The 544,304-nt window shown below is 44.3% G+C and overlaps 1 protein-coding gene across 1 annotated transcript; it reads left to right on the forward strand.

Moving 5' to 3' along the window:
• Positions 1–9,202: 9,202 nt before the first annotated feature.
• LOC122936338 (protein unc-93 homolog A-like) lies at positions 9,203–420,663 on the forward strand. Its single transcript, XM_044292489.1, has 8 exons — positions 9,203–9,348; positions 115,888–116,069; positions 127,456–127,685; positions 216,412–216,549; positions 281,028–281,239; positions 342,168–342,303; positions 374,208–374,339; positions 420,234–420,663. Exons 1-8 carry the CDS (start codon positions 9,262–9,264, stop codon positions 420,491–420,493), a joined length of 1,377 nt encoding a protein of 458 aa, XP_044148424.1. The 5' UTR covers positions 9,203–9,261; the 3' UTR covers positions 420,494–420,663.
• Positions 420,664–544,304: the final 123,641 nt, after the last annotated feature.

Here is a 544,304-nt window from a genome sequence, read left to right on the forward strand (position 1 = left end):
AGCTGGGGGCTGTGGGTGTTCAGGAGCACAAATATGCTGCTGAAGGAGAGCAGCAAACCCTCGCCCCACAGCAAGGCGGCCGTGCAGCGAATGAGCCACTCTCAATCCCTGATCAGGCCGGATAACAATAAGACGAGCCGCGGGCCTGCGCTCCCCCGTCCCCGACTCTTCTGCTGCGCTTCTTTTCTCTCACCTCCCCTCTCCCCTGCTCTCTGTTACCGGGCCCAAGAAAACTGCTGAACTCTCACACAACACTCTACAGTCAGTGTGCCGGCCCCAAGTAACTGTTCCCGGGGGGGGGAGGGGGGCGCATTACTCTAACTGGGGGTCACTAATGGGGGCATTATTCTTAATGGGTGGTACTAATGGCGCATTCCTCTTACTGGGGATATTATTATTACTGGGGGGCACTAATAAGGGGCATTACTATTACTGAGGGGGCACTAATGGAACATTACTATTACTGGGTGCATTACTATTACTGGGGGTGCAAATGGGGGCTTTAATATTTCTGGGGAGCCACAGTGTGACAGCAACTTCACACCCCATGTTAAGCCACGCCCCCACAACCACACACCCTTTGGGGTGTGGCTTAACTTGCCCGGTATTTTTTGTTGGGAAAGGTGACAACCCTAGAACTCCTTGGAGCTGGCTTTGTTGTGCTCGGTCCCTTGGTGTGGTGGGCAGTAGCAGGCGTACTGTCTAGGGGACATTCGCTCCGCTTTTTCACCCTGCTCCCTCTTTTGCTGTGCTAGTGGCTCTGTGCGACCACCATCTCTTCCTCCGAACTACACAGGTCACTCGCATGACCTTGATTCCATGTTTGCATCATCCACCCAGTCTTCACCTCTGCCCTCTTTGTCGGTCTGCATACTGCAGAAAGCCGCAGCAGTTGGCACCTGTGTTTTGTCATCATCCGAGACGTTCTGCGGTGGTCCTTCCATTTACTCATCCTCAAACATAAGTGGTTGAACATCTCTTCCATGTCTGGGGCAGAAGAGACTGCTGCATGACTTGGGGCTCAGACTGCTTGCCTGATTTGGAAGGGGGTGAGGTGAAAGACTGATGGCCATGGGCTGCAGGTGCCAAATCTGATCTTTCAGCAAGGGACTGGGTGGGAGACAATGTGAAGGAACTGGAGGCACTGCCAGCCACCCAATCTACTATCGTCTGTACTTGTTCTGGCCTCACCATTCATAGAGCTGCATTCGGCCCTACCAAATACCGCTGAAGGTTCTGTCGTCTACTCGTACCTGACGAATGTGTTTGTGCATGTAACTGGCACAGATCGACCACGTCCTCTCCCTGCAGCAGGAACTCCACCAACACCAGCAGAACGACAACCAGGGCCACGTCCCTCCTTATTTGACTCTCTCCCCATTCTTTACGTTCACCCACCAAACTAACAGATGGTTCATGTCAGGAGACAATGTAACTGCCAATAGTCAACAATTAAGTCCACTGACAGTAAGGCTGTGCCAGTGTCATAAAGAGAAAACATTTCTTGAGGTCACACAACAGTGTGACAGGAACATTTTATACAATTACTTCATGGTCACTAACAATGTGAATTTGTCAACCAACAATGTAACAGCAGCATTGACTGGTTATATTGGACTTTCAGAAATGCAGCAAAGGCCGCAAATGTAGTATCTAGCACAAAATGGATGCTTTTTTCAAACAAAAATATAAAAGCAGTATTTAACGGTTGTATTGGACTGCCACAAATGCAGCCAAGGCCGCAGAGGATGGATTTACTGATTTTATTTCACTCTCAGATTTGTAGTGCAGGCCACAAAGTTACTTTATGGCCAAAAAAAAACACACTTTTTGTATCCACAATGCCCCAGTTGTATTCACTGATTATATTTCACTATAATATTTGCAGTGCAGGCCGCAAAGGTACTTTCTGGCAAAAAAAAATATATAATTTTTTTTTTTCATCCACAGTGAAACAGATGGATTTAACTGATATTGTTTCACTATCACAAATGAAGTGAATGGTGCAAATGTACTTTTTAGCAAAAAATAAAATAATTTGTCCCCCCAGAATCTAACAGATGGATTGACTGAATTGATTACACTAACATATGCAGCACAGGGGTACTTTACAGAATTTTTTTTGAATATGTAACCCCCTGGGTCCCTGAACTTGCAGATGGATTGCCAATATTATTTTCCCTTCCCCTAGCACATATGCAGTGCCGGTGCACTTAAAAAAATGGGTATATGTTGCCCACTGAACTAAAATAACAGGATTAAATTATTGTCCCTGGCACATATGCCGTGCTGGTGCACTGCACTTGCACAAAATGGCCGCCAACGCCCACCTAACTAACAGACAGATAAAACTTATTTTTCTTTGTCACTGGGCTCAGGGCAGGGTACAAAAATGTTGCACTGCACCCACAAAAAATAAAACTAAAAAATTGCTGTAGATTGCAGAGTTAACAAGTTCTGATATCAGATTCTTTCCTATTCTCTCCCTCACAGCAGCAGCATCCTATCCCTACACTAGTAAGAGCAGAGTGACGTGACGTGCTTCTTGACTCCAGCTTATATAGAGGCTGGGTCACATGCTGCACTGGCCAATCATAGCCATGCCATTAGTAGACATGGCTGTGATGGCTTCTGAGGGCACACCAGTTAAACGCTTGTTGATTGGCTGCCATGCAGCCTTTCAAAAAGCACCATTAAATCGCCGAACACCAAACTCGAAACAAAACTTTTACTAAAATGTCTAAAAATCCTAACTTTCGGGTTCACTCAGCCCTATCCACGACCGGTCACTACTCGGCAAGTAAAGTCTTTCCTGGGAATGGTGGTATACTATATGGGGTTTGTCCCCCTCTTTGCTACAATCGCTGCACCATTGACAGGCCTTTTGAAGGGACGCAAGACAGTGACTGTCCGGTGGAATTAGCAGGTGGAAAAGGCTTTCTTCGCTTTGAAATCGGCCCTTTGTGGGACCCCGTTGTTGGTTACGCCCAACTTCAAGAGAGAGTTTGTGGTACAGACAGATGCCTCTGAAGTAGGTCTTGGAGCTGTACTCTCTCAGGACATCAATGGGGAGGAACATCCCGTTGTTTTCCTGAGTCGCAAACTTACCCCAGCCGAGACTAGGTACAGTATAGTGGAGAGAGAGTGCCAGGCCATCAAGTAGGCACTCGAGTCTCTCCGCTATTATCTGTTGGGGAAAAAGTTCCATCTGGTAACTGACCACTCCCCTCTCAAGTGGATGATCCAAGCCAAAGAGATGAATGCTCGGGTCAACAGGTGTTTTTTGTCTATACAGAACTTTAAGTTTTCTGTGGAACATAGGGCAGGCAGGTTACAGGGAAATGTAGATGCCCTGTGCCGGGTACACCCTCAGGGTTGAACAAAGGGGGGGGGGGGTATACAGTAAAGCTCAAGGGGCCATCATTGACAGAAGATATGTGTCACCAAGGTTTTCTGGCCTCTGTGAGCAAAGAGCCTGCAATTTTAGCTAGTGCTGACTGACACTATTAGGTATTTAATGTGGCTGTAAAGCCGATTCGGGGCGGCTTTTACTCGGAGCAGCCCAAGTGCCCAAGTGCAGGGATGTAAAACCCAGCCAGCAGTCATAGCTGGGTGTGGATTATCCTCCATTCCACAGTGAAGCTGTGGAGTCTCTGTGGTTTGGGATCTGCATGAGGTGTGCTGTACTAAAGGGCTGAGAGCCACATTGCTGGGAACCAGGCCCTGAAACCTCTTGGGAATTGCTACTGCAAAAAACGCTGACAAGGTGAATGCTTTTTGTTCTGTGGACTTGCAATGGTGTGAATTAACACCAAGATGATGTTTATGTGTCATTGTTGTTTATGTGTCAATAAACACTGCACTGTTTAAGTTAAAGACTTAGTTTTTTGCCTCTGTACTGCGTCCGCTAAGCTGCCTACCAGAGCAAATCCCCACTTTGTTTTTGTTCTTAGGCTTTGTTTGTAGGTTTTGTGTGTGTGTGTACACAGGGAGTGCAGAATTATTAGGCAAATTAGTATTTTGACCACATCATCCTCTTTATGCATGTTGTCTTACTCCAAGCTGTATACGCTCGAAAGCCTACTACCAATTAAGCATATTAGGTGATGTGCATCTCTGTAATGAGAAGGGGTGTGGTCTAATGACATCAACACCCTATATCAGGTGTGCATAATTATTAGGCAACTTCCTTTCCTTTGGCAAAATGGGTCAAAAGAAGGACTTGACAGGCCCAGAAAAGTCAAAAATAGTGAGATATCTTGCAGAGGGATGCAGCACTCTTAAAATTGCAAAGCTTCTGAAGCGTGATCATCGAACAATCAAGCGTTTCAATCAAAATAGACAACAGGGTCGCAAGAAGCGTGTGGAAAAACCAAGGCGCAAGATAACTGCCCATGAACTGAGGAAAGTCAAGCGTGCAGCTGCCAAGATGCCACTTGCCACCAGTTTGGCCATATTTCAGAGCTGCAACATCACTGGAGTGCCCAAAACACAAGGTGTGCAATACTCAGAGACATGGCCAAGGTAAGAAAGGCTGAAAGACGACCACCACTGAACAAGACACACAAGCTGAAACGTCAAGACTGGGCCAAGAAATATCTCAAGACTGATTTTTCTAAGGTTTTATGGACTGATGAAATGAGAGTGAGTCTTGATGGGCCAGATGGATGGATTGGTAAAGGGCAGAGAGCTCCAGTCCGACTCAGACGCCAGCAAGGTGGAGGTGGAGTACTGGTTTGGGCTGGTATCATCAAAGATGAGCTTGTCGGGCCTTTTCGGGTTGAGGATTGAGTCAAGCTCAACTCCCAGTCCTACTGCCAGTTTCTGGAAGACACCTTCTTTAAGCAGTGGTACAGGAAGAAGTCTGCATCCTTCAAGAAAAACATGATTTTCATGCAGGACAATGCTCCATCACACGCGTCCAAGTACTCCACAGCGTGGCTGGCAAGAAAGGGTATAAAAGAAGAAAATCTAATGACATGGCCTCCTTGTTCACCTGATCTGAACCCCATTGAGAACCTGTGGTCCATCATCAAATGTGAGATTTACAAGGAGGGAAAACAGTACACCTCTCTGAACAGTGTCTGGGAGGCTGTGGTTGCTGCTGCACGCAATGTTGATGGTGAACAGATCAAAACACTGACAGAATCCATGGATGGCAGGCTTTTGAGTGTCCTTGCAAAGAAAGGTGGCTATATTGGTCACTGATTTGTTTTTGTTTTGTTTTTGAATGTCAGAAATGTTTATTTGTGAATGTTGAGATGTTATATTGGTTTCACTGGTAAAAATAAATAATTGAAATGGGTATATATTTGTTTTTTGTTAAGTTGCCTAATAATTATGCACAGTAATAGTCACCCGCACACACACATCAATCCCCCTAAAACAGCTAAAAATAAAAACAAACTAAAAACTACTTCCAAAAATATTCAGCTTTGATATTAGGCTACTTTCACACTTGCGCTTGATCGGATCCGTTCTGAACGGATCCGATCATATTAATGCAGACGGAGGCTCCGTTCACTACGGATCCGTCTGCATTAATAACTTAGAAAAATTTCTAAGTGCGAAAGTAGCCTGAGCGGATCCGTTCAGACTTTCAATGTAAAGTCAATGGGGGACGGATCCGCTTGAAGATTGAGCCATATGGTGGCATCTTCAAGCGGATCCGTTCCCATTGACTTACATTGTAAGTCTGGACGGATCCGCACGCCTCCGCACGGCCAGGCGGACAGCTGAACGCTGCAAGCAGCGTTCAGCTGTCCGCCTGGCCGTGCGGAGGCGAGCGGAGCGGAGGCTGAACGCCGCCAGACTGATGCAGTCTGAGCGGATAGCCTTAATGAGTTTTTTGGGTTCATTGAGAACATGGTTGTTGTTCAATAATAAAATTAATCCTCAAAAATACAACTTGCCTAATAATTCTGCACTCCCTGTATATATATATATATATATATATATATATACAGTACAGACCAAAAGTTTGGACACACCTTCTCATTCAAAGAGTTTTCTTTATTTTCATGACTCTAAAAATTGTAGATTCACACTGAAGGCATCAAAACTATGAATTAACACATGTGGAATTATATACATAACAAAAAAGTGTGAAACAACTGAAAATATGTTATATTCTAGGTTCTTCAAAGTAGCCACCTCTTGCTTTGATTACTGCTTTGCACACTCTTGGCATTCTCTTGATGAGCTTCAAGAGGTAGTCACCTGAAATGGTCTTCCAACAGTCTTGAAGGAGTTCCCAGAGATGCTTAGTACTTGTTGGACATTTTGCCTTCACTCTGCGGTCCAGCTCACCCCAAAACATCTCGATTGGGTTCAGGTCCGGTGACTGTGGAGGCCAGGTCATCTGGCGCAGCACCACATCACTCTCCTTCATGGTCAAATAGCCCTTACACAGCCTGGATGCGTGCTTGGGGTCATTGTCCTGTTGAAAAATAAATGATGGTCCAACTAAACGCAAACCGGATGGAATAGCATGCCGCTGCAAGATGCTGTGGTAGCCATGCTGGTTCAGTATGCCTTCAATTTTGAATAAATCCCCAACAGTGCAACCAGCAAAGTACCCCCACACCATCACACCTCCTCCTCCATGCTTCACGGTGGGAACCAGGCTTGTAGAGTCCATCCGTTCACCTTTTCTGCGTCGCACAAAGACACGGTGGTTGGAACCAAAGATCTCAAATTTGGACTCATCAGACCAAAGCATAGATTTCCACTGGTCTAATGTCCATTCCTTGTGTTCTTTAGCCAAAACAAGTCTCTTCTGCTTGTTGCCTGTCCTTAGCAGTGGTTTCCTAGCAGATATTCTACCATGAAGGCCTGATTCACACAGTCTCCTCTTAACAGTTGTTCTAGAGATGTGTCTGCTGCTAGAACTCTGTGTGGCATTGACCTGGTCTCTAATCTGAGCTGCTGTTAACCTTCGATTTCTGAGGCTGGTGACTCAGATGAACTTATCCTCTGCAGCAGAGGAGACTCTTGGTCTTACTTTCCTGGGGCGGTCCGCATGTGAGCCAGTTTCTTTGTAGCGCTTGATGGTTTTTGTGACTGCACTTGGGGACACTTTAAAAGTTTTCCCAATTTTTTCGGACTGACTGACCTTCATTTCTTAAAGTAATGATGGCCACTCATTTTTCTTTACTTAACTGCTTTTTTCTTGCCATAATACAAATTCTAACAGTCTATTCAGTAGGACTATCAGCAGTGTATCCACCTGACTTCTCCACAACACAACTGATGGTCCCAACCCCAGTTATAAGGCACAAAATCCCACTTATTAAACCTGACAGGGCACACCTGTGAAGTGAAAATCATTTCAGGTGACTACCTCTTGAAGCTCATCAAGAGAATGCCAAGAGTGTGCAAAGCAGTAATCAAAGCAAAAGATGGCTACTTTGAGGAACCTAGAATATGACATATTTTCAGTTGTTTCACACTTTTTTGTTATGTATATAATTCCACATGTGTTAATTCATAGTTTTGATGCCTTCAGTGTGAATCTACAATTTTTATAGTCATGAAAATAAAGAAAACTCTTTGAATAAGAAGGTATGTCCAAACTTTTGGTCTGTACTGTATATATATATATATATATATATATATATATATATAATTTTTTTATTATTTTCTTTTGCCTGTTTACTAGGTCTATTTTTGATAGGTTATTTAGATTTATATCTAGTTGACAACTCTAGAGCAGTATCTTTTCTGCTGTAGCTCAGGAAGCGTGTCTTTTCTGCTGGAACTCTCTCCCTATCACAGCTCAGGAGGCAGTTAAAGGATGAAACTGAGCATGTATATGTATATAAAATGAGAATGCTCGGACTGGGAGAAAACGTCTGTATGTGGGTAAGTAACTGGCTTAATGATAGAAAACAGGGTGGTTATTAACGGTACACACTCAGAATGGGTCACTGTCACTAGCGGAGTACCTCAGGGGTCAGTATTGGGCCCTATTCTCTTCAATATATTTATTAATGATCTTGTAGAAGGCTTGATCTGGATAGATTAGAGGCTTGAGCAGAGAAGTGGCAGATGATGTTTAACACTGACAAATGTAAGGTTATGCACATGGGAAGGAATAATGAAAATCACTCGTACATACTAAATGGTAAAGGATCTAGGAATTTTAATAAACAGCAAACTAAGCAGTAAAGAACAGTGCCAGGCAGCTGCTGCCAAGGCTAATAAAACAATGGGTTGCATCAAGAGGGGCATAGATGCCCGTGATGAGAACATAGTCCTACCACTTTACAAATCACTAGTCAGACCACACATGTAGTACTGTGTACAGTTCTGGGCTCCAGTGAACAAGGCAGACATAGCAGAGCTGGAGAGGGTTCAGAGGAGGGCAACTAAAGTAATAACTGAAATGGGGAAACTACAGTACCCTGAAAGATTATCAACATAAGGGTTATTCACTTTAGAAAAAAGATGACTGATGTGAGATCTAATTACTATGTATAAATATGTCAGGGGTCAGTACAGAGATCTATCCCATCATCTATTTATCCCCAGGAATGTGACGATGACAAGGGGACATCCTCTGCATCTGGAGGAAAGAAGGTTTGTACACAAACATAGAAGAGTATTCTTTACGGTAAGAGCAGTGAGAATATGGAACTCTCTGCCTGAGGAGGTGGTGATGGTGAGTACAATAAAGGAATTCAAGAGGGGCCTGGATGTATTTCTGGAGTGTAATAATATTACAGGCTATAGCTACTAGAGAGGGGTCGTTGATCCAGGGAGTTATTCTGATTGCCTGATTGGAGTCAGGAAGCAATTTTTTCCCCCTTAAGTGGGGAAAATTGGCTTCTATTTCAAAGTTGTTGTTTTTTTGCCTTCCTCTGGATCTACTTGCAGGATAATAGGCAGAACTGGATGGAGAATTTATTTTTTCGGCCTTATACACTTTGTTACTATGTTACCATGTGCAGCCTTCTCAGTGAGTCGAACAAAGAAATAAGAAAATAAATGAATAATTCTTAAAATAATTTTAATTAATTGTCTTATTTCAGTCCAAATAAATCATCAATGTAAATAAAAGTTCTGTATAGCTAGATAATGGCTGTAATCATATGCCCTTTTGCTCAGTGGTGATGTAGAACAAGTCAATCAGTAACCATTTTGAATAGCACTAATTTTTTTAGTTCATAGTATTACACAAGTCTTTAACACAACACTCTGAACCTTGCAGATATGAAAACAACAGGCTGCATTTGAACAGAAGAGGGAAAAACTTGAAGAATGGATAGACACTTGAAGAACATTCTTGTAGTATCTTTTGGATTTCTGCTTTTATTTACAGCTTTTGGGGGGCTTCAGAGTTTGCAGGTAGGTAATTTGTATGCAAAGCTTACTAATAATATTGGAAATGTTAACTGTAAATTGTGTTTTGTCATAGTCAATATTTTTTTGTTCAAGGCATATTTAAAGAGAAAATCTAAAAAAAATGCTTAGGAACTTAAACGTGCAAGATACAAATTTAGGTTGTGGCTACATGGCGACATGGGTTGCGTGATAGCAAGTCTCACAAATTAACGCGCCCAAAAACATGTGTGTGACTTATCTGCAGCTTGCTGTTATTTTAGTGGTGTAGAGAAGAGTAAGTTTAGTGAAATTTGTTTCAGGTATCCTGATACTCATTTATTTTTTTATCTTTATCTCTTTTTCTTAGTGACACTGATATATGTAGGTATGGGTAAACTCATAGCTGTCGGTGCTAGAAAACAGTCTGTTTAAAAATAAACTGTGTTATCAGATTTTTTTTATCCTTCTTAAGTGAAAAAATGTTCCAAGAGTTGCCACTTTTTAGGGCAGATGCCTACCAGTGTTTATGCACACACACAAGGTGGTATCAGAAGAAAAAGTGACTTGTTCTGAGTAGGATAGATGCCTGCCCGTGTTTATACACACAGGGCCAGATTTATCATTAGCTCAGGTCAGAATAAAGGAGTGAAAAAGTCCCCCAAAAAGTGCCAAACGCTAAAAGTGCTCACAAATTTGCGACTTTTTTCTGCTCTGCACTATGCTCGCCAGTTTTCTGAAAGTGGGCGTGTTTTCTTATGCAAATGAATCTCTAGACAGATTTACTATTGGGACTATTTAAAAAGTTGAAAAAAAGTTGCAAAAAAGTCGCAATTTCACTCCAGTGAGGACCATGCTTATCTTATGAGACTTTTTCGTAAAGACGTGCAACTTTTGTAAAGCTGCTTACTGAAGGATAAACTGCTACCATCAAACCACATCTATTACAGTCTTAAAGGGCCGATCATAAATCTGACTTGGCTAAAACTCACTTTAGCCATATGTTAAAGTGGAGTGAGCTGTCAGAGTCATGATGAATCTGGCCCACAGTGTAGTGTAGGAAGAAGCAGGTCTTTATTTGAACAAGTGGTACAAAAATGTTGCCTTAACAGGCACAGATACCTGTCTGAGTTTATACACACACATAGTAAGTATCAGAAGCAGATACTGAGCAAGCATCCAACATTTCTAATTTTTGGGAGCAGCAGCAGTACAGTGTGGATGTGGAACCTCACAGAGAAATAAAAAAACAAGGTAGTAGATGTGCAGCTGCGTAAGGGTAGCAGTGGCTGCGATAGTAGCTGCAGCAGTACAGTATGGGCCCTCACAGATAAGGCAGAATATGAGTGGATATGTGTGAGGGTAGAAGCAATAGCCAAGGCATCAGCAGAAATTACAGTATGGAACCTGCGATGTGCAGCTGTATAAGGGTAATAGTGGCAGTAGGGGGAGTAGCAGCTGCAGCGGTGGCACAAGCAGCAGCAATGCAGCATGGAACATAATGTACAATGGATGTGGCATGACTGGGTTGGAGATAAACAGCCACTTTCAACAATGGCAGCGTATGGGAGGGATCCATTCCACAATTTTCTCTTATTGGGTGTGATGAATCCACCTTCTATGTTGAAAAGCCTCTCTGAGAGTACACTGGAGGTTGGACAAGATAGTACACTGATACCAAACTGGTAGTTTGGTGTGGCATTGATACAAACGGCACCACCATTGTTCACCAAACTGCTGCTGCTGGTGCTGCTATAGTTTCTGCTACTTGTTGTAGCAAAGACAGAATAATGCAGGTGACTCAGTGGTGGTCAGACAGGGGCCTCCTGGTCAGACAAGCAGATAGCAGGTGTCTGCACTATGAAAGCAGAGTACATGGCAAAAAGAAAACTTTTCTAGTCTAGTATACTTTTCACATATTGATGAATCCCTTGACTGTCTACAAGAGAACAAGATGCAGTGGTGTGCCTAAGATGTTTGGCACCCAGTGCAGGTCCTTTTTCTGGCACCTCCTCCCCATACTTTAAACAATTGTGCCGCCTCACAGTAGTATTGACTAGTGATTGACGAACATTGGCCGGGACGATTCGCAAACACGATCAAATGGTTGCGAACCGCAAGTTCGCAGTGGACCCCATTTGCTTTAATGGCAGGCGAACCTGAAAAACCTTCAGGTCATATTTGCAGCCACAAAATACTTACTAGAAGTGCAAAAATAGTCCCACAACATGGACAGTGACATACTAAAGGGGATCAATGACAAAAATTAACCTGACATAAAATAAATAGTGATTATGTGGCTCGAGGTACATTATGCGGTCACTGAATAACAATTTTACCATAGCCAACTGGAGTACAGGCCCCAAACATTAGGTATTTACCATACAGAAAAGATCAAGTGATTATGTGGCTGGAGGTATATTAGACGGTCAATGGATATCAATTTTACTGCAGGCCAGTGGAGTACAGGTACCAAACTTTAGGCATTCATCGTACAGAAAAGAACAAGTTATGATTTGGCTGGAAGTACATTAGGCGGTCACCGTATAACAATTTTACTGTTGGTCAGTTAGATTACAGGCCCCAAAAATTATGCATTCACCGTACCGAAAAGATCAAGTGATTATGTGGCTGGAGGTATATTAGGTGGTCATTGGATAAAAATTTTACTGCAGGCCAGTGGAGTACAGGCCCCAAACATTAGGCACCACACTCGTATTTGTAGTTTTGAAGATTTATATTTTAATTTAATTTTTCATTTCATTTGTCATTTCATTTTTATCAGCATCCAGGAATAATAAATGCAAACTGGCCGACGTTTCGGTCCTAACACGGGACCTTGTTCACGGCCTTAGTTATATGCAGCATGTTGCCTGTGGGATGCGGTCATGTTGCATCCCACAGGCAACATGCTGCATATAACTAAAACCGTGAACAAGGTCCCGTGTTAGGACCGAAACGTGGCCAGTTTGCATTTATTATTCCTGGATGCTGATAAAAATGAAATGACAAATGAAATGAAAAATGAAATGAAAATATAAATCTTCAAAACTACAAGTATGAGTGCCGTGGTTTACTTTTTACTACATTACCTCCATTACCATTGAGCACCGTACCAAATGACACAAGAGGAGTGCCGTCCAACCCAAGCTATACCAAACATTAGGCATTCACAGGACAGAAAAGATCAAGTGATAATGTGACTGGAGGTATATTAGGCGGTCATTAGATACCAATTTTAATGCAGGCCAGTGGCGTACAGGCCCCAAACATTAGGCATTCACCGGACACAAAAGGCCTTTTATGCCGCTGTATTTACATAAGACAGGGACCATTTTTTATACTGTATGGTGGACGATATGTGTGGGCTGGCATGAGGAAATTCAAGTAAACGTGGTCGTCGCAGGTGTTGAATTCCTCTGAGATCCATGCCTCATTCATTTTTAGAAATGTGAGGTAGTCCACATAGTTGTGAGCTAAGCGAGTGCATTTATCGGTCACGATCCCCCTGTTGCCCTGAACGTCCTTTCGGACAGGACACTCGACGAGGGCCAATCCAAGAGTTCCATAGCAAATTGTGCCAGCTCTGACCACAAGTCAAGACTGCACACCCAGTAGTCCAGGGGTTCCTCGCTTCTGAGAGGCCGTTAACCTGATGTAGCCGGACACCTGTCGGTATAGGCATTCCCTGAGGCTAGATGCAAGCCTGGTTTGGCTGCAAGAAAGATCTCATATCCAAAGTGACCAACACATCTTCTAACTGCCCTCTTCTTGCAGGCGCGGTAGGATTGGTACCCGCAACTGTTTCACTGTGGGTGGAAATTCCTCTGCCAGCACCCGCAACAGCAGAATGCAGCATCTCTCACAGCAAGGCCTGGAAATGCTGCATTCTGACAGCCCTCTTCGATGCTGGTAACATGTCCGCCATTTTGTGTTTTTTACCGGGGGTTTAAGTATGTTTCCATCCAGTACTGGTCATTGCACTTTATGCTTTTTATACCGGCGTACCTCTTCAAACACTGAAACATGAAGGCCCCCATTTGCACTAAATTGGAAGCGGTGGAGCGCCCTGGCTGCTGCTCATAGCCAAGGACAATGTCATCCTCGGTCTACTCCCCCCATCCACGAACAACACCATGGATCCCCGAAAAGTTTAAAGCCTGCTCTTCCTGCTCTTTCTCCTTCTTCCCCCCAGGCACCATCCTCCTCTGACTCCTCTTCAGACTCCTGCTAACTTGACTCAGATGGAGTAGCCCCCCCATGTAATTCATTCAGCATTGCAACTTCCTCATCTTCCAGCTCCTGCTCCTCGACGGCTTGATCAATGACACAACACAATGTATGGTCCAGAAAAAAGGCATAAAGCATGACATCACTGATGGCGCCCTGGTTGGCTGGTGATCTCATCAAATGGCCACAGAAATCTGCATGCATCGCGCATGAGCAGCCACTGGCACAGTGAAAAGAAGTCAAGATCCCTAGAACCTGCCCTGCTGCAGAGTTCGTACAGGTAGTCGTTAACTGCACGTTTCTGCTGGAGCAGCTTATCAAGCATATATAAGGTGAAGTTCCGTCGCATTGGGCAGTCAGAAATCAGATGGACAGGTGGTGTCACAGCTGAACGTCAGCAAGGCGAGCTATGGCCGTGTAAGATCTTCTAAAATGGCCAGAGATTTTCCTGGCCTGCAGTAAGACATCCTGGACCCCAGGGTATTTGGCAACGAATTGCTGCAAGACTAAGTTGAGGATGTGTGCCATGCACGGCACGTGTGTCAATTTGCCCTGCTTCAGCGCGCTCAGCAGATTGGCACCGTTGTCGAACACCACTTTACCAACTGTCAAATTGAGCAGAGTTAGCCATTGATCGGCCTATGATCGCAGAGCTGAAAGGAGTGCAGGACCGGTGAAGCTCTGGTCTTCCAGGCACAACAGCCACAGCACAAAAGGGCAATGTCTCACCTGGCACGTCGAATAGGTTCTGGGGAGCTTGGGAGGTACACCGGAAAATTCATCACAGCATAATAGAGGATCCCAGGCTTGCCAAATTATATCAGAATTCTGAATAAACTAAAGACACCTATGTTTGAACAGCAATAGGGGTTTGCCTGGCATCACTATAACTATCAGGGAGGAGATCATCGCATGGAATGCACCGCATCTTATATGTTTTGTCTGTGTCTATTGAGCGCTGGCATCAATGCTTAAGACTGATGATGTACCTTATTTTCAGTGTGGGGTCTGTCTAGTAACCATGGCAGGGGAATAGCAGAGAATTAACTAACTGTGGCCCACTCTATCTACTGAACCGTGAGTTTGCACTTACCAGTGACTTCACACACATCTAGTTGTTCAAATGCTGAAACTGACCATGGTTTTTAACTGTTTCCTACCCCATATAGGATGTGGATAACATTATCTGCACTGGATGGAGTCCAAAGCAAACATAAGTATCATTGACATATCCCCCTGTCTCAGCTTCTCTCTATTTTAACCATATGTAGAACTTTTATCTCACAAATGCGATCTGGCTTTTCAGCCGGCACATATCTTGGAGCACTTCTCTTATGTGACCCGGTCTTGTACCGGTACCTATCTAGTCACATATAAAACACTATACAGATTAACTGTTTAAATTACACCTCCTGATGATCCCACCGTATTTACGTGGGTGAAACGCGTCGAGGTAACTGAGGCGTATGACTATAATGTCAACCCTGACTAAGTGTATTTTCATGTCTGTATGTACTATGTTTTGTGTTTTTTTTTCCTTTTTTTTCCCATCCAGTGTACTCATATAGTTGGTAATTCTTTATCCATACCTCACACCTGGGATAATTATTTATTGTATCGGCGACACCCCCTTAGGGAACAGGAAGGGTTAGCAGTATAGGTACGTGGACAGGGGGCCTCCACCATCAGGAGCCCTCCCTGGGCTGAGGTTTCAGGATAGGGGTAGATTTAGGGACAAATTCTCCCATACCCCAGGTTAATAATAATTTTTTTTATCTGGATGTGGTTATTGGTCACTTAATTGTTTTTTTGTATCCTAATTACTGTGTATCTAGTGGACCCTTATAGGATCCGTTTAACGTATACCAATAAAGTAACTTTTAGGGGTTTAAATTCTTCAAGGCTGGAAATGATGTGATATATTTACCCCCACTATATCAATGTATATTGATTCTGCTGGAATGAGTGCACCGGAAGAGTCAGTAGCAGTGGAAAAGGAGGAGTCAGCCGAGGAGGAGACGGAGGATGGAGTAGGAGGAGGAGAAGAAGAGGCAGGCCTGCATGCAATCCATGGTGGTAACACCAAATCCACACTGGTGCCATGAGTTGCATGCTTGACAGCTGTCAGAAGGTTCACCCAGTGGGCAGTAAAAGTTATGTACCTTCCTTGCCTGTGTTTGCTAGACCATGTGTCTGTGGTCAGATGTATCTTGACACCGACACTGTGTGCTAGAGATACATTAATTTGTCGCTGAACGTTGCCATATGGCTCTGGGATGCACTTCTGGGAGAGATATTTCCTTCCAGGGACCTTCCATTGAGGTGTGCCAATGGCCACAAATTTTCTGCCAGTTTATATGGCAGTAGTTGGTGGGCTAGTAGTTCCGACAAGCCAGTGGTCAGCCGTTGGGCAAGAGGGTTATCCGGTGTCATCAACTTTTTACGTTCGAACATTTGGGCCACAGAAGCCTGCCTTTTGCCAGATGAACGTGAAGGCGGCGCGGTGGAACGTGGAGTGGAGGACAAATGGGGGGAGAGAGGATAAGGAGAATAGGCTGGATGTGGAGCGCCGGCAGTGTGGCTTTGTGGGTTCTGACGGCATTGCTCCCACTGGGCCCAGTAATGGGAGGCCAGGTGCCTTTTTAAAGCGGTCGTCCCTAGGTGAGTGTAGGGCTTACCGCGACTTATGCATTGACAGCATAGGCTGCAGATGGCAACACTATTGTAAGCAGCTGACATGTTAAAAAAAGCCCACTCTGCGGAGCCATGTGACAGTGTCCTGGGAGCGCCAGATGGGACGTGCATGGTGGATGGCTCGCTCCAGATACACTTGCAGTCCGATTTTTGCCTCCTGTTCACTGTGAGTTTTGCCTGATTCTCCTTCTTCTACCCCCTATCTGATTCTCTGTCTCTCACTCTGAACTCCCCTCCTCTTTCTCTCTTATGTGCACCCACGTGACATCCATCGACACATCTTTCATCGTCACTTTCACCACCACTGACATTTGAGATCTCGGAGTAGGCAGCAACAGCAAGGAACTCCGTCCTTGGGCTGGGTGGCAGCCATTGCTACCCCCTGTTCCTGATCCGATGCCAAGACTAGCTGCGCATCGGTAAGGTATGGGAATGGATGTTAAAATAATTCCTCTGACTCGAGGGGCTATGGTGATAGTGGTGGTGTCTTTGGGGATGCACAAAGCAGAGAGTGAGGAGGGTGCAGATACAGAGTATGAGGTGGGTGCAGAAGTGGAAGGCTGAGTGAACCACTAAATTAAATCTGGTGCGTCCTTTGATGTAATTGCACACACCTTCTCCAACTTCCCACTTAATCTCCGACCTGGTGCACCTGCCCAACCCCTACCACCCCGTGAGAAATGGCCTGCCTCTTTCTCTGCCTGTCATTTTCAAAATGACCCTGTGACAAAAGTCCCTATAGAAGAACAGTATTTGTGGAAGCAGGTATATTGCAGGCCTCAATCAATATTTGGTGGAAACCGGAATATCAATCTCCTCTATTAGTATTTTGTGGAAACATCTATATAGAACCCCTTAATGAGTATTTGCTGGAAGCCAGTATATCAAACCCCATAATCAATATTTTGTGGAAGCCGGTGTATCGCAGGCCTCAATGAATATTTGGTGGAAGCCGGTATATCAATCCCCTCTATCAGTATTTTGTGTAAACAGGTGTATAGAACCCATTAATGAGTATTTGCTGGAAGCCAGTATATCAAACTAAAGGTGGCTTTGCGGTCCGCCCGGCAGTCATTTCGCAGCAAACTTTGCTCATTAGCGCTTCGCCAAACGGGCGAAAATATGGCAAAGTCCGCCGGCGCCATATTATTTTACTTTGTGAATAACTTTGACCCAATACACATCTATCAGGTGGTACAGGACAGCCAATTGAGACGTTTCAGCACATGGACATACCCCCTACCTTATAAATAAACCCGATCTGGCAGCAATTTTATGTTCAGACCAAACGCTAGCAAATAGGGCCACAAAAGTCCTTTTAAGGACTGGTATAGGTGTGCTATAGGGGTGTGATATACTTATAATATACTTTCTAACATAGAAAGTATATTATAGTGCATTTGTATTGTGCAACAGTTGTGTGAGTTTCAGCTACGATACTGCAGCTATACATGGGGGCAAATGCTCTTGGAACAAATAATTTCAACTGGTGTGATATACCAGTTGCCCCCTCAAAAAATAGATTGAGGCAGGGGTCTTATATACCAATAATATACTTTCTATAAAGTGCATTTGGGTAGTGCAACATTTGTTTGCGGTTCTGCTGCGTTACCACAGCTACACTGAGTGACAAACACTATTGGAACAAATAATTTCAACTAGTGTGATATACCAGTTGCCCCCCAAAAAAGTGATTATGGCAGGGGTGTGATATACCAATAATATACTTTCTATGTAGTACATTTGGGTAGTGCAGCATTTGTTTGTGGTTCTGCAGCGTTACCGCAGCTATACAGAGTGAAAAACGCTATTGGAACAAATAATTTCAACTGGTGTGATATACCAGTTGCCGCCCCAAAAAAATGATTGAGGCAGGGGTGTGATATATCTTCTTCCACAAATACTGCTCTTCTATAGGGACTTTTGTCACAGGGTCGTTTTGAAAATGACAGGCAGAGGAAGAGGCAGGTCATTCCACAGAGATGGTAGGGGTCGGCAGGTGCATCAGGCCAGAGCCTAAGTGGGAAGTTGCAGAAGGTCCGTGCGATTATATCAAAGGATGCACCAGAGCTGGTTGTGTGGTTCATTCAGTCTTCCACTTCTGCACCCTCCTCATCCTCTCTATCTGCACCCTCTTCACTCTCTGGTATGTGCACCCACAAAGACACTACAACCACCACCATATCCCCTTCGCTCGAGTCAGAAGAATTATTTTCACATCCATTCTAAGACCTTACCGATGTGCAGAGGAGGTATCAACGGTCGCCACCCAGCAGTCTGACGACAGTTCCTAGATCAGCCCAAGGAGGGTGGTCCCCACTGTTGCTGCCTACTCTGAGATCTCTAATGTCAGTGGTGGTGAAGGTGACGATGATTACATGTCAAAAGATGTCACATGGGTGCCCACAAGAGAGAAAGATGAGGTGAGATCAGAGGGAGAGACGGAGCAGCAGATGGAGAGGAGAAAGAGGAGAAGCAGGCAGAACTCGCATTGCACCAGAGGCAAAAACCAGACTGCAAATGTATCTGGAGCGAGCAATGCACAGTCACATCTTACGCTCCCAGGACGCCTGCACATGGCTCAGCAGAGTGGGCTTTGTGTCAGCTGCTGACAATAGTGTTGCCATCTGCAGCCCTTGCTGTCAATGCATAAGTCGCAGTAAGCCCAACACTCACCTATGGACAACAGCCTTAAGAAGGCACCTGGACTTCCATCACTAAGCCCAGTGGGAGCAATGCCGTCATAACCCACAAAGCCACACTCCCGGCGCTCCACATCCTGCCTATTCTCCTTCTCCTCTCTCCTCCAATTTGTCCTCCACTCCACCTTCCACCGTGCCATATTCACGTTCATCTGGCAAAAGGCAAGCTTCTGTGGCCCAAATGTTCGAGCGTAAAAAGATGATGATGCCGGATAACCCTCTTGCCCAACTACTAATTGCCGGCTTGTCGGAACTGCTAGCCCTCCAACTACTGCCATATAAACTGGTGGACTCAGACCTTTAGAAAATTTGTGGCCATTGGCACACAGCAATGGAAGGTCCCCAGAAGGAAATATTTATCCCAAAAGGGCATCCCTGAGCTATATGGCCACGTTTAGTGGGAAGTAAATGTATCTCTGGCTCACAGTGTCAGTGCCAAGATACATCTGACCACAGACACATGGTCTAGCAAACACAGGCAGTGAAGGTACATGCCCACTAGGTAACCCTTCTAATGGCTGTCAAGCATGCAAGCCATGGCACCCGTGTGGATTTGGTGTTAACGCCACGGATTACATGCCTCTTATTCTCCTCCTCCTACTCCATCCTCCTCGGCTAACTTCTCCTTTTCCACTGCTACCACCTCTTCCGCTGCGCCACCAAGCTCCCTAGAACCTATTCGACGTGCCAGATGAGACGTTGCCATGTTGTGCTGCAGCTGTTGTGCCTGGAAGCCAAGAGCCACACCGGTCCTGCACTCCTTTCAGCTTCGCGGTGACAGGCCGATCATTGGCAAACCTCACTCAATTTGACAATTGGTAAAGTGGTGTGCGACAACGGTGCCAATCTGCTGTGCACGCTAAAACAGGGCAAAATGACACACGTGCCATGCATGGCGCATGTACTGAACTTAGTAGTGCAGCGTTTCGTTGCCAAATACTCTGGGGTCCAGGACATCTTGCAGCAGTCCAAGAAAATCTCTGGCCATTTTAGAAGATCTTAAACGACCATGGCTCGCCTTGCTGCCTTTCAACGGCGACACCACCTGCCCGTCAGACGTCTGATTTCTGACTGCCCCACACGCTAGAATTCCTCCTTGTATATGCTTTATAGGTTGTATGGCGAAAATAATATTGCCACTGGGTTTTGGAGGGGCCTGCTTGCCAGCCTCTTGCCTTGTGAATATGGCCCCTGGGACACTAATAGGCCATATTGGATTTTAAAGGCACTGTTTCTGCCCCTTGGACTTTTAACTGGAACAAATTCAAACATGTGGTGGTGGTGATATGGTTCTGGATCTGACTCCAATAGTCAGTGATGTATTGTTGATGTATTGCTCCGAATGATATAAAATAATTGGCATACGTACGCCTTGAAAGAGAGATCACACACAGACTGTCACAGAGAAGTCAGTCAATGCAAGATGCTGCGTTTATTGAGATTACATGATATTTTATAACAAAAAAGAGGAACTTTATGACTCGGCTAATTTTGATGATCTAATTGTCACATTACTAAGTCCCATGACAAGGTATCACATTATCACTCCATACTTTAGCAATGTCAGCACTATGTCAGCAATTTCAATATCATAAAGTGTTTAGTAAGGGATTATTAAGGGAGCTGGCTGCTACTTCAGGGGCCATCTTGTTTGTTAAGCAAACTGTTAGATATAATACAAGCAAGTATACATTTGATACTAGATATATAGATATATGATTCCACAACAGTCCCCCCTTGTAGACTTGATTGTAGACTTGATTGTAGACTTTCCCTAAACCTAGCGAATCCCCTGGCATACCATTCGTATCCTCTTCACCCACAGTGGCGACAACTTATCCCTTGTGAATAAGTTCCCGATTGAGCGGACTTCTGGTAATACCCTGGGATTCATTTGTCCCTAATTCTCATCATCTCTTGGATCTTCAGGTCTGGGTGGAGGAGCTTCATCCGCGGGAGTTGGAGAAGGCGGGGGTGTCGGGAATGTAGGGGGTGTCGGGAATGCAGGGACGACATCCACATCTATTGCGGTGCTAGCCATTTGTTCATAGAGAAGTAGTATGGCTTCTTCAGCAGGCTTCTTTCTGTTGGTGATACGGTTAATGCAGGAAACAACAAATTTGATAAATATGTAGATTACCATCAATATTAGGGCTATCTGTAATATTCCCTGAATTATTCCCATCGTCCATCCACTAATTCCCTTGAACCAGTTACTGGGATTAAGGAATGAGAAAGTGTCAGACCACCATGTTGACTTATCTGCACTGTGAGCCTCTAGCCATTCATCACGTATCTCACTCATCTTTTCCAAACCAGCTTTTACCTGTAGATTACCTTGTGGATCGATATAATGGCAGCATGCAGTACCTACTACCTGACACATACCTCCATCCCATCCTTTGCAGTGAAGTAGTCTAATACTAAAGTGTGTTGATTAGTGACTATGATGAGCTGATTCTGGACAACATTAGATGTATTCATCAGTTTCATAATTTCCCAAATCTGATCATCCAAGTAGTCGGTAGCCATTACTAGTTTGTCATATGTTTGTGTAAGCATAGGATAGATTAATAGAGTACTAAAGAACTTGTTGGCACCACTCATTTCCACAAGATGGGGTTTTCCATTTGGTCTAGGAATGTTATCTGCGGCTCTTTTATATAAGGTGTGTTTGGGGATAGCATTGACATTTAATTTTCCATGAGGCAGTGTAAAAGTGGCTGGTGTGAGCCTAGCAATTGTACATAAACCTTTGAAATCCGAAGGGAGCCATTTATATGCCCTGTGTCCACATACTAGGTATATATTTTTTGGGACCGAAACCACTGTGCTATTGAACAAACGAGTGATTAAGTGGGCTAGTTTGATACCTTCTGCCAGTTTTTGACCCTTTTCTTGACCCTCTGTGGTTTCACTAGTCATCCCTATTGTCAAGTCCTTTACACTGCGCCGGGCGCAGGCCAGATCACCACTTGCTTCAGCATATATACCAATGCACTGTACTGGACTGTCTGGGTTGGAATCATTACAGCCTGATCTGTTATGGGAACTGAAAACCATACCATGGGTTTGTACCTGTAGGCAGTAACAGTGGGTCCAATTTGGGAAGCAGGATACATTGCTCCACATATAGTCATTCCAGGGCATATTGCTATTCTGAGCTGAGGGTCCTGTTCTGTTTATCATTAGCCATGGGGACCCATCCCATGCTACTACTATTAGGGAAGCTTTTATACAACACTTGATGATGTTTGACAAACTTATTGTCCCACCCGTCATCATCCATTTCCGCCGGGGGAGGAATGTATGCACTGGTGGTGAGTGTCACCAGTGCTAGCAGATAAAAGAAAATCATTTTGTTATTTCTGAATCTGGCGGGTTCCTTATCCTTTTGCAGTGAGAGGCGTGGATCCAGGTGGATCTCCCTTCGAGCTTTACAGAAGTTGGAGTGGTCAGTAGTACTTGGTAAGGCCCCTCGAAGCGTGGTTCTAGGGTACTTCTGACGTGTTTCTTGACCACTACCCACTCTCCTGGTTTCAGAGTGTGGCTGCCTTCTAGGGAGTCAGGATCTGGAATGGAAGAAAAGACTTGTACATGGATGTTAGACAACTGTTTGCTCAAAGCTATCACATACTTTGCAACAGATTCATAATGCATTTGCAACTGTTGAGGGAAGTACAGCCCCATCCGGGGTCCCGATCCAAACAATATCTCATGTGGAGTCAGCTTATGGGGAGGTTTGGGAGTGTGTCTGACTGCAAAGAGTGCTATTGGTAAACACTGAACCCAATTGAGCCCTGTTTCCCTAGTCATTTTCAGCATTTTTGACTTTAATACCCCATTCAGTCTCTCGACTTTGCCGCTACTTTGGGGTCTGTAAGGGGTGTGGAATGCCAGGTGTGACCCTACCATCTTCCAGACCTCTTGGGTTAGGTTAGCAGTGAATGCTGGGCCCTGATCACTCTCAATGACCTCAGGTACCCCGTACCTACAGACAGTTTCCTGTATCAATTTTTTAGCAGTAGTTGTTGCTGTCTGATTCCTGACGGGGTAGGCTTCTGGCCACCCAGAGAACATGTCTACCACTACTAACACGTATTGAAACCCTTGGCACATTGGCATCTGGATATGATCAATCTGGATCCTCTGGAAGGGGTATAAGGCTTTTGGGAGACATTTTTGGGGCGTGGGCTCAGTCCTACCTGGATTGCATTGGGCACAGATTAAACATGACTGGACATATTTCACTAGTACAGGAGTGATTCCTGGGGCTACCCATATTTTATCGATGAGTTCTTTCATTATTGTCTTAGATTGATGAGTGGGCCCATGGGCCACAGAGGCTATTACAGGATAGAGTGCTCTAGGCAAGCACACTTTCTTCCCTTGTGTCCAAAGTCCGGATTCTTCTTCCAGGGCTGACTCCTTTAACCAGGTTTCCTTTTCTGAGCGGGTGGCTTGCTTCTGCATCTGTTTCAGTAGATCCCATGATATTTCTTGTTGCTTGACATTCGGTTGTGCTAACATGATTTTATCTGGCTGTGCTCTTTCCTCTTCCATTGCTGCCTGTTTGGCTGCTTGGTCCGCCAATGCATTTCCTTTGGCTTCTGGTGTGTCAGCACGGGTATGTGCCTTTACTTTGATTACTGCTACTTTGGTGGGCAGGAGTACTGCAGTCATCAAAGCCTCCACTGCTAAAGCATGTTTAATTGGGGTTCCTGCTGCTGTAATGTAATCTCTGGCCTTCCATATTATTCCGAAATCATGAACTACTCCAAAAGCATATCTGGAGTCTGTGTAGATGTTAGCAGTGGAGTCTTTTGCTATGAGGCAGGCCTCAGTAAGGGCTATGAGTTCAGCCTCTTGTGCTGACTGGTCTGGGCGCAATTGCCTTGCACACAGTACTTCATACTCACTAGTAACTGCCATGCCTGTATGGAATTTCCCTTTGTCATCGGCATACCTTGAACCGTCTACAAAGAGTGTCCAGTGTGGGTTTTGCAAAGGAGTATCCTGTATTGATGGTGGAGTTCCTACTTCAGCTTCCATCATTGTAATGCAATCATGTTCTTGTTCTTTGTAAAGAGAGTCGGTTGAGGCCCATAGTTCTTCTTCCTGAAGATCTTCTTCAGCACGTAGATCAATAAAATCTGCAGAATCTCCATCTGCAGTATACTCAGTACACTCCCCCCTTGGGAGAGGAAGGAGTGCAGCAGGATTGAGGATGTGGCATCTCTGGATGGTGACATTATCTGGCAGAAGCAGGCTACACTGGAGCCTGAGGTGGCGTTGTGCAGTGAGGTGTTTAGGTTGTGTTTGTTGCAGGATAGCTGAGATGTCATGGGGAGCCATGATGGTGAGTGGGTGTCCCAGGACGATGTCAGCGGTAGCGTTCAGGAGAGAACTAGCAGCATGAACGGCCCTGACACAGGAAGGGGTGGCTCTGGCTACAGGGTCTAGACGTTTTGAGAAGTAGCCTAGAGGTCTACTACGACCCCCATGGCTCTGGGTGAGAACTCCAGTGGCATGACCCTGACGTTCCATGACATAAAGGCGAAAGGGAAGCTGATAGTTAGGGATGCCAAGAGCTGGGGCAGTGACAATGATTTGTTTGAGAGATTGGAATGCTTTTATGGCTTCTGCAGTCATTTGGAAAGGAACAGTAGCAATACGGGGTATGCAATCAAATAGTGGCTGCATTAGAACGGATGCATCAGGGATCCATGGTCTACAGTATGAAATGAGTCCCAGAAAGGTTTGCAGTTGGTGAGGGGTATCTGGCAGTGGGATGTCTGAGACTGCTTTCTTTCTGGCATCCGTAAGATGCTTACTGCCTTGAGAGATGCAGTGGCCTAGGAAAACAACTTTTGGAAGACACAACTGTAATTTAGAACGTGAGACTCTGCACCCAGCATCCGCCAGGTAAGCAAGAAGTGAGGCAGATGAGTTCAGGCAGACGGGGTGTGAGTCAGCACAGAGGAGTAAATCATCCACATATTGTAAGAGTTCCACCTCTGGGTGATCTGCTTGCCATGGTTGTAAGATGGATGCCATTGCTTTGCTAAAGCAGGAAGGACTATTATGAGCTCCTTGAGGCAACACCGTCCAGGTGTATTGTTTTCCATCATGTGTAAAAGCAAAGAGAAATTGGGAGTCTTCATGTAATGGGACAGAGAAAAAGGCATTTGCTAGATCAATGACAGTAAAGATAGCAGCCACAGGAGGAATGCTAGCCAGCAAAGTGTGGGGATTTGGTACAATGGGGATTTCAAAGACCGTAGCCTCATTAACTGCTCTGAGGTCTTGTACCATGCGATATACAGGAGGCTGTCCCTTCACACTCTTCTTTTTAATTGGGTATAAGGGAGTGTTACATGGTGAGGTGGTAATTTTAATAGCTCCATTTGCAAGAAGAGCCTGTATCTGGAGGGTGATAGCATCTCTCTGGGAAATGGAGAGAGGGTATTGTGCTTTATAAGGCAGTAAGTTAGGATTCTTCAAGGTTACAGTGACTGGCGGGACTTTGAGACGCCCAATGTCTTGGGGACCTTTGGTCCAAAGGGTATCAGGGATGAGGTGCAAAATGCTTTGCAGCGAATCCCCTTGTTCATGTGATTCAAGTGACTGGGATTTTAATGCCATTAGGAGGCAGGTTTCTTCAGGACTCAATGCCGTACCTAAAACAACTGTACCATTTTCCTTGAACTGGATGTTGGCACGTATTTTCTGAAGAAAATCTGAGCCTAATAGGTTATAAGGACATGTCTGGCTTACAACAAATTGTGACATTACTCCAGTGGGCAGATGTAACTGTGGAGATTGGCTTTGGGATTTAGTAGAGGGAGTAATCAAGAGAGGCTTAGTAACAGGGTTGTGCTGGGTGACCCCTTCTAAACCAGAGCAGGGTAAATGCATATCTGTGAGCCAGGAAGGGAGTATGGCGGTCTCACATAACACACTGCGGGCTGCACCAGTGTCTACAAGGAATGAGAGTTCCTTCCCTGCCACATCGAGGGTGATTCGAGGGGCGGGGCCTGCAGGAGGGGCAGAGACTGCCATACACGGGGTGTCCCCTCCCAGCAACACTGGTTTGCCAACGTCCTAGTGGGATGGAGCTGGCCATGGAGGAGGAGTTCCTCTTTGGCTCTGATCTGCTGGCCACAGATGTTTGGAGCGACAGTTTCTCTTAATGTGCCCTGGTTTGCCGCACCCATAACAGACACGGGGGGGCGGGGGTCTTTCCTCTCTTTCTTCTCCCGTCATGACTGCCATGACTGATATGCGGGATTTCTTTGTACTACTCTCCAGCCCTTTTGCAACTTGTTCTAAAATTTCCAATGTTAATGATTTCCATTCTGGGCGACAGGTTACAAGAGCTTTGTTCAGATCTGGCCTAAGGCCATCTACAAATGACCGTGCTAGGAGTCTTAAGTGCACAGGTTCATTTGGACTGAATCCCATATCTTTATAGTTTTGTTTAACTCTTTGTACAAACTTTTCTACTGACTCTGCTTTATCCTGCACCATGTCTTGCAGGGTCGTGGACTGCTCTGCTAGTCTGTCTTTCGCCCACTTATATAATTGCTGAATGAAATCACGGCCAGATTCTGAATCACGAGTGTCATAATTTGCTCCAGGGAGTTCTGGTTGGCGTATGTGATCCATTATAAGTGAAGAAAATTCACCAGTTTTATTTTGTACAATACTTTGCAAGTCTGACCAAGTACACCCGTAGGTTTGATAAACTTGTGCCAATTTTCTATAAAAGGGCATAGGGTGTGTATCTGGGTCAGGCATGAGGTTCACTATGGTGAACAACTGCTGGGGGGTAAAGGACACATACTTAGGTGGCCCGACTGGGCGAGTGTTCAAGTATATTTCCCTTAAGGCTTCAAGATTTCCTTGTCCTATGTTATGGATCTCTCTTTGCAGCTCTGTAATTTGGTTTTGAAAAGACTCATTCATTGCTCTTGCTGCACCCTGCTGGCTACTTAGGGTAATATCAGAAAATTGTCCAAGGTGCGGTGGGGGGCTGCGATATCCCGGGGTTTGTGCTGCAGCACCAGGTGCATAGTCCACTGTCTGCTGTGAGTCTTCCCCTGCATCTTCCTTTTGTTTCTCCCCATCCTCATCTTCCTGATCTACAGCACCACTTCCTCCTACCATTATATGAGCTGGAGCTATGGGCTGACTGGGTAGCATGTAGGTGCCGTCAGGATTTACAAGTGGGTATATAGTAGTGACTTGTGGCATGACAGAAAGAGCAGGGTTTGGGGAGATTACAAGTCCAGCCTTGGGCGTTGGCTGAGGACAAGATGGCGTCACTGCTGGGACTGGTGAGACGTGCTGGGGGGCTAAAAGAGCATGATTATGTGGGCGTGGAGCACCACAGGCTAAGCACGTATCACGGGGGGCAGGGTTCTGCTGACCACAATGTGTACAAGTCCAACTTCCCCTTTTTCTTTCAGCTGCGCCACTGTTATAGGGCGGTGGCTGTTCCTGTACTAAGACTGGGCCAGGCCGATAGTAATGGAGTCCTGATTTTTCATCAAACATTGCTTCTCCTTTTGTCTGTTCAAATTCTTTGCTACAGTCCAGCCATACCCTGACTGTATCTATCAACTTATCATCATTCAATTTGCCTCTTTTCTCAGTCAACAATGTCTGCCACATAGCAGAACACAATACACCTCCTTTTGCAATACCATAATTCTTTTCTAACTTGCTTAATCCTTTGACATAACCTTTTCCTCTCCGGTCCGCCACGTACTGTTCAGGTGAACAATAGCCCTTCGGGACACTATTTCGGTTACCCATCTTTTCAAAACAACACGTTCTGGAGCCTTCAACACTTTCTGGAGCCTTCAACACTTTCTGGAGCCTTCAACACTTTCTGTCTCTGATAGTTGGATTAGCACAGACACTGACAAACAAACACCTTGAGCTTGAGATTAACACACCACTGGGTTATCAGCAAGCCGTCTCCTTCCCTTCTACTATTTCTTGGGGTTACACACCAGGGTTACCCCTCAATGTAGGCACTTTAGGAGACTTCTATTGTTCTGTCAGTCTATGCCTCTCCTTTCTCCCAGAGACCAGAGAAACCAACCATACACAAAAAAATAATAAAACACAATACATCAAGCTTATCAATACAATGGGGTTCTTACTTTCATGCCCCTGAGGATGCCTCACTGTCGGTGCACCCCTCCCTAGAACAAATATGGATAGACTAAGCCAAGGGACACAGAATAGGTAAGATGAATATATTTTCTCACCTCTTATTACGGGCCGCGGTCCCGGTGTCCGTTGGCTTGTCTCTCTGGGTCCAGTCTCTGGGGGTACGCCAGCAGGAGGTCCAATCCTCAGGCCCCACGTCGTTGGCGCCAACTGATATGGTTCTGGATCTGACTCCAATAGTCAGTGATGTATTGTTGATGTATTGCTCCGAATGATATAAAATAATTGGCATACGTACGCCTTGAAAGAGAGATCACACACAGACTGTCACAGAGAAGTCAGTCAATGCAAGATGCTGCGTTTATTGAGATTACATGATATTTTATAACAAAAAAGAGGAACTTTATGACTCGGCTAATTTTGATGATCTAATTGTCACATTACTAAGTCCCATGACAAGGTATCACATTATCACTCCATACTTTAGCAATGTCAGCACTATGTCAGCAATTTCAATATCATAAAGTGTTTAGTAAGGGATTATTAAGGGAGCTGGCTGCTACTTCAGGGGCCATCTTGTTTGTTAAGCAAACTGTTAGATATAATACAAGCAAGTATACATTTGATACTAGATATATAGATATATGATTCCACAACAGTGGCCATCTTAACTTGTCCAGCAGTGTTTTGCCGTCGAGTGTATGGAACTATTTAAGGCATGGCACCATGTGCACGGTGGGGTAAAAATAAGACTTTCAGGAAATTCCTGAACCGATCTGGGTAATTTTTGGACAGTTTGTTCACCCAGATCGAGGCTATCAGGGGATGTGACTTATGGGGATATGTTGTGTTTTGGGGTGTTTTCTGTGGTTGGTAAAAATGTGTGTTTTCTGCCTGTGAGTGATTAAGTTAATCATGTTTGTTAATTGTATCACAGACAGAGCCTATTGTGTTCTGTTAATTGTGTTGGGTAATTGTATCACAGGCAATGCCCATTGTATTTTGTTGATTGCGTCACAGACAACGCCCATTGTATTTTGCGGAAGGACAGGTTCTGGGGAGCTTGTTTTTTTTTTTTCGCCGCGCCAGTGGCTGCTTATGCGCAACACATGCAGACTTCTGCGGCCATTTGATGAGATCACCAAACTGGTCAGTCACAGCCAGGGCACCTTCAGTGACATTGTACCTTACGTCTTCATTCTGGAGCGTGCATTGCGTTGTGTCATTGATCAAGCCGTTGAGGAGCAGGAGCTGGAAGATGAGGAAGTTGCAATGCTGGATGAATTCCCGGGGAGGCTACTCCATCTGAGACAAGTTAACAGGAGTCTGGAGAGTAGTCAGATGAGGATGGTGTCGGGGCGGAGGAGGAGGAGCAAGAAGAGCAGGCTTTAAACTTTTCAGGGATCTCTGGTGTTGTCTGTGGCTGGGGGGAGGAGATCGAGGATGACATTATTCTGGGCAATGAGCAGGAGACAGGCCACTCCACCGCTTCCAGTTTAGTGCAAATGGGGGCCTTCATGCGCCAGTGTTTGAAGAGGTACCCCCGTAAAAAAAAGCATAAAGGGCAAGGACCAGTATTGGGTGGCAAGATACTTAGACCCCCGATACAAAGACAAAATGGTGGACATGTTACCAGCATCATAGATGGCAGTCAGAATGCAGCACTTCCAGGCCTTGCTTTGAGAAATGCTGCATTCTGCTTTTGTGGGCAGTGGCAGAGGATTTTTCACTCACAGAGAAACAGTTGTAGGGTACCAATCTAACAGTGCATGCAAGAAGAGGACGGTTTGAAGATGTTTTGGTCACTTTGGATATGAGATCATTGTTGCAGTCAACCCATCGACAGCTGCCCTCCGGATCCAGCATCAGGGAACGCCTAGACGGACAGGTGTCCGACTAAATCGAGTTAACAGCCGATCTGGACGCTATGAGAAGCGAGGAACCCCTGGACTACTGGGTGTGCAGTCTTGATCTATGGCCAGCTGGCACAATTTGCCATGGCACTCTTGGCTTGCCCCTCGTCCACTGTCCTCTCCGAAAGGATGTTCAGTGCAGCAGGGGTTCTTGACCGATAAGCGCAATCGCCTAGCTCACAACAGTGTGGACTACCTCACATTTCTAAAAGTGAATGAGGCGTGGATCTCGGAGGAATTCAACACCTGTAATGACCACGTTAAATTGAATTTCCTCATGCCAGCCCAAAAATATCCTACAACATCAAGAACAATGTAAACAATGTAAATAATGAGCCATAAAAGGCCTTTTCTGTCTGTTGAATGCCTAATGTTTTGGGCCTCGGAGGAATTCAACACCTGTGACGACCACGTGTTTCAACTATTATCACTAGGGGATTTTTCAAGAGAGGGGATTTTTCAAGAGGGGGGATTTTGTTAGCCAATTTTTCTTAAACCAATTTTATATTTTCAGTTCTTTTAAACATACGTATTTGACGTGTATTTGTACTAGCCTTCAGTAAAATTGATATCCATTGACCGTCTAATATACCTCTAGCCACATAATCGCTTGATCTTTTCTGCACGGTGAATGCATAATTTTTGGGGCCTGTAATACACTGGCCTGCAATAAAATTGATATCCAATGACCGTGCAATCTACCTTCAGCCACATACTTACTTGTTCTTTTCTGTACGCTGAATGCATAATTTTTGGGCCTGTAGTCCACTGGCCTACTGTAAAATTGATATCCAATGACCGTGTAATCTACCTCTAGCCACATACTTACTTGTTCTTTTATGTACGGTGAAAGAATAATTGTTGGCGCCTCGGAGGAATTCAACACCAGTGACGACCACGTGTTATCAAATTTAAACTTTTATCATTAGGGTTTTTTTCAAGAGGGGGGATTTTGTTATGTTTAGTTCTTTTAACTGGACTGCAGTAACATTGCTATCCTTTGACTTTGTAATATACCTCCGGCCACATAATCACTTGATATTTTCTGTCCAGTGAATGCCTAATGTTTGGGGCCTGTAGTCCAGTGTGGCCTACAGTAAAATTGTTTTCCAATGACCGCATAATGTACCTCAAGCCACATAATCACAATTTATTTTATGTCAGTTGAATGCCTAATTGTTAAGGCCCATACTCCCGTGGTCTAAAATAAAAAAAAACTCTAGGGCACATTTCAGAGAATTTCCCTTTAAGACGCATACAAATATCCCCTGATTAAGATACACATTTTCTGTTGGAATTTTTGTCATTATTCCTCCTCTAGTATGTCACTGTCCATGTTGTGGGACTATATGTGCACTTCTACCAAGTATTTGGTGGCTGCAAATATGAGCTGAAGGTTTTTCAGGTTTGCCTGCCATTAAAGTGAATGGGGCCTGCCGCAAAGTTGTGGTTCGCAAACATTTGATCGCGTTCACGCAATCGCATTCACGCAATCGCGATCGCAAACCGCCCTGGCCGATGTTCGTCCATCACTGTATCAAACCCCTTAATCAATATTTGGTGAAAGCTGGCGTATCGCAGGCCTCAATAAATGTTGGTGGAAGCCGGTATATCAATCCACTATATCAGTATTTTGTGGAAACAGGTATATAGAACCTCTTAATTAGTATTTGCTGGAAGCTGGTATTTCAAACCCCTTAATCAATATTTGGTGGAAACTGGTGTATCGCAGGCCTCAAACAATATTTGGTGGAAGCTGGTATATCTATATCCTCCTATCAGTATTTTGTGGAAACAGGTATATAGAACCCCTTAATGAGTATTTTGCTGGAATATCAAACCCCATAATCAATATTTGGTGGAAACCGGTGTATCGCAGGGCTCAATCAATATTTTGTAGTAGCTGGTGTATCACACCCCTCAATCAATATTTTGTGGAAACCGATGTATCACACCCCTTAATTAGTATTTTGTGGAAGCAGGTTTATCAAACCCCTTAATCAGTATTTTGTGGAAACAGGTATTTTGCACCCTTAATAGTTTTTTTGGGGGGCAACAGGTATATCACACCAGTTGAATTTAGTTATTCCAATAGTGTTTGTCCCTCTATCTAGCTGCGGTATCTCAGCAGAACTGCACACAACTGCTGCACAATACAAATGCACTATAATATACTTTCTATGTTAGAAGTTATAATATAGGTATATCACACCCCTCAATCAGTTTTTTTTTTTTGGGGGGGGGGCAACAGGTATATCACACCAGTTGCAATCACGTATTCCAATAGTGTTTGTCCCTCTATCTAGCTGCAGTATCGCACCAAAACCACAACTGCTGCACAATACAAATGCACTATAATATAGAGCCCTTTGTAAATATGGGTACCACATGTGCCTTGCTCCAGTCAATTGGCACTGTAGCAGTCCCTAGAGAATATCTAAAAAATAAGAACAGGGGTACAGCAATAACCTGAGTTCTTTAGAAAATCTTGGGCATAATCGATCTGGACCTGGAGCCTTGTTCACCTTTATCTTATTCAACTTGGAACGTATCTACAGTTAGCCAATTAAGTATATTACTGAATATACTAATAGCCCTGGCACCACCAATATAGGCTTATTTCTCTTCTTTTGTGTATACAGAGCTAAAAAAATAACATTTAGTGACTCTGCCTTTACCTTATCTTCAGTGACAATGCTTCCCTTATCGTTATTTAGTGGATGTACCTGCTTCAAACTTTTGGATTTTAGGGATTTGTTCTGGTCTCTTTTGCCACCTGCTGCTCATTTAGCATTTTTACAGATTTGATCTCTTCTTTTACAGACTGTATTAAGCCAGATTTTGCAGATGTTATCTCTTTTTTTTTTTACAAATTTTATTAAGCCATTGTAAATTTCAAAGGCTACAGCTGATCACTCAGAATAGTATTTTTGAAATGCACTTTATTGTCATTTATTGCACAGTACCTGTAAGTCATAAAGTTTTTACAAATGCTCACCCATCCATTGTGATACAAAGTGCTCAAAGGAATATATAATTATAGATTTGGTTAATAGACTGGCAAACAAATATATGTGGGGATAGGGCGCTAAAACAAAATAACAATGGCTTTATTGTATTTTATTGTTAAAATTAAGGGTATCAACCTGTCACTGCGGGATGCAGAAACTAACTAACACTAAATTTGTGGGACCACACCTATACCACCACAAGGCAGCCAATATAGAGCACAAGGTCGATCTCACAAACTAAACCCACCAACACATTAGGGGGCTCAAAACACCACAAGGTCCTAGGTATGTAACCCGGGTGAAAAGTACTATCTAGGGGGATGTCTGATGCCGTTGGAACACCAGGTATCACTCCTAACAGTGAGTGTCGGCGCGCAGACACTCACTGCACTAAAATAGTACAGGTGCAGGACTATGGCAGAGCAGCAACCTTAGCTCCAATTGGTGTATCTGGAGCAAGGATTACCCTGACATATAACTGATTGTTGTTGCTACTTCTTAGGTCCCTCGATTGTGGTCTCATTCTACTGTATACTGATAAATGGGTTTTGATGCTGCGGTGATATGTTATTCAGAGCCGCTTTTGATTTTTCCTATGTATAATGCGGCGCATTGCGCTTTCCCTGGGACCTACGTAGTTCCTCCTGCTGTTCAGCATTGGTTAATCCTGGACTGAGCCTCCTGGCCGGATTGGCTGTCAGGTGGGGGGCGTGTCTAGCAGGGCGAGGTTTCACCCTGTAAATCTCGGCGTTCTGGGAGCCACTTCGCGGCCATTACAGCGCCGATTTGTATGCACACCAGCACGCTGCGCCTCAACCTAGAGGTGGTCAGCTTAGGCAGGAATGTAGTCTATCAATGACAACACCGTACCTCATACTAGAGGAATTTGGTGTTAAGCAGGTCACCCTACTGCTGCTTACTGTTCTTAGCCTCGGTCTAACATCGAAGTCAGGGGCTTTGGGCTGTGTGATTCATGGTGCACATTGCTCCTGATGAAATGCATGTTGTATGCATGGAAACGCTTTGAGCATTGACCATCAAGGGAAATGTCAGGGTAATCCTTGCTCCAGATACACCAATTGGAGCTAAGGTTGCTGCTCTGCCATAGTCCTGCACCTGTACTATTATAGTGCAGTGAGTGTCTGCGCGCCGACACTCACTATTAGGAGTGATACCTGGTGTCCCAACGGCACCAGACATCCCCCTAGATAGTACTTTTCACCGGGGTTACATACCTAGGACCTTGTGGTGTTTTGAGCCCCCTAATGTGTTGGTGGGTTTAGTTTGTGAGATCGACCTTGTGCTCTATATTGGCTGCCTTGCCTTGTGGTGGTATAGGTGTGGTTCCACAAATTTAGTGTTAGTTAGTTGCTGCATCCTGCAGTGACAGGTTGATACCCTTAATTTTAACAAAATAATACAATAAAGCCAATGTTATTTTGTTTTAGCGCCCTATCCCCACATATATTTCTTTGATTGTGCAGAAATGGCGCATACCCAGTATACCACTCCAGTTTTTGTTTGTTTTTTCATTGATAATAGACTGGCACACTATATCTGGTGATAAGTAGAGTGCAGACAAGGTGTATTAAATATATCTTGGTTTATTTTCCCTATTATAATTAAAATATGTAAATAAGAGATTATATAGTAAGAAATATATATACAGTACAGACCAAAAGTTTGGACACACCTTCTCATTCAAAGAGTTTTCTTTATTTTCATGACTATGAAAATTGTAGATTCACACTGAAGGCATCAAAACTATAAATTAATACATGTGGAATTATATACATAACAAAGTGTGAAACAACTGAAAATATCTAATATTCTAGGTTCTTCAAAGTAGCCGCCTTTTGCTTTGATTACTGCTTTGCACACTCTTGGCATTCTCTTGATGAGCTTCAAGAGGTAGTCACCTGAAATGGTTTTCACTTCACAGGTGTGCCCTGTCAGGTTTAATAACTGGGATGTCTTGCCTTATAAATGGGGATGGGACCATCAGTTGCATTGTGAAGTCAGGTGGATACACAGCTGATAGTCCTACTGAATAGACTGTTAGAATTTGGATTATGGCAAGAAAAAGGCAGCTAAGTAAAGAAAAACGAGTGGCCATCATTACTTTAAGAAATAAAGGTCAGTCAGTCCTAAAAATTGGGAAAACTTGGAAAGTGTCCCCAAGTGCAGTCCCAAAAACCATCAAGCGCTACAAAGAAACTGGCTCACATATGGACCGCCCCAGGAAAGGAAGACCAAGATTCACCTCTGCTGCAGAGGATAAGTTCATTCGAGTCACCAGCCTTAGAAATCGCAGGTTAACAGCAGCTCAGATTAGAGACCAGGTCAATGCCACACAGAGTTCTAGCAGCAGACACATCTCTAGAACAACTGTTAAGAGGAGACTGTGTGAATCAGGCCTTCATGGTAGAATATCTGCTAGGAAACCACTGCTAAGGACAGGCAACAAGCAGAAGAGACTTGTTTGGGCTAAAGAACACAAGGATTGTACGTTAGACCAGTGGAAATCTGTGCTTTGGTCTGAAGAGTCCAAATTTGAGATCTTTGGTTCCAACCACCGTGTCTTTGTGCGACGCAGAAAAGGTGAACGGATGGACTTTACATGCCTGGTTCCCACCGTGAAGCATGGAGGAGGAGGTGTGATGGTGTGGGGGTGCTTTGCTGGTGACACTGTTGGGGATTTATTCAAAATTGAAGGCATACTGAACTAGCATGGCTACCACAGCCTCTTGCAGCGGTATTCTATTCCATCCAGTTTGCGTTTAGTTGGACCATTATTTATTTTTCAACAGGACAATGACCCCAAACACACCTCCAGGCTGTGTAAGGGCTATTTGAACATGAAGGAGACTGATGGGGTGCTGCGCCAGATGACCTGGCCTCAACAGTCACTGGACCTGAACCCAATCGAGATGGTTTGGGGTGAGCTGGACCGCAAAGTGAGGGCAAAAGGGCCAACAAGTGCTAAGCATCTCTGGGAACTCCTTCAAGACAATTGGAAGACATTTCAGGTGACTATCTCTTGAAGCTCATCAAGAGAATGCCAAGAGTGTGCAAAGCAGTAATCAAAGCAAAAGTTGTCTACTTTGAAGAACCTAGAATATGACATATTTTCAGTTGTTTCACATTTTTTTGTTATGTATATAATTCCACATGTGTTAATTCATAGTTTTGATGCCTTCAGTGGGAATCTACAATTTTCATGGTCCGGAAAACAAAGAAAACTCTTTGAATGAGAAAGTGTGTCCAAACTTTTGGTTTATAGCTGTGCAAATAAATATCATTAGGTTAATAGCTGTGCAAATAAATATCATCCGTTGGATATACCAGTATAATGTTATGATTACTATATATTTGTAATGTGGCAGTGATATAATATTCAAGATTGTCCTTCCTAGGGCAAAGCCACAGTTTCTCAGCTGTTTCAGCCTATAGGGGTTGAAAATCTCAGTTCATAAGCAATGTACTTGCCCCTGGGTTAGTTCTTAGCCATTATAGCCTGTGGATGTTAAGATTGTCAGTAGAGTTGAGCGGACACCTGTATGTTCGGATTCAAAGGGTTCGGCCAAACTTCACAAAAAAGTTTGAGTTCGGGACCCGAACTTGACCCGAACTTAAACCCGAACCCCATTGAAGTCAATGGGGACCCGAAATTTTGAACACTAAAATGGCTCTAAAAATGTCATGGGAAGAGATAGAGGGCTGCAAATGGCATCAAAATGTAGTTAAGAGCATAGCAAGTGCTCTGCAAACAAATGTGGATAGTGAAATGACTTTAAAAAACATTCAAAATAGGTAAAAATAAAAAATAATAATCTTGATCTAGGAGGACAAGGTCCATATGGAGTAGGCGGTTGAGGAGGCAGTGGATGTGGCGGTGTAGGCGGAAGCGGCGGTGGAGGAGGTAGCCTACACTGCTTTTTGGTTGAAATTTTTTTTATTAGGGTACACCCCAAAACATTGGGAAATATAGTCTGAGATAGCCCCCTCCAGTCGTGCTAAACACATGTTTAGACAATACACTACGTAAAGGGCAAGCTCAGGCCATGTGCCCAATTTGGAGACCCAGAAGTTGCAGGAGGCAGACCCATCAGTCAGTTTGTGTAAGCATGTGCACACATACTGCCCCACCATGTTTGCACGTCCCCGTGATGTTCACGATCCAATTGGATATCTGCTCTATCAACTTTCGATGTTCTTTTTTGCACCTACCATGTTTATCACGGTTAGCGGCGAATCAGGGTTTCATGCCAGAGAGGGAGCGTGAAAAAGATATAGCACATCCAAGAGAGATCAATGGATAAAATTTAATTGTGATTGAGTGGAAATGTGGGAGAAGCTATTAAAACGGAAGAATTGAAGGAAAGGAGGGGGCACGCGGACTCTTAAGATGCCCTGTTAATGGAATGATTAAAAAAATTATAGGGAATGTTACTGGGGTATTTAGGATTTGGAAACGTTAGACAGGAGAGGCCCTGCTGACACTTTGTTGACTCTAGATAACTTATGCCTGATCGCACGTCCCCGTGACGTCCACAATCCATTTGGATATCTTCTCTATCAACTTTCGATGTTCTTTTTTGAGACTACTATGTTGATCACGGTTATCAGCGAATCAGGGTTCTACGCTGGAGAGGGAGAGTGAAAAAGGGATACCAATGGCTGCAATGTGATCGAACTGAAATGTAGGACAAGTTTTTAAAGCGGAAGGATCGAATGAAAGGGCCAATTAAAGACGAATTTTACAAATTTAATTCCCTGTCACCTATGCAGAGCAGGGATTTTTCATCATCAGAAATGGGTTAATGTCACCCAACAATGAAACAGATGATTTTAAAAAATGTTGGTCCCTGTCACCTATGCAGAGCAGAGGTTTATTCATGGCAAAAATGCTAAAATGTCACCCAAGAATGTAACAGAAAAATTTGTGAAATGTATTAACCTGTCCACTAGGTAGAGCAGGGGTATATCACATATAACAGACAAATTTGTGATTTTTTTTTTTACCTGTCTACTAGGCACAGCCGGGGTATATCACACCCAAAAAATTTGGGAATTTCACCGGAATATATAAATGACAAATTTGAGATTAATTTTTATTTTTTTACCCATCTACTAGGTACAGCAGGGGTATATCACACTCAAAAATTGGTGTATTTCACGCGAATATGTAACAGACAAATTAGTGAAATGTTACATGTCTACTAGGTAGAGCTGTGGTAGAGCACACCCAAAAATTGGTAAATTTCACCCGAATATGTAACAAACAAATTAGTGAAAAGTTTTTACCTGTCTACTAGGTACAGCCGGGGTATATCACACCCAAAAATTGGTGAATTTTACCCGAATATGTAACAAACAAATTAATTAAATGTTTTTACCTGTCTACAAGGTACAGCCGGGGTATATTACACCCAAAAAGTGGTGAATTTCACCCGAATATGTAACAGACAAATTAGTTAAATGTTACCTGTCTACTAGGTTTATTTTAACGAACGTGAGCTTGTCCACATTGTCTGTGGACAGACGGCTGCGCTTGTCTGTGATAATACCCCCTGCCGTGCTAAACACACGTTCAGACAATACACTGGCTGCAGGGCAGACCAGCACCTGCAAGGCATAAAGGGCAAGCTCAGCCATGTGCCCAATTTAGAGACTCAGAAGTTGAAATGGGCAGACCCGTCATTCAGTACGTGTAGGAGTGTTGTGGACGTCAAGTTGCTGGTGCTGGCTGTTGTGACATGCTGACAAAGCTTTTCCACATTTTGGCCATGCTAACCCTTCCTTCTGAGGTGCTGGTGGTACTCCAGCTGCATTGGCGACCTCTTCCTTTGCCTTCACCTTGTGCTTCCACTGTGCCCCCGCTGTCAGGTAGGAATGCCACCAGCAGCGCGTCTACCAGCGTGCGCTTGTACTCGCTCATCTTACGATCACGCTCCAGTGACGGAATTAAGGACAGTACATTGTCCTTGTAACGGGGATCCAGCAGTGTGTCCACCCAGTAATCAGCACAAGTTAGAATGTGGCCAACTCGGCGGTCGTTGCAGAGACACTGCAGCATGTAATTGCTCATGTGTGCCAGGCTGCCCAGAGGCAACGAAAAGCTGTCCTCTGTGGGAGGTGTATCGTCTGTATCCTCTGCATCCCCCCAGCCACGTACCAGTGATGACCATGAGCAGGTTTGGGTTCTACACTGCTGTGAACACGGTTCATCCTCCTCCATCTCCTCTTCCTCATCCTCCACCTCATCATCCTCCAGAACTGTGCCCTGGCTGGACAATAGTGTACCTGGCGTCTGTGGGTACAGTGCAGCGCTGACTGGTGAGGAGCAGTAGGGTGAGAACGCCGAAAGCGCGCACAGACGGCCTGCACTTTATGCAGCAGCTCTGACACATCAGGGAAATTTTTAAGGAACCTCTGCACCACCAAATTCAGCACAACTGTCTAGTCCCAGAGCTGCTACGAGATTTTGCCCATTATCACAAACCACCAGGCCGGGCTTGAGGCTCACTGGCACCAACCACTCATCTGTCTGTTGTTCAAGGTCTGTACACAGCTCCTGCCCGGTGTGGAGTTTGTCCCCCAAACAGATAAGTTTTGAAACTGCCGTTGTTTGAAACTGCTGTCGTTTACCCCTGGCTGTGCTGAAGTTGGTGGTGAAGGAGTTATGCTGACAGGATGAGGAGCCGGTAGCGGAGGAGGAAGCAACAGGAGGCAAACTGAAGCGCCCTGCAATCCTCAGTGGTGGAAGAATATGCGCCAAACTGCTATCTGCCTCAGGCCCAGCCACCACTGCATTTACCCAGTGTTCTGTTATGGAGATATAACGTCCCTGACCGTGCTTACTGGTCCACGTACCCGTATTTATTTGGACCTTGCCACAGATGACATTGCGCAGTGCACACCTGATTCTGTGCCCCCACTTGGTTGTGCAGGGAAGGGATGGAATGCCTGGAAAAGTAGTGGCGGCTGGGCACGATGTACTGTAGGACAGCCACCGCCATAAGGCTTTTAAAACTCTTTGTCTCCACTAGACGGAATGACAGCATTTCAAATGACAGTAATTTTGAAATGCTGGCATTCGGGGCCAGGGATCGCAGGTGGGTAGGATGGTACTCCCTCTTCCGCTCCAGTGTTTGGGAGATGGAGAGCTGGACACTACCGTAGGACATTGTGGAGAAGCTTGGTGACCCAGGTGGTGGTGTTGCTGGTAGATCCTCTGTTTGCGGGGTGGCAGGTGGCACTGTCACTCCAGAGGTGGATGAAGAGGCCAGGACTGCAGCAGAAGAGGAAGCAGGAGGAGACAGAGACCTTTCTTGGTTTTTGAGGTGTCTACTCCACTGCAGCTTGTGCTTTGCACTTAGATGACTGGTCATGCAGGTTGTGCTCAGGTTGAGAACGTGTATGCCTCGCTTCATGCTCTGATTGCACAGCATGCAAACCACTCGTGTCTTGTCATCAGCACATTGACTGACTGAAGAACTGTCATGCCAGGGAACTCCTTGGAGCTGGCTTTGGTGTGCTCAGTCCCTTGGTGCAGTGGGCAGTAGAAAGCATACTGTCTAGGGAACGGACGCTCCGCTTTTGCACCCTGCTCCCTCTTCTGCTGTGCTGGTGGCTCTGTGTGACCACCGCCTCTTCCTCTGAACTACACAGGTAACTCACATGACCTTGATTCCATGTGGGTACGAGAACCTCATCGTCCTTCTTATCATCTTCCATCCATTCTTTACCCCTGCCCTCCTTGTCGGTCTGTACACTTTCAAAAGCCACAGCAGTTGGCACCTGTGTTTCATCATCATCCGAGACCTGCTGCGGTGGTCCTCCCATGTACTTATCTTGAAAGATAAGTGGTTGGGCATTGGTGAACTCAATATCTTTCACTTCTGGAGCAGGGCTAGGTGAATGGTTCTGGGAAACCCTGCTAGCAGAGTCATCAAAAAGCAGAAGAGACTGCTGCATGACTTGGGGCTCAGACTGCTTGCCTGATTTGGAAAGGGGTGAGGTGAAAGACTTATGGACATTGGCTGCAGGTGCCAACTCTAATCTTTCAGCAGGAGACTGGGTGGGAGACAATGGAAAGGAACTGGAGGCATTGTCTGCAACCCAATCTACTATTGTCTCTACTTGTTCTGGCCTCACCATTCGTAGAGCCGCATAAGGCCCGACCAAATACCCCTGAAGGTTCTGTCGCCTACTCAGACCTGAGGAAGGTGTTTCACTTGTGTAGCTGGCACAGATCGACTATGTCCTCTCCCTGCAACAGGAGCTCCACCAGCAGCACCACAACCAGGGCCATGTCACTTACTTGACAATCTCCTCATATTTCTAAAATTTAGGATCTTTTTGCTTAGATTTTTTTTATAGCAGAATATAACAACAGTATCTAAAGGATGTATCTCACAATGACAGATGCAGCAAAGGCTGCAAAATTAAGATTTTTTCCCTTAATAGGTGTTTTTTTTTTTAAATAGCAGAATAGAACAACAGTATCTAAAGGGTGTATCTCACAATTCTGCAAAATTAAGTATTTTGCCCTAAATAGGTGTTTTTTTAATAGCAGAATAGAACAACAGTATTTAAAGGGATTCTGTCACCTCCCCTAAGCCAAAAAACGATTTTAAAGCAGCCATGAAGCACAGCTTACCTGGATTAGGCTGTGCTCTTTTATCTTGAAATCCGTCCAGCAGTTACTGCAAAAAAACGACTTTGATTGATATGTAAATGTGTCCTGAAGGTGCCCAGAGGGGCGTTTTGTTCTTCTTAGAGAGCCCAGTACCGCCCCTCTTACAGTGCCCAGCCCGCCTTCCTTGCACTGTCTAACCGCCCCCAGCCTGCCACAGCCTCTCCTCCCTCTCCTCCCCCTCCCTGTGGCTGTGGCAGGCTGGGGGCGGTTAGACAGTGCAAGGAAGGCGGGCTGGGCACTGTAAGAGGGGCGGTACTGGGCTCTCTAAGAAAAACAAAATGCCCCTCTGGGCACCTTCAGGACACATTTACATATCAATCAAAGTCGTTTTTTTGCAGTAACTGCTGGACGGATTTCAAGATAAAAGAGCACAGCCTAATCCAGGTAAGCTGTGCTTCATGGCTGCTTTAAAATCGTTTTTTGGCTTAGGGGAGGTGACAGAATCCCTTTAATTCCTCACACTGACAGATGCAGACAAGGCCGCAAATTAAGTATTTTGCCCAAAAAGGGTGTTTTTTTAATAACAGAATAGCACAGCAGTATTTAAAGCGTGTATCTCACACTTATAGATGCAGTCAAGGTTGCAAATTTCTTACGTACAGATGCAGAAAGGGCTGTAAAATGTAGTATTTTGCCCAAAAAGGGTGTTTTTTAAACCCAGAAAATTATAGCAGGTTTTCTAGCTTAAATTGCACACTGACTAATGCGGCAGAAGCCCAAGATGGAGGGTATTGCCAAAAATGGGTGTTTTTTAATAGCAGAATAGAACAACAGTATTTAATTCCTCACACTGACAGATGCAGACAAGGCCGCAAATTAAGTATTTTGCCCAAAAAGGGTGTTTTTTTTTTAAATAGCAGAATAGCACAGCAGTATTTAAAGCGTGTATCTCACACTTATAGATGCAGTCAAGGTCGCAAATTTCTTACGTACAGATGCAGAAAGGGCTGTAAAATTTAGTATTTTGCCCAAAAAGGGTGTTTTTTAAACCCAGAAAATTATAGCAGTTTTTCTAGCTTAAATTGCACACTGACTAATGCGGCAGAAGCCCAAGATGGAGGGTATTGCCAAAAATGGGTGTTTTTTAAAACACTGAAAATTAAAGAATTATTTCAATCTTGTTTTTAACAATCACAGATGCAGCAAAGTCTGCAATATTAAGTATTTTGCCCAAAAAGAGTGTTCTTTAATAACGGAATATGACTGCAGAATATAACGCTTGAAATTGACACTGACAGATGCAGCAAGAGCTGTAAAATTGAGTATTTAGCACAAAAAGGGTGTTTTTTAAAACCCAGAAAATTATAGCTGTATTTCTAGCTTAAATTGCACACTAACTAATGTGACAGAGGCCCCAGATGGGGGGTATTGCATAAAATGGGTGTTTTTTTAAAACCCAGAAAGTTATTGAAGTATTTCAAGCTTGTTTTTAACTATCACAGATGCAGCAAAGGCTGCAATATTAAGTACTTTGCCCAAAATGTGTTTTTTTTTATTAACAGAATATGACAGCAGTATATAACGCTCAAAATTCACACTGACAGATGCAGCAAAGGCTATAAAATTGGGTATGTTGCCCCCAAAAAATGTGTTTTTTAAAACCCTGAAAATTATTGCTGTATTTCTAGCTTAAATTGCACACTGACAAATGCTGCAAAGTCACCAGATGCAGCGAAGGCTATAAAATTGGGTATTTTGCCCAAGAAAGGTGTTTTTTTAAACCCAGATTATTATTGCAGTATTTCAAGCTTGGATTTGAATGTCACAAAAGCACATATGCTGTGCTGGTTCACTGAGCTTGCATAAAATGGCCGCCGCCGCCCAACTAACTAACAGACGGATAAAAGTTATTTTTCTGTATCACTGGGCTCAGGGCATGGTAAAAAGATTGTGCACTGCACCCACAAAACTAAATCTAGGTAGATCGCTGAGTTGACAAGCACTTCTGATTAAAGATTCTTTCCTATTCTCTGCCTCATAGCAACAGCATCCTAACCCTACACTAATCAGAGCAGATGTGCAGCACTACATGACTCCAGCTTATATAGAGCCTGGGTCACATGCTGCACTGGCCTATCACAGCCATGCCATTAGTAGGCATGGCTGTGATGGCATCTAAGGGCACAGAGTTAAACACTTGTTGATTGGTTGCTCTGCAAAAAGCGCCATAAAATAGCTGAACACCGAACCCAAACTTTTACTGAAATGTTTGGGTTCGGGTCTGGGGTCCAAAAATCCTTTACAGTTCGGGTTTGCTCAACTCTAATTGTCAGTTGATCAGCGGAATAATTATTATTTGGCTGTGTAGACAGGAATGATCCACTGGATATATAGTTATAGTGGTGTGATTTATATATCCACAGTGAAATAATATTCAAAATGTCTCTGATGGGCTTGTGAAACTGTGTATCAGCTGTTTCACCTGTAAATATCCGGCTTTACATTAAATTAATGATGCAGCTTTTCTAAGACATTCAATGATTAAAGTCCTATAGCAGGTAGGTATTGTTTGTGTCGCTCCTGTGGTGTCCCACACTGAGGCAATACACTGCCTGCTATCACCTTTGAGATGTCTTCTGTGTGCGTGGCAGCTCCTCTCCAGTAAGCTGTCCGGTTAGAGTTTGCTGCTCTCTATGTTTCCTGATGCGCACGCGGTAGGCTCAGCGTCCCACGTGGTGTTATGTTGACTCGGCGTCCCACGTGGTTTATGTCCGCTGGTTACACATATTGGGAAAGGCTGTAGTAGATATGCGGGCTAGCGTAGATGTGGGGAAGTGCTTCCTATCAATATATAGTGTCCTTTACTGTACGGACAAGCGGGAATTTCATCAGACGCGTTTGAAGGTCTAAACTGAGTCCTCCCTCAGTGGTAACCCGCTGTAACGTATAATGCCCTTTATATCCACTTCCTTCATTTTAGGGGTAATTTGAGTCTGATTTCAATGATCCAATCATGTTAAAATTGTTAAAAATAGAGACATTATTCTCTGTTATATTTCCATTGTGCTATAATCCAAAATATATATTAATCAAAATGTATATTAATACAAATAAGAAAAAAAGATGTATATAAAGATAAAAAAATATATATATAAAAGGTAATATAAAGGGAAATATGCATATACATTTATTTATATTTGTATTAATACACACATTTCAGAGCTAAAGATTGTAAGATTATTTATATTTGTATTTCTACACACATGTCAAAGCTGAAGATTGTAAGCTTGATGTATATATAGATAATATAGGTAGAAAGATGAACAAAATGGTGTTTGTAGGGATGTCATTATGGGTATTAGTCAATCAATCTCTTTTTGGGAATGTCTGTACACTAGTTAATGTGGCTATATGAGAGCATATATGAAGTTCTCTAGATACTGTATGCAATTTGATTTGTAATAAGTCTTTAAGGGGTTTTGATTCTATATTTCTGATTCTTCTGCATAGATATGTATCTATTCACATGGATTTCTGCATGGTTATGATGATGGAAGACATTTTTTAATAAAGACTATTTAATGATAATTAAAGTAAGTGAGCGGGGGCCCAGACAAGGATAGATCGGAGTGCTGGTAGAACAGCCTGACTCAGATTTCTCGTCGCCCTAAGGCTCTCGTCCCATAATCTACAAAAATCTGAATAGTTCAAGTTCAGCATTCAAGCCTGTAAGTAAGAGAGTATCAAATTCGAAAATAAATGTTGATTCTACACGAGACATCTTTGCAAACGGTTAAAAGCAGAATCATTTATGTTTGACACTATCCCTATCAACAGTACTAAAGATAAGACTATGACAGATATATTTAGGGACCTTTAAAACTCTTACACAGACAGCTAAAAAAAAAGTGGGCGATACGATCCCTAAAACAATATATAGAGAGTGGTAAATTACCAAGAGGATTATGCCTGACCAAATCTCCAGCACAAGATATATGTGACAATGAGTTTAATAAAGAATGGGAATCTCTTCTGATGTCTCAATCCCTGGCATTAACTGAAGTGATCATCAGAAAAAGAACACAAAAATTGCCAAAAAACAAGGAATTTAATATGTGGCAAGATAAACTATGTAAGACCTTAGACAAACTAGAAAAGAAAATTATGGATGAAAAAATGAAAAAAATTAAACATAACTTGTATAGTACACATGCCATATAGCAAAAGAACAAGATAACCATTTCAATAGTGAGGAAGACATGCAAACAGAAGAAACACACATTAACGCTACACAACCAAGATACACCGTTCCGGTTACAAATAGATTTGAGACTCTCACAAATGATTTTTTTTTTTTTACAAAACCCCACCTCACCACAAACCCCCGGACCCAACAAGCACAACGACAATCACCAAACTACATACAATATCCTTCCCCACCAAACTCGAACCAATACAATTTGACGAACAGATACGACAACCAAAATTGGGAGCACAGGAACCATCACTATTACAAATCCCCACAAACAAGTAATTTTCACTCATGACCAAAATCCAATCACACAGAAGAAACCCCACCACAACAACACTACATACAACACACTCTAGAAACAGGAAGAGAGAGACTCAGAGTGGACAAAGCAAAAAGAAAGATATATCACAGGAATAAAAAAGATGAACACAAGGAAAAGGCTGTCATAAATCTTAGCACCGCTACACTCACCAAATCTCAAACTAACCTCTAAAACAAAGGATTAAAATTTGCACCCACCAAAAAGATGAACAAATTTGTTACATATATTGGACTAGAAAAGTTCATTAGAAAATTATGTATTAAAAAATACTTAAAAAAAAATCCAGTTATCAGTGATCAAAAGAAAGATAAAAAAATACACACACAGACCAAAACAAAAATCAAAAAAATTCCCAAGAGCAGAAATTAGTCAAGAAATCGCCACCTTCCATAAATCTGTTGAAGTTGATATAAGACGACTAAAAAACCAACAACACAAAAAATAACTTATCTAGTCAAGAGATCCAGGCCATCAAGCACAATCACAATAGAGCATTACTATCTGACCGGCAGATGGAATCGTCGTCCCACCTCTACTAATTTGCATGTCTAAAAATTGTATTTGTTTCTTACTGATATTAATGGAAAACCATAAATTTAATTGTATTATTGCTGATCTGTTCAAGAAATGTCTGGAGTTCTGCCTCACTATTGCGCAAGATAATATCATCTATGTATCTCTGCCATAGGACCAAGTCCATCCACAGTCTAGGTTGAATGTCGCTGTCTTCCCATTGGGACATAAAAAGATTTGCATAACGGGGGGCGAACCTGGTACCCATAGCTGTACCCCTGGTCTATAGAAAAAAATCTGTATCAAAAACAAAATAATTGTGTGTTAGAATGTATCTCACTCCTTCTGATATATATTTGCTATGTTCTTTTTTATATAGAATATTATTTTCCAATTGAGTAATCATAGAGTTAATGCCTTGTTCATGATCAATGATTGTGTATAATGACTGTACATCTAAAGTATCCAAGATCCAGTCAGGGTTCTATTCCAATTCTTCTATTCTTTTAATTATTTGGGTAGTGTATTTTATGTAAGAAGGTGTCTCTTTAACTATTGGTTGAAGGAGCCTGTCTATATACTGTGAAAGTTTTGATGTTAAGGATCCAATGCCCGAAATGATCGGGTGTCCTGGTGGACTTTTTGGATCTTTGTGTACTTTTGGTAGACAGTAGAATATTGGTAATCTATATTGTGTTTTTAATATAAATTTAGATTCCTGATGCGATAAGATTTATTTCTTTATTCCTTCTTGACAAAAGTGTTTAAGTATTTGTTTATATTCTTCGGTAGGGTTTTTTTTTTGTTTATAAGTGGTTTTATCAGGAAGGGATATGATAAACATTTAAAACACATCATAACAAGGACCCAAGAGGCCTATACTTTGCAGCAATTAAGAAGATAAAGAAGAGTTGGAGGGGAAGTGATCACATTGCAAAGATGTCTTGTGAAGAATCAAGATTTATTGTCAAATTTGACACTCTCTTACCTAAAGGCTTGAACGCTGAACTGTAGAACTATTCGGATTTCTGTAGATTATAGGACAGGAGCCAGGCTGTTCTACCAGCACTCCGATCTACCCTTGTCTGGGCCCCCACCCACTTACTTCTATCAAATTATCATTAAATAGTCTTTATCAAAAAATGTCTTCCATCATCATAACCATGCAGACATCCATGTGAATAGATAGATATCTATGCAGAAGAATCAGAAATATAGAATGAAAATCCCTTAAAGACTTATTACAAATCAAATTGCATACAGTATCTAGAGAACTTCATATATGCTCTCATATAGCCACATTAACTAGTGTACAGACATTCCCCAAAAGAGATTGATTGACTAATACCCATAATAACATCCCTACAAACACAATTTTGTTCATCTTTCCACCTATATTATCTATATATACATCAAGCTTACAATCTTCAGCTTTGACATGTGTTTAGAAATACAAATATAAATAATCTGACAATCTTTAGCTCTGACATGTGTGTATTAATACAAATATAAATAAATGTATATAGATATTTCCCTTTATATTACCTTTTATATTTTTTCTATATCTTTATATACATCTTTTTCTTATTTTTATTAATATACATTTTTATTAATATATATTTTGAATTATTATACAATAGAAACATACAACAGAGAATAATGCCTCTATTTTAATGATATGTCAAAAAAGTATCTATAACAAAACAATGAGTAGCAATTTTATCAGACTCAAACTACCCCTAAAATGAAGGAAGTGGATAAAAAGGGCATTATACGTAATGGGTGGACTCAGTTTAGACCTTGAAACGTATCTGGTGAAATACCCACTTGTCCATACAGTAAAGGACACTATATATTGATAGGAAGCGCTTCCCCACAACTATGCTAGCCCTATCTACTACAGCCTTTCCCGATATGTGTAACCAGCGGACATAAACCACGTGGGACAGCGAGCCTGCCGCTCGCGCATCGTGAAACATAGAGATCAGCAAACTCTAACCGGACAGCTTACTGGAGACGAACGGCCACGCACACGGAAGACATCTCAAAGGTGACAGCAGGCAGTGTATTGCCTCCGTGTGGGACACCACAGGAGCGACACAAACAATACCTGCCTGCTATAGGACATTAACCATTGAATGTGTTATAAAAGCTGCATCATTTATTTAATATAAAGCCGGATATTTAGAGGTGAAACAGCTGATACACAGTTGCACAAGTCCGTCAGAGACATTTGGGATATTTTTTCACTGTGGATATAGAAATCACACCACTATAACTATATATTCAGTGGATCATTCCTGTCTGCACAGCCAAATAATAATTATACCGCTGAACAACTGACAATCTTAACATCCATAGGCTATAATGGAGAACTAACCCAGGGGCAACTGCATTGCTGATGAACTGAGATTTTCAACACCTATAGGCTGAACCAGCTGAGAAACAGTGGCTTTGCCCTAAGAGGGACAATCACCACCACATTACGGATATATAGTAATCATAACGTTATACTGGTATAGCTAACGGATAATATTTATTTGCACAGCTATTAACCTAATGGTGACCAGACAGCTGACTTGCTGATACCCTCCTTGTTATTCTTATTAACTCTTGGGTGAAACCTACTTTCACCCTTGGAAATGGTGTATTACTTTTAATCATAATTTTTATATTTTTTATTTAATATTTTGTGCCATCTCTTGCCTTTTTATCATATATATATATATATATATATATATATGTATATATATATATATATATATATATATATATATATCTTACTATATAATCTCTTATTTACATATTTTAATTATAATGGGGAAAATAAACCAAGATATATTTAATACACATGTTCTGCTCTCTACTAATCACCAGATATGGTGTGCCAGTCTATTAGCCATACCTGTAAGTCATGTGAGATTTAATTTTAGCCATTTATACTTAATTTTGCAGTGTAATTACCCAATGTTGATTTAAAGCTTTCCCATTTATCCTCAGTATTATTGTGTCACAGTAGCGGCTCCCAGTCTATACCCTGAAATGCTGCCCTCAGCCTGGGTAAATTAGCCATTTTAAAATTAAGTGTTTTTGCTCACCCAGAGTTCTTACAGTTAAGGGGAAATATAATTTTATTGTGGTCACTCTCACCTACAGTAGTGTTTCGTGAACAGTAAAATCTCCAGCAAGCTCTGCATCATTAGAAATTATCAGACCCAACAGGGTCTATTGGGAGCTTCTACAAAATGGTCCATAAAGTGGTCAGGCAGCAAGTTGAGGAATCTTCTCCCCCTTTGCAGTTGAAGCAGAACCATGACCCCACTCAATATCTGATAAGTTTAAATCTCCTATTATGACCACTATACCAACCGGTGCAGCCTGCTTTATTTAGTTATACAGCTGAACTTCTATCTCTTCTGTGATGTTAGGGGGTCAATAGATGACACCAAGTTTTATTTTTTCCTACTTTATTTCCCTTTGTAATTCCACCCATAAGGTTTCAACATCCTCACCCACAATTGCCTCTATCACGCTATATCAGTCTTCACATACAGTCACTTGCCACCAACTTTTTGTCACCACCAGTTCTGTGAGAAGGTCTGGCAGAAGTTCTTCTCTACCTCTTGTATGGTGTTCTTTGTTTTGGTTTCACTTTGTCATCTCCTTTCCTTCTGCCAGGTGTCACTTATTTAGACTAATAGTCTTCCTTTATATTCCCTCCCATACTGCCTCACTTTGCGGTTTATACTACTTCCTGGATGAGGTGTTCACTGCTGGAGGCTGCTGCTGCTGTTTTGTCAGGATTCCTTTATTGTGTTTCCTTGCTGGCTTGATTCTAGGTGACCCTGACTCCGTCCGTATTAAGTGCAGGGAGCCGGTAGTCATGTCCCCTCACTATTATAGGGTTTTTAGGTGTCACACAGTCTTAGGTACAGTACAGACCAAAAGTTTGGACACACCTTCTCATTCAAAGAGTTTTCTTTATTTTCATGACTATGAAAATTGTAGATTCACACTGAAGGCATCAAAACTATGAAATAACACATGTGGAATTATATATATAACAAAAAAGTGTGAAACAACTGAAAATATGTCATATTCTAGGTTCTTCAAAGTAGCCACCTTTTGCTTTGATTACTGCTTTGCACACTCTTGGCATTCTCTTGATGAGCTTCAAGAGGTAGTCAACTAAAAATGGTCTTCCAAGAGTCTTGAAGTAGTTCCCAGAGATGCTTAGCACTTGTTGGCCCTTTTGCCTTCACTCTGCGGTCCAGCTCACCCCAAACCATCTCGATTGGGTTCAGGTCCAGTGACTGCACCCCATCACTCTCCTTCATGGTCAAATAGCCCTTACACAGCCTGGAGGTGTGTTTGGGGTCATTGTCCTGTCGAAAAATAAATGATGGTCCAACTAAACGCAAACCGGATGCAATAGCATGCCGCTGCAAGATGCTGTGGTAGCCATGCTGGTTCAGTATGCCTTCAATTTTGAATAAATCCCCAACAGTGTCACCAGCAAAGCAACCCCACACCATCACACTTCCTTCTCCATGCTTCACGGTGGGAACCAAGCATGTAGAGTCCATCCGTTCACCTTTTCTCCGTCGCACAAAGACACGGTGGTTGGAACCAAAGATCTCAAATTTGGACTCATCAGACCAAAGCACAGATTTCCACTGGTCTAATGTCAATTCCTTGTGTTCTTTAGCCCAAACAAGTCTCTTCTGCTTGTTGTCTGTCCTTAGCAGTGGTTTCCTAGCAGATATTCTACCATGAAGGCCTGATTCACACAGTCTCCTCTTAACAGTTGTTCTAGAGATGTGTCTGCTGCTAGAACTCTGTGTGGCATTGACCTGGTCTCTAATCTGAGCTGCTGTTAACCTGCGATTTCTGAGGCTGGTGACTCGGATGAACTTATCCTCCGCAGCAGAGGTGACTCTTGGTCTTCTTTTCCTGGGGAGGTCCGCATGTGAGCCAGTTTCTTTGTAGCGCTTGATGGTTTTTGTGACGGCACTTGGGGACACTTTCAAAGTTTTCCCAATTTTTCGGACTGACTGACCTTCATTTCTTAAAGTAATGATGGCCACTCGTTTTTCTTTACTTAGCTGCCTTTTTCTTGCCATAATACAAATTCTAACAGTCTATTCAGTAGGACTATCAGCTGTGTATCCACCTGACTTCTCAACTGATGGTCCCAACCCCATTTATAAGGCAAGAAATCCCACTTATTAAACCTGACAGGGCACACCTGTGAAGTGAAAACCATTTCAGGTGACTACCTCTTGAAGCTCATCAAGAGAATGCCAAGAGTGTCCAAAGCAGTAATCAAAGCAAAAGGTGGCTACTTCGAAGAACCTAGAATATGACATATTTTCAGTTGTTTCACACTTTTTTGTTATGTATATAATTCCATATGTGTTAATTCATAGTTTTGATGCCTTCAGTGTGAATCTACAATTTTCATAGTCATGAAAATAAAGAAAACTCTTTGAATGAGAAGGTTTGTCCAAACTTTTGGTCTGTACTGTACGTGGGCATGCAATTGTCTACCATTAAGACACTTGCATAGCAGTCAGGGAGAGCTCTTAGGGTTTTATAGGGCTCGCCTATATGCTCCTTCGGTTGAGATCAAGCCAGTCGGGTGTTTTATTTATAAGTTCCAGCTATCTTCAACTTCATCCGTGACATTATAAACCGCAATAACTGTCTTAAGCATGGATCCGGTTTCAGCCTTGATTGACCGCATGCAAGGTCTTTGGCTGGAGGTAGCAGATCTCCCTAAAACTGTGTCTCAGTTTCAGGTGACCGGTTCTGCTGGCGTTCATGGAGTTTGTTCCGAGCCTAAGATCTCGCTTCCGGATACTTTCTCCAGGGGTAGTGAGAATTTTGTTCACTTTAGAGATGCTTGCAAACTCCATTTTCGCCTACTTCCCCATTCCTCTGGTAATGAGGAGCAGAGGGTGGAGATCATCATCTCGCTGCTCAGGGATAATGCTCAGTCTTGGTCCCTTTCGCTGCCGGTGGGGGCAAGGCCCCTCCGATCGGTGGATGAATTTTTTGTAGCCCTGGGGCAGATATATGATGACCCGGATCATATTGCTCTGGCTAAATCTAAACTGTGTCTTTTATGCCAGGGTAAACAGTCCGCAGAGATATATTGTTCTGAATTTCGAAGATGGGCAGCTGATACTAGTTGGAATGATGCTGCACTCCGAAGTAAATTTTGCCATGGTCTTTCTGAAAGATTGAAAGATGCATTTGCTTTTCATGAGAGACCAGCGTAGTTAGAGTCTGCCATGTCTCTAGCTGTTCGTATTGACAGGCGTCGTAGAGAGAGAGAGAAAGGAGACTACTCCTGTCATATTTAGCAAAAGGACAGTGGGGCTGTCTCATTCAGTGCGCAGTGGTCTCAGTGTGTCTCAATCCCCTCTGAGGAGGAGGCCATGCAGCTGGGTTTGCTTGCGTCTGATAGTAGAGGATTCAGCTCTCAGAGGAGGGTTTGTTTTTGTTGTGGGGGTATAAATCATTTGGCTAATGTTTGCCCCTCTTGGATATTCATAGAGTTTTCTGAGGGTAATAGAAAAAAAAAAAAAAAACTCTAAAAACTATCCATTTGCTACTATTGGCAAGGTTGATGTGGAAATTGAAGGTTTGTCGTTTGCTTGTAGTTCCCGTTTTCTCCTACCTGCCAGTGTGGTGCTAGACAGCAAGAACATTGTTTGTGAGATTTTTGTAGATAGTGGAGCAGCTGTCAATCTCATTTATAATCAATTTGCAACAACGCATGGTTTCCAGGTATGCACTTTGGAAAAAGATATACCTGTTTTTGCTATCGATTCTGCTCCACTTTCTCAAAGATTGTTAAAGGGCATAGTTCACAATATCCGTTTGACTGTGGGTGACGCTCATGTTGAGGATATGTCATGTTTTGTCTTAAGCGGATTACCTACTCCTCTAGTGTTGGAGCTACCCTGGCTCACTAAACATAACCCCAACATTGATTGGCAAGCAACGCAAATAAATGGTTAGAGTGGCTTTTGCAGAGAGAACAGTTTGGGACATTCTCTGGAGAGGGTTCTTCTGGTTTATCTGATGAGGAGAGATTTTCCTCGTCTTTGTCATTTATTTAGCAAAAGATTAAGGTTAATCTGAAGAGGATGAGTGAGAGATATAAGCATGTGGCGGATAAGAGGCGTGTGCCTGGTCCAGACCTGAATGTGGGTGATCTGTAGTGGTTGTCTACAAAAATTATCAAACTGAAGGTTCCCTCCTGGAAATTGGGTCCTAAGTTTATTGGGCCTTACAAGATCTTGTTGCCTTCCGTCTTGATCTTCCTCAGACTTGGAAGATCCATAATGTTTTTTCACAGGTCCCTATTAAAACCTTATGTCCAACCCACTGTACCATCCTCTTTGCCTCCTCCTCCGATTTTTGTTGATGGTAATCTTGAATTTCAGGTCGCTAGGATTGTGGATTCTTGCATTATCCATGGTTCTCTTCAGTACCTCGTTCATTGGGAGGGTTATGCTCCTGAGGAAAGGATATGGGTCCAAATGGCGGACATTAAAGCCACTTGTCTCATCAGTTGGGATTGAATGAACCCGAACTGTATAGTTCGGGTTCGTACCGAATTTTTGGGTGTCCGTGACACGGACCCGAACCCGAACATTTTCGTAAAAGTCCGGGTTCGGGTTCAGTGTTCGTCGCTTTCTTGGCGCTTTTTGAAAGGCTGCAAAGCAGCCAATCAACAAGCATCATACTACTTGCCCCAAGAGGCCGTCACAGCCATGTCTACTATTGGCATGGCTGTGATTGGCCAGTGCAGCATATGACCCAGCCTCTATTTAAGCTGGAGTCACGTAACGCCGCACGTCACTCTGCTCTGATCAGTGTAGGGAGAGGTTACAGCTGCGAATGTTAGGGCGAGATTAGGTAGTGATTAACTCCTCAAAAACACTTAATTCAGTGATCGATCTACAGCTGTGGATCATTGAACTGCTGCTTTTTAATTGCTCACTGTTTTTAGGCTGCCCAGAGCATTTTTCAGTCACTTTTTTCTTGGGTGATCTGCGGCCATTTTGTGTCTTGTGGTGCGCCAGCACAAGCTGCCACCAAGTCCATTTAACCATAAATAGTGTGGTTATTTTTTTGCTATATCCTACATCAGGGGCTTGGCTGTGCTTGCTATTTTATTGAGGGGTGAAATACAATTGCCAAAATAGCAGAACCCTAAATCTGGTGTTTCAGCTGTGGCCAGCCAATTGTAATATTGTCTGCTGTCTGGCAAAGGAAATATTTTTGTTCTGGGTTGAAATACAATTCCCAACTTAGCAATTCCCTAAATCAGTGGTTTCTGCTGTATCAGGCCTACTTTAAATCTATCCATAAAAGGGTATATTAGATTGAAGGTGCAGATAAGGTCATTCTCAATAACTTCACACACACGCTACCGTGCATTTCCAAGTCAAATTCTGTCCGTAAACGTATACCTGTCACCCAGCGCCTAAATAATAGGCCTCAAATTTATATTTAGCTAAATCTGTGGTTATTGCTGTAGCTGATCATGTTATTTAGTGTCCGTCAAAGCACAGTTTTTGTTCTGGGTTGAAATACAATTCCCAACTTAGCAATTCCCTAAATCAGTGGTTTCTGCTGTATCAGGCCTACTTTAAATCTATTCTTAAAAGGGTATATTAGATTGAAGGTGCAGATAGGGTCATTCTCAATAACTTCACACGCTACCGTGCATTTCCAAGTCTAATTCTGTCCGTAAACGTATACCTGTCACCTAGCGCCCAAATAATAGGCCTCAAATGTATATTCAGCTAAATCTGTGTTTATTGCTGAGGCTGGTCAATTCATTTAGTGTCCGCCAAAGCACAGTTTTTGTTCTGGGTTGAAATACAATTCCCAACTTAGCAATTCCCTAAATCAGTTGTTTCTGCTGTATCAGGACTACTTTAAATCTATCCATAAAAGGGTATATTAGATTGAAGGTGCAGATAAGGTCATTCTCAATAACTTCACACACACACTACCGTGCATTTCCAAGTCTAATTCTGTCCGTAAACGTATACCTGTCACCCAGCGCTTAAATAATAGGCCTCAAATTTATATTTAGCTAAATCTGTGGTTATTGCTGTAGCTGGTCAAGTTATTTAGTGTACGTCAAAGCACAGTTTTTGTTCTGGGTTGAAATACAATTCCCAACTTAGCAATTCCCTAAATCAGTGGTTTCTGCTGTATCAGGCCTACTTTAAATCTATTCTTAAAAGGGTATATTAGATTGAAGGGGCAGATAGGGTCATTCTCAATAACTTCACACACACGCTACCGTGCATTTCCAAGTCTAATTCTGTCCGTAAACGTATACCTGTCACCCAGCGCCTAAATAAAAGGCCTCAAATTTATAGTCAGCTAAATCTGACATTACTGCTGTGCCTGTATTAATGTAATACGGTACCTAAATAAATAGCCAGATAGTGTTAGGTGTCTGTAAAAAAAGGCCTGAATTTGAATTCAATACATTGGACCAAATAATATTTTTCTTATTGTGGTGAACAATAACAATGAGGAAAACATCTAGTAAGGGACGCGGACGTGGACATGGTCGTGGTGGTGTTAGTGGACCCTCTGGTGCTGGGAGAGGACGTGGCCATTCTGCCACAGCCACACGTCCTAGTGTACCAACTACCTCAGGCCCAGTAGCCACCAGAATTTACAGCGATATTTGGTGGGGCCCAATGCCGTTCTAAGGATGGTAAGGCCTGAGCAAGTACAGGCATTAGTCAATTGTGTGGCCGACAGTGGATCCAGCACGTTCACATTATCTCCCACCCAGTCTTCTTCAGAAAGCACAGGCAGGGTTTCCCAAGGGCATCCACCTAGCTCTTCCCCAGCGGTGGAAGACATGGAATGCACTGACGCACAACCACTTATATTTCCTGATGACGAGGACATGGGAATACCACCCATGCACGTCTCTGATGATGACGAAACACAGGTGCCAACTGCTGCTTCTTTCTGCAGTGTTCAGACTGAACAGGAGGTCAGGGAGGAAGACTGGGTGGAAGGTCGTGCCACTGACTTTCACAGTTCGGCGGAAGAGGCAGTGGTGAGACAGAGCCAACAGCGTAGCAAAAGAGGGAGCAGTGGGCAAAAGCAGAACACCCGCCGCCAAGAGACTCCGCCTGCTACTGACCGCCACCATCTGGGACCGAGCACCCCAAAGACAGCTTTAAGGAGTTCCCTGGCATGGCACTTCTTCAAACAATGTGCTGACGACAAGACCCGAGTGGTTTGCACGCTGTGCCATCAGAGCCTGAAGCGAGGCATTAACGTTCTGAACCTTAGCACAACCTGCATGACCAGGCACCTGCATGCAAAGCATGAACTGCATTGGAGTAAACACCTTAAAAAGAAGGAAGTCACTCAGGCTCCCCCTGCTACCTCTTCTGCTGCTGCCGCCTCGGCCTCTTCTGCTGCTGCCGCCTTGACCTCTTCTGCTGCTGCCGCCTCGGCCTCTTCCTCCGCCTCTGGAGGAACGTTGGCACCTGCCGCCCAGCAAACAGGGGATGTACCACCAACACCACCACCTCTGTCACCAAGCATCTCAACCATGTCACACGTCAGCGTTCAGCTCTCCATCTCACAAACATTTGAGAGAAAGCGTAAATTCCCACCTAGTCACCCTCGATCCCTGGCCCTGAATGCCAGCATTTCTAAACTACTGGCCTATGAAATGCTGTCATTTAGGCTGGTGGACACAGACAGATTCAAACAGCTCATGTCGCTTGCTGTCCCACAGTATGTTGTTCCCTGCCGCCACTACTTCTCCAAGAGATCCATGCTTTCCCTGCACAACCAAGTATCCGATAAAATCAAGTGTGCACTGCGCAACGCTATCTGTGGCAAGGTCCACCTAACCACAAATACGTGGACCAGTAAGCACAGCCAGGGACGCTATATCTCCCTAACTGCACACTGGGTAAATGTAGTGGCGGCTGGGCCCCAGGCGGAGAGCTGTTTGGCGCACGTCCTTCCGCCACCAAGGATCGCAGGGATACATTCTTTGCCTCCTGTTGCCTCCTCCTCCTACTCGGCTTCCTCCTCCTCTTCTTCCACCTGCTCATCCAGTCAGCCACACACCTTCACCACCAACTTCAGCACAGCCCGGGGTAAACGTCAGCAGGCTATTTTGAAACTCATATGTTTGGGGGACAGGCCCCACACCGCACAGGAGTTGTGGCGGGGTATTGAACAACAGACCGACGAGTGGTTGCTGCTAGAGTTGAGCGAACACCTGGATGTTCGGGTTCGAGAAGTTCGGCCGAACATCCCGGAAATGTTCGGGTTCGGGATCCGAACCCGATCCGAACTTCGTCCCGAACCCGAACCCCATTGAAGTCAATGGGGACCCGAACTTTTCGGCACTAAAAAGGCTGTAAAACAGCCCAGGAAAGAGCTAGAGGGCTGCAAAAGGCAGCAACATGTAGGTAAATCCCCTGCAAACAAATGTGGATAGGGAAATGAATTAAAATAAAAATTAAATAAATAAAAATTAACCAAAATCAATTGGAGAGAGGTTCCATAGCAGAGAATCTGGCTTCCCGTCACCCACCACTGGAACAATTCTAGTAAGAAGCAGGGCGGCAATACCAGAGGGTTAGACGGATCGTTAGTGATAGGGATATGTGTCAAACAAGATTAGACGATATGACCAATAAATTTAGAGAGCGAGGCTACCCCCCTGATCTATTGAAAATACAGCGTAATAAAGCTGAGATTACACCACCAGATAGAACTAAGAAAGAAACAAGGATCCCCTTAGTGATTAAATACCATCCCTGGTCCCAGCGCCTTAGGACTATTGTTAATCAACATTGGCACATATTATCTAAGTCCTATCCACGGATAGGAGAGTTCCAGAGGCCACCCATGATATGCTATAAACGGGCAGAAAATATTAGGGATAAAATAGTCCGGGCGGATGTGGGAAGTAATAAAATAGAAAGAGGACAGAGTACTTTATCTACACCTAGACGGGGCACTTTTCCTTGTTTAAACTGTGTCAATTGTTCCAGCGTTATAAAGGGTTCATGTTTCTCCCACCCTCACTCAGGTGAAAATATTCCAATAAGGGGCACGTTCACTTGTGATAGTAGATTTGTGGTTTACATTCTTAAATGTCCATGTGGATTACTATATGTGGGGGAAACCTCAATGAGAATGAAGGACAGACTAAGTAAACACAAATCTACTATCCGTAAACAGAATTTATTACTCCCAATACCCCTTCATTTTTATGATAAAAAACACAACATCTCGCAGTTGAGGTATCAGATTATTGAAGGTGTATCATTACCCCGTCGAGGGGGTGACAGAAATAAATTGTTATTGAAAAGGGAGGCTTACTGGATCCATCGTCTTCAGACAATGGAGCCCAGGGGCCTCAATCGTGAGTACAATGTGTCCTGCTTCCTATAAGGCATTCGGCCTTATGCAATCTGATAAATATATTTCTTTTTTTCTTCAGCGTGATTAATCACTGCAAGAATGGACTATGTGACTGAAAATCTTCGCCAGTATAGAGTGGATATGTTTTTTGCGAATTTTCAATTGCGAATTTTCAGTTGCGAATTTTTAGTTGCGAATTTTCAATTGCGAATTTTCAATTTTCAATTGCGAATTTTCAGTTGCGAATTTTCAATTGCGAATTTTTCAATGCGAATTTTTCATTGCGATTATTTGATATGCGAATTTTATTTAATGAGGGAGGCGGAGCTTCTTTGATGATGTCAGTTCCTTTGTGTTTCATTTATGTATAAATAGCTGGAGTGTAAGATGTTTTATGCAGTCTGATGAAAGCACATCTGTGCTGAAACGCGTCACTATGCCATTTTGAATATGTGACTGAATAAATCTACATTGTGATCTACATCAGCGAAGTGCCGGTCCTTTCCTTTGAAACCACCACTGGAACAGTCCATTCTCAGATATTTAGGCCCCGGCACCCAGGCAGAGGAGAGAGGTCCCGTAACAGAGAATCTGTCTTCATGTCAGCAGAGAATTAGTCTGCATGTCATAGCAGAGAATGAGGCTTCACGTCAGCCACCACTGCAACAGTCCATTGGCATATATTTAGGCCCAGCACCCAGGCAGAGGAGGGAGGTCCCGTAACAGAGAATCTGTCTTCATGTCAGCAGAGAATTAGTCTGCATGTCATAGCAGAGAATGAGGCTTCACGTCAGCCACCACTGCAACAGTCCATTGGCATATATTTAGGCCCAGCACACACACAGGCAGAGGAGAGAGGTCCCGTAACAGAGAATCTGGCTTCATGTCAGCAGAGAATCAGTCTGCATGTCATAGCAGAGAATGAGGCTTCACGTCAGCCACCACTGCAACAGTCCATTGGCATATATTTAGGCCCAGCACACACACAGGCAGAGGAGAGAGGTCCCGTAACAGAGGATCTGGCTTCATGTCAGCAGAGAATCAGTCTGCATGTCATAGCAGAGAATCAGGCTTCACGTCAGCCACCACTGCAACAGTCCATTGTCATAAATTTAGGCCCAGCACCCAGGCAGAGGAGAGAGGTCCCGTAACAGACAATCTGGCTTCATGTCAGCAGAGAATTAGTCTGCATGTCATAGCAGAGAATGAGGCTTCACGTCAGCCACCACTGCAACAGTCCATTGGCATATATTTAGGCCTAGCACACAGGCAGAGGAGAGAGGTCCCGTAACAGACAATCTGGCTTCATGTCAGCAGAGAATCAGTCTGCATGTCATAGCAGAGAATGAGGCTTCACGTCACCCACCACTGCAACAGTCCATTGGCATATATTTAGGCCCAGCACACACACAGGCAGAGGAGAGAGGTCCCGTAACAGAGGATCTGGCTTCATGTCAGCAGAGAATCAGTCTGCATGTCATAGCAGAGAATCAGGCTTCACGTCAGCCACCACTGCAACAGTCCATTGTCATAAATTTAGGCCCAGCACCCAGGCAGAGGAGAGAGGTCCCGTAACAGACAATCTGGCTTCATGTCAGCAGAGAATTAGTCTGCATGTCATAGCAGAGAATGAGGCTTCACGTCAGCCACCACTGCAACAGTCCATTGGCATATATTTAGGCCTAGCACACAGGCAGAGGAGAGAGGTCCCGTAACAGACAATCTGGCTTCATGTCAGCAGAGAATCAGTCTGCATGTCATAGCAGAGAATGAGGCTTCACGTCAGCCACCACTGCAACAGTCCATTGGCATATATTTAGGCCCAGCACACACACAGGCAGAGGAGAGAGGTCCCGTAACAGAGAATCTGGCTTCATGTCAGCAGAGAATCAGTCTGCATGTCATAGCAGAGAATGAGGCTTCACGTCAGCCACCACTGCAACAGTCCATTGGCATATATTTAGGCCCAGCACACACACAGGCAGAGGAGAGAGGTCCCGTAACAGACAATCTGGCTTCATGTCAGCAGAGAATCAGTCTGCATGTCATAGCAGAGAATGAGGCTTCACGTCACCCACCACTGCAACAGTCCATTGGCATATATTTAGGCCTAGCACACAGGCAGAGCAGAGAGGTCCCGTAACAGACAATCTGGCTTCATGACAGCAGAGAATCAGTCTGCATGTCATAGCAGAGAATGAGGCTTCACGTCACCCACCACTGCAACAGTCCATTGGCATATATTTAGGCCTAGCACACAGGCAGAGCAGAGAGGTCCCGTAACAGACGATCTGGCTTCATGTCAGCAGAGAATCAGTCTGCATGTCATAGCAGAGAATGAGGCTTCACGTCAGCCACCACTGCAACAGTCCATTGGCATATATTTAGGCCCAGCACACACACAGGCAGAGGAGAGAGGTCCCGTAACAGAGGATCTGGCTTCATGTCAGCAGAGAATCAGTCTGCATGTCATAGCAGAGAATCAGGCTTCACGTCAGCCACCACTGCAACAGTCCATTGTCATAAATTTAGGCCCAGCACCCAGGCAGAGGAGAGAGGTCCCGTAACAGACAATCTGGCTTCATGTCAGCAGAGAATTAGTCTGCATGTCATAGCAGAGAATGAGGCTTCACGTCAGCCACCACTGCAACAGTCCATTGGCATATATTTAGGCCTAGCACACAGGCAGAGGAGAGAGGTCCCGTAACAGACAATCTGGCTTCATGTCAGCAGAGAATCAGTCTGCATGTCATAGCAGAGAATGAGGCTTCACGTCACCCACCACTGCAACAGTCCATTGGCATATATTTAGGCCTAGCACACAGGCAGAGCAGAGAGGTCCCGTAACAGACAATCTGGCTTCATGACAGCAGAGAATCAGTCTGCATGTCATAGCAGAGAATGAGGCTTCACGTCACCCACCACTGCAACAGTCCATTGGCATATATTTAGGCCTAGCACACAGGCAGAGGAGAGGTTCATTCAACTTTGGGTAGCCTCGCAATATAATGGTAAAATGAAAATAAAAATAGGATTGAATGAGGAAGTGCCCTGGAGTCCAATAATATATGGTTATGGGGAGGTAGTTAATGTCTAATCTGGACAAGGGACGGACAGGTCCTGTGGGATCCATGCCTGGTTCATTTTTATGAACGTCAGCTTGTCCACATTGGCTGTAGACAGGCGGCTGCGTTTGTCTGTAATGACGCCCCCTGCCGTGCTGAATACACGTTCAGACAAAACGCTGGCTGCCGGGCAGGCCAGCACCTCCAAGGCATAAAAGGCTAGCTCTGGCCACGTGGACAATTTAGAGACCCAGAAGTTGAATGGGGCCGAACCATCAGTCAGTACGTGGAGGGGTGTGCACACGTACTGTTCCACCATGTTAGTGAAATGTTGCCTCCTGCTAACACGTTGCGTATCAGGTGGTGGTGCAGTTAGATGTGGCGTGTTGACAAAAGTTTTCCACATCTCTGCCATGCTAACCCTGCCCTCAGAGGAGCTGGCCGTGACACAGCTGCCTTGGCGACCTCTTGCTCCTCCTCTGCCTTGGCCTTGGGCTTCCACTTGTTCCCCTGTGACATTTGGGAATGCTCTCAGTAGCGCGTCTACCAACGTGCGCTTGTACTCGCGCATCTTCCTATCACGCTCCAGTGCAGGAAGTAAGGTGGGCACATTGTCTTTGTAGCGTGGATCCAGCAGGGTGGCAACCCAGTAGTCCGCACAGGTTAAAATGTGGGCAACTCTGCTGTCGTTGCGCAGGCACTGCAGCATGTAGTCGCTCATGTGTGCCAGGCTGCCCAGGGGTAAGGACAAGCTGTCCTCTGTGGGAGGCGTATCGTCATCGTCCTGCCTTTCCCCCCAGCCACGCACCAGTGATGGACCCGAGCTGCGTTGGGTGCCACCCCGCTGTGACCATGCTTCATCCTCATCCTCCTCCACCTCCTCCTCATCCTCGTCCTCCTCGTCCTCCAGTAGTGGGCCCTGGCTGGCCACATTTGTACCTGGCCTCTGCTGTTGCCAAAAACCTCCCTCTGAGTCACTTCGAAGAGACTGGCCTGAAAGTGCTAAAAATGACCCCTCTTCCTCCTCCTCCTCCTCCTCCTCCTGGGCCACCTCCTCTTCCATCATCGCCCTAAGTGTTTTCTCAAGGAGACATAGAAGTGGTATTGTAACGCTGATAACGGTGTCATCGCCACTGGCCATGTTGGTGGAGTACTCGAAACAGCGCAACAGGGCACACAGGTCTCGCATGGAGGCCCAGTCATTGGTGGTGAAGTGGTGCTGTTCTGTAGTGCGACTGACCCGTGCGTGCTGCAGCTGAAACTCCACTATGGCCTGCTGCTGCTCGCACAGTCTGTCCAGCATGTGCAAGGTGGAGTTCCACCTGGTGGGCACGTCGCATATGAGGCGGTGAGCGGGAAGGCCGAAGTTACGCTGTAGCGCAGACAGGCGAGCAGCAGCAGGATGTGAACGCCGGAAGCGCGAACAGACGGCCCGCACTTTATGCAGCAGCTCTGACATGTCGGGGTAGTTGTGAATGAACTTCTGCACCACCAAATTCAGCACATGCGCCAAGCAAGGGATGTGCGTCAAATTGGCTAGTCCCAGAGCTGCAACGAGATTTCGCCCATTATCACACACCACCAGGCCGGGCTTGAGGCTCACCGGCAGCAACCACTCGTCGGTCTGTTGTTCAATACCCCGCCACAACTCCTGTGCGGTGTGGGGCCTGTCCCCCAAACATATGAGTTTCAGAATGGCCTGCTGACGTTTACCCCGGGCTGTGCTGAAGTTGGTGGTGAAGGTGTGTGGCTGACTGGATGAGCAGGTGGAAGAAGAGGAGGAGGAAGCCGAGAAGGAGGAGGTGGCAACAGGAGGCAAAGAATGTTGCCCTGCGATCCTTGGCGGCGGAAGGACGTGCGCCAAACAGCTCTCCGCCTGGGGCCCAGCTGCCACTACATTTACCCAGTGTGCAGTTAGGGAGATATAGCGTCCCTGGCCGTGCTTACTGGTCCACGTATCTGTGGTTAGGTGGACCTTGCTACAGATGGCGTTGCGCAGTGCACACTTGATTTTATGGGATACTTGGTTGTGCAGGGAAGGCACGGCTCTCTTGGAGAAGTAGTGCCGGCTGGGAACAACATACTGTGGGACAGCAAGCGACATGAGCTGTTTGAAGCTGTCTGTGTCCACCAGCCTAAATGACAGCATTTCATAGGCCAGTAGTTTAGAAATGCTGGCATTCAGGGCCAGGGATCGAGGGTGGCTAGGTGGGAATTTACGCTTTCTATCAAATGTTTGTGAGATGGAGAGCTGAACGCTGGCGTGTGACATGGTTGAGACGCTTGGTGACGGAGGTGGTGGTGGTGGTGTTGGTGGTACATCCCCTGTTTGCTGGGCGGCAGGTGCCAACGTTCCTCCAGAGGCGGAGGAAGAGGCCGAGGCGGCAGCAGCAGAATAGGCCGAGGCGGCAGCAGCAGAAGAGGTAGCAGGGGGAGCCTGAGTGACTTCCTTGGTTTTAAGGTGTTTACTCCACTGCAGTTCATGCTTTGCATGCAGGTGCCTGGTCATGCAGGTTGTGCTCAGGTTCAGAACGTTAATGCCTCGCTTCAGGCTCTGATGGCACAGCGTGCAAACCACTCGGGTCTTGTCGTCAGCACATTGTTTGAAGAAGTGCCATGCCAGGGAACTCCTTGAAGCTGCCTTTGGGGTGCTCGGTCCCAGATGGCGGCGGTCAGTAGCAGGCGGAGTCTCTTGGCGGCGGGTGTTCTGCTTTTGCCCACTGCTCCCTCTTTTGCTACGCTGTTGGCTCGGTCTCACCACTGCCTCTTCCTCCGAACTGTGAAAGTCAGTGGCACGACCTTCATTCCATGTGGGGTCTAGGACCTCATCGTCCCCTGCATCGTCTTCCACCCAGTCTTGATCCCTGACCTTCTGTTCAGTCTGCACACTGCAGAAAGACGCAGCAGTTGGCACCTGTGTTTCGTCATCATCAGAGACATGCTGAGGTGGTATTCCCATGTCCTCATCATCAGGAAACATAAGTGGTTGTGCGTCAGTGCATTCTATGTCTTTCACCGCTGGGGAAGGGCTAGGTGGATGCCCTTGGGAAACCCTGCCAGCGGAGTCTTCAAACAGCATAAGAGACTGCTGCATAACTTGAGGCTGAGACAGTTTCCCTGGTATGCATGGGGGTGATGTGACAGACTGATGGGGTTGGTTTTCAGGCGCCATCTGTGCGCTTTCTGCAGAAGACTGGGTGGGAGATAATGTGAACGTGCTGGATCCACTGTCGGCCACCCAATTGACTAATGCCTGTACCTGCTCAGGCCTTACCATCCTTAGAACGGCATTGGGCCCCACCATATATCGCTGTAAATTCTGGCGGCTACTGGGACCTGAGGTAGTTGGTACACTAGGACGTGTGGATGTGGCAGAACGGCCACGTCCTCTCCCAGCACCAGAGGGTCCACTAACACCACCACGACCATGTCCACGTCCGCGTCCCTTACTAGATGTTTTTCTCATTGTTATGGTTCACCACAACAACAAATATATTATTTGGCCCAATGTATTGTATTCAAATTCAGCGGGATATAAATTTGAGGCCTAGTATTTAGGCGCTGGGTGACCGGTATGGATTTAGTGACAGAATTAGACTTGGAAATGCACAGAAGCGTGTGTGTGTGAAGTTATTCTGAATGACCCAATGTGCACCTTGAATATTATATACCCTTTTAGGGATAGATTTCAAATAGCTCTGATATAGCAGAAACCACTAAATTATGAAATTGCTAAATTGGGAATTGTATTTCAACCCAGAACAAGAAATGTGCTTGAACGGACACTAAATAACTCGCCCAGCTACAGCACTAACGAGAGATTTAGCAGGATATAAATTTGAGGCCTAGTATTTAGGCGCTGGGTGACAGGTATGGGTTTAGTGACAGAATTAGACTTGGAAATACACAGTAGCGGGTGTGTGTGAAGTTATTCTGAATGACCCAATGTGCACCTTGAATATTATATACCCTTTTAGGGATAGATTTCAAATAGCTCTGATATAGCAGAAACCACTAAATTATGAAATTGCTAAATTGGGAATTGTATTTCAACCCAGAACAAGAAATGTGCTTGAACGGACACTAAATAACTCGCCCAGCTACAGCACTAACGAGAGATTTAGCAGGATATAAATTTGAGGCCTAGTATTTAGGCGCTGGGTGACAGGTATGGGTTTAGTGACAGAATTAGACTTGGAAATGCACAGAAGCGTGTGTGTGTGAAGTTATTCTGAATGACCCAATGTGCACCTTGAATATTATATACCCTTTTAGGGATAGATTTCAAATAGCTCTGATATAGCAGAAACCACTAAATTATGAAATTGCTAAATTGGGAATTGTATTTCAACCCAGAACAAGAAATGTGCTTGAACGGACACTAAATAACTCGCCCAGCTACAGCACTAACGAGAGATTTAGCAGGATATAAATTTGAGGCCTAGTATTTAGGCGCTGGGTGACAGGTATGGGTTTAGTGACAGAATTAGACTTGGAAATACACAGTAGCGGGTGTGTGTGAAGTTATTCTGAATGACCCAATGTGCACCTTGAATATTATATACCCTTTTAGGGATAGATTTCAAATAGCTCTGATATAGCAGAAACCACTAAATTATGAAATTGCTAAATTGGGAATTGTATTTCAACCCAGAACAAGAAATGTGCTTGAACGGACACTAAATAACTCGCCCAGCTACAGCACTAACGAGAGATTTAGCAGGATATAAATTTGAGGCCTAGTATTTAGGTGCTGGGTGACAGGTATGGGTTTAGTGACAGAATTAGACTTAGAAATACACAGTAGCGGGTGTGTGTGAAGTTATTCTGAATGACCCAATGTGCACCTTGAATATTATATACCCTTTTAGGGATAGATTTCAAATAGCTCTGATATAGCAGAAACCACTAAATTATGAAATTGCTAAATTGGGAATTGTATTTCAACCCAGAACAAAAAATGTGCTTTGACGGACACTAAATAACTTTCCCAGCCACAACAGGACAGCGTTAACGAGAGATTTAGCAGGATATAAATTTGAGGCCTAGTATTTAGGCGCTGGGTGACAGGTATGGGTTTAGTGACAGAATTAGACTTGGAAATACACAGTAGCGGGTGTGTGTGAAGTTATTCTGAATGACCCAATGTGCACCTTGAATATTATATACCCTTTTAGGGATAGATTTCAAATAGCTCTGATATAGCAGAAACCACTAAATTATGAAATTGCTAAATTGGGAATTGTATTTCAACCCAGAACAAGAAATGTGCTTGAACGGACACTAAATAACTCGCCCAGCTACAGCACTAACGAGAGATTTAGCAGGATATAAATTTGAGGCCTAGTATTTAGGCGCTGGGTGACAGGTATGGGTTTAGTGACAGAATTAGACTTAGAAATACACAGTAGCGGGTGTGTGTGAAGTTATTCTGAATGACCCAATGTGCACCTTGAATATTATATACCCTTTTAGGGATAGATTTCAAATAGCTCTGATATAGCAGAAACCACTAAATTATGAAATTGCTAAATTGGGAATTGTATTTCAACCCAGAACAAAAAATGTGCTTTGACGGACACTAAATAACTTTCCCAGCCACAACAGGACAGCGTTAACGAGAGATTTAGCAGGATATAAATTTGAGGCCTAGTATTTAGGCGCTGGGTGACAGGTATGGGTTTAGTGACAGAATTAGACTTAGAAATACACAGTAGCGGGTGTGTGTGAAGTTATTCTGAATGACCCAATGTGCACCTTGAATATTATATACCCTTTTAGGGATAGATTTCAAATAGCTCTGATATAGCAGAAACCACTAAATTATGAAATTGCTAAATTGGGAATTGTATTTCAACCCAGAACAAGAAATGTGCTTGAACGGACAATAAATAACTCGCCCAGCTACAGCACTAACGAGAGATTTAGCAGGATATAAATTTGAGGCCTAGTATTTAGGCGCTGGGTGACAGGTATAAGTTTAGTGACAGAATTAGACTTAGAAATACACAGTAGCGGGTGTGTGTGAAGTTATTCTGAATGACCCAATGTGCACCTTGAATATTATATACCCTTTTAGGGATAGATTTCAAATAGCTCTGATATAGCAGAAACCACTAAATTATGAAATTGCTAAATTGGGAATTGTATTTCAACCCAGAACAAAAAATGTGCTTTGACGGACACTAAATAACTTTCCCAGCCACAACAGGACAGCGTTAACGAGAGATTTAGCAGGATATAAATTTGAGGCCTAGTATTTAGGCGCTGGGTGACAGGTATGGGTTTAGTGACAGAATTAGACTTGGAAATACACAGTAGCGGGTGTGTGTGAAGTTATTCTGAATGACCCAATGTGCACCTTGAATATTATATACCCTTTTAGGGATAGATTTCAAATAGCTCTGATATAGCAGAAACCACTAAATTATGAAATTGCTAAATTGGGAATTGTATTTCAACCCAGAACAAGAAATGTGCTTGAACGGACACTAAATAACTCGCCCAGCTACAGCACTAACGAGAGATTTAGCAGGATATAAATTTGAGGCCTAGTATTTAGGCGCTGGGTGACAGGTATGGGTTTAGTGACAGAATTAGACTTGGAAATACACAGTAGCGGGTGTGTGTGAAGTTATTCTGAATGACCCAATGTGCACCTTGAATATTATATACCCTTTTAGGGATAGATTTCAAATAGCTCTGATATAGCAGAAACCACTAAGTTATGAAATTGCTAAATTGGGAATTGTATTTCAACCCAGAACAAGAAATGTGCTTGAACGGACACTAAATAACTCGCCCAGCTACAGCACTAAGGACAGATTTAGCTGGATATAAATTTGAGGCCTAGTATTTAGGCGCTGGGTGACAGGTATGGGTTTAGTGACAGAATTAGACTTGGAAATGCACAGTAGCGGGTGTGTGAAGTTATTCTGAATGACCCTATGTGCACCTTGAATATTATATACCCTTTTAGGGATAGATTTCAAATAGATCTGATACAGCAGAAACCACTAAATTTTTAAATTGCTAAATTGGGAATTGTATTTCAACCCAGAACAAAAAATGTGCTTTGACGGACACTAAATAACTTTCCCAGCCACAACAGGACAGCGGTAACGAGAGATTTAGCGGGATATAAATTTGAGGCCTAGTATTTAGGCGCTGGGTGACCGGTATGGATTTAGTGACAGAATTAGACTGGGATATGGCCAAAAAATAACCACACTATTGCTGGTTAAATGCACTTGGTGATGGGCGCAGCTTGCCCCTGATGTAGTATATGGCCAAAAAATGAACAGACTATTGCTGGTTAAATGCACTTGGTGTCACAGCTTGACCAACCACACTACTGAGGGTTAAATGCACTTGGTGACGGGCGCAGCTTGCCCCTGATTTAGTATATGGCCAAAAAATGAACAGACTATTGCTGGTTAAATGCACTTGGTGTGATAGCTTGACCAACCACACTACTGAGGGTTAAATGCACTTGGTGTGACAGCTTCACCCTGATGTAGGCTTTAGCCAAAAAACAACCACACCATTGAGGGTTAAATGCACTTGGTCGCAGCTTGTGCTGGCGCACCACAAGACACAAAATGGCCGCCGATCACCCCAGAAAAATGTGACTGACAAACGGTCTGGGCAGCCTAAAAACAGTGAGCAATTGAGGATCAGCAGCTCAATGATCCACAGCTGCAGATCGATCAGTTAATCAAGTCCTTTGGAGGAGTTAATCTGCCTAATCTCGCCCTACTGTCGCAGCCGCAACCTCTCCCTACGCTAATCAGAGCAGAGTGACGGGCGGCGCTATGTGACTCCAGCTTAAATAGAGGCTGGGTCACATGGTGCTCTGGCCAATCACAGCCATGCCAATAGTAGGCATGGCTGTGATGGCCTCTTGGGGCAAGTAGTATGACGCTTGTTGATTGGCTGCTTAGCAGCCTTTCAAAAAGCGCCAAGAAAGCGTCACAAAAGCGCGAAGAAAGCGACGAACACCGAACCCGAACCCGGACTTTTACGAAAATGTCCGGGTTCGGGTCCGTGTCACGGACACCCCAAAATTCGGTACGAACCCGAACTATACAGTTCGAGTTCGCTCATCCCTAGTTGCTGCCGGTGAGCCTCAAGCCCGGCCTGGTGGTGTGCGATAATGGGCAAAATCTCGTTGCAGCTCTGGGACTAGCAGGTTTGACGCACATCCCTTGCCTGGCGCATGTGCTGAATTTGGTGGTGCAGAAGTTCATTCACAACTACCCCGACATGTCAGAGCTGCTGCATAAAGTGCGGGCCGTCTGTTCGCGCTTCCGACGTTCACATCCTGTCTGCGCTACAGTGTGACTTCGGCCTTCCCGCTCACAGCCTCATATGCGACGTGCCCACCAGGTGGAACTCCACCTTGCACATGCTGGACAGACTGTGCGAGCAGCAGCAGGCCATAGTGGAGTTTCAACTGCAGCACGCACGGGTCAGTCACACTGTGGAACAGCACCACTTCACCACCAATGACTGGGCCTCCATGAGAGACCTGTGTGCCCTGTTGCGCTGTTTCAATTACTCCACCAACATGGCCAGTGGCGATGATGCCGTTATCAGCGTTACAATACCACTTCTATGTCTCTTTGACAAAACACTTAGGGCGATTATGGAAGAGGAGGTGGCCCAGGAGGAGGAGGAGAAGGAGGAAGAGGGGTCATTTTTAGCACTTTCAGGCCAGTCTCTTCAAAGTGACTCAGAGGGAGGTTTTTGGCAACAGCAGAGGCCAGGTACAAATGTGGCCAGACAGGGCCCACTACTGGAGGACGAGGAGGACGAGGATGAGGAGGAGGTGGAGGAGGATGAGGATGAAGCATGTTCACAGCGGGGTGGCACCCAACTCAGCTCGGGCCCATCACTGGTGCGTGGCTGGGGGGAAACACAGGACGATGACGATACGCCTCCTACAGAGGACAGCTTGTCCTTACCTCTGGGCAGCCTGGAACACATAAGCGATTACATGCTGCAGTGCCTGCGCAACGACAGCAGAGTTGCCCACATTTTAACGTGTGCGGACTACTGGGTTGCCACCCTGCTGGATCCCCGGTACAAAGACTATGTGCCCACCTTACTTCCTGCACTGGAGCGTGATAGGAAGATGCGCGAGTACAAGCGCACGTTGGTAGACGCGCTACTGAGAGCATTCCAAAATGTCACAGGGGAACAAGTGGAAGCCCAAGGCGAAGGCAGAGGAGGAGCAAGAGGTCGCCAACGCAGCTGTGTCATGGCCAGCTCCTCTGATGGCAGGGTTAGCATAGCAGAGATGTGGAAAAGTTTTGTCAACACGCCACAGCAAACTGCACCACCACCTGATACGGAACATGTTAGCAGGAGGCAACATTTCACTAACATGGTGGAACAGTACGTGTGCACACCCCTCCACGTACTGACTGATGGTTTGGCCCCATTCAACTTCTGGGTCTCCAAATTGTCCACGTGGCCAGAGCTAGCCTTTTATGCCTTGGAGGTGCTGGCCGGCACGGCGGCCAGTGTTTTGTCTGAACGTGTATTCAGCACGGCAGGGGGCGTCATTACAGACAAACGCAGCCAATGTGGACAAGCTGACGTTCATAAAAATGAACCAGGCATGGATTCCACAGGACCTGTCCATCCCTTGTGCAGGTTAGACATTTATAACTACCTCCCCTTAACCATATATTATTGTACTCCAGGGGACTTCCTCATTCAATCCTATTTTTATTTTAATTTTACCATTATATTGCGGGGCAACCCAAAGTTGAATGAACCTCTCCTCTGTCTGGGTGCCGGGGCCTAAATATCTGACAATGGACTGTTCCAGTTTTGGGTGACGTGAAGCATGATTCTATGCTTTGACATGAAGCCTGATTCTATGCTTTGACATGAAGCCTGAATCTCTGTTATGGGACCTCTCTCCTCTGCCTGGGTGCCGGGGCCTAAATATCTGAAAATGGACTGTTCCAGTGTTGGGTGACGTGAAGCATGATTCTCTGCTATGACCTGAAGATTGATTCTCTGCTGACATGAAGCCTGAATCTCTGTTATGGGACCTCTCTCCTCTGTCTGGGTGCCGGGGCCTAAATATATGACAATGGACTGTTCCAGTGTTGGGTGCCGTGAAGCCTGATTCTCTGCTATGACATGAAGACTGATTCTCTGCTGACATGAAGCCAGATTCTCTGCTATGGGACCTTTCTCCAATTGATATTGGTTAATTTTAATTTTATTTTTATTCATTTCCCTATCCACATTTGTTTGCAGGGGATTTAACTACATTTTGCTGCCTTTTGCAGCCCTCTAGCCCTTTCCTGGGCTGTTTTACAGCCTCTTTAGTGCCGAAAAGTTTGGGTCCCCATTGACTTCAATGGGGTTCGGGTTCGGGACGAAGTTCGGGTCGGGTTCGGATCCCGAACCCGAACATTTCCGGGAAGTTCGGCCGAATTTCTCGAACCTGAACATCCAGGTGTTCGCTCAACTCTACTCATCAGGGCTTTCCATAGGTCTCATCCGGAGAAGGTGGGCTCTCAGTGTCCGGAGTCCACCCATAGAGGGAGGGGTATTTTCATTGCCAGTTCTGTGAGATGATCTGGCAGACATTCTTCTCTACCTCTTGTATGAAGTTCTTTGTTTTGGTTTCACTTTGTCATCTCCTTTCCTTCTGCCAAGTGTCACTTATTTAAAGTAATCGTCTTCCTTTATATACCCTCCCATACTGCCTCACTTTGCGGTTTATAATACTTCCTGGATGAAGTGTTCCCAGCTGGAGGCTGCTGCTCTTTGCTCAAGATAAGTCTTTTTCTTTATTGTGTTTCCTTGCTGGATTGATTCTAGCTGACCCTGACTCCATCCGTAATAATTGCAGGGAGCCGGTGGTCGTGTCCCCTCACTATTATAGGGTTTTCAGGTGTCACACAGTCTTAGGTACATGGGCATGCAATTGTCTACCATTGAGACCCTTGCATGTGCATAGCAGTCAGGGAGAGCTCTTAGGGTTTTATAGGGCTCGCCTATATGCTCTTTAGTTTGGGATCAAGCCAGTCGTTCATTTATCCAGCTATCTGCAACTTCATCCGTGACACTTTTCTATTGGCCCCGTCTTTCCTAAAGAGTGTAAAACCCTGAATATTAACAGCCCAGACATGTGAGGATCTAGCCACACCAACTTTATCTATGCGTTCCTCCAGTACCATAGACTTCAGTTCCCTCATTTTGCTTGCTAGACTTGTGGAATTTGTGAACATAGATACTATTTAAATTTCCCACAAATTTGTTGCCGGAAAGTATATATATCAAACGTTATGGGTACCTTGGTTAATTTTGTTAGTTTGTAACAGGTTGATGTTACAAACAGCTAGGTTTTTCATGGGTGTACAGTTGTGCCCAGTCACCTACCTACTTTCCTTACTAGCCCTAGCCCTCGCTAAATCTTAACTGTCCCCTTCTATATCCCACTCTCCATCTACACTATCTACCCACTTATTTGTATGACCAACTTCCTTCCCCCAGATACTAGTTTAAAAGCTTTTCTAGCCATTTAACCCCTTTTCCCCCAGCACAGTTTTACCTTCCCCATTAAGGTGCAGCCTATCCCTACTATAGAGCCTGTAGCTGACACAAAAGTCAGCTAAGTTCTCCATGAACCCAAACCCTTTTTTCCTCTACCAGCTTCTGAGACACTAAACTCCCTAACTTCCCGCGTTCTCTTTAGTGATGCTCGAGGCACTGGTAGTATTTCTGAAAACATCACCTTAGAGGTCCTGGACTTCAACTTCTCTACTAGTTCACTAAAATCATTTATAAGTGCCTTCCATCTCTCCCTGATTTTGTAATTAGTACCAAAGTGTACCATGACCACAGGGTCTTCCCCCGCCCCATGCAGCAATCTGTCTATCCAATCCAAAATATGCCAAACCCGAGAGCCCAGGAGACAACACACTGTTTGGCATTTACGTTCTCTGCAACAGATGACCATGTGTCCACCTAATAATCTGGTCCCCTAACACCAACATCTGCCTGACCTTTGTTGCACTCCTCTTCCCATTCTTCTTACAGCAGTCATCCGCCTGGTTGCTAGGAGCAATGCCCTGCTGCAGTGTTGCTGGCCCTTGGCTTACATCCTTGATATCAGCCAAACAGGTGTATTTTCTAGGGCATTCCATTTAAGGATTAGCCTCCCCAGCTCTACTTCTTCTTGTAATATTAAGCCAACTACTGAACCCATCCTGATTTTGTCCTCTTCCACCCACCTCCATTTCACTGATTCCAGCCAGTGCCTGCACAGTGAGGTCTAAGCCTCTCTCAAGGTTTGCAATGCTTCTGCAAATGTATTCATCCTCAAATGGCTCTGCAAAGCATGCATACATTGCACAGGACAAACATTTAGTAACATTGTCCATTGGGGCACATGTTTAAATTGGGTAAAACAGTATAGAAAAAAAGAAACTGTGAATATGAATTTAATCCCCTGACTTCAGTAATTTAGTAACTTGCTAAAGGCTATGTACACCTTTGGGAGCATTTGTATTTTTATTATTGCATTGTACGTATTATGAGGTAAAATATTTTCTCTGTGCAGAGCTGAGATGCTCTATTAGCAGAATACTTCTCTACTCTGCCAATATAATAATAATAATAATAATAATAATAATAATAATAATTCTCATCTCTCCAGCATGTGCAAGGTTGTAGCTTCCTCTTGTGGGTACGTTGCATATGAGGTGGTGAGCGGGAAAGCAGAAGTTATGCTGCAACGCAGACAAGCAAGCAGCAGCAGGGTGCGAATGCTGAAAGCGCGCACAGATGGTCCACACTTTCTGCAGTAGATCTGACATCATAGGGTAATTCTTTGGGAACCTCTGCACCACCAAATTCAGCACATGCGCCAGGCAAAGAAAAGAAAGCCGCAGCAGTTGACACCTGTGTTTCGTCATGATCATCAGAGATGTGCTACAGTGGTCCTCCCACGTCCTCATCCTCAAACATAAGTGGTTGGGTATCAGTGCACTCAATCTCTTCCACTTCTGGAGCAGTGCTACGTGGATGGCCCATGGAAACCTCACCAGCAGAGTCATGAAAAAGCAAAAGTGGCTGCTGCATGACTTGGGGCTCAGACTGCTTGGCTGATGTGCAAGGGGTTGAGGTGGAAGACAGATGCCCATGGGCCACTGGTGCCAACTCTGCACTTTCAGTACGGTACCAGGTGGGAGACAATGTGAAGGAACTGGAGGCACTGTCAGACATCAAATCTGCTACCGCCTCTACATTTTCCAGCCTCACCATTCGTTGAGTAATATTCGGGCCTACAAAATTATGCAGAACATTCTGTCGCCTGCGTGCACCAGAGGAAGGTGTTTTGTTTGGGTGCATAGCTTGTAGATCAACAATGTCCTCTCCCTGCAGTAAGAACTCCACCATAACCAACACCAGCAGCACCAAGACCATGGCCTCGTCCCCTATGTGATGGTCTTCTAATTTTTTTACGTTCAATCAAAAGAATTAGCTGACAGATTAACAATTTTATTTCTTTGTCACGGGTGCAAATGAGGTATTTTGCAACCCAAAAAATGGCTATAGGTCCCTGACAAAATTAACAGACTAATTAACTATTATATGTCCGTGTCACTGATTCAAATGAGGTGTATCTCCCCCCCCCCTATAAAATGGCTTTACTGTATGTCACCAACACAATTAACAAAATGATCCTATTACAGTAAGTTGGATGCACATGCGGAGTTTGGAAACCCCAAAAAATGGCTTTATGTCACCGACACAATTAACAGACTGATTAGCTCTTCTATTACATTAAGACAGATGCAAAGGTGGTATTATGAACCACAAAAAATGGCTTTATGTCACCAACATAAGTAACAAATAGTGTTGGTCGAACACCAAAGTGCTCGGGTGCTCGAGTAGAACACCTTGGGATGCTCGGGTGCTCTACCGAGCACTCGAGCACAATGGAAGTCAATGGGAGAACCCGAGCATTAAACCAGGCACCCCCTGCTTATAAGAGGGGAGGGTGTCTGGTTCATAGGAAAAGGTCGGAAATTGATGGAAACACCACTGAAATAGTTCGGGGAGGGGGGGCTGCACTAAGAGAAAGGGCTGCCAAAAAACAAGGAATCGGCACTCCAATACACCCTTTGTTACACATAAAGGAGGGCATCATACACACCCTTAAAAAATTATGACTGATGGCCTGCTGGTGACCCTCAAAAACATTAGGGGTGAGGGCCTGCTGCCGAGCTGACCATCTAAAAAAAATTGTGGCCGAGGGCCTGCTGCCAAGCTGACCATCTAAAAAATGTTGTGGGTGAGGGCCTTCTGCTGAGCTGACCATCTAAAAAATGTTGTGGTCTAGGGCCTGCTGCCGAGCTGACCATCTAAAAAATGTTGTGGGCAAGAGCCTGCTTCCAAGCTGATCATCTAAAAAATGTTGTGGGTGAGGGCCTTCTGCTGAGCTGACCATTTAAAAAATTTGGTGGGCAAGAGCCTGCTGCCAAGCTGATCATCTAAAAAATGTTGTGGGTGAGGGCCTGCTGCCGAGCTGACCATCTAAAAATTTAGGGGTCAGGGCCTGCTGCTGAGCTGACCATCTAAAACATTATGGTTGAGGGCCTGCTGGTGACCCTCAAAAACATTTTGGGTGAGGGCCTGTTGGTGACCCTAAAAAACATTAGCAGTGAGAGCCCGCTGTTGAGCTGACCCTCTAAAACATTAGGAGCGAGGACAGCCTAATAAGCATGTTGATATGATGGAGGAGGAGAACGAGAAAAGGGAGATTGAACCATATGTCCTTTTTAGTGGTGGAAGGGGTGCATGGGAATACAGTGTATTCTATACACCATAAAAGCCACATTTAGAGTGCCCTTATGTCCAGCCACTTTAGGCTACTTTCACACTAGCATTCGTCGGTCCGCTCGTGAGCTCCGTTTGAAGGAGCTCACGAGCGGACCCGAACGCCTCCGTCCAGCCCTGATGCAGTCTGAATGGAGCGGATCCGCTAAGACTGCATCAGTCTGGCGGCGTTCAGCCTCCGCTCCCCTCGCCTCCGCACGGCCAGACGGACAGCCAAACGCTGCTTGCAGCGTTCAGCTGTCCGCCTGGCCGTGCGGAGGCGTGCGGATCCGTCCAGACTTACAATGTAAGTCAATGGGAACGGATCCGCTTGAAGATGACACCATATGGCTCAATCTTCAAGCGGATCCGTCCCCCATTGACTTTACATTGAAAGTCTGAACGGATCCGCTCAGGCTACTTGCACACTAGCATTCGTCGGTCCGCTCGTGAGCTCCGTTTGAAGGAGCTCACGAGCGGACCCGAACGCCTCCGTCCAGCCCTGATGCAGTCTGAATGGAGCGGATCCGCTAAGACTGCATCAGTCTGGCGGCGTTCAGCCTCCGCTCCCCTCGCCTCCGCACGGCCAGACGGACAGCCAAACGCTGCTTGCAGCGTTCAGCTGTCCGCCTGGCCGTGCGGAGGCGTGCGGATCCGTCCAGACTTACAATGTAAGTCAATGGGAACGGATCCGCTTGAAGATGACACCATATGGCTCAATCTTCAAGCGGATCCGTCCCCCATTGACTTTACATTGAAAGTCTGAACGGATCCGCTCAGGCTACTTGCACACTTGCGCACTTGCGAAATTTTTCTAAGTTATTAATGCAGACGGATCCGTACTGAACGGAGCCTCCGTCTGCATTAATATGATCGGATCTGTTCAGAACGGATCCGATCAAGCGCAAGTGTGAAAGTAGCCTTACTCTGGCGGAGTAGAGAAGTCAGGGGCAATCCAGGCCTTGTTCATTTTATTAATAGTCAACCAGTCAGTTTTTTGAGTTGACAGGCGGATGCGCTTATCAGTTATTATTCCCCCAGCAGCACTAAATACACACTCTGATAAAACATTGGCAGTGGGGCAGGCCAGCACCTCCAAGGCTTAGAGCGCCAGTTCGTGCCACGTGTCCAGCTTGGACACCCTATAGTTGTAAAGCATACAGGGATCACTGATGCTGACATAGTCTGCTGTGTACTCCTTTACCATCTTCCAAATTTTTCCCTCCTTGTGACACTAGGCCGCGCATCTAGTGTTGATCAAGCACAATAGTGCTCAGGGGCTAGGGCTGAACACATCGGGATGCTCGGGTGCTTGGTAAAAGTATAATGGAGGTCAATGGCAGAACCCAACCAGGCACCCCCTGCTCTGAATAGGGGAGGGTGTCTGGTTCATAGGAAAAGGTCAGAAATTGATGGAAACATCACTGAAATGGTTCGGCAACAGCATGCAGAGGTTGTCTGGATGCATCTTGGACTCCCAGGTCGCGGATGGGAATGATGTTGTCCGATTAGTACGGCACTTTTACAGACTGACAATAATATGCACCAAACCGAAGATAAAATCAATTTTAGAGGAAAAATTGTTAGGAAACATTCTTTCCTGTATATTTACTTGTATATAAAGTGCAAGTGCTGCCAAAAATTACAAGAAAGAGGCACTCCGATACAACCTGTATATCGCATAAAGGAGGGCCTCATTCACATTGTGGTACAATTGTTCATGTATTGGGAGTCCTACACTCATAAAGCCTATGCACTAAGTGAAAGGGCTGCCAAAAATTACAAGGAATCGGCATTCCAATACACCAGGGCTGGCCAACCTGAGGCTCTCCAGCTGTTGCAAAACTACAACCCCCAGCATGCCCAGACTGCCTACAGGTATCAGCCTACAGCAAAGCATGGTGGGAGTTGTAGTTTTACAACAGCTGGAGAGCCTCAGGTTGGCCAGCCCTGCAATACACCCTTTGCTACACATAAAGGAGGGCATCATGCACAGCCTTGAAAAAATATGATTGATGGCCTGCTGGTGACCCTCAAAAACATTTGGAGCAAGGGCCTGCTGATCTGACCATCTAAAACATTATGGGTGAGGGCCTGCTGCCGCTTTGGTGACTCTAGTTAACTTTGGGCCGATCACATTTTCCAGTAACAGCGACGATCCATTTGGATGTCTGGCCTATCAACTTTCGATGTTATTGTCAGCACAAATCATGGTGACTACGGGTAATGGGGAATTAGGGTTTGATTCCGGAGAGGGAGCCTGAGAAATGGCTACGGCTACGGGTACTTTCACACTTGCGGCAGGACGGATCCGGCAGGCTGTTCACCCTGTCGGATCCGTCCTTCCGCTGTTTCGCCGGACCGCCGCTCTGTCCTCATTGACTATAATGGGGACGGGGTCGGTGCTCCGGCGCAGTACGGCAGTGCACGGCGAAAGGCCTCCAGACTAAAAGATCTGCATGTCCGACTTTTTAGTCCGGCGGCCTCTGACCGCGAACTGCCGTACTGCGCCGGAGCGCCCCCGTCCCCGTTATAGTCAATTGGGACGGAGCGGCGGTCCAGCAGCACGGCGAAACAGCAGAAGGACGGATCCAACAGGATGAACAGCCTGCCGGATCCGTCCTGCCGCAAGTGTGAAAGTACCCTACCACATCCAAACAAGGCATCATTCGTGCAAATTACACGTTGATTATGCTGTTCACAACAGCAAGAGTTTTTATATTTATTTATATTTGTTATATTTATTTTATGTTTAATGTGAAGGTATAGTAAGACCGAGGCCGCATTTGTAAAATGTATGATTGGAAACCATGTCTTTGCAATGTTGGGATTTGATCCGGATCACTACCGGCTCATATAATGAGACAAGCTGGGCTATTTAAAGGGCCCCACTGCGCATATGCGCAGTTGTCGCCCCTGAAGAAGCGAGGCAGCGAAACCCGGGTCGGGCAGAAACGAGACGGTTCTAATGATATTGTTATATGCCTTTTGTCAATCGACTCTTGTGAGTATAATAAACCGTTTTAAAAACATCAAGCTAAAGGGTGCTTCACTATTGTGCCAATCTCCTTAAACCCTATAGAGGAAACTGTCTGTGGAAGATCGGACCTTTTTGGGTGGAAAGGAGAGTGGCTGGAGCCCTGCACCATCCACTGTTGACCGGGGACTATAGTCTAAAGCAGCGCGGTTCCAAAATTTTCATTATCTGCATCTCCAGTGTGATTTACCTACCACACTACTCCGGAACCAGCAGCAGCGCAAGTAATTTGTCCGTGCTGGGACACAGGACTGACCTTTTTTATTGTTATTTTGAGTCATGCCTGGTTCTAGGTTGAGTGGCGAGAGCCACAGCTCAGTCTAGTCTCTTATGCCCTGCAACACCTCTGTGGTGGTGTGCTGTTTTTCCCCTAAGCATATCAGCTTCAGCACAGCCTGTTGCCACTTCCCCACTGCAGTGCTACTCTGCTTCCATCTACCGAATAATGACTGACTGGTGCTGCACGCAGATAATTTGGAGGTGGAAGTGGAGGAGGAGGCGGAGGAGGAGAAGTGGGGGTTGGAGCCACTAACATAGGTGCTGGCAGAAACCCTGATCGATGTAGGGCCTGCAATCCTTGGCGTTGGTAGCACCTGTGCCATCCCAGGGTACGACTCGCTCCCGGCCTCCACAACGTTGACCCAGTGTGCAGTCAGGGAAATGAAGTGTGCCTGGCCGAATGCACTTGTCCATTGTCGGTGGTTAATTGGACCTTCCAGTAACTCCGTTGGTTAGGACACGTGTGATGTTATGGTATACATGTTGGTGTAAGGCAGGCACGGCACACATTGAAAAATAGTGGCCGCTGGGGACTGCGTAACTTGGAACGGCCGCCGACATCAGGCTGCGGAAGGCCTCAGTGTCCACAAGCCTAAATGGCAACATTTCGAGGGCCAGTAATTTGGAAAGCTGCGCATTTAGTGCTATGGCCTGTGGATGGGTGGCTGGGTATTTTTGCTTGCATTCGAAGGCTTGAGTTAAGGACATTTGGACGCTGTGCTGGGACATGGAAGTAGATGTGGTTGTTGATGGTGTTTGCAAAGTTCCAGGTGAAGGGCAGGAGGCATCCGGGCCTGCACCTTCGACAGGGGATTGGCCAGCACGTAACATAGGGGAAGAGGAGGCAGTGGTGTGACCCGCATACACACATTGTGGACCTAGGCATTCGGCCCACTTATTACGGTGCTTGGATGCCCTTTGGCAAATCATGCTGGTGATGGTGAGGTTGCTAGTGTTCACCCCCCTGCTCATTTTATTATGGCACTTTCCTAAAAAAAGTCTACCCCTTGGCAAGGGAGATTTCCGCAAAGGGGTGCTCCGTGGAATAGTTGTGGGCCTGTTTGGTGTGGCCCACCTTCTCCCTTTTGGCACCCCTGTAGCGGTCAGAGGAGGGAAAGACCGCAAAGCAGGATTCAAGTACAATACAGCGGACAAGGAGACTGAAGCAAAAATTGGTTTTATTAAGGAGCAAAATGAAACTGCCGGAAAACCTGAGTAACAATACAGTACCACCGCCCCAGAGGCCCAATGGGTCAAAGACAGGAATGGTATGAACAGGTGAACATAAATCAACAACAATGGCAATGGAGTTTTGCATATACACAGAATGAGCTAAACAGTAAGCAGTCAGCTTGCAAGCTACTCTCACTACCAATTTACTATCTAGCCCTGCTACCCAGGGGACACTTCTACAGCGCACTGACTAAGTCGCTGACTCTATGACCTATCACAGGAAAGCACCAGTGCCACTAAAAGTTCTGCAGATTCTCCTGGGTACAATAAGATGCAATCTGGATCCAGGTCCGGTCGCTTGCTTGGCTGTCTTTCTCTCTCTGGTCACAATAGATGCAGATCTCCCCCTAGCTCCAGCTCTGGCAGGAAGGATCTGGCTTGTACTGGTCTCTAACACACTCCTCTGGAACACACAGTGCAGCTCCACACCTGTCAGTAAAATCTCAGCTAATATAGCCTCCTGTTGCTCCAGTCTTTTACTGTTATCTCTCAGCAGTCCATCTCTCCCTGTTATCTCAGCAAGGCCCCAGCAACTTCTGGAACAGCCCGGGAAAAACTTCTTAACTCTTTCTTAGCCTCTGGCCAGCATAACTCAGGTTCCTGTTTAGTCACAGTGGCCACTGGTGGCTGCAGGGAAACATGACAGTCTGCATAGATATAAGTGCTGGAAATGCTGCTGGTTGATTCAGGGCTGCCTCTTACACCGCACTGCCCCTTTAGCCTGTTGCAATGCTGCAGATACCCCCTTCCCCCTGTACTGCTGCCCTTGCTCGGCTTTCCACCTTACCAGGTTGAAATTGACAACTGTGTCTCATTCTCTTCATCAACATCTTGAGACAGTAATTGCGGTTGACTCATTGGCAACTGTGTCTCATCATCATCCATCTCATTAAACACTAATTTCCGTTCCCCACCATCATGTTCTTTTGACTGTGGATGCTCAAGAGGTTGGGAATCAGGGTACAAGATCTCAAATTCTCTTCAAGTGTGCTTGGAGAGAGGGCCAAATCAAGTAATGGCGATGAAAAGAGGTCCTTGGAATTTCTGAGTGTGGGATCACTTGTTTGGCCAGACTGTACATGGTGGGATAAAGGAGGATCAGGGTGAGGATTGTGTTGACCGGACTCCTGGCTACTGAGACTGGACTTGGTGGAAGACAGGGTGGTGCTCAACCGACTGGAAGCATTCTCTGCTGCAATCCAACTGACCACCTACTCGCACTGGGCTAACTTCAAGAGTGGTGTTCTGCGCCACCCTGCAAACTGGGACATGAAGCTTGGAATCTTGGATGATTGTTTTTTCTTGTGCTCGGGCAGCAGGCATATTTTCTCAGTGCCCAGGGCCACAGCCTCTGCATGCCCCATCAACATCATGGACCCTGTCTCTTACTGCTCGCCGTCTTCCTTTTAAATGTGATATATGCTTGAAAGTATGTCACACGTACAGTAGCATAGGATTTGGAAGTCTATGTGCAAAATTTGCAAAGGTATTTGTGATGAGGAAACATTATACAGGACAGGAACCACAGGTAATGTCACTGTTCACAGTGTCTATGAAAAAAGTGCACTGGATGTCACTTATATTTTAGTCATGCGTACACTTTAAACAAGAGATGTGGCGCGGATAATTTAACTGTCTGAAGGAGACACTGTCTATGGAAAAAAAGAGCACTGGATGTCACTGATATTTTAGGGGTGCGCACACTTTACACAGATATGGCGCAAATAATTTAACTGTCCGCAGCGGCCTATTACACGGTATTTAGCGCAGGATGCGCTAGAAATATATATTACTGCTGTCACACACAATAGTCCTTAAAAGGACTAATTTTCATATGGCACAGGTTGCAAACTACTTGTCACGGTAACGTTCATGCACACACAGGGGGGAAGGATAGTGACCACTGCGCTCCACCCTCACCCCTGGCCCTGACTACTTGCCTCACAAGTCCTGATGACAGGGGACAACTGGACGACAGTCCCTAGCTTATAATATGTGCTGGGAGGACAGACAAGACAAACAATGGATAGTGAACGGACCGAGTCAATACCAAGAGAGAGACGAAGTATAAAGGGATAAAGCAGTGAATAGTCAGGAGAAGCCGAGGTCAAATACCAGGAGAGTAAATAATTACCAAAAGAATGAACAGGAACAGGTCAGGTCACAAGTCGAAGGTCAAGCCAAGAGGTCATGTCCGGAACTAAGGAGCAAACAGTAGCAGGGTCAAAAATGGGCACAGGTCAAAATCCAAATAGCACTGGGTACACAGAAACAACTAGCCTTGGACTAGGCAACCTGTGGCTAGCAGATTGCCTGTTTATATAGTGAAGAGCAGAGGTCATGTGACGTGGCCAGCGCCACATGACCTCCCCCTGTGTGTAGCCGAGAGCCGAGTGGCCAGCTCGGTGCTCAGCCCCCTTGAGTGTAACTATGGGAACGGGGGACGCCGGCTGCACAGAGAGGAAGCGTGCGGCCGGGCACACTCTGCCCCCCATTACCCCGGCAACCAGGACGCCGAGCAGCTCCCCGCTACAGAAGAACACAGCGAGCGTGACTGCTGCCGTGTCATCCCAGGACGCCGGCGGCGCAGGAGGGGAGAAGCACCCGCCGGCTCCCTGTGACACTACTATTCTTTTGTCGTCTGCACTTTCATCAAAAAAGCGCCAGACTGTGGAACATCTAGCCCTTGGCAAGGGAGATTTCTACAAGGGGGTGCTCCGTGGAACAGATTGTGGCCTGTTTGGTGTGGCCCGCCTCCCCCCTTTTGGCACCCGTGCTGCAGATCCCTTCACCAGTAGCTCAGGCAAATTGGGATAGAATTTGAGAAACCACTGAACCTCTAGGTGTCACTCATGTGACAGGTCTTGGAAGGTCTGAAAGATTATCTGTACATTAGTGATCTGACAGCCTCTTTTGCTTTCACTTTGTCTGTGTGTTGCTGGTATGTCCACACCTCCTGTTCAGGTGTGGATTATGTGACCTTTACCCATCCCTATTTAGTCTGACTTTACCCATCACTTCTTGCTCTGGATAGCTTCATTTGGTTTTGGAAGAGCTGGAGTGTGGTTCGTGTTGAAGTCCTGTTCATCATCATCCTCAGAAGTTAAGTGTTCCGCTTGTTGTGTTTTGTATTCCCCCAACCCCCCAGTTGTTTACTAGGCCTCAGCAAGACGCTAGTTCCTTCACCAGGGAAGGAATGGATTGTCTCTGCCCTGTCATTACCTTTAGGGCATCCGAGGGTCACCAGGGTTTTCTAGGTTCCTGTATATGGGCATCTATACCATCGAGAGGTGCCCATACGGATAGGAGTTAGGGCCAGGAGCAGGGTTTTATAGGTGGTGACCCTTTTCCTTTCCTAGCGGTGAGGCCTAGTGTGTTTACACTTAATTCTTGTTGTGTTTTAGTGCTCTCCCCTATTACATCTGTGAAATTATCCAGTGCCCAATACCGCCATTTTTGTTCTGATCTGTGCAGCTATGGATACTATGTCTGCACTGGTCAAACAGCTGCAGAATCTGACTTTGGAGGTAGCAGACCTCCGCGCGATGGTCTTGCAGATTCAGAGTCCACAGGCTGCTGGTTCCGGTGGTGGGTCCCAGGCCTGACCTGAACGGAAGGTGGCTCTCTATCTTGGCAAAAGACAACTTTTCCCATTTTTTTATGCAAAGTTGGCATTTGACCAAGATATTTCTCTCACCCAGCATGGGTATATGTAAAATGACACCCCAAAACACATTCCCCAACTTCTCCTGAGTACGGCGATACCAGATGTGTGACACTTTTTTGCAGCCTAGATGCGCAAAGGTGCCCACATTCCTTTTAGGAGGGCATTTTTAGACATTTGGATCCCAGACTTCTTCTCACGCTTTAGGGCCCCTAAAAAGCCAGGGCAGTATAAATACCCCACATGTGACCCCACTTTGGAAAGAAGACACCCCAAGGTATTCAATGAGGGGCCTGGCGAGTTCATAGAATTTTTTTTGGCATAAGTTATCGGAAATTGGGACAAAAATTTAAATCTTTCATGGACTCAATATTCCCCTCAGAGAATACCTTGGGGTGTCTTCTTTCCAAAATGGGGTCAGTTGTGGGGTGTTTGTACTGCCCTGGCATTTGAGGGTCTCTGCAATCATTACATGCATGGCCAGCATTAGGAGTTTCTGCTATTCTCCTTATATTGAGCATACAGGTAATGAGATTTGTTTTTTCCGTTCAGCCTCTGGGCTGAAAGAAAAAAAATGAACGGCACAGATTTCTTCATTCGCATCGATCAATGTGGATGAAAAAATCTCTGCCCAAAAAAAAAAAAGGAGGGGAAAGGCGTCTGCCAGGACATAGGAGCTCCGCCCAACATCCATACCCACTCAGCAAAAATGAACGGCACAGATTTCTCCATTCACATCAATCGATGTGGATGAATAAATCATTGCCGGGATTTTTATATTTTTTTTATATACAAAGTGTTTGCCAAAGCATAGGAACACCGGCTCCTCCTCAGCTCATATGCCTCGGCAAACGTATCTTTTACTGCAGAGGAGAAATCTCGTCTTGCAGCGCCGCATACACCGACTTGTGTGTAATCTGACAGCAGCGCAATGCTTCTGTCAGAATGCACATCAGTGCTGCAGCTAGTCGATCGGCTGGTCCACCTGGAAGGTAAAAAAAAAAGAAAAAACCAGGCCGCAACGCAATAATTTTATTAACTTTGGAACAGAGCATATAAACTTTAACTTTCTGAACTGAACATTAACCTTTTTGCTTACTGGTGATTTTTGTTTTGTTTTTTACCTTTATTGGACAAACCTCTCCTTCCCCATGGGACAATGTGCAAAGCGGAAATCGCCCAAAGATGTGGCGAAGTGCGCTATGCACTTTGTCCCAGGTGAAAGGAGACGTTTGCAGCAGCAGCTCTGTGTGAATGGGCCCTAATAGCCCTGTGTGCCTGTCCTGGCGAGATGTGATCCCTATGCTATGTGTACCTGTGTGTGGTACTTCCGGAAACACTCCCCTAAGCATAGGGCAGGGTGGTCAGGGCAGTCAGGACAGAAATAGCAGGTGTCACGCCTTATTCCACTCCTGCTACAGACACAACATCTTTTTCGGGGTGACGGTTGGGTTGAGGTACCGGCAACGACATTGGGGAAATGTCGCTCATGTAGACGGCTAACTACACTGGTGGATGGGGCCACGGACTTTCCTGGGTACAGGAGGTTCTCGATGATCTACAGCCTTACTGTAGAGAACAAAACTATTATACAGAACCAATTGAATCAAATATACAGACACCTTCTTATACCAGCGTCTGGTTCTGCGGGAAACTAAATACGGAGACAACATCTGGTCATTGAAGTCCACCCCTCCCATGTGAAGGTTATAGTCGTGGACTGAGAGGGGCTTTTCAATGACACGGGTTGCTCGCTCAATTTGTATTGTCGTGTCTGCGTGAATGGAGGAGAGCATGTAAACGTCACGCTTGTCTCTCCATTTCACCGCGAGCAGTTCTTCGTTACACAAGGCAGCACTCTCCCCCCTTGCAAGATGGGTGGTAACGAGCCGTTGGGGGAAGCCTGCGTGACTAGTTTGCGCAGTGCCACAGCAGCCAATCTGTTCTAGAAACAAATGCCTGAAGGGGGCCACACTTGTGTAGAAATTGTCCACATAAAGATGGTACCCCTTGCCGAATAAGGGTGAAACCAAGTCCCAGACTGTCTTCCCACTGCTCCCCATTTAGTCAGGGCAACCGACCGGCTCCACGGTCTGATATTTTCCCTCATAGACACAAAATTTGTGGGTATAGCCTGTGGCCCTTTCATAGAGCTTATACAATTTGACCCCATACCGGTCGCGCTTGCTTGGGATGTATTGTTTGAAGCCAAGGCGCCCGGTAAAATGTATTAGGGACTCGTCTACGCAGATGTTTTGCTCTGGGGTATACAAATCTTCAAATTTCTGGTTGAAATGGTCTATGAGGGGCCGAATTTTGTGGAGCCGGTCAAAAGCTGGGTGGCCTCTGGGACGGGAGGTGGTGTTGTCGCTAAAGTGCAGGAAACGCAGGATGGCCTCAAAACGTGCCCTGGACATAGCAGCAGAGAACATGGGCATGTGATGAATTGGGTTCGTGGACCAATATGACCGCAATTCATGCTTTTTGGTTAGACCCATGTTGAGGAGAAGGCCCAGAAAAGTTTTAATTTCGGAAACTTGGACTGGTTTCCACCGGAAAGGCTGGGCATAATAGCTTCCCGGGTTGGCGGTTATAAATTGTGTGGCATACCGGTTTGTTTCGGCCACGACTATGTCCAAAAGCTCCGCAGTCAAGAACAGCTCAAAAAATCACAGGGCCGAACCGATCTGAGCTGTCTCAACCCGAACTCCAGACTGGGCGGTGAAAGGGGGAACTACAGGTGCGGCTGAAGTTGGGGATTGCCAATCAGGGTTTGCCAGCACCTCAGGGATTCTAGGGGCTCTACTGGCCAGTCTTTGCGGTGGCTGCGACGGGGTAACTAATGCACGTGCCACCGTACCAGCTTCAACTGCCCTTCTGGTGCTCACCACTTCACCAGGTTGTACGGCAGTGCTGGTACTAGGTCCAGGGAGGGCTGCGCTGCTAGTTTATGCCTCACCACGTAATCCAACAGCGCCAGCCCCACTATGCTGCCCTTGAAGCGGATCCTGCGCAACCTGTGGTCTAGCGACATGGGGCCGGGTACGCCCGGAGCTATCAGGGTCCTCAACCTCCTCGTCCGAACTTTGGGTCAGAGTGCCATTGCTTTCTACAGGTTCATATTCTGACCCGCTGGATTCGTCAGATGAGTAGGGATGAGCGAACCCGAACTGTATAGTTCGGGTTCGTACCGAATTTTGGGGTGTCCATGACACGGACCCGAACCCGGACATTTTCGTAAAAGTCCGGGTTCGGGTTCGGTGTTCGTCGCTTTCTTGGCGCTTTTTGAAAGGCTGCAAAGTCACAGCCATGCCTACTATTGGCATGGCTGTGATTTGCCAGTGCAGCATGTGACCCAGCCTCTATTTAAGCTGGAGTCACATAGCGCCGCCCATCACTCTGCTCTGATCAGTATAGGGAGAGGTTGCAGCAGCTCCAACGTTAGGGCGAGATTAGGCAGTGATTAACTCCTTCAAAAGACCTCATTCAGAGATCGATCTGCAGCTGTGGATGATTGAACTGCTGTTATTGAATTGCTCACTGTTTTTAGGCTGCCCAGAGCGTTTTTCAGTCACTTTTTCCTGGGGTGATCGGCGGCCATTTTGTGTCTTGTGGTGCGCCAGCACAAGCTGCCAACAAGTTCATTTAACCCTCAGTAGTGTGGTTGTTTTTTGGCTAAATCCTACATCAGAGTCAAGCTGTCACACCAAGTGCATTTAATCATCAAGAGTCTGGTTATTTTTTGGCCATATACTATATCAGGGGCAAGCTGAGCCTGTCACCAAGTGCATTTAACCCTCAATAGTGCGGTTGTTTTTTGACTAAATCCTACATCAGGGTCAAGTTGTCACACCAAGTGCATTTAACCATCAATAGTCTGGTTATTTTTTGGCCATATACTACATCAGGGGCAGGCTGAGCCTGTCACCAAGTGCATTTAACCCTCAATAGTGACGTTGGTCAAGCTGTCACACCAAGTGCATTTAACCATCAATAGTGTGGTTATTTTTTGCCCATATCCCAGTCTAATTCTGTCCGTAAACGTATACCTGTCACCCAGCGCCTAAATAATAGGCCTCAAATTTGTAGTCAGCTAAATCTGTTGTTATTGCTGTGGCTGGGCGAGTTATTTAGTGTCCATCAAAGCACAGTTTTTTTTCTGGGTTGAAATACAATTCCCAATTTAGCAATTCTCTAAATTAGTGGTTTCTGCTGTATCAGGCCTACTTTAAATTTATCCCTAAAAGGGAATATTAGATTCAAGGTGCTGATAGGGTCATTCGCAATAACTTCACACACACGCTATTGTGCATATCCCAGTCTAATTTTGTCTGTAAACGTATACCTGTCACCCAGCGCCTAAATAATAGGCCTTAAATTTGTAGTCAGCTGAATCTGTGGTTATTACTGTGGCTGGGCGAGTTATTTAGTGTCCGTCAAAGCACAGTTTTTGTTCTGGGTTGAAATACAATTCCCAATTTAGCAATTCTCTAAATTAGTGGTTTCTGCTGTATCAGACCTCCTTTAAATCTATCCCTAAAAGGGTATATAAGATTCAAGGGGAACATAGGGTCATTCTCAATAACTTCACACACAAGCTACTGTGCATATATCCCAGTCGAATTCTGTCTGTAAACGTATACCTGTCACCCAGCGCCTAAATAATAGGCCTCAAATTTATAGTCATCCAAATCTGTGGTTACTGCTGTGCCTGTATTAGTGTAATACGGTACCTAAATAAATAGCCAGATAGTGTTAGGTGTCTGTAAAAAAAGGCCTGAATTTGAATTCAATACATTGGGCCAAATAATATTTTTGTTGTTGTGGTGAACAATAACAATGAGGAAAACATCTAGTAAAGGACGCGGACATGGTCGTGGTGGTGTTAGTGGACCCTCTGGTGCTGGGAGAGGACGTGGCCGTTCTGCCACATCAACACGTCCTAGTGTACCAACTACCTCAGGTCCCAGTAGAATTTACAGCGATATTTGGTGGGGCCCAATGCCGTTCTAAGGATGGTAAGGCCTGAGCAGGTACAGGCATTAGTCAATTGGGTGGCCGACAGTGGATCCAGCACGTTCACATTATCTCCCACCCAGTCTTCTGCAGAAAGCACACAGATAGCGCCTGAAAACCAAGCCCATCAGTCTGTCACATCACCCCCATGCATACCAGGGAAACTGTCTGAGCCTCAAGTTATGCAGCAGTCTCTTATGCTGTTTGAAGACTCTGCTGGCAGGGTTTCCCAAGGGCATCCACCTAGCCCTTCCCCAGCGGTGGAAGACATATAATTCACTGACGCACAACCACTTATGTTTCCTCATGATGAGGACATGGGAATACCACCTCAGCACGTCTCTGATGATGACGAAACACAGGTACGAACTGCCGCGTCTTTCTGCAGTGTGCAAACTGAACAGGAGGTCAGGGAGGAAGACTGTGTGGAAGACGATGCAGGGGACGATGAGGTCCAAGACCCCACATGGAATGAAGGTCGTGCCACTGACTTTCGGAGTTCGGAGGAAGAGGCAGTGGTGAGACTGAGCCAACAGTGAGACTGAGCAGCAAAAGAGGGAGCAGTGGGCAAAAGCAGAACACCCACCGCCAAGAGACTCCGCCTGCTACTGACCGCCGCCATCTGGGACCGAGCACCCCAAAGGCAGCTTCAAGGAGTTCCCTGGCATGGCACTTCTTCAAACAATGTGCTGACGACAAGACCCGAGTGGTTTGCACGCTGTGCCTTCAGAGCCTGAAGCGAGGCATTAACGTTCTGAACCTTAGCACAACCTGCATGACCAGGCACCTGCATGCAAAGCATGAACTGCAGTGGAGTAAACACCTTAAAAACAAGGAAGTCACTCAGGCTCCCCCTGCTACCTCTTCTGCTGCTGCCGCCTCGGCCTCTTCTGCTGCTGTCGCCTCTGCCTCTTCTGCTGCTGCCGCCTCGGCCTCTTCCTCCACCACTGGATTAACGTTGGCACCTGCCGCCTAGCAAATAGGGGATGTACCACCAACACCAACACCTCCGTCACCAAGCATCTCAACCATGTCACACATCAGCGTTCAGCTCTCCATCTCACAAACATTTGAGAGAAAGCGTAAATTCCCACCTAGCCACCCTCGATCCCTGGCCCTGAATGCCAGCATTTCTAAACTACTGGCCTATGAAATGCTGTCATTTAGGCTGTTGGACACAGACAGATTCAAACAGCTCATGTCGCTTGCTGTCCCACAGTATGTTGTTCCCAGCCGGCACTACTTCTCCAAGAGAGCCGTGCCTTCCCTGCACAACCAAGTATCCGATAACATCAAGTGTGCACTGCACAACGCCACCTGTGGCAAGGTCCACCTAACCACAGATACGTGGACCAGTAAGCACGGCCAGGGACGCTATATCTCCCTAACTGCACACTGGGTAAATGTAGTGGTGGCTGGGCCCCAGGCGGTGAGCTGTTTGGCGCATGTCCTTCCGCCACCAAGGATCGCAGGGCAACATTCTTTGCCTCCTTTTGCCACCTCCTACTACTCAGCTTCCTCCTCCTCTTCTTCCACCTGCTCATCCAGTCAGCCACACACCTTCACCACCAACTTCAGCACAGCCCGGGGTAAACGTCAGCAGGCCATTCTGAAACTCATATGTTTGGGGGACAGGCCCCACACCGCACAGGAGTTGTGGCGGGGTATAGAACAACAGACCGACGAGTGGTTGCTGCCGGTGAGCCTCAAGCCCGGCCTGGTGGTGTGCGATAATGGGCGAAATCTCGTTGCAGCTCTGGGATTAGCCGGTTTGACGCACATCCCTTGCATGGCGCATGTGCTGAATTTGGTGGTGCAGAAGTTCATTCACAACTACCCCGACATGTTAGAGCTGCTGCATAAAGTGCGGGCCGTCTGTTCGCGGTTCCGGCGTTCACATCCTGCCGCTGCTCGCCTGTCTGCGCTACAGCGTAACTTCGGGCTTCCCGCTCACCTCCTCATATGCGACGTGCCCACCAGGTGGAACTCCACCTTGCACATGCTGGACAGACTGTGCGAGCAGCAGCAGGCCATAGTGGAGTTTCAGCTGCAGCACACACGGGTCAGTCGCACTGCGGAACAGCACCACTTCACCACCAATGACTGGGCCTCCATGCGAGACCTGTGTGCCCTGTTGCTCTGTTTCGAGTACTCCACCAATATGGCCAGTGGCAATGACGCCGTTATCAGTGTTACAATACCACTTCTATGTCTCCTTGAGAAAAAACTTAGGGCGATGATGGAGGAGGTGGCCCAGGAGGAGGAGGAGGAAGAGGGGTCATTTTTAGCACTTTCAGGCCAGTCTCTTAGAAGTGACTCAGAAGGAGTTTTTTTGCAACAGCAGAGGCCAGGTACAAATGTGGCCAGCCAGGGCCCACTACTGGAGGACGAGGAGGACGAGGATGAGGAGGAGGTGGAGGAGGAGGAGGATGAACATGGTCACAGCGGGGTGGCACCCAACGCAGCTCGGGCCCATCACTGGTGCGTGGCTGGGGGGAAACGCAGGACGATGATGATACGCCTCCCACAGAGGACAGCTTGTCGTTACCTCTGGGCAGCCTGGCACACATGAGCGACTACATGCTGCAGTGCATGCGCAACGACAGCAGAGTTGCCCACATTTTAACGTGTGCGGACTACTGGGTTGCCACCCTGCTGGATCCACGGTACAAAGACAATGTGCCCACCATACTTCCTGCACTGGAGCGTGATAGGAAGATGCGCGAGTACAAGCGCACGTTGGTAGACGCGCTACAGAGAGCATTCTCAAATGTCACAGGGGAACAAGTGGAAGCCCAAGGCCAAGGCAGAGGAGGAGCAAGAGGTCGCCAAGGCAGCTGTGTCACGGCCAGCTCCTCTGAGGGCCGAGTTAGCATAGCAGAGATGTGGAAAAGTTTTGTCAACACGCCGCAGCTAACTGCACCACCACCTCATACGCAACGTGTTAGCAGGAGGCAACATTTCACTAACATGGTGGAACAGTATGTGTGCACACCCCTCAACGTACTGACTGATGGTTCGGCCCCATTCAACTTCTGGGTCTCTAAATTGTCCACGTGGCCAGAGCTAGCCTTTTATGCCTTGGAGGTGCTGGCCTGCCCGGCGGCCAGCGTTTTATCTGAACGTGTATTCAGCACGGCAGGGGGCGTCATTACAGACAAACGCAGCCGCCTGTCTACAGACAATGTGACAAGCTGACGTTCATAAAAATGAACCAGGCATGGATACCACAGGACCTGTCCATCCCTTGTGCAGATTAGACATTAACTACCTCCCCTTAACCATATATTATTGTACTCCAGGGCACTTCCTCATTCAATCCTATTTTTATTTTCATTTTACCATTATATTGCGAGGCAACCCAAAGTTGAATGAACCTCTCCTCTGTCTGGGTGCCGGGGCCTAAATATATATGACAATGGACTGTTCCAATGTTGGGTGACGTGAAGCATGATTCTCTGCTATGACATGCAGACTGATTCTCTGCTGACATGAAGCCAGATTCTCTGTTACGGGACCTCTCTCCTCTGCCTGGGTGCCAGGGCCTAAATTTATGACAATAGACTGTTACAGTGGTGGGTGACGAGAAGCCTGATTCTCTGCTATGATATGAAGACTGATTCTCTGCTGACATGAAGCCAGATTCTGTGCTATGGGACCTCTCTCCTCTGCCTGGGTGCCAGGGCCTAAATTTATGACAATAGACTGTTACAGTGGTGGGTGACGAAAAGCCTGATTCTCTGCTATGATATGAAGACTGCTTCTCTGCTGACATGATGCTAGATTCTGTGTTATGGGACCTCTCTCCTCTGCCTGGGTGCCAGGGCCTAAATTTATGACAATGGACTGTTACAGTGGTGGGTGACGTGAAGTATGATTCTCTGCTATGATATGAAGCCAGATTCTGTGTTATGGGGCCTCTCACCACTGCCTGGGTGCCGGGGCCTAAATTTTAGACAATGGACTGTTACAGTGGTGGGTGACGTGAAGCCTGATTCTCTGCTATGATGTGAAGACTGATTCTCTGCTGACATGAAGCCAGATTCTGTGTTATGGGAGCTCTCTCTTCTGCCTGGGTGCCAGGGCCTAAATTTATGACAATGGACTGTTACAGTGGTGGGTGACGTGAAGCCTGATTCTCTGCTATGATATGAAGACTGATTCTCTGCTGACATGAAGCCAGATTCTGTGTTATGGGACCTTTCTCCTCTGCCTGGGTGTCAGGGCCTAAATTTATGACAATGGACTGTTACAGTGGTGGGTGACGTTAAGCATGATTCTCTGCTATGATATGAAGACTGATTCTCTGCTGACATGAAGCCAGATTCTGTGTTATGGGACCTCTCTCCTCTGCCTGGGTGCCAGGGCCTAAATTTATGACAATGAACTGTTACAGTGGTGGGTGACGTGAAGCCTGATCTCTGCTATGACATGAAGACTGATTCTCTGCTGACATCAAGCCAGATTCTCTGTTACAGGACCTCTCTCCTCTGCCTGGGTGCCGGGGCCTAAATTTATGACAATGGACTGTTACAGTGGTGGGTGACGTGAAGCCTGATTCTCTGCTATGGGACCTCTCTCCAATTGATATTGGTTAATTTTTATTTATTTTATTTTTATTTTTATTCATTTCCCTATCCTCATTTGTTTGCAAACAACTTGTTGCTGCCTATTGCAGCCCTCTAGCCCTTTCCTGGGCTGTTTTACAGCCTTTTTAGTGCCGAAAAGTTCGGGTCCCCATTGACTTCAATGGAGTTCGGGTTCGGGATGAAGTTCGGATCGGGTTCGGATTCCGAACCCGAACATTTCCGGGAAGTTTGGCCGAACTTCTCGAACCCGAACATCAAGGTGTTCGCTCAACTCGACAGATGAGGGTTCCCATTCCTCATCCGACTGGGTCAGAAGCCTGTAGGCCTCTTCAGAAGAATACCCCCTGTTTGACATTTGGGCAACTAAGTTTAGGGGTATTTCCTGAGACTACCCAAGATAAAAAGCAAGCCTGTCTTACAAATGGGAGGCTAGCGAAGTACCGGAGGCCGCTGCGGTTGATAAAAAATATCAAAACTGATTTTTTTTATCGCCGCAGCGCGTGTAAAGTGAATGTGCAGTGATCAAAAACTCACTGCGGTGGGGCGGGTGTGGGCGAACGCTCGTGTGGGCGACCGATCAGGCCTGATCGGGCAAACACTGTGTTTTGGGTGGAGGGCGAACTAAAGTGACACTAATACTATTATAGATCTGACTGTGATCACTTACAGATACTATAAAAGTACAAATGCTGATTAGCGAATACGGGACTGCGGTGCGGTGGGCTGGGCGCTAACTGATCCCTAAACTACCTAACCAAGGGGCCTAAACTATCCTAAAAACCTAACGGTCAATACCAGTGGAAAAAAAAAGTGACAGTTTACACTGATCACTTTTTTCCTTTCACAAGTGATTGACAGGGGCGATCAAAGGGGTGATCAAAGGGTTCATTGGGGTGCAGGGGGTGATCTGGGGCTAGTGTGTGGTGTTTGGTGTACTCACTGTGAAGCCTGCTCCTCTGCTGGATCCAACCGACCAAAAGGACCAGCAGAGGAGCAGGGCAGCCATATGACAGATCATATTTACTAATATGATCTGTTATCTGGCCTTTGATCTGATTTTTTAAAAATCATCAGCTTGCCAGCCACGATCATTGGCTGGCAAGCTGATGACGCGACCCCCCTTGAAGAAATGCCGGCCCGCATTGCGCGTCTCGCGAGATGACGCGTATATGCGTCAGTCTGCCTGCAGTTGCCGCCTCCAGACTGCGGATCTGCGTTAGGCGGTCCGGAGGCGGTTAACTTAATCGTTACTTACCACCCTGGGGTTAAGAACGTCAAGGCAAATGCTTTGTTGTGTACTTTTTCTGGGGAGAAAAGTGTCTTGATTAGAGGTGAGCAAACACCTGGATGTTCGGGTTCGAACTTCCCGGAAATGTTCGGGTTCGGAATCCGAACCCGACCCGAACTTCGTCCCGAAACCGAACCCCATTGAAGTCAATGGGGACCCAAACTTTTCGGCACTAAAAAGGCTGTAAAACAGCCCAGGAAAGGGCTAGAGGGCTGCAAAAGGCAGCAACATGTAGTCAAATCCCCTGCAAACAAATGTGGATAGAGAAATGAATAAAAATAAAATAAATAAAAATTAACCAATATCAATTGGAGAGAGGTCCCGTAGCAAAGAATCAGGTTTCATTTCACCCACCACTGGAACAGGCCACTGTCAGATATTTAGACCCCGGCACCCAGACAGAGGAGAGAGGTCCCATTGCAGAGAATCAGGCTTCATGTCATAGCAGAGAATCAGGCTTCACGTCAGCCATCACTGGAACAGGCCATTGTCAGATATTTTGGCCCTGGCACCCAGACAGAGGAGAGAGGTCCCATAGCAGAGAATCAGGCTTCATGTCATAGCAGAGAAGCAGGCTTCACGTCACCCACCACTCGAACAGGCCATTGTCAGATATTTTGGCCCTGGCACCCAGACAGAGGAGAGAGGTCCCATAGCAGAGAATCAGGCTTCATGTCATAGCAGAGAATTAGGCTTCACGTCAGCCAAAACTGGAACAGTCCATGTCAGATATTTGGGCCCCGGCACCCAAACAGAGGAGAGAGGTCCCATAGCAGAGACTCAGGCTTCATGTCATAGCAGAGAATCAGGCTTCACGTCAGCCAAAACTGGAACAGTCCATTGTCAGATATTTAGGCCCTGGCACCTGGACACAGGAGAGAGTTCCCATAGCAGAGATTCAGGCTTCATGTCAGCAGAGAATCAGGCTTCATGTCATAGTAGAGAATCATGCTTCACGTCACCCAACACTGGAACAGGCCACTGTCAGATATTTTTAGGCCCCGGCACCCAGACAGAGGAGAGGTTCATTTAACTTTGGGTTGCCCCGCAATATAATGGTAAAATGAAAATAAAAATAGGATTGAATGAGGAAGTGCCCTGGAGTACAATAATATATGGTTAAGGGGAGGTAGTTAATGTCTAATCTGCACAAGGGATGGACAGGTCCTGTGGGATCCATGCCTGGTTCATTTTTATGAACGTCACCTTGTCCACATTGGCTGTAGACAGGCAGCTGCGTTTGTCTGTGATGACGCCCCCTGCCGTGCTGAATACACGTTCAGTCAAAATGCTGGCCGCTGGGCAGGCCAGCACCTCCAAGGCATAAAAGGCTAGCTCTGGCCACGTGGACAATTTGGAGACCCAGAAGTTGAATGGGGCTGAACCATCAGTCAGTACGTTGAGGGGTGTGCACACGTACTGTTCCACCATGTTAGTGAAATGTTGCCTCCTGCTAACACGTTCCGTATGAGGTGGTGGTGCAGTTAGCTGTGGTGTGTTGACAAAACTTTTCCACATCTCTGCCATGCTAACCCTGCCCTCAGAGGAGCTGGCCGTGACACAGCTGCGTTGGCGACCTCTTCCTCCTCCTCTGCCTTTGCCTTGGGCTTCCACTTGTTCCCCTGTGACATTTGGGAATGCTCTCAGTACGCATCTACCAATGTGCGCTTGTACTCGCGAATCTTCCTATCACACTCCAGTGCAGAAAGTAAGGTGGGCACATAGTCTTTGTACCGGGGATCCAGCAGGGTGGCAACCCAGTAGTCCGCACACATTAAAATGGGGAAACTCTGGTGTCGTTGCGGAGGCACTGCAGCATGTAGTCGCTTATGTGTGCCAGGCTGCCCAGAGGTAAGGATAAGCTGTCTTCTGTGGGAGGCGTATCGTCATCGTCCTGCGTTTCCCCCCAGCCACGCACCAGTGATGGGCCCGAGCTGCGTTGGGTGCCACCCCGCTGTGAACATGCTTCATCCTCCTTCACCTCCTCCTCATCCTCGTCCTCCTCGTCCTCCAGTAGTGGGCCCTGGCTGGCCACATTTGTACCTGGCCTCTGCTGTTGCAAAAAAACTCCCTCTGAGTCACTTCGAAGAGACTGGCCTGAAATTGCTAAAAACGACCCCTCTTCCTCCTCCTCCTGGGCCACCTCCTCTTCCATCATCGCCCTAAGTGTTTTCTCAAGGAGACATAGAAGTGGTATTGTAACTCTGATATCGGCGTAATCGCCACTGGCCATATTGGTGGAGTATTCGAAACAGAGCAACGGGGCACACAGGTCTCGCATGGAGGCCCAGTCATTAGTGGTGAAGTGGTGCTGTTCCGCAGTGTGACTGTGAGTGTGGCTGCTGCTCGCACAGTCTGTCCAGCATGTGCAAGGTGGAGTTCCACCTGGTGGGAGCGTCGCATATGAGGCGGTGAGCGGGAAGCCCGAAGTTACGCTGTAGCGCAGACAGGCGAGCAGCGGCAGGATGTGAACGCCGGAAGCGCGTACAGACGGCCCACACTTTATGCAGCAGCTCTGACATGTCGGGGTAGTTGTGAATGAACTTCTGCACCACCAAATTCAGCACATGCACCAGGCAAGGGATGTACATCAAACCGGCTAATCCCAGAGCTGCAACGAGATTTCGCCCTTTATCGCACACCACCAGGCCAGGCTTGAGGCTCACCAGCAGCAACCACTCGTCGGTCTGTTGTTCTATACCCCACCACAACTCCTGTGCGGTGTGGGGCCTGTCCCCCAAACATATGAGTTTCAGAATGGCCTGCTGACGTTTACCCCGGGCTGTGCTGAAGTTGGTGGTGAAGTTGTGTGGCTGACTGGATGAGCAGGTGGAAGAAGAGGAGGAGGAAGCCGAGTAGGAGAAGGAGGCAACAGGAGGCAAAGAATGTTGCCCTGCGATCCTTGGCGGCGGAAGGACGTGCGCCAAACAGCTCTCCGCCTGGTGCCCAGCCGCCACTACAGTTACCCAGTGTGCAGTTAGGGAGATATAGCGTCCCTGGCCGTGCTTACTGGTCCACGTATCTATGTTTATGTGGACCTTGCCACAGATGGCGTTGCGCAGTGCACAATTAATTTTTCGGATACTTGGTTGTGCAGAGAAGGCACGGCTCTCTTGGAGAAGTAGTGGCGGCTGGGAACAACATACTGTGGAACAGCAAGCGACATGAGCTGTTTGAAGCTGTCTGTGTCCACCAGCCTGAATGACAGCATTTCATAGGCCAGTAGTTTAGAAATGCTGGCATTCAGGGCCAGGAATCGAGGGTGGCTAGGTGGGAATTTACGCTTTCTCTCAAATGTTTGTGAGATGGAGAGCTGAACGATGCCGTGTGACATGGTTGAGATGCTTGGTGACGGAGGTGGTGGTGTTGGTGGTACATTCCCTATTTGCTGGGCGGCAGGTGCCAACCTTCCTCCAGAGGCGGAGGAAGAGGCCGAGGCGGCAGCAGCAGAAGAGGCCGAGGCGGCAGCAGCAGAGGAGGTAGCAGGGGGAGCCTGAGTGAGTTCCTTGTTTTTAAGGTGTTTACTCCACTGCAGTTAATGCTTTGCATGCAGGTGTCTGGTCATGCAGGTTGTGCTAAGGTTCAGAACGTTAATGCCTCGCTTCAGGCTCTGATGGCACAGCGTGCAAACCACTCAGGTCTTGTCGTCAGCACATTGTTTGAATAAGTGCTATGCCAGGGAACTCCTTGAAGCTGCCTTTCGGGTGCTCGGTCCCAGATGGCGGCGGTAAGTAGCAGGCGGTGTCTCTTGGCGGCGGGTGTTCTGCTTTTGCCCACTGCTCCCTCTTTTGCTACACTGTTGGCTCGGTCTCACCACTGCCTCTTCCTCCGAACTCTGAAAGTCAGTGGCACGACCTTCATTCCATGTAGGGTCTAGGACCTCATCGTCCCCTGCATCGTGTTCCACCCAGTCTTCCTCCCTGACCTCCTGTTCAGTCTGCACACTGCAGAAAGACGCAACAGTTGGCACCTGTGTTTCGTCATCATTAGAGAAGTGCTGAGGTGGTATTCCCATCTCCTCATCATGAGGAAACATAAGTGGTTGTGCGTCAGTGCATTCTATGTCTTCCAGCACTGGGGAAGGGCTAGGTGGATGCCCTTGGGAAACCCTGCCAGCAGAGTCTTCAAACAGCATAAGAGACTGCTGCATAACTTGAGGCTCAGACAGTTTCCCTGATATGCACGGGGGTGATGTGACAGACTGATGGGCTTGGTTTTTAGGCGCCATCTGTGCGCTTTCTGCAGAAGACTGGGTGGGAGATAATGTGAACGTGCTGGATCCACTGTCGGCCACCCAATTGACTAATGCCTGTACCTGCTCAGGCCTTACCATCCTTAGAACGGCATTGGGCTCCACCAAATATTGCTGTAAATTCTGGCGGCTACTGGGACCTGAGGTAGTTGGTTCAGTAGGACGTGTGGCTGTGGCAGAACGGCCACATCCTCTACCAGCACTAGAGGGTCCACTAACACCACCACGACCATGTCCGTGTCTGCGTCCCTTACTAGATGTTTTCCTCACTGTTACTGTTCACCACAATAAGAAAAAAAATATTTGGCCCAATGTATTGAATTCAAATTCAGGCCTTTTTTTACAGACACCTAACACTATCTGGCTATCTATTTAGGTACCGTATTACACTAATACAGGCACAGCAGTAACGACAGATTTAGCTGAATATAAATTGTAGGCCTAGTATTTAGGCCCTGGAGGACAGGTATATGTTTACGGACAGAATTAGACTTGGAAATGCACGGTTATTGAGGATGACCCTATGCACACCTTCAATCTAATATACCCTTTTATGGATTTATTTAAAGTTGGCCTGATACAGCAGAAACCACTGATTTAGGGAATTGCTAAGTTGGGAATTATATTTCAACCCAGAACAAAAACTGTGCTTTAACGGACACCAAATAACTTGACTAGCCACAGCAATAACGACAGATTTAGCTGAATGTAAATTGTAGGCCTAGTATTTAGGTGCTGGATGACAGGTATACGTTTACGGACAGAATTAGACTTGGAAATGCACGGTAGCGTGTGAAGTTATTGTGAATGACCCTATCAGCACCTTCAATCTAATATACCCTTTTATGGATTTATTTAAAGTTGGCCTGATACAGCAGAAACCACTGATTTAGGGAATTGCTAAGTTGGGAATTATATTTCAACCCAGAACAAAACCTGTGCTTTAACGGACACCAAATAACTTGACCAGCCACAGCAATAACGACAGATTTAGCTGAATATAAATTGTAGGCCTAGTATTTAGGTGCTGGATGACAGGTATACGTTTACGGACAGAATTAGACTTGGAAATGCACGGTAGCGTGTGAAGTTATTGTGGATGACCCTATCAGCACCTTCAATCTAATATACCCTTTTATGGATAGATTTAAAGTAGGCCTGATACAGCAGAAACCACTAATTTAGGTAATTGCTAAGTTGGGAATTATATTTCAACCCAGAACAAAAACTGTGCTTTGATGGACACCAAATAACTTGACCAGCCACAGCAATAACGACAGATTTAGCTGAATATAAATTGTAGGCCTATTATTCAGGCGCTGGATGACAGGTATACGTTTATGGACAGAATTAGACTTGGAAATGCACGGTAGCGTGTGAAGTTATTGAGGATGACACTATTCGCACCTTCAATCTAATATACCCTTTTATGGATCGATTTAAACTTGGCCTGATACAGCAGAAATCACTGATTTAGGGAATTGTTAAGTTGAGAATTGTATTTCAACCCAGAACAAAAACTGTGCTTTGGCGGACACTAAATGAATTAACCAGCCACAGCAATAACCACAGATTTAGCTGAATATAAATTTTAGGCCTATTATTTAGGCGCTGGGTGACAGGTATACGTTTACGGACAGAATTAAACTTGGAAATGCACAGTAGCGTGTGAAGTTGAGGATGACTCTATCCGCACTAAGACTGTGTAACACCTGAAAACCCTATAATAGTGACGGGACACGACCACCGGCTCCCTGCATTTCATACGGAGGGAGTCAGGGTCACCTAGAATCAAGCCAGCAAGGAAACACAATACATGAAAGGACTTATCTGAACAAGCAGCAGCAGAAGCCTCCAGCAGTGAACACTTCATCCAGGAAGGTAGTATAAACCGCAAAGTGAGGCAGTATGGGAGGGAATATAAAGGAAAGAGGATTAGTCTAAATAGGTGACACCTGGGAGAAGGAAATGAGATGAGAAAGTTAAACCAAAGCAAAGAACATCATGCAAGAGGTAGAGAAGGACGTCTGTCAGACCTTCTCACAGATCTGGCGGTGACACCAGGGTTGCTAGGTGAGCCGGGTCTTTCTCTACCTCATGGGGGTCATCCCAATCCTGCCTAGCCTTCCTCTCGTAGAAAATGTCCTAAAGTCTGGACTGTGCAGGGCTCCCGAAGTCAGGCTCTGCAAAGGACTCCCATAACAAGCCAGGACCATGAGCTACAGGCACAGGTACTTACAGAACACCAAACTCCTGAACGCATACAAGGGAATACTCCAAACTCCCGAACGGAACCTCACAAATAGCTGCTAGCAGAAGAATAGGAAACGCACCCAACGGCTTACACTCCTAGAAATCAGTCTCTAACAGCATACAGTGAATCCACCCAAGAACGAGACCAAGCTATGTGTTAAGGGTAAAGCAGTGGACAGCCAGAGCTGTGGGTTTATTGTTCTTATATACTCATTAGTACCACCCACAGGGTTTTGTAAAACAACCAGTAAACATGTACAATACACTCAGACACTCCCACACAAAATCCTCCCCTCTGTATGTGATACAATTACCTTAAACAATGGGTTAATGTAATTATCACAGGTAGGAGAATACACAGTTTTACACAATGTCTTCTGTCCTGGAGACAATTAGGAAGTAATCCAATTTATCTAAAGCGCAGAGGCAAAACTTCATTAGCCACATGGTAGCAAAAGACAATAAAAGACATACAGGGAGTGCAGAATTATTAGGCAAGTTGTATTTTTGAGGATTAATTTTATTATTGAACAACAACCATGTTCTCAATGAACCCAAAAAACTCATTAATATCAAAGCTGAATATTTTTGGAAGTAGTTTTTAGTTTGTTTTTAGTTTTAGCTATTTTAGGGGGATATCTGTGTGTGCAGGTGACTATTACTGTACATAATTATTAGGCAACGTAACAAAAAACAAATATATACCCATTTCAATTATTTATTTTTACCAGTGAAACCAATATAACATCTCAACATTCACAAATATACATTTCTGACATTCAAAAACAAAACAAAAACAAATCAGTGACCAATATAGCCACCTTTCTTTGCAAGGACACTCAAAAGCCTGCCATCCATGGATTCTGTCAGTGTTTTGATCTGTTCACCATCAACACTGCGTGCAGCAGCAACCACAGCCTCCCAGACACTGTTCAGAGAGGTGTACTGTTTTCCCTCCTTGTAAATCTCACATTTGATGATGGACCACAGGTTCTCAATGGGGTTCAGATCAGGTGAACAAGGAGGCCATGTCATTAGTTTTTCTTCTTTTATACCCTTTCTTGCCAGCCACGTTGTGGAGTACTTGGACGCGTGTGATGGAGCATTGTCCTGCATGAAAATCATGTTTTTCTTACCTTGCAGACTTCTTCCTGTACCACTGCTTGAAGAAGATGTCTTCCAGAAACTGGCAGTAGGACTGGGAGTTGAGCTTGACTCCATCCTCAACCCAAAAAGGCCCCACAAGCTCATCTTTGATGATACTAGCCCAAACCAGTACTCCACCTCCACCTTGCTGGCGTCTGAGTCGGACTGGAGCTCTCTGCCCTTTACCAATCCAGCCATCTGGCCCATCAAGACTCACTCTCATTTCATCAGTCCATAAAACCTTAGAAAAATCAGTCTTGAGATATTTCTTGGCCCAGTCTTGATGTTTCAGCTTGTGTGTCTTGTTCAGTGGTGGTCGTCTTTCAGCCTTTCTTACCTTGGCCATGTCTCTGAGTATTGCACACCTTGTGCTTTTGGGCACTCCAGTGATGTTGCAGCTCTGAAATATGGCCAAACTGGTGGCAAGTGGCATCTTGGCAGCTGCACGCTTGACTTTTCTCAGTTCATGGGCAGTTATTTTGCGCCTTGATTTTTCCACACGCTTCTTGCGACCCTGTTGACTATTTTGAATGAAACGCTTGATTGTTCGATGATCACGCTTCAGAAGCTTTGCAATTTTAAGTGTGCTGCATCCCTCTGCAAGATATCTCACTATTTTTGACTTTTCTGAGCCTGTCAAGTCCTTCTTTTGACCCATTTTGCCAAAGGAAAGGAAGTTGCCTAATAATTATGCACACCTGATATAGGGTGTTGATGTCATTAGACCACACCCCTTCTCATTACAGAGATGCACATCACCTAATATGCTTAATTGGTAGTAGGCTTTCGAGCCTATACAGCTTGGAGTAAGACAACATGCATAAAGAGGATGATGTGGTCAAAATACTCATTTGCCTAATAATTCTGCACGTAGTGTATAATATTTAACTTTGCAGCTATTGCATAAAACATAGACATTTATCATATCCCCAGTTAGCTGCGGTCTGAGTACATTCAATTATTAGGTGAATGGCACTCAGACTACACGAATACCGTCCAATTGCCATGGAGCCAAATTCTTTCACATAGTATTTGCAGGTGAAAATCAAGTGTTTCAACATGGGGCCATAGTCTAAAGGAAGCAGGCGGGCAACCAGGCTTCTCCAATGCAATGTGGCGAGATTGGTCTCGTCACAGAGGGTCACCAAGGTTTTCTAGGTTCCTGTGTATGGTCATCTCTACCATTGAGAGGTGCCCATACGGTTAGGAGTTAGGGCCAGGAGCAGTGGTTTATAAGTGGTGACCCTTTTCCTTCCCTAGCGGTGAGGCCTAGTGTCTTTACGCTTACTTCTTGTTGTCTTTTGGTTTTCTCCCCTATTACATCCGTGGCACTAGGTTGAACACGTGGGCAAGGCATTGTAGTTATGTGAGCTTGTTGCGTTGCTGCGGATCCCTCCCCCCTGTACTGTTCTCGACCGGCTTGCCACCTTCCCAGGATGGGTCAGTGACTTTATCGTCCAGCACCTCCTCTTCCACTTCCTCACTCTGGTCATCCTCCTGACTTTTTGACCTAACAACAACCTCACTTATTTACAACTGTGTCTCATCCTCATCATGAACCTCTTGAGACACTAATTGCGGTTGACTTATTGGTAACTGTGTCTCATCATCATCTACCTAATGAAACACTAACTGCCGTTCCTCACCGTCATCTTCTTATGACTGTGGATGCTCCAGAGTTTGGGAATCAAGGCACAAGATCTCCTCATGTCCCTCTTCATGCGGGCCTAGTGAGAGGTCCAAATTAAGGAACGACAATGAAAACAGCTCCTCGGAAAATCCGAGTGTGGGATCACGTGTTTGCCAAGACTCTCCATGGTGGGTGGAAGGAGTATCAGGGTGAGGATTCTGTTGACCAGTCTCTTGGCTACTGACACTGGACTTTGTGGAAGACAGGGTGGTGCTTAACTGACTGGAAGCATTATCCGCTCCAATCCAACCAACCACCTGGTCGCACTGGTCTGACTTCGAGAGTGTTGTCCGACACCGCCCTGCAAACTGGGACATGAAGCAAGGTATTGTGGATGAGTGTGTTTCTTGTGCTCTGGCAGCAGGCACAGTTTCACCACGCCTAGGGCCACTGCCTCTGCGTGCACCATCAGCAGCACGGCCACTTCCCTGTTTCTTACTGCTTGCCTTGAGCATATTAAATGGTATGTGTGCTTGCAAGTGTGTCACACATACAGTAGTGCAGGCTTTGTAAGTGTATGCGCAAATAAAGTACACGGAATGTCACAGATATTTTTAGGATGCGCACACATTGAACAGGAGGTATAGCGTAAGAATTGTTGCTGTCACCACCGCCTAATAAAAAATTGCACTGAATGAATGTCACTGATATTTAGGATGCACAAACATTATAAAGGAGGTATAGCACAAGTAATGTCACTGTCACCACCACCTAATAAAAAATTACACTGAATGAATGTCACTGATATTTAGGATGCACAAATGTAATACAGGAGGTATAGCACAAGTAATGTCGCTGTCACCAGCACCTAATAAAAAATTACAGTGAATGAATATCACTGATATTTAGGACGCACAAACGTCATACAGGAGGTTTAGCGCAAGTAATGTCACTGTCACCAGCGGCTAATAAAAAATTACACTGAATGAATGTCACTGATATTTAGGATGGGCAAACGTTATACAGGAGATGTAGCGCAGGTAATGTAACTGGCCACAGCGGACACCGTCTACAGAAAAAGTACACTGGATGTCACAAATATTTTTAGGCTGCACACACGTTACACCGGAGATGTAGCACAGATAATGTTGCGGTTAAAGTTGAGCGGACACCTGGATGTTCGGGTTCGACGGGTTCGACCGAAAATGAGAAAAAAGTTTGAGTTCGGGACCCTAACTTGAACCCGAACCCAATTGAAGTCAATGGGGACTAAAACTTTTGAGCACTAAAATGGCTGTAAAAAGGTAATGGAAAGGGCTAGAGGGCTGCAAATGGCATCAATATATGGTTAAGAGCATGGCAAGTGCTCTGCAAACAAATGTGGATAGGGAAATGACTTTAAATAACATAAAATGGGTAAAAAAATTAAATAAAAATCTTGATCTAGGAGGATGAGGTCCATATGGAGTAGTAGGTTGAGGAGACGATGGATGTGGAAGCGGCGGTGGAGGAGGAGAAGGAGGTAGCCTACACTTCTTTTTGGTTTTACATTTTATTTTTAAAATTAGGGTACACCCCAAAACATTGGGAAATATAGCCTGTGATAACCCCCTCCAGTCATGCTAAACACACGTTCAGACAATACACTGGCTGCAGGGCAGGCCAGCACCTCCAAGGGGTAAAGGGCAAGCTCAGGCCATGTACCCAATTTGGAGACCCAGAAGTTGCAGGGGCTGACCCCTGTCAGTGTCAGTCAGTTTGTGTAGGCGTGTGCACACTTACTGCCCCACCATGTCGCACGTCCCCGTGATGTTCACAATCCAATTTGATATCTGCTCTATCAACTTTCGATGTTCTTTTATGCGCCTACCATGGTGATCACGGGTGGCGGGGAATCGGGGTTCCAGGCCAGGTAGGATTCATTTTTTCAAATTTAAAATTATAGAGTTGAAATATGGAAGAAATTATTAAAGTTTAAGCATTGAATGAAGGGATGTGGCGCGCATTAATTACTGAATAATGTATTATTACATCCAGCAGCGTTGCCAACCAGTAATTAGAACAAGTTAGAATGAAGGCAACTCGGCGGTCGTTGCAGAGACACTGCAGCATGTAAGCGCTCATGTGTGCCAGGCTGCCCAGAGGCAACGAAAAGCTGTCCTCTGTGGGAGGTGTATCGTCTGTGTCCACTGTATCCCTCCAATCCACACACCAGTGATGGCCATGAGCTGGTCTGGGTGCCACTCGGCTGTGAACATGGTTCCTCCTACTCCATCTCCTCCTCTTCATCCTCCAGAACTGTGACAATTGTGTACCTTGGGATTGTGAGTGCAGGAACCCACCCTTGGAGCCACTTGGGAAAGACTGGACGGAAACCCTATAAAATGATTCCTCTTCCGCCTCCTCCTCCTGTGCCACATCCTCTTCCATCATCGCCAGGAGCGTTTTTTTTCAAGGAGGCATAGAAGTGGGATAGTAACGCCGAGAATGGCGTTATCGGCACTGGCCATGTTGGTGGAGTACTCGAAACAGCGCAACAAGGAACACATGTCTCGCATGGAGGCTTAGTCATTGATGGTGACGTGGTGCTGTTCCGCCGAGCGACTCACCCGTGCGTGCTGCAGCTGAAACTCCACTATCGCCTGCTGCTACTCGCACAGTCTGGCCAGCATGTGAAAGTTGGTGTTCCACCTTGTGGGCATGTCACATATGAGGGAAGGCCGAAGTTGCGCTGCAGCGCTGACAGCCGAGCAGCAGCAGGATGAGAACGCCAAAAGCGCGCACAGACAGCCCGCACTTTATGGAGCAGCTCTGAAATATCTGGGTAAGTTATAAGAAATCTCTGCACCACCAAATTCAGCACATGCACCAGGCAAGGGATGTGCGTCAATTTAGGCTGCTATGAGATTTTGCCCATTATCGCACACCACCAGGCCGGGCTTGAGGCTGACTGGCACAAACCACTCATCAGTCTGTTGTTCAAGGCCCATGCATAGCTTGTGAGCGGTGTGGGGTTTGTCACCCTAAAAGATACGTTTTAAAACTGCCTGCTGTCGTTTACCCCTGGCTGTGCTGAAGTTGGTGGTGTAGGTGTTATGCTGACCGGATGAGGAGCTGGTAGAGGATAAGAAGCGGAGTAGGAGGAGGAAGCAACAGAAGGCAAACTGAAGCTCCCTGCAATCCTCAGTGGTGGAAGGACATGCGCCAAACTGCTATCCGCCTCAAGCCCAGCCGCCACTGCATTTACCCAGTGTGCTGTTATGGAGATATAAAGACCCTGATCGTGCTTACTGGTCCACATATCCGTAGTCAGGTGCACCTTGCCACAGATGACATTGCGCAGTGCACACCTAATTTTATCCCCTACTTGGTTGTGCAGGAAAGGGATGGCTCACCTTGAAAAGTAGTGGTGGCTGGCCACGACATACTGTGGGACAGCCACCGCCATAAGGCCTTTAAAACTATCCGTCTCCACCAGACCTTTCAAAGGCCAGTAATTTAGAAATGCTGACATTCAGGGCTAGGGATCGGGGTGGGTAGGGGGGTCGTTCCTCTTCCTCTCCAGCGTTTGGGAGATGGAGAGCTGAACGCTTCCTTGAGACATTGTGGAGATGCTTGGTGACCCAGGTGTTGGTGTTGTTGGCAGATCCTCTGTTTGTGGGGTGGCACTGTAACTCCAGAGGTGGATGAAGAGGCCAAGACTGCAGCAGAAGAGGAAGCAGGAGGTGCCAGAGACCTTTCTTGGTTTTTGAGGTGTCTACTCCACTGCAGCTCCTGCTTTGCACTGAAATGCCTGTTCATGCAGGTTGTGCTCAGGTTGAGAACGTTTATGCCTCGCTTCAGGCTCTGATTGCACTACTCCTGTCTTGTCGTCAGCACGTTGTCTGAAGAACTGTTACGCCAGGGAACTCCTTGGGGCTGGCTTTGGTGTGCTCGGTCCCTTGCTGCGGTGGGCAGTAGCAGGCGTACTGTCTAGGGGACGGCTGCTCTGCTTTTGCACCCTGCTCCCTCTTCTGCTGTGCTGGTGGCTCTGTGCGACCACCGCCTCTTCCTCAAAACTACACAGGTCACTCGCATGACCTTGAATCCATTAAGGGTCGATGACCTCATCATCCTCCACATCATCTTTCACCCAGTCTTCACCCCTGCCTTCCTTGTCGGTCTGCACACTTTTGAAAGCCCCAGCAGTTGGCACCTGTGTTTCGTCATCATTCGAGACGTGTGGCGAGGGTCCTCCCATGTACTCATCTTGAAAGATAAGTGGTTAGGCATCGGTGCACTCAATCTCTTCCACTTCTGGGGCAGCGATAGGTGGATGGCCCTGGGAAACCTTGCTAACAGAGTCATCAAAAAGCAGAAGAGACTGCTGCATGACTTGGGGCTAAGACTGCTTGGCCGATTTGCAAGGCGGTGAGGTGAAAGACTGATTGACATTGGCTGCAGGTGCCAACTGTGGTCTTTCAGCAGGAGACTGGGTGGGAGACAATGTGAAGGAAGTGGATTCACTGTCAGCAGAACAATCTACTATCGCCTGTACTTGTTCAGACCTCGTTATTCGTAGCGCAGCATTAGGCCCAACCAAATACCGCTGCAGGTTTTGTCGCCTATTCGCACGGGAGGAAGGGGTTTCACTTGTGCGTGTAGCTGGAACAGATCGACCACGTCCTCTTCAAGCAACAGGAGCTCAACCAGCAGCACAACGACCTGGGCCACGTCCCTTATTTGAAGTTCTCCAATTTTTTGGATCTTGACCTAAATGGGTGTTTAATTAATTATTAGTAGAATAAAACGACAGTATGTAAAGGGTGTATGTCACACAGCCTGAACCAGACTAGGCCTCAATTAAAGATTTTTTTGCCCAAAATAGCTGTATTTAAAATGCCTGAATAAAACCCCTGCATGTAGAGGGTGTATCTCTCAGTGCCTGAACCAGTGTAGGCCTGAATTAAATCACAAAATGGCTGTATTTCAAATGGCTGTATTTCAAATGCCTGAATCAAACCCCTGTATGTAGGGTGTATCTCACGCGGCCTGAACCAGTGTAGGCCTGAAGTAAATCACTAAATGGCTGTATTTCATATGGTTGTATTTCAAATGCCTGAATTAAACCCGTGTATGTAGAGGGTGTATCTCACAGTGCCTGAACCAGTGTAGGCCTGAATGAAATATTTCTTTGCAAAAAATGGCTGTATTTCAAATGGCTGTATTTCAAATGACTGAATCAAACCACTGCATGTAGAGGGTGTATCTCACAGGGCCTGAACCAGTGTAAGCCTAAATTAAAGATCTCTTTGCACAAATTGGCTATATTTCAAATGCCTAAATGAAACCCCTGTATGTAGAGAGTGTATCTCACAGGGCCTGAACCAGTGTAGGCCTAAATTAAATATATCTTTGCCAAAAAAGGCTGAATTTCAAATGGCTGTATTTCAAATGCCTGAATCAAACCCCTGTATGTAGAGGGTGTATCTCACAAGGCCTAAACCAGTGTAGGCCGAAATTTAAATATTTATTTGCCCAAAATGGCGGTATTTCAAATGCCTGAATCAAACCCCTGCATGTAGAGGGTGTATCTCACAGGGCCTGAACTAGTGTAGGCCTAAATTAAATAATTCTTTGCCTACAATGGCTGTATTTTAAATGCCTGAATCAAACCCCTGTATGCAGAGGGTCTATCTCACAAGGCCTAAACCAGTGTAGGCCTAAATTAAATATGTCTTTGCCCAAAATGGCTGAATTTCAAATGGCTGTATTTCAAATGCCTGAATCAAACCCCTGTATGTAGAGGGTGTATCTCACAAGTTCTAAACCAATGTAGGCCTAAATTAAATATTTATTTGCCCAAAATGGCTGTATTTCAAATGGCTAAATAAAACCCCTGTATGTAGAGGATATATATCACAGGGCAGGAAACAATGTAGGCCTAAATTAAATATTTCTTTGCCCAAAATGGCTGTATTTCAAATGGCTGTATTTCAAATTCCTGAATCAAACCCCTGTATGTAGAAGGTGTATCTCACAGGGCCTGAACCAGTGTAGACCTGAATTCAATATTGGTGTACCAAATGGCAGTATTTCAAATGCCTGAATCAAACTCCTGTATGTAGAGGGTGTATCTCACACGGCCTGAACTAGTGTAGGCCTAAATTAAATAATTCTTTGCCCACAATGGCTGTATTTTAAATGCCTGAATCAAACCCCTGTACGCAGAGGGTCTATCTCACAAGGCCTAAACCAGTGTAGGCCTAAATTAAATATGTCTTTGCCCAAAATGGCTGAATTTCAAATGGCTGTATTTCAAATGCCTGAATCAAACCCCTGTATGTAGAGGGTGTATCTCACAAGTTCTAAACCAATGTAGGCCTAAATTAAATATTTATTTGCCCAAAATGGCTGTATTTCAAATGGCTAAATCAAACCCCTGTATGTAGAGGATATATATCACAGGGCAGGAAACAATGTAGGCCTAAATTAAATATTTCTTTGCCCAAAATGGCTGTATTTCAAATGGCTGTATTTCAAATTCCTGAATCAAACCCCTGTATGTAGAAGGTGTATCTCACAGGGCCTGAACCAGTGTAGGCCTTAATTCAATATTGGTGCACCAAATGGCTGTATTTCAAATGCCTGAATCAAACCCCTGTATGTAGAGGGTGTATCTCACACGGCCTGAACCAGTGTAGGCCTGAATTCAATATTGGTGAACCAAATGGCGGTATTTCAAATGCCTGAATCAAACCCCTGTATGTAGAGGGTGTATCTCACATGGCCTGAACCAGTGTAGGCCTGAATTAAAGATTCATTTGCACAAAATGGCTGTATTTCAAATAGCTTTATTTCAAATGCCTGAATCAAACCACTGCATGCATAGGGTGTATCTCACAGGGCCTGAACCAGTGTAGGCCTAAATTAAATATTTCTTTGCCCAAAATGGCTGTATTTCAAATGCCTGAATCAAACCCCTGTATGTAGAGGATGTATCTCACAGGGCCTGAACCAGTGTAGACCTAAATTAAATATTTCTTTGCCCAAAATGGCTGCATTTCAAATGGCAGTATTTCAAATGCCTAAATCAAACCCCTGTATGTAGAGGGTGTATCTCACATGGCCTGAACCAGTGTAGGCCTGAATTAAAGATTCATTTGCACAAAATGGCTGTATTTCAAATAGCTTTATTTCAAATGCCTGAATCAAACCACTGCATGTAGAGGGTGTATCTCACAGGGCCTGAACCAGTGTAGGCCTAAATTAAATATTTCTTTGCCCAAAATGGCTGTATTTCAAATGCCTGAATCAAACCCCTGTATGTAGAGGGTGTATCTCACAGGGCCTGAACCAGTGTAGACCTAAATTAAATATTTCTTTGCCCAAAATGGCTGCATTTCAAATGGCAGCATTTCAAATGCCTAAATCAAACCCCTGTATGTAGAGGGTGTATCTCACAAGGTCTAAACCAATGTAGGCCTAAATTAATTATTTATTTGCCCAAAATGGCTGCATTTCAAATGGCTGCATTTTAAATCGCTGAATCAAACGCCTGTATGTAGAGGGTGTATCTCACAGGGCCAGGACCAATGTAGGCCTAAATTAAATATTTATTTTCCCAAAATGGCTGTATTTCAAATGCCTGAATCAAACCCTTGTATGTAGAGGATGTATTTCACAGGGCCTGAACCAGTATAGGCATGAATTAAAGATTTCTTTGCCCAAAATGGCTGTATTTCAAATGCCTGAATCAAACCCCTGTATGTAGAGGGTGTATCTCACTGGGCCTGAACCAGTGTAGGCCTGAATTCAATATTGGTGCACCAAATGGCGGTATTTCAAATGCCTGAATTAAACCCCTATATGTAGAGGGTGTATCTCACATGGCCTGAACCAGTGTAGGCCTGAAATAAAGATTTTTTCCCCCAAAATGGCCGTATTTTAAATGGCTGTATTTCACATGCCTGAATCAAACCCCTGTATGTACAGGGTGTATCTATCAGGGCCTAAAATAGTGTAGGCCTAAATTAAAATTTTCTTTGTCCAAAATGGCTGTATTTCAAATGGCTGCATTTCAAATGCCTGAATCAAACCCCTGTATGTAGAGGGTCAATCTCACAAGGTCTAAACCAGTGTAGGCCTAAATTAAATATTTCTTTGCCCAAAATTGCTGTATTTCAAATGTCTGTATTTCAAATGCCTGAATCAAACCCCTGCATGTAGAGGGTGTATTTCACAGGGCCTGAACCAGTGTAGGCCTGAATTAAAGAGCTCTTTACACAAAATGGCTGTATTCAAATGCCTGAATCAAACCTCTGTATGTAGAGGGTGTATCTCACACGGCCTGAACCAGCGTAGGCCTGAATTAAAGATTTCTTTGCACAAAATGGCTGTATTTCAAATGGCTGTATATCAATTGCCTGAATCAAACCCTTGTTTGTAGAGGGTGTATCTCACACGGCCTGAACCAGTTTAGGCCTGAATTTAATATTGGTGTACCAAATGGCGGTATTTCAAATCTCTAAATCTAACTGAATTAAGGGTGTATCTCACAATGATATCTGCATCAAAGGCTGCCAACAATTTTTTTTGTGCCCAAACGAGTGTTTGTTTAACAACTGAATTTGACAGCAGTATATAAGCCTGTAATTTCACACGTGCTGATGCTCCAAGGCCTGAAAATAGTGGTTTTAGTCAAAAAAGTGTGTTTTTAAAACCCCAGAAAATGATTGGTGTATTTCTAGCTTAAATTGCACACTGACTAATCCAGATGTTGTAGATTGCCAAAATAGTATTTTTTTGGTAACAGAATATGAAAGCTGTATATATTAAACTTGAATTTAACACTTGCAGTTTAGGAGAACACAGTTTTTTGACAAAAAACTGTGTTTTTAAAACCCCAGAAAATGATGGGTGTTTTTCTAGCTTAAATTGCACACTGACTAATCCAGATGTTGTAGATTGCCCAAAAAGTTTTTCTTTTGGTAACAGAATATGAAAGCTGTATATATATTAAACTTGAATTTAACACTTGCAGATCAGGAAATTTTTTTTTTTTTTTACAAACAAGTTTGTTTTTCAAACCCCAGAAATTGATCGGTGTATTTCTAGCTTAAATTGCACACTGACTAATCCAGATGTTTTAAATTGCCCCAAAAATTGTGATTTGCAATGTCCCAAAAGCTCAGATGCAGTGCTGGTGCACTGAGCTTGCATAACATTTTTGGGGTCAATGGGCTTAGGGCAGGGTAAAACGATTGTGCCCTGCACCCACACAACTATTTCTAGGTAGATCGCTGAGTTAGATTCTCTCCTATTCTCTCCCTGAAATCACAAGTCCAGCAGTATCCTCTCCCTACAGTAAGTACAGCAGAGTGACGTGCAGCGCTATCTTACGCCAGCTTATATAGAGCCTGGGTCACATGCTGCACTGGCCAATCACAGCCACACCATTAGTTTGCATGGCTGTGATGGCTTCTAAGGTCAGACAGTTAACCACTTGTTGATTGGCTGCTCTGCAGCCTATCAAAAAGCGCCAAGATAACGCTGAACACCGAACACAAACTTTCGGGTTCGGGTCCGGGGTCCAAAAATCCTAAAGTTTGGTACGAATCCGAACTTTACAGTTCGGGTTCGCTCAACCCTATTCATGATTACTTTAGAGACTTTACCCCCTGTAAAGAGATGGTACAAATCAGAGACCAACTGTACATCAGTTATTTGCTTGAATCAGTTATAAAATAGTTATGCTGTTGACATTAACTCACAGTAGATGGAGATACTTATTCTGAATTTTGCTGTGGTGTACATGCCTGAAGGAAGCCATATAAAATGATTTTCCTGCAGATCTTTTCTTTTTCTTTTCTCTTTTCAGAAGTTGTGTATTTGTTCTTAATTATACATATGATATTATTACTTGGAGTTAGGGATGAGCGATTTGCATAAAACTTAGTTTCAATACTGTACGGAGTGCTCTGTACAGTATTAGAATGCATTGGCTCTGATGAGCTGAAGTTATTACTTCACGAAGTCTTGCGAGATTTTGCGTAATAACTTCATAAATTGATTTCTACTGTAAAAAAACATTTCCCGAACTTGGGTTTGGTTATAAGGTACTTCGGCTCATATGAGCCAATATATTCTAATGCTGTACAGAGCGCTTGCTCCCTACAGTATTGAAACAAAGTTTTATGCAAATCGACTTCGGATGATTTATCCGAAGTAGATTCACTCATCCCTCCTTGTAATGGCCTAATGTTTTCAGCACAGTAGCAGAACAGAATTTGTCATTTGGTAAAACTCATATAATATAATAACTGCAATATTTATTATCTCTCTCTTTTTTTTTTTTTTCAGAGCAGCCTCAATGCAGATCAAGGTCTTGGTGTTGCTTCACTGAGTATCATCTATGGAGCTCTAATTATATCTTCAACGTTTGTTCCTCCAATTTTAATTAAGAAAATTGGCTGTAAATGGACAATTGTTGCCTCTATGTGCTGTTATATTACATATTCTCTTGGCAACTTCTACCCTAGCTGGTAAAGTATTGTAACTTAAAATTTCTGGAAAAATATTTGTATCAGTTAAAGGAAATCTGTCACTAGCAAATTAGCAAAATAATTTTTTAATGAATCGATGTGTAATAAAGTACCTTATTTCCATATGTCTTGTTCTTTTTTTCTGCGTCTTGTCATTCCTTAAAAAAACGCTTTTTATGATATGCAAATGAAGCTGTAAAGAGCCCAGAGGGGCGTTATTCTTTGTCCACGGTGCCCAGGAATGCCCCTCTGAAGTGCCGTGCCCGCCTAAATTTGAAAACTAAGAACTCCTCCAAGTTAGCCTAAATCGACTCCCAGAGGCGCGGCTAAGTGCTACCCCCCCCCAGCGCCGCGCTCTGCGGCAAACTTGCCCGCATCCGAAATCCCGCGCAGGCGCAGTGCCGGCGATTGCCTTCACCTGCGTGATGATAAGACGACTGAGGAAACAGCGAAAACGTCACTGGGATCGGCGCATGCCCAGTGATGCTGTTGAAGCTGTTGCCTTCAGTCGTCTTAAGAATAAAGAATAACGCCCCTCTGAGCACAAGACATATGGAAATAAGGTACTTTATTACACATGGATTCATAAAAAAAAAAATATGCTAATATGCTAGTGACAGATTCCCTTTAAGATATGTTGAAATTCTGGTCACCCATGAGAAAGAGACACTTTAAATTGTTACACATTTTGTTATGTTGTGGCATTTTTCCCTATAATTCTGTAGTCAATACCCCATAATGACTAATAATAAAAAAAAAAACTAAAATCTTGCATTGACATAAGTATTCAGACCCTTTACTCAGGACTTGAAGCTTCAGGATTTGAAACACCTTTGGCTGGGATTACAGCTTCAAGTCTGGATATGATGCAACAACATTTGCACACCTAAATTTGGGGATTGTCTGCCATTCTTCTCTACAGATTCTCTCAAACTCATCAGGTTAGATGGGAACCTTCAATAGCTATTTGCAGGTCTCTCCTTAAGATGTTTAATTGGGATTGTCAGGGTTCTGGCTGACCTATCAAGGTCATTCACAGAGTTGTCCTTTAGCCACTCCTGTGTTGTCTTGACTCTGTGTTCATGGTCATTGTCGTGTTGGAAGGCAAATGTTTGGCCAGTTATGTAGTCCTGAGCACTCTGGATCAGGTTTTCATTAAGAATATCTCTGTACTTTGCTTCATTCAGCTTTCGCTCAACTCTGACCAGTCTACCTGTCCCAGCCACGTAAAAACACTCCCCACAGCATGAAGCTGCCACCACCATGCTTCATTGCCTGGTTTCCTTTAAACATGATGCTAGGAATTTAGGCCAAAAAGCTCAATCTTTGTTTCTCAATCTGATAGTTCTTTATTTATTTTTTTACTGAGGAGAAGCCTCTTTATAGCCACTCTGTCATATATCCCAGATTGGTGGAGTATTGCAGTGATGGATAACCTTCTGGAAGTTTCTCCCACCTGCACTGAGGATGTTTGGAGCTCAGTCAGAGTCACTATTTGATTATTGGTCGCCTTTATTCCTAGGGCCCTTTTCACCAGATTACTTTTGGTCATTTTAAATTTTGTTGGGGCTGCCAGCTCTAGGAAGAATCCTGGTTGTTCCAAACTTCTTTCATTTAAAGGATAACTGTCACATTTAGACCCTAATTTCAATTTTCATATATGTAGTTACTAATAACATGATATTCCAGAATCGATTACTATTAGACTGGCTTACCCCATATTTAATAAGATTCAGCCCTTAGCAACCAGTCTGCTTAAAACTGCAATTTCACTATTCAGTTAAGATGGCCGCCACTGCCCTCACCCTGAGGATGATCCCGTCTGCCCAGACTAGCCAGTAACAATAGCCCCCCAAAAGTGTCAGTAACCAGAGCTCTCCCCGCTAAATGGTTAATCTCCGGCAGTACAAAGGGGTCCTCTTACCACATGTTGCTTTCATTTATACACTGAGCAGATGGCAGATCTCCTTTCCCTGTTGTGCGCTGCTCCAACTCTGCATTCTCCAAGTCTGCTGAGTGAGGGAGCGTCTGCCAAGCGCAGGGACAGGGAGAAGTGCACACAGTGCACTGTTATCAGCTGCTGGGGAGGACCTGGCTTTAATCATTTACTTACAGTCCCTGGCTGTCAGTAATGTGAGCCTGCACGCTGCGTGCTCCATCTATCAACAGATAGACGGACCATGCCTAGCAACCCTATTTTAAGCACAGGTAAAAGTAGGCAGTACAGGGAACAAAAATGTGGAATTAAGGGGTAATTGAATACACAGTGAAAAGTTGAAATAGGGCCACCTTTTTTTTTTTTCTTCATTTTGCATTTTGCCATATGGGATCAATAATTTTAGATTTTAATAGCACAGGTGTTTTTGCATGTGGGGATGCCCATAATGTTTATTTAATTTAACGTTTATTTAGTTTAATTTTTTATGCATTTTTATTTTTATTTTGCGGGAAGGTGGTGATATGATTTAAAAAATAACTTTTCTTTTTTACACTTTTGAATAGTTCCCCTATGGAACTTGAACTAGCAATCATCAGATTGCTTTTCTCATAGACTCCAATAAATAAGCATTGGAGTCTATGAGCATTTCACTGTGCTCCTATGGAGCACTGACATAAGCAGGCTCTCCATAGAAACTTATGTGAGGCAGTCTCCGATAATTTAGGAGGACTGAGGCTGCCACACACACACACACACACACACACCTTCACACCATCTGGCTCCACTATTCTTCATTAGGGGGAGCCTGTGCACGGCCGGGGGCATGTGCTTCCCGGTTTTTACCTCCCAGATGCCATGGTTGCACTTAACTATCGCATCCGAGGTTAAATGTGTGTGATCGATGTTATAGATTACCCTATTAGCCCCAGTTGCCTCATAAGAGCAGCAGGTGCCGTCTTTAAAGAGGACCTTTTTACCACTCCTGACCTACCTATTTTAATAGCTACATGCATTTCCTGCATATTAACAATTCTGAAGCATCTATTCTTATGGCTCTATGTTGTGCCATTCCTTTATTATTTGCACTAGAAGTTATGAATGAATTGCTATTACCCTTTAGTAAAGGTACAGAGGGGAGGTAACCAGTTGGGGGGGGGGGGGGGGACCTGCACGGACTGACTCCATCCAATCAGTGCTGCCCTTTCAGTCTGTGCAGGCACAATAGATGCTCCAGAATTGTTATTACATGGAGAATGCATGTAACTATTTAAATAGGCAGGTCAGGAGTGGTGAAGGGTCCTTTTTAAATACCAAACCACTGATATATATCTATATCTATATCTCGCTCTGGTAGACTGGATAAGTGGATGCAGTATAGAGGCACCAACCAGTTCTTAAATCAAACAGTGTTTATTCAGACTCTTGGCAAGTTCATAAACAAAAAAGTCACCTTGTGGTTTTGGTGTTAGTTCACACCCTGCTGGCAGTTCTGCCTCGAAGAGTCCATGAACAGGCTTTAGGTGGCCTATTTCCCCTCACACGGGTCTCAGCCCTCGAAGCCCGGTAGAAGTCTCAGATCCCAATATTCCAATACAGAGATCACCTCTGCTAAACCCAGCTGTCTTTTAAAAACAGCTAGGTGTTGCCAAAACACATGACCCCACCCATGTGTTTGACCCCACCTGCACTGGGAGGAAAATACCTGCCTCCCTGTACAACTCCCTTTACTGTGTCACAATATATATACTATATATATATATATATATATATATATATATATATATACAGTACAGACCAAAAGTTTGGACACAACTTCTCATTCAAAGAGTTTTTTTTATTTTCATGACTATAAAATTGTAGATTCACACTGAAGGCATCAAAACTATGAATTAACACATGTGGAATTATATACATAACAAAAAAGTGTGAAACTATATGTCATATTCTGGGTTCTTCAAAGTAGCCACCTTTTGCTTTGATTACTGCTTTGCATTCTCTTGATGAGCTTCAAGAGGTAGTCACTTGAAATGGTCTTCCAACTGTCTTGAAGGAGTTCCCAGAGATGCTTAGCACTTGTTGGCCCTTTTGCCTTCACTCTGCGGTCCTGCTCACCCCAAACCATCTCGATTGGGTTCAGGTCCGGTGACTGTGGAGGCCAGGTATTCTGGCGCAGCACCCATCACTCTCCTTCATGGTCAAATAGCCCTTACACAGCCTGGAGGAGTGTTTGGGGTCATTGTCCTGTTGAAAAATAAATGATGGCCCAACTAAACGCAAACTGGATGGAATAGCATGCCGCTGCAAGATGCTGTGGTAGCCATGCTGGTTCAGTATGCCTTCAATTTCGAATAAATCCCCAACAGTGTCACCAGCAAATCACCCCCACACCATCACACCTCCTCCTCCATGCTTCACGGTAGGAACCAGGCATGTAGAGTCCATCCGTTCACCTTTTCTGCGTCGCACAAAGACACGGTGGTTGGAACCAAAGATCTCAAATTTGGACTCATCAGACCAAAGCACAGATTTCCACTGGTCTAATGTCCATTCCTTGTGTTCTTTAACCCAAACAAGTCTCTTCTGCTTGTTGTCTGTCCTTAGCAGTGGTTTCCCAGCAGATATTCTACCATGAAAGCCTGATTCACACAGTCTCCTCTTAACAGTTGTTCTAGAGATGTGTCTGCTGCTAGAACTCTGTGTGGCATTGACCTGATCTCTAATCTGAGCTGCTGTTAACCTGCGATTTCTGAGGCTGGTGACTAGGATGAACTTATCCTCCGCAGCAGAGGTGACTCTTGGTCTTACTTTCCTGGGGCGGTCCGCATGTGAGCCAGTTTCTTTGTAGCGCTTGATGGTTTTTGTGACTGCATTTGGGGACACTTTCAAAGTTTTCCCAATTTTTCAGATTGACTGACCTTCATTTCTTAAAGTAATGATGGCCACTCATTTTTCTTTACTTAGCTGCTTTTTTCTTGCCATAATACAAAGTCTAACAGTCTATTCAGTAGGACTATCAGCTGTGTATCCACCTAACTTCTCCTCAACGCAACTGATGGTCCCAACCCCATTTATAAGGCAAGAAATCCCACCTATTAAACCTGACAGGGCACACCTGTGAAGTGAAAACCATTTCAGGTGACTACCTCTTGAAGCTCATCAAGAGAATGCCAAGAGTGTGCAAAGCAGTAATCAAAGCAAAAGGTGGCTACTTTGAAGAACCTAGAATATGACATATTTTCAGTTGTTTCCCACTTTTTTCTTATGTATATAATTCCACATGTGTTAATTCATAGTTTTAATGCCTTCAGTGTGAATCTACAATTTTGATAGTCATGAAAATAAAGAAAACTCTTTGAATGAGAAGGTGTGTCCAAACTTTTGGTCTGTACTGTATATATATATATATATATATCTATATATATATATATACACACACACACACACACACACAGTGAGGGACAGAGCATTTGAACACTCTGCAATTTTGTAAGTTCTCCCACTTGTATCATGTAGGGGTCTGAAATTCACATTGCAGATGTATTCTCACTCCGAGAGACAGAATTTAATAAAAAAAAAAAAAAACAGGAAATAACATTGTTTGATTTTAAAAGAATTCATTTGTCTTGCACTGCTGAGCATAAGTATTTGAACACCTGAGAAACAGCAAGAATTCTGGCTTTCAAAGATCTGTTACTGTGCCTTTAAAAAGTCCGCCTCTACTCCATTCATTAATCTAACTTAGTAGCACCTGTCTGAGCCCTTTAAAGACACCTGTCCACCCCACAGTCAGTCAGACGCCAACTACTACCATGGGCAAGACCAAAGAGCTGTCAAAAGACACCAGAGACAAAATTGTTGACCTCCACAAGGTTGGAAAGGGCTGCGGGGCAATTGCCATGAAGCTTGGTGAAAATAGATAAACTATTGGAGCAATTGTTAGAAAATAGAAGAGGCCAAAGATGACTGGGGCTCCATGAAAGATCTCATCTCATGGGGTATCACTGATGATAAGAAAGGTGAGGAATCAGCCCAGAACTACAAGGAGGAGCTGTTCAATGACATGAAAAGAGCTGGGACCACAGCTTCAAAGGTCACTGTTGGTAGAAAGAACACTATGCCATCATAGTTTCAAATCATGCATTGCAGGGAAGGTTCCCTTGCTCAAGTCATCACATGTCCAGGCCCGTCTGAAGTTTGCCAATGACCATCTGGATGATCCAGAGGACGCATGGGAGAAAGTCATGTGTTCAGATGAGACCAAAGTAGAACTTTTTGGTCTAAATTTCACTCGTCGTGTTTGGAGGAAAAAGTAGGATGAGTTGCATCCCAAGAACACCATCCCTACTGTGAAGCATGGGGGTGGTAACATCATGCTTTTTCAGGGTGCTTTTCTGCAAAGGGGACAAGACGACTGAACTATATTAACTAGAGGATGAATGGGGCCATTTATTGTGAGGTTTTGAATAGAGTTGAGCGGACATCTGGATGTTTGGGTTCGGTCGAACTTCACAAAAAAGTTCGAGTTCGGAACCCGAACTTGTATCCGAACCCCATTGAAGTCAATGGGAACCCGCACTTTTGAGCACTAAAATGGCTGTAAAAATGTCATGGAAAGGGCTAGTGGCCAGCAAAATGTGGTTGGGAGCATGGCAAGTGCTCTGCAAACAAATGTGGATAGGGAAATGACTTTAAAAAACATAAAATAAGTAAAAATAAAAAATAATTTTGATCTAGGAGGACGAGGTCCATATGGATCAGGAGGTTGAGGAGGCAGTGGATGTGGCAGTGTAGGTGGAAGCGCCGGAAGAGGAGGAGGAGGTAGACTACACTGCTTTTTGGTTTTAAATTCATTTTTATTTTTTTTAAATTAGGATATACCCCAAAACATTGGGAAATATAGCCTGTGATAATCCACTCCAGTCGTGCTAAACACACATTCAGACAATACACTGCCTTCAGCAGGGCTGCCATCAGAAATTTTGAGGGCCCCTTACACAGCTCAAGGCCTGGGCCCCCCCTCCTACCCCGCCCCTTTAGAATCTGTCCTGACTCCACCTCCACCCCCAAGGACCTATCCCCAATTTCATTATTTTTTTACAACTACAAAGACAGTAAAAAGTGATAATCAGTGATTTCAGTAAGGAATTAATTTTTGACCAAATAATATGAAGCCTGCTACCACGACAAGGTAGACTCTTTTAAGCAGGACCCTACACTAACACTAACTACACTACCTGTTCTAATCTGCCCTAGCAATCTTCCCCTGGCACATTTAAGAAAAAACACCTTAAAAGCACAAGGTTTACTGTTACAGTGTTATGGGGGGGATCTGTGGATGATGTACTGTTATGGGCGGAATCTGTGGAGGACTTACTGTTATGGGGGAATCTGTAGATGACACACTGTTATGGGGGGAATCTGTGGATGACACACTGTTATTGGGGAATCTGTGGATGACACACTGTTATGGGGGATCTGTGGATGACACACTGTTATGGGGGATCTGTGGATGACACACTGTTATGGGGTATCTGTGACTGACGAACACTGTTATGGGGATCTGTGGATGACAAACACTGTTATGGGGATATGTGGATGACACACTGTTATGGGGATCTGTGGGTGACACACTGTTATGGGGGATCTGTGAATGACACTGATATGGGGGATCTGTGGATGACACACTGTTATGGGGGATCTGTGGATGACACTTTTATATTGGATCTGTGGATGACACTTTTTGGGGGGATCTGTGGATGACACTCAAGCACTCTCAAACCCAACTGGTCAAACTTGTTAAATGGATCCCAAACACAATATGCACAATAACACCCCCACCCCCTCCAACACTTAATTAACCCCTTCATGGCCTAAACATTTTTTTTTCAAAGCTGAACACAAAGCTAAATAGGGCTTGCAAGGGAGGGGTTAATAACAATAAGTGATGGAGTATCCTGGCCCTGTGGGATAATCCAGAAAACAGCTTTGCATTTTACCCCTGAAATTGGAAACTCCTGCCATATCTCCTCCCTAGCAACCGTGAGGCCTGTCGCTGCCTCACAATATATATATATATATTTGATCGTCTCTTCTCTGGGGGTCATTCTAACAGACTTGACTTTGCTACGGACACTAAATTGAAGTCCAAATGATGCTATCTTTTCACGCACATCAGCACAAAGCGGCAACCAAAACATAAATCCTCAGAAGTCTAGCCACTGACAGTCTTTCGTTCTTTATCGGGATCTGGGTCTACCACCAAGCTCCCCAAAACACATCACCAGTGTTTACCCCACACACAACCTGCTCCTTTCCCAGACTGGGAGCCACACCCAAGTCCAGCAACAGGATTAAATAGCATAGCTGGACATGGGCATATTCCAAAATCCCGGACTGGAGCATGGGGAACAGGCACCCACCCAACACATTGCCTGTTCCCAGTAAAAGCCCGCCCCGGACTAGCTGGGGCCAGCTAAGCTAACTATCTTGGTGTCCACCAACTAACTTAGTGGCCACCTATACCTAGGGCCTTTACTCCATGTAAGAAGGGTGCTATGTCCCAGGGCACATGTCCAAAGCCCAAATGTAAAAAAGGAAAATCGGACAGCACTCCAGGTAAAAAATAAAATAAAAGATTTATTCACCCATGTGGCAAAAAATGAAGCAATGTTTTGGCTCAACAATAGAGCCTTTCTCAAGCATTAAAGACAAGTTCTAGTGAGCAATATATAAGCCAAACAATCAAATAATTGGTGAACATGATGCCAGAAAGCCGTGTACAATTCATGACAAAATGAATCAATATACAAATAAATATACTATATTTCATTAAAAACCAGTGATCAATGTCATCTCATATATATATGCAGTGTTACAGTGATATAATAGTGTTGCATAAAGTGTAAAGTGAATAAATATATAAATAGTAGAGTGCATGTATACATTGTAATGAGGTATATAACTCAATAAAAACATCAATAAAAATCTAATCAAGGGGTGGAGACCAGAGAGCAAGGAACCTATAGTCATACCCAGCAGGTGGATCCAATATGCTGCAAACTGTAGCACCATGTTCGGCGTCTAGAAAGTCACAGTGCGCATACTCCAGGGGACGGCATAGGTGCACTGAAACAGGAAGTGACATGCAGCGAGAGACCATGCCTCCGCAACTCAAAGCTGTTCTACACATCGCCATCTTTAGTGTGGTTTCCATCAGATAGAATTGTGCGCATGCGCACAGACAGAATGAGATAATGCCACCATATTGGACTCAGGCTGGCTGCCCAAATGCTAAGTACGAGCCGTTATGGAACTCATGTGGCTCCGAAAGAACTGCTCAGATTACCACCACACATAGGGGAGGACACACCTCTTCAGGGGGATGAAACCTTCCGATCCTCCTCGGCACCCCAGACCAACATGCACTGCATGTTAGTGCAATGCATATTGAATAAATGTGCCTGGTGGTATCAGTGTATCGCAGTTGAATCAGGGAATCTCCTGATGGGCAGCACAGATATGAGTGGTTTCTAATGTAAGCCCCAGAAAGTGACTTCATTTACTGAACTGGTCCTGAATGAATTGGGGTTTGGAAATGTTCTTAAAAAATTTTAAGATTTGCTTCTAAACTTCTAAGCCTTCAAATATCATCTTTGAAATGATTCAAACATAAAGTAGACATATGGGGAATGTAAGATAATAACTATTTTTGGAGGCATTACTATCTATTGTAAAAATTGAGAAATTGAAATCTGGAAATTTTGCTAATTTTTCTAAATTTTGGGTAAATTTTGTATTTTTTTTTTATAAATAAAAATGAAATTATTTTACTCAATTTTACCACTGTCATGAAGTATAATATGTGACAAGAAAACAATCTAACAATGGATTGGATAAGTAAGAGTTCTAAAGTTATTACCAAATAAAGTGACATTTTCTAAAAATGGCCTGGTCCTTAAGGTGAAAGCAGGGTCCTGAAGGGGTTAAACAGTATAAAAATGCAACAGAGCAGTGTATTTTTAAATAGTCTATTTGCTACTTCCAGCTGTTACCTATTTAACCATAGCTAAATATGTCACTGTTCTCTTAAGGTACTAATGTTGACGTCACGTTAAAAGGGTTGCGTCATCTCAGACAATGGTGGCATATCGCTAGGATTTGCCATCATGTAATTTAGATGTGGATTCCACCTCTGGCACCTGCTCCTGACTACAGAAATGGGTCCCCAAAATGAAGGAGAGTGCACTGTACATGCTTAGCCACATCTCAATTTATCTTCATGGGAGTGCTGGATATAGCCAAGCCAGCCCTTGACTGAAGTGAATAGAGGCCGAGTGTGCTCACACTGTGTGCTGTTGTTTATTTTGGGGGGCCTTTCTGCAGATTGGAGCGGGTCCCAGAGGTGGAACTTGCACCTATCTGACATTGCAGGCATATCCTAGTGATATGCCAATATCTGAGATAAGACAACTCCTATGAAGAGCTTGAAATTAGATAAATATCTTCATAAAGAGACCATTTTCAGGGGAACTGGAGCACTTTTTATTCAGGCTGAATTTATTTGGATGAAATGGCACAACCAATTTGGATGAATCAAAGCCAAATTTAATTTAAAAGAATTTTCTCATTATTACAACTCCACGCCCTCCTATACCCAAAGCAGCAAAATGTGCTATTACAGAGCATGTAACCCTGCTGCACAGAACATTGTAGCAATGTAACAGCTTAATTACTGTAGGTTAGCAAGCATTATGAACAAATGCGACCAACATGTGCACTGAGAAGGGACTCGCAGAATCCTCATTTCAGGTATCATGGGGCTCCCAGCTATTTATTGGGTGGCCACTTGCTTCACCCCAAAAAGCCGTACATTATATGCCATGCCTTCAATTCCGCAAAGCCATGACCCTCTCTCAATAATGTTGTCAGCAAAAGGACAAAAGAGAAAAAAAAAGGACTGGAAGACCTAAAGGTGAGCTGTGCAGAGAGACACACTCAGACAGTGAAATGCTGCTGTCTGAGCATCGAGCCATTGAAATGGAGGACACCCTATGCTACACATCCCATGCTTCTTATGTTTTTATTCCCTCAAGAGCTTAGAGATAGGGGTGCAAAAGTAGCAGCTGCACCTCAGCTTTTGGTGCCTGCGAGGGTTAGAATGCCATAGAATAATACTCCAGTAATACAAAGGGTACATAGTAGGTGGAGGGTCGCATTACAGATTTTCCATTGAGCCAAAATTACACTCATGCTAACTAGACAGAAAATTTTATGTTTAGCAATTATATATTGTGTTATGATATAGAATGACTTGTCAGTAATGCAAAAAAATATTCTTAACAAGGTCTGAAACCAAGATTCTTGGAAAATGCTAATAGTAAAAAAAAACATTGTTTTGCTTGTCTTAGAAAAGGTGAAATAAAAATTATATAAACTTTAATTTTCTAGGTATACTCTTATTCCAACATCTGTGATTTTGGGATTTGGAGGTGCACCATTGTGGGCTGCAAAATGTACATATCTGACAGTGAGTGGAAATCGATATGCTGAGAAAGTTGGAAAGGTCGGGAAAGATATTGTTAATCAATATTTTGGACTTTTTTTCCTAATATTCCAATCATCTGGAGTATGGGGGAATTTAATTTCATCTTTAATATTTGGACAAACACCAGATGCAGGTAAATATAGTAAAAATATACAACAGATTATACAAATATATAGTAGCATATAGTAGAACATTGAATAACATCAGGAAAAAGCAATAATTGTATAAATGTGTCTGTACAATATAGTTACTTAAAATGTAAGTTCATCTCTGGAATCTGACACCAAGAAATTTACTGTAAAAATCAGTCAACGCTTAGTAGGGTTATCTCAGCTGAATTTAATGATTGTGACTAGTGATGAGTACATTTCTTGAATATTCAATTTGGATTTGATTTGGTTGAATTGGTCGGGTGATTTGATTTAAGTCTGAATAAATTCAACCCAAATCAAAAGTGCCCTTAAAGGTTGTCATTATAGGGGTTCCTTGACTGTATGCAAGTCAGTTCAAGCTCTTAAACACAAAGCCAGCATTAATAATAAGTTACAGCAACAATTATGACTACTGGTGGTAACAAACAGCAACAAACATCTCTGTAGCATTTTTAATGTTTTTATGTTGTTTTTTTTTTTTAAGTTGGGCGGGAAATACATGCTTTCATCTGGGGTTATCTTTCCTGTCTTCTGATCAGAAAATTTTGAGAAATTTTCCCGAATCAAATTGGCAATACTTGAACTTGACACTAATTTCTGGTTAATCCAGATTTAATTTGATTTGTTTATATTTGATTTGCTCATTTTGAAATAATATTTTCACTTAGTGATCAGTTCCTTCATTCCGGGGAAAAGGCAGTTTGTCCATATGCAAATGAGCAGCTAATTGTGCCTAAGTGAGCCTCTCTGCACACCTTTGCTCTTATTACATCCTCTGCTAATCCATCTCTCTCCACCTTGATTGTCAGGGCAAAGAAAGAGATGTATGGCCAGATTTATCATTAGCTCAGGTCAGAATAATGGAGTGAAAAAGTCCCCAAAAAAGTCCCAAACGCTAAAACTGTGCACAAATTTGCGACTTTTTTCTGCTCTGCACTATGCTCGCCAGTTTTCTGAAAGTGGGCGTGTTTTCTTATGTAAATGAATCTCTAGACAGATTTACTATTGGGACTATTTAACCACTTCCACCCCCCTAGCTAAAACACCCTTAATGACCAGGCCACTTTTTACACTTCTGCACTACACTACTTTCACTTTTATTGCTCGGTCATGCAACTAACCACCCAAAATTAATTTTACCTCCTTTTCTTCTCACTAATAGAGCTTTCATTCAGTGGTATTTCATTGCTGCTGACATTTTTACTTTTTTTTGTTATTAATCAAAATTTTATGAAATTTTTGCCAAAAAATGACATTTTTCACATTCAGAAAAAAAAAAGACTTCCATATATACATTTTTCGCTAAATTTATTGTTCTACATGTCTTTGATTAAAAAAAAATGTTTGGGTAAGAAAAATGGTTTGGGTAAAAGTTATAGCATTTACAAACTATGGTACAAAAATGTGAATTTCCGCTTTTTGAAGCAGCTCTGATTTCCTGAGGACCTGTCATGTTTCCTGAGGTTCTACAATGCCCAAACAGCTGAAAACCCCCACAAATGAGCCCATTTTGGAAAGTAGACACCCTAAGGTATTCGCTGATGGGCATAGTGAGTTCATAGAACTTTTTATTTTTTGTCACAAGTTAGCGGAAAATGATGATTCTGATTTTGTTTTCCTTACAAAGTCTCATATTCCTCTAACTTGTGACAAAAAATAAAAACTTCCATGAACTCACTATGCTCATCATGAAATACCTTGGGGTGTCTTATTTCCAAAATGGGGTCACTTGTGGGGTAGTTATACTGCCCTGGCATTTTAGGTACCCAAATGCGTGCAAAGTAGTTTGACATCAAAATCTGTAAAAAATGGCCGGTGAAATCCAAAAGGTGCTCTTTGGAATGTGGGCCCCTTTGCCCACCTAGGCGGCAAAAAAGTGTCACACATGTGGTATCGCTGTACTCAGGAGAAGTTGGGGAATGTGTTTTGGGGTGTCATTTTACATATACCCATGCTGGGTGAGAGAAATATCTCGGCAAAAGACAACTTTTCCCATTTTTTTATACAAAGTTGGCATTTGACCAAGATATTTATCTCACCCAGCATGGGTATATGTAAAATGATACCCCAAAACACATTCCCCAACTTATCCTGAGTACGGCAATACCAGATGTGTGACACTTTTTTGCCGCCTAGGTGGGCAAAGGGGCCCACATTCCAAAGAGCACCTTTCGGATTTCACAGGCCATTTTTTACAGATTTTAATTGCAAACTACTTCGCACACATATGGGCCCCTAAAATGCCAGGGCAATATAACTACCCCACAAGTGACCCCATTTTGGAAAGAAGACACCCCAAGGTATTCCATGAAGGGCATGGCGAGTTCCTAAATTATTATTTTTTTTGTCACAAGTTAGTGGAATATTAGACTTTGTAATAAAATAAAATAAAAAATCATCATTTTCCGCTAACTTGTGACAAAAAATACAAAATTCTAGGAACTCGCCATGCCCCTCACGGAATACCTTGGGGTGTCTTCTTTCCAAAATGGGGACACTTGTGGGGTAGTTATACTGCCCTAGCATTTTAGGGGCCCATATGCGTGAGAAGTAGTTTGAAATCAAAATCCTCTTCTTCCCCCATAGGGCAATGTGCAAAGCGCAAATCGCCCAAAGATGTGGCAAAGTGCATTATGCACTTTGTCCCAGGTGAAAGGAGAGGTTTGCAGCAGCTCTGTGTGTGAATGGGCCCTAATAGCCCTGTGTGCCTGTCCTGGTGAGATGTGATCCCTATGCTAGGTGTACCTGTGTGTGGTACTTCCGGAAACACTTCCCTAAGCATAGGGCAGACTGGTCAGGGCTGTCAGGACAGAAATAGCAGGTGTCACGCCTTATTCCACTCCTGCTACAGACACAACATCTTTTTCGGGGTGATGGTTGGGTTGAGGTACCAGCAACGACATTGGGGAAATGTCGCTCATGTAGACGGCTAACTACACTGGTGGATGGGGCCACGGAACCTTCTGGATACAGGAGGTTCTCGATGATCTCTTCCTGAAATTTGAGGAAGGATCGTGTTCTCCCAGCCTTACTGTAGAGAACAAAACTATTATACAGAGCCAATTGAATTAAATATGCAGACACCTTCTTATATGCCGGTAAACTAAATACGGAACATCTGGTCATTGAAGTCCACCCCTCTCATGTGAAGGTTATAGTTGTGGACTGAGAGGGGCTTTTCAATGACTCTGGTTGCTTGATCAATTTAGATTGTCGTGTCTGCGTGAATGGAGGAGAGCATGTAAACGTCACGCTTGTCTCTCCATTTCACCGCGAGCAGTTCTTGGTTACACAAGGCAGCCCTCTCCCCGCTTGCAAGACGGGTGGTAACGAGCCGTTGGGGGAAGCCCGCGCGACTAGTTTGCGCGGTGCCACAGCAGCCAATCTGTTCTAGAAACAAATGCCTGAAGAGGTCCACACTTGTGTAGAAATTGTCCACATAAAGATGGTACCCCTTGCCAAATAAGGGAGACACCAAGTCCCAGACTGTCTTCCCACTGCTCCCTAGGTAGTCAGGGCAACCGACCGGCTCCAGGGTCTGATCTTTTCCCTCATAGATCCGAAATTTGTGGGTATAGCCTGTGGCCCTTTCACAGAGCTTATACAATTTGACCCCATACTGGGCGTGCTTGCTTGGGATGTATTGTTTGAAGCCAAGGCGCCAGGTAAAATGTATTAGGGACTCGTCTACGCAGATGTTTTGCTCAGGGGTATACAAATCTGCAAATTTCTGGTTGAAGTGGTCTATGAGGGGCCGAATTTTTGTGAAGCCGGTCAAAAGCTGGGTGGCCTCTGGGACGGGAGGTGGCGTTGTCGCTAAAGTGCAGGAAACGCAGGATGGTCTCAAATCGTGTCCTGGACATAGCAGCAGAGAACATGGGCATGTGATGAATTGGGTTCGTGGACCAATATGACCGCAATTCATGCTTTTTGGTTAGACCCATGTTGAAGAGAAGGCCCAGAAAAAATGTAAGTCCAAGAGCTCCGTAGTCAAGAACAGCTCAAAAAAATCCCAGGGCCGAACCGATCTGAACTGTCTCAACCCGAACTCCAGACTGGGCGGTGAAAGGGGGAACTACAGGTGCGGCTGAAGTTGGGGACTGCCAAACAGGGTTTGCCAACACCTCAGGGATTCTAGGGGTTCTACGGGCCTGTCTGTGCGTTGGCTGCGATGGGGTAACTACTGCACGTGCCACCGTACCAGCTTCAACTGCCCTTCTGGTGCTGCCACTTTACCATGTTGTACGGCAGTGCTGGTACTAGGTCCAGGATGGGCTGCGCTGCTGGTGTATGCCTCACTACGTAATCCGACAGCACCAGCCCCACTCTGCTGCCCTTGAAGCGTATCCTGCACAACCTGTGGTCTAGCGACACGGGGCCGGGTACGCCTGGTGCTATCAGGGACCTCAACCTCCTCGTCCGAACTTTGAGTCAGACTGCCACTGCTTTCTACAGGCTCATATTCTGACCCGCTAGATTCATCAGATGAGGGTTCCCATTCCACATCCGACTGGATCAGAAGCCTGTAGGCCTCTTCAGAAGAATACCCCCTGTTTGAAATTTGGGATACTAAATTTAGGGGTATTCCCTGAGACTACCCAAGAAAAAAAGCAAGCCTGTCTTACAAATGGGAGGCTAGCGAAGTACCGGAGGCCACTGCGGTTGATAAAAAATATAAAAACTGATTGTTTTTTATCGCAGCAGCGCTTGTAAAGTGATTGTGAAGTGATCAAAAAAAAAAAATTTTTTGTCACTGCGGCGGGGCGGGTGTGGGTGAACGCACTTGTGGGCGACCGATCAGCCCTGATCGGGCAAACACTGCGTTTTGGGTGGAGGGTGAGCTAAGGTGACACTAATACTATTATAGATCTGACTGTGATCAGTTTTGATCACTTACAGATACTATAAAAGTACAAATGCTGATTAGCGATACGCTAATCAGCGAATAAATGACTGCGGTGCGGTGGGCTGGGCACTAAACGATCGCTAAACTACATAACCAAGGGGCCTAAACTATCCCTAAAACTATCCCTAAGTTTACACTGATCACTTTTTTCCCTTTCACTAGTGATTGACAGGGGCAAGAAGGGGTGATCAAGGGGTTAATTGGGGTGCAGGGGGGTGATCTGGGGCTATGTGTGGTGTTTGGTGCTACTCACTGTGAAGCCTGCTCCTCTGCTGGAACCAACCGACCAAAAGGACCAACAGAGGAGCAGGGAAGCCATTTAACACATTATATTTACAAATATAATGTGTTAAATGGCTTCTGATTTTTGATTTTAAAAATCGCCAGCCTGCCAGCCACGATCATTGGCTGGCAGGCTGGTGATGAAATAGTGCTTGTACTTTTGCCGTCCTGCGATGCGCATGCACGGGCCGGCTCAGTCCGAAATCTCACGTCTCGCGAGATAACTCACGGATGCGTCCAGGAGGAATGAATCGACCGCCTCCCGGACACATCCGTGCGTTATGCAGTCCGGAGGCGGTTAAAAAGTCACTAAAAAGTTGCTAAAAAGTCGCTATTTCACTCCAGTGAGGACCATGCTTATCTTATGAGACTTTTTAATAGAACATGATACTTTTTCATAAAAACTTGAGACTTTTTCGTAAAGATGTGCGACTTTTGTAAAGCTGCTTACTGACGGATAAACTGCTACCGTCAAACCACATTTATTGCAGTCTTAAAGGGCCGATCATAAATCTTACTTGGCTAAAACTGACTTTAGCCATATGTTAAAGTGGAATGAGCTGTCAGAGTTATGATAAATCTGGCCCATAGTGTCTAGCAGAGGCAGTAGGGAAAGAAAGGGGGCAAAGAGTGGCTTAGGTCTGCATATTGTGCATTAACTAGTTGTTTGCATATGAATTAAAAGTACTTTATCTTCAAAATGAAAAAATACCTTTAACATAGTAATATGTTATCATTACATTAATCTGAGCTAGCCTTACAAGGCATTGTGCCTAGACTAAAAGTGAATTCCCTGGTGACAGATTACCTTTAATATGTTGTTTTATGTGTCATAATTACATAGTTGTTAAGGTTGTAAAAAGATGAAAGTCCATCAAGTCCAACCTGTAATCCTGATATATTGATCCATGGGAAGACAAAAATTCAAAAACTCTTTGAGGGAAAAAAATATCCAACGCCAGATGTGGCAATCAGAACAAATCCCTGGTTCAACGTCCATCTTCCTTTTAAGGAGGGGTTGAGCCAAAGGGAAAGGGTGTATAGAACATGATTTCCATAGCTTTTCATAAGCCTCAATGTTATTTAAAATAAAAAGCAATCAAAACATTTTATGAAGCAATCTACTGTATTCTCAATAGCTCCTGTGGCAGGCTATTTCAGAGATTCACAATACTGTAAAGATCATGATTATGAACCGCTTTTTGGTTCAAAACATGTTGATCTGATGGGAGGTGTCGGGAGTTGAAGTGCAACTGCTTTGTATTGTTGTTTCTATGCTGGAATAAAGACTGCTGTAATTTCATTTTTCTGTGCTGGATTTTCTTCTTTTGTAAGCTGTAAAGAATTCTTGTCACCTCTTATGACTGAATCATTTTTTCTCCAGGCATAGGGAGTGGCCCCTTGTTTTTTTGAGGGGGTTTAACTAGCTTCTCTCAATATTTTTTTGTATTGTTCATTTATATATTTATATAGATTACTTATGTCCCCCCTTAGATGTCTTTTTTTTCAATACTAAACAAATTGAGTTTAGTTGCTCCCCTTTGCACTTTTTGCAACTCCAAAATATATTTTTTTTTTATGCACTGGTGCCCAGAACTGAACTGCATATTCCAGGTGAGGCCTACCAATGATTTGTATTGCAATATTACATCCCTGCCCCACGAGTCCATACCTCTTAATATAAGACGAAATTCTGTTGGCCTTAGAGACAGATGACTGGCTGTCACCGCCAGATCTCTGAGAAGCTCTGACAGACGTTCTTCAGTACCTCTTGCTTGAGGTTCTTTTGTTTTGGTTTTGTTTTGTCATCTCATTTCCCTCTCTCAGCTGTCATCTAGTTGCACTGAATGCATCCTTTTATATCCCCTCCCATACTGCATCACTTTGCGGTTTATACAACTTCCTGGATTGTGCTCACTGCTAGATGCTGCAACTGCTGGGTCCTCATATAAGTCTTTTCCTTTATTTGTGCTTTCCCGTTGGCTTGATTCTAGGTGACCCTGACTCCCTCCGTATTAAGTGCAGGGAGCCGGTGGTCGCGTCCCCTCACTATTGTAGGGTTTTCAGGTGTCACTCAGTCTAGGTATGAGGGCATGCAATTTTCTATCATTAAGATCTTTGCATGGGCTGAGCAGGGAGAGCAGGGAGAGCAGGGAGAGCTCTAGGGCTTTTATACACCATCCGTGACATTGGCATTGCATGTTGTTGTTTTTTTCTATGATCTACCAATACACCTATATTCTTCTCAACAAGGGACTCTAGTAGTTCTTTATACTTTTTAAAGTCTAAAGCTGACCCCTCAGATTTGTATTTCTTAAAGACCCTCTTTTTGTCATTTATTGCCCTTTTATACTATTTGTAAGCCATGTGGGGTTTAATTTTATTTGCTTGTACTTGTTACCTCTAGGAATGTATATACAGTTGCAAGAAAAAGTATGCGAACCCTTTGGAAGGATATGGATTTCTTGGTCATAAAGTGTCACAACAATAGACAATCACAGTCTGCTTAAACTAATAACACACAAAGAATTTAATGTTACCATGTTTTTATTGAACACACCATGCATACATTCACAGTGTGGGTGGAAAAAGTATGTGAACCCCTAGACTAACGGCATCTCCAAGAGCTAATTGGAGTGAGATGTCAGCCAACTGGAGTCCAATCAATGAGATGAGATTGGAGGTGTTGGTTACAGCTGCCCTGCCCTATAAAAAACACACACCAGTTCTGGGTTTGCTTTTCACAAGAAGCATTGCCTGATGTGAATGATGCCTCGCACAAAAGACCTACGATTAAGAATTGTTGACTTGCATAAAGCTGGAAAGGGTTATAAAAGTATCTCCAAAAGCCTTGCTGTTCATCAGTTTACGGTAAGACAAATTGTCTATAAATGGAGAAAGTTCAGCACTGCTGCTACTCTCCCTTGGAGCGGCTGTCCTGTAAAAATGACTGCAAGAGCACAGCGCAGACTTATCAATGAGGCGAAGAAGAATTCTAGAGTGTCAGCTAAAGACTTACAAAAGTCTCTGGCATATGCTAACATCCCTGTTAGATAATCTACGATACGTAAAACACTAAACAAGAATGGATTTCATGAGAGGATAACACAGAGGAAGCCACTGCTGTCCCAAATAAACATTTCTGCACATTTACAGTTTGCACAAGAGCACCTGGATATTCCACAGCAGTACTGGCAAAATATTCTGTGGATAGATGAAATCAAAGTTGAGTTGTTTGGAAGAAACACACAACACTATGTGTGGAGAAAAAGAGGCACAGCACACCAACATCAAAACCTCTGTCAAGTATTGTGGTGGGGGCATCACCAACATCAAAACCTCTGTCAAGTATTGTGGTGGGGGCATCATGGTTTGGGGCTGCTTTGCTGTGTTAGGGCCTGGACGGGTTGCTATCGTCAAAGGAAAAAAGAATTCCCAAGTTTATCAATACATTCTTCAGGAGAACTTAAGGCCATCTGTCCACCAGCTGAAGCGCAACAGAAGATGGGTGTTGCAACAGGACAACAACCCAACGCATAGAAGTAAATCAGCAATAGAATGGCTTAAACAGAAGAAAATGCACCTTCTGGAGTGACCCAGTCAGAGTCCTGACCTCAGCCCAATTGAGATGCTGTGGCATGACCTCTTTACACCAGACATCCCAAGAATATTGCTGAACTGAAACAGTTCTGAAAAGAGGAATGGTCGAGAATTACTCCTGACCGTTGTGCACGTCTTATCTGCAACTACAGGAAACGTTTGTTTGAAGTTATTGCTGCCAAAGGAGGTTCAACCAGTTATTAAATCCAAGGGTTCACAAACTTTTTCCACCTGCACTGTGAATGTTTACATGGTGTGTTCAATAAAAACATGGTAACATTTAATTATTTGTGTGTTATTAGCTTAGGCAGACTGTGATTGTCTATTGTTGTGACTTAGATGAAGATCAGATCACATTTTATGACCAATTTGCGCAGAAATCCATATCACTCCAAAGGGTTCACATACTTTTTCTTGCAACTGTATATACTAATACAAAGTTGATTTAAAGCACTCCCATTTAGCAGTAGTGTCATTATGTGGTAATATTTGCTCCTGGCCTATTTCCTGAAGTACATCCCTCAATTCTGGGAAATTCACCTTTTTTAAATTACGTTTGTTTTTTTGCAGTTTAGTTGGAACATAATTATATTGTTTTCACTGTTACCAATGTTTTCATGGACAGAGACATTTTCAAAAGGCTCTGCATTGTTAGAATTTACTAGATCCAGCAAAGCATTGCCTCTAGTAGGACCTTCTACAAACTGGCCCATAAATTTATCCTGCAAAATGCTGAGGAATTTTCTCCCTTTTGCAACAGAGGCAGAACCATGTGCCCAATTAGAGATGAGCGAGTTTCAAAAAAATTTGATTCGGCCGGTTCGCTAAATTTGTGGGAAAAATGTGCTTCGATCATGGTAAAAAAACAGCTATTTCCGTGCTGCAGAGAGCCTTTATAGGGGTGTAGAACACTGTGCTTTGCAGTAACACGCATAGGAAGCCTGCTGTAGTAGTGAAACAATACTGTTGGTCAGTATGACAGGTGTCGCTCTTAGAATCACTGCACACTTCACTTATTTGGGCAGTCACAGTGCCAACACTGACCAAATAACTCAAATATGAACTCAGCCTTACAGGGTGATGTTAGCTTCAAGAAGAAGCACACTCCTTTTACAACTTCGCCAGCTGATTCCACATAGATGTCTACAGAACCTGTTCTATTAAAAGCGTATACAAGTAGAGCCCGCCCGGACAGAGCAGAGAGGGTGTCAGCAGTAACTTTGTGTTGACATCACTAATTAATTAGCCCTTCCTCTGATCCGTAAGAACAATAACCCACAAAAAACGGATACTGTCTGTGGAACATACGCCTTCACTCGGTCAGCATTTGCTTAATAATCCATTAGCATTGCTAATGCTCTCCAAAAAACAGGAGTGGATCTGAAACAGAGATGACATGTGAATGGAATATTTGCATGTCTTCTGTGTTTTTTACCCACTCCAACATTTGGCTACCAATTCATAAGCCAATTCTGATGGGACCATACAGGCCTTACAGCTGCTACATAGACAGGAACCAGTGTGTGTCTCATTTTTCCTTCCTTCTGACAGATCAGAAGAAAGGTCAAATAAAACATTATGTCAGCCAGGCCGAAAGGCAAAATAGTGGCCTAGTCATGAAGCGGGGAGGGTGAGAACAGCATGAGGAGGCCACAGAGTTGCACATTAACAGTCTGGAGGTGGAAACAGTAACAGCATCAGAAGGATACTAGAGAGTGGCAAGGTGACATAATGTGGAGATGGCAGTAGCAGCAACAGCATCAGGAGGATACCACAGAGTGGCCAGGTACAATAGTGTCGATATGGCAGCAGCATTAGGAGACCAAAGAGTGGCAAGGTGACATAGTTTGGAGATGGCAGCAGCATGAGGAGACCACAGAGTGGCAGAGTGACATAATGTGGAGATGGCAGTAGAAGCATCAGGAGTATACCACAGAGTGGCAAGGTGATATAATGTGGAGATGGCAGCAGCAGCAGGATACCAAAGAGGGTCAAGGTGACATAATTTGGAGGTGGCAACAACATCAGGAGGCGACAGAGTGGCAAGGTGACATACAGAAATTTGAGTTAAGAGTTTGTGTGTTAACCCTGCTTTATATGTAGTGTGGAGATGGCAGTAGCAGCATCAGGAGATTATAAAGTCAAAAGGTGACATAGTTTGGAGGTGGCGGCAGCATCAGGATGCCACACAGTGTCAAGGTGACATACAGATGTAGTAGAGTTAACACACTTGCTTTATGAGACGTGTTATCTAAACTGAATAAGCAAACACCTTCATTTTCTTTTTAATGGCTTTTGTTTAAGGATAATGTGATGAGTTAAGAAATTTGAGATCAGAGTGGCAAGGTGACATAGTGTGGAGATAGTAGTGGCAGCATCAGCAGCATCAGAAGGATAACATATAGAGGCAAGGTGGGTGACATAGTAGGGAGTTGGCAGCAGCATGAGGAGACCACAGAGTGACAGGGTGACATAATGTTAAGATGGCAGTTGAAGCTGCATAAGGAGACCACAGAGTGGCAAGGTGACATAATGTAGTAAAGGCAGCAGTAGCAGGATACCACAGAGTGGCAAGGTGACCTATTGTGGATATGGCAGCAGCATTAAGAGACCACAGAGTGCCACTCTATGTTATCATCCTGATGCTGCTGTTGCTACTCTCATCTCCACACTATGTCACCTTGCCACACGGTGGTATCCTCCTGATTAATCTGCTGCTGCAGCCATCTCCACACTATGTCACCTTGACAATCTGTGGTTTCCTGATGCTGCTGCTGCTATTGCCATCTCCACACTATGTCACCTTGCCACTTTGTGGTCACTCCTTTGGTCTCCTCATGCTGCTGTTACTGCCATCTCCACAATATGTCACCCATATTGTGGAGATGGCAGTAACAGCAGCATGAGGAGACCACAAAGTGGCAAGGTGACACAATGTGGAGATGGCAGTAACAGCAGCAGCAGTATACCACAGAGTGGTAAGATGACATAGTGTGGATATTGCAGCAGCATGAGGAGACCACAAAGTGGCAAGGTGACATAGTGTGGAGATGGCAATAGCAGCAGCATCAGGAAACCACAGATTGTCAAGGTGACATAGCTGCTATTGCCATCTCCACACTATGTCACCTTGCCACTTTGTGGTCTCCTCATGCTGCTGCAATATCCACACTATGTCATCATACCACTCTGTGGTATCCTGCTGCTGCTGTTACTGCCATCTCCACATTGTGTCACCTTGCCACTCTGTGGTCTCCTCATGCTGCTGTTACTGCCATCTCCACAATATGGGTGACATATTGTGGAGATGGCAGTAACAGCAGCATGAGGAGACCACAGGAGTGACCACAAAGTGGCAAGGTGACATAGTGTGCAGATGGCAATAGCAGCAGCAGCATCAGGAAACCACAGATTGTCAAGGTGACATAGTGTGGAGATGGCCGCAGCAGCAGATTAATCAGGAGGATACCACAGTGTGGCAAGGTGACATAGTGTGGAGATGAGAGTATCAACAGCAGCATCAGGATGATAACATAGAGTGGCAAGGTGACATAGTTTGGAGTTGGCAGCAGCATGAGGAGAACACAGAGTGTCAAGGTGACATAATGTGGAGATGGCAGTAGCAGCAGCATGAGGAGACCACAGAGTGGCAAGGTGACAGTGTGGAGATGTCAGTGGCAGCAGCAGCAGCAGCATCAGTAGGCCACAGAATGGCAAGGTGACATAGTTTGCAGGTTGTGGCAGCATCAGGAGGCCACAGAGTGGCAAGGTGACATAGTATGGAGATGGCAGCAACGTGAGGCGACCAGAGTGGAAAGGTGACATACCGTAGTGTGGAGATGGCAACAGCATGAGGAGAACACAAAGTGGCAAGGTGATACATTTTGGAGGTGGCGCCAGCATTAGGAGACCACAGAGTGGCAAGATTACATAGTGTGGCGGTGGCAGCAGCATGAGGAGACCACAAAGTGGCAAGGTGACATTTTGTGGATATGGCAGCAGCATGAGGAGAACAGAGTGGCAAGGTGACATAGTGTGGAGATGACAGTTGCAGCATCAGCATCAGTAGATCACAGAGTGGAAAGGTGACATAGTTTGGAGGTGGCAACCACATCAGGAGGCCACAGAGTGGCAAGGTGACATAGTGTGGATATTGCAACAGCATGAGGAGACCACAGAGTGGCAAGGTGACCTATTGTGAAGATGGCAGTAACAGCAGAAGCATCAGGACTCCACAGAGTGGCAAAGTGACATAGTGTGTAGCTGGCAGCAGCATGAGGAGACCACAGAGAGGCAAGGTGACATACATTTGGAGGTAGAAGCAGCATCAGCAGACTACCGAGTGGCAAGGTGACATAATATGAAGATGGCAGCAGCATGAGGAGACCACAGAGTGGCAAGGTGACACAATGTGGAGATGGCAGCAGCATGATTCCACAGAGTGGCAAGGTGACATAGTGTGCATATGGCAGCAGCATGAGGAGACCACATAGTGGCAAGGTGACATCATTTGGAGATGGCAGCAGGAGCTGCATCAGGAGACCGCAAAGTGACTCTGTGACAGAGTGGGGCAGTGGGTTGCAATACCAGTACCCGCTGACGAAGGTGGATGAAATAAGAAACACTTGGCATTAGATGTGTGGCATCAGACGGGTTGTAGCATCAGTGTAGTAGCTGAGGCAGGTAGTCAGAGGAAACCAGTTTCTTTTATCAAAGTGTTGGTGTGGCATCATGGATGATCTAGTCTGATGCATCAGGAATTGGTGGTTGAAAATCCTGGCTGATCCACGCCTGATTTATCTAGACAAAGGTTAGTCTCTCCACATTTTAGGCGGACAGGCGAGTTCTCCTTGGGGTAATTATGGCCCGGGCAGCACTAAACACCCACTCTGACGCCACTCTACTGGCTGGGCAGGACAGCTTTTCCAGGGCAAACTCTGCTACTTGCGGCCACAAATCCAGTTTGGCTACCCAGTAGTCCAGCTGATTGTTAATGTGGGGTGGCATGGTGCTGTCCAAGTATGCCACCACCTGCTGGTTCAGGTCTTGCTCCAGATCTACCTACTGCTGCTTCTGGTGAGTAGTTTCTTCACTATGTAGGAGAAGAAATCTACTCAGCGACTGTAGACTCAGGCTTCTGCTGATGGAGATGGTACTGCTCCTGCCACCCCACCCCTCCCCAGCAGCCATGACAGTGGAACGTGAGTGCAGAAGGCCCCTCCAGTCAACCTGCAAGAGGATAGCCAGTGTCCGGGTCCTCTGTCTAGTCTTCCTCATTGCCCTGTAGCTCCTCTGGCTGCTCTGGCTCCTCCTCTTCTGTCAGCTGAGTAGAAAAACCTTGGCTACACATTGCCTGTGTTACAATGTCTTCCTCCCCCTACTCCTCCTTTTCCAGTTCAGCCCCCACAGGGCTCATGTGGCCCTGAGATCGAGGCACCAAGTCTCCTGTCCCCTGACCAGCCATACTTAACAGCATATGTTCCAGGACATGAAGCAGTGGAATGACGTTGTTTATTCCATAGTCCTGGCAACTGACAAATAACGTGGACACCTCAAAGGGCCTGAGCAAACGGCAGGTGTCAGGCATGAGCAGCCACTGGCTGACATCAAAGTTACACAGTGGAGTAGTCCTATCCTCTTGCATCTTTAAAAAATCGTTGATGGCCTTTCTCTGTTCATATAGTCGGTCCAACATATGAAGGGTGGAGTTCCAACGGGTGGAAACGTCGCATATCAACAGGGTGTGTTTTGCGGTGCATGAGTGGCTAAAGTGCATGTAAAGTTTCCTGCCCATTTGTAAGTTGTCTTGCAGATGGGTGGAGGACTTCAGAAACCATTTTACAACCAGATTGAACACGTGTTCCATGCAGGGCGCATGGCTCAGCCTTCCCTGATGCAGCGCCGACACCATGTTCTTTCCGTTGTCGGTAAGCATGGTTCAGATTTTCAGGGCCTGCTCCCGAGCCATACCAACTAAGGGTTGTGTCTGACGAACCCATTGAGTGTTGACTAGGGGTGTATGATGTCACTTGGGTTGACGTGGATGACCGAATTAACCAATCAAGAACCGCTGGGTTGGGTTGCTGGTTAAGACACAACCGATAGATGACACTGGAAGCTCAGGCCTCTCGCTGCGACTCCTGCTGCCACGCTCCCTTACTCTTCTGTGACCTCTGCTTGTGCCAGAAACATTCAGGCCTCTGCCACTTCTCTGTGCATGGCCTGGCACTTCTCTGCCTGACATATTTGTATCTGAACTACACAAATTAAGCGAAAATTAAAACACCCCTAAAAGCAACAAATATATTTTTCTTTTTGCACTAAAATACGCTTTTGTGACAATCAACTGCACAGGTGGCCTGAGAATATATTTTTCTTATTGAACTGAAATAGGCCACTATACGCTTTGACCAGAAAACAATAAAAGATTGAATTGCGTATATATTTTTCTTGTAGTACTGAAATATCCCCCTATTTGCTTTCACCAGAAATAACTGTAGAAGTGACCTGAGAATATATTTTTCTTGTTGTACTGAACTAGGCCACTATACGCATTCACCAGAAATAACAGCAGAAGTGCAATGCGTACATATTTTTGTTGTAGTACTGAAATACGCACCTATACGCTTTCAACAGAAATAACTGCAACAGTGCAGTGCGTATATATTTTTATTTTGTTAATGTAATACGCCCCACCAGAAAAAACTGCTGAAGTGAACTGAGAATATATTTTTCTTGTTGTACTGAACTACGCCCTTATAAGCTTTCACCAGAAATAACTGCAACAGTGCAGTGCGTATATATATTTTTTTGTTGTACTGAAATACACCCCTATACGCTTTCAACAGAAATAACTGCTGAAGTTTTTTTTTTTACTGAAAAACTCCCCTATATGCTTTCAATAGAAAGCAGTGCGTATATCTTTTTCTTTTTTTTACAGAAATACGCCCCTATATGCTTTCAACAGAAATGACTGCATAAGTGAACTGAGAATATATTTTTTGTTGTACTGAAATACTCCCCTATACGCTTTAAACAGAAATAACTGCAACAGTGCAGTGCATATATAATTATTCTTTTTTTTACTGTAATACGATTCTACCTGCTTTCACCAGAAATAACTGTAGGAGTGACCTGAGAATATATTTTTCTTGTTGTACTGAACTACGCCCCTATATGCTTTCACCAGAAATAACAGCAACAGTGCAGTGCGTATATATTTTTCTTTTTTTACTGAAATATGCCCCTATACGCTATCAACAGAAATAACTGCAGAAGTGAACTGATAATATATTTTTCTTGTTGTACTGAAATACGCCCCTATACAATTTCAACAGAAATAGCTTCAGCAGTGCAGTGCAGTGCGTATATAATTACTCTTTTTTTATATTGTAATACGCCTTTATATGCTTTCACTAGAAAAAAACTGTAGAAGTGACCTGAGAATATATTTTTCTTGATGTACTGAACTACGCCCCTATACGCATTCACCAGAAATAACTGCAACAGTGCAGTGCGTATATATATATTTTTTTTACTGAAATATGCCCCTATACGCTATCAACAGAAATAACTGCAGAAGTGAACGAATGATATATTTTTCATGTTGTACTAAAATACGCCCCTATATGCTTTCACGAGAAATAACTGCAACAATGCAGTGCATATATATTTTTCTTTTTTTACTGGTTTTACTGGTTGGACTAAACTACGCCCCTATATGCTTTCCCTAGAAATAACTGCAACAGTGCAGTGCATATATAGTTTTCTTTTTTACTGAAATACACCCCTATAAGCTTTCAACAGAAATAACTGCAACATTGCAGTGCATATATACTTTTCATTTTTTTTACTGAAAAATGCCCCTATATGCTTTCAACAGAAATAACTGCAACAGTGCAGTGCTTATATATCTTTCTGGTGGTACTGAACTACGCCCCTGTATGCTTTCACCAGAAATAACTACAACAATGCAAGGCATATATATTTTTCATTTTTTACTAAAATATGCACCTATATGATTTCAACTGAAATAACTGCAACAGTGCAGTGAGTATATATTTTTGTTGTTGTACTGAAATACGTCCCTATATGCTTTCAACAGAAATAACTGGAGAAGTGAACTGAGAATATATTTTTCTTGTTGTACTGAGCTATGCCCCTATGCGCTTTCACTGGAAATAACTGCAACAGTGCAGTGCGTATATATTTTTCAGTTTTTTTATGAAATACGCCCTATACGTTTTCACCAGAAATAACTGCAAAAGCGAACTGAAAATATATTTTTCTTGTTGTATTGAAGTACCCCTATACGCTTTCACCAGAAATAACTGCAAAAGCGAACCTGAGAGTGTGAATATATTTTTCTTTTTTTTAGTGAAGTACGCCCCTTTAAGCTTTCAAGAGAAATAACTGCAGAAGTCACCTGAGAATATATTTTTATTGTTGGACTGAAATAGGCCACTATATGCTTTGATCAGAAAACAATTAAATTGTGAAGTGCGTAAATATTTTTCTTCTAGTACTGAAATACGCAAACTATACCCTTTTAACAGAAATAACTGCAAAAGTGCAGTGTGTACATATCTTTCTTGTTGTACTGAAATACGCCCCTATATGATTTGAACAGAAATAACTGCATAAGTGAAATGCGTATATATTTTTCTTGTAGTAATGAATAAGATACTAAGATATAAACCAATAAATGTTTTTCAACATAACACTTGCATCCCAATAACAAAAAGCTGGAATGACAGAGCTGTCTAATGACTGATTTGTCAATTTGGGTGATCCCGCCTTCCCAGAGATCCTTGTCCCATGCCCTCAGTCCTCACACAGGTAGCCGTTATTTTAGGTAAATTGTGATTCGCCACCACAAAGCGCTAGGAAATTTGCATTCGTTGCAAATTGAATTTTTCCTGAAATTCGGATTGAATTCCACTTCTTCAGCTTCGATTCGCTAATCTCTATTCATAATCTATGTTTGCATAGTTAAAATCTCTAAATATAACCACTATGCCAGCCTGCAATGCTCACTCCACTTGAGCATACAGTTGATCTATCTTCTCTGTGATATTGATTTTTTTTAAAATATTTCTTCCCTCTGTAATTCCACCCAAAAGATTTCATCTTCACAATCATCATCCCAATTGTTTCTTTAACACTTAATTTCATATCATTCCTAGCATGCAGACACACCCCTCCACCTTTGCGATTAGCCCTGACATTCCTAAAGACTGTATAACCTTGAAGATTTACAGCTCAATCATGAAAAGATTCCAGCAATGTCTCACCATCTACCTTAATATGTTTCTCCAGTACCAAGGCCTTGAGCTCTCCCATTTCGATTGCTAGACTTCTAACATTTATGAACATACATTTTAAGTTGGCATCAAATTTGACATTTTTATGAAATTGATTTTTTTATTTCTTTTTATGATTTTTTCCTTTTTCAGAGTTGGTTTGTAACTGATCTCCTTATCCACTTTTCTAATCCCCTCATCAATGTGTTGAGACTAGAGTTGAGCTGACACCTGGATGTTCGGGTTCGATGGGTTCGGCCGAACTTTGGAAAAAAGTTTGAGTTTGGGACCCGAACTTGACCCCGAACCCGAACCCCATTGAAGTCAACAGGGACCTGAACTTTTGAGCACTAAAATGGCTGTAAAAATGTAATGGAAGGGGCTAGAGGGCTGCAAATGGCGTCAAAATGTGGTTAAGAGCATGGCAAGTGCTTTGAAAACAAATGTGGATAGGGAAATGACTTAAAATAAAAATACGTTAAAAAAAAATAAAAAAATCTTGATCTAGGAGGACCAGGTCTATATGGAGTAGGAGGTTAAGGAGGTGGTGGAAGTGGTGGTGGAGGAGGAGGAGGTAGCCTACACTCGTTTTTGGTTTTAAACGTATTTGTATTTTTTTAAATTAGGGTACACCCCAAAACATTGGGAAATATAACCCCCCAGTCATGCTAAACACACGTTCAGACAATACACTGGCTGCAGGGCAGGCCAGCACCTCCAAGGCATAAAGGGCAAGCTCAGGCCATGTGCCCAATTTGGAGACCAAGAAGTTGCAGGGGCTGACCCCTGTCAGTCAGTTCGTGTAGGTGTGTGCACACTTACTGCCCCACCATGTTGCACGTCCCCGTGATGTTCACAATCCAATTTGATATTTGCTCTATCAACATTCGATGTTCTTTTATGCGCCTACCATGGTGATCACGGGTGGCGGGGAATCAGGGTTCCAGGCCAGAGAGGGATCGTGAGAAAGAGAGACCACATCCAAGGGATTATTCATTTTTCTCAAATTTCAAATTAGAGTTGAAATATGGGAGAAATTATTAAAGCATAAAAGTTTGACAACTTTTCAAAGTTTAAGCATTGAATGTAAGGATGTGGTGCGCATTAATTACTGAATAATTTATTAAATTTTATTCCCTGTCACCTATGCATAGCAGGTGTTTATTCACGTCTAAAAATGTATAACGTCAACCCAAGAATGTAACAGAAAAATTATTGAAATTTAGAGGTAGGTAGAGGAGGGGTATATTACACCCAAAAAATGGTGAATTTCACCCAAAAATGTAACTGACAATATTTTTTTTCAATCTACTAGGTATCGGAGTGGTACATAACACCCAAACATTTACAAATTTATTTATTTTTTTAACCTGTCTACTAGGTATAGCAGTGGTACTATGCACCCAAAAATTAATAAATAATAATGAATAATAAATAAACACCAAAATTGGGTAATTTCACCCGAAAATGAAAAATTACATATTATTTATCTTTAAACCGGCCTACTAGGTATAGCAGTGGTACTATATACTGAAAAATTTGTTAATTTCACCATAAAATGTAACTGACAATGTTTTTTTTTTTTTACCGGTCTACTAGGTATGGCAGTGGTACTATACACCCCAAAATTGGTGAATTTCACCAGAAAATGTTAATAACAAATTAGTGAAATGAAACACGTACAAAAAAACCAAAAAACATTTATGAGGTGGAGTTCCATATGGAGTAGGAGTTTGAGGAGACGGTGGACGTAGCAGAGTAGGTTGAAGCGGTGGTGGAAGAGGACGAGATAGCCAACACAGGTTTTTGGTTTTAATTTAATTTAGTAAAATTATGCACACTGCAAAAAAGTTTGAAATATCCAAAATACAAACATGAGCAATTGCGCTGCAGTATAACAATGGCTGCGTAGTGCCGGTATACATGTCTATTCTGCACAAGGTACGGACAAGTCCTGAGGGATCCATGCCTGGTTCATTTTAATGAACGTGAGCTTGTCCGCATTGGCTGTGGACAGGCGGTTGCGCTTGTCTGTAATGACGCCCCCTGCCGTGCTAAACACACGTTGAGATAATACACTGGCTGCAGGGCAGGCCAGCACCTCCAAGGCGTAATAGGCAAGCTCAGGCCATGTGCCCACTTTGGAGACCTAGAAGTTGAAGGGGGCAGACCCATCATTCAGTACGCGTAGGCGTGTGCACACATACTGCTCCACCATGTTGCTGAAATGCTGCCTCCTGCTAAGAGGTTCCATATCAGATGGTGGTGCTGGTTGTTGTGGCATGCTGACAAAGCTTTTCCACATTTCGGCCATGCTAACCCTGCCTTCTGAGGTGCTGGCGGTGCCCCAGCTGCGTTGGCGACCTCTTCCTCGTCCTCTGCCTTCGCCTTGTGCTTCCACTGTGCCCCAGCTGTCAGGTTGTGAATGCCACCAGCAGCGCGTCTACCAGCGTGCGCTTGTACTCGTTCATCTTACGATCACACTCCAGTGAGGGAATTAAGGACGGTACGTTGTCCTTGTAACGGGGATCCAGCAGCGTGGCCACCCAGTGATCAGCACAAGTTAGAATGTGGGCAACTCGGCGGTCGTTGTGGAGACACTGCAGCATGTAATCGCTCATTTGTGCCAGGCTGCCCAGAAGCAACGAAAAGCTGTCCTCCGTGGGAGGTGTATCGTCTGTGTACTCTGTATCCCCCCATCCATGCACCAATGATGGTCATGAGCTGGTCTGGGTGCCACCCTGCTGCAAACATGGTTCCTCCTCCTCCATCTCCTCCTCCTCATCCTCCACCTTCTCATCCTCCAGAACTGGCTGGACAATTGTATACCTCGGGTTTGTGGGTGCAGGAACCCACCCTCGGAGCCACTTAGGAATGACTGGCCGGAAACCCTACAAAATGATCCCTCTTCCTCCTCCTGTGCCACATCCTCTTCCATCATCGTCCAGGAGCGTTTTTTCAAGGAGCATAGAAGTGGGATAGTAACGCTGAGAATGGCGTTATCGGCACTGGCCATGTTGGAGGAGTACTCAAAACAGCGCAACAAGGAACACAGGTCTCGCATGGAGGCCGAGTCATTGGTGGTGAAGTGGTGCTTTTCAGCCAAGCGACTCACCTGTGCGTGCTACAGCGGAAACTCCACTATTGCCTGCTGCTGCTCGCACAGTCTGGCCAGCATGTCCAAGGTGGAGTTGCACCTTGTGGGCACGTTGCATATGAGACTGTGAGATGGCCCGCACTTTATGCAGCAGCTCTGACATGTCGGGGTAATTGTTAAGGAATCTCTGCACCACCAAATTCAGCACATGCGCCAGGCAAGGGAAGTGCGTCAAACCGGCTAGTCCCAAAGTTGCTACGAGATTTCGCCCATTATTTCACACTACCAGGCCGTGCTTGAGGCTGACTGGCACAAATCACTCATCGATATGTTTTTCAAGGCCCGTCCACAGCTCCTGCGCGGTGTGGAGTTTGTCCCGCAAACAGATACGTTTTTAAATTGCCTGCTGTCGTTTACCCCTGGCTGTGCTGAAGTTGGTGAAGGTGTTACGCTGACCATATGAGGAGCTGGTAGAGGATGAGGAAGCAGAGTAGGAGGAGGAAGCCACAGGAGGCAAACTGAAGCGCCCTGCAATCCTCGGTGGTGGAAAGACATGCGCCAAACTGCTATCCGCCTCAGGGCCAGCCGCCACTGCATTTACCCAGTGTGCTGTTGTGGAGATATAATGGCCCTGACCGTACTTACTGGTCCACGTATCCGTAGTCAGGTGCACCTTGCCACTGATGTCGTTGCACAGTGCACACCTGATTTTGTCCCCTACTTGGTTGTGAAGGGAAGGGATGGCTCGCCTTGAAAAGTAGTGGCGGCTTGGCACGACGTACTGTGGAACAGCTACCGCCATAATGTCTTTAAAACTATCCGCCTCCACCAGATGGAATGACAGCAATTCAAAGGCAAGTAATTTAGAAATGCTGGCATTCAGGGCTAGGGATTGCAGGGGGGTACTTCCTCTTCCTCTCCAGCGTTTGGGATATCGAGAGCTGAACAGTTCCGTGGGACATTGTGGAGATGCTTGGTGACCCAGGTGTTGGTGCTGCTGGCAGATCCTCTGTTTGTGGGGTGCCAGGTAGCACTGTCACTCCAGAGGTGGATGAAGGGTCCCCAACTGCAGCAGAAGAGGAAGCAGGAGGAGCCACAGGTTTTTGAGGTGTCTACTCCACTGCAGCTCGTGCTTTGCACTTAAATGCATGGTCATGCTGGTTGTGCTCAGGTTAAGAACGTTTATGCCTCGCTTCAGGCTCTGATTGCACAGAGTGCAAACCACTCGTGTCTTGTCGTCAGCCCATTGTCTAAAAAAACTGCCATGCCAGGGAACTCCTTGGAGCTGGCTTTGGTGTGCTCGGTCCCTTGCTACGGTGGGCAGTAGGAGGTGTACTGTCTAGAGGACGGCCGCTCCGCTTTTGCACCCTGCTCCCTCTTCTGCTGTGCTGGTGGCTCTGTATGACCATCACCTCTTCCTCCGAACTACATAATTCACTCGCATGACCTTGATTCCATGTGGCGTCGAGGACCTCATCGTCCTCCACATCATCTTCCACCCAATCTTCACCCCTGACTTCCTTGTCGGTCTGCACACTTTTGAAAGCCCCAGCAGTTGGCACCTGTGTTTCATAATCATCCGAGACGTGCTGTGATTGTCCTCTCATGTACTTATCTTGAAAAATAAGTGGTTGGGCATTGGTGCACTCAATCTCTTCCACTTCTGGGGCAGGGCTAGGTGGATGGCCCTGGAAAACCCTGCTAACAGAGTCATCAAAAAGCATAAGAGACTGCTGCATGACTTGGTGCTCAGACTGCTTGACTGATTTGCAAGGGGGTGAGGTGAAAGACTGATGGACATGGGCTGCAGGTGCCAACTGTGGTCTTTCAGCAGGAGACTGGGTGGGAGACAATGTGAAGGAACTGGATCCACTGTCAGCAACACAATCTACTATCGTCTGTACTTGTTCAGGCCTCACCATTCGTAGAGCAGCATTAGGCCCGACCAAATGCCGCTGCAGGTTTTGTCGCCTACTCGCACCTGAGCTAGGGGTTTCACTTGTGCGTGTACCTGGCACAGATCGACCACGTCCTCTCACTGCAACAGGAGCTCCACCAGCAACAACACGACCTGGGCCAGGTCCCTTATTTGACACTCTCCTAATATTTTTCAGATTTAGTATCTTGCCCAGGGTGTTAAATTAATAGTAGAAAAGAACGACAGTATGTAAAGGGTGTATCTCACACGGTCTGAACCAGTGTAGGCCTAAGGGGGCACAGTCAAGCAGCCGAGCCGGATGCAGCACATGTGAAGAGCTCTGCTGCTGACCGTGCCTTCTGAGCCTTCACAGCTATTATTATTCGCTTAAAATGGGCAAAACAGGCAAGGATAAACCAAAAGACACTCCAGGCAGACTTAAAGCTTCTGCTAGCCAGAGTGACCTAGATAAATTTGTCAAAAGAACCCATCCCAGAGGTGAATCCAAGATGGCGCTCGTGCGCCGCACAGGCCTCGTGGAAGACAGAGATCCCGACTCAGAGAGAGAAGGGGACAGTTATCAGGAGGAGATCGTGCAATCTGAGGACTTACCTCTCTCACAGGACTTCATGAGAGACCTCCTGCAAGACGCTCTAGAACCGCTGCACCGCGATCTGTCTGAAATAAAAAAAGACATGCGTCAGCTGAATTCCAAAATTGAGGCGCTAGAGTCGATGCAGCAAACAGGAGGTGGTTCAGCTGTTCGCCCGCCTGGTGCCAGATCGCCAACCAGAGGACTTTGAGTTAGATAGCGTCCACAGGGCACTGTGTCCAGCACCAAGACCGCAAGATCCCCCGAGGGATGTTATATGCCGGCTCAACAAGTTTGCTGAAAAAGAGGACATTTTGACAGCAGCACGTAACAACAGAAATGTAGAGATTGAAGGATCCACAGTGTCTCTATACCATGATCTGTCGCCAATGACCCTCAGGAAAAGGCAACAATTCAGAAAAAACTGTCATATCGCTGGCTTAATCCGTTTGGCTTACTTATAAATACGCCGCTGTGCAAACAAGTAATAAGAAGCCATGCTGATCTTTTAGAAGTCTGTGAAGCCATGGACATACAGGGGATAGACATCCCTGACTGGTGCCCAGCGCAAAATCTGGCGAATTTACCTGAGTTGCCGGTACAGGAATCCTGACAAACTGTTGTGCCGAAGAAACAACGTCCCCAGAGGTCCAGGAAATTTCCCACCTGAAGGAAAATATAAAAGTCAAGGACTCTGAATAACCTTAATTAGATCTGAGTACTATGCAATTTTTTTTATGTGTATAATGCTCACTATTTCTACTGCTATTTCTTGCTCAGATCTCGACTTTATTCTCTATTTCTACCCTTCTCTTTTCAATCAATTACTCCTCCAACACTATGCGCCATAACATACTATGTTTCAACAATGTACGCTTTTTGTTCTCCAGGAAAATCTATACTAGCTAGTCTCTTTGTCTTACCCTATTTACCTGATATTCAGGGTATTTCATAAGCTTATGGCATAAAGGGAGACACTGGTATGCTATATAGTGTTATATGCTGTAATCTCTTTAGTAGGTTTGTGGTTGCAGTGCGCTATCTAGTGGTTATATAATTTATTGCTGCAGTTCTCACTAATTCCATAAGGTTAGAATGCAATGTACTGACTTCTTTGTGGCGCACAGTACAGTACAGTACTGCTTTGAAGTAAACTTCCTCTAATAAGGGTTTTCTCTCTACAGACATCTTTCTAGTCAACATGCTGGTATCTCCTTTCCTATCCTTCTCTTTCCATCCTTTCCTCTTCCTTCTTTATTTACTGTATTATGTTTTTGCTCCTTCTAATGATCTAACAGCCCAAGAAGCGGGCTCAGGGGGTTTGGTGATCTATATGGTAGACCCTCCTCCTTTGGTCTATGCATGTTAACTCTTTGGATTTTATCAGTTGTATTTACATGGATACTTATCCTGAGATGGTGTTCAATTGTTTATAATTTTTTTTCCCCTACAGTTTTTTATCCTAACCACCCCTTTTTTCCTGATCTTTCCTCTCCCCATCCACAAGGAAAACAGCCTACCTCGTCGGGACAGATACCTTGGCTAGATGGAATGGTAAATCTATTACGACAAATTTACAGGTGTGCTCATACAATGTAAGAGGCTTGAATGCTCCTAATAAGAGAAGTCAAATATGTCACTATCTGCACAAGCTGAAGGTACACATAGCGTTACTGCAAGAAACTCATTTCCGTAAACAGCATGTGCTGATATTGTCGCATATGCTGTTCAATCAATGGTTTCATGGTCCTCGGCATCTAGGGGGGTCAGTATAGCGGTACATAAAAGTATACCCTTTATCTGTCAGGATACCTTGGGAGACGATGACGGCAGATATATTTTTGTTAAGGGACTGATAGCATCTCAATTATTTACATTTGGGAACATTTATGCTCCTAACTCAGCTCAAACAGATTGGTTGGTGGAGACCATTGCAAAATTTGGCAATTATGCAGATGGTATTGTATTTCTAGGAGGTGACTTCAACGTTGCATTAACTCCTACCTTGGAATCCTCCTCTAGTCTGTCTGCTCTCACTAGGGCGTCTTTGGGCAAAATTAAAATCAGTACTTTCCTCACCGGGATTGACTGATTCTTGGAGGATGATGCATGCTGTTAAGAAAGATTAAACGTATTACTTATAAGATTACATATAAGATTACTTTTCGGTGAATCTGACTAAATCTGTAGTGTTATATATGTCTATAGAGTCAAGTAATCTAGAAGCTCTGAAAAAAATTAAACCCTTTCTATGTACTACAAACCATTTTTAGGGATAAAACTTACCCTGGATTTCTCCCACTTATATATTGAAAACTTTGTACCCCTCCCGAAACGCCTAGAAGATACTATTAGTTCATGGGACATCCCGTATGTCTCATGGTTTGCACGTAGGACTTTAATTAAAACTATCCTTCTTCCTACTACCCTGTACTATATTCAGACTCTCCTGATACCCATTCCCAAATCATTCTTTAAAAGAATACAGGATATTCTGTTGAGATTTCTTTGAAGTGGAAAGAGAGCGTGTTTACCTTTTAAACAAATAACTCAGCATCCCACTAATGGTGGATTAGGTATCCCAGATTTACACCACTACCACAAGGCAGTGATGAGTCTCAGGTGTCTAGAATGGTTAAGACCACATTCCGATCGATTAGATCTCATAGTAGAACAAGACATGTCGACCATCCCATTACGCACATTCCTATTTATGGAAAACTCCCAAACCTCTAAAAGTATCCAAACTCATAGTTCGATTACCAAATATACATTAGGTATGTGGGTAAAGTCTAACTGGAGATCTATTTTGATACCGGATTATCTTATTTTAATGCAAATTAGAGATGTCTTTTTTCAAGCATTTACTGATTTTCTGCAGACTCTTCCTTAAAAGGTGAAACAGCGTGTCTCTTCGTTGTTAGCCAGATAATGATATTCTCTCAGCAGTAGACCTTTATAAACATCCATTGATGACGAACTGTTCTCTATTCCATATTAACTATTGTATTCAACATCTAAGGAAATACCTGACCCGTTTACCCACCACAGTAATTCATTCCCCATTCGAAAAACTAGCCATACAAATTAAAGATCCAAAAGTGAAAATGTCCAAATTGTTGTCACTGTGATTTCGTAGTAAAGCGATCACAGAGAGGCACGGAGCATTATCAGTCATGTTAAAGCTCCGTGCCTCTGCAGTCTGCATCGGGTCTTGGCACTCTTTCACGGAGCAGATGCCACGCACGGCATCCGCTCGTGTGAAACAGCCCTAACTGTCTCTAGAGAAGTTGATGGTATATAAATCTAGATTGGGAAATATGTATCATTTATCTGCCTTCCCCCTTTCTTATTTACCCTCAGATTCCCCCCCCCCCCCCCCTAGTTTCATGTTTTGAGTTTGGTTTAAGGTTTAGCACGTGGAGATTAGTGCTACGTGATTGAATGTTTCCGTATAAATCTGCTTTACCCGGAATGTTTGACCTCAAGAATGATTACAACGTCATATAGTTGATCCTAATGCTCACTATGTCATCTCTTTTCTATCTCCTATTTGAATGGATTTGTATCCCTTGCATCAAACGGTCATTATATTTGCCTGAAAAAATAATAAAAAGAGTTTTAAAACAGTGTAGGCCTAAATTAAATATGTCCTTGTACAAAATGTCTGTATTTCAAATGGCTGTATTTCAAATCCCTAAATCAAACCCTTGTATGTAGAGGGAGTATCTCACAGGGCCTGAACCAATGTAGCCCTGAAGTAAATATATATTTGCACAAAATGGATGTATTCCAAATGGCTGTATTTCAAATCCATGATTCAAACCCCAGTATGTAGAGGGGGTATCTCACATGGTCTGACCAGGGGCGTAGCTAAAGGCTCACAGGCCTTGGTGCAAGAGTTCAGCTTGGGCCCCCATTCCCTTAGTGCTTGTTGGCAAGGTGCAGGGGAGCATATAGCCTTCCTGCTGCCAGAGGCAAACATTGAAAGGGCACCCCCTCATGCCAAATTCTTGACCTAACCCTTTCCCTCCAGCCAGAGGTGTAAATTGACCAGCATGCACTTTCTATAATGCCAGTGTCTTATGTGGCACAAAAGTCTTTGGGCCCCTCAGGCTCCTGGGCCCGGTAGCGACTGCTACATCTGCACCCTCTATAGCTATGCCCCTGGGTCTGAACCAGTGTAGGTCTAAAGTAAATTAAACTTTGCACAAAATGTCTGTATTTCAAATGAGTTTATTTCAAATCCCTGATTTATCCCCTGTATGTAGAGTGGGTATCTCGCAGGGCCTGAACCAGTGTAGGCCTGAAGTAAATATATCTCTGCACAAAATGGCTGTATTTCAAATGGCTGTATTTCAAATCCCTAAATCAAACCCCTGTATGTAGAGGGAGTAACTCACAGGGCCTGAACCAATGTAGGCCTGAAGTAAATATTTATTTGCCGAAAATGGCTGTATTTCGAATGGCTGTATTTCAAATCCCTGATTCAAACCCCTGTATGTAGAATGGGTATCTCACATGGTCTGAACCAGTATAGGACTGAAGTAACTATATCTTTCCACAAAATGGCTGCATTTCAAAAGGATGTATTTCAAATCCCTGATTCAAACTGCTGTATGTAGAGGGAGTATCTCACAGGGCCTAAACAAGTGTAGGCTAGAAGTAAATAGTTCTTTGCCAAAAATCGCTGTATTTCAAATCCCTGACTAAAACCCATGAATGTAGAGGTAGTATCTCACACGGTATGAACCAGTGTAGGCCGGGAGTAAATATATCTTTGCACAAAATGGCTGTATTTCAAATGGCTGTATTTCAAATCCCTGAATCAAACCCCTGTATGTAGAGGGAATATCTCACACGGCCTACAAAAATGTCCGTATTTAAAATTGCTGTATTTCAAATCCCTGAATCAAACCCCTGTATGTAGAGGGGGTATCTCACACGGCCTGGACCAGTGTAGGCCTGAAGTAAATATATCTTTGCACACAAAAGCTGTATTTCAAATGGCTATATTTCAAATCCCTGATTCAAACCCCTGTATCCCTGAATCAAACCCTTGTATGTAGAGGGAGAATCTAACAGGGACTGAACCAGTGTAGGCCTGAGGTAAATATTGCTTTGCCAAAAATGGCTGTATTTCAAATCCCTGATTCAAACTCCTATATTTAGAGGGAGTATCTAGCAGGGCCTAAACCAATGTTGGCCTGAAGTAAATATTTATTTGCCCAAAATGGCTGTTTTTCAAATGGCTGTATTTCAAATCCCTGATTCAAACCCCTGTATGTAGAGGGGGTATCTTACATGGTCTGAAAGAGTGTAGGCATGAAGTAAATATATCTTTGCACCAAATGTCTGTTTTTCAAATGGATGTTTTTCAAATCCCTGATTCAAACCCCTGCATGTAGAGGGAGTATCTCACACGGTCTGAACCAGTGTAGGTCTGAAGTAAATATATCTTTGCACAAAATGACTGTATTTCAAATCCCTGATTCAAACCCCTGTATGTAGAGGGAGTATCTCACATGGTCTGAACCAGTGTAGGCCTGAAGTAAATATATCTTTGCACAAAATGGCTGTATTTCAAATGGCTGTATTTCAAATCCCTGATTTAAACCCCTGTATATAGAGGGAGTATCTCACACGGTCTGAAAAAGTGTAGGTCAGAAGTAAATATATCTTTGCACAAAATGGCTTTCTTTCAAATGGCTGTATTTCAAATCACTGAATCAAACCCTTGTATGTAGAGGGAGTATCTCACAGGGCCTGAACCAGTGTAGGCCTAAAGTAAATATGTCTTTGCACAAATTGGCTGCATTTCAAATGGCTGTATTTCAAATTTCTGATTCAAATTCCTGTATTTAGAGGGAGTATCTAACAGGGCCTGAACCAGTGTAGGCCTAAGGTCAATATATCTTTGCACAAAATGGCTTTATTTCAAATGGCTGTATTTCAAATCACTGAATCAAACCCTTATATGTAGAGGGAGGGCCTGAACCAGTGTAGGCCTGAAGTAAATATGTCTTTACACAAATTGGCTACATTTCAAATGGCTGTGTTTCAAATTTCTGATTCAAACCCCTGTATTTAGAGGGAGTACCTAACAGAGCCTGAACCAGTGTAGGCCTGAATTAAATATATCTTTGCACAAAATGACCGTATTTCAAATGTCTGTATTTCAAATCCCTAATTCAAACCCCTGTATGTAGAGGGGGTATCTCACAGGGCCTGAACCAGTGTAGGCCTGAAGTAAATATATCTTTGCACAAAATGGCTGTATTTCAAATCCCTGATTCAAACCCCTGTATTTGTAGGGATAATCTAACAGGGCCTGAACCAGTGTAGGCCTAAATTAAATATATCTTTGCACAAAATGGCTGTATTTAAAATTCCTGAACCAAACCCCTGTATGTAGAGGTGGTATCTCACACAGCTTGAACCAGGGCAGGCCTGAAGTAATTATTTCTTTGCACAAAATGGCTGAATTTAAAAAGGCTGTATTTCAAATCCCTGAATCAAAGCCCTGTATGTAGAGCAGGGGTGTCAAACTCAAATTCATCGGGGGCTGCATCAGCAGTTTGGTCAACCTCAAAGGGCCGGTTGTATCTGTAGGACTATGTGTCCACTCTTTATAATCATAAATTATTGTCACTGCATTCAATTATTACTGTTTTTTGTAATAATGTAAGTAATAACTAGCTCTGAAAGCTTGACCTGCAAGCGCTGACTGGGGTCACATAGCATTATACTGCTTTATGATGCTATGTAACCCTTACAATTCTGGAATGTGTTGGATAACACTGACATAATGCTGTCAGTGTTATCCAACACATTCCAGAACTGTAAGGGTTACCATATTTTTCGCCCTATAAGACGCACCGGGCCATAAGACGCACCTAGGTTTTAGAGGAGGAAAATAAGAAAAAAACATTTTTTAACCAAAAGGTGTGCTTTTGGTGGGTTTTGAACTAATTGTGGTCTGTGGGTGACGCACTGTTATGGGAGATCTGTGGGTGACGCACTGTTATGGGGGATCTGTGGGTGACGCACTGTTATGGGGGATCTGTGGGTGACACTTATGGGGGATCTGTGGGTGACACTTATGGGGGATCTGTGGGTGGCTCTTATGGGGGATCTGTGTATGACACATATATAGCATCTTATGCTATGTGTCATCCACAGATCCCATCCATAAGTGTCCCTGTAGTAGTGAATGACCCTCAACACACGGGCTAGGGGCCGGCATCTGCTTTTATAATGACAGCGGGGCCCGTGCAGTGACTATTCTACTACACTGGCCCCGCTCACTGTATAATCGTATCTCTAATAGTTAATGGTTACCGTATGTATATAATCGCATAAGGAGCGCTGTGTATTACCGGTACTTACAACTACAAGCGCTCGCCGAAAGGAGGGAGGAGGCAGGAGGCAGGCCGGGAGGACAGGCGCTGGCAGCGTGAGTCATACGTCATGCGCCCACGCCGCCTGCTTCATTCATAAAGTGGGCGGCGCAGGCGTGTGACGTATGAATCACACTGCCAGCGCCCATCCACCCAGCCTGCCTCCTCCCTCCTCTCAGCGAGCGCTTGTAGTTGGAAATACCGGTAATACACAGCGCTCCTTATGCGATTATATACATACAGTAACCATTATCTATTAGAGATACGATTATACAGTGAGCGGGGGCCCGTGTAGTAGAATAGTCACTGCACGGGCCCCGCTGTCATTATAAAAGCAGATGCCGGCCCCCAGCCCCTCTTCCCTCACAGCTGATACACCCAATACAGGAGCCGGGAGGAGCGGGGGCCGCCTGCAGGAAGTGATAATAAAAGGTGAAGGCCGGCGGCGGCTAGACGGGCCACATGACTAGGTCTGGCGGGCCGGATTCGGCCCGCGGGCCTTGTGTTTGACACCCGTGATGTAGAGGGAGTATCTCACACGGTTTAAACCAGTGTAGGCCTGAAGTAAATATATCTTTGCCCAAAATGACTGTATTTCAAATGGCTGCATTTCAAGTCCCTGATTCATACCCCTGTATGTGGAGTGAGTATCTCACAGGGCCTGAACAAGTGTAGGCCTGAAGTAAATATTTCTTTGCACAAAATAGCTTTATTTCAAATGGCTGTATTTCAAATCCCTGTTTCAAACCCCTGTATGTAGAGAGAGTATCTCACATGGTCTGAACCAGTGTAGGCCTGAAGTAAATATATTTGCACAAAATGGCTGTATTTCAAATGGCTGTATTTCAAATCCCTGAAATAAACCCCTGTATGTAGAGGGGGTATCTCACACAATCTGAACCAGTGTAGGCCTGAAGTAAATATAACTTTGCACAAAATGACTGTATTTCAAATGGCGGTATTTTAAAACCCTGAATCAAACCCTTGTATGTAGATGGAGTATCTCACAGGGCCTAAACCAATGTAGGCCTGAAGTAAATATCTCTTTGCACAAGTTGGCTGTATTTCAAATGGATGTATTTCAAATCCCTGAATAAAACCCCTTTATGTAGAAGGAGTATCTCACACGGTCTGAAACAGTGTAGGCCTGAATTAAATATTTCTTTGCACAAAATGGCTTTATTTAAAATGGTCGTATTTCAATTCCCTGAATCAAACATCTGTATGTAGAGGGAGTATCTCACAGGGCCTGAACCAGTGTAGGACTGAAGTAAATGTATCTTTGCACAAAATGGCTATATTTGAAATGGCTGTTTTTCAAATTCCTGATTCAAACCCCTGTATGTATAGGGGGTATCTCACACGGTCTGAACCAGTGTAAGCCTGAAGTAAATATATATTTGCGCAAAATGGATTTATTTCAAATGGATGTATTTCAAATCCCTGAATCAAACCCCTCTATGTAGAGCACGGGTGTCAAACACAAGGCCCGCGGCCGAATCCAGCCCGCCAGACCTAGTCATGTGTTGGGTGTATCAGCTGTGAGGGAAGAGGGGCTGGGGGCCGGCATCTGCTTTTATAATGACAGGGGGGCCCGTGCAGTGACTATTCTACTACACGGGCCCCGCTCGCTGTATAATCGTATCTCTAATAGATAATGGTTACTGTATGTATATAATCGCATAAGGAGCGCTGTGTATTACCGGTATTTCCAACTACAAGCGCTCGCTGAGAGGAGGGAGGAGGCAGGCTGGGAGGATGGGCGCTGGCAGTGTGATTCATACGTCACACGCCTGCGCCGCCCACTTTATGAATGAAGCAGGCGGCGCGGGCGCATGACGTATGACTCACGCTGCCAGCGCCTGTCCTCCCGGCCTGCCTCCTCCCTCCTTTCGGCGAGCGCTTGTAGTTGTAAGTACCGGTAATACACAGCGCTCCTTATGCGATTATATACATACGGTAACCATTAACTATTAGAGATACGATTATACAGTGAGCGGGGCCAGTGTAGTAGAATAGTCACTGCATGGGCCCCGCTGTCATTATAAAAGCAGATGCCGGCCCCTAGCCCGTGTATTGAGGGTCATTCACTACTACAGGGACACTTATGGATGGGATCTGTGGATGACACATAGCATAAGATGCTATATATGTGTCATACACAGATCCCCCATAAGAGCCACCCACAGATCCCCCATAAGTGTCACCCACAGATCCCCCATAAGTGTCACCCACAGATCCCCCATAAGTGTCACCCACAGATCCTCCATAACAGTGCGTCACCCACAGATCCCCCATAACAGTGCGTCACCCACAGATCCCCCATAACAGTGCGTCACCCACAGACCACAATTAGTTCAAAACCCACCAAAAGCACACCTTTTGGTTCAAAAATTTTTTTTTTCTTATTTTCCTCCTCTAAAACCTAGGTGCGTCTTATGGGCCGGTGCGTCTTATAGGGCGAAAAATATGGTAACCCTTACAGTTCTGGAATGTGTTGGATAACACTGACAGCATTATGTCAGTGTTATCCAACACATTCCAGAACTGTAAGGGTTACATAGCATCATAAATCAGTATAATGCTATGTGACCCCAGTCAGCGCTTGCAGGTCAAGCTTTCAGAGCTAGTTATTACTTACATTATTACAAAAAACAGTAATAATTGAATGCAGTGACAATAATTTATGATAATAAAGAGTGGACACATAGTCCTACAGATACAACCGGCCCTTTGAGGTTGACCAAACTGCTGATGCGGCCCCCGATGAATTTGAGTTTGACACCCCTGATGTAGAGGGAGTATCTTACACGGTCTGAACCAGTGTAGGCCTGTATTCAATTTCTCTTTGCCCAAAATGGCTTTATTTCTAATGCCTGATTCAAACCCCTATATGTAGAGGGGGTATCTCACACAGTCTAGGCCAGTGTAGGCCTGAAGTAAATATTTCTTTGCACAAAATGGTTTTATTTCACATGGCTGTATTTCAAATCCCTGAATCAAACCCCTGTATGTAGAGGGAGTATCTTACACAGTCTGAACTAGTGTAGGCCTGAAATCAATATCTCTTTGCCCAAAATGGCTGTATTTCTAATGCCTGATTCAAACCCCTGTATGTAGAGGGGGTATCTCACACGGTCTGAAACAGTGTAGGCCTGAAGTAAATATATCTTTGCCCAAAATGGCTATATTTCAAGTTGCTGTATTTAAAATTCCTGATTCAAACCCCTGTATTTAGAGGGGGTATCTCACATGGTCTGAACCAGTTTAGGCCTGAAGTAAATATATCTTTGCCCAAAATGGCTGTGTTTCAAATTGCTATAATTCAAATCCCTGATTCAAACCCCTGTATGTAGAGGTGGTATCTTACACGGTCTGAACAAGTGTAGGCCTGAAGTAAATATATCTTTGCAGAAAATGGCTGTATTTCAAATCCATTAATTAAACCCCGGTATGTAGAGGAAGTATCTCACAGGGCCTGAACCAGTGTAGGCCTGAAGTAAATGTATCTTTGGACAAAATGGCTTTATTTCAAATGGCTGTATTTCAAATCCCTGAATCAAACCCCTGTATGTAGATGGAGTATCTCATAGGGCCTAAAAAACCAATGTAGGCCTGAAGTAAATATCTCTTTGCACAAGTTGGCTGTATTTCAAATGGATGTATTTCAAATCCCTGAATAAACCCCTTTATGTAGGAGTATCTCACACGGTCTGAACCAGTGTAGGCCTGAATTCAATATTTCTTTGCACAAAATGGCTTTATTTAAAATGGTCGTATTTCAATTCCCTGAATCAAACATCTGTATGTAGAGGGAGTATCTCACAGAGCCTGAACCAGTGTAGGCCTGAATTCAATATTTCTTTGCACAAAATGGTTTTATTTCACATGGCTGTATTTCAAATCCCTAAATCAAACCCCTGTATGTAGAGGGAGTATCCTACACGGTCTGAACCAGTGTAGGCCTGAAATCAATATCTCTTTGCCCAAAATGGCTGTATTTCTAATGCCTGATTCAAACCCCTGTATGTAGAGGGGGTATCTCACACGGTCTGAAACAGTGTAGGCCTGAACTAAATTCATCTTTGCCCAAAATGGCTATATTTCAAGTGGCTGTATTTAAAATTCCTGATTCAAACCCCTGTATTTAGAGGGGGTATCTCACATGGTCTGAACCAGTTTAGGCCTGAAGTAAATATATCTTTGCCCAAAATGGCTGTGTTTCAAATTGCTATAATTCAAATCCCTGATTCAAACCCCTGTATGTAGAGGTGGTATCTCACATGGTCTGAACAAGTGTAGGCCTGAAGTAAATATATCTTTGCAGAAAATGGCTGTGTTTAAAATGGCTGTATTTCAAATCCATGAATTAAACCCCAGTATGTAGAGGAAGTATCTCACAGGGCCTGAACCAGTGTAGGCCTGAAGTAAATATTTGTTTTCATAATTTAGCTGTATTTAAATTGCTGTATTTCAAATCCTTGAATCAAACCCCTGTATGTAGAGGGAGTATCTCACAGAGCCTGAACCAGTGTAGGCCTGAAGTAAATATCTCTTTGCCCAAAATGGCTGTATTTCTAATGCCTGATTCAAACCCCTGTCTGTAGAGGGGGTATCTCACACGGTCTGAGCCAGTGTAGGCCTGAAGTAAATATTTCTTTGTACAAAATGGCTTTATTTCAAATTGCTGTATTTCAAATCCCTGAATCAAACCCCTGTATGTAGAGGGAGTATCTTACACGGTCTGAAACAGTGTAGACCTGAATTCAATATCTCTTCGCCCAAAATAGCTGTATTTCAAATTGCTGTTTTTCTAATGCCTGATTAAAACCCCTGTATGTACAGGGTGTATCTCACACGGTCTGAACCAGTTTTGGCCTGAACTAAATATATCTTTGCACAAAATGGGTATATTTCAAGTGGCTGTATTTTAAATTCCTGATTCAATCACCTGTATTTAGAGGGGGTATCTCACATGGTCTGAACTAGTGTAGGCCTGAAGTAAATATATCTTTGCACAAAATGTCTGTATTTCAAATGGTTGTATTAAAAATCCATGAATCAAACCCCTGTATGTAGAGGGTGTATCTCACCCAGCCTGAACCAGTGCAGGCCTGAAGTAAATATTTCTTTGCACAAATTGGCTGTATTTAAAATGGCTGTCTCTAAAATGGCTGTATTTAAAATCCCTAAATTCAAACCCCTGTTTGTAGAGGGAGTATCTCACACGGTCTGAACCAGTGTAGGCCTAAATTCAATATTTCTTTGCCTAAAATGGCTGTATTTTAAATTTCGATAATTCAAATCCCTGATTCAACCCCCTGTATGTAGAGGTGGTATCTCACACAGTCTGAACAAGTGTAGGCCTGAAGTAAATATATCTTTGCACAAAATGGCTCTGTTTTTAAATGGCTGTATTTAAAATCGCTGTATTTAAAATCCCTGAATGAAACCCCTGTATGTAGAGGGAGTATCTCACACGGTCTGAACCAGTGCAGGCCTGAATTCAATATTTATTTGCACAAAATGGCTGTATTTCAATTCCCTGAATCAAACTTTTGTATGTAGAGGGAGTATCTCACAGAGCCTGAACCAGTGTAGGTCTGAAGTAAATATATCTTTGCACAAAATGGCTGTATTTTAAATGGCTGTATTTGAAATCCCTGAATCAAACCTCTGTATGTAGAGGGAGTATCTTACGCGGTCTGAAACAGTGTAGGCCTGAATTCAATATCTCTTTGCTTAAAATGTCTGTATTTCAAATGGCTGTATTTCTAATGCCTGATTCAAACCCCTGTAGGTAGAGGGGGTGTCTTACACGGTCTGAGCCAGTGTAGGCCTGAAGTAAATATTTCTTTGCACAAATTGGCTGTATTTAAAATGGCTGTCTTTAAAATGGCTGTATTTCAAATGCCTAAATTCAAACCCCTGTTTGTAGAGGGAGTATCTCACACGGTCTGAACCAGTGTAGGCCTAAATTCAATATTTCTTTGCCTAAAATGGCTGTATTTTACATTTCTATATTTCAAATCCCTGATTCAAACCCCTGTATGTAGAGGTGGTATCTCACACGTTCTGAACAAGTGTATGCCTGAAGTAAATATATCTTTGCACAAAATGGCTCTGTTTCAAATGGCTGTATTTAAAATCCCTGAATCAAACCCCGATATGTAGAGGGAGTATCTCACACGGCCTGAACCAGTGTAGGCCTGAAGTAAATATTTGTTTTCATAAATTGGCTGTATTTAAAATCGCTTTATTTTTAAATCCCTGAATCAAACCCCTGTATGTAGAGGGAGTTTCTCACAGGGTCTGAACCAGTGTAGGCCTGAATTCAATATTTCTTTGCACAAAATGGCTGTATTTCAATTCCCTGAATCAAACTTTTGTATGTAGAGGGAGTATCTCACAGAGCCTGAACCAGTGTAGGCCTGAAGTAAATATATCTTTGCACAAAATGGCTGTATTTGAAATGGCTGTATTTGAAATCCCTGAATCAAACCCCTGTATGTAGAGGGAGTATCTTACGCGGTCAGAACCATTGTAGTCCTGAATTAAATATTTATTTGCCCTAAATGGCTGTATTTCAAATGGCTGTATTTCAAATCCCTGATTCAAACCCCTGTATGTAGAGGGTGTATCTTACAGGGACTGAACCAGTGTAGCCCTGAATTCAATATTGGTGCACCAAATGGTGGTATTTAATATCTCTGAATGTAACCCAAATGTATTAAGGGTGTATCTTACAATTGCATCTGCATCAAAGCCTGCCAACTAAATTTTTTGTGCCCAAACGAGTGTTTGTTTAACAGCTGAATTTGACAGCAGTATATAAGCCTGTAATATCACACGTGCTGATGCTGCAAGGCCTGAAAATAGTGTGTTTTTCAAACCACAGAAAATGATGGGTGTATTTCTAGCTTAAATTGCACACTGACTAACCAAGATGTTGTAGATTGCTAAAATTGTGTTTTTTTGGTAATAGAAATATGAAAGCTGTATATATTAAACTTGAATTTAACACTTGCAGATCTGGACAATACTGTTTTTCGAAAAAAAATAGTGTGTTTTTAAAACCACAGAAAATAATGGGTGTATTGCTACCTTAAATTCTAGTTTTCCCCCAAAAAATGGTGATTTGCAATGTCCCAAAAGCTCAGATGCAGTGCTGGTGCCACCGCCACCCACCCACCTAACTAACATCATTATAAAAGTTTTATTTTTATTTTGGTCAATGGCCTCAGGGCAGGGTAAAACGATTGTGTCCTGCACCCACACAACTATTTCTAGGTAGATCGCTGAGTTAGATCCTCTCCTAATCTCTACCTGAAATCACAAGTCCAGCAGCATCCTCTCCCTACACTTGTAATAGCAGAGTGACGTGCAGCGCTACGTGACTCAAGCTTATATAGAGCCTGGGTCACATGCTGCTCTGGCCAATCACAGCCATGACATTAGTAGGCATGGCTGTGATGGCCTCTTGGGGCAAGTAGTATGACGCTTGTGGATTGGCTGCTGTGCAGCCTTTCAAAAAGCACCAAGAAAGTGCCGAACACCGAACCTGAACCCAAACTTTTACGGAAATGTTCGGGTTTGGGGTCCAAAAATCCTAAAGTTCGGTACAAACCAACCCTAGTTGTGACCCCTCTCTAACCTTTGCACCTCCGCCCTCATTCCTAGTTTTAATGCATTTCCAACCCAGTCAAAGTACTCTCCCCAACCTGTAGGGTTGGGCGAGCATGCTCGGCCAAACACCATTTTCACTCGAGCATCACGATACTCGGCACATTGCGGTGTTCAGCCGTACACCGCTTGTGCTCAAGCGCAATGCTCGAGTCTACTCACCACACATTTTTTGCCTGCTACGCAGCTAATAAACATGCAGGGAAGTACTGGCCCTCACTGTAATGCCATAGCCATGTTGACATAACAGTGATTGGCTGTCCGGAACGCGTCATACCTGATGACACAGCTGGTGAAAGCGAAATTACCTTAGCTAAATCTCCTGTATAATGTTTGCGCATCCGAAATATCTATGACATTCAGTCTCATTTTTTCCCCCTGCTGGTGACATCAACATTACCTGCACTACATCTCCTGTATATCGTTTGCGCATCCTAAATATCTGTGACATTCAGTGGAATTTTTTCTTAGCTGCTGGTGACAGCGACATTACCTGCGCTACATGTCCTGTATAACATTTGCGCATCCTAAATATCTATGACATTCAGTCAAATTTTTTCGCGGGGTACAGCGACATTACCTGCGCTACATCTCCTGTATAACATTAGGGCGTCCTAAATATATGTGACATTCAGTCTAATTTATTTGCACATACATAAAAAACCTGTGCTACTATACGTGTGACATACTTGCAAGCATATATTTCATTCATACCATTTCATATGCTCAAGGTTAGCAGTAAGGGATGGGGAAGTGGCCATGCTGCTAAAGGTGCACGCAGAGGCCGTGGCCCTGGGCGCAGTAAAACTGTGTCTACTGCCAGAGCACAAGAAACACACTCATCCACGATACCAAGCTCCATGTCCCAGTTTGCAGGGCGGTGCAGGATACCACTATCGAAGTCAGACCAGTGCTACCTGGTGGTCGGTTGGATTGCAGTCGGTTAAGCACCACCCTGTCTTCCACAAAGTCCAGTCTCAGTAGCTAAGAGTCTGGTCAACAGAATCCTCACCGTGATCCTCCTTCCTCGAACCATGGAGAGCCTTGGCAAACAAGTGATCCCACGCTCTGATATTCCAAGGAGCTCTTCACAGTGCCATTCCTTGATTTGGGCCTTTTGCCAAGCCCACTTGAAGAGGGACATGAGGAGATCTTATGCACTGATTCATAAACTCTTGAGCATCCCAGTCAGAAGAAGATGACGGTGGGGAATGGCAATTAGTGTTTCACAAGGTGGATGATGAGGATGATGATACACAGTTGCCAATAAATCAACGGCATATAGAGGTTCTTGTTAGGTCAACAAGTAAGGAGAATGACCAAAGTGAGGAAGTAGAAGAGGAGGAGGTGGATGACGAAATCACTGACTTAACCTGGGAAGATGGAAAGCCCAGCGAGGACAGCAGTACAGAGGGGGAGGGATCCGCAACAGGCTGGAAGAGGCAGTGGGATGTCAAAAGGAAGAAGGCAGGCCACACCAAACAGGCCTGCGACTGTTCACCGGAGCACCCTCCTGCGGCAATCTACCTTGGCAAGGGGTAGGTGTTCCACAGTCTGGCGCTTTTTTGAGGAAAGTGCGGATGATAAAATAATTGTCATTTGGAACCTGTGCCGTACTAAAATAAGCAGGGGCGTGAACACAAGCAACCTCACCACCACCAGCATGATCTGCAACATGGAATCAAAGACCCCTAATAGCTGGGATGAACATCTGGTTCCACAATCAGTGTCTGGGGGTAACACCATTGCCTCCTCTTCCCCTGTGTTACTTGCTGGCAAGTGTTTAGCGAGCACCAAAGTGCTTGTGTGCTCGAGTAAAACAGTTTGCGATGCTCGGGTGTTCTACCGAGCACAATGGAAATCAATGGGAGAACCCTGTTTTGAAGAGGGGAGGTTATGAGTTTGATTCCCGGCAGAAACTTTTCTGAAATACAGGCTAAATTAGATTTATATACACTAAGGTGTCCCCAAGCACTGACTACATATATGGACATGGCTAAATACAGAGCAGCGACTCCTAAGCCGCAAACTCACCCTGAGGTATTCCCTCACTGTACCGTGATCTTCTGCATAGACATAAAGGCTAAATTAGATTTAAATACAATAACTCGAGCATCACGCTCGAGCACCTGTGGTGTTCGGCCGAACTCTGCGATGTGCCGAGCATAGTGATGCTTGAGCCGAACTGGTGTTCAGCGGAGCATGCTCGCTTAGCACTAGTGCTGGCCACTCCCCTGTCCAAGACGCAGGCCTGGATGCCTTCCGCTCTGTACCTGGACCTTCCCAAGCACCATCAGCTAGTACATCCACTTCTGTGTCCCAGTACAGCATACAGATGTCCATACTCCAGACATTTGAACGAAAGAGCAAATACCCAGCCACCCACCCACAGGCCATAGCACTAAATGCGCAACTTTCCAAATTGCTGGCCCTGGAAATGTTACCATTTACGATGTGGACACTGAGGTTTTCTGCAGCTTGATAGCGGCGGCCATCCGTCTTTACTCAGTCCCCAGTTGCCACTATTTTTACTGGTGTGCCGTCCCCGCCTTACACCAGCATATGTCCCGTAACCTCACCCGTGCCCTGACAAACACAGTTATTGGGAAGGTGCACTTAACGACTGATGCATGGACAAGTGCTTTTGGCCAGGGATGCTACATTTCCCTGACAGCACACTGGGTGAATGTTGTGGAGGCCGGAAGAGAGTCGTACCCTGGGATGGCACAGGTGCTACCGACGCCAAGGATTCCGGGCGCTACTTCCATTAGGATTTCCGCCACCACCTACATTAGTGGCTGCAACCCCCCTTCTCCTCCTCCACCTCCTCCACTTCCACCTTGCAGCAGTAGTCAGCTATCAGTCAGTAGCTGGAAGCAGTGTAGCACTGCAGTGGGGAAGCGGCAACAGGCCGCGCTCAAACTAATTTGCTTAGGTGACAAACAGCACACCGCCGCAGATCTGTGGCAGGGTATAAGGGACGAGACTGATCTGTGGCTCTCTCCACTCAACCTACAACCTGGCATGGATGTATCTGATAATTGGCAGAATTTGGTGGCGGCTTTGGAGCTTGGCAAGCTCACACACATACCATTCCTAGCGAACGTGTTCAACTTAGTGGTTCAGCGGTTCCTCAAAACCTACCCCAATTTGCCTGAGCTACTGGTAAAGGCATGCCGCATGTGTGCCCATTTCCAAAAGTCATCTACAGCTGCCGCCGGTCTGGCAATGCTTCAGCAGCGCTTCCAATTTCCAGATCACCAACTGTGGTGTGATGTGAGTGTAAGCCGTGTACTGGGGTGGGCTCCCCAGGATACAGCAAAGTCACAGACAAGGAAAGCCACACTGACACCAGCTTTATATGCAAGAATAGAAACTTTACTTTGGAAACAGTATTAACACAAGTACAAACAGTATAAGTAATACCCCAGGCCCACAGTCACCATCCGTGTCTGAGGGACAGGCCTAGCCCGTTGGCGTACACAGCAGAGCCTACAAGTCGTACTGTGCCGCTATAGAGGACACACCTAACCGGTGGCAGACGCAGCAGAGCCTGCAAGTCAATTACTGCGCTGCAGTCCAGTATAGTAAGTCCTAACAAAGCTATAGCCCTATCTAACTAGCTAATACAAGACCTAGGCTAGTCTGTTACTTTAGGTGCCAAACAGTAAAGTACAATTGGTAATCAGGTGTACTGACCTGCGTCCATTCTGGACCCTAGGATGCTGCTTACCCGGGATGGCCACCAAGCTCTCAGCAACCGTGCGGCCTTGCTTGATGATAAGGTTTTCTGTCCATACACTGGAACTGGTCTTCCTGGGACAACCTCTCTTTCAAAGAGCTGGATCCAGACAGGGGACAGCGGATACTCTTCTTCCTTTGAATGTCCATTCACTGCCGGACATCCGCAAGCCAGGATGGAATCGGATTCAGGCCCTCACAGCACAATCCTTCCACCATGTCAGATCAACACTTCCTGGTTCACACAGAAGCATGAGTCATCGTCTGCTTTGCATATGCAGATCCCAGAGTGTGCTGACTGTGCTGCAAAACAGTGGCCTCTAGTGCCCGGAATGCCAAATGACAGCTCCAATACAATTTAAACAAAAATATCATACAGGCAGACTTGCCACCCCACTAGAAGTTGTCGTCCTCGGCAACTCTCCCCATACAAACTCTTTCTGGGCATAGCGCTGTGGAGGCACACCAGCATTGGGCCTCACTGACCTTCTCAGATTGGGGGTTTCAAAAATACTGGGGGCATCAGGCATATTTGACAAGAGAGGAGCTGTTGATTGCTCAGCATTGCATCTGGGTGGCAAACCTGCCATGGCCGGAACCTCTGTGGACACATGAGCGGGGACGACCCACCATTCCTCCTCTTCCTCATCTGAGGGACTTTTCTCCATACCCTGAGCGCGAGAAGGCACCCCCTCCACGCACACCGGCTCATCAAAATTGCAACGTCGCAACATATTACGGTTTAAGTTCCATAAGGGTCCCCCTGTCCCTACTGGCTCTACCTCATAGACCGGAATAGCGGGGTCTACCCTTCTCTTCACCATGTATGGAACTGCCTCCCACCGTCTATCCAACTTCCCTGATGGCCGTTACCCATCTTTCTGCACTGGTCTTGGGTTAGGGTGTACCACCTGTCCCAGGCGCTCCCCCACAACCTTGTGGACCGCTCTCAGCCAGCGGTGGTGATCCTGCACCCATGCGGTGGTACTTCTCCTGGGGGCTCCATCTGGTTGGGCATGTGGAGATCTTCAATCTCCCGTCTGGCTCGTCCAAACATGAGCATATGTGGAAAGTATCCGGTGGTACTGTGTACTCTGTTGTTATAGGCCCACATCAACTCAGGTAGGTACGCGGGCCACTGGGCTTTTTTACTGTCTTCCAGAGTCCGCTGCATCTGAAGCATGGTGCGAATTGAAGCATTTGCATGCTCTATTTCCTTGTGGGTGACACGGAGTGGTGCAAGGGCGTTCAGTACCCTGAAAGCATGCTCCCTGGTCATAATGTATCCTCCGTGGACACCCGAACACCTGTATAAAGTGTTTACAAACAGCTTCGGCGGCCGACTCTGCGGTTTGGTCTCTGGTGGGCACAGCCACCGCATACTTGATAAAGTGATCTGTCATAATTAGACAGTACGAGTGTCCCGAGGTAGAGTATCCAATCTGTACATAATCGAACATCAGAAGTTCTAGGGGCGCCGAGGTGCGGATGGTCTGCACAGGAGCCCGATGTTCAGTACTCTTACTCAACCCACAGGATCGACACTTAAGGCATGCCGCAGCCACCATGTCGGCCAGATCTGGACAGTATACCAGCCGTTGGAGTTACTTGAATGTTTTGTCGCTCCCAAAATGAGCTCCCTTTTCATGAGCATCCCTGGCGGCCTCCGGTCCCAACGACATGGGAATGACAATCTGTTGCCGCTACTGCAGTTCTGACTGTAAGTATACAATACGGCACAGGAGGCCCTGGATAATTGTCAGCTTATCCCACTACCTCAACAACTTCTGACCCTCTGGGGTCAGGCAGGCTAGTTCTTCTGGCCGAGGTAAGATCTTGCTCCGAACCCATTCTTTCACTTTCCACAAGTCTCAGCAGCTATCCTGGACTCTCTCCCAATCAGCCAACATTTTCCCCAGCACCAGCGTCATGCCACCTCACTTGAATGTGCCACATCCGGGAACAGAGGTAAGCAACCAAGGTCAGAAGTTTCAGTATCCTCTAACTCCTCATCGGCTCTCTGAGTTGACTGTCCTACTGGAACTCGAGAGAGTGCATCGGCGTTGCCATTCTCCCTACCGGACCAGAACTTGATGCGGTATTGGTACTTAGAAAGGCGGGCCAACCATCTTTGCTCGAGTGCACTGAGCTTGGCATCTTCTAGGTGTGCCAACAGGTTGTTGTCCGTCATCACGATCACTTCTGCACCAGTCAGGTATTATGCAAACCTTTCGGTCATGGCCCACACTAGTGCCAGCAGTTCCAGTTTAAAGGAGCTATAGTTATCAGGGTTGCATTCTGACTCTCTTAGGGACCGGCTCCCATAGGCGATGACTCTATCCCGTCCATCCTGGACTTGGGACAATACGGCCCCCAGACCATGTAGGCTTCCATCAGTATACAGCAGGAATGCGGTATCAAACCGTGCGTAAGCCAGGATTGGCGCATTGGTCAGTGCCTCTTTCACCGCTTCAAAGGCCTCTTGTTGTTGGGGCCCCCAGTTGACGGGGCGTTTCTTCGGGCCCCCAGCCGTGCCTCTTAGCAACTCGTTCAACGGGCCCACCAGATGAGCAAATTTGGGTATAAACCTCCCGTAGTAGCCAGCCAGTCCCACGAACGCCCGTACCTCCCGTAGCGTACTTGGCCGGGGCCACTTCTGAACGGCCTCCACCTTGCTGGGGGGCGGTTTTACCCCCTCCTGGGTGACCACATGTCCTAAGTACTCTATCTGTTGTCGGAACAGCTGGCATTTTCTTTGGCTTGATCTTGAGCCCATGGTCTCGTAGCCATCCCAAGACTTGTCGCAGCTTCTGGAAGTGATGTTCCAAGGAAGCCCCGAACACTACTATGTCATCCAGGTATATCAATACTGATTCGAAGTTGAGGTCCCCCAGACAGTGTTCCATAAATCGCTGGAATGTCCCCGGAGCATTGGAGAGGCCGAAGGGCATACGGTTGAACTCGTAGAGTCCCATAGGTAGAATGAAGGCCGTCTTGGCTTTGTCCTTCTTGGCCACCGGCACCTGCCAGTACCCACTAGCCAGGTCAAGAGTTGAGAAGAACTTTGCTTGGCTTAGGGCTGATAATGACTCCTCAATCCGTGGAAGGGGGTAGGCATACCGGACGGTCTGAGCATTCAGCTTCCGATAATCCACACAGAACCGGAGACTCCCGTCTTTCTTCCGCACCAAGACTACCGGAGCAGCCCACGGACTTTGACTCTTCTGGATCACCCGGTTCTCCAACATGCTGGCCACCATGTCTTTCACCTCCTGATACATCTTAGGTGGGATCTGCCGGTAACGTTCCCTGATCGGCGCGACATCGTCGGTCGGGATTTCATGTTCGATGGCAGTAGCATACATAAAGTCCTCATTATGTCTTGAGAAGGCCTCCTGAAATTCCCAGAGGGTGTCTTCCAGCAGCTTTTGTTCTGCTTTGCATATGCAGATCCCAGAGTGTGCTGACTGTGCTGCAAAACAGTGGCCTCTAGTGCCCGGAATGCCAAATGACAGCTCCAATACAATTTAAACATAAATATCATACAGGTAGCGCTTATCCACAATCTCACATGAGCACGTGCTGGAACTCCACGTTCCACATGTTGGCCAGGCTTTGTGAGCAGCAGAGGGCAGCATTGGAATACCAGCTGCAACATGGTCATCGTCTTTCCTCTTCACAAGCGGCGAGTAGGCATGGATGTCTGACCTCTGTGAGGTTTTACGCAACTTTGACGAATCAACACAGATGGTGAGCGGTGATGCCACTATTATCAGCGTAACCATCCCTCTTCTGAAGTCAAAAGTAGAAAAATAGTAGGGCATACCTTCACTCAGTTACACATGGAGAGTTGATAAAACAATATATTTATTCAGGTAATTTGTTATATACGATACTTATTAAAAAATACATACTAAGTAATACATCTAAAATTAATGGTTATAGAAAATAAAAAGCATATAAAACATAAAAAAATAAAAACATAATACAAATTGGTACTAATGTGTTTCTCTATATTTAGCCAATGTTTCTGAGTCCATATAAATAAGTAATATTGTTTCTCCAGTCGGTTAATTAACTGATGTTCCGGTCAGCGGTATTTAAATAACATAGAACAGCCTGATATTTAAGTAAAGTCCTCAGTATAGTCACTTGTATTTACTGAGTAATAATCGCTTTATGTATTCAATACAGTGCTGTACTGTGGACTCTATACTGTGCACCCATACCGTTCTTGATCAGTAGGTGAGCCCTCTCTAATATTTATACTTGATTCTATATCAAGCTCCCTCTTTTCAAAGAATGGACATTTGTAGCCACATGGAGAACAAACGCCTTAAGGTGGAATCATTCACATTTGAAAATGACGAGGAAGGGCAGACATATCTGCCAAATGAAAGGGTCAATGGCAGATATATTTAAAGAATTGGAAACTTTGTTACAAAAACCATTAAAACAGCATTGGCAAATTAGAGCCCTTAGACAATACGTTATACAGGGGAAAATACCAACTGGATTGTTGTTAACCAAGACCCCGGCACATGATTTGTATAGTATTGATTTTGAAAAGGAATGGGATAACTTTTTACGAACACAGTCCATTATGCTAATGGAGATGGTCATAAAAAGGAGATCCCAGATTTTGGAACATTAACAATCCAAATATAAGAAATGAAAGTAATTATTGCTAATTTACCCAAAAACAAGGAGTACAAAACATGGCAGGAAAGGATATGTAAAAATATAGATAAAATAGAGTACAATATAATTATTTAAAAAAGTAAGAAAATTCAAAATACTAAAAAGGAGCCGAGAAAGCAACTACAAAAAAAGACTAACAGTTTGCATACTCAGCAAGCCATAGAAACAGAAATAGTACATAATAGAGATCAAGGCGAATTTAACATACCAACTTTAGAGTTGAGCGAACACCTGGATGTTCGGGTTCGAGAAGTTCGGCCGAACATCCCGGAAATGTTCGGGTTCGGGATCCGAACCCGATCCGAACTTCGTCCCGAACCCGAACCCCATTGAAGTCAATGGGGACCCGAACTTTTCGGCACTAAAAAGGCTGTAAAACAGCCCAGGAAAGAGCTAGAGGGCTGCAAAAGGCAGCAACATGTAGGTAAATCCCCTGCAAACAAATGTGGATAGGGAAATGAATTAAAATAAAAATTAAATAAATAAAAATTAACCAAAATCAATTGGAGAGAGGTCCCATAGCAGAGAATCTGGCTTCACGTCACCCACCACTGTAAGAGTCCATTTTCATAAATTTAGGCCCAGCACCCAGGCAGAGGAGAGAGGTCCCGTAACAGAGAATCTGGCTTCATGTCAGCAGAGAATTAGTCTGCATGTCATAGCAGAGAATGAGGCTTCACGTCAGCCACCACTGCAACAGTCCATTGGCATATATTTAGGCCCAGCACCCAGGCAGAGGAGGGAGGTCCCGTAACAGAGAATCTGGCTTCATGTCAGCAGAGAATCAGTCTGCATGTCATAGCAGAGAATGAGGCTTCACGTCAGCCACCACTGCAACAGTCCATTGGCATATATTTAGGCCCAGCACCCAGGCAGAGGAGGGAGGTCCCGTAACAGAGAATCTGTCTTCATGTCAGCAGAGAATCAGTCTGCATGTCATAGCAGAGAATGAGGCTTCACGTCAGCCACCACTGCAACAGTCCATTGGCATATATTTAGGCCCAGCACACACACAGGCAGAGGAGGGAGGTCCCGTAACAGAGAATCTGTCTTCATGTCAGCAGAGAATTAGTCTGCATGTCATAGCAGAGAATGAGGCTTCACGTCAGCCACCACTGCAACAGTCCATTGGCATATAGTTAGGCCCAGCACACACACAGGCAGAGGAGAGAGGTCCCGTAACAGAGAATCTGGCTTCATGTCAGCAGAGAATCAGTCTGCATGTCATAGCAGAGAATGAGGCTTCACGTCAGCCACCACTGCAACAGTCCATTGGCATATATTTAGGCCCAGCACCCAGGCAGAGGAGGGAGGTCCCGTAACAGAGAATCTGTCTTCATGTCAGCAGAGAATCAGTCTGCATGTCATAGCAGAGAATGAGGCTTCACGTCAGCCACCACTGCAACAGTCCATTGGCATATATTTAGGCCCAGCACACACACAGGCAGAGGAGAGAGGTCCCGTAACAGAGAATCTGTCTTCATGTCAGCAGAGAATTAGTCTGCATGTCATAGCAGAGAATGAGGCTTCACGTCAGCCACCACTGCAACAGTCCATTGGCATATATTTAGGCCCAGCACCCAGGCAGAGGAGGGAGGTCCCGTAACAGAGAATCTGTCTTCATGTCAGCAGAGAATCAGTCTGCATGTCATAGCAGAGAATGAGGCTTCAGGTCAGCCACCACTGCAACAGTCCATTGGCATATATTTAGGCCCAGCACCCAGGCAGAGGAGGGAGGTCCCGTAACAGAGAATCTGTCTTCATGTCAGCAGAGAATCAGTCTGCATGTCATAGCAGAGAATGAGGCTTCACGTCAGCCACCACTGCAACAGTCCATTGGCATATATTTAGGCCCAGCACACACACAGGCAGAGGAGAGAGGTCCCGTAACAGAGAATCTGTCTTCATGTCAGCAGAGAATTAGTCTGCATATCATAGCAGAGAATGAGGCTTCACGTCAGCCACCACTGCAACAGTCCATTGGCATATATTTAGGCCCAGCACCCAGGCAGAGGAGGGAGGTCCCGTAACAGAGAATCTGTCTTCATGTCAGCAGAGAATCAGTCTGCATGTCATAGCAGAGAATGAGGCTTCACGTCAGCCACCACTGCAACAGTCCATTGGCATATATTTAGGCCCAGCACCCAGGCAGAGGAGGGAGGTCCCGTAACAGAGAATCTGTCTTCATGTCAGCAGAGAATCAGTCTGCATGTCATAGCAGAGAATGAGGCTTCACGTCAGCCACCACTGCAACAGTCCATTGGCATATATTTAGGCCCAGCACACACACAGGCAGAGGAGAGAGGTCCCGTAACAGAGAATCTGTCTTCATGTCAGCAGAGAATCAGTCTGCATGTCATAGCAGAGAATGAGGCTTCACGTCAGCCACCACTGCAACAGTCCATTGGCATATATTTAGGCCCAGCACACACACAGGCAGAGGAGAGAGGTCCCGTAACAGAGAATCTGTCTTCATGTCAGCAGAGAATCAGCAGCAGAAGAGGCCGAGGCGGCAGCAGCAGAAGAGGTAGCAGGGGGAGCCTGAGTGACTTCCTTGGTTTTAAGGTGTTTACTCCACTGCAGTTCATGCTTTGCATGCAGGTGCCTGGTCATGCAGGTTGTGCTCAGGTTCAGAACGTTAATGCCTCGCTTAAGGCTCTGATGGCACAGCGTGCAAACCACTCGGGTCTTGTCGTCAGCACATTGTTTGAAGAAGTGCCATGCCAGGGAACTCCTTGAAGCTGCCTTTGGGGTGCTCGGTCCCAGATGGCGGCGGGCAGTAGCAGGCGGAGTCTCTTGGCGGCGGGTGTTCTGCTTTTGCCCACTGCTCCCTCTTTTGCTACGCTGTTGGCTCGGTCTCACCACTGCCTCTTCCTCCGAACTGTGAAAGTCAGTGGCACGACCTTCATTCCATGTGGGGTCTAGGACCTCATCATCCCCTGCATCGTCTTCCACCCAGTCTTGATCCCTGACCTCCTGTTCAGTCTGCACACTGCAGAAAGACGCAGCAGTTGGCACCTGTGTTTCGTCATCATCAGAGACATGCTGAGGTGGTATTCCCATGTCCTCATCATCAGGAAACATAAGTGGTTGTGCGTCAGTGCATTCTATATCTTTCACCGCTGGGGAAGGGCTAGGTGGATGCCCTTGGGAAACCCTGCCAGCGGAGTCTTCAAACAGCATAAGAGACTGCTGCATAACTTGAGGCTGAGACAGTTTCCCTGGTATGCATGGGGGTGATGTGACAGACTGATGGGGTTGGTTTTCAGGCGCCATCTGTGCGCTTTCTGCAGAAGACTGGGTGGGAGATAATGTGAACGTGCTGGATCCACTGTCGGCCACCCAATTGACTAATGCCTGTACCTGCTCAGGCCTTACCATCCTTAGAACGGCATTGGGCCCCACCATATATCGCTGTAAATTCTGGCGGCTACTGGGACCTGAGGTAGTTGGTACACTAGGACGTGTGGATGTGGCAGAACGGCCACGTCCTCTCCCAGCACCAGAGGGTCCACTAACACCACCACGACCATGTCCACGTCCGCGTCCCTTACTAGATGTTTTTCTCATTGTTATGGTTCACCACAACAACAAAAATATTATTTGGCCCAATGTATTGTATTCAAATTCAGCGGGATATAAATTTGAGGCCTAGTATTTAGGCGCTGGGTGACCGGTATGGATTTACTAACAGAATTAGACTTGGAAATGCACAGTAGCGTGTGTGTGAAGTTATTCTGAATGACCCTATGTGCACCTTGAATATTATATACCCTTTTAGGGATAGATTTCAAATAGCTCTGATACAGCAGAAACCACTAAATTTTTAAATTGCTAAATTGGGAATTGTATTTCAACCCAGAACAAAAAATGTGCTTTGACGGACACTAAATAACTTTCCCAGCCACAACAGGACAGCGGTAACGAGAGATTTAGCGGGATATAAATTTGAGGCCTAGTATTTAGGCGCTGGGTGACAGGTATGGGTTTAGTGACAGAATTAGACTTGGAAATACACAGTAGCGGGTGTGTGTGAAGTTATTCTGAATGACCCAATGTGCACCTTGAATATTATATACCCTTTTAGGGATAGATTTCAAATAGCTCTGATATAGCAGAAACCACTAAATTATGAAATTGCTAAATTGGGAATTGTATTTCAACCTAGAACAAAAAATGTGCTTTGACGGACACTAAATAACTTTCCCAGCCACAACAGGACAGCGGTAACGAGAGATTTAGCGGGATATAAATTTGAGGCCTAGTATTTAGGCGCTGGGTGACAGGTATGGGTTTAGTGACAGAATTAGACTTGGAAATGCACAGTAGCGGGTGTGTGTGAAGTTATTCTGAATGTCCCTATGTGCACCTTGAATATTATATACCCTTTTAGGGATAGATTTCAAATAGCTCTGATATAGCAGGAACCACTAAATTATGAAATTGCTAAATTGGGAATTGTACTTCAACCCAGAACAAAAAATGTGCTTTGACGGACACTAAATAACTTTCCCAGCCACAACAGGACAGCGGTAACGAGAGATTTAGCGGGATATAAATTTGAGGCCTAGTATTTAGGCGCTGGGTGACAGGTATGGGTTTAGTGACAGAATTAGACTTGGAAATGCACAGTAGCGGGTGTGTGTGAAGTTATTCTGAATGACCCTATGTGCACCTTGAATATTATATACCCTTTTAGGGATAGATTTCAAATAGCTCTGATATAGCAGGAACCACTAAATTATGAAATTGCTAAATTGGGAATTGTACTTCAACCCAGAACAAAAAATGTGCTTTGACGGACACTAAATAACTTTCCCAGCCACAACAGGACAGCGGTAACGAGAGATTTAGCGGGATATAAATTTGAGGCCTAGTATTTAGGCGCTGGGTGACAGGTATGGGTTTAGTGACAGAATTAGACTTGGAAATGCACAGTAGCGGGTGTGTGTGAAGTTATTCTGAATGACCCTATGTGCACCTTGAATATTATATACCCTTTTAGGGATAGATTTCAAATAGCTCTGATATAGCAGGAACCACTAAATTATGAAATTGCTAAATTGGGAATTGTACTTCAACCCAGAACAAAAAATGTGCTTTGACGGACACTAAATAACTTTCCCAGCCACAACAGGACAGCGGTAACGAGAGATTTAGCGGGATATAAATTTGAGGCCTAGTATTTAGGCGCTGGGTGACCGGTATGGATTTAGTGACAGAATTAGACTGGGATATGGCCAAAAAATAACCACACTATTGCTGGTTAAATGCACTTGGTGACGGGCGCAGCTTGCCCCTGATGTAGTATATGGCCAAAAAATGAACAGACTATTGCTGGTTAAATGCACTTGGTGTCACAGCTTGACCAACCACACTACTGAGGGTTAAATGCACTTGGTGACGGGCGCAGCTTGCCCCTGATGTAGTATATGGCCAAAAAATAAACAGACTATTGCTGGTTAAATGCACTTGGTGTGACAGCTACACCCTGATGTAGGCTTTAGCCAAAAAACAACCACACCATTGAGGGTTAAATGCACTTGGTGACAGGCGCAGCTTGCCCCTGATTTAGTATATGGCCAAAAAATGAACAGACTATTGCTGGTTAAATGCACTTGGTGTGACAGCTTCACCCTGATGTAGGCTTTAGCCAAAAAACAACCACACCATTGAGGGTTAAATGCACTTGGTGACAGGCGCAGCTTGCCCCTGATTTTGTATATGGCCAAAAAATGAACAGACTATTGCTGGTTAAATGCACTTGGTGTGACAGCTTCACCCTGATGTAGGCTTTAGCCAAAAAACAACCACACCATTGAGGGTTAAATGCACTTGGTGACAGGCGCAGCTTGCCCCTGATTTAGTATATGGCCAAAAAATGAACAGACTATTGCTGGTTAAATGCACTTGGTGTGACAGCTTCACCCTGATGTAGGCTTTAGCCAAAATCAACCACACCATTGAGGGTTAAATGCACTTGGTCGCAGCTTGGATGCACTTGGTCGCAGCACCGCACAAGACACAAAATGGCCGCCGATCACCCCAGAAAAAAGTGACTGACAAACGGTCTGGGCAGCCTAAAAACAGTGAGTGAGCATTTGAATTTCAGCAGCTCAATGATGCACAGCTGCAGATCGATCGATTAATCAAGTGAAGTCCTTTGGAGGAGTTAATCTGCCTAATCTCGCCCTACTGTCGCATCCGCAACCTCTCCCTACGCTAATCAGAGCAGAGTGACGGGCGGCGCTATGTGACTCCAGCTTAAATAGAGGCTGGGTCACATGGTGCTCTGGCCAATCACAGCCATGCCAATAGTAGGCATGGCTGTGACGGCCTCTTGGGGCAAGTAGTATGACGCTTGTTGATTGGCTGCTTTGCAGCCTTTCAAAAAGCGCCAAGAAAGCGTCACAAAAGCGCCAAGAAATCGACGAACACCGAACCCGAACCCGGACTTTTACGAAAATGTCCGGGTTCAGGTCCGTGTCACGGACACCCCAAAATTCGGTACGAACCCGAACTATACAGTTCGAGTTCGCTCATCCCTAACCAACTTCCAATAGATATGAAATATTTACAGAGAATCATTTTTTAGACCAAACCCCACCCCATCACAAAGTAAGATCACGACAAAAAACACAGAGAAGATCCCCACAGACACACACAACACAAATGGAGTCCCCAATACATCGATACAATTTAAGACACAGGGACAACAGTCGGGATCACCATTACCACAAAACTCACCAGCAATACAAGACACCACAATCACGAGTAATAACACAATACGAGAGCCCCAGAATGTGCAAAGACACCAACACAAATCACAAAGACACGGAAAAGGAAAATACGTAGAGGACTCAAACAGAAGAAAATACAACACTCATGACAACTAGAGGACTCAGATGCAATTATAAACTTAAGCACGACCACTCTCACTCCCTCACAGATAAAATTATTAAACAAAGGTCTTAAATTTGCACCATCAAACCAATTAAATAAATTTGATATGCTTATAGGCATAGAAAAATATATTAGAAAGCTGTGCCTAAAGAAATATTTCATTAAAAACCCTATAGCAAGTGGAGGTAATTTGATAGAATCAAGAAAATACATCCATACAGATGTAAAAAGCAAATCAGTAAAATATCCAAGACAGGAGATTAGTGAGGAAATGATAGATTTCAGGCAAGCAGTCGAATTTGACATCAGAAAAATAAAAATGACCAATAGTAGAGAGAATAACCTAATCTAAGGCAGAAATGCAGACAATAAAACAATTACAGAAAGATCAAAAAATAATAATACGTCCAGCAGACAAGGGAGGAGCTATAGTGGTGTGGGATGCGGACAACTATAACAAAAAAATGTCTTAAACAATTGTCAGATACAATTACGTATAAACGCTTATGCGCTGACCCCACAGCAGAATTCCATAAAGATCTGATAAATCTATGTAAAGAAGGCCAAAAACATTACATTTTATCCCAACAAGAATACCAATATATCACTAACAGTCAATGTAGACTACCAGTATTTTATTGCATCCCTAAACTGCATAAGGATCCTATTAATCCACCAGGACGACCGATAATCTCCGAAATAGGCTCCCTTACAGCAAACTTGTCACACTATATAGATAAATTATTGCAGTCTATAGTCAAAACAACTAAGTCCTATATAAAATATACTACTTCAATCATACAAATAGTAGAAAAAATGCAATATAACCCCAAGTGGATTATAGGGACATTAGATGTACAGTCCCTATACACAGTAATAAGCCATAAACAGGGGATAGAAGCTATGGGACAACAATTACAACAAAAAAGTCAACTACCTACAGAGCAGATAAAATATTTGCAAACAATTACACAATATATTCTGGACCACAATTGTTTCTGGTTCAATTCAGATATACTGTATATTTGCAGATATGTGGTACGTCGATGGGCACCAGGTTTGCCCCCAGCTACGCTAATTTATTAATGGCGAATTCGGAACAGAAGGAGATTGAGAGTCATCCTCCTGATGAGGACAGCAAAGTCTTGTCTGTCGGTACTCTTGCACACATGGATGACATTATGTGATGCTGCCTTTCCCGTGACGCATTTCCTCGCATTATACGCATTTTGGCCAACACCGATTACTGGTTGTTCACCCTTTTCAACTCCTGCTACAAAGAGAACTATTCATCTCTTATTCCTGTGGTAGAGAGGACTAGCAAAATGGTGCAATGCCAGAACGGTGGAGTACGTAGTTCCTTGGCCAGCCAAGGAGGGGAGATGAGGGAAACACATAGCAGTTCCAACAGAGGCAGGGCAACACTCTCCAAGGCCTGGGACAGTTTCATGACAGCCCGCCAACACCCTCACCCTGATGCGCAGCCAAGGAGGGAAAAGTTTCGGAAGATGGTGAAGGAGTACGTAGCAGACTGTATCAGCGTCCTCAGTGATCCCTCTGTGCCTTACAACTATTGGATGTCCAAGCTGGACACGTGGCATGAACTAGCACTCTAGGCCTTAGAGGTGCTCGCCTGCCCTGCCACCAGCGTTTTGTCAGCGCGAATATTTAGTGCTGCTGGGGGCATAATTGATAAGCTCATCTGCCTGTCAACTGAAAATTCTGACAGGTTGACTCATATCAAAATGAACAAGGCCTAGATTGCCCCTGAGGAAAGCAGCTGAACACAAAGGCACTTTAAATGTGGCTTTTATGGTGTATTGAATACACTGTATTCCCATGCACCCCTTCCACCACAAAAAAGAGTACATTGTTCAATCTTCCTTTTCTTGTCACCCTCCTCCTTTATCATATCAACATGCTTATTAGGCTGCCCCCGCTCCTAATGTTTTAGAGGGTCATCTCAGCAGCAGACCCTCACCCCTAATGTTTTAGAGAGTCACCGGCAGTCCCTCGCCCATAATGTTTTAGACAGTCAGCTCAGCAGCAGACCCCCATCCCTAATGTTTTAGATGGCCAGATCAGCAGCAGGCCCTCGCCCCTAATGTTTTAGAGGGTGAGATCCGCAGCAGACCCTCACCCCTATTGTTTTAGAGGGTCATATCAGCAGCAGACCCTCACTCTTAATGTTTTAGAGGGTCACCAGCAGGCCCTCACCCATAATGTTTTAGATGGTCAGCTTAGCAGCAGACTCTCAACCCTTATGTTTTAGATGGTCAGATCAGCAGCAGGCCCATGCCCCTAATGTTTTAGAGGGTCACCAGCAGGCCAGCAATTATAATTTTTCAAGGGTGTGTATGATGCCCTCCTTTATGTGTAATAAAGGGTGTATTGGAGTGCCGGTTCCTTGTAATTTTTGGCAGCCCTTTCACTTAGTGCATAGGCATTATGAGTGTAGGAGTCCCACTACATGAACAATTGTACCACAATGTAAATGGGGCCTTACTTTATGTGATATACAGGTTGTATCGGAGTTCCTCTTCTTTGTAATTTTTGGCAGCACTTGCACTTTATATACAAGTAAATATACGGGAAAGAATGTTTCCTAACAATTTTTCCTCTAAAATCGATTTTATCTTCGGTTTTGTGCGTATTATTGTCAGTCTGTAAAAGTGGCGTACTACTCGGACAGCATCGTTCCCATCAGCGACCTTGGAGTCCAAGATACATACAAATATCCTCCCGATGCTGTTCCCAAACCATTTTGAGTGGTTTTCCATCAATTTCTGACCTATTCCTGTGAACCAGACACCTTCCCTTCTTCAGAGCAGGGGGTGCCTGGTTTAATGCTCTGGTTCATTGACTTCCATTTTGCTCTGTAGAGCACCCGAGCATCCCAAAGTGTTCTACTCGAGCACCCGAGCACTTTGGTGCTCGATCAACACTGGCTGCAAATTATCTGCATAAAACAGTTTGTACTTCAGTGAAAAGTCAGCCCAGTGGTCTAGGAACCCAAAACCTTCTGCTATACATCAAGACTTAAGCCATGCATTTAACAACCTAAGCTCCCTTTGATGGCCCTGTTTAGTGCATAGCACAAGTAGAATTCCAGAGAATGCTACCTTGGAGGTCCTTCCCTTCAGCTTGGAGCCTAGTTCTTTAAAATTATTAAGAAACCTTCCACCTACCATTTATTTTGTCTTTAGTACCAATATGGACCAGAACAGCTGGGTCAGACCCACCAAGCCCCCCCAGTAATTTATCTGCTCATTCCTCCACATGCCAAACTCTGGCACCAATGAGACAGTAAACCATTTTGGTACAGGTAGTCTTGGTGACAAATGATTCTATCCATCTTCCTGATTATAGAATGCCCTATAACCACTAACTGTTTAGCCCTACTTGTACTACCATCATCCGACTATTAGCTGTTAGGGACAACAGTATTCACTAGGGAGGCCATTTCTGAAACTGATATCCTTGTATCATCAACCAACTTGGCAATTTTTCTTGGTAGCACAGAAACAGGATTGGCCTTACTCTTCTGGGATTCCTTACTACTCCCTCTAACTACTTTAGCCTTTTTCTGCTGATCCACCACTTGATCTCTAACTTCCAAATATACCCAACTATCTGCTTGCTCAGTGAGCAGCATGCTCCTCTCAAGATTGTCAGTCACCCTCAGCAGCTTTTACTTATCCAAACTATTCAGACATTGTTTTCTCGTGACACATTGTACTTCATGTTAATTGTAAATTTGAGTCAATATGTTTTAACTTTATTTTAAAAAAATCCAAAAGTTAACGAAAATTTGAAAAAATTCACTGTTTTCTAAATTTGAATCTCTCAGCTTTTAAGACAGATAGAGATGCCTCATAAAATTTTAATTAATTAACATTCACCATATGTCTACTTTATGTTAGCATCATTTTGGTAATGTAATTTTATTATTTTAGGACGTTAGAAATTTTCCCCAAAATTTCCAAAGTCAACTTTTTAATAGACTAGTTCAGTTCTGAAGTCACTTTGTGGGGCTCACATAATAGAACCAACCCATAAATAACCCCATTTTAGAAACAACACCCTTTAAACTATTTAAAATGTTTTAAAAATGTTAACCCGTTAGGTATTCCAAAGGAATTAAAGCAAAATAGAGGTGAAATTTAAAAATTTCACTTTTTTTACAGATTTTCCATTTTAATCATTTTTTTTCCCTGAAACACATCAAGGGTTAACAACAAAACAAACCTCAATATTTATTACTCTGATTCTGAAGTTTGCAGAAACACCCCATATGTGGTTGTATTTATTGCTATTTGGGCACACAACAAGGCACAGAAGGCAAGGAGCTCCATATGGTTTTTGGAGAGCAGATTTTGTTGGAATGGTCTTTGGGCACCATGTTGCATTTGAAGAGACCCTAAGGTTACCCCACAGTCAAAACTCCCAAAAAGTGACCACATTTTGTAAACTACACCACCAAAGGAATTTTTAAGGGGTGTAGCAAGCACTTCACTCAACAGGTGTTTCATAAAATGTTTAATACTTGTGTGTGAAAATTAATTTTTATTTTATTTTACAAGAAAATAGTGGTTTAGGCCCAAACTTTCTTTTTCACAAAAGATAACAGGAGACAATCCGTCCACAATTTGCTACCCACTTTCTTCTGAATATAGTAACTGTGGTTGTAAACCGATATTTGTGGTTATGCCAAGGCACAGAAGGGAGGGAGTGGCATCTGGATTTTCTAACATGGAGTTTTCTGTCTGTGTCTTCAAGAGCGATAACTTTTATATTTTTTATTGAATGAGCTACGTGAGGGATTATTTTGTGTGGGACAAGCTGAAGTTTTTATTGCCACCATTTTGGGGTACCAAATGTGCTTTCTGGTTGCTTTTTATCTCATTTTTGGGAGGTGAAGTCACAAAAAAAATTGGTGTTATTTAAAAAATAAAAAATTTACACCGTTTACTTGATGGGGTAGATCAGGTGATATTTTTATAGATCCGGTTATTATGGACGCAACTATACCAAATATGTTTAGTTTGGCCTAATGTTTATTTTACTTTTACAGCATTCACCTGATGGGGTAGATCATTTGATATTATTATAGATCTGGTCATTGTGGACGCGGTGATACCAAACATGTCTATATTATTTTATTTTTTCCTCTATTTTTAACATTCAATAACTCATTTTGGGGTATTTATTTTTCCTTTTTTAAATGTGAAGCACTTTATTTTTATTTTTTATTTTTTTAACTATTGATTTCTCCTGTAACTGGGGCTGACATAGTAGCTCCAGTTACAGTGGAAATACACCCCCCAGACAGGCTGTACAGTATAGTACAGCGCTGTACAGCCTCAGTGCAGGGCTGATCAAGATCTATTGAAGACCCGACAGTTCCTGCACCCCCCACCCCCCCCAGCGATGGTGGTCATGCGGAATAACGCATAGCGGCATAGCGCTTCCTGATCTTTATACACAGCGCTCGTTGAGCGCTGTGTATACAGCAATCTAGAAGTCAGGGACACCCAGTAATGGTCCCTGCCTTCTCTCTGGGGTACCCTGCTGTCACTGACAGCTGGCTCCCCCCTCAGCAGCTGCATGATTTGCGTGCAGCTGCCATCTCTGAAAGGACGTTCAGAAACATCTGATCAGAGATAAACCCAACCGCCTAGGACGTTTAGTCAATAAGCAGTCAGGAAGTGGTTAAATATAGTTCTTAATGACCATCTAATAAATAATGCCTGTGATTATTTAGGAAATATAACTAGGCATGTGAAAAATTGGGCATCCTTTAATTCCTTAAATGGATTCTGTTACCTGGATTTTGCTTATAGAGCTGAGTACATGCACTGCTAAATCACCGCTAGCTTGTCCGCAATATGCATTCCCCATAGCTCTCGTAATCTCGCAGCTAGCGCATGTGCAGTTCGTTCCCTGAAGCTTTTGCCAGCAAAGAAACACTATGCTGCCACTGACAAGCGGCGTACTCTCGCATGCGTAAGATTACTAACACTCTAACTTTCTGGCATCAGGGAGCAAGGTGGAGATTCGGAGGATGCAGGTGGTGCTGGGCTCCTTCACAGTGGGCGTGGCTGGGCTCCAGAAACGCTAGTAACAGCCCCTTGGGCTCCTTACTTGCCTCATTTACATATATATATATATATATATATATATGTAATAAGGCCATTAGGCCTGTATTTGTGGGAGGAGTTAGTCCCCTACTTAAGCGCCCAGCCCCTACTCACCTCTGCCGTCTAGTCCAAGTGTCCAAGCACTTCCGGTTTGCGCATCTGCAGGTCCGCGTCACTTCCGGTTCGGGCGTCCGACGTTTGGGGCGGCACAGCGTGTTCGGCGGTCCGGTCTGGCTCCAGCCTAATCGTGAGTTGTGCTACTCCGGTCCCTGACGGTCTCATCAGGGACCGGAGCGCACATGCCGGTAATTTACAGGGGACCACCCGCAGTCCACCCCCCCCACGTCGGCATCTGGGCTGGTCAGTGCACGTCTGGGGTGGGGAGGGTTACAACACTATTCCTTAGGCCGCAGCACGTGGGAAGGCTAGTTCTGCATCACAGACCTACCTTCCTCTAAACTTTCATTCACTCCGGGCTTGTATTCAAATTGCATCCTGTTTGGCCTGCCAGCGCCACCTAGTGGCTCTCAGGTGCTCTTTTCTTTTTTTTTTCTCCTCTCCCTTTTTTTTTTTCTTTTTTTCTCTTCCCTGTCTTTCCACATCATGTATTTCCCCGGCACCAAAGCAGTAGCCAGTTGCACGCTTACCTGGAAGTCACCACGCAAATCATTCGCACAATAGTTTCCATGCCTTACGTACATAATTACACTCAGCCCTGCATAAATAAGCTTTCTTTTCTCTACAGATCATACTGTGTGAAAAAATAAATAAATAAAAATAAAAAATAAATAAAGGGGTTCTCTTTCCGAAATATCACCGTCCGGTTCGCTTTCCTCACGTGTCAAAACCCTGATTCTCGTTCATAATCCAGGTATAATTCCTTTTTATCCAATGCTTCACTTCCTTACATAGTACACCCATACATCACGCTCGCTCAGATTTACATCTGTCTTAAACCCCCAGGTCTCTTCTTCATAAAAAACGTCTAACAAACTGAACTTCTCCATAAATTAAAACGCAAGAACCTGGTTCTCGTTCCTTTTATCCAGGTATAGTTTTGTTTCCGTTATATTCAAAGCCGCAGTCAGCCCTCATTGTCATTTACCACGCTCGCATACCTCTCATTCATGCCCCCAGTAGTTCTCCAGGTGCTCACACGCCACGCTCACAGATTTACATCTGTCTGAAACCCCCTAGGCTTCGTCGGCGATATCAACTACCGCTGGGCCTGTCTTCCATATACCCAAAGATCAAATCCCTGGGTATAATCACCATCAAGGTTAGTATTCTACCATCCCATAATAATTCGCCAATTATCCCATAGATGGTACATGAACTAGCTCACAGGGTCTGGACGTCAGACCTAGCTCACCGAGGCATTTACCAACCAAACCATAGATAGAGCCTCTCACCGCCACTTGGCATTAGCAGGGTCTCATCCGTCACTAGTCTAAGTTAAGTTTTTCGCTTCGGCATTAGCCTTACAGTCCAGTTCACAGGAGCAACCCCCCCCCCCCCCCAACCCCTTGAATTTATTTTATTTTTCTCAGACAGCCCTACTAAATCCAACTCATTAATTCATTTTCTAGAATGTTGCAAGACGCGTCTCCCATGAATGAGGTACCTGATGAGGATATGATATCCACTCCTGTCAGACCAGTTTCCCCTGGAGTATCTCTCGCCCCTTCTACCCCTACGTCTTTGAGAGCATGGACTATACCCAAAATCACAGCCGAACTTAGACTCAGGGGCATCCCCTTTCCTGCTACGGCTAGAAAGGCTGAATTATACAGACTATTAACTAACCAAGCCCCTGAGCCTAGGCCAGGCAGTAGCTCTCAATGGCAACCTTCCGGCGCCGGCATTGCCACCCAGGACACCCTCGCGGCAATCCTGGCCAACCTACAGACCTTGAACAGCAGGTTAAGCAAGGTGGAAAGTGCCATAGCCTCCCCAGGTAACCTTCCTGATCCTTCAGCCCTTGTCCCAGCAGTACCCACGGCACCAGCACCCGCCCCCGCGCTTCCCCCTCCAGCCCCTGCTCCTGTCACGTCACCTTTCGTGTCACCAGCTCACTCTGTCCCAGACTCCATTAGGAAGGAAATCCTTGATGGGAAGGACGTGTGTCTGGTGTCTTTACTCATCGCCTCCCAGGACGTACTGGAGAACAGGGCTTACAATTTTGGCGATATCTCGGTGGTCCTTAAAACCAGAGACCCAAGGCTCAACAAGAAATTGTCAATTCCTAATTTCGTGTTGGCCTTCGGAATATACCGTGATGTCATCTGCTCCATGTATCCCCACAGGAGAGAGGAACTGGACCTCTATCTCCATAAAGTTGTGGATTTGGGCGTCAAGTACGGGGGCTCATCTTTTTATGATTATCATAAATCGATATCAGCGAAAGCGGCGACACATTTGAAGCAGTTCAATGTCAGAATCAACTGGTGTCAAATGGACACAGAACTCTTCTGTCGCCATTTCGCTGGTCTGAGGCCCCCGTCCTGCGCCATTTGCAATTCTTCTACCCACCTGGCCGATTTGTGCCCTTCCATGGCCGACCCATCTACCACCACCCCTCAATCCTCTTCCACTCCTCACCTCAAACCGGAAGGCGGACAGCGGGATAAACTAGGGAGGCCCATCTCTTTTTTAGGGAAGGCGCAGGTGTGCAACAACTTCAACGCAGGTTCCTGCAGCTTCAGCGCTTGTAGATTGTTGCACATCTGCTCTATCTGTTTCAGGGCACACACGAAGACCATGTGCCCGGCCAGGTTGTCCCCCAACAAATGACTAACCGACATTAATATCGACAACCTGGCTTTTTATTTAAAAAGTCATCCGAGTAAACATCTGGTGGAGTATTTGATAACAGGTTTTACCCAGGGCTTTCTCACGGGTCTCGTGGCCATTCCCCCAGGGATACTGGAATGCCCCAATCTTCTATCAGCCTGCCTAGACCCGGAGGCCACGGACGTTCTCCTCTCCACAGAAGTAACTCAAGGTTTCATGATCGGCCCCTTCACCTCCTCACCATTTTCCTCCTGGCGCACTAACCCTATTGGCATAGCTGTACACAAATATTCAAATAAAAAGCGTATGATTATTGATTTATCAGCACCGCACTCCTCTTTTGTCCCTAGCATCAACGCACTCATTCCCGCAGACGAATTCTCACTACAATACGCAAAAATAGACAACGCAATACAAACCATCATTTCATCTGGTAGCAACGCTTGGCTTAGTAAAACAGACATTACCAACGCATTTAAATTACTGCCCATGCACCAATCACTTTGGCACTTGCACAGTGTTAAATGGCGAAACAGATACTACTTTTCAACGCGTCTCACCTTTGGGTCCAGAAGCAGCCCAAAACTGTTTGATATTTTCGCTGAAACTCTTTGCTGGCTGCTCCTGAACATTATTAGATGTCACGCCGTCATTCACTACTTGGATGACTTCCTCATCATAGAACCAAGCACACGCACACCCACAGATATCCTCAGCACCTCTGCTCTCTTCGCCACCCTCGGGGTACCCTTTTCCCCCGCTAAAACCATTGGCCCCACCACCAAACTCACTTTCTTGGGGATAGAGCTGGACTCTGGTAGCTTCCGCTCCAGCCTTCCCCCTGAGAAACTGGTCCGCCTAAGAGGGGATATAGATATGTTCCTGCAGAAGGATGTTTGCACCAGGAAAGAACTTCAGTCCTTATTGGGGTCCCTGAATTTCGCGATGCGCATCGTTCCGCAGGGTAGATCCTTTGTGTCCAGGCTCCTCTGTCTACTTCACGGGGTTCCAGACGCCTGCCCTATCATGTTGGACCAACACACCAAAGCTGACCTTCTCATGTGGGGGAAGTTTTTGACCCAATGGGACGGCATCTCCATGTTCATTCCCCCTCTCTCCGATTCCTCTCCCTGCATCTACACTGATGCTGCAGCCAACACGGGTTTTGCAGCCATATTTGGCAATCACTGGTTTAGGGGTCACTGGCCAGCAGAGACGGATGCCTTGCCGGGGTTTAGAGAAACTTCAGCTCTGTTTGAGATTTACCCTATAGTGGCGGCCGCATACACTTGGGGTCACCTCTGGTCCGGCAAGGCAGTAAAATGTTATTCCGACAACTCGTCAGCTTGCAACATCATTAACAAAGGGCGCTCTTCCTCTCTCACCATCATGCGGCTGATTCGCAAGCTGACCTGGTTGGCAGCAACCGTCCAGTTTCACTTAATTTGCCTTCACATCCCGGGCATTCACAACACGGCTGCTGACGCTCTGTCTCGATCTCAATTTCAGGTGTTTTTCCAGACACTCCCGTCAGCCCACCATCAACCATCCAGAACACCGTATTTTCACGAGCTAATCTTGGATTGAACGCACTCATGCACCACGCTAGGACTCTTACGCACCAAGCACTATCACCAAACACTACTATCACCTACAATAGGGCACTCACCATTTTCAACAAATTCACAGCTGAATTCGGATTACAAGGTGATTTCTCGACCCAAACCATGGTGGCTTTCGCCTCTTTTTGCCACTTACACTTAAAACTCTCCCACAACACAATTAAATTATACCTCACGGGGGTACAGCATCACAGCCTAACTAATTTCCCTAACAATACCCCCTTTCTGTCATCATACCCCATCAAGAAAATCTTAAAGGGGATCTCTAAAGTATCGGTTCCACCTATCACCACCAGACTACCTATAGATGGCCCTATCTTTAGAGCACTTAGCAACCTCCTCGATGAATCCCCTTTTGATCCCAACACTAACCTAGTGATCAAATCATCTATCTATTTGGCTTTTTATGGGTTCTTAAGACCTAGGGAATTTACTGTTGTCTGTCAAGGAGATACCACCCACAGCCTTAAAACCTCACAACTCACTAAAACAGATGACCATTACATTCTCTCAATCCCATCTACCAAAACGAATCAGTCCTCACACCCCACTATCATTCCTCTAGACCTCTAGAGGTCTACCTATAGCACACACTTATCAGACTCTCCACTCTTACAACTGCAAGGGCGCCCTCTCACTACAGCTAAGTTCACCACACACGTTAGAATCCTACTGGGGAAATTGGGTCACAACCCAACTTCATTCTCCGGGCATTCCTTTCGTATAGGAGCCGCTTCATCAGCCTCTAGCACTAACACCCCTGTCCACATCATAAAGAAACTGGGTCGCTGGAAGTCCTCCATATACAATGCGTACATTCCACAACCAGAAAGAGAACTTCGCCTAGCCTTCAGGAATTTAGTCATGTAAACAAATGCAATAAAGTGTGGTTTTTTTAACTTCTCTTTGCCCTCTTTTATTTACAGGCCCACTCGGACGTTGGTTTCGGTACACCACAACCAACTTCTTTCTCTGACACTATCCAGCTCATATTAAATTCCGAGCACAAGTAATAAGGCCATTAGGCCTGTATTTGTGGGAGGAGTTAGTCCCCTACTTAAACGCCCAGCCCCTACTCACCTCTGCCGTCTAGTCCAAGTGTCCACACCCACCAGCACCCTTGGCGCATACAATCCTCCTTGGTGGGCCCTCTTTTATTTACAGGCCCACTCGGACGTTGGTTTCGGCACACCACAACCAACTTGTTTCTCTGACACTATCCAGCTCATATTAAATTCCGAGCACAAATATATATATATATGTATATATATATATATATATATATATATATATATATACAATTGTTTTTTAAATATAAAAGCACTGAGAGCTATGGGGAATGTATATTGCGGACGGGCGAGCGGCTATCTAGCAGTGCATGTCCGCAGCTCTATAGGCAAAATCCAGATAACAGAATCCCTTTAAAGAGAATCATTCACTTCCATAACACTTCCCAACCTCTGAGGTCAATTATGTATATTTTATCTTCATATTCATTTCAACCATGTGTTCACACAAACCAGAAGTAAAATACATTGAGAGGACTCCTTCATTATGTGCATGAGCTCGGGAGTCCTCACAATGCCTTTTATTACTGGTTTGTAGGAGTACAGCCTCAAAATGCAAGCGAGTATGAAGATAAAAATTACATAATTGACCACAGCCTCATTGCACTATACACCATAGTTGTTCAGAGCTGACAGATTACCTTTAATTCCTTAGTTTTGGCCCTACTGACCAAGCGTTTTTCTTCCTTTTTTCATTGTTGCGTTCCTAGAGCTATAACTTTTATATTTTTCCATCTATATAGCTTTATGAGGGCTTGTTTTTGGCGGGACAAGTTATAGTTTTCAATAGTGCCATTTTGGGGGACACATAACTTTCTGATTAATTTTTATTACCTTTTTCTGGGAGAGAGAGATGGGAAAAACAGCAATACTGCCACTGAGTTTTTATGTTACAAATTTAACAGCGTTCATTTTTCGGTATAAATAACATATCTTTATTCTCTGGGTCAGTACGATTACAGAGATTTTTAGTTTTGCTTCTTTTGTTCAATAAAACCATTTTTTTAAATGAATAAAATCTTTTTGCTTAGCTGCTTCCCAAGACCCATAACTTTTTTATTCTATTTTTTTTATGTAGTTGTGTGCCACCTTGATTTTTGCGGGACAACTTTTAGTTTTTATTGGTATCATTTTGGAGTAAATCACACTGTTATTAAGTTTTTTTCAGTTGCAACTAAGTATAAATTAGCAATTATATCATTCTTCTTACAGTGTTCACTGTAGGGGATAATTTACATGATATTTATGTAGTGTTGGGTTGTTACGGATATGGCGATACCAAACATATGAGGGAGGTTATTTTTGCAGTTTGTTTTAATTGAAAAGCGTATTTTCAATGGAAAAAAGTGTATTTTTATTTTTACTATAGTGTATTGCATTTTAATTTGAGTGCTTTGCTAACATTGACCAGCAGGCTGCGCCAGGGAGGTGAAGCCTGCTGAAAATTACTCAAGGCTGGTTTGAGGCCTATATCAGACCCCAGCCAGCTCTCAAACACATCGGCACCCCGCGATCGCATTAAAGATAAATACAGAGTCATGGAAATCTCATAGTAAATGCCCATACATGTATGGGCATTTGCTGTGAGATTTTGAATGTCTTCATATTTATCTTTTGTATAACAAATAAATATTTTCTAATTCTGGGATTTATGTAATAGGTTTAAAATATATCCAGTATATCCTTTCAGTCATACTCAAGTTTTGTCTTTGCATTTTTTCTTCTCCACCTTCCAAGAGCCATAAGCTTTTAAATTTTCCATTCACATTTCAATATGAAGGTTAATTTTTTTGCAGGACAAGTTGTATTTTTAATGGCACCATTAAATTAACTGGAAAATGGAAATGCAATTCCACCATGTATGGTTTAGTGTTTATGGTGCTAGTAATAGTAACATAGTAACATAGTACATAAGGCCGAAAAAAGACATTTGTCCATCCAGTTCGGCCTGTTATCCCGCAAGTTGATCCAGAGGAAGACCCCTCTCTAGTAGCTATAGCCTGTAATATTATTAAGCTCCAGAAATACATCCAGGCCCCTCTTGAATTCCTTTATTGTACTCACCATCACCACCTCCTCAGGCAGAGTTCCAGAGTCTCACTGCTCTTACCGTAAAGAATCCTTTTCTATGTTTGTGTACAAACCTTCTTTCCTCTAGACGCAGAGGATGTCCCCTCGTCACAGTCACAGTCCTGGGGATAAATAGCTGATGGGATAGATCTCTGTACTGACCCTTGATATATTTATACATATTAATTAGATCTCCCCTCAGTCGTCTTTTTTCTAAAGTGAATAACTCTAATTTTGATAATCTTTCAGGGTACTGTAGTTGCCCCATTCCAGTTATTACTTTAGTTGCCCTCCTCTGGAACTTCTCCAGCTCTGCTATGTCTGCCTTGTTTACAGGAGCCCAGAACTGTACACAGTACTCCATGTGTGGTCTGACTAGCGATTTGTAAAGTGGTAGGACTATGTTCTTATCACGGGAATCTATGCCCCTTCTGATGCAACCCATTATCTTGTTGGCCTTGGCAGCAGCTGCCTGACACTGGTTTTTGCAGCTTAGTTTGCTGTTTATTAAAATTCCTAGATCCTTTTCCATGTCAGTGTTACCGAGTGTTTTACCATTTAGTATGTACGGTTGACTTGCATTTTTCCTTCCCATGTGCATAACTTTACATTTATCAGTGTTAAACCCCATCTGCCACTTATCTGCCCAAGCCTCCAGTCTATCCAGATCCCTCTGTAGTAGTATACTGTCCTCATCAGTGTAAATTACTTTACACAGTTTAGTGTCATCTGAGAAAATTGATACTTTACTATGCAAGCCTTCTACAAGATCATTAATAAATATATTGAAGAGAATAGGGCCCAATACTGACCCCTGAGGTACCCCACTAGTGACAGTGACTTAATAATAACATATTAAAACACCCCCTTTGGTGCCCACTTACTGTTTAATGAACTATTTAGTGTTACTAAAAAGTAGAATGTCCCCTTTGTGCCCCCACAAAGTAGAATGCCTCCTTAGTTTTCCACAAAGTAGTTATGCTCCATTAGTGTCCCACACAGTAGAATAATCCTTTAGTGCCCCCACATAGTAGTTATGCCTTAGGCTCTAATTAATATGTGACACTAGATCACACTCTAGCTCAAACAGAACAGACTGAGTATAATATGTACACAGGCTTCAGCAAAATGTATACAACAGCTTCACTGAATGTCTCCATATGGAGCATCATATATATACGATTGGATGCTTTTCTGACATTACTAACAAGTGTCTTCAGAAACAACATATGTGGTTGTTGTCCTATGGAAGATGCTCATGGTAATGAACCCGATTGATAATGATCATGCTTGGAGATCCTGGACTACATCCTCCTGCACATTATTCAGATGCTCTCTCAGGGACATAACTAGAAAAAGCTGGGCCCCACAGCAAGTTTTTGAATGCCCCCCAGGGTACCATATCTGCAAAACCCCTTCCCACTAGTCAAGACCGCTAACAATTGCAAAAAAAAAAAAAAAACACCCACTCAGTAATTATACCTTTTAATTGCCACCACATAGCAAGTATGCCCCCTTAATCCATCCTCACAGTAATGCTCCCCTTTAATGCCCCCATACAGTAGCATGTAACAAATATAATGTCTTATTATGAATTGGGAAAGCTGAATGACAACCTAATCTCTCTTCTAAGCCTCTGGCAGCAGTTCCTATAGGTCTAACAGAGAAATTAGCATAGCATGCAGCACTAATCTTCCTGTCAAAAAGATAAATACCACATTAGGACTCCTGATGGATGACTATTGCAATGTTACATTCTGCACTACAAAACATACAGGAGAATACAGAACCACATACCTGTAACATATAGTGTTATCTCTTCTAATGCAGACATTCTCTTTCATCATCTTCTCCTTTTGGTCCAGACCGCCATCATAACCTATCTCCGCTATGTCTCCCTGCAGGGTTTGACACACAGACATCTTAGGCCCATATCACAATTGCTGTAAAGAGATCTAGCTGGCTGTTCCAGCAGGGAACAGCCTGCCGGATCTCTCTGCACTCTGGCAGTCCCAGAAGCAACCACATCAGCGTCCAGCCCCGTTCACTATAATGGGGACCATTGGAGATCCAGCCGTAACCAGGCAAATATGTTGAGAAGCAGTCGGACAAATACTGCTGCATGTAGCCTTTTTTTTTCCCTTCAGCGGCTTCTCAGAACGTTTGGCAGGTTTCAACCCGATCTCAGTCAGTCACTATTGTAGTCAATGGGGTCAGCAGATGTCAGGTAACATCCGGTAGTGCCGTATCCAGACCGCCCCCCCCCCCCCCCCCATTGCCATAAACCATATACTCTCTGCGCACATATTTGAATATGCAAATTTTATTTGCATTGATTGTTGTGCGAAAAAAATGCAGTATAGTATAGTACCAGCAAAGTGTATGAAATTAAGCAATGTTTTCTGGGTAGAAATTGACCTTTTATGAAGATTTAGGGGTGGATTTCACCCTTCTCTATAGAAGGGTGAGATCTGCAGCAAAACCACATCAAATCCATACCAAAAAGGTCAATTAGAAATTGAAGTTTGGGGTGCTGGTGCTGTTTGGGTGCAGAAACCCACAGGTACCCATAATCTATATAACAATGTCAGCCAAATTACACTAGAATTCTATAAGATAAATAATTGCTTTACTCACCAAACTTATGTTATGTTATTATGTGATATAAGAGCACATTAATGAGAGTTGGAATAAGAGGAGATAACTATAACTCCCAGCATGTCCAGACTGTTATTATGTGGTATTGTACAATAGTAATGGCCCTGATTGTTAGTAATGTCAGAAAATAAATTCAAAAATACCCTGTTTCTCATAAAACAGAAAGATACAAACAGCTACAAACTGCAATAGTGGAGAAGGTATGAAAACAAATACCCTCACTATATCTCAGTCTCTAATCTCACAAAATCTGAAAATATAACATAAAATATAACTGTAGAATTTCAGTCTTTTAACATCACAAAGGGCACTTTATTTTGTTCTATATTATTTTTCAAAACAAAATAATAAAAGTAAATTTTTATAAGTAAATAGGCCAAAAACAGAATTATGAAAGCCTATGGCTATTGAAATTGGATAATGTCAGAAGAACATCCAGTCGTATATAAGTGTTGTGTCACTCTGTACTCCCTCAACCCGTTGCTCTCTGGGGATCGGTGCAGTGGAATTATTGTACTGAAGAATAAGGGCCAGAGTTAAACATAACAAAGTCTTTTTTTACTAAGTGCAACATAGAACTTGAAATACATAGAGTAGCAGCAGGCATTAAGTGCAATTATTTTGCACCATCTGGATGCAGGTTGGATGCAGTGGCGGATCCAGAGCCTGGTCTCGGGAGGGGCACTTCCAGATTGTTTTGTGGGGGTGGACAGAAAATAATGTGGTGCTTATAGAACAGACTATTTTATTTAACCTATCATACAGCTCTAACCTTATTTGAAAAGTCACATTTGTATTTCCAAATTGCGGATTTTAAAAATTACAAACAAATACTGTAGGTGGCATTTAACCACATGTAACTTTATTATTTAACAGTTTTGGAGACATTTTCATCAGGAGTTTGTATACTAATTATAGAACAGAATATTCCCAGACAAAATAGTAACAAACAATTCTGTAGCCTCCATATGCAAAGTGGAAAAAGTATGATCAGCGTTACATTGCATATTCTCTAGGGTTGTCATGGTGACATTCAGACATTCAGATGCGCTTGTCAAATCAAGTGTTGGAGATTGAAGAAAACGACTCAGAGGTAGGGTTACTTTCAGAACATTGATAAGTGAAATCAAGGAAAAGATCAATTCTGCACTGCACAAAGAATGGATGAGAGTAGAGGCTGATGAACTAGAGCATTTCCATTGAGATATTGCTGATAGTGCACTCACCACTTTAAATAGTCCATCTCAAAATCTTATAAAAGAATCTAGTTTCACAAAGCCTGGTCAGTTGAAAGCCTAACTCCTGCTTTAAAACAAAATGACGCTTTGCTGATTGGTGCTCTGCAAAACAACACGTGCGTCAAACCAGCTCGTCCCAGAGCTGCTACGAGATTCCGCCCATTATCGCTCAATGACACCAACCACTCATCGGTCTGTTGTTCAAGGCCCGTTCACAGCTCCTGCATGGTGTGGGGTTTGTCCCCCAAACAGATAAGTTTGAAATCTGCCTGCTGTTGTTTATCTGTGGCTTAGCTGAAGTTGGTGGTGAAGGTGTTACACTGACCGGATGAGGAGGCGGTAGAGGATGAGGAAGTGGAGTAGGAAGAGGAAGCAACGGGAGGCAAACTGAAGCGCAATGCAATCCTCGGTGGTGGAAGGACATGCGGCACACTACTATCCCCCTCAGGCCCAGCCGCCACTGCATTTACCCAGTGTGCTGTTATTGAGATATAACGTCCCTGACCGTGCTTACTGGTCCACGTATCTGTAGTGAGGTGCACCTTGCCACAGATGGCGTTGCGCAGTGCACACCTGTTTTTGTCCCCCACTTGGTTGTGCAGGGAAAGGATGGCACACCTGGAAAAGTAGTGGTGGCTGGGCACGACGTACTGTGGGACGGCCACCGCCATAAGGCCTTTAAAACTCTCTGTCTCCACCAGACGGAATTACAGCATTTCAAAGGCCAGTAACTTTGAAATGCTGGCATTCAGGGCCAGGGATCTTGGGTGGCTAGGGGGGTAGTTCCTCTTCCGCTCCAGTGTTTGGGAGATAGAGAGTTGAACGCTTCCGTTTGACATTGTGGAGATGCTTGATCACCCAGATGGTGGTGTTGCTGGCAGATCCTCTGTTTGCGGGGTGGCAGGTGGCATTGTCACTCCAGAGGTGGATGAAGAGGCCAAGACTGCAGCACTATATTCTATAATGCTATATATTCGTTTTTGACCCACGCCTGTATTAAGCGTGCAATATTCGCATACTACACGATCATAACCATGCCGATTTTCGTGTAAAAAAAAAAAAAAGTTGAATATAACAAATATAAATTTGCGAATATATGACAAATATTTTGCAAAATATTTGCGAAATATCACAAATTTGAATATGACCCCTGCCGCTCATCACTAATGTTAATAAGCATGATGAACCCTGCAAGGTAATATGCCAAGTTTAAAAGCATTGATCATGCTAACAGAGGCTCTGAAGGACCTGTCAGAGGCTGTTGGAGTTCTTAGAGGTTTGCATTGGGAAGCACTGGTTTAAAGAGGATCTTTCATGGGTTTATGTGTTAGAAACTGGTATGCTTACCAGATAAGGGGGCCCCTATAGATGACAGCACTTTATTTTTTTTTAATACTCAACAGTTCGCTGTGTCTCCTGCTGTTTTTGAAAGGTCCTCTTTAATAGATGATATATTTCTGTAAAAATCAGTAGTTTGAAAATATAAACAAATAAAATAAATTAAAACACAATAGCCGGTAAACCATGACACTTTGGCAGATATTCAACAGACTTTTGTATTACAAAATATTTTTCAAATTTGCTCAGAGATATTTCCCAATGTTGTTTTATTCACTGTGTAGACAGTTCAAAGATACATTTGGATAAATCTTTAACCCCTTCACGCGTTGACAAATACAGTACATTCTTGCCGCATCCTCACGTGCATGTACGTGATGTGATCAGGCCCAGCTGTTACTGATAGCCTGGCCCCTGCTGCATCCACCGGCATCACTGTATGCGGTGATGCTGGTGGATTAACCCTTTAATGTTTCATATTCACATGTGGGGTTTGCAGAGGGAGGGGGCTCCCTCTGATTCCATTATTGGCCCCATGTCAGCGCAGTGCTGGGAGCCGATGGTTGCCATGGCAACTCTGATGCCTTACCAGCTACGGAAGCCCAGGAGACCTCCCAGGCATCTGTCACTGTGTAAGGCAGTTCTATTCAGTATAATACATAATGTGAAAAAAGTGTTTAAAAAAAAAAAGTTTCAAGTAAAAAAAAAAAAACCTCCTCACAAGGGTTAAGCGAACCTGAACTATAAAGTTTGGGTTCATACCGAACTTTAGGATTTTTGGACCCTGGACCCGAACCCGAACTTTTTCGTAAAAGTTTGGGTTCGGGGTTCGGCGCTTTCTTGGCGCTTTTTGAAAGGCTGCACAGCAGCCAATCAACAAGCGGTTAACTGTCTGACCTTAGAAGCCATCACAGCCATGCCTACTAATGGCAAGGCTGTGATTGGCCAGAGCATCATGTGACCCAGGCTCAATGTAAGCTTGAGTCACGTAGCGCTGCACGTCACTCTGCTGTACTTACTGTAGGGAGAGGATGCTGCTGGACTTGTGATTTCAGGGAGAGAATAGGAGAGAATCTACAGCGATCTACAGAGAAATAGTTGTGTGGGTGCAGGACACAATCGTTTTACCCTGCCCTGAGGCCATTGACCCAAAAAAATATTTACTTTTATAATTCTGTTACTTAGGTGGGTAGCAGCGGTGGCCATTTTATGCAAGCTCAGTGCACCAGCACTACATCTGAGCTTTTGGGACATTGCAAATCACCATTTGTTTGGCAAACTACAACATCTGGATTAGTCAGTGTGCAATTTAACCACTTCAGCCTTGCTAGCTGAAACCCCCTTCATGACCAGAGCACTTTTTACACTTCGGCACTACACTACTTTCACTGTTTATCGCTCGGTCATGCAACTTACCACCCAAATGAATTTTACCTCCTTTTCTTCTCACTAATGGAGCTTTCATTTGGTGGTATTTTATTGCTGCTGACATTTTTACTTTTTTTGTTATTAATCGAAATATAACGATTTTTTTGCAAACAAATGAAATTTTTCACTTTCAGCTGTACAATTTTGCAAAAAAAACGACATCCATATATAAATTTTTCACTAAATATATAGTTCTACATGTCTTTGATAAAAAAAATGTTTGGGCAAAAAAAAAAAATGGTTTGGGTAAAAGTTATAGCGTTTACAAACTATGGTACAAAAATGTGAATTTCTGCTTTTTGAAGCAGCTCTGACTTTCTGAGCACCTGTCATGATTCCTGAGGTTCTACAATGCCCAAACAGTAGAAAAACCCCACAAATGACCCCATTTCGGAAAGTAGACACCCTAAGGTATTCGCTGATGGGCATAGTGAGTTCATAGAACTTTTTATTTTTTGTCACAAGTTAGCGGAAAATGATGATGATTTTTTATTTTTATTTTTTTCTTACAAAGTCTCATATTCCACTAACTTGCGACAAAAAATAAAAAATTCTAGGAACTCGCCATGCCCCTCACGGAATACCTTGGGGTGTCTTCTTTCCAAAATGGGGTCACTTGTGGGGTAGTTATACTGCCCTGGCAATTTAGGGGCCCAAATGTGTGAGAAGAACTTTGCAATCGAAATGTGTAAAAAATGACCGGTGAAATCCGAAAGGTGCACTTTGGAATATGTGCCCCTTTGCCCACCTTGGCTGCAAAAAAGTGTCACACATCTGGTATCGCCGTACTCAGGAGAAGTTGGGGAATGTATTTTGGCGTGCCATTTTACATATAACCATGCTGGGTGAGAGAAATATCTTGGCAAAAGACAACTTTTCCTATTTTTTTATACAAAGTTGGCATTTGACCAAGATATTTTTCTCACCCAGCATGGGTATATGTAAAATGACACCCCAAAACACATTCCCCAACTTCTCCTGAGTACGGCGATACCAGATGTGTGACACTTTTTTGCAGCCAAGGTGGGCAAAGGGGCACATATTCCAAAGTGCACCTTTCGGATTTCGCAGGCCATTTTTTACACATTTTGATTGCAAGGTACTTCTTACACATTTGGGCCCCTAAATTGCCAGGGCAGTATAACTACGCCACAAGTGACCCCATTTTGGAAAGAAGACACCCCAAGGTATTCCGCGAGGGACACGGCGAGTTCCTAGAATTTTTTATTTTTTGTCGCAAGTTAGTGGAATATGAGACTTTGTAAGGAAAAAAGAAAAAAAAAGAAAAATCATCATTTTCCGCTAACTTGTGACAAAAAATAAAAATTCTAGGAACTCGCCGTGCCCCTCACGGAATACCTTGGGGTGTCTTCTTTCCAAAATGGGGTCACTTGTGGCATAGTTATACTGCCCTGGCAATTTAGGGGCCCATATGTGTGAGAAGTACCTTGCAATCAAAATCTGTAAAAAATGGCCTGTGAAATCCGAAAGGTGCACTTTGGAATATGTGCCCCTTTGCCCACCTTGGCTGCAAAAAAGTGTCACATATCTGGTATCGCCGTACTCAGGAGAAGTTGGGGAATGTATTTTGGCATGCCATTTTACATATAACCATGCTGGGTGAGAGAAATATCTTGGCAAAAGATAACTTTTCCCATTTTTTTATACAAAGTTGGCATTTGACCAAGATATTTTTCTCACCCAGCATGGGTATATGTAAAATGACACCCCAAAACACATTGCCCAACTTCTCCTGAGTACGGCGATACCAGATGTGTGACACTTTTTTGCAGCCTAGATGCGCAAAGGGGCCCAAATTCCTTTTAGGAGGGCATTTTTAGACATTTGGACGGATCCATGGATCGGATCCGCAAAACACATGCGGACGTCTGAATGGAGCCTTACAGGGGGGTGATCAATGACAGGGGGGTGATCAATGACAGGGGGGTGATCACCCATATAGACTCCCTGATCACCCCCCTGTCACTGATCACCCCCCCTGTAAGGCTCCATTCAGACGTCCGTATGATTTTTACGGATCCATGGATACATGGATCGGATCCGCAAAACATCTTGTGGTGAACCCTCTGTATTCACTCTGGTGAAGTCTTCTCATGATTGTTGACTTTGACACACATACACCTACCTCCTGGAGAGTGTTCTTGATCTGGCCAACTGTTGTGAAGGGTGTTTTCTTCATCAGGGAAATAATTATTCTGTCATCCACCACAGTTGTTTTCCGTGGTTTTCCAGGTCTTTTGGTGTTGCTGAGCTCACTGGTGCGTTCCTTCTTTTTCTTCAAAAAGTTGTTTTGGTCATTGATCTCATCTTGAGAGTTGACAGCAACAGATTCCAAATGCAAATAGCACACTTGAAATGAACTCTGGACCTTTTATCTGCTCATTGTAATTGGGATAATGAGGGAATAACACACACCTGGCCATGGAACAGCTGAGAAGCCAGTTGTCCCATTACTTTTGGTTCCTTAAAAAGGTGAGAGGCACATACGAAAACTGTTGTAATTCCTACACCGATTACCTGATTTGGATGTAAATACCCTCAAATTAAAGCTGACAGTCTGTAGTTAAAGAACATCTTGTTTATTTCATTTCAAATCTATTGTGGTGGTGTGTAGAGCCAAAAATGTTAGAATTGTGTCAATGTCCCAATATTTATGGACCTGGCTATATATTGTCCTTGACCTTAGTTACAGCTCTACATGTCAGCGCTGCTTTGCACTTTGGCAGACACCGACAGGCTCAAGGACTGGCCCACCCTCTGTTTGAAATTTGTGTGCAGGGCTGCTACTGCCTTATTAGCAAAGAAATGATGGCTAGGGACTCTCCACCTCGGCTAGGGAAAAGCCATCAGTTCTCTGAAAGGTGCAGAGTCCACCACTTGGAAAGGGAGCGACTGAAGTACCAGCAACTTGGCCAGGAGCACGTTCAGCTTCTGCACCATTGGATGAGTGCGCGCATACTGTTGTCTCTTGGCAATCTCTTTGGTGATTGATGGAATGACTGACTAGGAGGAGGAGGAGCAGGAGCATCAGGACCAGTAGATTATGGGAAGGACAGACAGCTTCCTTCGGCTGAGGTGGTGGAGCCTTGGGTGATGCTGCGTTTGTTCTGCCCCCTCCCCACGTCAAAGTCTACCTTCTAGAAATGCCCCGTCCTTCTTCCTGTCGGTGGCCAGAAAACTTGCACAGGCGCAGTACCGCCTGCAGCCTGTGCGATCATCAACCTCTTCAGGGCAACAGCGCTCAGGTTACATCACTGGGCTCAGCGCATGCTCAATGAGACTTTTGAGGCTGTTGCCCTCAGGAGCTTGATGATCGTGCAGGCGGTATTGCGCCTGCGCAAGTTTTCTGGCCGCCGGCAGGAAGAAGGACGGGGCATTTCTAGAAGGTAGACGATGACGTGGGGAGGGGGCAGAACCGTTTTCCGGTGCTGTGGGAGGTTATTTGAGGATCAGGAGGCGTTCTTGGGCACTGCAGGGGGCGTCATTGGGCACCGGAGAAGGAAAAAAACGCCCCTCTGGGCACCTTGGAGCCTCATTAGCATATCATAAAAAGCACTTTTATATCAAAAGGACAACATGAAATAAAGTAAAAAAGAAGACTGCTGGAAATAAGGTACTTTAGTGAACATAGCGATGGTGACAGCTTAAAATGGTAAAAGCAGGAGACAGACAGATTCCCTTTAATGGCTGGACAACCCATTTAAGATATACAGGTGGGGGCTGAGGAGGTGAGATACAGACCACAGCACAGAGCCAGCCCTACCGCTGCCTGCTCATGGAGACTATAGTACCACAAACCTTTCTGTAGAGTTTGCCACACACACAAATTCTCACTTTTACAGCATCCTCCTTAAGTTCTCAGCACAAACTTCCCTCATGGTGCCAGTGTCATCCTGCTGCTATCCACAATACTGTGCCCGCTGTGCTCTCCAATGCCTCCAAATATTATACTGCTGAAATAGTGCCCAAGTAGTAATAATGCCCCTTAAAATGTCTCTTAATGATTAATAATGCCTATCTAGTGCCCCTGCAGCGACCTCCCGAGGAGCCGGTGTAGAGGATAGGAATTGTAATGGTCCTGATGAAGTGTTGTCTCATGGTGTACTCCCTCAGGTCATTGCTCCCTGGAGATTGGTGTAGTGGAAATACAGTACTGACGAATGATGCCAGAGTTAAACATAACAAAGTCTTTTTTACTAAGTGCAATACATACAGAAGCAGCAGGTTTTATGTGGAATTCGTCTCTGGCACCAACAAGGAAATTAAGGCAGGTTGGTTGGTGCCAATTCCGCACTTACAGATGTAGCATCGCTAGCGCTCCCATCAGAATCGCATGAGCACAGAGCGATATCCAATTCCTTTGCAAACCCAAAGCGCATAAATAGACTATTGAGTAAAATCAGGGTGCAATTTTGGTTTATGAACACCATATGGCGCATGTGTCATGGAACCATGAACCAGACGTACAACAAGAGATAAGTGGAAATAAGAAGGCTTTATTGAAAACCAAGCTGTAGGGCAAAAGTCCAAACGGATGGCTAAACCGAAGCAGGGTCTTGCGAAGCCAGAGGTCAGGAACCAGAAGGGTAGTCAGACGAAGCCTGGATCAGGAACCAGCAGGGTAGTCAGACGAAGCCTGGATCAGGAACCAGCAGGGTAGTCAGACGAAGCCAGGATCAGGAACCAGAAGCAGCAGCAGTCTTGGAAGCATGTGAACACAGGAGGACCAAGCAAGGAACTGAAGCCACAGACCTCCTATATATATGAGCTAGGCATCCAGCTCCTCCCAGTGGGAAGGAGAAGCCGCAGGGTGGGAGGCTACAAGAAACCCAGAAACCAAGATGGCCGCCAGCACATGTCAAACGAAGGAGAACAGCAAGAAGGTAAGACCATGACAGTACCTCCCCCTCAAGGGCCCCTCCTCCGCGGAGTAAAGAACGGTTTCTGAGGGAAGCGTGCGTGGAAGGCTCGGAGCAAGGCAGGAGCATGGACATCTGCGGAGGGAACCCAGGAACGCTCCTCTGGACCATAACCACGCCAATGGACCAAAAACTGCACCCGACCGCGGACCAGGCGTGAGTCCAGAATATTGCTCACCTCATACTCCTCATGATTGCCCACTTGGACCGGACGAGGCCGAGGAACCGAGGAAGTGAAACGATTACACACCAGTGGCTTCAACAGGGAGACATGAAACACGTTGGAGATCCGCATGCCAGGAGGAAGCGCAAGGGCATAGGCTACCGGGTTTACCCTGCGAAGCACTCGGAAGGGACCAACAAAGCGAGGCGCCAGCTTGGGAGTGGGCACTCGAAGATTGAGGTTGCGGGTGGACAACCATACGCGGTCTCCGACCTGGTAGGAAGGAGCGGGCGCTCATCTGCGATCAGCCTGGAGTTTCTGGCGCTGCGCAGAGACCTCAAGGGACCTCTGGATCTGTACCCAAGAAGCACGTAGGACGGAAAGGTGATCCTCCACAGCCGGAATATCCTGGGGAGAGAATACCTCCGGTAACACGGCAGGTTGGAACCCATAATTGGCCATGAAGGGAGACGTCCCAGAGGAAGAGTTCACCGCCGTGTTCCTGGCAAACTCAGCCCAAGGCAGGAGGTCAACCCAATTGTCTTGGTGATCGGAGACATAGCAACGAAGGAATTGCTCCAAGGCCTGATTGGATCGTTCTGCGGCCCCATTGGACTGAGGGTGGTAGGCCGAGGAGAAAGAGAGATGAATCCCCAACTGCGAGCAAAAGGCGCGCCAGAACCTGGACACAAACTGACTCCCCCGATCCGACACAATCTCCTTGGGCAAACCGTGCAACTGGAAAACCTCCCTGGCAAAAATCGTGGCCAACTCTTGTGCAGAGGGTAACTTCTTGAGAGGAACACAGTGGCACATTTTGGAAAACCGATCCACAATCATGAGAATGACCGTATGGCCTCGGGATGCAGGGAGGTCCACAATGAAATCCATCCCCAGGTGTGACCATGGACGCTCCCCGGTGGCTATGGGTTGCAAAAGGCCCAACGGAAGGTGCCGAGGGGACTTACTCTGGGCACAAACGGAGCATGCCGCTACATATGCGGCGATGTCGGAACGTAGAGAAGGCCACCAGAACAGACGTGAAACAGCCCAGGACAGCTGATTCTTTCCAGGATGCCCCGCGGCCTTGGAGTTATGGTAGGTTCGCAACAACCGAGTGCGCAACTCCTCAGGCACAAAACATCTGCCATTGGGTCTCCCAGAGGGAGCCCTCAGATTGAGCCGCCAAAATCTGCTCACCCAGGGGAGAGGTCAGGCTGGTGCGAATGGCGGCCAGGATCTGATTCGGAGGTATGACCGATGTCGGAATTGACTCCTCCCCGGACAGCTCGGAGTACTGCCGTGATAAGGCATCCGCTCTGATGTTCTTGGAACCGGGAAGGTAGGAGACCACGTAATTAAAACGTGACAAGAACAGAGCCCATCTGGCCTGACGTGGTGTCAATCTCTTGGCCTCAGAGAGGTAGGTCAGATTCTTGTGGTCCGTCAGGATGAGAACCGGAACCACCGAGCCCTCGAGCAAGTGCCTCCATTCTTTAAGGGCCTGCACGATGGCCAATAACTCCCTGTCACCAATCTGATAGTTGCACTCCGCGGAAGACAGTTTCCGGGAGTAAAACCCACAAGGAAGCAGAGGACCCTCTGGTGTTCTACGCTGAGACAGAAGGGCGCCTACTCCCGTCTCAGACGCGTCCACCTCGAGGACAAAAGGCAACCCAGGGTTGGGATGCGACAGAATCGGAGCCGACACAAAGGCGGACTTTACAGCCTCAAAAGCTCGGATGGCCTCGAGCGGCCAGACCTGGGGATTACTGCCCTTCCTGGTCTGATCCGTGAGAGGCTTGGCTAGCATGGAAAAGTCCCTGATGAACTTCCGATAATAATTGGCGAAGCCCAAAAAGCGCTGCAGGGCACGAAGACCACTGGGCTGGGGCCACTGTAAGACAGCCGAAACCTTCTCAGGATCCATGGAGAACCCCTCAGCGGAAATGATGTAACCTAAGAAGGTTACCTGGGATCGGTGAAATTCGCATTTCTCAAGCTTACCGAACAGCTTGTTCTCTCGTAACCGTTGCAACACTCGTCTGACATCCAGAATGTGGGCCTCCATGGATTCAGAATATACCAAGATGTCATCCAAATAGACCACCACACACTGCTGCAACAGGTCACGGAAAACATCGTTGATGAATTCCTGGAAGACTGCGGGCGCATTGCACAACCCAAAGGGCATAACCAAGGATTCATAATGACCGGTCCTGGTGTTAAACGCGGTCTTCCACTCATCGCCCGCCTTGATCCTTACCAGGTTATATGCCGCCCTCAGGTCGAGTTTGGTAAAGACCGTGGCCCCTTTGAGGCGATCGAACAGCTCGGAAATCAAGGGTATCGGGTAAGCGTTCTTGATCGTGATGCGATTGAGACCCCTGTAATCGATGCAAGGCCTCAACTCACCGCCCTTCTTTTTCACAAAGAAAAATCCAGCCCCTGCCGGGGACGAGGATTTGCGAATGTGTCCGCGTGAAAGCGCCTCCCTCACGTACTCCTCCATGGCCTCATTCTCCTCTACCGACAGTGGATAGACTTTGCCACGAGGAGGAACGGCACCAGATTGTAACTCTATGGCACAATCGTATGGGCGGTGCGGAGGTAGGGCAACCGCACGCACCTTATCGAATACATCCCGGTACTCCTCGTATTCAGGAGGCAACAGAGAGTCCGAGGAAGTACACAGCAACTTGACAGGCCCATGGATGCAACTAGCCCCACACTGCGGTGACCACGAGAGGATCTCGGCCGATCTCCAATCGAAAGTCGGATTATGCTTCTGGAGCCAGGGGTACCCCAAGACCACCGAGTAGTGTGGAGACGAAATAACCTGGAGACAGACCGACTCTCTGTGAACGGCACCAATGGCCATCCCCACTGGAAGGGTCTCCTGAGTCACGTGTGGCGGCAGAAGGGGTCTGCCGTCTATCGCCTCAAGAGCCAGTGGGGAACCTCGAGGCTGCAGAGGAATGGAATTGGCGGCAGCGAACACACTATCAATGAACAAACCACCAGCACCAGAGTCCACCAACGCCTGGGTCGTCACCGAGCCCCCGACCCAGGAGAGGACAACAGTAATCAGTGGTTTGTCAACACGGGAAACCGGGGACGAGGAGACTCCACCCAAGATCTGCCCCCTACAGGATCTCAGGTGCGAGCGTTTCCCGGACGGTTCGGGCATGCCAACCGAAAATGCCCACCGAGACCACAGTACATGCATCGGCCCTCGCGTCTCCGGAGTACCCTCTCCCCCTCGGACAGGCGAGCAAACCCCAGCTGCATGGGTTCACCCCCAGACAAGTCATCCCCAGGAGGCGTGGGAGGAGAGGGAGGCACGGGTGGGACAGCAAACATAGGCGCCAATCTGTTAGAAGACCTCCGCAGGCTCTCCTTAAAGGAAGGTCTCTCCCTGAGTCTGGTGTCAATCAAAATCAGGAAAGAAATAAGAGACTCGAGCTCCACTGGTAGGTCCTTAGCTGCAACCTCATCCTTCAAGGCATCCGAGAGACCATGAGAGAAAGCAGCGACCAGAGCCTCATTATTCCAGCCCACCTCTGCTGCCGGGGTACGAAACTCAATGGCGTATTCAGCTACGGATCGTGAACCCTGTCTGATGGACATAAGGAGCTTCGCAGCAGAGGCGGCACGAGCCGGCACATCGAATACCTTCCGAAGAGAAGCAACAAAACCGGAAAACTCGGCAACCACCGGATTGTTGTTCTCCCATAAAGAGCTGGCCCAGGCCAAGGCCTTGTCCGAGAGCAGCGAGATCAAGAAGCCCACCTTTGATCTCTCAGTAGGAAAGGCATGTGGCAGCAACTCAAAATAAATGCCCACCTGGTTAAGGAAACCTCGGCACTGAGTTGGCTCTCCCCCAAAGCGCTGTGGAAGGGGGGCAGAACCGGTCATACCCTGAAACACCGCAGGCGCAGCAACAGGTGTCGGGGTAGACTCTGGCGCAACAACCGGAGCGGCAGTAGGAGCGGGCCCAGGAGCGACAACCGACCCATCGGCAACGGAAGCTAAATGAGCCGTGCGTTCAAGCAGGGTTTGCAACGCCACAGCGAACCGACCCAACAGGTGATCCTGCTGATCAAGTCTGGCAACCAGCGTAGGTAGCGAGGATGGCCCTGTACCGTCAGAATTCATGGCTTGGTCCTAATGTCATGGAACCATGAACCAGACGTACAACAAGAGATAAGTGGAAATAAGAAGGCTTTATTGAAAACCAAGCTGTAGGGCAAAAGTCCAAACGGATAGCTAAACCGAAGCAGGGTCTTGCGAAGCCAGAGGTCAGGAACCAGAAGGGTAGTCAGACGAAGCCTGGATCAGGAACCAGCAGGGTAGTCAGACGAAGCCTGGATCAGGAACCAGCAGGGTAGTCAGACGAAGCCAGGATCAGGAACCAGAAGCAGCAGCAGTCTTGGAAGCATGTGAACACAGGAGGACCAAGCAAGGAACTGAAGCCACAGACCTCCTATATATATGAGCTAGGTATCCAGCTCCTCCCAGTGGGAAGGAGAAGCCGCAGGGTGGGAGGCTACAAGAAACCCAGAAACCAAGATGGCCGCCAGCACATGTCAAACGAAGGAGAACAGCAAGAAGGTAAGACCATGACAGCATGGAACTGCAGTCAGTATTGGTGATGGAGCCACTTCATCCCGTTACTATACTGAGTGCTATAGTGATTCTTATAGCGATTCTAATAGTGATTCTTAACATCTGACAAAGACTTATATACTACTGGCACATACTGCACCGCAGTGTCCGGCTCCACGTCTCACTCTGACGATTTGGCTGTGTGCAGAGCAGTAGTATGATTGCGATATTATGTCGCATCTGTATATTCAGATTGTTACACCAGGGTGGAGGGGGGGCGGCTTCGACATAATATCGCTATCATAACTACTGCTCTGCATGCAGCCAAAGCAGCAGAGGGAATTCTGGAGCCGGACACTGAGGTACAGTATGTGCAGGTGATTCCTTCATCAACAAGTGGGAGAGCAGCAGAAGTTCCTGGTGTCACCGTGCAGCCTTACAAAGGGAAGTCATGAGGAAAATGTGGATACTACTCAGCTTCCCCTCGCTGGCCTTGGTGCCGATATATATAGCGAATGGCCAAGTGTACCATAGATAGCATATGCAGACATCAACCACTTATGCAAGAAAAGACCTCACACCATGAAGTAACATACCCAGAGGCTCTCCTGAGGTAGACATTACTGTTTTATGGGTATGCTACTTTATGGTGTGAGGTCTTTTCTTGCATAAGTGGTTGATGCCTGCATATGCTATCTTTGGTACACTTGGCCATTCGCTATATGTTATAAGGAGATCACTCTTTGTATTTACTTGTTGAGATCTCTTTTCTTCATAAATTTTGTGTTCACTGTATCTATACATATATGCAGAAAAAGAAAAAAACAGCACACATCAAACACGGGTGCAATTCCTTATGGGGGCCTGTGACCAAGGTCCCGAATGCATACAAAATAAAAAAGGCAGCACTTCAGATTAGTGAAGAAAAGTGAATGGTTTATTCACCCATCTAGCAGCAACATTTCAGCTCTCTCATTTGAGCCTTTGTCTAGCTGTACAGACAAGGTTCCAATGAGAGAGCTGAAAAGTTGCTGCTAGATGGGTGAATAAACCATCCACTTTTCTTCACCAATCTGGAGTGCTGCCTTTTTTCTTTTATATACATATATACAGCTTTACTTACTGTCCCATTCTTAGGGTATCAAAAGTCATTCCCTGTGCACTTATAGAGATAGAGTGGGATGTGAAAGTTTGGGCAACCTTGTTAATCGTCATGATTTTTCTGTATAAATCGTTGGTTGTTACGATAAAAAATGTCAGTTAAATATATCATATATGAGACACACACAGTGATATTTGAGAAGTGAAATGAAGTTTATTGGATTTGCAGAAAGTGTGCTATAATTGTTTAAACACAATTAGACAGGTGCATCATCATTTTATTGATTCCAAAACCTTTAGAACTAATTATTGGAACTCAAATTGGCTTGGTAAGCTTACTGACCCCTGACCTACATACACAGGTGAATCCAATTATGAGAAAGAGTATTTAAGGGGTCAATTGTAAGTTTCCCTCCTCTTTTAATTTTCTCTGAAGAGTAGCAACATGGGGGTCTCAAAACAACTCTCAAATGACCTGAAGACAAAGATTGTTCACCATCATGGTTTAGGGGAAGGATACAGAAAGCTGTCTCAGAGATTTCAGCCGTCTGTTTCCACAGTTAGGAACATATTGAGGAAATGGAAGACCACAGGCTCAGTTCAAATTAAGGCTCGAAGTGGCAGACCAAGAAAAATCTCGGATAGACAGAAGCGACGAATGGTGAGAACAGTCAGAGTCAACCCACAGACCAGCACCAAAGACCTACAACATCATCTTGCCGCAGATGGAGTTACTGTGCATCGTTCAACCATTCGGCGCACTTTACACAAGGAGATGTTGTATGCGAGAGTGATGCAGAGGAAGCCTTTTCTCTGCCCACAGCACAAAAAGTGCCGCTTGAGGTGGGCTAAAGCACATTTGGACAAGCCAGCTTCATTTTGGAATAAGGTGCTGTGGACTGATGAAACTAAAATTGAGTTATTTGGCCATAACAAGGGGCGTTATGCATGGAGGAAAAAGAACACATCATTCCAAGAAAAACACCTGCTACCTACAGTAAAATATGGTGGTGGTTCCATCATGCTGTGGGGCTGTGTGGTCAGTGCAGGGACTGGGAATCTTGTCAAAGTTGATGGACGCATGGATTCCACTCAGTATCAACAGATTCTGGAGACCAATGTCCAGGAATAAGTGACAAAGCTGAAGCTGCATCGGGGCTAGATCGTTAGACAATGACCCTAAACACTGCTCAAAATCCACTAAGGCATTTATGCAGAGGAACAAGTACAACATTCTGGAATGGCCATCTCAGTCCCCAGACCTGAATATAATTGAAAATCTGTGGTGTGACGTAAAGAGAGCTGTCCATGCTCGGAAGCCATCAAACCTGAATGAACTAAAGATGTTTTGTAAAGAGGAATGGTCCAAAATACCTTCAACCAGAATCCAGACTCTCATTGGAACCTACAGGAAGCGTTTAGAGGCTGTAATTTCTGCAAAAGGAGGATCTACTAAATATTGATTTTATTTCTTTTTTGTGGTGCGCAAATTTATGCACCTGCCTAATTGTGTTTAAACAATTATAGCACACTTTCTGTAAATCCAATAAACTTAATTTCACTTCTCAAATATTACTGTGTGTGTCTCCTATATGATTTATTTAACTGACATTTTTTTATCGTAACAACCAACGATTTATACATGAAAATCATGATGATTAACAGGGTTGCCCAAACTTTCGCATCCCACTGTATATAATAATCTCTGCATAATACTGTGATTGGTGTTTTATTTTTAATATAATAAATATATTACTAGACTAGCACTGTATTCTGACACCAAGTGTATCTGTCACGGCCTATGGTATGTTGTGTGACACTTTCCTTCATTTGGTTGTCTGTGGCAACGTGTGGTGTTGAGTGCGTGTGGTGGCAGTGTCCCAGCCCTATGGCTGATCCCCAGGACATGATTGCCACACATGCCGTTGCCCGCGGCAACAGGTGAAGTGTGTGGTTTATGTGTGTATTCCCCTTTAAGTGGCCGTCTTCCCTTGCCTTGTGTTTGAAGGGTTAATTCCCTTCTGTGTGTGTGAACACTGGGTGTGTTTGTTGGGTGTGGCTACTTGGGCCTATAAAGCCTCTGTGCATAGCACATGTCTGAGGGGTACTTCAGCCATGGTTAGCTGGAGCAGCCTCCTGTGTATTCCACCTGCCAGTTGGGGCCACCCTTGTGGTCATAGGTTTTATCTTGATGTTCACCTGATGTTTTCCTTTGTCATGTCTATTTATTGCAACTATGGATGTCCTGGTTACCTGTGTGATATGTGTGCTGTGTCCCTGAGTGTTTTGTGGACATTAGTTGTCATGCACGGGTTCCAGTAAGCGTGGCTGTGACAGGTATGTTTGGAACTACTTTAGTTCACCTGTCATATCTGTATGTTGCATTTGTTCCCCATTCCTTGCAGCTTGGCCAGTGAGACTTCTGTTCCTCCGCATCCAGAAGGAACAGGTCGTCTTACCCTCACTCCTAGTTCAGGGACCGGTCAGAGGGTGAGTAGGGATCCGAGGTTCCTGAGCATGGGCCCCCCTACCTTCAAGGTCGGACCATGCAGCTAGGAGTTAGGGACGGATTAGGGATGTTCTAGGAGGTGACCTGCTCCCTAATTCTCTCGTCCTCGCCGAGCAGCGGTTAACATCTTTTGGACATCGCACGGCTGAGGGTTTTCCCAATCCTCAGCCGTGACAGTATCTAAATCATAGTATAAGGCATGTAGAATTGTAGTGAACAATGGAACAGGTCAAAATATATGGTAATCTTTGCACAGTAGAAAAAAAATGAGCATTTGTCAGAGGGATTTGTTTAATAAATACAATATATTTTTTATATATGTTAAATGTAAGACAAAGGCCTGATGTGAACCTGGCCAAATTTCACAATTGTAATTCCATTACCAGGTCTTTACCTTAAGTTCAGGTATTTAGCTAGTAACATAAAGCGCCTACTCCTGTCTGAACATTGTATTGCAATATATCCAATTTAGATATAACGTCATTTCGTGACACACATCTCAGGACATGTTGAGATAAGTGATCAGTTAAGTGTGGACATGAATTGTGATAAGGCTGGCTTTTAAGGGTGGATTTTCCATGTCCTATATAGCTACTGTATGATATGTGTGTCACTGGAGGCTACCTATCTGGCCTCATACATATGTCCTTTGTAAGATTCAGGTAAGGGGACCCCTACTGTCTACTTTTTTTTATATTTTTTATGTGTTTACTATTTATCAGCTAGCTAGAACAATTACTAGGTATGTCCCTAATCATTTCACTTCAATGAGTCTCATGAATCACACCTAGCCATTTTTGTGACTTCCCAAATTAAGTAAATCTTAAATCTACTGTAAGAATTAATTTATTTGGTAACCCATTTGACCTGTATGATAATACAAATAATATTCATGTTTTTTTTTCAGGATATAATGCAAGTTTACCGAATTACACACACTGTGGTGCAAATGACTGCCCATATAATGAAGTCATCAATGTAAACAGCACCAGTTCTAAGAAGCCAACAACATCTTTACTTTACACACTTTTGGGTATTTATACAGGTAAGACCTTTGCCTTTTTACCTTTCTTAAATTAAAGGATCAATAAACCTAGTGACGAGAGGTGTGGTAATTAAGGATCAGTGAATGGATTTGTAACAAACCATAATCCACTGCTATACTATGATAGGGACAGTCCTGATCAAAAGTTTAAGACCACTTGAAAAATGGCAAAAAAATCATATTTAACATGGCTGGATCGCTGTGAGAGACCCTACTTATGCAGTTCAACAACCCGACCACGTTCAAAAAGAGAGAGTTTTTTTTTGCCTTTGCCATCACAACGTGTGACTACCTGATAGAAAATGACAATGAATCCACATCTTTGCACAGATTTGGCCTTTTAAAGGTATGTGGTCCTAAACTTTTGATCAGCTGAAAAACAGCCTGTTTCAGTTTATTCGTTGTTTTCATTAAATTGAATGCTCAAAAAATGTTTTGTCTCACTCCCATTTCTTCTTGTTGCATGTTGAAGCTCTACTTGGAACCTTGTTAAGATCCAGCCATGCTAAATATAATTTTTTGCAATTTTTTCAAGTGGTCTTAAACTTTTGATCAGGACTGCATTATAAGAGAATGGGAGATATACCGTATTTGTGAATTTGGGGTATATTAAGAGGTAGGAAAAAATGTGGTGTCCTCCCAGGATATTTGGCTGCAGATGCAGTTCACCTGGGTGCTGCTCAGAAAAGTAAGAAATATAAAGAGAAGGGGAGCAGTAACAATTTAAAACATAACTTTTACTATGTCTATTCTCCCAGGGTGGGGAGTAAAAGACCCCTTACAGACAAAAAAATACACAAAAAGACAGACATAACCCCTAACAGAGGGGTTTTATTGGGTTTGTGCAGTGTAGGCAGTGCACACAGGCAGGGCCGGCTCCAGGTTCATGTGGGCCCTTGAAAGATACGTTGCCTTAAAACGTAGTATCTGATTTACATTTGGGTTGTGTCAAACATATTCAATACATTGGCATAAACTTGCCAAAATTAACCCACTGGATTTGAAGGTCGTCATCTCCAACTGGAGCCCACCTTCGGCAAAATATCACAAGCTGTAATCTTATTAAAGCCGTACATAGTGGTAAACAACGAAAAATAAGATCCACCTCCTTCTCTTATCCTCAAATAATCACATTACTTTCAGGTACTAGTAGATAGAAATAAACGGTGAACAGTCACAGCGCAGATAAATGTGACTGTATCAGGGCCCAGCATGCAGAATTACCATGCGCACCAACCCCCACAACTTGATATCACCTTATTTTACAATAAGATGAGGTCATATTGGTGCCCAAGTATTTTATACTCTCTATGCACCAGTCAAAATTCCATTTCTCACGAAATGATCTAGTCAAGGTCTCTGGGATATTGACCGGAAGTGCTTGCGTCTTGGTGGAATTAAGATGGTAGTATGAGAGATCGCCATAGGTTTTTATCTGGTCCATAACCGCTTGCAGTGATACCTCTGGTCTCGTAAGTGACAAAAGAACATCATCTGCATATAGTGAAATTTTGTGTACCTGACTCCCAATCTCTACCCCAGAGACCCTGTGATCCAATCTGATTGCTTGGGCCAAAGGTTCCATAGCAATTATAAAAATTAAAGGGGACAAAGGGCAACCTTGCCTTGTACCGTTCGTCAGTTCAAACGCTTCTGACAGAGCCCCATTAACATATATGTTGGCCGTAGGGTTGCTATATAGAGCCTCTATTGCACGCATGATAGGACCACTAAAACCCATATTAGAAAGCACCGAAAAGGCGAACGACCATCTGATCCTGTCGAACGCGTCCAAGGCCAGAACCAGAAGGGGACTTTTTTTCTGTGTGATCTGATGGAATATACCCAGCATTCTTCTAGTATTAAAGTAGGGCTGGCGGGATGGAACAAAACCAGTTTGGTCCGCATTAATTATGGTTGGAAGAATCTTGGCTAGCCTGAGTGCCAAAAGTTTAGCGTAAATTTTCACGTCTTGATTCAGCAGAGATATGGGTCTGAAATTTTGGGGCCTGTCAGAAGGTTTGCCTGGCTTTGGCAGGGTAATGATCGTAGCCTGTAGGTTTTCTTTAGGAAAGGCTCCAGATGCTAATGCGTTCTGGCAAAAATCCCGCAGAAAGGGGCTCAGGATATGTGAAAACCATTTATAATAATGACTAGCGAACCCATCTGGGCCTGGTGCCTTCTCCCTGGGCAAGGAGGAAATCACTTTTTCTATTTCCTCGGTCGTTATCTGGGCATTTAGGGCCTGGAGTTGTGAAACCGTTAGAGTTGGCAAATTTAAGGATCTGAGGTATTCATCTGTCATCTCAGGCAGGTTTTGGGGGGTTGGAATGGTTTCTTTAAGGTTGTACAGGTCATGGTAGTACGATTGGAAACCCTCTGCTATGGCCGACGGTGAGTATAGCTTGGTGTGTGACTTGGGATGCAGAAGATATGGAAATCTGCTCTTTACCCGTTTTGCTTTCAGACTGGCTGCCAGGAGTTTACCTGCTTTATTCCCTTGGGAGTAATAGCGGGCTTTACATCTACGGAGCCCTTTCTCATATGACTCTAACATGTGATTTCTCAGGTCATGTCTCAATTGTTTTAGAGCCTCTGCCGTTGAGGGTGAGGGACATAGTTTGTTTCTATCCTCCAGCTGTTTCAGTTTAGCCAGCATTTGTGATGTGGCCTCCTCCAGTTTCCTCTTTCTCACCGCCCCTTGTTGTATAAATGACCCTCTTATGTAAGCCTTATGGGCGTTCCATAGAACTACGGGGTCAGTAGAGTCTGTTTTATTAAGGTGGAAGAATTCTCTCAAATCTGATTCAATGCGCTGACCATGCTGTGGACAAGATAGCAGTATCGGATTGCTCCTCCATAGATACTTTGGTGAACAGTTATTGTCCTCTGTTAACGTCATTGTAATAGCAGCATGGTCAGACCACTTAATCTGCTTGATCTCCGTATCCCACACTTTGGACAACGCTACCCTGTCTGTCAAAAACATATCAATACGAGAATAAACATTGTGAACCCCTGAGTGGAAAGTAAAGTCTTTGATTGATGGATGCTGGATCCTCCATACATCATATACCTCTGCTTTCCACACGTCCTCCGCTAGAGTAGGGGTATGCCTCCCCCCATACGATGAGGTGTCTATCTCGGGGTCTGTGGTAATGTTGAAGTCGCCAAACATGATAAGTTGGCCCTTCCTTTTCCTATTAACCATTTTCATTACCCTTCGGAAAAAACTTTTTTGTCCCTTGTTGGGCGCATATATAGAAACCAGGGTGGCGGTCACATTATTCAAAGTGCAAACCTCTATCACTTATCTACCCATGGGGTCGCTAATGCTTTCAAATAATGTGAACGCCAGCGTGTTTTTAATAGCTATCAACACTCCTCTAGATTTAGAATCAAAGTGGGCTTGGAATACATGGGGGAACTGTGTGTGTTGTACCCTGTGGGCATCTTTGGTCATTATATGAGTCTCCTGTGCTCCCAGGACATCACATTTAAGAAGTTTGGCCTCTTTCCATAAGTGGGATCTGCGCATGGGACTGTTCAACCCGTTCACATTAAGGCTAGCAAACACAATTACCATAATATATCAACTTAAAGCGGAAAGCATAAAGGTCGCACATTAACCAGTAAAGAAGGTGCAGGACGCCTCCCAGCCAGCACGTCCGCAGCCATAATATGAAGGTGGTGGAATAATGTACAGGCATAGTTGTGGCACCAGTCATGACTTGTACAGCAAATACCAGTGGTAAAACATAAGAACATAGAATCAACAGCATGAATAAACAGAGGTGTGTTCGCAAGAACCAGCCGGCTCTCCAACACCAAATAACTTGGGGAATTAAAGTCCCGTCTGAAGCCTAGGTTTGGTACTCATAACGATAGACACTCAAACCTATCTCATAGGCAATAACTGCCTTGTGTATCCCCCGGTGAACCATCTTCTTCAATTAAGCGAGCTACGTCCCAGTCCCTGGGAATCTTATCAGGAGGGGCACGGCGATGTTCCTTTGGCAAATCAATTGGGATGTCCCAGCTTTGCAGCATCTTTTTGCCCTCTTCAACGGATTTGATAACATGTAGGTCGCCCAGGTGGTGTATCAAAAAGCGAACCGGGAACCCCCATCTATACCGTATCTTTGCTGCTTGCAAGGCTGATGTGATAGGTAATAGGGCCCTCCGGAGCCTAAGAGTAGCAGCTGATAGATCCGCATATAGCGATACCTTGTGGTACGGAGCAGTTAGACCACCATTCTGTCTGGCAAAGGACATCAATTGCTCCTAGTGGAGTAGAAATGGACCCTGGCCAGAACATCTCTGGGGACATTTTCCTCCAGGTGCCCAGGGCGAGGGACTCTATGAGCCCTATCGATTTCCAAGTCTCTGTCACTGCAATGAGGCAGCTCACTTTTAATCAGCGCTTTCACATAAGAGGGGATGTCTTTAGCAACCACAGCCTCTGGGATGCCCCGCAGCTTTATGTTATTGCGCCTGCTGCGTTCTTCTAAATCCGCCATTTTACTTTTGATTGCCTCCACCTCTGCTTCTAAGGCATAATGGGCGTCTATGAGGTCATTGTGAGAGCTTGCAAATTCTCCAAACTTGCGCTCTAGGTGGTCTGTTCTGTTCCCAATGTCCTCCACCTCTTTCCGCAATGGGGCCACTAAGGAGCGCATGTCATGTAAGAAGGAGCGCCTCTGGATTAGAAGCATGTCTCTCATTATAGTATCAGTCAGGGCCAAGTCGTTAACTGGTAACGCCAGTATTTCTGCCTCACCCGTGTCCTGTGGGCCCCCTTGTGCTCCCAGGGTACCTGCATCTGTCTCTGGCTCGGACTCTCGGGTGTCCTCCGAGATGTGTGGCGAAGCCGCTGATCCCGCTGCCATGCCTCTCCCTGCATCTTGAAAGGTAGCTGCCGCGCCGCTCACTTCCTCCTGGCCAGCTTCCAGGTTGTCCTCCTCAGGCGCCTGTCTCGACCCCTTTCTAGAGTCTGGGCAAGTAGGTGGTTGTAGGCCTTCCGCATGCTCGCGTAGCAGGGCCGTCCTGTCCCCGGCGCCATCTTGAGATCTTCCCACTTCTCTGGTGAAGTAGAACTTCGTCAATTGCGGGTACTTCATTGCTTTCTTTTTTCGGCCCGTCATGCTCTGGTAATGTTCCTGGACCGGTTCCTCCACTTTAGGGTAGTTCACCGTGGGCTTAGTCGCTGTAATAGTCGCTAGTTTGTAGTGCTATCACCGGAGCTGAAGCATACTACATCCGCGCACCTCGGCAGCCAGACCACGCCCCTCCACCACCTCCTGTTTTTTTTTTTTTTTTTAATTGACAATTTTTATTGTTTTTATATTTTCATAGTTATAATAATAACAGAGAGCATTGACTAGTATACAATATAGAAAGTTGTACACATGTGGTATTGACGTTTAAAAGGCAAAAAGTACACGGAGAAAGGCCTAGGAGGCCGCATAGGAGCAGATGTCAAATAAAGGTGAACAATAACAGTAAGTTAATAAAACTTTGTGACAGGATGGTGAGGTAATAGTATTGACAGTAATATTGACAATAATATTGACGGTAATATTGACACGGTGTAGGTATGAGAGCCATTAGTATGGAGATAAGGTACTGAGACATTGTAGACATTGGTCCAGGAACTAGGGGGCAGAGGAGGAGAGTTAAGGGAAGTTCCTATAGGCTTTCCAAGGGGACCAGATCTGGAGAAAGGTGTGTCTGGTGCGGGATTCCCAATGGGAGATCTCCTCCATTCTGTAGATCTGGTCAACTCTATTAGACCATTGTTCCACACTAGGAACATCAGAGGACAGCCAGTAAGTTGGTAAAAGTAATCTGGCCGCAGCTATCAAAAGCGAAAAGAGAGTGAACTTACATGAGTTGACCCCCCCTAGTCCTAGAGATAATAGGGCCATATCCGGTGAGCAGGGGAAGGAAGTCTGACAGATCTGGTTGCACAATCCGATCATGGTAAGCCACCACGGGTTGATCAGCTCGCAAGACCACCAGATGTGCAGAAATGAACCTTTGGTTTTGCAGCATCGCCAGCACCTATCTGAGGCAGTAGGGTTGTATAGGCAAGTCTTATCTGGAGTCCTGTACCACCTCATAAGGACCTTATAACTGTTTTCCTGGATACGCACACGCCTGGAGATCTTATGTGGGGCATTTAGAGCTTTGGCTATTTCAGGAGGTGTCAGGGTTCTTTGGAGGTCTTTTTCCCACAAACCAATTATCGCAGGTTTGAGAGCAGGGGGGGGGGGGGGGGGGGGACATCAGGTTCTTATAAATTGTGGAAACGATTTTAGGAGGGTATTTCTTATTACTGATCAATTCTTCGAACCAACAGATAGTGTCGGAAAAGGAGGTCTTTTTTGTGAGGAGGAGAGATTCGGTTTTAATGAAGCTCATAAGGACAGGGTTGTGGATCTGTGTGCCTAAGACTTTACCAATTTCTAAGTCTGAGAGTACACACCCATTTGGGTCCAGGAGCCGAGATATAGGAACATCGAGGGAACGCAAAGCCAGAGGGCTGCTATCTCTCAAGTCCTTAGGAGCTAAATTAACAAGATCTCTTATCTGGAGGAGGGGAGAGGGCAAATTTAAAACCTTAGACGGAAGTGAGAAACCTCTCCAAACTTTTAATGTATTTTGGATAAGAGGATTCGAAATAGAGCCAAGAGAGGGGGGTAGTTTGTCGGCTAGTACAAGAGCCCTAATGGGGGAGGATAGGAAGGCATTTTCTATTATGAGCCAGGATTTATGAGGGGGATGTCTAATCCAGTCGACAACCCGAGAAAGCTGTATAGCTTTCATGTATGTCTCTCGGTCGGGAAGTCCAATACCGCCCCTAGCTTTGGGCTTAGTTAATGTAAGGAATGAAATGCGTGGGTGTTTACCACTCCAAATAAATTTTCTTATAAGCTTATTTAGAGAAGCAAAGAAAGATTTGGGGATTTCTATAGGGAGTACCTGCATTAAGTAGGTGAGTCTGGGGATGATTAAGGACATTAAAATGTTTTTCCTTCCAAACCAAGAAAGGTATGGAAAATCTAGTGAGTCTATTTGGGTTTGTATAGATGCTAGAAGAGGTTTAAAATTCAAGCTGAATAGTTCCGACAGGTGAGGGGAGATCCTGACTCCCAGGTATGTTAATAGCTGGGTTTGCCAATTAAATGGGGAGTTTATCCGGAGGGATGCAAGAGTTAGGGGAGATAAACCCATATGGAGAATTTGAGACTTCGAAGGGTTAACCTTGAAGTTGGATAGTGAGCCGAATAAGGAGAGTTTTGACAAAATTCTGGACATGGAAGTATGGGGGTTGGTGGTTAGGATCAGTAGGTCGTCTGCAAAGGCTGCTAATTTAAACTCATGGCGCCCGACCGACAAACCCTTGATTTCCTTGTCTTGCCGGAGAACTTGTAGGAGGGATTCCATTACTAGGACGAATTTAAGGGGGGAAAGTGGGCAGCCTTGCCTCGTGCCATTTCTTATTGGAAACTGGGAAGACATAAGCCCATTGACTGACACGGATGCCGAAGAATGCACATACATAGAAAACACAGCATTTATGTATTGTATAGGCAGATGGAATTTTGAGAGGGTCATCTTGATGTATGTCCAGTCTATTCTATCAAATGCCTTTTCGGCATCCGTGCCAATCATGACCAGAGGGATGGCTTTATGGGAGGCATAGAACAGAGCATTGAGGATTTTAGTAGTATTATCCTTCCCTTCACGGCCTCTGACAAAACCTACTTGATCAGGGTGGATCAGTTGGGGGAGTAAATTTTGCAGTCTTGTGGCAAGCATTTTTGCGATGAGTTTGAGGTCTACATTGAGTAAGGATATGGGACGGTAGTTGGAGCATGATGTGAGGTCTTTGCCCTCTTTAGGGATTATTGTGATTGTGGCTTTTGTCATGTCTGAAGAAAGAGGATGACCCATTAGTGTACGATTGCAGATGGGAAGCATAAAAGGGAGTAATAATTCCCCAAAGGGCGAATAGTATGATATAGGGAGACCGTCGGGACCGGGGCTTTTCCCTTTAGGGGTAGACTTGATGGCCGATGTTAGTTCAAGAGGGGTAAATGGTTTGGAGAGGGATTCTTTCTGTGTAATGGTTAGTGACGGGAGATTGAGGGTGTCCAGAAAGGACTTGATATTCTCTATCTAGAGAGGAGTTCGGAAGAGCAGAAGGAGGGAGGTTATATAATGATTCGTAGAACAGTTTAAACTGATCCGCAATATCTTCAGCTTTGAAAAGCTGAGTACCTTGAGGAGATTTAATGCTTTGCACATAACGGGAATCTCTTCTCTGTTTTATTCTACGCATCATGAATTTCGATGCTTTATTTCCATGAGCGAAAGTTTTTTGCTGGGCCGACAAGTAAAACTTGGCTGAGCGCTCGTTTAGCAGATTCTTTAATTGCGTCCTAAGAGAAGAGAGTTCCGTTAGCTGGTGGTCGAGCAAGGACCGCTTATGCGCTTTTTCCAATATATGGGTTTTGGCCAGTAATGCATTAAGCTGCTTCTCAGACTCTCTCTTTAAAAAAGAACAGAGGCTGATCAGCCTGCCTCTAATGTAGGGCTTGTGGGCATCCCAGAGGATCTGGGGGGATATATCAGGGGTATTGTTCAGTCTGAAATATTCCTCAAGAAAGGATGATATTTGTGACTTATGCTTGGAGTTTCCCAACAGCGACTCATTAAATCTCCAGCTTGTGTACCTACTGCTTTTAACTTCAGGATGTATAAAACAATAGATAGGGGAGTGATCAGACAGTGTAATATCCCCAATTCGGGCCGAGGAGCAGAGTTGAAGTTTCTCTTTTGGGGCTAAAATATAATCAATCCTGCTGTACGAGGAGTTGGCTGAGGAGTAAAAGGAGAAATCCACTGAGTCAGGGTTATGACATCGCCATACATCAACCATACCCATGTTGAATAATTTAGTATGCAGTAGTCTGAGGGCTTTTGTAGAAGTTGATGACTTCTTTGACGAAGTGTCAATAAGGGGGTTAAAGGCCAGGTTAAAATCTCCTGCAATGATCATGAATCCCTCTCTTTGTTAATCTAACGAGGTAGGAGGGGGAAAAAAGAAGAGGGTTAATCCTGTACTCCAAAAATAGGAGGTATGGGATGAACAGACAGGGCGCCAGAGGTAAAGGACACAGTGGAGTGGGGAACAGAAAATTGTTAAATAGTAAGGTATATATACTGTTGGATCAGAGATCAGAGTCCAAAAAGCAGGGCAGCCTAGATGATTAACTATCTGCAGAAAAGCAGTATAGTGAAACTGGAGAGGGATAAAGAAGAAAAAAAATCACCAAATGGCGCCAACTGCTGATAACATGTAGTGAATGTTATGGTATAGAGTGTCTCAGAATACGGCAGAAGAAACACTGTTAGATAAATAATTAATTAAAAGCCCCTATGGGGTCACGAGGAGTAACTAATATAAAAGAATGTAGAGTAAAAGGTAAACAACACCGAAACTCACTTCACCAGGGAGGGGTGTAGAGGGATAAAGCTCAAGACACCCAATACAGCCGCCTCCCTCGCCTGGTTCGTATGTAGAGTGGTAGAAAAATACGGCAGTCCACACCAAGGGTCTTCAGGTATAATCCCTTTAATTGAAGAATAAATCAGGTAGGCTCAACGCGTTTCGGGGACACATAAACCCCTTCCTCAGGAGCAGAGTCAGTAATAGGTTTATAAACCTATTGGTGTGGACCCTTGGTGTGGACCCTTGGTGTGGACTGCCGTATTTTTCTACCACTCTACATACGAACCAGGCGAGGGAGGCGGCTGTATTGGGTGTCTTGAGCTTTATCCCTCTACACCCCTCCCTGGTGAAGTGAGTTTCGGTGTTGTTTACCTTTTACTCTACATTCTTTTATATTAGTTACTCCTCGTGACCCCATAGGGGCTTTTAATTAATTATTTATCTAACAGTGTTTCTTCTGCCGTATTCTGAGACACTCTATACCATAACATTCACTACATGTTATCAGCAGTTGGCGCCATTTGGTGATTTTTTTTCTTCTTTATCCCTCTCTTTGTTAATCTGCAAGGGACAAGATACTAGAGAGCCAACTGATCTGGTCTGAATTGGGGGCATATATATTAACAAATGTGTATAAGGCTTGCCCTATTTTGCCCTTGAGGATAAGATATCGACCATCTGGGTCCTGCATATGGGACATATACTGGAAAGGGAGCCCTCTACGGAAACCTATACTGACTCCTCTTGAGGCGGCACCCCCAGCTCCACAATGGTACCAGCAGGGAAATTTGGAAAAAGAGAGATCAGGGTATCTATCGTGCTTAAAGTGAGTTTCCTGAAGGAAGACCACGGAGCATTTCTCTTTATGCAACATGGAGAAGATTTGGCTTCTCTTAGCGGGGGATCTTAAGCCCTTAACATTATAGGATACCAATTTAAGGTCAGACATTTTTGAGTATGGAGAAAAGAGTGGAGCAAGACCCAAATGGCATACCAGCTAGGGGGGTACCAGCCGACCATAGGAGGGGGAGGAGGGTGCCACCACAAGAGAAGCATATTCGAGACCACCACAAACCAGTGCCCACAACAAAATAGAGGCTGTTGTGAAAGCTGTTATGGAAGCTAATCTGCAGCAGCGAGAGACAAACCTGCAGAAATGCGAGGCTAATAAGCAGCAGCAGGAGTCCCCACAACATGTATTCGAATGGAGCAAAACGGAATGCCACTTGAAGGATTGCGTTTTGCTTTCTGCCCTAAAAATCTGTTATATTCGGTTATAACTGTCATAACGGAATCTTTAGCGAAACGCAATAAAGTTTTTTCATTTTTGTGTTTTCATTATTTTTCCCTATCTTCCTTGAGCCATAACTTTCTGAACCTTCTGACGGCTGGGAGGGGAGGAGGAGCAAGAAGAGCAGGCTTTGAGTGGGACTTTAAACTTCTCGGGGATCCCTGGTGTTGTCTGTGGCTCGGGTGAGGAGACAGAGGACAAAATTATCCTGGGCGATGAGCAGGAGCGAGGGCGCTCAACTGCTTCCAATTTAGTGCAAATGGGGGCCTTCATGCTCCAGTGTAGAGATGGCCTTGCGGTTCGCCTGGCGGTCGTTTTGCCGAACAGGCGAACATATGGCAATGTCCACCGGTGCCATATTATTTTGCATTGTGTCGAACTTTGACCCATGACACATCAGGACAGGACAGAAATTTCAGCACATGGACACCCCCCTACCCTATAAATAAACCCGATCTGTCCGCCATTTTAAATTCAGTCTTTTGCCAGTGTAGTGATAGGTTGCTGTGTGGAGCAGGGACAGACTGTAAGAGACAGCAAATGCTAGCTAATAGGCATAGGTATGCTATCGATACATAGTGACATACTAAGGGGTGTGATATACTTATAATATACTTTCTAACATAGAAAGTATAATATAGTGCATTTTTATTATGCAGCATTTGTGTGCGGTTCTGCTAAAATACTGCAGCTATACAGAGGGAAAATTGCTATTGGAACAACTAATTGCAATTGGTGTTAAATAACAGTTGCCCCCCAAAAATATTATTGAGGCAGGGGTGTGATATACCTATAATATACTTTCTAAATAGTGCATTTGTATTGTGCAGCATTTGTGTGCGGCTCTGCTAAGATACCACAGCTGTACAGAGGGACAAACGCTATTGGGACAAATAATTGCAACTGGTGTGATATACCTGTTGTTGCCCCAAAATAAACTAATTAAGGGGTTTGATATACCTGCTTCCAGCAAATACTCATTAAGGGGTTCTATATACCTGCTTTCACAAATACTGCTCTTCTATAGGGACTTTGTCACAGGGTCATTTTGAAAATGACAGGCAGAGGAAGAGGCAGGCCATTCTGTAGGGGTGGTAGGGGTCGGGCAGGTGCACCAGGCCAGAGCCTAAGTGTAAAGTTGGAGAAGCTGCGTGCGATTGCGTCAAAAGACGCGCAAGAGTTGGTTGAATGGCTCACTCAGCCTTCCACTTCTGCACCATCCTCATCCTCTGTATCAGCACCCTCTCTGCTGTGGTTACCCCCAAAGAGAACACCATTATTTTCCCATCAATTTCCAGACCTTACCGATGTACAGCCATTCTATGCATCGAATCAGGAAGGGGAGGTAGCAACAGCCGCCACCCAGCGGTCTGACGACAGTACCCAGAACAGCCCAAGGAGGGTGGTCCCTGCTGTTGCTAACTACTCCGAGATCTCTAATGCCAGTGTTGGAGAAGGTGACTATGATGACATGTCGATGGACGTTACGTGGGTGCCCACAAGAGAACAAGAGGAGGGGAGTACAGATTCAGAACTCACAGTGCACAGGAGGCAAAAAGGAGACTGCAAAAAAATCTGGGGCGAGCCATCCATGACCTGCCTCTTCTCCTTCTCTCTCTTCCAATTAGTCCTCCATTCCACCTTCCACCTTGCCGTCGTCGCATTCATCTGGCAAAAGGCAGGCTTCCGTGGCCCAAATGTTCGAACCTAAAAAGTTGATGACGCTGGATAACCCTCTTGCCCAACACCTGACAGCTGGCTTGTCAAAACTGCTAGCCCGCCAACTGCTGCCATATAAACTGGTGGAGTCGGAGGCCTTTAGAAAATTTGTGGCAATTGGCACACCGCAATGGAAGGGCCCCGGAAGGAAATTTTTCTCCCCGAAGGGCATCCCAGAGCTATATGGCCATGTTCAGCGGCAATTGAATGTATCTCTGGCACACAGTGTCGGTGCCAAGATACAGTCAGGTCCATAAATATTGGGACATCGACACAATTCTAACATTTTTGGCTCTATACACCACCACAATAGATTTGAAAATAAACAAACAAGATGTGCTTTAACTGCAGACTGTCAGCTTTATTTAAGGGTATTTAAATCCAAATCAGGTGAACCGTAGTAGGAATTACAACAGTTTGCACATGTGCCTCCCACTTGTGAAGGGACCAAAAGTAATGGGACAGAATAATCTTAATCATAAATCAAACTTTCACTTTTTAATACTTGGTTGCAAATCCTTTGTAGTCAATTACAGCCTGAAGTCTGGAACGCATAGACATCACCAGATGCTGGGTTTCAGCCCTGGTGATGCTCTGCCAGGCCTCTACTGCAACTGTCTTTAGTTCCTGCTTGTTCTTGGGGCATTTTCCGTTCAGTTTTGTCTTCAGCAACTGAAATGCACGATCAATCAGATTCAGGAAGATTGACTTGGCCATTGCATAACTTTCCACTTCTTTCCCTTAAAAAACTCTTTGGTTGCTTTTGCAGTATGCTTTGGTTCATTGTCCATCTGCGCAGTCCAATGAGTTCTGAAGCATTTGGCTGAATATGAGCAGATAATATTAGAATTCATCCTGCTGCTTTTGTCAGCAGTCACATCATCAATAAATACTAGAGAACCACTTCCATTGGCAGCCATACATGCCCATGCCATGACACTACCACCACCATGCTTAACTGATGAGGTGGTATGCTTAGGATCATGAGCAGTTCCTTTCCTTCTCCATTATCTTCTCTTCCCATCACTCTGGTACAAGTTGATCTTGGTCTCATCTCTCCATAGGATGTTGTTCCAGAACTGTGAAGGCTTTTTTAGATGTTGTTTGGCAAACTCTAATCTGGCCTTCCTGTTTTTGAGGCTCACCAATGGTTTACATCTTGTGGTGAACCCTCTGTATTCACTCTGGTGAAGTCTTCTCTTGATTGTTGACTTTGACACACATACACCTACCTCCTAGAGAGTATTCTTGATCTGGCCAACTGTTGTGAAGGGTGTTTTCTTCACTAGGGAAAGATTTCTTCGGTCATCCACCACAGTTATTTTCTGCGGTCTTTTGGTGTTGCTGAGCGTTCCTTCTTTTTAAGAATGTTTCAAACTGTTGTTTTGGCCACGCCTAATGTTTTTGCTATCTCTCTGATGTTTTTTTTATATATTTTTCAGCCTAATGATGGCTTGCTTCACTGATTTGGATCTTATCTTGAGAGTTGACAGCAACAGGTTCCAAATGCAAATGGCACAGTTGAAATTAACTCTGGACCTTTTATCTGCTCATTGTAATTGGGATAATGAGTGAATAACACACACTTGGCCATGGAACAGCTGAGAAGCCAATTGTCCCATTACTTATGGTCACTTAATAAGTGGGAGGCCCATATGCAAACTGTTGTAATTCCTACACCGTTCACCTGATTTGGATGTAAATACTCTCAAATTAAAGCTGACACTCTGCAGTTAAAGCACATATTGTTTGTTTCATTTCAAATCCATTGTGTTGGCTTATAGAGCCAAAATTGTTAGAATTGTGTCGATGTCCCAATATTTATGGACCTTACTGTACATCTGAACACAGACACGTGGTCTAGCAAACACAGGCAGGGAAGTTACATAACTTTTACTGCCCACTGGGGCAACCTTCTGACAGCCGTCAAGCATGTAACCCATGGCACCCGTGTGGATTTGGTGTTACCGCCACGGATTGCATGCAGGCCTCTTCTTATATTACTTCTACTCCATCCTCTGTCTCCTCCTCGCTGACTCCTCCTTTTCCACTGCTACCGCCTCTTCCGCTGCACCCCCCAAGCTCCCCAGAACCTATTCGACGTGTCAGGTGAGACACTGCTATGCTGTGCTGCAGCTGTTGTGCCTGGAAGCCAAGAGCCACACCTATCCTGCACTCTATTCAGCTCTAAGGTCACAGGCCAATCAGTGGCTAACCCCGCTCAATTTGACAGTTGGTAAAGTGGTGTGCGACAACCGTGCCAATCTGCTGAGCACGCTGAAACAGGTCAAAATGACACATGTCCTGAACTTAGTCGTGCAGCGATTCGTTGCCAAATACCCAGAGGTCCAGGACGTCCAGGAAAATCTCTGGCCATTTTAGAAAATCTTACATTGCCATGTCTCGAATTGCTGACATTTAGTGATGAGCGGCAGGGGTCATATTCGAATTCATGATATTTCGCAAATATTTTCTAGAATATTCATCATATATTCATTAATTTGTACAGGGAGTGCAGAATTATTAGGCAAGTTGTATTTTTGAGGATTAATTATATTATTGAACAACAACCATGTTCTCAATGAACCCCAAAAACTCATTAATATCAAAGCTGAATATTTTTGGAAGTAGTTTTTAGTTTGTTTTTAGTTTTAGCTATTTTAGGGGGATATCTGTGTGTGCAGGTGACTATTACTGTACATAATTATTAGGCAACTTAACAAAAAACAAATATATACCCATTTCAATTATTTATTTTTACCAGTGAAACCAATATAACATCTCAACATTCACAAATATACATTTCTGACATTCAAAAACAAAACAAAAACAAACCAGTGACCAATATAGCCACCTTTCTTTGCAAGGACACTCAAAAGCCTGCCATCCATGGATTCTGTCAGTGTTTTGATCTGTTCACCATCAACATTGCGTGCAGCAGCAACCACAGCCTCCCAGACACTGTTCAGAGAGGTGTACTGTTTTCCCTCCTTGTAAATCTCACATTTGATGATGGACCACAGGTTCTCAATGGGGTTCAGATCAGGTGAACAAGGAGGCCATGTCATTAGATTTTCTTCTTTTATACCCTTTCTTGCCAGCCACGTTGTGGAGTACTTGGACGCGTGTGATGGAGCATTGTCCTGCATGAAAATCATGTTTTTCTTACCTTGCAGACTTCTTCCTGTACCACTGCTTGAAGAAGGTGTCTTCCAGAAACTGGCAGTAGGACTGGGAGTTGAGCTTGACTCCATCCTCAACCCAAAAAGGCCCCACAAGCTCATCTTTGATGATACCAGCCCAAACCAGTACTCCACCTCCACCTTGCTGGCGTTTGAGTCGGACTGGAGCTCTCTGCCCTTTACCAATCCAGCCATCTGGCCCATCAAGACTCACTCTCATTTCATCAGTCCATAAAACCTTAGAAAAATCAGTCTTGAGATATTTCTTGGCCCAGTCTTGACGTTTCAGCTTGTGTGTCTTGTTCAGTGGTGGTCGTCTTTCAGCCTTTCTTATTTTGGCCATGTCTCTGAGTATTGCACACCTTGTGCTTTTGGGCACTCCAGTGATGTTACAGCTCTGAAATATGGCCAAACTGGTGGCAAGTGGCATCTTGGCAGCTGCACGCTTGACTTTTCTCAGTTCATGGGCAGTTATTTTGCGCCTTGGTTTTTCCACACGCTTCTTGTGACCCTGTTGACTATTTTGAATGAAACGCTTGATTGTTCGATGATCACGCTTCAGAAGCTTTGCAATTTTAAGAGTGCTGCATCCCTCTGCAAGATATCTCACTATTTTTGACTTTTCTGAGCCTGTCAAGTCCTTCTTTTGACCCATTTTGCCAAAGGAAAGGAAGTTACCTAATAATTATGCACACCTGATATAGGGTGTTGATGTCATTAGACCACACCCCTTCTCATTACAGAGATGCACATCACCTAATATGCTTAATTGGTAGTAGGCTTTCGAGCCTATACAGCTTGGAGTAAGACAACATGCATAAAGAGGATGATGTGGTCAAAATACTCATTTTCTAATAATTCTGCACGTAGTGTATATTCATTATATTATTTTTTTATTTTTTTTACATGAAAATCGGCAAGGTAATGCTTGCGTAACATGCGAATATTGCGCGCTCAATTCAGGCGTGGGTAAAAAACAAATATATAGCACTATGGAATATAGTGCTATATATTCGTTTTTAGATTATTCGTCATTTTTTCCATCTGAACACGATTTCTCCCTACTTCTTGCTTGTGGGCCAATGAGTCAAGCAGGGAGGAATTATGACTTCAAATGGAAAAAAATTATGAATTTTCTAAAAAATTAATATATAGCATATATATTTGCTATATATTTGTTTTTTAGAATATTCATCATTTTTTTCCATCTGAAGTCATGATTCCTCCCTGCTTAAGCTGCTTCTAGGCCAATGACTCATTGGCCCACAAGCAAGAAGCAGGGGGAATCGTGTTCAGATGGGAAAAAATGACGAACATTCATCATTACGAATATATAGCACTACATTCTAAATATTTGCGAATTCTCGAAGTGCCGATATTCGAGATGAAAATTTGCTATTCGAACATTCGTGCACAACTCTACTAACGTTCAGCAGTGACACCACTTGCCCGTCAGACGTTTGATTTGTGACTGCCCGATGCGCTGGAACGTCACCTTGTATATGCTCCAGCAGAATTGTGCCATTAACGACTACCTGTACAAACTCTGTGGCAGGACAGGTTCTAGGGAGCTTGTTTTTTTTTCACCGCGCCAGTGGTTGCTCAGTCTGAAGAGGAGTCAGAGGAGGATGGTGCCGGGGCAGAGGTGGAACAAGAAGAGCATGCATTTAAACTTTTCTGGGATCCCTGGTGTTGTCCGTGGATGGGGGGGGGGGGGGAGACCGAGAACAACATTCTCCTGGGTAATGAACGGGAACAATTTAGTGCAAATGGGGGCCTTCATGCTCGAGTGTTTGAAGAGGGACCCCCGTAAAAAAAACATAAAGGGCAAGGACCAGTACTGGGTGGCAACTTACTTAGAACCCCAGTACAAACACAAAATGGTGGACATGTTACAGTATCACAGAGTGCTGTCAGAATACAGAATTTCCAGGCCTTGCTTTGAGAGATGCTGCAATCTGCTGTAGCGGGCGCTGGCAGACGAATTTCCACCCACAGAGAAACAGTTGCAAGTACCAATCCTACAGCTCATGGAAGAAGAGGGCGGTTTGAAGATTTGCTGGTCACTTCGGATATGAGATCATTCTTGCAGCCAACCCATCGACAGTCTCCCTCCGGATCCAGCCTCAGGGAATGCCTAGAATGACAGGTGTACAACTACATCGGGTTAACAGCCGATGTGGACACTCTGAGAAGCAAGTAACCCCTGGACTACTGGGTGTGCAGGTATGACTGGTGGCCAGAGCTGGCACAATTTGCCATGGAACTCTTGGCTTGCCCCTTGTCGAGTGTCCTGTCCGAAAGGACGTTCAGCGCAGCAGGGGGATTGTGACCGATAAGCGCACTCGCCTAGCTCACGACAGTGTGTACTAATAAGCGCACCCGCCTAGGTGACGACAGTGTGTACTACCTCACATTTCAAAAAATGAATGAGGCATGGATCTCGGAGGAATTTAACACCTACAACAACCACGTTTAATTGAATTTGCTCAGGCCAGCCCATACATATCGCCCACCACCCAGAGCAAATAATGTTCCCTGTCATATGTAAAAACAGCGGCATAAAAGTCCTTTTCTGTCCGGTGAATGCCTAATGTTTGGGACCTCGGAGGACTTCAACGCCTGTGATGACAACGTGTTATTGAATTTCAACTATTAGCTTTTTTTTTTTTCAAGAGGGGCAATTTCGTTAGCCATGCTTTTAATCCAATTTTATATTTTTTGTTCTTTTAAACATATGTATTTGACGTGTATTTGTACTTGCCTGCAGTAAAATTGATATTCATTGATGGTCTAATATACCTCCGGCCAAATAATCAATTGATCTATTCTGTATGGTGAATGCATAATTTTTGGGGCCTGTAAACTAACTGGCCAACAGCAAAATTGTTATACAGTGGCCGCCAAATGTACCTCCAGCCACATTATCATGTTCTTTTCTGTACAGTGAATGAATACTTTTTTGGGCCTGTAGTCCACTGGCTAGGCACTCTCTGTCGTGGAGTCGTAGAGGACAGGATGCTCATTCCCAGTTGCATCCACCTGACTAATTACCGCTCCCAGGCCATAATCTGAGGCATCAATTTGTACAATGAACTGACGGGAGAAGTCGGGAGCTTCAAGGACAGGAGCGCTAGCCAGCACTTCCTTCAAGGCCTTAAACGCCTCTTCTAGTTCTGGGTTCCACTTGACCTTTTTGGGTTGTTTTTTTACCCGTTGCATTGCTCAGTGGTTGAGCCAGAGTATTATAGGACGGAATAAACTTTCTATAGTATCCTGCCATTCCCAGAAAAGCCTGTATTTGTTTTTTGGTGGTAGGCTGCGGCCATGTCACAATGGCACCGACCTTCCCTATCTGAGGTTTCAGGGTCTGGCTGCCTACTCTGTGTCCAAGGTACTGAACCTCTTTCATGGCAATCTGACATATGTTGGGCTTAACGGTCAGATTGGCAGTGGACAGTCTTGCCAATACCTGTGACAAATGGTCAAGGTGATCTTCCTAGGTTGGACTGAATACTGCAATGTCATCCAGGTATGCTACTGCGTAACCTTGCGTTCCCTCCAGCAGTTAATTCATGGCCTGCATAAAGGTGGCGGGAACATTCTTTATCTCAAAGGGCATATGAGTAAACTCATAGAGGCCATAAGAGGTGATGAATGTGGACTTTGATCTCGCCTCTGGCGTAAATGAAATCTGCCAGTACCCACAGCTCAAGTCCATGATTGTCAGATAGCTGGTGGACGCCAGCTGATCCAGCAATTTATCAATTTGAGGCATGGGATACGCATTGGTTATGGTAATGTGATTCAGTCTCCAATAGTCGACACAGAACCGGGTTGTCTTGTCCTTTTTGGGGACTAAAACAACCGGAGCGGCCAATGGGTTAGTGGATTTCTGGATTACTCTTAACTGCAGCATTTCCTCAATTTCTCGCTTGATCTCAGACTGCACTTTGGGTGAGGTGCAATAGGGGCCCCGCCATAAGGGCTTGTGGGTCCCTGTGTCAACTCTGTGAGCTGCTAGGTTGGTTTGGCCAAGAAGTCCTGAGAATGTGGCACTGTGCACACTCAGGAGTGTGGTGAGCTGAAGTTACTGGGGGAACGAGAGGTGGGGGTTGATGTTCCAATCCTCCGACACTTGTAGCTCTGCTAGCAGGTCTATCAGTGGATCTGGCTCTTCTGGTTCTAGCAGGCTGCAAACTGCTAACACATACTGCTCTCTCTCCTCATGTGCTTTTAACATGTTCACGTGGAACTATTTCTGTCGCTTACCCCTAGACTCACTAGGTAAGTGACTGGATTCACCTGTTTCAGAATGGTGTATGGCCCTTCCCTTGAGGCCTGCAATTTGTTCTGCCTGACAGAGAGTAGGGTGTATACCTTCTGACCTGCTTGGTATGACCGGTCTCTGGAGCGTTGTTCATACCAGGCCTTTTGCTTGGCCTGTGCCTTTGAGAGGTTTCTCATCATCATGGCCATGAGGGACACCATCTTATCCCAAAACTTTAGTACATATTCAACCACGGAGACTTCTGAGGGGTCACTTTATCCCTCCCAGGTCTCCTGAATCAGTTTTAAGGGCCCTTGGATGTCTCGTCCATATAGGAGTTCAAAGGGCGAGAACCCCGTGGATTCCTGCGATGCTTCTCTGTAAGTGAACAGCAAATGAGGCAGGTGCTGCTCCCAGTCCTTGCCCTGCAATTCTACGAATGTTGCCAGCATTTTCTTTAACATTCCGTTGAATCGTTCGCACAAGCCGTTGGCTTGGGGGTGATATGGACTGGAAGTGGTGCGCTTAATTTGCATTCTCTCACATAGGGCTTCCATTAGCTCCAACATGAATCAGGAGCCCTGATCAGAGATCATCTCAGCGGGGAACCCCACACGAGATAAAATCCCGATTAAGGCGTCCGCTACCGTGGCATACCTAAGCAAAGACTACTGCCTCTGGATAATGTGCTACTGCCTCTGGATAATGGGGGAATAGTCCACTACCGTTAAACTGTAGCACTTGCCAGAATTGCTAGGAATGGGGAGGGGACCAATTATATCCACTGTCACCCTCTGGAAGGGCTCTGTGATCACCAGCAGTGGCTACAAAGGAGCTTTGCGGGTACCCCAGCCTTCTTAACCCTCTGGCAAGTGGTACACAATTGGCAGTATTTGGTTATGTCCTTTCCCATCATGTGCCAATAAAAATGGTTCTGAACACATTTGTGGGTCTTTCTGATACCTAAATGTCCTGCTAGTGGAATGTTGTGGGCTGCTTTGAGAACCTGTACCCGAAATTCTTTAGGGACTACCAGCTATCTCGTGTTCTCCCCTGTGTCACTTTTTGTAGGCTGCACAGCTTCACAGTTCAGTCGTTCTTTCTCCAAATAGACCTTATATGGAGTGTCCTCGCCTGGAGGCTGGCCGGCTTGAGCCCTAAGCATCTCCAGACTGGGGTCACTCCTCAAGGCCTGCACGAATGCAGTGCCACAGGTCTCCTCCAGCTGACCAGTGAAGTAGGATGTCAGCTGCAGAGAGTTACCTTTAATGCTGGGGTCACATGCAGGTAGAGGGACGGTTGATTCCATCCCCGCAGCCCCATCTGAGCCCAGGTTACTGGCGACACTAGAAGAGTCTGCCAGCGCAGTTACACAATGATCATTATCACATGACAAGGTATTTCTCGCATTATTGTCATCCGCCTGAAAGTCAGAATCGGCCGATGTATATTACCATTGTTAACACTAACACATGCATTTGGATCAGCAATGACAGATGCAGAAATAGGCAAATTACATTCAGTGGCTTACATCTGATACCTCCCGCCTAGATGCGTTAGGTACGGTAGAAATAGCAGGTAAAGTGTCCCGATCTCCCTGTTTCCCCAAAGGGTTGTAAAGTACCTGGTTTTGGTCAGGGAGGCCTGATTGGGTCTCCTGCATTTCCGCAGGGTACTCGTAATGGCAAACAAGGGTGCCCAAATCAGTGCCAAGCACTGTGGCGACTGGAATATCATCCAGACCCCGGCTAGCTAATCCTAAAGGGACAAAACTGTTATTTGCAACCTAGCTAACCAATTAACAATGTATAAAAATAAGAAAAATGCTGTAGTATGTCTCCTCTGAGGACAGGGTTCTTAGCATAGACCAGATAATCAGGTAACAAGGGCAAAACTGGAACGATTAAATCATTAGTTTTATTTTTAAAACTATGCACAAAAATATACATTAAAACTGACAAATAAATACACCTGCCAGTCTAACAGATTGGTTGGATGGAAATAGGTAAGAGATGGAAAGGAATAGAATGTCTGTAAGTTCAGAATTACCGTGGGTCTAGTAAAAGATAATGTCTTTGCAAGAAATAATCCAAGATGGAGGTGTGTTCAGCGGGCGGTCGTGATTAGGGTTAAGCAAACCCAAACTGTAAAGTTTGGGTTCGTACCGAACTTAAAGAGGACCTTTCACTAGAATAAAACATGTAAACTAACTATACAGACATGGAGAGCGGCGTCCAGGGATTTCCCTGCACTTGCTGTTATACCTGGGCGCCGCTCTGTTCTCCGGGTGTAGCCTCCGGTATCTTCATAGTTAGGCTCCACCCAGGGGAACCTGCCGGCGTCTCATTCCCCCATGCTGTAGTGCTGGCCAATCGCAGCGCTCAGCTCATAGCCTGAGAGGCTTTTTTTTCTCTCAGGCTATGAGCTGAGCTCTCCGATTGGCCAGCGCTACAGCATGGGAGAATGAGACGCCGGCAGGTTCCCCTGGGTGGAGCCTAACTATGAAGATACCGGAGGCTATACCGGGAGAACGGAGCGGCACCCAGGTATAACAGTAAGGTCCTCGATCTGGGGCCTCTGCCACATTAGTCAGTGTGCAATTTAAATACAGAAATACAGCTATAATTCTTAGGGCTTTAAAAAGCACCCATTTTGGGCAAAGTACTTAATATTGCAGCCTTTACTGCATCTGTTATTGTTAAAAACAAACTTAAAATACTGCAATAATTTTCTGGGTTTCTAAAAAACATCCCATTTTTGGCAATACCCTCTGCCACAGTAGCCAGTGTGCAATTTAAGCTAGAAATACAGCTATAATTTTCAGCGTTTTAAAAGCATTTGAGCAAAATACTCAATTTTACAGCCCTTGCTGCATCTGTACGTGTGAAATGCAAGCATTATATACTGCTGTTATATTCTGTTATTAAAAAAAACATCAATTCTAGGCAAAAAACATAATTTTTGTCTTTGTCTGCATCTGTCAGTGTGAGATACACGCTTTAGATACTGCTGTGCTATTCTGGTATTTAAAAAAAACACCTATTTTGGACAAAATACTTAATTTTCGGCCTTGTCTGCATCTGTATGTGTGAAATTCAAGCGTTATATACTGGTGTCATATTCTGTTATAAAAAAAAACCACCCAATTTGGGCAAAGTACTTAATATTGCAGCCTTTGCTGCATCTGTGATTGTTAAAAACAAGCTTAAAATACTTCAATAATTTTCTGGGTTTTAAAAAACACAAATTTTTGGCAATACTCTCCATCTGGGGCCTCTGCTGCATTAGTCAGTGTGCAATTGCAGCTAGAATTACAGCTACATCATTTTCTGGGTGTTAAAAAAAACCACAATTTTTTGGCAAAATACTCAATTTTACAGCTGTTGCTGCATCGGTCAGTGTAAAATTCAAGTGTTATATAGTGCTGTCATATTCTGTTATAAAAAAAAAAAAAAAAAAAAAAAAAAAAAAAAAACATTTTGGGCAAGGTACTCTACTTCTGTACAAGTTTGTAACTCATCTTGTTTATGATTAGTGCAATTGTCTGTATTATGTATGTGCACCCCTTATCATATGTACAGCGCTATGGAATGAATGGTGCTATAATAATAATATTGCAGCCTTTGCTGCATCTGTGATTGTTAAAAACAAACTTGAAAATACTTCAATAATTTTCTGGGTTTTAAAAAACACCCATTTTTGGCAATATCCTCGATCTGGGGCCTTTGCCACATTAGTCAGTGTGCAATTCAAGATAGAAATACAGCTATAATTTTCTGGGTGTTAAAAAAAACGCCCTTTTTGGGAAAAATACTAAATTTTACAGCCCTTGCTGCATCTGTACGTGTGAAAGTCAAGCGTTATATAGTCAAGCGTTACACTGTCATATTCTGAAAAACACCAATTTTGGGCAAAATACTTAATTTTTGGCCTTGTCTGTATCTGTCAGTGTAACTTGAAATATTTTCTGGGTTTTAAAAAACACCAATTATTTGCAATACCCTCCATCTGAGGCCTGTGCCGCATTAGTCAGTGTGCAATTTACCTTGTGCAGATTAGACATGTATACCGGCCTTAACCAGCAATTGTTATACTACAGCGCAATTGCTCAATGTTGTATTTTGGATATATCACACTCTTTTGGAGTGTAACCTAATAAAATGTTAAAACCCAAAACCAGTGTTGGCTACCTCATCCTCCTCCACCGCCGCTTCCACCAACACCGCAAGGTCCACCGCCTCCTCAAACTCCTACTCCATATGCACCTCCCTCCATCTGATAAATCAAGTTATTTTTTTTTTCATTTGTATGTATTTTATTTTATGTCATTTCACAAATTTGTCTGTTACATTTTCTTGTGAAATTCACCAATTTTTGGGTGTGATGTACCACTGCTATACCTAGTAGACAAGTAAAAAAATTTCACTAATTTGTCTGTTACATTTTCGGGTGAAATTCACCAATTTTGGGGTGTGATATACCCCTGCTCTACCTAGTAGACAGGAAACATTTCACTAATTTGTCTGTTACATATTCGGCTGAATTTCACCAATTTTTGGGTGCAATATACCCCGACTGTACCTAGTAGACAGGTAAACAAATTTCACTAATTTGTCTGTTATATTCTTGGGTGACATTTGACCATTAAACCCCTGCTCTGCATAGGTGATAGGGACATAAATTTCCATAAATCATCTGTTACAAGGTGGCATTTTACCAATTTTGCCGTATACAAACCTCTGCTCTGCATAGGTGACAGGGAATTAGATTAAAAAAATCTTCTTTAATTGATGTGCGCCACCTCCTTTCATTCAATGCTTAAACTTTAACAACTTGTCCAACGTTTGTGCTTCAATGATTTGTCCCACTTTTTCTGCTCGATCATATTTAATTTAAATTTTTTTACCTCCACTTGGATGTGGACTCTCTCTTTATCACGCTCCCTCTCCGGCGTGGAACCTTGATTTGCCGATAACCGTGATCGACATGGTAAGCTCAGAAAATAAAATCGAAAGTTGATAGAGAAGATATCCAAATGGATCGTGGACGTCACGGTGACATGCGTTCAGGCAGAAGTTATCTAGAGTCAACAAAGCGGCCGCAGGGCCTCTCCAGTCTAATGTTTCCAAATCCAAAATACCCCAGTGACATTCCATCAATTTTTTTTATTAATCATTCCAATAACAGGGCATCTTAAGAGTCCTGTATTGTTATTTATCGTCACTACCTCCCCAAGTCGGGAGTAGGTAATTGCCGTGCGCCCCCTGCTTTCCTTCGATTTTTCCGTTTTAATAACTTCTCCCACATTTCCGCTTGATCACAATAAAATTTCACCTATTGATCTCCCTTGGATGTGTTCTCTCTTTCCCATGATCCCTCTCCTGCATGGAACCCTGATTTGCCACTAACCGTGATCAACATGGTAGATGCAGAAAAAAACATTGAACATTGATAGAGCAGATATCCAATTGGATCGTGAACATCAAGGGGACGTGCGACATGGTGGGGCAGTATGTGTGCACACGCCTACACAAACTGACTGATGGGTCTGCCCCCTGCAACTTCTGGGTCTCCAAATTGAGCACATGGCCTGAGCTTGCCCTTTACGCCTTGGAGGTGCTGGCCTGCCCTGCAGCCAGTGTATTGTCTGACCGTGTGTTTAGCATGACAGGGGGGGGGGGGGGGGTTATCACAGGTTATATTTCCCAATGTTTTGAGGTGTACCCTAATTTAAAAAAAAATTAATTAAATTAAAACCAAAAACCAGTGTAGGCTACCTCCTCCATTGTGGCTTCCACCTACCCCGCCACATCCACTGCCTCCTCAATCTTTTTTAACGTATTTTATGTTATTTAAAGTCATTTCACTATCCATTTGTTTGCAGAGCACTTGCCATGCTCTTAACCACATTTTGCTGGCATTTGCAGCCCTCTAGCCATTTCCATTACATTTTTACAGCCATTATAGTGCTCAAAAGTTCGGGTCCCCATGTGGTTCGGGGTCAAGTTCAGGTCCCGAACTCGAACTTTTTTGTGAAGTTCGGCCGAACCCGAACATCAAGGTGTTCGCTCAACTCTAACCAAATGAATGGATTCTTTTTTGGGAGGTTAGTGTTCTGACAGATCAGAAGAAGGGCAAAATAATCAGTGATGTCAACAGAAACTTACTGCTGACAACCTCTCCACTCTGTCAGGGGGGCTTTACTTGTATAAGCATTTAATAGAACAGGTTCTGTAGAAATCTATGTGGATCAGCTGACAACGAGGTAAAAAGAGTGTGCTCTTTCATGTTATAGTAGGATCTTGGGCCTCTGCATGGTTCTTTATACCTAGTGTTAACATTGACCTGTAAGGCTGAGTTCACACTTGAATTATTTTGTCAGTTTTGGCCCCATGAAGTGTGCAGTGATTCTAAGAGCAACACCTATCATCTGCATGTCATACTAATTCACAGTATTGTTTCACTACCACAGCAGACTCCCTATGCATGTTTCTGCAAGTGTTCTACTGTACTATACAGGCTCTCTGCAGCCACAAATAGTAAGGCTGTTACCAGCCTGCATTTGTGGGAGGGGCGTCTGGCTATTTATTCTCCTACCTACCGCTCAGCCAGGCGCCCGAGCCTCACGCCCCTCCCTCCCAGCCCTTTTTCTCAAGCTTCCATCAGGTATGCCCCCTTTCTTCACTGGTGTACCCGCGCCCGTGGCTCCCGACACAATTCAGCCACTATGTTCAGGGCAGGTTCCTCTGCGTACGCCGACGTTGTCCTAGCCCTGACCATAAATAAATTTGTATTGAATTCAATATTTTTGGAAATGCCAAATTCTTGACCTAACCAATTCTCCTCTGCCAGAGGACAAACTTGAGTACAGATACTATAGTTGATGTTACCTGAAGTCCTATGTAACAGCACAGATAAAACAGTGATGATCTGTCATGCTTCAGTATGTGAGTGAAACACCACACCGAGCATAAGAGGGAAGGTGGGAAGAGGGAATCAGGCCTGAGAACTAGGGAAGGAAGAGGGACACCTCCTAGTAAAACTCTAACCAAAGTCCTGATTGACTACCAGTATGAACCGATCCCAGAGGTAGGTGTGTTCATACGCAGGAATATCTAAACAATAAATAAGGTTAAATTACCACATTAGCAACACCTGAGGCAAGGGGTGGACTCCTGTCTACGATTGTTTATGGCAAACTCTGCCAAAGACAAAAACGAAGACAACTCCTCCTTCTCAGAGAGAAAATATCTCAAGTAAGTCTCCAGATTCTGATTAGTGCATTCCATCTGTCTGTTCGACTGAGGATGAAAAGCTGAAGAAAAGGACAGTTCAATCCCCAGTCAAGTACAGAACGCCTTTCATAATCTGGAAACAAACTGAGTCCCACAATCCGAGACCATGTCAGAGGGAATGCCATGAAGTTTACAATGTTGTCAACAAACACCTGTGCAAATGTTTTAGCATTAGGTAGGCCCGGCAAAGCTATACAGTGCACCATTTTACTAAAGCAATCAACTATCACCAGAATAACTGTCTTTCCTGAAGAATTAGGTAGATCAGTGATACAATCCATGGATAAGTGAGTGAGTCCATGGTCTGGACGCGATGGGCAATGTAAGTAGAGATCAGGAAGGCCGAGTATGCTGAAAACTGAAAAAATACTGAAAACTGTCGCCTGAGGCGCTGCTCTCTAATAACGGCCCTGCTCTCTAATAACCATAGCCTATATTACACTCCAGAAATACATCCAGGCCCGTTTTGAACTCTTTTACTGAATTTACCATGACCACTTCGTCCGGCAAAGAGTTCTATAGTTGCACTTTACAGGAAGCAGGCTTACATTTAGAAGCAGCATTGAATGTGCTAAAGTTCTGTAGAGTCTGGCGCCTCTACATAAGTTCAGCGATCCAGCGCAAGTCTTAATAAATAACCCCAGAAAAGTTTTTCAGCACTGGAAGTATTTTTTTGATTAGGATTCTCTATATCATTTTAACTTTCTTGTAGTACTAGGGAGACTCAATTATTATGGGTGCAGATAGGGCAATCTGTCACAAAGACCAGAATCATTGAACGATGTGTTATCTTCCTGGCGCTCGAGTTCGACACATTGCGGATAGGGTTGACAGATTACTGGGAAGGGCTGGAGAAGATCCAGCGGTCATTGTCCATATCGGAACAAATGGCAAAAAATGATTTTAGGGACTTAGATCAAAAGATAAGGGCAAGGACCTCGAAGGTAGTATTTTATGAAATGCTACCTGTACCTCAAGCCACACAAGAAAGGCAGCGGGTGATTAGGGAGGTTAACAAGTGGTTCAAGAACTGGTATAGGAAGGAGGGGTTTGGGTTCCTGGAGAACTTGGCCGACTTCTATGTCGGCTACAGGCTCTATCATAGGAATAGGCTGCACCTTAATGGGGAAGGGGCAGCTGTGTTGGGGAGAAGATGGCTAGATGGTTGGATAAGTGTTTAAACTAGGGACTGGGGGGAGGGTAATTACATTATAGGATGGGAAGATAGTGCAGATAGAGACCAGGGGCAAGGTAGTAGGACAGGGGGAGGAATGGAAGGAGGGACTAGAACAGTTCAGAAGGAAAGGTGTAGGGTAAAAAATATATATAAACCTCTTAAATGTATGTATGCTAATGCCTGAAGCCTGACTAATAAAACTGGGGAACTGAAATTAGTTATGTGTGAGGAGGACTATGACATAGTGGGAATAACTGAGGCATGTCTGGATGATAGCTATAACTCAGCAGTTAATGTACAGCGTTACAGTCTGTTTAGGAAGGATCGCCAAAACCTGAGAGGGGGAGGGGTCTGCCTTTATGTAAAGTCCTGTCTAAAGCCCACAGTCCGAGAAAATATAAGTGAGGGACATGAACATGTGGAGTCACTGTGGGTAGATATACATGGAGGCAAAAACAATAATAAATTACTAATAGGAGTTTATTATAAACCACCACAGTCCACAGAAAATCTGCTACTAAATGAGATAGACGAGGCAGCAAACCATAACGAAGTGATTATTATGGGGGACTTCAACTACCCATATATAGACTGGGAAACTAAAACTTGGAAATCTCATAAAGGAAACAGGTTCTTGGCAATAACCAAAGACAATTGCCTTTCCAAACTGGTACAGGACTCGACTAGAAGGATGGCCATACTGGACTTAGTATTAACCAATAGACCTGACAGAACAAATGTGAAGGTCAGAGGGCACCTGGGAAATAGTGACCATAAAGTAATAACCTTATACTTCAAAAAGTGTTTCTTCAGGGAGGAACAGCCAAACTAGAGACTGAGAGATTAATTGCCAAAGAGAGCAAAACTAACCCTAAAATGTTTTTCAATTATATAAGTTGCAGAGAGCGATGAGGAGAAAGCAAAGCTATTGTATATTTTTTTATCCACTGTATTCACTAAAGAAAATAAACTGATGAAATGCAGAATGTAAAAGTTAATTCCCACTTAAAAGTGACCTGTCTGACCCAGGAAGAAGTACAGTGGCATCTTAAAAAGATTAAAATAGACAAATCACCAGGACCAGGTGGCATACATCCCGTATCCTAAGAGAATTAAGTAATGTCATAGCCAGACCCTTATTTCTGATATTTAAGGACTCTATACTGACAGGGAGCATTCCACAGGATTAGCGCATAGCAAATGTAGTGCCAATATTCAAAAGGGGTCCAAAAACAGAGCCCGGAAACTATAGGCCGGTCAGTTTAACATCTGTCAGGGGTAAGCGGTTTGAAGGTTTTCTAAGAGATGCTATCTTGGAGTACCTCAATGAAAATAAGCAAATAACGTCATATCAGCATGGCTTTATGAGGGATCGGTCATGTCAAATAATTTAATCAGTTTCTATGAGGAGGTAAGTTCTAGACAGTAGAATTATTGGGCCCTATTCTCTTTAATATATATATATATATATATATATATATATATACATATATATATTAATGATCTTGTAGAAGGCTTGCACAGTAAAAAAAAAATTTGGGGAGATGACACTAAACTGTGTAAAGTAATTGACATGGAAGAGGACAGAATACTGCTACAGATGGATCTGGATAGATTGGAGGCTTGGGCAGATATGTGGCAGATAAGGTTTAAATGGTAAAACACTGGGTAACACTGACATGGAAAAAGACCTAGGAATTTTAGTGAACATCAAACTAAGCAGTAAAAACCAGTGTCAGGCAGCTGCTTCAAAGGCCAATAAGATAATGGGTTGCATGAAAAGGGGCATATATGCTGACTTCAATGAAGATAAAGCCTCTTCCACCTGATCATTCCAGCGGACCATCCTGGACTTCCATCCCTTCAAGAGCCCTGTCAACGGAGCTGCTAAAGTGGCAAAATGGGGAACGAACCTCATATAAATAAATAGCCCACCATTCCCAGGAACAACTTTACTTGCCTAGTGGTGACAGGTTGGGGCCAATTCCAAATCGCCTCTATTTTATTCACTTGTGGTTTAATAACGCCACGACCAATGACGTACCTCAGGTACTTAGTCTCCTCTAACCCTATCGTGCATTTCTTTGGGTTAGCGGTCAGTCCAGCCTTCCTAAGGGAGTCCACTACAGCCTGCACTTTGGGTAGATGACTTTACCAGTCGGTACTGTGGATGACGATATAATCCAGGTAAGCCGACGCATACCGACGATGTTAACAAAGTACAATGTCCATGAGTTGTTGAAACGTGGCGGGGCACCATGCAGACCAAAGGGTAACACTTTATACTGATACCGCCCCTGATGGGTGATCACTTTTCCCTTTGGCAGCCCCCGTTATGGCACCTGCCAGTAGCCTTTAGTGAGGTCAAAAACAGAAAAGTATTGTGCTTGTCCTAACCTCTCGATAAGCTCATCTACCCGGGGCATGGGATACGCATCGAACTTGGAGATTTTATGTCGTTTGCGAAAGTCGTTACAGACCCCGTCCGGCTTGGATATTAATACTATCGGACTGGCCAATTCACTTTTGGACTCCTCAATGACGTCTAGTTGCAGCATTAGCTGGACTTTCTCCGCGATTAGCTGCACTTCCTCCTTCGCTGAGCCTCGGGTCCGAGAACACATCCGTGTTCCAACTAAATAACTCCCTGACTGTCAGTAATTTTTACTGTGGCAACTGCTTCTCTTGCATCAGACCAACGAGCCTGAACCTTTTCTCCTACAAAACATGGCCACGAGCTGTCTTCCGTAGAGGACTCCCTATCTTTCCATGGTTTTAGTAAATTCACATGGTACACCTCCAGCTTTTGTCCGCCCCGGCTGGTGTATCTTGTAATTTACAGCTCCCACTTTCTCGAGTACCTCGTAGGGCCCCTGCCACCTAGCTAGGAACTTACTGTCTACAGTTTGTACCAGAACCAAAACCCGATAACACTTTTGTGCGGTGTGGGTTGTTGTTCCCACGCTTCTTTGGCTATGTCCAACAGACCGCAAGGGTGAAGAAGGTCCCATTCCCTCCCATCCTTAGACACAACTCTTTTTAACATTTTTTTTTCAAGTTTGATTAAATCTGTCTACCAGGCCATCCGTTTGCGGATGATACACTGATGTCCGTAGCTGTTTTATGTGGAGCAACTTACAGAGTTCCCTCATGACCTTGGACATAAAAGGGGTCACTAGGTCTGTCAGAACCTCTTTAGGTAATCTCACTCAGGAAAACATCTTCATTAACTCCTTAGCTATGAGTTTAGCTGATGTATGTCACAGTGACACCGCCTCCGGGCAACGAGTGGCGTAGTCGAGGATGACCAAGATGTGTTGGTGCCCTTTTGCGGACTTCGGTACTGGGCCTATGAGATCCATAGTGATTTGCTCGAAAGGGACCTCGATAATTGGGAAAGGCACCAGGGGGCTCCGAATATGTGGCTGGGGGCTATATATCTGGCAAGTTGGGCAAGACTTACAAATCCCTTCAACCTCTCTGAACACACTGGGCCAGTAAAACCATTGTAGTACCCGGTCCTGCATTTTCTGACACCCCAAGTGACCCCCAAGAACATGTTGGTGGGCAAGCTCCAATATGAGCTTGCAATACACCTTGGGCACCACCAGCTGTTCAATATACTTACCCGATACAGCAGTGCCTGGTGAACAACAAAATGGGGAAACATCGAATCGGCCGCAGGTTTTTGTGGTTCACCATCAATTATTACCACATTCTCCCAGGCCCGGGATAAGGTTGGGTCCCGGGGTTGTGCGGTTCTGAAATTTTCACCAGAGACATTGAGGTCTGCCATTTCAGGACCCAGCAGCAAGTCCTCAACGTCTCCTACCAACACACTCAGTGGGGTTGTCTCCCTCTCTTCCACTGAAGTTGCGGTTCCCAGGGTTCTGCCCTCCTGCCCGAGCCAGGCCACTCTGCTGAAGTTACCTCTGACTCAGGGGTATCCACACGGGAAGCCCGGAAAGTCTCTCCCTATTATTAGTTCATAAGGTAAAGTGGTGGCACAAGTCCCTGGGTCTGGGATGGAGATTGCTGGGGTTTGGCTTCCCCCCTCCCAAACAAACCCCCTTTCAAATCCCTGGTAGCCTCATAGCGTTCCACCAGGTCCACCATCTCAAGGGAAATACCAGGAGACACCTGGCCAATCCAGTGCTGAAGGGGGTACCGCAAGGCCCTCCAGAACACATCAGCCAACAGATGGGCCAACAGATGGCCCGGACTGATACATTCACCCCCAGTCTCCCCAGGATTTCACCATTTACTGTCAGGTAATCTGCTGCTTGTTTATCCGAGGAACAGAGCGACGACCTCAGCCCATTGCTCCCGGGGTAGCTTCTCTCTCACGGCCACCTTCTTAAAGATCCCGGTCATCTTGGGGATCGTCACACGGACTGTTTTACGGGCATCGTGGATGCTCTGGGATGCTCCTGCTGCTTATAAAGCCATCACATGTTGTAACAGCAGCTGGTTTGTTTCCTGATGTTGCTTATTGGCCTCCTGCTGTTGCAGGTTAGCCTCCAAGAGGGCCTTCATGACAGCCCTCATTTTGTTGAGAGACATGGGTTGCAATCTCTCTGGTTTTATGTAAGACATACAACCATGCCTGGAAAAACAAACATATTTCAGCCTTCACACCAGCCTCACTGCAATGCCCGCATCCTGCACCAATTGTGGGGATTCGCTCTGGTAGTTGGGATAAGCGGGTGCAGCACAGAGGCAAAGTACAAGTTTGTAATTCAAAACTCTGTGTTTATTTACACATAAGGTCAAACAAAAAACACTCTTTGCAAGGTTGGTGTTTGTTCACACAAAGTAGAAAGTTTGTGCATAACAAAAAATGTAGAATTTAGGTGGCCTACACACTCAGCTTTTCAGCCCAGCACAGGGCTCAGTTCCCTCACCAGCGATTGCCAGAGCTCCTCCGTCAGAGATTTGTAAACTCACAGTTTACACTGCTGGCTGTTTTTTTTATTTATTTATATGCCAGTCAAGACCCGGCCTGGAACGTATTGAGTAGTCTCCCACCCATAACTTAGACTATTCCCAATAAGAGCCATCACGGATCAGCTATACAGCCATACTAAAATAGCAAAGTGTCAATCAGCATTAGCTGCCGCTGACACCTGAAAATACCGGCTCTTACTTCACAGAGGACAGGAACCTTGGTGACACATACCTTCCGTAAATGACGGACCCTTGCACCTTTCTACAATGCGAACATAGTCCCACCACTTTACAAATCACTAGTCAGACCACACATGGAGTACTGTGTACAGTTCTGGAAAGATTATCAACATTAGGGTTATTCACTTTAGAAAAAAAAGACGACTGAGGGGAGATCTAATTAATATGTATAAATATATCAGGGGTCAGTACAGAGATCTCTCCCATCATCTATTTATCCGCTGGACAGTGACTTTGACACAGGGACATCCTCTGCATCTGGAGGAAACAAGGTTTGTACACAAACATAGAAAATATTTCTTTATGGTAAGAGCAGTGAGACTATGGAACTTTCTGCCTGAGGAGGTGGTGATGGTAAGTTCACTAAAGGAGTTCAAGAGGGGCCTGGATGTATTTCTGGAGTGTAATAATATTACAGGCTCTAGCTACTAGAGATGCGTTGTTGATCCAGGGAGTTATTCTGATTGCCTGATTGGAGTCTGGAAGGAATTTTGTTCCTCTTAAGTGGGGAAAATTGGCTTCTACCTCAGTTTTTTTTTTTTTGCCTTCCTCTGAATCAACTTGCAAGAAAACAGGCAGAACTGGATGGACAAATATCTTTATTTGGCCTTATATACTATGTTACTACCCACATATGCAGCGAGCCCTGGAGGAGCCGATGCAGAGGATGGGAGTTGTAGAGACCCGATGAAGGTCTGTGTCATGGTGTACCCTCTTAGGTTGTGGCCATGGGGATTGGTGCAGTGGAAATGCAATATTGAAGAATTTTGCATTGCAGAATTAAACATATAAAAGTCTATTTTACTAAGTGCAACACAGAACTTCAAATACATTCAGTAGTAGCAGATTTTAATTGCAATTCTCTGGCACCAGTATGAAATATGGAGGCCATTTTGATGGCTGCAATTTACTCTATGTAGTTCTGGCCTGGTGGTAGTCTGGTTATGGGTGTCTTAGCCACAGTCCTTTACTGTACAGCAGTGTCTGTAGATGCTGGTTATATTAGTTCAATCTTAAGAATGCACTAGAGGCTTGGAGTAAGTTGAGCTCTCTGGAAAATCCCATTTAGAAAGAGGAGCTCAGGCTTGTGCTTCCTCTCAACTTTCTGGTTTAACAGGAACTCCCCATTCTGGCAGGGAGCAGGAACAGCCCACACCTATCAAGAGGGGAGGGACAGGATGGTTAGCCTTGTTCCTGGTTAAACCCTAGCCATTCATGTCCTTACTGGAACATACATTCTCAGCATACAATACAAGACAATTACAATATTAACCACCTCAGCTCCTCTAGCTTAAACACCCTTAATGACCAGACCACTTTTTACAATTCTGCACTACACTACTTTCACCGTTTATTGCTCGGTCATGCAACTTACCACCCAAATGAATTTTACCTCCTTTTCTTCTGACTAATAGAGCTTTCATTTGGTGGTATTTCATTGCAGCTGACATTTTTTTCACTTGCAATTATTTTTTTTTAAACGACATCTATATATACATTTTTCTCTAAGTTTATTGTACTACATGTCTTTGATAAAAAAAATGTTTGGGTAAAAAATAATGGTTTGGGTAAAAGTTATAGCGTTTACAAACTATGGTACAAAAATGTGAATTTCCGCTTTTTGAAGCAGCTCTGACTTTCTGAGCACCTGTCATGTTTCCTGAGGTTCTATAATGCACAGACAGTAGAAAACCCCCACAAGTAACCCCATTTCAGAAAGTAGACACCCTAAGGTATTCGCTGATGGGCATAGTAAGTTCATAGAACTTTTTATTTTTTGTCACAAGTTAGCGGAAAATGATTTTTTTATATATTTTTTTTCCTTATAAAGTCTCATATTCCACTAACTTGTGACAGAAAATATAAATTTCCATGAACTCACTATGCCCATCAAAAAATACCTTGGGGTGTCTTCTTTCCAAAATGGGGTCCATTGTGGGGTAGTTATACTGCCCTGGCATTTTAGGGGCCCTAATGTGTGAGAAGTAGTTTGACATCAAAATGTGTAAAAAATGCTCTGTGAAATCGTAAAGGTGCTCTTTGGAATGTGGGCCCCTTTGCCCACCTAAGCTGCAAAAAAGTGTCACACATGTGGTATCGCCGTACTCAGGAGAAGTTGGCCAATGTGTTTTGGGGTGTCATTTTACATATACCCATGCTGGGTGAGATAAATATCTCGGTCAAATGCCAACTTTGTAAAAAAAAATGGGAAAAGTTGTCTTTTGCCGAGATATTTCTCTACGCAGATGTTTTGCTCAGGGGTATACAAATCTGCAAATTTGTTGTTTAAGTGGTCTATGAGGGGCAGAATTTTGTGGAGCCGGTCAAAAGCTGGGTGGCCTCTGGGACGAGAGGTGGCGTTGTCGCTAAAGTGCAGGAAATGCAGGATGGCCTCAAATCGTGCCCTGGACATGAGGCATATGATGAATTGGGTTCGTAGACCAATATGACCACAATTCATGCTTTTTGGTTAGACCCATGTTGAGGAGAAGGCCCAGAATTTTTTTTAATTCGGAAACTTGGACAGGTTTCCACCGGAAAGGCTGGGCATAATAGCTTCCCGGGTTGGCAGCTATAAATTGAGTGGCATACCGATTTGTTTCTGCCACGACTGTGTCCAAGAGCTCCACAGTCAAGAACAGCTAAAAAAAATCCCAGTGCCGAACCGATCTGAGCTGTCTCAACCCGAACTCCAGACTGGGTGGTGAAAGGGGGAACTAATGGTGTGGCTGAAGTTGGGGACTGCCAATCAGGGTTTGCCAGCACCTCAGGGACTCTAGGGGCTCTACTTCATGTGCCACCGTACCAGCTTCAATTGCCCTTTTGGTGCTCGCCACTTCACCATGTTGCACGGCAGTGCTGGTACTAGGTCCAGGGTGGGCTGTGCTGCTGGTGTATGCCTCACCACGTAATCCGACAGTGCCAGCCCCACTCTGCTGCCCTTGAAGCGGATCCTGCGCAACCTGTGGTGTAGCAACACAGGGCCGGGTACGCCTGGTGGTATTAGGGACCTCAACCTCCTCGTCCAAACTTTGTGTCAGACTGCCACTGCTTTCTACAGGTTCATATTCTGACCCGCTGGATTCGTCAGATGATGGTTCCCATTACTCATCCGACTGGGTCAGAAGCCTGTAGGCCTCTTCAGAAGGATACCCCTTATTTGACATTTGGACTACTAAATTTAGGGGGTATTCCCTGAGACTACCCAAGAAAAAAAGCAATCCTGTCTTACAAATTGGAGGCTAGCGAAGTACCGGAAGCCGCTGCGATTTATAAAAAATATCAAAACTGTTTTTTTTTTTTATCGCCGCAGCGCTTGTGAAGTGATTGTGCAGTGATCAAAAAAATATTTTTTTGTCACTGCGGCGGGGCGGGCATGGGTGAACGCACGTGTGGGCGACCGATCCGGCCTGATCGGACAAACACTGTGTTTTGGGTGGAGGGCGAACTAAGATGACACTAATACTATTATAGATCTGACTGTGATCAGTTTTGATCACTTACAGATACTATAAAAGTACAAATGCTGATTAGCGATACGCTAATCAGTGAATCAGTGACTGTGGTGAGGTGGGCTGGGCGCTAAACGATCGCTAACTACCTCACCAAGGGGTCTAAACTATCCTAAAACCAAACAGTCAATACCAGTGGAAAAAAAAATGTGACAGTTTACACTGATCACTTTTTGCCCTTTCACTAGGTGATTGACAGGGGCGATTAAAGGGGTGATCAAGGGGTTAATTAATACCTCATACTTACCTTGTTCCTAGAAGCAGCAGCAGGACATTGGCTGCTCTAGTCTGCGAAGGAGGTGGGGCCAAGGCTAACTGCTGGACGGCCACGCCGCCTGCACAGACCAGAGGTGTAGAGAGCCGGCAGGAATGATGAAGCAGGTAGCCGATGCTGGTGACGGCTCTTTGCTTCATTATGGCAACTTTCTCTGCTTCTTATCGATGCAGGGACAGCTGCCAGAAAGCGGGACATACCTCCCCTGTACTGGGACAGCAGGACAGCCACATACATCCGGGACTGTCCCGGATCCAGGGAGGTTGGAAGGTATGCTTAACCTAGGCATTGAGGCGAGAAGTTTCCACTTGTTGATTTACCTCAGCTTATCATGTTAAGGATACTTAATTGGCTGCTGCAGCAGCTTTTGCTTCAGCAGCTTTTGCTGCTTGTGGCAGAAGGACATGGGTGACGCTGCGGGGAAAGGGGAGGGATTTGTGGCTTCTTTAAAAGGCTTCATTACCCGACAGGAGTTTCAGTTGAGCTGCCATTGCCTGACCTTGAAGCAATGGATGCTTCCTACTAAGGCAAACTGCTGCATGACAAAATTATTCATGGCTTTCTGCTGTTTGTACCAGCATTTATAATGTTGAATTCAAGCTAGTTGGAACGTCGTGGATTAAGTGGTGTAATGGCAGACTATTCTGTTGCTACAAGTCCTGGAGAGCGTTCCTTTCCATGTAATGGCTGAAATGCGAGGACAGTCTCCTGGACATTGCCAGCACCTTGCACAAGCTAGTGCGCCATGCAGTGAGTATGTGTTATTTCCCCTATGTTCAGTGAGAGCAAGTCTGTTGTGGCCGTTATAACGGACCACCTTGCCTAGTTGGAGTTGGCTGGCTGACAGCCAGCAGGATGTTTGCCCCTTGATGTATTTTAGCAACTGCTCGCCGGTGTGGCTACTTTCGGCCAAGCGAATCAGTTCCAAGATCGCATGTCAACACTTGACATGACACATGTCAATGGTAAATGGTACAGCAGCAACTGCACCACCAGTAACTCACGATCGAGTGGAGGACAAGGAGAAAGAGAAAAAGTAGTTGATGATGACAAGGACCCTGCTTGGGGATGCCCGCAGCTTATCATAAGTTTGAAGAACTATGGCCTGCTGCAACTACTGCAACCACTATTACAACCAGATTGCTGGTGCTACTACTGCTGTTTGCGCCACCCTCATTATTACTCTAGGATGATGAGGCATGAGTCTTTCATTTTCCACTCTTCCATGTAACAGACATTTTTTATGAGGTCTATAAATGAAAAGTCACAGGTTTGGTACATATTATTAACCACTACAGGACCGCCGCATTGCGTCCTGGCGGTGGCCCTGTTATTCCTCCTGGATGCGCCAGTGCGTCCTCTCGCGAGACGCGAGATTTCCTGTGAACGCGCGCAAAAAAGGCGTATGTGTTTTGCGGATCCGCGGATCCATGGATCCTCAAAATCCAAATGCGTAAACATTTTTTGACATTTATATTCCATTCTTCTTCTCACACTTTAGGGCCCCTAAAATGTCAGGGCAGTATATATACCCCACATGTGACCCCATTTCGGAAAGTAGACACCCCAAGGTATCCGCTGAGGGGCAGAGTGAGTCCATGAAAGATTGAACTTTTTGTCACAAGTTAGCTGAAAGGGAGACTTTGTGAGAAAAAATAAATAAAACATTTCCGCTAACTTGTGCCAAAAAAAGAAATAACTTCTATGAACTCGCCATGCCCCTCACGGAATACCTTGGGGTGTCTTCTTTCCAAAATGGGGTCACATGTGGGGTATTTATACTACCCTGGCATTTTAGGGGCCCTAAAGCGTGAGAAGAAGTCTGGAATCCAATTTGGGCCCCTTTGCGCACCTAGGCTACAAAAAGTGTCACACATGTGGTATCGCTGTACTCATAAGAAGTAGGGCTATGTGTTTTGGGGTGTATTTTTACATATACCCATGCTGGGTGAGAGAAATATCTCTCTATAATGACAACTTTGTATAAAAAGTTGGAAAAGTTGACTTTTAGAGAGATATTTCTCTCACCCAGCATGGGTATATGTAAAAATACACCCCAAAACACATTGCCCTACTTCTTATGAGTACAGCTATATTACATGTGTGACACTTTTTTGCAGCCTAGGTGCCCAAAGGGGCCCAAATTCTAAAGAGAACCTTTAGGATTTCACAGGGCATTTACGCATTTGGATTCCAAACTACTACTCACGCATTAGGGCCCCTAAAATGCCAGGGCAGTATTACTACCCCACAAGTGACCCCATTTTGGGAAGAATACACCCCAAGGTATTTCGTGATGGGCATAGTGAGTTCATGGAAAAATTTTTTTTTTTTTTTTTTTTTTTTTTATATTGATAATTTTTATTGTTTTTCATTTTCATAGGATAAGCAGTCAAGTACATAATATGTAACATTTTTACAGAATAAATGCCAGGAAGTAACAATCATAGGTACAAATAGCATTTGAATAGCATTTGAAAATGAAAAAGAAGGCCTACAAGGCCACAAAGCCACAAAAAGACAGGTGTCAAGGAAAAGTGAACACAAACACTCAAATGAGTTAACAGTATGACAGGTATACTGAGGCAAGATTGATATGACATGAGGTGAAGAGTAACTAGCATTGAAAAGTCCTAGGTTTTAGGAACTGGTCAACGGATGTTGAGGGGTGGGGGTTAGGAGAAGTTTCTATAAGATTTCCAAGGGGACCAAATCTGGAGGAAAGTGGGTCTAGAGCACGACTCCCAATGTGAGATCTCCTCCATTCTATAAATCTGGTCCACTTTGTTAATCCAGTGTTCAGTACTAGGGACCACGGGGGATAGCCAGTGAGTCGGTAGGAGTAGTCTAGCTGCTGCTACTAAGAGAGAGAAGAGCGAGGACTTAAAGGGGCCCACTCCACCTATACCTAGTGATAACAGAGTTAGTACTGGAGTGCAGAGGAAGGAAGTCTGGCAGATCTGATTGCACAAGTTGATTATATTGTGCCACAAGGGGTTGATTAGCTCACATGACCACCAGATGTGTAAAAAGGAGCCTTTAGCCTTATTACATCTCCAGCAGGTATCAAGGGCATTGGGATTATAAAGACATGTCTTATCTGGGGTCCTGTACCATCTCATAAGGACCTTGTAACTATTTTCCTGAATACGTACACACCTAGAAATTTTGTGTGGGGAGATAAAAGTTTTAGCTATCTCAGGAGGTGTCAGGGTTCGTTGAAGATCTTTTTCCCACAGGCCGATTATAGCTGGTTTGAGTGTTGAAGAGGGGGATATCAGGTGTTTGTATATTGTGGAGATGGTTTTGTGTGGGTATTTCTTGCTGCCTAACATCTCTTCAAACCAGCTAGCAACATTGGTTGGGGAAGTTTTCTTTGCGAGAAGGAGAGATTCAGATTTACGGAAACGCAAAAGGATAGGGTTGAGAGTCTGTGTTTCCAGTATTTTGAAGATTTCAAAGTCAGGGAGTAAGCAACCATCCTGATCTAGGATCTGTGGAATAGCGGTCTCCGAGGACCTCAGAGCAAGAGGGCAGCTATCTCTCAGATCTCTGGGGGCCAGCTTTATAACATCTTTTATCCGTAGCAGAGGGGAAGGCAGGGTTAGGGCCCTGGAGCAGGATGAAAAACATCTCCAGACCTTTAAGGTGTTCCGAATGAGGGAGTTGGGAATAGAGCTTGGTACAAGAGGTGGTCTGTCAGCCAGCAGGAGGGCCCTGATGGGGGAGGGTAAAAAGGCATTTTCTACTATGAGCCAGGATTTATGGGTCGGGTTTCTAATCCAATCTACGACTCTAGAGAGTTGTATGGTCTTCAGGTAAGGTATGGGAAGTCTAATGAATCCAACTGGGTCTGAATGGATGTTAGGAGGGGTTTATAGTTCAGTCGAAACAAATCTGGCAGGTGGGGGGATATCTTTACTCCTAGGTATGTTAGTTGTTGGGTTTGCCAATTGAATGGGGAGTTTGCCTGGAGGGAAGAGAGACTTGGAGGAGAAAGACCAACATGTAGGATTTGAGATTGGGAGGGGTTAACTTTAAAGTTGGATAAAGAACCAAATAGGTTGAGCTTTGAGACTATTTTGGGCATGGATTTAAGGGGGTTGGTGGTCAGGATCAGAAGATCGTCTGCGAAAGCCGCCAGCTTAAGTTCATGACCTTCAACCATTAATCCTCCAATCTCCTTGTCTTGCCTAAGAGATTGCAACAGTGACTCCATCACTAGGACAAATATAAGAGGTGATAATGGGCAGCCTTGCCTTGTACCATTTCTTATTGGGAAGTGGGAGGACATAAGGCCATTGACCCACACGGATGCTGAAGAATGTGTATACATAGAGAACATAGCATTAATGAACTGTTCAGGTAGCTGAAATTTGGAGAGGACCTGCCTAATATATGCCCAGTCCACTCTGTCAAATGCTTTTTCAGCATCCGTGCCAATCATGACTAGGGAGGTGGTTTTATGGGAAGCGTAGTATAGAGCATCCAATATCTTGGTAGTATTATCCTTCCCTTCATGTCCCTTAACAAAACCCACCTGATCTGGGTGAATCAAATCGGGGAGTAGATTTTGCAATCTTGTGGCCAACATTTTTGCTAAAAGCTTAAGATCCACATTAAGCAAGGATATGGGCCGATAATTGGAACAGGATGTGGGGTCTTTACCCTCTTTAGGTATAATTGTAATCGAGGCATTCGTCATATCAGCGGAGAGTGAGTGACCAGCTAATGCACAGTTACAAATAGGGAGCAAAAATTGCATTAATAGTTCCCCAAAGGCTGCATAATAAGATATAGGAAGGCCGTCGGGGCCAGGGCTTTTCCCTTTAGGGGTTGATTTAATGGCAGTTGCCAGTTCTAAGGAGGTAAATGGTTTGGACAAAGATTCCTGTTGTGATGGTGTTAGGGACGGAAGGTTGAGGGTGTCCAAGAAGGATTTGATGTTGTCCTCTCTTCCCAAGGAAGGGTTTGGGAGATCAGAGGGTGGAAGGTTATATAGGGACTCATAGAACAACCTAAATTGTTCTGCAATCTCCTCTGAGTGCCCTGGGGTGATTTGATGCTTTGTACATATCGGGAGTCTCTCCTCTGCTTTATCCTACGCATCATATATTTCGAGGCTTTGTTGCCATGTGTGAAAGTCAGAGCTGCTTCAAAATGCGGAAATTCACATTTTTGTACTATAGTTTGTAAACGCTATAACTTTTACCCAAACCATGAAATATACACTTATTGCATTTTTTTTTTATCAAAGACATGTAGAACAATAAATTTAGAGAAAAATTAATATAGAAATGTAGTTTTTTGCAAAAATTTCGGTCAATTTCAATTAATAACAAAAAAAGTAAAAATGTCAGCAGCAATGAAATACCACCAAATGAAAACTCTATTAGTGAGAAGAAAAGGAGGTAAAATTCATTTGGGTGGTAAGTTGAATGACCTAGTAATAAACCGTGAAAGTAGTGTAGTGCAGAATTGTAGGATTTTACTAGTTTATGACGTAAAGTCATGATTTTATGAAAGACACGGAGGCGAGTATTGCTTAACTCTTTCTTTACTTTAAAACAGCAGCAAAGAAGATAATCAGAAAAAACATTTCTCCAATGAGAACATAAGTCCCTCCCCCTTATCTCCACATAAAGGGACCTCCTTCACATCTTCACTTCCTCTTTCTTTGGTAACGTATCTGAAAAACCGGAAACTGGAAACCACCGAGAACAACCGGCGAGACTTCAAACGATCCCAAAACACGGAACCATCCCCAAACGGCCACCTGGCGGGATGCGCCAACACTGGGGAAATTCAACCACAGCACCGCAAGGCCCTGGAATCAACCTGGAAGGAAACATAGAGATAAATAGCAAGGAGCCGAAGACAACTCCAAATAATCCTATTGATGCAGGAAAAGAAAAGAACGCAGTAAAAATCAATCAAACATATACATATAAACAAGTACAGCATACTGTAATAGTCTCCAATATAGACACAGAGGGAGGGATACAATATGGGTGGGACAATACTCGCCTCCGTGTCTTTCATAAAATCATGACTTTACGTCATAAACTAGTAAAATCCTACAATTTTACCTCAAGACACGGAGGCTCATATTGCTAGTTTAAAGCCGACTGACAATGGACGAAAACACATGCGGACCTGGTCTGAAATAAAACTCCCTGAACGTAGAAACCCGAGACCAGTCCGCCAGTCTCATGACATCCTCCAATTTGGCCCCAGAGAGGGCTAAAGACGTAGCTGAGGCACCTCGAACTGAGTGTGCCGTGAAAATAGAGGTGTCAATCCCCGCCAGGGATAAGATCCACTTCACCCAGCGAGACAAGGTGACACTAGTGACCGGGAGATGAGGACGACGAAAGGAAATAAACAGTTGTGAATGAGCGGTAGTCCGCAGGGGCGAAGTACGAGTTTCGTACTCCCTAAAGCATGCCACCGGACAAAGGAGCAGGGACTCTGGAAAAGCCGGATAATCCACCGACCTAATATTGGTTTTAGTACGACGTGAAATATTAAAAGTCACGCCCTGCGGGGTGAACGAGCGAGCGTCGTAGTCCAACGCCCGCACGTCCGACACCCTTTTGCAGGAGACGAGACAGAACAAGGTAACTAGCTTGGCCGAGAGCTGGCGTAAAGAGAGCTCCGAATTGACCGGCCAAGACGACAGAAAAGATAGGACAATAGAAACGTCCCACGAACTCGAGAACCGAGGGCGAGGTGGGCGGGTCAGGCGCGAGCCTCTGAGTAAACGACAAATAAGGGGATGACGTCCCGCCGGACAGCCCTCGAACCCCCTATGGCCGGAGGAGATAGCCGACCTAAACACATTAATGGTGCGATAGGCCTTACCATCCTTGTACAAAGAAGAAAGGAAAAGGACGATATCATTCACTGAGGCTGAAACGGGATCCAGGTTCCTGAGCAGGCACCAAGAAGACCATGACTGCCATGCAGACTTGTAAGCCCTCCTGGTCCCGGGAGCCCAAGCGCTCTCCAGTAGGAACCTAGCCGTCTCCGAAACATCTGCGGATAAATCGGGACCCCCGAAATCCTGCAAGCCATCAGGCGCAGAGAGTCCGAAACTATCAGAGGGTGTGGTTGACCCACCGGACCCCGCAACAGCGTTGCCGATTGCGGCAATAGCAGGGGATAGTCCACCAACAACTCCATGAGTTGCGGGAACCAAGACTGAGTGGTCCAAAACGGAACCACCAAGACCATGTCCGCCGCCTGGTAACGAACCATGGCGAGAACCCGCGGAATCAGGGAGAAAGGTGGAAATGCATACGTTAGGACCGCCGACCATGGCTGCAGGAACGCATCCACCGCCTCCGCGGAGGGATCCGGCCTCCAACTGAAATATCTGGGGAGTTGGGCGTTCCACCGAGACGCAAAGAGGTCGATCGACAAAGGACCCCAGCGGGATAAAACGGAGTCGAACGTTTCCTCGTCCAATTTCCAGTCGCTGGAATCGGACATGAAACGAGAGCTCCAATCGGCCCGAGTATTGTGGAGCCCTGGTAAATACTCCGCTACCACCGACACATTGTTGGACAGGCAAAACTCCCAAAACTCCTTGGCCAGGTGGGTTAGCATCCTGGAACGGGTACCTCCCATGGAGTTGATATACCTGACTGCCGAGACGTTGTCCATCCGCAGACGCACACACGCCGTGGCCTTCCCGTTGATAAAACTGCGGATTGCAAAAGATCCCGCCAGGAGTTCCAGGGCATTGATATGTAGCGCAGTCTCCGACAGCGCCCAAGGGCCGCCGGTGGAGACCCCCTCGCAATGAGCACCCCAGCCCAGGAGGCTGGCGTCGGACTCCACTATCAGGTCCGGACGAGGGCCAAAAATGGCCCTCCCATTCCAGGCTGACAGGTTGGCGATCCACCAAGCTAACTCGTCCCGAGTATCCGAGTCCAAGAGGACGAGGTCCGCATAAGTCGCCCCCGCCTGCAAGTGGGCAATCTTCAAGCGCTGTAAGGCCCGATAATGCAGCGGGGCCGGAAAAATCGCCTGGATGGAAGACGATAAGAGACCTATCACCCTGGCAAGCTGACGAAGGGACACCTGTGGCAAAGACAACGTGCGGCGCAATTCCTTGCGAATCGCACGCACCTTCGCTGGGGGAAGACTGAGAGTCAACGCCTCTGAGTCTACCATGAAACCCAGGAACTCCAAAGTCCTGGACGGGGTTAAACAGGACTTTTCCCGATTGATAATGAAGCCCAAACCGGTGAGAAGAGACATTGCTAAATGTAGGTGATCCCGGATGGTGGCATAATCCCTGGCCATGATCAAAATGTCGTCTAGATAGACTATGAGCCTCACACCCCGACTGCGGAGCCAGGCCATGACCGGACGAAGCAACTTCGTGAAGCACCACGGGGCGGATGACAGGCCAAAGGGAAGGCACGTGAAACGCCAGAGGGCGTTCTGCCAACGGAACTGCAACAGGTTCCTTGAGGACAGAGCAACCGGAACCGTAAGGTACGCATCTTTTAGGTCTAGTTTCACCAACCAGTCGTGAGGGAGGAGCATATCCCGAAGGAGGTGGATGCCCTCCATCTTGAAATGACGGTATCTCACAAAGGAATTTAAGGCCTTCAGATTGATAACTGGTCGGAATTGACCCCCTTTCTTCTGTACGAGGAACATATTGCTGACCACTCCCCGAGGGGTCTGGGGAGCCGGCTCTATGGCCCTTTTTTGGAGTAATTGGGCCAGTTCCTCGTCGATGAGGGATTGGGCGGACAGGGCAGTATGAAAATGCGGAGGGGATCTTAAGAAATTCGGCTCCGACACCAGCTCTATGTGGAACCCTAGTACCGTGGACAAGACCCACGGGTCTGAGGTGATCGTGGCCCACACATCTGAAAAGAAACGGAGTCTGCCCCCCACATTTTGATCCGAAAAATGGGGAAGGAATTGATGACTTACCGAAAGGGCGTCGAAGGTTAGGCTGTCCCCGGTATGGTCTGCCACGTCCCTGGAAGCCTCGCGACGGGAAGAAGGATGGGGGTTGTCTTGGGTCGGAACCGGAGGACCGGAACGATGATGTTGAGAGGCCTCGTCCCGAGCCACGGGACTGATAGGAAGAACGGCCGGCCAGACGGCCTCTCGAACTGCCGGCCCTGGAGGAAACCCGGTTGCTGAACACTTTACGCATGGAGGTCTGCGCCTTGTCTAGGGCCGTAAACGTGCCCACAAACTTCCCCAGCTCCTTGATAAAGGGGTCACCAAATAGGAGCCCCTGGGCGTCTTTGCCCGACTCGGTGAGGGCCATGTTGGCCAATTTAGGCTCCATCTTAATCAAGATGGCCTTCCTACGCTCAATGGCGATAGACGTGTTGGCGTTGCCCGCCAGACATATGGCTCGCTGGACCCAGCCCCTAAGCTCCTCAGGATCCACCAGCCGGCCCTGAGAAATTGCTGATTCCGCCAAATCAAAGATTTTGGCCAGCGGACCCATAATGTCTAACAATTTGTCCTGGCATGCCCGAAGGGCAGAGTCCAGGCCCCTGCGGGGGCTAAACCCGGACTTGGACAAAAATTGTACGACCTTCGGGTCGACTGCGGGGGTTTCACACACTTTGTTAGATATAGCCGGACGGGGACACTCGGCCCGCATTTTGTTCCTGGCTTCCTTGCTAAGCGGCTTGCGAGCCATGGTTTCAATATAGCTAGCGACATGGGGAGCCGGTAGCCATTCGGATGACCTGGGGTGATGTAGCGAGTCCGGGTCAAATAATGGAGTACCCGATGGGTCCAAAAGGGGGGTTTGCGCCTCGGTCGTCGCCGACGACTTAGTCGCGGCCCGGCGGGGAACCGGGTCAGGATGCCCCTCATCTAAATCGATCTCATCCCCCTCAGAGTTAGCTGGGGAAAGTAACTCAACCTCCTCCTCAGACTCCTGAGAGTCAGATTCTGGTTGCGGCTGGGATCTAGCCGTTTTCCAGTTCCGTGCACGTTCTGCCTGGCGCGGACAGGCTCTTTTGCGCGACCGGGGCGCGCTGTCAGATGATGGAACGATGCCATCTGTCAAGGGGTTTCTGGAGGCATTAGGTAACGACACCGTGGTATCATGGGTCATAGTAACTGTCTGGGCACAGAGGACCTGAGACAGGGAGCTGGTGAGGGCCGAAGAAACAGAGCCCATAGCGGACACAATGGCGTCCGAAATGGACTGCTGTAAGGCCCTAGCATGGGCGTCTGCCGCAGAAGGGGTGACAGGAGGGAGCACCCTCTGGGGAGCAGCCTGGCTGACATCAGGTGTGGGGCTGCTACCTAGCAGAGAAGAGGGGGTTGGGGCAGACATGGTGGCTACACTGCAGGAGAAATACCCGGAACTTAGGGGTAAGCACCTGGCACAACCTAGTGACTAGCACAATAAGCCCCTGGAACAACCTAGTACTTATCTCAATCTAAGCGGAGAGACCCGACAGGAGCGCGGCAGAAACGAGGTGACCGTTAGGAATCGGCACTACGTATGAAAACTCGCGAGATCTCGCGAAGGAAGCAGGAAGCTGCAGAAGAAAATGCGCGCGCGCGCCCGAAATCTCGCGAATCGCGAGATCTCGGGCGCAACCAAGATGGCCGCCGAAACCTCGCGATGTCCCGGAGCGCCGAAGACGAAGGAGGGAAGAAGAAAATGGCGACCGGGACGAGACCGCCGAACAACAAGGCCACCCGGAGGACGGTAAGATCCCGGAGCGGACGAACAACTGACGCAGGCACTGGCGACACAGGCGAAAACGCAATAGGCAAGAGAAAATATCCGGAATGACCGGAGAAAATAGGGAAAGGATAGAACAAAGATATATAAAAAGAAATAGGGGGAAAAAACCTCCCAAAGCAACAAAAAGGAAATAAAACAACGACCCACAGATATAAGGATTAAGAATGAAGAAAAACCCTTGACAATCCAAATATAGAGAGACAAATAATATATATATACCAATCCACAGCCCAGAGGACTGTGGTGGGGTACTTATCTCATCAGCAGCAGCAAAGAAAGAGGAAGTGAAGATGTGAAGGAGGTCCCTTTATGTGGAGATAAGGGGGAGGGACTTATGTTCTCATTGGAGATATGTTTTTTCTGATTATCTTCTTTGCTGCTGTTTTAAAGTAAAGAAAGAGTTAAGCAATATGAGCCTCCGTGTCTTGAGGTAAAATTATAAAAAGTGGTCTGGTCATTAAGGGTGTTTAAGCTAGGAGAGCTGAGCTGGTTAAACAGTAACAAAAGTGTTTTTTCTATAATCTACAGACACACTTAAACATCCCTCCCCTTCTACAAGCACACTACACTAGTATTGGCAACTTACAATGGTATATTGATGCAATACAATGGGGGAGATGTATCAAACTGGAATAAAGTACAACTGGCTTAGTTACACATAGCAATTAATCAGATTTCACCTTTCATTTTCTACAGCTCCTTAAAAAAATGAAAGGTGGAATCTGATTGGTTGCTATGAACAACTAAGCCAGATCTATTTTTAAACCAGTTTGATACATTTCCCCCAATGTTTGTACTAAAACTGCTGTACATGAAGTAATAAAATGTATTGAATGAAACTATATACTGCACGGTATATTGACACAATTACCACAATATAATACACTAACTAAAACTGCATGGTATATAGATGCTATGAAATGCCTTAACAGAAACTGCATGGTATATTGATGCAATACAATGTGTTTAATGAAACTGGTATATTAATGTAGTACAATTAGGGATGAGCGAACTCGAACTGTATAGTTCGGGTTCGTACCGAATTTTGGGGTGTCCGTGACACGGACCCGAACCCGGACATTTTCGTAAAAGTCCGGGTTCGGGTTCGGTGTTCGTCGCTTTCTTGGCGCTTTTGTGACGCTTTCTTGGCGCTTTTTGAAAGGCTGCAAAGCAGCCAATCAACAAGCGTCATACTACTTGCCCCAAGAGGCCATCACAGCCATGCCTACTATTGGCATGGCTGTGATTGGCCAGAGCACCATGTGACCCAGCCTCTATTTAAGCTGGAGTCACATAGCGCCGCCCGTCACTCTGCTCTGATTAGCGTAGGGAGAGGTTGCGGCTGCGACAGTAGGGCGAGATTAGGCAGATTAACTCCTCCAAAGGACTTGATTAACTGATCGATCTGCAGCTGTGGATCATTGAGCTGCTGATCCTCAATTGCTCACTGTTTTTAGGCTGCCCAGACCGTTTGTCAGTCACATTTTTCTGGGGTGATCGGCGGCCATTTTGTGTCTTGTGGTGCGCCAGCACAAGCTGCGACCAAGTGCATTTAACCCTCAATGGTGTGGTTGTTTTTTGGCTAAAGCCTACATCAGGGTGAAGCTGTCACACCAAGTGCATTTAACCAGCAATAGTCTGTTCATTTTTTGGCCATATACAAAATCAGGGGCAAGCTGCGCCTGTCACCAAGTGCATTTAACCCTCAATGGTGTGGTTGTTTTTTGGCTAAAGCCTACATCAGGGTGAAGCTGTCACACCAAGTGCATTTAACCAGCAATAGTCTGTTCATTTTTTGGCCATATACAAAATCAGGGGCAAGCTGCGCCTGTCACCAAGTGCATTTAACCCTCAATGGTGTGGTTGTTTTTTGGCTAAAGCCTACATCAGGGTGAAGCTGTCACACCAAGTGCATTTAACCAGCAATAGTCTGTTCATTTTTTGGCCATATACAAAATCAGGGGCAAGCTGCGCCTGTCACCAAGTGCATTTAACCCTCAATGGTGTGGTTGTTTTTTGGCTAAAGCCTACATCAGGGTGAAGCTGTCACACCAAGTGCATTTAACCAGCAATAGTCTGTTCATTTTTTGGCCATATACAAAATCAGGGGCAAGCTGCGCCTGTCACCAAGTGCATTTAACCCTCAATGGTGTGGTTGTTTTCTGGCTAAAGCCTACATCAGGGTGAAGCTGTCACACCAAGTGCATTTAACCAGCAATAGTCTGTTTATTTTTTGGCCATATACTACATCAGGGGCAAGCTGCGCCCGTCACCAAGTGCATTTAACCCTCAGTAGTGTGGTTGGTCAAGCTGTGACACCAAGTGCATTTAACCAGCAATAGTCTGTTCATTTTTTGGCCATATACTACATCAGGGGCAAGCTGCGCCCGTCACCAAGTGCATTTAACCAGCAATAGTGTGGTTATTTTTTGGCCATATCCCAGTCTAATTCTGTCACTAAATCCATACCGGTCACCCAGCGCCTAAATACTAGGCCTCAAATTTATATCCCGCTAAATCTCTCGTTACCGCTGTCCTGTTGTAGCTGGGAAAGTTATTTAGTGTCCGTCAAAGCACATTTTTTGTTCTGGGTTGAAGTACAATTCCCAATTTAGCAATTTCATAATTTAGTGGTTTCTGCTATATCAGAGCTATTTGAAATCTATCCCTAAAAGGGTATATAATATTCAAGGTGCACATTGGGTCATTCAGAATAACTTCACACACACCCGCTACTGTGTATTTTCAAGTCTAATTCTGTCACTAAACCCATACCTGTCACCCAGCGCCTAAATACTAGGCCTCAAATTTATATCCTGCTAAATCTCTCGTTACCGCTGTCCTGTTGTAGCTGGGAAAGTTATTTAGTGTCCGTCAAAGCACATTTTTTGTTCTGGGTTGAAGTACAATTCCCAATTTAGCAATTTCATAATTTAGTGGTTTCTGCTATATCAGAGCTATTTGAAATCTATCCCTAAAAGGGTATATAATATTCAAGGTGCACATTGGGTCATTCAGAATAACTTCACACACACCCGCTACTGTGTATTTTCAAGTCTAATTCTGTCACTAAACCCATACCTGTCACCCAGCGCCTAAATACTAGGCCTCAAATTTATATCCTGCTAAATCTCTCGTTACCGCTGTCCTGTTGTAGCTGGGAAAGTTATTTAGTGTCCGTCAAAGCACATTTTTTGTTCTGGGTTGAAATACAATTCCCAATTTAGCAATTTCATAATTTAGTGGTTTCTGCTATATCAGAGCTATTTGAAATCTATCCCTAAAAGGGTAGATCATATTGAAGGTGCACATAGGGTCATTCAGAATAACTTCACACACACCCGCTACTGTGTATTTCCAAGTCTAATTCTGTCACTAAACCCATACCTGTCACCCAGCGCCTAAATACTAGGCCTCAAATTTATATCCCGCTAAATCTCTCGTTACCGCTGTCCTGTTGTAGCTGGGAAAGTTATTTAGTGTCCGTCAAAGCACATTTTTTGTTCTGGGTTGAAGTACAATTCCCAATTTAGCAATTTCATAATTTAGTGGTTTCTGCTATATCAGAGCTATTTGAAATCTATCCCTAAAAGGGTATATAATATTCAAGGTGCACATTGGGTCATTCAGAATAACTTCACACACACCCGCTACTGTGTATTTCCAAGTCTAATTCTGTCACTAAACCCATACCTGTCACCCAGCGCCTAAATACTAGGCCTCAAATTTATATCCTGCTAAATCTCTCGTTACCGCTGTACTGTTGTTGCTTGGAAAGATATTTAGTGTCCGTCAAAGCACATTTTTTGTTCTGGGTTGAAGTACAATTCCCAATTTAGCAATTTCATAATTTAGTGGTTTCTGCTATATCAGAGCTATTTGAAATCTATCCCTAAAAGGGTATATAATATTCAAGGTGCACATTGGGTCATTCAGAATAACTTCACACACACCCGCTACTGTGTATTTTCAAGTCTAATTCTGTCACTAAACCCATACCTGTCACCCAGCGCCTAAATACTAGGCCTCAAATTTATATCCTGCTAAATCTCTCGTTACCGCTGTCCTGTTGTAGCTTGGAAAGTTATTTAGTGTCCGTCAAAGCACATTTTTTGTTCTGGGTTGAAATACAATTCCCAATTTAGCAATTTCATAATTTAGTGGTTTCTGCTATATCAGAGCTATTTGAAATCTATCCCTAAAAGGGTAGATCATATTGAAGGTGCACATAGGGTCATTCAGAATAACTTCACACACACCCGCTACTGTGTATTTCCAAGTCTAATTCTGTCACTAAACCCATACCTGTCACCCAGCGCCTAAATACTAGGCCTCAAATTTATATCCCGCTAAATCTCTCGTTACCGCTGTCCTGTTGTAGCTGGGAAAGTTATTTAGTGTCCGTCAAAGCACATTTTTTGTTCTGGGTTGAAGTACAATTCCCAATTTAGCAATTTCATAATTTAGTGGTTTCTGCTATATCAGAGCTATTTGAAATCTATCCCTAAAAGGGTATATAATATTCAAGGTGCACATTGGGTCATTCAGAATAACTTCACACACACCCGCTACTGTGTATTTCCAAGTCTAATTCTGTCACTAAACCCATACCTGTCACCCAGCGCCTAAATACTAGGCCTCAAATTTATATCCTGCTAAATCTCTCGTTACCGCTGTACTGTTGTTGCTTGGAAAGATATTTAGTGTCCGTCAAAGCACATTTTTTGTTCTGGGTTGAAGTACAATTCCCAATTTAGCAATTTCATAATTTAGTGGTTTCTGCTATATCAGAGCTATTTGAAATCTATCCCTAAAAGGGTATATAATATTCAAGGTGCACATTGGGTCATTCAGAATAACTTCACACACACCCGCTACTGTGTATTTTCAAGTCTAATTCTGTCACTAAACCCATACCTGTCACCCAGCGCCTAAATACTAGGCCTCAAATTTATATCCTGCTAAATCTCTCGTTACCGCTGTCCTGTTGTAGCTGGGAAAGTTATTTAGTGTCCGTCAAAGCACATTTTTTCTTCTGGGTTGAAATACAATTCCCAATTTAGCAATTTCATAATTTAGTGGTTTCTGCTATATCAGAGCTATTTGAAATCTATCCCTAAAAGGGTAGATCATATTGAAGGTGCACATAGGGTCATTCAGAATAACTTCACACACACCCGCTACTGTGTATTTCCAAGTCTAATTCTGTCACTAAACCCATACCTGTCACCCAGCGCCTAAATACTAGGCCTCAAATTTATATCCCGCTAAATCTCTCGTTACCGCTGTCCTGTTGTAGCTGGGAAAGTTATTTAGTGTCCGTCAAAGCACATTTTTTGTTCTGGGTTGAAGTACAATTCCCAATTTAGCAATTTCATAATTTAGTGGTTTCTGCTATATCAGAGCTATTTGAAATCTATCCCTAAAAGGGTATATAATATTCAAGGTGCACATTGGGTCATTCAGAATAACTTCACACACACCCGCTACTGTGTATTTCCAAGTCTAATTCTGTCACTAAACCCATACCTGTCACCCAGCGCCTAAATACTAGGCCTCAAATTTATATCCTGCTAAATCTCTCGTTACCGCTGTCCTGTTGTAGCTGGGAAAGTTATTTAGTGTCCGTCAAAGCACATTTTTTCTTCTGGGTTGAAATACAATTCCCAATTTAGCAATTTCATAATTTAGTGGTTTCTGCTATATCAGAGCTATTTGAAATCTATCCCTAAAAGGGTATATAATATTCAAGGTGCACATTGGGTCATTCAGAATAACTTCACACACACCCGCTACTGTGTATTTTCAAGTCTAATTCTGTCACTAAACCCATACCTGTCACCCAGCGCCTAAATACTAGGCCTCAAATTTATATCCTGCTAAATCTCTCGTTACCGCTGTCCTGTTGTAGCTGGGAAAGTTATTTAGTGTCCGTCAAAGCACATTTTTTCTTCTGGGTTGAAATACAATTCCCAATTTAGCAATTTCATAATTTAGTGGTTTCTGCTATATCAGAGCTATTTGAAATCTATCCCTAAAAGGGTAGATCATATTGAAGGTGCACATAGGGTCATTCAGAATAACTTCACACACACCCGCTACTGTGTATTTCCAAGTCTAATTCTGTCACTAAACCCATACCTGTCACCCAGCGCCTAAATACTAGGCCTCAAATTTATATCCTGCTAAATCTCTCGTTACCGCTGTACTGTTGTTGCTGGGCAAGATATTTAGTGTCCGTCAAAGCACATTTTTTGTTCTGGGTTGAAATACAATTCCCAATTTAGCAATTTCATAATTTAGTGGTTCCTGCTATATCAGAGCTATTTGAAATCTATCCCAAAAAGGGTATATAATATTCAAGGTGCACATAGGGTCATTCAGAATAACTTCACACACACCGCTTCTGTGCATTTCCAAGTCTAATTCTGTCACTAAACCCATACCTGTCACCCAGCGCCTAAATACTAGGCCTCAAATTTATATCCTGCTAAATCTCTCGTTACCGCTGTACTGTTGTTGCTGGGCAAGATATTTAGTGTCCGTCAAAGCACATTTTTTGTTCTGGGTTGAAATACAATTCCCAATTTAGCAATTTCATAATTTAGTGGTTCCTGCTATATCAGAGCTATTTGAAATCTATCCCAAAAAGGGTATATAATATTCAAGGTGCACATAGGGTCATTCAGAATAACTTCACACACACGCTTCTGTGCATTTCCAAGTCTAATTCTGTCACTAAATCCATACCGGTCACCCAGCGCCTAAATACTAGGCCTCAAATTTATATCCCGCTGAATTTGAATACAATACATTGGGCCAAATAATATATTTGTTGTTGTGGTGAACCATAACAATGAGAAAAACATCTAGTAAGGGACGCGGACGTGGACATGGTCGTGGTGGTGTTAGTGGACCCTCTGGTGCTGGGAGAGGACGTGGCCGTTCTGCCACATCCACACGTCCTAGTGTACCAACTACCTCAGGTCCCAGTAGCCGCCAGAATTTACAGCGATATATGGTGGGGCCCAATGCCGTTCTAAGGATGGTAAGGCCTGAGCAGGTACAGGCATTAGTCAATTGGGTGGCCGACAGTGGATCCAGCACGTTCACATTATCTCCCACCCAGTCTTCTGCAGAAAGCGCACAGATGGCGCCTGAAAACCAACCCCATCAGTCTGTCACATCACCCCCATGCATACCAGGGAAACTGTCTCAGCCTCAAGTTATGCAGCAGTCTCTTATGCTGTTTGAAGACTCCGCTGGCAGGGTTTCCCAAGGGCATCCACCTAGCCCTTCCCCAGCGGTGAAAGACATAGAATGCACTGACGCACAACCACTTATGTTTCCTGATGATGAGGACATGGGAATACCACCTCAGCATGTCTCTGATGATGACGAAACACAGGTGCCAACTGCTGCGTCTTTCTGCAGTGTGCAGACTGAACAGGAGGTCAGGGATCAAGACTGGGTGGAAGACGATGCAGGGGACGATGAGGTCCTAGACCCCACATGGAATGAAGGTCGTGCCACTGACTTTCACAGTTCGGAGGAAGAGGCAGTGGTGAGACCGAGCCAACAGCGTAGCAAAAGAGGGAGCAGTGGGCAAAAGCAGAACACCCGCCGCCAAGAGACTCCGCCTGCTACTGACCGCCGCCATCTGGGACCGAGCACCCCAAAGGCAGCTTCAAGGAGTTCCCTGGCATGGCACTTCTTCAAACAATGTGCTGACAACAAGACCCGAGTGGTTTGCACGCTGTGCCATCAGAGCTTGAAGCGAGGCATTAACGTTCTGAACCTTAGCACAACCTGCATGACCAGGCACCTGCATGCAAAGCATGAACTGCAGTGGAGTAAACACCTTAAAAACAAGGAAGTCACTCAGGCTCCCCCTGCTACCTCTTCTGCTGCTGCCGCCTCGGCCTCTTCTGCTGCTGCCGCCTCGGCCTCTTCCTCCGCCTCTGGAGGAACGTTGGCACCTGCCGCCCAGCAAACAGGGGATGTACCACCAACACCACCACCACCACCTCCGTCACCAAGCGTCTCAACCATGTCACACGCCAGCGTTCAGCTCTCCATCTCACAAACATTTGATAGAAAGCGTAAATTCCCACCTAGCCACCCTCGATCCCTGGCCCTGAATGCCAGCATTTCTAAACTACTGGCCTATGAAATGCTGTCATTTAGGCTGGTGGACACAGACAGCTTCAAACAGCTCATGTCGCTTGCTGTCCCACAGTATGTTGTTCCCAGCCGGCACTACTACTCCAAGAGAGCCGTGCCTTCCCTGCACAACCAAGTATCCGATAAAATCAAGTGTGCACTGCGCAACGCCATCTGTAGCAAGGTCCACCTAACCACAGATACGTGGACCAGTAAGCACGGCCAGGGACGCTATATCTCCCTAACTGCACACTGGGTAAATGTAGTGGCAGCTGGGCCCCAGGCGGAGAGCTGTTTGGCGCACGTCCTTCCGCCGCCAAGGATCGCAGGGCAACATTCTTTGCCTCCTGTTGCCACCTCCTCCTTCTCGGCTTCCTCCTCCTCTTCTTCCACCTGCTCATCCAGTCAGCCACACACCTTCACCACCAACTTCAGCACAGCCCGGGGTAAACGTTAGCAGGCCATTCTGAAACTCATATGTTTGGGGGACAGGCCCCACACCGCACAGGAGTTGTGGCGGGGTATTGAACAACAGACCGACGAGTGGTTGCTGCCGGTGAGCCTCAAGCCCGGCCTGGTGGTGTGTGATAATGGGCGAAATCTCGTTGCAGCTCTGGGACTAGCCAATTTGACGCACATCCCTTGCTTGGCGCATGTGCTGAATTTGGTGGTGCAGAAGTTCATTCACAACTACCCCGACATGTCAGAGCTGCTGCATAAAGTGCGGGCCGTCTGTTCGCGCTTCCGGCGTTCACATCCTGCCGCTGCTCGCCTGTCTGCGCTACAGCGTAACTTCGGCCTTCCCGCTCACCGCCTCATATGCGACGTGCCCACCAGGTGGAACTCCACCTTGCACATGCTGGACAGACTGTGCGAGCAGCAGCAGGCCATAGTGGAGTTTCAGCTGCAGCACGCACGGGTCAGTCGCACTACAGAACAGCACCACTTCACCACCAATGACTGGGCCTCCATGCGAGACCTGTGTGCCCTGTTGCGCTGTTTCGAGTACTCCACCAACATGGCCAGTGGCGATGACACCGTTATCAGCGTTACAATACCACTTCTATGTCTCCTTGAGAAAACACTTAGGGCGATGATGGAAGAGGAGGTGGCCCAGGAGGAGGAGGAGGAGGAGGAGGAAGAGGGGTCATTTTTAGCACTTTCAGGCCAGTCTCTTCGAAGTGACTCAGAGGGAGGTTTTTGGCAACAGCAGAGGCCAGGTACAAATGTGGCCAGCCAGGGCCCACTACTGGAGGACGAGGAGGACGAGGATGAGGAGGAGGTGGAGGAGGATGAGGATGAAGCATGGTCACAGCGGGGTGGCACCCAACGCAGCTCGGGTCCATCACTGGTGCGTGGCTGGGGGGAAAGGCAGGACGATGACGATACGCCTCCCACAGAGGACAGCTTGTCCTTACCCCTGGGCAGCCTGGCACACATGAGCGACTACATGCTGCAGTGCCTGCGCAACGACAGCAGAGTTGCCCACATTTTAACCTGTGCGGACTACTGGGTTGCCACCCTGCTGGATCCACGCTACAAAGACAATGTGCCCACCTTACTTCCTGCACTGGAGCGTGATAGGAAGATGCGCGAGTACAAGCGCACGTTGGTAGACGCGCTACTGAGAGCATTCCCAAATGTCACAGGGGAACAAGTGGAAGCCCAAGGCCAAGGCAGAGGAGGAGCAAGAGGTCGCCAAGGCAGCTGTGTCACGGCCAGCTCCTCTGAGGGCAGGGTTAGCATGGCAGAGATGTGGAAAACTTTTGTCAACACGCCACAGCTAACTGCACCACCACCTGATACGCAACGTGTTAGCAGGAGGCAACATTTCACTAACATGGTGGAACAGTACGTGTGCACACCCCTCCACGTACTGACTGATGGTTCGGCCCCATTCAACTTCTGGGTCTCTAAATTGTCCACGTGGCCAGAGCTAGCCTTTTATGCCTTGGAGGTGCTGGCCTGCCCGGCAGCCAGCGTTTTGTCTGAACGTGTATTCAGCACGGCAGGGGGCGTCATTACAGACAAACGCAGCCGCCTGTCTACAGCCAATGTGGACAAGCTGACGTTCATAAAAATGAACCAGGCATGGATCCCACAGGACCTGTCCGTCCCTTGTCCAGATTAGACATTAACTACCTCCCCATAACCATATATTATTGGACTCCAGGGCACTTCCTCATTCAATCCTATTTTTATTTTCATTTTACCATTATATTGCAAGGCTACCCAAAGTTGAATGAACCTCTCCTCTGCCTGTGTGCTAGGCCTAAATATATGCCAATGGATTGTTGCAGTGGTGGCTGACGTGAAGCCTCATTCTCTGCTATGACATGCAGACTGATTCTCTGGTGACATGAAGCCAGATTGTCTGTTACGGGACCTCTCTCCTCTGCCTGGGTGCTGGGCCTGAATTTATGACAATGGACTGTTGCAGTGGTGGCTGACGTGAAGCCTGATTCTCTGCTATGACATGCAGACTGATTCTCTGCTGACATGAAGCCAGATCCTCTGTTGCGGGACCTCTCTCCTCTGCCTGGGTGCTGGGCCTAAATTTATGAAAATGGACTGTTGCAGTGGTGGGTGACGTGAAGCCTCATTCTCTGCTATGACATGCAGACTGATTCTCTGCTGACATGAAGCCAGATTGTCTGTTACGGGACCTCTCTCCTCTGCCTGGGTGCTGGGCCTAAATATCTGACAATGGACTGTTGCATTGGTGGCTGACGTGAAGCCTGATTCTCTGCTATGATATGAAGACTGATTCTCTGCTGACATGAAGCCAGATTGTCTGTTACGGGACCTCTCTCCTCTGTCTGTGTGCTAGGCCTAAATATATGCCAATGGATTGTTGCAGTGGTGGCTGACGTGAAGCCTGATTCTCTGCTATGACATGCAGACTAATTCTCTGCTGACATGAAGCCAGATTGTCTGTTACGGGACCTCTCTCCTCTGCCTGGGTGCTGGGCCTAAATTTATGACAATGGACTGTTGCAGTGGTGGCTGACGTGAAGCCTGATTCTCTGCTATGACATGCAGACTGATTCTCTGCTGACATGAAGCCAGATCCTCTGTTACGGGACCTCTCTCCTCTGCCTGGGTGCTGGGCCTAAATTTATGAAAATGGACTGTTGCAGTGGTGGGTGACGTGAAGCCTCATTCTCTGCTATGACATGCAGACTGATTCTCTGCTGACATGAAGCCAGATTGTCTGTTACGGGACCTCTCTCCTCTGCCTGGGTGCTGGGCCTGAATTTATGACAATGGACTGTTGCAGTGGTGGCTGACGTGAAGCCTGATTCTCTGCTATGACATGCAGACTAATTCTCTGCTGACATGAAGCCAGATTGTCTGTTACGGGACCTCTCTCCTCTGCCTGGGTGCTGGGCCTAAATTTATGAAAATGGACTCTTACAGTGGTGGGTGACGTGAAGCCTGATTCTCTGCTATGACATGAAGACTGATTCTCTGCTGACATGAAGCCAGATCCTCTGTTACGGGACCTCTCTCCTCTGCCTGGGTGCTGGGCCTAAATATCTGACAATGGACTGTTGCATTGGTGGCTGACGTGAAGCCTGATTCTCTGCTATGATATGAAGACTGATTCTCTGCTGACATGAAGCCAGATTGTCTGTTACGGGACCTCTCTCCTCTGCCTGTGTGGTAGGCCTAAATATATGCCAATGGATTGTTGCAGTGGTGGCTGACGTGAAGCCTGATTCTCTGCTATGACATGCAGACTGATTCTCTGGTGACATGAAGCCAGATCCTCTGTTACGGGACCTCTCTCCTCTGCCTGGGTGCTGGGCCTAAATTTATGAAAATGGACTGTTGCAGTGGTGGGTGACGTGAAGCCTGATTCTCTGCTATGACATGCAGACTGATTCTCTGGTGACATGAAGCCAGATCCTCTGTTACGGGACCTCTCTCCTCTGCCTGGGTGCTGGGCCTAAATTTATGAAAATGGACTGTTGCAGTGGTGGGTGACGTGAAGCCTCATTCTCTGCTATGACATGCAGACTGATTCTCTGCTGACATGAAGCCAGATCGTCTGTTACGGGACCTCTCTCCTCTGCCTGGGTGCTGGGCCTAAATTTATGAAAATGGACTCTTACAGTGGTGGGTGACGTGAAGCCTGATTCTCTGCTATGACATGAAGACTGATTCTCTGCTGACATGAAGCCAGATCCTCTGTTACGGGACCTCTCTCCTCTGCCTGGGTGCTGGGCCTAAATATCTGACAATGGACTGTTGCATTGGTGGCTGACGTGAAGCCTGATTCTCTGCTATGATATGAAGACTGATTCTCTGCTGACATGAAGCCAGATTGTCTGTTACGGGACCTCTCTCCTCTGCCTGTGTGCTAGGCCTAAATATATGCCAATGGATTGTTGCAGTGGTGGCTGACGTGAAGCCTGATTCTCTGCTATGACATGCAGACTGATTCTCTGGTGACATGAAGCCAGATCCTCTGTTACGGGACCTCTCTCCTCTGCCTGGGTGCTGGGCCTAAATTTATGAAAATGGACTGTTGCAGTGGTGGGTGACGTGAAGCCTGATTCTCTGCTATGACATGCAGACTGATTCTCTGGTGACATGAAGCCAGATCCTCTGTTACGGGACCTCTCTCCTCTGCCTGGGTGCTGGGCCTAAATTTATGAAAATGGACTGTTGCAGTGGTGGGTGACGTGAAGCCTCATTCTCTGCTATGACATGCAGACTGATTCTCTGCTGACATGAAGCCAGATTGTCTGTTACGGGACCTCTCTCCTCTGCCTGGGTGCTGGGCCTGAATTTATGACAATGGACTGTTGCAGTGGTGGCTGACGTGAAGCCTGATTCTCTGCTATGATATGAAGACTGATTCTCTGCTGACATGAAGCCAGATTGTCTGTTACGGGACCTCTCTCCTCTGCCTGGGTGCCGGGGCCTAAATATCTGAGAATGGACTGTTCCAGTGGTGGGTAACGGGAAGCCAGATTCTCTGCTATGATATGAAGACTGATTCTCTGCTGACATGAAGCCAGATTGTCTGTTACGGGACCTCTCTCCTCTGCCTGGGTGCTGGGCCTAAATTTATGAAAATGGACTCTTACAGTGGTGGGTGACGTGAAGCCTGATTCTCTGCTATGACATGAAGACTGATTCTCTGCTGACATGAAGCCAGATTGTCTGTTACGGGACCTCTCTCCTCTGCCTGGGTGCCGGGGCCTAAATATCTGAGAATGGACTGTTCCAGTGGTGGGTGACGGGAAGCCAGATTCTCTGCTATGGAACCTCTCTCCAATTGATTTTGGTTAATTTTTATTTATTTAATTTTTATTTTAATTAATTTCCCTATCCACATTTGTTTGCAGGGGATTTACCTACATGTTGCTGCCTTTTGCAGCCCTCTAGCCCTTTCCTGGGCTGTTTTACAGCCGTTTTAGTGCCGAAAAGTTCGGGTCCCCATTGACTTCAATGGGGTTCGGGTTCGGGACGAAGTTCGGATCGGGTTCGGATCCCGAACCCGAACATTTCCGGGATGTTCGGCCGAACTTCTCGAACCCGAACATCCAGGTGTTCGCTCAACTCTAAGTACAATACATTAACTACACTATTTTGCATAAGCTGAACTCAAAGATCTGAAATATTTTCTACCAGGGCCATCTTAAATATTGATTGGACCCTGGGCAAAAATCTACTTGGGCCCCCTGGATCCCGCCTTCCCACACCTTAGCAGGCAATCACGCCCTCCACCACAACACACACACAAAAAATCCACACATCTGGTAGAGTCCAGTGAATGACTGTAAATACTTCCAGTTCTGAAGACTCCAGCGGCTCAGGATCAGTGCTCTGGGCAGCTGGGCTCAGGCTGGAAGTGGGCACCGCTCTGCAGGAAGGAGACCAGGGCTCGGCTCACCCTAGTGTTACAGTGCACCCCAGCACCCCACAGTATACAATATAGCACCCTATAGTATATAGCACCCCACAGTATATAGTAGAGCAGTATAGCAGCCCACAGTATACAGCACCCCACATTATACAACACCTCACAGTATACAACACCTCACTGTATACAGCACCCCAAACTATACACGATATAGCCCCCCACCCTATACAGTACAGCAGTATAGCACTCCACACTATACCGCACCCACAGTATACAGACCCCCACAGTATACAGTACAGCAGTATAACACTTCACAATATACAGCCCCCCACACTATACAGCCCCCCCCCCTCTATACAGGCCTCCCCACACTATACAGGCCCCCCCCCCCACACCATACAGGCCCACACACAGTGTACAGACCCCCACACAGTGTACAGGCCCCCACACAGTATACAGGCCCCACACAGTATACAGACACCATCACTATACAGGCCCCCCATACTATACAGCCCCCCACACAGTATACAACCCCCCACACAGTATACAGCCCCCCCACACAGTATACAGCCCACCACATAGTATACAGCCCCTACACAGTATACAGCCCACCACACAGTATACAGGCCCCCACACAGTATACAGCCCACCACACAGAATACAGCGCCCCACACACAGTATACAGCCCACCACACAGTATACAGCCCACCACACAGTATAAGGCCCCCACACAGTATACAGGCCCCCACACAGTATACAGCCCACCACACAGTATACAGACCACCACACAGTATACAGCCCCCACAATATACAGGCCCCCCACAGTATATAGCCCCACACAGTATACAGCCCACCACACAGTATACAGTCCCACACAATATACAGCCCCCCGCAGTATACAGGCCCCCACACAGTATACAGCACCCCACTATACAGCAGTTTACAGTATATAAACATAACAGCCCCTGTCACCTTTTTCTGATGTAATCTTCACACAAAAAAGCTCCACAGTTAACTTCTGCAACACTCCTGCTAGGACCTGTGATGACCTCATAGCCATGTGACCAGTAATTGCTAGGTTACTGGTCACATGGTAATGATGTCATTAAGGTCCTAGATCACAACTTTAACACAGTACGATGCCTGTGTATCTGAAAGCTTGACACCCGGGGCAGTAGCTAGAAGGGCTCAAAAGGCAGCTGCCTTGGGCCCCCCAGGAGCAACTGGGCCCGGGGCAGCTGCCCCTTTTGCCCCTTGGTAAAGACGGCCCTGTTTTCTACATACACAAAAGACCCATTACTCTCAAATATTGTTCACAAATCTGTCTAAGTCTGTGTGCACTTCTCCTTTGCCAAGATAACCCATCCCACCTCACAGGTGTGGCATATCAAGGTGCTGATTAGACAGCATGAATATTGCACAGGTGTGCCTTAGACTGCGCACAATAAAAGGCCACTCTGAAATGTGCAGTTTGAATACACAGCACAATGCCACAGATGATGCAACGTTTGAGGGAGCGTACAATTAGCATGCTGACTGCAGGAATGTCTACCAGAGTTGTTGCCTGTGCAATGAATGTTAATTTCTCTACCATAAGCCATCTCCAAAGGCGTTTCAGAGAATTTGGCATTGCATCCAACCGGCCTCACAACTGTAGACCAAGTGTAACCACACCAGCCCAGGACCTCCACATCCAGCATGTTCACCTCCATGATCATCTGAGACCAGCCACCCGGACAGCTGCAGCAACATTCATATTTTTGGTCAGTGTAAAACTGCACACACAGTATACTGATGCAGTACAGTGTGTTAAATAAAAATGCATGGTATATTTATTGCTTTTTTGACAAGCATATCCAAGACACATGCTCCCAGGTTGAAAACTAAGCCCAGAATGGTGTCTCTAGCTTATAATCAAGCCTCGAGACTAAAAGACCTGCCAAAATCCTGCCCCCTGTTTGGCTCACTGCTTGTCTGTCAGCCCCCCTCCCTCCCAGGGGCATGTGTTCTTTTATCCTTTCTAACTTTTAACCCCCCCCCCCCCCCCCCCCAATTTTCACAGTAAAATGGAGCTGGTGCAGTTTTGCATGATTCATCCAAGTGAACCGCCAAAACTTGGGATTTGTGAAAAGAAAGTAATGAATGAATAATTAATTTGATCATCTCTATTTGGAGTTTGTAGTTCTTTTCGGGGTTCAAGGAACACATCTTTTAAGGTTTTAAACTTCTTTCACATTAACTCTTAACATTTCAGGTAGTGGAGTTCTTGCGGTTTTGATGGTTGCTGTATTTCTGGATAATATCAATGTGAAAAAAGCTGACAAGGAAGACACTGAAGATGAACCAGTTTGGATAAAAGTATTGGAAACGCTAAGACATCTTAAAGATGAACGCCAGTGTCTTCTTATTCCTCTTACAATGTGGAGTGGTTTTGAACAAGGATTTTTGGCTGGAGACTATACAAAGGTATTTTCCCTTTTATCATAAATGTAAATATATCCATGTTGTACTTAAAAGGGTTTGGCACAAAGGATATTTATCACTTACCCACAGGATAGATGATAAATGTATGCTAGCGCTAGACCCCACTCCTGGGACCCTACTAATCAGTAAATAACAGTGAGGAGGAGTTTAAATGGGGTAGGAGCTGAGAATGTAAATTACTGCTCCATCTAAAATGTATGGGGCTGACAGAAATAGCTGAGCATGTATAGGTTGCCTTTGAGAGGAACACAATTTGGTACAATACTTGGTCTAATGCACAGTATACAAGGACAAAACTAACAAACTTCTAATACTGGAGAAGATCCCCATTGTTGTGCTCCATAAATATATTACAAAAACATCAACATATGGTCTGGAAAAGATGCACTCTTACTGGGAAGATTGCAATAAAAAAGAACCTGCTGTACTAAATACAATTAAAACATACTAAGAATCTGTAATTTATCCCACATAAATAGCAGAAATTCTGAAGCAATATACAGACATAGCCCACATTATTTTGACAGGCTTAAAACATTAACACAACAAAAACACATTATAGTGATAAAACTAATTGCGCTACCAGTGACCATCCTGGAGCAGCTGGTGTCAAAATAACGCTGTTACATACACGTATTGACAAAAAAAAATGTATAAAGAAAGAGTTGTTGGAATTGAATGAAAGTTAAAAAATCTAATGAAAATGTGTTTGTGTGTGTGTGTGTACAACACAAAAGAAGATTAAACCAGCACATCCATAATGTGTATCAATAAAGGTGCAAGTGCACACTGCAATATAATGCATAGAACTATCAGTAGCAGCACACTGCTAAAAGAGGTTCTTCAGTTTGTTATAACTGATGATCTAATGTACTAAGACTAATAACTAATTGCAACTGGTGTGATATACCTGTTGACACCCCCCCCCCCCCTAAAAAAAAAATGATTCAGGGGTGTGATATACCTTTAACCCTTTCATGACCAAGGGTCATTGATGCCCCAATGTCCAGGTCAAAATTTACAAATCTGACATGCGTCACTTTATGTGGTAATAGCTTTGGAACACTTTTACTTATCCACGCCATTCTGATTTCTCGTGACACATTGTACTTCATGAAAGTCATAAATTTGAGTCAATATATATCACCTTTATTTATGAAAAAATCCCATATTTACCAAAAAATTGTAAAAATTTGCAATTTTCTAAACTTCAATTTCTCTGCTTCGAAAACAGAAAGTGATACCTCATAAAATATTTATTACATAACATTCCCCATATGTCTACTTTATGTTGGCATCATTTTGGAAATGTTATTTTATTTTTTTTAGGACATTACAAGGCTTAGAAGTTTAGAAGCAATTCTTAAAATTTTTAAGAAAATTTCCAAAACCCACTTTTTAAGGACCAGTTCAGCTCTGAAGTCACTTTGTGGGGCTTACATAGTGTATACCCCCATAAATGACCCAATTATGGAAACTACACCCCTCAAGTTACTTAAAACCAATTTTACAAACGTTATTAACCCTTTAGGTGTTCCATAAGAGTTAAAGGAAAATGGAGATGAAATTTCTAGATTTCACTTTTTTAGCAGATTTTCTATTTTATTAATTTTTTTTCTTTAACACATTAAGGGTTAACAGCCAAACAAAACTCAATATTTATTACTCTGATTCTGCGGTTTACAGAAACACCCCACATGTGGTTGTAAACTGCTGTACGGGCACACGGCAGGGCGCAGAAGGAAAGGAATGCCATACGGTTTTTGGAAGGCAGATTTTGCTGGATTGGTTTTCTGAACGCCATATGTTTTTTATTTTTCTACCGATCGTCTTGTGCAGGGGCTCATTTTTTGCAGAAAGAGTTGAGGTTTTTATTGGTACCATTTTTGGGTACATAGGATTTTTTGATCATTCATTATTACACTTTATGGGACAAGGTGGCCAAAAATTGGCTGTTTTGGAACAGTTTTTTTTTTTTTACAGCGTTCATCTGAGGGGTTAGGTCATGTGACAGTTTTATAGAGCAGATCGTTACGGACGTGGCAATACCCAATATGTATACCTTTTCTTATTTATTAAAGTTTTACGCAATAATAACATTTCTGAAACCAAAAAAATGATGTTTTAGTGTCTCCATAGTCTGAGAGCCATAGCTTTTTATTTTTTGGGCGATTGTCTTAAATATGGGCTAATTTTTTGCGGGATTAGGTAACGGTTTGATTGGTACTATTTTGGGGTATATACGCCTTTTTTGATCGCTTGGTGTTGCACTTTTTGTGATGTAAGGTGACAAAAATGGCTTATTTTTTTACACCGTTTTTATTTTTTATGGTGTTTATTGGACGGTGTTGATGATGTGATATATTTATAGAGATGGTCGTTACGGACGCGGTGACACCCAATATGTGTGTTTTTTTTTGTTTTGTTTTTTATAGGAAAAGGAAATTTATTTTTTACATTTTTATTTATTTATTTTTACTTTTATTATTTTCACTTTTTTTTTTTTTATCAGTTCCCTCTTGGATCTTGAAGATCCAGTGGGGCTGATGGTTGTACTATACTTTGCAATGCTCTTGCATTGCAAAGTATAATACAATCAGTAGGTGGCAGCACTGGACGCCTATACCATGGCAACCGGACGCCTTTGCAAAGCGTCCGGTTGCCATGGCAACCATCGGGCGCTGCGATCGCAGCAGCCCTGATGGTTGAGAGAGAGGGAGCCCTCTCCCTCTATTAACCCTATGGATGCCGCTACTGCGGCATCTATTGGGTTACAGCAGTGTCAGCATAGAGCTGACACACGCTGCTGATGGCGGCGGCTCAGGAATGGAGCCGCCGCCATCACACACAGAAGGGGGACCGCATCGGGGGCAGGGGACGGGGCATCGCTGGAAACTGGGGAGAGGAGAGGGGGGCAGCATTTCATTACTTACAGGAAGGGGCTGCAGGAAGGGGCGGACCGCATCGGGAGGAAGTAGCAGAAGATGATGGACAAGAAGGGGGCGCAGGTCGGGGCAGGAGGGGGCGGACCGCATCGGGGGGGGGGGCAGGACAAGAACGGGGCACAGATCGGGGGCACGGGGGCTTCAGGACACATTACCGGTTTCAGGCTCTGATCTGCAGACCGCAGATCAGAGCCTGAAACCGGCATTTTTTTCACACAGCGATCCGATTAGTTAGTCTGCACAGACTAATCAATCGGATCGATTGCCGGCAAGGGGCCACTCTGATTGGTCCCTTGCCGGCATTACTGCACTGTATGCTGTCCGTGACAGCATACAGGGCAGGGGCAGAAGCTTTAATCCAAGCGTTTTGCAGCGCTTGGATTAAAGAGCTGCCAGAACGTATATATACGTGGTAGCTGCACGGGGTATGTGCAGCTATCACGTATATATACAGATTGCAGTCGTGAAGGGGTTAATATACCTTCTAACATGTAAAGTATATTATAGTGCATTTGTATTGTGCAGCAGTTGTGTGCAGTTCTGCTGAGATAGAGGGACAAACACTATTGGAATAACTAATTGCAACTGGTGTGATACACCTGTTGCCCCACCAAGGGGTGTCATATACCTATAATATTATAAATCAGATAGGCACTCAACCATCCAGAGTTACCTTAAAAACAAACATTTATTTACCGTATTTTTCGCCCTATAAGACGCACCGGCCTATAAGACGCACCTAGGTTTTTGAGGAGGAAAATAAGAAAAAATATATTTTGAACCAAAAGGTGTGCTTTTGGTGGGTTTTGAACTAATTGTGGTCTGTGGATGGCACTGTTATGGGGGATCTGTGGGTGACGCACTGTTATGGGGGATCTGTGGGTGACACTTATGGGGGATCTGTGGGTGACACTTATGGGGGATCTGTGGGAGACACTTATGGGGGATCTGTGGGTGACACTTATGGGGGATCTGTGGGTGACACTTATGGGGGATCTGTGGGTGACACTTATGGGGGATCTGTGGGTGACACTTATGGGGGATCTGTGGGTGGCTCTTATTGGGGTCTCTGTGTATGACAGTTATGGGGGGGATCTGTGGATGACACATAGCATCTTATGCTATGTGTCATCCACAGATCCCCTCCATAAGTGTCCCTGTAGTGAATGACCCTCAATACAGGGCTGGGGGCCGGCATCTGGCTTTATAATGACAGCGGGGCCGTGCAGTGACTATTCTACTACATGGGCCCCGCTCACTGTATAATCGTATGTCTAATAGTAAATAGTTATGTACATAATCGCATAATGAGCGGAGTACTTACAACTACAAACGCTCGCCGAGAGGAGGGAGGAGGCAGGCTGGGAGGACGGGCGCTGGCAGTGTGTGAGTCATATGTCATGTGCCCACGCCGCCTGCTTCATTCATAAAGTGGGGGGCGCAGGCGCGTGACGTATGACTCACACACTGCCAGCGCCCGTCCTCCCAGCCTGCCTCCTCCCTCCTCTCGGCGAGCGTTTGTAGTTGTAAGTACTCCGCTCATTATGCGATTATGTACATAACTATTTACTATTAGACATACGATTATACAGTGAGCGGGGCCCATGTAGTAGAATAGTCACTGCACGGCCCCGCTGTCATTATAAAAGCAGATGCCGGCCCCCAGCCCCTCCTCCCTCACAGCTGATACACCCGCCGCGCGGCATCGTTGAAAATCGCAAAATAATTTGCGCAAAAAATTCGCGCAAAAATTCGCGCAAAAAATTGCGCGGAAATTCGCATGAAAATTCGCAAATCGCAAAATAAGCTGCATTCGCCGTATAAGACGCACTGCTATTTTCCCCCCACTTTTGGGGGGGAAAAAGTGCGTCTTATACGGCGAAAAATACGGTAAATAATAAAATTTATAACACAGTAAACAAAAAAAATCTATAAAAAATAATCAATAAAAATGCTCCCTCAAAATAAAATGCGTCCTTAAAGATATCGCTTATACTGTTAAATAGACCACAAAAACACATGCTTTGATATTTGATGCATACCGGTTAAGGACACGGTGATTGCGGGGTTGAACAATCTGGATTATAAGAGTATCATTAAATAACATAGCAACCCTTCATCTCAATGCAAGATATAGTGGATCCAGAAAAGGAAGATAGAGTCTATTAATAGTTATCACTAATCACTCTTTTGCGGTCTATCCCAAATTAATGTCCAACTATTTATTCGCTTTGATGCAGTGTGTATCAAAGATCTCTGACAATCAAACCAGACGTGTCCATTGAGCTGAATTTATCAGATTATACCCGCTTCCAGCAAATACTCACTAAGGGGTTCTATATACCAGGTTCCACAAAATACTGATTGAAGGGATTGATATACCGGCTTCCACCAAATATAGATTGAGGCCTTCGACACAACGTCTTTCACCAAATATTGATTTAGGGGTTTGATATATCCGCTTCAAGCAAGCCTTCATTAAGGGGTTCTATATACCTGTTTCCACAAAATACTGACAAAGGGGATAGATATACCTGCTTCCACCAAATATTGATTAAGGTGTTTGATATACCAATTTCCAGCAAATACTCCTTAAGAGGTTCTATATACCTGTGTACAAAAAATTCTGATTGAGGGGAATGAAATACTGGCTTCCACTAAATATAGATTGAGGGGTTTGATATACCAGCTTCCAGGATATACATATTAAGGGGTTCTATATACCTGTTTTCACAAAGTATTGATAAATTGGATTGCTATACCGGCTTCCACCAAATAATAATTGAGGCCTGCGATATTACAGCTTCAACCAAATATTAAGGGGTTTGATATACCCGCTACCAGCAAATACTCATTCTATATACCTGCTTCCACAAAATACTGATAGAGGGAATTTATATACTGGCTTCCACCAAATACAGATTGAGGGCTACGATACACCAGCTTTCGCCAAATATTGATTAACCGCCTCCGGACCGCCTAACGCAGATCCGCGGTCCGGAGGCGGCAGCGATGCGCACAATCACGCATTGGCGCGTCAGCCCGCGCATGTGCAATGTGGGCCGGCAATGTCGGCCAATGATCGCGGCTGGCAAGCTGATTATTTTAAAAAAATCCAATCAGAAGCCATATGCCGAGATCATATTAGTAAATATGATCTGTTATATGGCTGCCCTGCTCCTCTGCTGGTCCTTTTGGTTGGTTGGATCCAGCAGAGGAGCAGGCTTCACAGTGAGTAGACCAAACACCACACACTAGCCCCAGATCACCCCCTGCACCCCAATTAACCCTTTGATCACCCCTTTGATCGCCCCTGTCAATCACTAGTGAAAGGAAATAGGAAAAAAGTGATCAGTGTAAACTGTCACTTTTTTTTTCACTGGTATTGACCGTTAGGTTTTAGGATAGTTTAGGCCCCTAGGTAGTTTAGGGATCAGTTAGCTTCCAGCCCATCGCACCGCAGTCCCTTATTCGCTGTTTAGCGTATAGCTAATCAGCATTTGTACTTTTATAGTATCTGGAAGTGATCAAAACTGATCACAGTCAGATCTATAATAGTATTAGTGTCACTTTAGTTCGCCCTCCACCCAAAACGCAGTGTTTGCCCGATCAGGCCTGATCGGTCGCTCACACGTGCGTTCGTCCACACCCGCCCCACATCAGTGACCAAAAAATATTATTTTTTGATAACTGCACATTCACACGCGCTGCGGCGATAAAAAAATCAGTTTTGATATTTTTTATCAACCGCAGCGGCCTCCGGTACTTCGCTAGCCTCCCATTTGTAAGACAGGCTTGCTTTTTTTCTTGGGTAGTCTCAGGGAATACCCCTAAATTTAGTTGCCCAAATGTCAAACAGGGGGTATTCTTCTGAAGAGGCCTACAGGCTTCTGACCCAGTCGGATGAGGAATGGGAACCCTCATCTGACGAATCTAGCGGGTCAGAATATGAACCTGTAGAAAGCAGTGGCACTCTGACCCAAAGTTCAGACGAGGAGACTGAGGTCCCTGATAGCACCAGGCGTACCCGGCCCTGTGTCGCTAGACCACAGGTTGCGCAGGATCCGCTTCAAGGGCAGCAGAGTGGGGCTGGCGCTGGCGGATTACGTGGTGAGGCATACACCAGCAGCGCAGCCCTCCCTGGACCTAGTACCAGCACTGCCATACAACCTGGTGAAGTGGTGAGCACCAGAAGGGCAGTTGAAGCTGGTACGGTGGCACGTGCATTAGTTACCCCGTCGCAGCCACCGCAAAGACGGGCCCGTAGACCCCCTAGAATCCCTGAGGTGCTGGCGAACCCTGATTGGCAGTCCCCAACTTCAGCCGCACTCGTAGTTTTCCCTTTCACTGCCCAGTCTGGAATTCGGGTTGAGACAGCTCAGATCGGTTCGGCCATGGGATTTTTTTAGCTGTTCTTGACTGCGGAGCTCTTGGACTTAGTCGTGGCCGAAACAAACCGGTATGCCACACAATTTATAACCGCCAACCCAGGAAGCTTTTATGCCCAGCCTTTCCGGTGGAAACCAGTCCAAGTTTCCGAAATTATAACTTTTCTGGGCCTTCTCCTCAACATGGGTCTAACCAAAAAGCATGAATTGCGGTCATATTGGTCCACAAACTCAATTCATCACATGCCCATGTTCTCTGCTGCTATGTCCAGGGCACGTTTTGAGACCATCCTGCGTTTCCTGCACTTTAGTGACAATAGCATCTCCCGTCCCAGAGGCCACCCAGCTTTTGACCGGCTCCACAAAATTCGGCCCCTCATAGACCATTTCAACCAGAAATTTGCAGATTTGTATACCCCAGAGCAAAACATCTGCGTAGACAAGTCCCTAATACATTTTACCGGACGCCTTGGCTTCAAACAATACATCCCAAGCAAGCGCGCCCGGTATGGGGTCAAATTGTATAAGCTCTGTGAAAGGGCCACAGGCTATACCCACAAATTTCGTGTCTATGAGTGAAAAGATCAGACCCTGGAGCCAGTCGGTTGCCCTGACTACTTGGGGAGCAGTGGAAAGACAGTCTGGGACTTGGTGTCACCCTTATTCGGCAAGGGGTACCATCTTTGTGTGGACAATTTCTACACAAGTGTGACCCTCTTCAGGCATTTGTTTCTAGAACAGATTGGTGCCTGTGGCACCACACAAACTAGTCGCACGGGCTTCCCCCAACGGCTCGTTACCACCCGTCTTGCAAGGGGGAAGAGGGCCGCATTGTGTAACGAAGAACTGCTCGCGGTGAAATGGAGAGACAAGCGTGACGTTTACATGCTTTCCTTCATTCACGCAGACACGACAATCCAAATTGAGCGAGCAACCCGTGTCATTGAAAAGCCCCTCTCAGTCCACGACTATAACCTTCACATGGGAGGGGTGGACTTCAATGACCAGATGTTGTCTCCTTATTTAGTTTCCCGCAGAACCAGACGCTGGTATAAGAAGGTGTCTGTATATTTGATTCAATTGGCTCTGTATAATAGTTTTGTTCTCTACAGTAAGGCTGGGAGAACACGATCCTTCCTCAAATTTCAGGAAGAGATCATCGAGAACCTCCTGTACCCAGGAGGTTCCGTGGCCCCATCCACCAGTGTAGTTAGCCGTCTACACGAGCAACATTTTCCCAATGTCGTTGCCGGTACCTCAACCCAACCGTCACCCCGAAAAAGATGTCGTGTCTGTAGCAGGAGTGGAATAAGGCGTGACACCCGCTATTTCTGTCCTGACTGCCCTGACCACCCTTCCCTATGCTTAGGGGAGTGTTTCCGGAAGTACCACACACAGGTACACCTAGCATAGGGATCATCTCACCAGGACAGGCACACAGGGCTATTAGGGCCCATTCACTCACAGCTGCTGCAAACGTCTCCTTTCACCTGGGACAAAGTGCATAACGCACTTCGCCACATCTTTGGGCGATTTGCGCTTTGCACATTGTCCCATGGGGAAGGAGAGGTTTGTTCTATAAAGGTAAAAAAAAATAAAAAATCACCAGTAAGCAAAAAGGTTAATGTTCAGTTCAAAAAGTTAAAGTTTATATGTTCTGTTCCAAAGTTAATAAAATTTTTACGTTGCGGCTTGTTTTTGTTTTTTTTTCTTTTTTTTACCTTCCAGGTGGACCAACTGATTGACCAGCTGCAGCACTGATGTGCATTCTGACAGAAGCATTGCGCTGCTGTCAGATTACACACAAGTCGGTGTATGCGGCACTGCAAGACGAAATTTCTCCTCTGCAGTAAAAGATACGTTTGCCGAGGCATATGAGCTGAGGAGGAAGCGGTGTTCATATGCTTTGGCAAACACTTTGTATATAAAAAAAAAAAAATCCCAGCAATGATTTATTCATCCACATCGATTGATGTGAATGGAGAAATCTGGTTTGCCAGGGCATACGAGCTAAGTGGGCATGGATGTTGGGCGGAGCTCCTATGTCCTGGCAGACGCCTTTCCCCTCCTTTTTTTTTTGGGCAGAGATTTTTTCATCCACATTGATCGATGCGAATGAAGAAATCTGTGCCATTCACTTTTTTCTTTCAGCCCAGAGGCTGAACGGAAAAAATAAAATGTCATTACCTGTATGATCAATATAAGGAGAATAGCAGAAACTCCTAATGCTGGCCATACAGGGAGTGCAGAATTATTAGGCAAGTTGTATTTTTGAGGATTAATTTTATTATTGAACAACAACCATGTTCTCAATGAACCCAAAAAACTCATTAATATCAAAGCTGAATATTTTTGGAAGTAGTTTTTAGTTTGTTTTTAGTTTTAGCTATTTTAGGGGATATCTGTGTGTGCAGGTGACTATTACTGTGCATAATTATTAGGCAACTTAACAAAAAACAAATATATACCCATTTCAATTATTTCTTTTTACCAGTGAAACCAGTATAACATCTCAACATTCACAAATATACATTTCTGACATTCAAAAATAAAACAAAAACAAATCAGTGACCAATATAGCCACCTTTCTTTGCAAGGACACTCAAAAGCCTGCCATCCATGGATTCTGTCAGTGTTTTGATCTGTTCACCATCAACATTGCGTTCAGCAGCAACCACAACCTCCCAGACACTGTTCAGAGAGGTGTACTGTTTTCCCTCCTTGTAAATCTCACATTTGATGATGGACCACAGGTTCTCAATGGGGTTCAGATCAGGTGAACAAGGAGGCCATGTCATTAGATTTTCTTTTTTTATACCCTTTCTTGCCAGCCACGCTGTGGAGTACTTGGACGCGTGTGATGGAGCATTGTCCTGCATGAAAATCATGTTTTTCTTGAAGGATGCAGACTTCTTCCTGTACCACTGCTTGAAGAAGGTGTCTTCCAGAAACTGGCAGTAGGACTGGGAGTTGAGCTTGACTCCATCCTCAACCCGAAAAAGGCCCCACAAGCTCATCTTTGATGATACCAGCCCAAACCAGTACTCCACCTCCACCTTGCTGGCGTCTGAGTCGGACTGGAGCTCTCTGCCCTTTACCAATCCCGCCATGGTTCCATCCATCTGGCCCATCAAGACTCACTCTCATTTCATCAGTCCATAAAACCTTAGAAAAATCAGTCTTGAGATATTTCTTGGCCCAGTCTTGACGTTTCAGCTTTTGTATCTTGTTCAGTGGTGGTCGTCTTTCAGCCTTTCTTACCTTGGCCATGTCTCTGAGTATTGCACACCTTGTGCTTTTGGGCACTCCAGTGATGTTGCAGCTCTGAAATATGGCCAAACTGGTGGCAAGTGGCATCTTGGCAGCTGCACGCTTGACTTTTCTCAGTTCATGGGCAGTTATTTTGCGCCTTGGTTTTTCCACACGCTTCTTGCGACCCTGTTGACTATTTTGAATGAAACGCTTGATTGTTCGATGATCACGCTTCAGAAGCTTTGCAATTTTAAGAGTGCTGCATCCCTCTGCAAGATATCTCACTATTTTTGACTTTTCTGAGCCTGTCAAGTCCTTCTTTTGACCCATTTTGCCAAAGGAAAGGAAGTTGCCTAATAATTATGCACACCTGATATAGGGTGTTGATGTCATTAAACCACACCCCTTCTCATTATAGAGATGTACATCACCTAATATGCTTAATTGGTAGTAGGCTTTCGAGCCTATACAGCTTGGAGTAAGACAACATGCATAAAGAAGATGATGTGGTCAAAATACTCATTTGCCTAATAATTCTGCACTCCCTGTACATGTAATGAATGCGGAGACCCTCAAATGCCAGGGCAGTACAAACACCACACAACTGACCCCATTTTGGAAAGAAGACACCCCAAGGTTTTCGCTGAGGGGCATATTGAGTCCATGAAAGATTGAAATTTTTGTCCCAAGTTAGCGGAAAGTGAGACTTTGTGAGAAAAAATTAATAAAATAAATCAATTTCCGCTAACTTATGCCAAAATAAAAAAATTCTATGAACTCGCCAGGCCCCTCATTGAATACCTTGGGGTGTCTTCTTTCCAAAGTGGGTCACATGTGGGGTATTTATACTGCCCTGGCTTTTTAGGGGCCCTAAAGCGTGAGAAGAAGTCTGGGATCCAAATGTCTAAAAATGCCCTCCTAAAAGGAATGTGGGCACCTTTGCGCTTCTAGGCTGCAAAAAAGTTTCACACATGTGGTATCGCCGTACTCAGGAGAAGTTGGGGAATGTGTTTTGGGGTGTCATTTTACATATACCAATGCTGGGTGAGATAAATATCTTGGTCAAATGCCAACTTTGTATAAAAAAAATGCGAAAAGATGTCTTTTGCCAAGATATTTCTCTCACCCAGCATGGGTATATGTAAAATGACACCCCAAAACACATTCCCCAACTTCTCCTGAGTACGGAGATACCAGATGTGTGACACTCTATTGCAGCCTAGGTGGGCAAAGGGGCACACATTCCAAAGAGCACCTTTTGGATTTCACCGGTCATTTTTTACAGATTTTGATTGCAAACTACTTTGCACGCATATGGGCCCCTAGAATGCCAGGGCAGTATAACTACCCCACAAGTGACCCCATTTTGGAAAGAAGACACCCCAAGGTATTTTGTGATGGGCATAGTGAGTTCATGGAAGTTTTTATTTTTTGTCACAAGTTAGTGGAATATGAAACTTTGTAAGAAAAAAAAAAAATCATCATTTTCCGCTAACTTGTGACAAAAAATAAAAAGTTCTATGAACTCACTATGCCCATCAGCGAATACCTTAGGGTGTCTACTTTCCGAAATGAGGTCATTTGTGGGGGTTTTCTACTGTCTGGGCATTGTAGAACCTCAGGAAACATAACAGGTGCTCAGAAAGTCAGAGCTGCTTCAAAAAGCGGAAATTCACATTTTTGTACCATAGTTTGTAAACGCTATAACTTTTACCGAAACATTTTTTTTCTTGCCCAAACATTTTTTTTTATCAAAGACATGTAGAACAATAAATTTAGCGAAAAAGTTATATATGGATGTCGTGGATGTCAGCTAAATTTTACAGCTGAAAGTGAAAAATGTCATTTTTTTGCAAAATTTCGATTAATAACAAAAAAAAGTAAAAATGTCATCAGCAATGAAATACCACCAAATGAAAGCTCTATTAGTGAGAAGACAAGGAGGTAACATTCATTTGGGTGGTAAGTTCCATGACCGAGCAATAAACGGTGAAATTAGTGTAGTGCAGAAGTGTAAAAAGTGGCCTGGTCATTAAGGGGGTTTCAGCTAGCGGGGTTGAAGTGGTTAAGGGGTTTGATATACCAGCTTCCAGGATATACATATTAAGGGGTTCTATATACCTGTTTTCACAAAGTACTGATAAAGGGGATTGATATACCGGCTTCCACCAAATAATAATTAAGGCCTGCGATATTACAGCTTCAACCAAATATTAAGGGGTTTGATATACCCGCTAACAGCAAATACCTGCTTCCACAAAATACTTACCTGTTTCCACAAAATACTAATAGAGTGGATTGATATACCGGCTTCCACCAAATATTTATTGATGTCAAGGAACCATGAACCAGACGTATAACAAGAGATAAGTGGAAATAAGAAGGCTTTATTGAAAATCAAGCTGTAAGGCAGAAGTCCAAACGGATGGCTAAACCGAAGCAGGGTCTTGCGAAGCCAGAGGTGAGGAACCAGAAGGGTAGTCAGACGAAGCCTGGATCGGGAACCAGCAGGGTAGTCAGATGAAGCCTGAATCAGGAACCAGCAGGGTAGTCAGACGAAGCCAGGATCAGGAACCAGCAGGGTAGTCAGACGAAGCCAGGATCAGGAACCAGAAGCAGCAGCAGTCTTAAAAGCATGTGAACACAGGAGGACCAAGCAAGGAACTTAAGCCACAGACCTCCTATATATATGAGCTAGGCATCCAGCTCCTCCCAGTGGGAAGGAGAAGCCGCAGGGTGGGAGGCTACAAGAAACCCAGAAACCAAGATGGCCGCCAGCACATGTCAAACGAAGGAGAACAGCAAGAAGGTAAGACCATGACAGTACCTCCCCCTCAAGGGCCCCTCCTCCGCGGAGTAAAGAACGATTTCTGAGGGAAGCGTGCGTGGAAGGCTCGGAGCAAGGCAGGAGCATGGACATCTGCGGAGGGAACCCAGGAACGCTCCTCTGGACCATAACCACGCCAATGAACCAAAAACTGCACCCGACCGCGGACCAGGCGTGAGTCCAGGATATTGCTCACCTCATACTCCTCACAATTGCCCACTTGGACCGGACGAGGCCGAGGAACCGAGGAAGTGAAACGATTACACACCAGTGGCTTCAACAGGGAGACATGAAACACGTTGGAGATCCGCATGCCAGGAGGAAGCGCAAGGGCATAGGCTACCGGGTTTACCCTGCGAAGCACTCGGAAGGGACCAACAAAGCGAGGCGCCAGCTTGGGAGTGGGCACTCGAAGGTTGAGGTAGCGGGTGGACAACCATACGCGGTCACCGACCTGGTAGGAAGGAGCGGGCGCTCGTCTGCGATCAGCCTGGAGTCTCTGGCGCTGCGCAGAGACCTCAAGGGACCTCTGGATCTGTACCCAAGAAGCACGTAGGACGGAAAGGTGATCCTCCACAGCCGGAATATCCTGGGGAGAGAATACCTCCGGTAACACAGCAGGTTGGAACCCATAATTGGCCATGAAGGGAGACGTCCCAGAGGAAGAGTTCACCGCCGTGTTCCTGGCAAACTCAGCCCAAGGCAGGAGGTCAACCCAATTGTCTTGGTGATCGGAGACATAGCAACGAAGGAATTGCTCCAAGGCCTGATTGGATCGTTCTGCGGCCCCATTGGACTGAGGGTGGTAGGCCGAGGAGAAAGAGAGATGAATCCCCAACTGGGAGCAAAAGGCGCGCCAGAACCTGGACACAAACTGACTCCCCCGATCCGACACAATCTCCTTGGGCAAACCGTGCAACCGGAAGACCTCCCTAGCAAAAATCGTGGCCAACTCTTGTGCAGAGGGTAACTTCTTGAGAGGAACACAGTGGCACATTTTGGAAAACCGATCCACAATCATGAGAATGACCGTATGGCCTCGGGATGCAGGGAGGTCCACAATGAAATCCATCCCCTGGTGTGACCATGGACGCTCCCCGGTGGCTATGGGTTGCAAAAGGCCCAACGGAAGGTGCCGAGGGGACTTACTCTGGGCACAAACGGAGCATGCCGCTACATATGCGGCGATGTCGGAACGTAGAGAAGGCCACCAGAACAGACGTGAAACAGCCCAGGACAGCTGATTCTTTCCAGGATGCCCCGCGGCCTTGGAGTTATGGTAGGTTCGCAACAACCGAGTGCGCAACTCCTCAGGCACAAAACCTCTGCCGTTGGGTCTCCCAGAGGGAGCACCAGATTGAGCCGCCAAAATCTGCTCACCCAGGGGAGAGGTCAGGCTGGTGCGAATGGCGGCCAAGATCTGATTCGGAGGTATGACCGAAGTCGGAATCGACTCCTCCCCGGACAGCTCGGAGTACTGCCGTGATAAGGCATCCGCTCTGATGTTCTTGGAACCGGGTAGGTAGGAGACCACGTAATTAAAACGTGACAAGAACAGAGCCCATCTGGCCTGACGTGGTGTCAATCTCTTGGCCTCAGAGAGGTAGGTCAGATTCTTGTGGTCCGTCAGGATGAGAACCGGAACCACCGAGCCCTCGAGCAAGTGCCTCCATTCTTTAAGGGCCTGCACGATGGCCAATAACTCCCTGTCACCAATCTGATAGTTGCACTCCGCGGAAGACAGTTTCCGGGAGTAAAACCCACAAGGAAGCAGAGGACCCTCTGGTGTTCTACGCTGAGACAGAAGGGCGCCTACTCCCGTCTCAGACGCGTCCACCTCGAGGACAAAAGGCAACCCAGGGTTGGGATGCGACAGAATCGGAGCCGACACAAAGGCGGACTTTAGAGCCTCAAAAGCTCGGATGGCCTCGAGCGGCCAGACCTGGGGATTACTGCCCTTCCTGGTCAGATCCGTGAGAGGCTTGGCTAGCATGGAAAAGTCCCTGATGAACTTCCGATAGTAATTGGCGAAGCCCAAAAAGCGCTGCAGGGCACGAAGACCACTGGGCTGGGACCACTGTAAGACAGCCAAAACCTCCTCAGGATCCATGGAGAACCCCTCAGCGGAAATGATGTAACCTAAGAAGGTTACCTGGGATCGGTGAAATTCGCATTTCTCAAGCTTACCGAACAACTTGTTCTCTCGTAACCGTTGCAACACTCGTCTGACATCCAGAATGTGGGCCTCCATGGATTCAGAATATACCAAGATGTCATCCAAATAGACCACCACACACTGCTGCAACAGGTCACGGAAAACATCGTTGATGAATTCCTGGAAGACTGCGGGCGCATTGCACAACCCAAAGGGCATAACCAAGGATTCATAATGACCGGTCCTGGTGTTAAACGCGGTCTTCCACTCATCGCCCGCCTTGATCCTTACCAGGTTATATGCCGCCCTCAGGTCGAGTTTGGTAAAGACCGTGGCCCCTTTGAGGCGATCGAACAGTTCGGAAATCAAGGGTATCGGGTAAGCGTTCTTGATCGTGATGCGATTGAGACCCCTGTAATCGATGCAAGGCCTCATCTCGCCGCCCTTCTTTTTCACAAAGAAAAATCCAGCCCCTGCCGGGGACGAGGATTTGCGAATGTGTCCGCGTGAAAGCGCCTCCCTCACGTACTCCTCCATGGCCTCATTCTCCGCTACCGACAGTGGATAGACTTTGCCACGAGGAGGAACGGCACCAGGTTGTAACTCTATGGCACAATCGTATGGGCGGTGCGGAGGTAGGGCAACCGCACGCACCTTATCGAATACATCCCGGTACTCCTCGTATTCAGGAGGCAACAGAGAGTCCGAGGAAGTACACAGCAACTTGACAGGCCCATGGATGCAACTAGCCCCACACTGCGGTGACCACGAGAGGATCTCGGCCGATCTCCAATCGAAAGTCGGATTATGCTTCTGGAGCCAGGGGTACCCCAAGACCACCGAGTAGTGTGGAGACGAAATAACCTGGAGACAGACCGACTCTCTGTGAACGGCACCAATGGCCATCCCCACTGGAAGGGTCTCCTGAGTCACGTGTGGCGGCAGAAGGGGTCTGCCGTCTATCGCCTCAAGAGCCAGTGGGGAACCTCGAGGCTGCAGAGGAATGGAATTGGCGGCAGCGAACACACTATCAATGAACAAACCACCAGCACCAGAGTCCACCAACGCCTGGGTCGTCACCGAGCCCCCGACCCAGGAGAGGACAACAGTAATCAGTGGTTTGTCAACACGGGAAACCGGGGACGAGGAGACTCCACCCAAGATCTGCCCCCGACAGGATCTTAGGTGCGAGCGTTTCCCGGACGGTTCGGGCATGCCAACCGAAAATGCCCACCGAGACCACAGTACATGCATCGGCCCTCGCGTCTCCGGAGTACCCTCTCCCCCTCGGACAGGCGAGCAAACCCCAGCTGCATGGGTTCATCCCCAGACAAGTCATCCCCAGGAGGCGTGGGAGGAGAGGGAGGCACGGGTGGGACAGCAAACGTAGGCGCCAATCTGTTAGAAGACCTCCGCAGGCTCTCCTTAAAGGAAGGTCTCTCCCTGAGTCTGGTGTCAATCAAAATCAGGAAAGAAATAAGAGACTCGAGCTCCACTGGTAGGTCCTTAGCTGCAACCTCATCCTTCAAGGCATCCGAGAGACCATGAGAGAAAGCAGCGACCAGAGCCTCATTATTCCAGCCCACCTCTGCTGCCAGGGTACGAAACTCAATGGCGTATTCAGCTACGGATCGTGAACCCTGTCTGATGGACATAAGGAGCTTCGCAGCAGAGGCAGCACGAGCCGGCACATCGAATACCTTCCGAAGAGAAGCAACAAAAACGGAAAACTCGGCAACCACCGGATTGTGTTCTCCCATAAAGGGCTGGCCCAGGCCAATGCCTTGTCCGAGAGCAGCGAGATCAAGAAGCCCACCTTTGATCTCTCAGTAGGAAAGGCATGTGGCAGCAACTCGAAATAAATGCCCACCTGGTTAAGGAAACCTCGGCACTGAGTTGGCTCTCCCCCAAAGCGCTGTGGAAGGGGGGCAGAACCGGTCATACCCCGAAACACCGCAGGCGCAGCAACAGGTGTCGGGGTAGACTCTGGCGCAACAACCGGAGCGGCAGTAGGAGCGGGCCCAGGAGCGACAACCGACCCATCGGCAACGGAAGCTAAATGAGCCGTGCGTTCAAGCAGGGTTTGCAACGCCACAGCGAACCGACCCAACAGGTGATCCTGCTGATCAAGTCTGGCAACCAGCGTAGGTAGCGAGGATGGCCCTGTACCGTCAGAATTCATGGCTTGGTCCTAATGTCAAGGAACCATGAACCAGACGTACAACAAGAGATAAGTGGAAATAAGAAGGCTTTATTGAAAATCAAGCTGTAAGGCAGAAGTCCAAACGGATGGCTAAACCGAAGCAGGGTCTTGCGAAGCCAGAGGTCAGGAACCAGAAGGGTAGTCAGACGAAGCCTGGATCGGGAACCAGCAGGGTAGTCAGATGAAGCCTGGATCAGGAACCAGCAGGGTAGTCAGACGAAGCCAGGATCAGGAACCAGCAGGGTAGTCAGACGAAGCCAGGATCAGGAACCAGAAGCAGCAGCAGTCTTAGAAGCATGTGAACACAGGAGGACCAAGCAAGGAACTGAAGCCACAGACCTCCTATATATATGAGCTAGGCATCCAGCTCCTCCCAGTGGGAAGGAGAAGCCGCAGGGTGGGAGGCTACAAGAAACCCAGAAACCAAGATGGCCGCCAGCACATGTCAAACGAAGGAGAACAGCAAGAAGGTAAGACCATGACAATTGAGGTCTACAATACACAAGCTTCCACCAAATATTGATTAAGAGAATTGATAAACCAGCTTCTAGCAAATATTCATTAAGGGGTTCTATATACCTGTTTCCACAAAATACATATAGAGGGGATTGATATACCAGCTTTCACCAAATATTGATTAAGAGGTTTGATACACCTGCTTCCAGCAAATACTCATTAAGGGGTTCTATATACCTTTTTCCACAAAATACTGATAGAGAGGATTGATATACCGGCTTCCACCAAATATTGATTAAGGGGTTTGATATACCAGCATTTACCAACTACTCATTAAGGGGATCTATATACCTGCTTCAACAAAATACTGATTGAGGGGTGTGATATACCGGCTTCCGCAAAATATTGATTGAGGCCTACGATACAATCGCTTCCACCAATTATTGATTAAAATGTTTTATATTCCAGCAAAAACTCATTAAGAGGTTCTTTTTTGCAAAATAATGATAGATAAAATAAGGGATTCTATATACTTTTTTCCACAAAATACTGATAGAGAGGCTTCCACCAAATATTGATTAAGAGGATTGATAAACCAGCTTCTAGCAAATACTCCTTAAGGGGATCTATATACCTGTTTTCACAAAATACTGATAGAGGTGATTCATATTCTTGCTTCTACAAAATATTGATTGAGACCTGCAATATAACAGCTTTCACCAAATATTGATTAAGGGGTTTGATATGCCAACTTCCAGCAAATACTCATTAAGGGGTTCTATATACCTGTTTCCGCAAAATACTGATAGATGAAATTGATATACCAACTTCCACCAAATATTGATTGAGGCCTGCGATAAACCAGCTTCCACCAATTATTCATTAAAAGGTTTGATGCAAAAACTCATTAAGAGGTTCTATGTGTCTGCTTCCACAAAATACTAATAGAGGTGATTGACATAACGGCTTTCAGCAAATATTGATTGAGGCCTGCAATACACCAGCTTCGGAGAAGGAATTATCAGCACAGACGGCCTATGTTAGCGTTACATCTTACGCATGTCTATAAGGACTATATACGGTGTTGGTGGGAGGTTCAAACTTTGGATACATATATTAAGAACAACATAGTGGCCCGTGTCAGTACTAGCGATTTCCTTGCCAAGTGGGAACAGGAATCTATTGTGGGTTCCCTCCGCCTTATGAGGTTGTTACTCGAGGAGAAACATATTTTAATAAAAAGTGAGAGTGATCTAAAAGAAAGTATTGCTCCAAAAAAAAAGTTTAGTGAGCATACTGATTTTGCAAAAAAAGAAACTCTGTTGCAGCAAAATATTGAACGTTTCATTTGCTACATCCAGGAAAAGAAACATCTTTTGTACAACAGGGACATTAAAGATTTTAAGGAAGGCAAGGTTTTTTATTTCAGTCCTAAACATCAAACTACCTCGGAGGTTGACACAGAATTGTCATCCTTGGAGGGTGATACAGATATTGACCCGGGACCGAATTCGTCCAGAGGGCGAGGGGCATTCAATAGAGACTCTTCTAGATCACGGGGGGGGGGGGGGCAGACAGCGAGGAAGATCAGGCAGAGGATTCAGAGGTTTTTTTTTAGACAACACACCCCCAGTATCAGAATACCTACTGAGCCACAAAAAGACATTGGAGGTTCCTAAATAGAGAACCTCCAAGTGGTCAATCTGTCGCAGCGCACCCTGTCTCCTTCTGAAATGGAAGTCCTTAGAAAGGGCCTTTCCTTTGTCCCTCTGCAGAAATTCCATTTGTTCAATTGGGTTAAAGACCTCCATCTTTATGCGCGCAAGCTAAAATGGAAAAACAAAAATCCTAACTCATGACAAACGCTTTTGTCAGGAGTTGGGGATTAGAGTGGAAGAGTAGCAGAATGTTTGGCTTTTGGCGCATCTATGTGATGAGGGTGATAGAGGTATTGGTGATGGTCCATTCACAGACCTGAGAAATCCTTTGAAAATGTTTCCTCCTATGAATGACAATACGCCCATTGATACCTTCATCTCGGTTGTCACCCAGGACCTTCATAAATTGAAGGGACAGTATTTTGGCTCTGACAACCTTAGCGCCAATCAAAGAAAAGCATTGGGAGACCTGAGGGGATTCCAATATAGTCATCAAACAATCAGATAAAGGGGGTAATATTGTCATCATGGATCAGGAAACATACTGTGATATGTGCCTCAGAATATTACAAGACACCACCACATAAAGATGCCTCCCCTCTGATCCGACCCCTATTTTTAGGAAACAATTGCCTGTACTTCTCAATGAAGCCCTGAGGGATAAGCTTATTAATAAAGCTGAATTGGACTTCCTGTTACAGAAGTTTCCGGTTCGTGCTATGTTTTACAGCTTACCTAAGCTTCATAAACAAAGCACACCGATGAAAGGTAGGGCCATTGTGTCCGGCATTGGTAGTCTCACGGCCAATATTAGTACATACATTGACGTGATACTGAGGCCATTTGTGGCAAGTTTACCATCCTTTGCCCGGGACACCATGGATGTCCTACAGCGCCTGAAGTGTATTCAGTGTGATGAAGACACTTGGCTAGCTAGCCAAGATGTGGAGGCCTTGTACAGCTCCATTCCACATGACACTGGTTGTTTAGCTGTGCGGGCCTTCCTTCAACAGAGGGGAGAACATCTTAAATGACACAATGCTTTCGTGATGGAATCATTGGACTTTGTCCTGAGTCACAATGTGTTCCTCTTTGACCGTCAAATTTTCCACCAGCTCAGGGGAGTTGCGATGGGCAGTCCATGTGCCATGGGAAAGAGAGGTCGTCTTCAGTGAAGCTATGGAGAAGTACACTTCGTCGATATTAATCTGGATTAGATATATCGACAACGTGTTTATACTGTGGAAGGGGACCAAGGATTGTTTCACCCAATCCATAGCTGAGCTCAACAGTAATCAGCTAGGTTTGTTCTTCACATCTGACATCAATGAGTGTGAAATCACGTTCCTGGATCTGACTGTTGTTGTGGGGACAGATAAGAAGATCACTACTAATCTGTTCCGCAAGCAGACTGCCACTAACAGCCTGCTGAGGTGAGATAGTGGCCATCCCCTAGCTCTCAGGAGTGGCATTCCCAAGGGCCAATACCTGAGGGCTAGGAGAAATTGCTCAGAAATGAGGGATTCAAGGTGGCCACAAATGATCTGAGGACATGGTTTATGCGTAGGGGCTATACTCAGAAATCACTCAAAAGAGCATACCATCACTCCATGAGTGTTAGCCGTGATCAACTACTGGTCCCCAAACAAAGGCTGCATGGTCAGAATACTCCGAGGATCCACATGCGATAAAGCGGAGAAACAGGTACGTGAGATCCTTCAGAGACATTGGCCTATCTTACAATCAGATCCTGATATTGGTGAGTTAGTGTCAGATCGTCCCCCCATCACATATCGGCGTAGTTCCAACATATGCAATCGTCTGGTTCATAGCACTTACCTACACCCAAGACCTGATACATGGCTTAAAAATACACTAACTGGGACCTTTCCATATGGAGCATGCATTATCTGTGGTAATATCATGAAAGGGACATTCTTCACTAGTCATGTGACTAAGAAAAGATTTTCCATCAGATCCTTCATTAGATGTACATCAGTGGGAGTTGTGTATCTATTGACTTGCCGATGCGGTGTTAGATTATTTATATCCGGCGTGTGTTTGGCCGCATAAGGCCATCACAGCACCGATGTATGCACGCTACAGTGCGGAAGCTTCACTTTATCTGACACTGTGACGAATTATGTTCGCTCCTGATGACACATGATACATACGAGTCATGTTGAAATGCGTAGAGCGATTTGTTGTGTGACTCATCGCTCAATAAATAGGGCAGCCTTAACAAGTGATAATCCATTCACACCGGCTGCCTGACTTTGAGCGTATTGAAGCGGCACATACCACTCACTTATCAGGGTAGCGCTATTAGGGTGTACCAGGACCCAGTACAGCTGCTCAAACTGCACTGACTATCCACCGTATTGCTCAAATACATAGAGCAATAGAAATTACTAAGTGGATTAGATCAGTACTGTTAGTCCCTGCATTTAGTGTAGTGTTAGCATCATCCTGTTGGTACAGGCTACACGTTTATCAGTGTGTTCCAACACTGAGTGTTAGCCTGACACACAGGTTACTAGTCAGGCTTTCAGAGTGTCGGATGGTCTATTACTTTATCCCTCTCCGCACTTCTGATTCCCTGTATGCCTGATTTTATCTATACCCCTTTGATTGAGTTTAATAAAGAGTTTATTATTTTCATATTTAACGTTCTATCAGGCTGAGACTTAATACTTCTATAGAACGTGTACCGCCATAATCATCTTATACTGTGAATTGATACACCAGCTTCCACCAAATATTGATTAAGCGGTTTGATATACCAGCATCCAGTAAATACTCATTAAGGGGTACTATATACCTGTTTTCACAAAATTCTGATAGAGGGGATTGATATTCCGGCTTCGACCAAATATTGATTGAGGCCTACTATATAACAAAGATTTGATATACCCGCTTCCAGCAAATACTCATTAAGGGATTCTATATACCTGCTTCCACAAAATGCTTATACAGGGTATTGCTATACCGGCTTCCACCAAATATTGATTACGGGATTTGATATACCACCTTCCAGCAAATACTCATTAAGAGTCCATTCACACGTCCGCAAAATGGGTCCGCTTCCGTTCCGCAATTTGGCGGAACAGTTGCGGACTCGTTAATTTTCTTTCTTCTTTGCGGTTCCGCACTTCGGGATCCGCACTTCGGTTCCGAAAAAAATAGAGTATGTCCTATTCTTATTCGCAATTGCAGACAAGAAAAGGCATTTTCTATGAGAGTTCCGGCGATGTGCTGTCCGCAAAATACGGAATGCACATTGCCAGTGTCTGTGTTTTGCGGATCCGCAAAACACATACGGACATGTGAATGGACCCTAAGGTGTTCGATATACCTGTTTCCACAAAATACTGATAGAAGGGATTGACATAACGGCTTCCACCAAATATTGATTGACGCCTGCAATACACCAGTTTCCATCAAATATTGATTAAGGGGTTTTATATACCAGCTTCTAGTAATACTCATTAAGGGGTTCTATATGTCTTTTTCTACAAAATACATACAGAGGGGATTGATATACCGGCTTCCACCAAATATTGATTGAGGCCTGCAATACACCAGCTTCGACCAAATATTGATTAAGGGGTTTGATATACCATCTTCTAGTAAATACTCATTAAGGGGTTCTATATACCTTTTTCCACAAAATATTGATAGAAGGGATTGATATTCCGGCTTCGACCAAATATTGATTGAGGCTTGCTATATAACAGCTTCCACCAAAGATTGATTAAGGGGTTTGATATACCTGCTTCCAGCAATTACTCATTAAGGGATTCTATATACCTGTTTCCACAAAATACTTATAGAAGGTATTGCTATACCGGCTTCCACCAAATATTGATTGAGGCCTGCAATACAACAGCTTCCAACCAATATTGATCAAGGGGTTTGATATACCAGCTTCCAGGATATACATATTAAGGGGTTCTTTATACCTGTTTTCACAAAATACTAATAGAGGGGATTGATATACCGGCTTCCACAAATTATAGATTGAGGCCTGCGATATAACAGCTTTCACAAAATATTGATTAAGGGGTTTGATATACCAGATTCTAGCAAATACTCATTAAGGGTTCTATATACTTGGTTCCACAAAATACTGATAAAGTGGATTGATATACCAGTTTACACCAAATATTGATTGAGGCTTGTGATACACCAGCTTCCACCAAATATTGATTAACGGGTTTGATATACCAGTTTCCAGCAAATACTCATTAATGGGCTCTATATATTTGCTTCCAAAAAATACTGATTGAGGAGATTTATATACTGGCTTCCACCAAATATTGATTGAGGCCTGTGATACACCAGCTTTCACCAAATGTTGATTAACCGCCTCCGGACCGCCTAACGCAGGATTGCGTTCCGGAGGCGGTCGATTCATTCCTCCTTGACGTGTCGGCGCGAGTAAGCGAGTGGATCTACAGCCTGCCAGCGGCGATCGTTCGCTGGCAGGCTGTAGATGCGATTTTTTTAACCCCTAAAAGGTATATTAGACGCTGTTTTGATAACAGCGTCTAATATACCTGCTACCTGGTCCTCTGGTGGTCCCTTTTGCTTGGATCGACCACCAGAGGACACAGGCAGCTCTGTAAAGTAGCACCAAACACCACTACACTACACCCCTCCATAACTTATTAACCTCTTATTAACCCTCTGATCACCCCATATAGACTCCCTGATCACCCCCCTGTCATTGATCACCCCCCTGTAAGGCTCCATTCAGATGTCCGTATGTGTTTTGCGGATCCGCGGTGTCCATGTTTTGCGGATCCATGGATCGGATCCGCAAAACACATACGGACGTCTGAATGGAGCCTTACAGGGAGGTTATCAATGACATATTGCCTATATAGACTCCCTGATCACCCCCCTGTCATTGATCACCCCCCTGTAAGGCTGTCTCCATTCAGAGGTCCGTATGTGTTTTGCGGATCCACGGATCCATGGATCAGATCCGCAAAACACATATGGACGTCTGAATGGACCCTTACAGGGGGGTGATCACCCCATATAGACTCCCTGATCACCCCCCTGTCATTGATCACCCCCCTGTAAGGCTAGCTCCATTCAGAAGGCTGTATGTGTTTTGCGGATCCACAGATCCATGGATCGGATCCGCAAAACACGGACACCACAGATCCGCAAAACACATACGGATGTCTGAATGGAGCCTTACAGGGGGGTGATCAATGACAGGGTGGTGATCACCCCATATAGACTCCATGATCACCGCCCTGTCATTGATCACCCCCCTGTAAGGCTGCATTCAGACATTTTTTTGGCACAAGTTTTTTTGTTTTTTCTTACAAAGTCTCATATTCCACTGACTTGTGACAAAAATTAAAATCTCACATGAACTCACCATACCCCTCACGGAATGCAACTTCTTCACACGCTTTAGGGCCCCTAAAATGCCAGGGCAGTATAAATACCCCACATGTGACCCCATTTCGGAAAGAAGGCACCCCAAGCTATTCTCTGAGGGGCATATTGAGTCCATGAAAATTTGAACTTTTTGTCACAATTTAGCGGAAAGGGAGACTGTGAGAAAAAAAATAATAAAAAAAACAATTTCCACTAACTTGTGCCAAAAAAAAAACTTCTATGAACTCGCCATGCCCCTCACAGAATACCTTGGGGTGTCTTCTTTCCAAAATGGGGTCACGTGTGGGGTCCTGGCATTTTAGGGGCCCTAAAGCGTGAGAAGAAGTCTGGAATCCAAATGTCTAAAAATGCCCTCCTAAAAGGAATTTGGACCCCTTTGCGCACCTAGGCTGCAAAAAAGTGTCACACATGTGGTATCGCCGTACTCAGGAGAAGTTGGGCAATGTGTTTTCGGGTGTATTTGTACATATACCCATGCTGGGTGAGAGAAATATTTCTCTATAATGACAACATTGTATAAAAAAATGGGAACATTTGACTTTTAGAGAGATATTTCTGGGCATACCTCAGCCGGCTGAGGTATGCCCTGGGCGCTGCGCTTCACCGGCTGGTGCGCTGCGTTCCACCCACCGGACACGCTTGTTTGTGGAGAGCGTTGTCTATGTCAGGTGTCCGGACCACGTGACTCCGGGAGGCGGAGCTGTAGAGTCTCAACGCGCGCAATGCGCCTATAAACATGGCGTCTTTCATGAATTCGAGCATCTGATGGAACTAATTCAGCTGTTCCATTGGTGTCCCCCCAGCAATATTTGAGGTTTACTACTTGTAAGGGACCATTGATATCCCGCTTTCTTTCCTATGGATCCACTGATCTAAGGTATGTCCCTGTTTTGTCCTCCTGTAGTTCTCATCTTTTGTGACCAATTCTTATGTTGACTATATCCTTTTTGTAGGACTGTTTTCTTTACCTATTTGGAATACTTCCCCTGATGATAGACGACTTGAAACATGACACGTCGGGAACTATCCTATAGGTCACAATAGGGATACCTCCCTATTTTAGGGCTAGGTATCCGGACAGGATATGGGATATCCCATTCAGGGATAACTAGGGATACTTGTTTCCTGTGTTGTCTACATTTTGAAACTACCAACGACTACACCAAGTTATCAGCCTAGACGTGGTGCATCTCCACGCTTGGCCTGTTACTATCTGGGTTACGTCGGAAATGTAAGACTGTTCCTTATTTCTAAAGCCATATCTACTATCTATTGAACGTGGCGCTAGGTTTTAATAATTACTAGTAAAAGTTATATTTTAGCTCGCTTTTTGCTCCCTTAGGGGAATTGTTGTTTTCTAATTGATTTTGGGAGCACCACTATTTATTATACATCACTATATTCATTGTTCTCTCTATAATAGGAAAGGGATTTAAAATGAGAAGTAATGTCTAGCACTATTTTCAAGGATTGAGTGGGGTTAGTGAGTGTGAGAATGATATAATCTGCATAGAGCGTGATGATATATTTCTCAGTCCCAACTGTGACTCCCCACAAGCCAGGGGTGTTCCTAATATGTTGGGCCAACGGTTCTAGAGCTAAAATGAAATGTAGTAGTAAGAGCGGGCATCCCTGTCTGGAACCATTGGAGATTGTAAAGCTATCAGATCCTCATTCACAAACACCCTGACCAAAGGAGAAGAATATAAGATAGTTATAGCATTTATAATGTGACCTTTAAAGCCCATTGTAGTGGTTACCCCGGAGCATAGAGGGGTTTCCACCACTGGAGAGTGTCCTTTTCCCAATCATTGAGGATTCCTCAGCATCCAGTAGTGATCGAAGTGAAGAAGCTCTTACCAGAGCTAGTCTGATAGCTGTATAGTTGTTACCCCCAATAAGAGACAAGACTCTAGATTGAGGGTGAAGAAGAACTAACTTTATTGATGGCTACAGCTCGGCCTTTTATACAGGAACACAAACTACGGTAACCAATCGATATACAGTAAAAGATAACGCACTCACAAAATGGGGGCTTAGTCACATAGCTTACAAGTAGAGTTGAGCGAACACCTGGATGTTCGGGTTCGAGAAGTTCGGCCGAACATCCCGGAAATGTTCGGGTTCGGGATCCGAACCCGATCCGAACTTCGTCCCGAACCCGAACCCCATTGAAGTCAATGGGGACCCGAACTTTTCGGCACTAAAAAGGCTGTAAAACAGCCCAGGAAAGAGCTAGAGGGCTGCAAAAGGCAGCAACATGTAGGTAAATCCCCTGCAAACAAATGTGGATAGGGAAATGAATTAAAATAAAAATTAAATAAATAAAAATTAACCAAAATCAATTGGAGAGAGGTTCCATAGCAGAGAATCTGGCTTCCCGTCACCCACCACTGGAACAGTCCATTCTGGGGTGGTGATCACCCCATATAGACTCCATGATCACCGCCCTGTCATTGATCACCCCCCTGTAAGGCTGCATTCAGACATTTTTTTGGCACAAGTTTTTTTGTTTTTTCTTACAAAGTCTCATATTCCACTGACTTGTGACAAAAATTAAAATCTCACATGAACTCACCATACCCCTCACGGAATGCAACTTCTTCACACGCTTTAGGGCCCCTAAAATGCCAGGGCAGTATAAATACCCCACATGTGACCCCATTTCGGAAAGAAGGCACCCCAAGCTATTCTCTGAGGGGCATATTGAGTCCATGAAAATTTGAACTTTTTGTCACAATTTAGCGGAAAGGGAGACTGTGAGAAAAAAAATAATAAAAAAAACAATTTCCACTAACTTGTGCCAAAAAAAAAACTTCTATGAACTCGCCATGCCCCTCACAGAATACCTTGGGGTGTCTTCTTTCCAAAATGGGGTCACGTGTGGGGTCCTGGCATTTTAGGGGCCCTAAAGCGTGAGAAGAAGTCTGGAATCCAAATGTCTAAAAATGCCCTCCTAAAAGGAATTTGGACCCCTTTGCGCACCTAGGCTGCAAAAAAGTGTCACACATGTGGTATCGCCGTACTCAGGAGAAGTTGGGCAATGTGTTTTCGGGTGTATTTGTACATATACCCATGCTGGGTGAGAGAAATATTTCTCTATAATGACAACATTGTATAAAAAAATGGGAACATTTGACTTTTAGAGAGATATTTCTGGGCATACCTCAGCCGGCTGAGGTATGCCCTGGGCGCTGCGCTTCACCGGCTGGTGCGCTGCGTTCCACCCACCGGACACGCTTGTTTGTGGAGAGCGTTGTCTATGTCAGGTGTCCGGACCACGTGACTCCGGGAGGCGGAGCTGTAGAGTCTCAACGCGCGCAATGCGCCTATAAACATGGCGTCTTTCATGAATTCGTGCATCTGATGGAACTAATTCAGCTGTTCCATTGGTGTCCCCCCAGCAATATTTGAGGTTTACTACTTGTAAGGGACCATTGATATCCCGCTTTCTTTCCTATGGATCCACTGATCTAAGGTATGTCCCTGTTTTGTCCTCCTGTAGTTCTCATCTTTTGTGACCAATTCTTATGTTGACTATATCCTTTTTGTAGGACTGTTTTCTTTACCTATTTGGAATACTTCCCCTGATGATAGACGACTTGAAACATGACACGTCGGGAACTATCCTATAGGTCACAATAGGGATACCTCCCTATTTTAGGGCTAGGTATCCGGACAGGATATGGGATATCCCATTCAGGGATAACTAGGGATACTTGTTTCCTGTGTTGTCTACATTTTGAAACTACCAACGACTACACCAAGTTATCAGCCTAGACGTGGTGCATCTCCACGCTTGGCCTGTTACTATCTGGGTTACGTCGGAAATGTAAGACTGTTCCTTATTTCTAAAGCCATATCTACTATCTATTGAACGTGGCGCTAGGTTTTAATAATTACTAGTAAAAGTTATATTTTAGCTCGCTTTTTGCTCCCTTAGGGGAATTGTTGTTTTCTAATTGATTTTGGGAGCACCACTATTTATTATACATCACTATATTCATTGTTCTCTCTATAATAGGAAAGGGATTTAAAATGAGAAGTAATGTCTAGCACTATTTTCAAGGATTGAGTGGGGTTAGTGAGTGTGAGAATGATATAATCTGCATAGAGCGTGATGATATATTTCTCAGTCCCAACTGTGACTCCCCACAAGCCAGGGGTGTTCCTAATATGTTGGGCCAACGGTTCTAGAGCTAAAATGAAATGTAGTAGTAAGAGCGGGCATCCCTGTCTGGAACCATTGGAGATTGTAAAGCTATCAGATCCTCATTCACAAACACCCTGACCAAAGGAGAAGAATATAAGATAGTTATAGCATTTATAATGTGACCTTTAAAGCCCATTGTAGTGGTTACCCCGGAGCATAGAGGGGTTTCCACCACTGGAGAGTGTCCTTTTCCCAATCATTGAGGATTCCTCAGCATCCAGTAGTGATCGAAGTGAAGAAGCTCTTACCAGAGCTAGTCTGATAGCTGTATAGTTGTTACCCCCAATAAGAGACAAGACTCTAGATTGAGGGTGAAGAAGAACTAACTTTATTGATGGCTACAGCTCGGCCTTTTATACAGGAACACAAACTACGGTAACCAATCGATATACAGTAAAAGATAACGCACTCACAAAATGGGGGCTTAGTCACATAGCTTACAAGTAGAGTTGAGCGAACACCTGGATGTTCGGGTTCGAGAAGTTCGGCCGAACATCCCGGAAATGTTCGGGTTCGGGATCCGAACCCGATCCGAACTTCGTCCCGAACCCGAACCCCATTGAAGTCAATGGGGACCCGAACTTTTCGGCACTAAAAAGGCTGTAAAACAGCCCAGGAAAGAGCTAGAGGGCTGCAAAAGGCAGCAACATGTAGGTAAATCCCCTGCAAACAAATGTGGATAGGGAAATGAATTAAAATAAAAATTAAATAAATAAAAATTAACCAAAATCAATTGGAGAGAGGTTCCATAGCAGAGAATCTGGCTTCCCGTCACCCACCACTGGAACAGTCCATTCTCAGATATTTAGGCCCCGGCACCCAGGCAGAGGAGAGAGGTCCCGTAACAGAGAATCTGTCTTCATGTCAGCAGAGAATTAGTCTGCATGTCATAGCAGAGAATGAGGCTTCACGTCAGCCACCACTGCAACAGTCCATTGGCATATATTTAGGCCCAGCACCCAGGCAGAGGAGGGAGGTCCCGTAACAGAGAATCTGTCTTCATGTCAGCAGAGAATTAGTCTGCATGTCATAGCAGAGAATGAGGCTTCACGTCAGCCACCACTGCAACAGTCCATTGGCATATATTTAGGCCCAGCACACACACAGGCAGAGGAGAGAGGTCCCGTAACAGAGAATCTGGCTTCATGTCAGCAGAGAATCAGTCTGCATGTCATAGCAGAGAATGAGGCTTCACGTCAGCCACCACTGCAACAGTCCATTGGCATATATTTAGGCCCAGCACACACACAGGCAGAGGAGAGAGGTCCCGTAACAGAGAATCTGGCTTCATGTCAGCAGAGAATCAGTCTGCATGTCATAGCAGAGAATGAGGCTTCACGTCAGCCACCACTGCAACAGTCCATTGGCATATATTTAGGCCCAGCACACACACAGGCAGAGGAGAGAGGTCCCGTAACAGAGAATCTGTCTTCATGTCAGCAGAGAATTAGTCTGCATGTCATAGCAGAGAATGAGGCTTCACGTCAGCCACCACTGCAACAGTCCATTGGCATATATTTAGGCCCAGCACACACACAGGCAGAGGAGAGAGGTCCCGTAACAGAGAATCTGGCTTCATGTCAGCAGAGAATCAGTCTGCATGTCATAGCAGAGAATGAGGCTTCACGTCAGCCACCACTGCAACAGTCCATTGGCATATATTTAGGCCCAGCACACACACAGGCAGAGGAGAGAGGTCCCGTAACAGAGAATCTGGCTTCATGTCAGCAGAGAATCAGTCTGCATGTCATAGCAGAGAATGAGGCTTCACGTCAGCCACCACTGCAACAGTCCATTGGCATATATTTAGGCCCAGCACACACACAGGCAGAGGAGAGAGGTCCCGTAACAGAGAATCTGTCTTCATGTCAGCAGAGAATCAGTCTGCATGTCATAGCAGAGAATGAGGCTTCACGTCAGCCACCACTGCAACAGTCCATTGGCATATATTTAGGCCCATCACCCAGGCAGAGGAGGGAGGTCCCGTAACAGAGAATCTGTCTTCATGTCAGCAGAGAATTAGTCTGCATGTCATAGCAGAGAATGAGGCTTCACGTCAGCCACCACTGCAACAGTCCATTGGCATATATTTAGGCCCAGCACCCAGGCAGAGGAGGGAGGTCCCGTAACAGAGAATCTGTCTTCATGTCAGCAGAGAATTAGTCTGCATGTCATAGCAGAGAATGAGGCTTCACGTCAGCCACCACTGCAACAGTCCATTGGCATATATTTAGGCCCAGCACACACACAGGCAGAGGAGAGAGGTCCCGTAACAGAGAATCTGGCTTCATGTCAGCAGAGAATCAGTCTGCATGTCATAGCAGAGAATGAGGCTTCACGTCAGCCACCACTGCAACAGTCCATTGGCATATATTTAGGCCCAGCACACACACAGGCAGAGGAGAGAGGTCCCGTAACAGAGGATCTGGCTTCATGTCAGCAGAGAATCAGTCTGCATGTCATAGCAGAGAATCAGGCTTCACGTCAGCCACCACTGCAACAGTCCATTGTCATAAATTTAGGCCCAGCACCCAGGCAGAGGAGAGAGGTCCCGTAACAGACAATCTGGCTTCATGTCAGCAGAGAATTAGTCTGCATGTCATAGCAGAGAATGAGGCTTCACGTCAGCCACCACTGCAACAGTCCATTGGCATATATTTAGGCCTAGCACACAGGCAGAGGAGAGAGGTCCCGTAACAGACAATCTGGCTTCATGTCAGCAGAGAATCAGTCTGCATGTCATAGCAGAGAATGAGGCTTCACGTCACCCACCACTGCAACAGTCCATTGGCATATATTTAGGCCTAGCACACAGGCAGAGCAGAGAGGTCCCGTAACAGACGATCTGGCTTCATGTCAGCAGAGAATCAGTCTGCATGTCATAGCAGAGAATGAGGCTTCACGTCAGCCACCACTGCAACAGTCCATTGGCATATATTTAGGCCTAGCACACAGGCAGAGGAGAGAGGTCCCGTAACAGACAATCTGGCTTCATGTCAGCAGAGAATCAGTCTGCATGTCATAGCAGAGAATGAGGCTTCACGTCACCCACCACTGCAACAGTCCATTGGCATATATTTAGGCCTAGCACACAGGCAGAGCAGAGAGGTCCCGTAACAGACAATCTGGCTTCATGACAGCAGAGAATCAGTCTGCATGTCATAGCAGAGAATGAGGCTTCACGTCACCCACCACTGCAACAGTCCATTGGCATATATTTAGGCCTAGCACACAGGCAGAGCAGAGAGGTCCCGTAACAGACGATCTGGCTTCATGTCAGCAGAGAATCAGTCTGCATGTCATAGCAGAGAATGAGGCTTCACGTCACCCACCACTGCAACAGTCCATTGGCATATATTTAGGCCTAGCACACAGGCAGAGCAGAGAGGTCCCGTAACAGACAATCTGGCTTCATGTCAGCAGAGAATCAGTCTGCATGTCATAGCAGAGAATCAGGCTTCACGTCAGCCACCACTGCAACAGTCCATTGTCATAAATTTAGGCCCAGCACCCAGGCAGAGGAGAGAGGTCCCGTAACAGACAATCTGGCTTCATGTCAGCAGAGAATTAGTCTGCATGTCATAGCAGAGAATCAGGCTTCATGTCAGCCACCACTGCAACAGTCCATTGGCATATATTTAGGCCTAGCACACAGGCAGAGGAGAGGTTCATTCAACTTTGGGTAGCCTCGCAATATAATGGTAAAATGAAAATAAAAATAGGATTGAATGAGGAAGTGCCCTGGAGTCCAATAATATATGGTTATGGGGAGGTAGTTAATGTCTAATCTGGACAAGGGACGGACAGGTCCTGTGGGATCCATGCCTGGTTCATTTTTATGAACGTCAGCTTGTCCACATTGGCTGTAGACAGGCGGCTGCGTTTGTCTGTAATGACGCCCCCTGCCGTGCTGAATACACGTTCAGACAAAACGCTGGCTGCCGGGCAGGCCAGCACCTCCAAGGCATAAAAGGCTAGCTCTGGCCACGTGGACAATTTAGAGACCCAGAAGTTGAATGGGGCCGAACCATCAGTCAGTACGTGGATTGGTGTGCACACGTACTGTTCCACCATGTTAGTGAAATGTTGCCTCCTGCTAACACGTTGCGTATCAGGTGGTGGTGCAGTTAGCTGTGGCGTGTTGACAAAAGTTTTCCACATCTCTGCCATGCTAACCCTGCCCTCAGAGGAGCTGGCCGTGACACAGCTGCCTTGGCGACCTCTTGCTCCTCCTCTGCCTTGGCCTTGGGCTTCCACTTGTTCCCCTGTGACATTTGGGAATGCTCTCAGTAGCGCGTCTACCAACGTGCGCTTGTACTCGCGCATCTTCCTATCACGCTCCAGTGCAGGAAGTAAGGTGGGCACATTGTCTTTGTAGCGTGGATCCAGCAGGGTGGCAACCCAGTAGTCCGCACAGGTTAAAATGTGGGCAACTCTGCTGTCGTTGCGCAGGCACTGCAGCATGTAGTCGCTCATGTGTGCCAGGCTGCCCAGGGGTAAGGACAAGCTGTCCTCTGTGGGAGGCGTATCGTCATCGTCCTGCCTTTCCCCCCAGCCACGCACCAGTGATGGACCCGAGCTGCGTTGGGTGCCACCCCGCTGTGACCATGCTTCATCCTCATCCTCCTCCACCTCCTCCTCATCCTCGTCCTCCTCGTCCTCCAGTAGTGGGCCCTGGCTGGCCACATTTGTACCTGGCCTCTGCTGTTGCCAAAAACCTCCCTCTGAGTCACTTCGAAGAGACTGGCCTGAAAGTGCTAAAAATGACCCCTCTTCCTCCTCCTCCTCCTCCTCCTGGGCCACCTCCTCTTCCATCATCGCCCTAAGTGTTTTCTCAAGGAGACATAGAAGTGGTATTGTAACGCTGATAACGGTGTCATCGCCACTGGCCATGTTGGTGGAGTACTCGAAACAGCGCAACAGGGCACACAGGTCTCGCATGGAGGCCCAGTCATTGGTGGTGAAGTGGTGCTGTTCTGTAGTGCGACTGACCCGTGCGTGCTGCAGCTGAAACTCCACTATGGCCTGCTGCTGCTCGCACAGTCTGTCCAGCATGTGCAAGGTGGAGTTCCACCTGGTGGGCACGTCGCATATGAGGCGGTGAGCGGGAAGGCCGAAGTTACGCTGTAGCGCAGACAGGCGAGCAGCAGCAGGATGTGAACGCCGGAAGCGCGAACAGACGGCCCGCACTTTATGCAGCAGCTCTGACATGTCGGGGTAGTTGTGAATGAACTTCTGCACCACCAAATTCAGCACATGCGCCAAGCAAGGGATGTGCGTCAAATTGGCTAGTCCCAGAGCTGCAACGAGATTTCGCCCATTATCACACACCACCAGGCCGGGCTTGAGGCTCACCGGCAGCAACCACTCGTCGGTCTGTTGTTCAATACCCCGCCACAACTCCTGTGCGGTGTGGGGCCTGTCCCCCAAACATATGAGTTTCAGAATGGCCTGCTGACGTTTACCCCGGGCTGTGCTGAAGTTGGTGGTGAAGGTGTGTGGCTGACTGGATGAGCAGGTGGAAGAAGAGGAGGAGGAAGCCGAGAAGGAGGAGGTGGCAACAGGAGGCAAAGAATGTTGCCCTGCGATCCTTGGCGGCGGAAGGACGTGCGCCAAACAGCTCTCCGCCTGGGGCCCAGCTGCCACTACATTTACCCAGTGTGCAGTTAGGGAGATATAGCGTCCCTGGCCGTGCTTACTGGTCCACGTATCTGTGGTTAGGTGGACCTTGCTACAGATGGCGTTGCGCAGTGCACACTTGATTTTATCGGATACTTGGTTGTGCAGGGAAGGCACGGCTCTCTTGGAGAAGTAGTGCCGGCTGGGAACAACATACTGTGGGACAGCAAGCGACATGAGCTGTTTGAAGCTGTCTGTGTCCACCAGCCTAAATGACAGCATTTCATAGGCCAGTAGTTTAGAAATGCTGGCATTCAGGGCCAGGGATCGAGGGTGGCTAGGTGGGAATTTACGCTTTCTATCAAATGTTTGTGAGATGGAGAGCTGAACGCTGGCGTGTGACATGGTTGAGACGCTTGGTGACGGAGGTGGTGGTGGTGGTGTTGGTGGTACATCCCCTGTTTGCTGGGCGGCAGGTGCCAACGTTCCTCCAGAGGCGGAGGAAGAGGCCGAGGCGGCAGCAGCAGAATAGGCCGAGGCGGCAGCAGCAGAAGAGGTAGCAGGGGGAGCCTGAGTGACTTCCTTGGTTTTAAGGTGTTTACTCCACTGCAGTTCATGCTTTGCATGCAGGTGCCTGGTCATGCAGGTTGTGCTCAGGTTCAGAACGTTAATGCCTCGCTTCAGGCTCTGATGGCACAGCGTGCAAACCACTCGGGTCTTGTCGTCAGCACATTGTTTGAAGAAGTGCCATGCCAGGGAACTCCTTGAAGCTGCCTTTGGGGTGCTCAGTCCCAGATGGCGGCGGTCAGTAGCAGGCGGAGTCTCTTGGCGGCGGGTGTTCTGCTTTTGCCCACTGCTCCCTCTTTTGCTACGCTGTTGGCTCGGTCTCACCACTGCCTCTTCCTCCGAACTGTGAAAGTCAGTGGCACGACCTTCATTCCATGTGGGGTCTAGGACCTCATCGTCCCCTGCATCGTCTTCCACCCAGTCTTGATCCCTGACCTCCTGTTCAGTCTGCACACTGCAGAAAGACGCAGCAGTTGGCACCTGTGTTTCGTCATCATCAGAGACATGCTGAGGTGGTATTCCCATGTCCTCATCATCAGGAAACATAAGTGGTTGTGCGTCAGTGCATTCTATGTCTTTCACCGCTGGGGAAGGGCTAGGTGGATGCCCTTGGGAAACCCTGCCAGCGGAGTCTTCAAACAGCATAAGAGACTGCTGCATAACTTGAGGCTGAGACAGTTTCCCTGGTATGCATGGGGGTGATGTGACAGACTGATGGGGTTGGTTTTCAGGCGCCATCTGTGTGCTTTCTGCAGAAGACTGGGTGGGAGATAATGTGAACGTGCTGGATCCACTGTCGGCCACCCAATTGACTAATGCCTGTACCTGCTCAGGCCTTACCATCCTTAGAACGGCATTGGGCCCCACCATATATCGCTGTAAATTCTGGCGGCTACTGGGACCTGAGGTAGTTGGTACACTAGGACGTGTGGATGTGGCAGAACGGCCACGTCCTCTCCCAGCACCAGAGGGTCCACTAACACCACCACGACCATGTCCACGTCCGCGTCCCTTACTAGATGTTTTTCTCATTGTTATGGTTCACCACAACAACAAATATATTATTTGGCCCAATGTATTGTATTCAAATTCAGCGGGATATAAATTTGAGGCCTAGTATTTAGGCGCTGGGTGACCGGTATGGATTTAGTGACAGAATTAGACTTGGAAATGCACAGAAGCGTGTGTGTGTGAAGTTATTCTGAATGACCCAATGTGCACCTTGAATATTATATACCCTTTTAGGGATAGATTTCAAATAGCTCTGATATAGCAGAAACCACTAAATTATGAAATTGCTAAATTGGGAATTGTATTTCAACCCAGAACAAAAAATGTGCTTTGACGGACACTAAATAACTTTCCCAGCCACAACAGGACAGCGTTAACGAGAGATTTAGCAGGATATAAATTTGAGGCCTAGTATTTAGGCGCTGGGTGACCGGTATGGATTTAGTGACAGAATTAGACTTGGAAATGCACAGAAGCGTGTGTGTGTGAAGTTATTCTGAATGACCCAATGTGCACCTTGAATATTATATACCCTTTTAGGGATAGATTTCAAATAGCTCTGATATAGCAGAAACCACTAAATTATGAAATTGCTAAATTGGGAATTGTATTTCAACCCAGAACAAAAAATGTGCTTTGACGGACACTAAATAACTTTCCCAGCCACAACAGGACAGCGTTAACGAGAGATTTAGCAGGATATAAATTTGAGGCCTAGTATTTAGGCGCTGGGTGACCGGTATGGGTTTAGTGACAGAATTAGACTTAGAAATACACAGTAGCGGGTGTGTGTGAAGTTATTCTGAATGACCCAATGTGCACCTTGAATATTATATACCCTTTTAGGGATAGATTTCAAATAGCTCTGATATAGCAGAAACCACTAAATTATGAAATTGCTAAATTGGGAATTGTATTTCAACCCAGAACAAAAAATGTGCTTTGACGGACACTAAATAACTTTCCCAGCCACAACAGGACAGCGTTAACGAGAGATTTAGCAGGATATAAATTTGAGGCCTAGTATTTAGGCGCTGGGTGACAGGTATGGGTTTAGTGACAGAATTAGACTTAGAAATACACAGTAGCGGGTGTGTGTGAAGTTATTCTGAATGACCCAATGTGCACCTTGAATATTATATACCCTTTTAGGGATAGATTTCAAATAGCTCTGATATAGCAGAAACCACTAAATTATGAAATTGCTAAATTGGGAATTGTATTTCAACCCAGAACAAAAAATGTGCTTTGACGGACACTAAATAACTTTCCCAGCCACAACAGGACAGCGTTAACGAGAGATTTAGCAGGATATAAATTTGAGGCCTAGTATTGAGGCGCTGGGTGACAGGTATGGGTTTAGTGACAGAATTAGACTTAGAAATACACAGTAGCGGGTGTGTGTGAAGTTATTCTGAATGACCCAATGTGCACCTTGAATATTATATACCCTTTTAGGGATAGATTTCAAATAGCTCTGATATAGCAGAAACCACTAAATTATGAAATTGCTAAATTGGGAATTGTATTTCAACCCAGAACAAAAAATGTGCTTTGACGGACACTAAATAACTTTCCCAGCCACAACAGGACAGCGTTAACAGGAGATTTAGCAGGATATAAATTTGAGGCCTAGTATTTAGGCGCTGGGTGACAGGTATGGGTTTAGTGACAGAATTAGACTTGGAAATACACAGTAGCGGGTGTGTGTGAAGTTATTCTGAATGACCCAATGTGCACCTTGAATATTATATACCCTTTTAGGGATAGATTTCAAATAGCTCTGATATAGCAGAAACCACTAAATTATGAAATTGCTAAATTGGGAATTGTATTTCAACCCAGAACAAGAAATGTGCTTGAACGGACACTAAATAACTCGCCCAGCTACAGCACTAAGGACAGATTTAGCTGGATATAAATTTGAGGCCTAGTATTTAGGCGCTGGGTGACAGGTATGGGTTTAGTGACAGAATTAGACTTGGAAATGCACAGTAGCGGGTGTGTGAAGTTATTCTGAATGTCCCTATGTGCACCTTCAATATGATCTACCCTTTTAGGGATAGATTTCAAATAGCTCTGATATAGCAGAAACCACTAAATTATGAAATTGCTAAATTGGGAATTGTATTTCAACCCAGAACAAGAAATGTGCTTGAACGGACACTAAATAACTCGCCCAGCTACAGCACTAAGGACAGATTTAGCTGGATATAAATTTGAGGCCTAGTATTTAGGCGCTGGGTGACAGGTATGGGTTTAGTGACAGAATTAGACTTGGAAATACACAGTAGCGGGTGTGTGTGAAGTTATTCTGAATGACCCAATGTGCACCTTGAATATTATATACCCTTTTAGGGATAGATTTCAAATAGCTCTGATATAGCAGAAACCACTAAATTATGAAATTGCTAAATTGGGAATTGTATTTCAACCCAGAACAAGAAATGTGCTTGAACGGACACTAAATAACTCGCCCAGCTACAGCACTAAGGACAGATTTAGCTGGATATAAATTTGAGGCCTAGTATTTAGGCGCTGGGTGACAGGTATGGGTTTAGTGACAGAATTAGACTTGGAAATGCACAGTAGCGGGTGTGTGAAGTTATTCTGAATGTCCCTATGTGCACCTTCAATATGATCTACCCTTTTAGGGATAGATTTCAAATAGCTCTGATATAGCAGAAACCACTAAATTATGAAATTGCTAAATTGGGAATTGTATTTCAACCCAGAACAAGAAATGTGCTTGAACGGACACTAAATAACTCGCCCAGCTACAGCACTAACGACAGATTTAGCTGGATATGAATTTGAGGCCTAGTATTTAGGCGCTGGGTGACAGGTATGGGTTTAGTGACAGAATTAGACTTGGAAATGCACAGTAGCGGGTGTGTGAAGTTATTCTGAATGACCCTATGTGCACCTTGAATATTATATACCCTTTTAGGGATAGATTTCAAATAGCTCTGATACAGCAGAAACCACTAAATTTTTAAATTGCTAAATTGGGAATTGTATTTCAACCCAGAACAAAAAATGTGCTTTGACGGACACTAAATAACTTTCCCAGCCACAACAGGACAGCGGTAACGAGAGATTTAGCGGGATATAAATTTGAGGCCTAGTATTTAGGCGCTGGGTGACCGGTATGGATTTAGTGACAGAATTAGACTGGGATATGGCCAAAAAATAACCACACTATTGCTGGTTAAATGCACTTGGTGATGGGCGCAGCTTGCCCCTGATGTAGTATATGGCCAAAAAATGAACAGACTATTGCTGGTTAAATGCACTTGGTGTCACAGCTTGACCAACCACACTACTGAGGGTTAAATGCACTTGGTGACGGGCGCAGCTTGCCCCTGATGTAGTATATGGCCAAAAAATGAACAGACTATTGCTGGTTAAATGCACTTGGTGACGGGCGCAGCTTGCCCCTGATTTAGTATATGGCCAAAAAATGAACAGACTATTGCTGGTTAAATGCACTTGGTGTGATAGCTTGACCAACCACACTACTGAGGGTTAAATGCACTTGGTGACGGGCGCAGCTTGCCCCTGATGTAGTATATGGCCAAAAAATAAACAGACTATTGCTGGTTAAATGCACTTGGTGTGACAGCTTCACCCTGATGTAGGCTTTAGCCAAAAAACAAACGCACCATTGAGGGTTAAATGCACTTGGTGACAGGCGCAGCTTGCCCCTGATGTAGTATATGGCCAAAAAATAAACAGACTATTGCTGGTTAAATGCACTTGGTGTGACAGCTTCACCCTGATGTAGGCTTTAGCCAAAAAACAACCACACCATTGAGGGTTAAATGCACTTGGTCGCAGCTTGTGCTGGCGCACCACAAGACACAAAATGGCCGCCGATCACCCCAGAAAAATGTGACTGACAAACGGTCTGGGCAGCCTAAAAACAGTGAGCAATTGAGGATCAGCAGCTCAATGATCCACAGCTGCAGATCGATCAGTTAATCAAGTCCTTTGGAGGAGTTAATCTGCCTAATCTCGCCCTACTGTCGCAGCCGCAACCTCTCCCTACGCTAATCAGAGCAGAGTGACGGGCGGCGCTATGTGACTCCAGCTTAAATAGAGGCTGGGTCACATGGTGCTCTGGCCAATCACAGCCATGCCAATAGTAGGCATGGCTGTGATGGCCTCTTGGGGCAAGTAGTATGACGCTTGTTGATTGGCTGCTTTGCAGCCTTTCAAAAAGCGCCAAGAAAGCGTCACAAAAGCGCGAAGAAAGCGACGAACACCGAACCCGAACCCGGACTTTTACGAAAATGTCCGGGTTCGGGTCCGTGTCACGGACACCCCAAAATTCGGTACGAACCCGAACTATACAGTTCGAGTTCGCTCATCCCTACTTACAAGTAGACATTGTGTCTTTACCCACACAATGGACCAGAGTGTTATCTTGTGTATTGTAATTAAGTAGGTCGGTCTTGTGGTTAGAGCAGACTGAATATCTGGAATATTATTTGGTTTGCCAGGCTTAGGGAGGGTCACAATCAAAGCTGTTAGCAGAGGGGAACGGGGACCCATCTGCCGCTTTTTGGAAGATAGATGAAAGGTGGGGAAGTAATACAGGATGGAATTTGCCCATCTGAAAAGAGGTTAGCAGGCGCTTGATCTCTTCTTCTGTTATAGGGATATTCAGTGTTTGTAGTTGAGTAACTGATAGAGAGGGTAGGAATGCTTTAAGTAGGAAGTCTTTAACTAAGGAGGAGTGGTTGTCTGGCAGCTTTGTGTGGTCTTTAAGGTTATAAAGTTTATTAGAATAAAGTCGGGATTGCACTGCAATTTCCCTGAGATCTATGAGTTTAGTATTGGAGCGTAGAATGTATGGGATTCTAGTAGGGGCTTGTTGTGATTTGAGTTGATGGGCTAGAAGTTTACCCGCTTTATTACCTTGGGCATAAAATCTAGCTTTTAAGTGCAGTAAGGTTTTCTCATGATTTTGAAGGAGGAGTCCCCTATATTTCTCTTGTTCAGTAGCTAGGTCTCGAGAACGTGGAGGGGTAGGTTGCTTTTTATTGACTGCCTCAAGATGTGCTATTTTCTCCTTCAAAGAAGATATCTCCTTTTTTTCTGGATTTCTTCTCAATATGTCCCATTTTTATTAAATGTCCTCTGAAGGCTTTGTGGGCTTGCCATACAATATAGGGATTTTGGACTGAGCCGGCATTACATTTAAAATAATAAGTTAAAGCGTATAGGATTCCTGGGGCATACTTTGGGTGCTGAAAGATATAGGTGTTGTTTCTCTATATAGGGGCTAAGGTAGACTGGAATTGCTCCTCTATGGTGATGGTAATCGAGGTGTGGTCTGACCATTGGATTAGCCCATTTCTGAGGTGGAGGTGTGGAAAAGGGCAGTGTGGTCCACTAGAAACATGTCAATGCGGGATTAAGAAACATGGAAAGGAGAGAATAATGTGTAGTCTCTCTCCTGACCATGATGTGCCCTCTAAACATCCACAAGACCCTCAGAGTGTATAAGAGAGGATAATATGACAGTAGGTCGGCAAGTAGGGTTTGTGGAGTCCAGGGAAGGGTCTACTACTGTATTAAAATCATGCAAATGATTAGTTTACCTTGTTTCTGTTTATTAACTATTCTAATTACCTTATGAAGGAAAGAGAGTGGGTGATGATTAGGAGCATATAGGTTAACTAGGGTGTAAATGATATTGTTCATAGGGCATATTAGAATGACATATCGTCCATTAGCATCTATTATTTTGGTAATAATGGAAAAGGTTAATATTGGGAAAAAGGCAGTATTTTACTTGGCTGGCATTGGACTTCTGAATACATAGCACATGTGCAGTTAAGGCTTCCTTCCATACATAGGCCCATCTCTGCGGGCAAAGTCCCTTGGTGTTTAAGGACATTATCCTAACCCCCATCAATGTATTTAAGGTATACAGCAGCAGTTATGGTGGAACCTTAGAGAGTATGCATCAATGAAACTAAAACCAAACTGTAGGAGAAAAGAAAGTTATAACATAAAAGAAAAGCATTGTCGTTGTTTGACCAGGCTAGTGGTAGGAGATGAGGATAGTTGCGTCATGCGGGCGCTATCTTTGCAACATGAGGATCCAACTGAATGGGGCCTGACGTCTTCCAGAGTTGGAGGTAAGGATGGCGTTGGAGGGCTCTGTGGTAAAGGAGGGTGAGGATTCTCTGTTGGAGAGAGCGGTTCAGGAGTTTGTGCAGGAGAAATGTCTTGGCCAGAAGCAGTCGACGGAGGCTGGCTAGGGGGACCGACACCATCTTTGCTGTTTTCCCGGTCAAAGTATTGTTACAATTTTCTTGCTAGTGAGTTGGGGTAGCTGTCTTTTGGTTTTCCCCATGTCTGTGGGGTCTGCAGATAGTCAGGGAGCAGTTATATGTCTCCGTGGGAGATCAGGGAAATACTTTGTAGAGTCACTGAGTGCGGGAGCTCTCTGTTCAAGCATTCTCCCCGACAGCCTAGCCACGTCCCCATAATCCAGGTTTCTCATTCACAACACCACTGCAAGCAACTGTGATGGTGACTGGCAGTCAATGGCAGGACACATAATAGGTGCCTAGAAACCAAATTTCCTTCTGATAAGTGCCTTCAAATTCTCTGGGAAGCGACAGGGTTTAGTGAGTGCAGAGCAGAGAGAGGACAGGAGAGGCCCTGTCCTCATAGTGGGGGAGCTGGGAAGTAGCTCATAGTTCACCTGTAATGACTGTAGGTAGGGACAGACAAGGACAGTGTGCCCTAAGGCTAGTAACAAGCGCGCTTTCCATACCTTTTTGCAGTACAAGCCCTAGATAACTAGACTGCAACTGATCGACGGTCCCTACGTTATATAAGTGAGGAGATGGGCTAACAAACAAAGACAGACAGACACAATAAAGAGTAGTATGTAAATGAGTCAAAACCAGTCGGGCTACACAGTACCAAATGAGAGACAAAGAGTGGTTAGAAGACTAGCTGGTGTCAGAAAGATTAGCAATCCAAAGAAGCACAGGAGGGAACATCAGGAACACAGCTAGTAAGTCAAAGACTATTACTGGCACTTGTGTTTGGCCAGCAAGGGAGTTAGAGTGCCGAGTTTCTGGATCAGAACCTCATAGGTACAAAACTCAGAACCATTAGTACACAGTAATAGAGCAGCTGAGCAATCAACGCACTTCTAATCTTTCCCAGCACACGACCGCTGCGGGGAGAAACAGGGGAGAAACAGGGCATTGCATCCTGGTGCTGCAGAGGGCCCTGATCTCTCTGGAAGGCATCAGTTTTCTCTATCTCATACTCCAGTTCACCTTGGAAAACAACTGGATCAGGAGGTTTAGTTGGAGGAATCACAGGAGGAATCTATTTCTTAAGCTCTCTAGGACATACAGTTCCTGAGATATTCCCAAAAAATTACCTGCATTAGCCAATACAAGCCTGCAAGTCTTTCATATCCCAACTGCCATACATAGTCAATAGAAGGCAGGCCATTAGTCTCTACATACACACAGTTTTACTCCAGGTTTCCATAAAAACCCAGCCATTTTTCTTCACTGCTGTAGGTTAGCTTTAGGCTAGGGCTACATGATGACAATAAGTCGCACGACACTTAGGGCACAACTACACTGCTACATGTGTTGCACGACAATTTTTTATAATGATTGATCTATGGTGTTGCACTGCAACATGTGGCATGCTACGACTGCGACACGACAAAGTTACAAAGCAAGGGTTAGCAGCCAAACCAAACTCAATATTTATGGCCCTGATTCTGTAGTTTACAGAAACACCCTATGTGTGGTCGTAAACCTCTGTACGGGCACATGGCAGGGCGCAGAAGGAAAGGAATGCCATACGTATTTTGGAAGGCAGGTTTTGCTAGACAGGTTTTTTTGACACTCATGTCCCATTAGAAGCCCCCTGATGCACCCCTAGAGTAGAACTTCATAAAAGTTACCCCATCTAAGAAACTACACCCCTCAAGGTATTCAAAACTGATTTTACAAACGTTGTTAACCCTTTAGTAGTTCCACAAGAATTAATGGAAAATAGAGATACAATTAAAAAATTTCACTTTTTTGACAGATTTTCCATTTCAATAATTTTTTTCTGGTTACAAAGCAAGGGTTAACAGCCAAACCAAACTGAATATTTATGGCCCTGATTCTGTAGTTTACAGAAACACCCCATATGTGGTCGTATACTGCTGTACGGGCACACGGCAGGGAGCAGAAGGAAAGGTATGCCATACGGTTTTTGGAAGGCAGGTTTTGCTGGACTGTTTTTTTTTACAACAATAGTAATATGGAAAAGATGGGCACTCTTATAACTGGTCCACGAAGTAAGCAAAGCGATGACTTTAATTATAACAGTACATAGATATATACAAATAATCACTATAATATGACCTAAACAGAGCTATACCCTCATTGAATGCTCATGTGCCAAACAATATATTGGCAGGACCAAAAGACCTTTAAAAATTAGGATAGCGGAGCATATAAATAACATCAAAAGGTGTTATGAAAAACACACGCTATCCAAACATTTTAAATTGATACATAACCAAGATCCCAAATTTTTAACATTTGCAGCATTCGAACAGATAGAACGCCATTGGAGGGGAGGGAACCACATCGCCCGAATGTCTAGAGCAGAGTCGAGAAGGATCTTCGAATTCGGCAGCTTGGCTCCCTCCGGGCTGAATGCCGAATTGGAAATATTTGGGTTCCTGTGATGGGTTGGATGCCTTCGGCCCACAGGGGGTACTAGTCAGGCTGTGTACCAGCACTATGACCTCCCTGGACTGGAGGTCTCCACCCCTACTTCATCTGGCCCTCATCTGTTCAACCTCAAATCCATCTGGTCCACTCCTGCCCGAACCATTTTTAGGTGATGACCCCCATTGGCCATAGAATGCTGCTTATTAAGGAAACCATCTCTGCATCACTGTCTCTGCGTCACTCTCTAGCCACACCATGAAATTAGATTGCAATATCCTAGTATATTTTATGTATTATATATTTTATGCTATATTTTTATACATCATATTTTAAACCTATTACAGATGCCCCTCACCATTTAATTCATTCTTAATATATTATATTTTGAATAAATAAATAAGTTTTAACAAAGAAATAATTAAGCCTTAATAATAAATTGTAATATATAAGGCAATCTAGTAACACTAATTTAACGGAATTTTATATATATATATATATATATATATATATATATATATATATCCGCTGATAGATAAAATGGATACGATGTGTCAAATATCTAATATAAAATGTCAAAGAACTTTGTAGTGGATTTTATACATTTATAGATTTTATATATATATATATATATATATAATCAAAAAAAGATGGGCGGCACTCCGACAAAAAGAGCAAAGGAACTTTAATCACCCACGGTGGTGCAACGTTTCGGTTCCACACTAGAACCTTTTTCAAGCAGAGTAACAACTCAAAATCACAGTATTATATACAGGTGAATTAATTAACATAGTCATCATGTGATCACACTCCACCCTGTGGGTGTGTTTACAAAACTTAATCATCCAATGAACAACAATGTATACATCGAGTAAAAAAATATAAACAAAGTGTACATGTGATAGACATCAGTGTATAACAATGTATATGACATACATATTTGTAGGCAATGTGTCTGTGGTCACATATTCCATCAATCAATTGCAATATCAATGTGTCCGATCAGTGCAGACTATAGTGATACATATTTGTGAGAGAGAAAAGCTGAGGGGGCCGGCGATCCAGAACATACCAGAGAGGTGAAGTCAAACCTGTCACGCCGCTGTTCGGCGTTGTAAATCCTTCGATGCGCAGACGTGACCAAAGCATCGCATCAATCCGGGATGTGTAGGCCAAAGACATCCGGCGTCATCAGATACAGCCGCAACGTCATCTTCCCAAGCCTCACCCCATGCGCATGCTCAGTGGAACAAGTCTGTTGTAGACGCCATCTTGCTTGAGGGAAACGGACCACTACGTCAACCCACTCCGTGTGTTACATCCTAGCCACTTATTAAAGGGTATGGGCACCTCAGAAAGAAAGGGACAATCCGGAACCCAGAATGTCTCCCATCAGGTCCACATGAAGTTATGCTGCGACCACGGAATACGCGATCGCTGCACAAACCGCAATATGGATACTGAGTGCCCTCATACCCGGGAGGGATCTCCTCTTCTGGGCATAAGGATGTCACAGAGTGTAGACAGTAGCTAAAGGTCCTATCGCTCAAGCTATCCATGGTGTTTTGTAATATAACTATATGTCAATTCAAAACAAATATTGTACAGGCGTATACAAAACAGTAAAATAACCAAAAAGGACGTAAAAAAACATCACACATGACCCTCTCCTATGTGGTATGTTGGGATCACCCGAACCGCCTCCGCCAATCCTCAAATGGTGAAATGTCAATGATCTGTGTGAAAAAAAGAAAAATAAATTAATAAAGCGAGAAAAATATATTTGAGTTATACAACTCTCTTAGTGTATACACGAAGAGCCTAATAACACCAAAAGCGACATATGCGGCAAGACACCCTACAGAACATCCCCAAAGTTGTAGTCAACATTTAAGCCATGAGGTTTGAGGCTGCCCAACCTGTGAATCCAGCTAAGTTCTCTATGTCTCAATGTCTTGGATCTGTCCCCACCTCGCCTAGGTAGGGGAATGTGATCCACTATCCAACATCTCAGGTCGCCTTCCCTGTGTTTAGCTTCCGTAAAGTGTTTGGATACCGGTAGATCTATCCTTTTCTTTCTGATACTCAAGCGATGATTGTTGAGGCGAGTCTTGAGCTCTGTGGTTGTCTCCCCTACATATAGTAGGTTACATGGACAAGATAATATATAGATCACGTAGCTGGAGTCACAGGTTAGGTGAAATGAGATCTGGAAAGATTCACCAGTCCTAGGATGTAAAAAACACTTCCCCTTCCGAATATATTTGCAGTTGACGCAATTAAGGCAGGGATAACAACCCAAGCCCAACTGCGTCAACGTAGTCTGTCTCAAGGCTCCTTTAGAGCCAATATCTGCCTTCACCAACTGGTCCTTCAGATTTCTAGATCTACGGTAGGAGAGAAGAGGTGGATGTTGAAATTCAGGAATGTCACTAAAACATGTGCCTAATAGGCCCCAATGTTTTTTCAAGATCCTGTTGACAGAAGGACTATGTTCACCATAGATTGAAATGAATGGAATCCTGGCTGTCTTACGGATAGCCTGCCGTGATGTTAATAGATCAGCCCTTTCTAAATTCTGCACTCTGCTGATATGTTCATTCAATAACCGTTTAGGGTAACCCCTGTTCTGAAATTTGAGGGCCATGGTACCCAAGGTCTCTTTCAATTTAATCTCATTCGACACTATCCGCTTGGCCCTGAGGAACTGAGAAAATGGCAATGATTGTATCATTTTTCTCGGATGGGAACTATTAAAACAAAGTAAGGTGTTTACATCAGTAGGTTTTGTGTACAATTCAGTATAAAGCACTCCTTCATTAAGCACAACTTTTGTGTCTAAGAACTGAATCTCAGTCCTGGAGTGAATGAGGGTAAATTGCAGATCCGGGTTATGGCTATTGAGAAAATCATGGAAATTGACCAATTCCGCCTCAGAACCTGTCCATATGAGGAAGATGTCGTCAATGTATCTCCACCACCTCAGCACATGTCTGAAGTGGTGGGACAAATAGACGACATCTTCCTCATAGCACCGCATAAAAATATTTGCGTAGGTTGGGGCCACATGGGACCCCATTGCCACACCCCGCTGTTGTAAATAAAATGTATCTCTAAATAGAAAGTAGTTATATTGCAATACAATCTTAAGCAATTCCACAATAAATTCGCAGGCCTGTGGGGTGTATGTGGATGTTCTTAGCATTTTTTCAACCGCCTGGATACCCCTCTCGTGCACTATCGAAGTGTATAGTGACGTGACATCAAATGATGCCAGAATAATTGAAGGCATCTGTGTCAAGTCGACATCCTGAAGCTTAACAAGAAAATCTGACGTATCCTGTATATAGGAAGCCCCGCTCGTCGAGAACTCCCGTAGGACTTTGTCTAAAAAGACGGCAATGCCACTGAACACAGAATCACTGCCCGAGACAATCGGACGTCCCGGGGGATCGGTGAGGGTCTTGTGAATCTTGGGCAGCACATAGATCACCGGAGTAACCGGATGTGCTACCTCAAGATATTCACAAAGACCCCCATCGATGATGCCTGCAGCCATAGCCTCTCTCAGGCATCTACCTATAACATCAATAATCATAAATTTAGGATCCGAGTTCAGAACTCTGTATACATGCGGGTCTCCCAACTGTCGCATGATCTCACTTACATACTTCTCAGTGGAGAGGGTCATGTCACACAGATCATTGACATTTCACCATTTGAGGATTGGCGGAGGCGGTTCGGGTGATCCCAACATACCACATAGGAGAGGGTCATGTGTGATGTTTTTTACGTCCTTTTTGGTTATTTTACTGTTTTGTATACGCCTGTACAATATTTGTTTTGAATTGACATATAGTTATATTACAAAACACCATGGATAGCTTGAGCGATAGGACCTTTAGCTACTGTCTACACTCTGTGACATCCTTATGCCCAGAAGAGGAGATCCCTCCCGGGTATGAGGGCACTCAGTATCCATATTGCGGTTTGTGCAGCGATCGCGTATTCCGTGGTCGCAGCATAACTTCATGTGGACCTGATGGGAGACATTCTGGGTTCCGGATTGTCCCTTTCTTTCTGAGGTGCCCATACCCTTTAATAAGTGGCTAGGATGTAACACACGGAGTGGGTTGACGTAGTGGTCCGTTTCCCTCAAGCAAGATGGCGTCTACAACAGACTTGTTCCACTGAGCATGCGCATGGGGTGAGGCTTGGGAAGATGACGTTGCGGCTGTATCTGATGACGCCGGATGTCTTTGGCCTACACATCCCGGATTGATGCGATGCTTTGGTCACGTCTGCGCATCGAAGGATTTACAACGCCGAACAGCGGCGTGACAGGTTTGACTTCACCTCTCTGGTATGTTCTGGATCGCCGGCCCCCTCAGCTTTTCTCTCTCACAAATATGTATCACTATAGTCTGCACTGATCGGACACATTGATATTGCAATTGATTGATGGAATATGTGACCACAGACACATTGCCTACAAATATGTATGTCATATACATTGTTATACACTGATGTCTATCACATGTACACTTTGTTTATATTTTTTTACTCGATGTATACATTGTTGTTCATTGGATGATTAAGTTTTGTAAACACACCCACAGGGTGGAGTGTGATCACATGATGACTATGTTAATTAATTCACCTGTATATAATACTGTGATTTTGAGTTGTTACTCTGCTTGAAAAAGGTTCTAGTGTGGAACCGGAACGTTGCACCACCGTGGGTGATTAAAGTTCCTTTGCTCTTTTCATCGGAGTGCCGCCCATCTTTTTTTGATTATCTATTGGGGTAAGAAACCTATTCCCCTGGAGACGTGCACCCTTACCATAACGGTTTTTGCATCAGTGCCGCCATTTTTTCTTGAAATATTGTGGTCTATTGGCTGAGCACGGTGCCATCTCTTTTATTTGCATATACGTTTTTGCAATATGTCTGTTTTTGAACCTGCTTCACCCGGTGGTTGTGTATACACATTAGAAGACGCTGAACGCATCCTGCGCGACATAGGTGGAGATGCCGCCTTTCTCAACACCCCTTCAATTAAGGAGTTAAAGCGCAAGTTTGAGGCAATCTCTAAGCGTATGGTCTCCCTTCGTCTGCACATGATGACATTGGGGGAATACCATAGAACACAGAAAATTCCCAGAGGAATGCGATCCAGCATCCGACCTAATCTTTTTTATAACAATCCCCTTTTTTGCAAGAAATTTGAGGCTCTATCCAACCGATATTCTTTGGACTTTATTTTATTAAATATTGAATATTTACAACATGAACTTCTAAGTTTACAGTCTGAAATAGGGGATGTGGAGGCGACTCTGCAGTCTTCCTTACCCCCGGAGGATTTCAGCAAATATATGGAAGATACATCTAGTTTAATGAAGAAATTTCAACTAGAATCAGAGGAAAGCAAGAGAACAAAGTGGTGCAGAGATACAGAGGACTATAAAAAAGGCAACGTCTACAATTGGCAAACTGAGAGGCAATACAGCACGCAGCAGCGTGATGTAAGGAGATGGAGAAAAACGACACAGGCATCTTCAAATGACAAGCAGTCTTTTTTAGAGATGACTCCACGTTTACCAGAAGGAAACAACGACGCATCAGGAGGGGCGGACGTGGACACAGGAGGTGCAGGCAGATTGCGGAACAACAAGGTTCGACCGACAGTGTCCAAGACCAGCACAGCAAAGAGGAAATTACTGTAGTAAATATATCCTCCAAGGAATTAACCCCCATTCAAGTGAGTGTTCTTACAAAGGGGTTTTCATTCTGTCCTAGTTCACGCACCAATTGGTTTGAGTTGGAATGTAATTTGTTTTCTTTTTTCCGCCGTATCAAATTAGCAATATGGTCGCACAATAGGGAACGAGTGGTCAGGCCTAGGTTGAGTGAGTTCACCATGGGGTCTCTCAACCTATTTCATAAGAGCAGTTTTTTACCAATCATGAATGAACCAGCAGTGGATGCATACATTGCTGCGGTCAGACGGGGTATCTCTGAACTCAGGTCATCCTCACAGGATGGCGTGGACTTCAGACATCCCAATCTGACTACAACTGAGGCTGAGGCTCTCAGGTCCCTCAGATCCGATCCCACCCTTACCTTGAAGCCCGCCGACAAGGGGGGTGCGATCGTTGTGATGGACACTGAGAAGTATGTAAGTGAGATCATGCGACAGTTGGGAGACCCGCATGTATACAGAGTTCTGAACTCGGATCCTAAATTTATGATTATTGATGTTATAGGTAGATGCCTGAGAGAGGCTATGGCTGCAGGCATCATTGATGGGGGTCTTTGTGAATATCTTGAGGTAGCACATCCGGTTACTCCGGTGATCTATGTGCTGCCCAAGATTCACAAGACCCTCACCGATCCCCCGGGACGTCCGATTGTCTCGGGCAGTGATTCTGTGTTCAGTGGCATTGCCGTCTTTTTAGACAAAGTCCTACGGGAGTTCTCGACGAGCGGGGCTTCCTATATACAGGATACGTCAGATTTTCTTGTTAAGCTTCAGGATGTCGACTTGACACAGGTGCCTTCAATTATTCTGGCATCATTTGATGTCACGTCACTATACACTTCGATAGTGCACGAGAGGGGTATCCAGGCGGTTGAAAAAATGCTAAGAACATCCACATACACCCCACAGGCCTGCGAATTTATTGTGGAATTGCTTAAGATTGTATTGCAATATAACTACTTTCTATTTAGAGATACATTTTATTTACAACAGCGGGGTGTGGCAATGGGGTCCCATGTGGCCCCAACCTACGCAAATATTTTTATGCGGTGCTATGAGGAAGATGTCGTCTATTTGTCCCACCACTTCAGACATGTGCTGAGGTGGTGGAGATACATTGACGACATCTTCCTCATATGGACAGGTTCTGAGGCGGAATTGGTCAATTTCCATGATTTTCTCAATAGCCATAACCCGGATCTGCAATTTACCCTCATTCACTCCAGGACTGAGATTCAGTTCTTAGACACAAAAGTTGTGCTTAATGAAGGAGTGCTTTATACTGAATTGTACACAAAACCTACTGATGTAAACACCTTACTTTGTTTTAATAGTTCCCATCCGAGAAAAATGATACAATCATTGCCATTTTCTCAGTTCCTCAGGGCCAAGCGGATAGTGTCGAATGAGATTAAATTGAAAGAGACCTTGGGTACCATGGCCCTCAAATTTCAGAACAGGGGTTACCCTAAACGGTTATTGAATGAACATATCAGCAGAGTGCAGAATTTAGAAAGGGCTGATCTATTAACATCACGGCAGGCTATCCGTAAGACAGCCAGGATTCCATTCATTTCAATCTATGGTGAACATAGTCCTTCTGTCAACAGGATCTTGAAAAAACATTGGGGCCTATTAGGCACATGTTTTAGTGACATTCCTGAATTTCAACATCCACCTCTTCTCTCCTACCGTAGATCTAGAAATCTGAAGGACCAGTTGGTGAAGGCAGATATTGGCTCTAAAGGAGCCTTGAGACAGACTACGTTGACGCAGTTGGGCTTGGGTTGTTATCCCTGCCTTAATTGCGTCAACTGCAAATATATTCGGAAGGGGAAGTGTTTTTTACATCCTAGGACTGGTGAATCTTTCCAGATCTCATTTCACCTAACCTGTGACTCCAGCTACGTGATCTATATATTATCTTGTCCATGTAACCTACTATATGTAGGGGAGACAACCACAGAGCTCAAGACTCGCCTCAACAATCATCGCTTGAGTATCAGAAAGAAAAGGATAGATCTACCGGTATCCAAACACTTTACGGAAGCTAAACACAGGGAAGGCGACCTGAGATGTTGGATAGTGGATCACATTCCCCTACCTAGGCGAGGTGGGGACAGATCCAAGACATTGAGACATAGAGAACTTAGCTGGATTCACAGGTTGGGCAGCCTCAAACCTCATGGCTTAAATGTTGACTACAACTTTGGGGATGTTCTGTAGGGTGTCTTGCCGCATATGTCGCTTTTGGTGTTATTAGGCTCTTCGTGTATACACTAAGAGAGTTGTATAACTCAAATATATTTTTCTCGCTTTATTAATTTATTTTTCTTTTTTTCACACAGATCATTGACATTTCACCATTTGAGGATTGGCGGAGGCGGTTCGGGTGATCCCAACATACCACATAGGAGAGGGTCATGTGTGATGTTTTTTACGTCCTTTTTGGTTATTTTACTGTTTTGTATACGCCTGTACAATATTTGTTTTGAATTGACATATAGTTATATTACAAAACACCATGGATAGCTTGAGCGATAGGACCTTTAGCTACTGTCTACACTCTGTGACATCCTTATGCCCAGAAGAGGAGATCCCTCCCGGGTATGAGGGCACTCAGTATCCATATTGCGGTTTGTGCAGCGATCGCGTATTCCGTGGTCGCAGCATAACTTCATGTGGACCTGATGGGAGACATTCTGGGTTCCGGATTGTCCCTTTCTTTCTGAGGTGCCCATACCCTTTAATAAGTGGCTAGGATGTAACACACGGAGTGGGTTGACGTAGTGGTCCGTTTCCCTCAAGCAAGATGGCGTCTACAACAGACTTGTTCCACTGAGCATGCGCATGGGGTGAGGCTTGGGAAGATGACGTTGCGGCTGTATCTGATGACGCCGGATGTCTTTGGCCTACACATCCCGGATTGATGCGATGCTTTGGTCACGTCTGCGCATCGAAGGATTTACAACGCCGAACAGCGGCGTGACAGGTTTGACTTCACCTCTCTGGTATGTTCTGGATCGCCGGCCCCCTCAGCTTTTCTCTCTCACAAATATGTATCACTATAGTCTGCACTGATCGGACACATTGATATTGCAATTGATTGATGGAATATGTGACCACAGACACATTGCCTACAAATATGTATGTCATATACATTGTTATACACTGATGTCTATCACATGTACACTTTGTTTATATTTTTTTACTCGATGTATACATTGTTGTTCATTGGATGATTAAGTTTTGTAAACACACCCACAGGGTGGAGTGTGATCACATGATGACTATGTTAATTAATTCACCTGTATATAATACTGTGATTTTGAGTTGTTACTCTGCTTGAAAAAGGTTCTAGTGTGGAACCGAAACGTTGCACCACCGTGGGTGATTAAAGTTCCTTTGCTCTTTTCATCGGAGTGCCCTTCATCTTTTTTTGATTATCTATTGGGGTAAGAAACCTATTCCCCTGGAGACGTGCACCCTTACCATAACGGTTTTTGCATCAGTGCCGCCATTTTTTCTTGATATATATATATATATATGCAGAAATGTGCTCCTGAAAATGCGTAAAATTAAGTTAGCCATTATGACATGTGACCTAACTATTTATATAAGAGTAAAACGCAACTAGCTACAACAAAAACTAGACATGAATAATGTTTCTGGTGGACTCAAGATCACTTGATACAAAAAACGCATGAATACAGAGAAAACCGCAGATGAATCGCATGAATACCGCAATATATGAAAATTGTATCTGCGAAGCCCAGATCCTTCAGATCCATTCCGGGCTTAACATAGAGTCCCCTTGGAGGGAAAATAAATAAATAGCCGCCAAGTTAGTCAGATCCAAGAGAGCCACTGAGGAAGAAGGAAGCTAACCTTCGAAACGCGTCTGGCGTGGAGGTATTGGACCTGATAAAAAACCGGCTAGTCTTCAACTATGATAGTCAAAAATCATCTGCTGGACTAAGAAAGCGCTTTCTAAGGATAAATGAATTGCGGCCTTTTTGGACACAGTGCAGCGATCAACGGATGAGCTTGAAGCACCTTTGCTGAGTACAACAGGTGGGACACCGATCCGAATCAAGGAATCCATTGTGAACTTGCAGCGTTAGAGCAATTGCTCCCATTCACAGCCGGATCTGTATACCCACAAGACCAGCCTGCACAGTACTTTTGCCCAGCAGTAAGGCAGCTTTTTAATACACTGCCAAGAAGTTAATCGTATCCTGAACCTACACCACGTGGGACGCCAAGGTGGGAAAAGCAGGACTATACGTGAGTAAACAATCAAATACTGCTGCACTTCTGTGTACTGTAATATAATCATCTTATTGTATTCTACTGCACTGATGCCCTCGATTCCAAAACTTGCCTAATTAGATACCTGTTGGACTGCAAAGTTGCGGATTATAGTGTATCCCTAGGAATCGGGTGGACTGAACACTGAAAATTAAAGCCGATTCCCAGGAGATCACAAATATACTTTTCAGGAGATCTATTATAATATTACAGAAAGATTAACCTTTAGCAAGACGAACTGCCTACCTATTGTCGAGTCTCCAGAGACACTATAAATTCTTTTATACGGATAATGAACACTATATTGATTTGAATAATGTTATAACCATTTACTTATTTTCATTTTATTGCACTATCACCGGTATAATACCTTTATTAATATTGATTTATATTGATTTATTTTGTTAACACCTGGGATATTCACACTAACACTTTGAATTTATTTGTGGAGAATCTATTTATTTAATTGTGGAAAACCACTTGATATCGGGCACTGCTATAACCAATAGAAGATAGGCAGTCCGCCAGCTTAATTGTAGTCTGGACAGATCCCTTTTTTTCGCATATTGCATCTAGTATCCATAGTTATATCGATTGGCTATATCAGTGGACCGATATTCTATGATCTTTTATTTGATCTTTTATTTGATATTTTAGTATATTTTATACCATTTTAACCCACTGAGGGTATAGCTCTGTTTAGGTCATATTATAGTGATTATTTGTATATATCTATGTACTGTTATAATTAAAGTCATCGCTTTGCTTACTGCGTGGACCAGTTATAAGAGTGCCCATCTTTTCCATATTACTATTGTTGTCTGGTGACTAGGGTACGACATCTGATTGGTGCACCTTGCCATCCTGGATTAGAGGAGAGCCGTCCTTTACTTGTTATATACACTTGTTTTTTTTTACACCATGTCCCATTTGAAGCCCCCCTGATGCAACCCTAGAGTAGAAACTCTATAAAAGTGACCCCATCTAAGAAACTACACCCCTCAAGGTTTACAAAACAGATTTTACAAACGTCATTAACCCTTTTTGGTGTTCCACAAGAGTTATTGGCAAATGGAGATGAAATTTCAGAATTTAAATTTTTGGGCACATTTTCCATTTTAATCCATTTCTCCCAGTAACAAAGCAAGGGTTAACAGCCAAACAAAGCTCAATATTTATGGCCCTGATTCTGTAGTTTACAGAAACACCCCATATGTGGTCGTAAACCGCTGTATGGGCACACGGCAGGGCACAGATGGAAAGGAATGCAATTTTTTGGAAGGCATATTTTTCTGGACTATTTATTTTGACACCATGTCCCATTTGAAGCCCCCTGATGCACCCCTAGAGTATAAACTCCAAAAAAGTGGCCCCAATTTAGAAACTACGGGATAGGGTGGCATTATTGTTGGTACTAGTTTAAAGTACATATGATTTTTGATTGCTCTATATTACACTTTTTTGAGGCAAGATAACAAGAAATAGCTGTTTTGGCACCGTTTTTATTTTTTGTTATTTACAACATTCATCTGACAGGTTACATCATGTGATATTTTTATAGACCAGGTTTTCACGGATGCGGCGATGCCTAATATGTATACTTTTTACACAATCATTTTTTCAGTTTTTGGGCGATTACCTTGGGTAGGGTAGGATTTTTGCGGGATGAGATGACGGTTTTATTGGCACTATTTTGAGGTGCGTGTGACATTTTGATCGCTTGCTATTACACTTCTTGTGTTGTAAGGTGACAAAAAATTGTTTATTTAGCACAGTTTTTATTTTAATTTTTTTACGATGTTCATCTGAGGGGTTAGGTCATGTGATATTTTTATAGATACGGTTGATACGGACACGGCGATAACTAATATGTATACTTTTTTAAAATTTATGTAAGTTTTACACAATGATTTCATTTTTTAAAGCAAAAAAAAATCATGTTTTAGTGTTTCCATAGTCTGAGAGCCATAATTATTTTAGTTTTTGGGGCGATTACCTTGGGTAGGGTATGTTTTTTGCGGGATGAGATGACGGTTTTATTGGGGTGCGTGTGACTTTTTGATCGCTTGCTATTACACTTTTTGTGATGTAAGGTGACAAAAAATTGTTTATTTAGCACAGTTTTTATTTAATTTTTTTACAGTGTTCATCTGAGGGGTTAGGTCATGTGATATTTTTATAGAGCCGGTCGATACGGACGCGGCGATACCTAATATGTATATATTTTTTTTATTTAAGTAAGTTTTACACAATAATATAATTTTTGAAACAAAAATAAAAATCATGTTTTAGTGTCTCCATATTCTGAGAGCCATAGTTTTTTTTCAGTTTTTTGGCGATTATCTTAGGTAGGGTCCCATTTTTTGCGGGATAAGATGACGGTTTGATTGGCACTATTTTGGGGTGCATATCACTTTTTGATCGCTTGCTATTACACTTTTTGTGATGTAAGGTGACAAACAAAATGGTTTATTTAGCACAGTTTTTATATTTAATTTTTTACGGTGTTCATCTGAGGGGTTAGGTCATGTGATATGTTTATAGAGCCGTTAGATACGGATGCTACAATACCTAATATGTATACTTTTTTTTCCCCCTATTTTTTACTTTATTTGGGGAAAATGACGTTTTTGTTTATTTTTACTTGAAACTTTTTTTGGGGGTGGGGGAAAACTTCGTTTTTTCAACTATTTTTTTTTTTTTCACTTTATTTTTTGTCCCACTTTGGGACTTGAACTTTAGGGGGTATATTCCTTTACAATGCATTCCAAAACTTCTGTATTGGAATGCATTGGCTGTATGAGTAATACTGTGTTTATTACTCATACAGCTTCCGGGGCCTGTGAGATCCAGAGGGCTGGATCTCACAGGCTCTTCACTGGAAGGCAGCGCAATGCCTTTTTTAGAGATCGCGCTGCCTTCCATGCCTTCGGGTCCCCCCCAAAGCCGCATGGGGACTGAGGGGTTAAAGAGGCGTTCGCTGTGGAGATTACTGTTAATGGGGCTGGGTACTGTGAGGTCACTGTTAAGTCAGCGAGTACCGTGGAGGTCACTGTTAAGGGGGCAGCCCCTGAGGAGGTCACTCTCAAGGGAGTGGGGTGCTGTGAAACACACTGTTAAAGGGGTGGGCTGCTGTAAAGGTCAAAGTTAAGGAGATGGGCTGCTGTGCTGGTCCCATTTTAAAGGAACTGGGGAGAACTGTGGAGGGGGGTCAGTTTTAAGGGGTGGGGCAGGGGTGTAGCTAGAAATGACTGGGCCCCATAGCAAAAAATATATATGCCCCCCCCCCCTTTAAATAATGCAGCTGTGCCTGCCAGGCTTGAGCAGGTATATGTGTAAATATGGATTAGGGAAGATACTGAGATCTGGCTGTACCTCACTGTGAGGTACAGCCGGTTCTCAGCATTTTCCCTATTCACACATATACCTGCTCAAGCCTGGCAGGCGCAACTGCATTATTTATTAGTGTGGTGTGGTAATGGTTAATGGCATTTTGGCGAAGAAACAGCCACCTAGGCTACTTTCACACCTGCGGCAGTGTGATCCGGCGGGCAGTTCCGTCATCGGAACTGCCCGCCGGATCCGCTGATTTTGATGTGACTGAAAGCATTTGTGAGATGGATCCAGATGCAGATCCGTCTCACAAATGCATTGCAGGAACGGATCCTTCTCTCCGCTTGTCATGCGGACAGACGGATCCGTCTTGTATTTATTTTCACATTTTTACCGGAATGGCTATACTCTATTCTATCCCTTCTCTCTCTGTACAGGGAGCACTGACAACTGTTGCGGTCCCCATCTTTTGCAGCCCGATTTAAATGAATGATAATATCGATATGTTTTAACGACACACACAAACATTGAATGAAATAGATGAAATATTCCCATGCAAAGCCAGGTCCTTCTGCTAGTACTGAATAAATCTTCCTGCCAAAGGAGTTGTGTCCAGCCCAGATACCAGAATTGGTTCAGATGATTTAAGTAATTTTAATCCCAAACCAAACACAAAATCAAAATAAACAAAATTATCTGCAGCCCGAGAATCTACAAAAGCTAGGCCAGAAACAGATCTCTCTTATGAAGAGACATTAAAGGCAATAGAACCCTGTCAGTCTTTTCACGAAATATCTGTGCATCTGAGTGATCTCCCCAAGCCATGTGCATCTTTCTTTTAATGAAATAAATCTTGATCAATTTGAATATACAGTACTTAAAGGGAACCTGTCATCAACTTTATGCTGACCGTACTGAGGGCAGTATAAAGTAGTGACAGAAATGCTGATGTCAGCGGTGTGTCGCTCATGAGCTAAAAGTAAGTGGTTGCTGAGAACCAGCATCATTATCATTGCAATAAAGGCCTTGAAAAGAGTCAAATCTACCTGAGAAGAGTCCTGGTTATTCATGAAGTCCTGCTCTCCTGCCCCCTGCTGATGACTGACAGGCTTCTACCTAGTTTTCTCCCTATCTCTCTAGGAGAGAACTGCCAACCATGAGCAGATGGGGGAGAGCAGGAGATCATGAATAACAAGGACTCTTCTCAGGTAGATTTGATTCTTTTCAAGGCCTTTATTGCAATGATTATGTCACTACTTCATACTGCCCTCAGTACAGTCAGCATAAAGTTGATTAGATGTTCATTTTAAGGACAGACTGGGGGTTTGCTACAACTTATCCAGTCTAGACAATCCTCTGTGCACAAAACAGTCTGGACTACACCTACCCTGATAGAGTTTTCCAAACTAAAAGGAAAAAGGTTTCCGCTGAGGATGTTTTAGTACTATTTGGAGGTTTTCTAGACTGACACAACTATATTTACAAATAAGCTATTCTGAAATAGTTGACAAGCTTTTAAAATGCATGGGGACTATTTTAAGTACAGGTTAGGCTACTTTCACACTCGCGTTTTGGGCAGATATGTTACAATAATACAACCATCTGCATCCATCATGAACGGATCCGTATGTATTATCTGTAACATAGCCAAGATGGATCCATCATGAACACCATTGAAAGTGAATGGGAGACAGATCTGTTTTCTATTGTGCCAGATTGTGTTAGAGAAAACGGATCTGTCCCCATTGACTTACATAGTTTTCCAGGACGGATCCCTTTGGCTTAGTTTCATCAAGCGGGCCTCCAGAGCGAAATGGAGACTGATTGGAGGCAAACGGATGAATTCTGAGCAGATCCTTTTCCATTCAGAATGCATTAGCGCAAAACTGATCCGTTTTAGACCGCTTGTGAGAGCCCATGACTGTTCTCACAAATGGAAAGCCAAAACGAAATTGTGAAAGTAGCCTTAGTGTACATTACTTGATGTAAGGATGTTACTTAATCTTTTCTACTCTTAGTGTATTCTAACAAACAAATCTGTCAATAAAATTATCTCTTTTTTTTAGTCTTATGTTACCTGCTCCCTGGGAATACATTTTGTTGGATATGTGATGATATGCTTTGCAGCAACCAATGCCGTCTGTTCGCTGATCTTTGGCAAACTTTCTCAATATACTGGAAGAATATTTCTTTTTTCTTTTGGTAAGAAAATACAATTGTAAATTACTGTAAATTTTCTGAGTTGCAAGGTGGGTGGGGTGGCTATTGTAGTTACTGTTTCTCATTAGAAATACCAAGTGGGTTTATATAAATTTACTTTCAGGTTCATGTTACATGGTAAAAGGAAAGGTATGGGTCATTGACATGAGAACATTTACATAAAGAGCTTGGAAAATGTTTTGTCTGCAAATATTTTTTATAAGTTACTAGGGTTGAGCGAACCCGAACTGTAAAGTTCGGGTTTGTACCGAACTTTAGCATTTTTGGACCCCAGACCTGAACCCGAACATTTCAGTGAAAGTTCGGGTTCGGTGTTTGGCTATTTTATGGCACTTTTTAGGCTGCAAAGCAGCCAATCAACAAGTGTTTAACTCTGTGCACTTAGAAGCCACCGCAGCCATGCCTACTAATGGCATGGCTGTGATTGGCCAGTGCAGCATGTGACCCAGCCTCTATATAAGCTGGAGTCACGTAGCGCTGCACGTCACTCTGCTCTGATCAGTGTAGGGAGAGGATGCTGATGCTGTGAGGGAGATAATAGGAAAGAATCTTTAATCAGAAGTGCTTGTTAACTCAGCGATCTACCTAGATTTAGTTTTTTGGGTGCAGTATACAATCTTTTTACCCTGCCCTGAGCCCAGTGACCGAGAAAAATAACTTTTATCCATCTGTTAGTTAGGTGTGCTATGGTGGCCATTTTATGCAAGCTCAGTGCACCAGCACAGCATATGTGCTTTTGTGACATTTAAATCCAAGTTTAAAATACTGCAATAATAATCTGGGTTTAAAAAAACACCAATTTTTGGCAATATCCTACATCTGGTGCCTTTGCAGCATTTGTCAGTGCGAAATGGAAGCTTGCAATACTTCAATAATTTTATGGGTTTAAAAAATCACCCATTTTTTGCAAGACCCTACATCTGGGGCTTTTGCAGCATTTGTCAGTGTGAAATCTGATCTTGAAATACTGCAATAATTTTCTGGGTTTAAAAAACACACATTTTTGGCAATACCCTACATCTGGGGCCTATGCTGTATTTTTTTAGTGTGACATACAAGCTAGAAATACTGCAATAATATTTTGGGTTTAAAAAAAACACCCATTTTGGGCAAAATACTGAATTTTGCAGCCTTTGCTGCATCTGTCAGTGTGAGATACAAGCTTGAAATACAGCAATAATATTCTGGGTTTAAAAAAACACCCATTTTAAGCAATACCCCATATCTGGGGCCTATGCTACATTTGTTAGTGTGACATACAAACTTGAAATACAGCAATAATATTTAGGATTAAAAAAACACCCATTTTGGGCCAAATACTAAATTTGCGGTCTTGACTGCATCTGTCAGTGTAAGATAAAAGCTTGAGATACTGCAATAATAATCTAGGTTTAAAAAACATCAATTTTTTGGCAATATCCTACATCTGGTGCCTTTGCAGCATTTGTCAGTGTGAAATAGAAGCTTGCAATACTGAAATAATTTTCTGGGTTTAAAAAACACCAATTTTTGGCAATACCCTACATCTGGAGCTTATGTTGCATTTTTTTAGTGTGACATACAAGCTAGAAATACTGCAATAATATTTAGGTCTGTGAAGGTTCTTGGATAAGGAGGTCGATTGGTACAAACGAGGCATGAAGGAGGCCATCTACGTAAAAAAATGGAGAAGCCAAGCTTGAATAGAGGCGGGGGGGGGGGGGGGGGTTAGACATCTATTGTCTGCCACATACAATGCTGTCTTGACACCTTTTTCTGGGAAGTCTTTATCACCTACTGACTCCAATTAGGATAATGGAATCAACACCTTTGACCCAATGCTGGGTATAATTACCAGATGTTGATTCAGTTACATATGTATTCCCAGAATTTTTGTACAGTCACTCAGAATTGAGAAAGCTCATTGGAAGAACGAGTGAAACGTTTTAAAGAAATCTACAGTACGTCCAGTTGCCTTGATTTATTCTTTACAGATAATAATATTTAGCGTTAAAAAATCACCAATTTTTGGCAAAAAATTTAACTTGCAGCCTTTGTTGCATCTGTCAGTGTGAGATACACGCGTTAGATACTGCTGTTCTATTCTGTTATTAAAAAACACCTATTTATGCCCAAAAACTTAAATTTGCAGCCTTTGCTGCATCTGTCAGTGTGAGATACAAGCTTGAAATACTGCAATAATATTCAGGGTTTAAAAAACACCAATTTTGGGCAAAAAACTAAATTTGCAGTCTTTGCTGCATTTTTCAGTATGAGATACACGCATTAGATACTGCTGTTCTATTCTGTTATTAAAAAACACAAATTTTGGGCCAAATACTAAATTTGCAGCCTTGGCTGCATCTGTCAGTGTGAGATACAAGCTTGAAATACAGAAATAATATTCTGGGTTTAAAAAAATACCCATTTTGGGCAAAAACAAAATTTGCAGCCTTTGCTGCACTGCATCTGTCAGTGTGAGATACATGCGTTAGATACTGCTGTTCTATACTGTTATTCAAAAAACACCCATTTTGGGCCAAATACTAAATTTGCGGCCTTGGCTGCATCTGTCAGTGTGAGATACAAGCTTGAAATGCTGCAATAATATTCTGGGTTTAAAAAAACACCCATTTTCGGCAAAATACTTAATTTTGCAGCCTTTGCTGCATCTGTCAGTGTGGGATACACACGTTAGATACTGCTGTTCTGTTCTTAAAAAAACACCCATTTTGGGCAAGATCCTAAATTAGAGAAATATGAGAAGAGCATCAAATAAGGGACGTGGCCCCGGTCATGATGCTGCTGGTGGAGCTCTTGCTGCAGAGAGAGGACGTGGTTGATCTGTGCCAGCGACACGCACAAGTAAAACACCTTCCTCAGGTGAAAGTAGGTGACAGAAACTTCAGCGGTATTTGGTAGGGCCTAATGCGTCTCTCCGAATGGTGAGGCCAGAGCAAGTACAGGTGATATTAGATTGGGTTGCTGACAGTGCCTCCTGTTCCTTTACTTGGTTTCCCACCCAGTCTCCTGCTGAAAGATCAGAGTTGGCACCTGCAGCCAATGTCCATCAGTCTTTCACCTCACCCGCTTGCAAATGAGCCAAGCAGTCCGAGCCCCAAGTCATGCAGCAGTCTCTTCTGCTTTTTGATGACTCTTCTAGCAGGGTTTGCCAGGGCCATCCACATAGCCCTGCCCCAGAAGTGGAAGAGATTGAGTGCACCAATGCCCAACCACTAATGTTTCAAGATGAGTACATGGGAGAAACACTGCAGCACATCTCAGATGATAACAAAACACAGGTGCCAACTGCTGTGGCTTTTGAAAGTGTGCATACCGACAAGGAGGCCAGGGGTGAAGACTGGGTGGAAGATGATGTGGAGGATGATGAGATCCTCGACCCTACATGGAATCAAGGTCATGCAAGTAACTTGTGTACTTCGGAGGAAGAGGCTGTGGTCGCACAGAGCCACTAGCACAGCAGAAGAGGAAGCAGGGTGCAAAAGTGGAGTGGCCGTCCCCTAGACAGTACCCCTGCTACTGATCACTGCAGCAAGGGACTGAGCACACCAAAGCCAGCTCCAGGGTATTCCCTGGCGTGGCAGTTCTTCAGATAATGTGCTGACGACAAGACACCAGTGGTTTGCACGCTGTGCAATCAGAGGCTGAAACGAGGCATAAACATTCTCAATCTGAGCACAACCTGCATGACTAGGTATCTAAGTGCAAAGCACGAGCTGCAATGGAGTAGAGACCTCAAAAACCAAGAAAGGTCTTTTGCTCCTCCTGCTTCCTCTTCTGCTGCAGTCTCAGACTCTTCATCCACCTCTGGAGTGACAGTGGCACCTGCCACCCCACAAACAGAGGATCTGCCAGCAACACCACCACCTGGGTCACCAAGCATCTTCACAATGTCCCATGGAAGCGTTCAGCTCTCCATCTCCCAAACACTGGAGTGGAAGAGGAAGTACTCCCCTACTCACCAGCGATCCCTGTCCCTGAATGCCAGCATTTCAAAATTACTGTCCTTTGAAATGCTGTCATTCCGTCTGGTGGAGACAGAGAATTTTAAAAGCCTTATGGTGGTGGCTGTCCCACAGTACATCGTGCCCAGCCGCCACTACTTTTCCAGGCGTGCCATCCCTTCCCTGCACAGCATAACACCTTCACCACCAACTTCAGCATAGCCATGGGTAAACGACAGAAGGCAGTTTTAAAACTTATCTGTTTGGGTGACAACACACTGCGCAGGAACTGCGGACGGGCCTTGAACAAAAGACCGATGAGTGGTTGATGCAAGTGAGCCTCAAGCCCGGCCTGATGGTGTGGGATAATGGGCGAAATGGGCTCTGGGACTAGCCAGTTTGACGCACATCCCTTGCCTGATGCATGTGCTGAATTTGGTGGTGCAGAGGTTCCATTAAAAATTACCCCTATATGTCAGAGCTGTAGCATAAAGTGTGGGCCGTCTTCGGTCTTTCCGGCCTTCCGCTCACTGCCTTATATGCGACGTGCCCACAAGGTGGAACTCCACTTTGCACATGCTGGCCAGACTGTGCAAGCAGCAGCAGGCGATAGTGGAATTTCAGCTGCAGCACGCACGGGTGAGTCGCTCTGCGGAACAGCATCACTTCACCACCAATGACTGGGCCTCCATGCGAGACCTGTGTTCTTTGTTGCGCTGTTTTGAGTATGCCACCAACATGGCCAGTGCCGATAACGCCGTTCTCAGCGTTACTATCTCACTTCTATGTCTCCTTAAAAAACGCTGCTGGAGATGATGGAAGAGGATGTGGCACAGGAGGAGGAGGAAGAGGGATAATTTTATAAGGTTTCTGGCCAGTCTTTCACAAGTGGCTCCGATGGTGGGTTCCTGCACGCCAGGTACACAATTGTCCAGCCGGGGCACAGTTCTGGAGGATGATGAGGTGGAGGAGGATGAGATGGAGGAGGAGGAACCATGTTCACAGCAGGGTGGCACCCAAACCAACTCATGGCCATCACTGGTGCGTGGCTGGGGGGATATACAGGACACAGTCGATACACCTCCCACAGAGGACAGCTTTTTGTTGCCTCTGGGCAGCCTAGCACACATTAGTGATTACATGCTGCAGTGTCTCCGCAACGACCGTTGAGTTGCCCACATTCTAACTTGTGTTGATTACTTGGTGGCCATGATTACTTGGTGGCCATGCTCTGGATCCCCGTTACAAGGACAACATATCGTCACTTGAGCATGATGGTAAGATGCGCGAGTACAAGCACACGCTGTTAGACATGCTGCTGATGGCATTCCCACCTGACAGCGGGGGCACAGTGGAAGCACAAGGCGAAGGCAGAGGAGGAGAAAGAGGTCGCCAACACAACTGGGGCACCACCAGCACCTCAGAAGGCATGGTTAGCATGGCCGAAATGTGGAAAAGCTTTGTCAGCTCGTTACAACAACCAGCACAACCAGCTGATATGGAACGTCTTAGCAGGAGGCAGCATTTCAGCAACATGGTGGAGCAGTATGTGTGCACATGCCTACACGTACTGAATGATGGGTCTGCCCCCTTCAACTTCTGGGTCTCAAAATTGGGCAGATGGCCTGAGCTTGCCTTTTATGCCTTGGAGGTGCTGGCCTGCACTGCAGCCAGTGTATTGTCTTAACGTGTGTTTAGCACGACAGGGGGTGTTATCACAGGCAAGAGCAGCTGCATGTCCACAGCCAATGTGGACAAGCCAATGTCCATACCTTGTGCAGAATAGACATTTATACCGGCCTTACCCAGCCATTGTTGTACTACAGCACAATTGCTCATTGTTGTGTTTTGGATATTCAACCACTCTTTTGGACTGTACCCTAATAAATATATTTAAAAAAGGGAAAAATTAAAACAAAAAAACAGTGTTGGCTACCTCGTCCTCCTCCAACGCCGCTTCCACCTACACCGCTACGTCCACCGCCTCCTAAAACTCCTCAAACTCCTACTCCTTATGGACCTCCACCTCATAAATCAAGTTTATTTATTTTTTTAATTTTTAGGTATTTTATTTTATATAATTTCACTAATTTGTCTGTTACATTTTCATGTGAAATTCACCAATTTTTGGCTGTGATATACAACTGCTCTACCTAGTAGATAGGTAAAAAAAATACACTAATTTGACTGTTGCATATTTGGGTCAAATTCACCAATTATTGGCTGTGACATACCACTGCTCTACCTAGTAGACAGGTAAAAAATTTCACTAAATTGTCTGTAACATGTTCGGGTAAAATTCACCAATTTTGGGCAGTGATATACCACTGCTATACCTAGTAGACATGTAAAAACATTTCACTAATTTGCTGTTACATTTTCGGGTGAAATTCACCAATTTTGGGCTGTGATATACCACTGCTATACCTAGTAGACAGGTAAAAACTTTTCACTAATTTGTCTTTTACATTCTTAGGTGACATTTGACAATTTTTGCCATGATTAAACCACTGCTCTGCATAGGTGACAGGGACATACATTTCAAAAAAATCATCAGTTATATTGTCAGGTGACAGTTTACCAATTTTGCTTTATACAAACCACTGTTCTGCATAGGTGACAGGGACTTACATTTCAAAATTCTTCTTTAATTGACGCACACCACCTCCTTTACTTGTAAGCTTCGGCTTTAATAATTTGTCCCACTTTTCCGCTCGATCAACATTTAATTTCATCCATTGACCTCCCTTGAATGTGGTATCTCTTTCTCACGCTCCCTCTCCGGCGTGGAACCCTGATTCGCCGATAACCGTGATCAACATGGTAGGTTCAGAAAAGAACATCGAAAGTTGATAGAGAAGATATCCAAATGGATCATGGACGTAGCAGGGACGTCCGATCAGGCAGAAGTTATCTAGAGTCAACAAAGTGGCAGCAGGGCTTCTCCGGTCTAACCTTTCCAAATCCAAAATACCCCAGTGACATTCCCTATAATTTTTTAATAATCATTCCAATAACAGGGCATCTTAAGAGTCCTGTATTGTTATTTATTGTCACTACCTACCCGAGTCGGGAGTGGGTAATTGCTGCGCACCCCTTCCTTTCCTTCGATTCTTCCGTTTTCATAGCGTCACCCACATTTCCGCTCAATCACAATTCAATTTCATCCATTGATCTCTCTTGGATGTGCTATCCCTTTCTCACACTCCCTCTCCAGCGTGAAACCCTGATTCACCGCTAACCGTGATTAACATGGTAGGCGCAGAAAAGAACATCGAAAGTTGATAGAGCCGATATCCAATTGGATCGTAAACATCACGGGGATATGCGACATGGTGGGGCAGTATGTGTGCACATGCCTACATGTACTGACTGATGAGTCTGCCCCCTGCAACTTCTGGGTCTCCAAAATGGGCACATGGAATGAGCTTGCCCTTGGAGGTGCTGGCCTGCCCTGCAGTCAGTGTATTGTCTGAACGTGTGTTTAGCACGACTGGAGTGGGTTATCACAGGTTATACTTCCCAATGTTTTGTGGTGTACCCTAATTTAAACAAAACAATTATAATAAATTAAAACCAAAAAACAGTGTAGGCTACCTCCTCCTCCACCGCTACATCCACCTACACTGCCACATCCACTGCCTCCTCAACCTCCTACTCCACAAGAACCTCGTCCTCCTAGATCAAGATTATTATTTTTAATTTTTACGTATTTTATGTTATTTAAAGTAATTTCCCTATCCACATTTGTTTGCAGAGCACTTGCCATGCTCTTAACCACATTTTGCTGGCATTTGCAGCCCTCTAGCCCTTGACATTTTTAAAGCCATGACATTTTTACAGCCATTTTAGTGCTCAAAAGTTTGGGTCCCCATTGACTTCAATAGGGTTCGGGTTTGGGGTCAAGTTCGGGTCCTGAATTCAGACTTTTTTGTGAAGTTCAGCAAACCCTTCTACCCCGAACATCCAGGTGTCCGCTCAACTCTTTTAGTTACATAATTATATGATTCCTAAATTAAGGGCATAAAGATGTCATAGAGAAAGCCCTCTGCTCAGGACAACTAGAGAGATGAACGAAGATTTGAAAAATTGGATTCAGCAGATTCAAAAAAGTTTGACAAAACATTTGCTTCGTTACAAATTAATTTGTCACAAATCGCTATAAATCAGGTATACCCAATCCACTCTGCCTAAGAGTAACAGTGGTCTGTAATTTTGACACACAATAAACCCTACAGCTAACAGAACAGATTAACTATGAATATCAACTTGACAGTGATGCACACAGCGATGTATTACACCAGGCTTTAATACTGAGGCACACTAGCAGTATTGCTAACAGAATGGGTTAACCATGAATGTCGGTGCACTGTACAATGATGCACATGATTATACACTCTCCCTGCAGTCTCCATGCACTCTCCCTGTACTCCCCCTGCTCCCTTTCTCTCCCTATGCTGAGCTCACAGGACAATGGTGGAGACCACGCAGGATGAGTCTTTTATAGGGCTGTGACATGACAGGCGATGTCTACCTGTGGATCTGCTGGGTGCATGGCATTATGGTTGATGTCGCGTTCCTGGGCTTATCTCCTCTGCGCTTACTTTCACTTTCTAATATGTGTAGCTGCCATTTTAGTTAAACTGATTTGTTACCACAAAGTGCAAGGAAATTTAGATTAGTTTACTATCTGTAAGATAGTGACAGATCTCACAGAGGTGAGAGGAAAGGAAGGAGTGGATAGTGCGGTCCACACCCCTATTCCACCACAGGTGAGACAAGCTGGAGGTGAACGGGCTGACATAAAGCACCTCCCAGGGTGTCAGTCTAGGGGAAGGAGATTCGTTGTGCAACAGGGTCTGTATTAGTGGTCTCAGCCAGGCTGGCTGAGGGACCACAGGGCTAGGTGCTAGCCAGAGCATTGGGGTAGGCCATGAGGCCTGGGCGCAAGGGTCACAAGGCCAGAGTCAGAGGGACTACTGGGCCACACTCCCCCATAAAGGTACTAGAAGTGAGACTGTGAACAGGGCTCTGTACAGCCAGGCAGCTGTGGGATACTGGGCTGGGAAGGCCGCTTGTAATTACTGTGTGCGAACGATGCTTTAAGTAAGGTAGGAATATACCTTGTTTAGTTAGAGCCCAGTCGGGCAGGTGTTTATTTTGTATGATTTATGTTTGTTTTGCTGAGGTGCCAAAGAAAAGCCATGTTTGAACCTTAAACTTGGTGTCTGGCGAAGATACTTATGTGAATGACCCCCGAAGAAGAGCTCACCCCTCACATATCAAAGTTTTCCTAAACTTTGGAACAAATTCTGCTTTTAATGCTTTGCTTCGCTCAACACTAATGACAACCAACATTCACAAGATATGGCTTTTACTTTGGTGGACTCAAGCTATCCATATATTGTACGGACAGTAATTTTTCTGACCACTGCAAAGCAAATACATAGCCACCTATTTCTTTCCCCTTGCTAGTGGTCTCAGGAGCTGGACAAATCTCCAAAGGATTGGTCTGTGTTAAGGTAAATCCTTTAAATGGACACTTCCACCGACATTTTCACATATTAACAGCCTGGTGATCTGGATAGAATTTTTTAAAAGCACTTCATGTATTCTAATTCCTGTCCTGGTCATTTGGACATATGGTATTAGAAACAGGCAGATCATCACTGAGACTAAAGAAAGCTTCACTGCTGTAACTCAAAGCGTCATATATTACAGTAATCAATGCAGTGTTCTTCTGTGGACAGCTTTATCTATACCAACCAAGTGAAAGGACAGCTGTTGTCGCAAATCTGCACCTACTATTATAATAAGTATTACCTTGCAGATAACAACTTCCCCTCATAATAGTTGCAAACTTACAATGAATTATCTATCTGTATAGGAGGTTACATCATTTCTGCTGACTGCTACAAAAGGAATATTTTGTATTTAATTATTAATGGCATAGTGCTGCCAAAATGATGCCCACATTTTTTTTATATTAATAATGAGTTTAAAAGATAGCGATTTCTAAGGGAAATTTGCTTTTAAAGAAGATACGCCAGAGGCTATGTCTATGAATATACTTACTCACAGTCTATATTATTATTGCAGCTAAACAGATGTGAACACAACTCCCTCACATTGTTACCATAGTTCATGCAATCAGTCATTTTTTAACTACTGCATATCAATGCAAAATAAATGCTGCATCTTTTTGTCTTTTTAAGGGTAAGTTCACATCACTGTCTTGTGTTCCGTTTTTCTGTTCTGTCAGAGGAACAAAAAATAAACAAAAAATAGGATCCTTTATTTTGGTGATCTGTTGTTCTCATTTTGCAATCGTTTAAGGGTACTTTTACACTTGCGTTGTGAAGATCCGGCAGGCAGTTCCGTTGCCGGAACTGCCTGCCAGATCATGAAATCCGTGTGCAAATGGATAGCATTTGTAGATGGATGTGGATGTGGATCCGTCTAAGAAATGCATTGAAACACAGGATTCGTCTCTCCGGTGTCCTCCGTAAAAACGGATCAGGTATTTCATTTGTATGCATTTTTAAAGGTCTGCGCATGTGCAGACAAAGAAACCGGATCCGTTTTGATGGAACACTTGGTGCCGGATCCGGCATTAATGCATTTCAATGGAAAATAATTCCGGCAAGTGTTTCGGAAATTTGGACTGAGAAAATACCGCAGCATGCTGTTGTATTTTTTTCGGTCAAATACCTTAAGAGTAGGTAAGGAAGCCAGTTGGACATCGCTGAATGCACGCTGCATGGAAAAGGAGCAAACTCCAACTTCAATCTCTATACAAAATCCCAGCAGCTTTGTGTTTAAAGATATAATTTATTCCAATATTAGCTAGTGTGTCCTACAACCAGGACGAGTTTCGGCTAACATGCCTTTATCAACCTGTTGATAAAGCCATGTTAGCCGAAATGCGTCTTGGTTGTAGGACACACTAGCAAATATTGGAATAAATTATACCTTCAAAGACACAGCTGCTGGGATTTTGTATATAAATACTGTAAGAGTAACTGAACTGAAGACATCCTGATGCATACAGAATGGATTGCTCTCCATTCAGAATGCATTAGTATAAAACTGATCAGTTTTTTTCTGGGATTGAGCCCCTGTGACAGAACTCAATACCGGAAAACTTTAACGCTAGTGTGAAAGTACCCTTAGCCCATTTCGGTCTGAGATCCGCTACAAAGAACTTTTTGTCAGAAATTCTCACCATCAACAGAAGTTCCCACTAGTCTTGAGCAAATTGAGCTTCCGATCATAGATTTTAATGCTGTCTCTGTACATCGATAAAATGCATGGGCAGTGTGTAGGCAAAATTGTAGCCCCAATCTCTTTCCTTATGCCCCTCCCACTTCTGTCCGCTTTCATCAAACACTCTGTGAGTGTTTTTTGTTATGGTTAGTTTTTTTTGCCTTAATTTTTTTCCAGTTTTGCACCACTTTTTCTATGTGTGAGCTGTGAACGCCAAGCGCTGAACAGTGCATTTTTTTTATCAGTACTTCATTTTTCGCAGAAAAAAGAAATTGTAGTCAGGGGTATAAAATAGATAGATAAAACATTTTTAGCTACTGTTCAGAGGTGGACCCCTTTAAATGCAGCAGAGATGATAAACTTTTGGGGGCTCATGCTGCATATGGGCCTTGTTAAAAACACAGAAGTTAGACAGTTTTGGAGCGCAGATGTTTTGTACCACACACTGTAGGGGTTACCCCAGAGCGTAGTGGGGTTTCCATCACTGGAGGGTGTCCTTTTCCCGATCATTGAGGAGTCTTCTCAGCATCCAGTAGTGATCCAAGTGAAGAAGCTCTTACAAGAGCTAGTGTGATAGCTGTATAGTTGTTACCCCCAATAAGAGACAAGACTCTAGATTGAGGGTGAAGAAGAACTAACTTTATTGATGGCCACAGCTCTGTCTTTTATGCAGGAACACAAACTACAGTAACCAATCAATGTACAGTAAAAGAAAACACACTCATAAAACAGGGGCTTTGTCACATAACTTGCAAGTAAACACTGTGTCTTTACCTTGTGTATTGTAATTAAGTAGGTCAGTCTTGTGGTTAGAGCAGACTGAATGTCTGGAAGTGTGTGTACACATATGTCCCTGATACACATAGATGTCTGCGTCCATTGTTAAGAGTAGGTATCCAAGGCCCTGGCTAAAAAACATCTTTAAAACAGGGGGATATGTTGCACACTCCACTTTACCATATGGCCAATGCTCCACACACGATTTTAAGCAATTTTGCAATTTATACATTACAATGACAATGTACAATGCCTGCCCCAAAAATGACCCCATTTTTGACGGTCTATTTAAAATGATGCTGTCCTCAACCACTTTAGCACCAAGTTTGCAAAGAGTCTTGTCTATTATTGGGGGTAACAACTATACAGCGATCACACTAGCTCTTGAAAGAGCTTCTTCACTTGGATCACTACTGGATGCTGAGAGGACTCCTCAATGATCAGGAAAAGGACACCCTCCAGTGGTGGAAACCCCTCTACGCTCCAAGGTAACCGCTACATTAATGGCAGCAGTGGGATAGTCCTATCTTCCCAGAGGAGGTACTACATGCATCGAGAATAAGTATGAGAAGCTGTTCGGCTAGTAACAGACCACGACGGGAACTAATAGCTGAAATGGTCGAATTGAACCAAAACAACACCATGGCTAACTCCAACCCACCGAACGGAGAAGAGGACGAGATCCAGAGAATCATAGAAAGAAGGAGGCTGACACTCTATGGGCCGAATCCACCTATGGAACTGGTAACCAGCCTCTCAACGCAGCGATAGAGGAGGCAAGGGAGAAAAGAGCCTACAGGTACTGCACAAAGACCAGAGAGCCCAACGGTATAGATGGCCTTGCGGTTTGCCCCGGCGGTCGTTTCGCGGCGAACTTTGCATGTTCGCGATTCGCCGAACATGCAAACATATGGCGATATTTGCGCCCGCCATATTCTTTTACATTGTGAAGAACTTGGACCCATGACACATCCATCAGGTGGTACAGGAGAGCCAATTGAGACGTTATAGCACATAGACATACCCCCTACCTTATAAATAAACCTGACCTGGGCGCCATTTTACATTCAGTCTTTTGCCAAACACTATTGGAACAAATAATTTCTAGTGGTGTGATTAACCAGTTGTCCCCCCAAAAAACTGATTGAAGCAGGGGTGTTCTATACCAATACTATACGTTCTATATAGTGCATTTAGGTACCGCAAAACTTTTCTGCGGTTTTGCTGCGTTACCGCATCTACACAAAGTGAAAAGCACTATTTGAAGATATAATTTCCACTGGTGTGATTTACCAGTTGCCCCCCCCTTCCCCCCAAAAAAACTGATTGAAGCAGGGGTGTTATATACCAATATATACCAGTATATAGTAATTCAACACGTGACGAGTCAACCACGTTTGATTGAATTTGCTGGGGACGATATCTGATATCCCCAAGTCGGCCTTTGTCACCCTGTTTGGCTTGTACCAATTTAAGGTCGTGCCATTCGGGATGAAACACACCCCAGCCACGTTCCAACACTTGGTGGATAGACTCAATGATGACTTCCAGGATTTTGCTTGTGTGTACCTGGATGACATTGCGATCTATAGCGAGTCCTGGGAGGAACACTTGAGGCATGTGAGGGCAGTGCTGGATCAGATTCGGGCGGCTAGCCTGACTCTGAAACCAGACAAATGTCATATAGGTATGGCGGAGGTCCAGTATTTAGGCCACCAGGTCGAGTGTGGGTGGCAATGGCCAGAGCCCGCCAAGAAAGAAGATGTCGCTAACTGACCAAGACCCAGGTCCTGGCCTTCCTGGGGACAGCAGGGTATTACAGACAGTTTGTACCAGACTACAGCACGCTAGCTAAGCCCCTGACTGACCTCACAAAAAAGTACCTTTCCAGACAGGTCCTGTGGTCTACCGCCTGTTAAACTGCTTTTCAAGCCTTGAAAGATGCTCTTGTACATGCTCCTGTGTTGGCTGCTCCAGTCCCTAACAAACGTTTTACAGTCCACACAGACACTTCCATGTTCGGACTGGGGGAAGTTCTAAGCCAAGTGAGAGAGGACGTAGGAGAAAACCCGGTTGCTTACATCAGCCGCAAACTACTGCCCTGGGAAGTGAGCTATGCGGCAGTTGAAAAGGAGTGTTTGGCTTTGGTGTGGGCACTGAACAAACTCACCCCCTACTTGTATGGGCGAGAATTCATGTTAGTCACGGACCACAACCTCTTGGTTTGGTTAAACAAGGTGGCCGGAGACAACGGACGATTATTGAGATGGAGCCTAGCACTACAGCCGTATAACTTTAACATCCAGTACCGCCCCGGGAAAGAGAACAGTAACGCTGATGGGCTGTCCCGCCAGACTGAACTCACTCCTTAATCTGTCATCCAGGCAAAGTTCACTGCTCCTGACATGTTTGTTTTAATAGCTTCATGCATTCCCCATGTAATAACAATTCTGGAGCATCTATTCTTATGGCTCTATGTTGTGCCATTCCTTTATTATTTCTACTAGAAGTTATGAATGAATTGCTATTAGCCTTCAGTAAGGGTACAAGTTGGGGGTGTGTACCTGGTAAGACTCACTCTATCCAATCAGTGCTGCCATTTTCAGACTTTGCAGGTACACCCCCCCCCCCCAACTTGTTACCTCCCCTCTGAACCCTTACTGAAGGCTAATAGCAATTCATTCATAACGTCTAGTAGAAATAATAAAGGAACAGCACATCATAGAGCCATGAGAATAGATGCTCCAGAATTGTTATTACAGGGGGAATGCATGACACTATGAAAACAGACATGTCAGGAGTGGTGAAAGGTCCGCTTTAACAAAGTTTGTAAAATCAGCTTTGAATAATTTGAGGGTTGTAGTTTCTAAAATGGTGTCATTTATGGTTTATTTCTACAAACCGGATTCCCAAAAAGTTGGGACACTAAACAAATTGTGAATGAAAACTGAATGCAAAGATGTGGAGATGGCAAATGTCAATATTTTATTTGTAATAGAACGTAGATGACAGATCAAACGTTTAATCTAAGTAAATGTATAATTTTAAAGGACAAATACGTTGATTCAAATTTTCACGGTGTGCAACAAATCCCCAAAAAGTTGGGACAAGTAGGAATAAGAGGCTGGAAAAAATAAATTTGAGCATAACGAAGAGCTGGAAGACCAATTAACACTAATTTGGTCAATTGGCAACATGATTGGGTATAAAAGGAGCTTCTCAGAGTGGCAGTGTCTCTTGTCAGTGAACACAATCCACCTTGACATCCGCCGTTGCCAGCTGAAACTCTACAGTGCAAAGAACAAACCATTTCTAAGCAAGATCCACAAGCTCAGGCGTTTTCACTGGGCCAGGGATAATTTAAAATGGAGTGTGGCAAAATGGAAGACTGTTCTGTGGTCAGAGGAGTCACGATTCAAAGTTCTTTTTGGAAATCTGGGACGCCATGTCATCCGGACCAAAGAGGACAAGGACAACCCAAGTTGTTATCAACGCTCAGTTCAGAAGCCTGCATCTCTGATGGTATGGGGTTGCATGAGTGTGTGTGGCATGGGCAGCTTGCATGTCTGGAAAGGCACCATCAATGCAGAAAAATATATTCAGGTTCTAGAACAACATAGGCTCCCATCCAGACGTCATCTCTTTCAGGGAAAACCCTGCATTTTTCAACAAGATAATGCCAGACCACATTCTGCATCAATCACAACATCATGGCTGCGTAGGAGAAGGATCCGGGTACTGAAATGGCCAGTCTGCAGTCCAGATCTTTCACCTATAGAGAACATTTGGCGCATCATAAAGAGGAAGGTGCAACAAAGAAGGCCCAAGACGATTGAACAGTTAGAGGCCTGTATTAGACAAGAATGGGAGAGCATTCCTATTTCTAAATTTGAGAAACTGGTCTCCTCGGTCCCCAGACGTCTGTTGAGTGTTGTAAGAAGAAGGGGAGATGCCACACAGTGGTGAAAATGGCCTTGTCCCAACTTTTTGGGGATTTGTTGACACCATGAAATTCTGATTCAACATATTTTTCCCTTAAAATGGTACATTTTCTCAGTTTAAACTTTTGTTCCATGATTTATGTTCTATTCTGAATAAAATATTAGAAGTTGGCACCTCCACATCATTGCACTCAGTTTTTATTCACGATTTGTATAGTGTCCCAACTTTTTGGGAATCCAGTTTGTATTATGTAAGCCCCTCAAAGTGACTTCATAACTGAATCGGTCCTTAAAAATGGGGCTTTTGTATTTTTTTTAAACATTTTAAATATGGCTTCTAAAATTCTAATCCTTTTAAAGTCCTTAAAGGCATTCTGTCAGCTAGGTTTAGCCTATAGAGCTCTGGACATGCGCTGCTAGATCGCCACCAGCAAGTCCACAATCTAAAATTTCCATAGTTCTGATCGCTTTCATTCAACCAAAAAACGATATTATGTATATGCAAATGAGGCTAGTAAGGAGCCCAAGGGGCTTTTACCAATGTACCCAGCCATGCCCACTGTGAAGGAGCCCAGCAACGCCCTGCATTCTCTGAGTCTCCTCCTTACTCCCCGACACCACAGAGTTGAAGCAATGTAATCTCGCGCATGCGCGAGTATGACCCGACATAGCCATGCGCAATATTACGGCAATTCAACTATGTGAAATCAGGGGAGTAAGGAGCAGATTCAGAGAATGCGGGAGGTGCTGGACTCCTTCACAGTGGGCATGGCTTGGCTCCTGAAACATTGGTAACAGACCCTTGGGCTCCTTACTAGCATAATTTGCATATATATAAAATCGTTTTTTTTTTATTGAATAAAAGCATTTAGAGTTATGGAAAATGTAGATTGTGGATATGCTAGTGGTGATCTAGCAGCACATGTCCTCAGCTCTATAGGTTCAAAGTAGCTGATGGAATCCCTTTAAAAAACTAAAATGACATTTACAAAATGATGCCAACATAAAGTAGACATCTGATGAATGTAAAAAAAAAAAAATTTTTTGCAATATCATTATTAGTGTTGAGTGAATCAAAGTTAATGAAGTGGAATTCGATCTGAATCTCAGGAAAATTCGATGAGTCACAAATCTGAACTTTTTGGCTCTTTGTGGTAACAAATCAAATTTTTCTAAAATGGCTGCTGGACATGTTACAAAGTGAAAGCAAGCAGCCCGGGAATGAGGGATCACCCATAATGCCATTCAGCCAGAAAATCAGCAGATAGCTACCCCCTGTGATGTCACAGCCCTATAAAAAGCTTCACCCTGCCTGGTCGCCACTATTTTATTGTTCAGGGAGAGAGGTGACAGGCGCTAGGGACAGTGATTAAGAAAGCGTTTATTTCTAAAATTTTAGTTTGGAACAGTTCAGGGACTGCACAGGGACAGTGTAGGGAGATAATAGGGAGACTTAGGGAGAGCGCAGGGGCTAATAGAACAGTGCCCCCGTTGATTAATAAATAAGCAATACTATAATAGCATTTTTTTCTAATAGGGGTTAAAAAGCTGTCTAATACTACTGCTATTGTGGTGTCCACATTGTTTCATACATACGTAATTCTATAATGTCTTGATTCTGTAATTGGGATGAAATAGCGCTCTAAATATTTTTTCACATATTTGGTTTTATAGCTTGCGTTTTAGATAAGGAATTCCATTAGGCCTTGATTCTGTAATTGGGGTGACATTGTGCTCTACTTTTTCACGTATTTGGTTTTAAACCTTGTGTTATAGATAAGGAATTTCAATAGGCCTTGATTCTTCAATTGGGGTGAAATAGTGATTTTTTTTTGCGTATTTGGTTTCACACCTTGTGTTATAGATAAGAAATTCCATTAGGCCTTGATTCTGTAAGTGGGGTGAAATAGCGTTCGAACATTCCTGATTTTGGGGTGTTCACATTGTTTTATACATAAATAATTTCATTAGGCCTTTATTCTGTAATTGGAGTGAAAAAGTGGTCTGATGTACAATATGTTTTTTTACATAAGTAATTACACTAGGCCTTATTTCTGTAGTTGGGGTGAAAAAGTGGTCTAATACTACTGCTTTTAGGTTGTTCATATTGTTTTATACATAAGTAATTCCATTAGGCTTTATTTCTGTAATTGGGGTGAAATAGCGTTCTAATACTACAGATTTTGGGGTGTTCACATTGTTTTATACTTAAGTAATTCCATTAGGCCTTGATTCTCTAATTGAAGTGAAAAAGTGGTCTGATACTACTGCAATTGGAGTGTCCACATTGTTTTATACATAAGTAATTCCATTAGGCCTTGATTCCCTAATTGCAATGAAAAAGCGGTCTAACACTACTGCTATTTCACACTTACAGTTACTGTACAGTATGTCAGACAGACAGGTGCCAGGGCCTTCCAAAATAACGGTCAGGGGCCAAAAGGTTTCTGGAGCTGGCAGAAGTAGCAGCAGAAGAAGGGGTGGTGCTAGATGCAGTCACAGCAACCGATCAGAGTGCCAGTGTGATCCAGTGGTCATGTTTTGACCAGCAATCTTGCTGTCCTTGAATGGTTGACTCAGTCTTCAACATCATCTTAAGTGACATAAGACACCCCCAGCCAGGAGTTGGTGGGTTCCCCTGACACCACTCTTAGTTGACATGGCCCAGGAACAAGCTCTGTGCCCCCACCTGTCCTGAACTTGCCTCTTTCTTTTTCTGTTCCTTCTGCTCAGGAAGTATTATATGCTGCCGGCTCTGCTCCGCTTTTCAGCAAGGATGAGCTTATTGAGGACAGTCAGCAGCTACTGCTCAGTCAAGATTTGGAGGAGAGATCCGTTGCTTCCTCCTGTAGACGGGCAAGTAGTGACGATGAGAGTCATGTGGGAGCAGGTGTTGCGAGTGGTCAGGCACTGGAGAGGGTGACATTAGTGACATGCAAACTGTAGTAGATGATGATGTAGCCGATAGCACGTGAGAGCCAGGTGAAGAGGGGGCTTCATCATCATCAGGGAGTGAGGGTGACAGCGGCCATGATTCAGCAGGGTGGCAGCAGTGTGAGATCTTGAGCCTAACGTGCCCGGAGTAGACCGTCTGCTACCCAGGAGCCTACCTGCCTGGAAACAACTAGCGGAGTAGATATCAGAGTGGCTATGTGTAGAATCTGTGAAAGAAGGTGAAGCGTGGTCAGACTGCCAATGTTGACATCACCGCCCTGCTTCAACACATGGAGCATCACTCTAAAGAAGCCTGGGAAAACTGTGGGGCTCATGTTGTGGTACAGCCTGAGGTATCTCCTAGTGGCCTGCAACTCTTTTTCCAGCAGTCAAGGCTCAACAGAATGTGCTTCTTTCCCATCATCTTCTGGTCCTGATGCTCCTCCTTCTACTACTACTCCTTGTCATTCTTTTCACAGCAATCGATCAGGAAGGCGATTGCAAAAAGACAATGGCGGGATGGGGTCTGGGCGTCTAGGAAGATGGCAGCGTGAAAGATGAGCTCCGCCACCACGCGATAACTAGGAGGCATATAAGCAAAGGGATCGAATCCCATGGGGAAGAATTTGCTCCCCAAGAAGCCCAAGAAAACACTGGGACCCAGATTAAGGAGCACAGCTAACAATGAGTACTTGAGAAGAGGTAACGCTGCTCCGTCTTCTGACTGCGGCCTCTACCAGCCATCCGCCATTATAGTTTAAGAAGCGTGGGATCGCGAGCGCAACCCCTGCTGCAAGACTCCCCACGGAGCGCTCCTCATCAGGCAGCCATATTGCTCCTTTGCCCCACTGCAGGGGAATTTATCCCTGGCTCTACCACCCAGGCTTTAGGGGACATTACAGAGGCAGTATTGAAGCCTCGTGGTCGAGCACATCTGAGCGATGCCATGCAGCCCAAACCAACAACCAAACGCTTAGGGCAAGCAGCCACGCCATCGTAGTGTCGACGCAACTGGAATGACCCCCCCCTGGGGATGCCACAGAGTTGTCAAAGTCCGCAGAGAGGAATGATGGGGAAATTATAAACTGGGAACAGTTATCAGATCCAGTGGAGGATGGAGGAGAAGGCGCTTTGCAGTCGACACAGACCTCCATCATGCTTCATAACACTCTACAACATCTCACTACCAGAGAGGACATTAAGGCCTTAATAGCAGAGGTGAGAAGAACTTGTAAATCAGAAATATCTTTTTTGCGTCAAGATTTTAAGCAGATGTCAGCTCACATTGACTCTATTGAAACTGGGCATGATGATACTCGCAGATACATCGTTCATCTACCTGTTACTCCCGAAATATAAAAGACAACACCCGATACCTGGAAGATCTAGACAACAGAGGGCGCAGAAAAAATATACAAATCAGAGGACTAACTGAATCTGAATGAGATGAAAATTTGCACAACATACTAGGAGAATTATTCAACATCATATTGGACTCTCAATCACCCCAGGTTATCAAGCTAGATCGGGCACATAGGGAATTGCGCCCCAAAAATTCCTCCACACAACCCCGAGATATAATCTGCTGTGTGCACAACTTTCAACTCAAAGAATCCATCTTAGCTAAAGCCCTCTTGCTACTATTGGTACTTCGAGAATTAACAAATATTTAGAATTTAGGGCTATATCCTCGTAATCGCGAATATTTGATTTTTTTGTTTATCAGTACCCATGATCCCTCACTGCTTCTTGCTTGTAGGCCAATGAGAAGGTTGCAATATCTTTGACTTTAGGAGTAGTGTTGATTGTGAATTTTTGTATCGCTAATTTTTAGCGCAAATTTTCCGATTGCCGATTTTCACAATCAAGAAAATAATGACGATATCAGGAATTCGCAAATATATGACGAATATTCGCCCAAATATTCACAAAATATAGTGAATTTGAATATTGCCCCTGCCACTCATCACTACATTAGACAGTTTTAGCCACTTCTCTGCTCTTCTTCCCCTACATAGAAAATATCCCTCACACACAGCCCCAGCAATTCCAAAAATAAGTAGCATTTAATGACTCCCGCCCCCTCCCCTTCCCTCCAATATCCTTCTCAACTGTCTAGATCAAGTTACAACTGAATGCTTCTGTGAATTTAGAAGTAGGGATGAATAAATTAACAATGTCTGGGCAGCTTCAATATAAGATCACTGATCTAATAGTGAAGCATAAATTGAGATGAGATACTGGCTTGGCTATAATTAGAGATGAGCGGATCGAAGCTTGACAAAGTGGAATTCAATCCGAATTTCAGGAAAAATTTGATTCGCAATGAATTTGAATTTCCTCGCATTTAGTGGTAACGAATCGCAAATTTTACTAAAATGGCGGCTACACATGTGAGGACTAAGGGAAAGGAACTCTGGGAAGGCAGGATCACCCAGATTGACATGCCTGCATGCAGCCAATCAGCAGCCAGCCAGCCCTGTGATGTCAGAGCCATATAAATATGGCAGCCATTTTAGATTATGCCATTTTCCAGCGTTCAGATTGCAGGGACAGACGTGTAAAGGCGCTAGGGACTGCAATTGGAAAAATCTAATTGTGGAAAAAAAGACAGAAAAAACGATTTATAAGTGCAGGGAAAGATTATTTGGGAATCAAATAGCCATTAGACAGCTGTCATTCCTGCTATTTGTTATTGGGCTGCAAGTGCTATATTGAAAAGCCTTTAGAGGCTTATATCTTAGTATCTTTAGTATCTTATATCAGTGCTACAAGAAAAATATATATGCATTTCTCTTCTGCAGTTATTTCTGGTGAAAGCATATAGGGGCTTATTTCAGCAAAAAATAAATAAAAAAATATACGCACTGCACTGTTGCAGTTATTTGTGGTGAAAGTGCATAGGGGCATAGGGGCATATTTCAGTACTACAAGAAAAATATATACGCACTTCACTCTAAGTTTTTTCTGGTCAAAGCGTATATGGTCGTATTCCGGTACAACAAGAAAAATATATTCTCAGTGCATTTCTGCAGTTAATTCCACTGAAAGCGTATAGTGGCCTATTTCATTCTAACAAGAAAACTATATTCTCAGTTCACTTCTGCAGTTATTTCTGTTGAAAGTGTATAGGGGCGTATTACAGTAAAAAAAGAAAAATATATACGCACTGCACTGTTGCAGTTATTTCTATAGAAAGCATATAGGGGCGTATTTCAGTACTACAAGAAAAATTTATTCTCAGTGCATTTCTGCATTTAATTCTGGTGAAAGCGAATAGTGGCCTATTTCAGTCCAACAAGAAAAATATATTTTCAGTTCACTTCTGCAATAATTTCTGTTGAAAGCGTATGGGGAGTATTACAGTAAAAAAAGAAAAAATATATACCCACTTCACTGGTGCACTTAATTGTGGCAAAAGCATTCAGTGGCCTATTTCAGTGCAGAAAGAAAAATATATATGCACTTCACTGGTGCATTTGTTTCTGCTAAAAGCATTTACTGGCCTATTTCAGTACAAAAAGAAAAATATATTCTCAGTTCATATCGGCGGTTATAGGTGTTGAAAGCATAGCTGGGAGTTAGCAAGGTGGCAGCAGTGGGAGGTCGGGAGCCAAACGTGCCAGGGGTAGAGCACCTGCTTCACAGCAGCCTAACTACCCGGGAAGTAGTGGTGCAGGCGTTCACTGAAGTAGCGGCAGTAGCAGTCAGTCAGTGCGGCGGTTATGTGTTATTTTGTATTTAAGTACAAAAAGAAAAATACCTTCTCAGTTCACATTAGTGGCGGTTATATGTCTTGAAAGCGTTTAGTGGCCTATTTCAGTACAAACAGAAAAATACATTCTCAGTTCACGTTGGCGCCGGTTATATGTATTGAAAGCATTTAGTGGCCTATTTCAGTACAAAAAGAAAAATATTTTCTCAGTTCAAGTCAGTGGTGGTTACATGTGGTAAAATCTCTGTGATGTCTCCATGATAAATCTGCAGCATGGGGCCCCGTGTGGCTTCTACACACTTTCAAAATCATCCTTCAGCAGAGTGAATAGATGCCAGATGGCCACTGGCCAGAACGCTCCATGACCTCTCAGGAGCTGCTGTCTGGAGCAGTGGTTCATTTCTGAGACGTCTGTATAATACGGGTGGAATCCGAACACCCTCTCCATCTCCATGCTCCGTTATATGTGTTAAAATCTTAATTGACGTATTTTGATCACAGTTATATGTGGTAAAACCTTTTGTGACATTTTTGGGTGGAAAAACTAAAAATTGTATTCAGGGTTCAGCGCTGCAGTTATATGTGGTAAAATCTTTTGTGACGTATTTTGGTGGAAAAACAAATCTTATTCAGGGTTCAGAGCTATACTTATATTCAGTAAAATCTTTACTGATGTTGTAGGAAGGCACAAGTGGCCGTCATTGATGGAAAGTATGTGTCACTGAGATTCTTTGCCTCGGTGAGGTAAGAGCCAGTAGTTTTAAGTGTCAGTGGCAGCTAGTGCTGACTGACACAGTTTTTTGTTAGTATGGTTGTAAAGTCGATCAGGGCTGGCTCTCACTGGGAGTAGCCAAAGTGCCGGGTGGGTGGCTTCTCCCAACGCTCTAGGCTGGGTCTTTTTGCCCTATATCAGGCATGCTCAACCTGCGACCCTCCAGCTGTTGCAAAACTACAACTCCCAGCATGCCCGAACAGCCTACAGCTATCAGCCTACAGCAGGGTATTGTGGGAGTTGTAGTTTTACAACAGCTGGAGGGCCGCAGGTTGAGCATGCCTGGCCTATATAAAAAACCCAGCCAGCAGTCTCAGCTGGGTGTGGTTTATCCTCCATCTGACATAGAAGCTGGGGAGTCTCTGTGTTTTGGGACCTGTGAAGTTGTGCCGTGCTAAAGGGCTGAGAGCCGCATGACGGGAAACAGGCCCCTAAAGCCTCCTGTGGACTGCGGGTGGAAAACTGCTAAACAGGTGAAGATTTGGTTCTATGGACATTGCATGGTGTGTACAAACACCAAGACTGTGAACAGTCATTTTTGTTTTTCCCTATGTGTGAATAAACAAACTGTTTAAGATAAAGACTTTCTGATTGCCTCTATACTGCATCCACTAGCCTGTCGACCAGAGAAAAACCCCACAATGTATTTAGGTGGAAAAACACATTTTAATCAGCGTTAACCGCTGCAGGTAAAATCTTTAGTGGCGTATTTCGGTGGAAAAACTATTCTTATTCAGTGTTCTGCACTGTAGTAATATGCGGTAAAATCTTTTGCAATGTATTTCGGTGGAAAAACAAACTTTAATCAGCGTTCAGCACTGCAGTTCTATGCAGTAAAATCTTTAGTGACGTATTTCGGTGGAAAAACTATTCTTATTCAGCGTTCAGCGCTGTAGTAATATGCGGTAAAATCTTTTGCAATGTATTTCGGTGGAAAAACAAACTTTAATCAGCGTTCAGCGCTGTAGTAATATGTGGTAAAATCTTTATAAAAGTTTGTTGGTTTAAAAACAAAATTAATTCAGTGGTCAGCATTGCGGTTATATGTGGTAAAATCTTTAATAAAGTATTTTGGTAGAAAATCTAAATTTATTCAGCGGTCAGCGCTGCGGTCATATGCAGTAAAATCTTTAGTGACGTATCTTGATGAACTTCATGACTCTTCCGGGCTTAAAGCTATCTTGATGCTTTTTCTTCATGCTGCTGTCACCTCCAGACTCTGTTGGTGCGCCACTCTGTGGCCTACTGATGCTGCTGCAACCTCCAGACTCTGTCATTGTGGCAATCGGTGGCCTTCTCATACTGCTGCCAACTTCAGACTCGGTCATTGTGCCACTCGGTATCCTTCTCCTAATGCTGCTGCTCCTGCCACCACCTCCAGACTCTATCGTTGTGCCACTCTGTGGCCTACTCATGCTGCTGCCACCTCCAGACTCGGTCTTTGTGCCACTCTGTGGCCTATTCATGCTGCTGCCACCTCCAAACTTGGTCTTTGTGCCACTCTGTGACCTATTCATGCTGCTGCCACCTCCAAACTCAGTCATTGTGCCACTCTGTGGCCTACTGATGCTGCTCCCACCTCCAGACTCGGTCATTGTGCCACTCGGTGGCCTTCTCATACTGCTGCCAACTCCAGACGTGGTAATTGTGCCACTTTGTGGCCTTCTTGTAATGCTGCTGCCATCTGCAGACTCTGTCATTGTGCCACTCTGTGGCCTACTCATGCTGCTGCCACCTCCAGACTCAGTCTTTGTGCCACTCTGTGGCCTATTCATGCTGCTGCCACCTCCAGAATCAGTCATTGTGCCACTCTGTGGCCTAGTGATGCTGCTGCCAATTTCAGACATGGTCATTGTGCCACTCGGACGCCTTCTCGTAATGCTGCTGCCACCTACAGACTGACATTGTGCCACTATGTGGCCTACTCATTCTGCTGCCACCTGTAGACTCTGTCATTGTGCCACTTTGTGGCCTACTCATGCAGCTGCCACCTCCAGACTCTGTTTTTGTGCCACTTGGTGGCCTCCTCATACTGCTTCCACCGCCAGACCCTGTCATTGAGGCACTCTGTGGTCTCTTCAAGCTGCTTCCACCTCACCACTATGTCATAGGTCCACTCTGTGGACTTCTCATGCTGTTCCCACCCTTCCCCACTTCATGACTGGTCCACTATTTTGGCTTTCTGCCTGGCTGACATCATCATCATTTATTTGACACTTATTCTGATCTGTCAGAAGGAAGGATAAATGAGACGCACAACGGATCCTGTCTGTGCAGCAGCTGTAAGGCCTGTATGGTCCCATCAGAATTGGCTTATGATTTGGTAGGATTATATTACACAGATATGAGCCGTTGGGATTTAAGGTACCTAGAGTTGGAAAAGACAATTTTGGAATAATGGTCACCTTTAATATTTAACTTTTATTATTATTGATAAAATAAATGCCCTAAAATGAGGTGCAGAATTGTAATGAGCAGGGTGGAGCCACCCTACTCTTGGTGAGTATACTGCGACTCTAGGGAGGGGGGGAGGAAAGGGGGGGAGGGATGCTGGGTCTCAGCCCCTATTAGCGCCCTAATAAAGGAGCCCTGTTCCCGTTCACCACCACCTCCTAACAAAAGCCCTCAGTTCTCCCTAAGCAGTGCTCTGACTGCCCAGCTTCGTCCTGACAGGGAGCAAGTGAGGGGGGAGGGTAGTCCCTAGATGTCGTTGTGATTTTATTGCAGGTGGTGTACCACAACGACATCTAGGGACTACCCTCCCCCCTCACTTGCTCCCTGTCAGGACGAAGCTGGGCAGTCAGAGCACTGCTTAGGGAGAACTGAGGGCTTTTGTTAGGAGGTGGTGGTGAACGGGAACAGGGCTCCTTTATTAGGGCGCTAATAGGGGCTGAGACCCAGCATCCCTCCCCCCCTTTCCTCCCCCCCTCCCTAGAGTCGCAGTATACTCACCAAGAGTAGGGTGGCTCCACCCTGCTCATTACAATTCTGCACCTCATTTTAGGGCATTTATTTTATCAATAATAATAAAAGTTAAATATTAAAGGTGACCATTATTCCAAAATTGTCTTATGATTTGGTAGCCTAAAGCAGGAGTGGGTAGAAAACACAGAAGACATGCAACTATTTGGTTCATGTGTCATCTCTGTTTTAGATCCACACCTGTTTTTTTTTTTTCTTTTTGGGCATTAGCAATGACCAATGATTGCAAATCATTACACCGACCAAACAACAGAAAACTTGGGCGCCATTAAGTCTTACAAGGCTAAACCCTCAATTAAGGATCTTAGTAGAATCTTAGTTCTCAGTTTTATTTCTTTACTTTTATTTCTTCACTTTTATTTGCTTTCTTTTTTTTTCATGAACGCTTGTTCATTTGCAATATTAGATGGTTCCATTCTATATCTCTCATGGGACCCTCGCCATACATAACAATATATGGTTATGATACTTTACATACAGATGTGTCCATACTTAACTGATCACTTATCTCAACACGTCCTGAGATGTGTGTCACAAAATGACGTTATATCTAAATTGTATAAATTGCAATACAATGTTCAGACAGCAGGTGGCGCATTGGGTTACTAGCTAATACCTGAACATACAGTAAGATCAAGACCTGGTAATGGAATTACAACTGTGAAATTTGGCTGGGTTCACATCACATCTTTATTTTTCATTTAACATATATAAAAAATATATTGTATACATTAAACAAATCCCTCCGAAGGATTGCTCTTTTTTTTTTTTTTTTTTACTGTGCAATGATTACCATATATTTTGACCTGTGCCATTACATAGTAACATAGTATATAAGGCCGAAAAAATACATTTGTCCATTCAGTTTGGCCTGTCATCCTGCAAGTTGATCCAGAGAAAGGCAAATAATTATAATTATATATGTCGTATACTATGATTTAGATACACTTGGTGTCAGTATACAGTGCTAGTCTAGTAATATATTTATTATATTCAAAATAACACACCAACCACAGTATTATGCAGAGATTATTATATACATTTAACAGTCCTATTACATGTTACAAATGTACAAAATACAATTCGGACACATTGGGTGTCAGTATATATCACAATTTTTGCATGACATTTAAAATATTTATTGATTAATGATTGTCTGATGAGCTATGTATCTAATCCAATCATATGTGATACTGTCCTCTTAGCTGTTAACCTAATCCTAACATGTATGATACTGTCTGCTGAGCCAATGTATCAAATTCTATCATGTGTGATACTGTGCTGTGAGCTGTGTATCTAATCCTACCATATGCAGTACCATCTGCTGAGCTGTGCATCTAATCCTATCATGTGTAATAATGTCCTTTCAGCTTTGTATGTAATGCTATCATGTGTGATACCGCATGATGAGATGTGTATCTAATTCTACCATGTGTGATACTGTCCTTTGAGTTTCGTATCTAATCCTGTCATGTGTGATACTGCATAGAGCTGTGTATCTAATTCTGCCATGTGTGATGCTGTCTGCTGAGCTGCTAAACTGTGTAGCTAATAGTGTCATGTGTGATAATGTTTGCTGAACTGCTGCATCTAATCCTTTTACATAGTGGAAGGAGCAGGGTCCAAGCAGCACAGAGGATTTCAGAAGAGTAGTGTGCTGATCTTTGGGGGTGGGTCACAAGCTGAGAGTTACATAGTGGAAGGAGCAGGATCCCCAGCAGCACAGATTATTTCAGGAGAGGAGTGTGCTGAGCTGTGTATCTAACCCTATCATGTGTAATAGTCTGCATAGCTGTGTATCTAATCCTAGCAGGTGTGATACTGTATATGAAGCTATTGTATGTATCTGTATAGAGTGTAATACAGAGATAAGGAGCTCTGCTTTATGTACATACACTCCTGAGCGGCCACTGTTGAGATAGGAGAGGTGGGGGAGGTCCTGCTGTATTTCAGTCCCCCCCCCCCCCATCCCCCTTTCTCACAGAAGATAATCTTCTGTCCGGATGTGATGTGTGTAGTGAATAATAATAATAATAATAATAATATTTATATAGCGCCACTACATTACTTAGCACTATACAATTCAGAGGGTTCATGTACAAAACAAAAGATATGACAAAGTTTCCAGCTAATATACAACTAAAACACTAGGAGTGAGGCCCCTGCTTACAATCTATAAGGAAGTAGGGGCAGTGGTGCACCGACGGGAGGAAGGGTCCAGCGGGTCTAGACCCCCCTTAGAACAACCAGCGAATATATATATATATATATATATATATTTTTATCCCTCAGTGCCGCACCGCCGATCACCACAGGCAGCACGGCCCTGGTTCTAGTTGATGGCGGCGGTGGGGGGTAGTGAGAGATGAGCGCTTCCATTGTGGAAGCGCTCATCTCCATATTCATCTGCATTGCTGTCTTTAGGACAGCGATACAGATGCCTGTGCTGCGACGGGGCAGGGGAGGGAGAGGCGTCTCCCTTCCCTGTTCTTCTGATAGGACGCAGGCACTAATGCCTGCGGCCTATCAGAGGCCGGCTCACGCGACTCGATGACGTAATTATCATTGCGCTGCCTGAGCCGGGCAGCACACAGCTGGGGACACAGGCCGGAGGAGGCCTGCATAGCATCACTGCTGATGAAGGTAAGTATTAGTGGGATTTTTTGGGGGGGAGCTGACACTATGGGGGCATCTGATATTTCTTACAGCCCCATTTTTGGGGGGATGGCACTCTGGGGGAATTTATTTCTTGCCCATTTTGGGGTGGAGCACTATAGGGGCATCTGGTGGCTCTAAAGGGGCTTGTTTTATTGGCACATTATGGGGCACTATAGGGAGCGTGGCACCATGGGGCATCTGGTGGCACTATAGGGGCATTATTTGGGGGCACTATGGGGAAGTGGGGGCTCTAATGGGGCATTTTTTATTGGCACATTATGGGGGCATTATGGCATCTGGTGGCACTAAGGGGGCATTTTTTACTGGCACATTATGGGAGACACTATAGGGGAGAGCTGCACTATGGGGGAGTGGAGCACAATTGGGGCATCTGGTGGCACTAAGAGGCATTTTTTACTGGCACATTATGGGGAAAAGGAGCACTATAGGGGCATCTGCTGGGGGCACAAAAAGGGACATTTTCTTACTGGTATATTATGGGGGACACTATGGGGAAGCACTATGAGGGCATTTACTGGGGCACTATATAGGAGTATTTTATACTGGCATACATTATGGGGGCATCAGCTGAACTGTGGGCTCTAAGCAGCGTTATTTCATGTACTGTCATATTATAAGAAGAATTATTACTACTAGAGGGTATTATGGGGAGCTTTACTACTACTGGGGGGCTATGAGGTACATGATTACTAGTATGGGTACTATAGGGGCATTATTACTACTAAGTGTGGTCTGGCAGATAATTATCTCTATTGGTGGGATTTTGGAGAGGACTGCTACTTTGGGGGGGGGGGGGGGCGGGGCACCCTGGCACAGTATCAGTTTAGCACTATTATTTTTAGGGGACATTATCTTTATACTGTTAGTATCTAGGCTCAGTTATTTTTTAGAGCACTGTGTGCCAATAATTGTTGAAGGGGGCACTATCTATGTGGTAGTAGTTTTTCCAAGGGGACTGTTTCTGCAGTATAGTATTGGGAGTAGCAGGAAAGAGTGTTCAGAAGATGTGAAGGGGAAATATGGGAAACTAATGTCTGTTTGTCAATCTCTACAGAGACAGGAGATGGCTGAAAAATCATCATGGCGGTCTGGTCTGAATGGAGAAGATGAGGAAAGAGAAAGTCTACAACAAAGGTGACATCACTGGATGTAAGAGGTATGTGGCGCTATGTAAGAGAAGAGATGTTCCGGCACCTCCCCCTGCCATTTGCAGAAGGAGGATTCAGAGCTGGGTGAGGACGGACAAGGTGGGCAGCAGGCCACGGGCGGGTGGCAGATGGTGGGGGGGAACCACAGGCCTTGTGCAGGATCTGGGGAGGTAGGAGAGCAGAGAAGATTACTGGCTGTAGCCTGCTGTTGTTTATTGTATAATGTGAAGCAGGCAGTGCAACCATGACAGGCCCTCCCCTCTTCGTATGATGTGTAGAGACAGGCCTCAAAAATAGAATTTCAGCTGTACAGTGTTTGTTGGGAGTGGCCTATTATATGTAGGAGGGGCTTTTAATAATGGGAGGGGCTAAAACATTTGAATCCCGGCAGAAACTTTTCTGAAATACAGGCTAAATTAGATTTAAATACACTGGGGTGTCCCCAAGCGATGACTCCATATATGAACATAGAGTCAGAGCAAGGACTCCTAAGCCGCGGACTTACACTTCCATCTGTTCCTCAAGATACAACCTTCCTCTCTAGAGGAGATTTTAAGAATGAAATAGAACAGAAAACCTGGGAATTTAAAATTTGTCACTGTTTAACAAAATTCCCACCTCCCTCAGTTCCACTCCCAACCATTAGGATTAGATACATAGCTTAGAAGACAGTATCACACAGGATAGGATTAGATACAAAGCCCAGCAGACAGTATCACACATTATAGGATTAGATACACAACTCAGCAGACAGTATCACACAGGATAGGATTAGATATGCAGCTTAGCAGAAAGTATCACACATGATAGGATTAGATGCACGGATCAGCAGGCAGTATCACACATGATAAGATTAGATACATAGCTCAGCAGGCAGTTTCACACATGATAGCATTATATACCCAGTTTAGCAGACAGTATCACACATGATATGATTAGATACACAGCTCAACAGGCAGCATCACACATGATAGGATTAGATACATAGCTCAGCAGACAGTATCACTCATGATATGATTAGATATCAGTAGACAGTATCACACATGATAGGATTAGATATGCAGATCAGCAGGCAGTTTCACACATCAAAGGATTATATACACTGCTCAGCAGACGGTATCACACATGATATAATTAAATACGCAGCTCAGCAGGCAGTATCAAATATAATAGGATTAGATATGCAGTATAGTAGACAGTATCACACGTGATGTTTGGATTCTGGATTTAGTGTTGATGTATTCTCATGTGTTTGACTTTCGCAACATTCTCAATAGATCTCACCATTTAGCTGTGTCTGCCGATAAAAATCTCATATCTGAGACCAGCTCTGTTCTCGAAACAGAAGAAAAAGCAGCCTGAGCAATAATCTAAATGTGGAGCACTGATTATGATGTGTATTTGTGTATTATAGTCATTTAGAGTTTAGTTACAGTCTGGCAATATTATGTTGTTTTGCTGTTAGGACAAAATTGACACCACTAACAGTTTGGAGATCAGGTAAGAGTGGACGCATCTGTACATAGAAGATTGACTGTAACATTGATAATTTGGTGTCTGCGCTAATCTGCAGGATATGTTGTCTCTTATTGTTGACAAATAACAATAAAGAACCATTGAAACAGAAATTATCAACTTAGAATTTTTACACTGTCATTTCCAATTTGCTATGTTTAGAAATAACAGTCTATACAGGATCCATTAATTTTGTCTGTACTTCTTGACTAGCTGCAGCTACCAATTTTGCAAGTATAATTGCATTACTCCTTTGGAAGCCTCATCCAGATCAGCTGGCTGTGTTCTTTATATTTCCTGCTTTATGGGGAATGGCAGATGCCGTCTGGCAGACTCAAACTAATTGTAAGTATTTAAGTATCATTTTTGTTATATTGGATTGCCACTAGAAACTCATAATACAAAAATAAATAATGTGAAGCTTACCAAGAGGTCCAATAGTATTGAAGTTGGGTGCCTTGGTATATATCATATACCAAAAAGAACTAAAAAAATGAAAAATGCAAACATTACCACTGGTAATTTACCAGCTCTCCGGACAAAAAAATTGCATGGGGTATTAAAGATAAATGTATTAACCACAATCGTGTAATAGAGCAGTCTAAACAGATCTACGGTATGTCAAATGATATTTGTTAATCTATTTGAACGCATAGAGGACCAGCGCCGTACATGTACTGCGGGCTGATTGGGCGGGTGCAGGGGCTGCGCTCATCCGGTCAGCGGCACGGACCCAGCAGTCACTGACAGCCAGGCCCCGGCTGCATACCAATGCTGGCGTATTAACCCTTCGTATGCCGCGGTCAAAGCTGACTCTGGCATGCAGAGGGTTTTGCGGAGGGTACGGGTTCCCCCCGCTTCCCCATTGGGCTGGGTTTCGCAGGCAGGCTGTCAGCATAAAAACTGACAGGCAATGCATTACAATACAGGATATATTGTAATGCATTGCAGAGGGGATCAGACCCCAGAAGTTAAAAAAAGTCTTTTTCATAATAAAAAAAAGTTTCAAGTAAAAAAAAAAGCCCCTTTCCCAAAATAAAACACATAAAATTGTAAAAAAATAATAATATATATATATAAAAAAACAGACATATTGGGTATTGCCACATCCGTAATGACCGGTTCAATAAACATACTACATGATTCACCCCCTCACCTGAATGCCATAGAAAATGCTATGTAAAAAAAGCTATTTCTTGTCACCTTACATCACAAAAGTATAATACCAAGTGATCAAATAGTCATATGCACCCTAAAATAATACCAATCAAACTGTAATATCATCCCGAAAAAAAATGATCACCTACATAAGACAATCGCTCCCAAAAAGCAAAAAAAAAACTGTGGCTTCAGAATATGGAGACACTTAAAAATCTTTTTTCTTTTCAAAAATACTTTTTGTTATGTAAAACTGAAACAAACTACCAAAAAATCATGTCATATTTAGTATTGTCGCGTCCATAACAACCTGATCTAAAAAAGGAAAAAATGATCTAACCTGTCAGATGAACATTGTAAAAAAACAAAAATTAAAATGGTGCCAAAACAGCAATTTAATGTTACTTTACCTCACAAAGAAGTGTTGTATAGAGCAACAAAAATATGTACCCTAAATGGTACCAAAAAAACTTCCACCTTATGCTTCCACATTATGACCCCCTTTCCAAAATGGGGTCACTAGAGTTTCTACTCTAGGGGTGCATTAGAGGGTCTTCAAATGTGATATGGCAACTTAAAATTATCCCAGTGAAATCTGCCCTCCAAAAACCATACGGCGCTCCTCATCCTCATGTCATCTTTTCCTGTAATTCTTGTGGAACACCTAAAGGTTTAACAAAGTTTGCAAAACCTTGAGGGGTGTAGTTTAAAAAAAATTGGGGCATTTTGGGTGGTTTCTATTATGTGAGCCCCTCAGTGATTTCATAACTGAACTGGTCCTTAAAAAAGTGGGTTTTGGAAATTTTCTGAAAAATTTCAAGATTTCCTTCTAAACTTCTAAGCCATCTAACGCCATCAAAAAATAAAATGGCATTCACAAAATGATCCAAACATAAGGTAGACATATGTGAAATGTAAAGTAATAACTATTACATGAGGTATCACTATCTGTTTTAGAAGCAGAGAAATTTAAATGTAGAAAGTTGAAAAAAATTCTAATTTTTTGGTAAATTTGGGATTTTTTTTATAAATAAAAATGAAAAATATTGACTGGAATTTACCACTATCATGAAGTACAATCACGAGAAAGCAATCTCAGTATGGCTTGGGGATAAGTAAAAGCATTCCAAAGATATTAGCACATAAAGTGACACATGTCAAATAAAATAAAAAATGGCCAGGTACTTAAGGTGAAAAATGGCAGGGTCCTGAAAGGGTTAATTGATATCATACAAAAATTCAACATGACACTGTTGAGACTTATTCTTACCCAGGGACCCTGCCTCAATTTTCTGTGATTTGCTTTGTGAGAGGTCAGCTGCCTCTAGCTTAAATATTCTCATGTAAGGCTGCATTCACACAGTGTTTGGCCAGTTTTCATTCAGTTATTTCCATCAATTATTGTGAGCCAAAACCAGTTTCAGGTTAAAAACACAGAACAGGGGCTATACTTTTGAATTTTGCTGATCTCTCTGGAGTGTTGGTCTCACAGGGGAATAAGATATGGTTCATGGAAGTAGGAGCTCTTTCAAGTGCTTCTTCATTCCCCCACTATCAGAACAGGAACTATCCTCTCTTTACTCTGTCTCACTAGACTTGGAAGTCCCCCTCCAGTCAGGAGGTAGGACCAGACCACTCCTACCACGAGGGGAGGAACAGAGTGGTTAGCCCTGTTTCTGCCACCCAAAACATGAAATGCATAACATATTACATAACAACAAAATAATTTGCAGATAACCCCAGGGCTGTGGTACTGCACATCAAGTACTTATTTTAATCACACATTTGAATTGTTGTCCAATTTTTGCTAAAAATCAATGTTTGCTGCAAAGTTATATGAAGGTGTACATGGTGGTCAACAGTCTGTCAAGGCAACTGCAATCAATAGGTTGCCTGCTTTCAGGAAATGTAGGTTTTTAGGGTGCACTTACTTTTCAATGGCTGTTATCCCTGTATTTTATAGGGTGCTACTTAACATTTCCAGCTTAAAACCACATTTTTTGTTTCTACTTCTGGTGATTTTATGAAGATATTGTAAGAAGGAACAAGGGGCCGTCATTGACGGAAGATACGTGTCACCAAGGTTCTTGGGCTCGGTGGGGTAAGAACCGGGTTTTTCCCTGAAGTGTCAGTTTTGCAGTTGCAGTCTGACACTTCAGCTGTTAGTATGGCTTTAAAGCCGATCCGGGACGGTTCTTATTGGGAGCAGCCAAAGAGCAGGGTGGGTGGCTGTTCCCCACGGTTCCAGGCCGGGTTTTGTCTGGGATATAAAAACCCAGCCAGCACGTTCAGCTGGTGTGGATTATCCTCCATGACAGAAGCTGTGGAGGCTGTGTCTTGAGACACTGAGGCCATCTATTTATAAGAGCTGCATGCTGGGGAAACAGGCCTCTATAGCCTGCTGTGGACTGCGGGTGGAAATCTGCTGATCAGGTGAAGGCTTTTTGCACTGTGGACTTTGTGTGGTGTGAACAGGCACCAAAACTGAACACCGTTACTTTTGGCTTGTTTTTTTCCTATGTGGGAATAAACACTGAACTTTGCTTTACAGCTTTTTTTTTTTGCCTCTGTACTGCGTCCGCTTACCCTGCCTACCAGTGCAAATCCCCTCAATATGTGTATGAAAATTAAGCCCTATGTCGTGTGTATGAACTATGCAAACTTTTATTTTTAGGAGGTATGGTGCACATAACTTTCTGCTTGCATTATACTTTAATCCATTAATACCAACATTTTTGCAGCGTTTATGAAAAATTACAGGTTGATGCAAAGTTACATGGAGGATGTCCATAAACTACAAGCTGACTAGGACACTCTGTTTTTGAGAATCCACTTGACAAATGAGATTCACTGTGGATAATTGTACACATAATTTACATGCCTCTTACGTCCTATTGGGAGTAACACTATGAGAGTCCCTTGTAGAGAAGGATTTGGTTTTACTTATAGACTAAATAACAGCATACAACGTCAATCAGCAACTTCTAAAGCAAGTCAGATATTGTTATGTATTAAACGAGGCATTAACATGTGGAACAGTGATAAAATATTACCACTTTACAAAGCTTTGCTGCAACATCATCTTGAATATGCAGTTCAGATTTGGACACCATTGCATAGGAAGAATTCCCTATACAGGGAGTGCAGAATTATTAGGCAAATGAGTATTTTGACCACATCATCCTCTTTATGCATTCTGTCTTACTCCAAGCTGTATAGGCTCGAAAGCCTACTACCAATTAAGCATATTAGGTGATGTGCATCTCTGTAATGAGAAGGGGTGTGGTCTAATGACATCAACACCCTATATCAGGTGTGCATAATTATTAGGCAACTTCCTTTCCTTTGGCAAAATGAGTCAAAAGAAGGACTTGACAGGCTCAGAAAAGTAAAAAATAGTGAGATATCTTGGAGAGGGATGCAGCACTCTTAAAATTGCAAAGCTTCTGAAGCGTGATCATCTAACAATCAAGCGTTTCATTTAAAATAGTCAACAGGGTCGCAAGAAGCGTGTGGAAAAACCAAGGCGCAAAATAACTGCCCATGAACTGAGAAAAGTCAAGCGTGCAGCTGCCAAGATGCCACTTGCCACCAGTTTGGCCATATTTCAGAGCTGCAACATCACTGGAGTGCCCAAAAGCACAAGGTGTGCAATACTCAGAGACATGGCCAAGGTAAGAAAGGCTGAAAGACGACCACCACTAAACAAGACACACAAGCTGAAACGTCAAGACTGGGCCAAGAAATATCTCAAGACTGATTTTTCTAAGGTTTTATGGACTGATGAAATGAGAGTGAGTCTTGATGGGCCAGATGGATGGGCCCGTGGCTGGATTGGTAAAGGGCAGAGAGCTCCAGTCCGACTCAGACGCCAGCAAGGTGGAGGTGGAGTACTGGTTTGGGCTGGTATCATCAAAGATGAGCTTGTGGGGCCTTTTCGGGTTGAGGATGGAGTCAAGCTCAACTCCCAGTCCTACTGCCAGTTTCTGGAAGACACCTTCTTCAAGCAGTGGTACAGGAAGAAGTCTGCATCCTTCAAGAAAAACATGATTTTCATGCAGGACAATGCTCCATCACGCGCGTCCAAGTACTCCACAGCGTGGCTGGCAAGAAAGGGTATAAAAGAAGAAAAACTAATGACATGGCCTCCTTGTTCACCTGATCTGAACCCCATTGAGAACCTGTGGTCCATCATCAAATGTGAGATTTACAAGGAGGGAAAACAGTACACCTCTCTGAACAGTGTCTGGGAGGCTGTGGTTGCTGCTGCACGCAATGTTGATGGTGAACAGATCAAAACACTGACAGAATCCATGGATGGCAGGCTTTTGAGTGTCCTTGCAAAGAAAGGTGGCTATATTGGTCACTGATTTGTTTTTGTTTTGTTTTTGAATGTCAGAAATGTATATTTGTGAATGTTGAGATGTTATATTGGTTTCACTGGTAAAAATAAATAATTGAAATGGGTATATATTTGTTTTTTGTTAAGTTGCCTAATAATTATGCACAGTAATAGTCACCTGCACACACAGATATCCCCCTAAAATAGCTAAAACTAAAAACAAACTAAAAACTACTTCCAAAAATATTCAGCTTTGATATTAATGAGTTTTTTGGGTTCATTGAGAACATGTTGTTTAATAATAAAATTAATCCTCAAAAATACAACTTGCCTAATAATTCTGCACTCCCTGTAGTCTTGAGAAGAGGATTCCGGGAGGTTGGGGGAGGAAGGATATTATTAACTTAAAGTATATAAAAATCTAAATGGTCTGTACAAAAAATATGCGGAAAAGCTGCTCCATATAAAATCTCCTCAGAAGCCAAGGGCACACATCTCCGTCTAGAGAAGATAAAGTTCAGTCTCCAGTGGTGACAAAGCTTCTTTACTGTAAGAACTGTAAATCTGTGGAATAGTTTACCACTAATAGCATCCCTAAAATATTAGTGACATCCAGTGTACTTTTTCCATAGACGGTGTCCGCTGCGGACAGTGACATTAGCTGCGCCACATCTCCATTGTAGTGTGCTCATCCCAAAAATATCTGACATCCAGTGTAATTTTTCCGTTGACTGTGTCCGCTGTGGACAGTGGCATTAGCTGCGCCACATCTCCAGTGTAAAGTGGACATCCAAACAATATCTGACATCCAGTGTACAGTCGTGGCCAAAAGTTTTGAGAATGACACAAATATTAGTTTTCACAAAGTTTGCTGCTAAACTGCTTTTAGATCTTTGTTTCAGTTGTTTCTGTGATGTAGTAAAATATAATTACACGCACTTCATACGTTTCAAAGGCTTTTATCAACAATTGCATGACATTTATGCAAAGAGTCAGTATTTGCAGTGTTGGCCCTTCTTTTTCAGGACCTCTGCAATTCGACTGGGCATGCTCTCAGGCAACTTCTGGGCCAATTCCTGACTGATAGCAACCCATTCGTTCATAATAACTTCTTGGAGTTTGTCAGGATTAGTGGGTTTTTGTTTGTCCACCCGCCTCTTGAGGATTGACCACAAGTTCTCAATGGGATAAAGATCTGGGGAGTTTCCAGGCCATGGACCCAAAATGTCAATGTTTTGGTCCCTGAGCCACTTAGTTATCACTTTTGCCTTATGGCACGGTTTATCGTGCTGGAAAATGCATTGTTCTTCACCAAACTGTTGTTGGATTGTTGGAAGAAGTTGCTGTTGGAGGGTGTTTTGGCACCATTCTTTATTCATGGCTGTGTTTTTGGGCAAAATTGTGAGTGAGCCCACTCCCTTGGATGAGAAGCAACCCCACACATAAATGGTCTCAGGATGCTTTACTGTTGGCATGACACAGGACTGATGGTAGCGCTCACCTTTTCTTCTCCGGCCAAGCCTTTTTCGTGATGCCCCAAACAATCGGAAAGAGGCTTCATCGGAGAACATGACTTTGCCCCAGTCCTCAGCAGTACATATTCACCATATTTTCTGCAGAAGATCAATCTGTCCCTGATGTTTTTTTTGGGAGAGAAGTGGCTTCTTTACTGCCCTTCTTAACACCAGGTCATCTTCCAAAACGCTGGGTTCACACCTGAGCGTTCTGAAAGGAGCGCTCTGTATGCGCGATTGTACCGGCATTTGCAATCGCGCATACAGAGACAAGCGAACGCCCATTGTCGTGCGTTCCCGAAAGTCTATGTACGGGAACGCGCGACAAGGCGCCCCAAAGAAGCTCATGTACTTCTTGGGGCGTCAGGCGTTTTACAGCGCGATCGTACGAGCTGTAAAACGCCCAGGTGAGAACTATTCCCATAAGGAATCATTGGTTACTCCTTGTTGAGCGTTTTACAGCTCTTAGGAACGCGCTGTAAAACGCTCAGGTGTGAACCCAGCCAAAGTCTTTGCCTCACTGTGCATGCAGATGCGTTCACACCTGCCTGCTGCCATTCCTGAGCAAGCTCTGCACTGGTGGCACTCCGATCCTGCAGCTGAATCCTTTTTAGGAGACGATCCTGGCGCTTGCTGGACTTTCTTTGACGCCCTGAAGCCTTCTTAAAAATAATTGAACCTCTTTCCTTGAAGTTCTTGATGATCCTATAAATTGTTGATTGAGGTGCAATCTTAGTAGCCACAATATCCTTGCCTGTGAAGCCATTTTTATGCAACGCAATGATGGCTGCACGCGTTTCTTTGCAGGTCACCATGGTTAACAATGGAAGAACAATGATTTCAAGCATCACCCTCCTTTTAACAGGTCAAGTCTGCCATTTTAACCCAATCAGCTTGACCTAAGGATCTCCAGCCTTGTGCTCGTCAACATTCTCAGCTGAGTTAACAAGACGATTACTGAAATGATCTCAGCAGGTCCTTTAACGACAGCAATGAAATGCAGTGGAAAGGTTTTTTTGGGATTAAGTTAATTTTCATGGCAAAGAAGGACTATGCAATTCATCTGATCACTCTTCATAACATTCTGGAGTATATGCAAATTGCTTTTATACCAGAAAAGCTGGGTAATGGGGGCGGAGCCAGCGCCGGTCTGAGATGGCCGCTTGACTCTGAGCTCCGTGTCACAGACAGCTTACAGCACCAGCAATCTTTAGCTTTCTACCTGAAAATGGTCAAAATCGGAAACCCCAAAGCAGGGGAACACCCGAGCGTCACCAAAAGCCACGCATCTGGCGGCGACATGGACAAATTTGTCAGGAAAGCGGCTGCCTCGTTCGTCGCCCGAGATTCCAAGATGGCGCCGAACCAACTCCAGAAAGCAAGCCTGCATGACAAGTCTGATGAAGACAGCGACGCTGAAGAACCGCAAGGTAGGGGGGCCCTCCCGATTACTAGGTCTTACTTGAAAAGCACCTTGAACAAAGCCCTCGAGCCCCTGCTCTGTGAATTCGCTGCCCTGCGACAGGATGTTAGACAGGTGGGCGATCGCGTTGAAGCGCTGGAAAGCAACCAAGCCCAGATACTGGACCATCAGAGGGCTACCTCCAGTTCGCTCCGAAAATGCAGCACTTACCTGTCTGAGCTTCAGAACGCTCTTGAGGATCAAGAAAACAGAGGCCGCCGAAATAACTTGCGCATAAGAGGGATCCCTGAGTCCGTTGCGCCTGGAGACATTCCGGCTGCGATTCTCTCCCTCTGCTCTTCGCTCCTAGGCCCAGAATTTGCCACTGAGATCGTATTGGAGAGGGCCCACAGAGCCCTGCGACCCAAGCCCAAGATAGAGGAACCGCCAAGGGACATTATATGTAAGTTCCTGAACTTCCAGGTCAAATCAGCAGTCCAGGAGGCTGCTAGAAATCAACCTGATATCATGTTTGGAGGTGCCCGTATCTCAATCTATCAAGATTTGGCCCCCTCCACCTTGAGGAAGCGCAAGTCTCTCAAACCACTGACGGAATGGCTGCGGGCTAACAAAATCCTCTACAAATGGAACTTTCCTTTCGGTCTTTCTTTTTCACAAGGGGGCCGCCGCTTCAATATTACCTCACACACCGATTTAGAAGCCGTCTATGACCACCTGCAAATCTCTCCTCTGCAGATAGACGATTGGGACTCGTTCCAAGACCTCTATGCCCTACCTGATATACCTGTGATTCCAGCCCTTAACCTGCAGCACACTCCTAAGGCTCACAAAGCGGGGAAGAGGAATCGACAGCTGACCAAGAGACTAGCTCAAGATTGATAAGCTTGATCTCTTGACTCCAATCAACATACAGGGAATCGCTCCTTCTCAGGAATATGTCGGATCTATCCAGATAATTTGCTTTATCCGTTAGCTAGTTCTTTTTTCTGCTAGTAGATCCAAACTATGATTGAGTGAAGTCATGTTTTTGATATACATCAATACTTAACACCATTTCTTACAGGTTCCACCCGCCTCCCCTCCCTTTAACATATACTTGTATTCTTACAGGTTTCCTATGGTTCTCTAGTCCAGAGACCCGCCTCAATTAGTTCAATTTGACCTGTACTCTTCCCCACTAGGTTCTGATAGTTACCTTTCTGAACATGTTCCCCCTTTCAGGTGGCAATACAATGTGCTGAAGTGTCTTGTACACCGGTCCTTGACCAATTTCCCCCTATGTTTTACATAACTGGGTTAACCCATACCCCAAGTTATTTCTTGGTTCCCTCCAAGATGACTAGTTCAGGGGCGACCCTATGCTTGAAATGTTTTTCCCCTGTTCTAATGTTTTCTTTTTTTCCCCGGTTTGTTCTAAGGTACATGATTCTATTGTCACAACTCAATAGAGGTCTCTACTCCAGCTTATGGATCTCATCCCTTTCTTCTGACCAGCTTACTGACGCCTCTCTGGTTAGTGCTCTCCCCTGGGGGACTGACACACTGATACGCCTTGATCCCCACTCACTATACAACCATGGCTGACCTACAAATTGCCACCTACAATGTGAGAGATTTCAACTCCCCTTCTAAGAGAAGCCAAATCTTGGCAATGCTACGTAAGGAGGGATCAAATGTGTTACTTCTCCAGGAGACACACTTCCGGTTCAACCATTACCCCAACCTGGAATTTTCACATTACCCTGTGTGGTTCCACTGTGGTGGTAATTCGTCGGCTTCCGGAGGAGTCAGCATCGGGTTTAAAAGAAAAATCACTTTTAAATACTCTGAACATACTCAAGATCCAGAGGGGAGATATCTCTTAGTGAAAGGGAACATAGGCCCTCAGACATATACATTTATTAATTTGTACGCTCTCAACAACAAACAAACATCTTGGTTCGCTAGCATATATAAACTCATCGAGTCCTTTAAGGAAGGTATTGTTGTACTGGGAGGCGACTTTAATATTGCGCTTGACCCTCTGCTAGATATATCTTCCCATAAATCAACTCACTCCCTGAACTCACTGAGAGGGGTGAGAGAAGGTTTCTGGAACTTGCACCTGGTCGATTCCTGGCGTTCCCTACATCCTAGCGATGTAGACTACACCTTTTTTTCGCATGTACACAATACGTACCATCGCATCGACTACCTTTTTGTGTCCAAGGAGCACCTCCAGTATTGCTCAGAGGCCAAGATTGGATCTATCCATGTATCCGATCATGCACCTGTCTTTCTCAGGGTCACGTCCCCCACACGCAATACCTCGTGCTTTACCTGGCGCCTAAATGAATCCATTATTGGAGACCCTAAAATCATTACAAAAATCTCTTCCCTACTAGAGGAATACTTTAAACTGAATACTGACCCTTCTCTGTCCCCTCAAACTCTTTGGGATGCACACAAACCTTTCATAAGGGGACACTTCATTAGTATTGGATCATACATCAAGAAAATCAGGGAGCAAAAAATAGCATCTCTTCTCACTAGAATTAAAAAACTGGAGACCCTACACAAACGTTTCTTAGCCGATTCTCAGCGTCAAGACCTCTCTAGTCTTAGAGCAGAACTGAAAGCTTTATTGGATGCTAAATCCGCCAAATATTATTTAAATTTGCAGCATAAATTTTATGCTCATGGCGATAAGACTACTAAGTTCTTGATGAATAGAATTAAGGCAAGGAGAGACAGCAATTACATACATCAACTAAGGTCCCCTAATGGTGATACCATTTTTGCCACAAACCAAATAGCTAATCAATTTAGATCATTTTATGAAGAGCTTTACAACATCCCACCTCCTCCATCCTCTGAAACCCATTTGTCCTTAATCTCCTCTTTTCTAGAGGCGAACACCCTCCCTCAGCTCACCGATGATCAGAGAACCTTATTGGCAGCTCCCTTCTCAATAGAGGAGCTTTCTGTAGCTCTCTCCCAATTGCCCTTGGGGAAAAGCCCTGGCCCTGACGGTTTTCCATCATCATATTATAAAACCTTTAAGACCCAGCTACTCCAACACCTTCTTGATGTATGCAATTCAGCGTTACAGGGTAATGCCCTATCTAGGGATATGACGACTGCTCACATAGCACTGATCCCCAAGGAGGGAAAGGACCCCAAGCTATGCGCAAATTACAGACCCATTTCCCTTTGGATCTTAAACTGTTAGCTAAAATGTTGGCCAACCGGCTGGCAAACTTCCTTCCCTCTTTGATACATGGGGACCATGGGGGTGACCATATTGTCCGCAATAGAGAAGGTAAAGACAACACTACGAGAGTTATCAATGCGATGTGTCATGCCAAACACACCTCCTCTCCTCTTCTTCTACTTAGCACCGACGCAGAAAAAGCGTTCAACAGAATCAACTGGACATATTTGAGACAAGCCCTGCTGGGCTTTGGCCTACCTGGTCCCTATGTTCAAGCGATCTTTGCTATGTATACACAGGCCACTGCCTTGATAATGGTCAATGGTAGTCTTTCATTACCATTTAGCATACACAATGGCACCCGCCAAGGTTGTCCCCTGTCCCCCCTCCTTTTCGTTTTGGCAATGGAACCTCTCCTGTCCACATTTAGGACAGATCATAATATCAGAGGCTTTACTTTGGGAGGAAGAGACCACAAAATTGCGGCGTTTGCCGATGACGTTATGATTATGACGACAAACCCCGTCACTTCCTTGTCTTATATACAAGATCACTTACAACGATATGGTTCCATCTCAAACTTTAAGATTAACACTAGCAAATCGCTGATTCTTACGTTTGGAATAGCCACTCATACTAAGTCCCTATTGATGAATAACTCCCCCTTCAATTGGTCTTCCCCAACTATCACCTATCTAGGAGTCAAGATCAGCCCCCAAATTTCAGATCTCTTCTCCCTAAACTACATTCCCCTTAAAAACTCTCTAATTACTACTATTGACAATTTGCAGACCAGGGCGCCTATGTTATCCTGGTTTGGGCGTAAAAACCTTCTCACTTCATTAATCCTACCACGCCTAACATACCTACAACAGGTCCTCCCAATCCCTATACCCAATTCCTTTTACACATCCCTGAAACAAAAGTTTAGAAACTTTATATGGAATGGAAAGAAGGCCAGACTTTCCTACAAATTATTGGCCCATCCACGCCAGCTAGGCGGTATTGGCCTCCCAGACCCCGAACTGTATGGTAAAGCGATACTATTAGCTAGAGTAGTTGACTGGCTCCGTAACCCTACTGATAAACCTTGGGTAAGCCTAGAACAAAATATTCTAGATATTCCTTTTCGGACAGCTTTGCTAGGTCACCAATTTCCCCCTCACATATCACTGCCCAACTATCCAATACTAAAAGCTACACTGGATGCCTGGAGATGGCTGAACTCCTCCCATTGCTCAATCCCCTTCCCTCCACCTATCCTGACGATTGCAGACATCTTAGGCACATCCTCTCCAATATTATTGCAATCTTCCTCTAAACGTATGAAATCCTCTTCTTTGCCCATTAGGAACCTCTTGGACCTTCCAGGAAAGATCCTAGTGCCCGAAGCTATGAATACCTTTCTTAACCCAAGCCCATATGACCTTACCTTGATCCCTCACATTAGGTCCTTTTTAACAAGAAACAATACTAAAGGTGAACTCCTTCGCCCAATAGGCTGGTTTGAGGCCCTCATCATCAATCCTAAGCCCCCGAGAAAATTAATATCACAAATACATAGTAAATTGCGTACCCCACCACTTATCGCCAAGCCATATTTTATACACAATTGGGAAAGAGATACTGGGTTAACTATATCTTTCAATGATCTGCCCGACTTATTTAACACCCCCCACAAGACTTCCCGATGTGTGCGCATCCAGGAAAATGGATATAAAATACTGACCCAATGGTACATCACCCCTTCTAGATCCGCACTTTTCGCTGTATCGTCCTCGGACAGGTGCTGGAGGTGCTCCGAGGAGACTGGGACCTTCCTCCATATCTGGTGGAGTTGTCCAGTTATTAGCAAATGGTGGACGGACATCTTCCGCTTAAGCAACCAAATATGCCGTGAATCTGTAAAGATGTCTCCACTTGGGGCATTGCTGTCCCACTATAAAGACGCGAATCAACCCCCTCCTAATTATCTCTTCAAACAGCTCTTGGTTGCAGCTCGTTTACTCGTCCCTAAACACTGGCTTCAGACCTCATTACCTACAATTGAACAATGGAAGATTAAGGTAGACCAGCTCTATCGTTTTGAAGAACTATCTGCTTGGGAGTCTCGCACACACCCAGCCTTCTTGAAGCGTTGGTCACTCTGGTCTGCGTTCAGGTTTTCTAATAGCACATAGGCACATTCCCCCCCCTTCCCTGGCTGGTTATATATACCTCCTATCTCTCATGCTCTAATGATATACCTCTCATAAGACCCGAGTTCTCTAAGCTTAGATAGGCCTTTACTCCTAGGTTTGTCTCCGACACCTAAGCTCAGACAACATATCTGCTGCTTAGGAATAGGCATGACCGCACTTAGGTATAGACCCTTAAATCTGATAGGAGTGCTTTTTCTGCATATAACTTGTTATGAGTATGGACAGAATAATAGTACATTGTACCTGATTTGCACCTGCTGCTCACTTAACTATGTGCTTCCTCTATATTGATACCTGAATCGTACGTTATTGAAGATTATGTACCTTTTCCATGTTACATTTTACCCTGTAACCTACTGTCGTGATTTACGGCTTTGTAAGTAAAATAAAAAAGTTTATAAACAAAAAAAAAAAAAAAGAAAAGCTGGGTAATAAGTCTGTGATAATATCTGAGACCGGGAAAGCTGGATAATAAGTCTGTGATTGTATCGGACATCGGGAAAGCTGGGTAATAGGTCAGTGAATATATCTATCTATATCTAGCACAGATAATATGGCTACTAGCTAACATTCATTTGGGCTGTAGTGATTTATTGTTTTTGCTGCACAGAATGGGTTTGTAACACAGGTTTTATGTGTAAAAGTGTATTAGAATGCAGGACAGCCACAAGTTACTTACATTAGTTCACTAGCATTGGTCAGTGGTCACTGAGTGATTCCCCAGCAGGGGGATGGGCTTTACATACTCTGCAGGCTGCCAGACTGATGACTCGTCCACATGAACGAGCACGCAAGGACTGAGCTCTCAGGGTGAGTCATGAGTTAACAGCACATCTACTGCTGGTAAGATTGAAAAAGCAAGATGGGAATACCCCTTTAAGCAGCAACTGTTCCACTACTTCCACTTCCTACTGCCGCTATACTATGTAGTGCAGGGCCATCTATGGAAAAATGTCTAAACCACAGGCTGATTAGGACATAGTGTTTGAGCATCTTCTTGGTAAATGAGGTTTCATATGGATAAATTTACAGTTATGCATCTGGATACTAATAAGCTAAATGCATCATATGTCCTAGGGGAGTAAGACTGTGGGAGAGTCACTTGCAGAGAAGGATTTGGGCGTACCTGTAGATCAAAAAACAAAATCACAGCATACAATGTCAATCAGCTGCTTCAAAGTCCAGCAGTATACCGTCATGTATTAAAAGTGGCATGGATTCACAGGACAGAGACATAGTATTTCCACTCTAGAAAGCTTTGGTGCTGTCTCATCTGGAATATGCAGTTGATTTCTGGGCATCAGTTCTTAAATAGTAATGATCGGAAGGGGCAATATTTGAATTTGCAATATATCATGAATATTTAGGAAATTCTTGGCAAATATTTGTGATTTTGTGACATTCTTTTCGATTGTGCTATTATGTGCGCTCACGTATACACGCACATTAGCTACATCAGTGATGAAAATGGTTTGCAGTAACTTTCGAAATAGTGAGGCACAACTCCGGTTCACGGTAAGTAATTGTACATTACAGCACTGTTTTAGATTAAAATTCCATGCATGTCATAACAATAGCTTTATATGCTTTTGAATATTTTCGCGCAATACATACAACTTCACCTTTAATCAGGTCTGACAACATTATACTGATTGTTGAACTTAGCATTGTGACATCACAGCACTATTTCTGTAGCATGTATGTATGGACAGCAGAGAAATCACTCTCACATGCACATTGCACATTTATTTTCCTGCCACACACTATAACCTATACTATATAACACTAACTATATGGATTATATATTTCAGCTAACTATCTCTATAACCTACACTACACCCTGCACTTGACCCTATCAGTTATTCAGCTACACAATTCCCTAGGGTTGAGCGAACCCGAACTGTAAAGTTCGGGCTCGTACTGAACTTTATGATTTTTTCTGCCCTGGACCCGAACCCGAACATTTCAGCAAAAGTTTGTGTTCAAGTTCGGCGTTCAGCGATTTAATGTCGCTTTTTGAAAGGCTGCAGGGCAGCCAATCAACAAGCGTTTAGCTGTGTGACCTTAGAAGCCATCACAGCCATGCCTACTAATGCAGCATGTGACCCAGCCTCTATATAAGCTGGAGTCATGTAGCGCTGCACATCACTCAGCTCTTACTAGTGTAGGGATAGGATGCTGTGAGGGAGAGAATAGGAAAGAATTTGATATTAGAACTTTTTGTTAACTCTGCGATCTACAGCGATTATTATTATTTTTTTGTGGGTGCAATGCAACATTTTTGTACCCTGCCCTGAGCCCAGTGACACAGAAAAATATGTTTTAATAATAAGTCAGTTAGGTGGGTGTCAGCGGCCATTTTGTGCAAGTTCAGTGCACCAGCACTGCATATTTGCCAGGGACAATAATTTAATCCTGTTTTTTTTTTTTTTTTTAGTTCAGTGGGCAACATATACTGATTTTTTTTAAGTGCACCTGCCCTGCATATGTGCCAGGGGAAGGGAAAATAATATAGGTAATCCGTCTGTGAGTTCAAGGACCCAGGGGGTGACAAATAAAAAAAAAAAATGTCTGTAAAGTACCCCTGTGCTGCATATGTGAGTGAATTCAATTCAATAAATCCATCTGTTAGATTCTGGGGGTACAAATTATTATTTTTTGCTAAAAAGTACGGTACATTTGCGCCCTGCACTGCATTTGTGATAGTGAAAAAAATCTATTAAATCCATCTTTTCGTGTCATTTTTTTTTTCCATAAAATACCTTTGCGACCTGCACTGAAGATCTGATGGTGAAATAAAATCAGTAAATCCATCTGTTTCACTGTGGGTGAAAAAATCTTTTTTTTTTTTCCATAAAGTACATTTGCTGCCTTTCTGACAATCCAATAAAACCATTAAATACTGCTGTTACATTGTTGGTAGAAAATGGCACACTTTTTGTGCTAGATAGTACATTTGCGGCCTGCGCTGCATTTCTGACAGTACAAAAAATATGCTAAATACTGCTGTTACATTGTTGGTAGAAAAAAAGCACACTTTTTTTGCTAAATAGTATATTTACGGCCTGTGCTGCATTTTTGAAAGTCCAATAAAACCGTTAAATACTGTGGTTACATTGTTGGTCAAAGAAATCAAACTTTTTGTGCTAGATGCTACATTTGTGGCCTGCGATGCATTTCTGACAGTCCAATAAAACCAGTCAATACTGCTGTTACATTGTTGGTTGAAAAATAAATAAAAAAATTTGACCGTGAAGTAATTGTATTAAATTCACCTGTCACACTGTTGTGTGACCTCAAGAGATGTTTTCTCTTTATGACACTGGCACTGCCTTACTATCAGTGAACTTAATTGTTTACTATTGGCGGTTACATTGTCGTCTGACATAAACCATCTGTTAGTTTGGTAGGTGAACGCAAAGAATGAGGAGTGTGTCAAATAAGGAACGTGGCCCTGGCGGTGGTGCGGCTGGTGTTGGTGGAACTCCTGTTGCAGGGAGAGGATGTGGTCGATCTGTGCCAGCTACACAAACAAGTGAAACACCATCTTCGGGTGAGACAAGGCCACAGAACCTTCAGCGTTATTTGGTAGGTCCGAATGCCCCTCTACGAATGGTGAGGGCAGAACAAGTACAGGAGATAGTAGATTGGGTTGCTTACAGTGCCTCCAGTTCATTCACAAAGTCTCCCACCCATCTCCTGCAGAAAGATCAGAGTTAGCACCTGCAGCTAATGGCCATCAGTCTTTCACCTCACCCCTTTGCAAATCAGCCAAGCAGTCTGAGCCCCAAGTCATGCAGCATTCTATTCTGCTTTTTGATGACTCTGCTAGCAGGGTTTCCCAGGGCCATCCACATAGCCCTGCACCAGAAATGGAAGAGATTGAGTGCACTGATGCCCAACCACTTATGTTTCAGGATGAGCACATGGGAGGACCACCGCAGCACGTCTCGGATGATGACAAAACTAAGGCGCCAACTGCTGTGGATTTCTGCAGTATGCAGACTGACAAGGAGGGCAGGAGTGAAGACTGGGTGGAAGAAGATGTGGAGGATGATGAAGTCCTTGACCCCAAATGGAATCAAGGTCATGCGAGTGACCTCTGTAGTTCGGAGGAAGAGGCGGTGTTCGAACAGAGCCACCAGCACAGCAGAAGAGGGACCAGGGTGCAAAACCGGAGCGGCTGTCCCTAGACAGTATGCCTGCTACTGCCCACCGCACCAACGGACCGAGTACACCAAAGCCAGCTCCAAGGAGTTCCCTGGCATGGCATTGTGCTGACGACAAGACAAGAGTGGTTTGCGCGCTGTGCAATCAGAGCCTGAAGTGAGGCATAAACATTCTCAACCTGAGCACAACCTGCATGACCAGGCATCTAAGTGCAAAGCACGAGCTGCAGTGGAGTAGACACCTCAAAAACCAAGAAATGTATCTGGCTCCTCCTGCTTCCTCTTCTGCTGCAGTCTCGTCCTCTTCAACCCCCTCTGGAGTGACAGTGCCACCTGCCACCCCGCAAACAGAGGATGTGCCAGCAACGCCACCACCTCGGTCACCAAGCATCTCCACAATGTCCCATGGAAGTGTTCAGCTGTCTATCTCCCAAACATTGGAGCGAAAGAGGAAGTACCCCCTACCCACCCACGATCCCTGGCCCTGAATGCCAGCATGTCCAAATTTCTGGCCTTTGAAATGCTGTCATTCCATCTGGTGGACACAAACAGTTTTAAGAACTTGATGGCGGTGGATGTCCCACAGTACGTTGTGCCCAGCCTGCACTACTTTTCCAGGTGAGCCATCCCTTCCCTGCACAACCAAGTTGGGGACAAAATCAGGTGTGCACTGTGCAACGCCATCTGTGGCAAGGTACACCTAAATACAGATACATGGACCAGTAAGCATGGTCAGGGACGTTATATCTCCCTAACAGCACACTGGGTAAATGCAGTGGCGGCTGGGCCTGAGGGGGATAGCAGTTTGGCGCATGTCCTTCCACCACTAAGGATTGCAGGGTGTTTCTCTATGCCTCCTGTTGCTTCCTCCTCCTACTCTGCTTCCTCATCCTCTACCGCCTCCTCATCTGGTCAGCGTAACACCTTCACCACCAACTTCAGCACAGCCAGGGGTAAACAACAGCAGGCAGTTTAAAAACGGTTTGTATTTTAAATTTTTTACGGTGTTCATCTGAGGGGTTAGGTCATGTGATATTTTTATAGAGCCGGGCGATATGGACGCGGCGATGCCTAATATGTATACTTTTTTTTATTTATGTAAGTTTTACACAATAATATCATTTTTGAAACAAAAAAAATAAAAAATCATGCTTTAGTGTCTCCATATTCTGAGAGCCATAGTTTTTGTTTTTTTGTTTTTGGGCAATTATCTTAGGTAGGGTCTCATTTATTGCGGGATTACATGGCGGTTTGATTGGCACTATTTTGGGGTGCATATGACTTTTTGATCGCTTGTTGTTGTACTTTTTGTGATGTAAGGTGACAAACAAAATGGTTCATTTAGCACCGTTTTTATTTTTAATTTTTTACAGTTTTCATCTGAGGGGTTAGGTCATGTGATATGTTTACAGAGCTGGTCGATATGGACGCGGCAATATCTAATATGTATACTTTTTTTTTTTTTCCCCTATTTTTTTGGCCAATTTTTCTTATCTTTATTTGGGGAAAATTATGTTTTTGTTTATTTTTACTTAAAACTTTTAATTTTTGGGGGGGAAACTTATTTTTTTTCAACTTTTTTTTCACTTTTGGGGGTATATTCCTTTACAATGCATTCCAATACTTCTGTATTGGAATGCATTGGCTGTATGAGTAATACTGTGTGTATTACTCATACAGCTTCCAGGGGGCTGGATCTCACAGGCTCTTCACCGGATGGCAGCGCAGATGCCTCAGGAAGGCATTGCGCTGCCTTCTATGCCATCGGGTCCCCTCTACAGCCCCATGGGGACCCGATGGCACGCCACCCGCACAATATAAAGCCGCAAACCGCAAGTCTGAATTGACCTGCGGTTTGCGGCGATCGCTGACACGGGGGGGGGAGGGGGGTCATTTATCCGAAGTGCCTGATTTGAGCAGGCACCTCGTTCCGATCACCGCCCGCCGGGTGGAGGTGATCGGAACTATAGATGACGTACCGGTACGTCATGGGTCCCTAAGGGCTTAAAGGAAATTTTATTTCCTGTGACGGAAAGAGCAAAACAAACCTCAGTATTTATTACCCTGATTCTGCAGTTTACATAAACACTTCATGTGTGGTCGCAAACTGCTCTATGGGCACACGACAGGAATGCCAAATGGTTTTTGGAGGGCAGATTTTGCTTGAATGGTTTTTGGGAGTCATGTTGCATTTGAAAGCACACTAAGGTACTCCCACAGCAGAATCCCCCAAAAAGTTACCCTATTTTGGAAACTACACCCCTCAAGAAATGTATTGAATAGGCAGCAACTCTGCCATAGCTTTTTTGGCTTTGAAATTGAGGCAAAAACCGCGCGGGAAAATGACACATCTTTATTCTGCTGGTCTGGCCAGTACGATTACAGACATAACAATTTTATGTCATTTTTTTTTTACATTTTACCACTTTTTCACAAAGCATTAACAACAAAAATTTTTTTCTGAAAGCCATATTTTTTCTTATTTTTCTGCTGATCATCTTGTGTGGGGGGCTCATTTTTTGCAGAATGAGTATTTTCATTGGTGCCATTTTAGGGTACTTTTTGACTGCTCCCTATTAAGTTTTTTGTTAGGCAAAGGTGACAAAAAATTGTTGTTTTGACATTGTGTTTTGCAGTATTGCCCTGATGCGGTTAACCATTATATATTTTTATAGAGCAGATCATTGTGGACGTAGCAATACCCAATATGTCTATTTTCTGAGAGCCATATTTTTTAATTTTTCTTTCATCATCTTGTGTGGGAGCTCATTTTTGCAGGATAAGTTTACTTTTTCAATTGTGCTATTTTGTGTTACTTTTTGACAGCTCGCTATTATGCTTTTTGTAAGGCAAGGTGACAAAAAATGGTTTTGACATAGTTTTAAAAAACTCATTTTACAACATTTACCTACAGGGGTAGACTATTAGATATTTTTTTTATAGAGCAGATCATTTTGGATGCAGCAATACCTAATTTATTATGTCTCTTTTCTTTAATTTTTTTTGCAATCTTACACAATAAAATCATTTTTGAAAAAAATGCTGTTTTCTGTTGCAATTTTCTATTGCCAATCGTCTTCTATAGGGTCTAGTTTTTGCAGGATGAGGTGATGTTTTCAGTGGTACCATTGTGGGGTACATTGTACTTTTTGATCTCTTGCTAATGCACTTTTTCGCAAGGCAATGTCACCATAAATGGCTATTTTGGCGTGGTTTTCATTTATTTATTTATTTTTACAGAGTTTATTTTATAGGGTAGAACATTTTTATAGAGTCAGTAATTACAGACATGGTGATACCTAATATGTCTGTTTTGTTATTTTTTTCCAATTTTATATATGTTTATTGTGGGAAAGGGATGTTTGTTTTTTCAACTAGAAACATTTTTATTTTATTTTGAATAATACTTTTTTCTTTACTTTTGTCCCACCGTGGGACTTCTACTTTTGGGGGTCTGATCTCTACAATGCATTCCGTAGAAGGCAAGCCCCGATGCCTAATGGAGCCTTCCCAGCCATCGGGTCCCCATCACCACAGTGGGTTAATACGCTGGCATCAGTGTTTTCATTGATGCTGGTGTGTGAAGCAGGGGCCGGTCCCTGCACCCACAGTACATGTATGGTGCTGGTCCTTAAGTCACGTCCACCAGTGCCGTACATGTAGGGTGGGGGTCCTTTATGGGTTAAACACACACACTGTAATGGGGGGGGGAAATGGTGTCTTGTTCTGAACAAGCATTTCAAAAATAATTAAATCAAATGCCTGCCCCTGTATACACTCACAAGTGTTAATCTCAAAAGAAACTGGCTTGCTCTGAACAAGCCTGGAAAAAGTCTCCCTTTTATTTGGAAGCAGCAAAGTTACAGTGTGAATGTGGAAAGGGTAAGGTAATTGTGGAATGTGGCAGCATTAGTAGCGAGAGCGATACCAGCACAGCATGTAACAGACAAGGCAGTAGATATTTGTAGCAGTAGATGTGTGTAGTAGTTATAGTGGTGTCTATGTAGTGGCATTGGGCGATTAGCAGCAGGGAATAGCAGCTGTGGCCATGGTTTCAACTGCACACCCATCATATGGTACAGCACATGATGGTGGGCAGGCTGAAAGCAGCAGTGGCATGATGGCAGCAGCAGTCATAAGGTACAGAATATGAAGGTAACCTGGCAGACAGTGGCAGTAGCACAATGGGGTATCATCAGCAAGGGCAGATCTATTCATTAGCCTGAGCTGGAGGAGTGTAAAAATCCTCATGGATCCTTGCCTTGTTCATTTTGACAAAAATTACGTTTTAGACCTTGGTGGAGGAAAACATCATCTATTTGAGCGTCATAATGCGCCTACCATGCTGAAATCTATCTCTGAGATGACATTAGAGGCTGGACAAGACAGTACACACAGAGGAAACTGGGTCATTTCCAGCCACTGTTCCAGTACAGTCCATGGCACCAGGGAACAGGGTTTGTGCAAGGGAAATGCAACAGTCATTTAGAAAAGGAAAGCATTTTGCACAATTTTATTAAGATGTGGGCTGGCTTCTACAAAGAAGACCAAGAGAAAGAGGACAGACTTATATTGATTCAAATTGTTGGTCTGTTTAATTTTCCCACAGGATCCGGTAATGTTGTCTCATGTGTGGCAATAGAGCCCTATTACCAATGTTTATATTTGAATGCCTATTGCTTATTTTAATCCTGCAGAGCTTGCACATGGCAGTGGTTCTGTGTGCTGTCCTTGTGGAGAAAATATGTCATACAGGAGTTGCTCACACAGAGCTATAGGTAGCTAAGCTTGGTCTAACTATAGCACCCACAGTATCAGCAGCATCACCAGTTCCTGAGCTGACCACAATACAGGGAGTGCAGAATTATTAGGCAAATTAGTATTTTGACCACATCATCCTCTTTATGCATGTTGTCTTACTCCAAGCTGTATAGGCTTGAAAGCCTACTACCAATTAAGCATATTAGGTGATGTGCATCTCTGTAATGAGAAGGGGTGTGGTCTAATGACATCAACACCCTATATCAGGTGTGCATAATTATTAGGCAACTTCCTTTCCTTTGGCAAAATGGGTCAAAAGAAGGACTTGACAGGCTCAGAAAAGTCAAAAATAGTGAGATATCTTGCAGAGGGATGCAGCACTCTTAAAATTGCAAAGCTTCTGAAGCGTGATCATGGAATAATCAAGCATTTCATTCAAAATAGTCAACAGGGTCGCAAGAAGCGTGTGGAAAAACCAAGGCGCAAAGTAACTGCCCATGAACTGAGAAAAGTCAAGCGTGCAGCTGCCAAGATGCCACTTGCCACCAGTTTGGCCATATTTCAGAGCTGCAACATCACTGGAGTGCCCAAAAGCACAAGGTGTGCAATACTCAGAGACATGGCCAAGGTAAGAAAGGCTGAAAGACGACCACCACTGAACAAGAAACACAAGCTGAAACGTCAAGACTGGGCCAAGAAATATCTCAAGACTGATTTTTCTAAGGTTTTATGGACTGATGAAATGAGAGTGAGTCTTGATGGGCCAGATGGATGGGCCCGTGGCTGGATTGGTAAAGGGCAGAGAGCTCCAGTCCGACTCAGACGCCAGCAAGGTGGAGGTGGAGTACTGGTTTGGGCTGGTATCATCAAAGATGAGCTTGTGGGGCCTTTTCGGGTTGAGAATGGAGTCAAGCTCAACTCCCAGTCCTACTGTCAGTTTCTGAAGACACCTTCTTCAAGCAGTGGTACAGGAAGAAGTCTGCATCCTTCAAGAAAAACATGATTTTCATGCAGGACAATGCTCCATCACACGCGTCCAAGTACTCCACAGCGTGGCTGGCAAGAAAGGGTATAAAATAAGAAAAACTAATGACATGGCCTCCTTGTTCACCTGATCTGAACCCCATTGAGAACCTGTGGTCCATCATCAAATGTGAGATTTACAAGGAGGGAAAACAGTACACCTCTCTGAACAGTGTCTGGGAGGCTGTGGTTGCTGCTGCACGCAATGTTGATGGTGAACAGATCAAAACACTGACAGAATCCATGGATGGCAGGCTTTTGAGTGTCCTTGCAAAGAAAGGTGGCTATATTGGTCACTGATTTGTTTTTGTTTTGTTTTTGAATGTCAGAAATGTATATTTGTGAATGTTGAGATGTTATATTGGTTTCACTGGTAAAAATAAATAATTGAAATGGGTATATATTAGTTTTTTGTTAAGTTGCCTAATAATTATGCACAGTAATAGTCACCTGCACACACAGATATCCCCCTAAAATAGCTAAAACTAAAAACAAACTAAAAACTACTTCCAAAAATATTCAGCTTTGATATTAATGAGTTTTTTGGGTTCATTGAGAACATGGTTGTTGTTCAATAATAAAATTAATCCTCAAAAATACAACTTGCCTAATAATTCTGCACTCCCTGTAGAAGTAGATCTGGCTCTGAAATTTTTTGGAAGGTTTAGTCTGTACCTGTACCTTGTAAGACCGTGAACCGGGGAGGGACCCCCAGGATACAGCAAAGTCATGGAATAAGGAAAGCGACACGGACACCAGCTTCTGATGCAAAAACAGTAACTTTACTGAACAGGGGGATAAACAATAGTATTAACAGTAATGACAACTGTGGTTACAGAGTATTTATCACATATATATCAAATACAATAAACACCTGACATTCCTTTCTCTTGCCCCCAAATGACACTGTTCATGTGCCCTGAGTACTCTCAGCCTGGACGCTGGAGTGGCCTTGTAGTGTAGCAACAGTGGAGTGTCCAGAATACCCTATACCCCAGGCTCAGAGTCACGGTACCAGCCCAAATGAAAAACCGTACCCAAAGCGGCGTTCACAGCAGAGCCTTCAAGTCGATACTGTGCCGCAGGGTAACGGACCTGACCGTTGGCGCACACGGCAAAGTCTACAAGTCAATAACTGTGCTACTAAGTTGCTGGCCTGGGTATGTCCTATGTTTACTGGTTGCTCCAGACAGACAGCAAGTCCCTGCCACAACATGTGACCCTGCAGAACCTGTACTCCGACCCTCTGTTCCGATCAGCTTCCTGACGCCGATACTCATTCCTGCGAACAGAATCCGGATCCACACGGTTCTCTCATGCAGCTCACAAAATGGCTGACTTCTTCTTCTCCAAGCTGAGCAACTACACCTCTCCTGGTAACTCCAACCGTTCCATGGCTCCTCCAGCCTTCTGGGACCCGGTCCTTTCTCTCTGGGAAGCCTTCTGGATCGCTGACCCTGGCCTGGTCCTTATCCAATGGGGACTTGCACCAACTCACAGGTCCTTCCATCCACCATGAGGCCTCACAGGGTCTGTAACTACATTCCACGGTCCAACTGACCTTCCGGGAACCGATCCTTTCTCCCTTGGCAACATCTGTATTGCTGACAGGCATCAGTCACTTCTGACAGTCACTTTGACCGCTCCAAGTCCCACGGACCTGAGGATGACACTGGATCCTGTATTCATCCTTTGCACAAACATGTCTCCTCATGTCACCATTTCCTGCTCAGTCTGGCACACAGCAGCATGAGTCATCATCTGTTTTGCATATCTAGATCCAGCAGTAACTTTGCTGTGTGGGGAAACGGCAGCCTCTTGTGGCAGAAAACAGAATGACAGTCTCAGAAACAGCATTCAAGAATCAGTGGCTGTTTCTCCATCTTACAACCTTGCCTCTGCTCCTTATTTTTGCCATTGCCACCACCCTCAATCCTGTTACTATGTCCTGTCTAACACACAATCATCATCATAGTCCTCACCCTTCCAGACACTTTTATTAGATTGTGATATGCCATTTTGGTCACATTGTCTTCCCTCTCAGTTTCCTGATCTGTATTTGCATTGGGTGCAATTGTTGCTATCAGTGCCCCTACGGCCACCATCAGTACTACTACTACTACTACTGTCTGGCAGGTTGGTGCTGATATTACACACATTCTGACAGGGAGGATGGGGCGTTTTTTCTTTTGCACTCTTCATTTTTTCAGAACTTTTATTGAGGCCTATAAATGAAAAGTCATGGGTTTGTTACACACAAAATATTAAACAGCAAAAACTAAATTGCAAGTGTTTGTCTGTAATTTATAGACAGATGTCCCGAATCCTTACCCTTCCACAAACACACTGTACACTAGTATTGACAATTTACGATGGTAATAATGCAATATTTGCAGTGAAACATGTTTGAACTACAAACCGGATTCCAAAAAAGTTGGGACACTATACAAATCGTGAATAAAAACTGAATGCAATGATGTGGAGGTGCCAACTTCGAATATTTTATTCAGAATAGAACATAAATCACGGAACAAAAGTTTAAACTGAGAAAATGTACCATTTTAAGGGAAAAATGTGTTGAATCAGAATTTCATGGTGTTAACAAATCCCCAAAAAGTTGGGACAAGGCCATTTTCACCACTGTGTGGCATCTCCCCTTCTTCTTACAACACTTAACAGACGTCCGGGGACCGGGGAGACCAGTTTCTCAAGTTTAGAAATAGGAATGCTCTCCCATTCTTGTCTAATACAGGCCTCTAACTGTTCAATCTTCTTGGGCCTTCTTTGTTGCACCTTCCTCTTTATGATGCGCCAAATGTTCTCTATAGGTGAAAGATCTGGACTGCAGACTGGCCATTTCAGTACCCGGATCCTTCTCCTACACAGCCATGATGTTGTAATTGATGCAGAATGTGGTCTGGCAGTATGTTGTTGAAAAATGCAGGGTCTTCCCTGAAAGATATGACGTCTGGATGGGAGCATATGTTGTTCTAGAACCTGAATATATTTTTCTGCATTGATGGTGCCTTTCCAGACATGCAAGCTGCCCATGCCACACGCATTCATGCAACCCCATACCATCAGAGATGCAGGCTTCTGAACTGAGCGTTGATAACAACTTGGGTTGTCCTTGTCCTCTTTGGTCCGGGTGACATGGCATCCCAGATTTCCAAAAAGAACTTTGAATCGTAACTCGTCTGACCACAGAACAGTCTTCCATTTTGCCACACTCCATTTTAAATGATCCCTGGCCCAGTGAAAATGCCTGAGCTTGTGGATCTTGCTTAGAAATGGCTTCTTCTTTGCACTGTAGAGTTTCAGCTGGCAACGGCGGATGGCACGGTGGATTGTGTTCACTGACAATGGTTTCTGGAAGTATTCTTGAGCCCATTCTGTGATTTCCTTTACAGTAGCATTCCTGTTTGTGGTGCAGTGTTGTTTAAGGGCCCGGAGCTCACGGGCATCCAGTATGGTTTTACGGCCTTGACCCTTATGCACAGAGATTGTTCCAGATTCAACTTATTTTTCCTTTAAAATGATACATTTACTCGGATTAAACGTTTGATCTGTCATCTACGTTCTATTACAAATAAAATATTGACATTTTTTATCTCCACATCATTGCTTTCAGTTTTTATTCACAATTTGTTTAGTGTCCCAACTTTTTGGGAATCCGGTTTGTACATGCTCTGACAATGCAGTTTCTTTGCAATGATGTCAGATCTTGCAATGTAAATATTCATTAAACTGGTTATGATAATGGTGTTATGATTACCATATTCTATCTATTGCAGTAAAATTATTGAATGCTTTTTTTAAAGAATAGCACACAATCACTAGAACTCGGGTGTGACTAATTTTTTTTTTTGCTATTCTAGACATATTTTCAACTAGACACACTGATGCAGTTGCCTTCAGTAATATGGTCATAATTTGCATTACTGATATGAAATGTGCATGCTCTTGCGGTGCCCTATCTACCTCTTATCTTGTAGCATTGTACGTGTTTAGTAACACTTCTTTAATGCATTGAGATACCCAGTTACAACGAGAAATAGAAACTGACTTCTAGAAAACAAATAGGGCAGTCCTCACTGCTTGCAAGAATCTATAATGTAGAACTAGTTGCCAGAAGCTGAGCTAAAAGTAGCTTGCCAGCAAAAACGCCTGACAGTGAACAATTCTCCCTCCCTCTCTTTCCATGATTATGCCCCTTAATATAAAACTAATTAGCAAATATATTATTCTATCCTTATAATCTTCTTATATTGTCCCTATCACAATTCACACGTAACAGTGGATTGCTGTTTGACAGACAGAGCAACAGCACTGGATCCTTCCAGGTCACAAGTGGAATGCAGAATTAGGTTCTGTTTGTTCTGCACAGGCAACTCCCTGTCTGTTGCCCCCCATATTGGCTGATCCAGGCTGTATGTTAGCCTTTCAGCCAATCAGGGTGAGCGCCCCTCTACTTCCTCCCAGTGTTATGTCACAAACCGTTTTCTTCATTCCTTGTGGTTTTATCCATCAACACGAACAGTCTAATGACCTGTTTTACATGATTCATCCTAAACTAATCAAATATCTTTGGATTCATTTTGACAATGCATTTCTTAAATACATTTATGCTTAGTCTGAATAGGTATGCCCATGCAAAATAAAAATTGGTCAGCACCGGTCTCCTACGAGGTGAGGCAGGGAATACCAGTTTTTGGCATCCCCTTCCAGTGATGTGATTGGCTGGAACAGCACTCCAGCCAATGGCAGCGCTATAGCTGCATAGGAAAGGGCAGAACCTCCCTGTATGCAGCAATTCTAGCTGGTAACTGCATGCAAAAAAGGTTCTGTGCATTTCTGTGCTGCTTTTGGCTCGCTGGGACTTGTGGTGCACACCACTGCGCTTTAACCCTTACTTGCTAAAAGAAGAAAAAAAGAACAACATCTGGAATTGCTGCACAGTTTTTTTTTTTCATTTGCAGCTGTTCCAGATCCCAAAACCATCCTCCGTCCTTGTCCCTCCCTTCAACCCCCCCATAATTTTTTTAATGGACGCCATTTGGTTTGTGCGCATTTTTGGGACATTTTTTTTTACAATTTTCCAGTGCATACCTGCCTGATCAGCACCTTGGGATTATTCTTTGCGCTTTTTTTTTTTTATCACATCTATGTTGAATTTTCCATTTTTGGTTCAAATAGAAGAAATTGTAGTTAGGGCTTTATATAAAAATATATATAGTGTTCTATATGTAGAGATATAAGTAAATTTTTAGCCAGTGTTCACTTTGTTAACACTGTAGTGAATTGTAGTGTACGGGAGAGTAATACCCCGTCACTACAGAAGGGTCACTTGGGTATTGTCGTTCCCCCTGTATTCTTGGGAAGGTTGGTATAGAACATCTTGTCAATGTACTGCTATGTATTTTCCTGTTACTGTGAAACGTGCATGTGCAGGCCGGCTAGGGTGTCATTCTAGCTCTGAGTCACTAGAGGGAGCTAGGGAACCCTAGGTTATATAAGGCCCAGTCAGGAAGTAGTAGCAGGGTTCAGACAGTGGGAGCAGAGGTCAGAAATGATCCTGTGTCTGAGTGAAGGCCAGGCTATGGGCCTGTGAGAGCATAGCAGGCCTGAAGCCTGCCGACTAGGAGAGGGTAGTAAAGGCCCTGTAACCGGGTTCCGGATCCAAGGAAAAGGTTCCCCTCCTGAGTCATCATCCGTTTAGCTGAAACAGCATAAGCAAGTCACCAGCCAAGACACAGAATACCACAGAGGCCGATCAGATAAAGCAAGAGGTACTCAAGATAACAGAGGAGGTACTAGATAAGGACAGCTTCAAGGGTACGCCAGATAAAGGACATTAGACCTTGGAGAGAAAGTCACATGTTTCAGGACCAGTCAGGAATAGTGTGCAAGCCGCCTGTACTGCATCTCCTGTAATCAACACTCTGTATAAAACATTGCTAAGACCGGCCATTCTGTAATTCCAATAACCACCTGTATTCTTATGGAAAACCAACTGTCTTTCATGGAACGGCGCTTCCAACTGCGTCCATGTATTATTATCGCTGATATTCAGTAAAGTTCCAGTTTTTGTTGGCTACCCTATGCTTGCTTCATTCTTCCACCATACCATACACGGCGTGTCACCGTTTAATTGACACTGGCGTCACGAACTTTTAAATACCTGCCTGTTCCAGTATTTGCCCCAATTGAAGACGACAGTGGATCCCAGGTTAGTGAGTCAATCTGCACTACAAAGCCCAGCATACACTACTGACCCCCTGGGACACTGCATCGCTCTTTTTGGCATCACGAACAGGATCCGCATACTTCTGAAGTGCAGAGAAGTGTGAACTGTGTGCTTTAACTATTCCACCACCGTATTACAAAGACTGTAACCTTTATTTCTAAACCTGTGGATTACAATTGTGCCTGGGAGGAATCAGAGACGCTGTACTGTGTTGCGCTACCCCCAGAGAGAAAATCGCATTTGTGGACTGTGTTTTATTGGACTTTTCATCATCCTGCTTGCTGTCAGTGAATTGCAGCATCAGGACATCTAAAATGGCCACCGACGCCATGAGGCTTTTTACTGCGCCATCAGGATGTGCAGAGGCGCGAATATTTGGCGCCAACATCCCCCAAGACAGAGGAGGAGATTGCCCTGGAGCGCCACCCACCTTGAGGAGTGATGACGTGGCTGAGTTCCTTGGTGAGTTACGCCTGGGAGGCGGGCCTCAGATGGAGGTAGACCGGCCCAGTGAGTGGGAGGAGTCAGTGTCGACTCTGCACCCAGTGAGAAGAGAGATGGCGTGTGCTGCGGAGCTGGAAGTCGAGACCACGTGTGAGTGGGGCGCCACTCCACCGGACTTTCCCGAGTTGGGGCCATGGGACCCTCTAGCCTGGACGGCCACCCCCTGGGCCCAGGCCATGGACTTGAGTATCACCCGTCCTGAGTCCCCACCGATCCGTCGCCGGCACGCGGAATGGCCGACTATCATGGCCGAATTGAGAGCCGCGGTGGCTAAGAAGAACACCAGCCGGAAAAAGCGGTTCGAGGAAATGGCCAAGTCCATCCAAGGGGACTCCTTTCCGGGTAAGCCCCAGCTAGAAAGGCGCCGCGGGATCGTGGTGTCCTTTGACAAAGAAAAAGGGTACGGGTTCATCCAGGAGTTGGGAACTGGCCGGGACTTTTATGTGAACCGGCGGTCGGTGAAGCGGCACTACCTCCCGGAGCATCTCCATAATTTGACCATGGGAGAGATCGAGGAGTATACCCCCGCCGAAAGTTTACGGGGCCCCTACGCTACCGCAGTCACTCGCCCGAAGGCGCCGGCTGAGACCTGGGACCCTGAGAAAGAGGGGACAGATCCGGGTGAGACAGAGGGAGTGAAAGTTGAATCGGCCCGAACCACCCACCGGCATAGCCAGGTGTACTTAAGTCCCGATGTCTTCTGGGAGCCCATCGTGCTGCAGGGGCTGGAGGAACGATATCCCCCTCCTGATGCGGTGAGGCGAGAAGAGGAGAAAGAGCGACAGGACAGCTGCCAGCGGGCGGAAGAATGTACAGAGGCCCGACGTCGAGCAGCGGCTGCCACCGTTACCCCAGAGGCCACTGTCACAGAACCTCCGGTAGCTCCGACGACCTGCACCAAGGCTGACCTAGAGGCCCTACGCAAGAGAGTGTATTGGGTGGCGGACCTCGGGTGCGCAGGAGGCGTGCGGTGGTTCCCGTTTCCTAGGACGGATGCCGAAATGGAGGCAATGAAAGACAAGCCTCCCCCTCTAAAGATTGTCAGAAGAGATGGTTTCCAGATGTGGCCGGCCTTGCCAGAACAGTTGCTGCAAGTTCCGTACATTGACTCTTCATCTGAGGAAGAATATGACACTCGCCTGTGAGTACGCTTTTCCTCATGTCCATCTCCCTAATGGCCGTTTTGTCCCTCCAGTTGGCAGAGCTGGTCAAGCTTGCTGCCAGTTACCCACGGCCGGTGGCATTCTAACTGAATAATAGTGCCATTGTATACCACTGCTTCCAGCTGCCCTTGTTATGTTTGGGACATCCGGTTTGCTGCTATAATCCCAGTTGTGCCTTAGTTTGCACTGTTTTTCCCTTTTTACCCCCATTTCAGGTTGAAAAGACATTTTTATGTCAGCACTATTTTAAAGGGTAAGCAGGACTTGCCAGGATAACATGGCCCTGGTATTGTCAGAGTCCTATATTGTCATTTTATATATGTGCTGCTGACTGTATTTAGTAACCGTTTTTTTTTATTCAAGTATATGTGCCCAGAGATGGACTTCCTATGTGCAAGCCTCTGAGAGGTTAATTTTATTACGGACTTATTTATTGTCATGGACTATCCTGGTTCTTTAAACATCCGCTGTGCCAGGTCAGCGCCCCCGTTCCACTCACTATCCTGAGAAGAAGAGAACGACGCCCCTTGTCACCAGACTTCACCTTTGCCAATTGGGTCTGATATGAGTGTAATTGACATATATGTATGTATGCATGTGTCTTTCTCTATTTCAGGTAATGATTCCAGTTGGGCGGGCCCTGATGGAGTACGAGGTCGTACTCAGCTTAAAGCAGCGGGGTATGTAGTGTACGGGAGAGTAATACCCCGTCACTACAGAAGGGTCACTTGGGTATTGTCGTTCCCCCTGTATTCTTGGGGAGGTTGGTATAGAACATCTTGTCAATGTACTCTATGTATTTTCCTGTTACTGTGAAACGTGCATGTGCAGGCCGGCTAGGGTGTCATTCTAGCTCTGAGTCACTAGAGGGAGCTAGGGAACCCTAGGTTATATAAGGCCCAGTCAGGAAGTAGTAGCAGGGTTCAGACAGTGGGAGCAGAGGTCAGAAATGATCCTGTGTCTGAGTGAAGGCCAGGCTATGGGCCTGTGAGAGCATAGCAGGCCTGAAGCCTGCCGACTAGGAGAGGGTAGTAAAGGCCCTGTAACCGGGTTCCGGATCCAAGGAAAAGGTTCCCCTCCTGAGTCATCATCCGTTTAGCTGAAACAGCATAAGCAAGTCACCAGCCAAGACACAGAATACCACAGAGGCCGATCAGATAAAGCAAGAGGTACTCAAGATAACAGAGGAGGTACTAGATAAGGACAGCTTCAAGGGTACGCCAGATAAAGGACATTAGACCTTGGAGAGAAAGTCACATGTTTCAGGACCAGTCAGGAATAGTGTGCAAGCCGCCTGTACTGCATCTCCTGTAATCAACACTCTGTATAAAACATTGCTAAGACCGGCCATTCTGTAATTCCAATAACCACCTGTATTCTTATGGAAAACCAACTGTCTTTCATGGAACGGCGCTTCCAACTGCGTCCATGTATTATTATCGCTGATATTCAGTAAAGTTCCAGTTTTTGTTGGCTACCCTATGCTTGCTTCATTCTTCCACCATACCATACACGGCGTGTCACCGTTTAATTGACACTGGCGTCACGAACTTTTAAATACCTGCCTGTTCCAGTATTTGCCCCAATTGAAGACGACAGTGGATCCCAGGTTAGTGAGTCAATCTGCACTACAAAGCCCAGCATACACTACTGACCCCCTGGGACACTGCAGAATTTTTATACTACAGTTTTTGCACGCATGCATAATATGTGTGACTGCATGCGTGTTGCAAAGCACCGATCAGTAGTGTGCTCATTTACATCTGCACATTTTTTTTTTTCTTTTGAGTGAAAAAAGACCTGCAGTTCGTGGTAGTTGTGTGAGTGTGTGTATGTGTGTGTGTGTGTCTGTATATATATATATATATATATATATATATATATATATATGTATACAGTACAGACCAAAAGTTTGGACACACCTTCTTATTCAAAGATTTTTCTTTATTTTCATGACTATGAAAATTGTAGATTCACACTGAAGGGATCAAAACTATGGTTTAACACATGTGGTATTATATACATAACAAAAAAGTGTGAAACAACTGAAAATATGTCATATTCTAGGATCTTCAAAGTAGCCACCTTTTGCTTTGATTACTGCTTTCCACACTCTTGGCATTTTCTTGATGAGCTTCAAGAGGTAGTCACCTGAAATGGTTTTCACTTCACAGGTGTGCCCTGTCAGGTTTAATAAGTGGGATTTCTTGCCCTATAAATGGGGTTGGGACCATCAGTTGCGTTGTGGAGAAGTCAGGTGGATACACAGCTGATAGTCCTACTGGATAGACTGTTAGAATTTGTATTATGGCAAGAAAAAAGCAGCTAAGTAAAGAAAAAACGAGTGGCCATCATTACTTTAAGAAATGAAGGTCAGTCAGTCCGAAAAATTGGGAAAACTTTGAGTGTCCCCAAGTGCAGTCTCAAAAACCATCAAGCGATACAAAGAAACTGGCTCACATGCGGACCGCCCCAGGAAAGGAAGACCAAGAGTCACCTCTGCTGCGGAGGATAAGTTCATCCGAGTCACCAGCCTCAGAAATCGCAGGTTAACAGCAGCTCAGATTAGAGACCAGGTCAATGCCAAACAGAGTTCTAGCAGCAGACACATCTCTAGAACAACTGTTAAGAGGAGACTGTGTGAATCAGGCCTTCATGGTAGAATATCTGCTAGGAAACCACTGCTAAGGACAGGAAACAAGCAGAAGAGACTTGTTTGGGCTAAAGAACACAAGGAATGGACATTAGACCAGTGGAAATCTGTGCTTTGGTCTGATGAGTCCAAATTTGAGATCTTTTGTTCCAACCACCATGTCTTTGTGCAACACAGAAAAGGTGAACGGATGGGCTCTACATGCCTGGTTCCCACCGTAAAGCATGGAGGACGAGGTGTGATGGTGTGGGGGTGCTTTGCTGGTGACACTGTTGGGGATTTATTCAAAATTGAAGGCATACTGAACCAGCATGGCTACCACAGCATCTTGCAGTGGCATGCTATTCCATCCGGTTTGCGTTTAGTTGGACTATCATTTATTTTTCAACAGGACAATGACCCCAAACACACCTCCAGGCTGTGTAAGGGCTATTTGACCATGAAGGAGAGTGATGGGGTGCTGGGCCAGATGACCTGGCCTCCACAGTCACTGGACCTGAACCCAATCGAGATGGTTTGGGGTGAGCTGGACCGCAGAGTGAAGGCAAAAGGGCCAACAAGTGCTAAGCATCTCTGGGAACTCCTTCAAGACTGTTGGAAGACTATTTTAAGTGACTACCTCTTGAAGCTCATCAAGAGAATGCCAAGAGTGTGCAAAGCAGTAATCAAAGCAAAAGGTGGCTACTTTGAAGAACCTAGAATATGACATATTTTCAATAGTTTCACACTTTTTTGTTATGTATATAATTCCACATGTGTTAATTCATAGTTTTGATGCCTTCAGTGTGAATCTACAATTTTCAGAGTCATGAAAATAAAGAAAACTCTTTGAATGAGAAGGTGTGTCTAAACTTTTGATCTGTACTGTATATATATTTCAGTTAGTGTCAGTTTAGAGTTTTGCACGAACGCACCATCTGCGTACGTGCATTTTTTTCAACCACTGAGCTACGATCAGTAGTGTCCCTTACTGATCACGTCTGCTCAGTTTGCACTGCAATTTTTCTTTTGTGTGCAGAAAATACTTTTTTCGTGCAGAAAATACTGTTGTTTTTACTTTTTTATTTTCTTCTAAATCTAATTTCAAATTTATTACAAGCCCCTTCACGTTTGAAAACACAACATACACAACAATCACACGAAAAAAACGGTTTCCACGTTTAACATGTCACACCCCAATAAAATAAAAATGGCCCATCCATCCCAGCGAGTATACTCAGCTGAAGAGGCATACACCAAGCTTGCCTCCGATACTGAGTCTGCTAATGAGGGAGAAGAGTTGCCACTTTCCTTTACTCCTCTATTCCCTCATCATCCGCTGATGAGGGACCCTCTAGAAGGCGTCCCAGGGTAGCAGCAGAGGCAGCCCCCCAGAGTTAACCCTTATGGAACCAACCCCGTTATGATTATCAGACCCAAATTGCAGATTTTGAGGGCAGGTCTGGAATACAGATGGATAGTGCAGGCTTTACTGAACTAGACTTTTTCAAAATCTTCTTCTGAAGATTTTGTAAATTTAATGGTGGCCCAAATCAATTTATATGCCCAACAATCTATTGATCAGAACCCTAAATCGGGATACACTAGACACCTAGTTTGGACCCCAGTAAATGCAGCAGAGATTATGAAGTTTTGGGAACTCGTGCTGCTCGAGTATTGTAAAAAAATAAAATAATGTTTGACAATATTGGAGTTCGGACATTTTCTACCAGACTCCAATATACAGAAACACCATGACCCAGAAGCAATTTGAGTAAATTAGGAAATTTCTACACTACAATTCACAATGCCCACTCCAAAACGACCCAACATTTGACCGTCTGTTCAAAGTTAGGCCTGTCATTGACCACTTTAACACCAAGTTTGCTGAGGTGTACAACCCAGATAAAAGTGTCTGTGTAGATGAGTCCCTATTACTTTTCAAAGGGAGGATTGGATTCCGCCAGTACCCTGCCTAGCAAACGATCAAGGTATGGCTTCGGGTACACCCAAAAGTTCCACATTTACAAAGGTAAAGATTCCCGGATAGAACCCCCAGAATGCCCACCCATTCTAGCAGTTAGGCCCCTTTCACATGGGTGAAAATTGCACCCGCACTGAATCCGGACCTATTCACTTCAATGGGGTGTGTATATGAGCGTAGATTTTCACACATCACTTGTGCGTTGCGTGAAAATCGCAGCAAGCTCTATATTGTGTGTTTTTCACGCAACACAGGCCCCATAGAAGTGAATGGTGCTGTGTGAAAATCTTCATTATTTTCCCTCATAACATGGTTATAAGGAAAAATAATAGCATTATTAATACAGAATGCTTAGTAAAATGTCCATTGAGGGGTTGAAAATAATAAGCCAACTTAACTCAACCCATCCACTTGATCGAGTAGTGGATCTCCTCTTCTATCTACTTTCTTCAGGACCTGGCAGTGAAGTCATCAAAGGTCCTTTAGCCAGGTCCTTAAGAAAGTAGAAAGAAGAGGAAATCCGCTATGCGATCAAGTGGATGGGGTGAGTTAAATTTGTTTATTTTTAACCCCTTAATGGACATTTTACTAAGCATTCTGTATTAAGAATGCTATTATTTTCCCCTATAAAATAATAAAATCTACACAACAACGATCCCAAACCTGAAGTTCTGTGAAGAAGTTCGGGTCTGGGTACCAAACATGTCGCTTTTTCTCACACGTGTGCAAAACGCAATAAAACACTTTGCACTCGTGAGGAAAAATGGTGCATTTTCCTGCAACGCACCCGCATCTTGTCCAGTCCTCACACGCGACACCCATGTGAAAGAGGCCCTAGTGGGAAGATCTTGTTGGACTTACTGCACCCACTGCTGGATAAGGTCTACCACCTCTATGTGGATAACTATTATACCAGCATTCCTCTATTCATGTCCCTAACTGCCAGAGGTACTGTGGCTTGCAGCAGAGTGCAGAAAAGGCCTCCTAGATCCCTCGTAGGGCAGCCACTGAGAATGGGTGAAAGTAGGGCTTTCCTCCATAAAAACATGCTGGAGGTTAAGTACAAGGACAAGAGGGATGTCCTTGTTCTGACCACTATTCACACTAATGCCAGGTCCCCCAAACCAGTTTGTATCCTGGACTACTGGACTACAACAGGCACATGGGAGGGGTAGATCTTTGTGATCAACTTCTAAAGCCCTACAGTGCCACGTGAAAAACAAAAGTGTGTGTCACGGGAAAGGAAGGTAGATGGAAGTGCACCCCCTAGACTGCCACCCTCAACCCTGTCCCTGCCTACTAGCACCAGAGAGGGTACCGGACAGCTAGGCAGAGAATGGTATGTGAGATACATACAGGCAGACAAATGGACAAGGAAGTGGACAAGAGAGAGGTACCCTATGAAGGAGAAGGCAAAGGCGGGTCAGATAGCCGAGGTCAGTCTGGGAGGTCATGTCAATACATAGGGAAGAGGCAGGTGGCAAATCCGAGAATGAGCCAAGGTCAGAATCTGAGATGTAGCGTCAAAACCAAGGGAGCAGGCAAAGGGAGGTCAGGAAACCGTCAAGGTCAAATTCCAGAGTTCAATCAATTGATTAGCTAACAATACACACAGCCTAAGAGACTAAAATCACAGGCAACCTGTAGCCAGCAGACACCTGCATTTATAGTGGGGAGTGAGGGTCATGTGACATGGCCAGTGTCACATGACAGACGGACAGACAAGTCGAGCATTGAGTGATCAGCTCGGCGCTCAAGGCAGACCTAGGAGCAGGGAGCCTCCCAGCTAGCAAAGCTGCACTGGGAATGAGGCCAAACACAGATCCTCGCTCCTGAAGCTAAGCAGCAGGTCTGTGGCTGATGGGAGACCGAGTGTGCCTTCAGCGCCCTGTTACAGTGTGATACATAAAGCTGGCTGTACACATTGTACAGATGGCAATTTGCAATGTGTATGTGCTATTTCAATCTTCAGGCCACATAGGAACTTTCCTTCAGTACCAAGAGGTGGTTATCAAGGCCCAAATTTTCCAAACCCAGGCCGGAGAGGGTCCCAGCACATCTGGAAGTTATGGTGCCCGTGTCGTACTAGGGCAACATTTTCCAGGTCAAGTCCCCCAGACAACAAGGAAGGGAAGGACCCAACAAAAATGCAGGGTGTGTTCCAAAAGGGGGATAAGGAAAGACATAATTTCCCACGGCAAAACCTGGCCTGTGCATGCAGGAGTGTTTTAAAATCTATCACTCATCCATGGAGTATTAATTTAATTTCATCCTTTATGCTCCCTGTGATATATTCACTTTATATCTCTGATTTAGGCTACATGCACACAAACGTGTGCTGTCTGCATCAGTATGTCTGTTATGAAGCCCTTCAAAAAAATAGAACATGTCCTATCCTTGCGGACAAGGATAGGCATAGTTACAATGGATCCACACAAAAAAAATGATCCGTTTTTTTGGGGGGCGGATCCGCAATCTACCGACCGCAAAACACATACGGTTGTATGCATGTCCATCTCGCTTGCATATCCACTTTCCAACAACCACTACATATTATTTTCTATGAGACAACTATTAGGTCAAAAGTCCCCCTACCACCCCATAAAATGTTTGTACGGGGGTGCTCTTTCAAAAACTGGGGTCACTTCTTGGGGTTTTTAATTTTTAGGGACCTCAGGAATCTTTTTAATGCGACATGCAACCTAAAATCCATGTCTGCCAATTCAGGCCTGTCAGCAAAATCCATATTTATCTGTTTGCCTGCTGTGTGCCCATACAGCAGGCTACAAGCACATATGGGGTGTTTCCTGAATGGGGAGAAAATGGGGAACACATACTGGGGTGCATTTTCTCCTTTAACCCCTTGTGTAAAAGAATAAATGAACATTGGTGGCTCAGTGCGCCCCCTCAACCCCCCAGTATTAAAGTCATTGATGGCAGTGGCCACAGGGTCCCCTCCACTTATCTTCATTGGTGGCTCAGTGGCAGTTTCTGATCAGAGCCCCAGGAATGTAATCCTGGGGCTCCAATTGGTTAACATGGCAGCCAGGACTCTACTGAAGCCCTGGCTGCCATGGTAAGCTCCCTACAGCTGTGTGTACTATGCACAGGACAGCAGGGAGAGTGTGAAATCCTATTCACCCTAATAGATCTCTATTAGGGTGAATAGGACAAAGGATGAAAAAATCCCAGGTTCCAGCCCCTAAGGGGGCTAAAAGTTATTAAATAAAAAGTAAAAAAATAAAATAAAAATTATAATACCAAAATATTAAGTTTAGATCACACCCTTTCCCAATTTTACATATAAAATATATAAACAATAAATAAATAAACATATTACATATTGCCACGCCCAAAAAAGGTAAACTATTAAAATATCAAAATAAATATATTCTATGCGTAACAGAAAATAAATAAATGATTAAAAACAACATGATTTGTAATTTTTTTTTGTCACCTTGCCCCCCCAAGAAATAGGATCGGACTGTTCGATTATGAGTGTTCCATAAAATTTGCGAATGCATGCAGCTTTTTAGTTTTTTTTTTTTTCTGTGTGTTATCGAATGGTATTGAGTATCGCATTACTTTTTTATGGCATTGCAACAACCTTACTGGGGTGCATCTTCCACTTGAACCCCTAATGGAAAAAAAATTGGGGTCTGCTAGTAATTATATATTTTTCACAAATGTGTGCTTTGAAATCCTTTAACAAGTGTTTCTGCCTTCTGTGAGACACCTGTTTGCTGCAAAGTGCCCTTTCTACCACTTAAAATGTTCGTACGGGGGTGCTCTTTCTAAAATGGGGTCACTTCTTGGGTTTTTTAATTTCTGGGGACCTCAGGAATCTTTTAAATGCGACATGACACCTAAAATCAATGTCTTCCAATTCAGGTCAGCAACTTCCATACTTTGCCGTTTGACTCTAGAGCCTTGCTGTGCACCCAAACATCAATTTTGAGCACATACTTGCCGTATTCGGGGGAAATGGGGAACAAAATGTGGGGTGCATTTTGTCCTGTTACCCATTGTGAAAGTGAAAAATGTGGGTGTAAAGCAACTTTTTCTGGAAACATTCAAATTTCAAGTGCTCATTACACACCTTGAAATATTTCTTAATGGATGTACTTTCCGGAATGGGGTCACATTTTGGGGATCGCCACTGTGGGGCCACCTCAGGGTCTTCATATGCGACATAGCTCTCAATTACCATTCCAGCTAAATCTGTTCTCCAAAAGCCATATGGTGCTCCTTCCACTCTGAAGCCCGCTGTGCGCCAATACATCAGTTTTTGAGCACACATTGGGTTTTTCTGTAAACTCCAGGTTCAGTGTAATAGATTTTGAGCTTTGTTTGGCTGTTAACCCTTGATGTGTTGCAGAAAAAATTGATACAATTTTAATATCTGCTAAAAAAAAAGTGACATTTTGAACTTGAATTCCCATTTTTCCTTTAATTCTAAAGGGTTAACAAAGTTTGCAAAATCAGTTTTGAATAGCTTGAGGGGTGTAGTTTCTAATATGGGTGGTTTCTAATATGTAAGCCCCAGAAAGTCACTTCATAACTGAACCGGTTCTGAAAAAATTGGGTTTTGGAAATTTTCTAAAACATTTTAAGATTTGCTTCTAAACTTGGAACATCCTACAAAAAAATAAAATGTCATTTTCAAAATGATACAAAAATGAAGTAGCCATATGGGGAGTGTAAAGTAATAAATATTTTTGGAGGTATTACTATCTATTATAAAAGTAGAAAAATAGAAATTTGGAAATATACACATTTTTCAAAAAAATTTGGGGTAAATTTAGTATTTTTTTTATAAATAAAAATATTTGGACTCACTTTTACCACTGTCATGAAGTACAATATGTGATGAGAAAACAATCTCAGAATGGCCTGGATAAGTAAAAGCATTGTAAAGTTATTACCACATGTCAGATTTGCTAAAAATGGCCTGGTCCTTAGGCCTCATGAACACAACGTTTTTCAAGTCTGCATCTGAGCCACAGGTTTTGCGGCTCGGGTGCGGACCCATTCACTTTAATGGGGCCGCAAAAGATACGGACAGCACTCCGTGCTCTGTCTGCATCCTTTTCTCCATTCCGTGGCCCCGCCAAAAAAATATAGCATGTCCTATTCTTGTCCGTTTTGTGGACAAGAATAGGCATTTCTACAATGGGCTTGCATTTTTTGCGGATCCGCGGTTTGCGGACTGCAAAAAACGGAACTGTCGTGTACATGAGGCCTTAAGGTGAAGAATAGCTGGTTTCTGAAGGGGTTAATAACCAATACCAGCAGGCTACTGACATAAAAAAAATATTACCAGCAGAGTGTCCTGCTTAAACAGTGCCAACATAGCGGTCTTTTATAAACAGTCCAGCACAACATCCATAAAAAGTTTAATCTTTGTTGGTCACCATTAAAACGTTTCCATAAGGTGCATATTCAGAAGCTAGGCATTTCAGATGAATGCATGTTGTCCTTCATCATGGCATAATATTATGCTATAATAAAGGACGACATGCGTTCATCTGAAATACATAGCTTCTGAATATGCGCCAAAAATTCTTGTCTGCAAAATGAAAAAAAAAAAGTAAGTAGGACATGTTCTATAATTCTATAATTCATGCACACGATCCGTCCTGATTTACAATGCAAGTCAATGGGGACGGATCCGTTTGCCGTTGACACAATATGGTGCAATTGCAAACGGATCCGTCCCCCATTGACTTTCAATGTAAAGTCAGGAGTCCCTTTTATACCACCGGATCGGAGTTTTCTCCAATCCAATGGTATATTTTAACTTGAAGCGTCCCCATCACCATGGGAACGCCTCTATGTTAGAATATACCATCGGATTTGAGTTAGATCGTGAAACTCAGATCCGACAGTATATTCTAACACAGAGGCGTTCCCATGGTGATGAGGATGCTTCAAGTTAGAATATACAAAAAGAACTGTGTACATGACTGCCCCCTGCTGCCTGGCAGGTGCTGCCAGGCAGCAGGGGGCAGACCCCCCTGTATTTAATGCATTGGTGGCCAGTGCGGCCGGCCCCCCCTCCCTCCCCTGTAGTACTGTAGATTCATTGGTGGCCAGTGGGCCCCCCCTCCCTCCCCTGTAGTACTGTAGATTCATTGGTGGCCAGTGCCCCCCCTCCCCTGTAGTACTGTAGATTCATTGGTGGCCAGTGGCCCCCCCCTCCCTCCCCCTCCTAATTAAAATCCCCCCCTATCATTGGTGGCAGCGGAGAGTACCGATCGGAGTCCCAGTTTAATCGCTGGGGCTCCGATCGGTAACCATGGCAACCAGGACGCTACTGCAGTCCTGGTTGCCATGGTTACTTAGCAATTTTTAGAAGCATTATACTTACCTGCGATGTCTGTGACCGGCCGGGAGCTCCTCATACTGGTAAGTGAAAGGTCTGTGCGGCGCATTGCCTATAGCACAGACCTGTCACTTACCAGTAGGAGGAGCTCCCGGGCGGTCACAGACATCGCAGCTCGCAGGTAAGTATAATGCTACTAAAAATTGCTAAGTACCATGGCAACAAGGACTGTAGTAGCGTCCTGGTTGCCATGGTTACCGATTGGAGCACCAGCGATTAAACTGGGACTCCGATCGGTACTCTCCACTGCCACCAATGATGGGGGGAGATTTTAATTAGGAGGGGGGCCCACTGGCCACCAATGAATCTACAGTCCTACAGGGGAGGGAGGGGGACCGGCCGCACTGGCCACCAATGTGTTAATTACAGGGGAGGGAGGGGGGCCGGCCGCACTGGCCACCAATGTGTTAACTACAGGGGAGGGAGGGGGGGCCCACTGGCCACCAATGAATTTAAAACTGGGGAGGGAGGGGGGGTGCCCCCTCCTGCCTGGCAGCACATGATCTCTAACAGGGCGCTATGATACGCACAATTAACCCATCAGGTGCAGCACCTGAGGGGTTAATTGTGCGGATCACAGCCCCCTGTAAGAGATCGGGTACTGCCAGGCAGCAGGGGGCAGTCATGTACACAGTTCAAAGTACAAACCGGATTCCAAAAAAGTTGGGACACTATACAAATCGTGAATAAAAACTGAATGCAATGATGTGGAGGTGCCAACTTCTAATATTTTATTCAGAATAGAACATAAAACACAGAACAAAAGCTTAAACTGAGAAAATGTACCATTTTAAGGGAAAAATATGTTGAATCAGAATTTCATGGTGTCAACAAATCCCCAAAAAGTTGGGACAAGGCCATTTTCACCACTGTGTGGCATCTCCCCTTCTTCTTACGACACTCAGACGTCTGGGGACCGAGGAGACCAGTTTCTCAAATTTAGAAATAGGAATGCTCTCCCATTCTTGTCTAATACAGGCCTCTAACTGTTCAATCATCTTGGGCCTTCTTTGTTGCACCTTCCTCTTTATGATGCGCCAAATGTTCTCTATAGGTGAAAGATGTGGTCTGGCATTATCTTGTTGAAAAATGCAGGGTCTTCCCTGATAGAGATGACGTCTGGATGGGAGCATATGTTGTTCTAGAACCTGAATATATTTTTCTGCATTGATGGTGCCTTTCCAGACATGCAAGCTGCCCATGCCACACGCACTCATGCAACCCCATACCATCAGAGATGCAGGCTTCTGAATTGAGCGTTGATAACAACTTGGGTTGTCCTTGTCCTCTTTGGTCCGGATGACATAGCATCCCAGATTTCCAAAAAGAACTTTGAATCGTGACTCGTCTGACCACAGAACAGTCTTCCATTTTGCCACACTCCATTTTAAATGATCCCTGGCCCAGTGAAAACGTCTGAACTTGTGGATCTTGCTTAGAAATGGCTTCTTCTTTGCACTGTAGAGTTTCAGCTGGCAACGGCGGATGGCACGGTGGATTGTGTTGACTGACAATGGTTTCTGGAAGTATTCCTGGGCCCATTCTGTGATTTCCTTTACAGTAGCATTCCTGTTTGTGGTGCAGTGTCGTTTAAGGGCCCCGAGATCACGGGCATCCAGTATGGTTTTACGGCCTTGACCCTTACGCACAGAGATTGTTCCAGATTCTCTGAATCTTCGGATGATGTTATGCACAGTTGATGATGATAGATGCAAAGTCTTTGCAATTTTTCGCTGGGTAGCACCTTTCTGATATTGCTCCACTATCTGCACAACATTGTGGGAATTGGTGATCCTCTAGCCATCTTGGCTTCTGAGAGACACTGCCACTCTGAGAAGCTCTTTTTATACCCAATCATGTTGCCAATTGACCTAATTAGTGTTAATTGGTCTTCCAGCTCTTCGTTATGCTCAAATTTACTTTTTCCAACCTCTTATTACTACTTGTCCCAACTTTTTGGGGATTTGTTGACACCGTGAAAATTTGAATCAACAAATTTTTCCTTTAAAATGATACATTTACTCGGATTAAACGTTTGATCTGTCATCTACGTTCTATTACAAATAAAATATTGACATTTGCCATCTCCACATTGCATTCAGTTTTTATTCACAATTTGTTTAGTGTCCCAACTTTTTGGGAATCCGGTTTGTATATTTTAACTAGAAGCGTCCCCATCACTATGGGAATGCCTCTGTGTTAGAATATACTGTTGGATCTGAGTTTTCACGAAAAAGCTTTTATGCAGACGGATCTGCGGATCCTTCTGAAAAAGCTTTTATGCAGACGGATCTGCAGATCCTTCTGTGTGAAAGTAGCCTACGGCCACGGACCACGGACGCCAATCTTGTGTGCATCCGTGAATGGGTCCGTGAACCGCTCTCCGTAAAAAAAATAGGACAGGTCCTATTTTTTTGACGGACAGGAAACACTGATCACGGATGCGGCTGCAAAACGGTGCATTTTCCGATTTTTCCACGGACCCATTGAAAGTCAATGGGTCCGCTAAAAAAAAAAAGGAAAACGGCACAACGGCCACGGATGCACACAATGGTTGTGTGCATGAGGCCTTAGGGAAACTTTTTAATGCTGACCAATATAGATTAAACTTTTTATGGGCATTCATCTTGGAAGTTTACTACTGTTTCTGCAGCGACTTTTCTCTTCCATGCCTCATCCTGGAGTTGGGACTGCCAGAGGTGGACTGGTGAGCTGGTTCTTGTTTTTTGTGTTTTTCATAAACAGTGCCAGCTTAGTGATCTTCCTGTGCATGTCAAAAGGAGGGATTCACTGCATAAGTATTTAATAAGCAATCACCCCTATATCTGGAGACTTTTGGATTATAAGAGCTCATGCATACAACCGTATGTATTTTGCAGTCCACAAAAAATGGATTCAGCAAAAAATACGGATGACGTCCGTGTGCATTCCGTATTTTACGTAACGGAACAGCTGGCCCCTAATAGAACAGTCCTATTCTTGTCCGTAATGTGGGCAATAATAGGACATGTTCTGTTTTTTTGCAGAACGGAAATACGGACATATGGAAATGGAATGCACAAGGAGTAACTTCAGTTTTTTTTTTTTTTTTGTGGAACAATTAAAATGAATGGTTCCACATATGGTCCGCAAAAATACGTTCATGTGCATAAGCACTAAGGCTGGGTATCCTTGCAGCAGCTGTAATAGCTGAAATTCCCACCTGCTTGGCGCACAAATTTGCAGGTTAATATAAGTAGTACCTTTAAAATTACTGGCTAAGTTGATTTCAGTTACACGGTTTTCTAGCATAAATTATTGCAAATGTGCCAGGCTGCCACCACTTATTGGGGAGCACCATTTATATAGCACTGTTGATTTATATAGCATTTTAACATCACAGTGTAGCAATATGCACACTCTGACTATTACAAGTTTGAACTGATTGTCTGTCTCAGTGAACTGCTTTTCCTTTTTGTGGAATTTCTTTAAACATGGCTTAATTCACCTAACTTAAACTATTGTTAACATTTGCTAAATAATTTCCTTCTTGTTTTTCAGCACTTTATGGGCTACTATTTGATGATCACAAAGAGGCAGGCTTCGCCAATTATCGTCTATGGGAGTCTTTGGGATTTGTGATCGCATATGGATACAGCACATTTTTATGTGTGTCAGTTAAATTATACATTTTGCTTGCAGTGCTGGCAATTGGCATGGTACTTTATGCATGTGTCGAATATGGTGAGCATAAAAAAATATCTAGCAAAAGGGTTATGCAAGAATCAGATGATTCCCTAAAAAAACAGACAGTCATGTAGCAATTGGGGTTATACCGTACTACTGGCTCTTTGACTGATTATGTTAAGTAAGGCTAGGTCTACACAATCACATTTGTCGCGCGACAATAAGTTGCGCGACAGGGCACAACTACACTGCAACATTTGTTGCGCGACATTTTGTTGCACCAATGTCGCGCGACAATTTTTATAATGGCAGTCTATGGTGTCGCACTGCAACATGCGACATGCTACGACTGCGATGTGACAGTAGCAAAAAAAATCCTTCTTGAATGGATTTTCTGCAACCGTCGCGTCGCAGTCGCAGCATGTCGCATGTTTCAGTGCGACACCATAGACTGCCATTATAAAAATTGTCGCGCGACATTGGTGCAACAAAATGTCACGCAACAAATGTCGTTGTGTAGACCTAGCCTTAAGCTACATTGATATTGCATATTCTCATAATGACCTGTAATTTTTACTTAAGTATAATACCAATACAACTAGAATCTCTCCAATACTATTGAACTACTTGTACAAGTTCAGGAATTTTGCGTCTTGTACTCCATTTGGCAGATTTATGAACGTGTTTTGTAGAAGAATATTCCACCCAAAAATCTCATGTCTTAGTATTAAACTTTTAAAATTAATTTTATTTTGATAAAGTTAATGTCACAGTATAATTGTAAACTAATGTTTGTATGGCAATACAATACTATAATTCAGTCCAAACTATTCATTTTACATAAAGAATATGGCTTAAAGAAATTAAAGGCATTTTGTTAAATCTAGAATCCTTATTTCAGTGTGAAGGCAGGCTTTCTGGTACAGTATAATTTGACAGTCCTCTTATTTAGAATCTTATGATGTTCATTGTCATAGTTTGTAGGGTGGTGTCACACCAGTGGATACCCTTTAAAATCTCATTCAGACATCCATGTCCGTTCTTAAATCTGTGAGCAGGTGGTCAGTGATGCATCCGTGAATCTCTCCGTGAAGGATCCTTGTTGGGTTCGTTTGTCCGTTTTTTGCTGTCTGAGTTACAGCTAAATAATTTTCAAAGCATCTCTTCCTAGTGATCCATGAAACACGGATGCAACACGGATGGCATCCGTGGTTTTCACGGGCCCATAAACTATAATAGACGTGATGGACAAAATAGAGCATGCATCCGTGCTATAAACACTGACCCACGGACCGTGCTAAAACACTGATGTCTGAATACACTCATTAAAATATTTGGGAACGTGTGCTGTCCATGGAGAACTGACGTGTGAATGAGGCTTAAGGAAAACAAATTGCAGGCCAGATTAAGTGCAAATAATTCAACTTTATATGACTGTATTTGCAGTTGTGTTCATTAGAGTCTTCATTTTAAATAGACAAGCACAGTACACTGTGGATTTACCCCTTCTTGCTGCAGCGATTTTCTGTTTTTGCATTTTCTCTTTTTGCTCCCTGCCTTCCCACAGCCATAACTTTTTTTTTTTTTTTTTCTGTTCACATGACCATATGAGGACTTGTTTTTTAATATTGCATACGATTTTGTGGGAAGCTGGAAAAAAAAATTCCAAATGGGGTGGAATTGGAAAAAAGCCACAATTCCACCACAGTTTTATGGGTCTTGTTTTTATAGCATTCAATATATGGTAAAACTGAGTTGTGCACTTTATTCTCCTGGTAGGTATGTTTAGGATGATACCACATATGTATAGTTTTTCTTGCATTTTAATGCTGAAAAAATAAATAAAATGTAAAACAAATTCTCATCACCATATTCTAACCCCCGTAAGTATTTTATAGTTATTTCTATGGAAATGTGTGAGGACTCATTTTTTTGAGGGGCAATGTTATTTTTTATTAATAACTAGGGTTGAGCGAACCCGAACTGCAAAGTTCGGGTTCGTACCAAACTTTAGGATTTTTGGACCCCAGACCCGAACCTGAACATTTCAGTAAAAGTTTGGGTTTGTTGTTCAAGGATTTCATGTCGCTTTTTGAAAGGTTGTAGACCAGCCAATGAACAAGCGTTGAACTCTGTGCCCTTAGAAGCCATCACAGACATGTCTACTAATGGCATGGCTGTGATTGGCCAGTGCAGCATGTGACCCAGTCTCTATATAAGCTGGAGTCACGTAGCGCTGCACGCCACTCTGCTGTTACTAGTGTAGGGAGAGGTGTACATTGTGCAACGCCATCTGTGGCCCATTTAGGGCAAAAATCTTAATTTTGCAGCCTTTGCTGCATCTGTCATTGTAAGATACACCCTATACATACTGCTGTGCTATTCTGGTATTTAAAAAAAACACCCATTTAGGGCACAAAAACGTAATTTTGCAGCCTTTGATGAATATGTAATTGTGAGATACACCCTTTAGATACTGTTGTTCTATTCTGTTATAAAAAAAACACCCATTTTGGGCAAGATCCTAAATTTGAGAAATATGAGGAGAGCGTCAAATAAGGGACGTGGTCATTTGGTCGGGCCTAATGCGGCTCTACGAATGGTGAGGCCAGAACAAGTACAGGCGATAGTAGATTGGGTTGCTGACAGTGCCTCCAGTTCCTTCACATTGTCTCCCACCCAGTCTCCTGCTGAAAGATCAGAGTTGGCACCGGCAGCCGATGTCCATCAGTCTTTCACCTCACCCCCTTGCAAATCAGCCAAGCAGTCTGAGCCCCAAGTCATGCAGCAGTCTTTTCTGCTTTTTGATGACTCTGTTAGCAGGGTTTCCCAGGGCCATCCACCTAGGCCTGCCCCAGAAGTGGAAGAGATTTAGTGCACCGATGCCCAACCACTTATGTTTCAAGATGAGTACATGGGAGGACTTTCGCAGCACGTCTCAGATGATGACAAAACACAGGTGCCAAATGCTGTGGATTTCGAAAGTGTGCAGACCGACAAGAAGGGCAGGAGTGAAGACTGGGTGGAAGATGATGTGGAGGACGATGAGGTCCTCGACCCCCACATGGAATCAAGGTCATGTGAGTGACCTGTGTAGTTCGAAGGAAGAGGCGGTGGTCGCACAGAGGCACCAGCACAGCAGAAGAGGGAGCAAGGTGCAAAAGCGGAGCGGCTGTCCCCTAGGCAGTAAGCCTGCTACTGCCCACCGCAGCAAGGGACCGAGCACACCTAAGCCAGCTCAAAGGAGTTTCCTGGCGTGGCAGTTCGGCAGACAATGTACTGACGACAAGACATGAGTGGTTTGCACACTGTGCAATCAGAGCCTAAAGCGAGTCATAAACGTTCTCAACCTGAGCACAACCTGCATGACCAGGCATATAAGTGCAAAGCACGAGCTGCGGAGGAGTAGATACCTCAAAAACCAAGAAAGGTCTCTGGCTCCTCGTGCTTCCTCTTCTGCTGCTGTCTCTGCCTCTTCATCCACCTCTGGAGTGACAGTGCCACCTGCCACCCCGCAAACAGAGGATCTACTAGCAACACCACCATCTGGGTCACCAAGCTTTTCCACAATGTCCCAGCTCTCCATCTCCCAAACACTGGAGCGGAAGAGGAAGTACCCCCCTACCCACCCACGATCCCTGGCCCTGAATGGCAGCATTTCAAAATTACTGGCCTTTGAAATGCTGTCATTCCGTCTGGTGGAGATGGAGAGTTTTAAAAGCCTTATGGCGGTGGCTGTCCCACAGTATGTTGTGCCCAGCCGCCACTACTTTTCCAGGGGTGCCTTCCCTTCCCTGCACAACCAAGTGGGGTACAAAATCAGGTGTGCATTGTGCAACACCGTCTGTAGCAAGGTGCACCTCACTATGTATTAGTGGACCAGTAAACACGGTCAGGGACATTATATCTCCATAACAGCACACTGGGTAAATGCAGTGGCAGCTGGGCCTGAGGAGGATAGCAGTTTGGCGCATGTCCTTCCACAATCGATTATTGCAGGTTGCTTCAGTTTGCCTCCTGTTGCTTCCTCCTCCTACTCCGTTTCTTCATCCTCTACCTGCTCCTCATCCAGTCAGCGTAACACCTTCACCATCAACTTCAGCACAGCCATGAGTAAACAATAGCAGGCAGTTTTAAAACGTATCTGTTTGGGGGACAAACCTCCCACCGCACAGGAGCTGTGGACGGGCCTTGAACAACAGACCGATGAGTGGTTGGTGCCAGGGAGCAGTGATTTAAGGATCGCTATAGCAGCCATAGTAATGGCTATGGGGCCCTACGCCACTGGGGGCCCGGGCCGCCGGCTGAGGATTTAAAAAAACAAAAATTAATTGGCGAGTGGGTGGCGGTATGATATGGGGCTGCCTCCCCCCCCATCCCCTCATCATTGGTGGCAGCGGCAGTTCCAATCAGAGTCCCAGCAGTGTAATGCTGGGGCTCCGATCGGTTACCATGTTAGCCAGGATGCTACTGAAGTCCTATCTGCCATGGCCAGTTACTCTGCAGCAATCTACTTACTTGCTGTGGCCGCCCGGTGCTCCTTCTTCTTGTAAATCGGCACAGGTCTGTGCAGCGCATTGCTATAAGCATAAGCAATGCACCGCACAGACCTGTGAGTTACAAGAAGAAGGAGCGTTGGGCGGCCACAGCATATGTAAGTATGCTGCTGACTAACTTACCATGGCAGACAGGACTTCTGTTGCGTCCTGGCTGCAATGGTAACCAATTGGAGCCCCAGCATTTTATTGCTGGGACTCCGATTGGAACTGCCGCTGCCACCAATGTTGGAAGGGGGGGTTGGGGGAGGGCGCACTGCCCACCAATGATTTTAATACTGGGGGGTGGTGCTCTGCCCACCAATGATTTTAATTCCAGGGAGGGCACACTTCCCTCCAATGATTTTAATACAGGGGAGGGTGCACTGCCCACCAATGATTTTAATACCGGGCAGGAGGGCGCACTGTCCACCAATGATTTTAATACTGGGAAAGGGGGGCACACTGCCCACCAATGATTTTACTACCGGGGAGGGCGCACTGGGGGCTGATGGAGAGGGTACTGGGGGGCCGCTGATGAGAGGCACTGGGGCTGATTGAGATGCACTGACTGGGGGCTGATGGAGAGGAACTGGGGGGCGCTGGTCAGAGGCACTGGGGGCGGTTGAGAGGTACTGTGGGGTGATGGGGAGGCACTGGGGGCTGGTGAGAGGCACTGGGGGCTGATGGAGAAGCTACTGGGGGCTGCTATGAGGCTACTGGGGGCTTCTATGAGACTACTGGGGGCTGCTATAAGGCTACTGGGGATTGCTATAAGGCTACTGGGGGTTGCTATAAGGCATAGGGCTCTTATCTGAGGTCTGATTGGTGGTCATTCATATTGGGGTCTAAGGTGTTATCTGAGGTCTTATTGGGGTCTTATTGGGGCTGTTATCTGAGGTCTGATTAACATTGGGGGTCTGATTGATGGTCTGACCTGAGGTATAATTATTATATATTTTTATTTTTTCGGAGCAGCTTGGAGATAAAAGGGCTCACAGTCTCCCACACTCCTTCTTCCTGGCCAAGCCTGCCAGCACCCCTTTGGCTACTTTCACACTTGCGTTTAGGTGCGGATCCGTCTGGTATCTGCACAGACGGATCCGCACCTATAATGCAAACGCTTAGATCCGTTCAGAACGGATCCGTTTGCATTACCATGAACAAAAAAAAAAAAAAAGAATAAGAATTTTTCATGGTAATGCAAACGGATCCGTTTTGACTTTACATTGAAAGTCAATGGGGGACAGATCCGTTTGAAAATTGAGCCATATAGTGTCAAATTCAAACGGATCCGTCCCCATTGACTTCATTGTAAGTCTGGACGGATCCGTTTGCCTCCGCACGGCCAGACGGACACCCGAATGCTGCAAGCAGTGTTCGGGTGTCCGCCTGCTGAGCGGAGCCCAAACGCTGCCAGACTGATGCATTCTGAATGCATTAGGGCTGGACGGATCCGTTCGGGGCCGCTTGTGAGAGCCTGTAACCAGAACTCACAAGCGGAGCCCCGAACGCAAATGTGAAAGTAGCCTTAGGCTAAGCCAGCCAGCACCCCTGAGGCCAAGCCAGCCAGCACCCTTGAGGCTAACCCAGCCAGCACCCCTGAGGATAACCCAGCCAGCACTCCTGAGTCTGATCCAGCCAGCACCCCTGAGTCTTCAGAACTGTAAGTAAATTATATATAGAGGAGCTTATAGTATGAAAGAGACATGTCTGAACAGACATATAGCACAAATTCCAGTTTATCTTTATGTTGCACTGAATTTTCTGCGAAATATATATATATATATATATATATTTTTTTTTTTTTGGGGGGGTCGGGTGGCAATGGATCTTGGGTAAGTTCCCACACTTTTTTTTCCCAGGACCTGACCCCTGAAGTGGTCCCGCAGTCCGGGCGGCAGTTCTGACTAGTCCTACTTTAATACACAGACATTTAGATTTATGCATTTCCTACACTGGCACAAATGCGTTGCCAGTGCCCAACTGTCTGTGCTCAGTCCTACGTGTAACCGTCGCAAGTGCATGAGGAGCTGCGGATGTGGCGACGAGGTCTAAGAGGTATGTGAGGGTGGGAGATCGGGGAGGGGGAGGGCCATACATTTTTTTTGCTATGGGGCCTAGTCATTTCTATCTACGCCCCTGTCAGTGAGCCTCAAGCCTGCCTGGTGGTGTGCGATAATGGGCGATATCTCCTAGCAGCTCTGGGACTAGCCGTTTTGATGCACCTCCTTTGCCTGGCGCATGTGCTGAATTTGGTGGTGCAGAGTTTCCTTAAAAATTATCCCGATATGTAAAACCTGCTGCATAAAGTGCGGGCTGTCTGTGTGCACTTTCGGCGTTATCACCCTGTTGCTGTTCGCCTGTCAGCGCTGCAGCATAACATCGGCCTTCCCGCTCACAGCCTCCTATGTGATGTGCCCACAAGGTGAAACTCCACCTTGAACATGCTGACTAGACTGTGCAAACAGCAGCAGGCGATAGTGGAGTTTCAGCTGCAGCACGCATGGGTGAGTTGCTGTGCGGAAGAGCACCACTTCACCAAAGACTGGGCCTCCATGTGAGACCTGTGTTCCTTGTTGCACTGTTTCGAGTTGCACTGTTTCGAGTTGCACTGTTTCGAGTACTCCACCAACATGGCCAGTGCCGATAACGCCATTCTCAGCATTACTATCCCACTTCTATGCCTCCATAAAAATAAAAAAAACGCTGCTGGCGATGATGGAAGAGGATGTGGCATAGGAGGAGGAGGAGGAAGAGGGAATATTTAATAGGGTTTCCGGCCAGTCATTCACAAGTGGCTCAGAGGGTGGGTTCCTGCACCCATAAACGCCAGGTACACAATTGTCCAGCCAGGGCACAGTTCTGGAGGATGATGAGGTGGAGGATGAGGAGGAGGAGATGGAGGAGGAGGAACCATGTTCACAGCAGGGTGGCACACAGACCAGCTCATGGCCATCATTGGTGCGTGGCTGGGGGGATACAGAGGACACAGACGATACACCTCCCACAGAGGGCAGCTTTTCGTTTCCTCTGGGCAGCCTAGCACACATGAGCGATTACATGCTGCAGTGTCTCCGCAACGACCGCCGAGTTGCCCACATTCTAACTTGTTCTGATTACTGGGTGGCCACGCTGCTGGATCCCTGTTACAAGGACAACGTACCGTCCTTAATTCCCTTACTTGAGCGTGATCGTAAGATGCGTGAGTACAAGAGCATGCTGGTAGACGCGCTTTTTGTGGCATTCCCACCTGACAGCGGGGTCACAGTGGAAGCACAAGGCGAAGGCAGAGGAGGAGGAAGAGGTCGCCAATGCAGCTGGGGCACCGCCAGCACCTCATAATGCAGGGTTAGCATGGCCAAAATGTGGAAAAGCTTTGTCAACATGCCACAACAACCAGCACCACCAGCTGATATGGAACGCCTTAGCAGGAGGCAGCATTTCAGCAACATGGTGAAGCAGTATGTGTGCACACAGCTACATGTACTCAATGACGGGTCTGCCCCCTTCAACTTCTGGGTCTTCAAATTGGGCATATGCTTGCCTTTTACGCCTTGGAGGCGCTGGCCTGCCCTGCAGCCAGTGTATTTTCTGAACGTGTGTATAGCACGGCAGGGGGCGTTATCACAGACAACCTCACATTCATAAAAAATGAACCAGGCATGGATCCCACATGACTTGTTTGTACCTTGTGCAGAATTGACATGTATACCGGCATTAACCAGCCATTGTTATACTACAGCACAATTGCTCATTCTTGTATTTTTGATATTTCACACTCTTTTGGAGTGTATCCTAATAAAAAAAAAAAAAAAAAAATTAAAACCAAAAACCTCGTCCTCCTCCACCGCTGCTTCTACCTAGTTTTTGCCTTGAATAAACCCTTAATCTGCATAGGTGACAGGGACCGAAATTTTTTAAAATAATCTGTTCCATTGGTGGGTGACATTAACCCATTTCTGGCGATGAAAAACCCCTGCTCAGCATAGATAACAGGGACTTCTAAAATTTGTCTTTAATTGGCCCTTTCATTTGATCCTTCTGCTTTAAAAACGTGTCCCACATTTCCGCTTCATCCTATTGCAGCCATTGGCCTCTCTTGGATGAGGTCTCCCTTTCTCACGCTCCCTCTCTGGCGTGGAACCCTGATTTGCCGATAACCGTGATCAACATGTTAGGCTCAGAAAAGAACATTAAAAGTTGATAGAGAAGATATCCAAATGGATCGTGGACGTCACAGGGACGTGCGATCAGGCAGAAGTTATCTAGAGTCAACAAAGCGGCAGCAGGGCCTCTCCTGGCTAACGTTTCCAAATCCAAAATACCCCAATGACATTCCCTATAATTTTGTATTAATCATTCCAATAACGGGCATCTTAAGAGTCCTGTATTGTTATTTATCATCACTACCTCCTGAGTCGTGAGTGGGTAATTGCAGCAAGCCCCCTCCTTAACTTGGAAGCTTATGCTTCAATACTTTGTCCCACATTTCCACTCGATTACATTTCATCCATTGACCTCCCTTGGATGTGGTATCCCTTTCTCAGGCTCCCTCTCTGGCCTGGAACCCTGATTCCCCGCCACCCGTGATCACCATGGTAGGAGCATAAAAGAACATCGAAAGTTGATATAGGAGATATCCAATTGGATCTCCAAATAGGGCACATGGCCTGAGCATGCCCTTTACGCCTTGGAGGTGCTGGCCTGCCCTACAGCCAGTGTATTGTCTGAACGTTTGTTTAGAATGACTGGAGGGGGGTATCACAGGTTATATTTCCCAATGTTTTGGGGTGTACCCCAATTTGAAAAAATAAAAATAAATTAAAAACCAAAAAGCAGTGTAGGCTACCTCCTAATCCTCCACTGCCGCTTCCACCTATACTACCACATCTACCGCCTACTCAACCTCCTACTCCATATGGATCTCGTCATCCTAGATCAAGATTATTTATTTTTTTTACGCATTTTATGTTATTTAAAGTCATTTTCCTATCCACATTTGTTTGCAGAGCACTTGCCATGCTTTTAACCACATTTTGCTGCCATTTGCAGCCATTTTAGTGCTCAAAAGTTCGGGTCCCCATTGACATCAATGGGGTTCAGGTTCGGGGTCAAGTTCCGGTCCTGAACTCAATTTTTTTTTTGTTAAGTTCGGCCAAACCCGTCGAACCCGAACATCCAGGTGTCCGGTCAACTGTATAAATAATAATAATAAGTAGAGTTGAGCGGACACCTGGATGTTCGGGTTCGACAGGTTCGGACAAACTTCACAAAAATGTCAATAGGGACCTGAGCTTTTGAGCACTAAAATTGATGTAAAAATGTATTTTAAAGGGCTAGAGGGCTGCAAATGCCAGCAAAATGTGGTTAAGAGCATGGCAAGGGCTCTGCAAACAAAAGTGGATAGGGAAATGACTTTAAATAACATAAAATACGCAAAAATAAAAAATAATAATCAATCTAGTAGGACGAGGTCCATATGGAGTAGGAGGTTGAGGTGGCAGTGTAGGTGGAAATGGCGGTGAATAAGGAGGAGGTAGCCTACACTGCTTTTTGGTTTTAAATTGTATTTTTCTTTTTTTTATTAGGGAACGCTCCAAAACATTGGGAAATATAACCTGTGATAACCCCCTCCAGTTGTGCTAAACAAATTTTCAGATAAAACACTGGCTGCAGGGCAGACCAGTACCTTCAAGGCATAAAGGGCAAACTCAGACCATGTGCTCAATTTGGAGACCCAGAAGTTGAAGAGGGCCAATTAAAGACGAATTTTAGAAATTTAAGTCCCTGTCACCTATGCAGAGTAGGGGCTTTTCATCGCCAGAAATGGGTTAATGTCACCCACCAATGGAACAGATTATTTAAAAAAATGTCGGTCCCTGTCACCTATGCAGAGCTGGGGTTTATTCACGTCAAAAATTGTAAAATGTCAAACCAAGAATGTAACAGAAAAATTAGTGAAATGTATTAACCTGTCTACTAGATAGAACAGGGGTCTATCACATTGTTTTTTTTTTTATCTGTCTACTATGTATAGCAGTGGTATCTCACACCCATAAATTGGTGAATTTCACCCTGAAATGTAACAGACAAATTAATGTTTTTGTTTTGTTTTTTACCGGGTCTACTATGTATAGCAGTGGTATCTCACATTTTCGGGTGAAATTCACAAATTTTTGGGTGTGATGTACCACTGCTCTTCCTAGTAGACAGGTTAAAAAAATATACAAATTTGTCTATTACATTTTCGGGGGAAATATACCAATTTTTGGGTCTGATATACCACTGCTATACCTAGTAGACAGTTAAATAAATTCACTAATTTGTCTGTTACATTTTCTTGTGAAATTCATCCATTTTTGGGTGTGATGTATCACTGCTATATCTAGTAGACAGGTTAAAAAAAAACACAAATTTGTCTGTTACATTTTCAGGAGAAGTTCACCCATTTTTGGGTGTGATATACCACTGCTATATCTAGTAGACAGTTAAATAAATTCACAAATTTGACTATTACATTTGCTGGTAAAAATTAACCAATTTTGGGCTGTGATATACCACTGTTATACCTAATTTGTCATTTTCGGGTGAAATTCACAAATTTTTGGGTGTAACAGACAAATTAGTGATTTTTTTTTTTTACCTGTATACTAGGTATAACAGTGGTATATCACAGCCCAAAATTGGTTAATTTTTACCAGCAAATGTAATAGTCAAATTTGTGAATTTATTTAACTGTCTACTAGATATAGCAGTGGTATATCACACCCAAAAATGGGTGAACTTCCCCTGAAAATGTAACAGACAAATTTGTGATTTTGTTTTTTTAACCTGTCTACTAGATATAGCAGTGATACATCACACCCAAAAATGTATGAATTTCGCCAGAAAATGTAACAGACAAATTAGTGAATTTATTTAACTGTCTACTAGGTATAGCAGTGGTATATCAGACCCAAAAATTGGTATATTTCCCCTGAAAATGTAATAGACAAATTTGTGAATTTTTTTAACCTGTCTACTAGGAAGAGCAGTGGTACATCACACCCAAAAATTTGAGAATCTCACCCGAAAACGTAACAGACAAATTCATGAAATGACATAAAATACGTACAAATAAAAAAAAGAAATTTGATTTATGAGGTGGAGGTCCATATGGAGTAGGAGTTTGAGGAGGCGGTTGACGTAGTGGTGTAGGTGGAAGCAGCGGTGGAGGAGGACGAGGTAGCCAACACTGTTTTTTTGTTTTAATTTTTTTATTAGGGTACACTCCAAAAGAGTGGGAAATATCCAAAATACAAGAATGAGTAATTGTGCTGTAGTATAACAATGGCTGGGTAAGGCCGGTATACATGTCTATTCTTCACAAGGTACGGACAAGTCCTGTGGGATCCATGCCTGGTTCATTTTAATGAACGTGAGCTTGTCCACATTTGCTGTGGACAGGCAGCTGTGCTTGTCTGTGATAACGCCCCCTGCCATGCTAAACACATGCTCAGATAATACACTGGCTGCAGGGCAGGCCAGCACCTCCAAGGCGTAAAGGGCAAGCTCAGGCCACGTGCCCAATTTGGAGATCCAGAAGTTGAAGAGGGCAGACCCGTCATTCAGTACGTGTAGTAGTTTGTACACATACTGCTCCACCATGTTGGTGAAATGCTGCCTCCTGCTAAGACGTTCCATATCAGCTGGTGGTACTGGTTGTTGTGACGTGCTGACAAAGCTTTTCCATATTTTGGCCATGCTAACCCTGCCTTCTGAGGTGCTGGCGGTGCCACAGCTGCGTTGGCGACCTCTTCCTCCTCCTCTGCCTTCACCTTGTCCTTCAACTGTGCCCTGCTGTCAGGTGGGAATGCCGCCAGCAGCGCGTCTACCAGCGTGCGCTGGTAGTCGCGCATCTTAAGATCACGCTCCAGTGACGGAATTAAGGACCATATGTTGTCTTGTAACGGGGATACAGCAGCGTGGCCACCCAGTAATCAGCACAAGATAGAATGTGGGCAACTTGGCGGTTGTTGCGGAGACACTGCACCATGTAATCGCTGATGTGTGCCACGCTGCCTGGAGGCTACGAAAAGCTGTCCTCTGTGGGAGGTGTATCATCTATGTCCTCTGTATCCCCCCAGCCACGCACCAGTGATGACCATGAGCTGGTCTGGGTATCACCCTGCTGTGAACAAAGTTCCTCCTCCTCCCTCTCCTCCTTCTCATCCTCCACCTCATCATCCTCCAGAACTATGCCCTGGCTGGACAATATTGTTCCTGCCATTTGTGGGTGCAGGAACCCACCCTCTGAGCCACTTGTGAATGAATGGCCGGAAACGCTACAAAATGATCCCTCTTTCTCCTCCTCCTGTGCCACATCCTCTTCCATCATCGCCAGCAGCGTTTTTTCAAGGAGGCATAGAGATAGTAACGCTGAGAACGGCGTTATCGGCACTGGCCATGTTGGTGGAGTACTCGAAACAGAGCAACAAGCAAAACGGGTCTTGCACGGAGGCCCAGTCATTGGTGGTGAAGTGGTGCTGTTCCGCAGAGTGATTCACCCATACATGCTGCAGCTGAAACTCCACTATCGCCTGCTGCTGCTCGCACAGTCTGGCTAGCATATGCAAGGAGGAGTTCCACCTTGTGGGCACGTCGCATATGAGGCGGTGAGCGAGAAGACCGAAGTTATGCTGCAGCGCTGACAGGCGAGCAGCAGTAGAGTGAGAACGCTGAAAGCACACACAGATGGCCCGCACTTTATGCAGCAGCTCTGAAATATCGGTGTAATTTTTAAGGAATCTCTGCACCACCAAATTCAGTACATGCGCCAGGCAAGGGATGTGCATCAAACCGGCTAGTCCCAGAGCTGATATGAGATTTTGCCCATTATCGCACACCACAATGCCGAGCTTGAGGCTTACTGGCACCAACCACTCATCGGTTTGTTGTAAGTTTTAAAACTGCCTGCTGTTGTTTACTCCTGGCTGTGCTAAAGTTGGTGGTGAAGGTGTTACGCTGACTGGATGAGGAGGCGGTAGAGGATGAGAAAGCGGAGTAGGAGGAGGAAGCAACTGGAGGAAAACTGAAGCTCCCTGCAATCGTCGGTGGTGGAAAGACATGCTGCAAACTGCTATCCATCTCAGGCCTAGCTGCCACTGCATTTACCCAGTGTGCTGTTATGGAGATATACTTATGCTTACTGGTCCACGTATCCGTAGTGAGGTGCATCTTACCACAGATGGTGTTGCGCAGTGCACACCCGATTTTTTCCCCCCACTTGGTTGTGTAGGGAAGGGATGGCTCTCTTGGAAAAGTAGTGGCGGCTGGGCATGACTACTGTGGGACAGCCACCATCATAAGGCATTTAAAACTCTCCGTCTCCACCAGATGGAATGACATAATTTCAAAGGCCAGTCATTTTGAAATGCTGGCATTCAGTGCCAGGGATCGCGGGTGGGTAGGGGCGTACTTCCTCTTCTGCTCCAGTGTTTGGGAGATGGAGAGCTGAACGCTTCCGTGGAACATTGTGGAGATGCTTGGTGACCCATGTGGTGGTGTTGCTGACAGATCCTTTGTTTGCGGGGTGGCAGGTGGCACTGTCACTCCAGAGGTGGATGAAGAGGCCGAGACTGCAGCAGAAGAGGAAGCAGGAAGAGACAGACACCTTTCTTAGTTTTTGAGGTGTCTACTCATGCGCAGCTCATGCTTTGCACTTAGATGCCTGGTCATGCAGGTTGTGCTCAGGTTGAGAATGTTTATGCCTCGCTTCAGGCTCTGATTGCACAGCGTGCAAACCACTCGTGTCTTGTCATCAGCACTTTGTCTGAAGAACTTCTACCCCAGGGAACTCCTTGGAGCTGGCTTTGGTGTGCTTGGTCCCTTGGTGCGGTGGGCAGTAGCAGGCATACTGTCTAGGGGACGGCCGCTCTGCTTTTGCACCCTGCTCCCTCTTCTGCTGTGCTGGTGGCTCTGTGCGACCACCGGCTCTTCCTCCCAACTACACAGGTCACTCACATGACCTTGATTCCATGTGGAGTCGAGGACCTCATCGTCCTGCACATCATCTTCTACCCAGTCTTCACCCCTGCCCTGCTTGTCGGTCTGCACACTTTTGAAGCCCCAGAAGTTGGCACCTGTGTTTCTTCATCAGCCAAGACGTGTTGCGATGGTCCTCCTATGTACTCATCTTGAAACATAAGTGGTTGGGCATCTCTTCCACTTCTGGGGCAGGGCTAGGTGGATGGCCCTGGGAAACCCTGCTAACAGAGTCATCAAAAATCAGAAGAGACTGCTGCAAGACTGCTTGGCTGATTTGCAAGGGGGTGAGGCGAAAGACTGATGTGATGAACATCGGCTGCAGGTGCCAACTCTGATCTTTCAGCAGGAGACTGGGTGGGAGACAATGTGAAGGAACTGGAGGCACTGTCAGCAACCCAATCTACTATCGCCTGTACTTGTTCTGGCCTCACCATTCGTAGAGCTGCATTAGGCCCGACCAAATACCACTGCAGGTTCTGTGCGTGCAGCTGGCACAGATCAAACACGTCCTCTCCCTGAAACAGGAGCTCCACCAGCAGCATCACGACCTGGGCCACATCCCTTATTTGACGCTCTCCTCATATTTCTCAAATTTAGGATCTTGCCCTTAATGGGTCTATTATTAATAGCTGAATAGAACCACAGTATCTAAAGGGTGTATCTCACACATACAGATCCAGACAAGGCCGCAATTTAAGTTTTCTGCCCAAAATGGGTGTTTTATTAATAACGGAATAGAACCACAGAATCTTAAGTGTGTATCTCAAACTAGGCCGCAATTAAAGATTTTTGCCCAAAATGGTTTTTTTATTAATAGCAGTATAGAACCTCAGTATGTAAAGGGTGTATCTCACATGCCCTGATCCAGACTAGGTCGCAATTTAAGTTTTTTAACCAAAATTGTTGTTTTTCAAATAATAGAATAGAACCACAGTATCTAAAGTGTGTATCTCACACGTACAGATCCAGACTAGGCTGCAATTAAAGATTTTTGCCCAAAATTAGTGTTTTTCTAATAGCAGAATAGAACGACAGTATGTAAAGGGTGTATCTCACATCTACAGATCCAGACTAGGCCGCAATTAAAGATTTTTGCACAAAATGGGTGTTTTATTAATAGCAGAATAGAACCACAGTATCTAAAGTGTGTATCTCACACGTACAGATCCAGACTAGGCTGCAATTAAAGTTTTTTGCCCAAAATTGTTGTTTTTTAAATAACTGAAAAGAACCACAGTATCTAAAGTGTGTATCTCACATGTACAGATGCAGACTAGGCTGCAATAAAAGATTTTTAGACAAATTGGTTGTTTTATTAATAGCAGAATAAAACCACAATATGTAAAGGTTGTATCTCACACATGCAGAAGAAAACTAGGCCGCAATTAAAGATTTTTTTCCCAAAATTTGTGTTTTATTAATAGCAGAATAGATCCACAGCATGTAAAAGGTTGAAAATTATTGAAGTTTTTTAAACTTGTTTTTAACAATCACAGATGCAGCAAGGGCTGCAATATTAAGTATTTGCAAAAAAGTTTTTTTTTTTTTTTACTAACAGAATATGAAAGCTGTATATAACACTTAAATTTCATATGTACTGATGCAGCAAGGGCTGTAAAATTGTGTATTTTGCCCAAAAAGGGTGTTTTATTAATAGCAGAATAAAACCACAGTTTCTAAAGTGTGTATCTCACACGTACAGATAGAAACTAGGCCGCAATTTTAGATTTTTGGCCAAAATGGGTGTTTTATTAATAGCAGAATAGAACCACAGTATCTAAAGGGTGTATCTCACAATGACAGATGCAGCAAAGGCTGCAAAATTAAGTATTTTTGGTCCAAAATGGGTGTTTTTTAAAAATAACAGAATATAAAAGCTGTATATAGTGCTCAAATTTCACACCTGCAGATGCAGCAAAAGCTGTAAAATTGTGTATTTTGCCCAAAAAGTTTTTTTTTTAAACCCAGAAAATTATAGCTGTATTTCTAGCTTAAATTGCACACTGACTAATCTTAAAAAGGCACCAGATGTATATTGCCAAAAAAAAGGGAATAAAAAAAAAAAAAAAAAGATTATTATTGCAGTATTTCAAGCTTGGATTTGAATGTCACAAAAGCACAGATGCAGTGCTGGTGCATTGAGCTTGCATAAAATGGCGCCGCCCACCTAACTAAAAGACAGATAAAAAGTTATTTTTCTCTGTCACTGGGCTCAGAGTAGGGTAACAAGAGTGTGCACTGCACCCACAAAACAAAATCTATGTAGATCGCGGAGTTCAATTGGAGTTCTGATAACAGATTCTGTCCTATTCTCTCCCTCACTGCAGCATCCTCTTCCTACACTAAGCACAGCAGAGTGACGTGCAGCGCTATGTGACTCCAGCTTATATAGAGGCTGGGTCACATGCTGCACTGGCCAATCACAGTAGGCATGGCTGTGATGGCTTCTAAGGTCACATAGTTAAACGCTTGTTGATTGGCTGCTCTGCAGCCTTTCAAAAAGCACCAAGAAATGGCCAAACACTGAACCCGAACCCGAACGTTTACTGAAATGTTCGGGTTCGGGTCTGGGGTCCAAAAATCCTAAAGTTCGGCACGAACCTGAACTTTACAGTTCGGATTTGCTCAACCCTAATAATAAGGCCTTTCTATATTGAGAATATATATTTTTTTTTTTTACTAAGACTTATTATTGGTTTATTCATAAACACTATATATTTATAATGAAACCAGCAATATTTATTAGCTTTCTAAAAAAACATTATTCTCAATATGACAAGGACATAGAATTTTCTTATGGGATAAGTGTGGAAGAAAAAAAGTCTATTTTGAGATTGAAACCTAGGATCTCTAAATGTAAAACTAATAGCTTCCTAATAACCTCTAAACAATAGCATAGCCACACCACATAGTAATATATTTATTTTCTATGCTGATAAGCTAACACAGTGGTGGTGTCTATAATCATATATTATGCCTGTGAATAAAGCCATAATTAATAGATTATCTTTCTGAACAGATCTCAGTGTGGTGAAGCTATAGTACATAGTGTGTATAAAACACATACATACATGCAGTAGAGATGTATAAGCCAGGACACAGGTCTGCCCTCAGCCTGATGTCTAGTCCTATCAATCAATGGGAGGGGATAGTGTGTAGAGTACAGGGGGTTTTACAGAGCAGTGCTCAGAATACTAAACCCCACCTCCTAGTGCTCCAATTGCTCATTTGCATATGAATAAAAATGCAGTATGCCGTTTAGCATACAGATAAAAAGGGATAGTTTTAACCAGCATTATGAGACCTAACAGCCAGTATGTCCAGTTTAATAGGGTTGATCCTGGTGAAAGAGCCTCTTCAAAGGGGTTGTCCCATTTCACTAAGTTGCTTATTATTATTATTAATTATGTATTATTTATTATAATATATCCTATTAATATGGTTTTAAATAAAAACAATAATAATAGAAAGAAAACTTTTTTTTTTTTTTTCTGGGGACTTGAACAAAGTATGTCTACATGCAAATCTATTAGCTTAACCTCTAAGCTATAGCACTACCACATAGAGAAACCTGGTTTCTCCATGCTTATAAGCCATTGTGACGCTGACACTAACCAGTGAAGAAAGTCAAATATCAGCGTCACACATCACTTGAATTTGTCTGTTATCTAGGGCTTAATAAAATGCTATTTTTTTAAAGGGGTTTTTAACTCTGGAACACCACATATGAGGCAACTGCCTTACCACTGAGCTATAGGCTTGCCTAATGTTAGTTTGGGATTTTCTTCATCTATGTGATTTAGCATACAAAAATATAGTAATCCTAAAATTCATTGTGACGCTGACTAATCAGGAAAGTAAGACATCAGGGTCGCACATCACTTGAATTTGTCTCTTATCTAATGTTTAAAAACAATTACTTGTTGTTTTAAGGTTGCTAATGGGTTTTGAAGCCAAAAACTCCAATGTACAAGCCAGTAACCTAACCACTGAGCTATGCACCCATATAACACTGTAACATGTTAGCTTACAGCATTTCAGACACGTAGCCAGAAGCTCAGTTATAGACTTTCTTTGTTTGTGTGATTTAGCATACAAATACACTATATCTTTAACTCATTCTACCTTTGACCCTGACCTATGAAGAGCATAAGTCAAACTCAGATATCAGAGTCAAATATTAAAGTCAGAGTCAGGTGTCAGGGTCAGGAGTCAAGGTCAGGTGTCACTGTCAGGGTCAGGTGTCAGGGTAAGTATTTTGCCTCACACTGACATTATTCTGATATGTGACTATGATATCTGACCATGTCCTAAAATGAACACTGTACTGTTGAGAAAATGTAATCCCACTGCTCAAGAGGAAAAGCCTCAGTACATCATCTACCCTCCTAAAATTGTAGTTGTGGCTCCTGGAAACACATATGTACCCGAGTCTAAAAGTCTGATTTTGTTAATGCAGTTTCCTTCTCCACTGTATTGGAGAGAGATATAGCTATATGGTTTTATACATTTATAAGCAAGGAAAAATAAGCACTTTATGGGCTTCACTGTGAGATCATTAAGGGAATGAAGAGAGCAAGAGATCTATTGGTCATATAGTGTATGTCCACCATTGAAAGCACAAGAATGAGGACCAGAAATTTGACCACAAAAGAAAGGGATCACTACTAGACAGAAGAATTCAAAATACATAAAAAAAATACAATATTTTATTGTATGATAAAAAAATGGCTGCACAACTTTACACATACAAACAATAGAGCAGAGAAATAGGGATCATTCTAAATTAAAGTGGTATTATACCTACTATAAATGGAAAAATGGAAGCTCTTAGCGCACATTTTTGATCAAATGTGTGTCGGGCCCATCTACCAGGCGTCAAGGTGGCTTCCGCAGACGGGTACCTAACACTAATATACAGCCTCTCTTGGACTTACTTAAGCCTACATTTTCAGGGCAGTGTAGAAACCAGCTACATTTGTACTCTGCTCAGAAGCCCCAGGCAGATGGGCATTGCTCAGTCTGAAAAAGGTGCTACTCTAAATATATACTACAAGAAAATTTGGACTAGTATACATAGTCACAGGTGCATACCCATTAAGCAAACATGTTGATAAAAAAAGGCTGAACAACTTTACACATACAAACAAGAGCTGAGAAATGGGGATCATTCTAAATTTAAAGTGGTATTATACCTACTATAAATAGAAAAATGGAAACTCTTAGCACACATTTTATTGTGTGTAATATTTCATTTGAAATACCCTATTCATTGCATAGTAACACTTAACATTTGATAATAACCCCTTAAAAAAAAAATTCCACACATGTATCTGCTGCAGTGCCCATCCCAGGTTCTTGACAGGAGTATTTCTCAAAGTAAATTTTGGAACTATGCATTTAACAGATGTGTTTGGGTGGTATCAATCACTCATAGGTGTCCATGTGAAAAACAGATACTGATATATATATATATATATATATATACATATATATATACACAGAGAGAGTACAGTTGTGCTCAAAATAATAGCAGTCAGACATCACTAACCTGATCAGTCACTGTTTTTGGTAGTAATGATATTTCTACACGGCAAATAATTTACTAGCAGGTGTAGTAGAGTAATAGAAATCCAACAGACCCAACAGTCATAACATGCATGGTGCCGATTCTGTGTAATTCAATCACTAATTGTTCATGTTCAAAATAATAGCATTGTGGAGTTCAAAGAGTGAGGTCATTCATTCTTTGAAAAACAGGTGCCAATTATTGCCCTTATTTAAGAAAGGAAGGCAGCAAGGCATGCTGGTTACAGTGCATTTATCTCTGAAATTCTGAGGGAAATGGGTCGTTCCAAACATTGTTCAGAAGAACAGCATACCTTGATTAAAAAGTTCATTGGAGAGGGAAAAACATAAAGAAGTGTAGAAAATGATAGGCTTCTCAGCTAAAATTATCGCAAATGCTTTAAAATGGCAATCAAAACCTAAAAGACGAGGAAGAAAACAAAAAACTACAATTCAAATGGATAGGAGAATAGCCAAAATGGCATGGACTCAGCCAACAATCAGCTCCAGGAAAATCAAAGAAGGTCTGAAGTTACCTGTGAGTACTATTACAATTATAAGATGCCTATGTGAAGCCAAGCTAATTGCAAGAAGCCCCCGCAAAGTCCCACTGTTGAAAAAAAGACATGTGCTGAAGAGGTTACAATTTGCCAAAGAGCACATTTAATGGCCTAAAGAGACATTTTGTGGACTGATAAAGTAAGATTGTTCTTCTTCGGTCTAGTGCCCAGAGACAGTTTGTCAGATGACCCCTAAACACTGAATTCAAGCCACAGTACACTGTGAAGACAGTGAAGCATGGTGGCACAAGCATCACGATATGGGGATGTTTCTAATACTACAGTGTTGGGCATATTTATTACATACCAGGGATCACGGATCAGTTTGAATACATCAGAATACTTGAAGAGGTAATGCTGCCTTATGCTGGAGGAAATGCCCTTGAAGTGGGTGTTCCAACAAGACAATGACCCCAAACACACCAGTAAATATGCAAAATCTTGGTTACAGCCCAACAAGAATTATGTTATGGAGTGGTCAGCCCAATCCCCGGATCCTAATCCAATAGAAAACTTGTGGGGTGGCATCAAACATGCAGTTTCTGAGGCAAAACCAAGAAATAGAGAATAACTGTGGATTGTAGTCCAATCATCCTGGACTGGAATACTTGTTCACAGGTGCCAAAAGTTGGTTGACTCCATGTAACACAGATGTACAGCAGTTCTCAGAAACAGTGGTTATACAACTAGTGTTCAGCACGAATATTCGAAAAGCTAATTTTTTTTCTCGAATATCGTCACTTGGAGAATTCGTGAATATTTAGAATATAGTGTTATATATTCATTTTTCAAATATTTGCCATTTTTTCCATCTGAACACGTGATTCCTCCCTGCTTCTTGTTTGTGGGCCAATGAGTCATTGGCCCACAAGCAACTTAAGCAAGGAGGAATCATGTGTTCAGATGGAAAAAATGACAAATATTCGAAAAACTTATTTATAGCATTATATTCTATAGTGCTATAGATTTGTTTTTGACCCACGCCTGTATTGATTGCATAATATTAGCATATTATGCGATCATTACCTTGCCGATTTTCGAGTAAAAAAAAGAATGTAGAATATAATGAATTTTTCGAATTCACAAATATTCAACGAATATTCTACAAAATATTTCCAAAATATCACGAATTTGAATATGACTCAAACATTCACTATATAAACTGAAAAAAAAATGTTTGCATATTTTGCTTTCCTTTGAATCACTTAACTAATATTTTGTTGTATATGTGTTGATAAGCGGCAGGCTCATCAACACATATACAACAAAATATTAGTTAAGTGATTCAAAGGAAAGCAAAATATGCAAACATTTTTTTTTCAGTTTATATAGTGAATGTTTGAGTTTGTAAAGAAGTATACAATCACAAATTTTTTCAACAATCTAATATTCACTTTTCTTAAATTCTTTTAGAGAAACAACACAAATTTGATATATTTTTCTTCATGTTTTGATTTGGAATAGAATGTGTAGTGTTCACAATGCATTGGTGTGTATGGAAATAAAAGCTATTAGAAGGATTTTGAGCTTTATTCACTTTTTTAAGCACTGCTATTATTTTGAACACAACTGTATATATACAGTACAGACCAAGTTTGGACACACCTTCTCATTCAAAGAGTTTTCTTTATTTTCATGACTATGAAAATTGTAGATTCACACTAAAGGCATCAAAACTATGAATTAAAACATGTGGAATTATATACATAACAAAAAAGTGTGAAACAACTGAAAATATGTAATATTCTAGGTTCTTCAAAGTAGCCACCTTTTGCTTTGATTATTGCTTTGCACACTCTTGGCATTTTCTTGATGAGCTTCAAGAGGTAGTCACCTGAAATGGTTTTCACTTCACAGGTGTGCCCTGTCAAGTTTAATAGGTGGGATTTCTTGCCTTATAAATGGGGTTGGGACCATCAGTTGCGTTGTGGAGAAGTCAGGTGGATACACAGCTGGTAGTCCTACTGAATAGACTGTTAGAATTTGTATTATGGCAAGAAAAAAGCAGCTAAGTAAAGAAAAATGAGTGGCCATCATTACTTTAAGAAATGAAGGTCAGTCAGTCCAAAAAATTGGGAAAACTTTGAAAGTGTCCCCAAGTGCAGTTACAAAAAACATCAAGTGCTACAAATAAACTGGCTCATATGCGGACCGCCCCAGGAAAGGAAGACCAAGAGTCACCTCTGCTGTGGAGGATAAGTTCATCCGAGACACCAGCCTCAAAAATCACAGGTTAACAGCAGCTCAGATTAGAGACCAGGTCAATGCCACACAGAGTTCTAGCAGCAGACACATCTCTAGAACAACTGTTAAGAGGAGACTGTGTGAATATATATATATATATATATGTATATATATACAGTGCAGACCAAAAGTTTGGACACACCTTCTCATTCAAAGAGTTGTCTTTATTTTCATGACTATGAAAATTGTAGATTCACACTGAAGGCATCAAAACTATGAATTAACACATGTGGAATTATATACATAACAAAAAAGTGTGAAACAACTGAAAATATGTTATATTCTAGGTTCTTCAAAGTAGCCACCTTTTGTTTTGACTACTGCTTTGCACACTCTTGGCATTCTCTTGATGATCTTCAAGAGGTAGTCACTTGAAATGGTCTTCCAACAGTCTTGAAGGAGTTCCCAGAGATGCTTAGCACTTGTTGGCCCTTTTGCCTTCACTCTGCGGTCCAGCTCACCCCAAACCATCTTGATTGGGTTCAGGTCTGGTGACTGTGGAGGCCAGGTCATCTGGCGCAGCACCCCATCAATCTCCTTCATGGTCGAATAGCCCTTACACAGCTTTGAGGTGTGTTTGGGGTCATTGTTCTGTTGAAAAATAATTGATAGTCCAACTAAACGCAAACCGGATGGAACAGCATGCCGCTGCAAGATGCTGTGGTAGCCATGTTGGTTCAGTATGCCTTCAAATTTGAATAAATCCCCAACAGTGTCACCAGCAAAGCACCCCCACACCATCACACCTCCTCCTCCATGCTTCACGGTGGGAACCAGGCATGTAGAGTCCATCCGTTCACCTTTTCTGCGTCGCACAAAGACACGGTGGTTGGAACCAAAGATCTCAAATTTGGACTCATCAGACCAAAGCACAGATTTCCACTGGTCTAATGTCCATTCCTTGTGTTCTTTAGACTTAACAAGTCTCTTCTGCTTGTTGCCTGTCCTTAGCAGTGGTTTCCTAGCAGATATTCTACCATGAAGGCCTGATTCACACAGTCTCCTCTTAACAGTTGTTCTAGAGATGTGTCTGCTGCTAGAACTCTGTGTGGCATTGACCTGGTCTCTAATCTGAGCTGCTGTTAACCTGCAATTTCTGAGGCTGGTGACTCGGATGAACTTATCCTCCGCAGCAGAGGTGACTCTTGGTCTTCCTTTCCTGGGGCGGTCCGCATGTGAGCCAGTTTCTTTGTAGCACTTGATGGTTTTTGTAATTACACTTGGGGACACTTTCAAAGTTTTCCCAATTTTTCGGACTGACTGACCTTCATTTCTTAAAGTAATGATGGCCACTCGTTTTTCTTTACTTAGCTGCTTTTTTTCTTGCCATAATACAAATTCTAACAGTCTATTCAGTAGGACTATCAGCTGTGTATCCACCTGACTTCTCCACAACGCAACTGATGGTCCCAACCCCATTTATAAGGCAAGGAATCCCACTCACTAAACCTGACAGGGCACACCTGTTAAGTGAAAACCATTTCAGGTGACTACCTCTTGAAGCTCATCAAGAGAATGCCAAGAGTGTGCAAAGCAGTAATCAAAGCAAAAGGTGGCTACTTTGAAGAACCTAGAATATGACATATTTTCAGTTGTTTCACATTTTATTGTTATGTATATAATTCCACATGTGTTAATTCATAGTTTTGATGCCTTTAGTGTGAATCTACAATTTTCATAGTCATGAAAATAAAGAAAACTCTTTTAATGAAAAGGTGTGTCCAAACTTTTGGTCTGTACTGTGTATATATATATATATATATATATATATATATATATATATACACACTGCTCAAAAAAATAAAGGGAACACAAAAATAACACATCCTAGATCTGAATTAATAAAATATTCTTCTGAAATACTGTTCTTTACATATTTGAATGTGCTGACAACAAAATCACACAAAAATAAAAAAATGGAAATTAATTTTTTCAACCCATGGAGGTCTGGATTTGGAGTCACACTCAAAATTAAAGTGGAAAAACACACTAGGCTGATCCAACTTTGATGTAATGTCCTTAAAACAAAATGAGGCTCAGTAGTGTGTGTGGCCTCCACGTGCCTGTATGACCTCCCTACAACGCCTGTGCATGCTCCTGATGAGGTGGCAGACGGAATGAGAAGGTGTGTCCAAACTTTTGGTCTGTACTGTATATATTTTACTGTATGCCTCAGCATGGAAAAGCACATTCTGCTCGAATACACTAAATGGAATAGCATCCCTAAGTAGTGATGGATGAACATCGGCCTGGGCGGTTCGCGAACCGCTAGTTCACAGCGGCCCCATTTACTTTAATGGCAGACGAACCTGAAAAACCTTCAGCTCATATTTGCAGCCACCAAATACTTAGTAGAAGTGTACAAATAGTCTCACAACATGGACAATGACATACTAGAGGGGGATCAATGAAAACAATTCCAACAAAAAATATGCAATTGGGGGGACATATGCGTCTTAAAGGGAAATTCTCTGAAATGTGCCCTGTTAGAGCCTAGAAATTTTTTCTTTTAGGTCACAGGAGTGCGGGCCTTAAAAATTAGGCATTCACCTGACATAAAATACATTCTATTCATGTGGCTCGAGGTGCATTATGTGGTCACTGAATAACAATTTTACTGTAGCCCACTTTTTTCACTTTTTTGGGGGGGTCAACTGGTATATCACACCAGTAGAAATTATTTGTTCCAATGTTGTTTGTCACTATCTGTCGCTGAGGTAACCCAGCAAAACCGCAAACAAATGCTGCTCTACCCAAATGCACTATATAGAAAGTATATAATTGGTATATAACACCCCTGCTTCAATCAATTTTTTGGGGGGGCAACTGGTATATGACACCAGTAGAAATTATTTGTTCCAATGGCGTTTGTCACTCTGTGAGCTGAGGTAATGCAGCTAAACCACAAACAAATGCTGCACTACCTAAATGCACTATATAGAAAGTATATAATTGGTATATAACACCCCTGCTACAATTAGATTTTTTTGGGGGGCAACTGGTATTTAACACCAGTAGAAATTATTTGTTCCAATAGCAATTGTCACTCTGTGAGCTGAGGTAATGCAGCAAAACTGCAAACAAATGCTGCACTGCCCAAATGATCTATATAGAAAGTATATAATTGGTATATAACACCCCTGCTTCAATCAGTTTTTTTGTCGGACAACTGTTATATCACACCGGTAGAAATGATTTGTTCCAATGGCGTTTGTCACGATCTCTAGCTGCGGTAACGCAGCAAAACTGCAAACAAATGCTGCACTACCTAAATGCAATATATAGAAAGTATATTATTGGTATATAACACCGCTGCCTCAATCATTTTTATTGGGGGGCAACTGGTAAATCACACCTGTAGAAATGATTTGTTCCAATAGCGTTTGGCACTCTGTGTAGCTGAAGTATTGCAGCCGAACCGCACACAACTTTTGCACAATATAAATGCACTATAATATACTTTTTATGTTAGAAAGTATAAGTATGACCAACCTATAAGAAAAAACTCACATCAAAAACAAAACTAATAACCCAAAAGAAAAGTGGGAGACACACATATAAAACATAAGTAATTTATTGAGACATGATCACATAACAAACAATATATGAAACATAAGGCACAAGTGTACAGGAGGGGTGGAGACCTCATGTAAGGAGGTCAGATACAACCTCTCTCCCAAACACCCAACTGGCAGGGAAAAAGATGTCACAGCCCTAGGTATACATCAGCATGAAAATTGTGAGAACTGTAGGTTCACTCAAAGTAACATGTACTGGTATGTATGTTGCATGCACAGAAAGATAAATGAAAAAATGTACAAATAGCACAAGGCAAACCAGCCCACCGAAAAACCTGGGATGGCCGCATAAGGTATGCACATAGCTATTGAACTGTACAATACAGACAGAGGAAAGTGTGCCAAGTGCAGGTGGTAATAGAGATACAAAAAGAAATGTAACAACTAACTGAGCAAAACAACAAAACGTGTATTACCCATGATATGCTGGACCTAGCGCGTGTGACCAAAGGCTGCACCTCGACGTACGTTTCAGGCTACTTTCACACTAGCGTTCGGGCGGATCCGTTCTGAACGGATCCGCTCATAATAATGCAGACGGAGGCTCCGTTCAGAACGGATCCGTCTGCATTATATTAGCAAAAAAAAGCTAAGTGTGAAAATAGCCTGGGACGGATCCGTCCAGACTTTCAATGTAAAGTCAATAGGGGACGGATCCGCTTGAAGATTGAGCCACATTGTGGCATCTTCAAACGGATCCGTCCCCATTGACTTACATTGTAAGTCTGGACGGATCCGCACGGATCCGCACGCCTCCGCACGGCCAGGCGGACACCCGAACGCTGCAAGCAGCGTTCAGCTGTCCGCCTGTCCGTGCGAAGGCGAGCGGAGCGGAGGCTGAACGCCGCCAGACTGATGCAGTCTGAGCGGATCCGCTTCATTCAGACTGCATCAGGGCTGGACGGCTGCGTTCGGGTCCGCTCGTGAGCCCCTTCAAACGGAGCTCACGAGCGGACACCCGAACGCTAGTGTGAAAGCAGCCTCACCTGGAGAGGCTTCGTCAGGAGATAAAGTAACAAACTGAGTTCGTCCTTAAATGGTGTGGTCCACAGCTGGCAGCTGATTAGCGCATCTGCCCAGTGTTGCAAGGATGACATCATAAAGATGCGCCACCCAGCTTACAGAGCAAGGCGAGGCACGCCCACTGCGTCACATGACCAGGCCAGGAGGAGGGAGGGAGCCGCATCTGACATCACGCAGCCACACCTCCCCGCCCCGGGTCCAATCACATAACACACGCGTCGGCCGGCCCTGAGACAGCCAGGTATAGGAGCATCACTACAATGCCAGCCAGACAGCGCACCAGAGCAATGCGCATATGCCAGTGGAGACAATGTATAGAGGACAGTGGAAAGATAACCACATATGAAGGACAATATATGGGGGGCACAAAGATCAAAATTGCCAATAGTCAGCTCAATCGTACAGCATATCAGAGTAATATATACAGGCAGAGCAGCGTAGTATAGAGCCCCCTATAGCCTTCACCATTAACGATATATGCACAACCCCATAAACAAAAACCATCTCTATTGCTATAACACACAAAAAAAACTATATTGTGTAATATTGTAACTTTATAAAAATGGATCCATAAGTCAAAAATGGCAATAGAAACCTATGCCATCAATGAGATTATGACCCTAGACCAAAAAAGTGATGAGTACAAAAACTTTATATATATAATCAAGCAGCAGTGAACATGTAATATTATAATAATTATTCACTGCTGCTCATTGTAGATATTTTAACACATGCATAGGGAGTTTACCCTAAAAAGACTATGCTTGAGACTATAGAATTTAAAAGATTAAAGATATTTGTTTTGGTACATTCAGACATTGCAAAAGAATTGGAATTGATCAACGCTAAAAAAAATACCTGTCATGTTAGGAAATAAACTAGTGAATGTCTTCCATCTACAGTGCTTCCCATAATTATTCGTACCCCTGGCAAATTTTGACTTAAAGTTACTTTTATTCAACCAGCAAGTAATTTTTTGACGGGAAATGACATAGGTGTCTCCCAAAAGATAATAAGACGATGTACAAGAGAGATTATTGTGGAAAAAATAATATTTCTCAGCTTTTATTTACATTTGAGCAAAAAGTGTCCAGTCTAAAATTATTAATACCCTTCTCAATAATCAATAGAAAATCCTTTATTGGCTTTTACAGCAATCAAACGCTTCCTATAATTGCAGACAAGCTTTTTCCATGTCTCCACAGCTATTTTTGCCCATTCATCTTTAGCAATGAGCTCCAAATCTTTCAGGTTGGAGGGTCTTCTTGCCATCACCCTGATCTTTAGCTCCCTCCACAGATTGTCAATTGGATTCAAGTCTGGACTCTGGCTGGGCCACTCCAAAACATTAATGTTGTTGTCTGCTAACCATTTCTTCACCACTTTTTCTGTGTGTTTTGGGTCATTGTCATGTTTCTCTGCAGACTGCCTGACGTTGAATCCTCATGCATTGCTCTTTTTTCCTGGTGCCGTTTACTGTGATTAGGTTCCCTGGTCTATTGGCTGAAAACACCCCCAAAGCATTAGGTTCCCACCACCATGTTTGACAGAGGGGATGGTGTTCTTTGGGTTGAAGGCTTCTCCTTTTTTTACGCCAATTGAAGGAAACATCACTGTGATCAAACAATAAAATTTTTGTTTTATCTGACCATAACACAGAAGACCAGAAGTCTTCTTCTTTGTCCAGATGAGCTTTTGCAAAGGCCAAGTGAGTTTTTGTGCACCTTATCTGGAGAAGTGGTGTCCTCATTGGTCTGCATTGTGCAGTGTCCTTTGGATTGACTGCCTTGAGACATTGCCACCAGCAGAGCCCCGATTCACCAGGATGGCCTTGGTGGTGATCCTTGGATTCTTTTTTACCTCTCTAACCATCCTCCTGGCCAACACAGGTGTCACTTTTGGCTTCCGACCATGTCAATTTTTTCCACAATAATGCCTCTTGTACATTGTCTTATTATCTTTTGAGAGACACCTATGTAATTTCCTGTCAAAAAAATTACTTGCTGGTTGAATAAAAGTAACTTTAAGTCAAAATTTGCCAGGGCTATGAATAATTATGGGCAGTACTGTACTTCACATTAAATAGTGATATTACATGGTATAAGCTAGTCTTCCCTTTGTTACTTGCAATCAATTTGCTTACAGCGCTTGTCCAGTGTTCACCCTACTTATAAGCATAGCATCCAACATATTTGACATCCATATATTGTCCACATTCAACTACCAATCATATATTTGTAGCGTAAATGCAAATCTCTTCGGGCAAGTAATTTAGCAACTCATCTAATAAATAAAATGCCTACTATGTTATAACTTACCTACTTAAATGTGTGATTTATCCAGAGACCACAGTATAAATATTTTTCTTTTAAATCGGTGTAAGTAGCAAATATGTACAAGTACATAACATAAAGATTTGTCTGTATTTGTATAGCAGTTGAGCACTGGTTTCTGAGAAATACACACTTAAATAATTCTTTAAAGCCAAGTCAAAGCAGTTTGTAAATAAAGTTATGCTTTAGGCCATTGATTTGAAAACTCCCTTTTATAAAGCAGGTGTACAAAGTCACGTGAAAACATGATTAATGCTATCCAAATAAACCTTCCTACACCAGTGCTTTCATTGCCCATGTTGGCATCGCATTTGGTTGTAGCTATAAATGGCTGAGTGTGGAAAATAATCATTATATAAACAATATATAACATTCTGAGGTTTGGCCAGCTATTTAAAACTCGATTTAAAAAGTAACATGTTTAAACAGTTAATTGATTTCAGTACATTTTCAAAATCTTGGAAAATATGTAATATTTCATTATGATTCAAAATCCAGAAAGAAGGCTTGTAAATTTAAATCAAATAGTTACTTATGAGCTGTTCCCAGTGGTCAACATAGGCCTCCTGCTATTAAATTTAGCTTGTTTGAAATTTACAAGTTTTGCAATACAGTTATTGATCTGCAATGTTAGTGAAAAACATAAAATTTGAATCTTATACACTTGTGTTTACAATGCCACTATAGGCAGATAATCCACTTGTAGGGTAATCTGGCAAAATGCATTGTATAAATGTTGCTTGGGCCCAATGAGTTTGACAGGACCAGCTATCTATTTACTATTTATTGAAGCCTCCCGACTCTCCTCCAATGGCAGATGTCCGAAAAAGATTGGGCAACTGGATTTCAACTGCCCATTCCTTTTGTTCTTGTGGGAATAAGTCAACACCTATCATGTCTGAGATGGCAGGCAACAGACGTGCAGCAGAGAGAGGAGGGAAGAGGAGTACCCTTCCACTAGGGAGAGGGAGAAGTGGTGACCCCAAGCTCACCTGGCACTGGTACCAGGCTGCCCTGTCGTCTCTAGATGGGCTGGTAACCAGTATGCCGATCACGTGCCTCATCCCTGGCTTATCCTGAAATAAGCCCTAGGGCGGTGGGAGCACTAGTCCTCACCACTGATACCTAGGGTAAAAACAGAGAAAGGACAAAAACACAACCACAATCAGCAATTCCCGGAGGGAGACAACAACAACAGGAGACAACAACAGGAGTTAACCGGAGAACCAACAGCTCCAGTTCCAACGGCTACACAGCAATAGTTATCCATCTGAGGTCAGAATAGAAGATCTGGAAGGAAGGTCTATATCTGGCAACAAGGGAAGCAGAAAGGGAGAATATATAGTAGCTCGGAGTGGCTAACAGTGAATAGCTGAAAGCAAAAGCTACAGATTCCTACATGGGACAAAAAGGATCGTAAACCGAGGGCGGAGCTAGCGCCGGACGGAGATGGCAGCTTAGTTCACTGCTCTCCTAAGAGGATCGCTATAATGCTAGCTTACATCAGCACTTTCGGGCGAGAATGGTCAAGATCGGCAACCCGAAACAGGGTGACCACTCTACTACCTCTAAAGGCCAAGTTCCGCCTGGAGAAATGGAGAAATTCCTTAAAAAGGCAGCCGCAACGGTCCCGCTGAAGGAAGCAAAGATGGCGCCGACACTACCATCTAAAGCACAGAAGCGCGCCCAGGTCCTCTCGGAGGGGGAAAGTGAAGCGGAGGACTCTCTGGAAGCCTGCTCTGACCTTCCCCTCACCAGAAAGTATCTGGATCGAGCCCTGAGCAGGGTTATGGAACCCATACTCACAGAAATCTCGGCATTCAGACAGGAGGTGAGACACATAGGGGACCGGGTTGAGGCCTTGGAGTCGCGCCAGACAGCGTCCTTAAACCATCATACCGCAGTGTCAGACGCCTTACGCCGATGTTCTACCTACCTGAATGGGCTTCACAATGCGGTCGAAGACCAGGAAAATAGAGGGCGCCGCAATAACTTAAGGTTTCGCGGGATCCCTGAAACAGTACTGCCGGGAGACATACCAGCAACGGTCATAGCAATCTGCGGTTCACTACTGGGCCCTGAATTCCCACAATAAGTAATTATTGAGCGGGCTCACAGGGCCCTCCGTCCGAAACCCAAACCTTCTGATCCGCCCAGGGACGTCATTTGTAAGTTCCTGAATTTCCTGATCAAGGCAGCCATCTTAGAAGCAGCTCGCAACAATAAAAACCTTTCCCTATGAGGACTACAAACTTGAAATCTACCAAGACCTGGCCCCTGCTACTTTGAAGAAACGCAGGGCACTGAAGCCTCTGACTGACTGGCTTAGGTCCAATAAAGTCCTGTACCGCTGGTCTTACCCGTTTGGACTCTCGTTTGCCTTTGCGGGGAAAAGAATATTCATCTCATCCTTCACTGATCTACATGCTACCTACAACACTTTGAATATTGACCCCTTGCCAATTGAGAACTGGGAGCTTTATCAAGACCTGAGTGACCTTCCAGAACTTCCTAAAATACTTCCTTTTGAGGTCTTGCGGACCCCGAAGACCTCCAGATCGAGGAAAAGAGGCCTGCAGTTCACCCCTAGAAGCCAATCACGAGACCATCAGTCCAATCTCCAGTAATTTCCACCTACATGATTGGTTCTATTGTCTTGCCGTTTTCTTCTTTTTCTCTGAGCAGGTTATCGTCCCCCTTGTCTGCTAATATGCTGTTGCTTGTTTGACGTGAAAATGTATATTCCTGCTCCTATGTTCATATTGATCCTTTCTCCCTGATAATTCATTGGCTCTACTTGAGGCGTTATACGACCTCTCCCATGGTCATAAGACCACACTTCCCCCTCATGTATGTAGCATATACACATATGCTTTGTTCTTTTTTGTTCATTGTTTTATGTTCTGTTCTCTATTCTCATCCTATTCTTTCCCCAAGGTATAAGTCACCCCTATTTGTTACACGCGATCCTTGCTGCATCTGGGACCTATTTGTACACCTGGAGATGAGCATACACGGTACCCCCCTGCTCTCTTGGAGGAGACACCATCGGCTTAAAGGTAACTCTATTCTCACTCCACCTTATTGCTGACCTACACATTGCTTCCTATAATGTCAAGGGCTTCCACTCCCCTTCCAAAAGGAGTCAGGTCTTTGCCATTCTAAGGAAAGCCAAGGCTGAGGTGGTGTTCCTCCAAGAGACACATTATCGCTTTAACCGTTACCCCAACATGCAATTTTCTTTTTACTCTGATTGGTATCACTGTGGGGGTAATTCGTCTGCTTCATGTGGGGTTAGCATAGGGTTTCATAAAAAGATCCCATTTAAACTAATTGACCAAATTCTTGACCCAGAGGGAAGGTATATGCTAATCAAGGGCTCCATTGGCTAACAAGTATACACATTTATTAACATATATGGCCCCAATTCCAACCAGTCACAGTGGATAGCCAACATAGTCTCAATTGTCAGCCCCTTTAAAGAAGGAATAGTGATAATGGGAGGAGACTTAAACATTGCCCTAGTCCCACAGCTTGACATCTCCTCACATAAGTCGTCCCACTCAGGCAAATCCCTAAAATTCATCAGAAAAAACCTCTGGGATCTCCACTTGGTTGACTCCTGGCGTTCCTTTCACCCCGATACCCTCGACTACACCTTTTATTCGTCAGTCCATGGTACGTATCACCGGCTGGACTACCTTTTTATTTCTAAGGAACATCTCCACCTATGTAGTTCGGCATCGATTGGTTCCATTCATTTGTCAGACCACTCTCCCATATTTGTCAAGTTGCTAGCCCCTGCAAAAAACCCTACTTGTTTTAACTGGCGTTTAAACGAGACCTTATTAGGCTCCCAAGACTCGGTAGATCAAATCTCCAAACATCTAACAGATTATTTCTCTCTGAATGAAAGTACAGACATCTCTTCTAACACACTTTGGGACACCCATAAACCGGTTATTAGGGGTCAATTTATCAAGATTGGGTCCTATAAAAAGAAATTGCAAGAGAAAGCCATAGATGAAGTCCTCAAAAAAATACAGGATCTTGAGTCTTGCCATAAATCATCCTCCACTGATTCCCAGTTAAAGGAACTTTCTGAATATAGGGCGAAACTCAAATCTTTGCTTTCTTCTAAAGCAGCCAAATACTTCATGAGCATGCAACATAAGTTCTTTGCTCATGGCGATAAGGCTTCTAAATTCTTGATGAGTAGAGTCAGGGGAAGGAGGGCCTCTAATTATATTCACCAGCTATCCTCAACTGGTGGTAAACCGATCTTCTCTACCTCACAGATCGCTGCACATTTCCGAGACTTCTATAATAACCTTTATAACCTTACCTCCCCTGGGTCTACTGATGAGAGAATGTCAGCCATAAGGGACTTCTTAGACTCATCCAAAGTGCCACATCTCTCCCCAGACCAGAAGCTACAACTGGAGGCTCCGTTCTCCATTTCGGAACTCAGGAATGCTATGCTTCAAATGCCGTCAGGGAAGAGCCCTGGCCCTGATGGCTTCCCACTCTCATATTATAAAACATTTAAGGAACTCCTCCTCCCCCATCTTTTGAAGGTTTGTAACCAGTCCCTGGTGGGTTGTCCTCTTTCCAGAGATATGACTATAGCGCACATTTCCCTAATACCAAAAGAGGGAAAAGACCATAAACAATGCTCCAACTATAGGCCCATATCCCTCCTAAACATAGACCTCAAACTCCTGGCTAAGATGTTAGCCAACAGGCTGGCTGTTCTTCTTCCCCTCCTCATACATGGAGATCAGGTTGGCTTCGTCCGAGCCAGGGAAGGCAAGGATAACACTTCTAGAGTGATCAATGTCCTTTGCCATGCCAAAAAGCTCTCTTCCCCTTTGCTTCTCCTTAGTACCGACACGGAGAAAGCATTTGATAGGGTTAATTGGCATTACCTAGAGCAGACTATGCTGAGGTTCGGCCTTCCTGATCCTTTTGTAAAGGTGACTTTTTCCATGTATGGGCAGGCGTCAGCCAGGGTACAAGTCAATGGAAGTCTATCCGCCCCCTTCCTGATAAGCAATGGGACGAGACAGGGATGCCCCTTATCTCCTCTCCTATTTATCTTAGCACTAGAACCCCTTCTTGCAACTATAAGGTGCGATGAGGAGATTTCAGGTCTATGTTTGGGAGGCAGGGAACAGAAAGTGGCAGCTTTTGCGGACGATGTCCTGGTAATGACAATTAACCCCCGAACCTCCTTACCACGCATCCAAACTCACCTAAACAGTTTCAGCCTAGCTTCAGACTTTAAAATTAACGCAGGTAAATCTCTGGTCCTCTGCAGGGGAATACCCCAATCTACAAAGAATCAGTTGATGGTGGACTCACCCTTTAACTGGTCTACGCCTACTCTCACATATTTAGGGGTCAAACTTAGTCCCAACATACAGGACCTCTTTGCTCTAAACTATATCCCCCTTAGGGAATCCATTTTTGAGGCCATAGACAAGCTAGCGCAATCCAATCCAACCCTTTCTTGGTTCGGCCGTAAGAATCTCCTTACGTCGTTAATCCTTCCACGACTTACCTATCTACAACAGGTTTTACCTATACCGGTTCCCAAACAATACTACGAGCAAATTTCCAAAAAATTTAGATCATTTATCTGGAGTAATAAAAAGGCGATACTGTTCTCTCTGTTAACCAGGCCTAGACAGGCGGGTGGGATTGGATTGCCAAACCCTGAAATCTATGGTAGGGCTATCCTCCTTACCCGAGCGGTTGCCTGGTTGCGTCCCTCCCCGAAGTCACCCATAGTGGACATCGAAGTGGATATCCTTAAGACATCCCCCAGGGCTCTCCTGCTAGGCTTCCAAATGGTTTTTCCGGGACAATTCTCGGATTATCCAATAATAAAAGCCACACTAGATGCCTGGAAATGGCTTTCATCCTCACACTGCTCTATCCCTTTTCCCTCCCCCCTCTTGACGGTTACAGATGTTGTCGATACGGCCCCTCCTCCCATAAGATCCGCGACCTCGCAAGGGCTTAGGTCCTCATTACTACCCATAAACGTTTTGGCACTCTCCTCGGGAGTGTGGATGGACCACCAGACGACGAACACTCTCCTAAACCCTCATCCATGCGACATCTTTACTATTGTATATCTTAGAGCATATTTGAAACAGCACATAAATATAGGAGACCTGTGCCGCCCCTTGGTTTGGTTCGAGTCGATTATCTCCATCCATCCTACCCCTAGGAAACTCATATCACTGATTTATAGTAAACTTCGCTCACCCCCCATGCTGGCCAAGCCATCATTTGTTAGTAGTTGGGATAGGGATCTTAATATAGTAATCCCGTTCGACTGTCTACCTGGTCTCCTGTGTTCTCCCCATGGGGCGTCCCGCTGCGTACGAATTCAGGAAAATAATTACAAGATCCTCACTAGATGGTACAACACGCCTGATAAGACGTTTGCTGGAGGTGCCATGGGGAGAAAGGTACTTTTTTCCACGTATGGTGGTCCTGCCCTCCCATTTATAAATGGTGGAAGGAGATTTTTTCTTACGCAAATAGGATCTGTGAGACCTCCTTCCCGATCTCTCCACAGCTGGCTCTCCTGTCCCTCCCCTCGTCGGATCATACTGCTAAACCGCCATATGTATTTATCCAAATGCTAATAGCCACGCGGCTTTTGCTTCCCAAGCACTGGCTACACTCTCATATACCATCCTTGGAAGACTGGATCCAAAAAATGGATCAAATACACAGGTTCGAAGAACTTTCCTCATGGGAAATGCAATCCCATACCATCTTTCTCAAGAAGTGGCTTCCTTGGTCGGTATTCAGAAACCCCCAGAAGTAAACCATGTACCTAGCCAATGACACTAAGCCCCTTGTTTCAAGGGAACAACCCCTACTTTAATTGTCCGCTCTTTGGATAACCTCCCACCTTGGTGGCTCTTGGGGGATGGGATCTTGCTCTGAGGGTCATTCGGCCTTCCATAAAGCTAAGACCTTTTCCCTCTTCGATACGGTACTCGGTCTAGGGTTGTGCCTTTCCTAATGCCAGGAAGTGTATTGCCCTCCACCCTAAGATATATTTTATGATATGTAGTTCAAGTCTGCTCATATACCTTTCTTTCCTCATATCACACTTCACCTGACTTTACCTGACTATGTTATGCTCTAGGTTCAAGATAAGATTGCGTGACATGAATCTATGCTGTGCCGCTGATTTGAGCCAGGCCTGCGTGCCTTACCTTGGTACCCTGTTACCCCCTGTTATTGTTGGAAAAACCAATAAAATACAAATTTAAAAAAAATAAAGGATCGTAAACCTAAGCAGGAAAACCTGGACTGGAATCCATTCTCACCATTAGGTCATGTAGCGATCTCTTGAGAAACTGAGCACGTAGCCACCCGCTGCACTTTCTGACCCCAGGTACAACAGGGTCAGTGATAGGTCATGACACCCTCATGACAGTACCACCCTCTCTACGAGGGGCCACTGGACACTCAGGACCAGGTTTCTCCCGGTGAAAAATGTGGAAAGAACTAATTAACCTTTTGGCGTTTAGTTCCAAAGCTGGTAACCACATTCTTTCTTCAGGACCGTAACCCCTCCAATACACCAGATATTGAAGGGAGCGACGGATGAAACGAGAATCTACAATTCTTGGCAACTCAAATTCCAAATTGCCATCGACAATGAATGCAGGGGGCTGTAAAGGTGATGGAGGTGCAACATAATTTTTGAGCAGCGATTTATGAAAAACATTATGAATTTTCAAAGTTTGAGGTAGCTCTAGGCGAAATGTCACGGGGTTAGTGACAGCAACTATTTTATAAGAATCGATAAACCTAGGACCCAATTTGCAAGAGGGAACTTCTAACTTAATATTCCTAGTTGACACCCACACATAGTCATTCAACCCTAGGTCCGGACTTGGCAAATATTTTTTATCAGCCATACGTTTATATCTGTCTCCCATATTTTTCAAGTTGCTTTGAATCTTTTGCCACACAGAAGAGAGTGATGACGTAAACCGTTCTTCTTCAGGGTTCCCTCAAAGCTCCCCCTCACTGAAAGTGCAAAATTGCGGATGAAAACCATATGCAAAAAATCGTGACATACCAGTAGAGTTGAGCAGACACCTTCACAAAAAAGTTCGAGTTCAGGACCCGAACTTGACCTGAACTTGACCACAAACCCGAACCCCATTGAAGTCAATGGGGACCCGAACTTTTGAGCACTAAAATGGCTCTAAAAATGTCACGGAAATGGCTAGAGGGCTGCAAATGGCATCAAAATGTTACGAGCATGGCAAGTGCTCTGCAAACAAATGTGGATAGGGAAATGACTTCAAATAACATAAAATACATAAAGAAAAATAATAATCTTGATCTAGGAGGACGAGGTCCATATGGAGTAGGAGGTTGAGGAGGCTGTTTATGTGGCGGTGGAGGTGGAAGCGACGGTGAAGGAGGAGGTAGCCTACACTGCTTTTTTATTTAATTTTAATTTTTATTTTATTAGGGTACACCCCAAAACATTGGGAAATATAAACTGTGATAACCCCCTGCAGCCGTACTAAACAAACATTCAGACAATACACTGGCTGTAGTACAGGCCAGCACCTCCAAGGAATAAAGGGCATGCTCAGGCCATGTGCCCAATTTGGAGACCCAGAATTTGAAGGGTGCAGACCCATCAGTCAGTACGTGGAGTTGTGTGCACATATACTGCCCCACCATGTTGCATGTCCCCGTGATGTTCACAATCAAATTGGATATCTTCTCGATGTTCTTTTCTGCGCCTACCATGTTGATTACGGTTAGAGGTGAATTAGAGTTCCACGCCGGAGAGGGAGCGTGAGAAAGAGAGACCACATCCATGGGAGGTTAATTGTTTGAAATTAAATGTGATCGAGCGGAAAAGTGGGACAAATTATTGAAGCGCAAATGTGGGACAAGTTGTTAAAGTTTAAGCATTGAATGAAAGCAGGGGGTGCGCGTCAATTAAAGAAGATTTTTAGAAATTTATGTCCCTGTCACCTATGCAAAGCAGGAGTTTAATCATGGCAAAAATGGTCAAATGTCACCCAAGAATGTAACAGACAAATTAGTGATTTTTTTTACCTGTCTACTAGGTATAGCAGGGGTATATCACAGCCAAAAATTGGTGAATTTCACGCGAGAGTGTAACAGACAAATTAGTTAAATTTGTTTACCTGTCTACTTGGTATAGCAGGGGTACATAACAGCCAAAATTTGGTGAATTGCACCAGAAAATGTAACAGACAAATTAGTGAACTTTATTTACCTGTCTACTAGGTATAGCAGGGGTATATTGCAGGCAAAAATTTGTGAATTTCACTCAAAAATGTAACAGACAAATTAGTAAAATGTTTTTAACTGTCTACTAGGTACAACAGTGGCATATCACACGCAAAAATTGGTGAATATGTAACAGACAAATTAGTGAAATTTTTTACCTGTCTACTAGGTAGAGCAGGGGTATATCACACCCAAAAATTTGTATATTTCACCCGAATATGTAACAGACAAATTAATGAAATGTTTTTACCTGTCAACTGTCACGGGTCGCCAAAGGCGCACTCGGTCTCCCATCAGCTGCAGACCTGCTGCTTAGCTCCGGGAGCAAGGATCTGTGTTTGGGCTCGTTCCCAGGGCGGCTTTGCTAGCTGGGAGGCTCCCTGCTTCTCGGTCTGCCTTGAGCGCCAAGCTGATCACTCGGTGCTCGACTTGTCTGTCTGTGGGTCATGTCACGCTGGCCACGTCACATGACCCTCAGACCCCACTATAAATACAGGCAGCCTGCTGGCCACAGGTTACCTGTTAATTCTAGGTTCCAGGCTATTTGTTGGACTACTGAATACTCACCTGATCCTGTTCCCTAACGATCCTTTGCCTGCTCCTGCTGTACTGCGCATCCCTCCTGGTATTGTGACCTCGGCTCCCACCTGACTACTCTTTGCGGACTCCTCTGGTACTTCTCTACTCTCCTGGTATTTGACCCCGGCTTATCCTGACCATTCTTTGCTTAACCCTTTGTACTTTGTAGCTCTCTTGGTTCTGACCCGGTCCGTTCACGTTCCGTATTTTGTCTTGTCTGTCTTCCCTGTCGTCCAGTTGTCCCCTGTCATCAGGACTCGTGAGGCAAGTAGGCAGGGCCAGGGGTGAGGGTGGAGCGCAGTGGTCACTATCCTTCCCCCTGTGTGTGTGTGTGGACGTGACCGTTACATCTACTAGGTAGAGCAGGGGTATATCACACCCAAAAATTGCTGAAATTCACCCGGAAATGTAACAGACAAATTATAGATTTTTTTTTTACCTGTCTACTAGGTAGAGCAGGGGTATATCATACCCAAATATTGGTTAACTTCACTCGAATATGTAACAGACAAATCAATGAACTTTTTTTTACCTCTCTACTAGGTAGAGCAGGGGTATATCACACCCGAAAATTGGTTAATTTCACCCGAATATGTAACAGACAAATCAATGAACTTTTTTCTACCACTCTACTAGGTAACAATTGGTGAATTTCACCCAAAAATGTAACAAACAAATTAGTTAAATGTTTTTACCTATCTACTCGGTCGAGCAGGGATATATCACACCCAGAAATTGGTGATTTTCACACAAATATATAACAAATGTTTATTTTATTTTTTTACCTGTCTACTAGTTAGAGCAGGGGTATATCACGCCTAAAAATGGGTTAATTTCACCCAAATATGTAGCAGACAAATTAATGAAATGTTTTTACCTGTTTACTAAGTACAACAGGGGTATATCACACCCAAAAATTGGTGAATTTCACCCGAAAATGTAAAAGACAAATTAGTGAACTGTTTTTGCCTGTATATTAGGTAGAGCAGGGGTATATCACAGCCAAAAATTGGTGATTTACACCCAAATATGTAACAGACAAATGTATGTTTTTTTTTTTTAAATGTCTACTAGGTAGAGTAGGGGTATTTCACACCCGAAAAATTGGTTAATTTCACCCGAATATGTAACAGACAAATTAATGAAATGTTTTTTTCTGTCTACTGGGTATAGCAGTGGTATTTCACATCCAAAAATTGGTGAATTTCACCCAAATATGTAACAGACAAATTAATGAAATGTGTTTACCTGTCTACTAGGTATAGAGTTGTATTTCACAGCCAAAACTTAGTGAATTTCACCCGAATATGTAACAGACAAATTAGTGATTTTTTTTTTACCTGTCTACTAGTTAGAGCTGTGGTATATCACACCCAAAAATTGGTTAATTTCCCCTGAATATGTAACAGATAAATTAGTGATTTTTTTTTTACCTGTCTACTAAGTATAGCAGTGGTATATCACACCCAAAAATTGTTGAATTTTGCCCTAAAATATAAACAAATTAGTGAAATGACATAAAATAAAAAACGAACAAATAAAAAAAATAATTATATTGATTTATGAGGTGGAGGTTCATATGGAGTAGGAGTTTGAGGAGATGGTGGACAAGAGCGGTGTAGGTAGAAGCGGCGGTGGAGGAGGACGAGGTAGCCAACACTGGTTTTTTGTTTTAATTTTATTTTTTATTATTATTTTTTTTATTATGGTACACTCCAGTGGGAGTGGAAAATATCCAAAATATAATAATGAGCAATTACGCTGTAGTATAACAATGGCTGGGTAAGGCCGGTATACATGTCTATTCTGCACAAGGTGCGGAAAAGTCCTGTGTGATTCATGCCTGGTTCAGTTTAATTGAACGTGAGCTTGTCCACATTGGCTGTGGACAGTCGGCTGTGCTTGTCTGTGATAACGCCCCCTGCCGTGCTAAACACATGTTCAGACAATAAACTGGCTGCAGGGCAGGCCAGCACCTCCAAAGAGTAAAGAGCAAGCTCAGGCCATGTGCCCAATTTGGAGATCCAGAAGTTGAAGGGGGCAGACCCATAATTTAGTACGTGTAGGCATGTGCACACATACTGCTCCACCATGTTGCTGAAATGCTGCCTCCTGCTAAGACCATATCAGCTGGTGGTGCTGGTTGTTGTGGCGTGCTGACAAAGCTTTTCCACATTTCGGCCATGCTAATCCTGCCTTCTGAGGTGCTGGTGGTGCCCCAGCTCTGTTGGCGACCTCTTCCTCCTCCTCTGCCTTCGCCTCGTGCTTCCACTGTGAGCCCACTGTCAGGTGGGAATGCCACCAGCAGCGCATCTACCAGCATGTGCTTGTATGTGCACATCATACGATCACTCTCCAGTGACGGAAATAAGGACAGTAGGTTGTCCTTGTAACGGGGATTAAGTAGCACCCAGTAGTACCTAGTAATCAGCACAAGTTAGAATGCGGCGGTCGTTGCGGATACACTGCAGCATGTAATCACTCATGTGTGCCAAGCTGCCTAGAGGCAACGACAAGCTGTCCTCTGTGGGAGGTGTATCGTATGTGTCCTCTGTATCCCCCCAGCCATGCACCAGTGATGGCCGTGAGCTGGTTTGGGTGCAACCCTGCTGTGAACATGGATCCTCTACCTCCATCTCCTCATCCTCTCGAACTGTGCCCTGGTTGGACAATTTGTACCTGGCATTTGTGGGTGCAGGAACCCACCCTCGGAGCCACTTGTGAATGACTGGCCGGAAAACCTATGAAATGATCCCTCTTACTCCTCCTCCTCCTCCTGTGCCACATCCTCTTCCATCATCGCCAGAAGTGTTTTTTCAAGGAGGCATAGTAGTGGGATAGTAACGCTGAGAATGGCGTTATCGTTACTGGCCATGTTAGTGGAGTACTCGAAACAGCGCAACAAGGAACACAGGTCTCGCATGGAGGCCTAGTCATTGGTGGTGAAGTGGTGCTGTTCCGAAGAGCGACTCACCCATGCGTGCTGCAGCTGAAACTCCACTATCGCCTGCTGCTGCTCGCATAGTCTGGCTAGCATGTGCAAGGTGGAGTTCCACATTGTGGGCACATCGCATATGAGGCAGTGAGCGGGAAGGCCGAAGTTACGCTGCAGCGCTGACAGGTGAGCAGCAGCAGGGTGAGAATGCCAAAAGCGCGCACAGATGACCCACACTTTATGCACCAGCTCTGACATATTGGGGTAATTTTTAAGGAACCTCTGCACCTGCACCACAAAATTCAGCACATGTGCCAATCAAGTGTTGTGAATCAAACCGGCAAGTCCCAGAGTTGCTACGAGATTTTGCCCATTATCGCACAACACCATGCCGGGCTTGAGGCTCACTGGCACCAACCACTCATCGGTCTGTTGTTCAAGGCCCGTCCACAGCTCCTGTGCTGTGTGGGGTTTGTCCCCCAAACAGATAAGTTTGAAAACTGCCTGCTGTCATTTACCCCTGGCTGTGCTGAAGTTGGTGGTGACCGGATGAGGAGCCGGTAGAGGAAGAGGAAGCAGAGTAGGAGCAGGAAGAAACAGGTAGTTTAAAAAATGCTGGCATTTAGGGCCAGGGATCGTGGGTTTGTAGGGGCGTACTTCCTCTTCTGCTCCAGTCTTTGGGAGATGGAGAGCTGAACGCTTCCATGGGACATTGTGGAGATGCTTGGTTACCCAGGTGGGGGTGTTGCTGGCAGATCCTCTGTTTGAAGGGTGGCAGTTGCCACTGTTACTCCAGAGGTGGATGAAGAGGCCGAGACTGCAGAGACCTTTCTTTGTTTTTGAGGTGTCTACTCCACTGCAGCTTGTGCTTTGCACTTAGGTGCCTGGTCATGCAGGTTGAGAACATTTATGCCTTGCTTCAAGCTCTGATTGCACAGCATGCAAACCACTTGTGTCTTGTTATCAGCATATTGTCTGAAGAACTGCCATGCCAGGGAACTCCTTGGAGCTGGCTGTAGTGTGCTCGGTCCCTTGCTGCAGTGGGCAGTAGCAGGCTTACTATCTAGGGGACGGCCGCTCCACTTTTGCACACTGCTCCCTCTTCTGCTGTGCTGGTGGCTCTGTGCGACCACCACATCTTCCTCCGAACTACACCGGTCACTCGCATGACCTTGATTCCATGTGGGGTCGAGGACCTCATTGTCCTCCACATAATCTTACACCCAGTCTTCACCCCTGCCCTCCTTGTCAGTCTGCACACTTTCGAAAGCCACAGCAGTTGGCACCTGTGTTTCATCATCATCCGAGACGTGCTGCGGTGGTCCTCCCATGTACTCATCTTGAAACATAAGTGTATGGGCATCGGTGCACTCAATCTCTTCCACTTCTGGGGCAAGGCTAAGTGGATGGCTCTGGGAAACCCTGTAGCAGAGTCATCATAAATCAGAAGAGACTGCTGCATGACTTGGGGCTCAGACTGCTTGGCTGATTTGCAAGGGGGTGAGGTGAAAGACTGATGGACATCGGCTGCAGGTGCCAACTCTTATCTTTCAGCAGGAGACTGGGTGTGAGACAATGTAGAGAAACTGGAGGCCTTATCAGCAACCCAATCTACTATTGCCTGTACTTGTTCTGGTCTCGCCAGTCGTAGAGCCGCATTACTCCCAAAAAATAATGCTGAATGTTCTGTCGCCTACTCTCTCCTGAGAAAGGTGTTTCACTTGTGCATGCAGCTGGCACAGATCGACCAACACCTCTCCCTGCAACAGGAGCTCCACCAGCAGCACCAGGACCAGGGCCACGTCCCTTACTTGAGGCTCTCCTCATATTTCTCAAATTTAGGATCTTGACCAAAATGGGTGTTTTTTTTAACAGAACATAACACCAATATCTAACGCGTGTATCTCACACTGACAGATGCAGAAAAGGCTGCAAATTTTGTTTTTCCCCCCCCCCAAAAGGGTTTTATTTAATAACAGAATATAACACCAGTATCTACCACATGTACCCCACACTTACAGATGCAGCAAAGGCTGCAAATTAAGTATGTTGCCCAAAATGGGTGTTTTTTTAATAACAGAATAGAACAGCATTATCTAATGTGTGTATCTAACGCTGACAGATGTAGCAAAGGCTGCAAATTTCTGTGTTTTCTAAACCCAGAATATTATTGCAGTATTTCTATCTTGTGTGTCACACTAACAAATGCAGCATAGGCCCCAGATGTAGGGTATTGCCAATAATGGGTGTTTTTTTAAACCCTGAATATTATTGAAGTATTTCCAGCTTGAATCTCACACTGACAGATGCAGTCAATGCCACAAATTTACTATTTGGCCCAAAATTTGTGTTTTTTTTAAATAACAGAATATAACACCAGTATACAACAGCGGGGACATGGATCAATTCATCAAAAAGGCCGCCGCCTCGCTGGTGTCCCGGGAGCCCAAGATGGCACCGAACCCGCCACAGAAGGTGAGCGAACGCCCAGCCGACTTCTCTGAAGGAGAAAGTAATGCTGAAGACTCCCATGGGAAAACGGCGCTTCCGATCACACGCCGCTTCCTAAAACATTCACTCACCAAAGCCATGGAGCTGTTACTGAGTGAGATTACGGCCCTCCGCCATGACATGCATCATATAGGGGGCCGAGTAGTATCCCTAGAAATGCACCAGGCCGCAGTATTGGAACATGAAAACGTGACCTCAACCTCTCTACAGAGATGCTGCACTTACCTAAATGAGCTCCATGATGCGGTAGAAGATCAAGAAAACAGGGGCCGCAGGAACAACCTGCGATTTAGAGGGATACCGGAGTCTGTTGCTGCAGCTGACATCCCTGGAGCAATATCCACAATCTGCTGCTCTCTCCTGGGTCCAGAATACCAATCTGAAATAATCATTGAACGTGCTCATATAGCACTGAGGCCTAAGCCCAAAGTCTCAGAGCCCCCAGAGATATAATATGCAGATTTCTTAACTTACAAGTTAAAGCTGATGTCCTGGAGGCTGCTAGGAACCATGGTGATCTGTCATATGAGGAGGCTGCTATCACAATATATCAAGACTTAGCTCAACACTGAAGAAGAGGAGAAACCTGAAGCCTCTTACAGATTGGCTCAGAACCAACAAGATCCTATACAGATGGACCTTTCCATTTGGAATATCCTTCCATGCGGGTCGCCGTCTCACCACATTCAATGACCTGATTGGAGCTTATGAACATCTTCAAATACCCCCTCTGGAAATTGAAAACTGGGAACTATACCAAGATCTCACAGAGCTGCCAGAACTCCCAAATGTTTCCCCCTTTGAACTGCCGCGCACCCCAAAAGCGCAAAAATGTAAGCGAAAGAACACGCAGTTAACTCCATAGAGACTGACCATATTAGAGTAACCACCTTGCTCTATCATCTATGCAAAGTTTCTTGCTTTCCTTTTCTTTTTTATCCCTGTCCTACTCATCCTTGTTCTTTCCTCCTCCCTCCCTATCAGTCAGCAGCTGCTGATGCTTTCTATCCCTTTATCATTACCTTTCTCACACATTGTTCCATTACTTGACCTCAATGCCGTCTGTCGGAATTCCTCTTGTCAGAGGTTATCTTCCTAGTGCTGAAGGGGTCGCAACAGAGTTGATTAACCATTTCCCCCCTTGTGATCCCCACCATATATTTCTTCATATTACATTTTGATTAAACTTGTTTCCCCATGCGATTTTGCTATGGGTTTGTTGTAAGTTATATTTTTTTCTAGTTATTCCCTTATTTGAGAGATGTGCAGATGTATGATCTTAAATATAAAGTTGTGTCATTCCGGGACCTGTCTCCTCTTGAGGCCACACCTCATTTGTCCACTGACATATGCATCTGGGACCAGCAATATGGTACGGGTTTTCTTTCTCTCCATTTACTTAAACCCTCATGTCTGATTTCAAATTAGCATCCTTCAATGTGAAGGGTATTAGATCACCATCTAAGAGGTGTCAAATTCTTAATCTCTTATGGAGAATGAGCTGCTCTGTAATTTTTTTTGCAAGAGACCCATTACAAGCAGGGCAAATTCCCAGACTTATCCCATTCTAGATTTCCGGAATGGTACCACTGTGGTGCAGACAGTGCGGCCTCGAGAGGAGTCAGTATTGGCTTCCAAAAAAACGTCCCTTTTCAATATTCTACACACATTTTAGACCCCGAGGGAAGGTATATCATCCTAAAAGGTCTCATTGGGTACAAGTTATTCACTTTTGTAAATATATACTCGCCCAATTCCAACCAGGTCCCATGGCTCATAACAGTCCTTTCCCTAGTGGAATCAGTCCGTGAAGGTACACTTATTTTAGCTGGTGACTTTAATCTGGCCCTATACCCCTCGGTAGATACGTCCTCCAAAAAATCTTCTGTTTCTAATAAGCTCCTGAAAAAACTTAATGCTAAATTATATGTACTAGGCCTGATAGATATTTGGAGATGTATGAACCCTACAGCTAATGATTATAATTTCTATTCAACTCCAGGTCAATCATATAGTAGAATCGACTATATTTTTGCACCCAAGGACTTCCTGCACCAAAGCTTTGACCCTGATATTGGTAATATAACCATCTCCGACCACTCTCCGATTTTCTGTACTTTTCATCCTTTGCCTGTGTCCGGTAAGTCCCCTTCCTGGAGAATGAATGAGTCCATATTGAGCGATGATACCCATATAAAGCACTTTTCCTCCCTTTTAGAACAATACTTCACTTCTAATGATACCCCAGATATTTCCCCACAGGTATTATGGGATGCTCATAAAGCATTTATTAGAGGCCACTTCATCAGCAAATTCTCCTATCTAAAAAAGCAAGCAGATAGCCAATTAGCATTCCTTTTGGACCATATCCATGCTATGGAGAAGATTCATAAAACATCCTTAGACCCTCAACATCTTTTGGATCTCTCTGCGCTCAGATCACAACTGAAAAATGTACTTAATAAAAAATCTGCCAAATATTATCTCTCGTCCCAACATAAATTTTATGCACATGGTGACAAAATGTTGAAATTTATGATGAACCGTATTAAATGTAAAAGAACCTCCAGATACGTTACCTCATTAATTTCCCCTCAAGGTCATAAGATATTCTCGCCCGATTCCATAGCTCAACAATTTCGTCTGTTTTACAAAGATATTTATAACTTACCTTCCCCCTCTGACACTTTGTCCAAGAAAGACATAAACCTACTGACTAAATCCTTTCTAGACTCATTGAACTTACCTGCCCTATCCCTTTCCCAAAGCAAAGACCTGGTAAAACCATTTTCCATCTCAGAACTTACTTTGGCCCTTAGCAGCTCCCCAAAAAACAAATGTCCCGGACCAGATGGACTCTCAACTACTTATTACTCCACCTTCCAGTCCATCTTACTCCCCCACCTGCTACGAGTATGTAATCTAACCCTCCAAAATTGCCCACTTTCCACTAGTATGACTAATGCTATGATTACAATTATACCTAAAGAGGGTAAAGATCCTAATCTGTGCGTCCATTACCGCCCCATCTCCCTCCTAAACATCGATCTGAAATTGTTAGCAAAAATGCTAGCAACAAGAATCCAGTCCCTTCTTCCTGTCCTGATACATCCAGATCAAGTAGGCTTCGTCAAAGGCCGTGAAGGTAAGGACAATACAACTAAAATATTATACGCACTCTTCTACTCAGCCCATAAAAAACTGCCGTTGGTTCTCCTAGGTACCGACGCAATAAAAGCTTTTGACCGCATAGACTGGTCTTACATAAAACTTACGTTGCTTAAATTCAACTTCCCGGAACCATACATACATGCCATCTTTGCAATGTACAAAAACGCTTCCGCCTCGGTCCTAGTGAATAACCTTACTTTGGCTACTTTTCAGATTAGCAATGGTACGTGCCAGAGCTGTCCCCTCTCCCCTCTTATCTTTGTTCTAGTTATGGAAACCCTTATGCAGGCCTTAAGACAGGAGAGCTCTATCCAGGGTTTGAAGGTTGGAACTCATGAATTCAAACTGGCTGCATTTGCTGATGACCTCTTAATCCTATCCACTAATCCCAGCACCTCCATGCCCCAAATACTTTCTTTACTTAACCAATTTAGCCTTCTATCAAATAAATAAACCCTCAAAAATCACAGGTCTTACATATGGGCCTATCCTCTTCCTGCATTAAAACTCTCCAACTGTCTTCTCCCTTTAATTGGACTGAACAAAACTTATTTAGGCATTAAAATGAACTCCCATCTTCCCGACCTGTTCCGATTGAATTACACCCCCTTATTAAAATCCATCACCGCTCAATTGGACTCATTAGAAGGACACCATCTTTCCTGGTTTGGCAGGAAAAATATATTGATGTCCCTGATTATCCCTAAATTTACCTACCTCCTCCAGGTGCTACCCATTGTGATCCCCCGCTCTTATCTCAAACAATTGAACTCACTTATCAGACAGTTCTTATGGCAAGGGAAGAAATCCAGAATCTTCTTCGCCACTCTTACCAAACCCAAGCACTTAGGTGGCATTGGCCTCCCAGATCCCGAAGTTTATATGAAGTCCATTCATCTATGTAGAATAATTGATTGGATACGCTGCCCCACTCATAAGTTTTGGCTCCCAATTGAAAACGCGTATTTTAGCTCACCCCTTAGCTTTCTGTTGCTGGCTGGCAAACCTCTATTGGATCTGTCCTCCGGTAACAATCCATTGATACGCTCCACCATTAAAGTGTGGAACTGGTTTTCTTCTACCTACAAGGTCCCCTCATCTCTCACCTCCCTTCTGCAGGTTAAATACCTACTCTCTTTAACTCCTGTAGAAGTCAGATCTACAGCCCCTATAAAAGTTAGATCCTCATCCACCTTAATAATGGACCTCCTTGACAATGATGGTAATGTACTATCAGAGCCAGAAATAGCCACTTCTCTTAATATCCCAACTTCTAACTTCCTCACTCTTAAATTCCTGAGAGCGGAACTGAGCTTGCGAACCAAATCCATACCTAAGGAAAACTCTCCTAATTGGTTTGTACCTTTGATATCTGAGACTCGCTATCCCCCAAATTGATCTCCCTCATTTATAAAAAACTGAAACTGCCCCTTATTGAGACCAAACCTGCATTCCTAGGTTTATGGGAGAAAGACCTAAATAAACAATTCTCTGATAGAGAAACCAAACGCGTACTCATTGTCCCACATAAACTCTCTAGGTGCGTTCGGGTACAGGAGAACGGGTATAAAATCTTATCTAGATGGTACAAGACTCCAGATAAAGTAGCTCTCCTCTACCCCGATGTTCCCAATACATGTTGGAGATGTAATTCAGATATAGGCAGTCTTACCCCCCTCTACAGGCTTGGTGGGAGCAAATCTTCCAGATTAGTAATAGCATTTATTAATTCTAACTTTCCATGCTTACCAGCCTACTGATCAGGCTTTTCAGAAAACCGTAGCATGCAGTATTTTTACCTCCGGCCAAAAATCCAGAACACTTTGACTGAACGCCGGCTCAGGCCTTTTTCCCATTGACTTGCATTAACGCCGGATCCAGCACCGTGTGTTCAGTCAAACCGGATCCGGCTTTTGCATGTTAAACCAGAAAAATGTGAAAAAAAAGTTAAAATCCATAAATTGCGGATCCGTTTTTGCCAATGCATTTTTACATTGTGATCAAAATCCTGATCAGGATTCAAATGTAATCCATTTTCACACATTTTTCCGTATCCGGTGGGCAGTTCCGGTGTCGGAATTGAACGCTGGATTTAAACAACGCTAGTGTGAAAGTAGCCTTAACAAGCACTTCTGATTAAAGATTCTTTCCTATTCTCTCCCTCACAGCAGCAGCATCCTCTCCCTGCACTAGTAACAGCAGAGTGGCATGCAGCGCTATGTAACTCCAGCTTATAAAAAAGGGTGGGTCACATGCTGCACTGGCCAATCACAGTCATGCCATTAGTAGACATAGCTGTGATGGCTTCTAAGGGCACAGAGTTAAACGATTGTTGATTCTCTTCTCTGCAGCCTTTCAAAAAGCGTAATTAACTCGCGGAACACCAAACCCAAACCCAAACTTCAACTGAAAAGTTCGGGTTCGGGGTCCAAAAATACAAAAGTTCAGTACGAACCCGAACTTTGCAGTTTGAGTATAGGCACTTTTATGCATTCGAGGTCGCTCATTCCTAATCATGTACACTCACCTAAAGAATTATTAGGAATACTAATACGGTGCTGGACCCCCTTTTACCTTCAGAACTGCCTTAATTCTATGTGGCATTGATTCAACGAGGTGCTGATAGCATTCTTTTGAAATGTTGGCCCATATTGATAGGATAGCATCTTGCAGTTGATGGAGATTTGAGGGATGCACATCCAGGGCACGAAGCTCCCATTCCACCACATCCCAAAGATGCTCTATTGGGTTGAGATCTAGTGACTGTGGGGGCCATTTTAGTACAGTGAACTCATTGTCATGTTCAAGAAACCAATTTGAAATGATTCGAGCTTTGTGACATGGTGCATTATCCTGCTGGAAGTAGCCATCAGAGGATGGGTACATGGTGGTCATGAAGGGATGGACATGGTCAGAAACAATGCTTAGGTAGCCCGTGACATTTAAACGATGGCCAATTGGCACTAAGGGGCCTAAAGTGTGCCCAGAAAACATCTCCCACACCATTACACCACCACCACCAGCCTGCACAGTGGTAACAAGGCATGATGGATACATGTTCTCATTCTGTCTATGCCAAATTCGGACTCTACCATTTGAATGTCTCAACAGAAATCGAGACATAACAGACCAGGCAACATTTTTCCAGTCTTCAACAGTCCAATTTTGGTGAGCTCGTGCAAATTGTAGCCTCTTTTTCCTATTTGTAGTGGAGATGAGTGGTACCCGGTGGGGTCTTATGCTGTTGTAGCCCATCCGCCTCAAGGTTGTGCGTTTTGTGGCTTCACAAATGCTTTGCTGCATACCTCGGTTGTAACGAGTGGTTATTTCAGTCAACCTTGCTCTTCTATCAGCTTGAATCAGTCGGCCCATTCTACTCTGACCTCTAGCATCAACAAGGCATTTTCGCCCACAGGACTGTAACTGAGAAATACTCAGACCGGCCCCTCTGGCACCAACAATCATGCCATGCTCAAAATTGCTTAAATCACCTTTCTTTCCCATTCTGACATTCAGTTTGTGGTTCAGGAGATTGTCTTGACCAGGACCACAACCCTACATGCATTGAAGCAACTGCTATATGATTGGTTGACTAGATAATCGCATTAAGGAGAAATAGAACAGGTGTTCCTAATAATTCTTTAGGTGAGTGTATATGTGCTGCTTAATTAAATGGGACAAGTCCCCAAAAATATATTATTCCTTTCCAACCATATGAAAACTAATTATAACTAAATGGACGATTGAGACCTAACCTTTACTATTGTGTTAACACTCCACAGGTAACTTGTTACCCTATCCTGTCTTGTGGTGTATTGATCACCTATATGCTTGTTTCATTAAATTCAACAAGTCCTTAAAAATTTAAATTGCAACTGTGAGGAAACGAAATATATGTAAATAGACAATTGCAGCTTGATGCTTAATTTCACATTAATACACACAGGTAGATTATTGCTACACCTTGGGTATTTATGCAGTAATCAGGTATATATGCTTCTTAATTCATTTGAATGCCACAAAAAAAAAGGATTTCTATGAAAATGGGGGAAAATTAAAGTATTTGCTCGCAGGTAGCTGCGTTAGAGATCTGCGCTGCAGCACCTCCACTTCTGATAGCAGGTATAGCCAGCCACACAATTCTTCTTTGGAATCCTAGCTTTTCCCTTCACTTTCCTTGGAAATAAGCTTGATTGATTTCTGACAGTCTCAGATTGATTTCTGACTCTCCATGACTGCCTAAGATTGTTTTCATGGCAGACACTATTACAGCCAACCACCCTCATTCATAGACCAGAACATAATGCTTATTCTGCTAGGGCACTTACCTGCCTTATGCATCATTGATTGAGTCATCAAGGCTGTCTGTCAGCCTGGGAGCCAATCAGGGCAATCCCTAACCCTCTCTTCCTCTCAGATTTATATGAGAGCCCTTCTTCTTCCTCCCTAGTACTTTTATACCCCGACATGTGGACTAAAATAGAGCTATATGCCGTTTTAGTGAATTTGTCTAACGTAAACCCAGAAAGATTTGAGTTTGTCTGCCATTCAAAAAATAGCAAATATGGACTTTGGTCTGAACTGGCTCACTCATCCTTAGTCCCCAGTGTATAGAGGATCAGAAAATTAAACAATTTGCATAGTTAAATGTGAGTTAGATATTGATACCAAACATTCTTCAAAGTATTTTCAGAGTAATCATGCTATGGATGTCCAGTTAAAGGTGTTATCCAACCCCTATAATGACCACCCCAATGCCTGGGCATTACGTACCCCGCTACCTGGCACCCACATGTCTCCTGCTCCCCGCACGGCCACTGTTGCATCTTACTGTCATGTGGATCAAAACATCCAGCGATGGGGGGCAGCCAATAGCAGGCCGCGTCGGGGATGAGCCTACCTACAGATGGAGCAGGGTTAGAACTCCAGCTCTTAACTCAAATTTCTTAACTCATCGTGTTATCTTGAGACAAAAGCCATTGAAAAGCAATTGAAGGTGTTTGCTTAGATTAGATAACACAACTCAGAAATCTCAGAAAGCAGGAGTGTTAACTCTACTCCATTCGTAGCATTGCAGGTGCAGTTAGGCAGGCTCGTCCCCATGATAGGTGAAGATCTCCAGATTTCAAGCTCCTGCAAGATTAAAGAAGTTATATTTGGGCTTTAAGTATAAAATTGGAAAAATTTGCTTATCTGGCCTCTTGGGTCCATCTTATGATAAAGCAAGCTATTTTGGAAGATATAAACTGTAAGATACTTGGTATTGATTTTCACTTACTTTGGCAAAAAAGTTGGATATTAAGATATTATAAGAAATGCTGATTGAACCTTTTTTTAATCTTTTTCTTTTTTACCTCTATCGCCAGTGGGGTGGTGGAGGGCTGTACTGATTATCCTTGTTTGGTGTTTTATGTGTTGTATTTTGCAGTTCTGAAAAAAAAAAATGTTTGGTACATTCATGAATGTGAGACTTTGCTTAACTGTATATTTCTTTCTGAAGTACTGTTACAAAGTTCAGTGCAACTATGACACATAAAAATACGGCAGCCAGTACATTTATGGATTTTTTATGATAATTGGGCTGGTAACTGGCTCCTACAAATTAACATAGTAACATAGTTTATAAGGCTGAAAAAAAGACATCTGTTCAACCAGTTCAACCTGTTATCCTGCAAGTTGATTCAGAAAACATTGAGTAATGTAGCTTTAAATATTGATGTGTAGTCTCACTAAATGGCTGAAGGCTAGTGACGCACGCTACTACACTACAGTTGTATCCTGTCCCTGTCTTGTCCTTAAATTCCATTAACACTGTCCCTGTTTGACTATAAACTTTACTGTATTCTGTGTCTAAAGATAACAGACATCCTGTTACATTACTGTACAAGCTCAGACTATACATAGGTCCCCTGGTTAGGGTCACATATAGTGCCATAGTGCCTAGGACACATGTCAATATTGTCCCTCTTGATTGGCTAATGCTGATTGCAAGGCATTGTCCGCAAACCCAATGGCAAGGACCCCACCAAGGGTTATGTGATCCTTCGTCTTCACCTTCCTTGTCCTGCTGTGCTGTCTTTTGATCTGAAAAAAGACAGACGCAATTTTGAGTAATTCTCCCCAATTAAATGGAATATTATAGGGATTATAAACAAATTGTATTAATTAAGAATCAGTTCACATCATTTTGTTGACAATATATATGTTTTAGCCAGTATTAAAGATCTGGCAGCAGATGGCATAGCAATGAAACATAATACAATTAACAGGTTAATAATTCTGATGTATCTATTTTTCTGGTGCATAACATAAGGTTTCTGAAAGAATCCAGATTGCTATTGTTTTTATTTTCCTACTGCTCTCCTTCATTCTGCTATCAACACTCAAAGTTGTGTAATATAATAGTCTGGACTTCTTATTTTCAGTACTACTCATGTAGTACTACAGATAATAGTCCTATTTGAGACAATAGTCTCCCTTTCAGTGCTCTACTTTGTAAGGGAACTAGACAGTACTAAACCCTTTAGACCACAATCATAAATCCTTCTGCTTCTGTTGTATAAAACTGAATGTTGTGACATTGATATTATTGATGGATGAGCTTGATACTGGAGTCTGGTTGATTGTGCCATTATACCAACTGGCCATTTCATTGATTGGACGGAATGATCAGGTGTGCTAACTGCACTAAATGAACTGTGAGTGGGATTGTTATAGACATACACATATACAAATGTAATCTCCCCAAGTCTGTGTGGGTAGTTTATTGGTGCCTTCTGTTACCGGCGGCTGCCCAATAACTGAAGGGAGGGTTACTTGTCATCAACGGAGCAATACATCCTTTATTGCATAATTGGGCTGTGTCTATGGACAGCCTGTCACAGAGGGCCTGAGTGAGGAATATCTGCATAAAGACAAGAGGACGTGGGCATGAAGAAGTTTTGTTCTAATGCAATATGTTAATTATCCTTACTGCAAGTTAGGTTGTTAATGTACTATTTGCTGGGACGGTGGGAGGAGTTTACCTGATAGGTCATTTTATTGTTGGTGGCTTTTGACCTGGTTAATTTCACAAGGCAGAGATGGCCAGACAGGGGGCTGGGAAAAATCGGCGGGGGCAATTGTAACTGAATACTTCAATTTCCCCAATGTTTAAAAAAACAGAAAGGACTAACCAACAACTCTTTAGTAATATGCAAGGTTAGACGAGCCCCCCAAAGAAGAAAAAAGACGATATATCCCAAGATTTGGAGGGGGAACTCTTTGGTTCGGTGGGAAACATTAACTTGAAAACTCCTGATGAGGATCCCCAGATTAGAGAGAGAGGCACTAACCAGCTAAAAGAGGGGGTGAAAGCAATCCTAATAAAGGGGAGCAGGTGCCTAGTTTGCAAGATATATTCCAAGAAATAAAGAACTGTAGGTTGGCAATAAAAGATCTCTCTCTCCAAACTGGAAATATTAAAGAGGTGGTTGGGCTTCTTAGAATGGATCCACAAAAAGACAAAGATAGGTTGATAGAGGCAGAGAAAAGAATATCGGATTCAGATGACCTCTTACAGATAATGGTTAAGGAGAAAAACACCTTAAAGGAAGAGAATAGAGAATTAAAAAATAAATTACTAGATCTAGAAAATAGGTCCAGAAGGGCCAATTTGAGATGCTTAGGGATCCCAGAGGGGGCAGAAGGACGAGATCTATGTGGTTATATACAAACTTGGCTGAGGGAACAACTGGGCCAAGATATTTACAGACCACAAGAATTTTGTGGAAAGGGCCTATAGACTACCCCCTGCTGGAACAAGACTGAGATCAAAAAATTATTAATTTACTATTAGTAAGGGATAAGGAGGAGATAGTACGTAGGTCCGGGAAGAAAGGGAGGCTGGAGTGTGCGGGTGGAGCAGTTATGCTATTCCCTTATTATGCTAGGGAAACAGTAAGGGAAAGGAGTCCGTTCATTGAACTAAAGAAAAAGTTGTGTTTACATAATATAAAATATTCAATAATGTTTCCAGCTAAGTAACAGGTTGAACGGGAGAGCAGAACTTGTTTTTTTGATACTGCAGCGGTGGCAGGAGATTGGACAGGAGAGAAAAAATAAAGAGCTGAGGTGCAAAATGGGCTGGGCTGGGGCTGGGAGGGAGCAGTGCTAAGGAAGAGAGCCAGGGCTAAATGCCATTCTGGGTCATTCAGCAAGGGTGGGATAGGGGTTGTTTCAGCTGCTTTTCCCTTTATTTATTTTTTTCTTCCTCTGCCTTCTCTCTCCCCTTACTCTCGGGTCTCCAGCTATACTTTGGATATGGGTAGACATACAAATAGGCCTCTATGAGAATCATTTCTTGGAATATTAGGGCCTTGAGTAGGGGTGCAAAGAGAGTGGCGTTTTTTGACGCAATACACAGAGCCCTACCTGCTATAGTTTGTTTACAAGAGACACATCTGATAGGTGAAATGATAAATGGGTTGTTTAGGCCGTGGATACAGCACTCCTTTCACTCAGTTTACTCATCATACGCTAGAGGCATAAGTGTATTAATACACCGCGATATAGATATCAAAATAGGGGAAACAGCTATAGATAGTGAGGGCCGATATGTCTTGATTGACTGCTTATTGGAAGGAAACCATGGATAATAGCAAATGTTTACATACCGCCATCTTTTAAAGTAGATGCCCTATAAAAAAATCATGATTTTGTGTTAAAGGTAGGGGATAAGCCACTTTTATTTATGGGTGATTTTATCAATGTTATGGATAGTAAAATAGACAGATGTAGAGTAGGCAATGATCACATTTTTTGCACGAGATCTAAATTAAAAAATATCACAGAGGAAATGGGTTGGATTGATATTTGGAGAGTAATGCGCCCTAAATTTTAAAGATGCTCATGTTTTTTAAAGACCCATAGGAGTTTATCATGGATTGATTTAGTTTTCACTAACAATAAAGGTTTGTTCGATATTGAGCAGGTTAAATATGGACAGCGTGGTATTTCGGATCATAATCTAATTATTATTATTATAAAAAAAACAAAAAAAAAAACTAAGAGGGATGCACATAAATATAGGGTGGACAAACATAATGGGTACGCAGGATAGGATTTTGAAAGAGATAACAGAGTTTTTTTGACATGAATAAAGGTTCAGCGGTATTCAATATAGTATGGGAGGCCACAAAGGCTTATATAAGAGGGATTTTTATAAAATTCACAGCAATATATAAGAAAGGGACAAGAGAAAAAATAATAGAGAAAGCTTCCAAATTGGAAGATGAGAGGCTCTTGATGGCGGAACAACAAAAAGAAAATTATGTGAGGGATAACTATATCTACGCCCATATACCGGGCAAAAAGTTAGCTGCCTTGGTAGCGACCCAGACAAAAAACAACAACTATATCCACTGTCGAGTATATAAATTAGGACATAAAATAACTGATCAAGCGGCCAAAATAGAACTGCTCAAAGAATATTTTGAAGACATATATAGCAGCAAGACAAATTAGAACTTGGCGCAAATACAACAGTTTTTGGAGGAAATTACCATCTCTACGCTAACATTAGATCAATGTGAAACTTTGGAAGCTCCTTTAAATGCTCTGGAAGTGGATAAAATATTATCCAGGATTACAAAGAATAAGACTCCAGGAATAAATGGTATTCCGTTGGAAGTCTATGTCCAATATAAAGGAATATTAATCCCAAAATTATTGACAATGTGTGATGACTCAAGTAAGGCAGGGAAACTGCCAGACTCTTTGAGAGAAGCCCTAATTACACTAATTTTAAAACCAGGAAAAGATCGAACTTTTCCGGATTCATATCTCATTAATTAATACGGATTATAAAATATTGGCCAGGATTCTGGCAGCTAGACTCAAAAGTGTGGTTTTGGGGCTTGTTCATAAGGATCAGATGGGATTATGTCAGGCAAAACTACAACTGATAATATTATGCGCTATTTTGTGAACACCCAGCTTGAACCCACAAACTCCGGGGAACGATTGATTGTTACCATAGACGTTTGATACTATAGAATGGGCCTTCTTGATTACAACATTGAAGAAGATGGGATTTGGCGACAAATTTGTATCATGGGTAAAATTGTTTTATACTGAAATCTCAGCAAAAGTGATATTAAATGGGGAATGCTCTGATAACATAAAGATCTGCAGGGGGGTTGGACAGGAATGTCCTCTTTCCCCTCTGCTTTAGTTATGGAGCCATTAGTTGAGATGATCAGGCAAGATGATGAAATTGTGGGGTTCAAGTTCGGTGAGCACGAGGAAAAAAATAGCTCTATACGCAGATGATATTATGCTATTCGAAAGCTCACATAGATCACTTTTCCAGGTATTTGAACAGTACGGCAAAGATGCTGGACTTAATATAAACTGGTCTAAATCGGCCTGTGTCCCGATTGATCCGTTGAACAATTTTATACCAGGCGCACTGGAAATTAAAAAGTTTAATGAACCTGTTAAATATCTGGGTATTCAAATAACCCCAAATCCCAAGGACTATGTTCAGTTGAATGTGGTCCCTAAAATAAAGGAAATTAGGAAGAAAATTGATGTATGGAAAAGACTACATGTCTCGATGGCAGGTCGCAGCTCCATGGTGAAAATGTGTCTACTACCTTCCCTGAACTATACTGTGCGGAATTCACTGGTAATAATCCTGCCCAAAATATTTAAAATAATATCTAGCCTCTTAATGGATTTGATATGGCGAGTGAAGAAACCAAGGATAAAACCACAAATATTGTGTATTCATGAGAGGGAGGGTGGACTTTCAGTCCCAGATTTGGAACTCTACTTTATTTCTGGTCATATTAAAAATATGATAACATGGAGTAACACACAAAGATACAAGTCTATGATTGCAGGGATAAATGTGAGGTTAGATAATTGCAGCTAATAGAAGTGGGTGTCTTGGTACAACAGGGAGGCAGAAAGATACCGTTATTTGAGCTGATGGATAGGGTTTGGAAGAAAGTAAGGGCATTGTGGACCCGGGTTGAACTCCATGTTGACACCATATTGTGGAAAACACCCAACTTACAGAATTAAAGTCAATCGAACAGAAAATTTGGTGGCAACATGGTGTCTACAAACTGGGCCATGTATGGAGACAGGGGGGTATAATATTATATGAAGAGCTTAAAAAGGAGTATGGACTGGGTAATGTAGAAACAAGGTTTTTCTATTTACAATTAAAACAAGCACTGCGATCGTTGCTAGGAAAAGGTACACAAATCGCTACCCTTCCGCAGCCGTTGGTGAACATCTTCAAACTAACGGCAGGGGGGGGAATTAGTTTCTAATATATATGAATGTCTGTTACATCAAGAGACTAAGGAAAGAGCAGTCAATAGCATATTTCACAAATGGCAAGATGCTATAAACCCCCAGTGTGAAGAGTTTTGGGAGTTGGGTATACAGGAAAAAAATAGGCTCACAAAGAACACTTTCTCATAGGATTACCCAATTTAATATACTATACCGACTTTACTACTCCCCTAAGATATTAATGAAGTGTTATAAACCTAAAGTTTTTAGTTGTTTAAAATGCTGGGAGGTAGGGAAGGACGATGTCCATATACTCTGGACATGTATAAAGACCCAAGAGTTCTGGGGAAAGGTAAATGATAGAATAGAGCAATACCATCGGTTCAAAGTCCCCAGGCAATTTGAGATATGTATATTGGGGGTGATGGACAAAATAGACACCCCCCAACATCGAGAAATAGCATCTAAACTCATTTTCCAAGCTAGGACATTGGCGAGGTAGTGCTGTTCCCATGGTTAGGGGATGGGATAAGCTTACTAGAACCTCACTTGCCAGAGAGGAATTTCATCTGGCAAATATTAAGAAAAAACATAGATTTGTTAGATTATGGCAGAAATGGCTAATATAGTGAATTCCTTTGAAATGATGGGTAATATGAGTTGGGGCAGTGGGGTGAAGAGATGAGAGAGGGGGCACGGGGTTTATATATATATATATATATATATATATATATATATATAAAAGAAACGTATGGCAGCAAAAATTCACACCATATGGGACGGGTGCTATGTCCAGGGAATTCACTGCTTACCCTTGCATACAGTCGGAAAAGGACAGCAACTCTAATAGTACCAAAAAAGAATATTTATTGGGCCACAGTGGCACAGTGAGGCGACGCACAAAATCCCGAGCCTTTCTCAAGCAACAAAACACAAGTGGGAGTGCACAATATAAATAGGTGTACATGATTAAAAAATAACAATAGTCAATAATCATAATTAGTGTACAAATCAATAAATAGATCAATATTAGAGTTGAGCGAACACCTGGATGTTCGGGTTCGAGAAGTTCGGCCGAACATCCCGGAAATGTTCGGGTTCGGGATCCGAACCCGATCCGAACTTCGTCCCGAACCCCATTGAAGTCAATGGGGACCCGAACTTTTCGGCACTAAAAAGGCTGTAAAACAGCCCAGGAAAGAGCTAGAGGGCTGCAAAAGGCAGCAACATGTAGGTAAATCCCCTGCAAACAAATGTGGATAGGGAAATGAATTAAATTAAAAATTAAATAAATAAAAATTAACCAAAATCAATTGGAGAGAGGTTCCATAGCAGAGAATCTGGCTTCCCGTCACCCACCACTGGAACAGTCCATTCTCAGATATTTAGGCCCCGGCACCCAGGCAGAGGAGAGAGGTCCCGTAACAGAGAATCTGTCTTCATGTCAGCAGAGAATTAGTCTGCATGTCATAGCAGAGAATGAGGCTTCACGTCAGCCACCACTGCAACAGTCCATTGGCATATATTTAGGCCCAGCACACACACAGGCAGAGGAGAGAGGTCCCGTAACAGAGAATCTGTCTTCATGTCAGCAGAGAGATAGTCTGCATGTCATAGCAGAGAATGAGGCTTCACGTCAGCCACCACTGCAACAGTCCATTGGCATATATTTAGGCCCAGCACACACACAGGCAGAGGAGAGAGGTCCCGTAACAGAGAAGCTGGCTTCATGTCAGCAGAGAATCAGTCTGCATGTCATAGCAGAGAATGAGGCTTCACGTCAGCCACCACTGCAACAGTCCATTGGCATATATTTAGGCCCAGCACACACACAGGCAGAGGAGAGAGGTCCCGTAACAGAGAATCTGGCTTCATGTCAGCAGAGAATCAGTCTGCATGTCATAGCAGAGAATCAGGCTTCACGTCAGCCACCACTGCAACAGTCCATTGTCATAAATTTAGGCCCAGCACCCAGGCAGAGGAGAGAGGTCCCGTAACAGACAATCTGGCTTCATGTCAGCAGAGAATTAGTCTGCATGTCATAGCAGAGAATGAGGCTTCACGTCAGCCACCACTGCAACAGTCCATTGGCATATATTTAGGCCTAGCACACAGGCAGAGGAGAGAGGTCCCGTAACAGACAATCTGGCTTCATGTCAGCAGAGAATCAGTCTGCATGTCATAGCAGAGAATGAGGCTTCACGTCACCCACCACTGCAACAGTCCATTGGCATATATTTAGGCCTAGCACACAGGCAGAGCAGAGAGGTCCCGTAACAGACAATCTGGCTTCATGACAGCAGAGAATCAGTCTGCATGTCATAGCAGAGAATGAGGCTTCACGTCACCCACCACTGCAACAGTCCATTGGCATATATTTAGGCCTAGCACACAGGCAGAGCAGAGAGGTCCCGTAACAGACGATCTGGCTTCATGTCAGCAGAGAATCAGTCTGCATGTCATAGCAGAGAATGAGGCTTCACGTCAGCCACCACTGCAACAGTCCATTGGCATATATTTAGGCCCAGCACCCAGGCAGAGGAGGGAGGTCCCGTAACAGAGAATCTGTCTTCATGTCAGCAGAGAATTAGTCTGCATGTCATAGCAGAGAATGAGGCTTCACGTCAGCCACCACTGCAACAGTCCATTGGCATATATTTAGGCCCAGCACACACACAGGCAGAGGAGAGAGGTCCCGTAACAGAGAATCTGTCTTCATGTCAGCAGAGAATTAGTCTGCATGTCATAGCAGAGAATGAGGCTTCACGTCAGCCACCACTGCAACAGTCCATTGGCATATATTTAGGCCCAGCACACACACAGGCAGAGGAGAGAGGTCCCGTAACAGAGAATCTGTCTTCATGTCAGCAGAGAATTAGTCTGCATGTCATAGCAGAGAATGAGGCTTCACGTCAGCCACCACTGCAACAGTCCATTGGCATATATTTAGGCCCAGCACACACACAGGCAGAGGAGAGAGGTCCCGTAACAGACAATCTGGCTTCATGTCAGCAGAGAATTAGTCTGCATGTCATAGCAGAGAATGAGGCTTCACGTCACCCACCACTGCAACAGTCCATTGGCATATATTTAGGCCCAGCACCCAGGCAGAGGAGGGAGGTCCCGTAACAGAGAATCTGTCTTCATGTCAGCAGAGAATTAGTCTGCATGTCATAGCAGAGAATGAGGCTTCACGTCAGCCACCACTGCAACAGTCCATTGGCATATATTTAGGCCCAGCACACACACAGGCAGAGGAGAGAGGTCCCGTAACAGAGGATCTGGCTTCATGTCAGCAGAGAATCAGTCTGCATGTCATAGCAGAGAATCAGGCTTCACGTCAGCCACCACTGCAACAGTCCATTGGCATATATTTAGGCCTAGCACACAGGCAGAGGAGAGAGGTCCCGTAACAGACAATCTGGCTTCATGTCAGCAGAGAATCAGTCTGCATGTCATAGCAGAGAATGAGGCTTCACGTCAGCCACCACTGCAACAGTCCATTGTCATAAATTTAGGCCCAGCACCCAGGCAGAGGAGAGAGGTCCCGTAACAGACAATCTGGCTTCATGTCAGCAGAGAATTAGTCTGCATGTCATAGCAGAGAATCAGGCTTCATGTCAGCCACCACTGCAACAGTCCATTGGCATATATTTAGGCCTAGCACACAGGCAGAGGAGAGGTTCATTCAACTTTGGGTAGCATCGCAATATAATGGTAAAATGAAAATAAAAATAGGATTGAATGAGGAAGTGCCCTGGAGTCCAATAATATATGGTTATGGGGAGGTAGTTAATGTCTAATCTGGACAAGGGACGGACAGGTCCTGTGGGATCCATGCCTGGTTCATTTTTATGAACGTCAGCTTGTCCACATTGGCTGTAGACAGGCGGCTGCGTTTGTCTGTAATGACGCCCCCTGCCGTGCTGAATACACGTTCAGACAAAACGCTGGCTGCCGGGCAGGCCAGCACCTCCAAGGCATAAAAGGCTAGCTCTGGCCACGTGGACAATTTAGAGACCCAGAAGTTGAATGGGGCCGAACCATCAGTCAGTACGTGGAGGGGTGTGCACACGTACTGTTCCACCATGTTAGTGAAATGTTGCCTCCTGCTAACACGTTGCGTATCAGGTGGTGGTGCAGTTAGCTGTGGCGTGTTGACAAAAGTTTTCCACATCTCTGCCATGCTAACCCTGCCCTCAGAGGAGCTGGCCGTGACACAGCTGCCTTGGCGACCTCTTGCTCCTCCTCTGCCTTGGCCTTGGGCTTCCACTTGTTCCCCTGTGACATTTGGGAATGCTCTCAGTAGCGCGTCTACCAACGTGCGCTTGTACTCGCGCATCTTCCTATCACGCTCCAGTGCAGGAAGTAAGGTGGGCACATTGTCTTTGTAGCGTGGATCCAGCAGGGTGGCAACCCAGTAGTCCGCACAGGTTAAAATGTGGGCAACTCTGCTGTCGTTGCGCAGGCACTGCAGCATGTAGTCGCTCATGTGTGCCAGGCTGCCCAGGGATAAGGACAAGCTGTCCTCTGTGGGAGGCGTATCGTCATCGTCCTGCCTTTCCCCCCAGCCACGCACCAGTGATGGACCCGAGCTGCGTTGGGTGCCACCCCGCTGTGACCATGCTTCATCCTCATCCTCCTCCACCTCCTCCTCATCCTCGTCCTCCTCGTCCTCCAGTAGTGGGCCCTGGCTGGCCACATTTGTACCTGGCCTCTGCTGTTGCCAAAAACCTCCCTCTGAGTCACTTCGAAGAGACTGGCCTGAAAGTGCTAAAAATGACCCCTCTTCCTCCTCCTCCTCCTCCTCCTCCTGGGCCACCTCCTCTTCCATCATCGCCCTAAGTGTTTTCTCAAGGAGACATAGAAGTGGTATTGTAACGCTGATAACGGTGTCATCGCCACTGGCCATATTGGTGGAGTACTCGAAACAGCGCAACAGGGCACACAGGTCTCGCATGGAGGCCCAGTCATTGGTGGTGAAGTGGTGCTGTTCTGTAGTGCGACTGACCCGTGCGTGCTGCAGCTGAAACTCCACTATGGCCTGCTGCTGCTCGCACAGTCTGTCCAGCATGTGCAAGGTGGAGTTCCACCTGGTGGGCACGTCGCATATGAGGCGGTGAGCGGGAAGGCCGAAGTTACGCTGTAGCGCAGACAGGCGAGCAGCAGCAGGATGTGAACGCCGGAAGCGCGAACAGACGGCCCGCACTTTATGCAGCAGCTCTGACATGTCGGGGTAGTTGTGAATGAACTTCTGCACCACCAAATTCAGCACATGCGCCAAGCAAGGGATGTGCGTCAAATTGGCTAGTCCCAGAGCTGCAACGAGATTTCGCCCATTATCACACACCACCAGGCCGGGCTTGAGGCTCACCGGCAGCAACCACTCGTCGGTCTGTTGTTCTATACCCCGCCACAACTCCTGTGCGGTGTGGGGCCTGTCCCCCAAACATATGAGTTTCAGAATGGCCTGCTGACGTTTACCCCGGGCTGTGCTGAAGTTGGTGGTGAAGGTGTGTGGCTGACTGGATGAGCAGGTGGAAGAAGAGGAGGAGGAAGCCGAGAAGGAGGAGGTGGCAACAGGAGGCAAAGAATGTTGCCCTGCGATCCTTGGCGGCGGAAGGACGTGCGCCAAACAGCTCTCCGCCTGGGGCCCAGCTGCCACTACATTTACCCAGTGTGCAGTTAGGGAGATATAGCGTCCCTGGCCGTGCTTACTGGTCCACGTATCTGTGGTTAGGTGGACCTTGCCACAGATGGCGTTGCGCAGTGCACACTTGATTTTATCGGATACTTGGTTGTGCAGGGAAGGCACGGCTCTCTTGGAGAAGTAGTGCCGGCTGGGAACAAAATACTGTGGGACAGCAAGCGACATGAGCTGTTTGAAGCTGTCTGTGTCCACCAGCCTAAATGACAGCATTTCATAGGCCAGTAGTTTAGAAATGCTGGCATTCAGGGCCAGGGATCGAGGGTGGCTAGGTGGGAATTTACGCTTTCTATCAAATGTTTGTGAGATGGAGAGCTGAACGCTGGCGTGTGACATGGTTGAGACGCTTGGTGACGGAGGTGGTGGTGGTGGTGTTGGTGGTACATCCCCTGTTTGCTGGGCGGCAGGTGCCAACGTTCCTCCAGAGGCGGAGGAAGAGGCCGAGGCGGCAGCAGCAGAATAGGCCGAGGCGGCAGCAGCAGAAGAGGTAGCAGGGGGAGCCTGAGTGACTTCCTTGGTTTTAAGGTGTTTACTCCACTGCAGTTCATGCTTTGCATGCAGGTGCCTGGTCATGCAGGTTGTGCTCAGGTTCAGAACGTTAATGCCTCGCTTCAGGCTCTGATGGCACAGCGTGCAAACCACTCGGGTCTTGTCGTCAGCACATTGTTTGAAGAAGTGCCATGCCAGGGAACTCCTTGAAGCTGCCTTTGGGGTGCTCGGTCCCAGATGGCGGCGGTCAGTAGCAGGCGGAGTCTCTTGGCGGCGGGTGTTCTGCTTTTGCCCACTGCTCCCTCTTTTGCTACGCTGTTGGCTCGGTCTCACCACTGCCTCTTCCTCCGAACTGTGAAAGTCAGTGGCACGACCTTCATTCCATGTGGGGTCTAGGACCTCATCGTCCCCTGCATCGTCTTCCACCCAGTCTTGATCCCTGACCTCCTGTTCAGTCTGCACACTGCAGAAAGACGCAGCAGTTGGCACCTGTGTTTCGTCATCATCAGAGACATGCTGAGGTGGTATTCCCATGTCCTCATCATCAGGAAACATAAGTGGTTGTGCGTCAGTGCATTCTATGTCTTTCACCGCTGGGGAAGGGCTAGGTGGATGCCCTTGGGAAACCCTGCCAGCGGAGTCTTCAAACAGCATAAGAGACTGCTGCATAACTTGAGGCTGAGACAGTTTCCCTGGTATGCATGGGGGTGATGTGACAGACTGATGGGGTTGGTTTTCAGGCGCCATCTGTGCGCTTTCTGCAGAAGACTGGGTGGGAGATAATGTGAACGTGCTGGATCCACTGTCGGCCACCCAATTGACTAATGCCTGTACCTGCTCAGGCCTTACCATCCTTAGAACGGCATTGGGCCCCACCATATATCGCTGTAAATTCTGGCGGCTACTGGGACCTGAGGTAGTTGGTACACTAGGACGTGTGGATGTGGCAGAACGGCCACGTCCTCTCCCAGCACCAGAGGGTCCACTAACACCACCACGACCATGTCCACGTCCGCGTCCCTTACTAGATGTTTTTCTCATTGTTATGGTTCACCACAACAACAAATATATTATTTGGCCCAATGTATTGTATTCAAATTCAGCGGGATATAAATTTGAGGCCTAGTATTTAGGCGCTGGGTGACCGGTATGGATTTAGTGACAGAATTAGACTTGGAAATGCACAGAAGCGTGTGTGTGAAGTTATTCTGAATGACCCTATGTGCACCTTCAATATGATCTACCCTTTTAGGGATAGATTTCAAATAGCTCTGATATAGCAGAAACGACTAAATTATGAAATTGCTAAATTGGGAATTGTATTTCAACCCAGAACAAAAAATGTGCTTTGACGGACACTAAATAACTTTCCCAGCCACAACAGGACAGCGGTAACGAGAGATTTAGCGGGATATAAATTTGAGGCCTAGTATTTAGGCGCTGGGTGACAGGTATGGGTTTAGTGACAGAATTAGATTTGGAAATGCACAGTAGCGGGTGTGTGAAGTTATTCTGAATGACCCTATGTGCACCTTGAATATTATATACCCTTTTAGGGATAGATTTCAAATAGCTCTGATATAGCAGAAACCACTAAATTATGAAATTGCTAAATTGGGAATTGTATTTCAACCCAGAACAAGAAATGTGCTTGAACGGACACTAAATAACTCGCCCAGCTACAGCACTAAGGACAGATTTAGCGGGATATAAATTTGAGGCCTAGTATTTAGGCGCTGGGTGACAGGTATGGGTTTAGTGCCAGAATTAGACTTGGAAATACACAGTAGCGGGTGTGTGTGAAGTTATTCTGAATGACCCAATGTGCACCTTGAATATTATATACCCTTTTAGGGATAGATTTCAAATAGCTCTGATATAGCAGAAACCACTAAATTATGAAATTGCTAAATTGGGAATTGTATTTCAACCCAGAACAAGAAATGTGCTTGAACGGACACTAAATAACTCGCCCAGCTACAGCACTAAGGACAGATTTAGCGGGATATAAATTTGAGGCCTAGTATTTAGGCGCTGGGTGACAGGTATGGGTTTAGTGCCAGAATTAGACTTGGAAATACACAGTAGCGGGTGTGTGTGAAGTTATTCTGAATGACCCAATGTGCACCTTGAATATTATATACCCTTTTAGGGATAGATTTCAAATAGCTCTGATATAGCAGAAACCACTAAATTATGAAATTGCTAAATTGGGAATTGTATTTCAACCCAGAACAAGAAATGTGCTTGAACGGACACTAAATAACTCGCCCAGCTACAGCACTAAGGACAGATTTAGCGGGATATAAATTTGAGGCCTAGTATTTAGGCGCTGGGTGACAGGTATGGGTTTAGTGCCAGAATTAGACTTGGAAATACACAGTAGCGGGTGTGTGTGAAGTTATTCTGAATGACCCAATGTGCACCTTGAATATTATATACCCTTTTAGGGATAGATTTCAAATAGCTCTGATATAGCAGAAACCACTAAATTATGAAATTGCTAAATTGGGAATTGTATTTCAACCCAGAACAAGAAATGTGCTTGAACGGACACTAAATAACTCGCCCAGCTACAGCACTAAGGACAGATTTAGCGGGATATAAATTTGAGGCCTAGTATTTAGGCGCTGGGTGACAGGTATGGGTTTAGTGCCAGAATTAGACTTGGAAATACACAGTAGCGGGTGTGTGTGAAGTTATTCTGAATGACCCAATGTGCACCTTGAATATTATATACCCTTTTAGGGATAGATTTCAAATAGCTCTGATATAGCAGAAACCACTAAATTATGAAATTGCTAAATTGGGAATTGTATTTCAACCCAGAACAAGAAATGTGCTTGAACGGACACTAAATAACTCGCCCAGCTACAGCACTAGGGACAGATTTAGCTGGATATAAATTTGAGGCCTAGTATTTAGGCGCTGCGTGACAGGTATGGGTTTAGTGACAGAATTAGACTTGGAAATACACAGTAGCGGGTGTGTGTGAAGTTATTCTGAATGACCCAATGTGCACCTTGAATATTATATACCCTTTTAGGGATAGATTTCAAATAGCTCTGATATAGCAGAAACCACTAAATTATGAAATTGCTAAATTGGGAATTGTATTTCAACCCAGAACAAGAAATGTGCTTGAACGGACACTAAATAACTCGCCCAGCTACAGCACTAGGGACAGATTTAGCTGGATATAAATTTGAGGCCTAGTATTTAGGCGCTGGGTGACCGGTATGGATTTAGTGACAGAATTAGACTGGGATATGGCCAAAAAATAAACAGACTATTGCTGGTTAAATGCACTTGGTGTGACAGCTTCACCCTGATGTAGGTTTTAGCCAAAAAACAACCACACCATTGAGGGTTAAATGCACTTGGTGACAGGCGCAGCTTGCCCCTGATTTAGTATATGGCCAAAAAATGAACAGACTATTGCTGGTTAAATGCACTTGGTGTGACAGCTTCACCCTGATGTAGGCTTTAGCCAAAAAACAACCACACCATTGAGGGTTAAATGCACTTGGTGACAGGCGCAGCTTGCCCCTGATTTTGTATATGGCCAAAAAATGAACAGACTATTGCTGGTTAAATGCACTTGGTGTGACAGCTTCACCCTGATGTAGGCTTTAGCCAAAAAACAACCACACCATTGAGGGTTAAATGCACTTGGTCGCAGCTTGTGCTGGCGCACCACAAGACACAAAATGGCCGCCGATCACCCCAGAAAAATGTGACTGACAAACGGTCTGTGCAGCCTAAAAACAGTGAGCAATTGAGGATCAGCAGCTCAATGATCCACAGCTGCAGATCGATCAGTTAATCAAGTCCTTTGGAGGAGTTAATCTGCCTAATCTCGCCCTACTGTCGCAGCCGCAACCTCTCCCTACGCTAATCAGAGCAGAGTGACGGGCGGCGCTATGTGACTCCAGCTTAAATAGAGGCTGGGTCACATGGTGCTCTGGCCAATCACAGCCATGCCAATAGTAGGCATGGCTGTGATGGCCTCTTGGGGCAAGTAGTATGACGCTTGTTGATTGGCTGCTTTGCAGCCTTTCAAAAAGCGCCAAGAAAGCGTCACAAAAGCGCGAAGAAAGCGACGAACACCGAACCCGAACCCGGACTTTTACGAAAATGTCCGGGTTCGGGTCCGTGTCACGGACACCCCAAAATTCGGTACGAACCCGAACTATACAGTTCGAGTTCGCTCATCCCTAATCAATATATCATGATTACAAAAGTGACAGTATATCGGAACAAATCCAGTGATACATAATGATATTAGTAATTTCCAACAAATTAATGTGAACCAACATAATATAAAATATAAATATAAGTGGCTCCAATATATATCAACTGCTTCAAATCTCTTTAATTACATTAAATAAAAACAAGGAGGAGCAAAAGGGGGGTCGATGGTGACATACCACAAGGTTAACATGTCTTCACATCTCCGCAATGGCCACAGTTGGCGTCTACCTTGATGGAATGCACAGGCGTCAAGATCCGTCCCGGCAAGATGGCGTCATGTTACGCCTAACTCCAGCGTCCCACATCACAACCTGCGCCGCGAGATACACAGTGTCCATTGCTCTCCAGTGTGCATGCTCACAATCTGTGACCGCAAACACGCCATGTTTAGCACTGGACAGACTGCCCATAGTTGGTTAATACATATATTATGTGGCTGACCGGAGGCAAATAAGGGAACCACGTATCCCTGTCAAGGGATCATGGTAACCCTACACTGGGGGTGCAATATGCACCAGATCGGCACCCCCGTATTGATCGTGCAGCAAGTGCCGCCCCAACCACGCCTCCAGAAAATGCCACAGACAGGGTTCTCCTTATAATTATATATACATAGAAACATTTATGGGATCTGTCGGAACATAGCCCGACCCCCAAGCATATCTTAATCTAGGTATAACCAAATTATGGACCAAGTCGGATGTGGGACGTGGTATATATCAGTGTGGCACGACAGCATCATCCTCCCATTGCTCCTCTTCTTATATTAACTGATCATCTGAAATATAAGATGAGAAAAATATTTTGAGAAAGAAATACATAATAAAAATGTAGGTTAGATCTTATAATGACATTTGTGTTTTGTTAATACCTACAACAAACGAAAGCCGAATAATAGATACTACATGACATCATAGGGCAAACCACCCGTCTATGCACAAACCCCTAAATTAAAATGCACATTGAGGCCATAAGGTCTCAGTGTATTCAATGTGTGTATCCAAAACAGCTCTTTCCTCTTCTATAATAAATTCCAATTACCTCCTCGTCTCGGCAAAGGAATATGGTCTATTATCCAGCATTTTAGTTGGTGTTCTGTGTGATTCATCTCCACAAAATGTTTGGGGATGGGTAGATCCCGACGTTTTTTTCTAATCGTGGAGCAGTGGTTGTTTAATCTAGTTTTTAAATCAGTAGACGTCTCACCTACATACAGTAGTTTACAGGGGCAACTCAAAACGTAGATCACAAAATTCGAGTTACAAGTGAGATAAAAAGAGATAGAATATCTCACATTGGTCACCGGGTGTATAAAAGTTTTTCCTTTGCAAATATGTTTACAATTGACACAACTGAGACACAGGAAACATCCCATGCTCCGTTGTGTCAATGTTGTCTGTGTCAAACCAGGTCCAGGACCTATATCAGCATGAACTAGTTGGTCACGTAAGTTTCTAGATCTTTTATAAGAGAATAGTGGAGGAGATTTGAATTCAGGTACTTGGCTAAGGCATCCCCCCAAGATACCCCAATGTTTGGTAATGATACGATTGATCATACCACTATGTTCTGTGTATTTTGTAATGAAGGGGATCCTGTTATGGGGACCCTTTCTCTCCCTTCTTGCTAGTGTGTCATCTCTATCCATATCTTGGACACGGTCTACATGGGACAATAGTAACTCAGAAGGGTAGCCTCTGTGTCTAAATTTATCAACCATAGTTTCCAATGATTTCTCCAATGCACCAGGGTCAGAGATAATCCTTTTGGACCTGAGGAACTGGGAAAAAGGGAGGTGCTTCACCATGTTCCGCGGATGGCTACTTTGAAAATGTAAGAGGGTGTTTTTATCTGTAGGTTTGGTAAATAGCCTAGTTTGTAACCGACCATCCTGATACATGACAGTAGTATCCAAAAATTGATACTGAAGTGTATTTAGCACTTCAGACTGATCCAAAATTTGATATAGCTAGATCCATTCAAAAATGTTTAAATAATGCAGTTATGGCTGGCATCATTGACAGTGATCTCGCTGAGTTTTGTACTGTGAATCATCCGGTTACACCAGTACTTTATGTACTGCCCAAGGTACATAAATCATTGGTCGACCCTCCTGGTCGTCCAAAAGTATTGGGTTCAGATTCTATCTTTAGTAACATCTCTATTTTTTTAGACAAACTCCTGCACAATTATGCTAGTGGGGCTGAGTCCTATGTTCAGGACACTACAGATTTTTTGTGTAAATTAAGGAATGTGGAATGTGGGGTTACAGAGAATATCATTCTGGCGTCATTTGATGTGACGTCTTTATATACGTCAATCGACTATGATCTTGGTATAAGAGCGGTGAGACGTATGTTGGATTTGTCATCCTTGACTGTAGAAACATGTGATTTTGTTGTTGACCTTTTGAATATTATCCTGGGACAAAATTATTTTTTGTTCCAGGATATATTCTACAAACAAATTAGGGGTGTGGCGATGGGGTCCCATGTGGCCCCAACGTACGCCAATATTTTTATGAGGTGTTTTGAGGAAGATGTCGTCCATGTGTCCCACCACAGCAGAAAAATTCTGAGGTGGTGGAGATACATCGACGACATCTTCCTCATATGGACTGGTGACTGCTCTGAATTATTGGAATTCCAAGGTTATCTGAATGGTATCAATGAAGAGTTACAATTTACTGTTATATATTCCAATACTGAAATCCAATTTTTGGATTCTACTGTCATGTATCAGGATGGTCGGTTACAAACTAGGCTATTTACCAAACCTACAGATAAAAACACCCTCTTACATTTTCAAAGTAGCCATCCGCGGGACATGGTGAAGCACCTCCCTTTTTTCCCAGTTCCTCAGGGCCAAAAGGATTATCTCTGACCCTGGTGCATTGGAGAAATCATTGGAAACTATGGTTGATAAATTTAGACACAGAGGCTACCCTTCTGAGTTACTATTGTCCCATGTAGACCGTGTCCAAGATATGGATAGAGATGACACACTAGCAAGAAGGGAGAGAAAGGGTCCCCATAACAGGATCCCCTTCATTACAAAATACATTACCATACGTATCATTACCAAACTTTGGGGTATCTTGAGGGGATGCCTTAGCCAAGTACCTGAATTCAAATCTCCTCCACTATTCTCTTATAAAAGATCTAGAAACTTACGTGACCAACTAGTTCATGTTGATATAGGTCCTGGACCTGGTTTGACACAGACAACATTGACACAACGGAGCACGGGATGTTTCCTGTGTCTCAGTTGTGTCAATTGTAAACATATTTGCAAAGGAAAAACTTTTATACACCCGGTGACCAATGTGAGATATTCTATCTCTTTTTATCTCACTTGTAACTCGAATTTTGTGATCTACGTTTTGAGTTGCCCCTGTAAACTACTGTATGTAGGTGAGACGTCTACTGATCTAAAAACTAGATTAAACAACCACTGCTCCACGATTAGAAAAAAACGTCGTGATCTACCCATCCCCAAACATTTTGTGGAGATGAATCATACAGAACACCAAGAAAATAGACCATATTCCTTTGCCGAGACGAGGAGGTAATAGGAATTTATTATTGAAGAGGAAAGAGCTGTTTTGGATACACACGTTGAATACACTGAGACCTCATGGCCTCAATGTGGATTTTAATTTAGGGGTTTGTGCATAGAGGGGTGGTTTGCCCTATGATGTCATGTAGTATCTATTATTCGGCTTTCGTTTGTTGTAGGTATTAACAAAACACAAATGTCATTATAAGATCTAACCTACATTTTTATTATGTATTTCTTTCTCAAAATATTTTTCTCATCTTATATTTCAGATGATCAGTTAATATAAGAAGAGGAGCAATGGGAGGATGATGCTGTCGTGCCACACTGAGATATACCGTGTCCCACATCCGACTTGGTCCATAATTTGGTTATACCTAGATTAAGATATGCTTGGGGGTCGGGCTATGTTCCGACAGATCCCATAAATGTTTCTATGTATATATAATTATAAGGAGAACCCTGTCTGTGGCATTTTCTGGAGGCGTGGTTGGGGCGGCACTTGCTGCACGATCGATACGGGGGTGCCGATCTGGCGCATATTGCACGCCCAGTGTAGGGTTACCATGATCCCTTGACAGGGATACGTGGTTCCCTTATTTGCCTCCAGTCAGCCACATAATATATGTATTAACCAACTATGGGCAGTCTGTCCAGTGCTAAACATGGCGTGTTTGCGGTCACAGATTGTGAGCATGCGCACTGGAGAGCAATGGACACTGTGCATCCCACGGCGCAGGTTGTGACGTGAGACGCCGGAGTTAGGCGTAACATGACGCGATCTTGCCGGGACGGATCTTGACGCCTGTGCATTCCATCGAGGTAGACGCCAACTGTGGCCATTGCGGAGATGTGAAGACACGCTAACCTTGTGGTATGTCACCATCGACCCCCCCCTTTTGATCCTCCTTGTTTTTATTTAATGTAATTAAAGAGATTTGAAGAAGTTGATATACACTCACCTAAAGAATTATTAGGAACACCATACTAATACGGAGTTGGACCCCTTTTTGCCTTCAGAACTGCCTTAATTCTACGTGGCATTGATTCAACAAGGTGCTGATAGCATTCTTTGGAAATGTTGGCCCATATTGATAGGATAGCATCTTGCAGTTGATGGAGATTTGAGGGATGCACACCCAGGGCACAAAGCTCCCGTTCCACCACATCCCAAAGATGCTCTATTGGGTTGAGATCTGGTGACTGTGGGGGCCATTTTAGTACAGTGAACTCCTTGTCATTTTCAAGAAACCATTTTTCCAGTTTTTAACAGTCCAATTTTGGTGAGCTCATGCAAATTGTAGCCTCTTTTTCCTATTTGTAGTGGAGATGAGTGGTACCCGGTGGGGTCTTCTGCTGTTGTAGCCCATACGCCTCAAGGTTGTGCGTGTTGTGGCTTCACAAATGCTTTACTGCATACCTCAGTTGTAACGAGTGTTTATTTCAGTCAACGTTGCTCTTCTATCAGCTTGAATCAGTCGGCCCATTCTCCTCTGACCTCTAGCATCAACAAGGCATTTTCCCTTTTCACACGATTCTTTGTAAACCCTAGAAATGGTTGTGCGTGAAAATCCCAGTAACTGAGCAGATTGTGAAATACTCAGACTGGCCCGTCTGGCACCAACAACCATGCCACGCTCAAAATTTCTTAAATCACCTTTCTTTCCCATTCTGACATTCAGTTTGGAGTTCAGGAGATTGTCTTGACCAGGACCACAACCCTACATGCATTGAAGCAACTGCCATGTGATTGGTTGACTAGATAATCACAGTAATGAGAAATAGAACAGGTGTTCCTAATAATTCTTTAGGTGAGTGTATATTGGAGCCACTTATATTTATATTTTATATTATGTTGGTTCACATTAATTTGTTGGAAATTACTAATATCATTTTGTATCACTGGATTTGTTCCGATATACTGTCACTTTTGTAATCATGATATATTGATCTATTTATTGATTTGTACACTAATTATGATTATTGACTATTGTTATTTTTTAATCATGTACACCTATTTATATTGTGCACTCCCACTTGTGTTTTGTTGCTTGAGAAAGGCTCGGGATTTTGAGCCGAAATGTCGCCTCACTGTGCCCCAATAAATATTCTTTTTTGGTACTATTGGAGTTGCTGTCCTTTTCCGACTATATATATATATATATATATATATATATATATTGTAGGAGAGTACCAGGGGTGGTGGTAGACGGGACGTACATGCCACCGGGGGTCCTGGCCCCGGTGGAGTAAGAGCCAGAAAAGTGCATTTTGCAGCGGTTATGCTGTTAACACAGTGGATCTGGGCCGGTTCTTATTGGGAGCAGGCAGATATGCGGGCGGGTGCCTGTCTCCCCACGGTACAGGCCAGGTTTTGCAGGGAAGGGTTAAAACCTGACCAGCAAAAAGGGTGTGGTGTGCAATGTGGAGCTTGTGTGTTCTCTGGCTGTGAGAGTAAGAAGTGGAGGTGAACTGGGTTGTGTGCTGAGGCCTGCAAAGGACTGTGCAGGATCCTGCAGCCGAAGCCAGGAGGGATCCATGTTCAGTGGCTAGAAGCAGGACTCATGGACTTACTTCACCAAGGAGAAAAAGGTGACATTACTCCTGACTTTAAATAGACTTTGCTTTATGTGACGGAAACAGGCCTCAAGTAGCCTGCAGCAGGGACTTGCTGTGTTTGAACTATTATTTTGCTGTTGTGTGTGACCACCCTCCCTATGAACTGCACTGTCTTTCATAAATATGCACCATGTGAATAAACAAAGCATCGTGTTTTACACCAAGACCAGTCTGTGTTGCCTCTATACTGCACTCGCTACCACTGCCTACCAGAGCGGATCCCTACAATATATATATATATATATATTTATTTTTTCCTCTTTAGGGAGCAGCTAATGACTAAGGGAGGGGTTGGTATATAGAATGTAATGAAAATAAAAGACTGTCATGACTTTTTTTGTATGATGTTAAAAAATAATAAAGATATATGTATAAAAAAATATTAATGAATCCTTCACCTGCCTACACCCATCCTCATAATGTCCTGTGCTACAATCCAACAAAGAACACCAAAGAGGGGCTATATAGTCACTGTTCTGCCCAGTAGGGTTAGAAAATCATTATAGTTCACTCTGCCAGAGTCAGGGTATTTCAGAGTGTTTAGTGTAGTTATAGTACAATCTAGCAGAGTAAAAGTGTATTACAATTTGTTTTCTTGTTAAAAGACTACTGCATTGTGGGTAGTGCATTGAATTGTGGGTTATTGCAAAGCATCCTAGGAAAGAGTCCACAGTATCACAGAGCTATGCATGTCTCCTTATCAAAATCTTAACAGGGCCGTAGATCATTTTTTTTCCTGGGGGGGATGGGGGTTCAGCTTTCTCAAATTATAAGATTTTATCTAGCAGACACACCAGGGTTTGAAAAAAATATACCAGCCATATCAATCCTAAACCAATCCTTTACCTTGAGCAATATCGATTTAGTTGTTTGACACCATATGGAAAAAACATGTTTTAAAAAGACTCGCAATTGGTACCTACCCACTCCAGTGACAGTCTATGGCATGCATAACACATCACATGCTAGCTTACTCTTGTAATTTCCATAAGAAATTGAGTTTTTTTATTGTTGAGGAGACTAGAGTGTGAGAGACTAGAAAAAATACATCAAACCATGCAGCCTGCACAAGTGATGTGGACCAGCATGGTGGTGGCCAGTTCCCTCAATTCATAAGAGTCTGGGGGCTGGACTAAATATATGAATATATGAATTGACACTGTCTGTAGCCTGGTGGGGGTGTTGTGGGGGTGGGCTTTGAATCTTCTTGATTTTCTTTTTTAAATATTACTTTTACTTACACTAGTGCTCCAGAGTCTCTGTCTGTCTCTCTTTCTCTCAAACTACTTCTTTTTCTTTCTTCTCTCTCTCTTCTAATCTTCTGAGATCTCCAGTCTCTGCGCTCTGTTAGCCACCGTCCAGGAGTAGCAGGCACGCGCAGGCAGGAAGCTGCCAGGGGTCCAGAAGTACGACAGGCGGAGCCTGAAGGCAGCATGCATGCCATGTGATCATCAGTGTCATCCCTGCCTGGCTGCCCTGTGTGCGTCTGTGAGTTACTTGTGCCGCCGTACCTGCCCCCCTGCGCTGCCCGGCCCCGCCCTGCAGCCTCCATCACCTCTCTGTGTGCCGCACTGCCCGCTCCGTTATTGCAGGCAGCAGCATGCCCGGGCCGTTCTCTGGCAGGTTAGGAGGACAGACACTCTGGGGGGGGGGGGTTTGAACCCCCCCTATCCCTCCCCCTTATCTACGCCCCTGAAAATCTACCATGCTTGTAAAATCATATCTGGTGAGAGATCTACCTTTGTTTCAGGATATGATGTTATGCAGAACTGCAGTTAGTTGTAATTGTTTCTCAGGGAGTTGCCTTCACTGTTAATGTAATGTTATAGTACATTAGTAATGTTATAGTACATAGTTGACCAATAAACAAGTTAGACTATAAAGAACAGTCCTCTTATTTGGAAGACAGGAAAGGTTTATGCTATATGTCAGACTGCACACTGTGTGAACGTGTAAGAAGACACAACAGTAACCATAATTTTCCTATACCATACCTTGAAACACTGTATACCCATGTCATTCTTAAAGGGGTTTTCTCACCTTAGACATTGGGAACATATCTCTAGGATATGTGCCCAATGTCTGATAGGTGCAGGTCCCACCTCTAGGACCCACACCTATCTTTAGAATGGGACCCTCATAGTGAAAGAGAGTGTACCGTGCATGCGTGGCTGCCCTCCATTCAGTCATATGGGTGCACTGAAAATAGCCATGCGGCTAGCTCGGCTGTTTTCAGCAGTCTCATTGAAATGAATGGGAAGTGCACCACGTGAGCATGGCTACCACTCCATTTACTTCTATGGGGCTGGCAGAAATATTTTTCGGTATTCCAATATGAATGAATGGAGGGTCGCCGTGCATGTGCTGTGTGCTCTCTTAATTTTCAGGCTCTGTTCTAAAGACAGGTGTGGGTCCCAGTGGTGGCGATATGCCTCCAATGTCTGAGGTAAGAAAACCCCTTTAAGGGGCATGTATATTTGGTAAAACAGGACCTAAATTACATCTAGTTTTGTAAAAATGAAAAGTAGATCCACATACAAATTTTATACATTTATAAATGTTAGACTTTTTACGACATATTTTTCTATATACTTGTTAATTAGTTAAAAAAATATATAATTACATTTGTTGAACTGTCATTATATTTTGAACTACTTCTTACATATAAGGTACATTTTAATCTGGTAAAATATATAGTTTTCATTTTACATTTAATTTCTTTTATGTGTATCTTGTGATGATTCATTTTCATAATTATTTTCATTATTTATATAACTTCTAAATTCCTGTTCCCTCTAGACTGATTAAAACTATGTATGCATGAATGTACTGTATTTCTTCCTATTACTTTTGTTCTAAACTAACAATGACATGCTTCATGGGAACCATGTGCACCTGGTCGAGGAACAGATGGCAGTATCAGTTTGTCAGCAATGCATCCTTCCTTGCATTCCATATTAAAGCTGGCCTCTTAATCCCTAGACTTTAAATAAACTGATAGGTGTGGAGAGATTAAAAAGATCTGGTTTAAATAGGTTTTCTAGAATGATAATGTATAAAACTTTCACATGAAATAAATTATATGATTTTGTGCTCTGCATTGTTTCTTCCACTCAAAGTTCTGTCTTACAAATACAGTTGCAAACTACTGACCAAAATACTGGCTTGTGAAAGTAGCAATTAAAAGTAGAATTAAAAGTTTAGGAAAGTTTGAAAAAGTGTAAGTGAAAAGGATCATTAATGTTTAGTTAAGCAAAGTCCCAAATGTGTCACAAAGTGTGAATGTTTACAAAGAAGGAAAATCATATTTTTTTTTATGTTTACAGTATTAATGTAAATTAACATGTAACTAGAAATTAAAAAAACTAAATACGGATACTGTCCATGTTGCGTCTGCATTTATTGTGGACTCATTGACTTCAATTTGTGGCTAAGTATAGAAAATTTTCTGTTGTTAGAGAAACGGACGTACAGATGTGCAAAGTACACAGATCATTGTTGTGTTTTCCACATCTGTATGTACATTTCACAAAAAGATTGAACCTTTGAGATGCATCCAAATTGAGTAAACTTAACGTATATATATCACAAAATCATGAATAGACCTGTTTGTGATGTTCTAAAAAATTTGATTCGGAAGGTTCGCAGAATTTTACGAAAAGATTTGCTTTGATCTTAATTTATTTGCGGCGAATCATGTTAAAATGACTATTTCCGGGCTGCAGAAAGCCTTCATAGAACACTGTGCCTTGCAGTTATACGCATAGGGAGTGTGCTGTGGTAGTGAAATAATACTGAGAGTCATGCAGACGACAGGCGTCACTCTTAGAATCACTGCACCCTTCACTTATTTGGGCAGTCATGGGGCCAAAACAGACGAAATAACTCAAGTATGAACTCAGCCTTACAGGTTGATGTTAGAGTCAAGAAGAAGCGCACTCCTTTTACACCGTCGCCAGCTAATTACACATACAGTTGCAAGAAAAAGTATGTGAACCCTTTTGAATGATATGGATTTCTGCACAAATTGGTCATAAAATGTGATCTGATCTTCACCTAAGTCACAACAATAGACAATCACAGTCTGCTTAAACTAATAACACACAAAAAATGTAATGTTACCATGTTTTTATTGAACACACCACATAAACATTCATAGTGCAGGTGGAAAAAGTATGTGAACCCTTGGAATTAATAACTGGTTGAACCTCTTTTGGCAGCAATAACTTCAACCAAACGTTTCCTGTAGTTGCAGATCAGACATGCACAACGGTCAGGAGTAATTCTTGATTATTCCTCTTTACAGATCTGTTTCAGTTCAGCAATATTCTTGGGATGTCTGGTGTGAATTGCTTTCTTGAGGTCATGCCACAGCATCTCAATCGGGTTGAGCTCATGACTCTGGCTGGGCTACTCCAGAAGGCATATTTTGTTCTGTTTAAGTCATTCTGTTGTTGATTTACTTCAATGCTTTGGGTTGTTATCCTCTTGCAACACCGATCTTCTGTTGAGCTTCAGCTGGTGGACAGATGGCCTTAAGTTTTCCTGCAAAATGTCTTGATAAACTTGGGAATTCATTTTTCCTTCGATGATAGCAATCCATCCAGGCCCTGATGCAGCAAAGCAGCCCCAAACCATGATGCCCCCACCACCATACTTCACAGTTGGGATAAGGTTTTGATGTTGGTGTGTTGTGCCTCTTTTTCTCCACACATAGTGTTGTGTGTTTATTCCAAACAACTCAACTTTGGTTTAATCTGTCCACAGAATATTTTGCCAGTACTGCTATGGAACATCCTGGTGCTCTTGTGCAAACTGTAAACGTGCAGCAATGTTTTTTTTGGACAGCAGTGGCTTCCTCTGTGATATCCTCCAATGAAATCCATTCTTGTTTAGTGTTTCACGTATCATAGATTCGCTAACAGGGATGCTAGCATATGCCAGAGACTTTTGTAAGTCTTTAGCTGACACTCTAGGATTCTCATTGACCTCATTGATCAGTCTGCGCTGTGCTCTTGCAGTCATCTTTACAGGACGGCCACTCCTAGGGAGAGTAGCAGCAGTCAGCTTTATGCAAGTCAACAATTCTTAATCATAGGTCTTCTGAGAGCTCTTTTGTGCGAGGAATCATTCACATCAGGCAATGAAAAGCAAACCCAGAACTGGTGTGTGTTTTTTATAGGGCAGTTCAGCTGTAACCAACACCTCCAATCTCATCTCATTGATTGGATATAATTAGTCTAGGGGTTCACATACTTTTTCCATCTACACTGTGAATGTTTACTTGGTGTGTTCAATAAAAACATGGTAACAGTTAATTCTTTGTGTGTTATTAGTTTAAGCCGACTGTGATTGTCTATTGTGACTTAGATGAAGATCAGATCACATTTTATGACCAATTTGTGCAGAAATCCATATCATTCAAAGGGTTTACATACTTTTTCTTGCAACTGTATGTGTTGAAAGCATGGCTGGGATTCAGCAGGGTGGCAGCAGTGGGAAGTCGGGAGCCAAACGTGCCTGGGGTAGATCATCAAAAAGATAATATGCCTTTAAAATTCATTTTGTAATAAAAGGTAATCTCAGTGACACAGCAGAAACAACAGAAAGTATAGTGTTAAGCTGTTTTTGCTGGGCAAAAGTCTAGATCAATCACAGTCAGCTTCTCACACAGCAAGAGTTTTCACCATTCACAGCCAGCATCACACACAGCCTGTCTGGGAATTCCCCCTGCTTTTGCTGCTAGAATCATTATTCGCCAGAGACAGGAGCTGAAGAATTGCAACCATACAATTGCAAAGTACAAATACAAGTTGCAAATTGCAAGCTACAGTTGCAAACTATGAACTACTACAAATGCAATACTAATACAACAAATATTGCAATCCAAATTGCATACAACCATACCAGATCATACTCAACTAATCTGCAAATAGTTACTGCTAACTGCATACCGCTATTTTGTGATATTTTTTCAACACGTGTTTTGTACATGGACTATCTGCTGCAGAGGCGGCAGTGTTATATATGAACAAAAGTTGACGTTAATAATGAATTTTTTTTTAAGTATTTGCTGTGCTTTTTAAACCTACTGTTTCCATAGAACGCCGCTAGAGGAATTACAGAGTAACAGACAGTCTGGTTATATTAAAAGTCAGAGATATCAAAATTCTTCTAATGCCACAGCGCAAAAGGCACTTGATAGTGCTGCACCTGCCACAGTGGAACTATATTGCCCTCAGAGGGTGAAATGATAGTGCTCCTCAACTTGTACAGTAAAGAGCACATTAGAGCAGCGGAGTGCCAGCATATACCGCCACGCAGCAACTGTTCCCTGAGTGAGCAAGCAAAGACACCTCAGCGGAGCTACTATAAAGGCCATAGAACATAGAATGTGCATTCGTCAAACTGCAGCCGACGCTAAAAGTGGCAGGACGGAAAAGGCAAAATAGTCAGAGAAAGAGCGCCAACCCTCCTGCGATCCCCAGAGAGAGATAGAGAAGCATGGTGCGAGGCCAAAGTCCAGAGCTAGAGTGCCTGCACTTCTATCCACAGAGAGACCACATACTGCAGTCAGCTAGTTTCCCACCACTAGGCCCAAAGCCTGCAGCAGCGTATACAAGCCAGCACATTGCAAGTCAGCACAAAGCATAGCAAGTCTGCACAGAGCATCGCAAGTCAGCACAAGCATCGCATCCTATCAAGAAAAGACACGTCTCCCTTAAGATTGACATTTGTTCCTGCTCTTCAAAATAAGGTCAGAGCTTTCATTTTATTACTTATCATTGCATATAGGCTTTGGCATAAAGAGACATTTTTGTGTTCAGGAATAAAAGACAAAGGACAGTTTGTAATACATGGACTCTATTGCATTTAAAGTAAAAGTCATTTATTGCTTGCATTTATTGCTGTTACATTTAAGGTGAAAGTCATTTGTTTCTGCATTTGTCAATATTGCTTTAAAGTAAAAAGGCATCTTATTATTCATATTGATTGTGATAGCATTGAAAGTAAAATGTCTGAGCCTAGTATTACCATGCCACTGTTAAAGGATGCAAAGATACATAGAGTAGAAGTTGAAGGGCAAGGGAACCTGTCTCAGGTAGAAGCGTCTGATGGAGCATTAGTCTTGCCTCAAACAAATATAGCCCAAACCGATTAACTAAGAAGTTCATCACGTGCCAGAAAACCGACCTCAAAGATGCTTTAAAATTTGGAGCAAGAAGCAGCATTAAAGGAGAAAGTTTGCCCGGATGTTTGATAGGTTGAAATCATACATTAAAGACATTTGTAGAAATCTAAAGCAAGAAAGTATAAAAAGGAACTCGAGTGATATGGTAGAGACGGTAGAAGAATCTGAATCAGAGCTTATGGCAGCATATGTCAACCTGCGGCTTACGACGACTTCCCAGGGCATTGTAAGGAACATGGATACATGTACTGCGGTCACTAAAGATTTGGTAAAGCTTATGAGAGAACTAACATCTGCAGAAAACTATGATGAAGTTAAAGCAAGACGGAGAATGAATGAGCTTTTTATGAGAGACTATGCTAGGTCTTTAGGTGGAACCAAAATCTTGTGTGACTTCCTTCGCTAGCAGAAGTGCCACCCATATATCAGAGTCCTCAAATACTTCGGCCAAAAGAAAGGTATTAGCTGAACAACGTGCTGTAAAGAGAGTATAAATTGAGATGGAAGCTGCCATTGAGGCGCAGCGCCAATGGATAGCTCAAATGGATGCACAACAACATCAAATGGACTCTGAAAGGGATGCACAACGCCATCAAATGGAGGCACAGCGCCATCAAATGGAAGCTAAAATTGAGGCACAGTGCCAACAGATGAAAAGTCTGGAAAGGCAGAAAGAAGTTAAGATCATAGAAGCCAGACTCACAGTACACAAAGAGGATATGAATCAGAGTACTCTTAGGTTCAAATCTGTACTAAGTGTTAGAAACAGACTCCTACTTTCCTACATATGCCCAGGAAAATGGAAGGAAATCTCCAGCATGTAGTGAAGAAATAAGAGAGAGGCCTAGTCCAGTGTTAGGAAAGAGGTGTGTGAATTTACCCTCTATCTCTGGAAAAATGAAGAAAAGGACTCCCCTAATTTAGAACTAAGTGAGAAAATAGAACCGGATGATTCTATTCCTAGATGCCATGGCAATGCCCAGGAGAATGTTACAACCATTGTCCCAGCAAGACCACAGAGAACAGTCCTATCTAGACTTCCCATTCCGGAACCTACTGTATTTTGAGGAGACGTACTGAAGTTCATAGAGTGGAAGGCAAATTTTGAAATGATTATTGAGCATAATTGCTTCAGTCCAGTTGACAAGCTATTCTACCTTCAGAGATATGTTGGTGGAGAAGCAAAGGAAGTTCTTGAAGGTAACTTCTATAGAAAAAACTAAGTAGCCTACAAACAAGCCTAGGAAAAATTGAATACAAGATATGGTCATCCTTTCATAGTACAAAGAGCCTTTAGAGAGAAACTAAATAACTGGCCTAAAATAGGCCCTAAATAGGGTTGAGCGAACCCGAACTTTAGGATTTTTGGACCCCGGACCCGAACATTTCAGTATGGTGCTTTTTTAAAGGCAGCAGAGCAGCCAATAAACAAGCTTTTAACTCTGTGCCCTTAGAAGCCATCACAGCCATGCCTACTAATAGCATGGCTGTGATTGGCCAGTGCAGCATGTGACTCACCTCTATATAAGCTGGAGTCAAGTAGCGCTGCACGTCACTCTGCTGTTACTAGTGTAGGGATAAGATGCTGCTGCTGTGAGATTAGGACAGAATCTTTAATCAGAAGTGCTTGTTAACTCAGCGATCTAACTAGATTTTGTTTTGTGGGTGCAGTGCACAATCTTTTTACACTGCTCTGAGCCCAGTGACCAGAAAAATAACTTTTATCTGTCTGATAGTTAGGTGGGCAGCGGTGGCAGACATTTTATGCAAGTTCTGTGCAACAGCACAGCATATGTGCATTTGTGACACTCAAAGAGAAGCTTGAACTACTGCATCTATATTCTGTGTTTACAAAAAATCACCCATTTTTGGCAAGACCCTACATCTGTGGCCTTTGCAGCATTAGTCAGTGTGCAATTTAAACTAGAAATGCAGCAATAATTAAAAAAAAATCACCCTTTTTGGGCAAAATACTCAATTTTACAGCCCTTGCTGCATCTGTCAGTGTGAAATTCAAGCATTATATACTGCTGTCATATTCTGTTATAAAAAAAAACACAAATTTTGGGGCAAAGTAATTCATATTGCAGCCTTTGCTGCATCTGTGATTGTTAAAAACAAGCTTGAAATACTTCAATAATTTTCTGGGTTTTAAAAATCTTCATTTGCAGCCTTTGCTGCATCTGTCAGTGTGAGATAAATGTGTTTGCTACTGCTGTTCTATTCTGTTATTTTAAAAAAAACACCCATTTTGGGACGAAAACTAAATTTGAGGCCTTGTCTGCATCTGTCATTATGAGATACACCCTTTAGATACTGTTGTTCTATTCTGTTATTTAAAAAAAAAAAACATTTTTGAGAAAAAAACTTAATTTTCAAGCCTTGCTGCATCTGTCATTGTGAGATACATCCTTTAGATACTTGTGAAAAACAGGAGTTTGAGCAGCTCTCACCTGCCAAGGATTCCACTATTATAGCGCGGACCAGCTCCTTCACCCGAAGTAGGAGAAATAGGTATGAAAACGAAAAAAGGAATGGTAGGTCCAGCTTGTATTCGTGGAAGTCCAAAGCTTTATTCAATATTCAATAAAAGTCCAAGTACAGGAATGCAGGTCTACATGTTTCAGGCACAATCAAATCCTAGCCCTTATTCATGACATGTTCCAGCACACTGCAGAAAGTTTTTATAGAGAGGAGGGAGGGACCGACTTTCTCACCTGAATTAATCAGGCTGAAGTTCAACCACTCCCAACCCATCTACAAAACAACACTCCATTAAAAGCATACCATACATTTATGTGATGTATAAAAAACATAAGAGAAATACAGTTATAATAACGGAACTGGGAAAGGAGAATAAAAAAGAGATGGAGGAAAACTGTATGATCAATAATCAAAAGATCAATATTGTAGGATGAGGTCAAGTTTTTTATTCAGACCATGAGGTTGGCGACTTCCTAACTGGAAAATCCAGTAGGATTCTCTGTTCAAAAGTTTACGTTTTCTGTCACCACCTCTTAAGGGTTTTTTAACTTTTTCTATACCTTGTGCTGACATATATGAGACATCCCCACCATGCACTGTGGCAAAGTGGAGACTTGCCGCAGAAACATTACGATTGGCATGGTGCGGTATGTCTGATATATGTTTCCTAATGCGAGTTTTTATGGCATTTGTTGTGCATCCTATATATTGCAACTTGCATTTAGTGCATGTTATGCAGTAAATGGCAAAGGTGGTATTACAATTGAGAAATGAACGAATCTTGAAAGTCTGTCCATTGACAGTAGATTCAAAATTCTGGCTGATTTTCATGTATTTGCAACAAATACAAATGGAATGACCACATTTGTAGTTCCCTTTTGTAGATAACCAAGTACTCTGAATAGAGTGAGATTTATCATTTCTAAAGAGGGAAGGACTTATTGAGCTAGCTATGGTAGGTGCTTTTTTAGCTGCACATTTTACACCCTTTTGTGCCATAGCTGCCCATGCCTTGTCGCAAGCCAGAACCGGAAAGTGTTTTTTTACAATATTACAAATTTGAGTATATTCCCTGCTGTATTGTGTTACAAAGATATTTTTTCCTTCGTAATTCAGTGTCTCTCTGGTATTGTAGCTAGATTGTTTTACATTGTTAGTTAATAGTGAATTTCTATCAATGTTCAATACCTCTCTGTTACATTTGTCTAACATTTTTTGTGAATAAGCCCTATGTGTTAATCTTTTGGTGATATTTTCTGCCTCTGTTTTGTAGGCTGACTCGTCGCTGCAATTCCTTTTAGCTCTGATTAGTTCACCCTTAGGTATATTCCTGATGGTATGGGTAGGATGGCATGATTGTGCATGCAATAGTGTATTACCCGCTGTTTGCTTTCTGTGTGTGCTGGTGTATATGGAGGCTGTGGCGGAGTCCCCCCTGAGTCTGAGATCTAAAAATTCGATGTCATTCATGCTGTGTTGAACGGTAAACTGGATACCATTCACACAGGAATTCAGATAATCCGTGAATAGCGGTACGGCCGCCACATCGCCCGACCAGATAAAGATCAGGTCGTCGATGTAACGGCCATACCACCTCACGTGATCCGAAAAAGGGTTGGTGTCGATGAGGAGAAAGCTCCTCTCCCACCATGCCATAAAAATATTAGCAATGGAAGGAGAGAACTTGGCCCCCATCGACACACCTGATGTCTGCAGGAAAAACTTTCCATCAAACATAAAATAATTTCGTCTCAGAAGGAAGTCCACCACAGCCACCACATACTCTGATAGCACCGCAGAAAAATTTCCAAAGTTTTCCAAGAACCAAACCAGCGAGATGTAAACCATATTATGAGGGATGCTAGGATAAAGAGCAATTACATCCGCAGTAACCCAAGAAAATTCCTGGGTCCATTCAAGCTCCTGTATCGCTTGTAAAACCGATTTGGTATCCCTTAAAAAACCAGGAATGTTGGGAATCAGAGGTTGCAGTAACGAGTCAACCCACTGACAGAGACGTTCAGAGTAAGACCCTATACCTGAGACTATTGGTCTCAGGGGAGGTGGAAAAATCAACTTGTGAACTTTTGGTAGGGCATGTAGAATAGGGGTAACAGGGAAGGCAACATAGATATAATCATGGTCTTTTTGGCTAAGAATACCTAAGTTGGAACCATGCATCAATAACGTTTTCATTTCTGATTGAAAAGAGGGGAGCGGGTCACTTGGTAAACTCCTATAGGTCTTATCTTTTTGTAACATCTGATTAATTTGACATCTATAGAGTTCACTATCCAAAATGACCACAGCTCCCCCCTTGTCAGCTTGTTTCACAACAATGTCATCTCTATTTTGAAGACTGCGCAGTGCTAATGATTCTCTCTTAGTCAAATTGTCATTGTGAGAATCATTATGTTGTGAAGATACAAGCAAGTTCAATAAGACAAGATCCCTTTCAACCAATTCCTGAAATCTATCCAGTGCATGAGACCTGGATTGCACTGGATAGAAATCACGGTTGGAAGGGTTAAAGTCTGGTGAGCGATGCAGAGTGTCAAGTGGGACACCAGTGTTTTTCAATTCTATTAAATCATAAATATGTAACATTTCAGTAAAAGACATACTGGTAACATTGGATATCTGATCTGATATAGAAGGAGCAATAACTTCATTAGGGTCCAGTTTAATATTGGAGGCGAACACACTGGTCGCAGTATCACTTAGATTACACAATTGTGAATCAGCTGATTGAAAATGCTGCTGCAGAGTTAGGCTGCGGGCCAGTTTGTTCACGTCCAATATCGTTCTATATAAATCAAAATGACAAGAAGGTGCAAAGGTAAGACCCCTGCCTAGAACCTTAAGTTCATGTTCCGATATAATACATGCCGACAGGTTGATTATCTGTAGTTCATTTTCCCCCGTCTGGATCTTGCAGGATAACGACGGTTTTCTGTGTCTCCGTCCCCCTCTGCGTTTTTTGACGTTTGTCTATGTGAACCAGGACCTTGTGTGGAGCGAGTGCTTGGTGTCTCCATCTGAAGTTGATTGGTGTCACTTTCCGATTCGGCAGAGTCAGCTTCAGTTGAACTAAATGAAACTTGGCGGCGTTGGGCTTTTTTAGATCTTAAGCCTTTTCTGGCCAGGTATATACTTCCTTGCGGTTATAGTCCAATAGATCTCTGTTAAATTTGGATTGCTTCATTTGCATGAGGGCTTCCTCTGTAGCCGCAAGGTCCTCCTTTAGTTTGTCATCAAATTTCAAGAATGCTGGATTATTAATGTATTCCACCAATGAATCTTGTGTGATTTTGATCTCCCTTCGTAAATCCTCCAAAGTCTGTTTTTCATTTTGAACAATTAAGTCCATAAGTTTTAGGGAGCAGTTTGATAAAATGGATTCCCATTCCGTAAGAAATAAATCTGAATAAATGGTGGATGGTTTCTTTTTTAGGCGTAGGCCCCTGGGGATCATTTCTTTTTCAATATACTTTTTTAGTGACGTATAGTCCCACCAGGTGCGAAGCTCTTTTAGAAGCAGTTTTTCTAGTGTAGACATCAGTGTAATAGAACGCAAACTGTCCTGGATATCCTGCTGTGGCTGTTCAAAAATGGCGTTTATTTTCAGGAATCTATCCTTTTCATCTTCCATCGGACGCAATGAAGCGTGTGCCATGTTGTTTGGCAGTATCGCAGGTAAAACAATGAAAATAGAAAGCTATGGGAGGGAGTGCACGCTCCCGGGTTCAATTCAAATTGTGAAAAACAGGAGTTTGAGCAGCTCTCACCTGCCAAGGATTCCACTATTATAGCGCGGACCAGCTCCTTCACCCGAAGTAGGAGAAATAGGTATGAAAACGAAAAAAGGAATGGTAGGTCCAGCTTGTATTCGTGGAAGTCCAAAGCTTTATTCAATATTCAATAAAAGTCCAAGTACAGGAATGCAGGTCTACATGTTTCAGGCACAATCAAATCCTAGCCCTTATTCATGACATGTTCCAGCACACTGCAGAAAGTTTTTATAGAGAGGAGGGAGGGACCGACTTTCCTTTAGATACTACATCCGATATTCACCCCAACCAAGGGATAATTACTTGTCCAAGTAATTGATTAAGCCTATGGCAACCATCATATATATATATAGAATCTACACAGAAAATGCCAGACCGCTTATACTGATTAAATTCTTTATTACAAAAATCACAATATGTTTGCATGATTAAATACAGACATGATTAAAAACAAAGTGCAGGAGATAAAAAAAACACATCACTGGAGGAGATCTACAGCGGATCCAAGTCCATTATTATTCAACATGATTCTCATTCATTAAAGTGCATGTGCAACAAAATGATAGATATAATGCATATGTTGGACAATTACCCATGCTGTTTCTCCTCCAGGATGGCGCCAACCCCAACGCGCGTTTCGGCGTACCTTCGTCTGGGGGTAGCGTCATCACTGGAGGACCCGGATTAAATACGAATGCTGCCCAATCAGTACATACCATCTATTGCTGGTTAGATACATCATTGCGATCGCGCCGGAAGTGATCTCCAATGTTAGGCGCCGGCGTTCAGAAAACCATGTGATCCCGGCTGGTCACATGACCTTGCCACGGTCACATGGTACGGACGGCGTCACATAACCGCGTACAAGCTGTTCTGACCCTGTGACGTCATCTCAACTCTTTATACATAATCCAAATCGCTAAGAAATGATCATATTAATATATTCATATATGCGGCAGTCTAGATATACAGCAGATGTTACAATTTTCATGGATATAGGAGTAGAAAGGGATAGAAAGGTGGCCACCTTCGTTAGACATGAAGAAAATCAGAAATTCAAAACTTTAGGCACAGGATAGATCACATTATGACCATCTAAGACGGTCACATATATTTTCCTAGTGATCAATACATAAAACTATGTGAAATGTGAAATTATACCAGTGATTGCAAACATTATTCACAATAACAATATATAATGTATATGCACCAATTATCCAGAAAGACAGCTGGTGCTTGATCCCTATCCTTACCAGACAATAGTGTCTTATAAAGTGCTTAAGTGCATTAAAGAACAAAACCCCAAAATCCAAAATAAAAAAATCAATACCATCAATATCTTCGATTATGCTATCTAAAATATTGATACCAAAATTAACAATCTCAACTATAAATGTGAAGGTGTATAAATAACACCCATTATGGGGTGAAAAAGAATATAATATTAATAATAATAAATAATGACACTTTACTTAAAATTATCATCTATCCCATGCCGAATCAGAGTAGAAACCATCTCTCCAAGTCTACACCAAGGAGAAGACAGAACGGCACCTGTCCTCTACCCACCCAAATTATCTTTTACAGCCTATCTCATACTATGCTCCCAGTATATTATCCTATCTCTCCAGACATGTGCTGTGAAGAGATAGCTATATGCGGTCGATCAGCGATGACCCTAAAAGGTAAGGGTTAAACATAATTTATTAAAATAACATTGAAACTAAAAAAAAACCTTTGGGTGTGGAGACCCGTGAACCCCATACTATAGAAATGAGGAGAAGCCAGTAGATTCATTGAGACCGCTCGGATGCAGTGTATTTAACTTCCAAATCCACTTACATTTGAGTTGTCCCAATCTTTTGGTTATATTACCACCCCTGATGTTTTTCATAACACAGTCTATCGCCCGCACCTTTAAATGTAATGGACTGCAGTCGTGATATGCCTTAAAATGCCTTGCCACAGGTTTTAAATTAGACAGATCTTCTTCGCTGGCTTCTGCCCTTATATCCCTAACATGTTCTCGTACTCTCACCTTTAGTTCTCTCGTGGTCAAACCCACATAAATTTGTGGACAAGGGCATTTTGCGTAATACACGACTGCTGTACTGGTGCAGGAGAGACACTGGGTTATTTTAAAGGTTTTCGTATGGGTCGAATCATCGAAGGAGGTCGCTCTTTCCATGTTTAGACACGCTATGCACTTTCCACATGGGACAAAGCCCCATTTGGGTTTTCCAATTCCCGGAAACAATGGTTGATTTTGCTTCGCAAATAAACTGCGTACAAGGTGATCTTTCAAATTTTTAGATCGTCTGGCTGTTACCATGGGATACGGTGCGAGATACTTTGTCAAAATGGGGTCGGTCAATAGCACAGGCCACGATCTCCTCAGGACCTCTTTCATCTCCATCCACCTTCCATGATATCCTGTGATAAAACGTGTCCTGTTATCACTGGTCCTTTGATTCTCGGAAAACAGAAGATTTTGTCTAGAGCATGTCTTTGCTCTCCTGTAGGCCTTCTTAATCACACGTTGACTGTACCCACGCTTAGTAAACCTCTCCTTTAGTTGATGGGCTTGTTCTCGAATATTTCATCTGTTGAGCATATTCTCCGGGCCCGAAGAAATTGCCCCGTCGGAATCGAATTAATCATCTGTGGCGGATGAGATGAAGAAGCATGTAAATATGAATTTACTGCCATCGGTTTTCTGAATATATTCGTTACTATACATCCATTTAATGTTCTTGCAGTTGTTATTCAGTGCCCCAAAGAAGTCACTTAACTCCTCTATGCTTCCCTGCCAGATCATAAATACATCGTCGATGTACCGCGCCCCAAAAATTGTGTGGTCCGTCTACATGCATTGATCTGACAGGAACAGGTCCCTCTCCCACAGCCCCAGGAACAGATTTGCGTATGGCGGTGCACAGGGCGCCCCCATCGCCGTGCCCTGGAGCTGCAGGTAGAAGGACCCTCCAAAGGAGAAAAAGTTATGCGTCAGGACAAAGGATAAAAGTTCCACCAGGAACCCTCTCCTATCATTGCCTACATTCTCTTGCATCAGAAAGAAATCCACTGCTTGGATACCGTCTGGGTGCCTGATACTCGTATACAGTGACTCAACGTCACACGTCACCATAAGTGTATCATCCCCAAGGTGAACACCATCGATCTTACGCAGAAAGTCGGTCGTGTCTTTAATATACGAGGGAAGACTGCACACCAGATTTTTTAACTGAGAATCCAGGTATCTCCCCACTTTCTCTGTCAAGCTACCACGGCCTGAAATAATCGGCCTACCAGGTGGTACTTTAGCATTTTTGTGAACTTTGGGTAGTAGGTATAAGGTGGGTACCACCGGTTCTTTGACAATCAGAGCATCATGTAGATTCTTCGATATTATTTGATTGTCAACTGCTTTCCCCAAAATCTCACAAAGATTGCTCTCAAATGATTGTAATGGATTGAACGTCAGCTTTTTATAACATTCTCTCTCCCTCAGTTGTCTATAGGCCTCTTGTTCGTGTAGGCTATGGGGCCATACAACAATGTTACCACCCTTGTCAGAGGGTTTAAATACTACATCCTTTAATCTGCCAAGGGTCTTCAAGCTCTGCCGTTGTGCTCCTGACAGATTGTCCTTCGGAGTAAACATCGCCATGCTTCTTCTGCCAATTCCTCCAATATTCGTACCGCCTGTAGCTCTTCCGCAGTAGAAAAAAACCCAAAATCGCGCTCTTTATGATGCCATCTCTTCAAAAGAAGGGAGCGGGCGAAAAAATGCAGATCCTTTACTGCTGTAAATGAATCAAAGTGTGCACAGGGAGAAAATGTTAGATCCTTCTCCAGCAGTGATATATCTGCTGGTGTCAGAGTATAATCAGATAGATTGATTACCTTCAGCCCGTCACGATTGCTATTATCCCTTCTATCTGCAAAGGGCCTCCTCCTTCCATTTGAGGCTGATCCGGGTGGTGTCTTTCTTTTCTGTGTAGTGCTTGATCTGGTCAACCTTCCATCTGACTCCTGGTTGTCGGAGATTGATGATAAGGACAATGTTGACGATGTCCGATTCCAGGGGGTGTGATTACCTCTCCTCTGCTGATGTGTATTCTTTTGTCTCCATTTATATACATGTTTGGCGCCTAACATTGGAGATCACTTCCGGCACGATCGCAATGATGTATCTAACCAGCAATAGATGGTATGTACTGATTGGGCAGCATTCGTATTTAATCCGGGTCCTCCAGTGATGACGCTACCCCCAGACGAAGGTACGCCGAAACGCACGTTGGGGTTGGCGCCATTCTGGAGGAGAAACAGCATGGGTAATTGTCCAACATATGCATTATATCTATCATTTTGTTGCACATGCACTTTAATGAATGAGAATCATGTTGAATAATAATGGACTTGGATCCGCTGTAGATCTCCTCCAGTGATGTCGTTTTTTATCTCCTGCACTTTGTTTTTAATCATGTCTGTATTTAATCATGCAAACATATTGTGATTTTTGTAATAAAGAATTTAATCAGTATAAGCGGTCTGGCATTTTCTGTGTAGGTTCTATATATATATATATATGATGGTTGCCATAGGCTTAATCAATTACTTGGACAAGTAATTATCCCTTGGTTGGGGTGAATATCGGATGTTGTATTTACATTCTGTTTTGTTACAGATTTAACCGCAACCAGTACAATGGATTATAGGGCCAGGGAGCAATCCTGGCTTACATCCTTGGAAAGCATTTTCAAAGACAAGGGTGCGGGTGTTGGGTGTGGAGACCTGGTAAATGTGAAGGAGATGCAATCAACCTTGATGAATCTCTTCCATAGAAGGACAAAAACATGGTGGAACAAAGCATTCCTGGAGAGGTACCTTCAGATGGATCTGATACCACGTGGCCTACGTATACAGGTGACACCATCTTTTGATATTGATAGCGAAAGTTTTCTATCCAGTTGGGAAGAAATATGTACGGAATCAGCGAAGAAGCTGATGAATCTGGTAGTCAAACATAATAGCCAGACCCTTACCTCACTGGATATGGATATTGAAAAGCTACAGGCAACTTTGAAACAAGAATGCAGTAGAGAATCTCTGGTGGCTTTTGAGGGTACGCTGAATAAGAATTTTGAAAAATGGGAAAAAGAAATCCAGGAAGTCAAATCAAGGAAATTCACTAGAGACTGAAGATTTCCAACAGAAGCATGTATATAAATGGAGACGAAAGAATACACATCAGCAGAGGAGAGGTAATCACACCCCCTGGAATCGGACATCGTCAACATTGTCCTTATCATCAATCTCCGACAACCAGGAGTCAGATGGAAGGTTGACCAGATAAAGCACTACACAGAAAAGAAAGACACCACCCGGATCAGCCTCAAATGGAAAGAGGAGGCCCTTTGCAGATAGAAGGGATAATAGCAAACGTGACGGGCTGAAGGTAATCAATCTATCTGATTATACTCTGACACCAGCAGATATATCACTGCTGGAGAAGGGTCTAACGTTTTCTCCCTGTGCACACTTTGATTCATTTACAGCAGTAAAGGATCTGCATTTTTTCGCCCGCTCCCTCCTTTTGAAGAGATGGCATCATAAAGAGGGCGATTTTGGGGGTTTTTCTACTGCGGAAGAGCTACAGGCGGTACGAATATTGGAGGAATTGGCAGGAGAAGACGAGTCACATACTTTGGAGGAGATTCCGGCTTCCATAAAATGTAAGTCCAAAAAATTCCCTCCCCTGTCATTATGCCCTGCAGTTGATCTATTCGTGAAACTTGTCTCCAAGGAATTTGAAAGCATGGCGATGTTTACTCCGAAGGACAATCTGTCAGGAGCACAACGGCAGAGCTTGAAGACCCTTGGCAGATTAAAGGATGTAGTATTTAAACCCTCTGACAAGGGTGGTAACATTGTTGTATGGCCCCATAGCCTACACGAACAAGAGGCCTATAGACAACTGAGGGAGAGAGAATGTTATAAAAAGCTGACGTTCAATCCATTACAATCATTTGAGAGCAATCTTTGTGAGATTTTGGGGAAAGCAGTTGACAATCAAATAATATCGAAGAATCTACATGATGCTCTGATTGTCAAAGAACCGGTGGTACCCACCTTATACCTACTACCCAAAATTCACAAAAATGCCAAAGTACCACCTGGTAGGCCGATTATTTCAGGCTGTGGTAGCTTGACAGAGAAAGTGGGGAGATACCTGGATTCTCAGTTAAAAAATCTGGTGTGCAGTCTTCCCTCGTATATTAAAGACACGACCGACTTTCTGCGTAAGATCGATGGTGTTCACCTTGGGGATGATACACTTATGGTGACGTGTGACGTTGAGTCACTGTATACGAGTATCAGGCACCCAGACGGTATCCAAGCAGTGGATTTCTTTCTGATGCAAGAGAATGTAGGCAATGATAGGAGAGGGTTCCTGGTGGAACTTTTATCCTTTGTCCTGACGCATAACTTTTTCTCCTTTGGAGGGTCCTTCTACCTGCAGCTCCAGGGCACGGCGATGGGGGCGCCCTGTGCACCGTCATACGCAAATCTGTTCCTGGGGCTGTGGGAGAGGGACCTGTTCCTGTCAGGTCAATGCATGTCGATGGACCGCGCCATTTTTTGGGCGCGGTACATGCTTCTTCATCTCATCCACCACAGATGATTAATTCGATTCCAACGGGGCAATTTCTTCGGGCCCGGAGAATATGCTCAACAGATGAAATATTCGAGCAACAAGCCCATCAACTAAAGGAGAGGTTTACTAAGCGTGGGTACAGTCAATGTGTGATCAAGAAGGCCTACAGGAGAGCAAAGACATGCTCTAGACAAAATCTTCTGTTTTCCGAGAATCAAAGGACCAGTGATAACAGGACACGTTTTATCACAGGATATCATGGAAGGTGGATGGAGATGAAAGAGGTCCTGAGGAGATTGTGGCCTGTGCTATTGACCGACCCCATTTTGACAAAGTATCTCGCACCGTATCCCATGGTAACAGCCAGACGATCTAAAAATTTGAAAGATCACCTTGTACGCAGTTTATTTGTGAAGCAAAATCAACCATTGTTTCCGGGAATTGGAAAACCCAAATGGGGCTTTGTCCCATGTGGAAAGTGCATAGCGTGTCCAAACATGCAAAGAGCGACCTCCTTTGATGATTCGACCCATACGAAAACCTTTAAAATAACCCAGTGTCTCTCCTGCACCAGTACAGCAGTCGTGTATTATGCAAAATGCCCTTGTCCAAAAATTTATGTGGGTTTGACCACGAGAGAACTAAAGGTGAGAGTACGAGAACACGTTCGGGATATAAGGGCAGCAGCCAGCGAAGAAGATCTGTCTAATTTAAAACCTGTGGCAAGGCATTTTAAGGCATATCACGACTGCAGTCCATTACATTTAAAGGTGCGGGCGATAGACTGTGTTATGAAAAACATCAGGGAGGTAATATAACCAAAAGATTGGGACAACTCAAATGTAAGTGGATTTGGAAGTTAAATACACTGCATCCGAGCGGTCTCAATGAATCTACTGGCTTCTCCTCATTTCTATAGTATGGGGTTCACGGGTCTCCACACCCAAAGGTTTTTTTTTAGTTTCAATGTTATTTTAATAAATTATGTTTAACCCTTACCTTTTAGGGTCATCGCTGATCGACCGCATATAGCTATCTCTTCACAGCACATGTCTGGAGAGATAGGATAATATACTGGGAGCATAGTATGAGATAGGCTGTAAAAGATAATTTGGGTGGGTAGAGGACAGGTGCCGTTCTGTCTTCTCCTTGGTGTAGACTTGGAGAGATGGTTTCTACTCTGATTCGGCATGGGATAGATGATAATTTTGAGTAAAGTGTCATTATTTATTATTATTAATATTATATTCTTTTTCACCCCATAATGGGTGTTATTTATACACCTTCACGTTTATAGTTGAGATTATTAATTTTGGTATCAATATTTTAGATAGCATAATCGAAGATATTGATGGTATTGATTTTTTTATTTTGGATTTTGGGGTTTTGTTCTTTAATGCACTTAAGCACTTTATAAGACACTATTGTCTGGTAAGGATAGAGATCAAGCACCAGATGTCTTTCTGGATAATTGGTGCATATACATAATATATTGTTATTGTGAATAATGTTTACAATCACTGGTATAATTTCACATTTCACATAGTTTTATGTATTGATCACTAGGAAAATATATGTGACCGTCTTAGATGGTCATAATGTGATCTATCCTGTGCCTAACGAAGGTGGCCACCTTTCTATCCCTTTCTACTCCTATAGCCATGAAAATTGTAACATCTGCTGCATATCTAGACTGCCGCATATATGAATATACTAATATGATCATTTCTTTGCGATTTGGATTATGTATAAAGAGTTGGGATGACGTCACAGGGTCAGAACAGCTTGTACGCGGTTATGTGATGCCGTCCATACCATGTGACCGCGGCAAGGTCATGTGACCGGCCGGGATCACATGGTTTTCTGAACGCCGGCGCCTAACATTGGAGATCACTTCCGGCGCGATCGCAATGATGTATCTAACCAGCAATAGATGGTATGTACTGATTGGGCAGCATTCGTATTTAATCCGGGTCCTCCAGTGATGACGCTACCCCCAGACGAAGGTACGCCGAAACGCGCGTTGGGGTTGGCGCCATCCTGGAGGAGAAACAGCATGGGTAATTGTCCAACATATGCATTATATCTATCATTTTGTTGCACATGCACTTTAATGAATGAGAATCATGTTGAATAATAATGGATTTGGATCCGCTGTAGATCTCCTCCAGTGATGTCGTTTTTTATCTCCTGCACTTTGTATTTAATCATGTCTGTATTTAATCATCAAACATATTGTGATTTTTGTAATAAAGAATTTAATCAGTATACGCGGTCTGGCATTTTCTGTATAGGTTCTATATCCTTTAGATACTGCTGTTCTATTCTGCTATTAAATAAAACACCTATTTAGGGCAAAAATCTTAATTTGACAGCCTTTGCTGCATCTGTCATTGTGAGAAACACCCTTTAGATACTGTTGTTCTATTATGTTATAAAACAACCATTTTAGGAAAAATCCTAAATTTGAGAAATTTGAGAAGAGCGACAAATAAGGGACATGGCCACGGTCGTGGTGCTGCTGGTGGAGCTCCTTTTGCAGGGAGAGGATGTGGTCGATTTGTGAGAGCTACACGCACAAGTGAAACACCTTCATCAGGTGCAAGTAGGCGACAGAACCTTCAGCGGTATTTAGTTGGGCCTAATGCGGTCCAAAAGTACAGGCGTTGATAGATTGGGTTGCTGACAGTGCCTCCAGTTCCTTTACATTGTCTCCTGTTGAAAGATCAGAGTTGGCACCTGCAGCCACTGTCCATCAGTCTTTCACCTCACCCCCTTGAAAATCAGCCAAGCAGTCTGAGCCCCAAGTCATGCAGCAGTCTCTTCTGCTTTTTGACGACTCTGCTAGCATGATTTCCCAGGGCCATCCACCCTGCCCTGCCTTAGAAGTGGAAGATATTGAGTGCACAGATGCCCAACCACTTATGTTTCAAGATGAACACATGGGAGGACCATCGCAGCACATCTCGAATGATGACGAAAAACAGGTGCCAACTGCTGTGGCTTTCGAAAGTGTGCAGACCGACAGGGATGGGCAGGGATGCTCACCGCAGCAAGGAACCAAGCACAAAAAATGGCAGCTCCAAGGAGTTCCCTGGCATGGCAGTTCTTCAGACAATGTGCTGACTACAAGACATGAGTGGTTTGCACGCTGTGCAATCAGAGCCTGAAGCGAGGCATAAACGTTCTCAACCTGAGTACAAACTGCATGACCAGGCATCTAAGTGCAAAGCACGATCTGCAGTGGAGTAGACACCTCAAAAACAAAGAAAGGTCTCTGGCATCTCCTGCTTCCTCTTCTGCTGCAGTCTCGGCCTCTTCATCCACCTCTGGAGTGACAGTGCCACCTGCCAAACACTAGAGCGGAAGAGGAAGTACCCCCCTACTAACCCGTGATCCCTGGCCCTGAATGCCAGTATTTCAAAATTACTGGCCTTTGAAATGCTGCAATTCCGTCTGGTGGAGATGGAAAGTTTTAAAAGCTTTATGGCGGTGGATGTCCCACAGTATGTCATGCACAGCCGCCACTAATTTTCCAGGCGTGCCATCCCTTCCCTGCACAACCAAGTGGGGGACAAAATCAGGTGTGCACTGCACAACGCCATCTGTGGCAGGGTCCACCTAACTACAGATAAGTGGACCAGTATGCACGGTCAGGGATGTTATATCTCCAATAACAGCACACTGGGTAAATGCAGTGGCGGCTGGGCCTGAGGCAGATAGCAGTTTGCACTGCACTTGCACCACCGAGGATTGCAGGGCACTTCAGTTTGCCTCCTGTTGCTTCATCCTCCTACTGAGCTTCCTCATCTTCTACCGGCTCCTCATCCGGTCAGCGTAACATCTTCACCACCAACTTCAGCACAGCCAGGGGTGAACGACAGCAGGCAGTTTTTAAACGTATCTGTTTGGGGGACAAACCCCACACCGCGCAGGAGCTGTGGATGGGCCTTGAACAACAGACCGATGAGTGGTTGGTGCCAGTGAGCCTCAAGCCCAGCCTGGTGGTTTGCAATAATGGGCGAAATCTTGTAGAATGATGAGGTGGTGGATGAGGAGGAGGAGGAGGAACCGTGTTGACAGCAGGGTGGCACACAAACCAGCTCATGGCCATCACTGGTGCATGGCTGGGGGGATACAGAGGACACAGACAATACACCTCCCACAGAGGACAGCTTTCCATTGCCTCTTGGCAGCCTGGCACACATGAGTGATTACATGCTGCAGTGTCTCCGCAACGACAGCCGAGTTGCCCACATTCTAGCTTTTGATGATTACTGTGTGGCCACGCTGCTGGATCCCCGTTACAAGGACAATGTACCATCTTTAATTCCATCACGGGAGCATGATCGTAAGATGCGCGAGTACAAGCGCACGCTGGTAGACGCTCTGCTAGTGGCATTCCCACCTGACAGCGGAGGTACAGTGGAAGCACAAGGCGAAGGCAGAGCAGGAGGAAGAGGTCGCCAATGCAGCTGGGGCACCTCAGAAGGCAGGGTTAGCATGGCTGAAATGTGGAAAAGCTTTGTCAGCACGCCACAACAACCAGCACCACCAGCTGATATGGAACATCTTAGCAGGAGGCAGCATTTCACCAACATGGTGGAGCATTATCTGTGCACACGTCTATGCGTACTGAATGACGGGTCTGCCCCTTTCAACTTCTGGGTCTCCAAATTGGGCACATGGCCTGAGCTTGCCCTTTACGCCTTGAAGGTGCTGGCCTGCCCTGGAGCCAGTGTATTTTCTGAACATGTGTTTAGCACTGCAGGGAGCGTTATCACAGACAAGTGCAGCCGCCTGTCCACAGCCAATGTGGACAAGCTCACGTTCATTAAAATGAACCAGGCATGGATCCCACAGGACTTGTCAGTACCTTGTGCAGAATTGACATGTATACCAGTCTTAACCAGCCATTGTTATACTATAGCGCAATTGTTCATTGTTGTATTTTGGATATTTCACACTCTTTTGGAGTGTACCCTAATAAAAAAATAATAATAATTAAAAACAAAAACCGGTGTTGGATACCTCATCCTCCTCCACCGCCGCTTCTACCTACACCGCTACGTCCACCGCCTACTCAAACTCCTACTCCATATGGACCTCCACCTCATCAATCAACTTTTTTTAGTTTTTTATTTGTACGTATTTTTTTTTTATTTTATGTAAAATTTTAACTAATTTGTCAATTTTTGGGTTTAATATACCCGGCTCTACCTAGTAGACAGGTAACATTTTACTAATTTGTCTGTTACATATTCTGTTGAAATTCACAAATTTTTGGGTGTGACATACCCCAGCTGTACCTAGTAGACAGGTAAAAACATTTCACTAATTTGTCTATTACATTCTTTGGTGACATTTGACCATTTTTGCCGTGATTAAACCTCTGCTCTGCATAGGTAATAGGGACATACATTTTAAAAAATAATCTGTTTTATCAATTTTATCAATTTTGCATCGGTAACAGGGAATTAATTTTCAATAATTCCTTTTTTATTGATGTGCGCCCCCTCCTTTCATTCAATGCTTAAACTTTAACAACTTGTCCCACATTTGCAGTTCAATAATTTGTCCCTCTTTTCCGCTCGATCATATTTCATTTAAAAAAAAAAATTAACCTTCCTTGAATGTGGTCTCTCTCTCTCACGCTCCCTTTCCGGTGTGGAATCCTGATTCGCCGATAACCATGATCAACATTTGAGGCTCAGAAAATACCATCAAAAGTTGATGGAGAAGATATCCCAATCGATAATGGATGTCACACTAACATGCGATCAGGCAGTATTTATGTAGAATTAACAAAGCGGCAGCACGGCCTCTCCTGTTTAACGTTTCCAAATCCTAAATTCCCTGGTGACATTCCCTATCATTTTTTGTTATTAATCATTCCAATAACAGGGCATCTTAAGAGTCCTGTATTGTTATTTATCGTCACTACCTCCCCAAGTTGGGAGTGGGTAATTGCCGTGAGCCCCCTCCTTTCCTTCAATTCTTCAGTTTTAATAACTTTTCCCACATTACTGTTCGATCACAATTAAATTTCATCCATTGATCTCCCTTGGATGTGGTCTCTCTTTCTTACACTCCCTCTCTGGCATGGAACCCTGATTAGCCACTAATCATGATCAACATGGTAGGCACAGAAAAAAACATTGAAAGTTGATAGAGCAGATATCCAATTGTATCATGAACATCATGGGGACGTGCGACATGGTGGGACAGTATGTATGCACACCCCTACATGAACTTACTGATGGGTCTGCCCCCTACATCTTCTGGGTCTCCAAATTGGGCACATGGCCTGCCTGATCTTGCACTTTACACTTTGGAGGTGGTGGCCTGCCCTGCAGCCAGTGTATTGTCTGAACGTGTGCTTAGCACAACTGGATCTCAATTATTATCATCTTCCAGTTCAGAACGTGAATGTAGATGGAATGTAGAGAATGACAAGTTGACAAAAATTGGAATTGAAAATAGATAAAGAAGACTTTTGGACAGACTCACAAGTTGTCCTAGGATACAAAAACAACGAAGATTCCATATCTTTGTCGCCAACAGATTTGAGAAAATAAGTTAAATTAATCCGGGACATTGGCATCACATTGACACAAAGCATAACCCAGCAGATCATGCTTCAAGAGGCCTGAATGTAGATGAATTGAATAATTCAAATTGGTTCACAGGTTCAGAGTTCCTTTGGGAAAAGAAAAACACGAACAGTAAAGGTTACACAAAATTGTCTATGGGTGATCCAGAAGTAAAAGTTGTACAAACAGTGAGCACTGCTGCCAAGTGTCAAGATGACTGTCATGGTCTTACCTTCTCACTGTTCTCCTTCGCTTGACATGTGCTGGCGGCCATCTTGGTTTCTGGGTTTCTTGTAGCCTCCCACCCTGCGGCTTCTCCTTCCCACTGGGAGGAGCTGGATGCCTAGCTCATATATATAGGAGGTCTGTGGCTTCAGTTCCTTGCTTGGTCCTCCTGTGTTCACATGCTTCTAAGACTGCTGCTGCTTCTGGTTCCTGATCCTGGCCTCGTCTGACTACCCCGTTGGTTCCTGATCCTGGCTTCGTCTGACTACCCCGTTGGTTCCTGATCCTGGCTTCGTCTGACTACCCTTCTGGTTCCTGACCTCTGTCTACGCAAGACCCTGCTTCGGTTTAGCCATCCGTTTGGACTTTTGCTTACGGCTTGATTTTCAATAAAGCCTTCTTATTTTCCACTTATCTCTTGTTGTACGTCTGGTTCATGGTTCCTTGACATTAGGACCAAGCCATGAATTCTGACGGTACAGGGCCATCCTCGCTACCTACGCTGGTTGCCAGACTTGATCAGCAGGATCACCTGTTGGGTCGGTTCGCTGTGGCGTTGCAAACCCTGCTTGAACGCACGGCTCATTTCGCTTCCGTTGCCGATGGGTCGGTTGTCGCTCCTGGGCCCGCTCCTACTGCCGCTCCGGTTGTTGCGCCAGAGTCTACCCCGACACCTGTTGCTGCGCCTGCGGTGTCTCGGGGTATGACCGGTTCTGCCCCCCTTCCACAGCGCTTTGGGGGAGAGCCAACTCAGTGCCGAGGTTTCCTTAACCAGGTGGGCATTTATTTCGAGTTGCTGCCACATGCCTTTCCTACTGAGAGATCAAAGGTGGGCTTCTTGATCTCGCTGCTCTCGGACAAGGCCTTGGCCTGGGCCAGCCCTTTATGGGAGAACAACAATCCGGTGGTTGCCGAGTTTTCCGGTTTTGTTGCTTCTCTTCGGAAGGTATTCGATGTGCCGGCTCGTGCTGCCTCTGCTGCGAAGCTCCTTATGTCCATCAGACAGGGTTCACGATCCGTAGCTGAATACGCCATTGAGTTTCGTACCCTGGCAGCAGAGGTGGGCTGGAATAATGAGGCTCTGGTCGCTGCTTTCTCTCATGGTCTCTCGGATGCCTTGAAGGATGAGGTTGCAGCTAAGGACCTACCAGTGGAGCTTGAGTCTCTTATTTCTTTCCTGATTTTGATTGACACCAGACTCAGGGAGAGACCTTCCTTTAAGGAGAGCCTGCGGAGGTCTTCTAACAGATTGGCGCCTACGTTTGCTGTCCTACCCGTGCCTCCCTCTCCTCCCACGCCTCCTGGGGATGACTTGTCTGGGGGTGAACCCATGCAGCTGGGGTTTGCTCGCCTGTCCGAGGGGGAGAGGGTACTCCGGAGACGCGAGGGCCGATGCATGTACTGTGGTCTCGGTGGGCATTTTCGGTTGGCATGTCCGAACCGTCCGGGAAACGCTCGCACCTGAGATCCTGTCGGGGGCAGATCTTGGGTGGAGTCTCCTCGTCCCCGGTTTCCCGTGTTGACAAACCACTGATCACTGTTGTCCTCTCCTGGGTCGGGGGCTCGGTGACGACCCAGGCGTTGGTGGACTCTGGTGCTGGTGGTTTGTTCATTGATAGTGTGTTCGCTGCCGCCAATTCCATTCCTCTGCAGCCTCGAGGTTCCCCACTGGCTCTTGAGGCGATAGACGGCAGACCCCTTCTGCCGCCACATGTGACTCATGAGACCCTTCCAGTGGGGATAGCCATTGGTGCCGTTCACAGAGAGTCGGTCTGTTTCCAGGTGATTTCGTCTCCACACTACTCGGTGGTCTTGGGGTACCCCTGGCTCCAGAAGCATAATCCGACTTTCGATTGGAGATCGGCCGAGATCCTCTCGTGGTCACCGCAGTGTGGGGCTAGTTGCATCCATGGGCCTGTCAAGTTGCTGTGTACTTCCTCGGACTCTCTGTTGCCTCCTGAATACGAAGAGTACCGGGATGTATTCGATAAGGTGCGCGCGGTTGCCCTACCTCCGCACCGCCCATACGATTGTGCCATAGAGTTACAATCTGGTGCCGTTCCTCCTCGTGGCAAAGTCTATCCACTGTCGGTAGCGGGGAATGAGGCCATGGAGGAGTACGTGAGGGAGGCGCTTTCACGCGGACACATTCGCAAATCCTCGTCCCCGGCAGGGGCTGGATTTTTCTTTGTGAAAAAGAAGGGCGGTGAGTTGAGGCCTTGCATCGATTACAGGGGTCTCAATCGCATCACGATCAAGAACGCTTACCCGATACCCTTGATTTCCGAGCTGTTCGATCGCCTCAAAGGGGCCACGGTCTTTACCAAACTCGACCTGAGGGCGGCATATAACCTGGTAAGGATCAAGGCGGGCGATGAGTGGAAGACCGCGTTTAACACCAGGACCGGTCATTATGAATCCTTGGTTATGCCCTTTGGGTTGTGCAATGCGCCCGCAGTCTTCCAGGAATTCATCAACGATGTTTTCCGTGACCTGTTGCAGCAGTGTGTGGTGGTCTATTTGGATGACATCTTGGTATATTCTGAATCCATGGAGGCCCACATTATGGATGTCAGACGAGTGTTGCAACGGTTACGAGAGAACAGGCTGTTCGGTAAGCTTGAGAAATGCGAATTTCACCGATCCCAGGTAACCTTCTTAGGTTACATCATTTCCGCTGAGGGGTTCTCCATGGATCCTGAGAAGGTTTCGGCTGTCTTACAGTGGCCCCAGCCCAGTGGTCTCCGTGCCCTGCAGCGCTTTTTGGGCTTCGCCAATTATTATCGGAAGTTCATCAGGGACTTTTCTATGCTAGCCAAGCCGCTCACGGATCTGACCAGGAAGGGCAGTAATTTCCAGGTCTGGCCGCTCGAGGCCATCCGAGCGTTTGAGGCTCTAAAGTCCGCCTTTGTGTCGGCTCCAATTCTGTCGCATCCCAACCCTGGGTTGCCCTTTGTCCTCGAGGTGGACGCGTCTGAGACGGGAGTAGGCGCCCTCCTGTCTCAGCGTAGAACACCAGAGGGTCCTCTGCTTCCTTGTGGGTTTTACTCCCGGAAACTGTCTTCCGCGGAGTGCAACTATCAGATTGGTGACAGGGAGTTATTGGCCATCGTGCAGGCCCTTAAAGAATGGAGGCACTTGCTCGAGGGTTCGGTGGTTCCGGTTCTCATCCTGACGGACCACAAGAATCTGACCTACCTTTCTGAGGCCAAGAGATTGACACCACGTCAGGCCAGATGGGCTCTGTTCTTGTCACGTTTTAATTACGTGGTCTCCTACCTACCCGGTTCCAAGAACATCAGAGCGGATGCCTTATCACGGCAGTACTCCAAGCTGTCCGGGGAGGAGTCGATTCCGACTTCGGTCATACCTCCGAATCAGATCCTGGCCGCCATTCGCACCAGCCTGACCTCTCCCCTGGGTGAGCAGATTTTGGCGGCTCAATCTGGTGCTCCCTCTGGGAGACCCAACGGCAGGTGTTTTGTGCCTGAGGAGTTGCGCACTCGGTTGTTGCGAACCTACCATAACTCCAAGGCCGCGGGGCATCCTGGAAAGAATCAGCTGTCCTGGGCTGTTTCACGTCTGTTCTGGTGGCCTTCTCTACGTTCCGACATCGCCGCATATGTAGCGGCATGCTCCGTTTGTGCCCAGAGTAAGTCCCGTCGGCACCTTCCGTTGGGCCTGTTGCAACCCATAGCCACCGGGGAGCGCCCATGGTCACACCTGGGGATGGATTTCATTGTGGACCTCCCTGCATCCCGAGGCCATACGGTCATTCTCATGATTGTGGATCGGTTTTCCAAAATGTGCCACTGTGTTCCTCTCAAGAAGTTACCCTCTGCACAAGAGTTGACCACGATTTTCGCCAGGGAGGTCTTCCGGTTGCACGGTTTGCCCAAGGAGATTGTGTCGGATCGGGGGAGTCAGTTTGTGTCCAGGTTCTGGCGCGCCTTTTGCTCCCAGTTGGGGATTCATCTCTCTTTCTCCTCGGCCTACCACCCTCAGTCCAATGGGGCCGCAGAACGATCCAATTAGGCCTTGGAGCAATTCCTTCGTTGCTATGTCTCCGATCACCAAGACAATTGGGTTGACCTCCTGCCTTGGGCTGAGTTTGCCAGGAACACGGCAGTGAACTCTTCCTCTGGGACGTCTCCCTTCATGGCCAATTATGGGTTCCAACCTGCCGTGTTACCGGAGGTATTCTCTCCCCAGGATATTCCGGCTGTGGAGGATCACCTTTCCGTCCTACGTGCTTCTTGGGTACAGATCCAGAGGTCCCTTGAGGTCTCTGCGCAGCGCCAGAGACTCCAGGCTGATCGCAGACGAGCGCCCGCTCCTTCCTACCAGGTCGGAGACCGTGTATGGTTGTCCACCCGCAACCTCAACCTTCGAGTGCCCACTCCCAAGCTGGCGCCTCGCTTTGTTGGTCCCTTCCGAGTGTTTCGCAGGGTAAACCCGGTAGCCTATGCCCTTGCGCTTCCTCCTGGCATGCGGATCTCCAACGTGTTTCATGTCTCCCTGTTGAAGCCATTGGTGTGTAATCGTTTCACTTCCTCGGTTCCTCGGCCCCGTCCGGTCCAAGTGGGCAATCGTGAGGAATATGAGGTGAGCAATATCCTGGACTCGCGCCTGGTCCGCGTTCGGTTGCAGTTTTTGGTCCATTGGCGTGGTTATGGTCCAGAGGAGCGTTCCTGGGTTCCCTCCGCAGATGTCCATGCTCCTGCTTTGCTCCGAGCCTTCCACGCACGCTTCCCTCAGAAACCGTTCCTTACTCCGCGGAGGAGGGGCCCTTGAGGGGGAGGTACTGTCATGGTCTTACCTTCTCACTGTTCTCCTTCGCTTGACATGTGCTGGCGGCCATCTTGGTTTCTGGGTTTCTTGTAGCCTCCCACCCTGCAGCTTCTCCTTCCCACTGGGAGGAGCTGGATGCCTAGCTCATATATATAGGAGGTCTGTGGCTTCAGTTCCTTGCTTGGTCCTCCTGTGTTCACATGCTTCTAAGACTGCTGCTGCTTCTGGTTCCTGATCCTGGCCTCGTCTGACTACCCCGTTGGTTCCTGATCCTGGCTTCGTCTGACTACCCCGTTGGTTCCTGATCCTGGCTTCGTCTGACTACCCTTCTGGTTCCTGACCTCTGTCTACGCAAGACCCTGCTTCGGTTTAGCCATCCGTTTGGACTTTTGCTTACGGCTTGATTTTCAATAAAGCCTTCTTATTTTCCACTTATCTCTTGTTGTACGTCTGGTTCATGGTTCCTTGACAATGACATACTTGAAAGATTATCCAGATGTTCAAAATGGAATGCAGTTATAGACATAGTAGCTCAAATTCAACGTTTGGCAAAGGGAATCAGAAAGAAGGAATCATTGAATGTAGAAGACTGAAAGCTGAAGAAAAAGTCATAAGACTTATTCAACACAGATTCTACAGTGAAGAGTTGAAGACACTTATTAAAGAAAAGGCTTCCAAATAACCACCCAGGATGGTATACTGAAGGTGGGAGGGAGACTGGAAAATGCATTGTTACCTAGCATAGTGAAGCATTCAGCAATTCTACCCCAAAACTCTACCTTTACAAGATTGATTATTGATCACTAACACAACATATCCTTGCATCAAGGAAGAAGCTTTACCCAAAGCTGTTTCAGAGAACTTTGTTACTGGATTGTGAAAGGAAGCAAAGTTATAGCAAAGTATATAAGTAAATGTGAAGTCTGCAGAAAGGCACGTAGACTTACCGAGGAGCAAAGAATGACAGATTTACCGGTAGATCATGTAAACCCCTTACCACCATTTCTTTATAGCGGAATGGATTGTTTTGGCCCATTCATCACCAAACAGAACCGCACTGAGTACAAGAGATATGGACTAATATTTACATGTCTGAGCTCCAGAGCAATTCACTTGGAAATGTTGGAGGATATGTCAACTGACGCATTCATCAAAGAATGAATTGAAGAAAGCTCTAAAAGAAATCAATAAGGAAAAAGTAACAGATTATTTGTTAGGCTACTTTCACACTACCGTTCAGAACGGATCCGATCATATTAATGCAGACGGAGGCTCCATTCAGTACGGATCCGTCTGCATTAATAACTTAGAAAAATTTCTAAGTGCGCAAGATGCCTGAGCGGATCCGTTCAGACTTTCAATGTAAAGTCAATGGGGAACGAATCCGCTTGAAGATTGAGCCATATGGTGTCATCTTCAAGCGGATCCGTTCCCATTGACTTACATTGTAAGTCTGAACGGATCCACTCGCCTCCGCACGGCCAGGCGGACAGCTGAACGCTGCAAGCAGCGTTCAGCTGTCCGCCTGGCCGTGCGGAGGCGAGCGGAGCGGAGGCTGAACGCCGCCAGACTGATGCAGTCTGAGCAGATCCGCTCCATTCAGACTGCATCAGGGCTGGACGGAGGCGTTCGGGTCCGCTCGTGAGCTCCTTCAAACGGAGCTCATGAGCGGACCGACGAACGCTAGTGTGAAAGGAGCCTTAGAGAAACAGTGTGATTTTTATATGAATGCTCCACATGCAAGCCATACAGGAGGAGTTTGGGAAAGACAAATCAGAACTGTGAGAAATGTGTTAAGTTCAATGTTGTGAAAGAACGCTGGAAGAATAGATGATGCTTCACTTAGGACCCTATTCTATGAAGTAATGTCTAATGTTAACAGTCTTCTACTTACAGTTAATAACATCAACGATCCAACAAGTTTGGACCCTTTAACTCCCAACCATCTACTTCACTTTAAGACAAATTACACACAGCCACCGCCTGGCAAGTTCACCAAAGAGGATTTATATGCTAAAAGGAAATGGCAAAGAGTTCAATATATATCAGAACAGTTTTGGAATAGATAGAGCAAAGAGTACAATCTTATGCTAAGAAGTAAATGGCAAACACCCAGAAAAAATGTCCAAGTTGGTGACATAGTGTTAGTGAAAGAAGAAGATTTACCTAGAAGTCATTGGAAATTGGCAAAAGTTCTAGAAGTTCAAAAGGATGAAGACAAACTAGTAAGAAGAGTGTTGTTACAAATAGGAGACTCAAAACTTGACAAAAAAAGGAAAACGTCTCACTACTCCACTTGGGTTGGAACATCCTATACAGAAGTTAGTTGTTCTACTTGAGAGTGATAAAAGACACTTGGAAGTTGAGAACCTGATGAAAAATTCCTCAAATTCATGTTCAAGTCCTACCACTAAGAACATAGAATTATAGGTAATTTTCGTGGGAGTGTAGCTGGCCAGCTAAGACCTGTCTTAGTTCGCTAATATAGTTTGTATGTTTATACAGCTAGACCTGCTAATAACCTTAATACAGTCCCTATGTTTATGTGTTAAAGACAAAAGGAGACTTATTAACTGTGACTATATGTTTAGAATGTCATATAACTGTTATATATGTTGTATTTACAGAAGCAGAAAAAGATAATATGCCTAAGATTTATTTTGTAATGAACGGCAAGCTCAGTGACACAAGAGAAACAAGTTAATCTGTTGTTGCTGGGCAGAAGTCTAGATTAATCACAGCAAACTTCTCACACAGCAAGAGTTTTCACCAATCACAGCCAGCCTCACACACAGCCTGTCTGGGAATCCCCCCAGCTCCTGTAGCTAGAATCATTATTCACCAGAGACCGGAGCTAAAACAGTTATATAATGTTCATATTGTTAGTATTGTATTTAGAACTGTATACTGAACTAGATATATCTGTGTTTACATACAGTTCCACCAATTGCAACCATACAATTGCAAAGTACAAATACAAAATGCAAATTGCAAGCTACAGTTGCAAACTGTTAACTACTAAAAATACCATACAAACATATTGCAATCCAAATTGCATACAACCATACCAGATCATACTCAACCAATCTGCAAATAGTTACTGCTAACTGCATACTGCTATTTTGTGATATTTTTTCAGCTCGTGTTTTCTATATTGACTTTCTGCTGTGGATGTGGCAGTGTTATATATGAAAAAAAGGTTTGGTGTGCTCTTTAAACCTAATGTTTCCATAGAACGGCGCTAGAGAAATTACAGAGTAACAGACAATCTGGTTGGACTAAAAGTCAGAGATATCAAAATTCTTCTAATGCCACAGCGCAAAAGGCACTTGATAGTGCTGGCCTGCCACAATATCCACACTATGTCACCTTGCCACTATGTGGTTTCTTCATGCTGCTGCCATGTCCACATTAAGTCACCTTGCCAGTCTGTGGTATCCTGCTGTTTCTGCCATATTCACACTATGTCACCTTGCCACTCTGTGGTATCCTGTTGCTGCTGCCATATACACACTAAGTCATCTTGCCACTCTGTGGTCTCATCATGCTGCTGCCATCTACAGACTCTGTCATTGTGCCACTCGGTGGCCCTCTCATGATGCTGCTGCTGCATCCACCATCTCCTGTCATTGTGCCACTCTTTCAAAGTGTTTTGTTTCCAGTAATGTTGATGGGTGACTGTAAAAACTCCTTTTGCTGTATGAACCGAATTACATAGTGGTGAAATGTTTTCTTTCAAATTCTTTTTTTTTTTTTCTGTAAAAATGAGGGGTGACTGAAAAACTCCTTTTGCTATATGGACCAAATGATGTCATGTGAGGTCATGTGACGTCTGAAAGTGTTAGGAAAATATACAGTATATTATAAAACAACAAATATATAAAAAGTACATGAATACAATGCCAACGTCCTGATGCTGCTGCCACCTCCAGACTCTGTCATTGTGCTACGCGGTGGCCTCATCATACTGCTGCCATCTACAGACTCTATCATTGTGCCACTCGGTGGCCTTCTCATGATGCTGATGCTGCATCCGCCACCTAGAGACTCTGTCATTTTGCCACTTGGTACCCTTCTCCTGATGCTGTTACTGTCAGCTCCAGACTCTGTTATTATGCCACTCAGTGGCCTCCTCATACTGCCACCAACTCCAGACTCTATCATTGTGCCACTCAGTGGCCTCCTCTTACTGCTGCCAACTCCAGACTCTGTCATTGTGCTACTTGGTGCCTCCTCATACTGCTGTCAAATCCAGACCCTGTCATTGGGCCACTTTGTGGTCTCCTCATGCTGCTTCCACCTCACCATTATGTCACAGGTCCACTTTGTGGACTTCTCATGCTGTTCCCACCCTTCCCTGTTCATGACTGGTCCACTATTTTGCCTTTCAGCTTGGCTGACATCATCATTTATTTGACTTTTCTTCTGATCTGTCAGAAGGAAAAAAAATTAGACGCACAACAGATCCAGTCTGTGTAGCAGCTATAAGGCCTGTATGGTCCCATCAGAATTGGCTTGCGAATTGGTAACCAAAAGCAGGAGTGGGTAGAAAACACAGAAGACATGCACATATTTCATTCATGTGTCATCTCTGTTTTACATCCATTCCTGTTTTTTTTATTGCATTAGCAATACTGATGGATTATTGAGCAAATTCTGTCCCAGTGAAGGTGAAGGCTCCGCAGGAAGGATCAATTTTTTGTGGGTTATTGTTCTAACGGATCAGAGGAAGGGAAAATTAATCAGTGACGCTGTCTGGGAGTCTCTACTTGTATACTAGTGTTGAACGAGCACCCAAGTGCTTGGGTGCTCGGGCCGAACACATCGGGATGCTCGGGTGCACAATGGAAGTCAATGGGAGAACCCGAGCATTTAACCAGGCAGCCCCTGCTCTGAAGAGGGGAGGGTGTCATAGAAAAAAAGTCAGAAATTGATAGAAACACCACTGAAATGGTTCGGAAACAGCATGGGGAGGATGTCTGAATGCATCTTGGACTCCCAGGTCTCTGCTGGGAAGAAGTTGTCCGAGCAGTATGCCACTTTTACAGACTGACAATAATACGCACAAAACCAAAGATAAAATCGATTTTAGAGGAAAAAATGTTAGGAAACATTCTTTCCTATATATTTAATTATATATAATTACAAGGAACCGACTCTCCAATACACCCTTTATTACACATAAAGGAGGGCATCATACACCCTTGAAAAATTATGATTGATGGCCTGCAGCACACCCTCTAAAACATTATATGTGAGGGCCTGCAGGGGAGATGACCCTTTAAAATATTGTAGGTGAGGGCCTGCTGGTGAGCTGACCCTCTAAAAAATAATATGCAAAAGACTGCAGGTGAGCTGATCCTGTAAAAGTTTTTAGGTGCGGGCCTGCTGTTGAGCTTAAACTGTAAAACATTATATGCAAGGGCCTGCAGGTGAGCTGACCCTGTAAAAGATTGTATGTGAGGGCATGCTGGTGAGCTGACCCTCTAAAAAAATATATGCAAGAGCCTTCTGGTGAGCGGACCCTGTAAAACATTATATGCGAAGGGCATGTATGTGAGGGCATTATATGCGACGAATAAGCATGTTAATATGATAGAAGAGGAGGAGAATGAGAAAAGGAAGATTCAACCATATACCCTTGTTTGTGATGGAAGGGGTGCATGGGAATACAGTGTATTCAGTATATTATAAATAACACATTTAAAGTGCCTGTATGTTCATCAGCTTTCCTCTGTTGGAGTCGAGAAGTCATGGTTAATCCAGGCCTTGTTCATTTTTATGAGAGTCAACATGTCAGCAATGCTGGCAGCAGGGCAGACCAGCACCTCTGAGGCATAGAGTGCCAGTTTGTGCCACACATCCAGCTTGGACATCCAGTAGTTGTAAGGCACTGAGAGATCATTAAGGACGCTGACACGGTCTGCTATGTACTCCTTCACCATCTTCCAAAATGTGTCCCTCCTTGTAACACTAGGCCTTGAATCAGGGTGAGGGTGCTGGCGGGGTGTCATAAAACTGTCCCAGGCTTTGGAGAGTGTTGCCCTGCCTCTGTTGGTATGGGTGTGTGTTGCCCTTGTCTCCGCTCCTCGGTTGCCCAAGGAACAACGGACTCTACCGCCAGCGTTGTCAGATGGAAATTTTTGGAGCAAGTTTTCAACAAGGACCTTCTGGTTTTGCTCATCCTCTCCAACAGAGGAATGAGAGATGAGAAGTGTAGCGGGGATCGAGAAGGGTGAACAACCAGTAATCCGTGTTGTCTAAAATGCGTATAACACGCGGGTTGCTGGAAAGGCAGCCTAACATGAAGTCAGCCATGTGTGCCAGAGTACCAACAGGCAAAACTTTGCTGTCGTCATCAGGAGGATGACTCTTAATCTCCTCATCCTCTTCCTCCTCTTCTGCCCACCCACGCAGAACAGATGGAATTAAACTTCCATGGGTACTACCCTCTGTAGCTGAGGCAACCATCTCCTGCTCCTCCAGCTCCTCTTCATCGCCCAATTTGCGCTGAAAAGATAAACTGAGGGTGGTATGGCTATTACCCTGTGTACTTTCTTCCCCCATTTCCACCTCTTCCACATGCAAAGCGTTGTCCTTAATTGTGAGCAGCGAGGGTTTGAGTAGACACAGAAGTAGGATGGTTGCGCTCATAATAGCGTTATCACCGCACACCACCTGTGTTGATTGCTCAAAGTTTCTTAAAACCTCACAGAGGTCAATCCATGCCCACTCCTCCCTTGTGAAAAGCGGAAGCTGACTGGAAAGGCAACAACCATGTAGCAGCTGGTATTCCACTACTGCCCTCTGCTGCTCATAAAGCCTGGCCAACATGTGGAACGTTGAGTTCCAGCACAGGCTCAGTTGCTCATGTGAAGCATTGACAGACCGGCTAAAACTGTCGATCACACGTGGCACCTTCACCAGTAGCTCAGGCAAATTGAGGTAGGTTTTAAGAAGTGGGCGAGGCATGGGATGTGTGTGAGCTTGCCGAGCTCCAAAGCCGCCACCAAGTTAAATCCATTATCAGACACAACCATGCCTGATTCTAGGTTGAGTGGCGAGAGCCACAGCTCAGTCTGATCTCTTATCCCGTGCCACAACTCTGCGGCGGTGTGCTGTTTGTCTCCCAAGCATATTAGCTTCAGCACGGAATGTTGCCTCTTCCCCACTGCAATGCTACCCTGCTTCCAGCTACTGAATGATGGATGAATGCACGGGAATAATTTGGAGGTGGAAGTGGAGGAGGCGGAGGAGGAGAAGTGGGGGTTGGACCATTAACGTAGGTGCTGGCGGAAACCCTGATTGACGTAGGGCCCGCAATCATTAGAGTCGGTAGCTGTCGGCCTCCACAATGTTCACCCAGTGAGCTGTCAGGGAAATGTAGCGTCCCTGGCCAAATGCACTTGTCCATGTGTCCGTGGTTAAGTGGACCTTTCCAGTAACTGCGATGGTCAGGGCACGTGTGATGTTATGGGACACATGTTGGTGTAAGGCGAGCACAGCACACCTTGAAGAATAGTGGCGGCTGGGGACTGCATAACGCGGGATGGCCGACAACATCAGACTGTGGAAGGCCTCAGTGTCCACAAGCCTAAATGGCAACATTTCCAGAGCCAGTAATTTTGAAAGTTCTGCATTTAGTGCTATGGCCTGTGGGTGGGTGGCTGGGTATTTGCACTTACGTTCAAAGGCCTAAGGTAAGGACATTGGGATGCTGCGCTGGGACACGGAAGTGGATGTGGTCGCTGATGGTGCTTGCGAAGGTCCCGCTGCAGGGCGGGAGGCATCCGGGCCTGCACCTTCAACAGGGCATTGGCCAGCACATAACACAGGGGAAGAGGAAGTAGTGGTGTGACCCGCAGACACAAATTGTGGACCCAGACGTTCGTCCAACTTATTACGGTGCTTGGATTCCATGTGGCAGGTCATGCTGGTGGTGGTGAGGTTGCTAGTGTTCACGCCCCGGCTCATTTTTGTACGGCACAGGTTGCAAACTACTATTCTTTTGTCATCCACACTTTCCTAAAAAAAAGTGCCAGACTGAGAAACACCTACCCCTTGGCAAGGGAGATTTTCCACAAGAGGTGCTCCATGGAACAGTCGCAGGCCAGTTTGGTGTGGCCCGCCTTCTCCCTTTTGCCACCCCACTGCCTCTTCCAGCCTGTTGCGGTGCAGCAGATCCTTTCCCCTCTGTACTGCAGTCCTTGCTCGGCTTCCCACCTTCCCTGGTTGGGTCAGTGACTTCATCCTCCACCACCTCCTCTTCCACTTCCTCACTCTGCTCATCCTCCTGACTTGTTGACCTAACCACAACCTCAGCGATTGACAACAGTCTCTCATCCTCTTCATCAACCTCGAGACAGTAATTGCCGTTGAGTTATTGGTAACTGTGTCTCATCATCATCCACCTCATTAAACAGTAATTGCCACTCCCCACCGTCATCTTCTTGCGATTGTGGATGCTCAAGAGTTTGGGAATCAGGACACAAGATCTGTCCCTCTTCAAGCGTGCTTGGCAAGAGGGCCAAATCAAGGAATGGCGCTGAAAATAGCTCCTCGGAATATCTGAGTGTGGGATCACTTGTTTGCCCAGACTCTCCATGGTGGGAGGAAGGAGGATCAGGGTGAGGATTGAGTTGAGCAGACTCTTGGCTACTGAAACTGGATATGGTGGAAGACATGGTGGTGTTTAACTTTAGTTGACCAAATGGCAAGTAAGGGGTATTCTTCTGAAGAGGCCTACAGGCTTCTGACCCAGTCGGATGAGGAATGGGAACCCTCATCTGACGAATCCAGCGGGTCAGAATACGAACTTGTAGAAAGCAGTGGCAGTCTGACCCAAAGTTCGGACGATGAGGTTGAGGTCCCTGATACCACCAGGCGTACCAGTGTTGCTAGACCACAGGTTGTGCAGGATCCGCTTCAAGGGCAGCAGAGTGGGGCTGGCGCTGTCGGATTACGTGGTGGGGCATACACCAGCAGCGCAGCCCATTCTGGACCTAGTGCCAGCACTGCCGTACAACATGGTAAAGTGGCGAGCACCAGAAGGGCAGTTGAAGCTGGTACGGTGGCACGTGCATTAGTTCTCCCGTCGCAGCCACCGCACAGACAGGCCAATAGAGTCCCTGAGGTGCTGGCAAACCCTGATTGACAGCCCCCAACTTCAGCCGCACCAGTAGTTCCCCCTTTCACCGCCCAGTCTGGGGTTGAGACAGCTCAGATCGGATCGGCACTGTTTTTTTTTTTAGATGTTCTTGACTGCGGAGCTCTTGGACTTAGTCATGGCAGAAACAAACCGATATGCCACTCAATTTATAGCCTCCAACCCGGGAAGCTTTTATGCCCAGTCTTTCCGGGGGAAACCCGTCCAAGTTTCCGAATTTAAAACTTTTCTGGGCCTTCTCCTCAACATGGCCCTGACAAAAAAGCATGAATTGTGGTCATATTGGTCCACGAACCCAATTCATCACATGACCATGTTCTCTGCTGCTGCACTTTAGTGACAATAGCACCTCTCGTCCCAGAGGCCACCCAGCTTTTGACCAGCTACACAAAATTCAGCCCATCATAGACCACTTTAACACCAAATTTGCAGATTTGTATACCCCTGAGCAAAACGCCTGCATAGACGAGTCCCTGATACATTTTACTGGGCGCCTTGGCTTCAAACAATACATCCCAAGCAAGCACGCCCGGTATGGGGTCAAATTGTATAAGCTCTGTGAAAGGGCCACAGGCTATACGCACAAATTTCGTGTCTATGAGGGTAAAGATCAGACCCTGGAGCAAGTCGGTTGCCCTGACTATCTGGGGAGCAGTGGGAAGACAGTCTGGGACTTGGTGTCACCCTTATTTGGCAAGGGGTACCATCTTTATGTGGACAAGTGTGCCCCTCTTGAGGCATTTGTTTCTAGAACAGATTGGCTGCTGTGGCACCGCGCGACCTAGTCGCCGGGGCTTCCCCCAACGGCTCATTACCACCCATCTTGCAAGGGGGGAGAGGGCTGCCTTGTGTAACAAAAAACTGCTTGTGAAATGTAGAGACAAGCGTGACGTTTACATGCTCTCCTCCATTCACACAGACACGACAATCGAAATTGAACGTGCAACTGGAGTCATTGAAATGCCCCTCTGTGTCCACAACCATAATTTGCTCATGGGAGGGGTGGACATCAATGACCAGATGTTGGCTCCTTATTTACTCTCCCGCAGGACCAGACGCTGGTATAAGAAGGTGTCTGTATACCTAATTCAATTGGCGATGTACAATAGTTTTGTTCTCTACAGTAAGGCTGGGAGAACAGGATCCTTCCTCAAATTTCAGGAAGAGATCATCGAGAACCTCCTGTATCCAGGAGGTTCCGTGGCCCCAACCACCAGTGTAGTGAGCCACCTACACGAGCGACATTTCCCCAATGTCGTTGCTGGTACCTCAAACCAAGTGCCACCCCGAAAAAAATGGCGTGTCTGTAGCAGGAGTGGAATAAGGCGTGACACCCGATATTTCTGTCCTGACTGCCCTGACCACCCTGCCCTATGCTTAGGGGAGTGTTTCCGGAAGTACCACACACAGATACACTATTAGTATAGGGATTGCGTGACACAGGACAGGCACACAGGGATCTTAGGGCCCTTTCACTCACAGCTGCTGCAAACCTCTCCTTTCACCTGGAACAAAGAGCATAATGTACTTCGCCACATCTCTGGGAGATTTGCGCTTTGCACATTGTCCCATGGAGAAGGAGAAGTTTGTCCTATAAAAGGTAAAAAAAAAAAAAAAAAAACACAGGTAAGCAAAAAAGTTCATATTCCAAAGGTTCAATAAAGTTGATAAAAGTTAATGTTCTGTTTGAAATGTTACATAAAGTTAATGTTAATAAATTATTGCATTGCGGCCTGTTTTTTTTTTTTTTTTTTACCTTCTAGGTGGACCAACCGATCAACGAGCTGCAGCACTGATGTACATTCTGACAGAAGCATTGCACTGCTGTCAGATTACACAAAAGTCAGTGTATGCAGCGCTGCAAGACGAGATTTCTCCTCTGCAGTAAAAAAGATACCTTTGCCGAGGCTTATGAGCTGAGGGGCGGTGTTAATATGCTTTAGCAATTTTTTTTTAAATAAAAATAAAAAAAATTCCGGCAATGATTTAGATTGATGTGAATGGAGAAATGGGGTTTGCTAGGGCCTCCTTTTTTTTTTGTCACATTTTTTGGCAGAGATTTTTTCATCCACATTCATCGATGTGAATTAAGAAATCTGTGCAGTTCATTTTTTCTTTCAGCCAGGGGCTGAACGGAAAAAAAAAAATCTCATTACCCGTATGCTCAATATAAAGGAGAATAGCAGAAACTCCTAATGCTGGCCATACATGTAATAATTGCGGAAACCCTCAAATGACAGGGCAGTACAAACACCCCACAAATGACCCCATTTTGGAAAGAAGACTCCCCAAGGTATTCACTGAGGGGCATATTGAGTCCATGAAAGATTGAACTTTTTGTCCCAAGTTAGCGGAAAATGAGACTTTGTGGGAAAAAAAAAAATCTATTTCTGCTAACTTGTGCCCAAATTTTTTTTTCTATGAACTCGCCATGCCCCTCACGGAATACCTTGGGGTGTCTTCTTTCCAAAATGGGGTCATATGTGGGGTATTTATACTGCCCTGGCATTTTAGGGGCCCTAAAGCGTGAGAAGAAGTCTGGAATTCAAATGCGTAAAAAAATGCCCTGTGAAATCCTCAAGATACTCATTGGAATGTGGGCCCCTTTGTGCACCTAGGCTGCAAAAAAGTGTCACACATGTGGTATCGCCGTACTCAGGAGTAGTGTTGAGCGCGAATATTCGAATATCGAATTTTTTTCGCGAATATCGGCACTTCGCTAATTCGCGAATATTTAGAATATAGTGATATAAATTCGATATTTCGAATATTCGTTTTTTTTTTTTTTTTTTTTTTTTTTTTTTTATTGTTATATTTTTTTCTTTCCCACTTCCCTAAAGTTGTTCTTACCTGTCCTTTGGATTCCTGGCTTCCTGGCTGCTCCAGTCAGTGCCCGTTGCCGCTTCTGCCGACTTCCATGCTCATGGAGCGTCCCCATCACCATGGGAACATCTCCATATACTAGAATGTACTGTCGGATTTGAGAATTACGTTGAAATCGCAATTCGATTTTTTCAAGTTATAATAATCGAATTTCGATTTTAACTTAGCACTGCTATATGCCATATTAGTTAGCATGGAATATGGCTTCAATGGCTTGGTAGAATTAGCGAATTGACGAATATATTCGTTATATTCCACAAAACGAATATAACGAATGTATTCGTCATATTCCACAAAACGAAGATAACGAATGTATTCGTCATATATCACAAAACGAAGATAACGAAGTATTCTGCATCTTCATTTTAGCTACCTATTCATCAATTTCGCTAATTCTAGCAATGATATAGGAAAGTTGACTACAGAGACAGCTAAGTTTAATTCGCTATGCGATTATATGACTGCTTTTTTTTATAAATAGTATAATTATAATAATTATCAGGTATTATAATTATTCTATTTATTTTAAAAAAAAGCAGTAATATAATCGCATAGCGAATTAAACTTAGTTGTCTCGATAGTCAACTTTCCTATATCATTGCTAGAATTAGCGAAGTTGATGAATAGGTAGCTAAAACGAAGATGCAGAATACTTCGTTATCTTCGTTTTGTGGAATATGACGAATACATTCGTTATATTCGTTTTGTGGAATATAACGAATATATTCGTCAATTCGCTAATTCTACCAAGCCATTGAAGCCAACCATATAGTAAACCAGGTCCAAGTTGGAATCGCAATTCGATTATGTCAAGTTATAAAATTCGAATTTCGATTTTAACTTAGCACTGCTATATGCCATATTAGGCTAACTAATATGGCATATAGCAGTGCTAAGTTAAAAATCGAAATTCGATTATTATAACTTGAAAAAATCGAATTGCGATTTCAACGTAATTCTCAAATCCGACAGTACATTCTAGTATATGGAGATGTTCCCATGGTGATGGGGACGCTCCATGAGCAGGGAAGTCGGCAGAAGCGGCAACGGGCACTGACTGGACAGCTAAGTTTAATTCGCTATGCGATTATATTACTGCTTTTTTTTTTAATAAATAGAATAATTATAATACCTGATAATTATTATAATTATACTATTTATAAAAAAAAGCAGTAATATAATCGCATAGCGAATTATACTTAGCTGTCTCTATAGTCAACTTTCCTATATCATTGCTAGAATTAGCGAAATTGATGAATATGTAGCTAAAATGAAGATGCAGAATACTTCGTTATCTTCGTTTTGTGATATATGACGAATACATTCGTTATCTTCGTTTTGTGGAATATGACGAATACATTCGTTATATTCGTTTTGTGGAATATAACGAATATATTCGTCAATTCGCTAATTCTACCAAGCCATTGAAGCCATATTCCATGCTTAGTTATGGAGCGTCCCCATCACCATGGGAACGACTCCATATACTAGAATGTACTGTCGGATTTGAGAATTACGTTGAAATCGCAATTCGATTTTTTCAAGTTATAATAATCGAATTTCGATTTTAACTTAGCACTGCTATATGCCATATTAGTTAGCCTAATATGGCATATAGCAGTGCTAAGTTAAAATCGAAATTCGAATTTTATAACTTGAAAAAATCGAATTGCAATTTCAATAGGAGAGTAGCCTTTAAGTTAAAATCGAAATTCGATTATTTAAATCGCATATTAATCGCGATAACAAGAATAATGACGAATATTCGATTTCGACGAATATAAAACGAATATTCTATCGAATATTCGCGAATTTCGTCGAAATCGAATATGGCACCTGCCGCTCATCACTACTCAGGAGAAGTAGGGCAATGTGTTTTAGGGTGTATTTTTACATTTAGACGTGCTGGGTGAGAGAAATATGTCAAATGACAACTTTGTATAAAGAAATGGGAAAAGTTGTCTTTTAGAGAGATATTTCTCTCACCTAGCATGGGTATATGTGAAAAGATACCCCAAAACACATTGCTCTACTTCTCCTGAGTACGGCGATACCACATGTGTGACACTTTTTTGCAGCCAAGATGCACAAAGGGGCCCAAATTCCGATGAGTGCTTCCAAGGTTTTTAAAGAGCATTTGTTTTACGCATTTGGATTCCAAACTACTTCTCACGCTTTAGGGCCCCTAAAATGCGAGGGCAGTATAAATTCCCCACATGTGACCACATTTTGAAAAGAAGACACCCCAAGGTATTCCATGAGGGGTATGGTTAGTTGTAAATTAGTTGCATGTAAAATTTTATTTTTTGTCACAAGTTAGTGGAATATGAGACCTTTTTTTTTTCTTACAATCATTTTCTGCTAACTTGTGACAAAAAATAAAAACTTCCATGAACTCACTATGCCCATCAGCGAATACCTTAGGGTGTCTATTTTCCGAAATGGGGTCATTTGTGGGGTGTCTCTACTGTCTGGGCATTGTAGAACCTCAGGAAACATGACAGGTGCTCAGAAAGTCAGAACTGCTTAAAAATGTGGAAATTCACATTTTTGCACCATAGTTTGTAAATGCTATAACTTTTGCGAAAAACCAATAAATATACAAACCGGATTCCAAAAAAGTTGGGACACTATACAAATAGTGAATAAAAACTGAATGCAATGATGTGGAGGTGCCAACTTCTAATATTTTATTCAGAATAGAACATAAATCACGGAACAAAAGTTTAAACTGAGAAAATGTACCATTTTAAGGGAAAAATATGTTGAATCAGAATTTCATGGTGTCAACAAATCCCCAAAAAGTTGGGACAAGGCCATTTTCACCACTGTGTGGCATCTCCCCTTCTTCTTACAACACTCAACAGACGTCTGGGGACCGAGGAGACCAGTTTCTCAAGTTTAGAAATAGGAATGCTCTCCCATTCTTGTCTAATACAGGCCTCTAACTGTTCAATCGCCTTGGCCTTCTTTGTTGCACCTTCCTCTTTATGATGCGCCAAATGTTCTCTATAGGTGAAAGATCTGGACTGCAGAGATGGCCATTTCAGTACCTGGATCCTTCTCCTATGCAGCCATGATGTTGTGATTGATGCAGAATGTGGTCTGGCATTATCTTGTTGAAAAATGCAGGGTTTTCCCTGAAAGAGATGACGTCTGGATGGGAGCATATGTTGTTCTAGAACCTGAATATATTTTTCTGCATTGATGGTGCCTTTCCAGACATGCAAGCTGCCCATGCCACATGCACTCATGCAACCCCATACCATCAGAGATGCAGGCTTCTGAACTGAGCGTTGATAACAACTTGGGTTGTCCTTGTCCTCTTTGGTGCGGATGACATGGCGTCCCAGATTTCCAAAAAGAACTTCGAATCATGACTCGTCTGACCACAGAACAGTCTTACATTTTGCCACACTCCATTTTAAATGATCCCTGGCCCAGTGAAAACGCCTGAGCTTGTGGATCTTGCTTAGAAATGGCTTCTTCTTTGCACTGTAGAGTTTCAGCTGGCACCGGCGGATGGCACGGTGGATTGTGTTCACTGACAATGGTTTCTGGAAGTATTCCTGAGCCCATTCTGTGATTTCCTTTACAGTAGCATTCCTGTTTGTGGTGCAGTGTCGTTTAAGGGCCCGGAGATCACGGGCATCCAGTATGGTTTTACGGCCTTGACCCTTACGCACAGAGATTGTTCCAGATTCTCTGAATCTTTGGATGATGTTATGCACAGTTTATGATGATAGATGCAAAGTCTTTGCAATTTTTCACTGGGTAACACCTTTTTGATATTGCTCCACTATCTTTCTGCGCAACATTGTGGGAATTGGTGATCCTCTACCCATCTTAGCTTCTG

The sequence above is a fragment of the Bufo gargarizans genome, chromosome 4, assembly GCF_014858855.1.
Source record: "Bufo gargarizans isolate SCDJY-AF-19 chromosome 4, ASM1485885v1, whole genome shotgun sequence".
Taxonomy (NCBI): domain Eukaryota; kingdom Metazoa; phylum Chordata; class Amphibia; order Anura; family Bufonidae; genus Bufo; species Bufo gargarizans.

What these genes read in the sequence shown, in the direction of transcription:
- LOC122936338 (XM_044292489.1), top strand. Translation starts at nt 9,262, where the DNA reads ATGGATAGACACTTGAAGAACATTCTTGTAGTATCTTTTGGATTTCTG. An exon ending in GGCAACTTCTACCCTAGCTG is followed by an intron (nt 116,070 to 127,455) that starts GTAAAGTATTGT and finishes TTAATTTTCTAG; the next exon opens with GTATACTCTTATTCCAACAT. An exon ending in TGGCTGGAGACTATACAAAG is followed by an intron (nt 281,240 to 342,167) that starts GTATTTTCCCTT and finishes TCTTTTTTTTAG; the next exon opens with TCTTATGTTACCTGCTCCCT.